Source organism: Pseudophryne corroboree, chromosome 2 (genome assembly GCF_028390025.1).
Source record: "Pseudophryne corroboree isolate aPseCor3 chromosome 2, aPseCor3.hap2, whole genome shotgun sequence".
NCBI lineage: Eukaryota > Metazoa > Chordata > Amphibia > Anura > Myobatrachidae > Pseudophryne > Pseudophryne corroboree.
The window spans coordinates 261,632,193-262,208,908 of NC_086445.1; the positions used below are offsets into that span (position 1 = coordinate 261,632,193).

The 576,716-nt window shown below is 46.0% G+C and overlaps 1 protein-coding gene and 1 long non-coding RNA gene across 3 annotated transcripts; one reads left to right on the forward strand and one right to left on the reverse strand.

Moving 5' to 3' along the window:
• The first annotated feature begins 49,067 nt into the window (after window positions 1-49,067).
• Window positions 49,068-470,072, forward strand: ADCY6 (adenylate cyclase 6). Of its 2 annotated transcripts, none has more exons than XM_063952744.1 (23): window positions 49,068-49,236; window positions 113,824-113,985; window positions 115,068-115,926; window positions 312,871-313,020; window positions 313,309-313,430; window positions 335,411-335,522; window positions 337,161-337,288; window positions 346,038-346,196; window positions 346,347-346,488; window positions 348,031-348,159; window positions 359,631-359,656; window positions 360,013-360,160; window positions 382,590-382,687; window positions 386,120-386,207; window positions 415,964-416,080; window positions 416,265-416,423; window positions 422,936-423,111; window positions 454,428-454,460; window positions 461,003-461,132; window positions 461,380-461,643; window positions 466,102-466,306; window positions 467,750-467,874; window positions 468,271-470,072. In XM_063952744.1, exons 3-23 carry the CDS (start codon window positions 115,072-115,074, stop codon window positions 468,397-468,399), a joined length of 3,495 nt encoding a protein of 1,164 aa, XP_063808814.1. In that variant the 5' UTR covers window positions 49,068-49,236; window positions 113,824-113,985; window positions 115,068-115,071; the 3' UTR covers window positions 468,400-470,072. The 2 variants fall into 2 exon arrangements, with proteins under 2 accessions (XP_063808814.1, XP_063808813.1); XM_063952743.1 differs by lacking the exon at window positions 49,068-49,236 and adding an exon at window positions 50,156-50,378.
• Window positions 251,491-335,477, reverse strand: LOC135014662 (uncharacterized). Its single transcript, XR_010213086.1, has 3 exons — window positions 335,391-335,477; window positions 312,860-312,996; window positions 251,491-251,564 (listed from the first exon to the last, which is right to left on the reverse strand). It is a non-coding gene; the product is annotated as an uncharacterized LOC135014662 (long non-coding RNA).
• Window positions 470,073-576,716: the final 106,644 nt, after the last annotated feature.

Consider the following 576,716-nt stretch of genomic DNA (forward strand, 5'->3'; position numbering starts at 1 on the left):
ACATTGACATACATGCTAACACCTATACGTACACAGACATACACACACCTACATCTATACATACATTGACATACACACTTTGACACCTATGTACAGTGCTGCAAGTATGGCGGTATGTCCACCTGTACTTGCAGCCACTGCAATGTGTGTGTCAGAGGAGGAGAGCGCAGCGCGCACTTTTCCTGCCCCTTAGTGCTCAGTCCGGCGGCGTGTGTTTCAGTTGTCAGGGGAGGAGAGCGCAGTGCGTGCCTCTCATTCCTATGTCTGGCAGCGGCAGTGTGTAGGATCTCAAACCAGCCGCCGGTTCGTGAGCCAATCAGAACTCGCGGACTTGCAGTGCATGCTGGTCCGCAAGCTCTAATTGGCTCACAAACTGGTGCCTGGTTTGAGATCCTACCTGCCGCCACCGGACTGAGCACTGAGGGGCAGGAGAGGCGCGTGCTGCGCTCTCCTCCCCTGACACACACACACACACAGCAGCAGCCAGAGCAGCAACGGTGAGCAGCTCTGTGGGGTGAGGAGCATGTGGGGGCATATCTGGCACTGTGGGGACATGTGTGTACCTGGCACTGTGGGTGCATATCATGCACTGTGGGGCATGTGTATTTGGCCACATGGGGACATATCTGGCACCGTGGGGGCATATGCGTATCTGGCACTGTTGGGGGCATATGTGTATCTGGCACTGCACTACTGGGGGCATTTGTGTATCTGGCACTATTGGGGGCATATGTGTATCTGGCACTGCACTATTGGGGTCATATGCGTATCACGCCCCATTTTCATTGGCCACACCCATTTTTTGACCCACGCGCCAAAGGCACAGTACCGCTAAGGCATTTTTTCTACTTGACCACTGCCTGTATATACAGTGAAAATTATTTGTGCGTGAGATGACGATGTGGCAGAGAGATGCAGAGGGGGGAGATGGTGTGCTGAGAGACGACACGGGGAGGAGATAATGGTGTGACTGAGTGACACGGGGGAGATGATAGTGTGGCTGAGAGGCGCTGGGGGCAGGATGTGAGTCTGGTTGAACCGCTGTTGTATGATGCGGACCTTGTTAATATTTCTACACAAACAGGCATCTTCTGGATGATGTGATCTACATGAATAGTGAATACCGACTGAAGACGCCATTTGCCTTAGAGGATGCATTTCTTCAGAGGTTCCACATTGTGAGAAACCATCATATAGGTAAGGTGCATGTGGAATTGAAAAGAATGTGTGTGACGTGAAACATGTCGCGTGTGATGTTGACACACTCCATTTTCAGTGGCCACGCCCCTTCTTGTTTTTTCATAACGTACTATGTGAGTCTTTTTGTGTGTGTGTGTGGGGGCGCCATTCTTAATCTTGCCCTGGGCTCCAAAAACCCTAGTTACGACTCTGTCTACTCCATACTCCTTACAATGGCACCCAACCCTTAGTTTCTGCCACCCTTTTGCTTATTTGAGTGTTATGACCGCTGATGCACTGTAACAATTTTTATAAACCATGTACTTGTCCTGCATTGTTTTGTACTGTAAGCAGTAGCGGATCTTGCCACGGGCAAGCAGGACTTTTGCCCGGGGCGCCGCCTTCCGGAGGGCGCAGGGCGCCGTCCGGAGGGCGCCGCACCAGGGCAAGATCCGCTGCTGCTGGGTGCCCCCCGCTGCCCCCCTGCTGCCGCTGGCCGCTGTGAAGGGAAACTAGACGCGTACGCGTCTAGTTTCCCTTCGTGGAGAGGACCTTTGCTGTGCAGTGCGCGATGACGTCATCGCGCACCGCACATCATTTCAGTCTGTACAGGGGGCGTAAATGGTCATGCCCCCTGTGCGAAGCCACGCCCCCTATTGCCGCCCAGGGCGCACAGAGCGCCAGAACCGGCCCTGACTGTAAGCAACTGCTTTCTTGTTTGCTCATTTATTTATGTACTTTATAAGGTGCTGCGGAACCCTTGTGGCACCATATAAGTAAAGGATAATAATAATAATTAGTCATGCTTCTAAGTCACTCTCTAGATGCACAGCGCACGCATCCCACGGTGTGAGCATACAGAGTCGCAGTGCCAATTGCGATGCTTAGTCTCAGATATGCATTGGAAATATATTAGGCGTTCTAAGCCGGTGACTGGGGGGGGACAGCTATTCACACAAATGCAGATGTATCATACGGGTGTGTCGCAGAACTGTTCACGAACTCAGGGTTTTTTTCAGGTTTGTTATCAAACGAAAAAAGCACACTAATTGGCAAAACCATGCTGCACTGCAGGTGGGACAGATGTAACATGTGCAGAGAGAGTTAGATTTGGTGGGGTGTGTTCAAACTGATATCTAAATTGCAGTGTAAAAATAAAGCAGCCAGTATTTACCCTGCACAGAAACAATATAACCCACCCAGATCTAACTCTCTTTGCACGTTATATCTGATCCCCCCTGCAGTGCACATGGTTTTGCCCAATTGCTAACTTTTTTGGTTTGCTAACAACTCTGAATAACCCTCTCAGTATCTTAATCGCCCACATTGGAGGCCATACTCTGATAGCGATTCTGCACCTAGCATGGTGCAGGTGCAAGTTTTCATGGTGCATACATTGGTTATGTCTAAAAACGTATAAAGAGGGCAGGGGCGCTTCAAGAGAGGAGGAGGCCCGGGTGCAGCCTCCTCCGTTCGGGCCCCCTCCTCTCTGCCGGCAGCGCTGAGAGTCTGAGCACTAGAGCGTTCAGACTCTACTGCGCATGCGCAGATCTCCAGTAAAATGGCGTGGTGGCCATTTTCCCTGAGATTTCTCTACTGCGCATGCGCAGAACTCCATGAAAATGGCCGCTGGGCCATTTTCACAGAGTTTTAATACCGCCGTGGACGTCGCCACGGGACTCCGGAGGGGTATTTAGAAAATGGGTGCAGCTTGTGCGGTGGGGGCCCCCTCTGGACTCAGGGGCCCGTGTGCACCGCAAACACTGCACCCATTATAGAAACGCCAGTGAAAGAGGGATTGTAACATGTCATATAAGGATACAAAGTGGGCGTCTCATTCCTTGCACATTCAGATGCAAGGATGTGCACCAAGGATGGCCTTATACTAGTCTTTACCACAAAGGTGCAGACTGCCTGTGGCAAAAGATGTGCTACGTCCGACTCAGTATCAGCCTCTTTATTATGACAAACTGGATATAAATTGTTGTATGTGATAAACTCTGTGTGACACTTCATAACATACAAAGCTCATCAATTATACGGAAGTGATGCATCCAAAAAGAGACAAACTGCCTACTGTATGGAGGGGACACACCTGAGCCACTCATGTCTAAAGCGTGTAACCCAGTAGCTAAATAATACTAGGGCAAGTACTCACGTGAAGTTTCACATCCATTTGCGGTGCACTGACCTGTGATGCATTCAGCATCATAGCAGCTTGAATAATGTTACAAGTAGAGATCGCTGAATCTCATAATAAATATGTTAGGCATAAAAATAATACTCTACTTTTAGCAAGCACCGAACTGACCAAAAATAGAACAAGCAGTAGTTTTGTTCTCCTGGCATTTGCTAAAAATACTGTGACAGACAGTCCTGGAAAGGAAAATATGTAATTTGCTGTATATTTTTATAGCATGCACATATCTTAAAGCTGCACTACAGCCTGGTAACATATTTTACTGAGGTCCTCTCCCCTTATTTGGATGGAGCAGTAGTTTTTCTTTCATTACTCTTTTGAAGGGGTGTGTGAGCTGGAATACCAGCCACAATAAATAGATAATAAAATATTATTATTTACAAACATGCTAAAAGTCATAATTTACTAATTTTAACCCTGGAGATGCCAGATTTGGAGGCCAAGGTGTGAGGTGCTGTGTGTCACTGGGAATTGCTTCATTGCGAACTAGCTTCCTGCTGTACAATGCTATGGTTTGCAGCACCGCGCAGCCAGATCCATGATGCCTTAGCATCGCTAACCGTTCAGACGGCTGCAGGTGGCGATGCCCTATCTCTACACAGCTGTCCCTGGCTGTGGCGGGTGCCGGCTCTGGACTGCACAGGGGATCTAGAGTGAGTAGCGATATCTCCCGCATGCGCAGTCGGCCAGGAAAGGAGACACAGCGCCTCAGCACTGAGCTGATGTGCTGTGTGCTCATGGGGGCATCGCCGGAGGGGGGAGTAAGAATCCTCTTACAGCCGCTAGCCAGTATTGCCAGCATTACTCAGCTGTCTAAGTTTTATTGGTTATTTGCGTCTATAGAAGATTTTCCATCCCCAGGACAAACCATGATAGAGAATCTTAAATATTACCGCTTATTGGCCCTCATTCCGAGTTGTTCGCTCGTTGCCGATTTTCTCTATATTGCGATTAGTCGCTTACTGCGCATGCGCATGGTTCGCAGAGCGCATGCGCTTAGTTATTTTACTCACGGCATTACGAGGATTTTTCTTCGTTCTGCTGATCGTAGTGTGATTGACAGGAAGTGGGTGTTTCTGGGCGGAAACTGGCCGTTTTATGGGTGTGTGTGAAAAAACGCTGCCGTTTCTGGGAAAAACGCAGGAGTGGCTGAAGAAACGGGGGAGTGCCTGGGCGAACGCTGGGTGTGTTTGTGACGTCAAACCAGGAACGAAACTGACTGAACTGATCGCAGTGGCAGAGTAAGTGTCGAGCTACTCAGAAACTGCTAAGAAGTGTCTATTCGCAATTTTGCGAATCTTTCGTTCGCAATTCTGCTAAGGTAAGATACACTCCCAGAGGGCAGCGGCTTAGCGTGTGCAATGCTGCTAAAAGCAGCTAGCGAGTGAACAACTCGGAATGAGGGCCATTGTTTAGTAAACCTGTCAGGATACTGGACTAGTTCATGGATGTACTAAGTGTTCCTTGTATTTTACCTCTGGTTCTGCACGGGTTTCAGGATTTCTCTCAGTCTTGCAAGCTCCATGCAGACTTCAGATTCCAAGATGAAACGTGTCTCTCTCCTCTGTATGAGTAATCAGCAGGATCCTGTGTACAGCTTCGCTTCTCTCTGTTCATTGGTGGTCATTCTGAGTTGATTGCAGCCAGCAACTTTTTGCTGCTGGTGCGATCAACTAATCTCCGCCTATGGGGTAGTGTATTTTAGCTTAGCAGGGCTGCGAACGCTTGTGCAGCCCTGCTTAGATAAAAAAAAAGTTTTGTGTAAAACAAGACCAGCCCTGGACATACTTACCCTGTGCGACGATCTCAGCGTTGATGGGGCCGGCTTTGACGTCACACCTCCGCCCTCCGTTCGCCTGGACACGCCTGCGTTTTACTTACCACTCCCCGAAAACGGCATGAAACGGTAAGGTGACGCACAGGAACGCCCTCTTGCTGTCCATCTTCTTGTGGTCACCGCTGCGACCGCTTTCTTCGTCGTTCCGGACCCGTTCGCACCGCAGCGAAGAACCGCTGCGAGCGAACGGGTCGGAATGACCCCCATTGTGTCCACATGAATTTCTCTGCAGCTGCTGGCTGCTGCTGTCTCCCATTGTCCTCCATGATGTCTGCTTTCTGGTGTTTTGGCCTAGTCTAGAGTTCCCTCCAAAACTGGACCTGGGCACTGCCAAACTGGATTTGTTAGCTGACCATCGGATATCGATATGTGTCCTCCAGTGCCGATTACCACTGGATATCGCTACATATCCCCCGATACCATCGGATATCTCTCCATGTACTCCAGTACCAATTACCATCTACCCCTCCCCTTTAGAATGTAAGCTCTCACGAGTAGCTCCCTCTTCCCTCATGTGCTTATCCTTTTCTCACTTTAATAAACTTCAACTGCACCAAATCCAGCAGTCCTCTGCCACCTGATACTCATTTCAGTGTCATCTGCTGATGTAGCTATGTTTATTTACCCTGTACTTGTCCTATAGTGTCAACTGTAAGTTGCTGTTTTCCTGTTTTGATTATTTGTTTATGTACTCGTTAAATGGGCGCTGCGGAACCCTTGTGGTGCCATATAAAAGGAGATTTATGGTAGACTTACCATAGTTAAATCTCTTAATGCGAGGTACACTGGATTCCACAGGGAATACACTGATGTGTAGAGTTGGATCTTGATCTGAGGCACCAACAGGCTAAAGCTTTGACTGTTCCCAGGATGCACTGCACCGCCTCCTCGATAGCCCCACCTCCGGGCACTGGAGCTCAGTTTCGTTAACAAGTCCAATGCAGGTGCAGGTAAAAAAGAAGGCAGATGTTAGTCACATAGGACCAGCGGTTAATGCCATACAAACCCAAAGAAGCTAAGTGCGTCAGGGTGGGCGCCCTGTGGAATCCATTGTACCTCGCAGAAAGAGATTTAACTATGGTAAGTCTACCATAAATCTCCTTTTCTGCAGCGGGGTACACTGGGATTCCACAGGGAATGTCCTAATGCAGTTCCTCATGGGAGGGGATGCACCATAGCGGGCACAAGAACCCGGCATCCAAAGGAAGCATCCTGGGAGGCGGAAGTATGAAAACCAAAAAGTACAAAAAGGGTATCTGACCTCCGAATAGAGGCAGTCCTCTCCACGTAGATACGGAGAGCCCGTACCACATCCAAAGACCGTTCTTTGGAAGACAAACCAGATGAGATAAAAGCCGAAACCACAGTCACTTGGTTAAGATGGAAAGAAGATACCACTTTAGGTAGATAACCGGGGCGAGTTCAAAGAACTGCCCGGTCACGGTGAAAAATCAAAAAGGGTGGACGACAGGACAAAGTGCCTAAGTCCGACACCCTCCTAGCAGAGGCAATACTCAGTAGAAACACGACCTTAAGCGTAAGGCATTTAAGGTCCACAGACTCAAGAGGTTCAAATGGAGACTCTTGTAGGGCATTTAAGACAACAGACAAATCGCATGGAGCCACAGGAGGGACATAGGGAGGCTGTATCCGTAAAACAACCTGAGTGAAAGTATGAACATCAGGAATAGACGCAATTTTTCTCTGAAACCACACCGACAAGGCAGATATATGAACCTTGAGGGAGGCCAGGCGAAGGACTAAATCTAGGCTTTGTTGCAGAAAAGCCAAAAGCCTGGAAGTTCTGAACGAATAGGCATCATGATTCTTAGCAGCACACCATGTGAAGTAAGAGTTCCAGACCCTGTAATAAATCCGTGCAGAAGCCGGTTTGCGGGCCTTCAACATAGTTTGAATAACCGCCTCGGAGTATCCTTTTGCCCTCAGGCGTGAAGCTACAAGAGCCACGCCGTCAAAGCCTGTTTGGTCAGGTCCAGGTAGACACAAGGGCCCTAAACGAGGAGGTCTGGGTGTTGAGGAAGTAGAAGAGGACGCTCTATCGATAGACCTTGCAAGTCTGAAAACCAATGCCATCTGGGCCACGCTGGAGCGGCTAGAAGTAGCATTCCTCTTTCTTGCTTGAAATTACACTGGAGGGAACACGTAGGGCAGCCGAAAGTTCCATGGAATTGCCAGTGCGTCCACGAACACTGCTTGAGGATCCTTTGTCCTTGATCCGAAGACCGGAACCTTGTGATTGTGTCGAGACGCCATCAGGTCTACATCTGGTAGGCCCCACTTGTCCACTAGGAGTTGAAAGACTTCTGGGTGAAGACTCCACTTTCCGGCGTGAACGTCCTGACGACAGAGGAAATCCGCTTCCCAGTTGAGGATTCTGGGAATGAACACTGCCGATATTGCTGGCAGATGGCGTTCCGCCCAACACAGGATTTTTGATACTTTCAGCATTTCCATGCGGCTTTGAGTGCCGCCTTGATGATTTATGTACGCCACCGTGGTGGCGTTGTCTGATTGTACTTGAACAGGCCTGTTCTGTACCAGAGGCAGGGCAAGCGTCAACGCACTGAACACTGCCCGCAATTCCAGAATTTTATCGGGAGGAGAGATTCCTCCATGGTCCACCGACCCTGGAGAGAGTGTTGCTCCAACACCGCGCCCCAATCCCGCAGACTGACATCCGTTGTCAGGAGGACCCAGTTGGAGAACCAGAAGGGATGGCCCCTACCCAACTATTGGACAGAAACAATCTCTGGCTGTGAGTCCAGAAGTGCCCCCAGGTGCACCATGTTCTGAGCAGGCTTCTAGGAATTGGACCGTCAGTTTCAGATGACTGAGGAGCACATCTTGGGAGTTCGCCGGGATCAGTAAGTCTTCCAGATACGGCAGGATCCTGATTCCCTGACGGCGGAGAAGGGCCGTCATCACGGCCATGACCTTGGTGAAGATCCAAAGGGCCGTGGCCAGTCCAAATGGCAGAGTTTGGAACTGATAATGGAGGTTGCCAATAGCAAACCACAGATATTGTTGATGCGATACGGCAATAGGTATATGCAGGTAAGCATCCTGTATGTCCAGAGATACCATATAGTCGTCGGGTTCCATGGCCAGTACAATAGAGCGCAGAGTTTCCATATAGAATTTGGACACTCACAAATGTTTTCAATGCTTTGAGGTTGAGTATAGGCCGGAAGGACCCATTTGGCTTTGGAACTAGAAACAGGGTGAGAGAGCAGAGGTGAGAGATTGGAAATATGTTTGTTTGGCAGTGTCCAGAGCATTACGATAAGAGTGGTACACGGTCTTATATGTGAGAAAGTCACTTGAACTACGAGATTTACGCCACTGGCGTTCTACTTTACGTGAGTTTTTGTAGGCGTCTAGTGTATTTAGAGTGCAAAGGTTGAAATCTAAGTCTGCGTGGAGTGTGATGGGTAGCTGGAGCCATGTCATCAAGTGCTGTTTCTAGAGTTTGGTTAAGGTGTGATACAGCAGTCTCAGGAGAGGTGAATGTTGAAATTGGTGAGAGCAGTGGTTGCAGTGAGGTAGATGGTTGTTGAAAATGAATAGCGTTAATATTTCTGCGGGTTAGAGGTGGCTTGGTAGACTTCAGGGACATTGAGTTTGAAGTAATGGAGGAGAGCATGCAGGTGATAAGGTTGTGATCTGAGAGAGGGAAAGGAGTTTTAGTAAGTTCAGAAACAGAGCATAGTCTGGTGAATACAAGATCAAGGCAGTGGCCCTCCTGATGAGTAGGGGAGTCAGTCCATAGGGAGAGGCCAAGAGAGGAGGTTAGAGAGAGTAGTGTAGAGGCATGGGGAGATTGTGGACTGTCAATAGAGATATTGAAATCACCCATAATGATGGTGGAAATGTTAGAGGATAAAAAGTGAGGGAGCAAAGCAGAAAAATCTTCCAGAAACTTTTTGGGTTGCCCAGGTGGGCGATAGATTGCTGCAACATGCAGAGAGAAAGGGGTGAAAATCCCAATAGAGTGTACTTCAAATGATGTAAATGCGAGTGAGGGAACAGGTGGTAAAATGATGTGTGTGTAAGATTTGGACAGTAATATTCCAACCCAACCTCCTTTACTGTTACCAGGCCTGGGTGTGTATGTGAAGTGGAGGCCACCATGTGACAGTGCTGCAGGGGAGGCAGTGTCTGATTGTGTGAGCCATGTTTCTGTTATAGCTAGCATATTGAGTTTTTTTGCAATGAAAAGGTCATGAATAGATGTTAATTTGTTGCGAACAGAGCGTGCATTCCATAAAGTACATTTTAGTGACTTGGAAGGAGATGGGAGACGTGATGTTGATAAGGCTTGTTGGATTTATATTCCGTTGTGAATCAGCTGAATGCGAGCGTGGTATGTGGATGGGATCTGGGGATATGTCACCAGCAAGTAGAAGCAGAAGAAGAGAGAGATATGTTTGGTATCTGCTGCAGCCCCTCCATTTCCAACTGCAGAAGCAGCCCCATAGATTCCTATAGTCGCTATAAAGTATGTTTTACCAAGCTCCATGGCATTAGTCCATAATAGCCTATGGTCCACTCTTTTGCAATTCTTTTTCCTTCTCTGTTGGCCTGCAGACAAGATTTCACAGCACGCTCGCCTAGTGTACCTGCAAACAAAGTGATATGTGACATTTTCCACCCAGTAACGCCAAATTAAACCCCTTTCACATTGCCAAAATAACCCAGGTTATTGCCAGGTCGACCCAGGTTAAGGTGCAGTGTGAAAGCGCTAAAGTGAAATAACACGGGTCGAGCATCCCGGCATTTCAACCTAGGATTTAAGCAAGGTTAAAAATTGACATCAGGGTAGGTGGACTGCTTCTATGCTAGCTGACTACTGTGGGACAGTGATAAGAGATGCCCCAGAAGACGAGTACAAGTGACAAGCAAAGAGAAACTGCTCTCGTGAATAGACCACTATGTGGCATAGTCCTTTCACTTACTGTATGTTTTGTTTTGGGTTCATATATGCGTTTCATTGAATTGAAACAACTTATTCATGTTGTATCAAGAAACCAGTACATTATTTGAAAGTTGCTTTTCACTATGACTATATTACTGAGGTGCATATAGCGCAGGTAGTGTAGCTCAAAAACTAGAGCTACTGTAATAAAAACATTGTCTATATTTATTTATTTATTAACAGTTTCTTATATAACGCAGCAAATTCCGTTGCGCTTTACAACTGGAAATAACAATGATATAACAAAACTGGGTAATAACAAACAGTCATAGTCATAGTTGTCCGCCAGATTGCAAAGGTTCTTGGTGGGCTGTATGATATGGTCATACAGCAATGATGAACTGGGTTCAAGAGGAAGAGAAAGTGAAGAATGTGAGAATATGTGTGGACTGTGCAGAGTGGATAAAATTTGATAGGAAGTTTTATGAAAGTTATGTGGGCGGTTCTGGAATTTGATATGCTTGCCTAAAGAGGGGTTCCGGTATGAATGGTCGACATTGACATCGACACATGAAAATGGTCGACACGTGAAAAGGTCGACATGAGGGTTTTTTAAAAACTATTTTTGGTGTCGTTTTTTGCGTAAAGTGACGGGGAACCCCAATTAGTGCACCGCTTCGCTCGCCATGCTTCGGGCAATTCCCAATCGTAGTCCACGTGGATCGGAAAGTATGGAAAAGTTCCACAAAAGAAAAAAAAAATGTGAAAAACTCATGTCGACCTTTCACGTGTCGACCATTTTCATGTGTCGGCCATGTGTCCATGTCAATGTCGACCAATAGTGGTCGACCTAATGACTGTCGACCATAACAAGGTCGACCATCTGAACGGATACCCTAAAGAGGTGAGTTTTCAGGGAACGCTTGAAGGTTTGGAGTCAAGGGGTTTGCGTGGAGCGCACAGTGTGTGTATCTTGTTTAAGGGGGCTGCTGGTATCTAAAGAGTTGTCCAGACTCTAAGGCTAGTGTTATTGTACAGGTTTTGGATACCTGCACGTGAGAAATTATGTATCTCTATGATCTGTAAATACCTTTATAAGTCACAATGCTTAGTATAACAGATGGTACAATAATTCATATATAATCGATGATATTGTGATTACACATAAATGCCCTTATTTGCAATAATAACATGCATATTGTGTGAACATCCGATGTATAGGGAAAATAAACACAAGATGAAATAAAATATGGTATTGCCACGTGATGAATATCCTAAAGAAAAGTCTTGTGAGAAAAGGAGTATCTTTGTTCCAGATATATAAAGGGGGGTACTCACGGGAGAGATGTGCGCTGAGCGATCTTAACACAGACCGCTCAGCACACATCTCTCACCCCGCTCAGCACAGCGCGATGTGCTGAGCGAGGGGGAAAGCCGACGGGGGGCCGCTAACTTCACACAACGGTGAAGTGAGCGACCCGCTAGATTGAGCATGCATACAGGCTCAATCTAGCATCGGCGATAGCGATGCGCGGCTATCGCTGGAGGGCATACACACGGCAGATCCATGCTTAAAATCTAAGCAATCTAGCAAGATTGCTTAGAGTTTAAGCACGGATCTCTCTGTGTGTACCCCCCTTAAGAGTCAGTCTTTATCTGAAGGGATTTCCTTTCCCCTCAGTGTGAGTCTAAGCAGTGTGCCCAGAGGCGGTTCTTTGTCAATAATTATTCGTAGGTGGAGGTCGTGTTCTGGGAGGCCGGCGTCCCGGCCTGCCAGGTGCAACTTACCCTCACGATGTGATGTTAAGTTCTCTTTGTTCACTCTCTGGTGAGTGATGATGTGGCCGCTTGCGCTGTTTCCGTCCCCGGTGGTGCTCCTCAGCAGACAGAGCTGGAAGCCTTCCTGGCTCTGCTGCTAGGCTGCCGGGTCCCGCCGGAAGCCGCACTGAACAACCGGAAGTTGCGTTGCCGCAACGCTCCGCTTCTTCCTATGTCCTGTGCGGTCTCAACGGCCGCTCCACTTGCCGGCCGGCGAGGAGTCTTGTGGATGTAGTTTGCGGTGATATGCTGGCAGGCTTGAGGTGTTTGCATGGATCTGTTTCCAACGCGTTTCGGCCGCAAATGGCCTTCTTCTAGAGGAGAGTCTTATTGTGCATCGTAGGGCATTCCACAGAGTGGGTTTCTATAGATGGCATTGCCTAATAAAAGCCTAAGGCTTTTTCCTGCAGAGTTCCCTGAGAGGGCATGCCTTGGGGCACACACTCAGGACTCCCAGGTCATAAACCCAAATTTCGGAATTGCTGTTCTTTGCAATTTTCATTGTGAATCTACATGCATACCAGCGCTATTTACACTGCTATGCATATAGTAAGTGGCGGGATGTATCGCATTTGCTCTATACGTTGTGCCCTGTATCTCTAACACCATCACTGTGGGCAAAGGGGGCCCCAGCAAAAGCCTTTCCAGCTTCAGTCCCCAGCGTAAGGAAGTGTGATGCAAATGTGCATACTCTGCCATGCATTATACGGTAGCTTCTAATTTTGGTTATGTTTATTTTGTGTGTTGTGTTCGTAAATGCTAGTGTAAAGCACTTTGGGGGCAATTAAGTCTTAATTTGAGCACCAGCTACTGGACCATGAAAATGAAAATTAGCCTAGTTAGGCACTTTGCAATTCCATGCAGCTTTTTTTTTTTTAACTTTCTTGTGTTAACAAGGGCGCGAATGCAGCGGGAGCCGACATTTCTGCTCGCTACCTCCTGAGGTGACGAGCAGAAATGTGCGGAAAGCGTTTTTCGTGTTGCGGGAAATATATTCAATTAGTTTATCAGCTTTAGTCGGCTAAATCCAGTTCTTTTGGGCATGTCAAAAGTAATGGGCCGAGTGCAACAATTGAATTGCACAGACGGGTGCCCATTACTTTAAGCACCCAAAAAAAAATAACTGAATCACCTATTGGGAGAAAAGTGTTATCTAAATAACATTATTATTGATAATAAATACCTGCAGCATATCTGGCAATATCACTGCAACACAAATGAAATATGCCAGTAACAAGTATCGCTCAATACTAGAAAAAACCAGGGACAAAACAACGAGGCTGAAGTTAGCTTCTTATTCGGCCAGCTTCTTATTCACTTCTTATTCAAGCTCTAGCTTCTTATTCACTTCTTATTCGAACTCCAGCTTCTTATTCAGATCATTCAGTTTCGCAAGGGTTAATGAGTCTTCTGTCACAAATTTGACACCTGAAATCAACAGAGTAGGGTCCCTTGCATATGACCCACTTGTATTTTGCCTGGCCCAACACTGTTTTGGGCATGAAATACACTGGCAAAGTGGGCACACACACCATATTTTCCATTTTGAATAAGTAGCTGTAGTTTTGCAAGGGTTAACCAGTCTTGGGCCACAAATTTGACACTTGAAATCAACAGAGGGTGGTCAGTTACATATGACCCACTTGTATTTTGCTTGGCCCAACGCTGTTTTGGGCATGAAATACACTGGCAAAGTGGGCACACACACCATGTTTTGCTATTTTGAATAAGTAGCTGTAGTTTTGCAAGGGTTAACTAGTCTTGGGCCACAAATTTGACCCCTGAAATCAACAGAGAGTGGTCACTTGCATGTGACCCACTTGTATTTTGCCTGGCCCAACGCTGTTTTGGGCATGAAATACACTGGCAAAGTGGGCACATACACCATATTTTGCCATTTTGAATAAGTAGCTGTAGTTTTGCAAGGGTTAACTAGTCTTGGGCCACAAATTTGACCCCTGAAATCCACAGAGAGTGGTCACTTGCATGTGACCTACTTGTATTTTGCCTGGCCCAACGCTGTTTTGGGCATGAAATACACTGGCAAAGTGGGCACACACACCATATTTTCCATTTTGAATAAGTAGCTGTAGTTTTGCAAGGGTTAACCAGTCTTGGGCCACAAATTTGACACCTGAAATCAACAGAGGGTGGTCACTTACATATGACTCACTTGTATTTTGCTTGGCCCAACGCTGTTTTGGGCATGAAATACACTGGCAAAGTGGGCACACACACCATATTTTGCCAAGCTGTAGTTTTGCAAGGGTTAACTAGTCTTGGGCCACAAATTTGACACCTGAAATCAACAGAGGGTGGTCACTTACATATTACCCACTTGTATTTTGTTTGGCCCAACGCTGTTTTGGGCATGAAATACATTGGCAAAGTGGGGACACACACCATATTTTGCCATTTTGAATAAGTAGCTGTAGTTTTGCAAGGGTTAACTAGTCTTGGGCCACAAATTTGACACCTGAAATCAACAGAGGGTGGTCACTTACATATGACCCACTTGTATTTTGCTTGGCCCAACGCTGTTTTGGGCATGAAATACACTGGCAAAGTGGGCACACACACCATATTTTGCCATTTTGAATAAGTAGCTGTAGTTTTGCAAGGGTTAACTAGTCTTGGGCCACAAATTTGACACCTGAAATCAACAGAGGGTGGTCACTTACATATCACCCACTTGTATTTTGTTTGGCCCAACGCTGTTTTGGGCATGAAATACACTGGCAAAGTGGGCACACACACCATATTTTGCCATTTTGAATAAGTAGCTGTAGTTTTTCAAGGGTTAACTAGTCTTGGGCCACAAATTTGACTCCTGAAATCAGCAGAGGGTGGTCACTTACATATGACCCACTTGTATTTTGCTTGGCCCAACGCTGTTTTGGGCATGAAATACACTGGCAAAGTGGGCACAGACACCATTTTATAAATTGCCATTTTGAACAAGTAGCTGTAGTTTTGCAAGAGTTAACTAGTCTTGGGCCACAAATTTGACACCTGAAATCAACAGAGGGTGGTCACTTGCATGTGACCCACTTGTATATTGCCTGGTCCAACGCTGTTTTGGGCATGAAATACACTGGCAAAGTGGGCACACACACCATATTTTGCCATTTTGAATAAGTAGCTGTAGTTTTGCAAGGGTTAACTAGTCTTGGGCCACAAATTTGACACCTGAAATTAACAGAGGGTGGTCACTTAGATATCACCTACTTGTATTTTGTTTGGCCCAACGCTGTTTTGGGCATGAAATACACTGGCAAAGTGGGCACACACAGCATATTTTGCCATTTTGAATAAGTAGCTGTAGTTTTTCAAGGGTTAACTAGTCTTGGGCCACAAATTTGACCCCTGAAATCAGCAGAGGGTGGTCACTTACATATCACCCACTTGTATTTTGTTTGGCCCAACGCTGTTTTGGGCATGAAATACACTGGCAAAGTGGGCACACACACCATATTTTGCCATTTTGAATAAGTAGCTGTAGTTTTGCAAGGGTTAACTAGTCTTGGGCCACAAATTTGACCCCTGAAATCAATAGAGAGTGGTCACTTGCATGTGACCCACTTGTATTTTGTTTGGCCCAACGCTGTTTTGGGCATGAAATACACTGGCAAAGTGGGCACAGACACCATTTTATAAATTGCCATTTTGAATAAGTAGCTGTAGTTTTGCAAGGGTTAACTAGTCTTGGGCCACAAATTTGACACCTGAAATCAACAGAGGGTGGTCACTTACATATGACTCACTTGTATTTTGTTTGCCCCAACGCTGTTTTGGGCATAAAATACACTGGCAAAGTGGGCACACACACCATGTTTTGCTATTTTGAATAAGTAGCTGTAGTTTTGCAAGGGTTAACTAGTCTTGGGCCACAAATTTGACCCCTGAAATCAACAGAGAGTGGTCACTTGCATGTGACCCACTTGTATTTTGCCTGGCCCAACGCTGTTTTGGGCATGAAATACACTGGCAAAGTGGGCACACACACCATATTTTGCCATTTTGAATAAGTAGCTGTAGTTTTGCAAGGGTTAACTAGTCCTGGGCCACAAATTTGACCCCTGAAATCCACAGAGAGTGGTCACTTGCATGTGACCCACTTGTATTTTGCTTGGCCCAACGCTGTTTTGGGCATGAAATACACTGGCAAAGTGGGCACACACACCATATTTTCCATTTTGAATAAGTAGCTGTAGTTTTGCAAGGGTTAACCAGTCTTGGGCCACAAATTTGACACCTGAAATCAACAGAGGGTGGTCACTTACATATGACTCACTTGTATTTTGCTTGGCCCAACGCTGTTTTGGGCATGAAATACACTGGCAAAGTGGGCACACACACCATATTTTGCCAAGCTGTAGTTTTGCAAGGGTTAACTAGTCTTGGGCCACAAATTTGACACCTGAAATCAACAGAGAGTGGTCACTTGCATGTGACCCACTTGTATTTTGCCTGGCCCAACGCTGTTTTGGGCATGAAATACACTGGCAACGTGGGCACACACACCATATTTTGCCATTTTGAATAAGTAGCTGTAGTTTTTCAAGGGTTAACTAGTCTTGGGCCACAAATTTGACCCCTGAAATCAGCAGAGGGTGGTCACTTACATATCACCCACTTGTATTTTGTTTGGCCCAACGCTGTTTTGGGCATGAAATACACTGGCAAAGTGGGCACACACAGCATATTTTGCCATTTTGAATAAGTAGCTGTAGTTTTTCAAGGGTTAACTAGTCTTGGGCCACAAATTTGACACCTGAAATCAACAGAGAGTGGTCACTTGCATGTGACCCACTTGTATTTTGCCTGGCCCAACGCTGTTTTGGGCATGAAATACACTGGCAACGTGGGCACACACACCATATTTTGCCATTTTGAATAAGTAGCTGTAGTTTTTCAAGGGTTAACTAGTCTTGGGCCACAAATTTGACCCCTGAAATCAGCAGAGGGTGGTCACTTACATATCACCCACTTGTATTTTGTTTGGCCCAACGCTGTTTTGTCATAAAATACACTGGCAAAGTGGGCACACACACCATGTTTTGCTATTTTGAATAAGTAGCTGTAGTTTTGCAAGGGTTAACTAGTCTTGGGCCACAAATTTGACCCCTGAAATCCACAGAGAGTGGTCACTTGCATGTGACCCACTTGTATTTTGCCTGGCCCAACGCTGTTTTGGGCATGAAATACACTGGCAACGTGGGCACACACACCATATTTTGCCATTTTGAATAAGTAGCTGTAGTTTTGCAAGGGTTAACTAGTCTTGGGCCACAAATTTGACCCCTGAAATCAGCAGAGGGTGGTCACTTACATATCACCCACTTGTATTTTGTTTGGCCCAACGCTGTTTTGAGCATAAAATACACTGGCAAAGTGGGCACACACACCATGTTTTGCTATTTTGAATAAGTAGCTGTAGTTTTGCAAGGGTTAACTAGTCTTGGGCCACAAATTTGACCCCTGAAATCCACAGAGAGTGGTCACTTGCATGTGACCCACTTGTATTTTGCCTGGCCCAACGCTGTTTTGGGCATGAAATACACTGGCAAAGTGGGCACACACACCATATTTTCCATTTTGAATAAGTAGCTGTAGTTTTGCAAGGGTTAACCAGTCTTGGGCCACAAATTTGACACCTGAAATCAACAGAGGGTGGTCACTTACATATGACTCACTTGTATTTTGCTTGGCCCAACGCTGTTTTGGGCATGAAATACACTGGCAAAGTGGGCACACACACCATATTTTGCCAAGCTGTAGTTTTGCAAGGGTTAACTAGTCTTGGGCCACAAATTTGACACCTGAAATCAACAGAGGGTGGTCACTTACATATGACTCACTTGTATTTTGCTTGGCCCAACGCTGTTTTGGGCATGAAATACACTGGCAAAGTGGGCACACACACGATATTTTGCCAAGCTGTAGTTTTGCAAGGGTTAACTAGTCTTGGGCCACAAATTTGACACCTGAAATCAACAGAGGGTGGTCACTTACATATCACCCACTTGTACTTTGTTTGGCCCAACGCTGTTTTGGGCATGAAATACACTGGCAAAGTGGGCACACACACCATATTTTGCCATTTTGAATAAGTAGCTGTAGTTTTTCAAGTGTTAACTAGTCTTGGGCCACAAATTTGACACCTGAAATCAACAGAGGGTGGTCACTTACATATCACCCACTTGTATTTTGTTTGGCCCAACGCTGTTTTGGGCATGAAATACACTGGCAAAGTGGGCACACACCATATTTTGCCATTTTGAATAAGTAGCTGTAGTTTTTCAAGGGTTAACTAGTCTTGGGCCACAAATTTGACTCCTGAAATCAGCAGAGGGTGGTCACTTACATATGACCCACTTGTATTTTGCTTGGCCCAACGCTGTTTTGGGCATGAAATACACTGGCAAAGTGGGCACACACAGCATATTTTGCCATTTTGAATAAGTAGCTGTAGTTTTGCAAGGGTTAACTAGTCTTGGGCCACAAATTTGACTCCTGAAATCAACAGAGAGTGGTCACTTGCATGTGACCCACTTGTATATTGCCTGGCCCAACGCTGTTTTGGGCATGAAATACACTGGCAAAGTGGGCACACACACCATATTTTGCCATTTTGAATAAGTAGCTGTAGTTTTGCAAGGGTTAACTAGTCTTGGGCCACAAATTTGACACCTGAAATCAATAGAGAGTGGTCACTTACATATCACCCATTTGTATTTTGTTTGGCCCAATGCTGTTTTGGGCATGAAATACACTGGCAAAGTGGGCACACACCATATTTTGCTATTTTGAATAAGTAGCTGTAGTTTTGCAAGGGTTAAATAGTTTTGGGCCACAAATTTGACACCTGAAATCAACAGAGGGTGGTCACTTACATATCACCCACTTGTATTTTGCTTGGCCCAATGCTGTTTTGGGCATGAAATACACTGGCAAAGTGGGCATAAACACCATTTTATAAATTGCTATTTTGAATAAGTAGCTGTAGTTTTGCAAGGGTTAACTAGTCTTGGGCCACAAATTTGACACCTGGAATCAGGAGCCTATCAATACAGTCTCTGCGCATAAAGCTTTTCTTAAATTCTGCAATGTAGTCTCTGCGGGCCTAGGGGGTAATTCAGACTGCATCACTGCAGCAGCAGCGATCGCAGTCTGAATTACTTTGTGGAGTGCGCCCTGCGCGTGCGCAATCCGGGAGCCCAGTGAGATTCTATCAGCATCTCAGGGCTTCGATCGCCTCTGCCTGATTGACAGGCAGAGGCGGTCATGTGGTGGGAAGGGGCATGCCACCGGCTTTAGAACCACGGTCCGGACAACGGAGGCCTGTCTGGACTGTTGGGGGGTGGCCCGAGGCAGCTGCGTGGTGTTACACACAGACTCTGCGACCCGGGATGTGGCGAGTAGCGGACTGCCAGCGTGCAGGAGCTTCGTTTGCAGGGAGTTACTCATCAGGTACAAAATCATCGACACCGTGCAATGGTTTTGTACCTGTGCGAGGGGGATGGGGGGGGCTAGGAGGGCCAGTCATGCAGGGCGGACCAGCCCTGTGCTGGGCATCCACCCGCATGTCAGAGTACATGATTGTAGATGTGCTACATTTAGCACATCTGTGATTAGATCTTGTCTGGGGACTGTTTCCTCAGACATTCAGTGAATGATGCTGCCCTGTGGCAAATTCGCGCATGCACCTACGCAGTGGCGGAACAAGACCATGGTGGGCCGAGGTGCAACAAAATGCGTTGCCCCAGCCCGCCCAAGATCCAAAACGTGTGTCAAAAAATAGGGCATGGTCTCATTGAAAAGGGGTGTGGGCACACAATAGTACCACCAATTCAAATTATGCCACACAGTAGTGCAACCTTATTACATTACACCGATTTACATTACATTACACTGAACAGTAGTACTCCTTATATACATTACGCTACACAGTACTGCTCCTGAAACACGTTATGCCACACAGTACTGCTTCTTATACGCATTACGCCACACAGTAGTACTTATACACATTACAACACACAGTAGTGCCTCTTATACATGTTACGCCACACAGTAGTATCTTAATATACGTTATACCACACAGTAGTGCTCCTGATACACGTTACTCCACCCAGTACTGTTCCTTATACATGTTACGCAACACAGTAGAGCTCCTTATACACGTTACAACACACTGTAATGGTCCTTATACACTTTACGCCACACAATAGTGCTCCTTATACACGTTACGCCACACAGTGGTGCTTCTTATAGACGTTACACCACACAGTAATACCCCTTATACAGGTTAAGCCACACAGTAGAGCTCCTTATACACATTACGCCACACAGTAGAGCTCCTTTTACACGTAACGCCAATATAGTAGGCACTACGGTAAAGTTTTAGGGTTAGGTTGCTGGGGGGGGGGGGGGTGAGGCACTGGGGTGGTGGCTAGGGTTAGGCTGTGGGGAGGGGTAAAGGTTAAGGTTAGCTACTAGGGAAAGGTTTAGGGATTAGGGATAATGGGGAAAATACTCACCAGTACACTGCTGATACATCGCCAATGCAATGTGATCCAGAAAAAGGCACTGCTGTCACCGGTATAAAGTACGAAACTGCTATATCACAAGGGACTGTTTGTTGACAGTTCTTTATGTCGACATAATGAATATCAATATGATAACTGTTGGCCAATTGTATCCAACTCCCACAAAAACTCAGGAGACTTCTCACTGTATAAAGATGGGACAATTCCTTTGTACAAGGATACACAAGGCCCATGGAGATAGATGCCCATACTATGCATCATGCAGCCAGCAGCAGCACATGCACCCTGGGTGACAATACATGACTTTGTGCCTGGCTGCCTTAGTGGGGTCACTCTATGCTGTGCTGTATGTTATATGTCACTGCACAGTCACCATTACTATTTGCAGAGAGACCAGCTTACTGTAACAACCCCGCCCACCACCTCCCAATCTCCGTCCCCTCAATGTAGGCTCCGCCTCTTCGAGGTCCGCGATTCTGCGTTTGCAGGATGAAATGTACAATTAGAAAAAATAAGATTTTACTTACCGATAAATCAATTTCTCATAGTCCGTAGTGGATGCTGGGGACTCCGTCAGGACCATGGGGAATAGCGGCTCCGCAGGAGACAGGGCACAAAAGCAAGCTTTTAGGATCACATGGTGTGTACTGGCTCCTCCCCCTATGACCCTCCTCCAAGCCTCAGTTAGGTACTGTGCCCGGACGAGCGTACACAATAAGGAAGGATCTTGAATCCCGGGTAAGACTCATACCAGCCACACCAATCACACCGTACAACTTGTGATTTGAACCCAGTTAACAGTATGATAACAATGAAGTAGCCTCTAAAAAGGATGGCTCACAACAATAATAACCCGATTTTTTTTGTAACAATAACTATGTACAAGTAATGCAGACAATCCGCACTTGGGATGGGCGCCCAGCATCCACTACGGACTATGAGAAATAGATTTATCGGTAAGTAAAATCTTATTTTCTCTAACGTCCTAGTGGATGCTGGGGACTCCGTCAGGACCATGGGGATTATACCAAAGCTCCCAAACGGGCGGGAGAGTGCGGATGACTCTGCAGCACCGAATGAGAGAACTCCAGGTCCTCCTCAGCCAGGGTATCAAATTTGTAGAATTTAGCAAACGTGTTTGCCCCTGACCAAGTAGCTGCTCGGCAAAGTTGTAAAGCCGAGACCCCTCGGGCAGCCGCCCAAGATGAGCCCACCTTCCTTGTGGAATGGGCATTTACAGATTTTGGCTGTGGCAGGCCTGCCACAGAATGTGCAAGCTGAATTGTACTACAAATCCAACGAGCAATAGTCTGCTTAGAAGCAGGAGCACCCAGCTTTTTGGGTGCCTACAATATAAACAGCAAGTCAGACTTTCTGACTCCAGCCGTCCTAGAATTATATATATATATATATTTTCAGGGCCCTGACAACGTCTAGCAACTTGGAGTCCTCCAAGTCCCTAGTAGCCGCAGGCACCACAATAGGTTGTTTCAGGTGAAACGCTGACACCACCTTAGGAAGAAACTGGGGACGAGTCCGCAGTTCTGCCCTGTCCGAATGGAAAATCAAATATGGGCTTTTGTAAGACAAAGCCGCCAATTTTGACAATCGCCTGGCCGAGGCCAGGGCCAACAGCATGGTCACTTTCCATGTGAGATATTTCAAATCCACAGATTTGAGTGGTTCAAACCAATATGATTTGAGGAATCCCAACACTACGTTGAGATCCCACGGTGCCACTGGAGGCACACAAGGGCTGTATATGCAATACTCCCTTGACAAACGTCTGGACTTCAGGAACTGAAGCCAATTCTTTCTGGAAGAAAATCTATAGGGCCGAAACTTGAACCTTAATGGACCCCAATTTGAGGCTCCTAGACACTCCTGTTTGCAGGAAGTGCAGAAATCGACCTAGTTGAAATTTTTTCGTGGGGCCTTCCTGGCCTCACCCACGCAACATATTTTTACCACATGTGGTGATAACGTTGTGCGGTCACCTCCTTCCTGGCTTTGACCAGGGTAGGTATGACCTCTTCCGGAATGCCTTTTCCCTTAGGATCCGGCGTTCAAACCGCCATGCCGTCAAACGCAGTCGCGGTAAGTCTTGGAACAGACAAGGTCCCTGCTGGAGCAGGTCCTTTCTTAAAGGCCGATGCCACGGTTCTCTTGGAACAGACATGGTACTTGCTGAAAGCAAATCCCTTCTTAGCTCCCGAGGCCATTAGTCCTCTGTGAGCATCTCTTGAAGTTCCGGTTACCAAGTCCCTCTTGGCCAATCCGGAGCCACGAGTATAGTTCTTACTCCTCTATGTCTTATGATTCTCAATACCTTGGTTATGAGAAGCAGAGGAGGGAACACATACACCGACTGTTACACCCACGGTGTTACCAGGACGTCCACAGCTATCGCCTGAAGGTCTCGTGACCTGGCGCAATACCTGTCCCATTTTTTGTTCGGGCGGGACGCCATCATGTCCACCTTTGGTCTTTCCCAACGGTTCACAATCATGCGGAAAAACTTCCCGATGAAGTTCCCACTCTCCCAGGTGGAGGTCGTGCCTGCTGAGGAAGTCTGCTTCCCAGTCGTCCACTCCCGGAATGAACACTGCTGACAGTGCTATCACATGATTTTCCGCCTAGCGAAAAATCCTTGCAGTTTTGCCACTGCCCTCCTGCTTCTTGTGCCGCCCTTTCTGTTTACGTGGGCGACTGCCGTGATGTTATCCCACTGGATCAATACCGGCTGACCTTGAAGCAGAGGTCTTGTTAAGCTTAGAGCATTATAAATTTGCTCTTAGCTCCAGTATATTTATGTGGAGAGAATTCTCCAGACTTGATCACACTCCTTGTGTGACTGCTCCCCAGCCTCTCAGGCTGGCCTCCGTGGTCACGAGCATCCAATCCTGAATGCCGAATCTGCGGCCCTCTAGAAGATGAGCACTCTGTAATCACCACAGGAGAGACACCCTTGTCCTTGGATATAGGGTTATCCGCTGATGCATCTGAAGATGCGATCCGGACCATTTGTCCAGCAGATCCCACTGAAGAGTTCTTGCGTGAAATCTGCCGAATGGAATCGCTTCGTAATAAGCCACCATTTTTACCAGGACTCTTGTGCAATGATGCACTGACACTTTTCCTGGTTTTAGGAGGATCCCGATTAGCTCGAATAACTCCCTGGCTTTCTCCTCTGGGAGAAACACCTTTTCCTGGACTGTGTCCAGAATCATCCCTAGGACCAGCAGACGTGTCGTCGGAACAACTGCGGTTTTGGAATATTTAGAATCCACCCGTGCTGTCGTAGAACTACTTGAGATAGTGCTACTCCGACCTCCAACTGTTCTCTGGACCTTGTTCTTATCAGGAGGTCGTCCATTTTCTTTGAAGACGAATCCTCCTTTCGGTCATTACCTTGGTAAGGACCCGGGGTGCCTTGGACAATCCAACGGCATCGTCTTGAAACTGATAGTGACAGTTCTGTACCACGAACCTGAGGTACCCTTGGTGAGAAAAGGCAAATTTTGGGACATGGAGGTAAGCATCCCTGATGTCCCGGGACACCATATAGTCCCCTTGTTCTTTGCTATCACTGCTCTGAGTGACTCCATCTGGATTTGAACCCTTGTAAGTGTTCAAATTTTTCAGATTTAGAATAGGTCTCACCTAGCCTTCAGTACCACCATATAGTGTGGAGTAATACCCCTTTCCTTGTTGTCGGAGGGGTAATTTTATTATCACCTGCTGGGAATACAGCTTGTGAATTGTTTTCAATACTGCCTCCCTGTCGGAGGGAGACATTGGTACAGCAGACTACAGGAACCTGCGAGGGGGGAAACCTCTCGACATTCCAATCTGTACCCCTTGGATATTACTTGTGGGATCCAGGGGTCCTGTACGGTCCCAGCGTCATGCTGAGAACTTGGTAGAAGCGGTGGAGGGCTTCTGTTCCTGGGAATGGGCTGCCTGCTGCAGTCTTCTTCCCTTTCCTCTATCCCTGGGCAGATATGACTCTTATAGGGACGAAAGGACTGAGGCTGAAAAGACGGTGTCTTTTTCTGCAGAGATGTGACTTAGGGTAAAAAACGGTGGATTTTCCAGCAGTTGCCCTGGCCACCAGGTCCCATGGACCGACCCCAAATAACTCCTCCCCTTTATACGGCAATACATCTTTGTGCCGTTTGGAATCTGCATCACCTGACCACTGTCGTGTCCATAAACATCTTCTTGCAGATATGGACATCGCATTTACTCTTGATGCCAGAGTGCAAATATCCCTCTGCGCATCTCGCATATATAGAAATGCATCCTTTAAATGCTCTATAGTCAATAAAATACTGTCCCTGTCAAAGGTATCAATATTTTTAGTCAGGGAATCCGACCAAGCCACCTCAGCTCTGCACATACAGGCTGAGGCGATCGGTGGTCGCAGTATAACACCAGCATGTGTGTGTATACTTTTTAGGATATTTTTCAGCCTCCTATCAGCTGGCTCCTTAAGTACGGCCCTATCCGTAGATGGTACCACTACTTGTTCTGATAAGCGTGTGAGCGCCTTATCCACCCTGAGGGGTGTTTTCCACCGCGCCTTAACTTCTGGCGGGAAAAGGTATACCGCCAATAATTTTCTATCGGGGGAAACCCACGCATCATCACACACTTCATTTAATTTATCTGATTCAGGAAAAACTACAGGTAGTTTTTTCACCTCACACATAATACCCTTTTTTGTGGTACTTGGAGTATCAGAAATATGTAACACCTCCTTCATTGCCCTTAACGTGTGGCCCTAAAAGAAAATACGTTTGTTTCTTCACCGTCGACACTGAAATCAGTGTCCGTGTCTGGGTCTGTGGTAAATGGTATTTTACAGCCCCTGACGGTGTTTGAGACGCCTGGACAGATACTAATTTGTTCGCCGGCCCTCTCATGTCGTCAACCGGCTTGCAGCGTGTTGACATTGTCACGTAATTTCCATAAATAAGCCATCCATTCCGGTGTCTACTCCCTAGAGAGTGACATCACCATTACAGGCAATTTGCTCCGCCTCCTCACCAATATTTTCCTCATACATGTCGACACACACGTACCGACATACAGCACACACATAGGGAATGCTCTGATAGAGGACAGGACCCACTAGCCCTTTGGGGAGACAGAGGGAGAGTTTGCCAGCACACACCAAAACGCTATAATTATCCAGGGACAACCTTTATATAAGTGTTCCTCCCTTATAGCATTTTAATATATATACATATCGCCAAATCAGTGCCCCCCTCTCTGTTTTAACCCTGTTTCTGTAGTGCAGTGCAGGGGAGAGCATGGGAGCCTTCCCACCAGCCTTTCTGTGAGGGAAAATGGCGCTGTGTGCTGAGGAGAATAGGCCCCGCCCCCTTTTCGGCGGGCTTCTTCTCCGGAGTTTTAGATATCTGGCAGGGGTTAAATACATCCATATAGCCTCAAGGGCTATATGTGATGTATTTTTCGCCATACAGGTATTATACATTGCTGCCCAGGGCGCCCCCCTCCAGCGCCCTGCACCCTCCGTGACCGCTGTGTGAAGTGTGCTGACAACAATGGCGCACAGCTGCAGTGCTGTGCGCTACCTGATGAAGACTGAGAGTCTTCTGCCGCCTGGTTCCGGACCTCTTCATCTTCAGCGTCTGCAAGGGGGGTCGGCGGCGCGGCTCCGGGACGAACCCCAGGGCGAGCCCTGTGTTCCGACTCCCTCTGGAGCTATGTCCAGTAGCCTAAGAATCCAATCCATCCTGCACGCAGGTGAGTTGAAAATCTCTCCCCTAAGTCCCTCGATGCAGTGAGCCTGTTGCCAGCAGGACTCACTGAAAATAAAGAACCTAAAAACTTTTTCTAAGTAACTCTTTAAGAGAGCCACCTAGATTGCACCCTTCTCGGCCGGGCACAAAAACCTAACTGAGGCTTGGAGGAGGGTCATAGGGGGAGGAGCCAGTACACACCATGTGATCCTAAAAGCTTGCTTTTGTGCCCTGTCTCCTGCGGAGCCGCTATTCCCCATGGTCCTGACGGAGTCCCCAGCATCCACTAGGACGTTAGAGAAATGTATAATAAAATAAAAATAAATAAACACACAGCTGCCTGACCGCCTTACAAGGAATGCTGCTGCACTAACTCTACAGTTTAGCCGCATGGTCACGTGATGCTCCGGCTCCGGTAGCAAAAAGAAACAGCTGGGCTGCCCGTGAATGAGAGGGGAAGATGGCCCCTTCTCCTTCTCCAGACTCCTCCACTGCATCCTCCTCCCCCTCTGGCCAGACTGCAGCTCTGCACACCAGCTCAGCCTCATTCTGTTAAGGGGAAGGGGCGGCTTGCAGCGCGCCGGCAGGTGGCATGTAATGAGTCAGTCTCACTCATTGTAGTGCCTCCGGCTGTGGGCCCCTTCATCGTGGAGGGGCCCTGCCGGTTGCACCGCTGCAAGTTCCACCCCTGAACCTACGATAATAGCCCACCAGACCAAAGAATATCCTGAGTTGCGACATACATTTTAGCTTAGGCCATGTGAAGACTGCTTCCACCTTGCTAGGTTGAGGTTTAACTTACCCTTGGCATACAATATACCCCAGATACTTTGCCTCCACAGATATGATGGCACACTTCTCCAGGTTAGCTGTGAACCCTTGTGCCTGTAGAGACTGTAACACTGCATCCACCTTTGGAAGGTGCAACTGGAACAAACCCACTGTGGTAGAGAAGGCTGTTGTTGCTTTGGCAGCTTCCATCAGAGGAATTTGCCAGTACCCCTTCAGTAAATCTAGCGTAGTTAGATACTGGCTTATTGCTAAGTTCATCAACCCAGGGCATAGGATAGGAATCAAACCGAGGAACTTTATTTAACTTTCTGAAGTCATTACAGAATCTCAAAGCTCCAAAAAGCTTGGGCTCTAAAAAAATGGGATTATTCCATTCACTGTTTGACTACTCTATGACCCCCAAGCGCCGCATCACTTCCAGTTCCCGTTTTACTGCTGCCTGTTGGGCTCAGATATACAATATTGCCTTTGTTTTATCACCCCCCTGGGTGGAGTAACATTGTCATGCTGTATGATTTGAGTTTTCCCCAGGAGGGCAGAGAACACAACCTGGTACTGTGCTACTAAGTTTACCACTTCTTGTTTCTGGCTAGGACTCAAAGTTACTTCAGTAGGCACCTGACATTCTGGGGTTTTCATGGCCCCTAAAGAGGGATGACTGGCACTTTCCAAGGCTTCAACAAATTCACATGGTAGACTTTTACCTCTTTCCTTCTACCTTCCTGCCGTACCTAGACACAAGTATCAGTACCTTGTTGCCCCTATTGAGAGTCCGGTTGACAGCAGTAACGCCATGACTGCGTTTTTGATCCTGTTGAGCTCTTGCCATATGCTTGGTCAGAAGTGGCGCAATTTGCCTTAGACAGCCATACAATTGGGACACAAACTGAACGATGTTAGGCTCTTGGGACGGGATCAGTACTAAATCCCGCAGGATGGGATCCCGGCGGTCGAAATACTGACGCCGGAATTTCAACCACACAATCCCGACAGGGGTGGCGAGCAGAACGCAGCCCATTGCGGGCTCGCTTTGCTCGCCACGCTGCAGGCACGGTGCTTTGCTATGCTCAGCACACTATTATATTCTCCCTCTATGGGTGTCGTGGACACCCACGGAGGCAGAATATGTCGGGATTGTGCCGGTCGGGGTTCCGGCGTCGGTATTTCGACCGCCGGGATTCCGTCCGGCGGGATCTTAACCGCATCCCCTTGGGACAATTGCTGCTCCCACCCATCTTTTAATAGATCTAGTATCCCTCTGCGTTGTCTACCATAGGGGAGTTTGAAGGGTCTAAACCCCATACAGTCTCTATATGAAGTCTCTATATAAATAAAGGATAATAATAATAATAATAATAATAATAATAATAAAAGAGGCTTGGGGTACCTCTCAAACTGCCAACATTAGTTAAGGTAAGAGTAGGTCCTAATCTCGCTTCTCCTGTGACACTGCCCTTTTCATCATCTGCATAAGGGTTCTGTTAAAGCATTCAACCAAGCCGTCTGTCTGCGGGTGGTAAACCGAAATGGTAATTCTATCCACCTTTAACAGGCGACACAGGTATTTCATTAATTTAGACACAAAAGGGGTACCTTAGTCGGTCAGGACCTCTATTGGTATTCCTAGACGGGTATACAGCATCAAGAACTCCTGGACAATAGTGCTAGATTTCATGTTACATAGTGGTATGGTCTCCGGGTACCCGGTGGAGTAGTCCACCGTCACCAATATATACTGATGCCCATGATCCGATTTTTCTACTGGCCCCATCAGATCTATAAAAATTGGCTCAATAGGCATGGAAATTATAGTCAGGAAAACCAAGGTCGCCCTAAATTCTGTCTGGGGTGCATTCTTTTAGTACACTGGGCATTCCTGACAATATTCTTTTACTGCAGCATGAATGCCTGGCCAGGAGAAACATAGCTGGATACGCTGGAGAGTTTTCCTCTCCCCTAAATGGCCACCCCATAAATGCATGTGAGCCGCCCTCAGTACCAGCTGCTCGTGTTTTCGGGGAATCAGCAACTGGTCTACCCTTTTACCTTGCAAATAAGTTACAAGGTAAAAAAAAATGTTTTTCACATAAAGTAAGGTACACCTTCAGGTGGTAAAGCAGAGTTTACCTTACCATTTACCACATTTTAAAAAGTATTAGACAAGTTGCCATCGTTATGTTGATCTCGCCTAAAGTCCTGCAAAGACACTCTTTCGCAAATGGGGGACTAATGTGTCTCAATCTCACTGGCAAGAGAGGGCTTTACAGTCATACAACCTTGGCTTCCAGTAGATCTTGGCCCCTGCGACAGCTTAACCTTTGTCTGTCTGCCAATGTCATGCCAGGTAACAAACTCCTGCAACAGTGGGAAGTCCTGGCCCAGGATTAGTGGATAAAGAGGTTTGGAAGCTACTGTGACTACCATTTTTACTGGTCTTACTTTAATCACCATCGGCAGGTGCACTCATGGGCATTCTTCTATGTCACCAAGTATACATAGCATCTTTACCAGAAGCACAACCTGGCCAGACCCGGGAAGAACCAGGTTAGCAGAGATGATAGACAATTCATTGCCAGTATCAACCAAGGCCCAGATATCCCAGCCTTCAATCTGTACCATCAGATGAAATGGTAGTTTCAGCTGGGGAAATAATTCCAGGCGCCATACTGAATACAGGTTGTACTGTTTTCCCTGAGCTGCAATCCACTAGCTCACCCTGCTTTAGGAAGTACCGCTGTGCATGACTGGGCTCTCTGCACTCAAAACATATGACTGGAGACGGGCTGTTTGATTTAACAATGGGGATCTGGGTATTGGGCTTAGGTACTGGCTGTAACCCTTGCTTGGCTTTATTAAAATTTCCCAGGGTCAGGTACCTCTCAATCACCACTGCTAGCTCCTCAATTGTCTGGGGGTCAGCCTGCAAAGGCCCAGTGTTTTACACTACGGTCTGATACCCGTATAGCCTGGTCTAGAGCCATCACTTCCACTGCCCACTAAGAAGAATTTTTATCTGTAACCAGGTTTTACTCAGTTTGGCCAATTATGCCAGTTTGACCACTGGAGGCTCAGATGGGTTCATAATATTCTTGGGCTTTGCTGGGACCCGTCACCCCAATCCTGCTGAGTATAGCTTCCTTCAAGCAAGGATAAGAGCTGACTTCAGACAACTTTAACGCAACATACAGATGTAGCCACCTTTATCTTGACTGTTTCTCCGCCGAGACGGGCGTTTAGCCACGCTAAGGCGATAGCTGAGTTTAATCACAGGCAGGCGCGTTGAGATGATCTAGATACTCATCATGCATTACACATCTCCACCACTGTGTGGCTAATGCTCCACTAATCCAGTACTTTCGATCGTACAGTATAGCGGCGGATTGATCTACAGCTCTGGCAATACTGTAGGCGTAACGGGAGGCGGTGGAAAAAGTATGGAGTACTGTACAGTACTGTATGTGTATGGAGACGCAACTACAGTAATTGTGTAAAAGGAAGAATGTACAGTACAATGTATAAGCACCGTGCTTTTAAAATATATGAGCGTCTGAGTTCGCTAATGCATAATGGGAATGGAGGGCTAGCAGGAGGCGGAGGAAAACACCGTGCTTTACAAATGCGAGCGTCCTAGTCCTCTAAGGCATAAACCAGCAGCAATGGGGAGGGGGCCGGGCGCTGTTTGCAGTACTTTCACACATGAAATTGGAAATCTCTCATGAGGCGTCGTGGGCTAGGGGTGAAGGCTCCCACCTCCCTCGCTGGGGGTCCAGGGTTCGAGACATGATGTGCTTTCTTTCTTTTTTTTCTGTAATAATGCACTGTATTATTTTATTTACATTGTAAGACAGTCAATGGAAGGATGCACACAGGTTTCACATAAATCAAAGTACATCTGCAGGAGCGATTCTTTACGCTAAATGCACCCAAACAGCGTGAATGAAATGAGTGTATTCGGACGCTACCAACTAAGCAAAACAGTACTGTAGATCTTCAGCGTTTGTGTATTGCACAGGACCTGAATTTCCTCCCTGTGCAGGCCCCCAGGGGGGAAGGGCGATGGGGGTAGGGGGGAGACGATGGAAAATACTGTGCCTTTGAAATGCAATTACATGAGCGTCCGAGTACACTACGGCATACTGTAAACCAACACCAATGGGAAGGAAGTGCCAACCTTATTTTTAATGTGTTCCCGTGACATTCACTTTAACATTTTTTTTTTTTCTCTCCAATACAGTACATCCAATGGAAGGATGCACACAGGTTTCACTTAAATCAAAGTACATCTGCAGGAGCGATTCTTTACGCTAAATGCAACCTACAGTACGGTACTGTAAGTGAGCAAAACAGTACTACAGTGGGCGTTTGTGTATTGCACATGACCTGCATTCCCTCCCTGTCTACTGCATGATCTGTGCAGGCTCCCATGGGGGAAGGGCAACAGGCTAGCAGGAGGCGGAGGAAAACACCGTGCTTTACAAATGCGAGCGTCCGAGTCCTCTAAGGCATAAACCAACAGCAATGGGGCGGGGGCCGGGCGCTGTTTGCAGTACATTCACACATGAAATTGGAAATCTCTCATGAGGCGTCGTGGGCTAGGGGTGAAGGCTCCCACCTCCCTCGCTGGGGGTCCAGGGTTCGAGACATGATGTGCTTTCTTTCTTTTCTTTTTTTTCTGTAATAATGCACTGTATTATTTTATTTACATTGTAAGACAGTCAATGGATGGATGCACACAGGTTTCACATAAATCAAAGTACATCTGCAGGAGCGATTCTTTACGCTAAATGCACCCAAACAGCGTGAATGAAATGAGTGTATTCGGACGCTACCAACTAAGCAAAACAGTACTGTAGATCTTCAGCGTTTGTGTATTGCACAGGACCTGAATTTCCTCCCTGTGCAGGCCCCCAGGGGGGAAGGGCGATGGGGGTAGGGGGGAGACGATGGAAAATACTGTGCCTTTGAAATGCAATTACATGAGCGTCCGAGTACACTACGGCATACTGTAAACCAACACCAATGGGAAGGAAGTGCCAACCTTATTTTTAATGTGTTCCCGTGACATTCACTTTAACATTTTTTTTTTTCTCTCCAATACAGTACATCCAATGGAAGGATGCACACAGGTTTCACATAAATCAAAGTACATCTGCAGGAGCGATTCTTTACGCTAAATGTAACCTACAGTACGGTACTGTAAGTGAGCAAAACAGTACTACAGTGGGCGTTTGTGTATTGCACATGACCTGCATTCCCTCCCTGTCTACTGCATGATCTGTGCAGGCTCCCATGGGGGAAGGGCAACAGGCTAGCAGGAGGCGGAGGAAAACACCGTGCTTTACAAATGCGAGCGTCCGAGTCCTCTAAGGCATAAACCAACAGCAATGGGGCGGGGGCCGGGCGCTGTTTGCAGTACTTTCACACATGAAATTGGAAATCTCTCATGAGGTGTCGTGGGCTAGGGGTGAAGGCTCCCACCTCCCTCGCTGGGGGTCCAGGGTTCGAGACATGATGTGCTTTCTTTCTTTTTTTTTTTTTTCTGTAATAATGCACTGTATTATTTTATTTACATTGTAAGACAGTCAATGGAAGGATGCACACAGGTTTCACATAAATCAAAGTACATCTGCAGGAGCGATTCTTTACGCTAAATGCACCCAAACAGCGTGAATGAAATGAGTGTATTCGGACGCTACCAACTAAGCAAAACAGTACTGTAGATCTTCAGCGTTTGTGTATTGCACAGGACCTGAATTTCCTCCCTGTGCAGGCCCCCAGGGGGGAAGGGCGATGGGGGTAGGGGGGAGACGATGGAAAATACTGTGCCTTTGAAATGCAATTACATGAGCGTCCGAGTACACTACGGCATACTGTAAACCAACACCAATGGGAAGGAAGTGCCAACCTTATTTTTAATGTGTTCCCGTGACATTCACTTTAACATTTTTTTTTTTTCTCTCCAATACAGTACATCCAATGGAAGGATGCACACAGGTTTCACATAAATCAAAGTACATCTGCAGGAGCGATTCTTTACGCTAAATGCAACCTACAGTACGGTACTGTAAGTGAGCAAAACAGTACTACAGTGGGCGTTTGTGTATTGCACATGACCTGCATTCCCTCCCTGTCTACTGCATGATCTGTGCAGGCTCCCATGGGGGAAGGGCAACAGGCTAGCAGGAGGCGGAGGAAAACACCGTGCTTTACAAATGCGAGCGTCCGAGTCCTCTAAGGCATAAACCAACAGCAATGGGGCGGGGGCCGGGCGCTGTTTGCAGTACTTTCACACATGAAATTGGAAATCTCTCATGAGGCGTCGTGGGCTAGGGGTGAAGGCTCCCACCTCCCTCGCTGGGGGTCCAGGGTTCGAGACATGATGTGCTTTCTTTCTTTTTTTTTTCTGTAATAATGCACTGTATTATTTTATTTACATTGTAAGACAGTCAATGGAAGGATGCACACAGGTTTCACATAAATCAAAGTACATCTGCAGGAGCGATTCTTTACGCTAAATGCACCCAAACAGCGTGAATGAAATGAGTGTATTCGGACGCTACCAACTAAGCAAAACAGTACTGTAGATCTTCAGCGTTTGTGTATTGCACAGGACCTGAATTTCCTCCCTGTGCAGGCCCCCAGGGGGGAAGGGCGATGGGGGTAGGGGGGAGACGATGGAAAATACTGTGCCTTTGAAATGCAATTACATGAGCGTCCGAGTACACTACGGCATACTGTAAACCAACACCAATGGGAAGGAAGTGCCAACCTTATTTTTAATGTGTTCCCGTGACATTCACTTTAACATTTTTTTTTTTCTCTCCAATACAGTACATCCAATGGAAGGATGCACACAGGTTTCACATAAATCAAAGTTCATGCACTCCCCTTTGAGTAACCGAGCTGCTCCAAGTGGATTCAGCACAGTGCATGCAGCCCCAGAAAATGTACAGGTCATACAGGTACATTGACACAATTTTTTAGCTTCAGCTGTGTGAAGCTGATGTGCTGAAGCTAGGAGGTAGGTAATGATCTGGTTTCATCATAGTCGAGCTTCCAAGTCATTTTCCTCTTCGTTCTCAGCACAGAGTTTATGGTCGGCGGCCATTTTGTCAGGTTGCTAAGCGATCCAGCACGGTATACCGTAATGTGCATAGACCTCGCTTATCCCAGTGTAATTGAGCTAGGGGATTGTGACGCTCCTTCAGCATTGCCCCCTGGACTGTGAAATGTATGTCATACTGTATCTCACTACATATCCGAGCGCTGCCACGTGCTGGGAGTTCACGGTCGGCGGCCATTTTGTCAGGTTGCTAAGCGATCCAGCTCGGTATACCGTAATGTGCATAGACCTCGCTTATCCCAATGTAATTGAGCTAGGGGATTGTGACGCTCCTTCAGCATTGCCCCCTGGAGTGTGAAATGTATGCCATACTGTATCTCACTACATATCCGAGCGCTGCCACGTGCTGGGAGTTCACGGTCGGCGGCCATGTTGTCAGGTTGCTAAGCGATCCAGCTTGGTATACCGTAATGTGCATAGACCTCGCTTATCCCAGTGTAATTGAGCTAGGGGATTGTGACGCTCCTTCAGCATTGCCCCCTGGACTGTGAAATGTATGTCATACTGTATCTCACTACATATCCGAGCGCTGCCACGTGCTGGGAGTTCACGGTCGGCGGCCATTTTGTCAGGTTGCTAAGCGATCCAGCTCGGTATACCGTAATGTGCATAGACCTCGCTTATCCCAATGTAATTGAGCTAGGGGATTGTGACGCTCCTTCAGCATTGCCCCCTGGAGTGTGAAATGTATGCCATACTGTATCTCACTACATATCCGAGCGCTGCCACGTGCTGGGGGTTCACGGTCGGTGGCCATTTTTAGTGTGCATAGAACTCGCTTATCCACATAGGCCCCTGTGTTTTTAACTACTATATTGAGATGCACATTTCTAGGCCTACAGTATTTAATATACAGTAAGCAGCATTGTTGTTAGGCAATAATTGAAGAATTTACATACAGTACTGACATGTACTGTATGTAATGCTTGTACATCATGTCAGTCGACCCTTATGCTGTACACTACTGTAAGTCTCACAGGGCCCATGCACTTCCAAGGAGGGTTATTTACTGTACTGTATCTGTTTCCTACAGGAAACTAATTGCAGTCCATAACACTGAAGTGGTATTTTCAGTACTGTACAGTATACAATACTTAAATTTGAACATCAGGTACTGGATAGTAAACATGTACAGTATTAACTTCTATCATAAAACTCTTATGCATTTTCAGATGTGTAAATTTTAGACTACAGTATTCACAAATGTTTTCTCTCCATACAGGAATTATAGTTGGACAACATGCCAGTAACTATCAACAAAACGATGAGCAAGATAATCGCCAACATGAAAAAAGAAAATAAAACCATCAAAGAGATCCATGCATGGCTCAAGGAAAGTGGCATTATAGTCACTTTAGAAACGGTGCGCTATCATGCATTCGAGAGAACAACGCCCAGATTTGTATTTCCTACAAAATGCACATGGTACGTACTGTACACTACTGTAATGTTTAAATGACTTGCTTTATACCATAAACAATTTTTTTGAAATAAAATAAAAACTTCATCAATTGTAACTGTGATTGTGCTGTTCATGAATTCATATTTTTCATACTGTATTGTACTGTAGGAGAGTGCAACAAATTGTGGAGGAACTAACTCGTGAGGATGATGAGCGTACTGCTCTGCAAATAAAACGAATTCTCCATTCCAAGTATGACCTGGACATATCGGCCACCAGCATCAGAAGGATGCGACGGAAAATGGGATGGACCTTTGGCGCAACAAGGTAAAATACTGAAAGCAGTATAAACCATACAGTAAATGCACTGTTAATAATCCCTTGATACGTGATATAATAATGCCATAAATCATTATACAGAGTGTGTACTTTATACTATATACAGTATGTGTGTGTGTATATACAGTACTGTATATATTCTATCCCAAAAGAGATACCTACTGTATAGGCACTCAGAGACAGCAATGAAGCATTGCCGGCTTATTGTGATGATTACATACTGTATACTGTGTGTGTGTGTTTGTGTGTATGTACAGTATGTATATATATATTACTCTGTATGTAACTTAATGTACTGTATGTACAGTTTAATGTATACAGTAGGTATATAATACAGTATACTGCACATACAGTCTACTGTATATACAGTAATCTGTAAATCTGTAATTTCATAACTGTATCTGATTTCATTATTTTTGGCTCTTCACAGGATATCTCCAATGATAAGAGATGTGAATAAAGAAAAGAGAGTGGAACAGGCACGGCGATGGATTGAGAGTGGTGAAACATTTGATGATGTCATTTTCACAGATGAATCGTCTGTTGCCCTTGAGCGGTTCTCCAGAATGTCATTCAGGAAACGTAACCATATCTCTTTAAAACCACACCCAAAGCATCCATTGAAAGTCCATGTATGGGGAGGCATATCACGATTAGGAGCTGGTCCCCTATTATTTTTCGAAGGTACAGTACTATACTTTATTCTGTGCCTGTGTTCTGTAAAAATACATGTTGTACTGTAGAGTACGTGTAACTGCACAATAAAAGGAGTTGCTTATTAATGAACAACATTTTTTGATTTCTGTAGGAATCATGGATAAGAAATTTTTCCAAGAAACAATAGTAGAGGAATGTATGGTGCCATTTGTGAATAAATATTACCCAACTCACCATAGGATATTCCAAGACAATGATCCTAAACACTCCGCCTCAGCCAAATTTATGGAAGAGAAAGGTATGAATTGGGAACGCACACCACCAGAGTGAGTATTCTTTCAACAGTGTACAAGTAAAATTTTGGATAGCACTCTAGTACTGTAAAAAAAAATTTTGTTTAATAAACAGTACAATATTGTATGTTTAATTTTCTCTATTTACTGTAATGTAATTAATTTTTTCTATACGCTTTTTTTTTATTTTTATATAGATCACCAGACATGAACCCAATCGAATTAGTGTGGGCTCAATTGAAGAGGTACGTTAGGAGTGTTGCAAAGCCAACAACAAAACAGCAACTGGTGGATGGGATAAAGAAATTTTGGCTAGAAGTACTCACACCTGAACATTGTAATAATTATATAAATCACCTGTATAAAGTATTACCTGTTGTAGTCGAAAGAAATGGTCAAGCCACAAATATGTAGTTCTGTACTGTATTTTCTGTTTAAAATTTTAAATTGGTGCATTATTAAAAAAAATGATAAAATTGCCTTTGTCTGATTATTGCATAAACTAATGTAGAATATTATACAGTAGTAATGTTATTGATGTGTATGAACAGTTATTTTCAGTTTTATAAGTCCTGAATAAGAGTACTGTACATTTTGATCAGTGCAGTACATGGAATCGGATGTTGTAATACTTTATTTTTACATTAATATTGATGTTTTTCCAATAAATATTCAATTTTACAGTATGGTACGGTACAGTACATGAGGGTACCTGTACAGTATGATACGTCATTATGGGGGAGAAATACTGTATCCACTAAATGTACAGTAAAATGTTTTTTTCTTATTACAAACACACAAATGCATCTCAGATGGAAATATGCTATACACAGCAGACAGCTTATGGTGACAGAACTTCCCTACTGTATCCCCACCCATAGTCGTGGTATATTTTAGATTGCCTAATGAGACACTCCTGCAGCATTGCCAATGATTCATGTAAAACCTGTGTGCAAACAGTATCTGTATTGAATGCAAAGTACAGTAAGAGTACAGTATACAGTATTATCAGAGCCAAACCTGACCAACATGATGCCCTAGGCTAGATTTTGGCTGATGCCCTCTTGCACAGATGCTACGTAGTTCCGCCTCTAACCCTGCACCCCTTTCCCAGCACCATCACCCATTTTGGCGCTCCTACCCCCTATAATCTAAATAAGAACAATGTGCACATTTAGTGCCAGCCCAAAACAGTGTACAGTATGTTCTTGCTGGGAAGGGGCATGGTAACACAATAATACCCGAAGATGAAATGACACAACACAGTACTGCAACTTTATTCACATTATATCATGCAGTGGTGTCTCTTATTCTCATGACATCATATCATAGTACCACATTACTCCTAACAGTAATGCCCCTTATTCACATTACACCCCACCACATTCATCTTTATTTACATTAGACCACAGGTTCTCAAACTCAGTCCTCAGGACCCCACACAGTGCAGGTTTTGCAGGTCTCACAGAATCACAAGTGAAAAAATTAGCTCCACCTACTGTATGGACCTTCTAAAATGTGTCAGTTAGTAATGAATACATCTGTGCACTTGCTGGTTTACCTGCAAAACATGCACTGTGTGGGGTCCTGAGGACCAAGTTTGAGAACCACTGCATTAGACCATGCAGTAGTGCCCTTTCCTTATGTTACACCAGAAACTATTGTAGTACACCTTATACACATACAGTACAGTAATGCCACACATTAGTAATGCATTTCATATTTAAATTTTCTGATTTAATTTCATAGAGCCGCAGTCACTCACAGAATATAGGCATGTACTGTAGCATCTCATTTTATTCTGCAGAAGCTGATTATTCCCGTTTGGCTAGTTTGCCGCCTCTGTACAGTATATTACAATAGAAAAAAGTTATAGTGTCAGTGAAAAAAGCACCTCATGACAGATACTGTACACAAGCTCATGTCTAAATACTGTATACTGTAAGCAGTGACATTAAGGGGTACAGTACTGTATATGCAATTGCAGTCGAATTCCGGCAGGAATACGGAAAAAATGGACACGGGATCCCCCATCTTTTTAGAACCAGCACCGGGCTCTGCGCCTGGTCCTGGTGCAAAAAATAAGGGGGACAAAAAAGCGTAGGGGTTCCCCATATTTTTTGAATCAGCACTGGGCTCCACTAGCTGGACAGATAATGCACAGCCGGGGGAGACTTTTATACCGGTCCCTGCGGCCATGGAATTAAATACCCAACTAGTCACACCTGGCCGGAGTACCCTGGAGGAGTGGGGGCCCCTTAAATCAAGGGGACCCCCCTCCAGCCACTCGATTATCTCTATCACCCCTGTGTATTGTAGCTAGGGGATTGTGACGCTCCTTCAGCATTGCCCCGTAGCCTGCAAAATCTGTGCTGTTATTTGCTCCATAGCTGAGTGCCTCCTAGGAGCTAGGAGTCACAGGCGGTAGCCATTTCAATTGAGTCTGCCCTGCTATAGAATTGTACAGGTACAGTATGTGTACATTACCGTACGGTGCATAGAACCTTAACAGTAGAAACTCTCCTGCAGCTTTGGCCTGCTTTACTGTATGTACTGTACTGTAAAACTTGTGTTTTGTCAGTTTGCTATGCGACCGAGCCCGGTGTAACGTACTGTAATGTGCATAGACCTCGCTTATCTCTGTGTATTTTGGCTAGGGGATTGTGACGCTCCTTCAGCATCGCCCCGTAGCCTGCACAGCTTATGCCATTTCTCATTCCATACCCAACTGCTGCCTGCCACGAGGTGGGGGTTCAGGAGGTGGGGGTTCATGGGTAGTGGTCGTTTTGACAGTGTGCTTGGCGATTGAGTCCGGTGTACCGTAATACTGTATGCAATCCTACAGTAGCTTATCCCTATCTCCCCTGTGTATTTTTGGCTAGGGGATTGTGACGCTCCTTCAGCATCGCCCCGTAGCCTACACAGCTTATGCCATTTCTCATTCCATACCCAACTGCTGCCTGCCACGAGGTGGGGGTTCAGGAGGTGGGGGGTCATGGGTAGTGGTCGTTTTGACAGTGTGCTATGCGATTGAGTCCGGTGTACCGTAATACTGTATGCAATCCTACAGTAGCTTATCCCTATCTCCCCTGTGTATTTTTGGCTAGGGGATTGTGACGCTCCTTCAGCATTGCCCCATAACCTGCACAAGGGTTCAGGGGCGGCGGCCATTTTGCCAGTGTGCTACAGTATGTGATCGAGTCCGGTGTACCATAATATGCATACTGTGTATTTTAGCTAGGGGATTGTGACGCTCCTTCAGCATTGCCCCATAGTCTGTACAATCTGGACTATTACTTGCTCCGTAGCCTAGGGCCTCTGTGGGGCAAGGAGTCATAGGTGGTAGCCATTTCTATTCAGTCTGCCCAGCTACAGAATTGTATGTGTACTGTACGGAGCATAGAACCTTAACCTGCATAGAACCTGCACATTATGGTACACCGGACTCGATCGCATAGAACCGCTCATGCAGCTACTGTATGCCCTGGTTTACAGTATGTGAATAAAAAAAATAATAAAGTGTCTGAAAAAAACTAACATGCATTCGTACTTAAGGAATCGAACCCTGGACTCTGAGTATAGGAAGCGAAACACTTCACCACTTCGCCGCAGACAAATGTATAAATCCGTTGGTTTTGATTATGCTGTAATGGCTACGGGATTAGGACGATAACATACTGTACAAAATTCCTAATCTTGAGAGGCAATAGTGAACTTGTAACACACATCCATTTGCGACAGTGTACACTACTGGTTTTACAGTACTGTATGTTTTGTCTGCGGGACTTGGACGCTCACATACAGTATTCATAAAGTATTGTAGATGGATCATATACTGTATGCTGTACTATTTGCGTCGGTGTCGTATATACAGTACAGTACTGTATTAAATAATGCAGCGTAATGAGTACAGTATTTACTGTATGCAGCGTAATGAGACGCCTTAGTAAAGTAGTCCTTATTATGTATTTCAGTATTGTATTTTACGGGAGACCACACGCATGCGCAGTGGTGATTGTAAAAAGCGACATCTGGTGGCTGATCGCAGGTATTACACGTAAAGGTAACGCCAAACGTCAAATGTCTGTCTCCGTGCGATTAGATAGCCTCTCTGTGACTAGGCGCGCCACGCTACGCCACAGTACGCTGCGTATGGTCGAACGGGACAAACGCCGCAGCCACTCAAGATAAAGGTGGCTACATCTGTAGGCTCTCTATGACTCCCCTGTGCGATAAGGAGCTAATCTAACCCTTGATTTCTGGTATCAAATATGTCGCCCAAGACTAGTTAACCCTTGCAAAACTACAGCTACATATTCAAAATGGTAAATTATAATATGGTGGTTGTGCCTACTTTCCCAGCGTATTTCATTCACAAATCAATGTTGGGCCAAGCAGAATACAAGTGGGTGATATGTAAGTGACCACATTCTGTTGATTGCAGGTCTCACAATTGTGTCCCAAAACTAGTTAACTCTTGCAAAACTACAGCTACTTATTCAAAATGGTAAAATATGGTGTGTGGGCACACTTTGCCAGTGTATTTCATGCCCAAAACAGCGTTGGGCCAAGCAAAATACAAGTGGGTCATATGTAAGTGACTACGCTTTGTTGATTTCAGGTGTCAAATTTGTGGCCCAAGACTAATTAACCCTTGCAAAACTACAGCTACTTATTCAAAATGGCAATTTATAAAATGGTGTTTGTGCCCACTTTGCCAGTGTATTTCATGCCCAAAACAGCGTTGGGCCAAGCAAAACAGAAGTGGGTCATATGTAAGTGACCACCCTCTGTTGATTTCAGGTGTCAAATTTGTGGCCAAAGACTGGTTAACCCTTGCAAAACTACAGCTACTTATTCAAAATGGAAAATATGGTGTGTGTGCCCACTTTGCCAGTGTATTTCATGCCCAAAACAACGTTGGGCCAGGCAAAATACAAGTGGGTCATATGCAAGTGACCACTCTCTGTTGATTTCAGGGGTCAAATTTGTGGCCCAAGACTGGTTAACCCTTGCAAAACTACAGCTACTCATTCAAAATGGAAAATATGGTGTGTGTGCCCACTTTGCCAGTGTATTTTATGCCCAAAACAGCGTTGGGCCAAGCAAAATACAAGTGGGTCATATGTAACTGACCACCCTCTGTTGATTTCAGGTGTCAAATTTGTGGCCCAAGACTGGTTAACCCTTGCAAAACTACAGCTACTTATTCAAAATGGAAAATATGGTGTGTGTGCCCACTTTGCCAGTGTATTTCATGCCCAAAACAACGTTGGGCCAGGCAAAATACAAGTGGGTCATATGCAAGTGACCACTCTCTGTTGATTTCAGGGGTCAAATTTGTGGCCCAAGACTGGTTAACCCTTGCAAAACTACAGCTACTTATTCAAAATGGAAAATATGGTGTGTGTGCCCACTTTGCCAGTGTATTTCATGCCCAAAACAGCGTTGGGCCAGGCAAAATACAAGTGGATCACATGCAAGTGACCACTCTCTGTGGATTTCAGGGGTCAAATTTGTGGCCCAAGACTAGTTAACCCTTGCAAAACTACAGCTACTTATTCAAAATGGCAAAATATGGTGTGTGTGCCCACTTTGCCAGTGTATTTCATGCCCAAAACAGCGTTGGGCCAGGCAAAATACAAGTGGGTCACATGCAAGTGACCACTCTCTGTTTATTTCAGGGTTCAAATTTGTGGCCCAAGACTAGTTAACCCTTGCAAAACTACAGCTACTTATTCAAAATAGCAAAACATGGTGTGTGTGCCCACTTTGCCAGTGTATTTCATGCCCAAAACAGCGTTGGGCCAAGCAAAATACAAGTGGGTCATATGTAAGTGACCACCCTCTGTGGATTTCAGGGGTCAAATTTGTGGCCCAAGACTAGTTAACCCTTGCAAAACTACAGCTACTTATTCAAAATGGAAAATATGGTGTGTGTGCCCACTTTGCCAGTGTATTTCATGCCCAAAACAGTGTTGGGCCAGGCAAAATACAAGTGGGTCATATGCAAGGGACCCTACTCTGTTGATTTCAGGTGTCAAATTTGTGACAGAAGACTCATTAACCCTTGCGAAACTGAATGATCTGAATAAGAAGCTGGAGTTCGAATAAGAAGTGAATAAGAAGCTGGAGCTTGAATAAGAAGTGAATAAGAAGCTGGCCGAATAAGAAGCTAACTTCAGCCTCGTGGACAAAACTTACTTTTTCTGAGACTGCTCAGTCCTGTCACCCTAAATTGCAGAAAATAAGAATTTACTCACCGGTAATTCTATTTCTCGTAGTCCGTAGTGGATGCTGGGAACTCCGTAAGGACCATGGGGAATAGCGGGCTCCGAAGGAGGCTGGGCACTCTAGAAAGATCTTAGACTACCTGGTGTGCACTGGCTCCTCCCACTATGACCCTCCTCCAAGCCTCAGTTAGGTACTGTGCCCGGACGAGCGTACACAATAAGGAAGGATTTTGAATCCCGGGTAAGACTCATACCAGCCACACCAATCACACCGTACAACTCGTGATATGAAACACAGTTAACAGTATGAAACAATAGAGCCTCTCAACAGATGGCTCAACAATAACCCGATTTAGTTAACCATAACTATGTACAAGTATTGCAGATAAACCGCACTTGGGATGGGCGCCCAGCATCCACTACGGACTACGAGAAATAGAATTACCGGTGAGTAAATTCTTATTTTCTCTAACGTCCTAGTGGATGCTGGGAACTCCGTAAGGACCATGGGGATTATACCAAAGCTCCCAAACGGGCGGGAGAGTGCGGATGACTCTGCAGCACTGAATGAGAGAACTCCAGGTCCTCCTCAGCCAGGGTATCAAATTTGTAGAATTTTTGCAAACGTGTTTGCCCCTGACCAAGTAGCTGCTCGGCAAAATTGTAAAGCCGAGACCTCTCGGGCAGCCGCCCAAGATGAGCCCACCTTCCTTGTGGAATGGGCATTGACAGATTTTGGCTGTGGCAGGCCTGCCACAGTATGTGCAAGCTGAATTGTACTACAAATCCAACGAGCAATAGTCTGCTTAGAAGCAGGAGCACCCAGCTTGTTAGGTGCATATAGGATAAACAGCGAGTCAGATTTTCTGACTCTAGCCGTTCTGGAAACATATATTTTCAGTGCCCTGACAACGTCTAGCAACTTGGAGTCCTCCAAGTCCCTAGTAGCCTAGGCACCACAATAGGCTGGTTCAGGTGAAACGCTGACACCACCTTTGGGAGAAACTGGGGACGAGTCCTCAATTCTGCCCTATCCATATGGAAAATCAAATAAGGGCTTTTACAAGACAAAGCCGCCAACTTTGATACTCGCCTGGCAGAAGCCAAGGCCAATAACATAACCACCTTCCACGTGAGATATTTCAGATCCACGGTTTTTAGTGGTTCAAACCAATGTGATTTTAAGAAACTCAACACCACGTTGAGATCCCAAGGTGCCACAGGAGGCACAAACGGGGGCTGACTCTGCAGCACTCCTTTTATAAATGTCTGAACTTCAGGTACTGAAGCTAGTTCTTTTTGAAAGAAAATCGACAGAGCCGAGATCTGTACCTTAATGGAACCCAATTTAAGGCCCATAGTCACTCCTGCTTGCAGGAAATGCAGAAATCGACCTAGTTGAAATTCCTCTGTTGGGGCCCTTTCGGCCTCACACCATGCAACATATTTTCGCCATATGCGGTGATAATGAGTTGCTGTAACCTCTTTCCTGGCTTTAGTAAGCGTAGGAATGACTTCCTCCGGAATGCCCTTTTCCTTCAGGATCCGGCGTTCAACCGCCATGCCGACAAACGCAGCCGCGGTAAGTCTTGGAACAGACAGGGCCCCTGCTGCCGCAGGTCCTGTCTGAGTGGCAGAGGCCATGGGTCCTCTGATATAAATTCTTGAAGTTCTGGGTACCAAGCTCTTCTTGGCCATCCACGAGTATCGTTCTTACTCCTCGCCTTCTTATTATTCTCAGTACCTTTGGTATGAGAGGCAGAGGGGAGAACACATAAACCGACTGGTACACCCACGGTGTTACCAGAGCGTCCATAGCTATCGCCTGAGGGTCCCTTGACCCGGTGCAATATCTTTTATAGCTTTTTGTTGAGGCGGGACGCCATCATGTCCACCTGTGGCCTTTCCCAATGGTGTACAATCCTATTGGAAGACTTCTGGAGGAAGTCCCCATTCTCCCGGGTGGAGGTCGTGTCTGTTGAGAAGATCTGCTTCCCAGTTGTCCACTCCGGGAATGAACACTGCTGACAGTGCTAACACATGATTTTCCGCCTATCGGAGAATCCTTGTGGCTTCTGCCATCGCCATCCTGCTTCTTGTGCCGCCCTGTTGGTTTACATGGGCGACTGCCGTGATGTTGTCTGATTGGATCAGTACCGGCTGGTTTTGAAGCAGAGGCCTTGCCGGCCTCAGGGCATTGTAAATGGCCCTCAGGTCCAGAATATTTATGTGTAGGGAAATAACCTGACTTGACCAAAGTCCCTGGAAATTTCTTCCCTGTGTGACTGCCTCCCAGCCTCAAAGGCTGGAATCCATGGTCACTAGGACCTAGTCCTGTATGCCGAACCTGCGGCCCTCTTGAAGATGGGCACTCTGCAGCCACCACCGTAGAGATACCCTGGTCCTTGGAGACAGGGTTATCAGCCTATGCATCGGAAGATGCGATCCGGACCACTTGTCCAACAGGTCCCTCTGAAAAGTTCTTGTATGGAACCTGCCTAATGGGATTGCTTCGTAGGAAGCTACCATTTTTCCCAGGACTCGCGTGCAATGATGCACCGCTACCTATTTTGGCTTCAGGAGGTCTCTGACTAGAGATGACAACTCCTTGGCTTTCTCCTCCGGGAGAAACACTATTTCTGGTTTATGTCCAGAACCATCCCCAGGAACAGTAGACGTGTCATAGGAACCAGCTGTGACTTTGGACTGTTTAGAATCCAACCATGCTGTTGTAGCACTTTCCAAAATAGTGCTACCCCGACTACCAACTGCTCCTTGGACCTCGCCCTTATAACGAGATTGTCCAAGTACGGGATAATTACAACTCCCTTTTTTTTTGAAGGAGTATCAACATTTCGGCCATTACCTTGATAAAACACCCTCGGTGCCATGTACAGTCCAAACGGCAGTGTCTGGACTTGGTAATGGTAATCCTGTACCACAAATCTGAGGTACTCCTGGCGAGGATGGTAAATGGGGACATGCAGGTAAGCATCCTTGATGTCCCAGGATACCATGTAATCCCCCTCGTCCAGGCTTGGAATAACCGCCCTGAGCGATTCCATCTTGAACTTGAATTTTTGTGTTCAAGGATTTTAAATATAAAATGGGTCACACCGAACCATGCGGTTTCGGTACCCTAACCCGTGTGGAATAGTAACCCCGTCCTTGTTGAAGTAGGGGCACCTTGAGTATTACCTGTTGGGAATACCGCTTATTAATTGCCTCTAGCACAGCCTCCCTGCCTGAGGGAGTTGTCAGCAAGGCATATTTTAGGAAACGGCTGGGGGGAGACATCTCGAATTCCAGCTTGTACCCCTGAAATACTACTTGAAAGAAACAGGGATCCACCTGTGAGCGAGCCCACTAATTGCTGAAATTTTTGAGACGGCCCCCCACCGTACCTGGCTACACCTGTGGAGCACCCGCGTCATGGTGTGGCCTCACAGGAGGCGGGGGAAGAATCTTGATTCTGGGAACAGGCTGACTGGTGCAGCTTTTTTCCCTCTACCCTTGTCTCTGTACAGAAAGGAAGCGCCATTTGACCAGCTTGCTTTTCTGAAGCCGAAAGGACTGTACCTTTGTCTGTGAGGAAACCTGAGGTAAAATTATTTCTTCCCAGCAGTTGCTGTGGGTACGAGGTCCCAGAGACCATCCCCAAATAATTCCTCACCCTTATAAGGCTCTCTATGCGCTTTTTAAGTCAGCATCACCTGTCCAGTGACAGGTCTCTAATACCCTCCTGACAGAATGGACATTACATTTATTTTGGATGCCAGCCGGCAAAATATCCCTCTGTGCATCCCCCATATATAAGACGACGTCTTTAATATGTTTTTATGTTTTCCAACTAGTATCCCTGTTTGACAGGGTCACCGACCACGCTGCAGCAGCACTATCTGCAGGTCTCAGTCTAGTACCTGAGTGTGTAAATACAGACTTCAGGATAGCCTCCTGTTTTTAATCAACAGGTACCTATTAAAGTGGCCGTATCCTAAGACGGCAGTGCCACCTTTTTTGACAAACGTGTGAGCGCCTTATCCACCCTAGGGGATATCTCCCAGCGTAACTTATCCACCTGGCGGGAAAGGGTACGCCATCAGTAACTTTTTATAAATTACCAGTTTCTTAACGGGGGAACCCACGCTTTCACACACTTCATTTATTCATCTGATGGGGGAACAAAACACTGCCTGTTTTTTCTCCCCAAACCTAAAACCCATTTTTAGAGGTGCTTGGGTTAAAGTCAGAAATGTATAACACATTTTTTATTGTCGGGATCACGTCACGGATGTTCCTAGTGGATTGTGTATATGTCTCCACCTTGTCGACACTGGAGTCAGACTCCGTGTCGACATCTGTGTCTGCCATCTGAGAGAGCGGGCGTTTTTGAGCCCCTGATGGCCTTTGAGACGCCTGGGCAAGCGCGGGCTGCGAAGCCGGCTGTCCCACAGCTGTTACGTCATCCACCCTTTTATGTAAGGAGTTGACACTGTCGGTTAATACCTTTCACCTATCCATCCACTCTGGTGTCGGCCCCACAGGGGGCGACATCACATATATCGGCCTCTGTTCTGTCACCATATAAGCCTCCTCATTCAACATGTCGACACAGCCGTACCGACACACCGCAGACACACAGGGAATGCTCTAAACGAGGACAGGACCCACAAAAGCCCTTTGGGGGGACAGAGTAAGAGTATGCCAGCACACACCAGAGCGCTATATATATACAGGGACTAACTGAGTTATGTCCCTAATAGCTTTTATATAATATACTGTATACAGTGCCAATTTTAATGCCCCCCCTCTCTTTTCCCTCTTACTGTACTGTAGAATTGCAGGGAAGAGCCAGGGAGCTTCCCTCCAGCCGAGCTGTGAGGGAAAAATGGCGCCAGTGTGCTGAGGAGATAGGCTCCGCCCCTTTTTCGCGGCCTATTCTCCCGTTTTTTATGGAATTCTGGCAGGGGTATTTACCTCATATATAGCCCCTGGGGCCATATATTGAGGTATTTTAGCCAGCCAAGGTGTTTTTATTGCTGCCTCAGGGCGCCCCCCCCAGCGCCCTGCACCCTCAGTGACCGGAGTGTGAAGTGTGTGAGAGGAGCAATGGCGCACAGCTGCAGTGCTGTGCGCTACCTTGGTGAAGACAGAGTCTTCATGCCGCCGATTTTCCGGACCATCTTCTTGCTTCTGGCTCTGTAAGGGGGACGGCGGCGCGGCTCCGGGACCGAACATCAAGGCTGGGCCTGCGGTCGATCCCTCTGGAGCTAATGGTGTCCAGTAGCCTAAGAAGCCCAATCCGGCTGCAAGCAGGCGAGTTCGCTTCTTCTCCCCTTAGTCCCTCGCTGCAGTGAGCCTGTTGCCAGCAGGTCTCACTGAAAATAACAAATTCTAAGACTATAACTTTCTAAGAGCTCAGGAGAGCCCCTAGTGTGCATCCAACCTCGGCCGGGCACGAAATCTAACTGAGGCTTGGAGGAGGGTCATAGTGGGAGGAGCCAGTGCACACCAGGTAGTCTAAGATCTTTCTAGATTGCCCAGCCTCCTTCGGAGCCCGCTATTCCCCATGGTCCTTACGGAGTTCCCAGCATCCACTAGGACGTTAGAGAAATAGGACAGCTGAGAGCGTCCCCCAGCCTGCATGCTGTGCCTGCTACTAGCTCTGACACTCCCTGGCCCTTTTAAGAACAGAAGGCAGGAGTCAGTGACTGAGCCCGCGACTGCGCGTGCACGCCACCTTCTCCCGCTGTCGCGCATGCGCAGTATAGCTGTGTATGGGATGGTAGCGGGGCCGCGCACGTCGTAGACTGGGGATACCGGGGATAACCAACTTGCTTATTCTGTGACACTACCTGGGCAGAGGGCGTTTTCCCCGGACACTAGTGAGAGTAGGGACTGGAGGCGCTGATAAAATATATTGATACATAGAGGAAAAGTGGGGAAAGAGCAGCCTCTAGAGGCAGAGAGCAGGAACACTGCTGCTCCTCGGGCTGGCTGCAAGGATCTGGCAGAGTCTGTGAGGAGGATTCCCAGCAGAACAGCAACTGCCACACACAAGAAGCAGCGCCGGCATTCACTCCCTCATCCTCCCGGGGCAGCCCCAGGTCAGTATTCCAGGTGGGAGGGAGCTGGTGTGGACGGGAATGGGGGCATGGTGCGGTGTGCCACCTGTGGGAGCCTCTGTAGCAGCTCAGACTGTGTACAGCCTTAGTGGTGCCTGCAGTGCTGCTGTAGCATCCCCAGTCTGTGCAGCCCTCTTCTTCTTCCCGGAGCCCCCTCACATTACTTGCATGACACAGAGAGACAACTCTGCTTCTTGCCCTTTCCTCACTCACTTCTTCACCCACCTGTATTAGATTCACTCATGTCACCCCAGTCTGCAGCCGTAGCATTATATGCCAAGTCATTACTGCTTGCTGTAGTTCTTGCCTGAGCCATATCACACTCATGGCCAGTCCTTATCCCTTACTCTACCCCCTGCATGTGACCCTATTTCTACCCCTGCCTGTAACCCTTACCTTACCCCCTGCCAGCAGCCATCTCTCATTCATGCCCAGTCATTACCCTTTACCCACTGCCTGTGACCCTTACTGTACCCACTACCTGCAGCCATCTCTCATTCATTCCCAGCCATTACCCAACTGTACCCCCTGCCTGCGCCATCTCTTATGCCCAGTCATTGTCCCTTACTGTACCCCCTGCCTGAGACCAACCCCCTGCCTGCAGCCATATCTCATTCATGCCCAGCCATTACCCAATTGTGCCCCCTGCTTCTGACCCTTACCATATCCCCTGCCTGAGCTATCTCTCATGCCCAGTCATTACCCCTTACTGTACCCCCTGCCTGTGACCCTTGCTGTATACCCCACCTGCAGCCATCTGTCATCCATGTCCAGTCACTACCCCTTACTGTACCCTAGCCTGCAGCCATCTCTTATTCTTGTCCAGGCATTAGTCTGTCATTGGTTACTTGTCCCTCATTATTTATTTATTCTCTTACCCTTTGCCCACTCTTGCCCGATATTTGTCCCTCTGTTATGATCTCCCTGCACACTTCTGTCTCCCACCCTCTCCCATTCTCTCTCCTCCTCCCATCTCTCTTCCCCTCCCTCCCTCCTTCCCTCTCCTCTGTGTGTCTGGAGCAGCCTGGCTGTACGGACCTTCCTCCGGGACAGAGATATGAGGGGGTGCTGCTCTCTGCTGCCTTGCTCCCTGGGATGGTGGGGGCGGATTGCGGGGGTGTGAGGTAGGTCTGGGGGAGAGGATTGCGGAGGTTGTGCATGTGAGGGAGCAGGGAGTGCTGCTGCTGCTGCTGACAGGGTACTGGGAGATCAGCAATGCAGAAGGGCCAAGCTGTGCGGGAATGTGCTGGAGGCAAGCAGCGATTGGAGATCTACCGGTAATCACAGAGCAGCCTGGCCCCCTGGAGGCTGGGGTCTGCTCTGGTCCCTGTGTGTACATGGAGCTCTGACCTACCCTGGCCTCTCCGGACTTCCTATACATGCACATAGGACAGAGGTGTGAGCTGCTGTGCCCGGACTTCCTGTGTGTCACTGTGGGCTAGGATGGGGTCTTCTCTGCATATTGCATTATTCCTGCAAGGAATGAGGCACACTGAGGTGTGAGGCTGCGGGGGGGGGGGGGCTCTTGTGTGATGAGGCTTGCCAGGTGTGCATTCGTTTTGTTTGGCCTTTTTTATTTTGAGATCCTGCAAGAGGTCTCTGCTTGGGTTTTGTGCAGGTATGTCTATTGACCTGTGTGTTTTGCAATGTGATGCAGCAGCAGCTGATGGTGTGTATGCTGCCATATACAGTGGATAATGGGCCTTCCTCTATGCTTGTTGCAGTTTGTTCTAGCATGATCTCCTCTGATTGGTCTTTCTGCATGTGCATATATTGTCCTTGGTGATGCCCACAATCTGCGTTTAGTACTTTCACTAGGTCCTGATAGGTGCCATCTGATGTGTATTCTGCACAGTAAGCTGTTGATCTGCAGGCTATGCATTACCACAAACAGGTCAGATTATGACATTTATATCTACAATCAATTCATCAAAATTCACACTTCCCTCTGAACACCATTCCCAGCTTTCTGAGCACTTGTTTGCCTGAAATATGACGTGGTCAGAATTAGTTTCACATAGATTTGCTGAATGGGTCCGTGATTGGGCATCGAGACCCCTGCTGCTTAGCCACTTTTATTGTTGTGGCGCTCGTGAAGAGTAGTGAAACTATCTAACCAAGGAATTGTATATTTCACGCTCAAAGGAATGTAAGGACCATCAACTACAGCGCAAGAAGAAACCTGTAGTAGCAATCCTAATATACTGTATAGTAGCCAAACTGGTGAGATGTGCACTATTCAAATGAATTTAACAAACATTGCTATTAAAGCTTGGAATAGTTCATCTAATTTATCTGGGTTATAGACCCTAATAGTAATCGCACAAACTGATGAAGGATAGATCCAGGAGCTCTATATACAAAACACCAGGGGGTATATTTACTAGAGTGCGAGTATTTCATAGCAACCATACAGATTCTGGCTATTATCTTCTAGAAGGTGCTAGATAAATGATAAGTAGAATCTGATTGGTTGCTATGGGCAACATCTCCACTTCTAAAAAAAACCCTTTGCTTTAATAAATATACCCCCTGGCCCTCCTGTGACCTGTACCAATTCTGCTTATTCCCTACTAACTTGCTTCTGCTTAGTCTGCTGAAAATTCAGAGCTTGTGTGTGTATGTGTCCTGGGATAGGCAAATAAGGTTATAAGTGCTGCATAATATATTGGTTTTATATAAACAGTAATTATGTAGAGATAACGGATATTTGATTGTCTGTCAATTGTGCTGGTGCTAAAGATTATTGGTTTCTTGGGCTGGGTACACACCTCAGCAACTTGGGGACCCAGCGGCAGTGTGATATAACAATATGTTGCATCGCCATACACACTTTGTCGTCTGTCTCATCATCCCGTCTGATGTGCAGCACATCAGATGGGAAGATGCAGCCACTGGTACACACTATACGATGATCGTTGCAATCCAGCGTGGATCACAAGATCCTCCAATATATCATGTGTGTGAAGGTCCCAGTATCCGTGGCTGACAGTCAGACGGGTGATAGTACTGCTAATATAATGTCTATAGTTCACATTTTGCATATACAGATATTATATTGTATGCTCAGGACTAGTGTTAAACGTGTATTTTTTTTTTTGTAATTTTGAGAAAGATAAAACTTTGAGAATAACTCAAACCTTGAAAAATCACTGTCTTTCCAGTTCTGATCTGCTGTCTTTCCCTTCCAAACAAATTGTTTTGACAGTTCCTCAGAGAAATGATATTACAGTGATTATATCACTGTTCAGCAGTAATACTTTTGCGGTTTTCTTTCTCAGTTCAGAACTTTCTGGACTTTAGGATGCTATATTAGAGATCCCATAGTTGAACACCCACAGTTTAAACCTGTATTCTTACTTCAGCAGTGTTTTCCAAATCCAGTCCTCAGGGACTTGTAACAGTGCATGTTTTCCAGAGCTCCTAGTTGGTGCACAGGTGGTTCTAATTATTTCACTTGTGACACTGAGGAGACCTGTAAAACATGCACTGTGAGGGCTGTAACACACACTCCGGTTTTTCCCGGATGGCAAAAAGCCGGACAAACTTTGTCCGGCTTTTTGCCATCCGGGAGAAACCGGCAGAGTCGCTCACACAGGACGGCTTTGAGCCGTGTGTGATGCTGTGCGCATGCGCAGCATCAGACACGGCTTCAGAAAAAACCGTTGTGTGTGAAAGCTCCCCTTCACACACATGGTTTACTGGCTCCAAAGACGGCCCGGCGGCCGCCCGGCCGCCAGACCTTCCAGTGGTGAGACCCGGCTGCAACCCGGCAGCCGGGCCGGGGCCGTGCAGTGTGAAGGGACCCTAGCCCTCACACTGTTAACTACAATGCCGGCACGGGAAAAAGCCGTCCGGCTTTTTCCCGGCCGGCAAAAGCCGGGTAGTGTGTTTCAGCACTGAGGGCTGTAACACACTGGCCGGTTTCTCCCGGATTGCAAAAAGCCGGACAAAGTTTGTCCGGCTTTTTGCCATCCGGGAGAAACCGGCAGTGTCTGTCACACAGGACGGCTTTGAGCCGTGTGTGATGCTGTGCGCATGCGCAGCATCAGACACGGCTTCAGAAAAAACGTTGTGTGTGAAAGATCCCCTTCACACACACGGTTCACTGGCTGCAGAGACGGCCCGGCAGCCGGACCTTCCAGTGGTGAGACCCGGCTGCAACCCGGCAGCCGGGCCGGGGCCGTGCAGTGTGAAGGGACCCTACCCCTCACACTGTGAACTACAATGCCGGCACGGGAAAAAGCCGTCCGGCTTTTTCCCGGCCGGCAAAAGCCGGGTAGTGTGTTTCAGCACTTAGGGTCCCCGAGAACTGGAGTTGGGACACTGAGGAGACCTGTAAAACATGCACTGTTAGGGTCCCCGAGAACTGGAGTTGGGAAACGCTGCACTACAGTATGTGGCATCCTATTTGTTAGCAGCAGTGTACAGTGGTACAGATCATCTGTGGTGAGGCTTGTTGTTGTGTTTTGTCGTTGCTGTTGATCTTTTGCGTATGTAGAACTTAATGATATGGGAATCTCTGTGTCTCTCTTTATGTAATTGTAATCTTGGGAGTTATCAATTCTAAAGGGAATACTTCATCTGTCACAGGCATCCGCTATGTACCCTGAGAATACAATCTTGTTTCACTTAACTCTAGTAGGCATTTCTGTGTATTCGTTTATAAATTGTATAGGAAATAAAGTATTTTAAGTCTGTAATAACAATCTCCTTTCCTTTTAAATGGATAATTCTAAGAAAACTATTAACTCTTGAGTGACTTTCACAACAGCTCATGGTAGTTTAATCCTACTGTATTGTAGGTAAAATGTACTGATTTGTGTATGTTGTTGCCAGGTAGTTTTCTGACCAGTATCGGGTGAGACGTTCACTGGGGCGGGTACAGGCTGTTTGTTGGCAAGAGACTGTTCAGTGTGTAAAATGAATTATTTGGGAGCGGCATCAGTGATTTCTGTCTTATATATTGTCCCTGATATGCATTAGTTCCCTTTCTGTGTCCAGCAGTAAAAGTGGCTGCTTAGTAACTATGACTGAGTGCTTGTATATTGTACACATGGGGCTTCTGTAGAGTCGGACCCAAATCAGACGTGATTTGTTGCGTTGGAACTAAATACCTACATTCGTCCATATGCAGAGTTGTGCGGATCAGCCATTTACTAGGTGCTAGGTGCAAAGCAGGCATACTGACACATGACCACCACTCCACATCGCCTGCAGTTCCATTGACACATCTTCAGAGAACGTTGCCTATGTGCGATCGCCCTGTTACAGTCCAGTTAGGCCCCTTCATGTGCAAGCAGAGAGAGGACTGAATTGCGTACAGTTCTGCATTGCCCACAGTTGAGCAGTGCAAAGAAAAAAAAAAAAAAAAACATGCTCCACAAACTGATATGAATGGCTCCGTATTTTGCAAACGTCCCACAAGCCACTGTTGTATTGTACACTGAACTGGCTGCTCTCTGAATATTTTGAAGTATGTTTGAGGAGACAAGGGGGCTCAGAAAGAAACAGACTGAGAACCCCTGGTGAATAGTAGTATGTACATGTTACCTATTCACTATAAGAACCTTTACAGATTTCAATATGTAACATACCCCAAAAATTCATGCTTGTTTATCTTATGTTACTAGATTTTACTTCAGGTTGGTCTGTGTTTTGTTCCTTCACCTACTTACATAAGTTCCCTCAGTCTCGTGTCCTTATGAAGCCGCCAACGTTCCCCTACACCTCCCTCCTTGCCACTTAGCTGGACAAAAGGGCAGCTATACATCGCTGCATCCCAATGCATTTTACCCACTGCTGCCACCACACCCAAAGCATCATCAACGATAAATTATATATTAATACTGAGTATATTTTAGTCTTGGCTTGGCTTGCTGTACCTTTTGTGACATCCTCACCTTCTCTTTTCTACAGAGGCCTGTGCATTACTACAGATGTGTCCTCATACATCTGGCGTCAATACGCCATGCACTGCGAGATTTTTTTTACAAAAAACGCGTCTTATTGGCATCACTATGTGAATAAGATGCACAAGCAGACTCTGATATGTGGCATGCCTTTATTTTGTGTGCAGCTGTGGCTGTATATGCTACAGGAAAACACTGTAACATAGTATTTTGTATGCAGATACAGGTGCAGTTGCATGCTGAATATTATTTTAATCATCAGGGCTTGCTTGTGCGTCTTATTTGCACAGCGATACAAGTACAATGGATTTTGGAAGGAAAAGGCACAAAAAGACGCCTGGCGTTAGTAAATGCACTCACATGGACAAAAGGTCGACACTGGAAAGGTCAACAGGTTCATATGTTTTTAGGGGTATTTAAAATTTTTTTTTTTCTTTTTTCCTTCCTTGACTATCCATGTCACAAATCATAACCTTTAGTACCCCTGTGGCAAACGGACCGAGACGCCGTGCCCAAAGGGTGGCAAACGATCGAGGGGACGCTATTCAACAATTGGTGGTCCCAGATGCCAAAACTATCCACATTAACCCACCCTCCAAAAAAAGTGCGCAGACCATTATTATGTCGACCATTTGTACCTGTCGACCTTTTCCAAAGTCGACCCTTCATATGTTGATCTTATGACCATGTAGACCTAGTGCCTGTCGATTTAATGATTGTAGACCTAATGCTTGTAGATCTTTTATACCACACCATGGGAAATAACAGACTAGATTGGAGACTGCAGATGTGTGTTATACCGAAGCTTTTGGGGAGTACCATCAGTGAGACTGGTGGCGGGAGCCACAGTTCAGACCAACTGGCATTAAATTAAAATGTGATGAAAGAAAGTCAGAGCATAACCACTTGCATTAATACTAAACCTTCATTGCTAAGGTAACATTCTTATTGCAGGGTTTGATTGGCAACTGCTTTTCTTAACTGTCTAAACATTTAACGGCTGTATGACTGATTACTTAGGTTCTTAACTAGCTTATAACCGAAGATACATTGTGTATTACGTGGTCTTTGTTGTCATGCTGTTGATAATTTGCTTCCAAGGTTACAAATTAAATGTTATTGCACATCATATTTTATTACGTTAATAAAGTTCAAAATGGCAGATACCAAGTTCATGTTATTTAACTGCTGGAGTAAGTCTTATTATTGTACAGTAATGAATGCATGTTGCTACAGAAAGACATGATTTTGATCTGCATGCTTCCAGAAACCTTAATTAAATATCTTTCTAGTTGATTATGGCATTTAAACTAGGTTACATGCTTTCTTATGCTGGATGGTTTAGGTTTTGATTTAAGGACAAGTGCACCTTTTCTGCAGTTTGTTTTATTTCACATTCATTGTAAAATATTTACAAATTATACCCTTTAGGTCTATCTTTTTTATCATGTAGATGTCTAGCTGAGTTTTGTTATGGTACTGCACCAGTTGGTTTTGTTTTCGGGCAAATGATGCTGCAATGGGGTCTGGTACATAATACCTGCCACCTGAACACCAAGCCTTCTGAGAAATGTACTCTTATGGTGGGTACAAACTTAGCGATATTTTGAACAATATCGCTCATTTTCCCCCTCCTGAACTATATCGCCCAGTGTGTATGCCGCCACCGAGCGATGCGCGTCCCCACGGTTCGTTAACGACCTTCGGTCTCGGTTGGGCATGCAGCTCAATTTGGACTCATTGTTCAAAGCTGCATGCTCCGGTCGGCCGCGGCATGATGTCACTGTGCGATATCATTAGTGATACTGCACAGTGTGTATGCCCGCCGTCAGGGGGTGTGGATCATTAGATCGACAGTGTCTAGGTCGACAATGTTTAGGTCAACCACTGTATGTTGACAGTCACTAGGTCAACAGGGTTCGAAGGTCAACAGGGTTTTTAGGTCGACAGGTCAAAAGGTAGACATGAGGTTTTGTTTTTTTTGGTGTCGTTTTCTGTGTACAGTGACCGGGAAGTCGAATTAGTGCACCGTGTCCCCTCGCATGGCTTGCTTCGCTCGCCATGCTTCGCTCCGCTTCGCTCGGCACAGGTTACCGTCCCAATCGTAGTCCACGTGGATCGTTAAGTATGAAAAAGTTCAAAGAAAGAAAAAAAATGTGCAAAACTCATGTCGACCTTTTGACATGTCGACCTAGAAACCCTGTCGACCTTCCAACCCTGTCGACCTAGTGACTGTCGACCTATAGTGGTCGACCTAAACATTGTCGACCTAGACAGTGTCGATCTTCAGACCGGATCCCCCATCAGGCAGCTCGGCCCGGGAGGGGTAACACTAGGCAATGTCGTTTACCGAGCGCATCGCCTAATGTGTACCCACCTTTAGTTAAACTTGCCATCAATAGGTTACTCCCCTGTTTGGGCTGCCGGCTCCAGAGTCTTGCCCTATCCTTGCCCTGTTATTTACCCTACTCAGTCTGTGGTAGGATATAATGTTTGGCACTTATGTTATATATTTCTGCTATGATATTCTGTTGTGTACTGTGTATACTCTCTTACAGTGAAATGTTTTCCATTTTTACCCTCTATGGTGCTTTATACACTTTGTGGCACATTTAAAATATGTTTCAAATAAATAATTATGTATTCTGTTACTTCTAAATAACACAAGCCCCCAATCATGTTTTCCCTACTATTCTTTGTGAGAAGATGTCCTGCATTTTGTCATTGTAAATAAAAACTACGTTGATCCACATTGCAAGGTGCCGATGTGTTATATTGAATATCACTCATTTGTAATCCCTATAATGCATGTAGGTTGGTGATCATGCTCATACTTATGCACCTGTTTAGCATTACCTACAAGTTCAACTAAAGCTGGGTACATGCATATTTGATCCCCGGTTGCCAAACAGCCGAGTGGTATGTATCCAGCTGTGACCCCCCACCCCACAAGGCAGCTGCAGGAACAGTGAATTAAGATACTCCTCTATGGGGATTCAGAGGTCGGCTGTGCAGCACATAAGATGCGGTCTTCAGGTCCTGACTGTTGCAGGAGTGTCATAAGATGATTATCGGCTAACGCTCCCGCATTGGTACCACATATAATCGTTGTCCGGTCTCCCAATATCGAGAGAATGAGCCGGCGATTGTATAGGTGTGTACCCAGCTTCGCTTTGTCATCCGTAGAGGCTAAGTATGTCAGTTGAACTCCTTGGTCCATCTGGTCTGCCCCCCCCCCCTCTTTTTTTTGTAACCTCATACCCTATTTGAGCCTTATGCTGCTTTCACATCGCAAAACCTGCTTTTGAAATGGTATTTGAAACGGTTCTTAAAACGGATCTGAGCAGTTAAACCCCTTTCACATCTCATGTTGTAACCAGTAAATTACCATTTCATTACCGTTTTGGTACCTTTCACACTGAACCCGTTTCACCCATAGAAAACAGTGGTTGTCATTATAAATGGACTTTTCTGGCCCACACATTATTAATAATTATTAATTAATTCATTATTAATAATTTGGATAGTCGTATGATGGAACCCAGCAGCTTGAAGCATTTTTGCTATGTTTTTATATATGAGGGTATCCTTGACTGTCCCAGTAATTTGGCAGCAGATTTCCTCATCCCCTCTGATCCTAAAGCAGCTCCCTCACCTCTTCATCACTCCAATTAAGACATTTTATAATGGCTTTGCAGTCTAAACGTTTATAAAGCCACTCTCACATGTGTCTCCTGTGTTTTCCAAGCTGTTTCCTGGTTGTGGCTGCTGACATCACACATGGAGACAGCCTATGACCTGCTGGGGCTTGCAAATACCGTTTCAGACCCTTTCACACTGCACAGTGAAATGGGACTGAAACGGGTAGGACCCTTCTTTTTTACCGTTTCAAAATACAGGTATTTTGAAAACGGTAAATTGAAGGGGACCCTTTCACATCGCAGCTTGACCCGTTTAGGAAGCCAGTTAAAATGGCAAAATACCGGGTACAAGCTGCGGTGTGAAAGGGGTATTAGTTGTTTGTAAGGATATCCTTATACTGATCTTAAATTGATCTACTCTCTTATTCATGTTACCATTGTAACATAATGAGGTAACTATTACCCAGTTTTGTTTTATCATTGTTTCCAATTGTAAAGCGCAATGGAAATTGCTGCGCTATATAAGAAACTGTTAATTAATAAATAACTATTACTTCCTCAGTTTGTTACATTCTCTGTTTTCACAACTGCTTTCTAAAGCACTGATTGTTATTACCGTAACAGAGATCACTACTAACTTCCCTAACCTGTTATGTGTTATGTTCACTGTTTGAGTTTATCTACTTCTTCCCCAGCCTATTACATGCCATGTTTTCTACTGCCTCCTCAAGTTACCTGCTGCTTTCTCAATCTATTACATTCTATATTCACTACTGCTTCCTCAGTTTGTTACTTTCTGCTTCTAAAACTGCTTTCCAAGCACTGCTTTTAAATATTACCATAACAGAGATCAATACTACTTCCCCCAACTTATTAGTTGCTAAGTTCTCTATTTTTTCAATTTATCTGCTGCTTCCCCAACTTATTACATGCCATGTTTACGAATACCTTTTCAACCTACTACATGCTGTATTTGCTACTGCTTCTTTAATGTACCTACTGCTTTCCCAACCTCTATATGCTGTATTCAATACTGTGTCCTTAATTCACCTACTGCTTCCTTACATGTTATGTTCACTACTGCTTCCTCAACTCACCTAATTCTTCCCCCAACCTATTACACGAGTTGCTGTTCATGCAGCAAAATACAGATAATTGGTACTTTGCGTATGCACAGGACCCTTTCTGCGTGTATGCAAATGGGTCCTGCAACAACGGACGTGATTGACAGTCTGATGCCATTTGGGGGTGGGGAGGACCTCCGTTTCTCTAAATAGAGGCGCATCACCTGGTTGAGATTTCTTGGCCTCTGCGATGGTCGGCTTGCGTGTCACCATGGGTGCTGCAAAGTGTGATTGAGTGATGCGATGTTGCGTCCTAGGACACGGGTCGGATCACTACTGCAGCAGGAGGCGTCTGCTTGTAATAGATGCCTCCTGCTGTATCACCATACAACACTGTCACTGCTGCTTCCAAGGGAGCAGCAGTTATAACACCTCCAACCACATCTGAATGACCCTCCATGTTCACTACTACTTCCACAATCTATCTACTGCGTTCCTTACATCTTGTATGCTATGTTCACTACTGCTTCCTCACTATATCCACTGTGGTCACTAGTTATTCACCAACGTATTTTATACTATGCTCACTACTGTGCTTTTATGCATGCTATGTTCACTATTGCCTCCTTAATTTATCTACTACTTTCTTGTTGTGATACATATTGTGTTCACTATTACAGTACTTCTACAATGGTCATTGCTGTCTGTGCAACTTGCTGTATGTCTGTATTCAGACAGATGTTTTTTTATTATTTTGCAGTGATGTTATGCTTTAGAGTGGTATATAGTATCACTCCCTTTTTCATTTGAGTTGAATTCTACAAAGATAAAATCTAGTATAGAAAATGCCTGGACCAGGGTGTAAAATGATGACTGTGTAATTTTCATCTCTCTGGGTTGAGACAATGGAAAAAAATGTCTAGTATTTTTCTACAAGTGGATAAAACACCTGCCTGGGCTCAACCATATGGTGTTAACTACTGCTTTCTTGTTTCACGCTGGGTTTCCAACTAGTTCACTACTGCTCCCCTGCTTTGTAATGGGATTGATTTGAAGGTCTAGATATGTATTAGAGTGGAATATGTGATGGTAAACCCATAAATCCTTTGAGATTAATTGAGATTGATACAGTGATTAGCTAGAAATGTTGTGATGGGATTAGTTGTATTTTAATGAAACTTTTATAACGTGAGAGTACATTCCAGCTACTTGGTAAGTATCATTTTCTACAGGCAGAAATCAGGAGATGCTTACACGGGGCAACGTTCTGCTCATGCCTGGGAGTCTTTGCAGATCTAAGGGCTGTGCACACAGTGTTGCAGTCAGGTATTTAACATGCGATAACAATGCCTAATAAGCGCCGACGCCCAAATGTCAATATATAATTCTAAGCAAATGGACATTGTAGCAAGCATCTGCTTCAAATTGTGTTGCGCCAGTTTTGACTTTGCCTGCAGTGGATTTTTGTGAATAGTTTATAAAGCACATAGGGGGGGAAGTCTTGAAGCTCCCCCGAAGCAAAGTCAAATTAGCTATGCTTCAGTGCCAGTGTGTACGTAGCCCAATAATCGCATGGAAGACATATTAATTCATTCCAGAAATAATGTCCTTGTTATATTTTCTTAGTATAATTGTGAACCTAGAGCAGTAGCTTAGAGTTTGCCTATCTAAACCCAGTGATAATCAGGATTGAGTGGTCACTGGAGAATACGTTAGTTTAGAATTACAATAGTAAACCTAAAACATACCTCCCAACATGACCCTCTCCAGGAGGGGCACAATACTCTGCTCCTGGACTTCCCTCTTTCTTTATGAGAGACATCACATGTGCTGAAACACCTTTCTTATCCATTAACCTGTTCAACACAGGTGCAGACAATCATATATTAAGAGAAAAGTCCAGAAGCAGAGCATTGTGTCCCTCCTGGAGAGGGTCATGTTGGGAGGTATGCATAAAAGTTTAAAAGATGCAGCACTCTTATGCACATTTATATGTTTACTAGTGTTACACAAATGCTAGGAGTGAAGCTCTGCTCCCGCTGTAGGTTGTAGCGGGGCTTTGGCTTTATGCCGGAGTGTAGCTCTGTTCCTGCCCTAGGTTGTAGTAAGGCTTTGGCTTTATGCCGGAGTGGAGCTCTGTTCCTGCCCTAGGTTGTAGTTGGGTTTTGGCTTTATGCCGGAGTGGAGCTCTGTTCCTGTCCTAGGTGTAACGTGGCTTTGGCTTTATGCCAGAGTGGAGCTCTGCTCCTGTCCTAGGTGTAACGTGGCTTTGGCTTTATGCCGGAGTGGAGCTCTGCTCCTGTCCTAGGTGTAATGTGGCTTTGGCTTTATGCCGGAGTGGAGCTCTGCTCCTGTCCTAGGTGTAACGTGGCTTTGGCTTTATGCCGGAGTGGAGCTCTGCTCCTGTCCTAGGTGTAACGTGGCTTTGGCTTTATGCCGGAGTGGAGCTCTGCTCCTGTCCTAGGTGTAACGTGGCTTTGGCTTTATGCCGGAGTGGAGATCTGCTCCTGCCCTAAGTTGTAGTAGGGCTTTGGCTTTATGCCGGAGTGGAGCTCTGTTCCTGCCCTAGGTTGTAGTTGGGTTTTGGCTTTATGCCGGAGTGGAGCTCTGTTCCTGTCCTAGGTGTAACGTGGCTTTGGCTTTATGCCGGAGTGGAGCTCTGCTCCTGTCCTAGGTGTAACGTGGCTTTGGCTTTATGCCGGAGTGGAGCTCTGCTCCTGTCCTAGGTGTAACATGGCTTTGGCTTTATGCCGGAGTGGAGCTCTGCTCCTGCCCTAAGTTGTAGTAGGGCTTTGGCTTTATGCCGGAGTGGAGCTCTGTTCCTGCCCTAGGTTGTAGTTGGGTTTTGGCTTTATGCCGGAGTGGAGCTCTGTTCCTGTCCTAGGTGTAACGTGGCTTTGGCTTTATGCCGGAGTGGAGCTCTGCTCCTGTCCTAGGTGTAACGTGGCTTTGGCTTTATGCCGGAGTGGAGCTCTGCTCCTGTCCTAGGTGTAACGTGGCTTTGGCTTTATGCCGGAGTGGAGCTCTGCTCCTGTCCTAGGTGTAACGTGGCTTTGGCTTTATGCCGGAGTGGAGCTCTGCTCCTGTCCTAGGTGTAACGTGGCTTTGGCTTTATGCCGGAGTGGAGCTCTGCTCCTGTCCTAGGTGTAACGTGGCTTTGGCTTTATGCCGGAGTGGAGCTCTGCTCCTGCCCTAAGTTGTAGTAGGGCTTTGGCTTTATGGCAGTTGTTGTAGTGGGGCTTTATTATTATTTATTACCAGTGATGTGCGGCAACTTGAAGAATGCCACTCGGTGAGCTTTTAACGGTAACGGTCAGAGACCGTTAGCTCACCGAGCGGCAGCATAGAGCGGCATTCTTGAAGTAGCGCACAAGTATCAACAGCACTGTTATAGACGGCTGCAATTGAGACTTTACATTATAAAGAGATTTTACATCACGGCATCTACGGTCACAAGTGAGACTGTGTAATATATCTTTTTACAGTGAACTTCCATTCAGGATATCTGTGTATAACACTGAAGGCTCAGATTCAAGGAGATAAAAGCTACTAAACTCGCATTTAAACTGCATATAATTTATTCCAATTCAATAATATATGTGGCAAAGATTTGTTGTTTTTAATTTTTTCTTTTTTTATTGTGCATAGAGAGCATTCTTTGATTGAGCCACCTCTATTATTAGTCTAATAGTTTATGCTCATTTTAACAAGAGATTGTTTGGTGTATAAATTGCATATCCATACATAGGCGTATGCCTATATGGTATTTATTTTGATGATGAAAATTCTGCTGTAAGTATTTATTTATAGAAGTTTAAAATAAAAACTATCCTACGGCCTCATGTGACTTCACTCAATTTAAAGCCTGTTAAATTTAAAGTTTGACAACTGAAAATAGCGCAGAGTGTTACATGTTAGCTTTCTTTTTGGGTCTCCTGTAATTACAGGAGTTAATTTTTATGCACACACAGGCAGAAATTGACACACTGCAGCTTAATGTAAAAGTATATTATATTTTGTTTATTATAACATTGAATTGTGTATATTATGATATTTTAGTAACTAGCGCCAAGAGACAATTAGTAGAGAGTTAATTTTGTTGGGAGCCAATTAACCTATCAGTATATTTTTAGTTTGTGGGAGGAAACTGGAGTATCTGGAAGAAACCCAAGTAAGCACGGGGACAATATACAAACGCCACACATTTTGGGAATCGGACCAATGACCTAAGTGAGAAGTAATGCTAACCATTACACCGTCCGTGCCGCCCCAGGTTGCAGTGGGGCTTTGGTTTTACGGTGCAGGTTGTAGTGGGGCTTTGATTTTATGATGCAGGTTGTAGTGGGGCTTTGATTTTACGGTGCAGGTTGTAGTGTGGCTTTGATTTTATGGTGCAGGTTGTAGTCGGGCTTTGATTTTATGATGCAGGTTGTAGTGGGGCTTTGGTTTAATAGTGGAGTCAAGTTCTGCTCCCATCCTAGGTTGTAGTGGGGCTTTAAAATATTTGTCAGGCTTGGTGTTGCATTGTGTCAGTGAATGCCAAGAGTAATTGTGTTTTAACATGCTATGGTTAACAAGCAGTTATGGTCGTTGGGGTCAATGGAGTACAGACATAATTGGAGCAGACAGCATTGGAAAAATGCTCCTGCTGTGCAAATGCTCCTGACTGCGAGGCAAATACTTGATGTTATTGTTAATAGTGATTCTAATTCCATATCCATTTCCAAATGTGTTCTCTGACATCTTTGCTCTGTGCACTACAAATTGCGTTACACATAACGCATGAGTGCCGTGTGACTCGGTAGTGCTGTGCGTCTTTTCTTGAGTTTTTTTCCACGAAAATGCATCTTAGATGCAAAGTAATGTAACAGTACACACAAGCAGCTTCTGCTGATTAAACATTGTAACGTGGCATTTCGGATGCAGCTAGAGCTGCAGTTACTTACAGAATATAGGCGTGTCGCATATCATTTGAATCAGCAGAAGCTGCTTGTGTGTACTATTACATTACTTTGTGTCTAAGACGCATTTTCATGGAAATAAGGAAAAAAACTCGATACTATCAAGTCCCGTCACGGCATAGCGCGACTTCAAGGGCTGTTTAGTGTGACTGCAGCAAGGCTGTAAGAGGGCACATCTGTACATGGTTTTAGTAGTGTTAAAGTGCTAGTAAAAGCATATATATTGACCCCAGTGTTTATACAGCAAATAATGGAATTACAAACCTCATGTGGAAACGGAATACATACGCGAGCCCATCAGACGGGATCCAGTTGTCTGTATACAGACAGCGGCATCCCGCCATCTGGAATCCCAGCAGAGAGTTTTGCTTGCCACAGGTTCTGCTCCCACTTGGGCTGTGGTGTGGATCTACCACCCGAGTGGGAATACCAGCCTTTTGACCGCCAGTATTTCATCGGCTGCTGGGATTCCGACAGCAGGTATATTAACCGCGTCCCGTGGAAACATCAAGCATATTTTGTACAATTTACATTGGGGCACATGTGGGTTCATATGTACCTGGCATGTTTGCAAATGCATCCAGTACGCAAATGATTTAAAACTTTTCCCTTTTTTTATTTCAATTGATTTCCCAGCATGTAGAAACTTAGTTTAGATGAACAAGCTATTGAAACGAATGGAAAAAGCATTGGGCAATGTGACTGTACCCCATATTTTCCAACAGTCCAGGAACAAACATGGAGTCCAGCTGCTAGGGTGGAAACATCCCTCAGGCAGCACAACTTGGACTAGTTCACTCTATTAACAGGGAAACCCACAGCGTGGCATCCTCCTTTTATAATTGCCAATTGAATTGTCCGTAGACATGAATGGAGATAAATACAATACAAGACTGGTTAAACTGCTTGTGTTAACCCCTGGTGGGTATGTGCAAAAGGCTCTCTCATTGAAATGAGTGCATTCTATTGAGGACTGTGATGTGTTGAAAACATTTCAATAGTGTTTTAATAGGTGATCATGCACATTGTATGACCAACATTACACAAAGGGAAGTTGGTCTATAGTAATCTCCTCATTAATGGTGTAAGTTTTCTACTATTATATTGAGTGGTATTTTTTTTTTTTTAGAAGATAGGGGGTTTTATAATTCAATGTTAAACTTTATTTTGTCTCTCATTGGGGGGGAATTAATTTCTCCACAGGGTCCGGCGACACACAGTACTACATATCTTACTGAGCACCTCTGTGGTGAGCGAGGGACGATACATTGCTGCAGAGTAACTTCATGGATAGTTATGTGGCACATTGTGCAGAATTTGTTTGCGTTTATGATTTTTTGTAATTGTGCAGTCTTTTACTTTTTTTACTTAAGTATTATTTATTATATGTTAATTATTCATAATGTATTCACGTTTCTTATATAGCACAGCAAATTCTGTTGCCCTTTACAATTGTAAACAACAGTGATAGAACAAAACTGGGTAATAACAGACAGACTGAGGGCTGATTCACACGCAGCGTTTTTGGCCGGATGGCAAAAAGCCGGACTAACTTTGTCCGGCTTTTTGTCATCCGGCAGAGTCTTTCACACACAACGGCTTTGAGCCGTGTGTAAGGCTGTGCGCATGTGTAGCAGCAGACACGGCTTGAAAAAAAACTGTTGTGTGTGAAAGCTCCCATTCACACACGGTTCACTGCATACAAGGACGGCACGGCCCCGGCACGGCAGCCTGACTTTTTCAGTGGATATTTCCGGCTGCAACCCGGCAGCTGTGCCGGGGCCGTGACGTGTGAAAGCACCTACACTTTACATTATTATTTACAATACCGGCTCGGGGAAAAAGCCATCTGGCTTTTTCCCGGCCGACAAAAGCCGCCGCGTGTGTAATAGCCCATAGAGGTAGGAAGGCCTTGCTCGCATGCCTACAGTCTACAAGGAAATAGGAAGGATACACAAGGAAAGGTGTTATCTATTGCATAATGGTCCACCAGATTGCAAAAGTTCTAGGTGGGCTGTATGATATGGTCACACAGCAATCATAGCCTGGAGTCAAGAGGATGGGGAAGTGAAGAAAGAAAAAAAAATGTGGGGATAAGTGTGTACTATACAGAGGGGATGTCATTGGATTAAGCAAAGCAAAATATTGGCAACTTTTTTTTATTAGATGATATGTGACATTCCGACTTGTCGGAATGCACGCCGATCAGCGTGCATTGTCGGAAGCGGGGCCAAACCCGACAGGTTTTAGCCCCGTTTCCGACAATCTCAATCCGACTTTAAAAAAAGTTGGATTGAGATAAGTGAGCTGAGGCCAGGAGACAGGGGAGCAGCGGGGAGAGCAGGAACCCAGCGGCAGCGGCCACCAGGCTCCAGCAAGTGATGTCCCGCTTGCTGGAGCCGGGTGGACGCTGCCGTGAGCCTCCGCTGCTGCAGCCGTTGCTCCCCCGTCTCCTCCTCTCCTCCCCCGTCCGCCACTCTCCCCTTCACCCGGCGCCAGAGACATCTCCTCAGCTCCGGCGCCGCTGACAGCTCACCCCCGGCGCCGCTGATAGCTCCCTCTGCCGCTGCTGTCAGCGCACCCACAGCGCTGACAGCAGCAGGTCAGGAAACTGGGAACGGCCAAATCCGACAGTTGGATTTGGCCGCTCTTTTGAATAGGGGTTGTCGGGTCCATTCCAACAACTGCATGTTGGAATGGACCAGACTCTTATTGAATATACCCCTTTGGGTGGAATTCAAATGTTTGAAAAATCGGTTGGGTGTCTGTTTTTTTCCTATTTAATAGACAGGAAAAACAGTCTCCCAACTGACTTTTCAAACATTTGAATCTCTCCCTTCATTTTAGTAAATGTCCCCCTTCAGATCAGAGTTATCCTGCACAGACTAGAATTCATGGAGACTTGTGCGCTGGAGCTTGTTAGGAACTAATCTCCACAATACACTTTGTTCTGTTGTGTTCATAGAGACGAGATGTCCAGGCATTTGTCCAGACATGGCCTGGTGTTTAGTGTCTTGTGATCTGCAATGTCCTGCTGTGATAAGTTTTTGCCCTCTCTGTACAAACATCCGCAGTTGCATTACAGAACTTTCTTTTCCAATACTTGAACTCTTTTAACATATGGGAAGTATATTTCTGAGAATGTTATTTGCTACGATTTATAATGTTTCAGTACTGAAGAGAGCAATACTCATTGCTGTGATATGCTACCAAGGCATATCACGTGTCACTTCGTACCCAGATGGTTTGAATTTCCCTTAAATACACTAGTTTGCTTCAAAATGTGTTTCAATTGGGAAAAATCAGCATACACTGTGAAAAATGATGTCACAGGTTACTGTGAGAAAAACCTGGGGTTGCTCATAGCAAACTAACCAGATATGGTCTTCTTTTTTCTAACCTGTAATGAGAAGCGCAGTCCTTTCTATAGTCGTGTTCTCATTCATATCCTTTCTATAGTTTGTGATATCCAGCGAGGGGTGATTTGTATTTTAGATTTCTCTTAGCTTGCTAATCCAGCTTTTCCATGGGTGCCGTCTTGTTGCAAATAATTGAATCTCAAACCTTAGATTGTTCTTCTGAATTAGGGGAAGTTGGCAGCTCTGCTTTTCTCACATACTTCATGTGAAGAGAGTTCCTTGACAGCGAATCCTTCCTTTTTGGATACTATAGTATTGTGTATTGACAACATCCTGCACGTGCACTGATGTATTACATCTGCGAGTAACGCTGAATGTCTAATGATGAATCATTCACTTTATCCCTACTGGAAATATTTGATTTGCTCTTTGTTTATGTTTATCACCTACTATTTGATGATTGTATCCTTGGATTACTCTAAACCTAATCTTTTCTTCCCTTCAATCCCTGACATTGGCAGGTTACAGCTGATGTGATTGTGAGTCTATTTGCTCTTATTTAGATGTGTGTATAGAACCATACACAAAAGAATAAGATAGGTTTTCCTGTTATTGTTATTTTCCATGTTGTGTGGCGTCAGTTGTCAAGTAAGGGTGAGGAAAGAGTCAAGAATATCTGCAAATATTAACCGGAGACAGAGGTCACCCTTGGAATTTGTGCAAGCCTCTGCTGAGTGACAGGCAGGATTAATTGTGGGTGTAGTGCCCACAAATCAAATCTGGCCATATTCTAATTGAAAGCCAAGTGTCACAGAGCAATGCAGTTTTTGTTTTTTAATGTTTGCCAAATTTCATAGGATTTACAGGAAACATGTGGATCTGCACTTAAAGGAAACATCCGGATGTGTTTAAAAGTAGCAACACATCTGCAACTGTAGTTATGATTAATCTCAATAAATGCCTTCCTGCTGATTATTTTGTTATTGTTTTTACGGTGATAAACTTAAGGTTTGTTTATTGACTGGTATAGATCGTATGAGCACACAGCAAAGGAGCCATAGGAATCTCCTGTGACATGCGAGGAATGCATTTGCTCATCAGGTTGTGCGATCTGTTCTAAAATGTCAAAAATAATTGTAAACAAAGTCTGAGAAATTCCTTAGGGGACTAAATTTCAGCCTGTAGTGTTAAAAATAGAAACACCTTTCCTTCATGTTCCAGTTGCTGAACATAGAGCTGAAGGAAATCTCCCCCCCCCCCCCCTCCCCTCCAATATTATTATTATTATTATTATTATTATTATTATTATTATTATTATTATTATTATTATTATTATTACATTTTCTCTATGAGGTGTACAAAAGGGCCATATTCAGGTTTGTTAGCAAACCAAAAAGTTGGCAATTGGGCAAAACCATGTTGCACTGCAGGTGGGGCAGATCTAAAGGCCCATATATACGGGCCGATGCAGGAGAGATGTGTGCTGAGCGAACCGCTCAACACACATCTCTCCCGCCGCTCAGCACAGCGCAATCTGTGCTGAGTGTGCGGGGGGAGACGGGGAAGGGGGGCGCTCACTTTACCCAGCGGGTGAAGTGAGCAACCGCTAGATGCAGGCCAATCTAGCAGCAGCGATAGCGATGCGCGGGGCTGCGCATCGCTAACGCTGTAGGGGGTACACACGGAGCGATAATGCTCATATTCTAAGCAATCTAGTCAGATTGCTTAGAATATTGCTCCGTCAGTACCCCCCTTAACATGTGCAAAGAGAGAATTAGATTTGGGTGTGGTGTGTTCAAACTGAAACCTAAATTGCAGTGTAAAAATAAAGCAGCCAGTATTTACCCTGCACAGAAACTTATAACCCACCCAAATCTAACTCTCTGTACATGTTATATCTGCCCCACCTGCAGTGCAACATTGTTTTGCCCAATTGCTAACTTTTTTGTGTTTGCCATCAAACCTGAAAAACCTCCAAAGTGAAAGCAAGATGCTTCTAGAAGATAATAGATGAAATCTGTTTGTTTGCTATGGGCAACATCACTAGTTCTAAAAACTCTTACCTTCGTAAATTGACCCCATAGTTGTTACATACAAGCACAGTAGAAAGCTTGTTGAGCCCTGTCATTCTCTGCTCTGCTTATAATGGGATTGGTATTAAGTTGATCACTCACTCTGCAAAGTCAGCAGAGATATGAGGAGATAGGCCTGATATTGCAGCATGTGACCCAAAAATGAGCCCTATAATAAATGTATCAGGCATGTTGATAAATCTGGTCAGAAGATGAATTCCATCCTGCCTTATCTAGTTAAGTGATCCAGCTTTTCAGCCCCAAGAGCTGGATGTTGTTCAATTTGGCATCCTTCATGTGTGGGCAAGTTAAACATTGATCCTGTTGCTCACAACTTTTACTGTTACCAGGACCTGTTACTGTTTTTGGAAGATGACTGCACTGCACACAGCCTTATGGCAGTTTAATTCTGTATGGATTTACTAAACTGCTTAATAATGATCCCACTAATTCTGATCAGGCAAGTATCTGGCTTGTTTTGAAGTCACAAGCTGTGATATTGGGCTACTTTCCCAACATTGCTGCCGATATCTGGTTGAAACAGTAATACAGTAGCAATGCATGAGGACATATTTCTTAAGGCGTGTACACACAGCGAGATCCTTGCTATGCCTGATTTTAACTATGCGATTTCCCTTAAACTCCTCAGAGCCCGGATAGTACAGATTTTGACTATCTGTGCTTGAGATTTTGACTAAGTGTCAATTTTGACTATACTGTACTTTGTACTAAATAGTACACTAGATAGTCAAGATTGACTTGCCTGCACAGTTTATCTAGCCTTGCGGTACCGACCCTGCGGGAGCGCGCATCGGGATCGAATCTGTATCGCAAGCTGCCTAACACCTTGCGATTTCTACTAACTTTCCTTTAGATTTTGACTATGTAGTCAATATCTTACAGATTTCTCACCGTGTGTACACACCTTTATGTGCCCTACACGAGAACGCGTTCATATCGTGCAGTGTGTAGGCACCAACGATTAACGATGCGCGGCCCCGCGATCGTTAATCATTGGTGCCGGGTCGCTTATGCATGCAGGCCAATATGGACAATCTCGTCCATATTAGCATACACTGCTATGGAGCCGGGTGACGGGGGGAGTGAACAAACTTCACTCCCCCCGCCGCCTGGCCGCCCGTCAGCCGTATCCACCGCCAGGAAGCTCGGCGGCAGATCGCCGAGTGTGTAGGGCCCGTTAGTCTTCTAACCAGTGGGAATATGCCTGTTCCTGGTGCACTGTTAATTTTAATCAGCTCACAGTTGAACACCTAATCTTAAAATTGAGAAGCTGTAAGCTCCTAATGTGCTTATTTTTTTATTTAATGTGATGTAAGCCGATTCTAATCTCATTTGAATTTTTCCCCAGTATGAGGATTCATTGATTTGCTCACAAAATAAGCAACTGCACCAAAAATAAATACATATCTCTCGTTATCAACAAACACTTATGTTATCTGGCTACTTTTGCAGAACTTATTCTTTTTTTTTTTTTTTTTTTAATGGGTCTTTGTGGGTCAGCCTGGCACCATCTGTTTGGGTGCATACATTTGAACCATACAGTGGAAACATTGAAAGGATCAGGGGCGCAGTGCGAGTGTGCATTTCTTTTCTTTTTTTTTTTTAATCGGGATCCTTAAAGTATAGAAAAGTGAAGGATGCACAAATAATATATTTATTAACACAGGGTTAATGGTTGATTTTACTGGTATATGTTCATTTCTGAATATTCTTATATCTAAAATATGTATTTATTTCTATACTTTTTTTTTTTTTTTTAAATATAAAAAAAATTGCTGAAATTTAGTTCTCTTGTTATCTCAAATGACAGTATTTTATAAATTATCTTGTAATATGCATGCAGCAGTATATTGCCTATTATTGGCTAGCTCCTAAAATACAAAAGAGGAAGGAAGTAATTGTACACAAAGAATTTGGCTCATTTGTCAGTTGTGGAGTCTAAAAAGAAGATGTACTGTAATGCTAGAACCTTTTAATTTCTTGCAAAACTTATGTACGGTGAATAGAGCAGATTTGCACCCATTAAAATGTTTGCATAAATTGTAGGGTAATACAGTGTGTTTTTAAGTTCGTATGAGGTAAGAAGTTGATTTAGGTTTGGATAAGGGTGGCTAATATGTAGGGCCTAATTCAGACCTAATCGTAGATATGCGAAAAAAAACGCACATCCGATCAAAATCTTTGACATACGGGAAGACGCCCTGCATGCCTGGTCTCCTGCTCCCCCCGGACTGACACCCCCCTCCCCCATCCACACATGGACACTGCTGCAATGTTTTCGCATCTGCCGAGTGGCTCTCTACCTACGCAGCTGCCGTGACCCGGCCCAGAAATGGTCTGTACATGCATCCATTGTCCGGACTGCGCCCCCCCCCCAACGCCGCCGAACGCCCCTGACCATTCTGTGACCGCTTCTGCCTGTCAATCAAGCAGAGGCGATCGCACAAGTAAGATGGCCTTCAGCCTGCGTATGCTGCCGCTGCAGTAACCAGGTCTGACTTAGGCCCTAAGTTGCTCAAATATAAAATGCACTAACTTATACTATACACCGTGTCCAGCATCTGACTTATATTGCTGCCACTATACTAAACAAAGCATTTTATTTTGAACTTTTTCTTCAACTAACTTTTTAATTACAGTAATTGCAATTGTAAACTCACCTTCCCCAAGGGTTTGGAAACTGACCATGTACATGCTTGTATCTCTAAGTTTTTTGTTTTTTTCAGGCTTAAGTTGAGAAGTGGAGGTCAGTTCACACAATTAGCAAGGTATTGGTAGTATGGAGTGTGTGTATTTGGATGGGGGGGGTGGGGAGAGGGTAAAGAGCAAGGGAGGTGAGGGTTTAATTTGCTATTAGGCTTAGACAATGAAAATAGGTTTAGTTGCCAGGGCAGTGTTTCCTACCTTTATGCTTCCCTGGTCATATATAACATGTGACTTCATTAGTTTCCTTCAGCCTGCTGTGCTCAAATATGGATATCTTTAAAACTGGGGTACAAGGAAAGTTAAGAGTGGGAGATTGGAACCACTGGCCTATGGTGAAAAATAAAAACATAGTTTTTATATAAAACTGTTATACAGTATAAAAGTTCTATTAATGCTACGGTCTCTGCTGAAGCATACAACACTCACAAGGTTTTGTGCTGTAAATTATTATTTTTTTTTTTTCAAGAGTAATAATTATTTAAACCTATATTGTATTATGACGTCTCTATAGTCATTTGTTTCGAAATGACTGTCACAATAATACAGAAATAGAAATGATGTTTTTTATTTACAATTGGTGATCTGGTAATACGCCTTGTCAGCAATTGCTTTAAGAAATGCTTTCCTTTGTATCTCCATATCAAGTTTGAGATTACGTTTTTAGATATAACTAATGAGGGATCACAGGTACAGAAAAAAGCCTTGCTAATATGGCTTATTTGCATAATGTTCCTTTATGAGGAGAGAAGTTCATGCTGTGAGCGCTGCACTTGTTTTAATAAATCAGACCTGATTCCCACCACACCTCCTCCCTCTCCTGACTACACCAGTGCCATTGTGCTCATTCCCCACTTGTTTGTTTGTGGCCTTATCTCCTAAAGGTTGTGTTAGTGCCCATAGTGGACAAGGCTTGTGACAGCTGTCTCCATGACAACACAGTGTGATGTCAGAGGCATGACGACTGAGTCTTTGCTTGTTCCCAGGCAGAGCCCAGCACATGAGAGGGGTGGGGGTGTAACACACTGACAGACTGAGTGAGCAACAGGCTGGAGTCCCAGAATTAAAGGAGACGTATAATGCATGTATTATAAATGAATGCTGCAAGCTGAGTAAAGCACCATTTTCTTGCATCCTTTTAAGGCAGGATTTTCTTCACTGACATTTGATAATAAAAGCCATTTTTTTAATGTTTATTCTTCTTGTTCAGTTGAACACTCATCCTGCAGATATTTAAAACATCCTGCCTTCCTTAACATAAGCTACTGTTTAATGCTGCATTTTACACCACACATTTTAAAGCACATTTGTAAGATCAGTACAACACACCATTTTGACTGTTCTCTCCAAGGCACTTTTACAGAAGGGTTTTAAGTAAAGACCTGTAGTCAGGTAGGGTTCCTGCCCATGGGACATCCTCTCTTTCCATACAATTGCTGCTTAGCTGAAATTCGTTATAAGAACAGCAGTGGGAACAGTCCCACAAGTGCTGGAGAGAGGTGGCGTTGTGAAAAAGGATTTACGGTAACCCCAGAAATTCTGTTTGTCATGGTAACTCATGAATAGCTTCATATTTTGCACAAGTTTTATTTTCAAATAGAAAATAAAGCAATAAATAAATGAAAGGTCAGAATGCCGCTCTTCCCTATTCCACTCAGCACTATTGCTAGACAATCTGGGCTAGTGCCTTTTTCTAGCATAACAGGGAGACCACAAGTGTGAGGTTCCCTACCCATAGTTATAAAATAGTAATCAGCCCTTGGATGGACAGTGCAAAACTGATGTCTCTCTAGGGACGAGGAGCAAAACACAGCGCCCCTCATCTCACAGAGGCTACTGGCCCCTGCTGATGTGATGGGGTTCTTCGTGATGTCCTGGACTGTAGGGGATTGGGGAATTACTTTTGGAAGGCTTAGGAGCCAATTCAGTTCTACTCAATGGGCATGATGAGCTGTTCCAGTAAGGGGCATCACAGACTGCAACATCACAAGTTTTTCCTCTCATAAAGGTGTACAGGATAGTTTGCAATATTAAGGGTATATGTGGGGGGATAAACAGCAAAAAATTTTGGTAATGATCGGCACATCATGCAGAATTGAAATGGCCTTTATTGTGACAAAATGGTTACAAAGTTCTTCCAGGATAACAGAAATAAACAATAAAATCTAAATTAAGATTATGCCTTAATGAAATAAAAATATATTTAAAAAGCCCCAAATCTGAAAAATCTGTGTAAATGAAAAAACAAAATAAATCAAAGAAAACCCTAAACACCCTCACACTAGTGCTGATCAATGGTAATGATCAATGGCATTGAGGATAGACTGGGGTGGAGAGAGGCGTTTGTCAGGGAGACCAGATAGGAGGAGATTACAGTAGTCCAGTCTGGAGATGGCCGATCAGGGAATGAGGATGTTAGTAGCATCCAGGGTGAGAGGGTCTGATCCTGGAAATATTTTTGAGATGGAAGCTGCAGTACTGTGAGAGATACTGAATGGGGGCTTTGAAGGAGTCGCACTTCTCAAAATACATTAAAATGTATATTTCTTAGCATCCATAAGGGATATTGGGTACAAATTGGTACGATAGGGTATAGACGGGTCCAAAGGAGCCAGTGCCCTTTACATTTCTTCAACTGGGTGTGCTGGCTCCTCCCCTCTATGCCTAGTCCTACAGGTCAGTTTAGAAAAAAGTGCCCTCAGGAGAGGATGCACACTCTGCAAGCTCCAGAGTTTTTTCTTCAATTTCTGTTCAGCGGGGCATGGTGCCTTGGCTGTCGCAGCCGCAGCATGCCGCACACCCCTAACGCTGTCTGAAGGTGATCATCGGTGGTGAGTACATACCGGGGAACCCACTAGGGGGGTCCCCCGGTTCACTGTGCGGCAGAAGCGTGGGTGATGCATACGGGTTCCTCCTGGGGGGGACCCGCTGTAGCCCCTGCGTGAGACTGGCTAAATATTCTTGTACAAAGCATTTATGTGAGGCTACAAACACATAGGGAGACATGGCCAGTATAAATATTACACATTAGCTCTGGCGCCATTATGGGGGGTGGAGCTACATCAGGGCGGGCTCAGTGGCATTTTTGCGCCTTCCTCTGCATAAGCAGCATCAGCCTCATACAGCTCCTCCATAACTGTCACACGCTGGATCACTGGTACCGGGTGTAGAGGGGGAGAGCCGCTATATTGTGCACAAATATCATTCCTCTGAGGGAATTTTCATAAGACACTGTTGGTTATGTATATGTAAAACGTTGACAGCCTCACTGGAGCTGTGCAGCGTTGGGTACGCTGGTGTCCTCTCTCCTGTGTCTCCTCTCATGTGCAGTAGGGCAGACTTGTATTTTATTTCAGACTGTGTTGTATGTGTATTGTACCTGTTTTTCTTCTTTACAATGGTAAAACAGAAGTTATGCGGTGTATGTAATGCTAGATTCTCCCCAATCTCATCTGGCTCAATATCATGTAAGCAGTGTAGTCAGTCATCACAAAATGCTGATAACGATGTGGGGGAGAGTCAAGAGCCCTCCTAGCTGGTGGCTATCAAATCTATGATGTCTGATTTGTCATCTCAACTCACTGCAAATGCCAATAAAACTCAGGAACTGCAACAAGCAGTGGCAAATCTAGCTGCTAAACATCCCCCCCTGTCTACTGCAGGTGCACAAAAACGTGCATTACCTGCACTACTGTCAGAAACTGATGATTATATACAGGCTGATGGGTATGATGTGGATCCCATAAGTGGGGACGCCACACCTACATAGGGTGGTGAACCCCTTATATTGGCTATTCGGGATGTGCTAAAGCTCCCCCTGGAGGATGCTAATAATCAGCCGTCATTTCTGCAGCGGGGTACACTGGTATTCCACAGAGAATAACATCGGGGTGTAGAGTTGGATCTTGATCTGAGGCACCAACAGGCTAAAGCTTTGACTTCCCAGGATGCACTGCACCGCCTCCTCTATAGCCCCGGCTCCAGGTACTGGAGCTCAGTTTGTAAGTTGGTGCCTACAGTGCAGGCAGCTAACAGGTGGGGCTGCGCTAAGCAGCCCTAATAAGAGCTTTTTTAAAGAAGAAAGAAGACTTCAAGGGCCGCAGAACAGGCACTAGATGCTGTGTATGTCATGCTGACATTCTGTGCTGCGGCTCCATCACCTCTCTCAGCGGCGCTGCATACTCCCGCACCCTGGTTGCCGGGTACTTGCAGCGGAGGCGCTATGGTCATCGGGCACACATCACCACTGCTGCTTTCCTGGATAACGTGGCCGCACTTCAGGGAGGAGGTAAGAGGGTCCCCCAGGTGGGACCCTCCGAAATCGCGATCCGGTCGCGGGTCCCAGGAGACAGACTGCGCCACTGCCGTGGACACTGTGGCTGTGCAGAGACCCCACTATATCCACCAGGGCAGGGAGCACAGGTCGGATTTACTAAAATCCGTTTATTATAGGCTCCATAGTACCCGGTGGTGAAGTCCAGCAGAGGGGACTAGGTGCTGACCTGTAGCCCCTCCCCCAGCTCTAGGCGCCATCTACAGCAGGTGTTCCCGTCTTGGAGCTGCATCTCTCTCTCTCTCTCTCTCTCTCTCTCTCCTCACTCCCTGTCAGCGTTTGGGTGCCATTTCACAGAGCTGCGCTGATCCTGGGACTGCTGGGCACTGTCTCCTCTGTAAAGCCGCCTGTCTCATCAGCGCTGTACATTTACAGGACACATAAGTATTCTACATGTCGTTTAGACAGCGTTGGTTAAGAACAAGTATACTGCTATATGAATATTTAGTACAAGTATTCTGTTAACTACATCCATTGTTTACTCTGCATTGTTATATCTGTATACATACATATCTTTATGTAGTATTGTTAGTCCAGTGCAGTTTTATTTTTTTATATGTAATAATTTCTGCTTTGTACCTGTGACTCTGTGTGCCTATAGCTACTGTGTGGATTCTATTCTGTGTATCACACATATTGCTATCAATATATTCTGTGCCCTGGGGGTCTAAGTGCGTCAGAGTCTCATATACCATATAGGGGTATATTCAATTGAAGTCGAAAGCTGCCGTCTGTTGAAAAGACTTCGGTTTTCGACTTTTTAAGGTCGAATCGTGATTCGACCTATTCAATCAAAACCCAAATTGTCGAAAAGCACGTGGATCGGCAGAATAGCTGCCGATCCACGTGTGGACCTCTTTCGATCATCTCAGTCCGACATAAAAAAATGTCGGACTGAGATGTGGGCCCAGAGGAGGAGAGTGGGGGGAGCCACGGGGAGATGGGGGGACAGCCGCGGGCTTACAGGGGAGAGAAGCGCTACAGCACAGCGCTGCAGCAGGATGTCTCACAGCCGCTCCGCTCACGGCAGCGTCCACCCGACTCCAGCAAGTGAGGTCACGCTTGCTGGAGCTGGGTGGATACTGCCGTGAGGTCGGGCGGCTGTGAGACGTCCTTCTGCAGCGCTACTGTAATGCTGCTCTTCCCCCCCCCCCCCCCCCCCCCCCCTCCTGGGTCCCTCATCTCAATTCGGCTTTTCAAAAGTCGAATTGAGATGAAATTGAATAGGGGTTGTCGGATCCATTCCGACAAATGCATGTCGGAGTGGATCCTACCCTAATTGAATATACCCCATAGTTCCATGGGATTTGTCTTTTGTCCTTAATGCCCTTCAAGAGTCTCCGTTTGAACCTCTTGAGTCTGTGGACCTTAAATGCCTTATGCTTAAGGTCATTTTTCTGTTGGCTATTGCCTCTGCTAGGAGGGTGTCAGACTTAGGCGCTTTGTCCTGTCGTCCACCCTTTCTGATTTTTCAGCCTGACCGGGCAGTTCTTAGAACTCGCCCTGGTTATCTACCTAAGGTGGTGTCATCTTTCCACCTTAACCAAGAGATTGTGGTTCCGGCCTTTATCTCTCCTGGTTTGTCCTCCAAAGAGCGGTCTTTGGATGTGGTACGGGCTCTCCGTATGTATGTAGAAAGGACTGCCTCTATCAGGAGATCAGATTCTCTTTTTGTACTTTTTGGTTTTCACAAACGTGGCTGGCCTGCAAATAAACAGACCATGGCCAGATGGATTAGAATGGTGATTGCACAATCTTATGCGCAGGTTGGACTCCCAGCTCCTGCTGCTATCAAGGCCCATTCTACTCGGTCTGTTGGACTTTCTTGGGGGGCCCGCCGTGGCGCGTCCGCTGAACAATTGTGCAAGGCGGCTACGTGGTCCTCCTTGAACACGTTCATTAGGTTCTATGCCTTTCTTTAGGTTCTTGTGCCTATTACAGTGCATCTCCTCCCATGAGGAACTGCTTTAGGTCATCCCCGATGTTATTCCCTGTGGAATACCAGTGTACCCTGCTGCAGAAAAGGAGATTTATGGTAAGACTTACCATTGTTAAATCTGTTTCTGCTAGGTACACTGGTTTCCACAGGGCGACCAACCTGACGCACTTAGCTTCTTTGGGTTTGTATGGCATTTACCGCTAGTCCCTTCTCCTGTCGTGAGAATGTGGGTCTATGTGACTAACATCTACCATCTCTCTTACCTGCTACTGCATTGGACTGGTTAACAAAACTGAGCTCCAGTGCCTGGTGGCGGGGCTATAGAGGAGGCGGTGCAGTGCATCCTGGGAACAGTCAAAGCTTTAGCCTGTTGGTGCCTCAGATCAAGTTCCAACTCTACACCCCGATGTTATTCCCACAAGACAAAATGACAGTCACATTTCCTGACTCCAAGAAATTGGATGATTTTTTACAAAAAAAATAGCCTGGAAAAATCCAGATAAAAAATATCAAGTGTCCAAGCAGTTTTTGCATACCTTCCCCTTTGCCCCTGGAGGCAGGAAATTCTGGGAAGAATCTCCAGCAGTAGATGTCATAGTCTCTTGCCTTTCTAAAAAGGCAGGTGCTTCCTACACCAGGCTCCTTTACCGGCAGATAGGAAAATTGAGACCACTCTGAAATCTATCTACACTGCTGCAGGTGTAGCTCAAAGACCGTTCATTGCAAGTTGCTGTATGACACATGCAATTCATTCCTGGGCTACTCAAATTCAGGAAGGTTTCTCGGGTGATATGAACTTACGTTACTACTATAACTTTTGTAAAACACATTCAGGACACAAGAAGGGTCCTCTGTGACTCCCTTAAAGAGATTGGCAATATTAATGCTTGGACTACGGCTATGGCTGTGTCTGCGCGCAGAGCCATATGGTTGCATCAGTGGATTGCTGATGCTGACTCCAAACATAATGTGGAGTCTCTTCCATTCACAGGTGAATGGCTTTTTGGAGGTGAATTGGACGCATGGATTTCCAAAGCTACTGCTGCGAAACCCACGTACCTACCCGGGACCGTTTACTAAGTCCTTTCTGTCCTCCAGATTTTGACTTAGGGCCAGGGGGGCCTCCAACGCAGCTAGAGGCTCCAGAGGAAAACCTAAGCAACTGGGAAGCGGACTTCCTCAGTCGCCACAATCTCCACCCAGGGTAGTGGGGACTACACCCACAGGTGTTTCAACAGATCATCGACAGGTGGGGCTGCCCACAGATCAACATGATGGCTTCTCGCCTCAACAAGAAGCTTCATTGCTATTGCTCGCGAACCAGAGACCCTCAGGCGAGCGCAGTGGATGCGCTGACAACGCCTTGGCCTTACCAGCTGATCTACCTATTTACTCCGATTATGTTGATTCCCAGGGTAGCCAAGAGGATCAGGCATCAAGAAGTGTAGGCAATCTTGATTGCCCCAGATTGGGCCCAAAGAGCGTGGTACGCGACTCTTCTGGACATGTGCGGAGAGGACCCTTGGCCTCTGCCGATAAGAAGAGATCTTCTTCAGCAAGGATCGTTCGTCTAAGCCAGACTTACAGCGGCTTCGTTTGATTGCATGGAAGTTGAGCGGAACATCCTAGCTCACAAAGGGCTTTCCAAAAAGGTCATTGCCACTATGGTGCAAGCCAGAAAACCTGTGACGTCAAAACACTATCATCATATCTGGTGGATATATGTCCCTTCGTTTCCTGCAGACAGGAGTCGATAAAGGTTTACGTCTTAGATCCATTAAGGTCCAGATTTCAGCTCTTTCCATCTTCTTTCAGAAGAAGTCTGCTCTCCTGTCAGACGTTCAGACCTTCTTGCAAGGGGTGCTTCACATACAACCTCTGTTTGTTCCGTCTACGGCACCTTGGGATTTGGATGTGGTGTTACGCTTTCTACAGTCCTCCTGGTTTGAACCTCTGATGATGGTAGAAGATAAGTACCTCACGTGGAAGACTGTGATGTTACTGGCCCTGGCTTCTGCTAGATGTGTCTCAGAATTAAGGGCCTTATTGTGTAGAATTCCCTACTTGGTCTTTTACGAGAACGGAGCGGAGCTCAGGACTAGACAGCAGTTCCTGCTGAAGGTAGTCTCCGCGTTTCACTTGAATCAACCTATTGTGAACCCCTTCCAGTTCTGGCACTTCTGCCCCTCCGGAGGCATTGGATGCAGTGCAAGCCTTGAAAATCTATGTCAAGAGGACGGCTCGGATCAGAAAGACGGATTCCTTGTTCGTGCTGTATGATGCGCAGAAGAAGGGTTGCCCTGCTTCAAAGCAGTCTATTGCTCGTTGAATTCCGCTTACTATCCAACAGGCCTATGTGTTGACAGCCTTACCTGTTCCACAGTCTCTGAAGGCCCACTTTACGACATCGGTGGGATCTTCCTGGGCGGCTGTCCGTGGAGTCTCGGTCCTCTAACTGTGCTGAGCTACTACCTGGTCGGGGAAGAACACCTTTGTGAATTTCTACAAATTTGATACCCTGGCCAAAGAGGATACCCAGTTTGGCCAGGCGGTACTGCAGGCGTGTCCGCACATTCCCGCCCATTCTGGAAGCTGTGGGACATCCACATCATACTAATTTGTCCCCAATATCCCTTATGGATGCTAGAGAAAATAGGATTTTGAATACCTAACGGTAAATCCTTTTCTCGTAGTCCATAAGGGATATTGGGCACCCACCTCTGTGCGGTGACTTTCTGCAGGTTCTCTGTTAGGTGTTACCTGTTCAGCTGTTGCTGTTAATTTTGCCAGCCGTTGCTTGCCCGGTTATGTTCTGGTGTGCTGATGTGTAAATCTCACCACACTTATTGTTGTTATGTTCTTTCAAGTACGTCATTCTCCTTCGGGCACTGTTTTACCTATAACTGACCTGTAGGAGGAGGCATAGAGGGGAGGATCCAGCACACCCAGTTGAAGAAATTTAAAGTGCACTGGCTCCTTTGGACCCGTCTATACCTCATCGTACTAATCTGTCCCCAATATCCCTTACGGACTACGAGAAAAGTATTTACCAGTAGGTATTCAAAATCCTTTTTTTAATACAATGGTTAGCAACCAGCTTGGAGCCTTTTTTTTACCTGCAATCCTTAGGTGACTGCTGCTTATCAGCCTTGTTCTAAAGCAGAGAATAAAACTGTAAAGAGAGCAACTGACTTCTGTCACATGACCTCCCTTGGGCACTACAGACATTTTACACAGCACTTCAATTGGATGAGGTGTGAATGCAATGTGTTCTGCACCACCTGATCTCCCCACTACCTGTGTGAACTGCATCTGTCAAAGTGAGTATTTGGAGCCTACGGAGTGCCAGTAAATGGAGGAGCATGTGGGGAGTGCCAGTGAGTTGGGGGCATACATGGCAGTAAACTATTTTATGGGCATTTGGAGAGTGCCAGGCTGTATGTGACATGGATGGAGTGCCAGTGAGTTGGAACATATGGGGAGTACCAGCGAATGACCGCATATATGCAGTAGGTCTGAATAGGTATGAGTGGCACATACTTGAAATTTGGAGTACATGTGAAGGTCTGGGAGCTTGTTGAAGCCTGAGGACAGGTGGGGAACTTTTTTTGGTACAATGAGATCTTATAGGTCAGTCTGAGTGGTATGTAGGGGGATTTTGGAGCAAGTGGGGGACACATTGGGACATGTTGAGACTAAAGGTGGGTACACACTTAGCGATAAATGTAAACATTGCTCATTTTCACCCTTCCTGAGCGACGTTGTTTATCGCTAAGTGTGTATGCCACCGCCGACTAGCGATACACGGCCCTGCGCTGTCAGCTATGCATGCAGCTCAATTTTGACTGTCGTCCCAAAAACTGCATGCATGGGCCAGCCGCGGCGTGACGCCACTGAGCGATATCGTTTGAAGGTTGAATGGTAGCATATGCCGCCCTTGGTATATATCAGGTTGCCATTCACTATTTAATATATGTACAAGGTTTAGTTTATGTCCTAGAGACACAGAGCATTTTCTTTGTTCTCCATCTGCTGATTTACAGCTTGGCGAGGTTGACAGGTTCACATATGCCCTGTTTAAAATCAATGATTAACTTGTATTTCATCAAATTAGCATGTCAAATGACTGATACTTCTTCTTTTTTTTATTGAAAACATTTATATTAGCAAAAAATACACATGCGCAAGTAGAGCACAACACTGGGACTGATTGAGAGTTGGGAGCAAAACAAATAAAGGAGTACCTTTACAACTGTGCAAAGCCAGGCTGTTCCGCAGGTAGGGCAGATTTAAAATGTGCGGAGAGCTTTAGATGTGGGTGTGTTACAGCTCAGATCTAAATGCGGTGTAAAAATAAAGCTGTCCCGCATTGGCATAAGCAGCCAGTATGTAACTTGTATGTATGTTAAAATAAAATAAAATGTATTTGCACCCTTTGCATTGCAACATGTTATGTCCAGGTGCAGAAAGACTTTTATTTCCGTGGCAACTCTTTCTAGGTACACCTGCTCCTTAATGCAAATACCTAATCGGTCAATCATGTGTTGGCAAATAAATACATTAATGCTTACAGACCAGTTGAATGGGTTCAATTCTTCAGACCTAACAACAGAATGGTGACCAATGTGATCGAAGTGACCATGAAATGATTGTAGATTCTAGATGGGCTGGTTTGAGCATCTCAGAAATTGCTCATCTACTTGGATATTCACACACTTTTTATTTATGTTTTGCAGAGAATGGTGCGCAAGTAAAAAAACAAACAAAACAAAACATCCAGAGCGTGGCAGTTCTGGCTGTGAAAATACCTTATTTAGAGGCGGTTAGAGGAGAAGAGCCCAACTGGTGACAGTAACTGAAATAACCTTTAGTTACAACAGTGCAGGGATATACTGGGGCCACGAATCAGCCGTGGCGTGCGCACGACAAGACTCATGGAAGTTTGGCACGAGTCAGAGGGGTCTGACTTTGCAGTACGCCCCCATCTATCTCTATACTGAACACAGATTGGAGGGTGGGCTGCCTTCCCTCTCTCCCATCTGCATTCGGTTTAGAGATAAATGGGGTTATGCCGGGCAGCCGCAGAGAGCTGGAAGGCAGTGCTGCTCCGTCAGCCCTGCTCTCTGTGTGGCCGGACTGGCCCATCCGGCTGTCTGCTCTTCTGGCATTTGCCGGAAGTGCTAGATGGTCAGTCCGGCGCTGCAACAGTGGTATGCAGTAGAGTATCTGTGAATACACAGCACTTTGAACCTTGAAGTGGATGGGCTACAGTAGCAGCAAAAGATCAAAAGGGTTTCCAATGAAGACTGGAAAAACGTCACCTTGTCTGATGAACCTCAGTCTCTGCTGTGACATGCAGATGGTAGGTTCAGGATTTGGCATTGGTTTTACTTTGTAAAAAAATGTGTCATTCTCAGTCTAGTGGCTAAATCGCCAATATGTGGTGGCTGCTTGGAACCCATAGACTGTTACATTTTGGCTACCGTGTTCTTCCAAATTAGACATACTTTCTCTTCAAAGTGTCTTAGATACAAGTACAAATTAGTTCTCCAATGTTGCGTCTCCAAAATTAATGTAAACAAATGGACACTTTAACATTAACTTTTTGGCAATTGTTTGGTTTCCTTTCGATTATTCATGAATGTTAAAGCAGAACTGCCTCCCCCCAGACCAGGGGAAGGCAAAATAAGGCACACCCCTCCATATCTTGCTGGACGCCCAGGAGCACCCATCGAGAAAGCAAACGGATGCCAAAGATCTACTTCGCTACATCTGTACCACACTCTCCCACCTCCCCCACCACACACAAGCCCAATTGTATTAAGCCTTAACAAGCTATAAAGTGGAGACCGATAAAGAGTGATAAATGATCTCGCCAAACCCATGGCAGAGCAGTCTCTTGGGGTTATCAGCTGCACGTTTAAGGAGGAAATATAGAGGTTCATGCCATAAATGGGAGAAATTACTGGTACAGGTGTGTAGACAAGTGTTTGGTTTATACATATGGGAGTGGGAAAGTTTGGCTTATACATATGGGAGTGGGAATTGGCATGCAGGTTATGTGGGAGGTTTGCTGGTTGTACATTGATAAGGAGTGGGGTGGGGTCACTGATCTACTGATAGGATGGTGCTGATTGATGAACTATGGTAAAAATCGAGGATTAAAGGGAATGAGGCAGTGACTTGTGCAGAACTGAGGAAAAAATGTGTTTTAGGTCAGAAGAAGTTGGTGATTGTCCTGTCAATGGCTGGTGTGAAAGGAATTGAGATCCGTGCAGTATACTTTTGAGTGCGCAAAAAATGACCCAAAGGCCGCATGTGACCCGCCGCTGTGTGCAACCCGTGACAGTATGGTGGCAATCCTGGGATCGGTGGGATCCCGGGATTTTGGCCAAAATTGCCCGGGATTCTATCCCGGGATTGGGGTTTCCAATCCCGGGGATTTCGGGATTAGGAAACCCCTTTGTTTTTCAATGCCGGGCAGCGCTGAGCGTCCTCAGGAGGCTCAGACGCTTCCAGGCTCCCCCTGCTTACCTCCCCCTGCTCCCAGCTGTGCACAGTGGCGGGCGGTGTGTGGCTGTCAGCGCAGACAGACGCTCACCGCCAGACCTCAGCGCCGGCACACAACACTGCAGTAGGTGGGCCCGCCCTCCCACCTGGTCAGATGGGTATGTTTTATATGCGGTCTGGGCAGGGTGGGACAGTGGCGGACATTGCAAGGGTACCAATCCCGGGATTGATAATTTTTCAATCCCGATTCCCAGGATTGAAAAAATGGCCCGGGATTGGCCTCCCTACTTGACAGTTTATCAAAGGCTGACAACTGGCCCTCAGCTGAAACAATTGTCCACCCGTGCCCTAGATGGATTTTTGTGGGCTAGCCAAAAAATTGGAAGGGAGTTTGGGAGAGTGGGTTATGAGTGGAAGGACCAATCACAAGCCGCAACCAATAGATTGCTTGATCAAGTGGATCTCGGCTTGTGAATGGCCACTCTGACAAAATCCTTTTGTTTACTACCATTTAAAGTCCGTAACCCTAACTGAATTGCGGAGTGTAGCAGCCCTTAGGGATCAAAGAAGGATCACCTTTAATAAAACAATTGGCAGAAGTGCAGCTTTAACGTTTGGTACAATATAATGTAGTTATGTGGGTGTACACTATGCTTCAGGCAAGGTTTGAAAACATGCTTTGAATGCCTGTCATAGGAAGACAAATGACAAGGTTCTGTAACAATATACCAGTCCTGTCTCCACATTTCTGTAGCTTGTATAGATCAGCTATTTTAGCATTACCCAAAATGGTATGTAAAAGGCCGGTTCCCCATGTGTGTCACATGGATTTTGTGCAATCCAAGATTATCGCCTGTATCCAGATATATGCCAGATACTCCGGTTTGATTGTATTTATCATTTGGTCTTTTATGTGTTTGTCTAAACTCTGCTAATATCCATCACTAGAATATCCAATTTTGTTAAAATGACTAATCTTTCAGTAGTGCTGTTATTATTACTATCCTTAATTTATAGGGCACCAGAAGAGGCCTGCAATGCCTGACAGGGTATGTCGATCTTTATAACCATCAGTTTTCCATTATGGTTTTGACCAGAGAGAAAGCAGCTGATCACATACAGATCATTCAGTGCTGGAAGTGTACAGATGTGTCCTCCTACGTCCTTGCTGCAGCCACGTTAAACAGCCCTTCTGGTTACGCCATGCCGTTATCGCTTAATGGGTGTCATTCTGAGTTGATCGCTCGCTAGCAGTTTTTAGCAGCCGTGCAAACGCATTGTCGCCGTTCACTGGGGAGTGTATTTTCGCTTTGCAGAAGTGCGAACGCTTGTGCAGCAGCGCGCCTGCAAATCTTTTTGTGCAAAACAAGACCAGCCCTGTAGTTACTCTTTGTGTGCATTGATTCTAATGACAGGGGGACCACTTTTGCCGTCACACACCCGCCCAGCATCGCCTGCGTTTTTTCAGCCACGCCTGTGTTTTGCCAAACACTTTCTGAAAACGGTCAGTTGCCACCCAGAAACGCCCACTTCATGTCAATCTTTCTGCGTTCGTCCGTACAACAGGAATGTTCGTTAGACTCTGTGCAAACCCACAATGCTCATTGTACCTGTACAACGCACATGCGCATTGCGGTGCATGCGCAGATATGCCAATTTTTAGCCTGATCGCTGCGCTGCGAACAACGGCAGCTAGCGATCAACTCGGAATGACCCCCAGTGTGTCTAAACTGCATTGCTATGTGAATAAGATGCTCAAGCAGCTTCAGCTGATTACAGTGATATGTGGCATGCCTATATTCTGTATCTGACTGCGGCTGTATCTGCATACGAAATGCTGCATTTCAGTGTTTTCTTGGAAATCACTGTAACGTAGCATTTTGTATGCAATTACAGCTACAGTTACACACAAAATATAGGCATGCCGCATATAATTTTTATCAGCATAAGCTGCTTATGTGTCCTAGTCACATAGTGATGCGACTAAGACGCATTTTTGTTAATACAAATAAGACACCCAAGCAGGCCTGTCGGCTGACTCACGCCAGGCATCTACTGCATGGGGTATTGAGGCAAGATGTATGAGGACACATCTGTACTTAAATTTGTGGGAAGACTCATATAAACGTCACATCAAAGTCCAACTTTCAGCCACAGTCGTGCCATCGCTTCCTTTAAAGAAAACATTTACCTTTCCTAAATTATTGCCTTTTTTTATTTTGCCTTTTTATGGCTTAAGTTAATCATGACAGTTGGGCTTGCTTTTATGGTATGTGGCACTTTTTATTTGAAGGTGTTGTTTTTTTATTTTTGTTTTTCATTGGGCAAAAATGTGCTTCTCCATCAAATTACAAACTACAATCTGACATTTTGAACCTGGTACAGAATGAAAGTGTACCTGCAGAGTGAAAATTGCTGTACATACTTCAACAAAGCAGTTAAAAACCCTAAATATGCCACCTATCCAACCCGTTACGTAATTCCATGCACACAGGTCCTAATTCAGATCTGATCGCTGGGCTGCATTTTTCGCAGCGGCGACTGCAAGAAGATTGACAAGAGAAAGGCGTTCCGGGGCGTCAATTCACCGTTTTCCGGGCGTGGATATCTGAATGCAGGCGTGTACAAGTGTTTGGAGGGAGAATTCCGGGACCTTCATCGCTGGATCCATCGCACAGGGTAAGTAACTGCAGGGCTAGTCTTGTTTTACACACAACTTTTTTAGCATAGCAGGGCTGCACAAGCGTTCACAGCCCTGCTATGCTAAAATACATTCCCCCATAGGCGGCGTCTAGTTGATCGCACAAGCAGCAAAAAGTTGCTACGTACAATCAACTTGGAATGCCCCCTTGGCAAGGAATGCTCTCACTTCCTTGCCTTTTCTCTGATGTCCTAGTGGATGCTGGGAACTCCGAAAGGACCATGGGGAATAGCGGCTCCGGAGGAGACTGGGCACAAAAGTAAAAGCTTTAGGACTAGCTGGTGTGCACTGGCTCCTCCCCCTATGACCCTCCTCCAAGCCTCAGTTAGATTTTTGTGCCCGAACGAGAAGGGTGCAATCTAGGTGGCTCTCCTGAGCTGCTTAGAGTAAAAGTTTAAATTAGTTTTTTTATTTTCAGTGAGTCCTGCTGGCAACAGGCTCACTGCATCGAGGGACTAAGGGGAGAAGAAGCGAACTCACCTGCGTGCAGAGTGGATTGGGCTTCTTAGGCTACTGGACATTAGCTCCAGAGGGACGATCACAGGCCCAGCCATGGATGGGTCCCAGAGCCGCGCCGCCGTCCCCCTTACAGAGCCAGAAGAGCAGAAGAGGTCCGGAAAATCGGCGGCAGAAGACGTCCTGTCTTCAATAAGGTAGCGCACAGCACCGCAGCTGTGCGCCATTGCTCTCAGCACACTTCACACTCCGGTCACTGAGGGTGCAGGGCGCTGGGGGGGGGGCGCCCTGAGACGCAATAAAAATACCTTAGATGACAAAAAATACATCACATATAGCTCCTGGGCTATATGGATGCATTTAACCCCTGCCAGAATGCATAGAAAAACGGGAGATAAGGCCGCCGATAAGGGGGCGGAGCCTATCTCCTCAGCACACTGGCGCCATTTTCCCTCACAGCTCCGTTGGAGGGAAGCTCCCTGGCTCTCCCCTGCAGTCACTACACTACAGAAAGGGTTAAAAAAGAGAGGGGGGGCACTAATTACGCGCAGTATTAAAGATACAGCAGCTATAAGGGGAAAAACACTTATATAAGGTTATCCCTGTATATATATAGCGCTCTGGTGTGTGCTGGCAAACTCTCCCTCTGTCTCCCCAAAGGGCTAGTGGGGTCCTGTCCTCTATCAGAGCATTCCCTGTGTGTGTGCTGTATGTCGGTACGTTTGTGTCGACATGTATGAGGAGAAAAATGATGTGGAGACGGAGCAGATTGCCTGTAATAGTGATGTCACCCCCTAGGGGGTCGACACCTGAGTGGATGAACTGTTGGAAGGAATTACGTGACAGTGTCAGCTCTGTATAAAAGACAGTGGTTGACATGAGACAGCCGGCTACTCAGCTTGTGCCTGTCCAGACGTCTCATAGGCCGTCAGGGGCTCTAAAGCGCCCGTTACCTCAGATGGCAGATATAGACGCCGACACGGATACTGACTCCAGTGTCGACGGTGAAGAGACAAATGTGACTTCCAGTAGGGCCACACGTTACATGATTGAGGCAATGAAAAATGTTTTACACATTTCTGATAATACGAGTACCACCAAAAAGGGGTATTATGTTCGGTGAGGAAAAACTACCTGTAGTTTTCCTGAATCTGAGAAATTAAATGAGGTGTGTGATGATGCGTGGTTTTCCCCCGATAACAACTGATAATTTCTAAAATGTTATTGGCATTATATCCTTTCCCGCCAGAGGTTAGGGTGCGTTGGGAAACACCCCCTAGGGTGGATAAAGCACTCACACGCTTGTAAGGGCTCTACCCTCTCCTGAGATGGCCGCCCTTAAGGATCCTGCTGATAGAAAGCAGGAGGGTATCCTAAAATGTATTTACACACATACTGGTGTTATACTGCGACCAGCAATCGCCTCAGCCTGGATGTGCAGTGCTGGGTTGGCGTGGTCGGATTCCCTGACTGAAAATATTGATACCCTAGATAGGGACAGTATATTTTTGCCTATAGAGCATTTAAAAGATGCATTTCTATATATGCGTGATGCACAGCGGAATATTTGCCGACTGGCATCAAGTCTAAGTGCGTTGTCCATTTCTACCAGTAGAGGGTTATGGACACGACAGTGGTCAGGTGATGCGGATTTCAAACGGCATTTGGAAGTATTGCCTTATTAAGGGGAGGAGTTATTTGGGGTCGGTCTTTCAGACCTGGTGGCCACGGCAACAGCTGGGAAATCCACGTTTGTACCCCAGGTCGCCTCTCAACATGAGAAGACGCCGTATTATCAGGCGCAGTCTTTTCGTGGACAAGCGGGCAAAAGGTTCCTCATTTCTGCCCCGTGACAGAGGGAGAGGAAAAAGGCTGCAGAAATCAGCCAGTTCCCAGGAACAGAAACCCTCTCCCGCCTCTGCCAAGCCCTCAGTATGACGCTGGGGCTTTACAAGCAGAATCAGGCACGGTGGGGGGCCCGTCTCAAAGAATTTCAGCGCGCAGTGGGCTCACTCGCAAGTAGACCCCTGGATCCTTCAGGTGATATCTCAGGGGTACAAATTGGAATTCGAGACGTCTCCCCCTCGCCGTTTCCTAAAGTCGGCTTTACCGATGTCTCCTTCTGACAGGGAGACAGTTTTGGAAGCCGTTCACAAGCTGTATTCCCAGCAGGTGATAATCAAGGTACCCCTCCTGCAACAGGGAACGGGGTATTATTCCACACTGTTGTGGTACCGAAGCCGGACGGCTCGGTGAGACCGATTCTAAATCTAAAATCTTTGAACACTTACATACAGAGGTTCAAATTCAAGATTGAGTCACTCAGAGCAGTGATTGCGAACCTGGAAGAAGGGGACTACATGATGTCTCGGGACATCAAGGATGCTTACCTTCATGTCCAAATTTACCCTTCTCACCAAGGGTACCTCAGGTTTATGGTACAGAACTGTCACTATCAGTTCAGACGCTGCCGTATAAATGGTCCACGGCACCCCGGGTCTTTACCAAGGTAATGGCCGAAATGATGATATTCCTTCGAAGGAAGGGAATTTTAGTTATCCCTTACTTGGACGATTCCCTGATAAGGGTAAGATCCAGGGAACAGTTGGAGGTCGGTGTAGCACTATCTCAGGTAGTGTTGCGGCAGCACGATTGGATTCTCAATATTCCAAAATCGCAGCTGGTTCCGACGACTCGTCTTCTGTTCCTAGGGATGATCCTGGACACAGTCCAGAAAAAGGTGTTTCTCCCGGAGGAGAAAGCCAGGGAGTTATCCGAGCTAGTCAGGAACCTCCTAAAACCGAGCCAAGTCTCAGTGCATTAATGCACAAGGGTTCTGGGTAAAAATGGTGGCTTCCTACGAAGCAATCCCATTCGGCAGATTCCACGCAAGAACTTTCCAGTGGGACCTGCTGGACAAATGGTCCGGGTCGCATCTTCAGATGCATCAGCGGATAACCCTGTCACCAAGAACAAGGGTGTCCCTCCTGTGGTGGTTGCAGAGTGCTCATCTTCTAGAGGGCCGCAGATTCGGCATTCAGGACTGGGTCCTGGTGACCACGGATGCCAGCCTGCGAGGCTGGGGAGCAGTCACACAGGGAAGGAATTTCCAGGGCTTATGGTCAAGCCTGGAGACATCACTTCACATAAATATCCTGAAGCTAAGGGCCATTTACAATGCTCTAAGCTTAGCAAGACCTCTGCTTCAAGGTCAGCCGGTGTTGATCCAGTCGGACAACATCACGGCAGTCACCCACGTAAACAGACAGGGTGGCACAAGAAGCAGGAGGGCAATGGCAGAAGCTGCAAGGATTCTTCGCTGGGCGGAAAATCATGTGATAGCACTGTCAGCAATTCCGGGAGTGGACAACTGGGAAGCAGACTTCCTCAGCAGACACGACCTCCACCCGGGAGAGTGGGGACTTCACCCAGAAGTCTTCCACATGATTATAAACCGTTGGGAAAAACTCGACAGGTATTGCGCCAGGTCAAGGGACCCTCAGGCAATAGCTGTAGACGCTCTGGTAACACCGTGGGTGTACCAGTCAGTGTATGTGTTCCCTCATCTGCCTCTCATACCCAAGGTACTGAGATTGATAAGATGGAGAGGAGTAAGCACTATATTCGTGGCTCCGGATTGGCCAAGAAGGACTTGGTAACCGGAACTTCAAAAGATGCTCACGGAGGATCCGTGGCCTCTACCTCTAAGAAGGGACCTGCTTCAGCAAGGACCCTGTCTGTTCCAAGACTTACCGCAACTGCGTTTGACGGCATGGCGGTTGAACGCCGGATCCTGAAGGAAAAAAGGCATTCCGGATGAGGTCATCCCTATCCTGATCAAAGCCAGGAAGGATGTAACCGCAAAACATTATCACCGCATTTGGCGAAAATATGTTGCGTGGTGCGAGGCCAGTAAGGCCCGACGGAGGAAATTCAACTGGGTCGATTCCTACATTTCCTGCAAACAGGAGTGTCTATGGGCCTGAAATTGGGGTCCATTAAGGTTCAAATTTCGGCCCTGTCAATTTTCTTCCAAAAAGAACTAGCTTCAGTCCCTGAAGTTCAGACGTTGTAAAAGGGGTACTGCATATACAGCCTCCTTTTGTGCCTCCAGTGGCACCTTGGGATCTCAATGTAGTTTTTGGGTTCCAAAAAGTCACATTGGTTTGAACCTTGATCTTTGAAAAAGTCACGTGTTGCGTGACTAAACGCGTCAGGACTCCTCCCCCTTTCTCACACACTTGCCGCACGCTCTGGGATACCATCTACAGCTCCATCTTACCGGCCATAGGAGCGAACGGTGTACGTCCTAACGCAGGACGAAACCGCAGCATCAGCTCAGCATACGGACAGTGGCCGGACGTCAATTTCTCTCCCTCTCATTATTCACGGACAGCACAAGTCCAGAGAGCACTAGAGAAGCATCACAGAGTGCCGGATCCCCATAGCGGCTTCGATTCAATCAGCCGCACACCTGTCTCTCCCCACACACTGCAGCGGGCGGTGCACGCCCAGGGGAAGAATTCGACAACTGCGGGATTCCGAAGTGTATGGACAGACCCTCCGTTCTACTGCATATTGGGCAATTTGTATCGACCTGAGGACGCTCGGGTCTTGTAGCCCAACCGGAGAGGTAATTCAACATAATATTTCCATATAATTGGTTCCTGGAACGTTGAGACATTGTACCATACATCCTAACATTAACAAAATGCAATTCATTGCTTTCAATAAATGCACTCTCATCTAGTAATTGTGCTCCATCTGAATAGTGGTTTATAATAGTCTTGGCTACAGTGTTACAACAGCTGATACACTGGGACTGCCGGCAGCTGATCAGTGTGTATCACTTTCTTAATTGTTTGCTGTAGCAGCACAAGCAATTTATGTGAGCGATTTATTGTATATGTGGCTAATTTGTGATTTTTATATATATCCTGTGCATAACAAAGTGGTTCTGTACATATATTTTTATTCATTTAATTTAAGAATAAATATTCAATTTTTATTACCCCTTGGTTGTGATGAATTTAGACTTTTACAGTGTTAAAATGAAATGAGCGCCTCTATTTTTTCCTTTCTCTGTTCTATTAATTTTGAGAGTAACACATAACTCTCTATAGAGGCGAACGTACACATTTTTTGCACTGTAAAATCCCAGAATTAAGACATCAGTCTGGTATAATGCATAAGTGATTAACACAGGCGCAGCAACTTTTTTCTTTAAATCTGTGGAGTTAAAATATCTCACATGGAAGGTGGTCATGCTGTTGGCCCTGGCCTGGGCCAGGCGCGTGTCAGAATTGGCGGCTTTATCCTGTAAAAGCCCTTATCTGATTTTCCATTCGGACAGGGCGGAATTGAGGACTCGTCCTCAGTTTCTCCCTAAGGTGGTTTCAGCGTTTCACCTGAACCAACCTATTGTGGTGCCTGCGGCTACTAGGGACTTGGAGGACTCCAAGTTGCTAGACGTTGTCAGGGCCCTGAAAATATATGTTTCCAGGACGGCTGGAGTCAGAAAATCTGACTCGCTGTTTATCCTGTATGCACCCAACAAGCTGGGTGCTCCTGCTTCTAAGCAGACTATTGCTCGTTGGATTTGTAGTACAATTCAGCTTGCACATTCTGTGGCAGGCCTGCCACAGCCAAAAATCTGTAAATGCCCACTCCACAAGGAAGATGGGCTCATCTTGGGCGGCTGCCCGAGGGGTCTCGGCTTTACAACTTTGCCGAGCAGCTACTTGGTCAGGAGCAAATACGTTTGTAAAATTCTACAAAATTGATACCCTGGCTGAGGAGGACCTGGAGTTCTCTCAATTGGTGCTGCAGAGTCATCCGCACTCTCCCGCCCGTTTGGGAGCTTTGGTATAATCCCCATGGTCCTTTCGGAGTTCCCAGCATCCACTAGGACGTCAGAGAAAATAAGAATTTACTTACCGATAATTCTATTTCTCATAGTCCGTAGTGGATGCTGGGCGCCCATCCCAAGTGCGGATTGTCTGCAATACTTGTACATAGTTACAAAAATCGGGTTATTATTGTTGTGAGCCATCTTTTCAGAGGCTCCTCTGTTATCATGCTGTTAACTGGGTTCAGATCACAGGTTGTACGGTGTGATTGGTGTGGCTGGTATGAGTCTTACCCGGGATTCAAAATCCTTCCTTATTGTGTACGCTCGTCCGGGCACAGTATCCTAACTGAGGCTTGGAGGAGGGTCATAGGGGGAGGAGCCAGTGCACACCAGCTAGTCCTAAAGCTTTTACTTTTGTGCCCAGTCTCCTGCGGAGCCGCTATTCCCCATGGTCCTTTCGGAGTTCCCAGCATCCACTACGGACTATGAGAAATAGAATTATCGGTAAGTAAATTTTTATTTTTTCCAATTCTTCCCTTTTGCTTCTGAAACGCCACCATCTTGCTGTGCTGACCTATGTGCTTTGTTGAAATTGAGGAACACTATTCGGTAAAAGCGGTTGCTGTGCATGGGAACCATTTTGCTTCTTGTAGATGAAGCTCACTGTTCTTATGAAACCCCAGGGTGTACATGCATAAAATCATTGTTGTTTTTCTGTACTTGCCACTCATTTTTTGCCACGTCATAGTCTTTAAATGAAACAAAATGCTAATTTAAAAATATAGTGCAAGGTGGTCATTCTGTGGACTGACAGATGGAAAAAGTGATACTCAAATATTGGGGATTATTCAGGTTTAGCAAACCAAAAACGTAAGCAATTGGGCAAAACCATGTTATCCTGCAGGCGGGGCAGATTTAAAATGTGCAGAGAGCGTTAGATTTGGGTGGGTTATTTTGTTTCTGTGCTGGGTAACTACTGGCTGCTTAATTTCTACACTGCAATTTAGATTTCATTTTGAACACATCTCAACCAAATCTAAATCTCTCTGCACATGTTACATATGGGATATGCCCCACCTCAGTGCAGCATTGTTTTGCCCACTTGTTTTTTGGTTTGCTAACAAACCTGAATAAGGTCCATTGTTTTGCATTAAGTCTGCATCACCGCAAAACAACATGTTTTACCGCAAATTTTGCTCCTCTCTAATTGGGGACATATTATCCCTCATTCATCACCTTCTTCACCTTTCATTTGCATTTCTAAATTACTGTTAAAAGCCCATTTCCCTCTCACTTCCTTCCCTTGATCCAAAAGAACTGTTTGATATATTACTTTGTATATTGAAACATGTAAATGACAATTAAAAATAAATAAAACTTGTACTTTCAAGTGTTAACAGACTGATGTACTTCAGTTTAGAATAACTGATGTTTTCCTGGAACACTTTATTTTATTTTTAGAACAATATCTTAATTAAATGCGGACTCTCATATTTTTGTTGTAATTGGCAAGAAGCAGTCAGTATGGTTGCCACTACTATTATAGTTACTTTGGTATGGTCTTCAAGGCAAATGACCTGTGAGTTTAAAGAAACCTTGCAGCTGTATGATTGTGTAAAAATGCCTGATACTGCATTAAGCGTAGAAGAGGAAGATACAAAGGCTGCTCACATTAATCATTACAGTAACAGCTGAGATGTACATTTTATTGTACATTGGTGTTCTGTGGCAGGCAACAATGGATTTCTTTAATGTAATTAATTTGGAAAGGGTATATCCATTGTTACGTAAAATAATACAATAAAGATAAAAACTGGTACCGGCTATAATAAGATAATCCCTGAATTTTCTGCAGTAAGTTCCATGTGTTTGTTTATATCAGATTTATTAGTATGTATTTAGTCTGTTTTTTACTTTACTTTTGCTCTCCCTTTGTTGCTCTTGTGACCATAACTATAACAAAGCACCTATTCGTATTTTCCCTGGAATATTGACTGACAGCATCTCCCCTATTTTATGTTTCTATCTTCCTCTATTTTTTCTCTCCCTCCTTTCCTGTATTCTCCTTGTTTCTGCTTTTTATGCTTTCTAGTATTGTTACCCTGTATTACAGTCTACAGACGTACTACGACTATGATATTGGCTTTGTTTGTCTTTAAACTGTTGTGTATGCTCTGTATTGAAAACCTTCTTTAATAAAATTTCTTCAGATAAAAAAAAAAAAGCACCTATTAGTAAGTAACCATGTAAGTTTCTACTACAGAGCTGTAAATAATTGTGTATCTCTGTGATCACGCATTCAAACCTCTCATCTATCCCATGAATGTTGTGTGTGCTGTTATGGTGTCCAGATAACATATTGGCCCTCATTCCGAGTTGTTCGCTCGGTAAAAATCTTCGCATCGCAGCGATTTTCCGCTTAATGCGCATGCGCAATGTCCGCACTGCGACTGCGCCAAGTAAATTTGCTATGTAGTTAGGAATTTTACTCACGGCTTTTTCATCGTTCTGGCGATCGTAATGTGATTGACAGGAAATGGGTGTTACTGGGCGGAAACAGGCCGTTTTATGGGCGTGTGGAAAAAAACGCTACCGTTTCCGGAAAAAACGCAGGAGTGGCCGGAGGAACGGAGGAGTGTCTGGGCGAACGCTGGGTGTGTTTGTGACGTCAAACCAGGAACGACCAGCACTGAACTGATCACAGATGCCGAGTAAGTCTGGAGCTACTCAGAAACTGCTACGAGGTGTGTAATCGCAATATTGCGAATACATCGGTCGCACTTTTAAGATGCTAAGATTCACTCCCAGTAGGCGGCGGCTTAGCATGAGCAAATCTGCTAAAATCCGCTTGCGAGCGAACAACTCGGAATGACCTCCATTGTTTCCTCCATCTAGGTTTGGTGAGTCTTCGGTGGGTATCTAATTATCCAGTGTAATTTACCACAGATAATGGATTTGCTGGTGGCTAGCCAATTAGCCCCTATGCAGGCGCTTATTGGGGGCTTGGATTTAGCCTCAGGCAGGCAAACCCTAATCCGCTATAAGGTGGCTTTTTTTCCCTCCAGCAATCGCAGCAGTGAAAATACATAGGTCCACGGCTTTTCGCAGACCCTATGTATTTTTGCGTGAATAACAGGGTTTTCAGCCGTAACGATTGGATAGGTCCGATAAATTGGCAAAAAGTTAAAAAAAAAAGTGAAACACCCATGTTTTTCATCTGAGCTAATTTGCCCTCTGTAGCCACATCTTCCTGTTCTTAGCTAGCAGGAGTGGAACCTGATGTATTCTCCAGCTGATGTAACCCATCCACATGCTGTGCTGTGAAAACTCAGTAATACTGCTTTCACATCGTAATACCGGGTCGCACCCGGGAATTGGAAACTGGTCCTTTCCGGGTGCGACCCGGCATTGGTCCCTTTCAGATTGGCTTCGGTTGCCATTGAGGGCGGGATCGGGGGCGAAGGCGGCGCTGGGAGATGAGATCATCTCCACGCCGCCTCTGCCTATACTGTGAATGGGTCCTGGGTCGCATCGACCTGGCAACCCATTCACACTGCACCTGACCCGGAAATAACTTGGGAATAACCCTTCTTTATTCCTGGGTTGAGATACTGGGTCAGGCGACCCTGGAATTCGGGAGTGACCCCTTTCACACCGCACAGTGACCCGCGTTGGCCCAGCAATATACCGGGTCAATACCGGGTTATTTGTGTAGTGTGAAAGGGGTATAAGAGTCCTGAACAATGCTTACTGTGCTTGATTGCGGAAGGTCGCATTGAGTTCTCGGGGTACAACAGTGCAATCAGAGAGCCTGTTCTGAATATGACTGTTCTGCATACTTCTACCTTCCTATCAGCCTGAATGCATCTGGCCATTCTCCACTGACCTCTCTCAATAACAAGGTTTTTTTTTACCCGTGTGAAAATCCCAGGAGATCAGCAATTTCAAAGATACGCAATCTACCCTGTCTGGCAACAACAATCATTCCATGGCCAAAGTAACTTTGATCACATTTCTTTCTCATTCTGGTGTTTGGTCTGAGCTAAAACTGAACCTCTTCGCCATTCGTAATGCTTTTGTAGACATTGAGTTGCTGCCACGTGACTGGCTGATCAGATATTTGCATTAATAAGCAGGTGTAATAAGGTGGATTGTGTGTGTGTCAGATCATTGTGCAGGGTTTGTTTAATGAACAGAGTAACAGATGTATTTTAATAATGCTTTTAAATGGAAAACTGCGCTGCTGTCTTAGAATTAATGCAGAGTAATGTTTCCTGTGTTCGTTTTAAGGAACTCATTTTTCTCTAACGTCCTAAGTGGATGCTGGGGACTCCGTAAGGACCATGGGGAATAGCAGCTCCGCAGGAGACTGGGCACAAAGTAAAAAGCTTTAGGACTACCTGGTGTGCACTGGCTCCTCCCCCTATGACCCTCCTCCAAGCCTCAGTTAAGATTTTGTGCCCGAACGAGAAGGGTGCAATCTAGGTGGCTCTCCTGAGCTGCTTAGAGAAAAAGTTTAAAGTAGGTTTTTTACTTTCAGTGAGACCTGCTGGCAACAGGCTCACTGCATCGAGGGACTAAGGGGAGAAGAAGCGAACTCACCTGCGTGCAGAGTGGATTGGGCTTCTTAGGCTACTGGACATTAGCTCCAGAGGGACGATCACAGGCCCAGCCATGGATGGGTCCCGGAGCCGCGCCGCCGTCCCCCTTACAGAGCCAGAAGACTGAAGAGTCCGGAAAATCGGCGGCAGAAGACGTCCTGTCTTCATTAAGGTAGCGCACAGCACCGCAGCTGTGCGCCATTGCTCTCAGCACACTTCACACTCCGGTCACTGAGGGTGCAGGGCGCTGGGGGGGGGCGCCCTGAGACGCAATAGAAATACCTTTTTTTGGCTAAAAATACATCACATATAGCTCCTGGGCTATATGGATGTATTTAACCCCTGCCTAAATTACAATAAAAAAGCGGGAGAAAGGCCGCCGAAAAGGGGGCGGAGCCTATCTCCTCAGCACACTGGCGCCATTTTTTCCTCACAGCTCCGTTGGAGGAAGGCTCCCTGACTCTACCCTGCAGTCCTGCACTACAGAAACAGGGTAAAACAAGAGAGGGGGGGGCATAAAATTGGCATATAAAGATATACAGCAGCTATATTAGGGAAAAACACTTATATAAGGTTATCCCTGTATATATATAGCGCTCTGGTGTGTGCTGGCAAACTCTCCCTCTGTCTCCCCAAAGGGCTAGTGGGGTCCTGTCCTCTATCAGAGCATTCCCTGTGTGTGTGCGGTGTGTCGGTACGTTGTGTCGACATGTATGAGGAGGAAAATGGTGTGGAGGCGGAGCAATTGCCTGTGTTAGTGATGTCACCCTCTAGGGAGTCGACACCTGACTGGATGATCTTATGGAAAGAATTACGTGATAGTGTCAGCACTTTACAAAAGTCTGTTGACGACATGAGACAGCCGGATAATCGGTTAATACAGGCGTCTCAAACACCGTCAGGGGCTCTAAAGCGCCCGTTACATCAGGTCGATACAGACACAGACACGGACACTGACTCCAGTGTCGACGGTGAAGAAACAAACGTATTTTCCAGTAGGGCTACACGTTACATGATCACGGCAATGAAGGAGGTTTTGAACATTTCTGATACTACAAGTACCACAAAAAAGGGTATTATGTGGGGTGTGAAAAAACTACCCGTAGTTTTTCCTGAATCAGATGAATTAAATGAGGTGTGTGATGAAGCGTGGGTTTCCCCCGATAAAAAACTGCTAATTTCTAAAAAATTATTGGCATTATACCCTTTCCCGCCAGAGGTTAGGGCGCGCTGGGAAACACCCCCTAGGGTGGATAAGGCGCTCACACGCTTATCAAAACAAGTGGCGTTACCGTCTCCTGATACGGCCGCCCTCAAGGAACCAGCTGATAGGAAGCTGGAAAATGTCCTAAAAAGTATATACACACATACTGGTATTATACTGCGACCAGCAATCGCCTCAGCCTGGATGTGCAGTGCTGGGGTGGCTTGGTCGGATTCCCTGACTGAAAATATTGATACCCTGGACAGGGACAATATATTATTGACTATAGAGCGTTTAAAAGATGCGTTTCTATATATGCGAGATGCACAGAGGGATATTTGCACTCTGGCATCAAGAGTAAGTGCGATGTCCATTTCTGCCAGAAGAGGATTATGGACGCGACAGTGGTCAGGGGATGCGGATTCCAAACGGCATATGGAAGTATTGCCGTATAAAGGGGAGGAGTTATTTGGGGTCGGTCTATCGGACTTGGTGACCACGGCAACGGCCGGGAAATCCACCTTTCTACCCCAAGTCACCTCGCAGCAGAAAAAGATACCGTCTTTTCAGGCTCAGTCCTTTCGTCCCCATAAGGGCAAGCGGGCAAAAGGCCACTCATATCTGCCCCGGGGCAGAGGAAGGGGAAAAAGACTGCAGCAGACAGCCTCTTCCCACGAACAGAAGCCCTCACCCGCTTCTGCCAAGTCCTCAGCATGACGCTGGGGCCTTACAAGCGGACTCCGGCACGGTGGGGGCCCGTCTCAAGATTTTCAGCGCGCAGTGGGCTCACTCGCAAGTGGACCCCTGGATCCTGCAGGTAGTATCTCAGGGGTACAAATTGGAATTCGAGACGTCTCCCCCTCGCCGGTTCCTGAAGTCTGCTTTACCAACGTCTCCCCCCGACAGGGAGGCGATATTGGAAGCCATTCACAAGCTGTATTCCCAGCAGGTGATAATCAAGGTACCCCTCCTACAACAGGGAAAGGGGTATTATTCCACGCTGTTTGTGATACCGAAGCCGGACGGCTCGGTGAGACCCATTTTAAATCTGAAATCCTTGAACACTTACATAAGAAGGTTCAAGTTCAAGATGGAGTCACTCAGAGCAGTGATAGCGAACCTGGAAGAAGGGGACTATATGGTGTCTCTGGACATCAAGGATGCTTACCTCCATGTCCCAATTTGCCCTTCTCACCAAGGGTACCTCAGGTTTGTGGTACAGAACTGTCATTATCAGTTTCAGACGCTGCCGTTTGGATTGTCCACGGCACCCCGGGTCTTTACCAAGGTAATGGCCGAAATGATGATTCTTCTTCGAAGAAAAGGCGTCTTAATTATCCCTTACTTGGACGATCTCCTGATAAGGGCAAGGTCCAGAGAACAGTTAGAGGTCGGAGTAGCACTATCTCAAATAGTACTACGACAGCACGGTTGGATTCTAAATATTCCAAAATCGCAGCTGATTCCGACGACACGTCTGCTGTTCCTAGGGATGATTCTGGACACAGTACAGAAAAAGGTGTTTCTCCCGGAGGAGAAAGCCAGGGAGTTATCCGACCTAGTCAGGAACCTCCTAAGACCAGGCCAGGTGTCAGTGCATCAATGCACAAAGGTCCTGGGAAAGATGGTGGCTTCTTACGAAGCGATTCCATTCGGCAGATTCCACGCAAGAACTTTTCAGTGGGATCTGCTGGACAAATGGTCCGGATCGCATCTTCAAATGCATCAGCGGATAACCCTGTCTCCAAGGACAAGGGTGTCTCTCCTGTGGTGGTTACAGAGTGCTCATCTCCTAGAGGGCCGCAGATTCGGCATTCAGGATTGGGTCCTGGTGACCACGGATGCCAGCCTGAGAGGCTGGGGAGCAGTCACACAGGGAAGAAATTTCCAGGGCTTGTGGTCAAGCATGGAAACGTCACTTCACATAAATATCCTGGAACTAAGGGCCATTTACAATGCCCTAAGTCAGGCAAGGCCTCTGCTTCAGGGTCAGTCGGTGTTGATCCAGTCGGACAACATCACGGCAGTCGCCCACGTAAACAGACAGGGCGGCACAAGAAGCAGGAGGGCAATGACGGAAGTTGCAAGGATTCTTCGCTGGGCGGAAAATCATGTGATAGCACTGTCAGCAGTGTTCATTCCGGGAGTGGACAACTGGGAAGCAGACTTCATCAGCAGACACGATCTCCACCCGGGGGAGTGGGGACTTCACCCAGAAGTCTTCCACATGATTGTGAACCGTTGGGAAAAACCAAAGGTGGACATGATGGCGTCCCGCCTCAACAAAAAACTGGACAGATATTGCGCCAGGTCAAGGGACCCTCAGGCAATAGCTGTGGACGCTCTGGTAACACCGTGGGTGTACCGATCAGTGTATGTGTTCCCTCCACTGCCTCTCATACCCAAAGTATTGAGAATCATAAGAAGGAGAGGAGTAAAGACTATTCTCGTGGCTCCGGATTGGCCAAGAAGGACTTGGTACCCGGAACTTCAAGAGATGCTCACGGAAGACCCGTGGCCTCTACCTCTAAGAAAGGACCTGCTCCAGCAGGGACCATGTCTGTTTCAAGACTTACCGCGGCTGCGTTTGACGGCATGGCGGTTGAACGCCGGATCCTGAAGGAAAAAGGCATTCCGGATGAAGTCATCCCTACCCTGATCAAAGCCAGGAAGGATGTAACTGTGCAACATTATCACCGTATTTGGCGTAAATATGTTGCGTGGTGTGAGGCCAGGAAGGCCCCTACAGAGGAATTTCAACTGGGTCGTTTCCTGCATTTCCTGCAAACAGGACTGTCTATGGGCCTAAAATTAGGGTCCACTAAGGTTCAAATTTCGGCCCTGTCAATATTCTTCCAAAAAGAACTAGCTTCAGTTCCTGAAGTTCAGACGTTTGTCAAGGGAGTACTGCATATACAGCCTCCTTTTGTGCCTCCAGTGGCACCTTGGGATCTCAATGTAGTTTTGGGATTCCTAAAATCACATTGGTTTGAACCACTCACCACTGTGGACTTAAAATATCTCACATGGAAAGTGGTAATGATGTTAGCCCTGGCTTCAGCCAGGCGTGTATCAGAATTGGCGGCTTTATCCTATAAAAGCCCTTACCTAATTTTTCATACGGATAGGGCAGAATTGAGGACTCGGCCTCAATTTCTTCCTAAGGTGGTTTCAGCATTTCACTTAAACCAGCCTATTGTGGTGCCTGCGGCTACTAGGGACTTGGAGGATTCCAAGTTGCTAGACGTAGTCAGGGCCCTGAAAATATATGTTTCCAGGACGGATGGAGTCAGAAAATCTTACTCGCTGTTTATCCTGTATGCACCCAACAAGCTGGGTGCTCCTGCTTCTAGGCAGACGATTGCTCGTTGGATTTGTAGTACAATTCAGCTTGCACATTCTGTGGCTGGCCTGCCACAGCCAAAATCTGTAAAAGCCCATTCCACACGGAAAGTGGGCTCATCTTGGGCGGCTGCCCGAGGGGTCTCGGCTTTACAACTTTGCCGAGCAGCTACTTGGTCAGGAGCAAACACGTTTGCTAAATTCTACAAATTTGATACCCTGGCTGAGGAGGACCTGGAGTTCTCTCATTCGGTGCTGCAGAGTCATCCGCACTCTCCCGCCCGTTTGGGAGCTTTGGTATAATCCCCATGGTCCTTACGGAGTCCCCAGCATCCACTTAGGACGTTAGAGAAAATAAGAATTTACTTACCGATAATTCTATTTCTCATAGTCCGTAGTGGATGCTGGGCGCCCATCCCAAGTGCGGATTGTCTGCAATACTTGTACATAGTTATTGTTACAAAAATCGGGTTATTATTGTTGTGAGCCATCTTTTCAGAGGCTCCTTTGTTATCATGCTGTTAACTGGGTTCAGATCACAGGTTGTACGGTGTGATTGGTGTGGCTGGTTTGAGTCTTACCCGGGATTCAAAATCCTTCCTTATTGTGTACGCTCGTCCGGGCACAGTATCCTAACTGAGGCTTGGAGGAGGGTCATAGGGGGAGGAGCCAGTGCACACCAGGTAGTCCTAAAGCTTTTTACTTTGTGCCCAGTCTCCTGCGGAGCCGCTATTCCCCATGGTCCTTACGGAGTCCCCAGCATCCACTACGGACTATGAGAAATAGAATTATCGGTAAGTAAATTCTTATTTTTTCCATTTGGAGACTTGGATTATAATAACCTCTCCTGTTATCTATGCTGAAAAATGTGTTATTTATATGGGATGAGGGTTTTAAATTTTGCACCAATAAACTTAATGTAAGCTATTAAATAGACACAAAATCGCAGCGATTTTCCGCTTAATGCGCATGCGCAATGTCCGCACTGCGACTGCGCCAAGTAAATTTGCTATGCAGTTAGGAATTTTACTCACGGCATTACGAGGTTTTTTCTTCGTTCTGGTGATCGTAATGTGATTGACAGGAAGTGGGTGTTTCTGGGCGGAAACTGGCCGTTTTATGGGAGTGTGTGAAAAAACGCTACCGTTTCTGGGAAAAACGCGGTAGTGGCTGGAGAAACGGAGGAGTGTCTGGGCAAACGTTGGGTGTGTTTGTGACGTCAAACCAGGAACGACAAGCACTGAACTGATCGCACTGGCAGAGTAGGTCTCGAGCTACTCAGAAACTGCACAGAGAAGTATTTTCGCAATATTGCGAATCTTTCGTTCGCAATTTTGATAAGCTAAGATTCACTCCCAGTAGGCGGCGGCTTAGCGTGTGCAAAGCTGCTAAAAGCAGCTTGCGAGCGAACAACTCGGAATGACCCCCATTGTTTGATCACTGTGAGTACACACTAGACCCAATGTTATCAGTTGTCTGAATACTTTGTGTGTGCTAAAATTCCCTGTTTTATATATACCAGAAAGCCATTCCCAGAGCACCTGTCTCTATTCCTACACTGACAGCAGGAAATAATGGAACTATGGGGGTCATTCCGAGTTGTTCGCTCGCAAGCGGATTTTAGCAGATTTGCTCATGCTAAGCCGCCGCCTACTGGGAGTGAATCTTAGCATCTTAAAATTGCGAACAATGTATTCGCAATATTGCGATTACACACCTCGTAGCAGTTTCTGAGTAGCTCCAGACTTACTCGGCATCTGCGATCATTTCAGTGCTTGTCGTTCCTGGTTTGACGTCACAAACACACCCAGCGTTCGCCCAGACACTCCCCCGTTTCTCCGGCCACTCCTGCGTTTTTTCCGGAAACGGTAGCGTTTTTTCCCACACGCCCATAAAACGGCCTGTTTCCGCCCAGTAACACCCATTTCCTGTCAATCACATTACGATAGCCAGAACGAAGAAAAAGCCGTGAGTAAAATTCCTAACTGCATAGCAAATTTACTTGGCGCAGTCGCAGTGCGGACATTGCGCATGCGCATTAAGCGGAAAATCGCTGCGATGCGAAGATTTTTACCGAGCGAACAACTCGGAATGACCCCCCATGAGCCTAATTCTGATCTGATCACAGCAGCAAATTTGTTAGCAAATGGGCAAAACCATGTGCACTGCAGGGGGGCAGATATAACATGTGCAGAGACAGTTAAGGGACCCATACACTACAACGATATGTCTGAGGCTGAAGTCAGAGGCGATTTCCCTTGAACTGCCCTGGCAGCTTCCCAGGCGGCAGGATCACATACGATACATTGTATGCGGTCCTTTTGCATACGATGTATCATATGCGATCCCAGCCATGCCTGCTGGATCCGACATATCACGAGTGCAGCACTAACGACCTAGAGGCTCCGATCTGATGCTCACGGGAACGCGCATCGGATCGGATGTAAAACACATCCGATTTGCCACTTTTCATCAGATTTATCGGCCTGAAAGGTCGAAATCGGATGAAATCGGGCATTATCGTTCTAGTGCATGGGGCCCTTTAGATTTGGGTGTGGTGTGTTCAAACTGAAATCTTAATTGCAGTGTAAAAATAAAGCAGCCAGTATTTACCCTGCACAGAAACAAAATAACCCACCCAAATCTAACTCTCTTTTGCACGTTATATATCTGTCCCCCCTGCAGTGCACATGGTTTTGCCCATTTGCTAACAAATTTGCTGCTGTGATCAGATCTGAATTAGGCCTTTTGTACGATAAAGTGCTAAAGCAATTTATATAGATATGTGAACAGATGTGGGCTGTCTGCTTTACCATGAACATTTGTAAATGGAACCAGATCACATGGTGAATCCTTCAGCCCTCGCCATCAGTAGTGCTGTCACTGTGAGCTGTTGTTTGAAACGTTTTGCTGTGTTGCTAGCCTTCCTGTCAGATTTATCGTCCGTGAGAGAGGTTTATACATATGGAAGATCTATATTACTTTATTTCTCTGACGTCCTAGTGGATGCTGGGGACTCCGTAAGGACCATGGGGAATAGACGGGCTCCGCAGGAGACTGGGCACTCTAAAAGAAAGATTAGGTACTATCTGGTGTGCACTGGCTCCTCCCTCTATGCCCCTCCTCCAGACCTCAGTTAGAATCTGTGCCCGGCCAGAGCTGGATGCACCTAGTGGGCTCTCCTGAGCCTGCTAGTAAAGAAAGTAATGTTAGGTTTTTTATTTTCAGTGAGATCTGCTGGCAACAGACTCACTGCTACGTGGGAGCGAGGGGAGAGAAGCAAACGTACCTGTTCACAGCTAGGTTGCGCTTCTTAGGCTACTGGACACCATTAGCTCCAGAGGGTTCGAACACAGGCAAAGGTCCTTGGTCGTCCGTTCCCGGAGCCGCGCCGCCGTCCCCCTCGCAGAGCCAGAAGATCAGAAGTTGGTGGTGAAATCGGCGGCTGAAGACTCCTGTCTTCATTAAGGTAGCGCACAGCACCGCAGCTGTGCGCCATTGCTCCCACTGCACACCACACACTCCGGTCACTGTAGGGTGCAGGGCGCTGGGGGGGGGGGGGGGGGGCGCCCTGGGCAGCAATAAGAATACCTTTGGCATAAAAAAGACACATAATACAGTCTGTGACTGTATATGTGTAAAACCCCCGCCATTTTTTAGTCAGAAACAACGGGACAGAAGCCCGCCGCTGAGGGGGCGGGGCCTTCTTCCTCAGCACACCAGCGCCATTTCTCTTCACAGCTCCGCTGGAAGGACGCTCCCCAGGCTTTCCCCTGCAGTCTCCTGGCACTAAGAGGGTAAAAAAAGAGGGGGGGGCACATAAATTTAGGCAAAAGGTGTATTGATACAGCAGCTATTGGGAAAAATTAACTTCTGGTAGTGTGTATCCCTGTGTATATAGCGCTGTGGTGTGTGCTGGCATACTCTTTCTCTGTCTCCCCATAGACCTTGTGGGGTCCTGTGCTCAGTCAGAGCATTCCCTGTGTGTGTGCTGTGTGTCGGTACGGCTGTGTCGACATGTTTGATGAGGGTTACGTGGAGGCGGAGCAAGTGCAGATAAATGTGGTGTCGGTGCCGACACCTGATTGGATGGATATGTGGAAGGTCTTAAATGACCATGTAAACTCATTACATAAGAGATTTGATTATGTTGCTGCCGGGGGACAGCCGGGCTCTCAACCCGGGCCTGCCCAGGCGCCTCAGAGGCCGTCAGCGTCTCAAAAATGCCCACTATCTCAGTTGGTTGACACAGATGTCGACACGGAGTCCGACTCCAGCATCGACGAGGATGAGGCACTATTACAGCCCAAAATGCCTAAGGCCATCCGATACATGATTATTGCAATGAAAAATGTATTACACATTTCAGAGGCTGACCCTGTCCCTGACAAGAGGGTAAATATGTTTGGGGAGAAAAAGCAGCCAGTGACTTGTCCCCCGTCACATGAATTAAATGAGTTATGTGAAGAAGCGTGGTCTTCCCCTGATAAGAAAGTGGTGATTCCCAAGAGAATACTAATGGCGTACCCTTTCCCGCCAATGGATAGGTTACGCTGGGAATCCTCCCCTAGGGTTGACAAGGCCCTGACGCGCTTATCTAAAAGAGTGGCCCTGCCGTCTCAGGATACGGCCGCCCTAAAGGAACCTGCGGATAGGAAGCAGGAAGGTATCTTGAAGTCTGTGTATACACACTCTGGTACTCTACTGAGACCGGCTATTGCTTCAGCTTGGATGTGCAGTGCTGTTGCAGCATGGACAGATACTCTGTCAGAGGGGTTGGATACCCTGGACAGGGATACCGTATTGCTAACACTTAGCCATATTAAAGACGTCGTCTTATATATGCGGGATGCCCAGAGGGACATTTGCTTGCTGGGCTCTCGAATAAATGCAATGTCCATTTCTGCCAGGAGGGTCTTATGGACTCGGCAATGGACAGGGGATGCCGACTCTAAAAAACACATGGAGGTTTTGCCTTATAAGGGTGAGGAATTGTTTGGGGACGGTCTCTCGGACCTCGTATCCACAGCGACAGCTGGAAAGTCGACTTTCTTGCCACAGGTTTCCTCACAGCCTAAGAAAGCACCGTATTACCAAATGCAGTCCTTTCGTTCTCAAACCAGCAAGTGATAATAATGGTACCCCCCCTTCAGCAGGGAAGGGGTTACTATTCCACACTGTTTGTGGTACCGAAACCGGACGGTTCGGTAAGGCCCATTCTAAATTTAAAATCCTTGAACATTTACATGAAAAAGTTCAGGTTCAAAATGGAATCGCTCAGAGCGGTCATTGCCAGCCTGGAAGAGGGGGATTTTATGGTATCTCTGGACATCAAGGATGCGTACTTGCATGTCCCCATTTATCCGCCTCACCAGGAGTACCTCAGGTTTGTGGTACAGGACTGTCATTACCAATTCCAGACGTTGCCGTTTGGTCTATCCACGGCACCGAGAGTCTTTACCAAGGTAATGGCGGAGATGATGGTACTTCTCCGGAAGCAAGGAGTTACAGTTATCCCGTACTTGGACGATCTCCTCATAAAGGCGAGGTCCAGAGAGCAGTTGTTGGTCAGCGTAGCGCACTCTCAGGAAGTGTTGCTACGGCACGGCTGGATTCTGAATATTCCAAAGTCGCAGCTGATTCCTACGACGCGTCTGCCCTTCCTGGGCATGATTCTGGACACAGAACAGAAGAAGGTATTTCTCCCGGAGGAGAAGGCTCAGGAGTTAGTGACCATGGTCAGGGATCTCCTGAAACCAAAGCAGGTGTCGGTGCATCACTACACGTGAGTCCTGGGAAAGATGGTAGCGTCATACGAAGCCATTCCTTTCGGCAGGTTCCATGCCAGGATCTTTCAGTGGGATCTGTTGGACAAGTGGTCCGGATCGCATCTTCAGATGCATCGGCTGATCGCCCTGTCCCCGAGGGCCAGGGTGTCTCTTCTGTGGTGGCTGCAGAGTGCTCATCTTCTCGAGGGCCGCAGGTTCGGCATACAGGACTGGGTCCTGGTGACCACGGATGCAAGCCTCCGCGGATGGGGGGCAGTCACTCAGGGAAGAAACTTCCAGGGGCTGTGGTCAAGTCAGGAGACTCGTCTGCACATAAACATACTGGAATTAAGGGCCATATACAACGCCCTGAGTCAAGCGGAGCCCCTGCTTCGAGACCAACCAGTGCTGATTCAGTCAGACAACATCACGGCAGTCGCCCATGTAAACCGACAGGGCGGCACAAGAAGCAGGGTGGCGATGGCGGAAGCCACAAGGATTCTTCGTTGGGCGGAGAATCACGTACAAGCACTGTCAGCAGTGTTCATTCCGGGAGTGGACAACTGGGAAGCAGACTTCCTCAGCAGGCACGACCTCCACCCGGGAGAGTGGGGACTTCATCAAGAAGTCTTCGAGCAGATTGCAAATCGGTGGGAACGGCCACAGGTGGACATGATGGCGTCCCGTCTAAACAAAAAGCTAAAAAAATATTGCGCCAGGTCAAGGGACTCTCAGGCGATAGCTGTGGACGCACTGGTAACTCCGTGGGTGTTCCAGTCGGTATATGTGTTTCCTCCTCTTCCTCTCATACACAAGGTACTGAGAATAGTAAGAAAAAGAGGAGTGAGAACAATACTCATTGTTCCGGATTGGCCAAGAAGGACTTGGTACCCAGAACTTCAAGAGATGGTCACAGAGGACCCATGGCCTCTGCCTCTCAGACAGGACCTGTTGCAGCAGGGGCCCTGTCTGTTCCAAGACTTACCGCGGCTGCGTTTGACAGCATGGCGGTTGAACGCCGGATCCTAGCGGAAAAGGGTATACCGGATGAAGTAATTCCTACGCTGATAAGAGCTAGGAAGGATGTGACAGCAAAGCATTATCACCGCATATGGCGGAAATATGTTGCTTGGTGTGAGGCCAGGAAGGCCCCTACAGAGGACTTCCAGTTGGGTCGTTTTCTGCATTTCCTACAGTCAGGTGTGACTATGGGCCTCAAATTAGGGTCCATAAAGGTTCAGATCTCGGCCCTATCCATTTTCTTTCAAAAAGAACTGGCTTCACTGCCTGAGGTTCAGACGTTTGTAAAGGGAGTGCTGCATATTCAGCCTCCTTTTGTGCCACCAGTGGCACCTTGGGATCTTAACGTTGTGTTGGATTTCCTGAAATCCCACTGGTTTGAGCCACTTAAGACCGTGGAGCTAAAATATCTCACGTGGAAAGTGGTCATGCTATTGGCCTTAGTTTCGGCTAGGCGTGTGTCAGAATTGGCGGCTTTGTCATGTAAAAGCCCCTATCTGATCTTCCATATGGACAGGGCAGAATTGAGGACTCGTCCCCAATTTCTCCCTAAGGTGGTATCATCGTTTCATTTGAACCAACCTATTGTGGTGCCTGCGGCTACTAGGGACTTGGAGGATTCCAAGTTGCTGGACGTAGTCCGGGCTTTGAAAATTTATGTTTCCAGAACGGCGGGAGTCAGAAAGTCTGACTCGCTGTTTATTCTGTATGCAGCCAACAAGGTTGGCGCTCCTGCTTCGAAGCAGACTGTTGCTCGCTGGATCTGTAGCACGATTCAGCTGGCTCACTCTGCGGCTGGATTGCCGCATCCAAAATCAGTAAAAGCCCATTCCACATGGAAGGTGGGCTCTTCTTGGGCGGCTGCCCGAGGGGTCTCGGCTTTACAGCTTTGCCGAGCTGCTACTTGGTCGGGTTCAAACACATTTGCAAAGTTCTACAAGTTTGATACCCTGGCTGAGGAGGACCTTGAGTTTGCTCATTCGGTGCTGCAGAGTCGTCCGCACTCTCCCGCCCGTTTGGGAGCTTTGGTATAATCCCCATGGTCCTTACGGAGTCCCCAGCATCCACTAGGACGTCAGAGAAAATAAAAATTTACTCACCGGTAATTCTATTTCTCGTAGTCCGTAGTGGATGCTGGGCGCCCGTCCCAAGTGCGGACTTCTTCTGCAATACGTATATATAGTTATTGCTTACTAAAGGGTTATTGTTATGAGCCATCCGTTGATTGAGGCTCAGTTGTTGTTCATACTGTTAACTGTGTATGGTTATCACAAGTTATACGTTGTGATTCGTGTGGCTGGTATGAGTCTTACCCTGGATTCCAAATCCTTTCCTTGTAGTGTCAGCTCTTCCGGGCACAGTTTCCCTAACTGAGGTCTGGAGGAGGGGCATAGAGGGAGGAGCCAGTGCACACCAGATAGTACCTAATCTTTCTTTTAGAGTGCCCAGTCTCCTGCAGAGCCCGTCTATTCCCCATGGTCCTTACGGAGTCCCCAGCATCCACTACGGACTACGAGAAATAGAATTACCGGTGAGTAAATTCTTATTTTTTCCTTTGTATAGCACCACAGTACATTAGGAAAGATTTGCCAAGCCATGCCTTTAGAGCCTCACTAAATTCATTTTCAAGTTAGGATTGGGAGAAACTTATTTTTGCAGGTACCAATGGTTGACGCATCTGATTGTACGCCGAACGGGATGCCGGTGGTCACAATACCGACGCCCCCGTTCCCTGCAGCCTAACCCTATCCTTCCCCCCCCCAGTGCCTAAACCTAACCTCCCCCCCTCCTGGGTGGCGCCTAAACCTATTCCCCTGGCCCTAACCCGCCCGCTATACTTACAGTTGGGAAGCTGGCTCTCTGGATTCTGGTCTTGGTCTCCTGACCCTGGTGAGATTCTGCCGTCGACATTTTGATCGGTGTCGGGACTCCGGCATTGGTATGCCAACAGTCAGCACCTTAACCGCATCTCGCTTGGTCAACTGTTACCTGAATATGTTTATGTTAAAATTCTAAACCCTGAGCCCGAGAGCAGAGGCATAATCCATTTAGACCATATGGTAGTTCTCCCACGTACATATGTACATGATTATTACGTATAATGCTAAGATACTGTATTAAGTAGAATTTTACTGATTTTTACTGATATGGAAATTTAAAAAATAAATAAATAAATTGGAAATGGCTTGAAGAAGGATTGTTCTACTTCTTATGGGTCATCAGTGAGCGGAATGGGATTGAGTAGCAGGTTTGTAACCTAGTGACTGAATACAGGTATCTGCAAATAAATGTCAGTGGCATTCTAATTAAGCAGCTTCTGCCCTTGTAACCTCAGGTGGAGAAGGGAAAGGGAATTGAAGTCATTTGTTTCAGTCTTGTGGACTGTGGAAAAAAACAAAAAGTTTTAAGGTAGCATGGAATAGCTTGAAGGCACATTAACCAAATAAATAACATAACATAACATAACATAGTTAATGAGATTGAAAAAAGACAAGTTGTCCATCGAGTTCAACCTTTATATATTGACCCTATACTGTTCCCTATATAACCATAGCTTAATCCATAATGACTCAACTGTAGTCCGTTTACAGTTCTACACTACCATGGCATTGTATTATCTCTCTCTTGTAATTTGATAGCCAGACGTCTGTTATGGGACAGGAGGACTATTGATATACTTGGATTTCCTTAGGATCACATGGTAACGTCCTAGGTTACCTTCAGTGTTTTAGATCAGGTGTGGTTTATAGTGGTATTTAGGTCCTGTAGGGGTCCTGTGATGAATTTGCATTTACACTACTCCATTATGTGTGTGTAGAGATATATTATAGTAAACTAGAGTTACTTTTGTACTGCTCATGAATTCAAATAAGCATCTAATCTCTGCTTTGCACCTTTCTACCAATCACCATAGTTGATTAACTGGATACTTAGCCACATTTAAACTAGTGATGGCAGTGATGTGTCTTGTAACGCAATCGTTTTCTGGAAAATGAATCCAAGTCTTGTCAGGCCCATGAGAACAAATGTTGAGTGTTTTTATGATTTTCTTGTTTTTATATCACACTAGGGTATTATCTGACATTACCTGTTTTCATCCACTTCTTCCAGGTGCCCAATTGAAATCTCTCCTAATCTCCCTCCTAATGCCATAGAATTAGCAAACTCTGAAGCAGAGGTCCTCTCCCACCTCTCCGCCCGACGGAATAAATGCCGTGTTTCACCTACCCAGCCAGGAGCTTCAGGGAAGCTGCCACCTCTCAATCAGGAGAGGTAAGTACTTTTATGTTTCAGTCAGATGTAGGGCTTGTTAAGGTCATAAATAAAACACAACTACTGATATAGAGTCTGTAAGAGGGCAACGTTGTTCTTTTCTTTTTTTTTTTTAAAGATTCTATTTTTTATTGTTTTGGAAGAATGCGGGAATAACAGTTCAGTTATACAAGGAGCAAAGTTCATGCATTTTACTTGACCTAATTGAGGCAGGTCACCAAAATGGCTAGAAACCGCTTATATGTTGTGTAATCTATTTCTAAACAGGAAATGTGCCTACTTTGCTCTGAATTTTATGTCTGGGACTTTATCTTGCTGTCTAGAGGGAACGATATGCTTGAAATTTTGAAATTAATTGTAGCCACCCACTCCCATAGTGCTGTGTTAATTTTAAATTTTTACTTACACAGCACATTTCAAAATATCAGGTAAGCAGGAGAGACCAATTTAAAGTATTGTAAAAACATTTTAATGTTTATTAATGACATTTAGAATTTTCAGAAGTATTTTAAAGATGTGTGAGTAGAGCTCACAGCGTGCGATTCAATTGTTTTGGAGAATTAGCTTCCGTCTAAAGTGTCTGAGAGCTAATTCATTTATTTGTGTCGAAACAACTGTGTTCTTGCGCACTAATGCACGGTATTAGCTATGTTAAGTAGCTTCCCCAGTGCTAAGTGCTGGGCGTGACGCAGTTTAGACACCCCCTGGTTTTTGCAACCAGTCCCAAAACCCTTGTTAACGTTCAACCTCAGAACTGGTTGCCCAAACCAATTGAACTTTAGATGGGAGCTAATTAATTCAAACCATTGAATTGTCTCCACAGAATGAAAAAGCAACCATGTGACCTTATGTTACCTTCAGCATATGAAAGCCACCACCTATTTGTGGGTTTAGCAGTCTGGTGGAGAAAATAAATGTGGGCTGTCCTGGAAAATCCACAGCACATGTGGATATGTGAATGTGGATAAGTGATAGTAGTTCCGTCATTGAGTATATTAATATAATTAGTAGATGTGACTCTCAATGTTCAGGACTAGTGTTCTATATCACATCTGTACTTTCCTTTTTTCTCTCTTCTGCAGCAGAATGTCATGGTTTAGTGGCATCCTGGTCCCCAAAGTGGATGAACGTAAGACGGCATGGGGGGAGCGCAATGGGAAGAAGGGCAAGCGCAAAAACACATCTCTGTGTGGCCCCCGTTACATGAGCTGCCTTCAGGACCCTGAGATGGAGCGTAACAGCCGCAACAACTTCAGCCTCCGCTGCACTTGGCAAGAGGACCATTACGGAAAGAAAGGGGCAGGCGGGGACCTGGGACTAAAATCTGTAGCCCTCGGCTTTGAGGACGGGGAAATGAAAGGCTCAAAAATGGGTTCTACTGAAGCAGTGGGCTCGGATGAGGGAGAGCACCACCTGACCCCTAGGGAGTGCTGGACGAGGTTTCTGCAAGTTTTTCAATCAAAGAAATTTCAGTCTGCCAAACTTGAACGCCTTTACCAACGCTATTTTTTCCAGATGAACCAGAGCAGTCTGACAATGTTAATGGGTGCGCTGGTCCTGGTATGTCTGGTTATGCTAATTTTTCATTGCACTCATGGTGATCCCCAGGTACTCTATGTTTCTGTACTTGCTGTTGCCATGGCTTTGTTTCTATCACTCATGGTGGTCTGCAACCGTAATGGCTTTCACCAGGACTATATGTGGATCGTCAGTTACCTAGTTATTGCTGTCCTGTTTGCAGTGCAAATTCTTGGGGTTCTAATGGTCAACCCTCATAGTGCCTCTGAAGGGATTTGGTGGAGTGTTTTCTTCATCTACATCATCTATACCCTGCTCCCTGTGCGCATGAGGGCGGCAGTGCTGAGTGGAGTTATCCTCTCCTCTCTACATCTCATCATATCTTGGAGGCTTAACATGGCTGATGTCTTTCTCTGGAAACAGGTAAGAACTTTATTGTGTGTCCTGCAAACTTTCTTGTACATCTAGAACCACAGTTTGAATTCCAAACTTTCTGGTATTGAGCTTTTGTTATTAATAAAAACATAAGCCAAATCTATAAATATCTAAGATCTTCCAGTGATCATCTCTGGTTGAATTTGTATTGTAGATGACTGTGCTCCTGCTAGGATAAATGCTTGTAACAGTAAAATGTTTTATATATTATTGTTTTATTACACAGTGTGTGATATAGACAAAATAACAATTTATGCAAAGTAGATGACAGATTGTTTTACACATTCCAAGAGAGGTCTGTATATAGCCTGGATTACCAATTAAAGTATGGTGACCTTAATTGTGACCATAATTTACATGCAATGAATGCAGACATTTTATTTCCCAATCCAATATTCAGCCTGTCATTTCATTAGGATGCATGAAGCACAGCAGCTTCTAGTTGACTTCTGTGCCGCACTATCATAAATATTATCTTTGCGTTCTCATAATGCAAAAATCCAAGGTCAGGGAATCCAGTCTGACCTACTCTATACTCTTTCTGAAAATATTGTAGGGACCGGATGTGCTTTACTGCCCGCGCCAAGCGATCACAGATTGGGATTGGGTCTCACTGGACCTGGCCACCTGTTACTGCGTTTGAATTTGAATGAATTAGGTCCTCTGTACACCATAATAGGATTTTAAATTAGACAATGGAGATGCAATTAAAGTGCAAATTTTCTTCTTTAATTCAAGGAACAAAAATATTGTATGAAACTTTAGGAATTTGAACTATTTTTGTACAGTCTCTTATTTTCAGGGGCTCAAATGTAATTAGGCAGAATTAAGATAATCATAAATACATCTTTCATTTTTTAATACTTTTTGAGAATACTTTACAGGCAATGATTGCCTGAAATCTGGAACCTATTGACATTGCTAATTGCTGGGTTTCCTCCTGTGTTATGCTTTGCCAGCCCTTTATTGCAGATGTTTTCAGTTGTTAGTTTGTAGGACTTTCTGCTTTTAGTTTTGCCTTCAGCAAGTAAAATGCAGGCTCGATCAGGTTGAGATCAGGTGACTAACTCGGCCATTTCAGTATATTCCACTTTTTTGCCTTAAAAAACTCCTGGGCTACTTCCGCACTCTATTTTTGGTAATTGTCCATCAGTTTTGTGACGTGCCGTCCAAACATACTGAATTTGTCTGTATCTCAGTAGACTGTGGGAGTGATTCAATTGTTCTGGTCAGCACCCGCTGGGCGTCTAGACGAATGCCCAAGGGTACCCGATGGAGCAATTGATTTGTTGCTTAGTTCGTACGACTATAGCTGCAGGGGGTGGCGACCTTTATTTTTCGCAGCTTCCTGATCTGCGAGAAAAAAATGTGTGCAAAGTTGATTGTTGGGCTCCCTGATTGTGGGTTGGGCGTCTAAACGGTAGTTTTATCCCTAACCACTCTTTAAATAGGTTTAGCACTTTGCGCGGCTAACTCTGGTGCTTTTAGGGGTGTCAGTACTAATGGGCGTCTGAACGGAGAAACAATTGAATTACTACGTTGGGCGCCTATTTTTATAGATGCTCAGGAGGGTGGACACAATACAATTGAATAGCCCCCAGTATGTCTCTATACACTTCAGAATTCATCCAGCTGCTTCTGTCTTCTGTCACATCATCAGTAAACACTAGTGACCCACTGCAATTGTAAATCATGCATGCCCATGCCATCACACTGCCTCCACTGTGTTTTTTTACTGATGATGTGGTATGCTTTGGATCATGAGCCGTTCCAAGCCTTCTGCATACTTTTTTTCTTTCCATCATTCTGGTACAGGTTGATCACACTTAAGTTGGGTACAGACGATGCGATGTGTGTTCCCAGCGACAACACGCACAACGGAACCCGGCAGGGGAGCGGTTATTGGCAAATCCATACACACTTGCTGATGCGGACAGCAAAATGGCCCTTGTTTACAACCCGCAGGAGTACACATTGTCAGCTACATAGGGGGTAATTCCAAGTTGATCGCAGCAGGAACATTTTTAGCAGTTGGGCAAAACCATGTGCACTGTAGGGGAGGCAAATATAACATGTGCAGAGAGAGATAGATTTGGGTGGGTTATTTTATTTCTGTGCAAGGTAAATACGGGCTGCTTTATTTTTACACTGCAAATTAGATTGCAGATTGAACACACCACACCCAAATCTAACTCTCTCTGCACATGTTATATCTGCCTCCCCTGCAGATCACATGGTTTTGCCCAACTGCTAAAAAAATTCCTGCTGCGATCAACTTGGAATTACCCCCATAGTGTGTACTGTAGCTGTAGTGATACATCACATCTAAAATTTTGCCCTTCAAAATTTAAAATATGCCCTCTTCACTGACTAGGTGCAGGGTACTAGAATGAACACTGTTATTTTCATCTATGCAAAGAACTTTGGGGCAAATGTATTAAATCTGGAGAAGTGATAAAGCAGTGATAAGTGCAAGCTGATAACGCACCAGCCAATTAGCTCCAATATGTAAAGCGCTGCGGAATATGTGTGCGCTATATAAATAACTGGTAATAAATAATATGTAAATTGACATGTAGGAGCCGATTGGCTGGTGCGTTATCACCTTCCACTTATGACTGCTTTATCACTTCTCCAGGCTTAATACATCTGCCCCTTCGTTTCAGACTGGCCTGGCTTTTTTTGGCAAAGTCTAATCTGGCCTTTCTGTTCTTTACGTTTATGAATGGCTTGCCCCTCTCTTTGCTCTTGTGACGTCTTCTCTTTATGCAGACTTGGGTATCTTCGCTTGGCGAATGTACCCAACTTTTAATTTGACCACTCCTAAGGTTGCTACTATCTCCTCTGTGGATCTTTTTGTTTTTGCAGTTTAAGGATGCCCTCTTTCACTTGCATTGAGAGCTCATTTGACCACATGTTGTGTGTTTCTAGCAACAGCTTCCAAATGCAAATACCACACTTTGAATAAACTCCAGACCTTCTCCTGCTCAATTGATAAGGATATACCAAAGAAATAGTCTGGACCTGTCCATGGAACAGCTTTTGATCTCTTGAAAAAGAAGTGGCTACATATTAAACAGTTATAATACCTAAACCCTTTTGGATGTGAATACCCTCAGACAGGGGTGTATCTAGGGGTCTGAGCGCCCCTGGCAAAGTAAGGGACTGGCACTGTGCAAGTAAGGGACTGGCACTGTGCAAGTATGTTTATCATAATCAACTTTTTAGTAAATGATTAAAGATACAAGGTTCAAACGCATCCTTGCAGCAATGCACATGGGCAGAAGCAGGTAAATTACGATAATTTGTATTCAAAATAAGGTGTTATTGTTTATTGTGAACAATTGGCACATTGGCAGCAATCAAGTATCACACGTCATGCTCTATATAAGCAGTCTGCAGTATGCACATAGGGGGAGAGTCAGCATATAATGCATGGAGTTGTGTGGCCACCTTATTCACAGGATTTGTAGCAATATACTATAATATTACATGACATTAACCCTTCTATGGCTATTGTACATGTAACGGCTGGAGCAGGCTGCAGCAACATAGCTCATGTCCAGCTTTACAAGGCCATATACATACCATTATTCTTGTCAGGTGGCTGATAGAGCAGGCTGCAAAGAGGGGATAGCAGGGACAGCTTCCTGGCCAGGGATTGGTCAGTCATCACTTTTGGGCCCGCTCCCCTGATTGAACGGTGAGCGGAAGCAAGGTGTGCGGCTTGCAGCTGGGAGTTCAGGGGGAGCTAGGGGAAGAGCGAGGCATCGGGGTCCGCGGAACTCACTGGACAGAACTGCTATGTGATTCTACCTCCTGTTGCGGGTAGCACCACCGAGTGGTGCCCCCACCTTGGCCGACGCCCCTGGCGAGTGCCATCCTGGCCAATAGGTAGATACACCCCTGCCCTCAGATCAAAGCTGATAATCTGCACTTCAAAACCATATTCATTATATAACTGTAACTTAAATATGTTTTGATAAACAGCTAAAATTTCAAAAAGTGTGTCAGTGTCCAATAACCTAACTGTATATTGGGGATCGGTATGAGATCCTGCCACTCGGGATGCCAAACGTCAGGATCCCGACATCTGCATCCCAAGCAGTAGAATGTCGGCAGGGGGCGAGTACAAAGAAGCCCCTTGCAGGCTCGGTGGCGAGCTATGCTTGCCACAGGTTCTCTTCTCTTGGACACCCATAGAGGGGGTATCACCTACCTTGCCGGTATACCGGCGGCGATATGGTGGCCCCATCGGGATCCCGGTGTCTGTATTGTGACTGCCAGGATCTCGACTATCTGTATGCTGACCGTATACCGTATATATTGCACGTCTGGAAATTAGCATGGGTTCAGATTTAGAAAGACATTGCGATCCTTTAATAAGTGTACTGAGCAATTGCTCGTGAGCATACATCGTATCTAACCTGGCCGGCTGCTCCTCATTTCAGTGTCCAGTCATGGGTCTTGTCCTTGGAGATTTTATCCTGTAAATGTATGCAATGTAAATAATTTGTTCTGAATGTTAGATTGAGACTCCTAGTGTATTATTCCTTGGAATTTATAAATCACTATTATTTGTAGAGGCGTGGATAAAATGTATAACAATTACATTATTACGTAGTTCAGTGAACATGTGATGGGGATTATATTACACCAGGGGTGGGGAACCTTTTTTCTACCAAGGGCCATTTGGATATTTATAAAATCCTTCGGGGGCCATACAAAAATTATCAGCTTAAAATTGAGCCTGCCCCCAATAGAAATGCCCCAGTAGATATGCCCCCAGTCAGTAGTTATGCCCCCAGTAGATATACCCCCAGTCAGTTGTTATGCCCCATTAGATATACCCCCAGTCAGTTGTTATGCCCCAGTAGATATGCCCCCAGTCACTTGTTATGCCCCATTAGATATGCCACCAGTCAGTTGTTATGCCCCATTAGATATGCCCCCTAGTAGTGACGCTTACACACACAAATTAAAAGAAAAACCCCCCACAATACTTACCAGCCCCGCTCCTGCTTCTGGACCGTTGCCCTCCGCCTGGCCGCTCGCTCCTCAGAACTATGGGAGAGAAGTCATGACATCTCTCCCATAACACCACACAGCAACACACTGCCGGAAGCCAGAGCTCAGGAGTGAGCTCCTGCCTCCGGCTGCTACTAAGGGTAAGAAGCCAGGCGCCCACTAGTAACAAAATCTCAGCGGGCGCCCGGATAGATGAGCCTGGCCGGGCCGGATCAAGTGACTCTGCGGGCCTTATACGGCCCTCGGGCCTGAGGTTCCCTACCCCTGTATTACACGGACATCCATAGACTGCTTTTAACATGTTCAGGTATGTGTTTCAGAATAGTGATGAGTGTGAATGAGAGATGCAGATCTTGAGCTGAGGGTTCCAGTTGGGAGATATTTTGAGACAAATGAAGATATATTTGTTGGAGCAGTTCTTTAAATGGCTTTATATGGTAGTAGAAGTATTTTACAGTGCATCCGGAAAGTATTCACAGCGCTTCACTTTTTCCACATTTTGTTATGTTACAGCCTTATTTCATACTGGAATAAATCATTTTTTTCCCTCAAAATTCAACACACAATACCCCATAATAACAACGTGAAAAAAGTTTTTTGAGATTTTTGCAAATTTATTAAAAATAAAAAAACTATGAAATCACATGTACATAAGTATTGACAGCCTTTGCCATGAAGCTCCAAATTGAGCTCAGGTGCATCCTGTTTCCACTGATCATCCTTGAGATGTTCCTACAGCTTAATTGGAGTCCACCTGTGGTAACTTCAGTTGATTGGACATGATTTGGAAAGGCACACACCTGTCTATAGTGTATAAGGTCCCACACTTGACAGTCCATGTCTGAGCACAAACCAAGCATGAAGTCAAAGGAATTGTCTGTAGACCTCCGAGACAGGATTGTCTCGAGGCACAAATCTGGGGAAGGGTACAGAAAAATATCTGCTGTTTTGAAGGTCCCAATGAGCACAGTGGCCTCCATTATCCGTAAATGGAAGAAGTTCGGAACCACCAGGACTCTTTCTAGAGCTGGCCGGCCGTCTAAACTGAGCGATCGGGAGAGAAGTGCCCTAGTCAGGGAGGTGACCATGAACCAATGGTCACTCTGTCAGAGCTACAGCATTCCTCTGTGGAGAGAGGAGAACCTTCCAGAAGGACAACCATCTCTGCAACAATCCACCAATCAGGCCTGTATGGTTGAGTGGCCAGATGGAAGCCACTCCTTAATAAAAAGCACATGGCACGTTTGCCAAAATGTACCATGAGACGTTTGCCAATCAGACCATGAGAAATAAAATTCTCTGGTCTGGTCTGATGAGACAGAGAGTGACCTCCTTGGTGTGAATGACAGGAGTCATGTTTGGAGGAAACCAGGCACTGCTCATCACCAGGCCAATACCATCCCTGGTGGTGGACGCATCATGGTGTGGGGATGTTTTTCAGCGGCAGGAATTGGGAGACTAGTCAGGATGGAGGGAAAGATGAATGCAGCAATGTACAGAAACATCCTGGATGAAAACCTGCTCCAGAGCGCTCTTGATCTCAGACTGGGGCGACGGTTCATCTTTCAGCAGGACAACAACCCTAAGCACACAGCCAAGACATCAAAGGACAACTCTGTGAATGTCCTTGAGTGGCCCAGCCAGAGCCCAGACTTGAATCCGATTGAACATCTCTGGAGAATCTGAAAATGGCTGTGCACCAACACACCCCATCCAACCTGATGGAGCTTGAGAGGTGCTGCAAAGAGGAATGTGTGAAACTGCCCAAAGACAGATGTGCCAAGCTTGTGGCATCATATTCAAAAAGACTTGATGCTGTAATTGCTGCCAAAGGTGCATCAACACAGTATAGAGCAAAGGCAGTGAATACTTATGTACAAGTGATTTCTTAGTTTTTTATTTTTAATAAATTTGCTAAAATCTCAAAATAACTTTTTCACGTTGTCATTATGGGGTATTGTGTGTTGAATTTTGAGGGAAAAAATGAATTTATTCCAGTTTGGAATAAGGTTGAAACATAGAAAAATGTGTAAAAAGTGAAGCGCTGTGAATACTTTCCAGATGCACTGTATATTGGATTCTGTAAAGTATACACAACGGACAGCGAAGAATAACTTCTGATGAAAAGTTTTCCAGCCATTGCAAAATAAATTGTAGGGTTATGTCTAGTTAAGATGAGAGAAGTAAGATTCAGATTGCAATAAGCAATATGGGATAATGAGTGTATGAATGAAAGCTTTGGCCATGCAATGCTTGATACCTGCATATTCTGTGCTGATGACAGTAAATTTGAATTTAGGTCAGAATTTTTATTTTATTTTTATAACAATTACTGCAAGTTGGAATATCGAGAGGGAGGGACAGTTAAAGCAGGGGGCGACCAGCTGATAGGAGGGTGTCAGACTGAGGTGACCGGCAGAGGCCATGTCCATTTGTTAGTAACACTATATTTGAGAAAGTATGAGACTTTTGTCCATGATATTCTGCAATGAGAGCTTGCATTCATGAATGTTACAATGCATGCCAGTTGGTGTGTGTTACTGGGCTGAGTAATGTACAGAAAATCACTGATGGGTCTATACTTAATGAAATATTGCCACTAATCCCTATAGTACTTCTCTGCAATGGTCACTATGTTAGGAAGGAGGCGCTCCTCTAACTACACTAGCTGATGGTAACATAGGCTTGCAGACTTGCTTGATTCATACACAGGGGAAGGGCCAGAGATATAGCTTCTTAAATTCGGTTTCTCAGCTGTTTGACCTTGCGGAAGTGTGGGGGAGGGGCTTCAGCTGTCTGAGTATGGATGTAACACTGTGTACCTTTGCGCATTTCTGCACTGTACATAGCAGGCACAGTTGCTGTAACATTTCCTCATTGGGAGCTAGGTTTCTTGTATGGTGCATTTTGTTGCTACAGCAAAATTGCTTATGTTCACCTTGAAACATTTTGGATATTAGCGTAAATGGGGAGTTATCAAATGCATGATGGAAAAGGGATTTCACTGTACTCTCCACACGCAGAATGACAGAACCTATTCTACATGTGTTTAACATAATCCCAGTGCAGCCTTCTTTGTACAGGGTTATTTTGTTAGTCATATAACTTAAATAACTACTATTGTTTGAATAATGGGGGTCATTCCGAGTTGATCGTAGCTGTGCTAAATTTAGCACAGCTACGACATGCGGAGGGACGCCCAGCATTTCAAGAGTAGCTCCCGACCAGCGCAGCTTTAGCGTGCTCCATCCATGTTTAGCCGTAGTGGAGTGATGTACGTTATGTTTAGCCGTAGTGGAGTGATGTACATTATGTTTAGCCGTAGTGGAGTGATGTACGTTATGTTTAGCCGTAGTGGAGTGATGTACGTTATGTTTAGCCGTAGTGGAGTGATGTACGTTATGGTTAGCCGGAGTGGGGTGATGTACGTTATGTTTAGCCGCAGTGGAGTGATGTACGTTATGTTTAGCCGTAGTGGAGTGATGTACGTTATGTTTAGCCGTAGTGGAGTGATGTACGTTATGTTTAGCCGTAGTGGAGTGATGTACGTTATGTTTAGCCGTAGTGGAGTGATGTACGTTATGTTTAGCCGTAGTGGAGTGATGTACGTTATGTTTAGCCGTAGTGGGGTGATGTACGTTATGTTTAGCCGTAGTGGGGTGATGTACGTTATGTTTAGCCGTAGTGGGGTGATGTACGTTATGTTTAGCCGTAGTGGGGTGATGTACGTTATGTTTAGCCGTAGTGGAGTGATGTACGTTATGTTTAGCCGTAGTGGGGTGATGTACGTTATGTTTAGCCGTAGTGGGGTGATGTACGTTATGTTTAGCCGGAGTGGGGTGATGTACGTTATGTTTAGCCGCAGTGGAGTGATGTACGTTATGTTTAGCCGCAGTGGAGTGATGTACGTTATGTTTAGCCGCAGTGGAGTGATGTACGTTATGTTTAGCCGCAGTGGAGTGATGTACGTTATGTTTAGCCGGAGTGGGGTGATGTACGTTATGTTTAGCCGGAGTGGGGTGATGTACGTTATGTTTAGCCGCAGTGGAGTGATGTACGTTATGTTTAGCCGCAGTGGAGTGATGTACGTTATGTTTAGCCGCAGTGGAGTGATGTAAGTTATGTTTAGCCGATTGAAGAATAAATGAAGCAAAGTGATTTAAAAAAGTTTCATTTGTGAGTTATCGTTATAAACTTGGAAATAATTTTGTGGTGAGTTATTAATTTACCATGAAGGGGTAAATTACAGATGTATACATTGCCTGCACAGAGCGACCTACTGTTGCTTAGCATTTCGCGTCTCATTGACCAGTCTCTTATACCGCTTTCACATTGCAAACCCTGCTTTTAAAACGTTTCTTAAAATGGGTCTTAAAACGGTTCTGAGCAGTTAAACCCCCTTCACATCGCATGTTTTAACCAGTATATTACCATTTCATTACCATTTTGGTACCTTTCACACTGAACCCGTTTCACCAATAGAAAACAGTGGTTGTCATTGTAAATGCACTTTTCTGGCCCACACATTATTAATAATTATTCATAATCTGGCTAGTCGTACGATGGAACCCAGCAGCTTCAAGCATCTTTACCATGTTTTTGTAGATTACTGCATCCTTCACGGTCCCAGTGATTTGTCTACATATTTCTTCATCCCCTCTCATCCTAAGCAGCTCCCTAACCTCCTCATCACTCCAATTTGCCATTTTAAACTGTATTCTGTATAATAAAATGCTTCTTCACTCTCATGTGTTTCCTCCAGTTTATTTCCTGCTTCTGCCTGGTGACATCACGCATGGAGACAGCCTATCAACTTCTGTGGCTTGGAAATAGTTTCTGAGGCTTTCACATTGCACAATGAAACGGGTCTGAACCGTGTAGGACCCTGCTTCTTAACCGTTTTAAAATACCAGTATTCTGTAACCGGTAAATTCAAAGTGGCCCTTTCACACTGCAGCTAGAACCGTTTTGGAAGGCTTAAAAAATGTCAATTTACCGGGTTATAGCTGCGGTGTGAAAGGGGTATTATATACCTTCTCTTTTATTTGAAAGCTGACAGAATTTTTATTTTTTTGATCCTATGGCCACAGGGCCTTAACAAGGTGTGTGTGGAGGGGGTACTGCACATAGCGCTGCAGGGTAGGGGGCACTGTTGGTGGCACTTGTCAATTATCAGTTTTAGCGGTCTATTTACTAAGCCTAGTTCGGAGATAAAGTAGACGGAGATAACGTGCCAGCCAATCAGCTCCTAACTGACATGTTACAGGCTCTGTTTGAAAAATTACAGCAGCTGGTTGGCTGGTACTTTCTCTCCGTCCACCTTATCTCCACTCAAGGCTTAGTAAATAGACCCCTTAATTACTTTCACTTGCAGCTTCCCCGCTTTTTGAAGCCCAGCATCTCCTGACCGACCCTGTCTCCTACCTTGACCTCTTCTGTCACTAATACCTATACAACATTCATGAACTAAACTTGAGATTTCTTTGTTATTCAGTCACACTGTCCTTTATTACATTTCAAAATGCTGACATACCTGGGATTTGAACCCATTGCCTGTGGCATTGCAGTCAAACAATCTATTCATTGAGCTATCTGCCCTTGCATAGGAAGGTAGATAATTCTAAGCTAAAGAATTCTAACTATTTGAAGCTTACTTTGTACTTTGTGAAAAAAGGATCAGCATTGCGGTTGAGCAGATCTATGTAGTGTGTGGCTGCAATGCTGATTTATTTTTATTTTTTTACAAAGTACCAGTAGCTTCATATAGTGTTCATAGTTTTTATGCAGGATCGAATAGCTCAGTGAGTAGGGTGTTTTGATAAGAACTCAACAGGTTATAGGTTTGAATCCTGGATATGGCATTATATTGAAATGTGTTATTTAATAAAGGGTATTGTAACTGAATAACAACGAGATCTCAAATCAAGTGCATGAATGTGGTACAAGGAGGATTTGTGTCCAAATCCATTGTCTTGCAGTGGTATATAAATGGGTGTGTATAATAAATATATATATATATATATATATATATATATATATATATATATACGGTAAAAAAGAGGCGGCACTCGGAGACTTTTAGGTGCAAAAATTATATTCCGGTTCATTTGTGGAATATAATTTTTGTACCTAAAAGTCTCCGAGTGCCGCCTCTTTTTTACCGTTTATGTGGATCTTCTTGGAGGGCACCGGAGCCATTCTTGCAAGTGGAGGAGGGAGTGCCGGTCCGTGGGGAACATATATATATAGATATATATATATCATGTGGAAAGGGGCATCATAGGATGGGCTTTCTCTGGATTCAGTCTTGTTATGCCCCTTTCCGATGAGGCATGCGACTTATGTTCCTATTGAAAAAAAATTGGGGGGGGGGGGGGGGGAGACAATTCTCTTAATTCTTTATCTGGCACAGGGCACCAAAAGTGATTTGCAAGTAAAGCAACAAAAAAATAAAAAAAGAGCAAGTGACTGTGCACCTGGGCAAAACCATGTTGCACTGCAGGTGGGGCCGATGTAAAATGTGCAAAGAGATTTAGGTTTGGGTGGTAAATTTTAATTGCAGTGCAAAAATAAAGCTGTCCAGTATATGTGGGCTACATGCAAAAGCAAACAGTATTTACCCTGCACAGAAAAAAATATAAATGTATTTGCTCCCCTTGCATTGCAACGTGGTTAAAGATACAAAGTTACTTTCTTTACTTCCAAAATAGAATCAGGTTCCAAGACTGGTGAGAGGCAGTTAGTTGTGTTTCAAATATTGGGCCTGATTTAGATAAGCAAAGGAAAAAAGTACACAACTGGGGAAAAGCATGTTGAACACTGCACGTGGGGCAGATGTAACATGTGCAGAGAGATATAGATTTAAGTGGGGTGTGTTCAAACTGAAATATAAATTGCAGTGTAAAATTAAAGCTGTCTAAAATTTGTGGCTTCATGCAAAAGCAGCCAGTGTTTACCCTGCACAGAAACAATATGACCTACCCAAATCAAAATCTCTCTGCACGTGTTACATCTGCCCCACCTGCAGTGCAACATGGTTTTGCCCAGTTGTGTGCTTTTTTTTCTTTGCTTACAAAACCCTAATCAGGACCACAGGGCCCTATTTGGAATTAAGAGTAAATACAGTACAGCCATAAGATGCAGTGTTGTCCCTTGTGTTGCAACATGGCTTATTCGGATGCAGATATGCACCTTTTGCTGCTTCTCATTGTAAATGCGGCCCCATGTTTCTTGTTTCTTATTTTTCTTTCAGTCAATCCTTTATGCTGTAAGAAGCAGGCTCCACAACTGCAGAACTGATCTGTCACTACCAACATTAGTGGGGTATCCCAGGAATTGTGGGCATAGATAATCCTAGTGCCAATAGTAAATATTAATAATACCCCTTTCACACAGAAAGTCAAATTACTGGGTTAAGACGTTCTACCTGGTAATTTGCCAATAAAAAAATGATCTTTTCTCTGGCAGGGTCCACAGGTTATTCACAGGATAACATTGGAATATGATGACGCAACAGCAGATTTGCACCAATCAGTCAAAGCGTTCAACCTCCCAGCATGCAATGGGCCCATCCATATATCCCCGCCTCCTAGCTCAGGCAAATTAGTTTTTTGTTCGGCGCAGCAGGAGCCGGACCATGGATAATGGGTTGCTGGTTTTTAGCCGGAGCACGGGGAGAAGGTAAGGCATCGGTTCCGCTTAGAGGGGGAACACGGACAGAGCCACACTGTTTTGGGAGGAGACTACCAAACAGTTGCTGACTCAAAGGCCACCTTGGGTGCACCAGCGCTAGGCCCTAGGGATCATAGGCTCCAGGGGTAGTATGAGGCCGCAATCCCTAGGGTTGATGTCAGCAGTGGGGAGTCAGACGCTCCCTTGGTTGTCCCTCCCCCCGGTTCATGACCAGTTTCCTCAGTCTCCCGCCATGAACTGAGTTCCCGCTTCCATCTGAGACGCTGTGTATCTAAAAGGACCCAGTCGCGGCATAGGCGGCTGTGTGACTGGTGCGTCGGTGTTCACTTGGGCATCTGTGTTCACTGTAGGTTCACGGGGCGAGTGTGTACACTATTAGCGTCTGGATTCCCTCAGCGTTTGCTAACGTATTGATCGATCCTGGAACCAGGGTGAAGTCTCCCTGTATCCCACTCTCCTGAGCCGGGTGGTAAAGCACTGACTAGGGAATTCAATCCGCAAATTCGCTGCAATTTTTCGCCCGAAAATTTTTCGCGACAATCGGGTTATAATTGCAGCGAAAACGCTCCATTTTTCGACCTATTTAATTCCAAACGGGTTTCACCTGAAATTCTTGCAGTGAAAAGTGCAGGTGAAAATGGGGAAATCAGCCTGTACCCCAAAAAATGCTAAACTAACATAGGAAAACAGAAGAGAAGTGTATTAGAGATCACATTAGAGAGTTTTTGGGGACTTAAATTGTGTGAAATGGCTGTTATATGCATTTTTTTTTTTAAATGCAAAAAAATGATAGAAAGCACATTTTTTTGAGCAAAATAAATGCTCTCATTAAATTTGGGGTACATGAAAATGGGTATAAGTATATATTTGGGTCATTTTAGAGTACTTTAAAAAAAAAGTGGAAACAGACCGATTACTCCCACCTGCAAGCCTAAAAACACCTGTCCCACTCATAAAGCACCCCAATATACCTGTCCCATACCTTGAACCCCAATTTCCATCACTTTGTACTTTTTCACCCCAAAAATGACATGTCATTATTGGCCAATTAAAAATAATTAAAAACCTCAACGTGCCTAATTAGTCATTAAGGGGGGTGTCCCAGGAGTTCTGTACCATATCCAAACATTTTTACCTTAAAATAGTGACTTTTCCCAACTTTTCACCTGCTTCAGAATAGGTGAAGTGAAATTAGTGAAAAAATGATCACCGATAAATTTTCCCGGAAAATTGAATAGGCTGTAATTGCGTTTCGCGGGAAAAGTACGGTTTTTCGTGCGAAAAGTCCGTTATCGCTGCTAATTGAATATACCCCTAAGTCTCTATCTACCTTTGAGTACGAATAGTTCGATAAGTGCTTGAGGCATATGAGTCTGTAAACTGTTGCTGCTGTTTTTTTCGCTGTGCGACTGAATACGGTTTAAACTCCTATATAAGGTAATGCAGTAATATGTTTCTCCTACATACTTGAAATGTATTTGTAGTTGATTATGTGCTCATATTGCTTATTATTACTAATGTATAACCTGTGACTCATTGCTAGTGTGATTGCTGACTTTACTATAATTCTGTCAGTTTTTCTGTGTATTCCGATCCTCAGTGCTGGTGCAAAGCAGGGTAGGGTCGGATTGTGTGTCACTTTGACAAAATTTAAAGTGATTACAGTCACATTGTGTAGTAACTCTGTACAGGTGTGTGATTTATTTATCATGTCTAAGAGCAGCAAGGGTGAGGAGGATACACACTCCACAGCAGCACCAACACTCATTTCATGTTTGTCTTGTAAAGCTGGGTTAACCTCTCAGTATCTGGTTCAAAATGGATTATGTGCAAATTGTTTTAGCTTTCACTGAAGCCTCTTAAATAAGCTGAGGCAAGCACAGGTTCAAGTTGAATCCCCATGGGCTACTTTTGCACAGACATCCAGTATAGCTGAGCAGATAATGCCAGCTCCTATACCAGGGATAGGTTACCCTTTTTACCCTTACATGCAACATTCCACCTGGGGTTTATCACATCCAGCACAGGAATTAGCAGCCTCTCAATAAAGGCTGGTGGTAAGTAAATCACATAGACATGATACAATATCTTTACAGTCTACACATGTTTCAGATAAGGACTCGCTGGAGGATGAGGACTCATCGCACTTCGGATCTGCATACAGAGACGAGGAGGAAGGCATCAGCTCACTGGACATACCTGAGCAAATTAGTGCTATGAAAGCCATTCTATCCTTAGAAGAGGCAGCAGAAACTTTGTAAAAAAAACGAATGCACCTGTGTTTAAAAGTCCCAAAACAGTTAGGACTGAGTTTCCTGGGTCAAATCAGCTGATGGAAATTATGCAAGAGGCTTTGGTTACGCCCAGTAAGAGGTTAGAATTCCAAGGAAACGGAATTCCTATTTTCTCTGACGTCCTAGTGGATGCTGGGACTCCGTAAGGACCATGGGGAATAGCGGCTCCGCAGGAGACAGGGCACAAGAATAAAAGCTTTAGGATCAGGTGGTGTACACTGGCTCCTCCCCCTATGACCCTCCTCCAAGCCTCAGTTAGATTTTTGTGCCCGAACGAGAAGGGTGCAGGCTGGGTGGCTCTCCTGAGCTGCTTAGAATAAAAGTTTATTTTAGGTTTTTTATTTTCAGTGAGTCCTGCTGGCAACAGGCTCACTGCATCGTGGGACTAAGGGGAGAAGAAACGAACTCACCTGCGTGCAGAGTGGATTGGGTTTCTTAGGCTACTGGACATTAGCTCCAGAGGGACGATCACAGGTTCAGCCTGGATGGGTCCCGGAGCCGCGCCGCCGGCCCCCTTACAGAGCCAGAAGAGCGAAGATGTCCGGTGAAATCGGCGGCAGAAGACGGTCCTGTCTTCAACTAAGGTAGCGCACAGCACTGCAGCTGTGCGCCATTGCTCTCCGCACACTTCACACTCCGGTCACTGAGGGTGCAGGGCGCTGGGGGGGGAGCGCCCTGAGACGCAATATAACAGATATACCTTAGGTTGGCAAAAAGAAATACATCACATATAGCTCCTGGGCTATATGGATGTATTTAACCCCTGCCATTTTTCCAGAATAGAGCGGGAGATAAGGACGTCGTGACCTATCTCCTCAGCACACAAGCGCCATTTTCCCTCACAGCTTCGCTGGAAGGACGGCTCCCTGACTCTCCCCTGCAGACCTGCTACAGAATCAGGGTAAAAAAGAGAAGGGGGGGCACTATTGGCAGCTAATAATAAAAACAGCAGCTATAAAAGGGAGTAACACTTATATAAGGTTATCCCTGTATATATATTTATAGCGCTTGGTGTGTGCTGGCAAACTCTCCCTCTGTCTCTCCAAAGGGCTGGTGGGGTCCTGTCCTCTATCAGAGCATTCCCGGTGTGTGTGCTGTGTGTCGGTACGTGTGTGTCGACATGTATGAGGAGGAAAATGATGTGGAGGCGGAGCAATTGCCTGGGTTAGTGATGTCACCCCCTAGGGAGTCGACACCTGACTGGATGATCGTATTTAAAGAATTATGTGACAATGTCAGCACTTTGCAAAAAACTGTTGACGACATGAGACAGCCGGCAAATCAATTAGTGCCTGTCCAGGCGTCTCAGACACCGTCAGGGGCCCTAAAACGCCCGTAACCTCAGTGGGTCGACACAGACCCAGACACAGATACTGAGTCTAGTGTCGACGGTGAGGTGACAAACGTAATGTCCAGTAGGGCCACACGTTACATGATCACGGCAATGAAGGAGGCATTGAACATTTCTGACACTACAAGTACCACAAAGAAGGGTATTATGTGGGGTGTGAAAAAACTACCAATAGTTTTTCCTGAGTCAGATGAATTAAATGAGGTGTGTGATAAAGCGTGGGTTTCCCCCGACAAAAAACTGCTAATTTCTAATAAATTATTGGCACTATACCCTTTCCCGCCAGAGGTTAGGGCGCGTTGGGAAACACCCCCTAGGGTAGATAAAGCGCTCACACGTTTATCTAAACAAGTAGCGTTACCGTCTCCTGATACGGCCACCCTCAAAGAACCAGCTGATAGAAGGCTGGAAAATATCCTAAAAAGTATATACACACATACTGGTGTTATACTGCGACCAGCTATCGCTTCAGCCTGGATGTGCAGTGCTGGAGTCGCGTGGTCGGATTCCCTGACTGAAAATATTGATACCCTGGACAGGGACAATATATTGTTAACTATAGAGCATTTGAAGGATGCATTACTATATATGCGTGATGCACAGAGGGATATTTGCACCCTGGCATCAAGAGTAAGTGCTATGTCCATTTCTGCCAGAAGAGCATTATGGACGCGACAGTGGTCAGGGGATGCGGATTCCAAACGACATATGGAAGTATTGCCGTATTAAGGGGAGGAGTTATTTGGGGCTGGTCTATCGGACCTGGTGGCCACGGCAACGGCTGGAAAGTCCACCTTTTTACCCCAGGTCACCTCACATCAGCAGAAAAAGACACCGTCTTTTCAAACTCAGTCCTTTCGTTCCCATAAGTACAAGCGAGCAAAAGGCCACTAATTTCTGCCCCGGGGCAGAGGAAGAGGAAAAAGACTGCACCATGCAGCCGCTTCCCAGGAGCAGAAGCCCTCCCCTGCTTCTGCCAAGTCTTCAGGATGACGCTGGGGCTTTACAAGCAGACTCAGAGACGGTGGGGGCCCGTCTCAAGAATTTCAACGCGCAGTGGGCTCACTCGCAAGTGGACCCCTGGATTCTACAGGTAGTATCGCAGGGGTACAAACTGGAATTCGAGGCGTTTCCCCCTCGCCGGTTCCTGAAGTCTGCTCTACCAAAGTCTCCCTCCCACAGGGAGGCAGTTTTGGAAGCCATTCACAAGCTGTATTCCCAGCAGGTGATAATCAAGGTACCCCTCCTACAACAAGGAAAGGGGTATTATTCCACGCTGTTTGTGGTACCGAAGCCGGACGGCTCGGTGAGACCAATTTTAAATCTGAAATCCTTGAACACTTACATAAAAAGGTTCAAATTCAAGATGGAGTCACTCAGAGCAGTGATAGCGAACCTGGAAGAAGGGGACTATATGGTGTCTCTGGACATCAAAGATGCTTATCTCCACGTCCCAATCTACCCTTCTCACCAAGGGTACCTCAGGTTTGTAGTACAAAACTGTCATTATCAGTTTCAGACGCTGCCGTTTGGGTTGTCCACGGCACCTCGGGTCTTTACCAAGGTAATGGCCGAAATGATGATTCTTCTTCGAAGAAAAGGCATCTTAATTATCCCTTACTTGGACGATCTCCTGATAAGGGCAAGGTCCAGGGAACAGTTAGAAATCGGAGTAGCACTATCTCAGGTAGTGTTACGTCAGCACGGGTGGATCCTAAATATTCCAAAATCGCAGCTGATTCCAACGACACGTCTACTGTTCCTAGGAATGATTCTGGAAACAGTCCAGAAGAAGGTGTTTCTCCCGGAGGAGAAGGCCAGGGAGTTATCCGAGCTAGTCAGGAACCTCCTAAAACCAGGCCAGGTGTCAGTGCATCAGTGCACGAGGGTCCTGGGAAAAATGGTGGCTTCTTACGAAGCGATTCCATTCGGAAGATTCCATGCAAGAACGTTTCAGTGGGATCTAAGGGACAAATGGTCCGGATCGCATCTTCAGATGCATCAGCGGATAACCCTGTCGCCAAGGACAAGGGTGTCTCTTCTGTGGTGGCTGCAGAGTGCTCATCTACTAGAGGGCCGCAGATTTGGCATTCAGGAATGGATCCTGGTGACCACGGATGCCAGCCTGAGAGGCTGGGGAGCAGTCACACAGGGAAGAAATTTCCAGGGCTTGTGGTAAAGCATGGAAACATCTCTTCATATAAACATTCTGGAACTAAGGGCCATTTACAATGCCCTAAGTCAAGCGAAACCCCTGCTTCAGGGTCAGGCGGTATTGATCCAATCGGACAACATCACGTCAGTCGCCCACGTAAACAGACAGGGCGACACGAGAAGCAGGAGGGCAATGGCAGAAGCTGCAAGGATTCTTCGCTGGGCGGAAAATCATGTGATAGCACTGTCAGCAGTGTTCATGTTGGCGCCCCGTCTAAACAAAAAATTAGACAGGTATTGCGCCAGGTCAAGGGACCCTCAGGCAATAGCGGTGGACGCTCTGGTAACACCGTGGGTGTACCAGTCAGTGTATGTGTTCCCTCCTCTGCCTCTCATACCAAAAGTACTGAGAATCATAAGAAGAAGAGGAGTAAGAACTATACTCGTGGTTCCGGATTGGCCAAGAAGGACTTGGTACCCGGAACTTCAAGAGATGCTCACGGAAGACCCGTGGCCTCTACCTCTAAGAAAGGACCTGCTCCAGCAGGGGCCTTGTCTGTTCCAAGACTTACCGCGGCTGCGTTTGACGGCATGGCGGTTGAACGCCGGATCCTGAAGGAAAAAGGCATTCCAGATGAAGTCATCCCTACCCTGATCAAAGCCAGGAAGGATGTAACCGCAAAACATTATCACCGCATTTGGCGAAAATATGTTGCGTGGTGTGAGGCCAAGAAGGCCCCTACAGAGGAATTTCAACTGGGTCGTTTCCTCCATTTCCTGCAAACAGGACTGTCTATGGGCCTAAAATTAGGGTCCATTAAGGTTCAAATTTCGGCCCTGTCGATTTTCTTCCAGAAAGAACTGGCTTCCGTGCCTGAAGTTCAGACAATTGTAAAAGGGGTACTGCATATACAGCCTCCTTTTGTGCCTCCAGTGGCATCTTGGGATCTCAATGTTGTTTTGAGTTTCCTAAAGTCACATTGGTTTGAACCACTCACCACTGTGGACTTAAAATATCTCACATGGAAGGTGTCGATGCTGTTAGCCCTGGCTTCAGCCAGGCGTGTGTCAGAATTGGCGGCTTTATCATATAAAAGCCCTTACTTAATTTTTCATTCTGACAGGGCAGAATTGAGGACTCGTCCTCAATTTCTCCCTAAGGTGGTTTCTGCATTTCACATGAACCAACCTATTGTGGTACCTGCGGCTACTAGGGACTTGGAGGACTCCAAGTTGCTTGACGTTGTCAGGGCCCTGAAAATATATGTTTCCAGGACGGCTGGAGTCAGAAAATCTGACTCGCTGTTTATCCTGTATGCACCCAACAAGCTGGGTGCTCCTGCTTCTAAGCAGACGATTGCTCGTTGGATTTGTAGTACAATTCAGCTTGCACATTCTGTGGCAGGCCTGCCACAGCCAAAATCTGTAAAAGCCCATTCCACAAGGAAAGTGGGCTCATCTTGGGCGGCTGCCCGAGGGGTCTCGGCTTTACAACTTTGCCGAGCAGCTACTTGGTCAGGGGCAAACACGTTTGCTAAATTCTACAAATTTGATACCCTGGCTGAGGAGGACCTGGAGTTCTCTCATTCGGTGCTGCAGAGTCATCCGCACTCTCCCGCCCGTTTGGGAGCTTTGGTATAATCCCCATGGTCCTTACGGAGTCCCAGCATCCACTAGGACGTCAGAGAAAATAAGATTTTACTCACCGATAAATCTATTTCTCGTAGTCCGTAGTGGATGCTGGGCGCCCATCCCAAGTGCGGATTGTCTGCAATACTTGTATATAGTTATTGTTACAAAATTCGGGTTATTATTGTTGTGAGCCATCTTTTCAGAGGCTCCTTTCGTTTATCATACTGTTAACTGGGTTCAGATCACGAGTTGTACGGTGTGATTGGTGTGGCTGGTATGAGTCTTACCCGGGATTCAATATCCTTCCTTATTATGTACGCTCGTCCGGGCACAGTATCCTAACTGAGGCTTGGAGGAGGGTCATAGGGGGAGGAGCCAGTGCACACCACCTGATCCTAAAGCTTTTTTTCGTGTGCCCTGTCTCCTGCGGAGCCGCTATTCCCCATGGTCCTTACGGAGTCCCAGCATCCACTACGGACTACGAGAAATATTTATCGGTGAGTAAAATCTTATTATCCTCTTCTGGCTGGGGACTGTTTAGAAAGGGAGGTGGCTCCCAAAGTAGATATGCATGTCATAAGATTGGTGCGAAAATCTATATTACCTCTGCCTTCAACATCAATAAATGATGACACGGATAGGAGAATCGATGGTTTTCTGAAAACCATTTTTTCCTTGTCTTGGGCAATCATAAGACCAGCCATGGCTTCATCCTGGATGGCGATAACAGTGACAGCCTGGGCTGATCCATTGGAGGAGGATCTTTCAATGGCACCTAGAGCGCAAAAATCCCATATTGCACATATAAAACAGGTGGCGACATTTATGGAAGTGGCCTTGGATATGGGTACAATTGCCTCTCAGGCATCAGCTTCAGCAGTAGCAGCTCGCAGAGCGGTTTGGCTACGTACATGGAAAACTGACTCAGAATCCAGGAAGGTTCTGGAGTCTTAGCCTTTTTTACTGGAGATATTCTTTTTGGGAAAGAATTAAACCGTATTTTGGAGTCAGAAGCAGACTCCCAAGAAAGTGAAGTTTCCTTCCACACAAAAAGGGTGGTGGCAAACACTTCCAATCCAACAAGTCTAGTAAGACTAAAGGTATTGGACTACTGGAGGGCCGGCTCCAAATCAGAAGATAAGCCATTAGCCTGATGATGCAGGCCTCCACCTGGGGAACCCCAGGGTGGGAGGCTGACTTCTTCAGTTTGCACAGATTTGGTAGCAGTCTACCACAGATGCTTGGGTGCAAGAAGTGGTATTTACAGGGTTATGCATTTGCTTTCAAGAAACGCCCTCCTCAAAGGTTTTTTTGTACCAGCCCGTCTTCAGTGGAAACGAAGGCCAGGGCTTTGCAAGAGGCAGTTCAGCAGTTGCCTCAGTCTGGAGTGATAATTCCAGTTCTTCCTGCACAACGAGGACAGGGTTTACTATAACCTGGTTTTAGTCCAGAAGCCAAATGGGTCGTTTCGGCCCATACTCAATCTCAAAGTGCTGAACTAATACGGCTGTGTGCATATGGAGACTTTATGTTCCATTATTTTGGCCATGGAGCTGAAGGTTTTTTATGGTATTCCTGGATATCCAGGAGGCTTACCTACATTTGTTTATAGCAGCGCTATCTTAAGTTGCTATCCTCCAGCAGCATTTTCATTTCAGGTCCTAACATTTGAACTGGCCACGGCTCCCAGAGTATTTACCAAAATAATGGTGGTAATGGCATCTTATCTCCGTCAGCAGGGGATAAGGATTTCCATACCGCATACCACAACGACTTATTAATACTGGTACAATCTCTGGAATGACTTCAGTGTTGTCTGCAACAGACAGTAGCTTGTTTGCAGTGACACGATTGGCTCATAAATTGGGCAAAGTCGTTTCTGGTTCAGTCACAACAGATAACTCACTTGCGGACTGTATTGGAATTGGGTATTCAGAGAGTAATTTTACCTCTGAACAAAATATCCAAAAAATTGATTTAAGGACTCAGGAGTTGCTACACAGTCAAACGGTATCCATTTACGCGGTATCGCATGTGATGGGATTGATTGTGTAGACATTCGACATGATGGAGTATACTCATTTCCACTCGATACATCTGCACCGTCTGACTTTTTCCAAGTGGAATGGTTTTCATCAGACAATATATGCGCAGATTATAGTCTTTCCTCTGGAAGTAAGGAGGTCAATCGCCTGGTGGCTACAGACATCCTATCTGTACAAAGGGAGACTCCTTTTTATATCAGATTGGGAAACTGTGACTATGGATGCCAGCCTTCAGGGCTGGGGAGCAGTGTCAGGAAGGAGTTGTTTCCAGGGTCAGTGGACCCAGGAAGAAAGTTGCCTGCCAATAAATATATTGGAACTTTGGGTCATATATATGGCATTTATTCAGGCAAAGAACATCCTTCAGGGGAAACCAGATCAAATCCGCTCGGACATTGCAATGGCAGTAGTGTACCTCAACCATCAGGGAGGAACTCGCGGCCAAAACACAATGAAGAATGTAAGTCACACGTTAAGGTGGGCAGAACTTCATTATCCATTCTTGTCCGCAGTATTCATTCCGGGAGTCCTAAACTGGGAAGCGGATTTTCTCAGTAGACACGCCGTTCATGCACGAATGGGCTTTACACCCCAAGGTCTTACAAACTCTGGTAGACAATGGGGGTTACCGGAGATGGATCTCATGGCGTCCCATCAGAACAACAACAAAGTTTCTGCATACGGGTCAAGGACAAATGATCCCAGAGCGACCTTTGTGGATGACCTGTCAGTGAGATGGGGCTTTCGTTTGGCTTATATGTTTCCACCAATCGCCCTGTGACCCAGGGTGATGTGAAAGGTAAGACAAGGTAAGGGTGCCGTCATACTAATAGCTCCGGCTTGGTCCAGAAGGCAGTGTTACACAGATCTGCAGAGGATGTCGATGGATGCTCCATTCCTACTCCCTCAACATCCATATCTACTGACTCTGGGTCTTTGCTATTACAAGCACTTGGATCAACTGTCTTTGACTGCGCTGCTCTTGAGACTTCCATCCTGAAAGCAAGAGGATCTCACAACAGGTAATTTTAAAAAATGCTCCGAGTAAGGAAACCTTCATTAACTCGCATTATCGCCGAATATGGCATGCCTATATTCAATGGTGCAGTGACTGGAATTTGACCTTAGGTTTCAGATTTTCAGAGTCTTAGCAAGGTGGCTCCTTGAGAGTGCAAGTGTCAGCATTGATTGTATGGTTCCAAAAGAAAATTGCTAACCTATAGGATGTGCGCACTTTTTTCCATGGAATGCTGCACATTCAACCTCCTTTTGTGCCTTCTACAGTGCCTTGGGACTTAGGTTTAGTCCTAAAGGCCCTTCAAGTTGCCCCATATGAACCACTAAAACGAGTGGATCTTAAATGGTTGACAGCTAAAGTTCCCTTTCTACTGGCTAATGCTTCAGCTAGAGGAGTTTTAGATTTAGGGGCTTTGTTATGTCGCCCTCCTTTTCAGTTTTTTTTTTTATCCAGATAGAGCGGTTCTTAGAACCAAATCTGGGTATCTTCCTAAGGTGGTGTCTAAATTCCACCTTAATGAAGAAATTGTAGTCCCGGCCTTCCAGGGGACGGACCTTTCTGCAGGAGATGCATCGTTGGATGTTGTCCGTGCCTTAAGGATCTATGTGGATCGTACCAGTGCCATCAGAAAAACAGACATTCTCTTCATTCTCTACAGATTTCACAAGAGAGGATGGCCTGCTGATAAGCAGACACTGGCGAGGTGGCTTCGGATGACGATTTCAGAAGCATACTCTCAAGCTGATCTCCCTGTTCCGGCTAATGTCTCTGCTCACTCTACTCGTAAGGTAGGTTCGTCATGGGCAGCACAACGTGGTGCTTCAGCAGAACAGATATGCAAGGCAGCCACATGGTCTTCTATTAGCACATTCATTAGACATTATGCCTTTAATACCTTTGCCTCTCAGGACGCTGAATTCGGGCAAAGGATTCTCCTGTCCAATGAGGAGCGTCCCCACCACTAAATTGCTTTGGGACATCCCAATGTTATCCTGTGAATAACCTGTGGACCCGGCCGGAGAAATATACGTTATGGTAAGAACTTACCATTGATAACGTTATTTCTCCTAAGTCCACAGTATCCACAGGGATCCCACCCATATGCACCTGATTTGAGGATCCTTTCACTCACTAACCTCTTCCTTCTGGTACAGAAGGGTGTGCATGTGTGTTCTTCTCGCCTGATTAGGGCTCTCTATGATGCTCCTGCCTTGAGCTTTGGAAAAACAACTGATTTGCCTGAGCCAGGGAGCGGAGATATATGGACGGGCCCGTTGCATGCTCGGAGGCCGAAAGCTTTGACCGATTGGTGCAAATCCGCTGTCGCGTCATCATATCCCAATGTTATCCTGTGGATACTGTAGACTTAGGAGAAATAACGTTATCAACGGTAAGTTTTACCATAACTAATATTTTTCTGTGTGAAGGGGTCAACCCGGGTTGAAATTCCTGGTAATTCGATACAGGAATTTACCAGGGTTGGAGGAATTTCGACCTGGATTGACCCTTTCACACAAAAGAAATACCCATGTTGATCTGCAAATTACCGGATAGAACTGCTTCACCCGGTAATTTGCTTCCCTGGGTGAAAGGGGGGTCTTTCAGTGACCGGCAGAACTACCCGGCACTCAAATGCCAGGTAAAAGCCAGGATTTTCAGTCATTTCTGTCTGAAAAGGGTATCAGTGGAAGGCTATAGACTAGACAAAGACACTACAATAGTAATAAGTGAATTTTTCATGTTAAGGTCCATTTAGATATAAACAAAAGCAACAGCTCATAACCCAAAAATGAGATGAATAGCAGTTTCCCAGTATCACCTAGAATCCACATTTTGGGGTAGATGTATGAAGCAGTGAAAAGAGTGGAGAAGTGAGCCAGTGGAAAATTTACCTATGGCAACCAATTAGCTTTGAGGTAGCATTTGTCAAGTGTATTCTATACAATTATAAGTAGCAGCTAATTAGTTGTCATAGGGCAATTCTCCGTTGACTCACTTCTCCACTCTTTTCACTGCTTCATACATCTACTGCTTTGTGTTTTACAAACAAACACCACGAGCAGGTGATAATGGTCACACATAACACTGTGTTCCCACAGCTAATCTGTGCATACCTGGGCCATATCAAATTATGGCATAAAGAAAGTAATTAGCAGCAAAAAACAGTACCTACAAATGGCAAGGCCAAATTATTGCTGCTTCCTACTTGGAAGTGCTGGTGATCTAATCTACTTAGTGTGCTAGCCCTGTAGTCTAGACCAGGGGTAGCCAACCCTGGTCCTCGAGAGCTACCAACAGTGCACGTTTTCCAGGTCTCCTCATAGTCTACCTGTGGATCTTTTAAAATGTGACAATTAGTAATAAGTGCACATGTGCACCTGCTAGGTGAGCTGGAAAACGTGAACTGTTGGTAGCTCTTGAGGACCAGGGTTGGCTACCACTGGTCTAGATAATATGCAAGGATACACCACTGGTGTATCTATAATTGGTGCAGTGTGTGCGGGGCACATGGGCCACAGTGTCCAGGGGGGCCCAAACGTTGTACACATATCTTTATCACTCTCCAGAGTCCCATCAGTGGTAGCAATAGAGCACAAATCACCAGGAAAATGGTGTAGCGGACGTTTTCCCCTCGTTTTCTGCATGCATATTAGAGAAATCGCCAGAAAAATGGGCGCTGCACCATTTTTCCAGAGATCGGAACATATGCATTAAAGTCTGAGCTCCTAGTCCCGACTCTACACAGCGCTGCCGGCTAGGGAGCCCGGACGGAGGCTGCACACGGGCCTCCTCCTCTCTTAAAACGCCCATGGGTGACACTGAGTGCTGCTAATAGGATACCGCTCTTTGTCTTATTGCTAAAATTAACACAGATCCTACCAATGTGGTTTTGGCGCGATGATGTCTACAGAGTGAACAAGTTAGCTAATATGATACGGGCTTATATAAATCAAACCAGTCCCTCTCTGTGAGCTATTATGGAGTTCTACTGTATTTTACGATTTGTTTTATTGTCTGGTTATCGTGCTTATAAATACTTTCCAAAGCATGTCTGTATTCCTGCTGGGTTTGCTTTCTTTTTATATCACTTGACTCATTTGCGGTAACAGTGATGCTGTCACAAAAAGCACGTTCACTTGGTTTGAAAGACAAATATATTTGTTTCTTATTAATATGAAGCAACACTCCAAAATTGGCTGTAGCAACAAGTGGTGTTGCCTAAAGCAGCCTATCAGATTCTAGCATTTTGCTAGTCTAGAAAATGACAGGAAGCCATTGGTTGCCATAGGTAAGCTTTTCTATGCAGTCACCTATGGAGAAGGTTTTATAAATATCCACCCAACAGTCTTAAATGTCGTAGGCTTCCCATACATGTGGCAGATTTGTAGGCCAATATGGTTAATATAGACCACTGAATCCAAATTGCTACATGGGTTTCTACATGGATGACTGAGAATTCTTAAAATACAGCCAGAGTCTCATAGCTCCTTGCAGAATAAAAATGATTGTATAGTGCAGTGGTTCTCAAACAGTGTGCCGTGGCACCCTGGGGTGCCTCGGAGCACTTGCAGGGGTGCCTTGGATTGGTGGTCCAAATATATGAACAAACAGAAGCAAATCTTGTCCCCACACCCCACAATTGTACCTAAGGATGACATATAAATACAACTTACTTAATTTAATATGTCCTTCTAAATTCCTCAATAAGAAACCTTTGGTCTAGGGGTGCTGTTAAAAACATTCTGATGCTCTAGGGCGCAGTGATTTAAAAAAAAAATTGGGAACCACTGTTCTAGTGACTCCAATCTGTGTGCATTGTCACTGTTATGTACACCAAATAGTAAATGTATTTACCCACCTACAGTATATATATGTGGTCTGTGGAGACAAATCTTGGTAGTTCAAAAATGGTTCTTCACACAATGCGTGTCTAAAATAAAAATAATTTGCTATTTTGCAATCTGTTAACTTTGTAAGCTGTCTGTTGGTAGAAAAAGAGACCTATGAAAAGTATATGTCGCCTATCTGCGCTATCTAGCCAGCATGTAAACCGTTGGACAGAGTACAGTTTAAGCTCTAACCACTTACACCCTTTCATAACCACTATAAAGGAACTTGACATATGGGCTGATTCAGTTAGCCTCTGAAGCTAACAGAATGGCTTGGTACAGTGTGGGGGAGATTTATCAAATCTTAGAGATAAAGTACCAACCAATCAACTTCTAACTGTCTTTTCTCTTACGTCCTAGAGGATACTGGGAAACCATTTAGTACCATGGGGTATAGACGGGTCCACTAGGAGCCATGGGCACTTTAAGAATTTGATAGTGGGCGCTGGCTCCTCCCTCTATGCCCCTCTATGCCCCTCCTACCAGACTCAGTTTAGAAAATGTGCCCGGAGGAGCCGGTCACAGCTAGGGGAGCTCCTGAAGAGTTTTTTGCATTTATTTTGTATGTTTATTATTTTCAGGCAGGACTGGATGGCACCAGCCTGCCTGCTTCGTGGGACTTAGGGGGGAATGGCCAAACCTCTTGAAGGGTTAATGGTCCCGTTCCCCGCTGACAGGACACTAGCTCCTGAGGGAACTATTCGCAAGCCCCACTACGGCGAACGTATATTCCCGCAGCACGCCACCACCCCTAACAGAGCCAGAAGATAGAAGAGTGGTGAGTACTAAGCCGGCGTCCAGGTTAGCAGGTCGTCGGCCATTATGGTGGTATGAGGGTACAGAGTCGCATGGCTTCTACGTGGGGTGGCTGGATCTCCAGACTCGGTACACAGTGCAGACTCACCGCTTCTGAGGGAGCGAACCGAGTCTAAGTATACTACGTGTGTACACAGTACCCAGACTGGCGTTACAGACTTAAAAGGTGACTGACTCCATTTTAAGCAGTACAATTACCTCAGCCAGTATAAAAAAGTGTGGGAAGACTGCCCACCATTGAAGGGGCGGGGCTTCACTGTGAGCGGATCCAGCAGCTCACCAGCGCCATTTCCCCTCTGCAGTGGACACAGACGCTGACTGACAGGGATGCGCAGCTCCTCCGGAGAGACTCCAGATTACCTCAGCGGGGGTGGTCTTCAGTATGCCGACTGACGGGATCCCGGCGCACAGTATACTGGCGCCGGGATCCCGACAGCCGGCATACCGACACTTATTCTCCCTCGTGGGGGTCCACGACCTCCCTGGAGGGAGAATAAAATAGTGTGGCGTGCGTAGCGCGCCACCGTGCCCGTAGCGTGGCGAGCGCAGCGAGCCCGCAAGGGGCTCATTTGCGCTCGCCACACTGTCGGTAAGCCGGCATCCGGGATCCCGGCGCCGGTATGCTGGTCGCCGGGAGCCCGACCGCTGGCATATCGTAGTGAACCCCCTCAGCGGTACCAGGAGGTCATAGCAGGGGGGGGGGGGGGGAGCGCTTACTAGTGTACGAAGTCACCAATCTGGGTACTTAGTCTGCGACCCGGCTAAGCTTGGCATTAGCACTAAGGGCGCTGTGTGCTGGCTCCATACTATTTCTGTGTCTCTCTGGAAGGGCTCTTTGTGGGTTAATTGTGCATTTAACCTATTCATCGGTGTATGTGTGCTGTCACTGTCACAGTATGTCAGACAAAGAGTGTGTTTCATGTAAGGCAGAGTGTTCCTCTTCTCCAGGGGATTCACTGCAGTGTACCCTTCCAGACTAGTGGGGCAGAGCCAGCTTGGATGAATTCTATTAGGGGAATGATTTCCAATATTTCTTCTAAATTGTCCCGCAATGAGAAAGAGACACAATACTTAAAACAATCAACTGAGTTTTTGAACAGAGACTCCGTACGCAAACCAGCGTCTCAGTCCCCTGCCATTTGTCCGCAAAAACGTCCTTTGGCCCATATCCTGCAGTCTGACTCATGATGATTAAGGGTCAGACATGGAGGTGGACTCAGAGGTGGGGGAGGCTACTCTGTCACAGGGCATACAGGCTCTCATAGAAGCTATTAGAGAAGTTCTGCATATCCATGATAAAGCTATTAGAGAAGTTCTGCATATCCATGATAAGGCAACAAAGGAGTTTGAGGAATCCACGTATACAGGACAAATTTTATGGTGGAAGCCATAAAAGAAATAGGCTTGCTTAATGCTCGCACCACTGCTATGGCAGTGTCAGCACGCAGAGGTTTATGGCTACGCCAGTGTACTGCTGACGCGGACTCCAGGAAAGGTGTGGAAGGCCTACTCTTCACAGGACTGGCCTTATTTGGAGATGAACTAGACAAATGGTTCTCTAAAGCTACTGCAGGTAAGTCCACATATCTTCCTTCTGCGGCTCCAACAGCCAGGAAGACCTACTCATGACCTAATTTACAGTCCTTTCGGACTGCCAAGTTTAAGGGCAAAACCGGAGGTTCTTCTACAGCCACCAGAGGCGCTAGAGGTAAAAGCACGAAAACCAGCAACTGACGGTTCTCAGGAACAGAGCTCAAGCTCTGCTTCCTCAAAGCCTTCAGCATGACAGTGGACCGCGATGCCTGGAAGACTGTCAGGTGGGAGCCCGACTAAAGAATTTCAGTCACATCTGGACAACATCATACCAGGATCCCTGGGTCATAGATCTTATTTCCCTGGGCTACAGACTGGAGTTTCAGGAGCTTCCACCTCACAGATTCTTCAAATCAGGCTTACCAGTTTCACAAGAGGCAAGTGTAACCTTACAGGGCGCCATTCAAAAACTGGTACAGACTCAGGTCATTGTTCCAGTTCCACCTCACCTGCAAAACAAGGGATATTATTCCAACTTGTTTGTAGTACCCAAAAAGGACGGTTAGGTAAGACCGATTTTGAACCTCAAGTCGTTGAACCCATACTTACGAGTGTTGAAATTCAAGATGGAGTATCTGAGAGTGGTGATCTCAGGTCTGGAGGAGGGAGAATTCCTAGTGTCTCTGGATATCAAGGATGCATACCTTCACACTCCAATCTGGCCGCCTCACCAGGCTTATCTACTGTTTGCACTGCAGGGCTGTCACTACTAGTTTCAGGCCCTACCATTTGGTCTCTCCACGGCACCAAGGGTGTTCTCCAAGGTGATGGCAGAGATGATGTTTCTCCTTCACAAACGGAGTGAACATAATTCCGTACCTGGACGATCTTCTGATAAAGGCGCCGTCCAGGGAGAGGTTGTTGGACAGCATTGGCCTCACAACCATACTACTCCTGGATCACAGATGGATTCTGAACCTTTCCGAAATCTCGCCTAGGGCCAACACTGAGGCTTCCATTCCTGAGAATGATACTGGACACAGAGTCGCAAAAAAGTGTTCCTTCCGTTGGAAAAGGCATTGGTAATCTAGTCGATGGTTCGGGATGTCCTGGAGCCAACCCGGATATCGGTGCATCTCTGCATTCGACTTCTGGGGAAAATGGTGGCCTCTTACGAGGCGCTTCAGTACGGAAGGTTTCATGCAAGACCCTTCCAGCTCAATCTGTTTGACAAAAGGTCCAGATCGCATCTTCACATGCACTAGAGGATCCGTCTGTCGCCAAAAGCCAGTATCTTTCTTCTGTGGTGGCTTCAGACTTCTCGCCTAATCGAGAGTCGACGGTTCTGGATTCAGAATTGGATTCTGCTAACCACAGACGTAAGCCTCAGAGGTTGGGGAGCAGTCATCCAGGAGGTGCAGTTTCAAGTAAGATGGTCAAGTCAGAAAGTCATCCTTCCAATCAACATTCTGGAACTCAGGGCTATATACAACGCCCTTCTGCAGGCCTCATCTTTTCTTCAGAACCAGGCCATTCAGGTCCAGTCGGACAATGTGACGGCAGTGACGTACATAAACTGGCAGGGCGGAATGAAAAGCAGATCAGAAATGACAGAGGTGTCAAGAATTCTCAGCTGGGAAGGAGGGCGTTGTCGGCGGTCTTCATTCTGGGAGTAGACAACTGGGAAACAGACTTCCTCAGCAGACACGACCTGCACCCAGGGGTGTGGGGCCTTCATTGGGGGGTGTTCAGGTGCTTGACACGTCGGTGGGGATATCCACGAGTCGACATGATGTCCTCTCGTCTCAACAAGAAGCTCAAGTGGTATTACTCCAGGTCGCGAGACGCACAGGCAGTGTCTGTGGACGCTCTGACGACTCCATGGGTCTATCAGATGTTGTACATGTTTCCTGCATTTCCTCTGATCCCAAAAATTCTGAAAAGAATAAAAAGGGAAAAGGTTTAAGCAATACTCATTGCTCCAGACTGGCCATGAAGGGCCTGGTACGCGGACTTCTGGAGATCCTCCTTAAAGATCTGTGGCCTCTACCTCTTTGCGAGGATCTTCTGCAACAGGGCCCGTTCGTCTATCAAGGCTTACTGCGGCTACGTCAGCGGTATGGTTGAACGGCTGATTCTAGCCAGGAGAGGGATCCCTGACAAGGTCATCCCGACTATGATCCAAGCCAGGAAGGGGGTAACGTCTAAAGATTACCACCTTATTTGGAAGAAATACGTCTCTTGGTGTGAGAGCAGACAATATTCTGCGGTGGAATTTCATCTGGGACGTTTTCTGCTCTTTCTGCAGGCGGGTGTGTATGTGGGCCTACGTCTGAGCTTCATAAAAGTCCAGATTTCGACCTTATCCATTTTCTTTCAGAAAGAATTGGCTTCTCTTCTTGAGGTACAGATGTTCTTGAAAGGTGTTCTGCACATCCAACCTCCCTTTGTGCCTCCCACGGCACCTTGGGATCCCAATTTGGTGCTGCAATTCCTCCAATCGGGCTGGTTTGAACCATTACAGGAGGTAGATGTAAAATATCTTAAGTGGAAGACCGTCACACTGTTGTCCTTGGCCTCAGCAAGACGTGTAACGGAGCTGGGGGCTTTGTCTCAAGAGCCCCTATTTAATTTTTCATGAGGACAGAGCTGAACTCAGAACTCGTCGGCAATTTCTTCCTAAGGTGGTGTCTGCGTTTCACATCAACCAATCTATTGTGGTTCCGGTTGTTGCCGACACCTCTGCTACTTCAAAGTCTTTGGATGTTGCGAGGGCTTTGAAGGTGTATGCAAAACGAACAGCTCGTCACAGAAAATCGGACTCGCTGTTTGTTCTCTATGATCCCAATGAGATTGGGAGTCCTGCTTCAAAGCAGTCAATTGTGCGCTGGATCAAACTCCCTATTCAGCATGCTTATTCCATGGCAGGATTGCCGGTTCCAAAATCTGTACAGGCCCACTCTACTAGGTCGGTGGGTTCTTCTTGGACCGCTGCCCAGGGTGTCTCTGCTTTACAGAGGGGGAATATAACCCTGAAGCGTGGCGAGCACAGCTAGCCCGCGAGGGGACACGCTGCGCTTGCAGCCGGTCTCCTGACAGCCGGTATATCATACTGATCATCCTATTACATTCCCCCATGATGTATTGAGCAGTGAGACTTTAGCGTGATCTTACAGTTAGAAGATCTGGACAACATGAACTGTTCAGGAACATTGATTACTATATTTTGTTAGATATCTTCCTGTAAATATGGGATGGACAAAATCAGTTAAGGAATTTGCTATTTACAGCACAAAAAGCTGTGTAATTCTTGCTTTAAATATATAGCACACTGGGGGTAATTCTGAGTTGAATCGCAGCAGGAATTTTGTTAGCAATTGGGCAAAGCCATGTGCACTGCAGGGGGTGCAGATATAACATGTGCAGAGAGAGTATTTACCCTGCACAGAAACAAAATAACCCACCCAAATCTAACTCTCTCTGCACATGTTATATCTGCCTCCCCTGCAGTGCACATGGTTTTGCCCAATTGCTAACAAAATTCCTGCTGCGATCAACTCAGAATTACTCCCACTGTGAGGACAAATTACATACAGTAGCTATTTTCTATGCATTAAATTAGTCTTTCAATGCATGTACAAGCCCATATTCTTTGTTATGTTTTACAGTAATGGGAAGGAAAATATTATAAAAATGTCTGCAGATCATCCAGTCACCCTGGGCATATGAATAAAAGAAAAAAGCACAAATATTTTGTTTAAAGCTTTATTGCTAACTAATGGCTTAAGTTTACTCAGCTTCTCCTTCCCCTTCTCCACTGATATTGTAACATGGTATGAGCAAAATATCTCAGCTTGAAATGTCTGCGACTGTGATGTCTGAATGGGAGGGCAACAAGTGGTTTCAGTGGTTCTGGTTGCAGCTTCTGGGTCACCGCCATCCCACGTACCTTCAAACTGTTATGGTTTTTGCCAGAGCTGTGAGACGAATCAGGGAGTCTCCGGGAAAAAAAGAATGCACAAACAGTCATGTTAAATGATTAGGTTGGTCATGCAGATTTAACATGCGTGTCAAGCTTAACTGCAGAAGGATATGCAGACTGTTTGACAATGGTATGAACTGCACTGGATGTCATCAGAGCTGCGTAAACAAAGGGTTAAGTCTCTGCAGGTTCTTCTGCTCCAAAAAACATCTGTGGAGGTTTCTGTTCTATGACAATGGTTATGTGTATAAAACATTACATGTTATTGTTTATGGTTTCACTTCACACTGCTTCCTCATACCTTTATTTCCTATTCAAAGATCCCTGAATAAAACTCAGATCTGTTATGACTGCATAAAACAAGGAATGACACATGTATGAACACCCCATGGGACATGAAAGTAGACTTGCATAACCCTAACTTTCCATCGGGTACATCTCATCATGCATTTGATTCTTGGACTAGCAATAATGTTCTTTTCCCATTAGATATTGCACCCCTTAACTCGTTCCCGAAATTTGCCGTTTTACAGTCCCGCATTACTCTTCCTCACTCTGTATTTTGTCAGTTCTTGCAGTTGCGCCACTTTTATAATTCTCTTGTCAAACAAATCCCTATAAGAGATAAATCGAGTTTTGAATCACTATGTCAATTTCACCACTTGACTAAAGGCCTGCTCTCCACTATATATCAAATTTTACTAACTCACAACACGCCACAAAAAGAACCTCATGAATTGGCATGGGAATGAGAAGTGGGTGATACTTTGACTACTGAGGAATGGTATGATATTAGGACAGAAATTTCCAAAAGTTCCATCTCCGTTCGAATCAAAGAAAATTCCTCCAAGATATATTACCGCTGGTACTTAGGGGGTAATTCCAAGTTGATCGCAGCAGGATTTTTGTTAGCAATTGGGCAAAACCATGTGCACTGCAGGGGAGGCAGATATAACATGTGCAGAGAGAGTTAGATTTGGGTGGGGTGTGTTCAATCTGCAATCTAAATTGCAGTGTAAAAATAAAGCAGCTAGTATTTACCCTGCACAGAAACAAAATAACCCACCCAAATCTAACTCTTTCTGCACATGTTATATCTGCCTCCCCTGCAGTGCACATGGTTTTGCCCAATTGCTAAAAAAAATCCTGCTGCGATCAACTTGGAATTACCCCCTTAGTACCTATGCGACTCCACTCATTCTACCCCTCCTGCTCGAATAGGTGTTGGAGGCTATGCGGTCAACGTGGAACTCTGCTGCACATTTGGTGGTCTTGCCCACAAATTCAATGTTACTGTATAAAAATTCATAAACTTATCTTAGATATTCTTTGTGTCTGTATCCCGAACTCGCCTTTTTATACTCTACTTTCCCGACCTATCCCTCAGCAACAGAAGTAAATCGTACACATTCTAAATACAGCTAAATGCCAAGTTGCGGCTAACTGGAAATCGATATCAACTCCTACACTAACTGCCACTATAAATGTTATTTGGCATACCTACAGGCTGGAACGCATCACAGCAATAATACATGACACCCCAAGTCATTTTATCAAAACTCGGACTCTCTGGACGGTACACTTTGGGGCTGAACCCCCATTAGCTGCTATATAATTGTCAATCATAGACTCTAGGCAGTTAGGACCGGCTGGCTAAACCCAACCCCCCCCCTCCCCCCGCCCCCATCCTATTCTGTTTCCCTCCCTATGACTTTTTTGTGTATTAATATCTGCTGAGTGTTTTCCATTTGATTTTTGGCTTATTCACTCTTTTACTGGTACTTTGTTACTGATCTACTAACTCTGATTTCCATTTGCTTGACACTCTAATTGGATAATCATTTACACTATGTTATTTACGCATTGATATTGTATTGTTTTGTTAGCATGCAGTGTGTACAATTGCTGTATACCTGTATACCTATTTACCTGTATTCTCTATTTCTTTTTCGCTGATATTCTTTAAAATGAATATAATTTATTTTCAAAAAGAGAGAAAGTAGACTTGCTACCTGCAAAAAATTAAGTTAGATAAGTTTTTGGTTCCACCAATTTCGCAGAAGGCAGCCTTTCCGTTCATTAGGAACCAGTGACATCTGGCATAAGGCTTACAATTAATTCAAAATGGCTTCCGCCACAAACAGGAGAAAGTATAATCTGCTCAAGTGCTGTATTTTACTGAGGTGGAAAAATAGCTATTTTTGAAGCACTTGTCTAAATTAAAGGCAGCACATTTCTCAGGCTCTTCACTTTCCCTACATTCTTTGGCAAAATCCCAGAATGACTTGCACATGACTTCTTGGACCAGATCGGCACATTTTATTTTTAAGTTTAGTCCTGAATTAATATTTGGCTTCATTAAACAAGTTTAATTATCCTTAAAACATGACTTCATGGCTCATTTAAAATAGAATTACCTTGGGATTTTCCCAGTTGTCAATTACCTTGTATACACCGCCCTTGTGACATTAATGCTTGCAGTCACTTGCAGAGGAGAATATACTGTAGCTTTACACACCAACACTGGGCACTAGCAGAAGATTACATTATATTTTACATGGAATATACATTGTATCCTATCAAATAAACAATACAATTTAATGTAAATTGACGTGTCTTAAGAATGTCTCAGCAATAAAACAACGGACTATGCAGGAAGAGAATAACAGGCGGATATAGGAAAAAACTGTATCTTGTAGAGAATGAGTTAGTTTAGGGGAAGGCAGTATGATACCCAATGAGTCTGTATCCCAACATAAAGGCAAGTGTACAATCTCCAGCTCATTAAAGTTGACGTAGGAAAAAAACCCAATACTAGGAGCACAGGTGGCATGGGTAGTTTTGAGGTGAGAACAAGTTAAGAGGGCCCTGCCCATGGGGAGGGGGGTGAACTAGGAAGTGGAGCAGGTGATTGATGGAGAGATGTGTAATGAAAAGGTATTTTAAGTGCACGTTTGAAGCTGGTGAGACTGGTACAAAGTATCTTTATACTATTTTTATACTAGTACTCTACAGTATACATAAAAGTACACAGTATAGTGCAGTGATTCCCAAATTCATTCCTCAAGACACCCTCGGTCCAAGTTTTATGAATATCTATGCTTTAGCACAGATGCTTTAAGATTTACTGAATGTGGTACTAATGAAATAACTTGTGCTTAAACATGGATATCCTTTAAAAGCTGGACTGTTAGTGTGCCTTCAGGACAGAGTTTAGGAAAAACTGATATAGTGTATATAAATAGCTTGTAATTAAGGTATGCAGTCGCTATTTTGACTTTTAAAACGTTGATAATTACTGGGGGTGATTTAATTTTGTTATTTTTGGGGCGCTGTAAGTGTATGGATGCCTGATGGTGCTAATCAGTTGTTGCTCGGACGGGGCATGACTTTCACAGATGCTTATTACTCATCGCACCCAAAAACATTGCATTTAGTCAGCTAAACCCATCTTAAGTTACAGGATAGCGCATCTAAACTGAGGAGCCGAGGGTTAGAATTAGGCTAATGGACGGGAGGGTCCGGGTTAGGCACTACGGGGAGTGTTAGGCCACAGGAGGGAAGGATTCGGGGTTACCGTTACTTACTGTGGCAACCGCTAGAAGACGGTTGGAAGTCACGATCAGCTGGCCTCCAGACCATAAGGCACCGCTAAGCTGCCAGAGTTTTGCTTCCAGGTAAGTAGGTGCTGTATGTCGACATTATGGCCTTGTTGACATTCTATTGCCAACAATATGAATATCGACATGATGAATGTCATGAAAATATACCCAATCCACAATAAATGGACCTGTTTGAAATTCGAAACCATAAATATGGTTTATGCTTTATAAATATATATGCTTTAAATATTAATATAAAGCTATAGCTTTAGTCACAAGGTGTGCTAGCTCCAGAAGAAAGATTGCCACAATTACAAAGTCAGAGATATCTCTCTTTAAAGTAGGGGCGGGCAAAGTACATCCTACAAACCAATTCGGCCTGGTCTATTTTCTATTTTTGCCTGTCCCCATTATTAATATGTGAAAGGCTTAGTACATCTCTTCCATAATGCTTAATGGGGGGGGGGGGGGGGGAGAGAGGGGGGTTCGGCCCTCAGATGTTCACTGGAAAGTGTTAGGTACCCCCCCCCCCCCCCCCCCCCCCAGTTGATATATTTGCCCACCCCTGCTTTAGAGCCTCAACATCTCTCTTTAAAGCCCCATGTCGTCTACTGATTGTTCAATTAAATGGGAAAACAATTACCACCATACATGCTGCATACGTATGCCTTTTACTGAATTGTTAGTGTTCATACAGAGCATATACTGGCATTCCATATATAGTAGGACCATAAGGTCTAATGCCGTGTACACACAGTGAGATTCGGACTTATCCGATTCTCGCTGTGCGACGGGGGGCCGGGTCGGCACTTAGCCAGTATCGCAAGCACATAATGAGTGTGCTTGCGATCCTGGTTCTGTGCGATTTTGGCTAAGTGTCAATCCTGACTATCTCTTCTATAGAGATAGTCAGGATTGACTTGCCTGCACAGCCTATTTTTTCGGCCGATGCCGACCGCGCATCGGATCGGGAGCGCAAGGTGACTGTCACCTTGCGATCTGCACTATCTTTTCTTCCGATTCTGACTATATAGTCAGAATCGGAAGAAAAGATCTTACCGTGTGTACACACCTTAAGCTGTAAGACGTCTCTTTGTTTCTGCTATTAAAGCTAATGAGAGTAATTGCTCTGAAAGCATTAAATATTTATTTTCTGAGATTAGTCATGAGAGTCATTTTGTGGAGATCTCATTACTGAGGTCAAAGTAGTCTTTCTAGCTCTTAAATAATAAAAAAAAATATATGAATGAGCAATTAATCGCTCATTCCATAAAAGTCAATTGGAATAATAAGTTCTTCGCAGTTTGTGGAGAGCTATTTAAAATGTTGCCATTTGGCAGTGGATGTGCTGCATACAGTAGCAATTTGACAAGCACCCGGGTTGATCTACTAACCTCATAGAATTCAAGCTGCAAAGGTGGTAAATGAGGGGTGTGGGTAATAAGTGATAATCTGGCGGAGGGGGGGATTTATCAAACCTTCTAAAGAAGACAAGTGTCGTTGCTGATCATAGAAACCAGTCAGATTGTAACTAGCATTCATCTAGTACATTCTATACAATGATAACTAGAATGGTTGGTTGCTATGGGCAATACCCCTCTCTTTTTCCTCTTTAGAAGGTTTGATACTCTCACTCTAAATGTTCATGAATGATTGATGAGTAATAAAATAAATCTAGATTGGGGAGGATCTACAGTATCTGGTAGATAATTGACATTGGTTTTTTTATAGCATTAGAATCTAAGTATAAAGATTGGGAACAGAGCATTATGGATCAGGTGAAATGGATCTCCGCATAATTCTGTTATACTTGTTTCTGAGCATTTAGATGGCCTTAGTGATGCTGAAGGTTTTCAATTCTGGTCTTCAAAGATTGTCCTGTCCAGAAAGCAGGGTGTGGGTACAGCAGCACTATTTTACATTTTAGGTACACTACTACCAATCGTGATTATCCCACCTTTTAAGGCAAGACACTATCTGACATGCATGCTAATCTGAATAATTAGCATGCATGTCAGCCACAGATGTGGCTGCTTTTCATGCTTGGAAATAAACATGGATCCTTGTATTCAGAGTTGACCGCACTGCCCCTATCCAATGCATGTGAAAGTAGCCATCATCGCCAGTGGTGCCGAGAAGGGGGGGGGGGGGGGGGGGGGCATGTACTACTCACCTGGGACTGATGGAAGGGACCAGCGAGGGCAGCCTCCCCCCCCCTCCCCACCGCCTCCTCCTCTTACCAGGCAGCAGACGCTCCTCTCCTCAGCACAGCACATGCTGCTGTGTACTGTGCTGCAGTGTAGCCAGAGTCTCCCCTGCCTGTGCAGTTTGGGGTTAGCGATCATACTGATCGTGCGCCCCCCTCCTGGATTTGTTCCTGCCTGATGGGGGGCTAAATTTGCATACAGTATATTGTAGTTTAGAATTTGTAACAACCCATTCACACATACTTCACATGTAGTAATGCAACAGATTTATGCAACATGTTTTTTATGCACATTTGATAGGGCTCTAATACATGTCATATCCTGACTCGCATTAAACCGGATCTACTTCCAGCTCGAAGAAAAATAAAAATCTGAATCTTATCTCACTTTTGATCTGAAAATCTGTTGACCACATCTCATTGTAATACAAATTCCATAGGCAGCAAACCGTACTGAAATCATTGGTGTGTGCTGGGTATGTGATATGGAGAGTTTACAATTAGTTTATTCTTGTAACCTTTTTGGGTCAGTTAGCATCTCCTTCTATACAGATTTTTTCAAGTTAAAGAGTAAATAACATGAGATTTACAATAATTATAAATAAGACACAGGTGAAAATAACAATAATGTTTTTAAAGGGATACAGTCAGAATACTGACAGAGGGACCTTAATGGTCAGAATCCCGACGGATCCCGAAGGTAATTACTGGGGATGGGGTTAGGGGAGGTTTAGGGTTATGCTGTGTGTGTTGGGGAGGAGGGGAGGGGGTTAGGGTTAGGCTGTGGGAAGGATAGGTTAGGCTGAGGGGGTGGGAGAGGTTAGGGTGGGGTGGGACAGGGTTAGGGTTAGGTTTTAGGAGGGGATGGCAGGGGTGGGTTAGGGTTGAAATACTTACCGGGATCCATCTGGATGTTGACCATCGAGGTGCTACTGTTATTATCCTGACTGTTTGGATCATACCTAATCCTTTTGAAATACTTTTTTTCAACAGTATTTACTAGAGAGGACCCAATTCAGGGACTAACACATAATCTCAATAATGAGAATATCCCACTGATAGTTACTTATTTATGCGAGGAAGTAGTCTGTGACCGATTAAAACATTTAAATATTAATAAGTCACCAGGTCCCGATGGTATTCACCCAAGGGTTCTAATGGAGCTTCACTCTGAACTTGCAAAACCGCTATTTTTGATCTTTAAGGATTCAGTAATATCAGGTATGGTTCCCAAAGACTGGCGTATAGCGGAAGTAGTGCCTATATTCAAAAAGGGAAGTAAAGCTGAAACAGGTAATTATAGACCAGTTAGTCTTACATCTATAGTGGGGAAAGTATTGGAAGGTATTCTAAGAGATAGTATTCAGAAGTTCCTTGAAGTCAATAAGGTCATTTAAAAGGAATCAACATGGGTTTATGAAGGACAGATCCTGTCAAACCAATTTACTTGGCTTTTATGAAACAGTAAGCGCAAACCTAGATCAGGGTAAAGAGGTGGATGTAATCTTTTTAGATTTTGCCAAAGCATTCGACACTGTACCACACATGAGACTTATCTACAAACTACAAGAATCAGGGCTAGGAAGCACAATATGCACTTGGGTAAAAAACTGGTTAGATAATAGGGAGCAGCGCGTTGTGGTTAATGGATCTTTTTCAACTTGGACTGAAGTGCTAAGTGGTGTGCCGCAAGGCTCAGTATTCGGACCGCTATTGTTCAATATTTTCATTAACGACCTAACAGAAGGTCTAGAGAGCATGGTGTCAATTTTTGCAGATGATACCAAATTGTGTAAAGTTATAAATGCGGAGGGGGATGCTAAGTCGCTTCAGAACGACTTAGTTAAATTAGAAGCTTGGAGAATGGAGAATGCGCTTCAATACAGACAAGTGTAAGGTAATGCACTGTGGTAACAAGAACAAAAATAGCACCTACCTACTAAATGGAGTAAAATTAGGGGATTCTGTACTGGAAAAGGACTTTGGTGTCCTCATAGATAGCAAACTAAGCAGTAGTACCCAAAGTATGACTGCAGCAAAGAAGGCTAATAAGATATTAGCATGCATAAAATGGGGAATTGATGCTAGGGACGAGAGTATTATACTCCAGTTATATAAATCACTTGTGAGGCCACACCTTGAATACTGTGTACAATTCTGGGCACCTTACTACAAAAAGGATATCCTGGAGCTAGAAAAGGTTCAAAGGCGGGCGACCAAACTAATTAAGGGTATGGAGACGCTGGAATACGAGGAAAGGCTTGCAAGACTAGGCATGTTTACACTGGAAAAGAGGAGATTAAGAGGGGACATGATCAACATTTACAAATATATAAGGGGACATTATACAGATCTTGCGCAGGACCTGTTTTTGGTTAGATCAACACAGAGAACTTGTGGACACTCGCTCAGGTTAGAGGAGGGGAGATTCCGCATAATACGGCGTAAAGGCTTTTTTACGGTAAGGACGATACGTGTTTGGAATTCCCTGCCTGAGGGAGTTGTAATGGCGGACTCAGTCAACACCTTTAAGAATGGGTTAGATAAATTCCTAATGGATAAGGATATCCAGGGTTACGATCTCGTCCATATTTGCCTGCACTGCTATGGAGCCGGGTGACAGGGGGGAGTGAAGAAGCTCCCCCCCCCCGCGCCGCCGGGTCGCCCGTCGGCCGTATCCGCCGTCGGGCAACTCGGCAGAGGATTGCAAAGTGTGTAGGGTCCATTATAGTCTTTGTATATTTATTTTAATTGTCAAATTTTAATCTGCAAAATATAGATAATACACAGTCATTACTATAGCAACATATAATAAATCGTACTCAAGTTAATATGAAATTTATGTACATAAAGGCGGCCTTTTTTGTTTATTTAATAAGGCTGTATCTTTGGTAGCTATTTTACCTTGAAAGTGCACAAAATTTACCAGTTCATTCAGTAGTTCAATTAATCATCATACTCTGAGGTATAGTAGCATGCCCTGCTACTGGCTGTGTTTTTGTTGTGCAGCGTTATCTTATTAAGTAGATAAACTGTAAGGGATATCAAGGGTTTTAACAAAGTCCTGGAGGGAAGCATTCTCCAAATGAAGAGAAGCAATAGGACACGAGGACATGCACTGAGACTGGAGGGGAAATTTGAGGAAAAATCACTTCACAGAAAGGGTAGTGAACAAGTGGATTAGCCTCCCATCAGAGGTGGTAGAGGCTAAGACAGTGGAGCAATTTAAACATGCATGGGATAGACATAAGGATATCCTTACAAAGAAATAAGGATCAAATAAGGTTTGAGATAAAAATATGGTAAAAGAAAAGGGGCACACTAGATGGGCCAAGTTGTTCTTTTCTGCCGTCAAATTCTAACGGAGACCTTAATTTACATCCAATGGCCACAGTATGCTCAACCATCCACATCGCTAATTTTGCTTCGAACCCCAAGCAGGAATATTGGAGGTTGAACGGCCTAATGTCCGCTGAATTGTACTGTCCCCTGGATGTCGATTTTACTGTGAATTATCTTGTAAATAGAAATAAATCCACTATGAATTGACATACTTAGAGATCAGTAGACATTGAAGCTTTTATGTTATTTGGTCTCTAGGTCGACCACACCTAGGTCAACAATGTCTAGGTCGACCACTATAGGTTTACAGTAAGTAGGTCGATATGTTTTAGGTCGACATGACAAAGGGTCGACAAGAGTTTTTCACTTTTTTTTTCTCCATCTTTTTTTTTACATTTTCATACTTTATGATCCACGTGGACTACAATTGGGAACGGTAACCTTGCCCTAAGCATGGCGAGCGAAGGTGCACTAATTGGGGTTCCCAGTCACTGTACAGAGAAAACGACACCAAAAAAAGTAAAAAAAAACTAATTCTGTCCTTCTGTTATGTCGACCTAGTACCTGTCGACCTAGAAACCATGACGACCTACTTACTGTCGACCAATAGTGGTCGACCAAAGTGTGGTCGACCTTGCATACCACACCCAGCTTTTATATAGCATGAAATCTTCATAGGTTGCTCTTTCAGATTATGTCCTAGTCAAATATAAAAATCTCACTTTTTCCAGTATAAAGGACATTGCGCTCCTCAACGATGGGAGAGGCCATAAATTAGACCCAGAATTATTTGGGGTCAGATGTACTAAGCCTTGAAGAGAGAGAAAGTGGATGGAGATAAAGTACCAGCTAATCAGCTCCTAACTGCAATGTCACAGGCTGTGTTTGAAAATGACGGGAGCTGATTGGTTGGTTCATTATCTCCGCCCAGTACATCTTCCAGATTTGTATCCTGTGATTGATATGCGATTCTAATAAAACTCTGGATGCTACCAACAGTATTCCCAGCATTGCACCATAACTCCAGCAATGCTGCCCACATGTAATAAAGTGTATGAAGACTGGGACTCATTCTATATATAACTGTCTGAGAATGATATTCCCAGAAGAGAAATGGGAGGAAGTCTCAGACGATGACACATAGAAATGTACAGGCAACACTTGAGAGTCCACTTTTACAACTAAGTTAATTTTGTACAACACAATCATGTTGTGATGAAGAGGTCAGTGCCTTGTGTATCTCTAATCACTGTACTGTGTAAGGACACAAATGTCTGGCTAATACAGCAGCAGCTTCTTGTATTGACCTATATTAATAAAGTCATTTAGCGTGTATCTTATTCTGTAAATTTGTCTGAAAAAAAACTCCTTTTCAGTTCCATTTAAAGTATTTCTTTTACGTCCTAGAGGATGCTGGGGACTCCGTAAGGACCATGGGGATAGACGGACTCCGCAGGAGACATGGGCACTTTAAGAAAGACTTTAGGTATGGGTGTGCACTGGCTCCTCCCTCTATGCCCCTCCTCCAGACCTCAGTTTACTACTGTGCCCAGAGGAGACTGGGTGCATTACAGGGAGCTCTCCTGAGTTTCCTGAAAGAAAGTATTTTGTTAGGTTTTTTATTTTCAGGGAGCCTGCTGGCAACAGACTCCCTGCATCGTGGGACTGAGGAGAGAGAAGCAGACCTACTTCTGTGAGTTTCAAGGCTCTGCTTCTTAGGCTACTGGACACCATTAGCTCCAGAGGGATCGGTACGCAGGTCTCTCCCTCGCCGTCCGTCCCAGAGCCGCGCCACCGTCCTTCTCGCAGAGCCGGAAGATAGTAGCCGGGTGAGTATGAGAAGTTAGAAGACTTCAGAGGCGGCAGAAGACTTCAGATCTTCACTGAGGTAATGCACAGCGGTAAAGCTGTGCGCCATTGCTCCCACACAGCACACACTGTAAAGGTGCAGGGCGCAGGGGGGGCGCCCTGGGCAGCAATAAACCTCGTTTTCTGGCAAAAGTATATATATACAGCTGGGCACTGTGTATATAAAGAGCCCCAGCCAGGTTTTTTTTACATATTTGAGCGGGACAGAAGCCTGCCGCTGAGGGGGCGGGGCTTCTTCCTCAGCACTCACCAGCGCCATTTTCTCCACAGCACAGCGCTGAGAGGAAGCTCCCCGGACTCTCCTCTGCTTATCCACGGTGAAAGAGGGTTTTAAAGAAGGGGGAAGGGGGGGGGCACATATTTGGCGCAATATACAGATTACAGCGTTATCTAGGTAAACATATTGTGTTTTTTCCTGGGTCATATAGCGCTGGGTGTGTGCTGGCATACTCTCTCTCTGTCTCTCCAAAGGGCCTTGTGGGGGAACTGTCTTCAGATGAGAGGATTCCCTGAGTGTGTGGTGTGTCGGTACGCGTGTGTCGACATGTCTGAGGTAGAAGGCTTTCCGGGGGAGGAGGAGGAGAAAATGAATGTGGTGTCTCCGTCGACAACGCCGACACCTGACTGGATGGATATGTGGAATGTTTTAAGTGTTAATGTAAATTTATTGCACAAAAGATTAGACAAAGCGGAAGCTAGGGAACAGCCAGAGAATCAACCCATGTCTGTCTATGTCGCAGGGACCTTCGGGGTCTCAAAAGCGCCCACTATCCCAAATTGTAGACACAGATACCGACACGGATTCTGACTCCAGTGTCGACTACGATGATGCAAAGTTACAGCCAAAACTGGCTAAATGTATTCGATATATAATTATTGCAATAAAAGATGTTTTGCATATCAGAGAGGAACCTGACACAAGGGTACACATGTATAAGGAAAAGAAACCTGAAGTGACCTTTCCTCCCTCACATGAGCTGAACGAGTTATGTGAAAAAGCTTGGGAATCTCCAGACAAAAAACTGCAGATTCCCAAAAGGATTCTTATGGCGTATCCTTTCCCGCCAAAGGACAGGATACGGTGGGAATCCTCCCCTAGGGTGGACAAAGCGTTGACACGCTTATCCAAGAAGGTAGCGCTGCCATCCCAGGATACGGCTACCCTCAAAGATGCTGCTGATCGCAAGCAGGAGGTTACCTTGAAGTCCATTTACACGCATTCGGGTACCTTACTCAGACCGGCTATTGCGTCGGCCTGGGTTTGTAGCGCTGTAGCAGCATGGACGGATACCTTATCAGCGGAAATTGAAACCCTGGATAAGGATACCATCTTATTGACCCTAGGACATATAAAAGATGCTGTCTTATATATGAGGGATGCTCAAAGAGACATTGGTCTATTGGGTTCTAGAATCAACGCTATATCGATTTCTGCTAGACGAGTCCTATGGACCCGGCAATGGACAGGTGATGCCGACTCAAAAAGGCATATGGAGGTTTTACCTTACAGGGGTGAGGAATTGTTTGGAGAAGGTCTCTCGGACCTGGTCTCCACAGCTACAGCTGGTAAATCCAATTTTTTGCCTTATATTCCCTCACAGCCTAAGAAAGCGCCACATTATCAGATGCAGTCTTTTCGGTCACAGAGAAACAAGAAAGTACGAGGTGCGTCCTTTCTTGCCAGAGGTAAGGGCAGAGGAAAGAAGCTGCACAACACAGCTAGTTCCCAGGAACAGAAGTCCTCCCCGGCCTCTACAAAATCCACCGCATGACGCTGGGGCTCCGCTACGGGAGTCCGCCCCAGTGGGGGCACGTCTTCGACTTTTCAGCCACATCTGGGTTCACTCACAGGTGGATCCCTGGGCAGTAGAAATTGTTTCTCAGGGTTACAAGCTGGAATTCGAAGAGGTGCCTCCTCGCCGGTTTTTCAAATCGGCCCTGCCAGCTTCTCCCTCAGAAAGGGAGTTAGTGTTAAATGCAATTCACAAATTGTATCTTCAACAGGTGGTGGTCAAGGTTCCCCTACTGCAACAAGGGAGGGGATATTAGTCAACCCTGTTTGTAGTCCCGAAACCGGACGGTTCGGTCAGACCCATTTTAAATTTAAAATCCCTGAACCTATATTTGAAAAGGTTCAAGTTCAAGATGGAATCACTCAGAGCGGTCATCGCCAGCCTGGAAGGGGGGGATTTTATGCTGGTTCCTACGACTCGTCTGACCTTCTTGGGCATGATTCTGGATACGGACCAGAAAAGGGTGTATCCGCCAACGGAAAAGGCTCAAGAACTCATGACTCTGGTCAGGAACCTATTGAAACCAAAAAACAGGTGTCAGTGCATCACTGCACTCGAGTCCTGGGAAAGATGGTGGCATCTTACGAGGCCATTCCGTTCGTCAGGTTCCATGCGAGGACCTTCCAATGGGACCTACTGGACAAGTGGTCCAGGTCACATCTACAGATTCATCGGTTGATCACACTGTCCCCCAGGGCCAGGGTATCTCTCCTGTGGTGGCTGCAGAGTGCTCACCTTCTAGAGGGCCGCAGGTTCGGCATTCAGGACTGGGTTCTGGTGACCACGGACGCGAGCCTCCGAGGTTGGGGAGCAGTCACACAAGGAAGAAACTTCCAGGGTCTTTGGTTAAGTCAAGAAACTTGTCTTCACATCAACGTCCTGGATCTGAGGGCCATATACAATGCCCTTCGTCAAGTGGAGACCTTGCTTCGCGACTTACCAGTTCTGATCCAGTCAGACAACATCACCACAGTGGCTCATGTAAACCGCCAGGACGGCACAAGGAGCAGAGTGGCAATGGCGGAAGCCACCAGGATTCTTCGCTGGGTGGAAAATCATGTAAGCGCACTGTCAGCAGTGTTCATTCCGGGAGTGGACAACTGGGAAGCAGACTTCCTCAGCAGACACGACCTGCATCCAGGAGAGTGGGGACTTCATCAGGAAGTCTTCGCACAGATTGCAAGTCAGTGGGGACTGCCCCAAATAGACATGATGGCGTCCCGCCTCAACAAAAAGCTGCAGAGGTATTGCGCCAGGTCAAGAGACCCTCAGGCGGTAGCTGTGGACGCCCTAGTGACACCATGGGTGTTCCAGTCGGTCTATGTGTTTCCTCCTCTTCCTCTCATCCCAAAGGTGTTGAGAATAATAAGAAAAAGAGGAGTACAGACAATTCTCATTGTTCCAGATTGGCCACGAAGGGCCTGGTACCCAGATCTGCAGGAAATGCTCACAGAAGATCCGTGGCCTCTTCCTCTAAGACAGGACCTATTGCAACAGGGGCCCTGTCTGTTCCAAGACTTACCGCGGCTGCGTTTGACGGCATGGCGGTTGAACGCCGGATCCTAGCGGAAAAGGGCATTCCGGATGAGGTCATTCCTACTCTGATAAAGGCTAGGAAGGACGTGACAGCTAAACATTATCACCGTATATGGCGAAAATATGTTTCTTGGTGTGAGGCCAGGAATGCTCCTACGGAAGAATTCCATCTGGGCCGTTTCATTCACTTCCTACAGACTGGAGTGAATTTGGGCCTAAAATTAGGCTCCATTAAGGTTCAGATTTCGGCCTTATCCATTTTCTTTCAAAAAGAATTGGCTTCTCTCCCAGAAGTACAGACTTTTGTGAAGGGAGTGCTGCATATTCAGCCTCCTTTTGTACCTCCGGTGGCGCCTTGGGACCTTAACGTGGTGTTGAGTTTCCTTAAGTCGCACTGGTTTGAACCACTTAAAACGGTGGAGTTAAAATATCTCACTTGGAAAGTGGTCATGTTGTTAGCCTTGGCTTTGGCTAGGCGAGTGTCGGAATTGACGGCTTTGTCTCATAAAAGCCCCTATCTAGTTTTCCATATGGATAGAGCGGAATTGCGGACCCGTCCTCAATTTTTGCCTAAGGTGGTGTCATCTTTTCATATGAACCAACCTATTGTGGTGCCTGTGGCTACACGGGACTTGGAGGATTCCGAGTCCCTTGATGTGGTCAGGGCTTTGAAAATTTACGTGGCCAGAACGGCTAGAGTCAGAAAAACAGAAGCACTGTTTATCCTGTATGCAGCCAACAAGGTTGGCGCTCCTGCTTCAAAGCAGACTATTGCTCGCTGGATCTGTAACACGATTCAGCAGGCACATGCGACGGCAGGATTGCCGTTACCAAAATCGGTCAAGTCCCATTCCACTAGGAAGGTGGGCTCGTCTTGGGCGGCTGCCCGAGGGGTCTCAGCACTACAGCTGTGCCGAGCTGCTACTTGGTCAGGTTCAAACACCTTTGCAAAGTTCTATAAGTTTGATACCCTGGCTGAGGAGGATCTCCTGTTTGCTCAATCGGTGCTGCAGAGTCATCCGCACTCTCCCGCCCGTTTGGGAGCTTTAGTATAATCCCCATGCTCCTTACGGAGTCCCCAGCATCCTCTAGGACAGGGGTGGGGAACCTCCGGCCCGCGGGCCGTATAAGGCTCGCGAAGCCGCTTGCTCCGGCCCACCCGCTTCTGTCAGTGAGACACGCCGCCGCTCAGTCCGGCGGCAGCGTGTCTCAGCTGTCAGGAAAGGGAGAAGAGCGCGGCGATGTTGGATGACGGCGGCGGCGTGTAGGACTTCAAACTAGCCGCTGCTTCGTGAGCCAATCAGAGCTCGCGGACCAGCCGCCAATCAGGAGCCGCGGCTGCCGGCCCGCGAGCTCTGATTGGCTCTTGCACCGGCGGCTGGTTTGAAGTCCTACACGCCGCCGCCACCCGACATAGCCACGCTCTCCTCCCTGTCAGCAAGCAGCGTTAAGCAGCACGGGGGGTGGGGGGGGGCATCTATATACCTGGCACTGTGGGGGCATCTGTGTACCTGGCACTGTGGGGACACACAGTACCTCTATGGGGCAGACCTGCTGGGGGGCAGGGTAATTTTTTACGTTTTTGTATGGCCCCCGAAGGATTTAATAAATATCCAAATGGCCCTCGGTAGAAAAAAGGTTCCCCACCCCTGCTCTAGGACGTAAGAGAAAATAAGATTTTAAACCTACCGGTAAATCTTTTTCTCCTAGTCCGTATAGGATGCTGGGCGCCCGTCCCAAGTGCGGACTACTTCTGCAAGACTTGTATATAGTTTTGCTTACATAAGGGTTATGTTATAGTTTTCATCGGTCTCCGACTGATGCTATGTTTTTTCATACTGTTAACTGGTTAGTTTATCACAAGTTGTACGGTGTGAATGGTGTGGGCTGGTATGAATCTTAGTAAGTGTGAAAAAAGAAAGAGTGGGAGCGCAGAATGAATCCAATATATTGTTTTATTTAAAATATTAATATATCATCCACATAAAAATGCAATACATGAACTAGCCTAAGAATAAACAATTGATATTATATAAATGTAAACGAGACTGCCATATCTCCTGAACAAATATGAATAAAAAACCTTTAATAAACCCTAGTTAGGGCTGCATTAATGCTTCATGAAAATCAGCCGTGCGTCCACGAGCTGAAATGATTATAAAAAGGAGACTGATAAAAAGTGCCTCTGTTATAAGTCACTGTCCTCCTTATACACAATAGAATCTCATTGGTAGAGAGTGTCCCAGTACTGGACTTGCGGACAACCGTGCTGTAGTATTATGTGGCAAATGGATAGTGATGGTCAAATTCACTTTGTGGTATATCACCTGATGTAGAAGCCTCTCCGTCAAAGGCGCTGTACTGAGCCGGGTTTGCTGCGGCTCTGTGCAGTGAACGTACAGCTGGTCTCGTCACCGGTGAACCATCCAGATGAACACGGTTGTTTAATTCTGCTGAAGGATGCTGTACCAGTCTGGATATGCAACAGTGTAAAAAGACTGGAGCAGCAGATTCTCCGACCGCTGGTGGAAAAATCCGTATTAATTGCGGCTACGGTCCACTCGATGCATGCGGCTCACAGGGTGTCAGGAGAATATAGCAGTCCAAATGAGGTCCTTCAAAGGAGTACCTTAACGCGTTTCTCGGCCCACAACGCTGGCCGTTTCATCAGAAGGAAATTTCAGCGTTGTGGGCCGAGAAACGCTGGCCGTTTCATCAGAAGGAAATTTCAGCGTTGTGGGCCGAGAAACGCGTTAAGGTACTCCTTTGAAGGACCTCATTTGGACTGCTATATTCTCCTGACATTCTGTGAGCCGCATGCATCGAGTGGACCGTAGCCGCAATTAATACGGATTTTTCCACCAGCGGTCGGAGAATCTGCTGCTCCAGTCTTTTTACACTGTTGCATATCCAGACTGGTACAGCATCCTTCAGCAGAATTAAACAACCGTGTTCATCTGGATGGTTCACCGGTGACGAGACCAGCTGTACGTTCACTGCACAGAGCCACTGCAAACCCGGCTCAGTACAGCGCCTTTGACGGAGAGGCTTCTACATCAGGTGATATACCACAAAGTGAATTTGACCATCACTATCCATTTGCCACATAATACTACAGCACGGTTGTCCGCAAGTCCAGTACTGGGACACTCTCTACCAATGAGATTCTATTGTGTATAAGGAGGACAGTGACTTATAACAGAGGCACTTTTTATCAGTCTCCTTTTTATAATCATTTCAGCTCGTGGACGCACGGCTGATTTTCATGAAGCATTAATGCAGCCCTAACTAGGGTTTATTAAAGGTTTTTTATTCATATTTGTTCAGGAGATATGGCAGTCTCGTTTACATTTATATAATATCAATTGTTTATTCTTAGGCTAGTTCATGTATTGCATTTTTATGTGGATGACATATTAATATTTTAAATAAAACAATATATTGGATTCATTCTGCGCTCCCACTCTTTCTTTTTTCACACTTACTTTGATCCATTGTTGGGGCAGCCCGCCCACAACTGGTGAGCAGCCGTCTGAATCCAATCACATATAGTGTGTGTATTGTAGAGCGCCAATCTTTTGTATATATTTTTGGTATGAATCTTGCCCTTGGTTTAACAAAAATCCTTTCCTCGTACTGTCCGTCTCCTCTGGGCACAGTTTCTCTAACTGAGGTCTGGAGGAGGGGCATAGAGGGAGGAGCCAGTGCACACCCATACCTAAAGTCTTTCTTAAAGTGCCCATGTCTCCTGCGGAGCCCGTCTATCCCCATGGTCCTTACGGAGTCCCCAGCATCCTCTACGGACTACGAGAAAAAGATTTACCGGTAGGTTTAAAATCTTTTTTTTTAATTTAATTCCCACAATCAATTATGTGTTGGAAACAAATATATACTTTTTACATTCGATATGCTGCGTTAGTTCAGTGTGCATGATTCCATCTTCATTATCTCCACAAGGTCTTTCTGTAGAAGTGGAGATATAATAATCAGGCTGAGGCTCACCAGCTGTTGTAAAAATGCTTGGCTGGCAAAACATGCTGGCATTTGTAGTGCCACAACAGATGGAGAGCCTTTTGCTATATTTCTTAACTGTGATGAATATACTCCATTCAGTGCTATATATCTATTCAGCTTTTGTGTGCTCCAGCCACAAACCCACCAAGATAATGAATATTTGTTATGGCACCGCTTGTGCTTTGAATAGAACTGCCCCCATTGACCTGGCCTTTCCGTTTCTCAAGGATTATCCATTCCCGCTATTCCTCCAGTGAAGAGGACACAGCCTGAAACAGCACAGCCCTCAGGCACGTCTTCAGAAGCAGAGTCAGAGCAAAGGGGCTTGGGTGACGCAGAGCAGGCTGCTTTTGTGTCTGGAAATAAAATGGAGGAAGTGTCATGGAGCAGTGAAGGAAGGCAGACTCCATAACTGTGGGGCTCTATTTTCATGTTGAGCGACATATGTTTCTTATCAGGCCTGTTGTGCTGCATGTAGTCTCTGAAAGCTGCCAGATTTTATTATGCATTTGGCCCCGACTTCTTCTTCCTGAATCAGCACGTCCAGCATCCACCATTATCTTTTCAGTTAAGCTTGCTGTATAGTAGTCAAATTAAGGTCTGTGCCAAAGTAGGCCATATTCATTGCACAACTCAGTAGTAACTCTTTATCTGGGTAATCATACAGCCAGTCACTTTTCCACATATCCTCTACTGAAAGGGTTCGTTAATACTCTTGCCTTGTCTCTCAATAAATATGCGGTCATTCTTTTTTCAGTGTCACCCCATATATAGGAACGGTGTACATGTTAGGGCAGTACGGATGGTGGAATGGTTTGCATTACTGCCTCACAGCACTGAGGACATGGGTTCGATTCCCACCATGGCCCTAACTGTGTAGAGTTTGTATATTCTCCCTATACTTGCGTGGGTTTCCTCTGGGTACTCCAGTTTCCTCCCATAATCCAAAAATATACTGGTAGGTTAATTGGCTCCCAACAAAAATTAACCCTAGCGTGAATGTGTCTGTGTTTACATGTAGTAGGGTATATAGATTGTAAGCTCCACTGGGGCAGGGACTGATGTAAATGGGCAAATATTCTCTGTACAGCGCTGAGGAATATGTGTGCACTATATAAATAACTGCTAATAAAATAATAAATAAATAATGTTAGAGGTAATTTACAAGTGTAAAATTGTCTTTGACTTCCCTCGATCTGCACTTGTGGACCTACATTTCGATCATGATGCATGGGGCAGGATGATGGCATATGAGGAGGAACAAACATTTACATGGCCAGTGGGAAAAAGCTGGGCTGAGGTAGGGTTTGCCGGGCCTAAGTCTGTATCAGTTGCAGTTTTGCTAAATTATCAAAACTGCAACTGCTTGTGATCGCATGTTGGGGGCCGCCAAGTACAGGTCACGGCTGCCCAGCATGTTTAGTGCCGGCCAACTTGCAATCGCATCGCCGAAATCTCAGGTTTGTGGAAGCCCCCACTGCCATATTTTGCTTTGCAGCGTCTGCGTGTGATGTCACGCAGCCGTCCCAAAAATGGTCTGGATACGCCTGAGTTTTGTCCGGGCCACTCCCCCAAAATGCGACGTTGACGCCCCCCTTCCCCGGTGGCCACCGCTGTCAATCATAGTGCGAACGCATCGTTTTGGAATGCGATCACTTTATGAAAGATCAACTCATCAGTTTGCAATTGTCGGTCTTCAACGTCCCTTAATAAATTAGGCCTGTCCTTCCTAAGTATGGAGTAGATACAGCTTCCAATGTCACTTTAGCTTGTACATGCATCTACAAAGCGTCAAAAGTGGGCGTAGAACTTGAAGTACACCTATAGGATCATCTAGGCGCATTGGTGCAAACCAAAGACATTTTCCACCCTCAAAGTATTATGCTATATGAAATATATAATAATGTGGAATATGGAATATGACTGCATTCTCTTTCTGTGTCACTGGTGATAAGTGAATTATTAAGACCAGCGGCGGCAGCTGATCCTAGCATTGCCTAAAGTGTGCAGGGGGGAGCTGGCCAGGACATATGAACATACATGTGAAGTTGTATGTAGCATATCTCCTGGCTTCCTTCCCTGGGAATCTGTAGCATGGAACACACTGTGCTACTGTTCAGCTTGTCAATTGTCATTTAGCCCGTCCTCAGACTCCTGTGAAACCAGCCAATGGGAGTCTGGGAGCGGGCTAAATGACGATTGACAGGCTGAGCAGTGTGTTCCATGCTGCGGCGGCTGCTGATCCCCGGGGAAGGAAGCCAGAATATATGTTACATACAACTTCACATGTATGTTCTGGCCAGCTCCCCTCTGCACACTTTGGACGGCGCTGCCACACAGGGGAAGCAGCAACTGCTGATTAAGACTCATTACTTAAATATTGCATTGGCCCACAACATAGATGCTTCCACTGTTTGTGGCGCAAAAACTAACTCTACCCTCTGGCTATTTTGGTTGTATCTTTTGATATCTTATGTAACAAACAGGTTCAACAGCACCTGTTTTCTTCTCTTGGTAAAATAATCAAGCAAGATTTAAGGGGTTGTACACCGTCAGGTGACTACTTATAGGCCCACCTCCTGCAACTTAGGAGGGTATTCAGTAAGGAACAAGGTTTGTGGCACAAGGAATAGCACCAGGTTACACGCCTGGAGCGAATCAATTAATCAGCATTTTTCCCGCACGTTGAACCATGGGTTATTGCGTGCTAACCCATACATTACACATAAAATGAAGAATCATTAGGTTTCCCTGCGTATTAAATCCACGTAGGCGCTTTTTAACCCAGACTCTTTCTTGCAGCTCCTGTGTGAAGAAAGGTGCTCCCTTGAGGCTTAATGCTCGGGGTAAATCCCACTCATTGAATTGGGCAGCGCGGATAATTAGTCATGGGATAAATGATTGGATATGCTCCATTTAGAGTAATATCAATGGACAAAGAAAATTACAAATTCTGCTATAAAGACTTGTTTAAAAATGCAGAAGACAGCTTGAAAGCTATAGTAACATATTTGGGAGAATTATAAGTGGGGCGAGTGCATGCTAATACATGCAAATCATCTCTGATGCCAGTTGTGTGCTGGGGTTCTTTGACTCTCCAGTTCTACACTGTCGTCTTATTACGAGTTAGTTATTTACTCTCTAACCAAACCTAGAAAAGTGGTTTAAGTATGTTGTAGAGAGGGGTAAAGTGTGCTGCCTCTTACTTAGGCACACAAACACCAATATGTGAGAATATGCACAATCCCGCCAGAACAAAACTTGCATTATTAGGGCAAGTTCTTAGCTCACTGCATATCCCGACATGTCATATTAGAGAAGTAAGCATGGCAGATACCAGTTAGCAAAAAGATTTATTGCATAACTAAAAGCTTGTTACCATGTATTTCTCTGACGTCCTAAGTAGATGCTGGGACTCCGTAAGGACCATGGGGAATAGCGGCTCCGCAGGAGACTGGGCACAACTAAAGAAAGCTTTAGGACTACCTGGTGTGCACTGGCTCCTCCCACTATGACCCTCCTCCAGTTAGAATCTTGTGCCCGGCTGAGCTGGATGCACACTAGGGGCTCTCCTGAGCTCCTAGAAAGAAAGTATATTTAGGTTTTTTATTTTACAGTGAGATCTGCTGGCAACAGACTCACTGCAGCGAGGGACTAAGGGGAGAAGAAGCAAACCTACCTAACAGGTGGTAGTTTGGGCTTCTTAGGCTACTGGACACCATTAGCTCCAGAGGGATCGACCGCAGGACCCGACCTTGGTGTTCGCTCCCGGAGCCGCGCCGCCGGCCCCCTTACAGAGCCAGTAGCAAGAAGTGTTCCGGAAAATCGGCGGCAGAAGACTTCTGTCTTCAACAAGGTAGCGCACAGCACTGCAGCTGTGCGCCATTGCTCCTCATGCACACCTCACACTCCGGTCACTGATGGGTGCAGGGCGCTGGGGGGGGGGGCGCCCTGAGGGCAATATAAGGCACCTTGGCTGGCAAATCATCACAATATATAGTCCCAGGGCTATATATGTGATAAATTACCCCTGCCAGAATCCATAAAAAAGCGGGAGAAAAGTCAGCCGAAAAAGGGGCGGGGCTATCTCCCTCAGCACACTGGCGCCATTTTCTCTTCACAGTGCAGCTGCAAGACAGCTTCCCAGGCTCTCCCCTGTAGTTTTCAGGCTCAAAGGGTTAAAAAGAGAGGGGGGGCACTAAATTTAGGCGCAATATATGTATACAAGCAGCTATTGGGGGAAAAAATCACTCAGTTATAGTGTTAATCCCTGCATTATATAGCGCTCTGGTGTGTGCTGGCATACTCTCTCTCTGTCTCCCCAAAGGACTTTGTGGGGTCCTGTCCTCAGTCAGAGCATTCCCTGTGTGTGTGCGGTGTGTCGGTACGGCTGTGTCGACATGTTGGATGAGGAAGGTTACGTGGAGGCGGAGCAGAGGCCGATAAATGGGATGTCGCCCCCTGTGGGGCCGACACCAGAGTGGATGGATAGGTGGAAGGTATTAACCGACAATGTCAACTCCTTACATAAAAGGCTGGATGACGTAACAGCTGTGGGACAGCCGGCTTCTCAGCCCGCGCCTGCCCAGGCGTCTCAAAGGCCATCAGGGGCTCAAAAAAACGCCCATTACCTCAGATGGCAGACACAGATGTCGACACGGAGTCTGACTCCAGTGTCGACGAGGTTGAGATATACACAATCCACTAGGAACATCCGTTACATGATCTCGGCAATGAAAAATGTGTTACACATTTCTGACATGAACCCAAGTACCACATAAAAGGGGTTTTATTTTTGGGGAGAAAAAGCAGCCAGTGTTTTGTTCCCCCATCAGATGAATGAATGAAGTGTGTAAAGAAGCGTGGGTTCCCCCGATAAGAAACTGGTAATTTCTAAACAGTTACTGATGGCGTACCCTTTCCCGCCAGAGGATAGGTCACGTTGGGAGATATCCCCTAGGGTGGATAAGGCGCTCACACGTTTGTCAAAAAAGGTGGCACTGCCGTCTTAGGATACGGCCACCTTGAAGGAGCCTGCTGATAAAAAGCAGGAGGCTATCCTGAAGTCTGTATATACACACTCAGGTTCTATACTGAGACCTGCAATTGCCTCAGCATAAATAGTGCTGCTGCAGCGTGGTCTGATACCCTGTCAGATAATATTAATACCCTAGACAGGGATAATATTTTGCTAACATAGAGCATATTAAAGACGTTGTCTTATATATGAAGGATGCACAGAGGGATATTTGCCGGCTGGCATCCAGAATTAATGCAATATCCATTCTGCCAGGAGGGTATTAGAAACCCGGCAGTGGACAGGTGATGCTGCCTTTAAAGAGCACATGGAGATTCTGCCTTATAAGGGTGAGGAATTGTTTGGGGATGGTCTCTGGGACCTCGTATCCACAGCAACAGCTGGGAAGAAAATTTTTTACCTCAGGTTTCCTCACAGCCTAAGAAAGCACCGTATTTTCAGGTACAGTCCTTTCGGCTTCAGAAGAGCAAGCGGGTCAAAGGCGCTTCCTTTCTGCACAGAGGCAAGGGAAGAAGGAAAAAGCTGCACCAGGCAGCCAGTTCCCAGGATCAAAAATCTTCCCCCGCTTCCTCTGAGTCCACCGCATGACGCTGGGGCTCCACAGGTGGAGATAGGTGCGGTGGGGGCGCGTCTCGGGAACTTCAGGGACCAGTGGGCTTGACCACAGGTGGATCCCTAGGTTCTGCAAGTAGTATCACAGGGATACAGGCTGGAGTTCGAGGTGACTCCCCCTCGCCGTTACCTCACATCAGCCTTGCCTGCTGCCCTCGGAGAAAGGGAGGTAGTACTGGCGGCAATTCACAAGCTGTACTTCCAGCAGGTGAAATCAAGGTACCCCTCCTTCAACAAGGCCGGGGTTACTATTCCAAAATGTTGTGGTACCGAAACCTGACGGTTCGGTGAGACCCATTCTAAAATTGAAATCCTTGAACACTTATATACGAAGGTTCAAGTTCAAAATGGAATCGCTCAGGGCGATTATTGCAAGCCTGGAGAATTTCATGGTATCACTGGACATCAAGGATGCTTACCTGCATGTCCCTATTTACCCTCTTCACCAGGAGTACCTCAAAATTGTGGTACAGGATTGTCATTACCAATTCCAGACGTTGCCGTTGGTCTGTCCCCGGCACCGAGGTATTTACCAAGGTAATGGCCGAAATAATTATCCCGTACTTGGACGATCTCCTTATAAAGGCGAGGTCCAGGGAGCAGTTGTTCGTCGGAGTAGCACTATCTCGGGAAGTGCTACAACAGCACGGCTGGTTTCTGAATATTCCAAAGTCGCAGCTGGTTCCTACGACGCGTCTACTGTTCCTGGGTATGGTTCTGGACACAGAACAGGATAAAAAGGGTTTCTCCCGGAGGAGAAGTCCAAGGAGTTGTCGTCTCTAGACAGAGACCTCCTAATACAAATACAGGTGTCGGTGCATCAATGCACGCGAGCCCTGGGAAAGATGGTAGCTTCTTACGAAGAAATTCCATTCGCCAGGTCCCATGCAAGGATCTTCCAGTGGGATCTGTGGGACAAGTGGTCCGGGTCGCATCTTCAGATACATCGGCGGATAACCCTGTCTCCAAGGGCCAGGGTGTCGCTGTTGTGGTGGCTGCAGAGTGCTCATCTTCTAGGGGGCCGCAGATTCGGCATACAGGACTGGGTCCTGGTGACCACGGATGTCAGCCTTCGAGGCTGGGGGGCAGTCACACAGGGAAAAAACTTCCAAGGCTATGGAAAAGTCAGGAGACTTCCCTACACATAAATATTCTGGAACTAAGGGCCATTTACAATGCCCTAAGTCAAGACCCCTGCTTCAACACCGGCCGGTGCTGATCCAGTCAGACAACATCACGGCGGTCTCTCATGTAAACCGACAGGGCGGCACAAGAAGCAGGATGGCGATGGCAGAAGCCATAAGGATTCTCCGATGGGCGGAAAATCATGTGTTAGCACTGTCAGCAGTGTTCATTCCCGGAGTGGACAACTGAGAAGCAGACTTTCTCAGAAGACACGACCTCCACCCGGGAGAGTGGGGACTTTATCCAGAAGTCTTCCAAATGATTGTACACCATTGGGAAAGGCCACAGGTGGACATAATGGCATCCCGCCTCAACAAACAGCTACATAGATATTGCGCCAGGTCAAGGGACCCTCAGGCGATAGCTGTGGACGCTCTGGTAACACCGTGGGTGTACCAGTCGGTGTATGTGTTCCCTTCTCTGCCTCTCTTACCCAGGGTAATGAGAATAATAAGAAGGAGAGGAGTAAGAACTATACTCATTGTTCCGGGTGGGCCAAGAAGAGCTTGGTACCCAGAACTCCAAGAAATGATCTCAGAGGACCCATGGCCTCTGACGCTCAGACAGGACCTGCTGCAGCAGGGGGCCTGTCTGTTCCAAGACGTACCGCGGCTGCGTTTGACGGCCTGGCGGTTGAACGCCGGATCCTGAAGGAAAAGGGCATTCCGGAGGAAGTTATCCCTACGCTATTTAAAGCTAGGACAGAAGTGAACGCAAACCATTGTCACCGCATATGGCGGAAATATGTTGCGTGCTGTGAGGCCAGGAAGGCCCCAAAAGGAGAAATTTCAGCTAGGTCGATTTCTGCACTTACTACAGTCAGAGGTGACTATGGGCCTAAAATTGGGTTCCATTACGGTCCAGATTTCGGCTCTATCAATTTTCTTCCAAAATAGAACTGGCTTCACTGCCTGAAGTTCAGACTTTTGTTAAGGGAGTGCTGCATAGTCAGCCCCCGTTTGTGCCTCAAGTGGCACCGTGGGATCTCAACGTGGTGTTGGATTTCCTGAAGTCGCATTGGGTTGAGCCACTTAAATCTGTGGAGCTACAATACCTCACGTGGAAAGTGGTCATGCTGTGGGCCTTGGCGTCGGCCAGGCGTGTATCAGAATTGGCGGCTTTTTCATACAAAAGCCCTTATCTGTATTTTATATGGATAAGGCGGAATTGAGGACTCGTTCCCAATTCCTTCCTAAGGTGGTATCAGTTTTTCATGTGAACCAACCTATTGTGGTGCCTGCGGCTACTTGGGACTTGGAGGATTCCAAGTTACTGGACGTAGTCAAGGCCCTGAAAAGTATATGTTTCCAGGACGGCTGGAGTCAGGAAAACTGACTCGCTATTTATCCTGTATGCACCCAACAAACTGGGTGCTCCTGCTTCTAAGCAGACTATTGCTCGCTGGATCTGTAGCACGATTCAACTTGCACATGCTGCGGCTGGACTGCCGCACCCTAAATCTGTAAAAGCCCATTCCACAAGGAAAGTGGGCTCTTTTTGGGCAACTGCCCGAGGGGTCTCGGCTTTACAACTTTGCCGAGCTGTTACTTGGTCGGGTTCAAACATTTTTGCAAGAGTCTACAAGTTTGATACCCTGGCTGAGGAGGACCTAGAGTTTGCTCATTCGGTGCTGCAGAGTCATCCGCACCCTCCCGCCCGTTTGGGAGCTTTGGTATAATCCCCATGGTCCTTACGGAGTCCCAGCATCCACTTAGGACGTCAGAGAAAATAAGATTTTACTCACCGGTAAATCTATTTCTCGTAGTCCGTAGTGGATGCTGGGCGCCCATCCCAAGTGCGGATTGTCTGCAATACTTGTTTATAGTTATTGCTTAACTAAAGGGTTATTGTTGAGCCATCTGTTGAGAGGCTCAGTTATATATCATACTGTTAACTGGGTATAGTATCACGAGTTATACGGTGTGATTGGTGTGGCTGGTATGAGTCTTACCCGGGATTCAAAATCCTTCCTTATTGTGTCAGCTCTTCCCGGCACAGTATCCTAACTGAGGTCTGGAGGAGGGTCATAGTGGGAGGAGCCAGTGCACACCAGGTAGTCCTAAAGCTTTCTTTAGTTGTGCCCAGTCTCCTGCGGAGCCGCTATTCCCCATGGTCCTTACGGAGTCCCAGCATCCACTACGGACTACGAGAAATAGATTTACCGGTGAGTAAAATCTTATTTTCTATTGAATACTGTTTACAGCCAGAGTATACCTCTTTAGGTTCAGTAGAAAGAAGGCATTTCCACTTTGTATGCTTACTGCCATGAAGGCTGCTGCTGACGTTAGTCATTAATTGTGATGGAATTACAAAAAAAGGCTTTTTTGCAACTACCATAAAAAATAGCTGGCTGCTTGTTTTTTCCCCTCATTCGATATTTTCTGCCTTGCTTTACATGCATAACACAATGCTTAGATCATCAGCCCTTTAAAATAGCTAGTGCTGCCAATGTAAAGGGATGCCATCTTTTCTGGAAGGAAATACTGGGCTTTCTGTTTCTGTTACAGACGCACTGTTGGCTCGTTTTCACCAATCTGTTAGTAAAATACTGAATAGATTGTCTGCGTAATAGTTTATTGTTTTTATATTTCTGCACAATTATTTTGTATTCTGTTAATTCATCTGAAATCTAAAGGGCCCTACACAGCGATTTCACTGATCGATATGAACGTTCTCGTTCATTAATGAACGAGAACTCGTTCATATTGGTCAGTATGTAGGCACCAACGATGAACGATGCGCGGCCCCTCGCTCATTCATCGTTGGTGCTGGGTCGCTTGTGCATGCAGGCCAATATGGACAATCTCGTCCATATTAGCATGCACGCATATGGAGTCGGGTGACGGGCGGAGTGAAGAAACTTCACTGCTCCCATCACCTCCCCTCACCACCAGGTCGCCCGTCTGCCGTATCGGCTGTAGGGCAGCTCGGCGGCGGGTTGCCTAATGTGTAGGGCCCATAAGCCGTTCACAAGTCACTATCTGTAGTCCAGTGTCAAAATAATATGTTAAACAAGATAGATAGACTGCTTCAACTAGGATACGGTACTTATGTGCATAAAATGACCAGTATGTTGTTGTTATTATTATTATCCTTTATGTATATGGCACCACAAGGGATCCACAGCGCCCACTGCAGAGCACATAAACAAATGTACATTTTACCTTATACATGGAGTTCAAAAAGTCCCTCCGCAGTGATTGTTCTAATCAAGTCTACCCATAGAGAATGTGTGAGAATTAAAAATAATAGTTTTTAAAAACTTTATTTACATGAAATCAAGCAGAATTTGTTATGTAGTTATCTGCTTTTAGGGGGTGATTCAATAGTTTTTCACCATGGCTACATCTAGAGAGTGCAAAACGGAACAATTGAGTTGTTGGGCTGTTTAGATGCCTGTTAACTGTGGGGGAGACATTTCTTCACGCAGCCTCTTGAGGTACGAAATGAAATATGTGTCCGTTGTTTGTGCACCTTACCCACTTCTTCAGATAGGTGTGTCTAAACCCATTGCTTTTAGTTACGTCAATACTAATGGGCACTCGAATGGAGAAAAAAATTGAATTGCACCGACGAGCACCTATTCGTATAGACACCCAACAGGTGGCATGCAAAACAGTTGAATCGCCCCCTTAGTGTTGTCCCTCTCTGGCCTCTCAACAGCTGCAGAGGAGATCTGCAGCCAGACACTGAGCTCACTGCGGAGGGACTTTCCGAACTCCCTTTTCCTAAAGCATTTTAAAGGAATTAAGAAACCTATGGGCTGTCATTACAAACACAATTTTATTGTCCCCTGTCTTCCTGTGAGCCCAACAAGAAACCTAGACAGAACTTCTACATTCCGTACAACTTTTACTAGCGCCAGACCATGTCCCTCACATTTTTTTATTTATTCATAAAGTGAGCACAAATTGTAAATCAATATTGGTTACAATACTTTAAACATAACTTGAATGAAATGTAATTACTTACATTTTGTACTCATTCATATTTGGCCTTCTCTTGTACATCCAATCCGTGCTATTACACACAAATATAAAATAAAAATAAATAAATATAAAAAGAAATAAAACAATCAGATGATCATTTTAGTGTGTGAAAGTGCGATTACTGTGGCAGGATTGAAGCACACACATCCAAATCAAATTTTTAGCAGCCTGGTAGTTGTAAATCAGATTTATTTTGTGCCAGAAATATAAATGAGTGCTTCACATGCAATGTAATTTTGTTCTGGCGGGCAGAGAGCCCTTTTCAGTGCATACAGTGCATTTTAAAGACAGCTGTTGGGTTGTCTGATTTTACTCAGATATTTTTAGTAAATCTCAGTATGTTTCAAACAGAAGAACATTGGATTGACGATTGATTCTGCCATGTACAATAGATCATATTGGATCTATTGTTCTCCACGCATATCCATTTTTTGGCAATTACAAGTAAATCGGCAAGCTGAGAATTGTATAGCAAGCTCTAAATCAGATGAATTCCTGATAACACAAAACTCATGAAGGCCATTTCTTGTATACCTTCAGTTTCCAAGCAGGCATACAGTGAGCGGCATTGTACTGGGGCTGAACATGGCAAGCAGTGTACAAGAATAAATCTTGTGCATGGGAACGTTTGAATGAATGGTGACAAGAGCCCATTGTATGTATTATCGGCTTTCTCAATTTTGCACTATGAAAATCAACGCAATGTGAACGCCTCTAAACCCCAGGTGCACAATGGCGTATGTTAGCCATATTCATGTAGTAACACGTATATGATTGTAGTACTATTCTGTTCCATAACACTATGGAAGACTGTGGTCTATGGGGTCTGAGTACTAAGCCTTGGAGAGAGTTAAAATGGTTGGAGAAAAAGTACCAGCCAAGCAGCTCCTAACTGCCAAGTCACAGGCTGTGTTTGAAAAATGACAGGAGCTGGTTAGTTGGTACTTTATCAACGTCCACTTTTTCTCTCCCTAAGTCTTAGTACATAGGGCCTGATTCATGGTAAGTAAAGCGCAAAAAAAACAAAAAAAAACCCAAGTAACTTTGTGTCTGGAACAAACCATTTTGCAATGCAAGGGGAGCAAATAAATGTATACTTGACTGTGCAGGGTAAATACTGGCTGCTTTTGCATGTAGCCCACAAATGTTAGCTTTATTTTTACACTGCAATTTAGATTTCCGTTTGAACACACCCCACCTAAATCTAAATCTCTTTGCACATGTTACATGTGCCCACCCCTGCAGTGCAGCATGGTTTTCCCCAGGTGCTTGCTTTTTTGTTTTTACTTACAAACATGAATCAGGCTCATAGACCCCACTGTGTTATTATAACAGAGCAGTCTGTTCTCAGAAATATTTGATATGTAGAATGTACAAGCCAGTCGTGTGCCATTTAAATACACTATACCGATCAGGAGCCTAAGATTTGGTAACCATTGCCACAATTTTATATTCAATGCCCCGTTTACTGTATTCAGAGCAGACAGTTACATAGTTTTCTGAAGGGGGTTTTGGTGGGGGGTAGGGGAATGTTTCCAGGCCTTTTTTAGGTTACTGAAAGAAATATACAAGGATTAGAGGAGTGGATCATATCATGTTTGCTTATATTTCAAATGGAAAATCACTGCATGGTTTAAGGGAATCAAGGCCACAACTCTGATGCACCCTGCCCACGCTCCGATCTCCCGAAGCTGCAATAGATTTCCTAGTAGGCCACGCCCCTTATACTTGCTGACATTTGATACTGTCCTGAGAAAGTCTGGATTCTTGGCAGGTATGGTAAAATGCAGGAAACACAAATTAACAAATCCCTTTCATATGTTTGTATTGGAACAAATTAGATTATAACCTCAAGGTGTTGCACAGTGCAATGAATTCCAGCAATCTGTATGAGCTGTTTTTAATTATAATGTATTTAAGTAATCGTGATGAATACAGATCAGTAGGGAATTTATACGTGGTCGGTTATTACTGTTTTTTACATGTATACAGTATTTTTTAAGATATAATAATGTATAGAGCACTACAGATCAATTAAAGATAGTTTATTTGAAGCATTATAGATGCATTTTACAATCTATGGGGTCTATGTACTAAACCTTGGGGAGAGATAAAGTGTCCGGAGATAAAGTGCGTTCACATCTCCCAACATTGGGCTTGATTCAATTGAACGTGAATTGAATAGCGCCGGGAAGGAGATCCTGGTGCTATTCAATTCAGCACGCTGCTTTGCTGGAGAATGCCCGTACTCGCGCCTTAAACAGGGTGTTTAGGCGTGAGAAAGGGCATTCTCCGACATAAGTGCCCTGCCGCGATGCTCTTTGCGCCACACTAGAGCACAAAACAGCATCGTAACACTAGCTTTGTCAGATTTTTGTTCGCACCCCTAGAGGGGTGCGAGCAAAAATCCACTAGTCGGTCTAAACAGTGCACTGAATTGAATGACACTGGGACCTTCTTCCCAGTGCTATTCAATCCGCATTCAGTTGAGCCCATTGCATTGATCGTCAGGGTGCACAATTAAGAAAGCCGATACTACATACAATGGGCTCTTGTCACCATTCATTCAAATGTTCCCATGCACAAGATTTATTCTTGTACGTTGCTTGCCATGTTCAGCCCCAGTACAATGCCGCTCACTGTATGCCTGCGTAGAAGTTGAAGGTATACAAGAAATAGCCTTCATTATTTTTGTGTTATCAGGAATTCATCTCATTTAGAGCTTGCTAACAATTCTCTGGTCAATTGATCCAATTCGATCTATTGTACATGGCAGAACCAATTGGCAATCCAATGTTCTTCTATTTGAAACATACTGAGATTTACTAAAAATATATGAGTAAAATCAGCTGTCCTGTATTTGTTCACTTTATCTCTTTCCAAGGCTTAGTACATAGACCCCTATATCTCAATAAAGTGGTTGCAGGAGGTGGGTTACCAGGATGTAAGTGCAGTGGCTTTGGTGCAGATGGCCATACAGTATATTGTGTGTAAGTTACAGGAATTTACTGCATAGGGACTTTGAAATACGTTATTATTACCAAATAAAAGTATAAATTGTTGAAAAATGTGAAATGTTAATTTAGTGTTTGACAGGATATATACCAGGCAAACAAGTAGTTCTTTCACTAAAACAGTAAGCGCAGCCTATCTGTATCTGTATAAGGATTTCTTGTATTTTTTCCTGATGTAGATAATGCACACCATTTAGTTGATAATATTTATTTTCATGGTATATTTTGAAATAGACCATATGAACATGCTAAGATGATGTAGAACTTCACCGCCATTTACTCAGAAAATATCTGTTATAGACATTAATAGAACAAATGATTACCAAGGAGTAAAACAATTGCTTGGCTTTGTTAATCAATACTGAGTGAGCACATCTTTCTCTGGAAATCCATTATTTAAGCTGGACCTGGTAGACACCAAAATATTTATCTGTCCTATCTGTCTGGAGGGAGCAAAAATCTGGTAATGTATGGGAGCAAATAACAATCAACCATTTGTGTTCAAACGCTGGAATACGGGTGTAGTATGGTATGCCGGCGGCCAGCATACCAGCATCGGAATCCCGACCGCCGGCATACCGACAGCTGGGCGAGCGCAAATGAGCCCCTTGCGGGCTTGCTGCGCTATTTATTCTCCCTCCAGTGGGGGGGGGGGGGGGGGTCTTGGACCCCCAGGAGGGAGAATAGGTGTTGGTATGCTGGGTGTCGTCGGGATTCTGGTGCCGGTATACTGTGCGCCGGGATCCCAACAGCCGGCATACTGAATACCGCCCCTGGAAAACAGACAGTCGTCGTTGTCTATTTTCCAGCTGCATCTTGTCATCCCAACGGATCATGGTAAGTGTTTTACCCTAACCCCAACCCCAACCCACCCCTTCTCCAGCCTAATCCTAACGCCCAAACCTTCCCCAACCAAACCTCCCCCCCCCCTCCCCACGGTGGCCTAACCCTAACTGTCCTCTCCTGCAGCGTGGTCCTAACCCTCCCCATAGTGTCTAACCTAACCCAGTACTTACTGTCGGGATCTGTCGGCATTCTGACGCGCATCCCTGTGGAGACATCTCCTACGAAGGATGAGTTGCAAAGTGAGCGAGAGAAAGACAGCGTTTGGGGGTGCTAATGGGGAGTGGGCGTCTAAATGTAGGCGTGTCATAGCCGTTCAGATGCCATTTTCTGGACATCCATAATTTAGCAGTTGGAATCTTACTACTGGAGAGCCCTCTGCGTCCCAGGAGAGCGTCTACAGGGGTACTCAGACTCTGCATGATGACCTGATATGCGGCGATTGTACTGACGTGTCAGCAGTTATACGCCGTCGGATGGAAATGATGCGATAACAGTGGGCATCCCTATGCAAAGGTTAGCTTCTGCCCATATTAGCATATAATCGCAATTGCATACGGCAAAAGATAACAATTGCAGCAGCAAGAACAACCGCACCTGAATTAGCCTCTGAGTGTAGATGTGTATCTTAATGTGTCCTCTATCTATCTATCTATCTATCTATATATATATATATATATATATATATATATATATATATACACACACACACACAAGTAAAAAACCAAGGCGTTTTGTGGTTCACACTGGCTGCTCTATTTAAATTACACTCACTCTGTACAAGAACTGTGGGGGTCATTCCGAGTTGTTTGCTCGTTGCCGATTTTCGCTATACTGCGATTAGTCGCTTACTGCGCATGCGCAAGGTTCGCAGAGCGCATGCGCTTAGTTATTTTACACAAAAGTTAGGTATTTTACTCACGGCATAACAAAGCTTTTTCATCGCTGTACTGATCGTAGTGTGATTGACAGGAAGTGGGTGTTTCTGGGCGGAAACTGGCCGTTTCATGGGAGTGTGCGGAAAAACGCAGGCGTTCGAGTTGCAAAACGCAGGAGTGGCTGGAGAAACGGGGGAGTGGTTGGGCAAACGCTGGGTGTGTTTGTGACGTCAAACCAGGAACGAAAAGGACTGAGCTGGTCGCAATGGCTGAGTAAGTCTGGAGCTACTCAGAAACTGCTAAGAAATTTCTATTCGCAATTCTGCTAATCTTTCGTTCGCACTTCTGCTAAGCTAAGATACACTCCCAGAGGGCGGCTGCTTAGCGTGTGCAATGCTGCTAAAAGCAACTAGCGAGCAACCAACTCGGAATCACCCCCTGTATCGGGCTCATGTCCTCCATACACCAGGCTACGTAGGAAAGTGGTTTAAAATCAGAGCTCTGTGATAAAGGCTGATTTTGTTTTTGCCTGGTTAATTTTCTTCTTCAGTTTCAAATAGCAACAAGCCAGTTTCACGCCTGGGGCAGAATTGGCAGCTTCAAACTTCCAATGTAAAGAACAATTGCGACTCCCACGCATCCATGCTCTTTATTCCTCTAGTGTATGGCTGTATTAAGACATTTATGGTCATAGGCAAAGATCTCATACCACCCCTACCCCAGATATGAAGGGTGACTTACACTGTATCCAAAAAGTTGGGTTTTACCTAGAAAACTTTGTGGTATATATACTTAGCCTCCTTTCACAACTGAGTGACAGACCTGGGTTATTCCCAAGTCATTGCCGTGTTCACACACTGGACTTAGGTCTTTCAGTGACACGGGTCGTGCCTTTCAGACCACAGGTAACCTGGGTGTGTTCACACATAGCCAAGACTCGGATCGATCAGCAAGCCTCGGCAAAAAACGCGGGTATGTGTGAAAGGAGTGTAATTAAACTTAGAAATGTCCACCCTACTCTGCTCTACCTACTCATATAATACTTAATAGACCCAAACATAAATGTTGCCAATTGAAGATCTGGCATAAAGTGGTATTGTTGGTTGGGTGCAGTCAGTGACAGACGCAGGATTTCTAGAGAGGAGTTTACAAATGCAGTCTCCATATATTCCACTCTGCGGAACATTATAGATCTATAGCAGTGGTTCTCAACCTCGGTCCTCAAGTACCCCCTACTGTACATGTTTTCCAGGTCTCCTCACAGGACTGCAAGTGAAATAATTTGCTCCACCTGTGGGTCTTTTAAAATGTGTCAGTGAGTAATAAATACACCTGTTCAACTGCTAGGTGACCTGGAAAACATGAACTGTTGGGGGTACTTGAGGACCGAGGTTGAGAACCACTGATCTATAGTATAGGCTGTAGGAAACGCATTTTAATTATATAAATAATATAAGTGGTCTGGAAAAGGTTAAACATACTATAATAAAGGCACAAACATTATGGAACTAGTACCTCACTTTCTAAGCACACATTCTCCCACCTCATGGTAAGGCTCCTGTCTCTTCTTTCTGGTAGCTACTCTTTGGTCCAGTGCACTGAATGAGGGCTCAGAACCACACACACACAGCAAACTTTGTAGAAAAAGCTGCTACTGGGCATGTGCAGCAGCTCTGCATGATGCGGCGGCAGCTCTAGTAATCATATTCTATACCATTGCTATTGTTGTCATAGTTTGCCACTTGCCAAGGGGAGAGGGGTTTCGGGGCAACCAGAACCCCCCCCCCCCTCCCCCACCCCGCGTGTGCCTATGGGTGCAGTCTCCAGCAGAGGTGGCAGTAGTTGATGTGAAAAAACATCTCTGCCTGTGGGACGGCATGTAAAAGGTCCTGTGCTCATGTTAGCAATTTTAAAATCCCCCAGCACAAAAAGCAGTATGTTCCATGGGTTTCATAACTGGTGACGCAGTATAAAGATGATATTAGTGTAACATATATTTTCTGCATACATCAGAGCTGCATCTAGGTACTTTCAGGTATGTTCTGCAAGTATATTCTTGAGCCAGTGAAAATAATTAGGCAGCAGCTAAGTGTAAAGTCTAATTTAGGAAGGAAAACCCCACAGAGGTCAGTGTCTATTTAAAATGACAAAAGTATGAAAAGGTGTATAGTTGTCTAGCTGTAATATTGACAGACGAGCCATATTTTTAGACCTGAATTATTAAAAGTGATTTTTCTCCTGTTTGCACTATTTGCAGATTTGTTCAGTTCTAATTCTATGCTCATCAATTCTAATTTGACCATTCAGTGCTGAGAAAAGGACTACTGTAGGCTTTGGAAAGCTTGTAATTCTATTAGACTTCAATAAATTAATTGTCTCAGCCGTGTTCCATGGTCTCTTACCATTTTCCAGATTTATTTTTTTCATTGCATTTTAATATGCTTGTTAAGATTTGTTGGGGTGGAGGAGGTTGCGTTTGATCAAATTAAGTGCCAACTGTTCTATGTATGAGTAGTATGATCAATACTTGATGCGTGAGAGTAGCTGTTATTCTTGCTGTCCTGTCATTAGCTATTTCCAAAACCAGCATCTTTCCCCATCTTGCATTACTTGTAATATATTTGGTCATATTTACAGGCACACAATACCATATTCTCACATATTTGGTTTTATGATTATATAATGGAGTATATAATACTATGTAAACTATGAAACAGCTATTCTGCTAACTACAGACGTAATCTTGCAATGTTGCTAAGAGCAAAAAATCATTATTTTGTTATTAGTTTTCCATGGAAGAAAATTACATACTCTTGTATTGGTATAATAATGGTAAATACAAACATTCCATATTGGTTGTGTTCAGTGGTGGAACTCCCAGAGGCAATAGAGACGCCTGCCTCCGGGCTCCAAGCCCTGAAGGGGCACCTGCATGTACAGCAGCACCTGTGTGGTTCATAGCGGGATCCAAGTGTGACCGCTGCTCTTACAACAGAGCACTGCTGTGGGTTTGATCGGCTCTGTCCCAGGAGCCATACTAACACCTGCAATAGGGAACAGGACGGCCCCAGGACGGTGACGCCCAGCATGCGCTACAGCAAGCGATAGTGCACCCACCACTGCTGCTGGACTGTGAGATGGGTTTCCCTGGTGAACGCTGATTGTGCATGCTGCAGATGGCTGAATCACGTGAGTGTGACAGTGACCGTCCCTATATATATATATATATATATATATATATATATATATATATATATATATTCATTTTTCCTTTTTTTAAAGGGGGACCACCAGATTCCAAATAGCCTCCAGGCGACTGTGTTGAATTTACGCCCCCGGTTGTATGATAACATATCTTAATCTGCAGCATTTGAAAATTATACTTATAATCGCACAGATGCAAAGAGAATTTTTCTAATGATTGTGCTTGATAAAAAGATGTGAATACCCCAGTAGGCCTGTGTAAACTCAGTCTAGCTGGGCAATTTACACGTACCTGTGAGATTGCCACTGCTGTGCTAGGAAGTGCCGTACCACATCTATGTACAAACACAGATTCCTAAGCCGTGAATCATGAGCTTTTTAAAGCAGCAGTATGCGGTTCTGCAGCAAGTTTGCTCATGTATCCTTGGTGATAAGTAGTTCTATATATTTATACTTCCCCACTATATTGATTTTAAACGGTGAAGGTCCAATTGTTAAGTCTTGTTCAGATTGGGCCAAATTGGGATAATTATAATTTTGCTAATCTAGTGGAATCAAATCTAGTTAATATTCCAGGAGGGAATCACTTTCACTCACATATTTTTTTTTCTATTTATCTACAACAATGTGCAAAAGATTTTTTTTTTTCAAAATAATAACAACAAACAACTGTATCTATATTAAATCTTTAAGTGAATACTGTAGGTAAAAGCCCTTATATTACAGATGGGTCCTCATCTTTGCTGCAGTCATGTCAAACAGCCCCACGTGGCATGCCAGGTCCCGTGAGACCCTGCTAACGTTGGGCGTCCCCCCCCCCCCCCCCCCAAAATGCGTCTTATAGGCCCTACACACTGGCCGATTTTCTAAAAGATATGAACGATCTCGTTCATAAATGAATGAGAAAACGTTCATATCTTTCAGTGTGGAGACTCCAGCGATGAACGATGCGCGTCCCTGCGCTCGTTCATCGCTGGTCTCCCGTCGGCTGTGCATGCAGGCCAATATGGACGATCTCGTCCATATTTGCCTGCACTTCAATGCAGCCGCGTGACGGGGGGAGTGAAGAAACTTCACTCCCCCCGTCACTGCCCCCCCCGCCGCCGAGTCGCTCGTCGGCCGTATCGGCCGTCGGGCACCTCGGCGGCGCATCGTGATATGTGTGCAAATGAGTATCTGAATCTGCATACAAAGTGCTACAATGCAGCAGCCATGGTTATTTCCTATGTCAAGTCCCGTTGAGCTTCATATACTCCGTTGCACACAGATAAGTATCAAATTAATCAGCACAGTCTCCTGGTGCATCGTAGCCTCATCTAAGACGCATTTTCGGGGGGGGGGGGGGGGGGAGTTCCCGACACTAGCAGAGTTGAACGGGATCTGTCAGCTCACATGCACCAGGCATCCCCTACAGCGGGGCGTGTTGAGGCTAGCAGGGACGTGCATTCAGGTGATGTGTGCGGAGGTGACGCACACATACCGGATTATTTGTGTGGGGTGAAAGGGGTATTACAAAGTTCTGTGCACACATGGCATGGGATGGTACAAAGCTTCTCTTTCCCTTTTTTGCTGGGTTTTATTAACAACTAATATGGCCTCTATTAGCAAAATGGACAGAACAAGAAAAAAAATTATACAAGTGTTCCATAAGAGACTGGACACAAAGCCTACTTATAGTGTACGGTACAATGACAATGTCACTGGCTGCCTGGTAATATGCCAAGTTTGCTGGCCACTATATAAGGTACTGTACGTAATGCTGGTTACACACTGGCCAGTATATCAGCCGTTCTATGGAACGACCGATATATCGCTGGCCTGACGCTCACAGACATATCGCGTCGGCCCTGCAGCACATATGATGTCCAATTTTTCTACAGATATATTGGTGCATCGTTGTGTTTGTACAGTCAGTTATCCAACCACCCATACACATGCTGCGGCAGCCGGGGGTGAATGACTGCTGATCTGGGCGGGTGCATGTAAATGAGCGACAAGTTTGTGACGTCAATCACGATGGATCGGGCAGTGTGTATGCACAACACACTGCCCGATCCGCCTATAGATATATCAGCAGATTCATTGATCTGCAGATATATCTACAAGTATGTACCCAGCATAACTCTGACCAGTGTGTACCATGCCTAGCAATAGCAGTGCAGTCACTTGCGCTAAGGGTTTCACAATCCTGACTGTAGGTTTCATATTTGGTGACTTACCCCTGCCATCTGTCCCGGATCCTGTGTCTTTTACTCACTGAGTTAAATAGCTTGTCAGCACTATGAGTTTTCCTGAGTTCCCTGAAAGGTAATAGTTAATTAGCTCCACCTGTGGTGATCTCCTGTGTGAGGCTGAATTCAGTAATCTGAAGTTCAGGCTTCAGTGTTCTCTCGGCCTACTAGGCCTCATTCTACATCACAGCCTAGTCTAGAGTAGTCACATGACAGTGACTGTTCACCTGAACCAGAGTTGTCCAATCCTCTGCCAGTCTGAGATTCTCTGCATCACCTAATCCTGCTCTCCAATCACCAAGGACCAGGAAGTATAAGTTGGGAGACTGAGTTAGAAACTGGGCCAGTTCCTTGTGTCACACTCACAGCTATGTGTGAGTCTTCAAGCTGAGCTCCCTAAAGGTAACCTTTATACTATAGTTCCTGTGAAAACTCTGTTCCTTGTTACCCTGTTTGGTTTACTTTTGTGTTGCCACTGATGATCACTATTTCCACGAGTCTCAAAGTAAAGGCACAGCTGCAGTGGTTCATCTTAAAGGCACAGTATTATATTCCATAGTCTCAACTGAAAACCACAGCTGCCGTGGTTCATCTTTACTGCTGTTGTAGTTGTGATCTCCAGAGCTCCCGTATCCCTGCAGCATCTCCGTGCCTCAGCATCTCCGTGCCTCAGTACCTCGGCGCCTCAGTGTCTCAGCACCTCAGTGCCTCAGCACCTCGTGCCTCCAGTACCTCCGTGCCTCAGCGCCTCCGTGCTTCCAGCACCTCGTGCCTCAGCACTCCCGTGCCTCAGCACCTCGTACCTTCAGCATCTCCGTGTCTCGGATCCTCGTGCCTCCGGTGCCTCCGTGCCTCAGCATCTCCGTGCCTCAGCACCTCCGTGCTTCCAGCATCTCCGTGTCTCAGCACCTCGTGCCTCAGCGCCTCCGTGCTTCCAGCACCTCGTGCCTCAGCACCCCTGTGCCTCAGCACCTCGTACCTCCAGCGTCTCCGTGCTTCAGCATCTCCGTGCTTCCGGCATCCCAGTGTCTCTACGCACCCCAGTGTCTCTACGCACCCCAGTGTCTCTACGCACCCCAGTGTCTCTACGCACCCCAGTGTCTCTACGCACCCCAGTGTCTCTACGCACCCCAGTGTCTCTACGCACCCCAGTGTCTCTACGCACCCCAGTGTCTCCAAGCACTTCCGTGCCTCCTAGCACCTCAGTGTCTCCAAGCATCCAGTGCACTTTAGCGCAGTTGTACCTGGTTTTCTTCACTGATTCATCAGCGCCTTTTCAGTTCTGTCTTTCAGGAGACCTTCAGCGTTCACACGTGCCCCTGTCTGCTGACCTAATCCTGCATGGGGAGAACCTAGATTCGGCCATCTCTGCTGCGGTTCCTCTTCCCAGTCACCGGAAGAAGCCCCGAGTCCACAACACTCCCAAACCAGGTCAGTGGTAGTATTCATATAATTCTCCAGTCGCCTGCACAGACTTCACTAACACCGGGTTCACAAAACCTCAGTCATGACAAAGGGATGTGTCCCTTGTGGCATATGCCAGTAGTCTGCACAGTCTACAACATAGTGCAGCCCTCCCCGACATGCTCTGCTATCGGGTTCATATATATGTAAATCTGGCTCTGATACTAGCCAGTGCCTCCCCAACCATTTACCTCACCGCACGTCACTGGAGGCTAGATGTATGAGGGCATTTCTGTATGTTTCAAGAGCCTCCTTTCTTCCAGACGGAGGCCTCTTGTTAACAGTCTCATATATTAAGTAATAATGGTATGGAATTTCTCCATTTGTACACAATCTGTCTGACTGTTGAGTGGTGGAGTCCAAACTTTTTAGAGATGGTTTTGTAACTTTTTCCAGCCTGATGAACATCAAAAACTCTTCTTCTGAAGTCCTCAGAAAACGCCTTTGTTCGTGGCATGATATACGTCCAGAAACGTATTGTGAACATCAGACTTTGATAAATCCCTATTCTTTTTGAAAGACAGGTTGTCCACTTACACCCGGTTGTCATCCCATAGACTGAAAATATCTGACTCTGGGGCGTGGCCTGGACGGGCATGGTGTAGGAGGCTTACTTCTTAGCTCCCAGGCCCATCTATCCGTTTTTACATATCCTGTGTTTCCTGCCCGGTCCTCGGCTGCGGTGACTGCTTCCTTACTTACCTCTCCAGGTTCTTGTGGTCCTTCGGCCTGCCTGCGACTGGTAGCTGCTGGTTTGTAAAAGGTTGTTTATCCTCTTCTGTGGCGTCTCCGGGTGGCGGGCGCCATCTTGGATTTCGGCTGTAATAGCTCCTGGCCACAGCGCTGTGTTTACGCTGTCCCTTGCTGCCGTTCTTGTTTGGTAAAGCATTCGGGGTTTCTGCTGCTGGCTCCGGCGGGCTCTCTGGGCTACGGCTCATCCGTGAACGACTTATCCGGCCGCCATTTACACCTGTGTAATATCCGGAGTGGAGGGGTGGATATATTCTCCTTCTTGGAAGGTGTTCTATGGAGAGGGGTCTCTGCTTTCCAGCGTCACACGGTATAGCCTCTAAGCACTGTGCCTGGTGTATATCTCCTGTGACATTCTGAGTTTTCTCAATTTTCATTTTGGATTTGCATTTTTTTGGTTTATTATGGATCAACTACTAAAAGCAATTGCTGATTCTGGAGAGAGGCTTGTGGTTCAATTGGCGAACCTGCATGCTGCATTGTCTCACTCCGGCTGTGACTTGCCACCACTACAGGCTACTTCTCCTGCGGACACCGTGGCGAGATCTAAGGCATATGTTGTGGGACTGTCCTCCTTTAATTTTTGGGAAAGGGTGTATTTAAGTCCATTTGTCATTACTGCTGGAGGGGTCGGTAACATTTCTTCTCCTATATTTGCCGGCAACGGTGCTTTATATAACGTCTTTCCCACTTTTGCGGACAGTAGTACTCCTGCTATGGACTGGCGGTTTTCCTCGGAGCCTTGCTGGAGGACTCCTCCTAATGACATTGCCATCCTTCTTTGTGATTTTGGTTCCAGTTCATCACGTTCTCTATTTGCAAGTGGTCGAACCAGCTGCATGTCTCCGTACTCTCCTCTACTGGACGGTATTCTGGGACCTTATACGATACAGTATCTTGGTTTTTCAAATTCTGCTTCTCTGTGCCCTGCCGGGACTGGGGGATCTATGCAACATTTGGCTGTTTTCTGGGCCTTTGGATGGGATGACCCTCCTTAAATGCTGATATGTATTTTTATTTTTGTTTTTTCTCTGTTTATAAGTTCTGTTTAGTCAGATATAATATCAGATATATATATATCTTGTGTATTTAATATTCTGTTAATTGTCCCTTTCGATCCTGAGCTCTATACGCCATGCCCGAGGGGTTCATGGGATTGATTGCCCCCAAGTTTTCATAGTGTAGTTGGGATGGGATGTTTGGGGCTCCAGGTAGGCCATAGTTTGGGGATTTGGTTCTACAGGGTGGGGGGATTTGGGGGGTGGTATATTGCCCTCCGTCTGCTGTCCTTGTACCTTAATATCCATCGGGGGGGGGGGAGCTGGCTAGTTAGACACATATTTTGTGACATTGATATATCCTTATAATGAGAAGCTCTGTATTTTTATGGCATTTGGCCATTAGTATATTGCCCCTGCACCTCACCTTTTATTGATGTTTTTTTTTTTATATATTGGAGATGCGGGGGCGGACGGACTGGCTGGTTTGATATTATCCTATCTGGATTGGGAAGGGAAGATGGGTAGTTAGGTTTTAGTTTAGGGGAAGTGGTAATTGGGGATCCAGGTATGCCTAGGTTTGGGTTAGGTTATACAGGGTGGGGGGTTATTGGGGTGGTTTGTGTTTGAGGGTTTTGTTTTATTATATTTGGATGCTTTGACAGCTGTCTTGTATTTTAGTGTCTTATATTTTACTGCGGTGTGTATTTACTCTGACAGTTCTATCGGTACAGGTACTCTCCTCTTTCTTTATGATGCGTGGGCCCACATGGCGCCTGTGGGCCTCTATGTATTATGACACTGGGAGATACGTTGTTTATGATTATCCGTATATTCTGTAACTTCCTGTTCTATATATAATGCTGCGCACTCTATAATATGCCTCTGATACCTGCATTCAAAGTATCCATGTTGGGGTTTGTTTGTTTTTTTCAACTGTTTGTTCTTTGTGTGGTTTTGTTAAATACAAAATTTCAATAAAAAAAAAAAAAAAAAATATCTGACTCTAATTTCTCCTTCAAAATATCTGCCAAGCCTAATGGCACACTTTTGACACTCACAGATATGTGCTATTGGATCATTTGGGTTCACTACGATATGCCAGCGGTCGGGCTCCCGGCGACCAGCATACTGGCGCCGGGAGCCCGACCGCCGGCTTACCGACAGTGTGGCGAGCGCAAATGAGCCCCTTGCGGGCTCGCTGTGCTCGCCACGCTACGGGAACGGTGGTGCGCTACACGCTATTTTATTCTCCCTCCAGGGGGGTCGTGGACCCCCACGAGGGAGAATAAGTGTCGGTATGCCGGCTGTCGGGATCCCGGCGCCGGTATACTGTGCGCCGGGATCTCGTCAGTCGGCATACTGAAGACCACCCGATCATTTTCCTGTATAAAAAAATGAGTGTCTAATTTTTTTGCTGTCATTTGTTTGATTTGGTACTACTTGATTTGGTCTCTACTTTAAGGACTATGTGAAAATCTGAGGTAGTTTTAGGCCAGATTTCTGCAGAAAAATAGAAAATTTTGAAGGTTCCACAAACTTTAAAGCACCACTGTATGGATACTAGATATTCCACTCCCAATGCTCCTGGGGATCTGGTCAGGATCCCCGCAATCAGAATCCCAATGCCGGAATGCTGACACCAGCATCCCGATTAGGTTGACCATCCAGGAGTCGGAATCCCGACACCTGGGATGCCAAACGAGCTGACATCGGCCAGCAGAGAGGAAAGCCACTCGGGGGGTTGTTAGGTTTAGGCCCTGGGTGGAGGGTTAGTTATAGGCGGCTGCCCCGGGGGTGTTAGTTTCAGGCTGCGGAGACGGTAGGTTAGGGTTAGGCACCCCCCAGGGATGGTAAGGTTGAGGCTGTGTTGGGGAGGGGGGGGTTAGGTGTAGGCACCACCGGGGAGGGTTGGGTTTAGGTTGAGGGGAGGGTGGGTTAGAGGGCCAGGGGGGACGGTAAGTATACTTACCTTCCCCTGTTGGGATTCTGACCATCGGGATGTTACGGTTGGTATTCTGACCGCCAGCATCCCATACGCCGGCAAATCGAACCCAACCCTGCTCCTGTGCCCTTATTTCTGCTGTTGAAAGGAATTAGATATTGCAATACTTTCTTTTGTTTAATTCCATCATGATAATTGTGTGAGCTGGCAGTGTGTCTGTAGACATTAGTCATATGTTCTTCATTTGTTTCCACCAGTGATCATTTTCTTATTGGATGCTGTATTAGAAAGGAAAAACTGTCCAATACATTGTTAGCCAGTTCAGCATTTATTTTAGCTAAATATTGGGCTAATTATCACTCCCACATTTTGTTTTAACAGTTATTTGTATATCTGAAAACTATTTGCGTGGGCATATCGGCAGGCCAGTGTCTCCTGCTGTGCTAGAGCTACAGCCCTGCCGTGCCGAAAGGTCAACAAGACTTGTCTCATTATCAGGAGAAACACTTTAGAGAGAGACTTGTGTAACAAAATGACTTGTAACAAAAAACATATGTGTGTGTATGTATGTGTGTATATATATATATATATATATATATATATATATATATATATATAAAATATATGTTTATATTTATTTATGTATGTGTGTGTGTGTGTGTGTATGTATGTATATATATATTGAAGAAGCAGGGAGCGCCAATAGTGCATTAAAAGTGTATAACAATTTTATTTAAAAATCCAAGTCGGTAACAAGTGTGAACCCGTACCATAAAAGGCGGTTAAACCACCGCTTGTATAACTAGCATAAGATTTACCCCACAGTGCAAACCAGCGTTCTCAGTTCAAAGTCCATACGTCAGACCACGCCCATACGCGTTTCGTCATTCGACTTCGTCAGTGGGCTTGGTCTGAAGTCACAATGGCGTTGTTTAAATACACTCCTCAGTGTTCCAATTGGCCCGTGCAAATTACACTCAAATAAGTTTCAGCATAACAGAAAAAACAATGACGACATCCCTCTAATGCACAAATGATTAGAAGTATTAAGTGCTAGGCTTCTGCACAAAAAACATTGTAACAAGAGTTCATCTAAGCATCTAAAATAAATAAATATATCCAAATAAATAACAATAATATGAGACGATGAAATACATTCAATTAGGCAAGTAAGCGCATCACCGTAAATGATCTTATCACACATAATAACCCGGCTAGCCGTTCATCACCTATATAAATTCTAATAGACGATCCCATATTGCTCATATATCATATATATAACATTACACACATACACCAATGTCTCGTCCGTCTAAAGGAATCTTCATTTTGGCTAAAGTACCCTTACCTGTGTTACTCACACCGATCATACCAGCACTTAAAATAAACTTATATTAAAATTACATGTTTATCATCCTGGCGTAGCCTGCGACCTTATTCCCGTCGCATGACCAAAGCTGGATGATCAGACAGCGCACATTGATGACACAGACGGGCTCGATAAACAGGTGTAATTAAAAAGACCTGACGTCTGTTTAAAGGACCGGCACTTGCTTAGGCAATCTATTATTCAAAAAGGGGAAACAACTATAGCAAGTTTTATAACAACAATAGACATAGACTAAGGAAAAATTAGGGAGAGAAAGAAAGAAATATTATATATAAGGGGGAAAATTGATAAGACACTAGGCAAAAATCCTCCGAACTGGGAAACACTATTGTAATGTATTATACTCTAACACAATACAATACACCAAGCGGATATTTAAAGACCAAATGCCTATTTGAGGAACGGGGTCAGTTCATATCCCTCAATCAAACCGTTTGGATATAAAGTATTTAGTGTGAATATCCAGAATGTTTCTCTTTTATTCAGGATATTTTCTCTATCTCCCCCACGCTTATCATGTACTATATACTCCAAACCTAAAAATCTTAGTGAGGCAGGATTACTGCAATGATGTTGTTTAAAATGACGGGGAACACTATGGTTTTCAACATTTTTCCTAATATTTCTTAAATGTTCTAAAATTCGTAATTTTAGCACTCTCTTCGTCTTCCCGACGTATCTCATCCCACATCCACATTCTAACAGGTAGACAATAAATGTGGAATTACAATTAGTAAAGCTGTTTATTCTAAACTTCTTGTCCGAATTTTTACTACTAAAAGTTTTTGTGCCTTTCAACCCGTATTGGCACACTTTACACTTTCCACATATGTAAAATCCCTCTACTTTACTCAATGTAGACAGTTGGAAACACCATTCTCTTCTCTCTCCAAGGCAGGCAATAGACTTGGAGCTAGGTGGGTTTTTAGGGTTTTAGCTCGTCTGAATACCATGTCAGGTCTTGCTGGTAGATGTTGGGATAATACAGAGTCCATTTGCAGGATATGCCAATTCCGTTTGAGACTAGTCTGAATTTCATGATTGGATGAATTAAATTGCGTCACAAAGGGACAAAACATTTTTTCAGTTTCAACTTGGTTCTTAACATCACATTTCTTATACTTAATTCTTTTCTATCTAGTGTACTCGCTTTTTTAATTGCTCCTTCAATCAGAGATAAAGGATATCCTTTCTCTAAAAATCGCCTTTTATATTCCAATGCTTGTTCTTCAAACTTGGTTACTGAAGTGCAATTTCTCCTCAAACGTATCAGTTGAGAAAAAGGCAAATTGCTTTTCCATTTTTTCATTTTGCGATTTTTAGAGACAGGATATCCTTTATCTCTGATTGAAGGAGCAATTAAAAAAGCGAGTACACTAGATAGAATAGAATTAAGTATAAGAAATGTGATGTTAAGAACCAAGTTGAAACTGAAAAAATGTTTTGTCCCTTTGTGACGCAATTTAATTCATCCAATCATGAAATTCAGACTAGTCTCAAACGGAATTGGCATATCCTGCAAATGGACTCTGTATTATCCCAACATCTACCAGCAAGACCTGACATGGTATTCAGACGAGCTAAAACCCTAAAAACCCACCTAGCTCCAAGTCTATTGCCTGCCTTGGAGAGAAAAGAGAATGGTGTTTCCAACTGTCTACCATTGAGTAAAGTAGAGGGATTTTACATATGTGGAAAGTGTAAAGTGTGCCAATACGGGTTGAAAGGCACAAAAACTTTTAGTAGTAAAAATTCGGACAAGAAGTTTAGAATAAACAGCTTTATTAATTGTAATTCCACATTTATTGTCTACCTGTTAGAATGTGGATGTGGGATGAGATAGGTCGGGAAGATGAAGAGAGTGCTAAAATTACGAATTTTAGAACATTTAAGAAATATTAGGAATAATGTTGAAAACCATAGTGTTCCCCGTCCTTTTAAACAACATCATTGCATTAATCCTGCCTCACTAAGATTTTTAGGTTTGGAGCATATAGTACATGATAAGCGTGGGGGAGATAGAGAAAATATCCTGAATAAAAGAGAAACATTCTGGATATTCACACTAAATACTTTATATCCAAACGGTTTGAATGAGGGATATGAACTGACCCCGTTCCTCAAATAGGCATTTGGTCTTTGAATATCCGCTTGGTGTATTGTATTGTGTTAGAGTATAATACATTATAATAGTGTTTCCCAGTTCGGAGGATTTTTGCCTAGTGTCTTATCAATTTCCCCCCTTATATATAATATTTCTTTCTTTCTCTCCCTAATTTTTCCTTAGTCTGTGTCTATTGTTGTTATAAAACTTGCTATAGTTGTTTCCCCTTTTTGAATAATAGATTGCCTAAGCAAGTGCCGGTCCTTTAAACAGACGTCAGGTCTTTTTAATTACACCTGTTTATCGAGCCCGTCTGTGTCATCAATGTGCGCTGTCTGATCATCCAGCTTTGGTCATGCGACGGGAATAAGGTCGCAGGCTACGCCAGGATGATAAACATGTAATTTTAATATAAGTTTATTTTAAGTGCTGGTATAATCGTTGTGAGTAACACAGTTAAGGGTACTTTAGCCAAAATGAAGATTCCTTTGGACGGACGAGACATTGGTGTATGTGTGTAATGTTATATATATGATATATGAGCAATATGGGATCGTCTATTAGAATTTATATAGGTGATGAACAGCTAGCCGGGTTATTTTGTGTGATAAGATCATTTACGGTGATGCGCTTACTTGCCTAATTGAATGTATTTCATCGTCCCATATTATTGTTATTTATTTGGATATATTTATTTATTTTAGATGCTTTGATGAACTCTTGTTACAATGTTTTTTGTGCAGAAGCCTAGCACTTAATACTTCTAATCATTTGTGCATTAGAGGGATGTCGTTGTTGTTTTTTCTGTTATGCTGAAACTTATTTGAGTGTAATTTGCACGGGCCAATTGGAACACTGAAGAGTGTATTTAAACAACGCTAATTGTGACTTCAGACCAAGCCCACTGACGAAGTCGAATGACGAAACGCGTATGGGCGTGGTCTGACGTATGGACTTTGAATTGAGAACGCTGGTTTGCACTGTGGGGTAAATCTTATGCTGGTTATACAAGTGGTGGTTTAACCGCCTTTTATGGTACGGGTTCACACTTGTTACCGACTTGGATTTTTAAATAAAATTGTTATACACTTTTAATGCACTATTGGTGCTCCCTGCTTCTTCAATCTTTTGGCAGGACTATCACCCGTTCGGGATCGGGTAACATTGGGGAAGCGACAGCTGGAAGTCCCAGAGGTGCACATTGACAAGTTTCTTCTGCCATTCACGCTGGCTGTCAGTGATTGTGAGGAACATTGTTTCTTGTCTAGCCTTGGACTTGTAGTTCCACGGGACTCTAAATTTTACCTTGGTTTTTGCGCTCATACTGCTTGTTTTTATTACATTGTATGTATGTATGTATATATATATATATATATATATTATTTCTTGTTTGGGATCACTTGGGTAATTATGACATCCAGAATATTTACTGAGATGAGTTTCATGATTTTATTTCCTAGGTAGCATGAACCGTAAGGTAGCATGGAATGTTAAGTGTGGTGTCTGTCGTCCTTTGCCGTTTCAGCTTTATTATACTGCTAGTATTGTGGATCCATCATTCCGTGGGTTGGGGGAATGCAGAATGCATGATAAATTTGTATGTGTGCCTTAGATAGATAGATAGATAGATAGATAGACAGGCACTTCAGTAGGTTGCAATTAACATATTAGATTTTTAGTTGCAGAAGTGACATTTTGTATCAAGCTTTACATGCAGTAAATCAGTACATGAACAAGCATGCCATTTGAATAGACACAAAATGGAGCCAACTATAATTTATGGTATTGTTAGTACAATAATACAGCCCAAAAAAAAAAAGGATAACACTAAGGGGGGTATCCAATTACCCGTGGTCATTGACCGTGGGTAACTGTATCGGTATCTGGTCTCTAGGTCGACCACACTTAGGTTGACAGTGTCTAGGTCGACCACTATTGGTCGACAGTAACTAGGTCGACATGTTCAACGTCGACAGGTCAAAAGGTCAACATGAGTTTTTCACAATTTTTTTCTTTTTTTGATCTTTTTCATACTTAACGATCCACGTGGACTACGATTGGGAGTAGTAACCTGTGCCTAGCGCAGCAAAGCACCTTGCCCGAAGCATGTTGAGCGAAGCGAGCCATGCAAAAGGACACGGTGCACTAATTTGGGTTCCCGGTCACTGTACGGAAAAAGCGACACCCTTTTTTTTAAACTCATGCCGACCTTTTGACCTGTCGGCCTAAAATCCCTGTTGGCATAGTTACTGTCGACCTACGTGTGGTCGACCTTCCATACCACACCCATTGTATCACCAGGGGCTATCCAATTAACCCTGATGCGGCTCACTACCCCCCTCCCCCACCCCCACCGGCTGAGGCACCCACAGAATAATCCGTGATAAGTGGCCTGCCGGAGCTGCAATGACACACGGGCTCGATCCCATGTGTTTTCACGCAATCTCGGATCCAATTTCAGACGATTACAATTGCCTCTAATTGGATACAGCAATAATGACCATCTGTAATTAATCACGATATCCAGTTGATCAGCCAAAACGGTATCAGGGTTAATTGAATACAAACGTAAATCAGAACACTGTGGACTAAATAACAATAATAAAAAAAAACTGCAATTTTATAGAAACATAGAATTTGACGGCAGATAAGAACCACTTGGTCCATCTACTTTTCCCATGTACACTAGGATTCATTTTGTTGGGAGCCAATTAACCTACTGGCGCATTTTTGGATTGTGGAGGAAACGAGTATCCGGAAGAAACCCACACAAGCACAGGGAGAATATACAAACTCTACACAGTTAAGGCCAGGGTGGGAATCCAACCCATGACCTCAGTGCTAACCATTACACTGTCCTGGGGAAAATGTAATAGTAATGGGTGCTGGACAGAGCAATTCAGTTGTTACGGGTTCTCTTTAATTACTGCGGTTTTTGCATCCAAATAGACTGGGTTCACTGCGCATAACAGCTAAACCCATCTAAAGTCCTAGCTAGGGCCCCAAACCATGGACTTTTTGCACATTTCTTTTTGCCACTTCAGGAGACTGCGAGCAGATATGTATCTCCTCGCAGCACTTGCACCCGTGCAGAGAAACAATTGAATTTCTATTTTCTGGCGCTCTGACAGCAGCAAGGAAAACAACTGAAACGCCCCGCCTGGAGTGTCATCTATTCCTTGGATGGAGGATTTTTTTTTTCTGTAGTGAGACCCATTTTTTTTCATCACACACATACAGTACTTTATGTATGTATTTTAGCATTTGGATTGGTTGCTATGTAGGATATTGATAGCTATAAAGTTTTACAAAGCCTTTCTGATAAATGAATCTTAACACTGTCTCTGTAGATTGGTCTTAATGAAATGAGTAACCTAAAAGCACCTTTTACTAAGTAACAGCTACATTACAGTTCCCGACACTTCCCACCAGTCTTATTGATGTCTTTACCTGAGAATTCAGACATTTACAAAGCATGTTATGGACAGACATTACTCATCTATCGGGCAGACCTTAGCCAGGGAGCCAGTCTTGCCAAAGAAGGCTAGGGGGAGGGCAGAGTGTATAGTATATTTAGAAATTAACAAGATTGAAAGCTAAAGTGTCCTCCTTACTTGCTAGGGCCTCCGGCTCTGTCTGTGTTCAAACCTTGGATAAAATACCCATATCTGGTATGTCTGCGTAAATCAACATTGTTTGGCAAATTTAGGATTTGTGACCGTCTCGTTGAAATCAATGAAATCAGAACATTTTGGTCAATGAACTGTAAGATGACTGCTAATGACTCGTGTGGGTAATCTACAGTAATACGCCATTTCAGACTTGACCGCAAAGTGACAGATTTTTGTCTACAGATATGTATTGTTTACTTGTTTCACTTGTTTTCTTTATATAATGGGCATAAAACTTGCATATATTTTCCTATAGAGGCGTAAAAGAATCCCCATATCATACCTCCCCCATAATATACAATGTCGCTAAATGGGGAAAGCTGGCATGTTGCCAAATATTAAAACTACAAATAAACGTTCCATTTTCATGTTGTTCTGTTCTCTGTTTGCATACCTGCCAAGGTCCTCCTATTGGAAGGGTTTTCCGTGGGCCCAGAAAAGAGTGTGGAACTGGGAGCGCCCCGATTTGGGTGGATTATGGGAGGGGCTAATGTGTGTCCTGATTTTTCTTTATAAAGTATTGTTAGGTATGTCTTTAGATTATATAGAGTACCAAGTGAAGGGCAGGTGCGAAAAGTGGTAAAGAAAAAAAAATAGTTCATGCTAGTGGCAGATCCACCTTAAATCACCCATGATGCTTTGTGCTTGTCTTAACAAGTTTCCAACGAGCTTTGTACAATACTGTTTCTGTCTGGTACTCCAGGATTACCACACCCTATTCATGTGTCTGTGGCATTGCTCTACAGAAGTGAAAACTTTTTTGTTTTCCTTTTGAAAGACCCAGTCTTTGAGTGTGTACAGGGGTGTTGTGGGTGTCTCTAATATTAGTTCTTGCAATTGCTATTTCTTTAGAAGGAGTGGCAACACTGATAATTGTACAGGAATTATCTCTGCAAACAATGAGCTATAAATAATATGCTACAGTTGCAGAGGGATCCCTGGAGCAATTCTGAAAATAAATGTGTGTTTATGTAGATTAACAGTAATGATTGCTATTGCAGGCTGCCAGTCTTTAGGCAGTGCACTGTTGCAATAAAAAGCAGGACAAATCTCCCTTTATGTTTTTGAGAGGTATGCAAAAAGAAAAAAAAAAGATCGTTAAAATCATCTAAGGCTAGGGCCACACATAGCGGCCAAGCGGGCCCCGTTTGGCCGGGAGGGTGGTTTTGTGTTCACACGGATCCTGTTCTGCGGGATGCCGCAGAACAGGATCCGGTCAGTCACGCACAGGATTTCATAGAACACTGGGGGTAATTCAGAGTTGATTGCAGCAGCAAAATTTGTTAACAGTTGGGCAAAACTATGTGCACTGCAGGTGAGGGCAGATATAACATTTGCAGTGAGAGTTACAGTAAGGTTAGTACTCACCGGCAGATGTGGGGAGAGATGTGTGCTGAGCGAATCGCTCAGCACACATCTCTCCCCCCGCTCAGCACAGCGCGATGTGCTAGATTGGCCAGTCTAGCGATAGCGATGCGCAGGGCTGCGCATCGCTATCGCTGTGAGGGGTACACGCGGAGTGATCGCTGCTTAAAATCTAAGCAATCTAGTCAGATTGCTTAGATTTTAAGCAGCGATCGCTCCGTGAGTACCCCCCTTTAGATTTGGGTGGGTTATTTTGTTTCTGTGCAGGGTAAATACTGACTGCTTTATTTTTACACGCCAATTTAGATTTCAATTTGAACACCCCACACCCAAATCTAACTCTCTCTGCGCATGTTATATCTGCCTCCCCTGCAGTGCACATGGTTTTGCCCATTAGCTAACAAATTCTGAGTTGATCGCACGTAGCGGCTTTTTGCTGCCCGTGCGATCAACTAGACGCCGCCTATGAGAGAGGGCTTTTTCTTTTTCATCCACTAGGGGTCACTGGAGTACTCTTGGGATATGGACGGCTTCCGAGGGAACAGGGCACTGTATATTTAAATTTAGAACTCTCCAGCCCTCCATATCCCAGAGTACCTCAGTGTTTTTTCTGTGCTCACTGCACTAACAAGGCTTGTGTGGGGCTCCCACACTTTCTTTGAATATTTTTTGATTTTTGATTTTTACTTTTTTATTACAACTTAAACACATCCCTTCCCAGTTTATACTAAAAACATGGGTCCGGGATAGTGCCGCTGCACGGAGGCAGCGCATGGCGTGTCGGTCCTCACAAAGAGCACCCTCACAGCCACACGCAGCTCACTGCCTGCTGCAAGAGCTGGACGGAGCTTACAGAAAGAAGCCCCGTCACAGCCCTCCCTACAAGGAGACAAGGTATGCTGGGGGGGGCGGGGCGGTCAGCGCACGCTGCCGCCCCGCTGTGTGGGGTCCGTGTTATAACCGCCGCCCGCACCCGCCGCTAATACAGCCTGCCCGCCCCAGCCGCTCCATCCACGCTGTACGTACATCAAAGTACCAGCGCTAAGAGTGGGAGAACTGCCGCAGCTCAGCGCTCACACTAGCGCCGCCGGAAGCCGCTACGCGCCGCTCCAGCCAGCCGAACTCCGTTCACACGGCCGCTCTCTTCATAAGCGTCCCCCGCCTCCCTGCAATGACACCAAGGTCAGCTTCCCGGCAATCGCTCCCCGCTGAGACACAGCGCTACACGGAGCACAGGGGGAGGGGGGGGGGACAAGTCTGCTCACAGGCAGCGCTGCTGCAAGGGAGAAAAACTTATAAAGACCCTTCAGACGTAAGATAGAAGGGCATTTGGGAAGAATAGGCTGCATGACAGGCTGCCAGATTTCATATGCATAGATCCATTATATTAATAGACTATTAAGCCTATATTAAACTGCAGTCAGGTACAGGTTATAAAGGCATGTATTGTAACCTGACCTGTGATTATAACTGTAAGCATGGCATGGGGGCCATTTTAACCATGCTTCCTGTTTCTTCCTGTTTGTGATTCCAGAACGTTCCTGTCCTACAACACTACTCCACCGGAGGCGCAGGGGTGTTAGTGGGAATTTTGGTTCAGGTTTCATATAGGCTGGCCATGTGAACTGCACTTCGGCCATATATATATATATATATATATATTTTAATCACCTTAAGTAACAATTTTACTGAGTCGTGCAAGTGTCTGTCTTTGTCTATTGTATTGTCTGTCTGCATAATGAGTAAGGCTCCTGCAAAGACTAAAAAGAAGTTTTACTGCAATGTCTGTACATGAATCTACCACATGTACAGTATGTTTTGTAGGTTTCCACTCCGGAAGCCGGTTTCATTCCCAGATCCTATGTTAAGCAAATGTAATGGCTGGGTTGAAATCAGAATTGGCCGCCGCTCAACACGAGCGGCAAGATCGGAGTCTCGGGTGAGACCGCCAGAACTAACGGAGGAGTCTCAGCCTTTGCAAAGGTCCAAGTTCACTTTGGGTACAAGGGATAAATTTAATCTGTCTTATAATTTACCCGTTTCTGCTATGTTGCAGTCTGACGATTCTATGCCAGACCTCACGGCGCTAAATAAGGGTGAGGAGGGCAAATTAGACCAGCAGTCAGATAGTGCAGCTTTTGACAGCCCAGACATTAATAATCTCATCAGGCCAGTGAGTCAGTCTCTGAAGTTTACAGAGACTAAGGAGCCTCTGACATATAATAAAGTCGTATTTACTAAACGACAGAGATCTCCAATGGGGTTCTTATTTAGGAATATCTTAATAAGATGTTAGTAGAAACACGAAAGAACCGAATAACCGGTTCTATACCTCACAGATTTAAGTCTAGTTACCCGTTTCCACAGTCAGTGACATCTACATTGGAGAATCCGCCATTGGTGGATTCGTCTGTGTCAAACCTTATAAAGACCCTTCAGACGTAAGATAGAAGGGCATTTGGGTCACTAAGGCGCTAATTGTATGGATAACAGAACTCAAGTCTGCTCTACATGACGATCACGTTATACTTATCGCTAATCAAATCTGAGAAGCTGCTGAGTATCTATATACAGCTTCTGCTGCCGGCTGTCAGCTCACTTCTCGCTTTTCATCGTCGCTAGTTACAGCACGACAAGTACTCTGGCTGCGTTCTTGGCAAGCGGAGTCAGCGGTCAAAAGAATACGGTGGCCAGAAGTTGTTTGGTCCTAAATTGGACAAATTAATTTCTCAGGCCACGGGGGGGAGTCTAGTTTCCTGCCATTGCCTCCACCGGTACCGAGACGGAAATATCCTGGCCCGGCGTTCAAATCCATTAGACTTCAGTCCTTTCAAGGCTGTGGTAAAGAAACAGCCACGCCTAGTAACGTCGGGACGCTAAGGTCACCGACAAGCCAGTGGCTTGACGGGCTCCCAGGCCATCTCGGATTTCCAATTGTGGGAGCGCGCCTTCAGACGTTACATTTGCCGGGGTTCCAGATATCCACTGATGGATGGATCCGCAATTTAGTGTTAAAAGAAAGCTGTCTCCCGCCACTGCGCTTTTTCAAGACAGGACTGCCTCTGTCGGACGACAAGAAGGCGGTTCGGCAAATTGCCATTCAGTCTCTGCTGGATTCAGCAGTTTTAATTTCAGGCCTTGTACACCAACAAGGTCAGGGTTATTATTCCAGTCTGTTTGTGGTACCCAAGCCGGATGGCTCCGTCAGGCCAATATTGAACTTAAAGGGTCTCAATCAGTAAGTCACTTACTACAGATTAAAGATGGAATCTCTGCGGTCAGTAATTGCAGATTTAGAGCCACAAGAATGCATGATTGCGCTAGATCTCAAGGATGCGTACTTACACATTCCGATTTGGTCACCTCATCAGAGGTTCTTGCGTTTTGCAATATGCCACAACCATAACCAGTTTCAGGCTCTACCGTTTGGCCTCTCGTCAGCGCCTCGGGTATTCACCAAAGTGATGTCTGGGATGATAGCTCATCTCAGATCCCTGGGAGTGACCATCGTTCCGTACTTAGACGATCTGCTCATAAAAGCTCCGTCTCAACAGATGCTCCTCCAACATGCGTTGCTAACGTACAATGTACTGGTTCACCACGGTTGGATTGTCAACTTCAAGAAATCACATCTAATTCCGTCTCAACGACTTCAATTCCTAGGTATGATTCTCGATACGGTAAATCAAAGGATTTACCTACCACAACAGAAAGTACAGATTAATCGCCATCTGGTACAATTAGTGCTCAAGCCAAACACAGTCTCGGTACATTTGTGTATTCGCCTCTTAGGAACAATGGTGGCGGCTTTCGAAGCGCTTCAGTTCGGAAGATTTCACTCACGTCCATTTCAACTGGATGTGCTCGCACAGTGGTCGGGCTCACATCTGCAGATTCACCACAGGGTGAGGTTGTCGCCAAAGGCAAGGGTGCCTCTACTCTGGTGGCTCAAGGTACACAATTTAACCGCAGGCGGCGGCTGGAATTGGATAATTCTAACGACGGACGCGAGTCTCAGAGGTTGAGGAGCTGTAGTTCAAAATTGTCAGCTCCAGGGTCTCTGGGCGGATCACGAAAGATTGCTGTCTATAAATGTCCTGGAACTCCGCGCAATTTACAATGCGCTACGACAAGCAGTACACTTGCTTCGGTCTCAGACTGTCCAGGTGCAGTCAGACAACGTGACGGCAGTCGCATACATCAACAAGCAATGAGGAACGAGAAGCCGCATGGCAATGCGGGATGTAGCTCGAATCCTCAATTGGGCAGAATACCACCAGGTGATATTGTCGGCAGTGTTCATTCCGGGAGTGGACAACTGGGAGGCGGATTATCTCAGCCGTCGGGATTTTCATCCAGGAGAATGGGCATTAAATCCAGAAATGTTTCACATGTTGGTCCAGAGGTGGGGTTACCCTCAAGTGAACCTGATGGCGTCTCGCCACAATCGCCAAACGCACCAGTAGGTGTCCAGAACGAGAGATCCAAAGGCAGGGGCGGTGGATGCTCTCACAATCGCTTGGCCGTACAGCCTAGTGTATCTGTTTCCACCGTTTCCGCTGCTCCCTCTGGTGCTAAAACGGATCAGAAGAGAGTCTGTCACAGTCATACTAGTGGCGCCTCATTGGCCTCGGAGAGCTTGGTTCTCGGGTCTCCGCGGACTACTCGCACACGATCCTTGGCCGCTCCCACTACGTCCGGACTTGTTACAACAGGGTCCGTTCCTTTACCCCGATTTAGCGCGGCTGCGTTTGACGGGGTGGCTATTGAGAACGCACTCTTAAGGAGAGAGGGCATTCCAGAATCGGTTATACCAACCATGTTACGAGCTAGGAAGCCAGTTACCGCAACTCATTATTACAGAATTTGGCGTGCCTATATAGGTTGGTGTGAAGCTCGGAAGTTTCCGACATCATCTTTCAAGTTATCCCGTCTTTTGTTATTTCTACAGACGGGGTTAGAAGGAGGACTGCGTTTATCTGCACTAAAGGTGCAGGTATCTGCGTTGTCAATTTATTTTCAAAGACGATTGGCTCTATTGCCATCGGTACACACTTTTCTGCAAGGTGTCCTCAGAGTACAGCCTCCATTCATTCCACCTACAGCGCCATGGGACTTGAATCTGGTTTTAGATTTATTACAGTCTTTACATTTTGGAAGTGGATATTACTTGGAAAATGATTTTTCTCCTAGCCTTAGCTTCGGCAAGGCGTGTTTCAGATTTGGGTGCCTTGTCATGCAAGCCACCGTATTTGGTGTTTCATGATGACAGAGCGGAACTTCGGACGAATCCCGCTTTCTTACCAAAGGTAGTGTCATCTTTTCACATCAATCAACCAATAGTAGTTCCTGTGTTAACCGGACATTCTGGAACTCTGGATGTGGTACGCGCATTACACGTTTATGTATCCCGAAAGTCTACAGTTCGTAAAACGTATACGTTGTTTGTTCTCTATGATGCTGCCAAGATAGGTTGGCCAGCTTCTAAGCAGACCTTATCCAGATGGATAAAACTGACTATACGTCAGGCTTACCTTAATGCTAGGTTACAGGCGCCTACATCAGTAACCGCTTATTCCACATGTTCTGTGGGAGCTTCATGGGCATCTGGTCGTGGAGCTTCTACGACGCAGCTTTGCCGTGCGGCTACATGGTCATCAGTGCACACGTTTGTGCGCTGTTACAAGTTTGATACGTTTGCGGCATCAGCATCTAGCTTTGGCTGCATAGTGTTACAGGTGCCAAACAGCTCTCCCGCCCACAAGGGAAACTTTGGTACGTCCCAAGAGTACTCCAGTGACCCCTAGTGGATGAAAAAGAAAATAGGATTTTGGTACTTACCAGGTAAATCCTTTTCTTTGAATCCATAGGGGGCACTGGACGCCCACCCAGAGCAGTTTTACCTGGTTTGTGGTAAGCTCAGGGGATCTTATGGTAACACACTTTCACCGACTGGTTCAAATTATAAAGTTCTATCGGTTATGGTGTCAACTGTTTAGTTGTCAGTTACGTTATGTGTCAACTTTATTGTTGTCCGTTATGTTATATGTAATTCTCCATTGTCAACCTCTCTATAGCTCCTGTTCGGCTCAGTAAAAAACACTGAGGTACTCTGGGATATGGAGGGGTGGAGAGTTCTAAATTTAAATATTCAGTGCCCTATTTCCTGCGGAAGCCGTCCATATCCCAAGAGTACTCCAGTGCCCCCTATGGATTCAATGAAAAGGATTTACCCGGTAAGTACCAAAATCCTATTTTTGCATAGCAAGGCTGCGAACGCTAGTGCAGCCGTGCTATGCAAAAACATTTTGTGCAGTCTCTGAGTAGCTTTCAACTTACTCACCCGCTGCGATGTCTTCAGCTTGTCTGGTCCCGGAATTGACGTCAGACACCCGCCCTGCGAACGTCTGGACACGCCGCTCCCAGAAAACGGTGAGTTGCCGCCCCGGAACGCCTTCCTGCTGTCAGTCTGCATGCGCAGAACCAACCCGTTCACACCGCTGCGAAAAACAGCAGCTTGCGAAAGGGTCGGAATGACCCCGATAGTTTTGCCCAACTGCTAACAAATTTGCTGCTGCGATCAACTCTGAATTACCCCCACAGTGTGGTACAACCACATTGGAATGTATTTGTTCACACTGAAATCCCGTCGTCCTGCCGTCCGGCCCAACTACAGCATGCTGCGGTTGGATCCGGTGGCGGCGGGACTGCCGCACATGTGAACGGGACCTGTTTGGCCGCTATGGGGTATATTCAATAGGAGTCGGGTCCATTCCGACATGCAGTTGTCGGAATGGACCCGACAACCCCTATTCAAAAGAGCGGCCAAATCCGACTGTCAGATTTGGCTGTTCCCTGACCTGCTGCTGCCGTCAGCGCTGCGGGTGCGCTGACAGCAGCGGCAGAGTGAGCTGTCAGCGGCGCCGGGGGTGAGGGGGAGCGGTCAGCGCGCGGGGGGGGGGGAGAGCAGGGGGGAGATGTCTGTTGCGCCGGGGGCGGGAGAGAGAGCAGAGTGGATGGGGGAGGAGACGGGGGAGCAGCGGCTGCAGCAGCGGAGGCTCAAGGCAGCGTCCACCCGGCTCCAGCAAGCGGGACGTCGCTTGCTGGAGCCGGGTGGACGCTGCCGCTGGGTCCCTGCTCTCCCCGCTGCTCCCCCGTCTCCTGCTCTCAGTTCAGTTATCTCAATCCGACTTTCTCTATCGTCCTAGTGGATGCTGGGGTTCCTGAAAGGACCATGGGGAATAGCGGCTCCGCAGGAGACAGGGCACAAAAAGTAAAGCTTTAGGATCAGGTGGTGTGCACTGGCTCCTCCCCCTATGACCCTCCTCCAAGCCCCAGTTAGATTTTTGTGCCCGGCCGAGAAGGGTGCAATCTAGGTGGCTCTCCTAAAGAGCTGCTTAGAAAAGTTTAGCTTAGGTTTTTTATTTTACAGTGAGTCCTGCTGGCAACAGGATCACTGCAACGAGGGACTTAGGGGAGAAGAAGTGAACTCACCTGCGTGCAGGATGGATTGGCTTCTTTGGCTACTGGACATTAGCTCCAGAGGGACGATCACAGGTACAGCCTGGATGGTCACCGGAGCCTCGCCGCCGGCCCCCTTGCAGATGCTGAAACAAGAAGAAGGTCCAGAATCGGCGGCATGAAGACTCCTCAGTCTTCTTAAGGTAGCGCACAGCACTGCAGCTGTGCGCCATTTCCTCTCAGCACACTTCACACGGCAGTCACTGAGGGTGCAGGGCGCTGGAAGGGGGGCGCCCTGGGAGGCATTGAAAACCTATTTTTGGCTAAAAATACCTCACATATAGCCTCCGGGGGCTATATGGAGATATTTAACCCCTGCCAGAATCCGTTAAGAGCGGGAGACGAGGCCGCCGAAAAAGGGGCGGGGCCTATCTCCTCAGCACACAGCGCCATTTTCCCTCACAGAAAGGCTGGAGGGAAGGCTCCCAGGCTCTCCCCTGCACTGCACTACAGAAACAGGGTTAAAACAGAGAGGGGGGGCACTAATTTGGCGTTAGAAATATATAAAAAAGATGCTATAAGGGAAAACACTTATATAAGGTTGTCCCTATATAATTATAGCGTTTTTGGTGTGTGCTGGCAAACTCTCCCTCTGTCTCTCCAAAGGGCTAGTAGGTCCTGTCCTCTATCAGAGCATTCCCTGTGTGTGTGCTGTGTCGGTACGTGTGTGTCGACATGTATGAGGACGATGTTGGTGAGGAGGCGGAGCAATTGCCTGTAATGGTGATGTCACTCTCTAGGGAGTCGACACCGGAATGGATGGCTTATTTAGGGAATTACGTGATAATGTCAACACGCGGCAAGGTCGGTTGACGACATGAGACGGCCGACAAACAATTAGTACCGGTCTAGACGTCTCAAAAACACCGTCAGGGGTTTTAAAACGCCCGTTTACTTTAGTCGGTAGACACAGACAGGGACACTGAATCCAGTGTCGACGGTGAATAAACAAACGTATTCCTTATTAGGGCCACACGTTAAGGGCAATGAAGGAGGTGTTACATATTTCTGATACTACAAGTACCACAAAAGAGGGTATTATGTGGGATGTGAAAAAACTACCGTAGTTTTTCCTGAATCAGATAAATTAAATGAAGTGTGTGATGATGCGTGGGTTCCCCCCGATAGAAAATATGGGCGGTATACCCTTTCCCGCCAGAAGTTAGGGCGCGTTGGGAAACACCCCTTAGGGTGGATAAGGCGCTCACACGCTTATCAGAACAAGTGGCGGTACCGTCTATAGATAGGGCCGTCCTCAAGGAGCCAGCTGACAGGAGGCTGGAAAATATCATAAAAAGTATATACACACATACTGGTGTTATACTGCGACCAGCGATCGCCTCAGCCTGGATGTGCAGAGCTGGGGTGGCTTGGTCGGATTCCCTGACTAAAAATATTGATACCCTTGACAGGGACAGTATTTTATTGACTATAGAGCATTTAAAGGATGCATTTCTATATATGCGAGATGCACAGAGGGATATTTGCACTCTGGCATCAAGAGTAAGTGCGATGTCCATATCTGCCAGAAGATGTTTATGGACACGACAGTGGTCAGGTGATGCAGATTCCAAACGGCACAAAGGTGTATTGCCGTATAAAGGAAGAGGAGTTATTTGGGGTCGGTCCATCGGACCTGGTGGCCACGGCAACTGCTGGAAAATCCACCGTTTTTTACCCTAAGTCACATCTCTGCAGAAAAAGACACCGTCTTTTCAGCTTCAGTCCTTTCGTCCCTATAAGAGTCATATCTGCCCAGGGATAGAGGAAAGGGAAGAAGACTGTAGCAGGCAGCCCATTCCCAGGAACAGAAGCGTTCCACCGCTTCTGACAAGCTCTCAGCATGACGCTGAGACCGTACAGGACCCCTGGATCCTACAAGTAGTATCCCAGGGGTACAGATTGGAATGTCGAGACGTTTCCCCTGCGCAGGCTCCTGAAGTCTGCTTTACCAAGGTCTCCCTCCGACAAGGAGGCAGTATGGGAAAAAATTCACGAGCTGTATTCCCAGCAGGTGATAATTAAATTACCCCTCCTACAACAAGAAAAGGGGTATTATTCCACACTATATTGTGGTACTGAAGCCAGAAGGCTAGGTGAGACCTATTCTAAATCTAAAAAAATTTGAACACTTACAAAGGTTCAAATCAAGATGGAGTCACTCAGAGCAGTGATAACGAACCGGGAAGAAGGGGACTATATGGTGTCCCGAGACATCAGGGATGCTTACCTCCATGTCCCAAATTTGCCCTTATCACTAAGGGTACCTCAGGTTCGTGGTACAGAACTGTCACTATCAGTTTCAGACGCTGCCGTTTGGATTGTCCACGGCACCCCGGGTCTTTACCAAGGTAATGGCCGAAATGATGGTTCTTCTTCGAAGAAAAGGCATCTTAATTATCCCTTACTTGGACGATCTCCTGATAAGGGCAAAGTCCAGGGAACAGTTGGAGGTCGGAGTAGCATGATCCCGACAACAAGTCTCCTGTGCTTAGGGATGATTCTGGACACAGTCCAGAAAAAGGTGTTTCTCCCGGAAGAGAAAGCCAGGGAGTTATCCGAGCTAGTCAGGAACCTCCTAAAATCAGTGCATCATTGCACAAGGGCCATGGTAAAAAAAATGGTGACTTCCTTCGAAGCAATTCCAGTCGGCAGATTTCATGCAAGAACTTTTCAGTGGGATCTGCTGGACAAATGGTCCGGATCGCATCTTCAGATGCATCAGCGGATAACCCTATATCCAAGGACAAGGGTGTCTCTCCTGTGGTGGTTACAGAGTGCTCATCTTCTAGAGGGCCGCAGATTCGGCATTCAGTTTTGGATGTTGGTGACCACGGAGGCCAGCCCGAGAGGCTGGGGAGCAGTCACACAAGGAAAAAATTTCCAGGGAGTGTGATCAAGTCTGGAGACTTTTCTCCACATAAATATAGCTAAGGGTAAATTTATAATGCTCTAAGCTTAGCAAGACCTCTGCTTCAAGGTCAGCCGGTATTGATCCAGTGGGATAAAACATCACGGCAGTCGCCCACGTAAATAGACAGGGCGGCACAAGAAGCAGGAGGGCAGTGGCAAAAACTGCAAGGACTTTTCGCTGGGCGGAAAATCATGTGATAGCACTGTCAGCAGTGTTTCATTCCAGGAATGGAAACTGGGAAGCAGACTTCCTCAGTAGGCACGACCTCCACCCGGCAGAGTGGGAACTTCATGGGGAAGTTTTCCACATGATTGTAAACCGTTGGGAATTACCAAAGGTGGACATGATGGCGTCCCGTCTGAACAAAAAACGGGACAGGTATTGCGCCAGGTTAAGAGACCCTCAGGCAATAGCTGTGGACGTTCTGGTAACACCGTGGGTGTACCAGTCGGTGTATGTGTTCCATCCTCTGCTTTTCATACCTAAGGTACTGAGAATTATAAGACGTAGAGGAGTAAGAACTATACTCATGGCTCCGGATTGGCCAAGAAGGACTTGGTACCCGGAACTTCAAGAGATGCTCACAGAGGACTTATGGCCTCTGCCGCTAAGAAGGGACTTGTTTCAGCAAGTACCATGTCTGTTCCAAGACTTACCGCAGCTGCGTTTGACGGCATGGCGGTGGAACGCCGGATCCTAAGGGAAAAGGCATTCAGGAAGAGGTCATTCCTACCCTGGTCAAAGCCAGAAAGGAGGTGACCGCACAACATTATCACCACATGTGGCGAAAATATGTTGCGTGGTGTGAGGCCAGGAAGGCCCCACGAAGAAATTTCAACTCGGTCGATTCCTGCATTTCCTGCAAACAGGAGTGTCTATGGGCCTCAAATTGGGGTCCATTAAGGTTCAAATTTCGGCCCTGTCGATTTTTCTTCCAGAAAGAATTGGCTTCAGTTCCTGAAGTCCAGAAGTTTGTCAAGGGAGTATTGCATATACAACCCCCTTTTGTGCCTCCAGTGGCACTGTGGGATCTCAACGTAGTTCTGGGATTCCTCAAAACACATTGGTTTAAAACCAGTCAAATCTGTGGATTTGAAGCATCTCACATGAAAAGTGACCATGCTCTTGGACCTGGCCTGGACCAGGCGAGTGTCAAATTGGTGGGTTTTTTCTCAAAAAAGCCCATATCTGTTTGTCCATTCGGACAGGGCAGAGCTGCGGACTCGTCCCCAGTTCTCTCCCTAAGGTGGTGTCAGTGTTTCACCTGAACCAGCTTATTGTGGTGTCTTGCGCCTACTAGGGACTTGGAGGACTCCAAGTTGCTAGATGTGGTCAGGGCCCTGAAAATATAGGTTCCAGGACGGCTGGAGTCAGGAAAACTGACTTGCTGTTATCCTGTATGCACCCAACAAACTGGGTGCTCTTGCTTCTAAGCAGACTTTTGCTAGTTGGATGTGTAATACAATTCAGCTTGCACATTCTGTGGCAGGCCTGCCACAGCCAAAATATGTAAATGCCCATTCCACAAGGAAGGTGGGCTCATCTTGGGCGGCTGCCCGAGGGGTCTCGGCTTTACAACTTTGCAGAGCGGCTATTTAGTCAGGGGCAAACACGTTTGTAAAATCCTACAAATTTGATAACCTGGCTAAGGAGGACCTGGAGTTCTCTCATTCGGTGCTGCAGAGTCATCCGCACTCTCCCGCCCGTTTGGGAGCTTTGGTATAATCCCCATGGTCCTTTCAGGAACCCCAGCATCCACTAGGACGATAGAGAAAATAAGAATTTACTTACCGATAATTCTATTTCTCGGAGTCCGTAGTGGATGCTGGGCGCCCATCCCAAGTGCGGATTATATGCAATACTTGTACATAGTTACAAAAATCGGGTTATTATTGTTGTGAGCCATCTTTCAGAGGCTCCGCTGTTATCATACTGTTAACTGGGTTCAGATCACAGGTTGTACAGTGTGATTGGTGTGGCTGGTATGAGTCTTACCCGGGATTCATAAATCCTTCCTTATTGTGTACGCTCGTCCGGGCACAGTATCCTAACTGAGGCTTGGAGGAGGGTCATAGGGGGAGGAGCCAGTGCACACCACCTGATCCTAAAGCTTTACTTTTTGTGCCCTGTCTCCTGCGGAGCCGCTATTCCCCATGGTCCTTTCAGGAACCCCAGCATCCACTACGGACTCCGAGAAATAGAATTATCGGTAAGTAAATTCTTATTTTTTTTAAAGTCGAGTTGAGATTGTCGGAAACGGGGCTAAAACCTGTTGGGTTTGGCCCCGCTTCCGATAATGCACGCTGCCGATCAGCATACATTCCGACAAGTCGGGTTTCCCGATTTGTCGGAATAAGCGGGGCTGTAATGAATAGGTCGGAACCCCTTCCGACCTAAAACTGTCGGAAGCTGCTGTCTATGTGTCTGTGTCCTACACCCCTACACTAATATAATAGTCTGTGGATAGAATTCTTAATCAAAAATAAATATTATGAAAAGGAAACCTGAACCTTCAGCTCAGCAGTTTATCCCCGATTCAGGTCTTGTATTTACATAATTTAAGACCTCTCTGAAGCTGAAACTAATTACATAATAGAAGAATAATGTACTGAGGAATTCAGAGTTTAAGGTACACAGCTTTATCCCTAATTATGGCGGGACAGGGTTGGTGTTACCATGAGATGATCCAATGAAAATAATAATGGCTTTTCCATGTAGCAGAGAAATCTGTCCCATCTACAGTACAACAGGGTTTTGCCAAGGTGCAAATTGCTTCTTATTACTGCTCCCTTTTTTTTGTGTCACTCCTAACTCTGGCTCAGGCCCAATGTCACTAAGCCAGTTTTTTTTTTAATGCCCCTACAGCATCCCAACATAAAGATCCAGCTGCTGATATGGAGGAGAAGCAGCTGCAGCTTATTACATGGGAAGCTGCTTCTCCATATAAGCGTTAGCTGGGAGTGGGGCACGTGGCTATGATGCTACAGACTAGCACTGTACCCCCAGTCAGAGGATGCAGAACCCCAACACTGCTACCCGCTGCCTGCCAAGGTAATAAGCAGCTGGGGCAAAGCACCGCAGGATGCCATATCTAGGGGGATACGTGATACGGGACATCCTTGATGATTAAAATTTAAACCTACTTACTGCATTTGTTTTAAGCAAACAAATGATATGTTGGGGTTTGGCATGGGATCTCTGCTGTCGGGATGCTGGCAGGCACATAACTGACACCGTCATCATGACATTGAGAATTCCGACAGGGCGTGGGGTAATTATTTTACTTGTCCCCTACCCTAACCCGCGTGGGGTGGTGGCTAGGGCGAACCCCCCCCCCCCATCCTAACCGTGACCTCAATATTTATATTCAGAATGCTGGCGGTCAGTGTTCTGGTGCTGGGATTCCGGCGTCTGTCACATGACCGCCCGCATCCCTAACTGCCGAAATGCTACATGCATCCCATATGTTGGTATTTATTCAATATACAATACTTAGTTAGTAGGGGTGTAGTACTGGTGACCGCCGGTCAGGAGACCGCTGGTCAGCATACCGACGCTGGGATCCCGGCGGGGAGGGGCGAGTGCAGCAAGCCCCTTGTGGTCTCGCTGCGCTCTCCACGCTGCGGGCTGGGTGGCGACCTGCGGTCGCCACGGGTTCTATTCCCACTCTATGGGTGTCGTGGACACCCACGAGTGGAAATAGTCCCTGTTTGTCGGCATGCCGACCATCGGGTAGTGAGCCGTCGGGCTCGCGGAGGAGAACATGTGACTGTCGGTCAGCTGACCGGCGGTCACATGAATACCACCCGTTAGTAGATGTTCTTGTGCAATTTGGTGTTGCTATTTTCTGCAGTATATTACAAAGCTTTTATACATTAGTTTTGTTTTATGGTTCATAGTTCATGTATAATCATATACATCATATTATATAATATTTTTGAGGATACTTTCTCTGTAATGCGGATGTTAAAAATAAGGTTCACTCAGAATTTGGATCTTGACCAATCATATTTCTGATAAGACAAATATTCCTTGTCCTTAGATAATGATGCTGATATGTATATTAATAAAATAGACATGAGATTCTTAACTGTTTATCTGCTGACTGATGAAGGCAATTAAAGGGATTTTCTTTCCTTTTAATATATTAATGTAGTAAATCCCTTCCCTTTACAATAATAGTACTTTAATGGGGGTCACTTCCTTTGGACCCTCTCCTTTTAACTATGGTGCCTGATCTACCTTGCTTTCTCACCGGATTATGTAACTTCACTGTACATTTACCGCAATATGTAAAAATGTAAACCTTAGGTTCCCTTTAAATAGACATGTATTGTGATTTAGAAAATTAGAAAAGCAGTTACAGTATATAAACTCCAGTAAAAAGTGCATAAAATGTACAAAAAAGACAGTAGGTCTAGGTTGGGCTCTGCAAATATTGATCAGGCCAAAAGAGAATGAAAACTGGCTGCCAATCAAACCGTTTGATATCCATGGTCACGTATGACACCAACTGGATTCCCTTGAAAGTAGTATCATTCCATACATACCATGACCTGAATTCACATGTGTGTCAAGTAGACAATACAGATTGGTCACTGTTTAATCTTTGTAATGTATATCACCTAGTCTAATATTCATCCTCCTTAGGTGTGTAATGTCCTGCTACTAATTTCTGTCAACTTTGCCTTTATACAAGTAAAAAGTGCACACAATATACTATCATGGTTCACAAAACAAAGTATGATAGAAGTCTTGATGCCCTTCCACGCTGAATGTTTTCTCAGCCTCTCCCTTATTCAGTGATTTGTGGGTCACCCTCTCTAGTAATTAAAATCTGGTTCTCAGAAGGGGTGTTACTCCAAGAACCTTAAATTATCACAAGGCTGCGTTCTAAAGGCCCTCCTATGTATCTGCAAGCTTTCATTTTCTACAGGGAACTGCTAAATATAAGCTGTAATTGTTAGTTTGTGTGTGAGTGAGTGCACACAATAGAAACTAGGAATACAACAATTTAAACCAGTGACTTTGTTCCTCTTATCTCTTCTATGTCAATAATAGGTTTTCAACTTCTGATTTACGTGGTCTTTTTTTAGATTCTTTTCATACAAATTCTTTCAAATTTTTATAACTTTTTACTATAATGTCCCTTTCTCTATGCTTTGTCCAATATATTCTGCAATGCCATTATGGTGTAAAATGTCTGGAACAGAAGCAATTACCATATTTAGGGGGGTATTCAGTTGCTTACCGTAGGCTAATTATTGGGTATTTCTTTCGGAGCCTGCCCGATGATTGCTATAGCACCAAAGTGGCTATAGCAATTATCGGGCAGGCTCCGAAAGAAATACCCAATAATTAGGCTTGTTTTTGCAAATCAGGCAGCAAAAACAGATCAGTCATGTGAACTTATCACGGATTCTATGTGTTTCCGTCCAAAAAGAGATGTTCTTTCAAGGGAAGAATATGGCTGATTGGATAACCCGGGCGGAAAAACATGAAAATATCAAGGAAAACTCACTTTTTTGTGCCCAAAAAATATTGTGGGCAATTGAATTCCCACCTTACTGTTCTACTACTTGGTTTCTTTCTCTTCTTAAACTGGAATTTTTGAAAGAAGGATTCTGCCTGTATAAATGATGTAACACTAACCCCTCCTGCACCCCCAGATAGTACAACAATGAGAGTTAGATGTTTTGATTACAGCTGCTGGATTGGCAGCTATGGAAAAGTGGGAGAGAGGTGATTTTGGTAAATATTTTGTATGAACAGAGTGCTCCCTTAGAACTAGCTTTCTTTTAAAGTCCACAAAAGCACATAAGTGTTTCTATTGATGAGCACCTATTCTGTACACTTGGGACCTGATTCAAAGATGCCTGCAAAGCTAATGTTTGTGATACTGTGCATGAGTCAGAGTCCTACTGCTCATGTGCCGCAATGGTTTTGGGATGGAGCTCGTAGCGTGGATTAAGATGCAGTTAAAGATAGAGACCATTTGTGGGAGGTAACGGGGGTGCAGTGACTTTAACGCAGGCGTGTTGTGACCTTTTTGGTGGCGTCTGAGCTGACTGCATCTTCTTATGCAATGGTTCTGGCCAATGCATCTTACTTGTGATGGGCATTCAGAGCAAACATGGGGTTACATAGAAGTCCGATGGTGTGACCGATGTTCGTCCACTGCTGTGTCTTTTTTTTATACGCAATCGGCGGATCTGAGAAGCTGGCGGTATGCACCTCTGTACAAAAGATGGGGCCTGTGACATTTGCATATCTTTTCAGATCCGCTGCGTATGAAATCGTAGCAGTGAGGCAATTAGCGACCACCTCTGAATCAGGCTCCCAATGACCACTGACAGCTCAACGATTGCGATCTGACCTTGGCATATTATCAAAACTGTGCAGTGCTTTAAGATTTATAAAACGTCAAAGAAATGGCTCTTCTTCCTACCTACAGATTACTTTCATTTATTATCTTGGTCATGCTTGGCTGTATGTGCAAAGCAGTAACTTAAATTAAGAGCTCAATTCTTTTACACAGACGTCATTATCAGATGCCCGTCCACTTGGATGAGAGCTCCTAGGTGGTCATTCCGAGTTGTTCGCTCGCTAGCTACTTTTAGCAGGAATGCAAACACAAAGCCGCCGCCCTCTGGGAGTGTATCTTAGCATAGCAGAATTGCTAACGAAAGATTAGCAATTCTGCTATTAAGTATTTCCTTGCAGTTTCTGAGTAGCTCCAGACCTACTCCTAGATTGCGATCACCTCAGTCCGTTTAGTTCCTGGTTTGACGTCACAAACACGCCCAGCGTCCGGCCAGCCACTCCCCCGTTTCTCCAGCCACTCCTGCGTTTTCTGCTGGCACGCCTGCGTTTTTTAGCACACTCCCGGAAAACGCTCAGTTACCACCCAGAAACACCCACTTCCTGTCAATCATTCTCCGATCAACAGAGCGACTGAAAAGCTTTGTTCGCCCGTGAGTAAAATAGCATCATTTTGTGTAAAATTGCTTAGCGCGTGCGCCCTGCGGTGCATACGCATGCGCAGTACTGCCGGATTTTAGCCTATTAGCAATTCTGCTAAAAATAGCAGCGAGCGAACAACTCGGAATGACCACCCTAGTGCGCTGCACTGAACAAAAGAACAAAAAAACTTGCTTTAATGTATGGTCCACTTTATTGAAGACCACAGGTTCTTAATAATAACATTCGCTCTTCCAGAAGCTTTCACATGTTTGAATTTCGGTGCGACAAGCCTCATTACGGCTTCATATATTGTTTTTGGCCGTCCATGTGCAGCATGCAGTCTGAAGTGTCAATTATTGTCTTTCAGCCATATATTTATATTATTAGGCGGAACTGCTTATTTTGCTACTGTTGGATACAGCACCACCCTGCGACACTGGATGCACTGAGGAAAGCTGTGTGTTGTATCCGGTGGCAACACAAACAAAGTTATCTGATAAACTAAATACAGTACATGCCGGAGAAGCACTGAAAGTTTACCCACTGTGTGTAGACAAAGCTTCAGGAGGGCAAAGGCCTAAATCATACATACAATATGTACAGATCGGTGAGTTCAAACCTAGATGCACAGCTAGTAATAGCAGAGTTTGAAATTGTGATTGGATGTACTTATTCCACCAGCTGATACAGAATGTTGTAGGTCACTCTTCCTAAGCAACCTTTGGTCACTCTTCCTAAGCAGGCATTTTCTGTTATTGATTCCTCACTCTGTGTCGAAGAAGGGTCAACTCAGAGATCTATCTGTCTGGCTTACAGAGCATATAGTACAGTGCAAAGTATTTGACCAAAAGTGTGAGCTAAGTTAGGTGATTGTGTTTGCATTGCGATCCCAGTAGGTGTATTGCAGTTACCTATATAGGAAGTAAAATGTCCACTATAGGTTGGCTATTCATGTTAAACCATTGTACAAATGAATGAAGCGTTTACATCTTTCAGCAATTGCAGTGCACAGTATGTTTACTATAAATGTAACTTCCTTGAAATATACTAGAAAACACACCAAACTCCTGGGCACTGTCACCTGAGTGAAGGCGTAGGTGGCTCTAAGGCTTTTGTAAATAGCTTTTTGTTTGACAGCCAATAGTCTGGTTTTTCCATTACACATCTGCGTCTCCACAAAAGCAGGGTTTGTGAATGCTAATTCTTACCCATTATATAGAACTTGTTGGTAGAGTTAATTTCTCACAGACAGTTCAGAGAAGTTATTCCAAAGTCTACGCTGTCAGGAGTCCAAAAATTATGCATTTTGGCCAGAAAACAAATCGCAGAACCAATATTCTCATGTCTATAATAACATCAGAATTTATGACATTTTGAAATGTTCAGCCTATAATTAAATTAGAATAAACGAATAGTATGAAAGTAATGGCACATCCTTTTTTTCAGACAATTTTATTTTTTACAACCATTTTAAGACTGTTAAGCTCTCTCTCGCCAGTTTCCTGGCTCTTGCTCTCTCCTTTGCCAGTTCCCTGGCTCTTGCTCTCTCCTTTGCCGGTTCCATGGCTCTTGCTCTCTCCTTTGCCAGTTCCCTAGCTCTTGCTCTCTCATTTGCCAGTTCCCTAGCTCTTGCTCTCTCATTTGCCAGTTCCCTGGCTCTTGCTCTCTCCTGCCAGTTACCCGGGTCTTGCTCTCTCTCCTGCCAGTTCCCTGGCTGTTGCTCTCTCCTGGCAGTTTGCTGGCTCTTGCTCTCTCCTGGCAGTTTGCTGGCTCTTGCTCTCTCCTGGCAGTTTGCTGGCTCTTGCTCTCTCCTGGCAGTTTGCTGGCTCTTGCTCTCTCCTGGCAGTTTGCTGGCTCTTGCTCTCTCCTGGCAGTTTGCTGGCCCTTGCTCTCTCCTGGCAGTTTGCTGGCCTTTGCTCTATCCTGGCAGTTTTCTGTCCCTTGCTCTCTCCTGGCAGTTTGCTGGCCCTTGCTCTCTCCTGGCAGTTTGCTGGCTCTTGCTCTCTCCTTGAAGTTTGCTGGCTCTTGCTCTCTCCTGGCAGTTTGCTGGCTCTTGCCCTCTCCTGGCAGTTTGCTGCTCTTGCTCTCTCCTGCCAGTTCCCCCGGCTCTTGCTCTCTCCTGCCAGTTCCCCCGGCTCTTGCTCTCTCCTGCCAGTTCCCCCGGCCTCTTGCTGTCTCTTGACAGTTCCCCTGGCTCTTGCTGTCTCCTGGCAGTTCCCCCGGCTCTTGCTGTCTCCTGGCAGTTCCCCCGGCTCTTGCTGTCTCCTGATAGTTCCCCTGGCTCTTGCTGTCTCCTGATAGTTCCCCTGGCTCTTGCTGTCTCCTGGCAGTTTCCTGGATCTTGCTCTTTCCTGCCAGTTCCCCCGGCTCTTGCCCTCTTCTGCCAGTTTGCTGCTCTTGCTCTCTCCTGCCAGTTCTCCGGCTCTTCTTTCTCCTGCCAGTTCTCCGGCTCTTGCTTTCTCCTGCCAGTTCTCCGGCTCTTGCTTTCTCCTGCCAGTCCCCTGGCTGTTGCTTTCTCTTGCTAGTTTGTTTGCTCTCGACAGTTTGTTTGCTCACTTACCTTCTAACCAGTTTGTTTACGGTCACACTCGCTCTCCAGTTTGTTCATTCTTGCACTCTCTTGCCAGTTTGTTTGCGGTCACTTTCTTTTGCCGTTTGCTTTTTTGCCAGTTTGTTTTAATCTCGTGCTCTCTCGCCAGTTTGTTTGCTGTTACACTCTTTCGCCAGTTTATGTGCTCTGTGTCTCTCACCACTTTATTTGCTATTGCACTCTTGTCATTTCACTCTATCCATTCCGCTTGCTCCCACACTTTCTCCAGTTCACTTGCTCCTCACTGCCTAAACATTGACTTAGCCCAGAACCACAGAAATATTATCAAACCAGCATTCATCGCAAAAATACCATGTAAAAAGTATATATTTTTTAAATAATTGATTGCTTGATTAATTGACTAGCATTGTCAAATGTATATGTACGTTTGCATCCTAAAAAAAAGGGCATTTATAAAACTGATTAATTTCTCTGAGGAGTCCAAGCAATAAGTTTTGGTGATCAGAATTTAGATGCCTGTGTTTTAAGGCAAATGTGAAGCTATTGCTGCATTAACACCTGTCAGTCTGACCATGCCTCAATAGGGATTGAGATGGGAAGAGCCTGTTATTGTTCAGTGGAAGCACAGCTGCTGTAGAGTTTCCAAGCTATACAGTATCTAGAAGTCGTATTTCTTTTCCCAGGAGACAGTGCATCATACCATTACATATTCTGCAGTATAAGTCTTGTAATAAAGAGAATCAGTGAATATGGTGCAGAGTTGGATTAAGTGCCACATGATAATCCTACATTACATATTGGCTAATGGCTGATGAGGTGGGATTGGAAACTACCATGCGATGTATGAGTGAGGAATGATGTATGACCATGAACTATAATGATGCTAAATTCTTTATTATTATTATTATTATTATTATTATTATTAAGAGGATGTATAAAAACAAATATCTGTAAATATTGCTTATACCCAGACTGTATTACACAATGTGTGTGTTATTTGTGTATTTTGTGTGTCTCCATTCTCTCAAATTTCCTTGTCACAAAAAGTGAAGATTGATCCCCAAATCCTGCCAAATTACATATTTGTCTTATTAGTGCCAGGAGGTACAATTAAATTATGTATTTTAATTATTATTTTTCTTTGGGGTTACGTAAAACAAACTATTAGAAAACTCTTTGAAAGTTTTTTTTCTACTCTAGAATTTTTTTTTTCTGTGTACATAAATAAGAATGTATTTATTCTAATGTGATCTACATAAGACAGCGCCATCTATCCTGGGGAAAAAAACAATAGTAGAATGTACTTGCATGGACTAAGGGGCTAATTCAGACCTGATCGCTGCTGTGCATTTTCGCACATCGGGAGATCAGGTTTGAACTGCGTATGCACTGCAATGCGCAGGTGCGACAGTCCGCAGCAATGGGGAGCACCAGGCAGCGGCGGGATGGTGCGAAAAATCAGATCGCACCGGCGATCGGAAGACGATTGACAGGAACAGGGCATTTGTGGGTGGCAACTGACCATTTTTGAGGAGTGTCCGGAAAAACGCAGGAGGGACCAGGCGTTTGGTGGGAGGGTTTCTGACGTCTGCTCCGGCCCCGATTATCGCGTGGGAAGAGTAAGTCCTGGGCTGCGCAGAGACTGCACAAAATTAGTTTGTGCAGTCTCTCCTACACATCCAAGCGCACATATACACAGTGATTTCCCCTTCCCCCTGTAGGCAGCAACTACCTCATCGCAGGGATGCAAAAAATGCACCCTAACGATCAGGTCTGAATTACCCCCTAAGACAGGAGGTGTAAAGGGAAAAATCTGATTTGGTCTGGTTATGAAGTAGGGAAAATCAATCTGCCTTGAAGGTGTTTAAAGGGATTTTCTACCTTCAGGTGATTATATTATTATATGCTTTCCGGTAGTGTTTCCGAGTCTTTAATATATTATTTTCTAGAATTCTCTTTGGCCTATGCAGTTTAGATCAAGTTATCTACTTCTGTTGCTGTGCTTTTTGTGTTGGAGACAGTTGAGTAGCATAAAGCTTTGTGTTGCATCCCAGAACAACATAAAGAAACAACACTGCCTGATGATATAAAGACATGTCTGAAATGTGCAGGAGAAAGAGAAAGCAACGTGTACAGTGAATGAGCTTGTATTGTACGATGTACTTACATGTACCAGCTTCACACACAAGGGCTAATAGAATTCATTCTAAAGTGTTGGCAAGTATTTTACTGTTCCATTAAAACCGCAAGATAGGTATCAAATCATTTATTTGAGAACAAATTCTTGTACGAAGTTAAAAGCCGATCATGACAGATAGGGGTGATCCTGTCCATCCATCAGTGACTCTAATGCTAGGGTCTTTGTCAGATGAATGACTTAGTGCAACACGGATTCTACTGCTTGATAAATCATGGGCGGAAGGAAATATAAATTTTGACCCAGGAGGATATGAGTGTAAAACAGCATAGACAGGAACAAAAGAGGAAGTCATTTAACAGTATAATAAGTTCAATCAACAAAGGCACAAATGAGCACAGATTTTAATGGGGAAATGTTTAAAGCAGTTGCTTCAGTGTTGTTTATTTTTTGTATGATGCAGAGAATTTCTGTGTGAAATTAGCATAGCCGTCATCTAAAGCAACAACATGTAGGTGGTGACATACCAAGAAAACCACCAAATCCTGTAAGCAGCAAGAAGACTAGTAAAGCACAACTCAGCAATGCAACAAATACTTATACTATATTGTGCATCTTCTTCAATATATCAGTGGAAAAAGTATTGCTTTGGTATAAGGTATGTTTACGTATAATAGCTGGAGAGTGCATTCTTTAGTGAATATTCAATTGGGTGTACAACGTTCACAGCAAATATTACTGCGACTATCAGGACAGATTTTTCAGGGAGCAGATACCTGTGGGATTCAATTGGGGGAAAAAAGGGTCACTGTAATTTTTAATGTTAAAACCCTTGGGGAATAAAACAAAATATATATAGCACAGCAGCACCTGGGCAGCAGTAGGTAAGACCCATCCTTCACCCACTGTCCGCATTACCTATGATCTGCCCCCTTTTCCTTATACCACAGGCAGCTACGAGTACATATATCCATCCAATTCTGGGAAGCTGTGCTCTGTTCCCGCTGTGTAGGAGAGAAGATCACATCCCCCAAGTGTCCCCGGATCCAGTTCTGACAATAATGGCCGAAGGGAGGTGAGGTCTCACCTGAGAGCCACAGCGCTGTCGCACCAGGAGGAGAGGCTGGAGGAGGACACTGTGGAAGAGGACTGACTTCAGCAGGTGGGGTGGTGGTGGTGGTGGTGGAAGATTGGGCTGCCAAAACATGATATCATTATGGACTAAATAAGCTAATTGGAAACTTCCATTTGCTTAATTAGTCATTGAGGCATAGGGGATCTAAGGGATTCAAAAGCAAGTCCCGAAAGTAAGAACTTAAAACAGGGATTTTACTTGACTTTTGCGCCTGGTCTGGTGCTTGCGAGAATAAATAAATCATTGCTACTGATTTTCTTCCTGGCAACTGAATAAGAAAAATCTTGCGACTGCTGGAAAAAGCAAAATTGTGCTGGTAATTGAATATGCCCCTAAATATTTTCTTTACTTTCAATATCCTTTCCAAAACACTCTATGACTAGCAGTGTCCCTGGCTAAGAGGGTGATTCAGATCTGATCGATGGGCAGCTAACTTTGCTGTCCTGCGATCAGATAGTCGCCGCCTCCAGGGGGAGTGTAAATTCGCCGTGCAAGTGTTCGATCCTATGTGTACACCGAGCTGAAAAAATCCACTTTGTGCAGTCTCTGCGCAGCCCAGGACTTACTCCTCCAGTGCGATGAGAAGAGGCTGATCAGGGCCAGAGCTGACGTCAGACGCCCTCGCTGAAAATGCTTGAGCCCTCCTGCGTTTTTCCGGACACTCCCAGTAAACAGTCAGTTACCACCCACAAACGGCCTCCTCCTGTCAGTCACCTTGCAAACGCCTGTGCGATTGGATTTTTTGTACCATCCCATCGCTGACCGGCGATGCCCTTTTGTTGTTGTCTGATGCGCGTATGCATTGCGGTGCATATGCATGCGCAGTTACGTCCTCATCACCCACTGTGTGAAAACGCACAGCAGCGATCAGGAATAAATCAGGCCCTAAGACAATGGTTTCCAAACTTTTTTGAATCACGGCGCCCTAGTATACCAGAATTTTTTTCACGGCACCCCTAGGCCAAAAATTTCTTATTGAGAAATTTAGAAAGAAATATTACATTAAGTAGATTGCGTTTATATGTCATCCTTAGGGTCAGTTGTGTGGTTTAGGGACAAGATTTGCTTCTGTTTGGCCACATATTTTATGACTGGCAGCCACCAGCACTGGTTTTGCCCATTATATTGACCATGAATAATTTGAATTGGTCCTGGACCACCAACCCAGGGCACCCCTGCAAGTGTCCCGAGGCACCCCAGGGAGCCACGGCACACAGTTTGGGAACCTCTGCCCTAAGAGCTAAGAAAGAGCAGCGTGGCTGCCGGGATTAGTCTCCATTTTACTATTCTGTTTTATTTCCTTTGCTATTTTTTTTTTTTAAGGACTGTTGTATTAGGCTAATTTGCTTATTATCTATCAGCAGATGGGTTCTTATTGAAACCAAAGCAGTTCAGCTGACATTGTCTACTTTGATTTTAAGCAGGTTTTTCATTACCGTATGTGCCGCTTTACAGGTGTGTGTACAAAATATAGGAACTGGCATGGGAGAAGCAGAACTGAAAACAGTCAGCAAGTGTCTGTGGGGACGGGCATTGGGGCTTCTGCATGCATGATGAGCCCTACATGTTTGATGAACATTTTATGGTGCTTAACACATCACAGGAAACATGACTATCAAAAAAAATAATCGATGGGTTCTCAAAGCAGCCTTACCCTGTATCATACCCTGAAATGTCACCACATCTACAAAGAACAATCAGCCTCTTGGCATGCCAGGTTGTGTGAAAATTTTCTAGATTGAAAATGTGGCTTATTCGCAACCCAGTGCGACTAGGACGCACAAGGAAACTGCTGATTAATGTGATATCACACTTGTATAGCTGAATCTGTACACAAAGTGCTATAATGTAGCAGCTATACAAGATCTGTACTGCTCAGTATATTGATTCAGTCACACACAATATACAAGTGTCATATATCTCCTCGTGTGTGCTAGTCGCATTGCATTGCGAATAAGACTGCAGAAAAAATGCCCGGTGTTAGCAGAGTTGCACAAACCTGGTGGCTCACTCTCGCAAAAAAAATAAAATAAAATATATCTCCCATGCAAGGTATAAAAATTTACACAGAGTGAATAATTCTACAAAAGACAATCCAAAAGGACACAAGTGGTGATATTCAATTGTTTTTTGCCTGCAATCTCCCGTCTAAGATGACGGGAGAGCACAGGGCACAATTCAATTGTTTGGTTTTTTTTGCGCTAATCGCGCCCATAAGTGCTGGGAGCAATCAGGTGTTGCGAGCTGAAATGCAGATGCCAGCAGTCATTGCGCCCGAACGGAGCTACAATTGAATAATTCCGTTTGGGCGCCATCTAGTGGCTGCCACCGGAGAAACATTTGAATTCCGTGCAAAGAATGTACATAAAACACTTTTCTTTCTTTTACTTTCTGGAAGTAGATGAAATATATGTAATAACTCATCTTGTCAAATGTCTCTAATTGCTTGAAACGTGCTGACAAGAGAAGTGTGATCGACCATCCACTTTTTTTTTTTTATCCCCGATGCTGGCAGCTATATGGTATTATGCTGCGGGTGCCTCAGCCACCCGCAGCATAATCCCTAATAAGCAGCCCTTAAGAGCCACAATAAGACATGGGTTTAAGAACTTATCTTGGATCCCCTGTGTTATCAGCCGAAAATCGTAATTTTTCACCCAAAATAAACAGGCTTTATTAGTATAGCCTGATACTCCCCATTGGGCTAAAATAACGATATTAGCCCTTTTTTTTCCAGATGGAAAATTAACAGGGCTAATAGGATACCGGCCCTTGAGTCCTACTGGAGAAAATGATTATTATAAACCTAAAATTATCATTATTACTAAATTCTACACCCTCCCTCCTATCATGATACATACGGATGCATTTGGTGCAGGACTAGCAGCTGGCTGTATTGGATGGGAGCTCTGAAAGTGCAAACTTGTGGTTCACAACCTCATAACCCACTGGTGCAGTGCCAGCCAGGCTCGACCTGGCCTGTTCCCATCTGCCTATACTTGGAACTCTTGTTTTTATAGATTTGAAGAAAAGTTGAACTTTTCATCTGTGTTACCTACAAAAGGTCATGGAGTGCATAGTTTTATACATGTTATGCTATCCAACCCCTCTCCTCCACAGGCCAGCTGCTTTATGTAAGCTGCCACCTGACATCATGTGAGGCCAGCAATATACACACACTTGCAGATAGCGACTTTTAACCTGATAACTGTATTTAAGTAACAACACTAAAGCAAAGGTGCCAGCAGGATAGCAATAGTACCCTTGAAGTCTCAACTATGGGCCTTGAAGAAACTGTCTGGCTCCCCTAAGGGAAATGTAGGAACGTGGTGGGTAATTCAGACCTGATCGCAGCAGCAAATTTGTTAGCAATTGGGCAAAACCATGTGCACTGCAGGGGGTTGGGGGGGCAAATGTAACATGTGCGGAGGGAGTTGGATTTGGGTGTGGGGTGTTCAAACTGAAATCTAAATTGCAGTGTAAAAATAAAGCAGCCAGTATTTACTCTGCACAGAAACAAAATAACCCACCCAAATATAACGCTCTTTGCAAATGTTATATCTGGCCCCCCTGCAGTGCACATGGTTTTACCCAACTGCTAACAAATTTGCTGCTACAATCAGGTCTGAATTAGCCCCATGGTGCATTGCTGTAAAGTATGTAGGAGGTAACCATAGTAACAACGACTGTTCAGTCTAGCTGGGTATCAGTGCTGTGCTGCTGTTAAATTTTTAATGCTGAGCTTTAGAAGGGCCGCAGAGTCTTATGACAAACCTTTCATCTGATCTGTTTGGATAAAACATATCTTTGCAGGCCTGCTGTACTTATTTTCACCAAGTCCACGTTTGAACTGTTCATTATTTTGGATTCTCATGATGCGCTATAGTTTTCTTTAATTTCCAGGTTCTCCAGCCATCTCACATATAGGGATAGCTTGCAAAACAGAGCTGTGCAGATGTGTTCTCATACATTATTGCTGTAGTTGTGCAAATATCCCCTTTGAAGCACGTCAGGTCCCGCGTGGCTCTGCTTGTGCCAAGCATCTTTTTCACATATTTTTTCGCTCAAATGTGCGTCTTAATCGCAAAGTGATGTGACAAAACTGCTACAAAAGACTGTGTTGATTAATTTGATATGCAAAACTTGTATATCTGTGTGCGACTGAGTTTGACTTTGTATACAAAGCGCAACAATGCAAATATTACAGATTTCTCACGCCAAGTTATGCTGTGCTTTGTATACAGATTAATTGAGGTTAGGTGTCCGTACACTAGTGCGATATTGCACGTTTTCGTGCAAATGCGATGAGTACCTGAGATGGATAGCATGAAAAATGTCAAATTGCATGTACTTGTCTTGCGATTGCGCGCTCCCGTGTGTCACCCATCGCAATCGCAGATCACACGTGCTGCACGTGAGATTTATCTCAATTGCATGGAGATAGGTTTAATAACATTAGATTGCCTGAGATAAATCACATGTAAAAATGCACTCAAGTATGAAATCGTAATTGCAGGCCTCCTGTGAAGCTCCCGGACAGATTGCAGGAAAATTGCATGCAAGTCATTGCTGAGATACATCTCCCTAGTGTTTGGGGCCCTTCAGAGGACGCATCAGTACAACTGCAGAGCATTTGTGGGAACTGCTGTTTTGTGTTGGACTTTGCTGACTTGTACTTGCATAGACACCATTCAATCTATCTAATAGAGAGGAAAAAAAACAGACACCCAACAGACTTTTCAAACATTTGAATTCCCCCCTATATGTGTGTATGTGTTTTTATGGAAGTACATACGATTTAACGGTGGGAGGGATGGCGGCTGTCATAATCACGACAGTGATATCCTGCCCGCCAGAATGCCGGCAGCGGGGCAAGTGCAAACAGTCCCCTTGTGAGCTCGCTGCGCTGCCAGTGTCTATTCCCACTCTATGGGTTATGTGGACACCTATGAGAGTGATGTATTGCACAGACCCTTAATTTGTAAACATTAGCAGTGTAAACATGAAAGGACAGTCTTTGTGCAGGATTTTTGTCAATAGTGGGACTTCTGACTCATACCGTTTTGGGTATATGGTGTGTGCCTTGATGTTAAAGGATGGGTTCCAGCCGGGCAGCCCAGCAACACACCACATACTTAGCCCAATCGCAGATGGATCCAGCGAATACACCGGTAAAGGTCCAAAGAAGATTGAAGTCCCACTCCAGGTACAACGCGTTTCGGATGAGTTATCCTTTTTCAAGTGCTGTGCAATACATCATTTTAATATATGTCACTGTTTGTTTAAGCCATGTTTATGTGCACTGTGTCACTTTATAATCACGGATGTCTAAAAATAAAACATTTGTCTTTTTTTGTTATAAACTAGACTTTGTTTTATAATACCATTGCTACCTCCTTGAGGAAGATTGCGCCCACCACAGATATCATCTTTTTCTTCAAGTTCATTTTTGACATATGGTGTTTGTATGTTTATTGATATCCTTAGTGTGCAGCAATTGTCCTCCTAGTGCGCAATAGTCCATCCCACCTATTTCTCTCTTGACACCTACGAGAGGGAATAGTCCCGTTTTGCCGGGATTCCGGCTGGCGGCAAATTGAACGGATCCCTTTGTATGTATTACTTATAGAGCTAAATCATAGGCATATTGTTATATGCATTTATTTATATGGCACCTCACAGTATATGCAGTTCTTCATGAAATCACAAAAGTAAAAAACCTCAATAAACAAGCAGGAAAACAGGATTGATATTTTCTGCCTTGAAGAGCTTGCAATCTTGTGTTCTCCTGTCTTTGCAAATTCCCGATGATCTGTCAACTAATATACAAATCATATTTTAGTATTGCAATAAACATGTTTTATCTCATGTATAATATTTTACCAATAACATCATTATTTAATGGGTAACAGCAAAGAAAATAAATTGAAGTACATTATTTCCATATGCGAGAAAAGTTTTTTCATTATGTTTACATTGTGTGTGTGTGTGTGTGTGTGTGTGTGTGTGTGTGTGTACACTAGAACATTGTAGAAAGGGAAATATGTGTTGTTGTTTTTTAAAGCTATAGAAGGGATATTCCATAATAAGTTATCTGGATTTAGAAAAACTTTATTGGCTCATGGAATCTTTTAAGTTAATTCACATAAAGGGGGAATTCAATTAGCCGTGCTAATTTACTGCGGCTAACTGAACCCACGTGGGCTGTCCAATGACTGCACTTATTGGTCCCGAAAAAAAATCCCAAATAAGTGACCTGTTTTTGTGGCCTCGGTGACGAAAACACATACTGTTGGTCTGGGAACTTATCTCAGATCCTATGTGTTTTTTTCCAAAATGGGTCAATTTTTTGGTTAAAAATAGGGCTTTAATTGAATTGCTTGAAAAAAACAAACAACTAATTGGGCCAACAATTGCGATAAAGCTTTTTTTTTTCCCCAGGCATAATTGAATTTCCCCCATAGTGTGTTATTTAGACACAGAAAAGAGAGGTTCAAGTGTTTTCTAATTGAACTAATATTTTGCCCCAATTCCCTCTTTTATGCATTAAATGAGAGCCAGGTGGTGATTGGCTGAGTGAACATGCCACGGCTTTTATTCCTAGCCATCTGCCTGGAGATCTGGGCAGTACTGAATTTGATTATTGGAGTTCTTAGCTTTTATGTGAGTACTGAGAACCTGCGGAATACCACCAATGTTCAAGCTCTCAGGAAAGAAACATCAATAAATGTAGTGTTATAAGGGAGCAGTTACGCCAAAGGACCTGACACATAGCTGGTCATGATGCCACCGCAGATGTCATTTTTGACTCCCAAGTATGTGCAAAAATATGTTTATGTAATAACTGCCGGGGTTTGTATAGAGATGCCCACCGCAGCTTTCGCAGCTGCACGTAACTGCGTACTCACTCGCAAACATTGAGATCCTGAGTGAGTCTGCTGATACATGCCCCGAAAACGATTGCAAAACACCCCCGTTATCTCCCACAAAATGGGCACTCCCTGTCAGTAACTTGCAAATGTATCCTCACTGTGACCATAATTGCAATTCAATTGCCACATGTGCACGTTGCGGCAGTGACTCATGTGCGGACCACTGATAGTTGCTCAGCTACGTAAACTTCAGAATAGTGTTCAACTATGAATCAGGCCAAAAATACGATATTGGTGGAATAGAGACATGTTACATTTATAACTACATTTGGGTGCATTGTAGCAAAGCGCATGACCACACGGTAAGAAGTGTTGTAAAATAAAGGAAGAGCGTTCTGAAAATTCTTAGCATCATTTTCACTGATATTTTATTAATATTTTAGTCTTGGATAATTAACTACTTTACTATAAATACAACAGTAATTGTTTCTGCCAAGGTGTATTATATGAAGCAGTGGATTGCAATTAGTCTATGTTGACAGACAGCAGCAGGTGTCATGTAAATTTAGGTCAGATGTCCATTGTACGCTATTGTCTGTAGTCACTGGCATTCTGCACGGACATGAGTATTGTATGTCTACTAGACGTTTCCACTGCTATTTCTGTCCGCACAAATAACTTTTTGTTTTCTTTTGTTTGACTTTCCTTTCCTCTGTAGTGTTTACATAATTTTAAATGTTTAATCCTGAAGGATCACAACCTCCTGTCTGCTAAGATTAGAGGAAGGACAGAACCTTGGTGTGGTGTAGAAGACATTACAAATTCATTCTTCATCATATAATTTGAAAGGCTGCTAATTTATTGCATAAGCCCCTTATAGACTCATATGCAGCTTTACACATTACCCATAGTACTTTGCTGCAGGAATGATTGCTGAAATTCTCACCATAGTCGCCACACTAATTTTCTAGTCCTCTTCGTTGAGCTTGTGGAATGCACTTAGGTATCTCTAATGGCAATCTAGTACACCATAAATGTTTAATGAACAATTAACTTTTAATAGAGTTAATTTAGCTAGTAGAACACACTGACTCATGCTTCTTGGACTGCATGTGTGTATGAGTATGTATGTGTACATGTCTGTTTGTGTGTGTAATATATATATATATATATATATATATGAGAGATAGGTTTAGATATCATAGTACATTAAAAAAAAATTCCGATTAGAATGTACTATTACATTTTGCATGCAAAGCATTGGGAATCTATGATCTAATTGATTGTGTCACTGACTAATACATTTTACTGAATCTGTGCTTGAAAAGTACAACATGGCCATAATTAAAATTTCTGTAATCAGAGCTGCCAGTAGCTCTAACTAATAGGGGGGCATTCAATTAGCCATGGGCTTTACCACGCGGCTTCAACTCCCATGTGAAGTGCCCAGAGCAATTCAATTACAGGCATGTGGCAGGCCTGCAACTAGCCCTTCCAGAAATAGAAATCTCCATTAAGGGGGTCAATCCGAGTTGATAGCTCGCTAGCTAGTTTTAGCAGCCATGCAAACACTATGCCGCCGCCCACTGGGGAGTGTATTTTAGCTTAGCAGAAGTGCGAACGCATGTGCAGCCGAGCCCTACAAAAAAAAGTTTGTGCAGTTTCAGAGTACTCAGCGCTTGCGATCACTTCAGCCTATTCGTGTCCGGATTTGACGTCATACACCCGCCCAGCCACGCCTGCGCTTTTTCAGACATGCCTGCGTTTTTACAAACACTCCCTGAAAACGGTCAGTTGACACCCAGAAACGCCCCCTTCCTGTCAATCTTCTTGCGGCCATCAGTGCGACTGAAAACTTTGCTAGAACCTGTGCACAACCACAACGGGCTTTGTACCGTACGATTGCGGGGCATACGCATGCGCAGAAATGCTGATTTTTAGCCTGATCGCTGCGCTGCGAACAACAGCAGCTAGCGATCAACTCTGAATGACCCCCTAAGTGCATTCTCTGGGCTTGTCGCAGGCTTACCACGGGCCACTAATTGAATAGCTCCAGGTACTTTACCTGGAAGCTAAAGCTATGCGATAAAGCCAATGGCTAATTTAATTACCCCCATTCATTTATTGAAGCAAAAAGTTCTGCAGTACCAACTGGTCCGATGTGAAAGTAATTGCCCCTTAGAAACTCATTCCAATGAACCGAATTGAACTGGGTTCAATTACATTAGACACAATGGGGTCGATTCTATTCGGCAACTAATGAATAGCGCCGGGAATTAGCTCCCGACGCTATTCAATTCAGCAACTAATTACCTGCAATTGTCGGGAATTCTTCTCTCATCCCCGGGGGATGAGAAGAGAAACCTGACAAAAGTGCTGCCTCGCGGCCGGCGCGAGGCTGATTCTGTCGGGAATCAGCCTCGCCCCGGGGAGTTAAGTCGGAGAATGCCCGTTCTCCCGACAATTCAACCTGTTTTGTCGGCGAGAACGGGCCATCGCCGACGTAACTAGTTGCTGAATTGAATAGCGTCGGGAGCTAATTCCCGGCGCTATTCATTAGTTGCCGAATAGAATCGACCCCAATGAGGCTTGATTGCTGCCAGCCCTGTTGAGTCTAAAGATCACTACAACCTTTCCAGCAATGTGAAGTTGGCTACAAGGTCTCAACAAGCAGCACAGTATGTCACAATCAAAAGAAATCCCAGAATAGATGAGAGAGAAAATGTAAAAAAAATTCCAAAAAAACACACTAGATATTACCCAAAGTTTTTTTTCTTTCAGAAAATGAAATGATCAATTAAAAACTATTTTGTCTTTACTCATGTTGTCTTTCTCTTATATATCATTTTTTTGTGAATGATCAAACGAATGCAAATATCAGTGACAAATGCAAAAATAGAAGAAATCAGGAAGGGTGAAAACATTTTTTTCACGTTACTGTAATAGAGCTACAGACATCGCTGAATAAGAAAACGTTAATTATATCCACGTTGTAGTTAACGCAAGCTTTGCTGTACAAGGTATATCTATTTTTGCACATTTGCTATTTATTTTCTTATTTCCGCAGCTTGCAAACAAATACATACTTGACACAATTTTCAAAAGTTTGGGCACTTTTCCAGTTAATGCATTAGGACTTTTTTATTTTTATTTTTTTATTTACATGTTAGTTTTTAAATTATGCCAGGTGCGGACAGTTCTAAAGTTGAATAAATATCCTGCCCTGTGTGACCTCTCAGCCTGTTATGACTACTAGTATCAAACATGGGCTTCCTCTAAGGACTTGTTTGCAGTTTGGAAAATAAATACTAAGTAGGGCAAGGCCATTAGAAATAACTAAATTCTTCCAGCTTGGATTTTCCACTGTCACAAACAAATCCTTGAAGTTTATATCCCAGAGTCACTTAAGAAATTGACGCTGAAAAAAAATAGGCTGGATATGTGTGCAAAACTGTGACCCAAAAACATACTTATAAATCAACGATGAAGTACATACAGGAGCAAAACGCCAGAATATCTCAAACATGCAGTGCATGCACGACGTCCTAAAAATATTCCTGCAGTAGAAACAAGTGTGGGAAAATATTTTGAAAGCGAGACTAGAAATACTTTTTGCTGGCTACAGGAAAAGTTTCTGCATACATTCATATACATGTGTTTATGGGGCATATTTATCACAATCAGCATCTTAGATGCAATGTGATTAATTTACCCAAATTCACATTGCAGCATTTAAATACATCTCAAGAATGTATAATATTTCGAAAAAATACCCTGAGACTGTGCCTGCACATGTGCTGCAGCCTGGTACCAATGCCCCCCACTCGCCGCCCCAACAGAGCGTGTCTATCACATAGCTGATCACAGAAGGGAACTCCTTGCTCTGTTGTTCCTGTCAGCAGGCAGGAATCGCAGAGCATGAGTAGGGGAAATGGGAGGTATCCGGTCTCTAGGTCGACCACACTTAGCTCGACAAAGTCTAGGTCGACCACCATTGGTCGACAGCGTCTCTAGGTCGACAGGTCAAAAGGTCGACTTGAGTTTTTCACAATTTTTTTTTAAAACTTTTTCATACTTAACGATCCACATGGACTACGATTGGGAATAGTAATCTACCCGAAGCATGGCGAGCGGACACGGGGCACTAATTGGGGTTCCCGGTCACTGTACGGAGAAAATGATACCCCCAAAAAATAAAAAACCTCATGTCGACCTTTTGACCTGTCGACCTAGAAACCCTGTTGACCTAGACACTGTCGACCTAAGTGTGGTTGACCTTCCATACCACACCCAAATGGGAGGTAGCCTAAATAATGCAGTCTTAACATGGCGTTATTATCATAAGGCTCCCCCACCTTCCATCCCCCCCTCCCAAGTATTTTTTTTTCTATACAATATCAGATTAGTAAATTTCAGCGGGCCACATTTACCATTACAATTATGGGATTCGCTTACATAAAAAATACAATTAAGGGCTTGGGTGAGAATTTTACGAATTCTCCGTGAACTGCCCAATAGTGCATTTAGGCGTTAATATAATAATTATCATCCATTTTTCACAATAATTAAATAAAATTAATATTGATAAATATGCCCAAATGTCATAATTTTGTGGGATTTTTAAAATGTACACAATTACCTTAAAAAAACGTTTGATTTTCTTGAGGTAGTTTGCTTAATTACATTCAAAACCTATTTTGTATTTATTTTCAAATACTTACTCTTTAATGCTAGTTTAACATGTTGGAAAATAAATTGTAAATCATTTTCTCTAACGTCCTAGTGGATGCTGGGGACTCCGTAAGGACCATGGGGAATAGATGGGCTCCGCAGGAGACATGGGCACTTTAAGAAAGACTTTAGCTTCTGGTGTGCTCTGGCTCCTCCCTCTATGCCCCTCCTCCAGACCTCAGTTTGAATCTGTGCCCGGACGAGCTGGGTGCTGTTCAGTGAGCTCTCCTGAGCTTGCTGTAAGAAAGTATTTTGTTAGGTTGATTATTTTCAGGGAGCTCTGCTGGCAACAGACTCCCTGCATCGTGGGACTGATGGGAGAGAAGCAGCCCTACTCTCTGAAAATAGGTCCTGCTTCTTAGGCTACTGGACATCATTAGCTCCAGAGGGATCGTACACAGGATCTCACCCTCGTCGTCCGATCCCAGAGCCGCGCCGCCGTTCCCCTCGCAGAGCCAGAAGACAGAAATCGGGTAAGCATAAGAAGCAAGAATACTTCGGAATCGGCGGCAGAAGACTCCAGTCTTCACTGAGGTAGCGCACAGCACTGCAGCTGTGCGCCATTGCTCCCACACACACCTCACATACTCCGGTCACTGTAAGGGTGCAGGGCGCAGGGGGGGGCGCCCTGGGCAGCAATTGAGACCTCTTTGGCAAAAGTTTAGTATATATACAGTTGGGCACTGTATATATGTATGAGCCCCCGCCAAGTAAATGTATGTTTAAGCGGGACAGAAGCCTGCCGTCGAGGGGGCGGGGCTTCTTCCTCAGCACTCACCAGCGCCATGTTTTTTCTCCACAGCACCGCTGAGAGGAAGCTCCCCAGCCTCTCCCCTGCAGATACACGGTAGAAGAGGGTAAAAAGAGAGGGGGGGCACATAATTAGGCGCAAAAATCAATATAAACAGCAGCTACTGGGTTAACATTAAGTTACTGTGTTATTCCTGGGTTAATAGCGCTGGGGTGTGTGCTGGCATACTCTCTCTCTGTCTCTCCAAAGGGCCTTGTGGGGGAATTGTCTTCAGATGAGCATTCCCTGAGTGTGTGGTGTGTCGGTACGTGTGTGTCGACATGTCTGAGGTAAAAGGCTCCCCTAAGGAGGAGATGGAGCAAATGTGTGTGTGAGGAGTGTCTCCGTCGACAACGCCGACACCTGTTTGGATATGTGTAATTAAGTGCTAAGGTGAATTTATTGCACAAAAGATTAGAGAACAGACAGGGAATCTACCCATGTCTGTCCCTATGTCGCAGAGACCTTCAGAGTTTGTCAATGCTCACTATCCAAAATAATAGACACTGATATCGACACAGGGTCTGACTCCAGTGTCGACTGCGATAATGCAAAGTTACCGCCAAAAGGGCAGGAAAGTATTCAATATATGATTATTGTAATAAAAGATGTTTTGCATACCACTGATGACTCATCTGTCCCTGACACAAGGGTACACATGTTTAAGGGGAAGAAAGCTGAGGTAAATTTCCCTCCTCTCATGATGAAAAAGAGCGGGAATCTCCAGACAAGGAGACTGCAGTTTCCCACAAAGAATTCTCAGGGAGTATCCTTTCCCTACTAGGGCCAGGATACGATGGGAATCTTCCCCTAGGGTGTCACGTTTGCCCAAAAGGTAGCCCTGACTTAACAGCTATCCTCAGGGATCCTGCAGATAGCGTGCACATTCTGGTACACTACACAGACCGGCGATTGTGTCGGCATGGGTTTATAGCGCTGTAGCAGCGTGGACAGGTACCTTATCAGCAGAGATTGAGACCCTAGTATGTATATATATATATATATATATATATATATATATATAGATGTATATATTAAAGATGCTGTCTTAAGATATATATATTTCTCTAACGTCCTAGTGGATGCTGGGGACTCCGAAAGGACCATTGGGGGGTAACGGCTCCGCAGGAGACTGGGCACAAAAGTAAAAAGCTTTAGGACTACCTGGTGTGCACTGGCTCCTCCCCCTATGACCCTCATCCAAGCCTCTGTTAGATTTTTGTGCCCGAACGAGACGGGTGCAGGCTAAGGGGCTCTCCTGAGCTGCTTAGTGTAAAAGTTTAAAGTAGGTTTTTTATTTTCAGTGAGACCTGCTGGCAACAGGCTCACTGCACCGAGGGACTAAGGGGAGAAGAAGCTAACTCACCTGCGTGCAGAGTGGATTGGGCTTCTTAGGCTACTGGACATTAGCTCCAGAGGGACGATCACAGGCCCAGCCATGGATGGGTCCCAGAGCCGCGCCGCCGGCCCCCTTACAGAGCCAGAAGAGTGAAGAGGTCCGGAAAAATCGGCGGCAGAAGACGTTCCCGTCTTCAATAAGGTAGCGCACAGCACCGCAGCTGTGCGCCATTGCTCTCAGCACACTTCACACTCCGGTCACTGAGGGTGCAGGGCGCTGGGGGGGGCGCCCTGAGACGCAATAAAACACCTTTTTTGGCAAAAAATACATCACATATAGCTCCTGGGCTATATGGATGCATTTAACCCCTGCCAATTTTTCCATAAAAAAAGCGGGAGAAAGGCCGCCGAGAAGGGGGCGGAGCCTATCTCCTCAGCACACTGGCGCCATTTTTTCCTCACAGCTCCGTTGGAGGAAGGCTCCCTGACTCTCCCCTGCAGTCCTGCACTACAGAAACAGGGTAAAACAAGAGAGGGGGGGCACTAAATTGGCATATAAATATATACAGCAGCTATATTAGGGAAAAACACTTATATAAGGTTATCCCTGTATATATATAGCGCTCTGGTGTGTGCTGGCAAACTCTCCCTCTGTCTCCCCAAAGGGCTAGTGGGGTCCTGTCCTCTATCAGAGCATTCCCTGTGTGTGTGCTGTGTGTCGGTACGTTGTGTCGACATGTATGAGGAGGAAAATGGTGTGGAGGCGGAGCAATTGCCTGTGTTAGTGATGTCACCCCCTAGGGAGTCGACACCTGACTGGATGGTCTTATGGAAAGAATTACGTGATAGTGTCAGCACTTTACAAAAGACTGTTGACGACATGAGACAGCCGGCAAATCAGTTAATACCTGTACAGGCGTCTCAAACACCGTCAGGGGCTCTAAAGCGCCCGTTACCTCAGGTCGATACAGACACAGACACGGACACTGACTCCAGTGTCGACGGTGAGGAAACAAACGTATTTTCCAGTAGGGCCACACGTTACATGATCACGGCAATGAAGGAGGTTTTGAACATTTCTGATACTACAAGTACCACAAAAAAGGGTATTATGTGGGGTGTGAAAAAACTACCCGTAGTTTTTCCCGAATCAGATGAATTAAATGAGGTGTGTGATGAAGCGTGGGTTTCCCCCGATAAAAAACTGCTAATTTCTAAAAAATTATTGGCATTATACCCTTTCCCGCCAGAGGTTAGGGCACGTTGGGAAACACCCCCTAGGGTAGATAAGGCGCTCACACGCTTATCAAAACAAGTGGCGTTACCGTCTCCTGATACGGCCGCCCTCAAGGAACCAGCTGATAGGAAGCTGGAAAATATCCTAAAAAGTATATACACACATACTGGTATTATACTGCGACCAGCAATCGCCTCAGCCTGGATGTGCAGTGCTGGGGTGGCTTGGTCGGATTCCCTGACTGAAAATATTGATACCCTGGACAGGGACAATATATTATTGACTATAGAGCATTTAAAGGATGCATTTCTATATATGCGAGATGCACAGAGGGATATTTGCACTCTGGCATCAAGAGTAAGTGCGATGTCCATTTCTGCCAGAAGAGGATTATGGACGCGACAGTGGTCAGGGGATGCGGATTCCAAACGGCATATGGAAGTATTGCCGTATAAAAGGGAGGAGTTATTTGGGGTCGGTCTATCGGACCTGGTGGCCACGGCAACAGCTGGGAAATCCACCTTTTTACCCCAAGTCACCTCGCAGCAGAAAAAGATACCGTCTTTTCAGGCTCAGTCCTTTCGTCCCCATAAGGGCAAGCGGGCAAAAGGCCACTCATATCTGCCCCGGGGCAGAGGAAGGGGAAAAAGACTGCAGCAGACAGCCTCTTCCCACGAACAGAAGCCCTCCCCCGCTTCTGCCAAGTCCTCAGCATGACGCTGGGGCCTTACAAGCGGACTCAGGCACGGTGGGGGCCCGTCTCAAGAATTTCAGCGCGCAGTGGGCTCACTCGCAAGTGGACCCCTGGATCCTGCAGGTAGTATCTCAGGGGTACAAATTGGAATTCGAGACGTCTCCCCCTCGCCGGTTCCTGAAGTCTGCTTTACCAACGTCTCCCCCCGACAGGGAGGCTGTATTGGAAGCCATTCACAAGCTGTATTCCCAGCGAGTGATAATCAAGGTACCCCTTCTACAACAGGGAAAGGGGTATTATTCCACGCTGTTTGTGGTACCGAAGCCGGACGGCTCGGTGAGACCCATTTTAAATCTGAAATCCTTGAACACTTACATAAAAAGGTTCAAGTTCAAGATGGAGTCACTCAGAGCAGTGATAGCGAACCTGGAAGAAGGGGACTATATGGTGTCTCTGGACATCAAGGATGCTTACCTCCATGTCCCAATTTGCCCTTCTTACCAAGGGTACCTCAGGTTTGTGGTACAGAACCGTCACTGTCAGTTTCAGACGCTGCCGTTTGGATTGTCCACGGCACCCCGGGTCTTTACCAAGGTAATGGCCGAAATGATGATTCTTCTTCGAAGAAAAGGCGTCTTAATTATCCCTTACTTGGACGATCTCCTGATAAGGGCAAGGTCCAGAGAACAGTTAGAGGTCGGAGTAGCACTATCTCAAGTAGTACTACGACAGCACGGATGGATTCTAAATATTCCAAAATCGCAGCTGATTCCGACGACACGTCTGCTGTTCCTAGGAATGATTCTGGACACAGTACAGAAAAAGGTGTTTCTCCCGGAAGAGAAAGCCAGGGAGTTATCCGACCTAGTCAGGAACCTCCTAAGACCAGGACAAGTGTCAGTACATCAATGCACAAGGGTCCTGGGAAAGATGGTGGCTTCTTACGAAGCGATTCCATTCGGCAGATTCCACGCAAGAACTTTTCAGTGGGATCTGCTGGACAAATGGTCCGGATCGCATCTTCAAATGCATCAGCGGATAACCCTGTCTCCAAGGACAAGGGTGTCTCTCCTGTGGTGGTTACAGAGTGCTCATCTCCTAGAGGGCCGCAGATTCGGCATTCAGGATTGGGTCCTGGTGACCACGGATGCCAGCCTGAGAGGCTGGGGAGCAGTCACACAGGGAAAAAATTTCCAGGGCTTGTGGTCAAGCATGGAAACGTCACTTCACATAAATATCCTGGAACTAAGGGCCATTTACAATGCCCTAAGTCAGGCAAGACCTCTGCTTCAGGGTCAGCCGGTGTTGATCCAGTCGGACAACATCACGGCAGCCGCCCACGTAAACAGACAGGGCGGCACAAGAAGCAGGAGGGCAATGACGGAAGTGACAAGGATTCTTCGCTGGTCGGAAAATCATGTGATAGCACTGTCAGCAGTGTTCATTCCGGGAGTGGACAACTGGGAAGCAGACTTCCTCAGCAGACACGATCTTCACCCGGGGGAGTGGGGACTTCACCCAGAAGTCTTCCACATGATTGTGAACCGTTGGGAAAAACCAAAGGTGGACATGATGGCGTCCCGCCTCAACAAAAAACTGGACAGATATTGCGCCAGGTCAAGGGACCCTCAGGCAATAGCTGTGGACGCTCTGGTAGCACCGTGGGTGTTCCAGTCAGTGTATGTGTTCCCTCCTCTTCCTCTCATACCAAAAGTACTGAGAATCATAAGAAGGAGAGGAGTAAAGACTATACTCGTGGCTCCGGATTGGCCAAGAAGGACTTGGTACCCGGAAATTCAAGAGATGCTCACGGAAGACCCGTGGCCTCTACCTCTAAGAAAGGACCTGCTCCAGCAGGGACCATGTCTGTTCCAAGACTTACCGCGGCTGCGTTTGACGGCATGGCGGTTGAACGCCGGATCCTGAAGGAAAAAGGCATTCCGGATGAAGTCATCCCTACCCTGATCAAAGCCAGGAAGGATGTAACCGTGCAACATTATCACCGTATTTGGCGTAAATATGTTGCGTGGTGCGAGGCCAGGAAGGCCCCTACGGAGGAATTTCAACTGGGTCGATTCCTGCATTTCCTGCAAACAGGACTGTCTATGGGCCTCAAATTAGGGTCCATTAAGGTTCAAATTTCGGCCCTGTCAATATTCTTCCAAAAAGAACTAGCTTCTGTTCCTGAAGTTCAGACGTTTGTCAAGGGAGTACTGCATATACAGCCTCCTTTTGTGCCTCCAGTGGCACCTTGGGATCTCAATGTAGTTTTGGGTTTCCTAAAATCACATTGGTTTGAACCACTCACCACTGTGGACTTAAAATATCTCACATGGAAAGTGGTAATGCTGTTAGCCCTGGCTTCAGCCAGGCGTGTCTCAGAATTGGCGGCTTTATCCTATAAAAGCCCTTACCTAATTTTTCATACGGACAGGGCAGAATTGAGGACTCGTCCTCAATTTCTCCCTAAGGTGGTTTCAGCATTTCACTTAAACCAGCCTATTGTGGTGCCTGCGGCTACTAGGGACTTGGAGGATTCCAAGTTGCTGGACGTAGTCAGGGCCCTGAAAATATATGTTTCCAGGACTGCTGGAGTCAGAAAATCTGACTCGCTGTTTATCCTGTATGCACCCAACAAGCTGGGTGCTCCTGCTTCTAAGCAGACGATTGCTCGTTGGATTTGTAGTACAATTCAGCTTGCACATTCTGTGGCAGGCCTGCCACAGCCAAAATCTGTAAAAGCCCATTCCACACGGAAAGTGGGCTCATCTTGGGCGGCTGCCCGAGGGGTCTCGGCTTTACAACACTTTGCCGAGCAGCTACTTGGTCAGGGGCAAACACGTTTGCTAAATTCTACAAATTTGATACCCTGGCTGAGGAGGACCTGGAGTTCTCTCATTCGGTGCTGCAGAGTCATCCGCACTCTCCCGCCCGTTTGGGAGCTTTGGTATAATCCCCATGGTCCTTTCGGAGTCCCCAGCATCCACTAGGACGTTAGAGAAAATAAGAATTTACTTACCGATAATTCTATTTCTCATAGTCCGTAGTGGATGCTGGGCGCCCATCCCAAGTGCGGATTGTCTGCATTACTTGTACATGGTTATTGTTACAAAAATCGGGTTATTGTTGTTGTGAGCCATCTTTTCAGAGGCTCCTTCTGTTATCATGCTGTTAACTGGGTTCAGATCACAAGTTGTACGGTGTGATTGGTGTGGCTGGTATGAGTCTTACCCGGGATTCAAAATCCTTCCTTATTGTGTACGCTCGTCCGGGCACAGTATCCTAACTGAGGCTTGGAGGAGGGTCATAGGGGGAGGAGCCAGTGCACACCAGGTAGTCCTAAAGCTTTTTACTTTTGTGCCCAGTCTCCTGCGGAGCCGCTACCCCCCCATGGTCCTTTCGGAGTCCCCAGCATCCACTACGGACTATGAGAAATAGAATTATCGGTAAGTAAATTCTTATTATATATATATATATTAAACATGCCCAAAGAGACATTAGTCTACTGGGTTCTAGAGTCAACGCTATGTCGATTTCTGCTTGACGTGTCCTGTAGAATATGCAATGGACAGGTAATGCCGACTTAAGAGGCATATGGAAGGCTGAGGATTGTGTGGAGAAGGGATCTCGGACCTGGTCTCCACAGCTATAGCTGGTAATTCTGATCTTTTGCCTTCTATTCCTGCACAGCCTAGGAAAGCATGACATTATCAAATGCAGCCTTTCGAACAGAAAGTAACAAGAAAGTCCGAGGTGCGTCCTTTCTTGCCAGAGGCAGGGGCAGAGGAAAGAAGCTGCACAACACAGCTAGTTCCCAGGAACAGAAGTCCTCCCTGGCCTCTACAAAATCCACTGCATGTCGCTGGGGCTTCACAGGCGGAGCTAGGCCCGGCGGGGGCACGTCTTCGTAATTTCAGCCACAAGTGGGTTCACTCCCTGTTGGATCCCTGGGCAATAGATATTGTGTCTCAGGGATACAAGCTGGACCTTGGGGAGATGCCCCCTCACCGACGGCCCTGCCGGCTTCCCCCAACGAGAGGGAAATAGTGTTAACTGCAATTCACGAATTGTATCTTCAACATGTGGTGGTCAAGGTTCCCCTCCTTCAACAAGGAGGGGGTTATTATTCGACCATGTTGTAGTCCCGAAACCGGACGGTTCGGTCAGATCCATATTGAATTTAAAATCCCTGAACATATACCTGAAAAGGTTCAAGTTCAAGATGGAATCGCTAAGAGCGGTCATCGCAAGCCTGAAAGGGGGAGATTTTATGGTGTCTCTGGACATAAAGGATGCATACCTTCATGTCCCCATTTATCCACCTCATCAGGCGTACCTCAGATTTGCGGTACAGGATTGTCATTACCAATTTCAGACGTTGCCGTTTGGTCTCTCCACGGCCCCGAGAATATTCACCAAGGTAATGGCGGAAATGATGGTGCTCCTGCGGAAGCAAGGTGTCACAATTATCCCGTACTTGGACGATCTCCTCATAAAAGCGAGATCAAGAGAGCAGTTGCTGAACAGCGTATCACTTTCTCTGGAAGTGTAACGGCAACACGGCTGGATTCTATATATTCCAAAGTCGCAGTTGGTTCCTACGGCTCATCTGCCTTTCCTAGGCATGATTCTAGACACAGACCAGAAAAGGGTTTATCTCCCAATAGAGAGAGCTCAGGAGCTCATGACACTGGTCAGGAATCTATTAAAACCAAAACAGGTGTCAGTGCATCACTGCACTCGAGTCCTGGGAAGGATGGTGGCATCATACGAGGCCATTCCCTTTGGCAGGTTCCATGCGAGGACCTTCCAATGGGACTTACTGGACAAGTGGTCCGGATCACATCTTCAGATGCATCGGTTAATCACCCTGTCCCCCAGGGCCAGGGTGTCACTCCTGTGGTGGCTGCAGAGTTCTCACCTTCTAGAGGGACGCAGATTCGGAATTCAGGACTGGGTCCTGGTGACCACGGACGCTAGCCTCCGAGGGTTGGGAGCAGTCACACAGGGAAGAAATTTCCAAGGTCTGTGGTCAAGTCAAGAGACTTGCTTTCACATCAACATCCTGGGACTAAGGGCCGTATACAACGCCCTACGTCAAGCGGAGCACTTGCTTCGCGACCAACCGGTTCTGATTCAGTCAGACAACATCACCGCAGTGGCTCAGGTGAACGGCCAGGACGGCACAAGGAGCAGAGTGGCGAGGGCAGAAGCCACCAGAATTCTTCGCGGGTCGGAGAATCACGTAAGCGCTCTGTCAGCAGTGTTCATCCCGGGAGTGGACAACTGGGAAACAGACTTCCTCAGCAGACACGACCTCCACCCGGGAGAGTGGGGACTTCATCAGGAAGTCTTCACACAGATCACATATCGGTGGGAACTGCCACAGGTGGACATGATGGCATCCCGCCTCAACAAAAAACTACAGAGGTATTGCGCCAGGTCAAGAGACTTTCAAGCAATAGCGGTAGACGCCCTGGTGACACCGTGGGTGTTCCAGTCGGTCTATGTATTTCCTCCTCTTCCTCTCATTCCCAAGGTGCTGAGGATAATAAGATAAGGAGGAGTGAGAACAATCCTCATTGTTCCAGATTGGCCACGAAGGACCTGGTATCCAGATCTGCAAGAAATGCTCACAGAGGACCCGTGGCCTCTTCCTCTAAGACAGGACCTGTTGCAACAGGGGCCCTGTCTGTTCCAAGTCTTACCGCGGCTGCGTTTGACGGCATGGCGGTTGAACGCCGGAGCCTAGCAGAAAAGGGCATTCCGGACGAGGTCATTCCTACGCTGATAAAGGCTAGGAAGGACGTGACAGCTAAACTTTATCGCCGTATATGGCGAAAATATGTTTCTTGGTGTGAGGCCAGGAATGCTCCTACAGAGGAATTCCAGCTGGGCCGTTTACTTCACTTCCTACAGTCAGGAGTGAATTTGGGCCTAAAATTGGGCTCCATTAAGGTCCAGATTTCGGCCCTATCCATTTTTTTGCAAAAAGAGTTGGCTTCTCTACCAGAAGTTCAGACTTTTGTAAAGGGAGTGCTGCATATTCAGCCTCCTTTTGTGCCTCCAGTGGCACCTTGGGATCTTAACGGGGTGTTAAGTTTCCTAAAATCACACTGGTTTGAACCACTTAAAACGGTGGAGTTAAAATATCTCACGTGGAAGGTGGTCATGCTATTAGCCTTGGCTTCGGCTAGGCGTGTGTCAGAATTAGCGGCTTTGTCACCTAAAGCCCCTATCTGGTTTTCCATATGGATAGAGCAGAATTGCGGACCCGTCCACAATTTCTGCCAAAAGTGGTGTCATCTTTTCATATGAACCAACCTATTGTGGTGCCTGTGGCTACTCGTGACTTGGAGGATTCCGAGTTACTGGATGTGGTCAGGGCTTTGAAGGTTTATGTAGCCAGAACGGCTAGTGTCAGGAAAACGGAGTCGCTGTTTATCCTGTATGCATCCAACAAGCTGGGTGCTTCTGCTTCAAAGCAAACTATTGCTCGCTGGATCTGTAACACGATTCAGCAGGCTCATTCTGCGGCTGGATTGCCGCTACCAAAATCAGTTAAAGCCCATTCCACTAGGAAGGTGGGCTCTTCTTGGGCGGCTGCCCGATGGTTCTCGGCATTACAACTATGCCGAGCTGCTACTCGGTCAGGTTCAAACACTTTTGCAAAGTTCTACAAGTTTGATACCCTGGATGATGAGGACCTATTGTTTGCTCAATCGGTGCTGCAGAGTCATCCACACTCTCCCGCCCGTTTGGGAGCTTTGGTATAATCCCTATGGTCCTTACGGAGTCCCCAGCATCCACTAGGACGTTAGAGAAAATAAGATTTTACTTACCGGTAAATCTATTTCTCGTAGTCCGTAGTGGATGCTGGTCGCCCGTCCCAAGTGCGGACTTCTTCTGCAATACTTGTATATAGTTATTGCTGCAATAAGGGCTATGTTATGGTTGCATCAGGTTGGTCTGATGCTCTGTTGTTGTTCATACTGTTGACTGGGTAAGTTATCACAAGTTATACGGTGTGATTGGTGTGGCTGGTATGAGTCTTGCCCTGGATTCCCAAAATCCTTTCCTTGTACTGTCAGCTCTTCCGGGCACAGTTTCTCTAACTGAGGTCTGGAGGAGGGACATAGAGGGAGGAGCCAGAGCACACCAGAATCCAAATTCTTTCTTAAAGTGCCCATGTCTCCTGCGGAGCCCGTCTATTCCCCATGGTCCTTACGGAGTCCCCAGCATCCACTACGGACTACGAGAAATAGATTAACCGGTAAGTAAAATCTTATTATTTACAAGTTATGTAGTGATAATTCTTAAAAGGATGATCCTGTCTGACTCACAGGATGAAATGCTACACCTCATACAAAACTTAATTCTCTGCCCCTGGCACAGTAAATAAAAGAAACCAATTAATACAGCTTCAGAAGGCTATTTAGTATAAATATGGTCTTTGCCATAAAAGGTAATTTGATATTTGCATGTCTGTTTAAAATCTTTTATCAGAGTCACAAATCCTTATTTGAGGTGTTAAAGTAGAATGCTCTTTTTTATATATTAGTATAATGCAACTCCCTGTTGCAAAATAGAAGAATAGAAGGATATTGGAAGTTACAGTGTGCAGGTCATGAACATCACACAGTGGCGGATTATACCTATGGGCTGCAGCCCTCCAAGTAATATCTGCCACCCCTCTCATGCTGCTTTCACATCGCAAATGCCGGATCCTACCCGGTAAGAGAAACGTGTACTTACCGGGTGGGATCCGGCATTTGCGCTCCGTTGCAGGCTTTCCGACCCGGCAATATACCGGGTCGGTTGCCATAGCAGCGGAGGGCGCAGCAGCAGCGGGGGTGGAGGCGGCGCCGGGAGATGAGCTCATCTCCTGCACCGCCTCTGCCTATACTGTGAATGGGAGCCGTGTCGCATCGGAACGGCTCCCATTCACACTGCGCCTGACCCGGTAATCAACCCGGTAATAACCCTTCTTTTTTACCGGGTTGAATTACCGGGTCAGACGACCCGCTAATTCACCAAAGGACCTTTCACATCGCACACGGACCCGTTTCGACACGGCAATATGCCGTGTCGATACCGGGTTTTCAGTGCGATGTGAAAGGGGTATCGGTGTCAGTGAGCCATATGCAGTCTGTGACTGCACTGGCTTCACTGTGACTGGCAATGACTTCCTATTGGAAGTCCTACCTATCAGTCACAGACACACAAGACAGTACCATGGGAGGTGTTTCCTCTCTCTGGGACTGCCGGACTGGGTTGCGATAATCAGAAGCTGGCTTCCTCTAGGAAGCCACTCCCTGCCTTTGGCGCAGCCCAATCTGGCTTCTATGGGCGATTGCTGATGCAGTCCTTAGAAGGTGGGTGTTTTCTCATGCGCAGTCGCACCACAAAGTCTGTGCATGCACCAGATCGATTGCGCAGGCAACGGGACCTGGCTGACAATGCCCAGCTCTCTTCCTCTCCTGGCAGCAGCCCCCTACTAAATGTAAATAGGAGCCACCGCTGCTCCTGACTTTTAATGTTTGTCATACATTTGTAAATAAAATGAGCAGGTAGAGAATGTAGATCCAACATTGCCACCGGTTATCCTGACCAACATCTGATGTCTCCCAGTCACAGCTGATTGCAAGATGTTTGGGAATCTTTTAAATGCAACCAGAATCTACCGTATAGATACAGTTATTTGCTATGCGTAAACCTGATCCAAAAGCAACAAACTTAAGAGACTAAAAATGTACTTTTAAGATTTTCTTTTAAATCCTCTCAGCTTTGTTTGCTCATAGGGGGTAATTCCAAGTTGATCGCAGCAGGAAATTTTTTAGCAGTTGGGCAAAACCATGTGCACTGCAGGGGAGGCAGATATAACATGTGCAGAGAGAGATAGATATGGGTGTGGGGAGTTCAATCTGCAATCTAAATTGCAGTGTAAAAATAAAGCAGCCAGTATTTACCCTGCACAGAAACAAAATAACCCACCCAAATCTAACTCTCTCTGCACATGTTATATCTGCCCCCCTGTAGTGCACATGGTTTTGCCCAACTGGTAAAAAATTTCCTGCTGCAATCAACTTGGAATTACCCCCATAGTACCTATTAATGTCATTTGACCTTTGTTTGTTAAAACAAAAAATGTAAACAAGATAAAAAATTGTTTAGGGTACTGTGGGCCCCTCAGTGAATATATGGCCCTAGGCAGGAGCATAGGTTGTAGAATAGATTGTCAACCTATGAATGTAAAACTTAGTTTACAATATCTGACCCCACCATTTATATAAAAAGGTATTGTTACTTTTTAATAAGGAATTAGAAAGAAGCTTAAAGGAGCCAATTGATAAGGTTAGTAATATAGATACAATTAAAAGGGAAACTTTATGGAATTGAGTACAGTCGGATAACCGTTTGATTCAAGCCAATGATTGGGTGAACTTTCACTTAAATATGGCACCCTAAAGTGATCTACCTTAAAATGTTTCTCTTGTAAAGAGCTGCTTTGGCATCCAGATACAAATAAGGTAATGTAGCTTACTGTCAGATTTTTTCCCCTGGGTTTTCCTCTTGAAAAGCTCACTGGCCCTCATTCCGAGTTGTTCGCTCGGTATTTTTCATCGCATCGCAGTGAAAATCCGCTTAGTACGCATGCGCAATGTTCGCACTGCGACTGCGCCAAGTAACTTTACTATGATGAAAGTATTTTTACTCACGGCTTTTTCTTCGCTCCGGCGATCGTAATGTGATTGACAGGAAATGGGTGTTACTGGGCGGAAACACGGCGTTTCAGGGGCGTGTGGCTGAAAACGCTACCGTTTCCGGAAAAAACGCAGGAGTGGCCGGTGAAACGGTGGGAGTGCCTGGGCGAACGCTGGGTGTGTTTGTGACGTCAACCAGGAACGACAAGCACTGAAATGATCGCACAGGCAGAGTAAGTCTGGAGCTACTCTGAAACTGCTAAGTAGTTAGTAATCGCAATATTGCGAATACATCGGTCGCAATTTTAAGAAGCTAAGATTCACTCCCAGTAGGCGGCGGCTTAGCGTGTGTAACTCTGCTAAATTCGCCTTGCGACCGATCAACTCGGAATGAGGGCCCCTATTCCTTATATAATGTTTTCAGGGCTTTTGCGCTGTCCTGCTTTGTTTTGGAGGAATTGTTTCACATATGGAAAAATATTACTTGCTTGTTTCAGTTTCTTTAACCATATTGGTGTTGTCGACGGTTTTCGCAATGCAATACAAGACATTTGTTGTATCCTGAGGAAACAAAGAGGTTCATTTTAATGCATGTCAACATGATTTAAAGCAGTGTTATTTTATTTGATTTGCGTAGAACATTGGGTGCTCATGTAATGATGTAAGAGGCCCACAATGTGGCTCAGTGACAGAATAATGTATAAGAGAGAGTGACACATTGTACAAAGCTGCCTGGAAGGGTGTGAGATCTTTTTCCACAGACATATGTGAACCTCAGCTGCACAATATTTGGACATGAAGTTTTTATTCTTGTACTGCATTCAAGCCTGATTAAGCAATTACTATTAAGGACGTAAGAGTTCTAGCTTTTCTTAAAAACATGCAGTATTATATTTGCATATAATTGAACTGCCCTATTAAAGGAAAATAATATGTCCTAAAATTCACTTCCTCTGTCATGTCTGCTCAGTTAGTTAGGCCACAATGGACTCGATTTAATTCTGCTACCAATGCCGGGAAGGAGGTCCTGGAGCTTTTAAATTGTCCTCATCGCTAGTCGAGAGAAGCCAGTACTCTCGCCTGAAATAGGAGCGAGAAATGGCACTCTCTGATTTAAGGGTCTGCCGCGATGCTGTTTGCGCTGCGCTAAAGGCAGAAAACAGCATTGCGGCACTAGTTTAGCCGGATTTCTGCTCATACCTCAGGAGGAATGAAGCAGAAATCCTCTAGTCGGGCATAACAGCTTGATCAATTGAATACCTCCCTCCCCATGCTATTAAAATCATGCAGAATCGAATTGAGCCCCATGTGTATGGCAAAAATATATGGTGGCTCACTGACCAAGTCCAACTGCCAAATATGATCTGACTACAGGATACGTCCTTATTTCTCTATCGTCCTAAGTGGATGCTGGGGTTCCTGAAAGGACCATGGGGAATAGCGGCTCCGCAGGAGACAGGGCACAAAAGTAAAGCTTTTACAGGTCAGGTGGTGTGTACTGGCTCCTCCCCCTATGACCCTCCTCCAGACTCCAGTTAGATTTTTGTGCCCGGCCGAGAAGGGTGCAATTCTAGGTGGCTCTCATAAAGAGCTGCTTAGAGAGTTTAGCTTAGGTTTTTTATTTTACAGTGAGTCCTGCTGGCAACAGGATCACTGCAACGAGGGACAGAGGGGAGAAGAAGTGAACTCACCTGCGTGCAGGATGGATTGGCTTCTTGGCTACTGGACATGAAGCTCCAGAGGGACGATCACAGGTACAGCCTGGATGGTCACCGGAGCCACGCCGCCGGCCCCCTCACAGATGCTGAAGCAAGAAGAGGTCCAGAATCGGCGGCTGAAGACTCCTGCAGTCTTCTTAAGGTAGCGCACAGCACTGCAGCTGTGCGCCATTTTCCTCTCAGCACACTTCACACGGCAGTCACTGAGGGTGCAGGGCGCTGGGGGGGGGGCGCCCTGGGAGGCAAATGAAAACCTTTAAAAAGGCTAAAAATACCTCACATATAGCCCCAGAGGCTATATGGAGATATTTACCCCTGCCTAAATGTACTAAATAGCGGGAGACGAGCCCGCCGAAAAAGGGGCGGGGCCTATCTCCTCAGCACACGGCGCCATTTTCTGTCACAGCTCCGCTGGTCAGGAAGGCTCCCAGGTCTCTCCCCTGCACTGCACTACAGAAACAGGGTATAACAGAGAGGGGGGGCAAAATAAATGGCAATATATTAATATAAAAGCAGCTATAAGGGAGCACTTAATCATAAGGCTATCCCTGTCATATATAGCGCTTTTTGGTGTGTGCTGGCAGACTCTCCCTCTGTCTCCCCAAAGGGCTAGTGGGTCCTGTCTTCGTATAGAGCATTCCCTGTGTGTCTGCTGTGTGTCGGTACGTGTGTGTCGACATGTATGAGGACGTTATTGGTGTGGAGGCGGAGCAATTGCCAAATATGAGGATGTCACCTCCTAGGGGGTCGACACCAGAATGGATGCCTTTATTTGTGGAATTACGGGATAGCGTCAACTCGCTTAAGCAGTCGTTTGCCGACATGAGGCGGCCGGACACTCAATTAGTGTCTGTCCAGGCGCCTCAAACACCGTCAGGGGCTGTAAAACGCCCCTTGCCTCAGTCGGTCGACACAGACCCAGACGCAGGCACTGATTCCGGTGGTGAAGGTGACGAATCAACCGTATTTTCCAGTAGGGCCACACGTTATATGATTTTGGCAATAAAGGAGATGTTACATTTAGCTGATACTACAGGTACCACTAAACAGGGTATTATGTGGGGTGTGAAAAAACTACCAGTAGTTTTTACCGAATCAGAAGAATTAAATGACGTGTGTGATGAAGCGTGGGGTGCCCCGATAAAAAACTGCTAATTTCAAAGAAGTTATTGGCTTTATACCCTTTCCCGCCAGAGGTTAGGGAGCGCTGGGAAACACCTCCTAGGGTGGACAAAGCGCTAACACGCTTATCAAAACAAGTGGCGTTACCCTCTCCTGAGACGGCCGCACTTAAAGATCCATCAGATAGGAGGATGGAAAATATCCAAAAAGGTATATACACACATGCAGGTGTTATACTACGACCAGCTATTGCGACTGCCTGGATGTGCAGTGCTGGGGTAGTTTGGTCAGAGTCCCTGATCGAAAATATTGATACCCTGGACAGGGACAATATTTTACTGTCGTTAGAACAAATAAAGGATGCATTTCTTTATATGCGTGATGCACAGAGAGATATCTGCACACTGGCATCACGGGTAAGTGCTATGTCCATTTCGGCCAGAAGAGCTTTATGGACACGACAGTGGACAGGCGATGCGTAGAGGAGTTATTTGGGGTCGGTCTATCGGATTTGGTGGCCACGGCTACGGCCGGGAAATCCACCTTTCTACCTCAAGTCACTCCCCAACAGAAAAAGGCACCGACCTTTCAACCGCAGCCCTTTCGTTCCTTTAAAAATAAGAGAGCAAAGGGCTATTCATATCTGCCACGAGGCAGAGGACGAGGGAAGAGACAGCAACAGGCAGCTCCTTCCCAGGAACAGAAGCCCTCCCCGGCTTCTACAAAAGCCTCAGCATGACGCTGGGGCTTCGCAAGCGGACTCGGGGGCGGTAGGCGGTCGTCTCAAGAATTACAGCGCGCAGTGGGCTCACTCGCAGGTAAATCCCTGGATCCTGCAGATAATATCTCAGGGGTACAGGTTGAAATTAGAGACAGAGCCACCTCGCCGTTTCCTGAAGTCTGCTTTACCAACGTCCCCCTCAGAAAGGGAGACGGTTTTGGAAGCCATTCACAAGCTGTATTCTCAGCAGGTGATAGTCAAGGTACCTCTTCTACAACAAGGGAAGGGGTATTATTCCACTCTTTTTGTGGTACCGAAGCCGGATGGCTCGGTAAGGCCTATTCTAAATCTGAAGTCCTTGAACCTGTACATAAAGAAGTTCAAGTTCAAGATGGAGTCACTCAGAGCAGTGATAGCGAACCTGGAAGAAGGGGACTTTATGGTATCCTTGGACATTAAGGATGCGTATCTCCACGTTCCAATTACCCCTCACACCAGGGGTACCTCAGGTTCGTTGTACAAAACTGTCACTATCAGTTTCAGACGCTGCCGTTTGGTTTGTCCACGGCACCTCGGGTCTTTACAAAGGTAATGGCCGAGATAATATTTCTTCTTCGAAGAAAAGGCGTATTAATTATCCCATACTTGGACGATCTCCTAATAAGGGCAAGGTCCAGAGAACAGCTAGAGATGGGTTTAGCACTATCTCAAGAGGTGCTAAAGCAGCACGGATGGATTCTGAATATTCCAAAATCCCAATTAATGCCGACAACTCGTCTGCTGTTCCTGGGGATGATTCTGGACACAGTTCAGAAAAAGGTTTTTCTTCCCGAAGAAAAAGCCAAGGAGTTATCTGACCTGGTCAGGAACCTCCTAAAACCAGGAAAGGTGTCTGTACATCAATGCACAAGAGTCCTGGGAAAAAATGGTAGCTTCTTACGAAGCAATCCCTTTCGGCAGATTCCATGCAAAGGGATCTGTTGGACAAATGGTCAGGGTCGCATCTTCAGATGCACCTGCGGATAACCCTGTCGCCGAGGACAAGGGTATCCCTTCTGTGGTGGTTGCAGGAGGCTCATCTATTGGAGGGCCGCAGATTCGGCATGCAGGATTGGATCCTGGTGACCACGGATGCCAGCCTGAGAGGCTGGGGAGCAGTCACACAGGGAAGAAATTTCCAGGGAGTGTGGTCGAGCCTGAAAAAGTCTCTTCACATAAGCATTCTGGAACTAAGAGCAATCTACAATGCTCTAAGCCAGGCGGAACCTCTGCTTCAAGGAAGACCGGTGTTGATCCAGTCGGACAACATCACGGCAGTCGCCCATGTAAACAGACAGGGCGGCACAAGAAGCAGGAGGGCAATGGCAGAAGCTGCCAGGATCCTTCGCTGGGCGGAGAATCACGTGATAGCACTGTCAGCAGTATTCATCCCGGGCGTGGACAACTGGGAAGCAGACTTCCTCAGCAGACACGACCTTCACCCGGGAGAGTGGGGACTTCATCCAGAAGTTTTCCACATGCTATTAAACCGTTGGGTAAAACCAATGGTGGACATGATGGCGTCTCGCCTCAACAAAACACTGGACAGGTATTGCGCCAGGTCAAGAGATCCGCAGGCAATAGCTGTGGACGCGCTGGTAACACCTTGGGTGTACCAGTCGGTATATGTGTTTCCTCCTCTGCCTCTCATACCAAAGGTATTGAGGATTATACGGCAAAGAGGAGTAAGACTAGTGGCTCCGGATTGGCCAAGAAGGACTTGGTACCCGGAACTTCAAGAGATGGTCACGGACGATCCGTGGCCTCTACTTCTGAGAAGGGACCTGCTTCAGCAGGGTCCTTGTCTTTTTCAAGACTTACCGCGGCTGCGTTTGACGGCATGGCGTTTGAATGCCAGATCCTAAAAGGAAAAGGCATTCCAGAAGAAGTCATTCCTACCTTGATAAAGGCAAGGAAGGAAGTCACCGCGAAGCATTATCGCCGTATTTGGCGAAAATATGTTGCGTGGTGCGAGCAGCGGAGTGCTCCGATGGAGGAATTTCGACTGGGTCGTTTTCCTACATTTCCTGCAATCAGGATTGTCTATGGGTCTCAAATTGGGATCTATTAAGGTTCAAATTTCGGCCCTATCAATATTCTTCCAAAAAGAATTGGCCTCAGTCCCTGAGGTCCAGATTTTTATCAAAGGAGTACTGCATATACAGCCTCCTGTGGTGCCTAAGGTGGCACCGTGGGATCTAAACGTAGTTTTAGATTTCCTCAAATCCAATTGGTTTGAACCACTAAAGAATGTGGATTTGAAATATCTCACATGGAAAGTGACTATGTTACTGGCCCTGGCTTCGGCCGGGAGAGTATCTGAACTGGCGGCTTTGTTTTATAAAAGCCCTTATTTAATTTTCCATTCGACATAGGGCAGAGCTGCGGACGCGTCCGCATTTTCTCCCTAAGGTGGTATCAGCGTTTCACCTGAACCAGCCTATTGTAGTGCCTGCGGCTACAGACGACTTGAAGGACTCCAAGTTGTTGGACGTTGTCAGAGCCTTAAAAATATATATTTAAAGGACGGCTGGAGTCAGAAAATCTGACTCGCTGTTTATACTGTATGCACCCAACAAGTTGGGTGCACCTGCTTCTAAGCAGTCGATTGCTCGTTGGATTTGTAACAAAATTCAACTTGTACATTCTGTGGCAGGCCTGCCACAGCCTAAATCTGTTAAGGCCCATTCCGCAAGGAAGGTGGGCTCATCTTGGGCGGCTGCCCGAGGGGTCTCGGCATTACAACTCTGCCGAGCAGCTACGTGGTCAGGGGAGAACACGTTTGTAAATTTTTACAAATTTGATACCCTGGCAAAGGAGGACCTGGAGTTCTCTCATTCGGTGCTGCAGAGTCATCCGCACTCTCCCGCCCGTTTGGGAGCTTTGGTATAATCCCCATGGTCCTTTCAGGAACCCCAGCATCCACTTAGGACGATAGAGAAAATAAGAATTTACTTACCGATAATTCTATTTCTCGGAGTCCGTAGTGGATGCTGGGCGCCCATCCCAAGTGCGGATTATCTGCAATACTTGTACATAGTTATTGTTAACTAATTCGGGTTATTGTTTAGGAAGCCATCTTTCAGAGGCTCCTCTGTTATCATACTGTTAACTGGGTTTAGATCACAAGTTGTACGGTGTGATTGGTGTGGCTGGTATGAGTCTTACCCGGGATTCAAAATCCTCCCTTATTGTGTACGCTCGTCCGGGCACAGTACCTAACTGGAGTCTGGAGGAGGGTCATAGGGGGAGGAGCCAGTACACACCACCTGACCTGTAAAAGCTTTACTTTTGTGCCCTGTCTCCTGCGGAGCCGCTATTCCCCATGGTCCTTTCAGGAACCCCAGCATCCACTACGGACTCCGAGAAATAGAATTATCGGTAAGTAAATTCTTATTTTTAATCAGATGGTGATCAGTTTAATGTCTAGCAGCTTAGTATGGTTTCTGATTTGCCGATATCAGCCAGATTTGTTTGGAGCAGTACTATAACTTGCACTTAGAGAACGAAAGAACATCACCTAGTTAGCCTTTAATAGTAGAGGAAATATTACGTACTCTTTTGTTAATGTTGCTATATTTTCTTTTATTATTACCATAAAAAAAATTTTAAATTTTTTATTTATGACTTTTTATTGGGCATTCCTTAACCTCACTATTACCCATGGATCGCATATACTGTACATTCTATAAACACGGGGGCTGCCATACCTCTGTCTCATATGTTATTGACTCCTATGACATTATTTATTCCCGTCATGCCACAGTTTTGCTATTAAGGCATGCTAAGAATGTGGCATGGCATGCTGGTATGTGTAGTCTACAAAAGCAGCAGGTTGAATACTCCTCCTTTACAAGAAAGCTCCTAAGAGCTACTTGGAACAAGAGTAACTAGTCAGTAACTTTATTCTGTGTGTGTACTTCCTCAATCAACTCCATTACTTTTCTAATGCACTCTGAATGGGAGGCGATCACGAGACTGCCTGTCGGGATCCTGACGGTCACAATGCTGACGCTGGAACTACGACAGGCGGGAAATCCCACCATCGAAACACAGGCACCACAGGCTTATCTCTCTCTGTGGGTGTCCGCGACACCCATAGACGGAGAATGTAATCTGTGGCGAGCGCAGCGAGCCCCACTGCCGGCATTCTGACAGAAAAGATATGTATTCCCTCTGATTTTATTTGACCACGTATTTCAGGCTAGGACATCCAGCAAACTAAAGGGCCCTACACTCTGGCCGACATGACTGCACGATATGAACGATCTTGTTCATTAATGAACAAGATAACGTTCATATCGTGCAGTGTGGAAGCTCCAGCGATGAACGATGCGCGATTCCGCGCTCGTTCATCGCTGGCCCCCCCGTCGGCTGTACTTCAATGCAGCCGGGTGACTGGGGGAGTGAAGAAACTTCATTCCCCCCTCACTGCCCCCCCGCCGCCGGGTCACCCGTCGGCCGTATCCGCCGTCGGGCAGCTCGGCGACGGATCGGTCAGTGTGTAGGGCCTGTTAGAAATGTGGACCTTGTTTCCATGGAAAATAATTTGTCGTGTGCTGGATGATTTTTCCTTTCATTGCTAATGTGTACAGCATTTCAGGGTCATCTTGTTTAGCAAGTTCCCAGCTATGATAAATCCCGCTGTGTTTGTTTTTGGCATGAAGCCAAAACACTTGATGTGGGGCAATTCTTGTTAGATTCTTTGTATGCCCATAATGTGCATGGCTGCTCTAGGTTTAGAGATTTTCTCATTGCTTAGGCTATAGCTGGTAAGCGCTATCATAGTATATTGCTATGTAATCGATTTATAGACTTGCACCAAGTCAAACGTCTTTGTATTTTGTATCATTGTCCCCTGATTATGTTACATTCCACCCGAGAAAGGGTCGTGTATTTTCATTGTTACACTATGCATAATGTAAGTTCAAGGTAACCCCTTCCCTAAGAGGACGGGACAGATCAGTCATTAACTTGATCAAGGCTACGTGGTAGAAAGTAAATCGGGAGAAAGATGTGTTTGGCGCTGTCGCCTCAAATGCCACATAAAACTGTTCTGCTTAACCTTCACAAACCTCCCTCTAAATGACTCCACTGTGCAGATCTGCCATAGAGTGCATTTTATGGCATGTTTTATAGCTCAATCCAATATATTGTTCTTCCCTCCGCCTTACATGAGTCGCATTCATTCTGAACTATTTCATATGACTTTCTTATTGCAATTTATGTAACCTAGCAGTGATGGTTAGAATTGCACACGTAACAGAAATGTTAAATGCGTCTATTTTAAGTACTTGGTTTTAACTGGAGTCATTGTTTATGTGCTGTAGGTTTTTCTGTAAAAAAAAATAATAATAAAAAATGCGTGTCCTTCTCTTCAAGTACCTGTTGTTAGGGGTTGGGGCTGAAATGCCAGCGGTCAGAATACCGATCACAGCATCCAGCTGTTTAGAATCCCGACAGTGGTCGGGAAGGAAGCTACCCCTTACCCTCCCTTACTGTAGCCTTACCCTAACCATCCCTCTCTGCAACCTAAACCTAACTCCCCCTCCCCGCTACCTACCCTAACCCTCCCTCCCCCCCCCCCCGAAGCGTAAACCTAACCCTCCCCCCAACAGCCTAATCCTAACCCCCATACACACACACGCACACGCACAGCTTAACCCTCCCCGGCGATGCCTAACCCTGACCTGCCTTCTGGATAGCCTAAACCCCCCCCCCTGCAGTTTAAACCTAACACATCACCCCCTCCTCCCACGCGGCTTACATCTCAGACGTCCCAGCAGTCATCGATCTCGGCTGACGGTATGCCAGTGCTGGTCTTTTGACCGTCGAGATTCTGACCGGATCCAGTGGTTAGGTGTTATAGGTACAATAGACGTAATGCTATCCTGATTTCTTTATGTAGGGTACATAGCTCCTGTTGGTGGATATTCTTAGCATTACATTGATGCAGTATGGTGGCACAGTGGTTAGCATCATTGTCTCACAGCACTTTGTGTGGAGTTTGTATGTTGCCACATATTTACATGGTTTTATTTCACATTCTCTGGCTTCATTTTCTACTGTCCAGAAACATACAGCAAGCTAAATTGGTTTCTGAAAAATATAAATAAAACAAAATGATGTGTGTGTTACAATAGCCTTTGTTAGTCCTCTTTCAAACAGTCCTTTCCTTCTCATTAAGTGGCGTGTTTGTTATTTGTTGACTTCAATAATACTGTACATGTTGAGAAGAAAATGGTGTTGTGCTTTCATTGCACTTTTTTTTATACCCGTCACTGAAACCAAGCTGTATTTTAGATTGTGACAAGAATTACCTTTGCCATCCTTTTACTTTGGACTACTGCATGTGGATAATTTAAATCTCAGGGATGATTTCACAAAGTAGCACAAGGTCTGTCTGTGAAATTCCCAGGCTATACATAGACACATCTTCCTCATCCGCCATGACGAAACGTAAGAAGATCTTCCACTCGCTGTGACCAGACAAAGAAGACTACAGCAGTCCAACCGCAGGTTCAGACTAGGGAGGCCAATCCCGGGACGTTTTTTCAATCCCGGCATTCGGGATTGAAAAACGCTCAATCCCGGGATTGCAGTAGGGATCAGTGAAGAAGGGTGTAGGGAGCAGCGCTGGAGGGTAGGTAGCAGTGCAGGAGGGTGTAGGTAGCGGCGCGGAAGGGAGAGAGGGTGTAGGTAGTGGCGCGGGAGGGAGGGTGTAGGTAGTGGCGCGGGAGGGAGGGTGTAGGTAGCGGCGCGGGATGGAGGGAGGGTGTAGGTAGCGGAGCGGGAGGGAGGGTGTAGGTAGCGGTGCGGGAGGGAGGGTGTAGGTAGCGGGGAGGGAGGGTGTAGGTAGCGGTGCGGGAGGGAGTAGGTAGCGGCGCGGGTGGGAGGGCTGGTAGCGGCGCGGGAGGGGGGAGGCTGTTAGAGAGATTACTGCATGGAGGGAGGGTGTAGGTAGCGGCGCGGGAGGGAGGCTGTTAGCACTGCACGGAGGGAGGGTGGGTGTAAGTAATACCACTTACTATTAGGTGGGCGCCAGCCATGGACACACTGAACTAGGCGGCATTTCAAATGAAGCGCCGGCCGCCAGCCAACCAGAGCTGGCGGACCGGCAGCTAATCAGGGTAGCGGCCGCAGCAGTCACTCCTGATTGGCTGCCGCTGCTGCGGCCGCTTCCCTGATTGGCTGCTAGTCCGCCAGCTCTGATTGGCTGGCGACCGGCGCTACATTTGAAGTGCCACCGCGTTCAGCGTTTGTCTATGGCTGTCGCCCGCCTACTAGTAAGTAGTATTACTTACACACCCACCCTCCCGCACATGCGCAATGTAATCCCATGAATCCCGGGATTGGATGCTCCAATCCCTTGATTCAAATCCCGGCATTTTTGGGCCCAAATCCCGGGATCCTGCCGATCCCGATCCCGGGATTGGCCTCCCTAGTTCAGACAGCTCGATATATGAGCTTCACAATAACCAGCATAGCATTGCCATGTCTACCTATGGGACAGAAAAACAGAGGCAGTCTCATTACTTTTCATTCAGCCCCCATATGTGTGTGTTTGTGTGTATATGTATGTATATATATGTGTGTGTGTGTGTGTGTGTGTGTGTGTGTGTATATATATTTAAAATTTCCTATTACTGTACGCCTGTCATGGAAGAATGGCACAGGGCCAAGCTCCAGCTGGCTGTGGTTAACCGCTCTTACTACACAGGAAGGTGTAGCTTGTGCAAAGCCCTGGCCGAGAGATCAGTTCACTCCTTCTCTCTCCTCCTTTCGCTTTGTGGAAACTGCCTGTTTCCCACGATTCTCTTCTCATTAATATAGCATTGAGAAATTATTACTGGTGGTGTTTTTGTCCATAATTTGTCTTCTCCTGCTGTTCCTTCATTTTATGTGGAATTGGCTAAGAGACCTTTCACACATGCATGAGAATGCTTAACATATTCTCTCTGGTATACATCTCGAGGAGTTTTTTTTCTGTAGCTGACAAGGAATATTTAATAGCAAAAATAAACAACCTCAGTCTGCATGTGCTGCCTGCGTATTGCTGTCATTTTTCACACACAGCCTGTGACATGACAGGAGTTGATTGGCTGGTACTTTATCTCCATCCACTTTATCTCTCTCCAAGGCTAAGTAAATAGACCTGTTAGTTTTCTGTGATTCATGTGACCTGAGTGTAGTCCCGTGTATGTTCAAACTTATTCTATGGGGTATATGCAATTGCGGTCGAATTGGCGCAAATGTCAAAAAACGGGGCATTTTCAACACTAAAAAATGATTCGACAATGCAATACAGTACTTTTCGACAAAAAAACGGGCGTTTCAAATTCGACTTTTTGCAATTCGACAGTTGTCAAATTCGACATGTCTGCAATGGTAAAAATGCGGCTTTTCGACAAAAGTATATTCAATTGAAGAATGTCGATTCGACAACAGTGCTTTTCGACAGTTATTTTGTCAATTTCAGTCTGCCTCATTTTGCTGGCGGGATCAAATAAAAATTTTAAAAACATGTTTTTTTTGTTTTGTTTTTTATTGCTAATAGCATATCTATTTATATTAGAAGGGATTATGTACTTGGTTTGTCTATTAGGAGCCACAACTATTATTTATATATTTTTTAAAAGAATATATATATTTTTTTTTACTGACTAAAATAATATGGAGAGATCAGAGCATATTTTTCAGTGGGAAGGGGTGGGAATGTGTAAAAAATCCTGAAAAAAAATGCGTGGGGTCCCACCTCCTAAGCATAACCAGCCTCGGGCTCTTTGAGCCGGTCCTGGTTGTAAAAATACGGGGGGGAAAATGACAGGGGATCCCCCGTATTTTCACAACCAGCACTGGGCTCTGCGTCCGGTCCTGGTGCCAAAAATACGGGGGACAAAAAACGTAGGGGTCCCCCGTATTTTTCACACCAGCACCGGGCTCCACTAGTCAGCGAGATAATGCCACAGCCGGGGGACACTTTTATATCGGTCCCTGCGGCCGTGGCATTAAATCACTAACTAGTCACCCCTGGCCGGGGTACCCTGGAGGAGTGGGGACCCCTTAAATCAAGGGGTCCCCCCCCCCCTCTAGCCACCCAAGGGCCAGGGGTGAAGCCTGAGGCTGTCTCCCCCCCCCCCCCCCCCCCCCCATCCAAGGGCTGCGGATAGGAGGCTGATAGCCAAGTGACAAAAATAAAGAATATTGTTTTTTGTAGCAGAACTACAAGTCCCAGCAAGCCTCCCCCGCAAGCTGGTACTTGGAAAACCACAAGTACCAGCATGCAGGGGGAAACCGGGCCTGCTGGTACCTGTAGTTCTACTGCAAAAAAAATACCCAAATAAAAACAGTACATGCACACCGTGAAAGTAAAACTTTATTACATACATGCATGCCGACACACACATACTTACCTATGTTCACACGCCGACTCGGTCCCCTTCACCAGTAGAATCCATGGGGTACCTGAAAATAAAATTACACTCACCAAAATCCTGTGTAGATCTGTCCTCTTCTTGTTTGTAATCCACGTACTTGGCAAAATAATAAAACGCAAAAACGGGCACCATGGCCGCAGGTACCGATATAAAAGTGTCCCCCGGCTGTGGCATTATCTCTCTGACTAGTGGAGCCCGGTGCTGGTGTTAAAAATACGGGGGACCCCTACGTTTTTTGTCCCCCGTATTATTGGCACCAGGACCGGACGCAGAGCCCGGTGCTGGTTGTGAAAATACGGGGGATCCCCTGTCATTTTCCCCCCCGTATTTTTACAACCAGGACCGGCTCAAAGAGCCCGAGGCTGGTTATGCTTAGGAGGGGGGACCCCACGCATTTTTTTTCGGGATTTTTTACACACTTTTGTGCCGTCCATGAAGTCGAATCCAGGACGCACACTATCGTCAATTGGTCTGTTTTTCGACAGCGGGACTGTCGAATCCGTTTTTATTGAATATGTCGAATTCGGGTCCCGGCGGGAGGGTGTCTGAATGTCGAATTGTGTCTAATTTAAAAACGGTCGAATTCCAGCCGGAATTCGACCGCAATTGCATATACCCCTATAAGTTATAAAATGAGTATGCACAATGTTTCATGTTGCACATGGACTATCTAGAATAGAAAAGCTGTAAGTATGCTGTTACATTCTGAGCATGAACTAAATAAACAAATAAGCTGTAAGTATACCGCTACAGACTTCACTTGCACTGTATATAATAAAGCTGTAATCCCACTTCTACATACTGTACCTATACTGTGTAGAATATGTAAACTATAAGCACTCTGCTACCTGCTGGACCTGCACTGTAAGGTTAGGAAAGCTGTAAGACCAGTACTATACACTGGATCTACACTACATACAGTACAATAGCAATGCTGTAAACACAGTGCTACACACTGGATCTGCACTGTATACGTTATGAAAGTTGTAAACACAGTGCTACATACTGGATCTGCCGTGTATATATTAAGAATGCTGTAAACACAGTGCTACACACTGGACCTGCCCTGTATACGTTATGAAATCTGTAAGCACAGTGCTGCATACTGGATCTGCCCTGTATATGTTATGAAAGCTGTAAGCACAGTGCTGCATACTGGATCTGCACTGTGGGCCTGATTTAGGTCCCGTTGTAGTAGCAGCACATGGCACAAGCTAGCAATGTTCGGTACTTTGCACATGTGCCAGACCACGTCTACAGTTCAGGTCTTTGACATAGCATGCAGATCAGCATTAGACTGTCAGTGATTGAGTATCTGATGCTGTTTGTGGGTGGTGATGGCCTCCGTTTTTCAAAATGGAGGTGTGTCGCTGCTGTTGCGTTGGAAAGACGATGTCAAGATCTACGTCCAAAGACGGCGATGTCCTGTTCTCTTTGTTGTTGCGGCAGCCGGCTTGTGCAATTCCATGGGTCACGCAGCCAGCCAATGGTTTGCAGATGATCTGATACTGCGTTCTAGGATGCCGCTCGGACCAGTAATGCATGTAGGAGGCGCAATGCTTCCTGCTGCATTTCCATATTAGTGCAATAGCAACTCAACTCCAACCACATCTGCATCAGGCCCAGTACGCATACAGTAGGAAAGTGCTACATCTTGGATCTGTCCTTTTATATGTTTTGAAACCTGTTAAGTGCAGTGGATCCTGGAACCGCATTATATATAATGGGAAAGCTGTAAGCACACTGCTACATACTGGATCTGTACTGTATATAATAGGAAAGCTGTAAGCACAGTGCTACATCCTGGATCTGTACTGTATACAATAGGAAAGCTGTAAGCACACTGCTACATACTGGATCTGTACTGTATACAATAGGAAAGCTGTAAGCACATTGCTACATCCTGGATCTGTACTGTATACAATAGGAAAGCTGTAAGCACACTGCTACATACTGGATCTGTACTGTATACAATAGGAAAGCTGTAAGCACACTGCTACATCCTGGATCTGTACTGTATACAATAGGAAAGCTGTAAGCACACTGCTACATACTGGATCTGTACTGTATACAATAGGAAAGCTGTAAGCACACTGCTATATACTGGATCTGTACTGTATACAATAGGAAAGCTGTAAGCACACTGCTACATACTGGATCTGTACTGTATATAATAGGACAGCTGTAAGCACACTGCTACATCCTGGATCTGTACTGTATACAATAGGAAAGCTGTAAGAACACTGCTACATACTGGATCTGTACTGTATACAATAGGAAAGCTGTAAGCACACTGCTACATACTGGATCTGTACTGTATACAATAGGAAAGCTGTAAGCACACTGCTACATACTGGATCTGTACTGGTTATAATAGGAAAGCTGTAAGCACACTGCTACATACTGGATCTGTACTGTATACAATAGGAAAGCTGTAAGCACACTGCTACATACTGGATCTGTACTGTATACAATAGGAAAGCTGTAAGAACACTGCTACATACTGGATCTGTACTGTATACAATAGGAAAGCTGTAAGCACACTGCTACATACTGGATCTGTACTGTATACAATAGGAAAGCTGTAAGAACACTGCTACATACTGGATCTGTACTGTATATAATAGGAAAGCTGTAAGCACACTGCTACATCCTGGATCTGTACTGTATACAATAGGAAAGCTGTAAGCACACTGCTACATCCTGGATCTGTACTGTATACAATAGGAAAGCTGTAAGCACACTGCTACATACTGGATCTGTACTGTATACAATAGGAAAGCTGTAAGAACACTGCTACATACTGGATCTGTACTGTATATAATAGGAAAGCTGTAAGCACACTGCTACATACTGGATCTGTACTGTATATAATAGGACAGCTGTAAGCACACTGCTACATACTGGATCTGTACTGTATATAATAGGACAGCTGTAAGCACACTGCTACATACTGGATCTGTACTGTATATAATAGGACAGCTGTAAGCACACTGCTACATCCTGGATCTGTACTGTATACAATAGGAAAGCTGTAAGCACACTGCTACATACTGGATCTGTACTGTATACAATAGGAATGCTGTAAGCACACTGCTACATACTGGATCTGTACTGTATACAATAGGACAGCTGTAAGCACACTGCTACATACTGGATCTGTACTGTATACAATAGGAAAGCTGTAAGCACACTGCTACATACTGGATCTGTACTGTATATAATAGGAAAGCTGTAAGCACACTGCTACATACTGGATCTGTACTGTATACAATAGGAAAGCTGTAAGCACACTGCTACATACTGGATCTGTACTGTATACAATAGGAAAGCTGTAAGCACACTGCTACATACTGGATCTGTACTGTATACAATAGGAAAGCTGTAAGCACACTGCTACATACTGGATCTGTACTGTATACAATAGGAAAGCTGTAAGCACACTGCTACATACTGGATCTGTACTGTATACAATAGGAAAGCTGTAAGCACACTGCTACATACTGGATCTGTACTGTATACAATAGGAAAGCTGTAAGCACACTGCTACATACTGGATCTGTACTGTATACAATAGGAAAGCTGTAAGCACACTGCTACATACTGGATCTGTACTGTATACAATAGGAAAGCTGTAAGCACACTGCTACATACTGGATCTGTACTGTATATAATAGGAAAGCTGTAAGCACACTGCTACATCCTGGATCTCTACTGTATACAATAGGAAAGCTGTAAGCACACTGCTACATACTGGATCTGTACTGTATACAATAGGAAAGCTGTAAGCACAGTGCTACATACTGGATCTACACTATGGCCCTCATTCCGAGTTGATCGCTCGCTAGCTACTTTTAGCAGCCGTGCAAACGCATTGTCGCCGCCCACGGGGAGTGTATTTTCGCTTTGCAAGTGTGCGATCGCATGTGCAGCCGAGCGACACAAACACATTTTGTGCAAAACAAGACCAGCCCAGTTGTTACTTATCCTGTGCGATGATTCTAGCGATGGAGGTCCCGGAATTGACATCGGATACCCGCCATACAAACGCATGGACACGCCTGCGTTTGCCCAACCACTCCCAGAAAACGGTCAGTTGACACCCATAAACGCGCTCTTCCTGTCAATCTCCTTGCGATCGGCTGTGCGAATGGATTAGTCGCTAGAAGCATTGCACAGCAACGATGCTCTTTGTACCCGTACGATGCGCGTGCGCATTGCGGTGCATACGCATGTGCAGTTTTCCCGGGTTTTTTTTACCTGATCGCTGCGAAAATCAGCAGCGAGCGATCAACTCAGAATGACCCCCTATATACCATAGGAAATTTGTAAGCACAGTGCTACATCATGGATCCGCACTGTATACAATAGGAAAGCGGTAAGCACACTACTACATTTTATATCTGCACTGTATGCAATAGGAAAGCGGTTAGCACACTTCTAGATACTGGATCCGCACTGTAACAGAAACAAAGTAACCCACCCAAATCTAACTCTCGTTATATCTGCCCCACCTGCAGTGCACATGGTTTTTCCCATTACCTAACACATTTGCTGCTGCAATTAGATCTGAATTAGACTCTGTATACCTTTGGAATACTGTAAGCACAGTGCTACATACTGGATCCGTACTGTATATAATAGGAAAGTTACAGTATAAGCACAGTGCTTCATCCTGGATCCGCTTGTTAGCAAACCAAAAAAGCACACTAATGGGCAAAACCATGTGCACTGCAGGTGAGGCAGATGTAATAATAATTAATAATTTTATTTATATAGCGCTCTTTCTCCAGTAGGACTCAAGGCGCTTAACAGATACATAGCATAATATAGTACAGAAAATAATGAAGTACATTTTCATAAAATACAGAAGCATGAAGATACTAAAAGGGACATTATGGAAATGCTTGAGTAAACAGAAAAGTCTTGAGTCTACTTTTGAAGGATTCTATAGTTGGGGCCTCTCGCACTGTGCGGGGAAGTGAGTTCCATAGAGTCGGAGCCGCATGACTAAAAGCTCGACCCCCAGATGAATTACGGTAGATTCAAGGTACTGCTAAAAGTCCTTCATCTACAGATCGCAGTAATCGAGTGGGGCAGTATGGGGTCAGAAGCTGTTTCAGGTACCTTGGGCCTTGGTCATGTAATGCTTTGAAACTCAGTAAGCCAATCTTGAAGATGATTCGCCATCGTACAGGCAGCCAGTGAAGGGAGTAGAGGATGGGTGTTATGTGGCTAGAACGGGGCTGGTTGGTTAATAGCCTGGCAGCTGTGTTTTGCACCAGCTGTAAGCGCTGCAATTCTTTTGCTGGTAGACCAAGGTAGAGGGCATTACAGTAGTCTAAACGAGATGATACAAATGCATGTATGACTTTTGGCATATCATCTGAGGGAATTAAGTGCTTGATTCTGGCTATGTTCCTCAGGTGAAAGAATGAGGATTTGATTGTGGCTGATATCTGATGTTTAAGTGTCAAGCCACCATCCAGGACAATGCCAAGATTCCGCACACGATCACTGGTCTGTAATTCTGAATCCCCGAGTGTAAGTCCAGTTGGTTGGCTATGCTGCAGTCTTGTCCTTTGATGTTGCGGTCGTATCATAAGGACCTCTGTTTTATCCGGGTTCAGTCGCAGCCAACTGGCGCTCATCCACTCCTGTAGTTCAGCTAGACAGCCATTTAGGGTTGCTATTGGGTTATCAGTGCCCGGAGCAAAGGACAAGTACAGTTGTGTATCATCTCCATAGCAGTGGTAGACCAGGCCATGGCGCCTGATTATTTCGCCCAATGGGAGCATGTATACTGCAAAAAGCATGGGGGATAGTATAGAACCTTGTGGGACACCACATGGCAATGGCACTGGTGGTGATGAGTATAATCCAGATGATACTCTCTGTGACCTGCCTGTGAGAAATAATGTGAACCAGCTTAGGACTGTGCCATCCAGACCACAGAAATGTATCACTCGCTCAATCAGAAGCCCATGGTCCACGGTATCAAATGCTGCCGAGAGATCCAGAAGGATTAATATTGAACAGTCACCTCTGTCTTTTGCCATCAGGAGATCATTTAACACACACACCAGGGCTGTTTCAGTGCTATGTCTTCTTCTGAATCCTGATTGAAATGGATCATAAATATCATGGGTTGTCAGGCGGGTTTACAGTTGATTTGCAACGACTTTCTCAATAACCTTTCCTAGGAAAGGAAGGTTTGATACCGGTCTGTAGTTGGTCATGCAATCGTGATCTAAATTAGGTTTTTTAAGAAGCGGTCTAACAATTGCTTCCTTTAGGGGTCCAGGAAAAATGCCTGTCTGCAAAGAGCATTGAACAATTTTTGTAAAGACAGGACCAATTATATCCATACAACCTATTAGAAGCTTGGTTGAGGCTGGGTCCAGATCACAGGTGGTGGGACGCAAAATCCGAGCAATTTCAGCAGTGTCCTTTACATCCACTGGATCAAAGCTGGTCCATGAAGGGCAGGTAGCTTATATTGGCAGGCTTTGTAGTTTGGCACTCCTTTGATGGCACTGTGGAGATTCCAGCCCGGATGGTGGATATTTTATCTGCAAAGAAGTTTGCAAACTCGTAACATGTGCAGAGAGAATTAGATTTGGGTGGGGTGTGTTCAAACTAAAATCTAAATTGCAGTGTAAAAATAAAGCAGCCAGTATTTACCATGCACAGAAATAATATAACCCACCCAAATCTAAATCTCTCTGTACATGTTACATCTGCCCCACCTGCAGTGCAACATGGTTTTGCCCATTAGTGTGCCTTTTTGGTTTGCTAACAAAGCTGAATAACCCCCTATATACCATAGGAAAGCTGTAAGCACAGTGCTGCATACTGGATCTGCCCTGTATATGTTATGAAATCTGTAAGCACAGTGCTACATAGTGGATCTGCCCTGTATATGTTATGAAATCTGTAAGCACAGTGCTACATACTGGATCTGCCCTGTATATGTTATGAAAGCTGTAAGCACAATGCTGCATACTGGATCTGGCCTGTATATGTTATGAAATCTGTAAGCACAGTGCTGCATACTGGATCTGCCCTGTATATGTTATGAAATCTGTAAGCACAGTGCTACATACTGGATCTGCCCTGTATATGTTATGAAATCTGTAAGCACAGTGCTACATACTGGATCTGCCCTGTATATGTTATGAAAAATGTAAGCACAATGCTGCATACTGGATCTGGCCTGTATATGTTATGAAATCTGTAAGCACAGTGCTGCATACTGGATCTGCCCTGTATATGTTATGAAATCTGTAAGCACAGTGCTACATCCTGGATCTGCCCTGTATATGTTATGAAATCTGTAAGCACAGTGCTACATACTGGATCTGCCCTGTATATGTTATGAAAGCTGTAAGCACAGGGGTGGTCTTCTGTTTGCCGGCGGTCGGGCTCCCGGCGCTCAGTATACCGGCGCCGGGAGCCCGACAGCCGGCATACCGACACTTATTTTCCCTCGTGGGGGTCCACGACCCCCATAGAGGGAGAATAAAATAGTGTGGCGCGCTTAGCGCGCCACCGTGCCCGTAGCGTGGCGAGCGCAGCGAGCCCGCAAGGGGCTCATTTGCGCTCGCCAAGCTGTCGGTAAGCCGGCGGTCGGGCTCCCGGCGCCGGGATACTGGTCGCCGGGAGCCCGACCGCCGGCCAGCCGTAGTGAACCCAAGCACAGTGCTGCATACTGGATCTGCCTGTATGTTATGAAATCTGTAAGCACAGTGCTACATACTGGATCTGCCCTGTATATGTTATGAAAGCTGTAAGCACAGCGCTACATACTGTATCTGCCCTGTATATGTTATGAAATCTGTAAGCACAGTGCTACATACTGGATCTGCCCTGTATATGTTATGAAATCTGTAAGCACAGTGCTGCATACTGGATCTGCCCTGTATATGTTATGAAAGCTGTAAGCACAGCGCTACATACTGGATCTGCCCTGTATATGTTATGAAATCTGTAAGCACAGCGATATATACTGTATCTGCCCTGTATATGTTATGAAAGCTGTAAGCACAGTGCTACATACTGGATCTGCCCTGTATATGGTATGAAAGCTGTAAGCACAGTGCTGCATACTGGATCTGTACTGTATACAGTAGGAAAGCTGTAAGCACAGTGCTACATACTGGATCTGCCCTGTATATGTTATGAAATCTGTAAGCACAGTGCTGCATACTGGATCTGCCCTGTATATGTTATGAAAGCTGTAAGCACAGCGCTACATACTGGATCTGCCCTGTATATGTTATGAAATCTGTAAGCACAGCGATATATACTGTATCTGCCCTGTATATGTTATGAAAGCTGTAAGCACAGTGCTACATACTGGATCTGCCCTGTATATGGTATGAAAGCTGTAAGCACAGTGCTGCATACTGGATCTGTACTGTATACAGTAGGAAAGCTGTAAGCATAGTGCTGCATCCTGGATCCGCACTGTGGACCTGATTCAGAGATGGACCCAGAACGCTGCATATGCAGCCAGATCTGCGTCCATCTCCTCACATGCTGGGGGCCGCCAAGCACAGGGCAAGGCCGCCCAGCATGTGTGACGGACCGCCTCCCGATGCGTCTGCAATTAGATTGTGGATGCATCAAGCTAAGGTTGACTCCTGGCAGTGCAGCCTGGCTGTGCCGTCAGGCCTCCATTTTATAAATCAGAGCGTCTGCGTGTGACACCCCTGTTCGGCTCGCCCTGTCCCCCCAACGGCACGTCGCCACCCTGTGAACGGCCGCCGCAAGTGTAAGGGTCACGCACGTGTGGAGACCAGATGGATGCAGCTGCTGTGTACAGACGCGCGGCTGCAACCATCTCTGAGTCAGCCTCTGTATACATTATGAAAGCTGTAAGCACAGTGCTACATAAAGGGTCTGACTACATTCTAGATCTGCATTATATATGTTACAAAATCTATAACTACAATGCTGCGTTCTGGATCTGCATTGTATACATTAGGAAAGCTGTATCTGCACTATTTATTATTATTATTATCCTTTATTTATATGGTGCCATAAGGGTTCCGCAGCGCCCAATTACAGAGTACATAAACAAATAATCAAACAGGAAAACAGCAACTTACAGTTGATGACAGTATAGGACAAGTACATGGTAAATATTCCAGTGTCATCTGCTGATGTAACTATGTTTAAGTATTAGGTGGCAGAAGACTGCTGCATTTGGTGCAGTTGAAGATTATTAAAGTAAGAAAGGATAAGCACATGAGGGAAGAGGGCCCTGCTCGTGAGAGCTTACATTCTAAAGGGGAGGGGTAGACAGACAGGGGTGACACAGATGGGGTACATAGCGTAGAACAGAGGGTTAGGATAAGATTTGGCTGGGCTTGGTGAAGAAGTGGGTCTTGAGAGCCCGTTTGAAGTTTTGTAGAGAGGTTGAGAGTCTGATGGGGAGAGGTAGGGAATTCCAGAGAAGTGGTGCAGCACGTGAAAAATCTTAGAGGTAGGAGTGGGAGGAAGTAATCCGTAGGCAGTAGAGTCAGCGTGCATTAGCTTCGCTCTGAAGAGGACGGGTGGGAGTGTAAAGGGAGATAAGGTCAGAGATGTAGATGGGAGAGGAGTGGGTAAGGGCTTTGTAAGCGAGTGTGAGAAGCTTGAAATGGATTCTGAACGGGAAGGGGAACCAGTGAAGGTCTAGTAAGAGAGGGGAGGCGGATGTAGTACGTTTGGTGAGGAAGATGAGCCGGGCAGCAGCATTCAGGATAGATTGGAGTGGAGAGAGGTATTTGTCAGGAATGCCAGTCAGGAGGAGATTACAGTAGTCCAGTCTGGAGATGACCAGTAAGTGGATAAGAGTCTTAGTAGCATCCTGGGTCAGAAAGGGTCTGATCCTGTAAATATTTTTTAGATGAAAACGGCAGTTTTGTGAGAGGTGCTGAATGTGTGGTTTGAAGGAGAGGGAGGAGTCAAGGATTACTCCAAGACAGCGCACTTGGGGGCTACTATTGTTAATATCTGCTATTGTATGTTTTGGTGATACAAGAGAACATCTGTCCTATGTCCACAAAGCCTGCTTCGTATATGAGATGCTTTTTTCAATGCAGCAAAGAGTACATGGGAATTGTAATATTATATTCTGAAAACGATATTGTAGCTGCAGTATCTCTTTCCCATTATCTTGCATAAAGCTGGGTAAATTTCTGTCTCGCAAGAGCTGCATAATTATATCATTACAAAGCAAATATGATTCAAAACATGGTGCTTGGTATGTCCAAATTCATGGATCGGAATCTTTATAAATTTCTTTCATGTCCTCAATTTAACTGACGATTAATAAATAATTAGTATCCATAAAGGTATCTTTCTCAATCGTAAAACCGGGGTTTACATGTGTCTAGGCCTTCTCTCGGGCAGGCAGTCAGAAATGTAGGGAAGAAGAGACGAAGGGTCGTACCCCAACTCACATGACGCGGAACTTGATGACTCCTATCAAGGTATCTTTTAACTGTTCAATGTAGGTTTTTGATGTAACTTCTCAGCAAAACGACGGTCTCATAGGATTTGTAAAGATAAAACAAACACACAATGTGTAGTATTTCAAAATGACCCCACTATCATGTGAAATAACATGGAATGTGGGTAACCTACACCGTGATTATGTGGTATACTGATATTATGTTTGCTGGGTGCACTGTGAATCTGCCCTTCACAATGGTGGAAGAATAAAGCCAAAACGTACCCCTCACTCACACAAGAGAAAATGGGGTGACTCCCATCAAGGTATCTTTAAACCACCAAACACATCTAATTGGCGTACCCCAACTCACGAGTAACGGTGTGGACCAATTCTCATCTGGGTTTCTTTATTGTCTTGATATCTTTCTTAATCGTTAGACAATTAGACTCAGGAAACTCTTCTTATTGTATATAATCCATAAAACAGTTTATTGTTTCCAAACAGAATTCCATCAAACTGATAGAATGTATGCAAAGTCCACAAAACCAAAAAAACAATATTTAAAAACTTCCCGCAAGTCATTCATTGGTTGATACCAGGATGGGTTTTCCAACCAAGTTGAACAGAACAAATTCAAAAAATGAAATAAAAAATTTAAAAAGTTAAAAAGTCACAATACATCCAAAATGTACTCCAGTGTAGTCTATTAAAAGAAATTGATGGCTACTCACACAGTGGTATGTCGACGCGTTTCGGTCCTGGGACCTTCCTCAAGACATGACCAACTGTGTGGGGAGCCAGATATTTATGATACGAGTAGCCAATTGTGCGCTGACAGGAAATTGATGTAAAGGAAGTGACATCATCCTGTAGTTCAGCATTTCAAATAGACCTATCTTTACACATAATCCAAATATTATACTTCTGTTTATCCTACTAGTCTGGTGACACAACTAAGACATTCCCAGGGCTTCATAGTATGAAGTTTCAAATGTCTTATGTACGGATTAGTTTTCTCCGTGCATTGTGACTCACTTCCGGTCCCGCAATGGTTTCTGGGAAGTGTAGTTCAATGCACCGTAATGGTCTCACTATCATAACTTAGACGAATACCATGAAACTCTAAAATGTGCATACAAGTGTTAGTTGTTCGCTTAATATTTAATGGTGTACCTGGGACATTTGTCTAACTTTAAAACTGTAAACACTCACACCGGATCGATACGTCACTTCCGGGAGTGAAGGGATTCATGGGAAATGTAGTTGATGTTAAAAAACGGCATTTAGAGATCATTTCATAAATAAATATGTTTGCAATCTTCATTCTAGACTAAAACAGTCAATTTCAAAGGTCTCCGGTTTGTTATTCTGCTGACGTCCTTTTAAACGATCGAGACCACATAGATTGACGCTTGCGCAGTCGCCCTCAGTGTGCGTCGGGACATGTAGTCCAGGGAGTCATCCTTCCTTTGTATGCCCGACTTGTCACCAACAGCCATTGCGTTGCCGTATCTTTCGCCGATCGATGCCCTCATATAAATTGATGAATGACATGGGATCTGGGTTTTTATGTGGTGATGGGAAATTCTTCTGACAGAACCCTCCATACTTCGGTTACGTGATCGATCAGGTAGATTGGACATAGGCCCTCATTCCGAGTTGTTCGCTCGGTATTTTTCATCGCATCGCAGTGAAAATCCGCTTAGTACGCATGCGCAATGTTCGCACTGCGACTGCGCCAAGTAACTTTACTATGAAGAAAGTATTTTTACTCACGGCTTTTTCTTCGCTCCGGCGATCGTAATGTGATTGACAGGAAATGGGTGTTACTGGGCGGAAACACGGCGTTTCAGGGGCGTGTGGCTGAAAACGCTACCGTTTCCGGAAAAAACGCAGGAGTGGCCGGGGAAACGGTGGGAGTGCCTGGGCGAACGCTGGGTGTGTTTGTGACGTCAACCAGGAACGACAAGCACTGAAATGATCGCACAGGCAGAGTAAGTCTGGAGCTACTCTGAAACTGCTAAGTAGTTAGTAATCGCAATATTGCGAATACATCGGTCGCAATTTTAAGAAGCTAAGATTCACTCCCAGTAGGCGGCGGCTTAGCGTGTGTAACTCTGCTAAATTCGCCTTGCGACCGATCAACTCGGAATGAGGGCCATAGTTTGATGATTGGTCGAACATATGTTTGCGTGACCAGCCATATGGAAAAATAAAGAAAATTTATGAGTAATACATAAATAAAAAAATAAAAACATAAGACAAAAATTAGTACAGCACAATAAAAATGTGATATGATTGTTCATAAAAACCACTTCAATTCAAAATCGGAATTGAGACCTCCTGGTAGCTAAGTTTTACATTGATAAATAAGTCTCATTTCAGCTTTTGCTAGTGTGGTGGCTGTATCTCTATTCCTTAAACTTGATTTTATATGTTTAATACCATAAAAACCAGTGATTTCTGTAGGGGAACAACTATGGTGGTCTTTAAAATGTGCAGACAGAGCATGTGTATTCAAGCCTTTCCTGACATTCCTAATATGTTCTCCAATCCTGACTTTTAAAGGACGTGACGTACGTCCAATATAAAATAAACCACAGCTGCAACTAATTGCATAAACCACATTTTTGGTGTCACATGTGATAAAGTCGGTGATCTTAATGGTTTGATTGTTAATACAGACTTCAATAATTTTATTATCACCTTTGCTGTTTCTACAACCGATACAATTCAAACATCTATAGAATCCTTTGGATAGGACTCTAGGGTGTGTTATAGATGCTGCTGATGTACTGCAAACCAGAGTGGACTTAATATTGGGTGCTTTTTTGTAAATATGGATCGGTTTCTCAGGAATTAATGGCCCAATTAGTGGATCACTCTTTAGAAGCTTCCAATGTCTTCTAAAGATGTCTTCCACCTTTTTGTGGTGGGTACCATATTGAGTGATGAAGGCCCATTCATATCTTTTATCTTTTGTTGATTGCGGGATCTTCTTTAGTAGATCCTGTCTGGATATCGTATCGGTATGGACTTTGGCTTTGTCCACAGCAAGTTTGGTATATCCACTGGCTATAAATCTATCGGTCAGATCTCTAGATTGTGTCTGGAATGTGATTTCATCCGTACAGTTCCTTTTCAGTCTTCTAAATTGGCCACTGGGGATTGCTTGTAACCAGTTCTGATGGTGACAACTATCTGCCGGGATGTAGCACTGAGAATCCGTGGGTTTGGTGAAGGTTCTAGTGTTGATGGTACCTCCTTCTATATAGACAGTGATGTCTAAAAAATTCACCAAGTACTTACTTGTTTCAAAACTTAATTTGATATTCCTATCGTTATTATTCAGACTGGTACAAAAGTCATTCAAGGTCTCACAATCTCCCCTCCATATGAAAAATATATCATCTATATACCGTACATAGGACACCAGGTTCGCGCCATAGGGATTGTTGGACCAGATGTTTTCCAACTCCCATGCCCCCATAAAAAGGTTGGCATAGCTTGGCGCGAACCTGGTGCCCATGGCTGTACCAGTTTTTTGTATATAGAATTGATCCTTGAACAGGAAAAAGTTGTTATTTAAAATAAAATGAATACCTTCCAGGATTAATGTTTGGAGACCTGTGTCCAGATCCGAAAGTCTTAAAAAATGCTCCACTGCTTTTATACCCTGTGTGTGATTAATTATGGTATAAAGCGAACTTACATCGGCAGTCACCAAAATGTAATTCTCCTCCCATCTGAGTTGTTCCAAACATACCAGAAAGTCCTTTGTGTCTTTCAGGTGTGACTTGTTTAACACAACTAGTGGTTGGAGATAGAAATCTATGAATTTGGATAAATTGGCCGTAACTGAATTCACTCCAGAGATGATCGGCCTCCCTGGTGGGTTTAGGGCATCCTTATGGACTTTAGGGAGTATATAGATAACGGGTGTAGTGGGTGTTTCGTTAACGATGTATTTTGCTTCTTTCATGCTGATGGTGTTTGACTTTTCATAGGGGTCGATCCATGCTTTAAGTTTGGCAATTGTCGTTACCGTGGGATCATTCCTAAGCCTTTTATAAGTGGTCTCATAGTTTAATTGTCTCATGATTTCAAGTTCATAGCTGGTGACATCCATTAAGACAACTCCCCCACCTTTGTCAGCTGGCTTCACTATAAGGGATTTGTCCTGCCTAAGTTCTTTTAATGCTTTCCGTTCCTTAAATGATCCGTTCCCAATGATCTCCATGATGATGATATGGAAGGGATGTTGAACAAGTTATCATCTATCCTGACCAAAGAATGTAAAATTTGGTGGGAGGTCATGACTCTAGAGAAATACCTAGCTGAGAATTTAATTCCGAAAGGATTAAAAATTGTTAAAACCTCCACCTTTACATCTTCAGATGAAGATTTCAAAAAAGAGTGGGAGGAGATCACGAGAACGTGTTCATTCTCCCTGATGAAACTAATCATCAAAGATAGAAAAAGGGAATTAGAGAGGTTAGATGGTAAGATAGCCACTTATAAATCTCTGGTTGATCCATATTCTAACTCTAATGAATATAAAACCATTGAAAATAGAATTGAACTAAACTTGAAAAAAACACAAAAATTACTCATTGATAAAAAAGTAAAGAAATATCAAAGAGATATGATTGACATTAGCAAACAACGAGAGGAGACGTCCAATGAGGAAAGATCCATAGAAACATTGGATAACCAGATCCCCAATAAAAAACAACGTAAGCAATTTAGGAAGACCAGACCTTTAGACACCGTAGAGGGGAGGAAAGATGTTAGAAGATACAGCCCTCCACGGTATAGATCACCAGTAACGAGAAATAGACCAATCATCAGATCTCAGAGGAGAGAACCATCAGTAGAACCACACTTTAGGAGAACAGGTAGAGATTTGACTCCCGAATGGAGGGGAGTACAATTTAAAGAAACGGAAAGTAGAACATTCCATCAAGACAGAGACCTAGTGACTTCATCCAATCAATTTTCACCTCTAAATAATCTACGTAGATCAACCCGTTTTTTGGGGAAGGACAGACCACCAGTCCGTTACAGATAACCCATAGGAAGTACAGAGGGAAAAGGGGTGGAGTTAAAAAAGTGCAGACACACAAAAGAAAGAAAAAGAGGAAAAAGAGGAAGGACACAAGTCCAGACACGGGTAATACAGAAACTGTGAATCCACTATCGAAGGTTAAGATCTTTAATTTAAGTTCTCACATACTTGTCGATAGTGAAAAGTCGCTCCTTGAAAAGGGACTAAAATTCGCCCCGAGCTATATTCCTAATCCTTTTGACATTTACTTGGATGTCCAGAGATTTATACGTAACTTGACTTTAAAGAAATTTTACGCAAGTCAGGACAATGTTGTCAAGGAACAGGAGGGGCAGACTACACCCTTCAGACCAAAATCAATTTTCTTTCCCAAACACCTACAAGGTCCATTCATAGAGACCTTTGGGCTATTAGTGATGGAAGATTTAGAACAGATGGGGGAAAAGGATAAAAAGAAGAAATGCAACCTGACATTTAAGGAACGGAAAGCATTAAAAGAACTTAGGCAGGACAAATCCCTTATAGTGAAGCCAGCTGACAAAGGTGGGGGAGTTGTCTTAATGGATGTCACCAGCTATGAACTTGAAATCATGAGACAATTAAACGATGAGACCACTTATAAAAGGCTTAGGAATGATCCCACGGTAACGACAATTGCCAAACTTAAAGCATGGATCGACCCCTATGAAAAGTCAAACACCATCAGCATGAAAGAAGCAAAATACATCGTTAACGAAACACCCACTACACCCGTTATCTATATACTCCCTAAAGTCCATAAGGATGCCCTAAACCCACCAGGGAGGCCGATCATCTCTGGAGTGAATTCAGTTACGGCCAATTTATCCAAATTCATAGATTTCTATCTCCAACCACTAGTTGTGTTAAACAAGTCACACCTGAAAGACACAAAGGACTTTCTGGTATGTTTGGAACAACTCAGATGGGAGGAGAATTACATTTTGGTGACTGCCGATGTAAGTTCGCTTTATACCATAATTAATCACACACAGGGTATAAAAGCAGTGGAGCATTTTTTAAGACTTTCGGATCTGGACACAGGTCTCCAAACATTAATCCTGGAAGGTATTCATTTTATTTTAAATAACTTTTTCCTGTTCAAGGATCAATTTTATATACAAAAAACTGGTACAGCCATGGGCACCAGGTTCGCGCCAAGCTATGCCAACCTTTTTATGGGGGCATGGGAGTTGGAAAACATCTGGTCCAACAATCCCTATGGCACGAACCTGGTGTCCTATGTACGGTATATAGATGATATATTTTTCATATGGAGGGGAGATTGTGAGACCTTGAATGACTTTTGTACCAGTCTGAATAATAACGATAGGAATATCAAATTAAGTTTTGAAACAAGTAAGTACTTGGTGAATTTTTTAGACATCACTGTCTATATAGAAGGAGGTACCATCAACACTAGAACCTTCACCAAACCCACGGATTCTCAGTGCTACATCCCGGCAGATAGTTGTCACCATCAGAACTGGTTACAAGCAATCCCCAGTGGCCAATTTAAAAGACTGAAAAGGAACTGTACGGATGAAATCACATTCCAGACACAATCTAGAGATCTGACCGATAGATTTATAGCCAGTGGATATACCAAACTTGCTGTGGACAAAGCCAAAGTCCATACCGATACGATATCCAGACAGGATCTACTAAAGAAGATCCCGCAATCAACAAAAGATAAAAGATATGAATGGGCCTTCATCACTCAATATGGTACCCACCACAAAAAGGTGGAAGACATCTTTAGAAGACATTGGAAGCTTCTAAAGAGTGATCCACTAATTGGGCCATTAATTCCTGAGAAACCGATCCATATTTACAAAAAAGCACCCAATATTAAGTCCACTCTGGTTTGCAGTACATCAGCAGCATCTATAACACACCCTAGAGTCCTATCCAAAGGATTCTATAGATGTTTAAATTGTATCGGTTGTAGAAACAGCAAAGGTGATAATAAAATTATTGAAGTCTGTATTAACAATCAAACCATTAAGATCACCGACTTTATCACATGTGACACCAAAAATGTGGTTTATGCAATTAGTTGCAGCTGTGGTTTATTTTATACTGGACGTACGTCACGTCCTTTAAAAGTCAGGATTGGAGAACATATTAGGAATGTCAGGAAAGGCTTGAATACACATGCTCTGTCTGCACATTTTAAAGACCACCATAGTTGTTCCCCTACAGAAATCACTGGTTTTTATGGTATTAAACATATAAAATCAAGTTTAAGGAATAGAGATACAGCCACCACACTAGCAAAAGCTGAAATGAGACTTATTTATCAATGTAAAACTTTGCTACCAGGAGGTCTCAATTCCGATTTTGAATTGAAGTGGTTTTTATGAACAATCATATCACATTTTTATTGTGCTGTACTCATTTTTGTCTTATGTTTTTATTTTTTTATTTATGTATTACTCATAAATTTTCTTTATTTTTCCATATGGCTGGTCACGCAAACATATGTTCGACCAATCATCAAACTATGTCCAATCTACCTGATCGATCACGTAACCGAAGTATGGAGGGTTCTGTCAGAAGAATTTCCCATCACCACATAAAAACCCAGATCCCATGTCATTCATCAATTTATATGAGGGCATCGATCGGCGAAAGATACGGCAACGCAATGGCTGTTGGTGACAAGTCGGGCATACAAAGGAAGGATGACTCCCTGGACTACATGTCCCGACGCACACTGAGGGCGACTGCGCAAGCGTCAATCTATGTGGTCTCGATCGTTTAAAAGGACGTCAGCAGAATAACAAACCGGAGACCTTTGAAATTGACTGTTTTAGTCTAGAATGAAGATTGCAAACATATTTATTTATGAAATGATCTCTAAATGCCGTTTTTTAACATCAACTACATTTCCCATGAATCCCTTCACTCCCGGAAGTGACGTATCGATCCGGTGTGAGTGTTTACAGTTTTAAAGTTAGACAAATGTCCCAGGTACACCATTAAATATTAAGCGAACAACTAACACTTGTATGCACATTTTAGAGTTTCATGGTATTCGTCTAAGTTATGATAGTGAGACCATTACGGTGCATTGAACTACACTTCCCAGAAACCATTGCGGGACCGGAAGTGAGTCACAATGCACGGAGAAAACTAATCCGTACATAAGACATTTGAAACTTCATACTATGAAGCCCTGGGAATGTCTTAGTTGTGTCACCAGACTAGTAGGATAAACAGAAGTATAATATTTGGATTATGTGTAAAGATAGGTCTATTTGAAATGCTGAACTACAGGATGATGTCACTTCCTTTACATCAATTTCCTGTCAGCGCACAATTGGCTACTCGTATCATAAATATCTGGCTCCCCACACAGTTGGTCATGTCTTGAGGAAGGTCCCAGGACCGAAACGCGTCGACATACCACTGTGTGAGTAGCCATCAATTTCTTTTAATAGACTACACTGGAGTACATTTTGGATGTATTGTGACTTTTTAACTTTTTAAATTTTTTATTTCATTTTTTGAATTTGTTCTGTTCAACTTGGTTGGAAAACCCATCCTGGTATCAACCAATGAATGACTTGCGGGAAGTTTTTAAATATTGTTTTTTTGGTTTTGTGGACTTTGCATACATTCTATCAGTTTGATGGAATTCTGTTTGGAAACAATAAACTGTTTTATGGATTATATACAATAAGAAGAGTTTCCTGAGTCTAATTGTCTAACGATTAAGAAAGATATCAAGACAATAAAGAAACCCAGATGAGAATTGGTCCACACCGTCACTCGTGAGTTGGGGTACGCCAATTAGATGTGTTTGGTGGTTTAAAGATACCTTGATGGGAGTCACCCCATTTTCTCTTGTGTGAGTGAGGGGTACGTTTTGGCTTTATTCTTCCACCATTGTGAAGGGCAGATTCACAGTGCACCCAGCAAACATAATATCAGTATACCACATAATCACGGTGTAGGTTACCCACATTCCATGTTATTTCACATGATAGTGGGGTCATTTTGAAATACTACACATTGTGTGTTTGTTTTATCTTTACAAATCCTATGAGACCGTCGTTTTGCTGAGAAGTTACATCAAAAACCTACATTGAACAGTTAAAAGATACCTTGATAGGAGTCATCAAGTTCCGCGTCATGTGAGTTGGGGTACGACCCTTCGTCTCTTCTTCCCTACATTTCTGACTGCCTGCCCGAGAGAAGGCCTAGATACATGTAAACCCCGGTTTTACGATTGAGAAAGATACCTTTATGGATACATCTCACCCCCGTACAGTGTGAGTGGGGGTACGCAAACTATTCCCTTCAAGCTTAGTTTCAATTTACCGAGGGAAATAATCTGTATCGTTTCCATAGGTCTCCCTTGTTCCCTTTTCCCATGCGCCAAAGGAGACAACTGACTCACCTTCCTTTTTTTGTATATGTTGTTGGATAAAGGTGATATCCTGTTTTGAGTCAGCGTTTTCCCAGGCAGCATTTCCCTTGCGCCACCTTTTGTATTTGTTACAGTAACACCATTCTTTCACACCATAATAAATAATTAGTGTTTAAGATGTCCAATTGTGTGGGGAAAAACCCTTATAAGTCTATTACTGTTCATAGTGTAGAACTCTACTGTAGCTTTATACCCCGTTCTTTCATATAACCCTCCTGGTGTTGCACTTACTTGATTAACGGGTATATGCAATTCCGGGCGAATTGCGGCACTTTTTCGCCCGTTTTAAATTTGACACAATTCGACCGTCGAATTCCGGCAGGTGGGTGCCGTAATTCGACATATTCAATATAAAACGAATTCGACAGTCCCGCTGTCGAAAAATGGCCGATTTGACGGGTTTTGATTAGATTTTTAATAAATGTTAAAAAAAACGGTAAAAAACCCGGAAAAAAATTGCGTGGGGTCCCCCCTCCTAAGCATAACCAGCCTCGGGCTCTTTGAGCCGGTCCTGGTTGCCAAAATACGGGAACAAAAATTACAGGGGATCCCCCGTATTTCAACAACCAGCACCGGGCTCTGCGCCTGGTCCTGGTGCAAAAAATACGGGGGACAAAAAGAGTAGTTGTCCCCCGTATTTTTTGGACCAGCAGCGGGCTCCACTAGCTGGACAAATAATGCCACAGCCGGGGGTCACTTTTATACAGCGCCCTGCGGCCGTGGCATTAAATACCCAACTAGTCACTCCTGGCCGGGGTACCCTGGAGGAGTGGGGACCCCTTCAATCAAGGGGTCCCCCCCAGCCACCCAAGGGCCAGGGGTGAAACCCGAGGCTGTCCCCCCATCCAAGGGCTGCGGATGGGGGGCTGATAGCCTTGTTGAAAATGGAAGAATATTGTTTTTTTGCAGAAGAACTACAAGTCCCAGCAAGCCTCCCTCGCAAGCCGGTACTTGGAGAACCACAAGTACCAGCATGCGGGGGGGAAACGGGCCGGCTGGTACCTGTAGTTCTACTGCAAAAAAATACCCAAATAAAAACAGGACACAGACACCGTGAAAATACAACTTTATTTCACACATGCCGACACATACATACTTACCTATGTTGACACGCCGACTCTGGGCTCGTCTCCAATGTCGACGTCCGGGGTACCTGAAAATAAAATTATACTCACCTGATCCAGTGTCCGGTTCTTTTATTGTAATCCACGTACTTGGCAAAAAAAAAATCGCATTAACCCGAACCAGACGGACTGAAAGGGGTCCCATGTTTACACATGGGACCCCTTTCCCCGAATGTAGAGACCCCCCGTGACTCCTGTCACAGAAAGGTCCCTTCAGCCAATCAGGAAGTGCCACGTCGTGGCACTCTCCTGATTGGCTGTATGCGCGTCGGAGCTGTCAGACGCGCATCGCACAGCTCCCTCCATTAGTTTCAATGGTGGGAACTTGGCGGTCAGCGGTGGGGTTACCCGCGGTCAGCCGCTGACATTGGAGACGAGCCCAGAGTCGGCGTGTCAACATAGGTAAGTATGTGTGTCGGAATGTATGTAATAAAGTTATACTTTCACGGTGTCTGTGTCCTGTTTTTATTTGGGTATATTTTTTTGCAGTAGAACTACAGGTACCAGCGGGCCCGTTTCCCCCCGCATGCTGGTACTTGTGGTTCTCCAAGTACCGGCTTGCGGGGAGGCTTGCTGGGACTTGTAGTTCTTCTGCAAAAAACCAATATTCTTCCATTTTCAACAAGGCTATCAGCCCCCCATCCGCAGCCCTTGGATGGGGGGGACAGCCTCGGGCTTTACCCCTGGCCCTTGGGTGGCTGGGGGGGGACCCCTTGATTGAAGGGGTCCCCACTCCTCGGGTACCCCGGCCAGGGGTGACTAGTTGGGTATTTAATGCCACAGCCGCAGGGCGCTGTATAAAAGTGACCCCCGGCTGTGGCATTATCTGTCCAGCTAGTGGAGCCCGGTGCTGGTCCAAAAAATACGGGGGACCCCTACTCTTTTTGTCCCCCGTATTTTTTGCACCAGGACCAGGCGCAGAGCCCGGTGCTGGTTGTTAAAATACGGGGGATCCCCTGTCATTTTTGTACCCGTTTTTTGGCAACCAGGACCGGCTCAAAGAGACCGAGGCTGGTTATGCTTAGGAGGGGGGACCCCACGCATTATTTTTTTCTGTTTTTTACATCATTCCATTTTAAAAATAATAATAATAATAATAATAATAATATTTTTAAAATATATAAATAATACTTGTGCCTCCTAAATAGACAAACCAAGTACCTAATCCCTTCTAATATAAATAGATATGCTATTACCCCCCCAAAAAAAACACAAAAAAAACATGTTTTTAAATTTTTTTATTAGATTCCGCCAACAAAGTGTGGCGGATTGAAAATTACGAATTTACTGTCTAAAAGCACTGTTGTCGAATTTACAATCTTCAATTGAATATACTTTTGTCGAAATGTCGCATTTGTACCATTGCTGAAATGTCGAATTTGACAAATGTCGAATTTCAAAAAGTCGAATTTGAAATGGCCGTTTTTTTGGCGAAAAGTACTGTATTGCATTGTCGAATTTTTTTTTTGGGCGAAAATGTCCTGTTTTTCGACATTTTCGGGAATTCGACTGCAATTGCATATACCCCATAGTAGGAAATAGAGAACATATGTCCTGTATTTCAGGGCAGGCAGTGGGGAGCTCGGAGCACCAGTGTGAAGCTCTATTTCTGCTTAAAATAATGATATAATTAATTGCCTGTTTACCCAGTGCTGTTAGGACAGTAGCACAGTTGGCAAAGCCGATGTTCCCTCATCACATCGCATTAGGCAGCGGTGTAAGGACAAGGAAGGGGCAGGGCCATGCCTCCTACACCATCCACTTAGCGGAAGCTCCACACTCCTTATACCCCTTTCACATCGCAAACCCGGATCGGACATCGCACTATTGACTTGGGTTATTCCCGGATTGGTGCCTTTTTACTCAACCCGGGTCGCCCCTGTTAAAACAGTGTGATGTCATTTTAAAAGGACTTTCTTGGCTCACAATGATGAGGTTACTATACACTAAAGAAAAGGGGGTGCTGGGGAATTCTCACAGTGCAGCAATCATGGCTGACAGAACACAGTGCAGTACAGTGTGTTCCAATTGCAAAATTACAGTGCAGTATAGTACAATGTGCTTTAAGTATTTGCTCCTCCAAAGTTTGCAGCGTTAGCTCCTCCAAAGTGTGCAGTGTAGGACCGTAGCTCCTCCAAAGTGAGCAGTGTAGGACCGTAAAAACCATACACATGTGCTCTGTTTGCAGGCCTCAGTCAGCTGACATGGAAACAGCCAATCAGCACTATTTTCTCACACCCTGATTGAATATCCCAGGTCTGTAGCTGCACAATAACCCGAGTCCGACCCGGGAATAACCCTTCTTTTAACCCGGGTTATTGACTTTGGTGCTTTCACACCGCACCTCGACCCAGGTCGACACGGCAGTAACCCGGGTTATTTTGGCGATGTGAAAGGGGTATTCGTGTTAGGTGCCTGTGGCGCCCTCTTCAAAATTTTCTCCAGGAAAGGACAGACCTCTAATATATACACACACTTATGGCACTTTCACTAATACCCCTTTCAGACTGCCTGAGGCGGGTCGCCATCAGGAGCCTGACACGGAAGCTCCCAGCGTGCGACCCGCCTCAGGCTCAAAGCCGCTGACTGCAACCCGGTATATTGCCGGGTTGATGACGTCAGCGGTGATGTGGCAGGGGGCGGTGCTTGGAGATCACATGATCTTTAGCGGGGGTTAAAGGCTTTCCATAGCAGGATGCTATGGAAAGCCGTACACCCCGCCGTTCATCTACTGGTAATACCAGCAGATGAACGGCGGCTGCCGGCGATGTTGCGGGAACGTGTATCAGTGCTCATCGCCGGGGCATACGCACTGGGTGGTTTTGAGCTGAAAGCAGCTCAAAACACCAAAATTGAGCTGCTTTCAGCTCAAAATCGCCCAGTGTGTATGGGCCTTTACACATTTGGTAATAAAAGCTGTGCTGTTTTATGCCTATAGAACCCAAGGTGGAAATTAGACACCTCTCCTCTATTCCTGCAAATGCTAAGGATCTAACACAAATCACTGATACTGCTTTTATGCTGATGTCTCCTACAAGAGCTTCTCTCCCTCTACGCTTCAACTCTTGGCTCTATTTTTTAAGTTTGCAATTATTTTTAGATTTTACTTTTAAACAACAGCATTTCTTATCTGCTTTTGGTTAATACTTAATATGGAGTCTGTTTTCTCTGGTAGCAGATAACGATTGTGCTGTGTAATCATTACATGTAAAATAAGCAAACATTATCGAGAAACACTTAAAAAATATGCTGCCATTTCCTTCCTATTGTCCAGTAGTGGCATAGCCTTTCTGGTCATGTCACTGTTTTTACTAGCTATTGATGTTATACTGTTACTGTATATTTGGGTTATTCATAGAAGACAGGCACATGAACAGTGTCATAAGCTGGTCCTATACATTAAGGTATACTTGTTGATTATAGTAAGCAGGGCCGGCTCCAGACACGTTCGACTGGAGCGGCCGTGCAGGGCGCTGGCTATTTAAGGACGGCTGCCGATTTCTAATAAGGTGCCGGCTGTTAGCCAATCAGAGCTCGCGGACCGGCAGCGTAGGCTCCTGATTGGCTGCCGGGCCGTGAGCTTTGATTGGCTCACGGACCGGCGCCATATTTGAGATGACTAGCGGCCGGGAACAGGGGGAGAGCTGCGCCACGGACCAGACATGATCGCGGTGAGGGATTGAGGGTAGAGGGCGGGACAGGTGTATGGCAGCTCGGGACGCTTGTCCCTGCTGCCGTAGCTCTCTGCCTGCATGTAGCTGAGGTGCCGGGAGCGAAGCTGCCAGACCTCAGCACACTGCACACCGCCCATCCACTGGGATCTGGTTATCTGGCACTGGGGGCATTTGTGTATCTGGCAGCGCAGCACTGTGGGGGTATTTGTGTATCTGGCAGCGCAGCACTGTGGGGGCCTTAGTGTATCTGGCAGCTCTGGGGGCCTTAGTGTATCTGGCAGCACTGTGGGGGCATTAGTGTATCTGGCAGCACTGTGGGGGCATTAGTGTATCTGGCAGCACTGTGGGGGCATTAGTGTATCTGGCAGCACTGTGGGGGCATTAGTGTATCTGACAGCATTGTGGGGGCATTTGTATCTGGCAGCACTGTGGGGGCATTTGTGTATCTGGCAGCACTGTGGGGGCATATGTGTATCTGGCAGCGCAGCACTGTGGGGACATTTGTGTATCTAGCAGCACTGTTGGGGGCATTTGTGTATCTGGCAGCACTGTAGGGGCATATAATGTGTATCTGGCAGCACTGTGGGGGCATATAATGTGTATGTAGCAGCACTGTGGGGGCATATAATGTGCATCTGGCAGCACTGTGGGGGCATATAATGTGTATCTGGCAGCACTGTGGAGGCATATATTGTGTATCTGGCAGTACTGCTGGGGGCATATAATGTGTATCTGGTATGGTACTGTGGGGGCATATAATGTGTATCTGGCATTACTGGGGGCATATGTGCATTTGCCACTGCACTATTGGGGGCGTATATGTAGCATGTTACTGGAACATTTTGTGTATCTGACACTATATTGGGGACATTATATATAAGGAAGACTACTGTGGGCTTTATGTGTAAGGCTGCTAATTGTGTGTAGAGGGGGTGTGAAAATAAATATATATTTAGAGTTTGATAATATAAAGTTGCGAAGCCACACCCACTTTCCCAGGAGCGCGCGCGCCTTTGGTGCGCGCATTAGAGGGTTAGGGCGCTACTAAATGTTTTGCTCAGGGTGCTAGTGGGGGGGGGGCCTAGCGGGCGGCTGCCAACGAAGCCCCTTGCGGGCTGGCTGCCAACGAAGCCTCTTGCGGGCTCACTGCCAACGAAGCCCCTTGCGGGCTCGCTGTGCTCGCCCCACTGCTGGCTCGGTGGCGAGCTCCATTCCCACTCCATGGGGTGGAATAGTCCCTGTTGTTCGGCATTGTCAACCGTCTGGATAGTGAGGGTTCGGGGTGTAGGTGCCTAGTGTTCCTCCTAGGATGAGGCAGGGGCAGGGCGCCGGAGTTCGGGGGCACATTGGCGCGCCGTAAACGGGGGCACGGCCATGCAAATTAGGGGGCGTGGCCATGCCCCTTCATTTTAGTGGGCGGTGTGGCCCACAGACGCTACTATAGAGGGCGTCTGTGGCCGGTGACGTCACTTTTGGGGGCGTGCCCAGCACCTCCGTCGGTGCTGGGCTTCCCCCAGCTTTCTCCCAATGCATTAATGGATGCCGCGCGCATGCGCACGGCATCTTTACACGCTGGGAGGGCAGGAAGCGGGCGGCTGTTCTAGCAGGGCGCCGCAAAAGGGGCAGGGCGGGTTTTGCCTTCTAAAAAAACGGGCAGGGCGCGGCGCCCTGCTAAAACAGCCTAGAGTGAACACTAGGTGCCGGTATTGTGACCGCTGGTCACATAACTTCATCCCATAGTACGTATATACATACAGTAAGTAGATATAAATAGAGGAAGTAACTCGGTTGGGTGAATGCAGCCTATGAGTGACATATGTAACTGAGGCATAAGGCATAAAGTAATGATTCTAGTTCCTATATAGGGTTAACTCGGTGTGTCTGGTTGATTTTTTAAAGTAGCTAACAACCTGTATTTGCCTTTTGAGTGATTGCCTCTTTAAAACACTAGGCAGACTTGCTGTAGCCTCGCTGATTACTACATGTGGCAGGCTAAAATAGCCCCCATAGGCTACTTTGGAACATATGCAAAAACCCCAGAATATCTATAACCTTTTGCTGAATAAATAAGAGACTGGATGTAAATTGTGACAAAGTTTAGGCCATGACATTTATTAACAGTTCAACAAATGTAATACATAACTATAAAATATCATAAGAATAATTAATTGAAACAATTACTATTTACACAATAGACAAAGACTTGTGCTTAGCCAGCCAGCTGAAGCCTCATAAAGGAGACAATTCATCAGCCGTCCATTAAACAGAAGCACTCCTTCCAGTTTTACTCTGGGTGAAACCCCCAACCAGCCTTGGAAGCTTGATCTTCATGCTGGAATGCCCCCCAAACACGACAGTCTTTCCTATTATGCTATGAATTCAGTGTGCCAATATCTGAGAGATGCACTGTGTCCATTATTTATGAACAATCCATTAACATTATCTGCTAGGTGGATGTGCCTAAATCACTGGTTCCAAACCTCTGTCCTCAAGTACCCCCAACAGTTCATGTTTTCCAGGTCTCCTCATAGGATTGCAAGTGAAATAATTTGCTCCACCTGTGGGTCTTTTAAAATGTGTCAGTGAGTAATGAATACACCTGTTCAACTGCTAGGTGCCCTAGAAAACCTGAACTGTTGGGGGTACTTGAGGACCGAGGTTGGGAACCACTGACCTAAATGAAAACCTGTTACTTGTTGGCATAGATTTCTCAGTAAGCCTACTTACACTCTCCCTAATCTGTTCACCATAACTGTAGCACTTGACCAGCACAGCCTGGGTATCGTTTCTGACAAAGTAAAATCACAGCCTTCAGAAAAGCTAGCCTGGCGTAACACTCTTTCCTAGATTCAGTATAGTGTTATGCTGCAGCTGGTGGCATTGCCCGCTTGCTGTATAACATAGCTGATACCTAACATGAGAATCCAAATCCTTACATCTGAAACCATTAACACTGAACTAGAAAACCTTTAAAATGTTCCTTGTCTACAGATTAAATAGGCACTTAATACTGACACTATACCTAATAACATGGGCAGATGAACTGATTTAAGTTTTGTGGTCAAGTATTGCATTATTTAGCACTGCACATTCTCTGTAGCCAAGCGCACTCATCTACGGATGAGTTAGAGACGGGTGGTATTCATGTGACCGCCGGTCTACTGACCGACAGTCACATGACCTCCTCCACCATCCCGCCGGCTCAGTATCCCGATGGTCGGCATGCCGACCAACAGGGACTATCTCCACTCGTGGGTGTCCACGACACCCATAGAGTGGGAATAGAACCCGTGGCGACCGCAGGTCGCCACCGAGCCCGCAGCGTGGTGAGCCCGCAAGGGTCTTGCTGCACTCGCCCCTCCCCGCCGGGATCCCGGCGTCGGTATGCTGACGGGATCCCGGCGTCGGTAAGTTGACCGGCGGTCAGGAGACCGGCGGTCAGCCATACTACACCCGTTAGAGACATAGCCATATTCACATCCAGGTGCGTTGGCATAACTGGGTGGCAAGCGGGGCATTCACACACAGGCTAAGTTTAGTGACCGTGTATAGACTGACCTCTGGCTATACAGATTTGTCTATTTTCAGATGCTCCTCTTAAACCTAGGATAGGGGCATCTCCCTCACAAATGCTCAAAATGCATCCATTTTAATCCCTTTGTCAAGAGGACACTGTTAAATTGCAGATTAGTAACCAGAGAACAATAGCACAACACATCAAAGAGGTCTCTGCGGCATTAGCTAAACACACTGATTGGGTCCAGTACATGTATCTGGCAAAAAAAAAAACACCCTAACTCAGACTTCTCTGTCACTAATATAAAAGAGAGTAGTTACAACAGAAACTTGAACATTTAAAAAAAAATGTGTGTGTATGTATATATATATATATATATATATATATATATATATATATATATATATATATATATATATATATATAGAAACACACCAGTATCCTTATCTTGCGCCAACTCAGGAGCGACACACTGGGAGAGATCTTTGTTGGGAGACCTCAAAAACATACAGAGAAAAATACAGATTCCCAAGTGCGCTAATAATAAAGTATGATTACACAATTCTTCCAGCGTTTATTTCGTCGGAAAGTATGGACTGGAGGATGTTTAGATCTGGGGACCTGTAACAGACACCCCTCACCAGAAAATCACCCAAACAAGAGGCCAACAGGCCAATTAATAAAAAGTTATTTTAATAACGTATGATAAAACATATGAGTTTTAATTCACAATTCAAGATTTAAAATTATATCTGTAAAATACAATCACAACCAACATGTTTGTAAGATGGATTCTAGATACTCCCTCACCTTTTTCAAGGTGTGAGCTCGAAGGGAGTATCTTCACAAACTAGGGTGCGATTTTTTTGACTGACAAACCCAACGCGTTTCGTCTTATCGACTTCATCAGGGGTTACGCATATAGGGAGAAAGGCTAGTTCGCTCTTGATAGATTTATATGGTAGGTCATAACCTCAGAGTAGGGATTAATCAGAGTCTCCTTTATCTGGATTTATCTAATAGAAGGAGCTCCTATATTCAGGCTCCTAGCTGGAACTAGAATGGTAGTCCTTTTTGGATATAAATTCTATAAAATGATAATGTTATCGTAGACACTGCCTTAGAACCGATTGGACATAATTCCTTAAAGAGCCATCAGAAAAAGCTCTTGATTATAGTTCGTTGGGAGGATGCAAACAACCATATGTCGACGTTTATGCAGACAAGATTTAAATAGCTGGTTTGACAATCACAGGAATAAAAAAGACACGACTTCCCCAACAGGTCTCAAGGCACAAATCCTGGAAGAAATTTAGCTGTGTGTGGAAGTCACTGTGCTAAATTTCTTCCAGGATTTGTGCCTTGAGACCTGTTGGGGAAGTCGTGTCTGTTAGGCGCCAGGGTCCGCTCGTCGGTGCGGCCCGGCGCCTAGCAACCAGGGACGCCGTGCGCGTACAGCCGCCGGCTCCCTGGCAACGCTAGACGCCGGGCGCACGGAGCCGCTCTGACCTTAGCAACGGGGACGCCACATTCAGCCGAGTTCCCCGTTGCTGGGTCTGTCCTGATTGCCTCATGGTGTGCTGGCCGTGCAGCATGCAAGCTGCACGGCATTTCAGTTGATTACCCTGTCTGGATTTTGATTGGAGGGTTCCTGAATAAAGGCACCCTCAGGACTCCTTACAGACGCCGGTGATAGCTTCCTGTTTGCCTGTGTCTGCTACAGAGAGTTTCCAGTCCTGCTCAATCCGGTTGTTCCTGTCCTCAGAGATCCTGTACTCGGAAGTTTGTCATCTGTTCCTGGAGTCTGACCGAGCACCTTTAACATCTTGTGGTGTTCGTGAGTCGCGGCTCAGCCGTGTGTTGCGGCTTGTCCGCTTACTGTTTATTATTTAGTTTACTTGTGTTCTGGAGCTTTTGCGGAGGATTCCGCTCCCACAGATCCACTCTGGTATCCAGCGGTGCTGGATAGGAGTAACGGATCAGGGGATCTTTGGTTGTCCTTTTCCCTGGCGGCTAGTCCGCACATACCTTTGGTTTAAGTTAGTTAGCATGTAACCCCTGGCCTGGTTGCTTAGTCAGAGGGCCCCTTGTTATCACCCTGTCTCAGACTTCCCCTTGTCTCCCTTTAAGACCTGCGGGGGCATCGGGGTTGGGCAGACATAATCCGCCCTTCGAACGCGGCTGCCATGGGCTCAAGCAACCATAGTCTCGCAGGGGATTTCTGATAACACGGGCGAGACAACGGAGTTAGGGTGCCAGGGGTTACTAGGCTCTCCTGCTCCCACAACCAGCTTATTTTCCCTGTACTCAGACCTCTGCCATAAGATCTCCTCCGGTCTGGAGTACAGGAATCATAACATTATCACCGGCCAGACAAAAGAAAAAATTTTAATTAACAGGAGTTAATTTTTTCACTTATTCAGTTGGGAGATTTTGTCGGCCTCATGAATCCCGCCGGTATTGGGCCAAATCCTGGCCAGCTTCTAGTTAGTCAAATTCAAGAACTTACTCAGATGGTTCAGGATCTGTCCCTCCGGGTGAGGTCACAGGAAGATCTGTTACGGACTTCCCCGAGGGTCATCCCTGAACCAAAAATGCATCTGCCTGACCGTTTTTCTGGGGATAGAAAACAGTTTTTTAATTTTAAAGAGTCTTGTAAACTTTATTTTCGTTTAAGACCAGTCTCCTCAGGTACGGAGGCTCAGCGGGTTGGAATTATTATTTCTCTGCTTCAGGGGGACCCTCAGACCTGGGCTTTTGGTTTAAAGACAGACGATCCGGCCTTATCGTCTGTAGACGCCTTTTTAAAATCTTTAGGGCTATTGTATGACGACCCTGATAGAGAGGCGTCCGCTGAGAGTCAGTTGCGTGCTCTTAGACATGGTAGGAATCCCGCAGAGAATTATTGTACGGAGTTTCGCCGTTGGTCGAACGACTGTGGATGGAATGACCCAGCTCTGCGCAGTCAGTTTCGCCTCGGCTTATCTGAATCTATAAAAGACAGTCTCCTTCAGTATCCCGCTCCTGAGACTCTCGATAAACTCATGGAGCTCTCTATTAAGATAGATCGTCGGCTCAGAGAGCGGAGGGCTGAAAAAGGGGCATCTGTCGGGTCTACTCCTTGTGTGCTTTCCATTCCTGTAGACATGGAGGAGCCTATGCAGATAGGTCTCTCCAAACTGTCTCCTGAAGAAAGAACCAGGAGGCAAAAGTCTGGTCTTTGTTTATACTGTGGAGGTAAGGGACATTTTGCCCGTAGTTGTCCGAACAAATCGGGAAACTTCCTGACCAAGTGAATTGTGAGGGGGTTCACTTTGGTCTGCAGCTCATCTCCTCAAATAACTCACTGTTAGTTCCTGCTAAAGTTTCCTTTGGCAGCCTCTGTTCCTCGGTCTCTGCTTTTGTGGACAGTGGAGCTGCAGGGAACTTTATGGATTTAACATGGGCCAAGGCCTTAGGTATTCCTCAGTTAACCTTGGGTAGGTGTGTCACCATGCATGGTTTAGATGGGAGTCCTTTGTCCAATGGGGTTATTTCTCTAGGTACACCTCCTGTTTTACTCTCGGTGGGAGCCCTGCATTCTGAAAAGATTGAGTTTTTCCTTACTCATTGTCCAGCAGTTCCTGTGGTTCTGGGTCACCCTTGGCTGGCCTTTCATAATCCCATCATTGATTGGCAGTCGGGGGAGATCTTACAATGGGGTACCATCTGTAATAAAGAATGTATTACGCTTCCTATCCGAGTAGCTGCCGCCGTTCCTGCACCCATTCCTGAGGAATATCAGGATTTTGTTGACGTGTTTTCCAAGGGCAATGCGGATATTCTGCCTCCCCATAGGCCTTACGATTGTGCCATTGAGCTAATTCCTGGTGCCACGTTGCCTAAAGGAAGGTTATATGCATTGTCTGGTCCTGAAACTGTGGCCATGAATGAGTATGTGAAAGAAAGCCTTGGGAAAGGTTTTATCAGGCCATCTAAATCCCCTTTAAGTGCAGGTTTCTTCTTCGTAGAGAAGAAGGATGGTTCACTCAGACCCTGCATTGACTTTAGAGCTTTGAATAAAATCTCAGTAAAGAATACTTACCCTCTGCCGCTGATCTCTGTCCTCTTTGATCAGCTACGTTCGGCTGTGATTTTTTCTAAGATTGACCTTAGAGGAGCATATAACCTCATCAGAATCAAGTCAGGGGATGAGTGGAAAACGGCATTCAGTACTCAATCAGGCCACTATGAGTATCTGGTTATGCCATTCGGCCTGTCAAACGCTCCGGCAGTTTTCCAGGATCTCATTAATGATGTGCTCCGTGAATTTCTTGGAAGATTCGTTGTAGTCTACTTAGACGATATTTTGATATATTCTGACTCTGTAGAACAACATGTTACCCAGGTGCGTCAGGTGCTAAAGAAATTACGTGAAAATCACCTATATGCCAAACTGGAGAAGTGTGAATTTCATGTCACGGAGGTATCCTTTTTAGGGTACCTTATTTCCCCTCGGGGATTCCGTATGGAACCAAAGAAGCTCCAAGCCATCCTTAGTTGGGCACAACCCACCAACTTAAAAGCAATTCAGCGCTTTTTAGGGTTTGCGAACTACTATAGAAGATTTATTCACTCTTTCTCTGACCTAGTTGCTCCCATTGTGGCACTTACTAAGAAGGGAGCAGATCCTACCAATTGGTCATGTGAAGCTGAGTTATCTTTTCAGGCCTTGAAACAAGCCTTTGTCTCAGCCCCTGTCCTTAGACATCCCAACCCAGAATTGCCTTTCATTGTTGAGGTTGATGCCTCGGAGGTTGGAGTTGGGGCTATCCTTTCTCAGAAGGATCCAGATTCCCTTGAATTACATCCTTGTGCCTTTATGTCCAGGAAATTCTCATCTGCAGAATCCAACTACGATGTTGGTAACCGGGAATTGCTGGCTATTAAATGGGCTTTCGAGGAGTGGAGGCATTGGCTTGAAGGAGCGACCCATACCATTTCAGTTTTGACTGATCACAAAAATCTTCAATACATTGAATCTGCTAAACGACTGAATGCCCGGCAGGCTCGTTGGGCTTTATTTTTTACTCGTTTCAAATTCATTATCACCTTCAGGCCAGGTTCCAAGAATACTAAGGCAGATGCCCTGTCACGCAGTTTTCTTCCAGTTCAAGACAATAGTCCTGTTACTCCCATACTTCCGTCTTCAGTCATTCGGGCAGGCCTCACACAGGATGTATTTACCCAGTTAAAGCTGCTTCAACATCAAGCTCCTGGAAATACTCCTGCTGGTCGTCTTTTTGTCCCTGAGTTTTTGAGAGCTACTGTTTTGGCGGAGTTTCATGATAGCAAGGTTGCCGGGCATCCGGGAATCGCTAAGACTTTGGAATTAGTCTCCCGCTCAGTATGGTGGCCTGGTCTTTCCAAAGACATTAAAGAGTTTGTTTTTTCTTGTCAGGTCTGTGCACAGCATAAAGTTCCCCGTTCTTTGCCTATAGGTCAACTTATGCCCTTGAATGTTCCCCTTAGGCCATGGTCGCATATTTCCATGGATTTTCTGGTGGACCTCCCTCTGTCAGCCGGATGCCGAGTCATATGGGTGGTAGTGGACCGTTTTAGCAAAATGGCCCATTTCATTGCTCTTCCCCGATTGCCATCTGCCCAGGGATTGGCAGTCTTGTTCCTCCGCCATGTTTTCAGACTCCATGGCTTACCCACTGATATTGTTTCTGATAGGGGTCCACAATTCATTGCACAATTTTGGAAGTCTTTTTGTGCTTCGTTAAAGATGAAATTATCTTTAACGTCCGGTTATCATCCCCAATCCAATGGGCAGACTGAGCGAGTTAACCAATCTCTAAAACAATATTTGCGTTTGTACTCGGCCAAACTCCAAAATGACTGGTCTGAGTTTCTTCCTTTGGCGGAGTTTGCTTATAATAATGCCTGTCATTCCTCCACCAATGTGTCTCCATTTTTTGCAGTTTTTGGTTTTCACCCCAGAGCTAATTCATTTTTTCAACATTCCTCTGTCTCCTCTCTGGCCCTGACCTCTCATCTTAAACTTATTTGGAAAAAAGTGCACTTGGCCCTCAGAAAAGCAGCATTCCGGGAAAAAAGATTTTCTGACAGGCTCCGGCGGCCGTGCACTTTTAAAGTAGGAGACAGGGTGTGGTTGTCGACTCGCAACATTAAACTTCGACAAACCTCAGCCAGATTGGGTCCTAGATTTATTGGACCATTTCTCATTATCAAAAAAGTCAATCCAGTTGCTTTCCGGTTACGTTTACCTAAAACTTTACGGATCGGAAATACCTTCCATTGCTCATTACTGAAACCATATGTTTCGTCCAGTAGATTTCCTCGTAAAATATCTCAGGGGAGATCACCAATAAATGTACAGGGTCAGCAGGAGTTCTTGGTGGAGAAGGTTCTCGATTCCAAGTTGTCCCGGGGTCGGCTTTATTTTTTGGTACATTGGAGAGGTTATGGGCCAGAGGAAAGGTCTTGGGTCCTGGATGAGGATCTTCATGCCCCGAGGCTCAAAAGGGCATTTTTTCGAGAATTTCCTCAGAAACCCGGCTTTAGGGGTTCCTTGACCCCTCCTCAAGGGGGGGGTACTGTTAGGCGCCAGGGTCCGCTCGTCGGTGTGGCCCGGCGCCTAGCAACCAGGGACGCCGTGCGCGTACAGCCGCCGGCTCCCTGGCAACGCTAGACGCCGGGCGCACGGAGCCGCTCTGACCTTAGCAACGGGGACGCCACGTTCAGCCGCGTTCCCCGTTGCTGGGTCTGTCCTGATTGCCTCATGGTGTGCTGGCCGTGCAGCATGCAAGCTGCACGGCATTTCAGTTGATTACCCTGTCTGGATTTTGATTGGAGGGTTCCTGAATAAAGGCACCCTCAGGACTCCTTACAGACGCCGGTGATAGCTTCCTGTTTGCCTGTGTCTGCTACAGAGAGTTTCCAGTCCTGCTCAATCCGGTTGTTCCTGTCCTCAGAGATCCTGTACTCGGAAGTTTGTCATCTGTTCCTGGAGTCTGACCGAGCACCTTTAACATCTTGTGGTGTTCGTGAGTCGCGGCTCAGCCGTGTGTTGCGGCTTGTCCGCTTACTGTTTATTATTTAGTTTACTTGTGTTCTGGAGCTTTTGCGGAGGATTCCGCTCCCACAGATCCACTCTGGTATCCAGCGGTGCTGGATAGGAGTAACGGATCAGGGGATCTTTGGTTGTCCTTTTCCCTGGCGGCTAGTCCGCACATACCTTTGGTTTAAGTTAGTTAGCTTGTAACCCCTGGCCTGGTTGCTTAGTCAGAGGGCCCCTTGTTATCACCCTGTCTCAGACTTCCCCTTGTCTCCCTTTAAGACCTGCGGGGGCATCGGGGTTGGGCAGACATAATCCGCCCTTCGAACGCGGCTGCCATGGGCTCAAGCAACCATAGTCTCGCAGGGGATTTCTGATAACACGGGCGAGACAACGGAGTTAGGGTGCCAGGGGTTACTAGGCTCTCCTGCTCCCACAACCAGCTTATTTTCCCTGTACTCAGACCTCTGCCATAAGATCTCCTCCGGTCTGGAGTACAGGAATCATAACAGTGTCTTTTTTATTCCTGTGATTGTCAAACCAGCTATTTAAATCTTGTCTGCATAAACGTCGACATATGGTTGTTTGCATCCTCCCAACGAACTATAATCAAGAGCTTTTTCTGATGGCTCTTTAAGGAATTATGTCCAATCGGTTCTAAGGCAGTGTCTACGATAACATTATCATTTTATAGAATTTATATCCAAAAAGGACTACCATTCTAGTTCCAGCTAGGAGCCTGAATATAGGAGCTCCTTCTATTAGATAAATCCAGATAAAGGAGACTCTGATTAATCCCTACTCTGAGGTTATGACCTACCATATAAATCTATCAAGAGCGAACTAGCCTTTCTCCCTATATGCGTAACCCCTGATGAAGTCGATAAGACGAAACGCGTTGGGTTTGTCAGTCAAAAAAATCGCACCCTAGTTTGTGAAGATACTCCCTTCGAGCTCACACCTTGAAAAAGGTGAGGGAGTATCTAGAATCCATCTTACAAACATGTTGGTTGTGATTGTATTTTACAGATATAATTTAAAATCTTGAATTGTGAATTAAAACTCATATGTTTTATCATACGTTATTAAAATAACTTTTTATTAATTGGCCTGTTGGCCTCTTGTTTGGGTGATTTTCTGGTGAGGGGTGTCTGTTACAGGTCCCCAGATCTAAACATCCTCCAGTCCATACTTTCCGACGAAAAAATCGCTGGAAGAATTGTGTAATCATACTTTATTATTAGCGCACTTGGGAATCTGTATTTTTCTATATATATATATATATATATATATATATATATTTCTCTGACGTCCTAAGTGGATGCTGGGGACTCCGTCAGGACCATGGGGAATAGCGGCTCCGCAGGAGACAGGGCACAAAAGTAAAAGCTTTAGGATCAGGTGGTGTGCACTGGCTCCTCCCCCTATGACCCTCCTCCAAGCCTCAGTTAGGTTTTTGTGCCCGGCCGAGAAGGGTGCAATCTAGGTGGCTCTCCTAAAGAGCTGCTTAGAGTAAAAGTTTTGTTAGGTTTTTTATTTTCAGTGAGTCCTGCTGGCAACAGGCTCACTGCAACGAGGGACTTAGGGGAGAAGAAGTGAACTCACCTGCGTGCAGGATGGATTGGCTTCTTAGGCTACTGGACACTAGCTCCAGAGGGACGATCACAGGTACAGCCTGGATGGGTCACCGGAGCCGCGCCGCCGACCCCCTTGCAGATGCTGAAGAGAGAAGAGGTCCAGAAATCTGCGGCTGAAGACTTCTCAGTCTTCATGAGGTAGCGCACAGCACTGCAGCTGTGCGCCATTGCTCTCAGCACACTTCACACCAACGGTCACTGAGGGTGCAGGGCGCTTGGGGGGGCGCCCTGGGCAGCAATGAAAGTACCTATGCTGGCTAAAAATACATCACATATAGCCCCTGGGGCTATATGGATGTATTTAACCCCTGCCAGGTTGTCAGAAAAACGGGAGAAGAAGCCCGCCGAAAAGGGGGCGGGGCCTATTCTCCTCAGCACACAGCGCCATTTTCCTACACAGCTCCGCTGCTAGGAAGGCTCCCAGGCTCTCCCCTGCACTGCACTACAGAAACAGGGTTAAAACAGAGAGGGGGGGCACTTATTTGGCGATATTATTATATATTAAGATGCTATAAGGGAAAACACTTATATAAGGTTGCCCTGTATAATATAGCGTTTTGGTGTGTGCTGGCAAACTCTCCCTCTGTCTCCCCAAAGGGCTAGTGGGGTCCTGTCCTCTATCAGAGCATTCCCTGTGTGTGTGCTGTGTGTCGGTACGTGTGTGTCGACATGTATGAGGACGATGTTGGTGAGGAGGCGGAGCAATTGCCTGTAATGGTGATGTCACTCTCTAGGGAGTCGACACCGGAATGGATGGCTTATTTAGGGAATTACGTGATAATGTCAACACGCTGCAAGGTCGGTTGACGACATGAGACGGCCGGCAAACCAATTAGTACCTGTCCAGGCGTCTCAAACACCGTCAGGGGCTTTAAAACGCCCATTTACCTCAGTCGGTCGACACAGACACAGACACTGACTCCAGTGTCGACGGTGAAGAAACAAACGTATTTTCCATTTGGGCCACACGTTACATGTTAAGGGCAATGAAGGAGGTGTTACATATTTCTGATACTACAAGTACCACAAAAGAGGGTATTATGTGGGGTGTGAAAAAACTACCTGTAGTTTTTCCTGAATCAGATAAATTAAATGAAGTGTGTGATGATGCGTGGGTTTCCCCCGATAGAAAATTATTGGCGTTATACCCTTTCCCGCCAGAAGTTAGGGCGCGTTGGGAAACACCCCTTAGGGTGGATAAGGCGCTCACACGCTTATCAAAACAAGTGGCGTTACCGTCTCCAGATACGGCCGCCCTCAAGGAGCCAGCTGATAGGAGGCTGGAAAATATCCTAAAAAGTATATACACACATACTGGTGTTATACTGCGACCAGCGATCGCCTCAGCCTGGATGTGCAGCGCTGGGGTGGCTTGGTCGGATTCCCTGACTGAAAATATTGATACCCTTGACAGGGACAGTATTTTATTGACTATAGAGCATTTAAAGGATGCATTTCTATATATGCGAGATGCACAGAGGGATATTTGCACTCTGGCATCAAGAGTAAGTGCGATGTCCATATCTGCCAGAAGATGTTTATGGACACGACAATGGTCAGGTGATGCAGATTCCAAACGGCACATGGAAGTATTGCTGTATAAAGGGGAGGAGTTATTTGGGGTCGGTCCATCGGACCTGGTGGCCACGGCAACAGCTGGAAAATCCACCTTTTTTACCCCAAGTCACATCTCAGCAGAAAAAGACACCGTCTTTTCAGCCTCAGTCCTTTCGTCCCCATAAGGGCAAGCAGGCAAAAGGCCAGTCATATCTGCCCAGGGATAGAGGAAAGGGAAGAAGACTGCAGCAGGCAGCCCATTTCCAGGAACAGAAGCCCTCCACCGCTTTTGCCAAGTCCTCAGCATGACGCTGGGGCCGTACAAGCGGACTCAGGTGCGGTGGGGGGTCGTCTCAAGAGTTTCAGCGCGCAGTGGGCTCACTCGCAAGTGGACCCCTGGATCCTACAAGTAGTATCCCAGGGGTACAGATTGGAAATTCGAGACTTCTCCCCCTCGCAGGTTCCTGAAGTCTGCTTTACCAACGTCTCCCTCCGACAGGGAGGCAGTATTGGAAACAATTCACAAGCTGTATTCCCAGCAGGTGATAATCAAAGTACTCTTCCTACAACAAGGAAAGGGGTATTATTCCACACTATATTGTGGTACTGAAGCCAGACGGCTCGGTGAGACCTATTCTAAATCTGAAATATTTGAACACTTACATACAAAGGTTCAAATCAAGATGGAGTCACTCAGAGCAGTGATAGCGAACCAGGAAGAAGGGGACTATATGGTGTCCCTGGACATCAAGGAGGCTTACCTCCATGTCCAAATTTGCCCTTCTCACCAAGGGTACCTCAGGTTCGTGGTACAAAACTGTCACTATCAGTTTCAGACGCTGCCGTTTGGATTGTCCACGGCACCCCGGGTCTTTACCAAGGTAATGGCCGAAATGATGATTCTTCTTCAAAGAAAAGGCGTCTTAATTATCCCTTACTTGGACGATCTCCTGATAAGGGCAAGGTCCAGAGAACAGTTGGAGGTCGGAGTAGCACTATCTCACTGCTGTTCCTAGGGATGATTCTGGACACAGTCCAGAAAAAGGTGTTTCTCCCGGAGGAGAAAGCCAGGGAGTTATCCGAGCTAGTCAGGAACCTCCTAAAACCAGGAAAAGTGTCAGTGCATCATTGCACAAGGGTCCTGTGAAAAATGGTGGCTTCTTACGAAGCGATTCCATTCGGCAGATTTCACGCAAGAACTTTTCAGTGGGATCTGCTGGAAAAATGGTCCGGATCGCATCTTCAGATGCATCAGCGGATAACCCTGTCTCCAAGGACAAGGGTGTCTCTTCTGTGGTGGCTGCAGAGTGCTCATCTACTAAAGAGCCACAGATTCGGCTTTCAGGACTGGGTCCTGGTGACCACGGATGCCAGCCTGAAAGGCTGGGGAGCAGTCACACAAGGAAAAAAAATTCCAGGGAGTGTGATCAAGTCTGGAGACTTCTCTCCACATAAATATACTGGAGCTAAGAGCAATTTACAATGCTCTAAGCTTAGCAAGACCTCTGCTTCAAGGTCAGCCGGTATTGATCCAGTGGGACAACATCACGGCAGTCGCCCACGTAAACAGACAGGGCGGCACAAGAAGCAGGAGGGCAATGGCAGAAACTGCAAGGACTCTTTGCTGGGCGGAAAATCATGTGATAGCACTGTCAGTAGTGTTCATTCCGGGAGTGGACAACTGGGAAGCAGACTTCCTCAGCACGACCTCCACACGGGAGAGTGGGGACTTCATCGGGAAGTCTTCCACATGATTGTGAACCGTTGGGAAAGACCAAAGGTGGACATGATGGCGTCCCGCCTGAACAAAAAACTGGACAGGTATTGCGCCAGGTCAAGAGACTCTCAGGCAATAGTTGTGGACGTTCTGGTAACACCGTGGGTGTACCAGTCGGTGTATGTGTTCCCTCCTCTGCTTCTCATACCTAAGGTACTGAGAATTATAAGACGTAGAGGAGTAAGAACTATACTCGTGGCTCCGGATTGGCCAAGAAGGACTTGGTACCCGGAACTTCAAGAGATGCTCACAGAGGACTCATGGCCTCTGCCGCTAAGAAGGGACTTGCTTCAGCAAGTACCATGTCTGTTCCAAGACTTACCGCGGCTGCGTTTGACGGCATGGCGGTTGAACGCCGGATCCTAAGGGAAAAAGGCATTCCGGAAGAGGTCATTCCTACCCTGGTCAAAGCCAGGAAGGAGGTGACCGCACAACATTATCACCACATGTGGCGAAAATATGTTGCGTGGTGTGAGGCCAGGAAGGCCCCACGAAGAAATTTCAACTCGGTCGATTCCTGCATTTCCTGCAAACAGGAGTGTCTATGGGCCTCAAATTGGGGTCCATTAAGGTTCAAATTTCGGCCCTGTCGATTTTCTTCCAGAAAGAATTGGCTTCAGTTCCTGAAGTCCAGAAGTTTGTCAAGGGGGTACTGCATATACAACCCCCTTTTGTGCCTCCAGTGGCACTGTGGGATCTCAACGTAGTTCTGGGATTCCTCAAATCACATTGGTTTAAACCGCTCAAATCTGTGGATTTGAATTATCTCACATGGAAAGTGACCATGATGTTGGCCCTGGCATCGGCCAGGCGAGTGTCAGAATTGGCGGCTTTGTCTCACAAAAGCCCATATCTGATTGTCCATTCGGACAGGGCAGAGCTGCGGACTCGTCCCCAGTTTCTCCCTAAGGTGGTGTCAGCGTTTCACCTGAACCAGCTTATTGTGGTACCTGCGGCTACTAGGGACTTGGAGGACTCCAAGTTGCTAGATGTTGTCAGGGCCCTGAAAATATAGGTTTCCAGGACGGCTGGAGTCAGGAAAACTGACTTGCTGTTATCCTGTATGCACCCAACAAACTGGGTGCTCTTGCTTCTAAGCAGACGATTGCTAGTTGGATGTGTAGTACAATTCAGCTTGCACATTCTGTGGCAGGCCTGCCACAGCCAAAATATGTAAATGCCCATTCCACAAGGAAGGTGGGCTCATCTTGGGCGGCTGCCCAAGGGGTCTCGGCTTTACAACTTTGCCGAGCTGCTACTTGGTCAGGGGCACACCCTGGCTGAGGAGGACCTGGAGTTCTCTCACTCAGTGCTGCAGAGTCATCCGCACTCTCCCGCCCGTTTGGGAGCTTTGGTATAATCCCCATGGTCCTGACGGAGTCCCCAGCATCCACTTAGGACGTCAGAGAAAATAAGAATTTACTTACCGATAATTCTATTTCTCGTAGTCCGTAGTGGATGCTGGGCGCCCATCCCAAGTGCGGATTGTCTGCAATACTTGTACATAGTTATTGTTACAAAAATCGGGTTATTATTGTTGTGAGCCATCTTTTCAGAGGCTCCGCTGTTATCATGCTGTTAACTGGGTTCAGATCACAGGTTGTACAGTGTGATTGGTGTGGCTGGTATGAGTCTTACCCGGGATTCAAAATCCTTCCTTATTGTGTACGCTCGTCCGGGCACAGTATCCTAACTGAGGCTTGGAGGAGGGTCATAGGGGGAGGAGCCAGTGCACACCACCTGATCCTAAAGCTTTTACTTTTGTGCCCTGTCTCCTGCGGAGCCGCTATTCCCCATGGTCCTGACGGAGTCCCCAGCATCCACTACGGACTACGAGAAATAGAATTATCGGTAAGTAAATTCTTATTTTAGCCACTCACTAGTTGTTAAAGCAGCAACAATTAATCTCAATCAGGCCACGAAGGTGTTCCAGGTACTCTATTCTTGTCTAGTCTGTACAAGGAGCTTGTATCCCACTTACATAAATCAGTTACAGGACTTATCAGGATGTATGTCATTCCCTAGACCACCAATGCCCATGCCAAAGCCTATGCAACAGTGCTGTATCTATGAAAAGACCGTTGCCTGTCATCCACAAACACAAAATTCTGATTTGTTTTCTTATTCACCAATATTTTTCCAGAATGCAGTCTGTATTTCATGGCAACTACCAATAATAATGCCGAGGTATTCCAAGCAATTACAAGGTACAATAGTCTTTGTCCCTCCCTAGCAGAGTACCGATGACCAAAACTTAAAAAACAGATTTGAAAATCTGAAATTGCTAAAGGCCAAAGAACAAAAAAAGAGAAGCAAATGACAAAATAGAAACAAGAAAATGTAACCCACATCAGCAGGCATTTTATTTACCTTTTAACCTCAGAGAACCCTGTCGACTAATTGACTACAGCATGAAAGCTCATTTTATATATGTAATAGTCACAGGAGCACCCACCTTTACATTCAAGGCTTCATCAGACGATAAAGAAACTAAAGCAAATGTCTCCTCTACCTTGCAATCTAATGATGCACAATCTGAATAAGAATAGTTGAATTAAACAAAAATGGATTGAGTTATTTTATTTATTTTATGCAAGCAGGGCCAGCAACAGAAATCTTGGGGCCCGGTACAGTGATATCTCTGCCCCCCCCCCCCCCCCCCCCCCGAGGTGGTCCAACCACAGCGGTGCGTCGTCCAGAGTCCAAAACAACCGAGAAACAGGTGGCATGACGGGCTGCCAACCCACCTGGGGGATCCACAGGTGGGTGCACGCCTCCAGACATTCCATCATGTTTGGTCACACACATCATCGGATCCTTGGATCCAGCGTTTGATATCGTCAGGGTACAAAATAGATTTTGTAGTTTTCCCTCCAAACCGTTTTTTTACAACAGGACTACTGTCGTCTCCAGACAAGGCAGCAGTCCTACAGATGGACATATAATCACTGCTTATACAGGTTGAGTATCCCTTATCCAAAATGCTTGGGACCAGAGGAATTTTGGATATCGGATTTTTCCGTATTTTGGAATAATTGCATACCATAATGAGATATCATGGTGATGGGACCTAAATCTAAGCACAGAATGCATTTATGTTACATATGCACCTTATACACACAGCCTAAAGGTCATTTTAGCCAATATTTTTTATAACTTTGTGCATTACACAAAGTGTGTGTACATTCACACAATTCATTTATGTTTCATATACACCTTATACACACAGCCTGAAGGTCATTTAATACAATATTTTTAATAACTTTGAGTATTAAACAAAGTTTGTGTACACTGAGCCATCAAAAAACAAAGGTTTCACTATCTCAGTCTTACTCAAAAAAGTCCGTATTTCAGAATATTCCGTATTTCGGAATATTTGGATATGGGATACTCAACCTGTATCGGGACTGTTGATACCCGTCCCATTGTCTCAGAGGGGTCAGGGATTCTACTCAAATCTCTTTGTGGTTCCCAAGCCAAACGGATCGGTCAGGCCGATCCTAAACTTAAGATCCTTAAACAAATACCTGATGTTCTATCGCTTCAAAATGGAATCTGTTCAATCTGTAATAGCGAACCTGGAGCCAGAGGAGTACCTGATCTCTTTGGATATAAAGGATGCGTATCTGCATATCCCCATTTGGGAACCGCATCAGGCCTACCTGAGGTTTGCCAATTTACAATTTACATTTTACCGTTTGGATTATCCTCGGCACCCCGGATTTTCACCAAGGTCATGTCGGTGATGATCGCTAATCTACGATCCCTGGGTGTCACTGTTGTTCTTTATCTTGACGATTTGTTAATAAAAGCACCACTACATTCGACTCTTCTAGAGCATGCAGAGTTGACATACTGGACGTTAATACATCATGGGTGGATCATCAATTTCGACAAATCGCAGCTGAGTTCAACTCCTGGGTTTAATTCTCTACACAAAACTACAAAGAGTCATTCTACCAATGGACAAAGCACAGGACATCCGTCAGATGGTCCAGTTGGTCTTAATGCCGAAATGGGTGTCGTTACACCTTTGCATTCATCTTTTGGGAAAGATGGTAGCAGCCTTCAAAGCACTATAATTGGTTCGTTTCCACTCCAGACCATTTCAGCTGGACCTGTTATCTCATTGGTCAGGTTCTCACCTGCAGCTACATCGACAGGTTCACTTATCTCCGCACACAAGGTTGTCACTTCTCTGGTGGCTCCAGATCAACAATAGCAGGACGTCGGTTCAGAATTTGTGATTGGACGTTTCTCACGACGGACGCGAGTTTCAGAGTTTGGGGTGCAGTTGTCCTGGATTATCACTTCCAGGGAAGGTGGTCGACCCAGTAAAGCAAATTACCCATAAACGTACTTGAACTCAGGGCAATTTACAACGCTCTGACGTCAGCTGCTTCCATTCTTCAAGCTCACCCTGTTCGCGTCCAGTCTGACAATGCAACGGCTGCTGCGTATATCAACAGACAGGGTGGAACACACAGTCGACTGGTGATGAAGGAAGTAGCCCGAATCTTGCACTGGTCAGAAACACATCGGGTGATTCTGTCCGCCGTCTTCATTCCAGGCATAGACAACTGGGAGGCGGGTTATCTAAGCTGCCAGGACATTCACCCGGGAAAGTGGGCACTACACTCAGACGTGTTCCACGACCTAGTTCACAGGTGGGGAAGACCTCATATCGATCTCATGACATCACGGTTGAATCATCAACTACCAAAGTACATGTCAAGATCCTTGGAATTTAGACCTCTGGTACATATTTCCACCCAGTCTGCTTCTGCTTCATGTTCTAAAACTGATAAAACTCGAGTCGGTCAGGATCATTCTGGTGGCGCCAAACTGGCCGTGAAGAAGCTGGATTTCGGATCTTCAACTTCTGGCGGACGAACCATGACCACTGCTGCTCCGACCGGATCTCCTACTACAAGGCCCGATTCTACACCCCAAGCTAGCACAACTGCGTTTGACGGGGTGGCTGTTGAAACCGCTATCCTAAGACATTGGGGCATTCCTAGATTTGTCATCCCCACCATGTTACGTGCTAGGAAGCCGGTTACAGCATTCCATTATCACCGCATTTGGCGCTCTTACATTTCTTGGTGTCAGCGTCAAGAAATTCCTTCCAGTTCCTTTAGACTCTCCACCACCTACGGCACCATGGGATCTCAATATGGTTTTACCCTACCTTCAATCGTCAACGTTTGAACCGTTAGAGGAGGTGAACATTCGTTTTCTCAAATAGAAGACTGTTCTGTTGCTGCTTTAGCATCTGCTCGCAGAGTCTCCGAATTGGGTGCCCTATCATGCAAACCTCCATACCTTGTGTTCCATGAGGATAGGGCAGAACTTTGTACTCAAGCTACTTTCCTTCCGAAGGTGGTGTCCGCATTTCATATCAATCAACCAATTGTTGTACCGGCCCTCAGTTCCTCCACACTGGATGTGGTCAGACCCTTGCGTGTTTATGTGTATAAGGCATTTTCTGTACGAAAATCGGACACGTTGTTTGTTTTGTATGATGCTGCCAAGCGGGGATGGCCGGCATCTAAACAAATGTTGACTCGATGAATTCGTTTGACTATCTGTCAGGCATACATCAGCAAGCGATTATAGCCTCCAGCCTCCATTGCAGAGCACTCCACCAGATCGGTGGGTACATCTTGGTCGGCACGTCAGGGGGCTTCTACCCTACAGCTATGCCGCGTGGCCACTTGGTCCTCTTCTAATACGTTTATGAAGTTTTATCGTTTTGACACGTTTGCAGCTTCGGCCTCACGTTTTGTTCAGTTGGTTTTGCAAGTTCCTCAGAGCTGAATACAAGGTATTAACTCTGCAGGGTGCCCAAACTTTTGCAGACGCCATTTTTTGTTTTCTGTTCTTTTGAAAGTGTAAATGATGGAAATAAAATCAAACTTTTTTTGACATGTTATAAGAATGTCTAATCTGTAATTTGATGCCTTTTGGAGATTTTTCCATCTTTCCTTGGCTTCTTTTTGCACATTAAAATAAATTTTTGCCTGGGGTGCCCAAACTTTCAATCCCCACTGTACACCTTTACAATCGTCGGCCCATTCACCCAGCTATATCGGAATGTGCTCCCCCCACAAAATGAACACTGATATCATAAATTGTCACCTAATTGCAGTATTCCTCATTAAAAATGAAACCCAGAACTTTCCTTAGGTGGCTTTGCAGATGATTGAAACCTTTTGGGTAACATTAGTCATTGGCCCACATTCTTTAAACCCTATTTTAATGAGGTATGCCTGCCAACGTTCTTCCTGAAGCTTTTATCATAGGTGATCTCAAAGTTCCTGAATAAACACTGCAGAACATTTTAAAACCTGGGAAATAGTGTAAAAAGCATTATATCTCCCATCCTGTCTTCAATAAACTCAGGGGGATCCTTACTTGAAATAACTGAGTCCCCTCTTTCAAATCGTGTGACCCCCTCTTTCTGCTATTGAATATGTTGTGTTAATTCTGGAAAGAGAACTGTGATTTCTAAGCCCAAATGTAATTTATTCTGAAAACATGTTATTATAGAGTTAATTTTTAAGTGCATATAGGTCTAGCTCAGTTTTATACTACTACATAACTCTGTGGATTGCAATTATTATACTCCTGTAGTCTCTAAGGCTAACGTCTAAAGTAAGAGAGGCCGATTAATTGCAAGCTCTTCAGCAAAATGTTGCAACAGGTTTCAGAAAACATCTCCTATCCCAGAATTGTGTTGCTTGGCACACATTATTGCATGGCCTCTTCAGGACAATATATTAGTGTTATAGTTACCATGAATCCTTGGCAGGATAAGAGGAACAGAGGGAAATTTCCTAAACAAAATAAATGTAGTGTATGCTGTGTGAGTCTTAATGGGATAAAGTGCTATATGTAATTGTTTACTTGTTCATTAAACAAAATATAAAACATTGGTATTATTTATTTATAGTCTGATGCATATACACATAGAAGGTAATGTACAGACTGCGGCATATTACGCTCTCTTTCACTCTTCAGAAAATCTGAAAGAATAAATTGTTTGTACAATGAAAACTTAACAGCCAATGTTAGTGTGTACTTTGTGGGAAGAGTTTAAAATAAGTTGTGGGCAAATTGCTGGGCTGTATATAGTCAGAAGGGATATTTGACATGTGTTGAAAAGCAAAAGTCTTAGGAGGATATAAGGCCTCCTGGGAAAACATCTTGTCCTTGTTAATGGTGGGAACTAAAGTGTGGCACGTGCAGTGCTACAGGAGATGCTTAGACGTCTGACCGAAAATAAATCCTAGTGCGTGTGTGCCAATGTGATAGGGAATATAGATTATAAATTCCACTGGGACAGGGGCTGATGTGAATGAGCAATATATTCTCTGCACAGCGCTGCATAATGGCCCTCATTCCGAGTTGATCGCTCGCTAGCTGCTTTTAGCAGCATTGCACACGCTAAGCCGCCGCCTTCTGGGAGTGTATCTTAGCTTAGCAGAAGTGCGAACGAAAGGTTAGCAGAACTGCTCAGAAAAAATTTCATGCAGTTTCAGAGTAGCTCCAGACCTACTCCTACCTTGCGATCAGTTCAGTCTGTTTAGTTCCTGCTTTGACGTCACAAACACGCCCTGCGTTCGGCCAGCCACTCCCCCGTTTCCCCAGCCACTCCTGCGTTTTCACCTGTCACGCCTGCGTTTTTTAGCACACTCCTGGAAAACGGTCAGTTACCGCCCAGAAACACCCACTTCCTGTCAATCACTCACCGATCAGCAGAGCGATAGAAAAGCATTGCTCGCCCTTGAGTAAAATAGCATAGTTTTGTGTGAAAGTACTTCGCACGTGCGCACTGCGGCCCGTACGCATGCGCAGAAATTCCGATTTTTAGCCTGATCGCTATGCTGTGAACAACGGCAGCTAGCGATCAACTCGGAATGACCCCCAATATGTGTGTTATCAGAGGCGTCACTATGGGGGTGACCACACCCAGCTGTCACGCTCGAAGTGGGTGACACCAAAATGCCGTCTCCTCCGTAGTGACAGGGAGCCAGGTGCTGCACTCTGACATTCACGTGCATCTCCCTGCTCCTATCCCTGAGGGCGAAATCGCAGTGCAGGCAGAGTCTCCAGGGACAGCGCAGCTTCTCTAGAAATGCTGGATACGCCCCCTGAGTAATGTTATCGGGGGCTTCTCGTGAGGCCACTCCCCCGTGTTGAGGCAAATTATGGCTTCCGATTAAGGTCACGCCTCCTTTATACTAGGCCACATCCTCCTTTTGGATGCACTTGCCTAAGGCTCTATATTGTGTGCATCGGGTGTCACCAGACAGTGATGCCTCTGCATGTTATACAAAGAACTATAAATACATGACTTGTTCACAGAATATCTGGATATGTTCAGCACTGACAGCCACTGTTTTAGATTGTGAATGAAAAGCCATCAGCATGAATATGTTTCTATACCCTCACAAGGTATATACAACTTGGCTGCTTGTTTCCTAACATTTGTTTCACCTTTTTTCCAGCTAAGCGCCAACGTGCTGATCTTCCTCTGCACAAACATCATTGGCATTTGCACCCATTACCCAGCAGAGGTGTCCCAGAGACAAGCATTCCAAGAAACAAGGGGCTACATCCAAGCCAGGCAGCACCTGCAGAGGGAGAACCAGCAGCAGGTTAGTGTTGCATGCATACCACATGTGCTATAGCAGGTGTGTGTGTGTGTGTGTGTGTGTGTGTGTGTGTGTGTGTGTGTGTGTGTGTGTGTGTGTGTGTGTGTGTGTGTGTGTGTGTGTCAGGATTTGATCTCAGTCTGTACGTAAGTGTGTAAGGCTGATGTGTTCTAGTTATGGTTGATCACTTAATGACCCTTTTAATCCCTTTGAATAGTTAGGTCCCTAAACTGTTAGTTATATTTATAAAGTTTTTCATTCATCCATGACTGTCTCTGCTCTTCCATGCAGGAGCGCCTCCTACTGTCTGTGTTACCACGTCATGTTGCAATGGAAATGAAAGAGGATATCAACACCAAAAAAGAGGACATGATGTTCCACAAAATCTACATACAGAAGCATGACAATGTCAGGTAAATGTGCAGCTCAATGTCTTTTAAATAAGTAGATTTCACTATCTGGGATATTAATAGGTTGTGAGCTCAGCTGTAGAATAGAGAGGAGGAATGTTAGTTCTGTTGAGGCGGTTTACTGTTAAAGCTGTAAAATGTTTGTGTTCCTTCCGTTCTGGGTTTTTTTTTTGTTTTTTTCAAGCTGCTGTGAATGCTACTATGAATCATCTTCAGTTTGCTAAGTGTCATACAGCTGCCACTGCAACCACAGTCACATGACATGTATGTGTGCAGAGTGGCTTAGGTACCCTCCTCTCAGCATCCTCATTCAAAGCACAGTTCCCTCGCTCTCCTACTTCCTCTGCCAATGTATATAAGAAGAAAGGGCTGTGAGTCAGATCGCGTGACCTTCTCCTTGGGAACAAGCTTGCATTCCAGCTGAAAGACTGTGCAGCCATATAAGTGTCCCTCGCACACAGATTTTCGCATAGGAAAGAGTTATAGGAGGTCAACCTATAAAAGTTATCAGATTATGGTTAAACAGATGGGGGGGAAAAATATGTATAAAAAATAAATAAAAATAAACATGAGTATGTGATCTCAGCTTTAAAGAGCACTTAGTGTACACACAATTGAGGCAGCAGTTTTCTGATTCTTACCTTAGTAATGTCTCTAGGTACTAGTGAACTGTCTTCTCATGAATATTTCTTTATTTATTACCAGTTATTTATATAGCGCACACATATTCCGCAGCGCTTTACAGAGAGTATTTGGTCATTCACATCAGTCGAATTGCTCCAGACCACAAAATTAGGGCTTTCACTTTAAGTACATGACTGGTAACGTTATAAATAAAAAAAAAGGTCTGTAAACTTACTTTAAGTTCTGGGTTGAATGACTGGAGAAGATTTAGGGGTATATGCAATTGCGGTCGAATTGACGCGAAAGTCGAAAAACGGGACATTTTCGACAAAAAAAAACATGTCGAATTGGATTCGTCAAGGTACAGTACTTTTCGACAAAATACCTTCCGTTTCAGATTCGACTTTTTGCAAATCGACATTTTCAAAATTCGACATGTCTGCAATGGTCAAAATGCGGCTTTTCGACAAAGGTATATTCAATAGAAGAATGACGATTCGACAACAGTGCTTTTTGACAGCAATTTCGTCATTTTCAGTCCGCCTCACTTTGCTGGCGGGATCTAATAAAAAAAATTTTAAAAATGGGGTTTTTTTTTGCTTTTTGGATTGCTAATAGCATATCTATTTATTTATTTATGAAGGGATTATCTACTTGGTTTGTCTTTTTTTGACTCACAAGTATTATTTAATTGATTTTTTAAAAGAATATTTTTTTCTTCACTCTGCTGAGGGAAATGTACCCATGATTTCACAGTTTTACCCAGGATACACTTCTGCAAAGCCACTCCAGTATTGGACCAGTTTACCCCACTCTACCATGAACGTCCTACTTGTGATGTGGACCTGAACCACCGCCATGTTAGTCACTCTTTCAGGTGAGATTTATTGGCCAAAACTCCATCTTGTCTGAGTAACCTGTGTATATGCGCAGTGTTGCTGGGACCTTTTGTTCTTTCCCAGGGTGGAGGAAACGCTCTCAAATTAGCTCCTCATTCTCTTCCACAGGTCTTGCGGAGTATCCTTCCCAAGGTGCAGGAACCAGCGTGGATGAAGTGACAGGACAGTTCCCCTGCTGTACCTTGTGTTTGGATGACACAAATACCTGGAACTTCATACTATTCTCTTCCACAGGTCTTGCGGAGTATCCTTCCCAAGTGGCGTGGATGTGAAGAGACACGACATTTCCCCTGATGTTCCATGGGCGACCTACTTGTGATGTGGACCTGAACCTCCGCCATGTAGCAGACAACCCCCCTCAGGTGAGATGTATTGCCCAAAACTCCCTCTTGTCCAAAGTCACCTCGGCATGTCCAAAGTGCAGCCCTCCGGCATTTGCAAAACTGCACATCCAATCATGCCCTGACAGCAATGCTTACGCTGTGTCAGGGCATGCTTGGATGTGTAGTTTCTCAAGTGCCGGAGGGTTGCATTTGGGACAAAGGCCACTGTAACCTGCTTGTGTCAAAGTGTTGCTTGTACCTTTTCCTTTTCCATAGAAGGGTGACACTATTACCAATACCTGGAACCTCATACTATTCTCTTCCACAGGTCTTGCGGAGTATCCTGCCCAAGTGGCGTGGATGTGAAGAGACACGACATTTCCCCTGATGTTCCATGGGCGACCTACTTGTGATGTGGACCTGAACCTCCGCCATGTAGCAGACAACTCCCCTCAGGTGAGATGTATTGCCCAAAACTCCCTCTTGTCCAAAGTCACCCCGGCATGTCCAAAGTGCAGCCCTCCGGCATTTGCAAAACTGCACATCCAATCATGCCCTGACAGCAATGCTTACGCTGTGTCAGGGCATGCTTGGATGTGTAGTTACGCAAGTGCCGGAGGGCTGCATTTGGGACAAAGGCCGCTGTAACCTGCTTGTGTTAAAAAGTGTTGCTTGTACCTTGTCTTTTCCATACCAGGGGGACACTATTACCAATAGCTGGAACCTCATACTATTCTCTTCCACAGGTCTTGCGGAGTATCCTTCCCAAGTGGCTTGAATCCTCATGGATGAAAAGGGACACGACCGTTCCCCTGCTGTACCATGGGCGACCTAACACAATACCACTGCATCTCCTATTTTACATTGTATTTACTAATAATTTAAATAAAAACCACACAAAACTTCTCATTTTAAAAATTTATTGAAGAAATATATAAAATTGTATTTTATTTTTGAAATAAAAAATAAAATGTAATAAAACAAAAAAGTAGTTTGTTCTTCTTTACATTCTTTTCTTGTGTAGATATCTGTGGAAAAAAAAACATATTAAGTAAAGACACTAATGATGTCATGTTCATTCCTTTCCCAAGAACATTTGTGGAACCACACAATCCAGCATGACCCATTGCTGGGCTGTGTGGTTCCACAAGGGCAGGCGGTCCAAAGTGGAATAGTGGTGTCAGTGGTCAGCACTTTAACACGCCTGCACTCGTGGAACCACACAGCCCAGCATGACCCATTGCTGGGCTGTGTGGTTCCACAAGGGCAGGCGGTCCAAAGTGGAATAGTGGTGTCAGTGGTCAGCACTTTGACACGCCTGCACTCGTGGAACCACACAGCCCAGCATGACCCATTGCTGGGCTGTGTGGTTCCACAAGGGCAGGCGGTTCAAAGTGGAATAGTGGTGTCAGTGGTCAGCACTTTGACACGCCTGCACTCGTGGAACCACACAGCCCAGCATGACCCATTTGTGGGCTGTGTGGTTCCCCAAGGGCAGGCGGTCCAAAGTGGAATAGTGGTGTCAGTGGTCAGCACTTTGACACGCCTGCACTCGTGGAACCACACAGCCCAGCATAACCCATTGCTGGGCTGTGTTGTTCCACAAGGGCAGGCGGTCCAAAGTTTCTTGAATGTATACATTGAAACATGGCTTTACTCACCTTGGTACGCACAACACGAACTATGCCGTCCACTTCAATTTTCCACCCAATCCTATGAATAAGCCAAAAATAAACACTAGTGAATAGTAAATTCACACAACAGTGAAAGCCTATTGTACACCAATACAAAAAGGATTTTTTTTGTAAAAAAAAAAAAAAAGTGGTATCAGAATAGCTGTTTGGCCCATCATACATGTAGCCACAAGGAGCTTTCATCCGTTACCACACGCGCCCGCATACATGCCCGCGCATGTATGCCTAGACATAAAGCTCCTTGGTAGTACCCGGTCACGGGTGGGCGAGCCCAACACAAATATAAAACAATAGTAAGAAAAAAAAAACTAATGGGACGGGGAGAAAGGGATACATGAAAAACATAAGAGTAAATAAAACAATACGACCGGGCTTATGGTGGTTGTCCGTGCGGATCCTCTTCTTCCTCCTGATGGGGTGTTGATGCCCTGGGCGGCTGGGGAGTGTATTGACTTGGCCTCGGTGCCCGTGCGGGTGTAGATGTTGCGGCCGGTGTTGGTGGTGGAGGCATCTGGTGGGTGGGGTACATCCCTGTATATCCTTGGTACAGCTGTGACCGTCTATACCAGGATGGTGGTGGAGGAAGGGAAGGAGGCGTCCATGTGGCTTGTGATGGCGGAAGTGGTGGATCACCAGCGTGTTGATGAGCTGGCTCTGGGAGCTTATCGTACATCATCTGCAGTGTGGTTGCGATGATCTGTTGGCTGGATGCTGAATGTCGTTGGCTCTCCGACATGTTGTCAACGCTGTGTGCCAGGCATGATGTGTTCTCCACCAGCCGGTTGATGGCTTTGGCCAGAATGTGAAGGATGTCCATAGTCTCCCTGTGATCTTCTCATCTGGTCTTTTGCGTTTCTGCCGTGCTGTCGGCATGAGCCTTTTGCATTTCAACCAGACCGTTTGCCATCTTCTCCATTATCTTCTCAATGGCGTCCAGTCTGGTTTCAACAACATTCGTGTAGGTATCCTGGCGGGCAGTCATCTCTGCTGCCAGGGTGTGTACCCTCTGAACATTTGAGGGATCCTGCCCTTCCTGTACGTCTGCCACCAATTGCATTTGTGCAGCTGAAAAGAAAATTAGAAATTAGTATACACATTCATACATTTGTTTGAAGGCTCACAATTCGATATTTACTCACAGGGATGTAGAAACAGCAGGCTGCTGCACTTCCACCTCGTCATCCTCTGACGAATCCTGTAGGAGATCCGGCCTGTAGAAGGAACCAATCCCCAACGCAAGTCCTCTGCTGGTCCATGGCACCTCTGTTTGCAATAGAAAAAAAATTAAAGTTAATAAACTATACAAAAATGGTGCACCCTCCCATCCCCCCCCCCCCCCCCAAAAAAAAAAAATACAAACCTTCTCCATCCGGAGGTGCCGCTGCTCCAGGAGCTTTGCTTGTCCTCAATTCTGGAGACTTTTCAAGGGTCCGGCTGGATACTTCTGCACGGCTGTCTTCAAACCCAAGAAAAGTCTCATCCGTTAACCCTGTAGACTCAAACAGTTCGGGTGATGGGTCCACAAGGGTAGTGTCTTGTTGAGGCTCTTCTGTCACAGTCCCAGAGCTCCTGGAGAGATGACGATCTGGTGATGGCCTGCGCGCAGGAGATGTAGTTTGGAGCCCATCTGGTAGTGTGGTCGCCGACGGTGTCTGGCGCACAGGTGACGTTCTGCACGCTGATGTCTGACGCGCAGGTTATGGTCTGCGCGCTGACGATGTCTGGCGCACAGGTGACTTTCTGTGCGCTGATGACTTCTGGTGCGCAGGTGACTTTCTGCGCGCTGACGATGTGTGGCGCGCAGGTAATGATCTGCGCGCTCCCGATGCTTGCTGCGCAGGTGATGGTCCGCGTGCTGCTGCCGATGCCTGCTGCGCAGGTGATGGTCCGCGCGCTGCTGCCGATGCCTGCTGCGCAGGTGATGGTCCGCGCGCTGGCGATGTCCTGCGCGCAGGTGATGTCCTCTGGGCAGGCGTGTCTGTGAAAAAAAAAAAACACATTAGCAGATAAAAAAATAAAAAAAAGATTTAGTACAGCTCATGTGAATGTATTCTTACCATCAGGCCTCCTTTTGGTTTGCTTATCTCCCGCCGTCTTCTGGGCGTTTCTTCCTCCTCGGGAAAGCCAGCAGGACGGCTGGAGTCCACACCTCCGCGAACTCCTTGGACCATGGCAGGATACATGCGCCTTTTAATAACGTCCTCCCAGGGTAGCCACTTCAGATTGAGAGCCGGACCACCTCCCGTAGCTGTCTCATGTCGGCGCTGAATCCCCATCTTCTTTTTGGTCTGTCTGCGGCAATCACTGTACCGCTTCGTGCAGTTTCTGGTGCTCCGGCGGTTTCCAGATACTGCAGTGACTTGTTTCGCGATGGCATCCCAGATGTTTCGCTTGGTCTTAGCTGCTGTGGTCTGTGCCCTTGGTCCATACAGAACGTCGTAGGACCTGTCGACGCCATCCACTAGGGCACAGTTTTCTGCCTCAGTGTATCTGGGTCCACGCAGCTTCTTCGGTCCGCCATCTTCACCAGAGGCTTCCTCCTCCGACTGCTCCTCTGGCTGGCTTCTTGCCTTTAGGGATTAAAAAAAAAAAACATGCATTGAATAAGATCGGTATGTACCTGTGAGTGTCAGTATCCCTGGCAGTGTGCAAAGATACCTGTAGGTGTGCATGGCAGTGCGCAAACTAGGGTGTGTCAAGTTGGATGCTATTGTGTCTGCAGGTGTTGTCAGTATTTACCTTTCTAGGCTTTTTCTTTTTCTTTGACTTATCCATTTGTTCCCTTGACGACCGCGGCTGGTCACTGCATGCCTGGTCGGTCGTATCCTCCTCCTGGGTCGGCTCCCACTCCTCGTTGCTATGCAGGGAAAGTTCTTCTGAGGGGTGGGATCGGGCCCGCTTGTCCCTGGACATCTCTGTTGTAAAAAGAAAAAATATATATTTTTACAAATTTAACACACATTACAAAATTACATGCAACCACACGTCATGCTGCTGGGACTCCAGTTCTCAAGCAGGACCAAACACACATACAAATAAAAAAAAGAATAGAAAAAAAAACCAGCCAAATAAGCCAAAACCCCCGTACAAGCATCCCTGCACATGCTGGAGGTTAACCAGTGCTAACACAAAATGGATGACACAAACAAAATGGCTGACACAAACAAAATGGCTGACACACACAGTCACCCCAAATAAGCCAAAAAGCATCCCTGCACATGCTGGAGGTACACCAGTGCTAAAATAGGAGCAAAAAAACATGTTTGGCAAACAAACGACATGACATGTCGACCGCATGGCTGACAAACTTGCTCAAAGTCACCCCAAATAAGCCAAAAAGCATCCCTGCACATGCTGGAGGTACACCAGTGCTAAAATAGGAGCAAAAAAACATGTTTGGCAAACAAACGACATGACATGTCGACCGCATGGCTGACACAAACTCGCTCAAAGTCACCCCAAACAAGCCAAAAAACATCCCTGCACATGCTGGAGGTACACCAGTGCTAAAATAGGAGCAAAAAAACATGTTTGGCAAACAAACGACATGACATGTCGACCGCATGGCTGACACAAACTTGCTCAAAGTCACCCCAAACAAGCCAAAAAACATCCCTGCACATGCTGGAGGTATACCAGTGCTAAAATAGGAGCAAAAAAAACATGTTTGGCAAACAAACGACATGACATGTCGACCGCATGGATACCGACATGCTCTAAAATCACCCCAAACAAGCCAAAAAGCATCCCTGCACATGCTGGAGGTACACCAATGCAAAAGCATGACCCAAAAAGTCATTAAAAAAAAAAAAAAACCGTGAAAAACTACCCCAAAACACAAAACTCAAAAAAAAAAAAAAATGCAGCAATACATGCAGGAGCTATACACATACCTGCACATATATATATACATACCCCAAACACTCCAAAGCAACGCCACATGTACACCTCATGGCAACCCCCACTACACAAACACATACATGCAACACCAGGCCCACATGTGGTACTTACCTAAATATGTAGAAATCGCTCCAAAAACGACTCTTCTCCGGGGTAACAGGTATCCTGTCTGTCCTGGATTAAAGCCTGCTGGGTGTCCAAAACTATACCACAGCAAACAACCAATTTGCTAGCTCTGCACCTCCACACACCTCTCTGCAGGTTCACAAAATGGCTGCTGAGCACGCAGCAAACAAGCCCTAATAAAGGGCTCAAAACGGCGGGAAGTCGAATTCAGGACGCCCACTACTCGACGATTGGTCCGTTATTCGACAAGGGGAGTGTCGAATGCGTTTTGTATTGAATATGTTTAATTCATGGTCCCGGCGGGAGGGCTGCGGCTGTCGAGTACAGTCGAATTTTAAAACGGACGAAAAAAAGGCGCAATTCGTCCGGAATTGCATATACCCCTTAGTATTTTAATTTTGAATATGTTTGTTAAACATAGTAACAAGATTAACCTGTATCGGCCGCCAGATGGAGGTTAGCGGGCTTGACTAGGATAACACATTTGCTCTCAGGTGGGAAGGTTAAATCTTTTAATGAACTCAGGGAGGGCACTGATATTCCTGCGACAGACTTTTGGTTCTACCTCAAGACGCGTCATTTTATTTTGTCACAGAGGACAGCTGTTGCACTAACAGGAGACATCACACCTTTTGAAGTAATGTGTTCCCAGTCTTCCGAACCCACCCACGTTATATCGGGTATTTTAAGATACTATTACATGGTCATTTCACTGAAGACCCTTCTTTTTGTAAATGGGACACTGACATCATTCCCCGAGGGATACATATTAATTGGAAAAGAAACTGTGAAAACTGTAGGTGATAGAAACACAATTCAAATTGCTTACTAGGTGGTATCGATGCCCCTGCCTTTTGCATAGGTTCTTTCCTTCTGTGTCCCCCCTGTGTTGGAGGTATGGAAAAGAACGAGGCACCCTCATTCACATATGGTGGGACTGCCCTCTGATTGCTGTTTTTTGGAACAAGGTTATTCAAATTTCCTCTGAAATCCTGGGGTTCCAGCAGAGGCGTAACTAGGGATTTTGGAGCCCAGGGCAAGAACAATAATGGTGCCCCCCTACAAAGGAAAGTATGTGCGCACGCCACCAGTGCGCACTGAAAAAAATGGGATGTGTTCCAGAAGGGGGGCATGGGATGTGTCAACATGACACGCCAGCTGTTTCATGTCATACTGGGAACATTCTTTTCAATTCCACATGCACCTTACCATCATCATCTCCTGCACAAATAGGTGTAATTTTTGAAGGGGGGGGGTATGGAAAAGTGAAGGGTGAAATCATGCACGTGTGCTCCGGAAAAGGGGGCGTGGCCACTCAACAGGGGCGTGTCCTTCAGTGTAGTAATACCCCTTATACTCTCTAGTACTGGTGCCCCTTTCAAATTTTAGCACACGGTATGAGCCAAAATTCACATTAAAGCACACTGAATGAGCCGAAATTCACATTATAGCACACTGAATGAGCCGAAAATTCACATTATAGCACACTGAATGAGCCGAAATTCACATTATAGCACACTGAATGAGCCGAAATTCACATTATAGCACACTGAATGAGCCGAAATTCACATTATAGCACACTGAATGAGCCGAAATTCACATTCTAGCACACGGTATGAACCGATATTCACATTCTAGCACACGGTATGAACCGAAATTCACATTCTAGAACATGGTATGAACTGAAATTCACATTCTACGACACGGCATGAACCGAAATTCACATTCTAGGACACGGTATTCTAGAGGGGGGACATGGGGGGAGATAGCAAGGGTGCATGGAGAGAGAAGCATACAGAGAGAAAGGAGGCATGAAGAGAGATGGGGCATTCGGAGGGAGAGAGGAGGAGGGCTTGGAAGAGAGGAGCATGAGGAGAAAGAGGCATATGGGGGGAGAGAGGCAATGGGGAGAGAGATTTCAGCAGCAGCACAATGAAGAGAGGCTCTGGAGAGCATACATACAGACAGTACCTTCAGGTCGGGAAGCAGCTCCGTGGTGTCACAAGCTGGGCGATCCGGTATTTGCAGTGCTCTCAAAGGCTTCTAGACCCCGCAGTAAGATAAGACTTAAGATAAGCCGGAGACGCGGGAGGATGAGACGCGGGAGATTTGACGGGGATAGGCAGAGTTGCGCAGCAGCTGATCCAGGAGTCCAGGACAGACTCTTCAGACTTATACTGTCCTGGACTCCTGGATCAGCCACTGCGCAACTCTGCCTATCCCCGTCAATCTCCCTTTCTCTCTGCCTGTCCAGCTCCGGGAGCGTGACACTGTCACTGCGGTCACGCTCCCGGCTCCCAGCAGCAGCACACATAGGACGGAGGCAGCGAGCTGTATAGTTCACCGGCGCTGTGCGGCGCAATGGTAACGGGCGGCAGCAGCGCTATGGTAATGGGCGGCAATAGCGGGGGCCTGCTACGACCCCCCTTAGTTACGCCTCTGGGTTCCAGGCTCCTATTGAGCCTGACTTCTGGCTACTCTCCCATACTACAATCTCACTAGCAAAGTATAAACACTCCCTTCTCAAATACCTTAATAACACAGCGAGAGCTGTAGTACCAGTTCATTGGCGGTCTCCAGACCCACCCCCAGGATTTGGGAATGGTACCAGAGGATAGAATTTTATAGAACTATGGAAGATATTTTTCATTCAGTACTGGAAAAACACTCTGATTATGTCGCTACATGGTCCTCTTGGTTAGATTTTAAATCTACCTCCACCAGACACCACTAGCCTTACCATAATACTGATTACCTATATAAGTCATTACACTGAATTGATGACGCACTTGCTATTGGATGCGATTGGTTCGCTCACTCATTCCCCCCCCCCCTTTTTTTTCCTTTTCCTGACTCTACCCTCTCCCACCCATTATACCCTTTGTCTTGTCTTGTTCTTGTTTATGTAAGTTGTGGTTTCAATGTATTTCTCTATCGTCCTAGTGGATGCTGGGGTTCCTGAAAGGACCATGGGGAATAGCGGCTCCGCAGGAGACAGGGCACAAAAGTAAAGCTTTCCGATCAGGTGGTGTGCACTGGCTCCTCCCCCTATGACCCTCCTCCAAGCCAGTTAGATTTTTGTGCCCGGCCGAGAAGGGTGCAATCTAGGTGGCTCTCCTAAAGAGCTGCTTAGAAAAGTTTAGCTTAGGTTTTTTATTTTACAGTGAGTCCTGCTGGCAACAGGATCACTGCAACGAGGGACTTAGGGGAGAAGAAGTGAACTCACCTGCGTGCAGGATGGATTGGCTTCTTGGCTACTGGACATCAGCTCCAGAGGGACGATCACAGGTACAGCCTGGATGGTCACCGGAGCCTTGCCGCCGGCCCCCTTGCAGATGCTGAAGTAAGAAGAGGTCCAGAATCGGCGGCAGAAGACTCCTCAGTCTTCTAAAGGTAGCGCACAGCACTGCAGCTGTGCGCCATTTTCCTCTCAGCACACTTCACACGGCAGTCACTGAGGGTGCAGGGCGCTGGGAGGGGGGCGCCCTGGGAGGCAAATGAATACCTATTTTGGCTACAAATACCTCACATATAGCCTCCGGAGGCTATATGGAGATATTTAACCCCTGCCAGAATCCGTTAAGAGCGGGAGACGAGGCCGCCGAAAAAGGGGCGGGGCCTATCTCCTCAGCACACAGCGCCATTTTCCCTCACAGAAAGGCTGGAGGGAAGGCTCCCAGGCTCTCCCCTGCACTGCACTACAGAAACAGGGTTAAAACAGAGAGGGGGGGCACTAATTTGGCGATATGCTTATATATTAAGATGCTATAAGGGAAAACACTTATATAAGGTTGTCCCTATATAATTATAGCGTTTTTGGTGTGTGCTGGCAAACTCTCCCTCTGTCTCTCCAAAGGGCTAGTGGGTCCTGTCCTCTATCAGAGCATTCCCTGTGTGTGTGCTGTGTGTCGGTACGTGTGTGTCGACATGTAGGAGGACGATGTTGGTGAGGAGACGGAGCAATTGCCTGTAATGGTGATGTCACTCTCTAGGGAGTCGACACCGGAATGGATGGCTTATTTAGGAAATTACGTGATAATGTCAACACGCTGCAAGGTCGGTTGACGACATGAGACGGCCGACAAACAATTAGTACCGGTCCAGACGTCTCAAAAAACACCGTCAGGGGTTTTAAAACGCCCGTTTACTTTAGTCGGTCGACACAGACACAGACAGGGACACTGAATCCAGTGTCGACGGTGAATAAACAAACGTATTCCTTATTAGGGCCACACGTTAAAGGCAATGAAGGAGGTGTTACATATTTCTGAGACTACAAGTACCACAAAAGAGGGTATTATGTGGGATGTGAAAAAACTACCATAGTTTTTCCTGAATCAGATAAATTAAATAAAGTGTGTGAGTTCCCCCCGATAGAAAATTATGGGCGGTATACCCTTTCCCGCCAGAAGTTAGGGCGCGTTGGGAAACACCCCTTAAGGTGGATAAGGCGCTCACACGCTTATCAAAACAAGTGGCGGTACCGTCTATAGATAGGGCCGTCCTCAAGGACCAGCTGACAGGAGGCTGGAAAATATCATAAAAAGTATATACACACATACTGGTGTTATACTGCGACCAGCGATCGCCTCAGCCTGGATGTGCAGAGCTGGGGTGGCTTGGTCGGATTCCCTGACTAAAAATATTGATACCCTTGACAGGGACAGTATTTTATTGACTATAGAGCATTTAAAGGATGCATTTCTATATATGCGAGATGCACAGAGGGATATTTGCACTCTGGCATCAGGAGTAAATGCGATGTCCATAACTGCCAGAAGATGTTATGGACACGACAGTGGTCAGGTGATGCAGATTCCAAACGGCACAAAGGTGTATTGCCGTATAAAGGAAGAGGAGTTATTTGGGGTCGGTCCATCGGACCTAGTGGCCACGGCAACTGCTGGAAAAATTCACCGTTTTTTACCCTAAGTCACATCTCTGCAGAAAAAGACACCGTCTTTTCAGCCTCAGTCCTCTCGTCCCTATAAGATCATATCTGCCCAGGGATAGAGGAAAGGGAAGAAGACTGCAGCAGGCAGCCCATTCCCAGGAACAGAAGCGTTCCACCGCTTCTGACAAGTTCTCAGCATGGCGCTGAGACCGTACAGGACCCCTGGATCCTACAAGTAGTATCCCAGGGGTACAGATTGGAATGTCGAGACGTTTCCCCTTCGCAGGCTCCTGAAGTCTGCTTTACCAAGGTCTCCCTCCGACAAGGAGGCAGTATGGAAAAAAATTCACAAGCTGTATTCCCAGCAGGTGATAATTAAATTACCCCTCCTACTACAAGAAAAGGGGTATTATTCCACACTATATTGTGGTACTGAAGCCAGAAGGCTAGGTGAGACTTATTCTAAAAAATTTTTTTTGAACACTTCCAAAGGTTCAAATCAAGATGGAGTCACTCAGAACAGTGATAACGAACCAGGAAGAAGGGGACCATATAGTGTCCCGGGACATCAGGGATGCTTACCTCTATGTCCCAAATTTGCCCTTCTCACTAGGGGTACCTCAGGTTCGTGGTGCAGAACTGTCACTATCAGTTTCAGACGCTGCCGTTTGGATTGTCCACGGCACCCCGGGTCTTTACCAAGGTAATGGCCGAAATGATGATTCTTCTTCGAAGAAAAGGCGTCTTAATTATCCCTTACTTGGACGATCTCCTGATAAGGGCATAGTCCAGGGAACAGTTGGAGGTCGGAGTAGCACTATCTCGGATACTGCTACAACAGCACGGGTGGATTCTAAATATTCCAAAATCGCAGCTGATCCCGACGACACGTCTGCTGTGCCTAGGGATGATTCTGGACACAGTCCAGAAAAAGGTGTTTCTCCCGGAAGAGAAAGCCAGGGAGTTATCCGAGCTAGTCAGGAACCTCCTAAAAACAGTGCATCATTGCACAAGGGTCCTGGTAAAAATGGTGGCTTCCTACGAAGCAATTCCATTCGGCAGATTTCACGCAAGAACTTTTCAGTGGGATCTGCTGGACAAATGGTCCGGATCGCATCTTCAGATGCATCAGCGGATAACCCTATATCCAAGGACAAGGGTGTCTCTCCTGTGGTGGTTATAGAGTGCTCATCTTCTAGAGGGCCGCAGATTCGGCATTCAGGATTGGATGCTGGTGACCACGGAGCCCAGCCCGAGAGGCTGGGGAGCAGTCACACAAGGAAAAAATTTCCAGGGAGTGTGATCACGTCTGGAGACTTTTCTCCACATAAATATACTGGAGCTAAGGGTAAATTTATAATGCTCTAAGCTTAGCAAGACCTCTGCTTCAAGGTCAGCCGGTATTGATCCAGTGGGAAAAACATCACGGCAGTCGCCCACGTAAACAGACAGGGCGACACAAGAAGCAGGAGGGCAATGGCAAAAACTGCAAGGACTTTTCGCTGGGCGGAAAATCATGTGATAGCACTGTCAGCAGTGTTTCATCCCGGGAATGGAAACTGGGAAGCAGACTTCCTCAGCAGGCACGACCTCCACCCGGGAGAGTGGAAACTTCATCGGGAAGTTTTTTCCACATGATTGTAAACCGTTGGGAAATACCAAAGGTGGACATGATGGCGTCCCGTCTGAACAAAAAACGGGACAGGTATTGCGCCAGGTCAAGAGACCCTCAGGCAATAGCTGTGGACGTTCTGGTAACACCGTGGGTGTACCAGTCGGTGTATGTGTTCCCTCCTCTGCTTCTCATACCTAAGGTGCTGAGAATTATAAGACGTAGAGGAGTAAGAACTATACTCATGGCTCCGGATTGGCCAAGAAGGACTTGGTACCCGGAACTTCAAGAGATGCTTACAGAGGTCTTATGGCCTCTGCCGCTAAGAAGGGACTTGCTTCAGCAAGTACCATGTCTGTTCCAAGACTTACCGCAGCTGCGTTTGTCGGCATGGCGGTGGAAAGCCGGATCCTAAGGGAAAAAGGCATTCCGGAAGAGGTCATTCCTACCCTGGTCAAAGCCAGAAAGGAGGTGACCGCACAACATTATCACCACATGTGGCGAAAATATGTTGCGTGGTGTGAGGCCAGGAAGGCCCCACAAAGAAATTTCAACTCGGTCGTTTCCTGCATTTCCTGCAAACAGGAGTGTCTATGGGCCTCAAATTGGGGTCCATTAAGGTTCAAATTTCGGCCCTGTCGATTTTCTTCCAGAAAGAATTGGCTTCAGTTCCTGAAGTCCAGAAGTTTGTCAAGGGAGTATTGCATATACAACCCCCTTTTGTGCCTCCAGTGGCACTGTGGGATCTCAACGTAGTTCTGGGATTCCTCAAATCACATTGGTTTAAAACCAGTCAAATCTGTGGATTTGAAGCATCTCACATGAAAAGTGACCATGCTCTTGGCCCTGGCTTGGACCAGGCGAGTGTCAAATTGGTGGTTTTTTCTCAAAAAAGCCCATATCTGTTTGTCCATTCGGACAGGGCAGAGCTGCGGACTCGTCCCCAGTTCTCTCCCTAAGGTGGTGTCAGTGTTTCACCTGAACCAGCTTATTGTGGTGCCTTGCACCTACTAGGGACTTGGAGGACTCCAAGTTGCTAGATGTTGTCAGGGCCCTGAAAATATGTTCCAGGACGGCTGGAGTCAGGAAAACTGACTTGCTGTTATCCTGTATGCACCCAACAAACTGGGTGCTCTTGCTTCTAAGCAGACTATTGCTAGTTGGATGTGTAATACAATTCAGCTTGCACATTCTGTGGCAGGCCTGCCACAGCCAAAATATGTAAATGCCCATTCCACAAGGAAGGTGGGCTCATCTTGGGCGGCTGCCCGAGGGGTCTCGGCCTTACAACTTTGCCGAGCAGCTACTTGGTCAGGGGCAAACACGTTTGCTAAATTCTACAAATTTGATACCCTGGCTAAGGAGGACCTGGAGTTCTCTCATTCGGTGCTGCAGAGTCATCCGCACTCTCCCGCCCGTTTGGGAGCTTTGGTATAATCCCCATGGTCCTTTCAGGAACCCCAGCATCCACTAGGACGATAGAGAAAATAAGAATTTACTTACCGATAATTCTATTTCTCGGAGTCCGTAGTGGATGCTGGGCGCCCATCCCAAGTGCGGATTATCTGCAATACTTGTAAATAGTTACAAAAATCGGGTTATTATTGTTGTGAGCCATCTTTTCAGAGGCTCCGCTGTTATCATACTGTTAACTGGGTTTAGATCACAAGTTGTACGGTGTGATTGGTGTGGCTGGTATGAGTCTTACCCGGGATTCAAAATTCCTCCCTTATTGTGTACGCTCGTCCGGGCACAGTACCTAACTGGCTTGGAGGTGGGTCATAGGGGGAGGAGCCAGTGCACACCACCTGATCGGAAAGCTTTACTTTTGTGCCCTGTCTCCTGCGGAGCCGCTATTCCCCATGGTCCTTTCAGGAACCCCAGCATCCACTACGGACTCCGAGAAATAGAATTATCGGTAAGTAAATTCTTATTTTTGTTGTACTTATTTCTCTGACGTCCTAAGTGGATGCTGGGGACTCCGTCAGGACCATGGGGATTAGCGGCTCCGCAGGAGACAGGGCACAAAAGTAAAAGCTTTAGGATCAGGTGGTGTGCACTGGCTCCTCCCCCTATGACCCTCCTCCAAGCCTCAGTTAGATTTTTGTGCCCGGCCGAGAAGGGTGCAATCTAGGTGGCTCTCCTAAAGAGCTGCTTAGAGTAAAAGTTTGTTAGGTTTTTTATTTTCAGTGAGTCCTGCTGGCAACAGGCTCACTGCTACGAGGGACTTAGGGGAGAGAAGTGAACTCACCTGCGTGCAGGATGGATTGGCTTCTTAGGCTACTGGACACCATTAGCTCCAGAGGGAGTCGGAACACAGGTCTCACCCTGGGGTTCGTCCCGGAGCCGCGCCGCCGACCCCCCTTGCAGATGCCGAAAAGTGAAGGTCCAGAAACGGCGGCAGAAGACTCTTCAGTCTTCATAAGGTAGCGCACAGCACTGCAGCTGTGCGCCATTGTTGTCAGCACACTTCATAGCAGCGGTCACTGAGGGTGCAGGGCGCTGGGGGGGGGGCGCCCTGGGCAGCAATGATAGTACCTTATTCTGGCTAAAAATACATCACATATAGCCCCTGGGGGCTATATGGATGTATTTAACCCCTGCCAGGTCTCAGAAAAAACGGGAGAAGAAGCCCGCCGAAAAGGGGGCGGGGCCTATTCTCAGCACACAGCGCCATTTTCCCTCACAGAAATGCTGGTGGGAAGGCTCCCAGGCTCTCCCCTGCACTGCACTACAGAAACAGGGTTAAAACAGAGAGGGGGGGGGCACTTATTTGGCGATATGTATATATATATTAAAATGCTATAAGGGAAAAACACTTATATAAAGGTTGTCCCTGTATAATTATAGCGTTTTTGGTGTGTGCTGGCAAACTCTCCCTCTGTCTCCCCAAAGGGCTAGTGGGGTCCTGTCCTCTATCAGAGCATTCCCTGTGTGTGTGCTGTGTGTCGGTACGTGTGTGTCGACATGTATGAGGACGATGTTGGTGAGGAGGCGGAGCAATTGCCTGAAATGGTGATGTCACTCTCTAGGGAGTCGACACCGGAATGGATGGCTTATTTAAGGAATTACGTGATAATGTCAACACGCTGCAAGGTCGGTTGACGACATGAGACGGCCGGCAAACAAATTAGTACCTGTCCAGGCGTCTCAAACACCGTCAGGGGCTGTAAAACGCTCATTTACCTCAGTCGGTCGACACAGACACGGACACTGACTCCAGTGTCGACGGTGAAGAAACAAACGTATTTTCCTTTAGGGCCACACGTTACATGTTAAGGGCAATGAAGGAGGTGTTACATATTTCTGATACTACAAGTACCACAAGAAGAGTATTATGTGGGGTGTGAAAAAACTACCTGTAGTTTTTCCTGAATCAGATAAATTAAATGAAGTGTGTGATGATGCGTGGGTTTCCCCCGATAGAAAATTATTGGCGGTATACCCTTTCCCGCCAGAAGTTAGGGCGCGTTGGGAAACACCCTTTAGGGTGGATAAGGCGCTCACACGCTTATCAAAACAAGTGGCGGTACCGTCTCCAGATAGGGCCGCCCTCAAGGAGCCAGCTGAGAGGCTGGAAAATATCCTAAAAAGGTATATACACACATACTGGTGTTATACTGCGACCAGCGATCGCCTCAGCCTGGATGTGCAGCGCTGGGGTGGCTTGGTCGGATTCCCTGACTGAAAATATTGATACCCTTGACAGGGACAGTATTTTATTGACTATAGAGCATTTAAAGGATGCATTTCTATATATGCGAGATGCACAGAGGGATATTTGCACTCTGGCATCAAGAGTAAGTGCGATGTCCATATCTGCCAGAAGATGTTTATGGACACGACAGTGGTCAGGTGATGCAGATTCCAAACGGCAATTGCCGTATAAAGGGGAGGAGTTATTTGGGGTCGGTCCATCGGACCTGGTGGCCTCGGCAACAGCTGGAAAATCCACCTTTTTTACCCCAAATCACATCTCAGCAGAAAAAGACACCGTCTTTTCAGCCTCAGTCCTTTCGTCCCCATAAGGGCAAGCGGGCAAAAGGCCAGTCATATCTGCCCAGGGATAGAGGAAAGGGAAGAAGACTGCAGCAGGCAGCCCATTCCCAGGAACAGAAGCCCTCCACAGCTTCTGCCAAGTCCTCAGCATGACGCTGGGGCCGTACAAGCGGACTCAAGTGCGGTGGGGGGTCGTCTCAAGAGTTTCAGCGCGTAGTGGGCTCACTCGCAAGTGGACCCCTGGATCCTACAAGTAGTATCCCAGGGGTACAGACTGGAGATTCGAGACGTCTCCCCCTCGCAGGCTCCTGATGTCTGCTTTACCAACGTCTTCCTCCGACAGGGAGGCAGTATTGGAAACAATTCACAAGCTGTATTCCCAGCAGGTGATAATCAAAGTACCCCTCCTACAACAAGGAAAGGGGTATTATTCCACACTATATTGTGGTACTGAAGCCAGACGGCTCGGTGAGACCTATTCTAAATGGGAAATCTTTGAACACTTACATACAAAGGTTCAAATCAAGATGGAGTCACTCAGAGCAGTGATAGCGAACCAGGAAGAAGGGGACTATATGGTGTCCCTGGACATCAAGGATGCTTACCTCCATGTCCCAAATTGCCCTTCTCACCAAGGGTACCTCAGGTTCGTGGTACGGAACTGTCACTATCAGTTTCAGACGCTGCCGTTTGGATTGTCCACGGCACCCCGGGTCTTTACCAAAGTAATGGCCGAAATGATGATTCTTCTTCAAAGAAAAGGCGTCTTAATTATCCCTTACTTGGACGATCTCCTGATAAGGGCAAGGTCCAGAGAACAGTTGGAAGTCGGAGTAGCACTATCTCAAGTAGTTCTACGACAGCACGGGTGGATTCTAAATATCCAAAATCGCAGCCGTTTCCGACGACACGTCTGCTGTTCCTAGGGATGGTTCTGGACACAGTCCAGAAAAAGGTGTTTCTCCCGGAGGAGAAAGCCAGGGAGTTATCCGAGCTAGTCAGGAACCTCCTAAAACCAGGAAAAGTGTCAGTGCATCATTGCACAAGAGTCCTGGGAAAAATGGTGGCTTATTACGAAGCGATTCCATTCGGCAGATTCCACGCAAGAACTTTTCAGTGGGATCTGCTGGACAAATGGTCCGGATCGCATTTTCAGATGCATCAGCGGATAACCCTATCTCCAAGGACAAGGGTGTCTCTCCTGTGGTGGTTACAGAGTGCTCCTCTTCTAGAGGGCCGCAGATTCGGCATTCAGGATTGGATGCTGGTGACCACGGAGGCCAGCCTGAGAGGCTGGGGAGCAGTCACACAGGGAAAAAATTTCCAGGGAGTGTGATCAAGTCTGGAGATTTTTCTCCACATAAATATACTGGAGCTAAGGGCAATTTACAATGCTCTAAGCTTAGCAAGACCTCTGCTTCAAGGTCAGCCGGTATTGATCCAGTGGGACAACATCACGGCAGTCGCCCACGTAAACAGACAGGGCGGCACAAGAAGCAGGAGGGCAATGGCAGAAACTGCAAGGATTTTTCGCTGGGCGGAAAATCATGTGATAGCACTGTCAGCAGTGTTCATTCCGGGAGTGGACAACTGGGAAGCAGACTTCCTCAGCAGGCACAACCTCCACCCGGGAGAGTGGGGACTTCATCGGGAAGTCTTCCACATGATTGTGAACCGTTGGAAAAGACCAAAGGTGGACATGATGGCGTCCCGCCTGAACAAAAAACTGGACAAGTATTGCGCCAGGTCAAAAGACCCTCAGGCAATAGCTGTGGACGTTCTGGTAACACCGTGGGTGTACCAGTCGGTGTATGTCTTCCCTCCTCTACTTCTCATACCCTAGGTATTGAGAATTATAAGACGTAGAGGAGTAAGAACTATACTCGTGGCTCCGGATTGGCCAAGAAGGACTTGGTACCCGGAACTTCAAGAGATGCTCACAGAGGACTCATGGCCTCTGCCGCTAAGAAGGGACTTGCTTCAGCAAGTACCATGTCTGTTCCAAGACTTACCGCGGCTGCGTTTGACGGCATGGCGGTTGAACGCCGGATCCTAAGGGAAAAAGGCATTCCGGAAGAGGTCATTCCTACCCTGGTCAAAGCCAGGAAGGAGGTGACCGCACAACATTATCACCACATGTGGCGAAAATATGTTGCGTGGTGTGAGGCCAGGAAGGCCCCATGAAGAAATTTCAACTCGGTCGTTTCCTGCATTTCCTGCAAACAGGAGTGTCTATGGGCCTCAAATTGGGGTCCATTAAGGTTCAAATTTCGGCCTTGTCGATTTTCTTCCAGAAAGAATTGGCTTCAGTTCCTGAAGTCCAGAAGTTTGTCAAGGGAGTACTGCATATACAACCCCCTTTTGTGCCTCCAGTGGCACTGTGGGATCTCAACGTAGTTCTGGGATTCCTAAAATCACATTGGTTTAAACCGCTCAAATCTGTGGATTTGAAATATCTCACAGGGAAAGTGACCATGCTGTTGGCCCTGGCCTCGGCCAGGCGAGTGTCAGAATTGGCGGCGTTTGTCTCAAAAAAAGCCCATATCTGATTGTCCATTCGGACAGGGCAGAGCTGCGGACTCATCCCCAGTTTCTCCCTAAGGTGGTGTCAGTGTTTCACCCGAACCAGCTTATTGTGGTACCTGCGGCTACTAGGGACTTGGAGGACTCCAAGTTGCTAGATGTTGTCAGGGCCCTGAAAATATAGTTTCCAGGACGGCTGGAGTCAGGAAAACTGACTTGCTGTTATCCTGTATGCACCCAACAAACTGGGTGCTCTTGCTTCTAAGCAGACGATTGCTAGTTGGATGTGTAGTACAATTCAGCTTGCACATTCTGTGGCAGGCCTGCCACAGCCAAAATATGTAAATGCCCATTCCACAAGGAAGGTGGGCTCATCTTGGGCGGCTGCCCGAGGGGTCTCGGCTTTACAACTTTGCCGAGCTGATACTTGGTCAGGGGCACACCCTGACTGAGGAGGACCTGGAGTTCTCTCATTCGGTGCTGCAGAGTCATCCGCACTCTCCCGCCCGTTTGGGAGCTTTGGTATAATCCCCATGGTCCTGACGGAGTCCCCAGCATCCACTTAGGACGTCAGAGAAAATAAGAATTTACTTACCGATAATCCTATTTCTCGTAGTCCGTAGTGGATGCTGGGCGCCCATCCCAAGTGCGGATTGTCTGCAATACTTGTACATAGTTATTGTTACAAAAATCGGGTTATTATTGTTGTGAGCCATCTTTTCAGATGCTCCGCTGTTATCATGCTGTTAACTGGGTTCAGATCACAGGTTGTACAGTGTGATTGGTGTGGCTGGTATGAGTCTTACCCGGGATTCAAAATCCTTCCTTATTGTGTACGCTCGTCCGGGCACAGTATCCTAACTGAGGCTTGGAGGAGGGTCATAGGGGGAGGAGCCAGTGCACACCACCTGATCCTAAAGCTTTTACTTTTGTGCCCTGTCTCCTGCGGAGCCGCTAATCCCCATGGTCCTGACGGAGTCCCCAGCATCCACTACGGACTACGAGAAATAGAATTATCGGTAAGTAAATTCTTATTTTCTCTTGTGTCTATGCAAACTGAATATATTAATGATGATCTTTTGATATATAGTGAGAAAATGTGTTATTTTCTTGAAAGATCAATTACATACAATTTTTATTTTTCTTTCTGTTGATATTATACCGATGTACTGATACGTTGTTCTGTCGGACTCTGTGTTAATACAATATCGATATGTTTGTATTTTCTATATTTCTTTTGCAAATCCAAAATAAAGAATATATGAGAAAAAAAAGATTAACCTGTATTTCATAAGAATGGATGGAGCTATGGCATTTGAAGCTGCGTCTCCATGCATGCTGCCAGTTTCCAGCACAATGCAGTCCTTACCTTTTTTTATGTCCTTGCAGTATCCTGTTTGCTGACATTGAGGGCTTCACGAGCTTGGCATCCCAGTGCACAGCCCAGGAACTAGTCATGACTCTGAATGAACTATTTGCACGTTTTGATAAGCTGGCAGCAGTAAGTACCCTGTATCAGTTCTAGGGGGCAAGGTCACATATTAGTGTAGTGCATTATATTTCCGCATCATAAAATATGCTTAATACACTTGTGTTTGCACTCATCTCATAGGGATGTGAGCAAACCTGAGCAATTTTATCTATCCCACAATTTGCAAGAAACCTAATAGGTGGATTTGCTACAGAATCTTGCGGCTAATTAAATCATCCCTTTAACGTGGACTATTCTATTCAAACCAATTATTTCACTCATTGCCACTTTCATAAATCTTACAAGTGTGCGCCTGTGGTCTCAAAGCAAGCTTAGACCCAACAGTTACAAAGGCAGTAAATTTATTGCTGGATAATAAATTGTGCCACACACAGACTGCAGCATTTCCAAATGGCTGAGTATGAGAGAGAGGCCTCCTGGTGAGGTTTGGCATACGGCTCCTCACTCGCAAACAAAATACAAACATCGCCTTTAGTTGCATAAAATTCTGGCATTCAATCCTTCTCTTGGAGTTTGTTCTTATTGGATGTTTTGTGGTCTAACTAATTCTGTTACCGAGTTATGGTGTAATAATCTGTTGTTTATTTTATTTTTCTTATATGTAGAAACTACTTTCTTTATAAAACATTCTACAGATTTGGGGGTAAGTGTAATAGGGTGCACGAGAATGTCCGTATTTTTAAGTACTTGCCTGGCATAGTTGCTTAGTTTGCGACCAATGTGTTACCTGCTCTGGCCGCAAACAATGCGAGCAGTCAGATACACAGTGTGGTCTGCTCTCTTCCGGTCTCTCTACCTCCCTGCATCGTCCCCCAGTGTCTGCCGTGCCTCCAATCACTGCTGATCGGTCAGCACAGCAGGACCACATCCATGCAATATTTTAATAAACTAGTTTTGGATAAGTTTAAATACATGTTTTTCATCTAATCCACTGGAGAGAGAAAAAACAACAATTTCTGAGCTGTATTTAGAAAAAAAAAAAACCAGTTACAGAGCGGCAATCATTTACAGTGCAAAATCAACCTGGTTTTGCCGTGTAAATGATTGCAACTTTAAAAACCTACGTACCTAAAAATACGGGCATTCTTACACAAACTCCCACTCCTCCAGCTTCTCGCACCCTATTACATTTACCCCTTTAGATCATGCTGAACTTTTTAAATAGTGCTTACGTCCAGGCAAAAATAAAATAACTTATTCTATGTCTATCACATTAAAGGGAACAATTTTACAGGTGATGTCAGCTGCATAAAAGAGACATGCAAGTTCTCAGTCTGACCTGTATTACACACAGTACCAGCTGCACAGCAGTAATGCCATATGTAACTAAGCAGAGTAACAATTGCTTGTCACGACTACAATTCTATGTGTATCTAGCGAGAGCACAAGAAATTAGTTCAAAGCATTTAAGCTTGTAGCTCAGCATCTTGGCTTCCTTATTTCTCTAAGCTTACTGAAATGAGGAATTCATGGCACTAACCATCAAGTTTAGATGTTTTGATCAAAATATGAACTAATACTTTGTGCTTTCACTTAGCTAGATACACATAGGGATATAGAGACGTCAGCTGCATGTATTGCGCTGAGTAATAATGACGTCTTCTCAGTCTGATCTGTTAGAGTATAATTGTCTCAAACTAATTCTAGGAGAACCACTGTTTGCGTATAAAGATCTTGGGGGACTGTTACTATTGTGTCTCTGGATTGCCGGAAGCCCGCGCTGATCATGCTCACTGCTGTGTGGAGATGGGAGTTGACATGATAGAAGCCATCTCGTGAGTAGATCTTTACTTGATGTATAACTGCATATAGTTTACATACAGATGTGTCCTCCCTCATTGTTGCTGCAGTTACATTAAGCAGCCCTTCTAGTTGCGCCTAGTCCCAAGTGCATTTACTAACACTATGTGTCTGTTTCACCGAATATGCTTCTTCTTAGCATCGCTATATGAATAAGATGCTGATTAAAATATGTGGCATGTGTATATTGTGTGTGTGACTATGGCTGTATCTACATATGAAATGCTATGTTACTGTGTTTTCCACTGACATTGTAATGTAGCATTTCGTATGCAGATACAGCAGCAGTTGGACACAGGATATACATATGCCACATATCATTTTAATCGGCGTAGTCTTTGCATCCTATTTGCATAGAGATGAAAATAAGACGCATTTTCAGGGGGGAAAAGATGTCCGGCGCTGGCCGAGTCGCATGGGAGGTGGCTGCTCTCATGCGTCCTTTGTGCCATGTCTCATCACATAAGGAGTCTAGATCAGAGGTGGCCAAAAGGTAGATCGCGATCTACCGGTAGCTCGCAGAGTATCCGCCAGTAGAACGCGACAGACTTAACTGAAAATAACTGTGAAGAGCCTGCCGCCGCTGCTTCTCTTCACAGTTCCCAGGGATGCAGTGTGCAGGTGCGCAGGTGACGTAATGACGTCACCCGTGATTTGAGGAGCCTGGGCTAATTGGATCTAATTTGATCCAGCCGGCATTGGCGATGACAAGAGAAGCAGCCAGCGGGAGCCCATGCAGCATGAAAGTGGGAGCTGTGACTGCGGGGAGACTGAAGTGGGGTTTCTTCACAAGGGGAGGGACGATCTGCAAGGGAGGTGATCTGCAAAGAGCGTGGTATCTCCACAAAGGTTTTTTTTTTTTTTACACAAGGAGGGATCTGCAAAAGGGTGGAGGATCTGCACAGAGGGGATTATTATACAACCGGCTATTATGCAGGGGACTGGAAGGGGGTATCTGCACAAGGGGGGATCTGCAAAGGGGGGGATTTGCACAGAGTGGGGTTATTTGATGTTGTCATTCTTAATGCTATTTTTAAATGTGTGCATTATTATTGGTGCTGTTATTTGATGGCATCATTTTTAATGCTATTTTTAAATGTGAGCGCTACTATTGGTGTTTTTTGATGCTGTTAGATCACCGGTAAGTAAGTGAACAAAAAGTAGATCCCAGGTCCCAAAAGTCTTGCCACCCCTGGTCTAGATGAATATGGACACATTCTTAGGTGTACTATTTATCTTCATTTCAGTGATTTCATATTGTAGACTCTGTATTTTTCATTATCACTGGAACATTTTCTACAAGTGTACATGCTTATCACAGTGCCTCTAGTAGCCAAATTGTAATTGAAAGTATAAGAATACTTGTTTTCCATTAGTAGGCAATGACCAGTATGGGGTAAATTCAAGGGATGGGTTGCCATTGTAACGGCAAGGAAACGCTGGCAACGGCAGCTCAACTTGATGCCCCTTGCAATCCAGTCTTGTCCTAGACTCTCAGATTTTTGTATGTTACCCTATGTGGTTTCAAACAAAAATCATCAAGTACAGAGCTACCGTAAGTGCGGGATATAGCCGCGGGCCGAGCTAATTCAATAAGCCCCCTTTATTTTAATCCATAAAATAGATGTGCAAGTTACACATTGATATTAAAATAAGCAGTGTTTGAAAAGCTGCTTTCAAGACCTAGATCTATCAATAGATAAATAGTACTAGACTCTTGGAAAGTTGGAGTAGTTTTGAGAACACACCTTCTGTAGCTGCGGAATTTGAGAATGCAGTGATTGATACACTTATGTCAGTCTCAGGGGTGAGCACAGAGGGACTAATTGTAATAGGCTCTACCAAATGGATGAATCCACCGTTATTATTTGTCAAATGGAACATCACATTTACTACATAATATATACTGTACTATAAACCTATGTGTTTAAGATCTCTGTTCTGATCTACATTATAACATGTATCTCGCTAGCGTCCATAAGGGATATTGGGGAAAACTAGTACGATGGGGTCCAAAGGAGCCAGTGCACTTTAAATTTCTTCAACTGGGTGTGCTGGCTCCTCCCATCTATACCCCCTCCCACAGGCAGTTTAGAAAAAAGTGCCCTAAGGAGATGATGCACATCTCTGTAGCTCCAGAGAGTTTTCTTCAATTTCTTTTAAAACTTTTATTTTTTTCGGTATGCTGTCTGGGCCACTGCATACCTGCGCCGTGGGAGTTAGGAGGGGAAGGGGGGCGGCCACCGGACTTACGAGGTGCAGAGCCACTTCCCCACTGCAGGACCACCGTCCTGAGGGGTTGTTTGTTCAGCGGGGCACTGCGCCTTGGCTGTCACAGCCACCGCACACCCCTAACGCTGCCTGAAGGTGACATCGGTGGTGAGTACAAACCAGGGGCCCCGCTAGGGGGATACCCCAGTTCAAAGTGCGGCTGACCACGGGGGGGTGGTGTACAGGTCACTCCCTGGGGGGTTCTGCTAGGATACCCAGTGTGTAAACTGGCACAAAACTGCTGGACTAGCACTTGTGTGATGTTTTACGCTGTTTAGGAGACTTTGCCAGTATAAAAAAATATGTACAGCTCCGGCGCCATTGGAGGGGGCGGAGCTTCCTCAGAGCGGTACTTGGGTCGTTTTGGTGCCTTCCTCTGCTTACTGCAGTCATCTACAGCACACACAGCGCTTGCTGCCTCACAGACACGCTGGTAAACTGGTACAGGGTGTAGCAAAGGGGGAGACCCGATTGTGTACACTATCCTGTGCATATTTAGGATTGCAATTGTTAGTTATTACTGTGATTTACAGAGCTGACAGTCTCACTGGAGCTGTGCAGCTCAGGGTGTGCTGGTATCATCCCTCTCTCTGTGTCCCCTCTCACATACAGTAGGTCAGGCTTGCATATAACTGTCTGTGTGTATGTGTATGTTATTGTACTTACTGTGAAATATGGGTAAGCAGAAACTGTGCAGTGTATGTAGCACCAGATTCTCTCCATTATCTAATGAATTTCCTGTGAACAATGCAGTCAATCTTCACAAATTAGTGACGAGACTGAGGGAGAAGGTCCAGAGCCCCACTGGTTAGTGTCTCTTAAGACTATGATGTCAGATATGTGATCCCAGGTCACTGCTAATGTGCAGAAAACTCAGCTACTGCAACAAGCTGTTGCAGATTTAGCTGCTAGGGCTGATGCGCAGCACCCCCTCTCTCATGCAGGTCCCCAGAAGCATGGTTTACCTGCACTACTATCTGATACAGATGATGATATACAAGATGATGGGGATGACCTGGATCCCGTTAGTGGGGATCCCGATTCTACTCCGGGTATTGAACGCCTGATTTTGGCTATAAGGGATGTGTTAAAGCTCCCTCTAGAGGACGCTGCATCACAGCAGTCGTTTTTCTTTGTACAAAACAAGCCCAATGTCACTTTCCTTGATTCTCCAGAGTTGGATGACTTATTCACACAGGCCTGGAAAAATCCAGGCAAAAAATTCCAAGTGGCCAAAAAGTTTTTGCGCACTTTCCCATTTGCTCCTGAAAGTAGAAAGTTTTGGGAGAAACCCCCTGACGTGGATGTCTGAGTCTCTCGCCTGTCTAAGAAAGTGGTGCTGCCTGCCCCAGGCTCCTTTACCATGATGGATCCTGGGGATCGGAAGATAGAGACTACCCTACAGTCTATATACACTGCAGCCGGCCTCTCACAAAGACAGGTCATTGCGGGTTGCTGGATGACCCATGCTATTCATTCTTTGCCCATTCAAATTCAGGGGGGTCTCTCGGGGGATATGCCCTTATTTACTATGGTAACCCTACTGAGACACATTCAGGGCACTACGCGTGTCCTCTGTGATTCCCTCAAGGAGATAGGGAACATTAATGCTCAGATGTCTGCCATGGCACGCAGGGCCTTGTGGTTGCGTCAGTGGATTGCGGACGTGGAATCCTTCCCCTTTCTGGGGAATGGCTGTTTGGGGTTGAATTGGATACCTGGATTTCCAAAGTTACGGTTGGGAAATCCATGTTTCTCCCCTCTGGGGCCCCGCCAGCGAGACGCTCCTATCCGGGGCCGTCTGTCCAGTCCTTTCGGTCTCACAGATTTCGATCGAAGGCCAGAGGTGCCTCCAATGCGGCTAGAGGCACCAGAGATAAGTCCAGAAAACCTACAAGCACCAGTTCTCAGGAACAGTCCACCAGTTACGCTTCCACTAAGGTCTCAGCATGACAGTGCCCACCCAGCCCAAGGGAATCTCGAGGTGGGAGCTCGACTGCGTCACTTCAGCAACGTCTGGGAGACTTCCTGCCGGGATGCCTGTGTCGGAGAGCTTGTTTCTAAGGGCTACAAGCTGGAGTTCGACTGTACTCCCCCCACCCCCAATGATTTTTCTAATCAAGCTTACCAGCTTTGAAGGATATGCAAGTTACGTTACAACAGGCTATCCGGAAGTTGGTCCAGTCCCATGTCATTGTTCCAGTACTACTACTGCAACGCGGCAAGGGGTTTTACTCAAACCTGTTTGTGGTGTCGAAGCCGGACGGTTCGGTCAGATCCATTCTGAATCTGAAATCCTTGAATCTTTATTTAAGGGTGTTCAAGTTCAAAATGGAATCCCTGTGAGCAGTGATTGCGGGCCTGGAAGAACATATTCCGATTTGGCCTCCTCATCAGGCGTACCTGCGGTTTGCCCTGCTGGACGATCACTTCCAATTCCAGGCACTGCCCTTCGGCCTGTCAATAGCGCCGAGGGTATTCACAAAGGTGATGGCGGAGATGATGATGCTTCAACTCCGGGTCCAGGGGATCAATGTGGTCCCTTATCGGGATGATCTTCTGATAAAGGCGAGATCTTGGGAGCTTTTGCTGCTCCATATCGACCGCACCATCCGTCTTCTGTCCGACCACGGGTGGATCCTCAACTTACAGAAGTCCCACCTGGAGCCAACTCAGAGGCTCCTGTTCCTGGGGATGTTGCTGGATACTGTTGCCCAGAAGGTATTTCTACCAGAGGACAAGGCGAAAACACTTCAGGAGATGGTCCGCATGGTGCTCCGACCTATTTGAGTGTCTGTACATCTCTGCCTCATACGAGGCAATCCAGTATGGGAGGTTCCATGCCAGAACGTTTCAGTTGGATCTTCTGAGCAAGTGGTCCGGATTGCATCTCCAGATGCACCAAATGATTCAGCTGTCACCTCAGGCCAGGATTTCCCTCCTGTGATGTCTACAGTCCTCCAATCTCCTGGAGGGCAGGAGTTTCAGGATTCACGATTGGACCCTCCTTACGACGGATGTGAGTCTGAGAGGATGGGGTGCATTCACCCAAGGGGCGCAGTTCCAGGGCAGGTGGTCAGCCCAAGAAAGCCCCCTTCAAATCAACATTCTGGAACTTCGGGCGATCTACAATGCTCTACTTCAAGCCTCTCCTCTACTCAAGGATCACGTGATCCAGGTGCAGTGTGACAACGCCATGGCAGTGGTATTTATCAATCGACAAGGAGGGACAAAAAGCAGAGCCTGCATGCGAGAGGTGTCAAAGATACTCCTCTGGGCGGAAAGAAATGCAAGAGCCATGTCGGCAATCTTCATTCCGGGTGTTGACAACTGGGAGGCGGACTTACTGAGTCGTCATGGTCTCCACCCGAGGGAGTGGGGGCTCCACCATCTGGTGTTCCAGCAGATCATCGACCGATGGGGTTGCGCACAAATAGACACGATGGCTTCTCGTCTCAACAAGAAACTTCCCTGGTATTGCTCGCGGACCAGGGACCCTCAGGTGAGGGCAGTGGATGCACTGGCGTCGCCTTGGCCGTACTGGCTGGTCTACCTGTTTCCACCGATCCCATTGCTCCCAAGAGTGCTAAAGCGAATCAGGAATCAAGGTGTCCAGGCAATTCTGATTGCCCAGATTGGCCTCGGAGGGCGTGGTACGCGGATCTTCTGGACATGTCCGTCGAAGACCCTTGGCCTCTACCACAAAGAAAAGATATTCTTCAACAATGACCGTTCGTCTACCCGGACTTACGGCGACTTCGTTTGACGGCATGGAGGTTGAGCGGAACATCCTAGCTCACAAGGGCCTTTCCAAGAAGGTTATTGCAACCATAGTTCAGGCCAGGAAACCTGTGACGTCAAAACACTATGGCCCTCATTCCGAGTTGATCGGTCGGTATTTTTCATCGCATCGCAATGAAAATCCGCTTAGTACGCATGCGCAATATTCGCACTGCGACTGCGCCAAGTAATTTAACAATGAAGATAGTATTTTTACTCACGGCTTTTTCATCGCTCCGGCGATCGTAATGTGATTGACAGGAAATGGGTGTTACTGGGCGGAAACACGGCGTTTTATGGGCGTGTGGATGAAAACGCTACCGTTTCCGCAAAAAACGCAGGAGTGGCTGGAGAAACGGAGGAGTGTCTGGGCGAACGCTGGGTGTGTTTGTGACGTCAAACCAGGAACGACAAGCACTGAACTGATCGCACAGGCAGAGTAAGGTTGAAGTTACTCAGAAACTGCAAAGTAGTTTGTAATCGCAATATTGCGAATACATCGGTCGCAATTTTAAGAAGCTAAGATACACTCCCAGTAGGCGTAGGCTTAGCGTGTGTAACTCTGCTAAATTCGCCTTGCGACCGATCAATTCGGAATGAGGGCCAATAATCATATCTGGAGGAGATATGTCACTTGGTGCGAGGAATGCATGTATCTGCCTGCAGAGTTTCACTTGGGAAGTTTTCTATGTTTGCTGCAGGCTGGTGAGGATAAGGGCTTGCGTCTGGGTTCCATTAAGGTCCAGATGTCAGGTCTCTCCATTTTCTTTCAGAAGAATTTGGCAGTGTTGCCAGAAGTTCAGACCTTCTTGCAAGGGGTACTCCACATACAACCTCCCTTTGTGACGACTACGGCGCCCTGGGATTTGGATGTAGTGTTGAAATTTCTACAGTCCTCCTGATTTGAACCTCTGTTGACGGTAGAAGACAAGTACCTCATGTGGAAGACGGTGATTTTACTGACCCTGGCTTCTGCTCGACGTGTTTCAGAACTGGGGACTTAGCGTGTAAAAGTCCCTACTTGGTCTTTTACGAGGAAAGAGCGGAGCTCCGGACTAGACAGCAGTTCCTGCCGAAGGTTGTCTCCGCATTTCATCTGAATCAACCTATTGTGGTTCCGTCCTGTTCTGACGCTTCTGCTCCTCCGGAGGCATTGGATGCTGTGCGTGCCTTGAAGATGTATGTAAAGCATACAGCTTGGGTCAGAAAGACGGATTCCTTGTTCATGCTCTGTGATGCACAGAAGAAGGGTTGCCCTGCTTCAAAGCAGTCCATTGCTCGTTGGATTAGGCTTACTATCCAACAGGCCTATGTGTCGGCAGCCTTACCTGTTCCTAAGTCTCTAAAGGCCCACTCTACTAGATCAGTGGGCTCTTCCTGGGCGGCTGTCCGTGGAGTCTCGGCCTTGCAACTATGCCGAGCTGCTACCTGGTCGGGTAGGAACACTTTCAGAAGTTCTACAAGTTTGATACCCTAGCCAAAGAGGATACCCAGTTTGGGCAGGCGGTGCTGCAGCAGTCTCCACATGTTCCCGCACGTTCTGGTAGCTTTAGGACGTCCCCATCGTACTAGTTTCCCCCAATATCCCTTATGGATGCTAGAGAAAATAGGATTTTAATACCTACCAGTTAATCCTTTTCTCGTAGTCCATAAGGGATATTGGGCGCCCGCTTTAGTGCGTGGACTTTTCTGCAGGTTCTTGTTCTATAGTTACCTGTTCAGCTGTTGCTGTTGTTGTTACCAGCCGTTGCTGGTTGTTATATGTTAGTGGTGTGCTGGTGTGTAAATGTCATCACCCTTTCTGTTATCATGTTCCTTCTCTCATATATGTCCTTTCTCCTTCGGGCACGTTTTTACCTATAACTGCCTGTGGGAGGGGGCATAGAGGGGAGGAGCCAGCAACACCCAGTTGAAAAAATTTAAAGTGCACTGGCTCCTTTGGACCCCGTCTTTACCCCATCGTACTAGTTTCTCCCAATATCCCTTATGGACTACGAGAAAAGGATTTACTGGTAGGTTTTAAAATCCTATTTTAAGATAATCAATGCGATATAAATTAAAGGACTCTGAACCAATTTTGGCAGTTTTTGTAGTATCTTATAGACCAGAGGATCCCAAATGCTGTCCTCAAGGCACCCCAATTGTCCAGGTTTTAAGTTTATCCATGCTTGGCCACAGGTGACTTAATTAGTAGTTTGATTTAACCATCTGTGCTGAGCCATGAATATACTTAAAACCTGCACTGCTAGGGTGCCTAAGGACCGTGTGTGTGTGTGTGTGTGTGTGTGTGTGTGTGTGTGTGTGTGTGTGTGTGTGTGTGTGTGTGGTAATTTAAGTGCTGGGTTGTGGTTTTTGTGCACATTACGTGCTTAGGCACAAACAGATCTCAGCATTATCCAATAAACCGTTCTGCTTTGTCCTCGGGGCAGCACTGCTGAGAATGGCTGAAATATAACTATATTATAAAAAGTATGATGTGTCATTGAAATAGAGATAAGGGTGACTCTATTCTTCTGCGGTACAAGTAATGTAGGGTAAATGTGTTGCGCTTGCAGTTAGTGCAGTTAGCATTTGATGCCTCATTCCTTGTTTTCAGAATAGACTAGTCTGCAATGTACTGATATACATCTGATTATAACAAGCCTTTGCCTTTCTCATCATCTTGTTCCTAAGGCTAGTACGAGAAGTGACTGGTGTAAATGTGAACATGCGAGTGGGGATACATAGTGGACGAGTTCACTGCGGTGTCCTTGGCCTACGCAAGTGGCAGTTCGATGTCTGGTCTAACGATGTGACTCTTGCCAATCATATGGAAGCTGGTGGCAAAGCAGGGTGAGTGAATAGAATGTTGCCCCATTTCTCATTACCGCAATAAGGTGGAGTCATTAGGTGTGATTATATCGGTGTAAAACATGGGTACACATTAATGCTACATGTAAAAGTGGTCAGTATTCAGAGCGTGCTATTTTTTTCACTGCACAGACGGATACACATCACAAGTGCTACTTTAAATTACCTGAATGGAGATTATGAGGTGGAGCCTGGGCATGGAGGTGAGAGGAACGCGTATCTAAAGGAACATGACATCAGAACCTTCCTTGTGACAGGATGCAGCCAGAAGAGGGTGAGTTTTTAGCCCTTGTTGTGTCCTAACCGTTCATGGAATGAGTTGAAGTGTCATTTACCTTGTGTAATATTCAGTTCTTTTTATGTTCTACATTGTCTGAAATACATTTTACAAGAATAGAAAAAAAATGTTCAACTGAGTTGTAAATAGCAAATACAGTTAAACTTGGATTAAGGTAAAGAAAAAAATGTTTATTACCACCAACAATACATAATCAAAAACCACAATAAAATTATTCCATATGGCAGTGATGGTGAAAATGGTAGTCCCTCAAAGAGAGAACTATGGGCCAGTGTGGCACATTTTCTTCACGCAAAATGCCAATCACTGGCGATCCGTGCATTGTGGCCAGCAGATTACCGTGCATTGTGGCCAGCAGATTATGTTACACATGCTCCAATGTGGACAACCATGTTTTTTATCCATCCATCTGATCATACTGAATCTGATTGGTATCTGATCAGTCATAAAGATTACAGAAGAAGAAAGACAACTCTATTAATCTTCTGTAATCTTTGAGTGTTCATTACAGCTCTGGGGAGCACCGCCGGTCCTTTAATAGCAATTATACAAATAATCTTCTTGTGCTAAAGAGCAAACAATTTGATATATTTTTTTTCTGCTATGTTAAACCAAAATAAACCCATATCCTCAAAATGTTATAACAAGCCTCTTACTTTTTGTCCCTTTTGTCTCCTATACCTCTCTACTATTTTTCCCTTGTGTGCCCATTGTACATCTGTCCCCTGTGCCCTTATATTTAGTGTGAATATAAACTTACTTGCAAATACAAAACATTAACATTTTATTGATGGGTATTATAAATACAAAAAGTTTTGTGTATACGGTCCTTGGCAGTTTAGTATAATGTGGTAAGTACCCCCCTATACAAAGTAATTGCCTTTCCCTGGCCTAAAACGATCAAACCCAAAACTATTAAACTACAGTGTGTAATGCTGTCCATTTCTCAGTCAGCAAATGCACCATATGTCAGCATTGGTCAGTGTTCTTCATCTGAGCAGTTCCCTTCTTTTTATTTAAAAGGCTTTGCACATTTCCTCTCAATTGTTGCTGATTTATTTGGTATTTGTTTGCAGGTAGACTAGAGTGCTGTGGTTTAACATGTACCCTTGTAATATATGCATGGTTATTCTTTCTGATCATGTTTAGCAGAATTCCATAATTCCACAACCTGTCATGAAAGAAAATTGATCCTCGTTTGCTACACATAAATCGGAATACTATTTGGTTTATTCATGAAGCAGTGAAAAGTGTGGAGAAGTGAGCCAGTGGAGAAGTTGCCCATGGCAACCTATCAGCTGCTACCTATAATTTCATAGAATGCACTTTATAAATGTTACCTCAACACTGATTGGTTGCCATGGGCAACTTCTCAACTGGATCACTTTTCCACTCTTTTCACAGCTTCATGAATAGACCCCTATATCTTAAGATGAGCAGGACAACAGATACAGTCTTCAGAATGTGTTTTATTTAAAATGTTCTTCTATGGATTAATGTCTGTCTCCTAACCCTCAGAAAGAGGAAAAAGCCATGCTGGCAAAACTGCAGAGAGCGCGAGCGAACTCAAACGAGTGTCTTACCCGCGTCTGGGTACCCGAGAGATCCTTTCCACGCAACAAAGGCTCAAAGGCTTTCCGGCAAATGGTGAGTGTGAAACCAGTAACTTCTGGGAAAAAGGAGTTGGGTTTGCTATAGTAAGTCCCAATTATTGAACCGTGTTAACAGGAGGTTAAAATAAGCAACTTTTTATACGGGGGATTTCCCATTACCTGCAAAGGGTGCGAATTGCTGTTGCAGCCACACCAGCAATGATACCCGTCACAGTGCTATCTAGTGCCGCACTCACACATTTTGGCTTGTACCCCTGTGGGACTACGAACAAAATTTCTAAAGTCGGCGGTACAATAGCACCCACAAATACATAGCGGGTAATTGGATTCCCCCCTTAGAGTTGGTGAGATTGTTCATTGTGGGAGAAGGAGCAGCCGAGCGGTTGGTAGTTCTCACTGCCAGGGACTTCATGAAGACTCCTTTGTTACACTGGATAAGCTACTTTGTTTAGTGTTTAGGCAACAAAAATAGATGGTAAGATTAAATTGCATTGGAAAAAAAGTGTCTTATATTGCTGTATAACACCAACTAAATCTTGATCTGCTGAAAGACACCTCACTAGTTTACCCTTTTAAATAAAGGTTACTGAAATATAATTTAATATTACAAGCAGTGATAAATTATTGTTCTTTAGTCTTTTTCTTTTTTTCTTTTCCCCGACCAGATTAAAGGTGGGTACATACTTAGCGAAATAGTGAACTATGGGCCCAATTTAGACCTGATCGCTGCTGTGCGTTTTTACAGTGGTCTGCGATCAGATAGCAGCTGCCCATGGAGAGTGAAAACCTGCTCCGTGCAAGTGTGCGATTGCATGTGTACGGCGTGCCAAAATTCCGCCACACAGCGGACATCTGCAAATCCATTCGCAACTCGCTCACCATCTTATGATTTTTCCATACTATGCAGTCTGTGCGTAGCTCAGGACTTACTCCAGTAGTGCGATACAAATAGGCTGTTTGGGTTTGGAGCTGACGTCACGCACCTGCCCTGAAAAAGCTTGGGAACGCCAGCATTTTTCCTGACACTCCCAGAAAATGGCCAATTACTACCCACAAACGTTCTCTTCCTGTCAATCACCTTGCTAACGCCCAGACGATCAAAATGTTTGCACCATCCTGTCACTTTGGCGATGTGCCTGCGCATTGTGGTGCATACGCATGTGCAGTCAATCAATAATTGGCCACTGTGCGATTTCGCACAACAGTGATCAGGTCTGAATCGGGTCCTGTATCCCTCATTTTCCCCCTCCTGAGCGATATAGTTTACTGTATCGCCCAGTGTGTATGCTGCTGCCGACGAGTGATGCGCAGCCCCGCGGGCCGTTAACAACCCTCGGTCTCGGCCATTCCTGCAGCTCAATTTGGAATCAAAGCTGCATAATCCGTCCGGCCGCGGCATGAAGTCACTGTTCAATATCAGTGATATCGCACAGTGTGTATGCCCTCTGCCGGGCGGCCCGGCCCAGGAAACTCTAGGAGATGTTGCTCACAGAGCACATCGCCTAGTGTGTACCCACCTTTAAAGCGACAATATTTTTAAAGGCCAAACTATATAATCGCTGCAGGATAGAGTCAGCATTTTTTACAAACTTGTAGACTTTACTTTTCCTCCTTAATTTTTTGTTCATCCAGCTGTTCCAAGTTTTAACGTAAGCAAGGGTAGAATAACCTTTGCCCAGTCAGATCATCAGAATGACTGCGCCAGCACAGAGTATTTCAGCAAATAGCTGTGGCTTTTTTCTTTTAGGCAGAGGCCTGTTCATTAGTGAGACTATGGGGGACATGTACTAAGCAGTGATAAAAGTGGAGAAGTGAGCCAGTGGAGAAGTTGCTCATGGCAACCAATCAGCATTGACGTAATATTTATAATTTGCAAACTATAAAAGTATACAGAGCAGCTGATTGGTTGTCATGGGCAACTTCTCCACTTTTATCACTACTTAGTACATGTCCCCCTAAGGCTCATATGTCATAGCATGCAAGATTTTGGCAATGCTGCTGCTAGATTTAAAGCAGCATTTTTTTTTTATATGGCAGAAGCAGGTTGTTTATGTCTTAAAACAAATTGCCGCTTTAAATCTTGTCGCTGCTCGCATCTCACTGGCTATTATATTTCAGCCTATATACTGGACCCAAATCCATAATCTGTACAATACCACCAACAGGAGAAGTTATTGTGCAAAACTCTTGCTTGGAATTGCAGGCAACAACGTTTGAGTAAGGAATCTTGCCAGGGATCTATTTTCTCAACAAACCTTTAAGCATACCAGTGAATTAGGCATACAGGCTGCAGCGAATCAAGAGGAATGTGCAGTCTTATTATAAGTGATGTGACAGTGAAGCTGCGGGATTCTTTAACCTCACACAGATTGCTGACTTTCCCAAGGACTGAGCGTGAGAGAGGCCTCCCGGTGAGGGTAGGCAGCAACGACACAGGGACGCACAGCTCCTCTTGCAGAAACACTTAATTAAATAGCTTGTCAGAGTGCCTCCTGTGGGATCTGACTAATGAGACGTGCCAAGGGGCAAGCAACTCTCAGCTAACATGCCTTTTTCTGTCAGATCAATCCTAAAGGAATGATGCAGCCTTGTCATAGATACCCTAAAGACTGTCTATTGAAAACACGTTAGACTTCAGCTGTTTAATTTGGACAAATCAAATAACAGCATGTACATGTGGAGTTGAGGTATTTTAACCATTGTCATCTCTTCTAGAATAAACTAAAGGGAGGCTGCTGGTCCTAGAATTGTTTATAAGGTCTGAGCACATAAAAGCTCCTATCTTCAGAACATCAGATGTAGAGCTGTAAAATAAACACTCTAGTGACAGATGTGTAGTGTCAGTTATGTGCTGACCTGTAGCGCTCCCATGTGTCTCTATTTTCCACGACTGTTGTCCCAGTTTTAGTTTCCAGAGATATTTATCTTGCTATTCTCATGCTAGATTTCACCCTGCCTACTTACTCGGATTAGCAGAATTGTTGGGAATAGGTTCCAACGACTGTAAACTACTTAACCTCCATAAGCTATTCAAGTGGCAACATCGGGGGTTGGTGACACCCAGTGCAATTAAATAGCCTGGAGAGGGAAGCTGTTTACAGCAGTCTGGGGGGCTTCATGGGATGGGCGTGGCCTTGCAGCACGCCCCCCGTTGCCAGCACTCCGGGGGCATGCCCTGCTTGGGCTGCCCCAGAGACTGCCTGTACTGCCAGATCCTCCTCAATGACAGGAGCCAGGCGCTACATGATGATGTCACAGTCCAGCACCCGGCTTCCAGTCACTGAGGGAGGATTAGCCGACATCTTGGTGTCACCCCCTGAGGGTGACACCAAGCCACTAATGAAGCCACTGAGCTGTCCTACCCAATTACATCCCCTCTCTACAGTCCACACATAACTTTACATAGTGTTTCTTACTTCGCTTTCACATACTGCTTACCAGTGCTGAAAGTAGGGTGGTACGGAGTACCATTAAGAAATGTGTGTACCACCAGCCCACCGCTGGAGCATTTTCCTGTGTGGGAGATAAAATGGTGTCAGTAGCATAACTGTGTGTGCTATAATATGTAAGGCATTACGGTGTGTGGCATAATGTGGAATAAGCATTACGGTGTGTGGCATAATGTGTAATGAGCATTACGGTGTGTGGCATAATGTGGCCATGCCCCTATTGTCATGTAGCCACTCCCCTAGTTTCATGTGATCACGCCCCCTCATGACACGTGACCACGCCCATTTTTACTATCCGTACCACTAAGGGAAAATTACTACTTGCACCACTGCCGCTGACCCTAGGCCCACATTCCTGTGAAACTGGATCATACAGCACACCAAGAACTTCTGCAATCTGGCTTGACCGATATGCAATATGTAGCACTTATTTCCCTTTAGATTGTAAGCTTGAGAGCAGGACCCTTTTACCCCTCTCTCTGTCTGTCTGTTATTACCCAGTCTTGTTTTATTGCTATTTTGTTTCAAAATGCAAAGCACAATATGCTGGCTCTATACAAGTAACTGTTATTATTAATTATAATAATAATAATTATAATAATAATAATAAACAATTTGTCACTAAAAATTAAGACTGTCCTTTGCAATTTTCTTACTGTGCCCTTGGGAATCGTGCACTTGGGTCTCAAAACCCAAAGGCTCAATATAGTATCAAGGGTATTATAATGGGAACAATTGAGGAGGAAAAGGGATCTAGGAGTCGCTGTTTCAGGTGACTTAAATGCAGGTAAGCAATGTAACTAACTAATGAGAAAGGCAAGACAGATGCTTAGTTGCATAGGGAGAGGAATCAGTAACAGGAAAAATAAGTAATAATGCCACTGTATAGGTCATTGGTACAGCCTCATCTGGAATACTGTGTCCAGTTCTAGAGACCACATCTCCATAAGGGTGTAAATACATGAAAGACTTTAAAGAAGTGCAACTAAAATGGTGCATTGCCTTCATCACAAAACTTACCAGGAAAGACAAAAGATCTTAACATGTATAGTATGGAGCAGAGAACGGAAAGGGGGGAGATGATAGCAACTTTCAAATATATCAAGGGTTTTATCAAAGTACAGCAGGGAAACATTCTTCAAAGGAAGAAAAGTATTAGATCTCGAGGACATGCACTGAAAATGGAGGGAGGTAGGTTCAGGGGAAATTTAAGGAAAAATTACTTCACAGAAAGGGTAGTGGATAAGTGGAATAGCCTTGTGGTAGAGGCTAAGTCAGTAGAGCCATTTAAACTTGCTTGGGATAGGCATATGAATATCCTTGCAAAGAACTAAGGACAGATTTATTAAGCCTGGTGAAGTGATAAAGTGGAAGGTGATAAAGTGCTAGCCAATCACCTCCTAACTGACATGTCAAAGGCTGGGTTTGAAAATTGACATGAGCTGACTGGCTGGTGCTTGATCACCTTCCACTTCATCACTTCACCAGGCTTAATAAATCTGCCCCTAAAGGGGGGTACTCACGGAGAGATCCATGCTTAAAATCTAAACAATCTGACTAGATTGCTTAGATTTTAAGCACAGATCACTCGTGTGTACCCCCCTCAGCAATAGCGATGCGCGGCCCCGCACATCGCTATCGCCGGTGCATGCAGGCCAATCTAGCACGCCGCTCATTTCACCCGCTGGGTTAAATGACCGATCCCCCTGTGCTGAGCGGCGGGAGAGATGTGTGCTGAGCGGTTCGCTCAGCACACATCTCTCCCGTCTATGGGGGTAATTCCAAGTTGATCGCAGCAGGAATTTTTTTAGCAGTTGGGCAAAACTATGTGCACTGCAGGGGAGGCAGATATAACATGTGCAGAGAGAGTTAGATTTGGGTGTGGTGAGTTAAATCTGCAATCTAATTTGTAGTGTAAAAATAAAGCAGCCAGTATTTACCCTGCACAGAATTAAAATAACCCACCCAAACCTAACTCTTTCTGCACATGTTATATCTGCCTCCCCTGCAGTGCACATGGTTTTGCCCAATTGCTATCAAAAATCCTGCTGCAATCAACTTGGAATTACCCCCTATATGGGCCTTTAAGTTCAAAAGGGTTTGAGATTGCCTAAAGGATTAACAAAAGTGGCAGACAAGATGGGCCAAGTGGTTCTTATTTGCCGTCAAATTCTATGTTTCTATGAACTAAATGCATTTTTAACATGTCCTCCTCATTCACGGTAGAATTGTCAGGAGAAGCAGAGTTTCCATTGGCTGCTCTGATAATCCGTTCATCCTCAATTCAGCACTGTTACTTAAGTCTGATGCACGATCTTTAACTTTGTAAGATCAATTCTGTATCTTTTTAAATCCAGGTGCTCTACCTCTTGGGAAGGAGCAAAAAGGCTTTTCTAGCAGGGAGGTATCAATAGAGATTCTTTTTTTTTCTAAATATATATAATCAAACCCCTTTCAGAAATGTTAGTATTCTGTAGATACAGTTGCATGGAACATTACTGAGTGTGAGGTGTACTAGGTATAAAAGGGAGGTCACTAGCATCTACCTATGTTACAGCACTCTTCCTATCTTCTATAACTGCCTAACAAGGCAGATTCCATTAACTGTGGATCCTAGAGAATTCAGAAATCTCTTAGAAGAATTTGTACCTTAAAATTGAGCAAGGTTTTCCTTTTTATTTTGTAGATTGAAAAAATAAATTCAGCACAATACATGATTATCAGTGAACTGAGGGCCTGTTTCAGAGTTGCACACTAACCCGATGGTTGGCGTACAATTCCGATGGGTGGACTGCGCATGACCCGTTGTGTGCACGTGCAGAACGGGTCCTGCGTCCTCACTTGCATTGTCCCCTAAGCCACAGCCAGATTGACAGGCTGTGGTTGTTTGGGGGCAGGGAGGAGGTGGCGCTGGGCATTGTTCCCAAAAACAGGGGGGTCCTCTCCATTTTCTGGAAGTGTCAAGGCCAATGTCTGTATCTTACAATGGTGACCCGATACTGTGTCTTCGGACGCAGCACTCAGATCTACAATGCCGGCAGTAGACCATCTTTAGACCTCAGATGCCTCCTGCTGCAGTAGCATATTTTAGCGTTGCTACTGCGTCTAAAGACGTAGCAGCGATGCTATTAGCGTCCATCTTTGAATCTCCCCGAGTCTTTTGTAATGTTCTGAGTGTTTTTTCCAGATATGCACAAATAAAAAGAACACTTTTGGGCTATATAACGGCCCATCCTTCGGAGCTGGATTTGTTTGTATACAGTATATGCAGCTGTGCAAGGCACTCAGTCCATGCAATGCTATTTAATAGAGAGGAATGGAAAGTGCAGCCTACACATGTACTCTACGATATGGCTGATGGCAGCAGGAGGCGTTATCTTGCTTGAAGGAGTTGCATAGCTACCATACATGCATACTTGGTTGTCAGGATACATACTAGTGCATGTAAACAGCAGGAGAATTACACATTTGGGGAATACGTTTGTGTAATATTGCAAATTTGTGCACACTATGTCTTGTACCAAAGGTCTGTCTGCAGATGTCTGGTCTGTGTCTTAGTACTGCATCCTGTTGTTAAGAAGCACAATGATTATGGTTGAAGTTCCAGCAAAAGTGTTGCTTTGTTCATCTCTTTTATTCCATTAATCACATAGATGTAATGGAAAAATGTAATAAGCATGCGTCCACGTTTTTAGTGGTGTGCAAAAGAACCTAGTCAGATGACGTTAAAAGAAAAATTGCAGGAGGGTCAGCATCCATCTGTGTTGAACCCAAGGTGAGAGAGCCAGGAGATACAGTCCTTACACCACAATATTAGTAAGTCTGGTAAATAACGGCCCTGCCTGTGAGAAGAGCACACATCTAAGACCTCCAGGTTGGTGTCAGTTAGGAGCAGAAATAATAGCTTATCCAGTTGAGCAGTTTTTCACTGTGAGGTGCAAGCAGTTAGAGGCCCAAGGTGGCGCTTACAGTCCTGATGACAGACAATGGGGGCTATATAACAGCGATGCTGTGCTTATCCTCTGCAGTGTCAGCCTCTCTTTGTACAATCCACATTGAGGACCATACCGCAGGGCATTAGACCCACTAAGGCTGCATAAAATATTCTAGATGATTAGATTCTGTGCTGGAGACAATCATTATGTTTTCTGGAAGGTGCCAAAGGTGAAGGCCTATGTGGCAATATGCATTTACATTTCTATATTACAGCATTCCTCTAGATTCAATTATCTTTTTGCTTCATAATTCCCCCTATCATTGGCTTAAAGTTTCCAGGTATATCTTAGGCCACATACTGGTGGCATATATAAGGCACAGCCTCCCTCCTCCTTTGTGTAAGTTTGTTAATAGAACACCCTTCTTCCAATCTATGGACACTATTGATTTGTAGGTAAAGTATTTTTTACCTAGGTTTCTGTGTTTAAGGGATTGGAAAACCTTTGCGCAAACACTCACATAGGGGCCGCATATCTGGACTTCTACAGTGACTGCTGCCACCAGAAATCTCTACATGCTCCCAGACCTGCAGAGGATGCTCTCTTGCAGGGAATCTACTTTGCACTTTACCAAGTGTACTGTACAGAATTGTAGAAATATCATTTTGCTATAGCCTGTAATATGGCTTACCCCATGTTTTTTTTACTTATTTTATTAGTACCGTGTCACTATCTCCATTTTGTTTCACTTTCTGTAGACATGTGTAATGTGACAAATAATCAAAATGAAAGCTGCATCCAGACTCCCTGTGTTGATCTGTCATTGTCCCGCTTTATTGTCTCTCTATTGTCTCAATGTCCTAATCTATTTTGTATAACTCGTAGCTGTAGTGCAGCAAGCACTGAGGTGCTACACATGAACTGCCCCAGATCTGGCCTATGTCAGTGTCCTGTTTACAAACAGTCCTCCGTTTCTGCTGTGCCAAACGTGACATCACTTCTAGATGACTCACCAAAATAATCAAGGTTTTTAATTGTTTCCTGTGATATAGTACACTATACATGTTCTGAGAGCAGATGTGTGTGAGGGAGTTATTTATAAACTAGACGTGACTAATTGCTCAAAGTCTGTACGAGTGCTTTAATGATCAGCTATTTTCATCACACTTATTGTTTCTGTAGACAAAACAAATAGTAAAATCTTATACAACATTTGACACTATTTACTGTATATTATACTTGAGCAACTTCTCAGCTATAGATGGTATAAACATGCACAGCCTTTACATAAAGCAGCAGAAGAGGCATTTACAGGGCTTACAATTATGAGTGACTTGTTCCCAGTCGCCTGACAGGTCGATATATCGGAACCTGGGTACACATTGGGGGTAATTCCAAGTTGATCGCAGCAGGAAATTTTTTAGCAGTTGGGCAAAACCATGTGCACTGCAGGGGGGGCAGATATAACATTTGCAGAGTGAGTTAGATTTGGGTGGATTATTTTGTTTCTGTGCAGGGTAAATACTGGCTGCTTTATGTTTACACTGCAATTTAGATTGCAGATTGAACTCGCCACACCCAAATCTATCTCTCTCTGCACTTGTTATATCTGCCTCCCCTACAGTGCACATGGTTTTGCCCAACTGCTAACAAAGATCCTGCTGCGATCAACTCAGAATTACCCCCATTGAGCGATGTTGATGAAGAACGGAACGATCACTGTTCTTCATTAGCATGTGTGCAACATGGTGTGATGATGTTTCTAGTGACCACGGGAACCCGCATACACACTGCCCGATATGCGCCAAATTGAGCGATATGTCGGTACTATACGCCAGATCAGATGACATTGCTCAGTGTGTACTTAGCTTTAGATTTCCATAATAGCCAACTTTCATTAATTTCTAGGTAATTCAGTATGTCCCTTTACATGTCCCCATTTTTTCACCATAAAATTTCTTCTTTTTACATAGTGATAATTTTTCTTACCATCCATTCTTATTATTCTGGTGTTATAAGTTAATATTAATTGAAGAGAAGTATTTAAAATGCAGAATAAATACAGTATAATCAAATTCAGTACATTTCTAAGATGGGCTTGTAGTGCTGCTGCAGGGTCTGCTGAGACAGTAATTGCTGCACCGTGCTATGGGCCTAATTCAGAGTTGATCAAAGCAGCAAATGTGTTAGCAGTTGGGCAAAACTATGTGCACTGCAGGGGGGGCAGATATAACATGTGCAGAGAGAGTTAGATTTGGGTGGGGTGTGTTCAAACTGAAATCGAAATTGCAGTGTAAAAATAAAGCAGACAGTATTTACCCTGCACAGAAACAATATAACCCACCCAAATCTAACTCTCTCTGCAAATGTTATATCTGCCCCCCCTGCAGTGCACATGGTTTTGCCCAACTACTAACAAATTTGCTGCTTTGATCAACTCTGAATTAGGCCCATAGCACGGGGGGCGGGGACGGACAGACATATGCGGGCGGGCTAGCCCTGTGCTGGGCGTACCCCCGCATGTCTGGAAACATGATCATAGCTGTGCTAAATTTGGCACAGCTACGATCAACTCGGAATGACCCCCATGGTTTTGCCCAACTGCTAACAAACCTCCAATGTGCGCTATCTCGCCAGCTTGACAGTAATGTAGCTAATGTCAGAAAGATGTTACTAGTAATTATATCACAAGTGTATGAAGGCAAGAGAGCCCTCGCTCTAATAGAGGTTTCACTTTTTTATGTTGAGTTACTTGACTGAAATGAAACGCCGCTTTCCTGGATCACACTATAAAAAAATATACTTACCCTGGCTAGATATTGCCACTCTTTATCACCAAACCTTACATAAAACTTTTAAACAATGCTATTCAAAAATGTGTATGATCAGCGAAAAACCTGAGAACTCCTTTTACAACACTATTTCAGGTGGCGTGAAACTCTCCCAACATCAAAGAATATAGTGTGCTGGCAAATTATTGGTACGCCATTTATTAGGTACAAAGCACCAACACATACAGTATATATATTGTAATAAAAAATTCCGCCCAGGTTTTAATGTCAAATTGTGATTGAGCAAGTGTTCCAATTCTACAGCTTCTAATGTTTTTTATTATTTTTTACACATTCTTTTATTTCATATTCTCTTAGGATAGACATGATACTGCTGGAGTAATAAAAGTACTTAAGAAAATTTAGTTTCTCATATGTGCTACATACTGGGAAAAACAGATTAAAAGGATATCTTTATTTAAGTCATGTTAAAAAAAATCAAATGTAATCAATAGGATCCCACAAAAAGTTGAATATTCAAATAAAGTCACAGACGTGAAAAAGACAGGAAATGGTGAATTTGGCTTTGTGTTCTGTTATTGTGAGTTGTATTCAATAATGCTATAATACAGTAGTTTAACTTGCTCTTGCAATATCTAAAGTTCTGTGTTTTGTACATTATAGTGACACTATCATGATTAGATCTGTGGTTAGTTCTTAAAGATGTTTGAAACAAGCTCCCTGCCGTGGGTAATGATATTTATCCTATTAGCCAGCATGAGCTGCAGCTTATCGCCTCTGTCTGTCAATCAGGCAGAGGTGGGGTGGGGGTGGCAATGCTCTGTTTCCTAGGCGGAGACGGAGCATAGTGGTGGTGGAGGCAGCCGGACGGAGGCAACCTTCATTTCTGCTATCAAGCGGAAATTGCGATGTGAACGCAAGTTTTGCTTGATTGAGGGGGGGAGGCGGCAGTCGGCATGCTGGGCGGCCTTGCCCTGTGATGGGTGGCCCCCAGCATGCGTTCAGAAGGATTGCAAATTCTTATAATTAGCAGAATTTGCAATCTTTACTGACTTAGGCCCAAAGCTCTGAAATTTTACAGATGCAAGAAAACCCCACACAACAGAGAATAGCAGAGCAAATATAAAGATTAAGCATTGTCTTTCTTATGTTGGATTCCTGAGAAAGGTACACTCTACTTTTTGGAGGCAGATGTAAGTTAGTCCTTGTGTAATGGTAAAAAGGTTTGAGGGGCCACCAACTATATGCCTACATAATGTATATGCATTAACATGAGGCTGGTAGTTCTAAAGTGACATACGTCTCTAATTTTGTTCTCTCTCTTCTCAGGGCATTGATGAATCTAGCAAAGACAAGTAAGTAGAAGACATAACTATTTATTTTAATTTTCTACAGACCAACACAAATCCCCCTACACTTGTTCTATCTTTGGTGGATAACAAGCTGGCTGTGTTCTTTGCGTTACTAACACTCTTCATATGTGTCATACTGCAACCCCAAGACATAGTAAATACCACAGGAATTTGTTAAGAAATGGCTGCAATGATAATCGGTTGTATATTGGGTATTACCAAAGATGACAGCTAGCGGCCACCTTCCCACCACAATAGTAGCCCCCTAATCATTGAGGAAGCGATCACATACAATGTGGCCATCTGCACGCAGCCATAGACCTCACACCAGTTTGTTTTCTTCCTTTTGCTTTTTGCAGCAGAAACACACAGGAAGCTCTAAATCCTGAAGATGAAGTTGATGAATTCTTGGCAAGAGCTATAGATGCACGGAGTATTGATCAGTTACGGAAAGATCATGTTAAAAAATTCATCCTCACCTTTCAAACCGCAGACCTGGAGAAAAAGGTGACACTTTGCATGTCAAAAGGGAATTTCTTTGAAAGTGCTCCTTGGTAGCTTAAAAAAAATGCACTGTCAACAGGAACTGCTTTGCCGCTATAACTTAAAACGTACAGCCTTTGGGCCTAATTCAGAGTTGATCGCAGCAGCAAATTGTAAGCAGTTGGGCAAAACCATGTGCACTGCAGGGGAGGCAGATATAACGTGCAGACGGAGTAAGATTTGAGTGGGGTGTGTTCAAACTGAATTCTAAATTGCAGTGTAAAAATAAAGCAGCCAGTATTTACCCTGCACAGTAACAAAATGACCCACCCAAATCTAACTCTCTGCAAATGTTATATCTGCCACACATGCAGTGCACATGGTTTTGCCCAACTGCTAAGAAATATGCTGCTGCGATCAACTCTGAATTACCCCCTTTGTGTCCTAGGTTATTTTTCTTGCCCTTGGAAATGACACAGAATGGCTCTTTGGATTAATCTCTATTTAATGAAGAGCTGAGACGTGTTGTACCCAAGTGTAACATATCTAAACTGCTCTCCTTCTGAAAACACAGATGGAAGGCGGGTAGTTAAAGTTGTATTATTTGTAGTAGTGATAGGAGAAATTATACAAAACAATAAGAGAAAACTGTGTGAAGATTGAAAGCCCCTTTCGTAAGCCTGTCATTTACAGCCTTCACTGAAATGACATTGCTAATTGCCATTGCCAGCAAAGTTGAAAATCATGATTGGTTGGAGCATGCACTAAAGATTTAAATAAATATCTTTATTTTATTCATACATCTGTCATAAAATATTTCAAAAAGTAATTTTTGTTTAACATTTTTTTTTATAATGTTCCAGTAATTCCATCTCCAGCACTCAGTAGTGGCAGCCATTTAGTGTAAATACAGCCTACCAACGCAATAGGGGTTTGTGACCTCAGTGATTAATTTAAATATCATTTTATATACTAACTTTTCTCTTACGTCCTAGAGGACGCTGGGGACTCCGTAAGGACCATGGGGATAGACGGGCTCCGCAGGAGACATGGGCACTAAGAAAGAACTTTAGGTATGGGTGTGCACTGGCTCCTCCCTCTATGCCCCTCCTCCAGACCTCAGTTTATTACTGTGCCCAGAGGAGACTGGGTGCATTACAGGGAGATCTCCTGAGTTTTCTGAAAAGAAAGTATTTTGTTAGGTTTTTTATTTTCAGGGAGCCTGCTGGCAACAGAATCCCTGCATCGAGGGACTGAGGAGAGAGAAACAGACCTACTTTAATGTCAGGCTCTGTTTCTTAGGCTACTGGACACCATTAGCTCCAGAGGGAACGGAACGCAGGTCTCACCCTCGCCGTTCGTCCCAGAGCCGCGCCACCGTCCTCCTCGCAGAGCCGAAAGATAGAAGCCGGGTGAGTATGTGAGTATGTGCCCAGTGGGGGCACGTCTTCAACTTTTCAGCCACATCTGGGTTCACTCACAGGTGGATCCCTGGGCAATAGAAATTGTTTCCCAGGGTTACAAGCTAGAATTTGAAGAGGTGCCTCCTTGCCGGTTTTTCAAATCGGCCCTACCAGCTTCTCCCCCAGAAAGGGAGATAGTTTTAAATGCGATTCACAAATTGTGTCTTCAACAGGTGGTGGTCAAAGCTCCCCTGCTTCAACAAGGGAGGGGGTATTACTCAACTCTATTTGTAGTCCCGAAACCGGACGGTTCGGTCAGACCCATTTTAAATTTAAAATCCTTGAACCTATACTTGAAAAGGTTCCAGTTCAAGATGGAATCGCTCAGAGCGGTCATCGCCAGCCTAGAAGGGGGGGATTTTATGGTATCCCTGGACATAAAGGATGCATACCTTCATGTTCCCATATATCCACCTCATCAGGCGTACCTGAGATTTGCGGTACAGGATCGTCATTACCAATTTCAGACGTTGCCGTTTGGGCTTTCCACGGCCCCGAGGATTTTCACCAAGGTAATGGCGGAAATGATGGTGCTTCTGCGCAAGCAGGGTGTCACAATTATCCCGTACTTGGACGATCTCCTCATAAAAGCGAGATCACGAGAGCAGTTGTTGAACAGCGTGTCACTTTCACTGAAGGTGTTAAAACAACACGGCTGGATTCTCAATATCTCGAAGTCGCAGTTAGTTCCTACGACTCGTTTGACCTTCTTAGGCATGATTCTGGATACGGACCAGAAAAGGGTTTATCTTCCGATAGAAAAGGCCCAGGAACTCATGACTCTGGTCAGGGACCTATTGAAGCCAAAACAGGTGTCAGTGCATCACTGCACTTGAGTCCTAGGAAGATGGTGGCATCTTACGAGGCCATTCCCTTCGGCAGGTTCCATGCGAGGACCTTCCAATGGGACCTACTGGACAAGTGGTCCGGGTCACATCTACAGATTCGTCAGTTGATCACCCTGTCCCCCAGGGCAAGGGTGTCTCTCCTGTGGTGGCTACAGAGTGCTCACCTTCTAGAGGGTCGCAGGTTCGCCATTCAGGACTGGATTCTGGTAACCACGGACGCGAGCCTCCGAGGTTGGGGAGCAGTCACACAGGGAAGAAACTTCCAAGGTCTTTGGTCAAGCCAGGAGACTTGTCTTCACATCAATGTCCTGGAGCTGAGGGCCATATACAAAGCCCTTCGTCAAGCGGAGACTTTGCTTCGCGACCTACCGGTTCTGATTCAGTCAGACAACATCACCACAGTGGCTCATGTAAACCGCCAAAGTGGCACAAGGAGCAGAGTGGCAATGGTGGAAGCCACCAGGACTCTTCGCTGGGCGGAAAATCATGTAAGCGCACTGTCAGCAGTGTTCATTCCGGGAGTGGACAACTGGGAAGCAGACTTCCTCAGCAGACACGATCTACATCCAGGAGAGTGGGGACTTCATCAGGAAGTCTTCGCACAGATTGCAAGTCAGTGGGGACTGCCCCAGATAGACGATGGCGTCCCGCCTCAACAAAAAACTACAGAGGTATTGCGCCAGGTCAAGAGACCCTCAGGCGGTGGCAGTGGACGCCCTGGTGACACCGTGGGTGTTCCAGTCGGTCTATGTGTTTCCTCCTCTTCCTCTCATCCCCAAAGTGTTGAGAATCATAAGAAAAAGAGGAGTACAGACAATTCTCATTGTTCCAGACTGGCCGCGAAGGGCCTGGTATCCGGATCTGCAGGAAATGCTCACAGAAGATCCGTGGCCTCTTCCTCTAAGACAGGACCTGTTACAACAGGGGCCCTGTCTGTTCCAAGACTTACCGCGGCTGCGTTTGACGGCATGGCGGTTGAACGCCGGATCCTAGCGGAAAAGGGCATTCCGGATGAGGTCATTCCTACTCTGATAAAGGCTAGGAAGGACGTGACAGCTAAGCATTATCACCATATATGGCGGAAGTATGTTTCTTGGTGTGAGGCCAGGAATGCTCCTACGGAAGAATTCCATCTGGGCCGTTTCCTTCACTTCCTACAGACTGGAGTGAATTTGGGCCTAAAATTAGGCTCCATTAAGGTTCAGATTTTGGCCCTATCCATTTTCTTTCAGAAGGAATTGGCTTCTCTCCCAGAAGTACAGACTTTTGTGAAGGGAGTGCTGCATATTCAGCCTCCCTTTGTACCTCCAGTGGCACCTTGGGACCTGAACGTGGTGTTGAGTTTCCTTAAGTCACACTGGTTTGAACCACTTAAAACGGTGGAGTTAAAATATCTCACTTGGAAAGTGGTCATGTTGTTAGCCTTGGCTTCGGCTAGGCGAGTGTCGGAGTTGGCGGCTTTGCCCCATAAAAGCCCCTATTTAGTGTTCCATATGGATAGAGCGGAATTGCAGACCCGTCCTCAATTCTTGCCAAAGGTAGTTTCGTCTTTTCATATGAACCAACCTATTGTGGTGCTTGTGGCTACGCGAGACTTGGAGGATTCCGAGTCCCTTGATGTGGTCAGGGCTTTGAAAATTTACGTGGCCAGAATGGCTAGGGTCAGGAAAACAGAAGCACTGTTTATCCTGTATGCAGCCGACAAGGTTGGCGCTCCTGCTTCCAAGCAGACTATTGCTCGCTGGATCTGTAACACGATTCAGCAGGCTCATTCTACGGTGGATTGCCGTTACCAAAATCAATAAGGGCCCATTCCACCAGGAAAGTGGGCTCTTCTTGGGCGGCTGCCCGAGGAGTCTCGGCATTACAGCTATGCCGAGCTGCTACTTGGTCGGGTTCAAACACTTTTGCGAAATTCTACAAGTTTGATACCCTGGCTGAGGAGGACCTCATGTTTGATCAATCGGTGCTGCAGAGTCATCCGCACTCTCCCGCCCATTTGGGAGACTTTGTATAATCCCCATGGTCCTTACGGAGTCCCCAGCATCCTCTAGGACGTAAGAGAAAATAAGATCTTAAACCTACCGGTAAATCTTTTTCTCCTAGTCCGTAGGGGATGCTGGGCGCCCGTCCCAAGTGCGGACTACTTCTGCAAAACTTGTATATAGTTTTTGCTTACATAAGGGTTATGTTACAGTTTTCCTCAGTCTCGGACTGATGCTGTGTTGTTTCATACTGTTAACTGGTTTGTATATCCCAAGTTATACGGTGTGGATGGTGTGGGCTGATAAGACTCTTGCCCTTAGATTAACTAAAATCCTTTCCTCGTACTGTCCGTCTCCTCTGGGCACAGTTTCTCTAACTGAGGTCTGGATGAGGGGCATAGAGGGAGGAGCCAGTGCACACCCATACCTAAAGTTCTTTCTTAGTGCCCATGTCTCCTGCGGAGCCCGTCTATCCCCATGGTCCTTACAGAGTCCCCAGCATCCTCTACGGACTAGGAGAAAAAGATTTACCGGTAGGTTTAAAATCTTATTTCTCTGACGTCCTAGTGGATGCTGGGTACTCCGTAAGGACCATGGTGAATAGACGGGCTCCGCAGGAGACTGGGCACTCTTTAAAGAAAGATTAGGTACTACATCTGGTGTGCACTGGCTCCTCCCTCTATGCCCCTCCTCCAGACCTCAGTTAGAATCTGTGCCCGGCCAGAGCTGGATGCACTTAGTGGGCTCTCCTCAGTTCACTATAAAGAAAGTATTTGTTAGGTTTTTCATTTTCAGTGAGATCTGCTGGCAACAGACTCACTGCTACGTGGGACTAAGGGGAGAGAAGCAAACCTACCTGCGTGCAGCTAGCTTGTGCTTCTAAGGCTACTGGACACCATTAGCTCCAGAGGGATCGAACACAGGGCCCGACCTCGATCGTCCGTTCCCGGAGCCGCGCCGCCGTCCCCCTTGCAGAGCCAGAAGACGGAAGATACCAGAGAAAATCGGCGACTGAAGACTCCGGTCTTCAATAAGGTAGCGCACAGCACTGCAGCTGTGCGCCATTGCTCCCACAGCACACCACACGCTCTGGTCACTGGTGGGTGCAGGGCGCTGGGGGGGGGGGGGGGGGGGCGCCCTGGGCTGCAATTAGTATACCTTACATGGCAAACTGCACATAATACAGTTCTAAACTGTATATGTGGATAATCCCCCGCCATAATTTTCATTAAAAAAGCGGGAGAAGCCCGCCGCTGAAGGGGCGGGGCTATCTTCCTCAGCACAGCCAGCGCCATTTTCTCTTCACAGCTCCGCTGGAAGGACGCTCCCCAGGCTCTCCCCTGCAGTATACACTACAGAAAGGGTAAAAAAGAGAGGGGGGGCACATAAATTTAGGCGCATATTGTGACATAAGCAGCTATTGGGGGAAAATTCACTTTGTATATAGTGTATATCCCTCTGTTATATAGCGCTCTGGTGTGTGCTGGCATACTCTCTCTCTGTCTCCCCAAAGGACTTTGTGGGGTCCTGTCCTCAGTCAGAGCATTCTCTGTGTGTGTGTGCGGTGTGTCGGTACGGCTGTGTCGACATGTTTGAGGAGGACGCTTACGTGGAGGCGAAGCAGGTGCCGATAAGTGGCCCTGCGGGGCCGACACCTGAGTGGATGGATATGTGGAAGGTATTAACCGACAGTGTCAACTCCTTGCATAAAAGGTTCGATGACGCAGCTTTGGGACAGCCGGCATCTCAGCCCGCGCCTGCCCAGGCATCTCAGAGGCCATCAGGGGCTCAAAAACGCCCGCTACCTCAGATGGCAGACACAGATGTCGACACGGAGTCTGACTCCAGTGTTGACGAGGATGAGACAGATGTACAATCCACAAGGGCCATCCGATGTATGATTACGGCAATGAAAAATGTGTTGCACATTTCTGACATTAACCCGGTTACCACAAAAAAGGGTATTATGTTTGGGGAGAAAAAGCAGCCAGTGACTTTTTCCCCATCTGATGAGTTAAATGAATTGTGTGAAGAAGCGTGGGGTTCCCCAGATTTTGAAACTAGTGATTTCTAAGAGGTTACTGATGGCGTACCCTTTCCCGCCAACGGATAGGTTACGCTGGGAGACATCCCCTAAGGTGGACAAGGCGCTCACACGCTTATCAAAAAAGGTGGCACTGCCTTCTCAGGATACGGCCGCCTTAAAGGAGTCTGCAGATAGGAAGCAGGAGGCTATCATGAAGTCTGTGTATACACACTCAGGTACTATACTAAGACCTGCTATTGCTTCAGCATGGATGTGTAGTGCTGCAGCCGCATGGTCTGACTCCCTGTCTGATAACATTGATTCCCTTGACAGGGACACTATTTTGCTAACCATAGAGCATATTAAAGACGTAGTCTTATATATGATGGATGCACAGAGGGACATTTGCCGGCTGGCATCTAGAATTAATGCAATGTCCATTTCTGCCAGGAGAGTGTTATGGACTCGGCAGTGGACAGGTGATGCTGATTCTAAAAGGCACATGGAAGTTTTGCCTTATAAGGGTGAGGAATTGTTTGGGGACGGTCTCTCGGACCTAGTATCCACAGCAACAGCTGGGAAGTCGACTTTTCTCTATCGTCCTAGTGGATGCTGGGGTTCCTGAAAGGACCATGGGGAATAGCGGCTCCGCAGGAGACAGGGCACAAAAAGTAAAGCTTTAGGATCAGGTGGTGTGCACTGGCTCCTCCCCCTATGACCCTCCTCCAAGCCTCAGTTAGATTTTTGTGCCCGGCCGAGAAGGGTGCAATCTAGGTGGCTCTCCTAAAGAGCTGCTTAGAAAAGTTTAGCTTAGGTTTTTTATTTTACAGTGAGTCCTGCTGGCAACAGGATCACTGCAACGAGGGACTTAGGGGAGAAGAAGTGAACTCACCTGCGTGCAGGATGGATTGGCTTCTTTGGCTACTGGACATTAGCTCCAGAGGGACGATCACAGGTACAGCCTGGATGGTCACCGGAGCCTCGCCGCCGGCCCCCTTGCAGATGCTGAAAAGAGAAGAAGGTCCAGAATCGGCGGCAGAAGACTCCTCAGTCTTCTTAAGGTAGCGCACAGCACTGCAGCTGTGCGCCATTGCTCTCAGCACACTGCACACGGCAGTCACTGAGGGTGCAGGGCGCTGGGAGGGGGGCGCCCTGGGAGGCAATGTAAACCTATTTTTTGGCAAAAAATACCTCACATATAGCCTCCGGGGGCTATATGGAGATATTTAACCCCTGCCAGAATCCGTTGAAGAGCGGGAGACGAGCCCGCCGAAAAAGGGGCGGGGCCTATCTCCTCAGCACACAGCGCCATTTTCCCTCACAGAAAGGCTGGAGGGAAGGCTCCCAGGCTCTCCCCTGCACTGCACTACAGAAACAGGGTTAAAACAGAGAGGGGGGCACTAATTTGGCGTTAGAAATATATAAAAAGATGCTATAAGGGAAAACACTTATATAAGGTTGTCCCTATATAATTATAGCGTTTTTTGGTGTGTGCTGGCAAACTCTCCCTCTGTCTCTCCAAAGGGCTAGTGGGTCCTGTCCTCTATCAGAGCATTCCCTGTGTGTGTGCTGTGTGTCGGTACGTGTGTGTCGACATGTATGAGGACGATGTTGGTGAGGAGGCGGAGCAATTGCCTGTAATGGTGATGTCACTCTCTAGGGAGTCGACACCGGAATGGATGGCTTATTTAGGGAATTACGTGATAATGTCAACACGCTGCAAGGTCGGTTGACGACATGAGACGGCCGACAAACAATTAGTACCGGTCCAGACGTCTCAAAAACACCGTCAGGGGTTTTAAAACGCCCGTTTACCTTAGTCGGTCGACACAGACACAGACACGGACACTGAATCCAGTGTCGACGGTGAATAAACAAACGTATTCCTTATTAGGGCCACACGTTAAGGGCAATGAAGGAGGTGTTACATATTTCTGATACTACAAGTACCACAAAAGAGGGTATTATGTGGGATGTGAAAAAACTACCTGTAGTTTTTCCTGATTCAGATAAATTAAATGAAGTGTGTGATGATGCGTGGGTTCCCCCCGATAGAAAATTATTGGCGGTATACCCTTTCCCGCCAGAAGTTAGGGCGCGTTGGGAAACACCCCTTAGGGTGGATAAGGCGCTCACACGCTTATCAAAACAAGTGGCGGTACCGTCTATAGATAGGGCCGTCCTCAAGGAGCCAGCTGACAGGAGGCTGGAAAATATCATATAAAAGTATATACACACATACTGGTGTTATACTGCGACCAGCGATCGCCTCAGCCTGGATGTGCAGAGCTGGGGTGGCTTGGTCGGATTCCCTGACTAAAAATATTGATACCCTTGACAGGGACAGTATTTTATTGACTATAGAGCATTTAAAGGATGCATTTCTATATATGCGAGATGCACAGAGGGATATTTGCACTCTGGCATCAAGAGTAAGTGCGATGTCCATATCTGCCAGAAGATGTTTATGGACACGACAGTGGTCAGGTGATGCAGATTCCAAACGGCACAAAGGTGTATTGCCGTATAAAGGAAGAGGAGTTATTTGGGGTCGGTCCATCGGACCTGGTGGCCACGGCAACTGCTGGAAAATCCACCGTTTTTACCCTAAGTCACATCTCTGCAGAAAAAGACACCGTCTTTTCAGCCTCAGTCCTTTCGTCCCTATAAGAGTCATATTTGCCCAGGGATAGAGGAAAGGGAAGAAGACTGCAGCAGGCAGCCCATTCCCAGGAACAGAAGCCTTCCACCGCTTCTGCCAAGCTCTCAGCATGACGCTGGGACCGTACAGGACCCCTGGATCCTACAAGTAGTATCCCAGGGGTACAGATTGGAATGTCGAAACGTTTCCCCCTCGCAGGCTCCTGAAGTCTGCTTTACCAAGGTATCCCTCCGACAAGGAGGCAGTATGGGAAAAAATTCACAAAATGTATTCCCAGCAGGTGATAATCAAATTACCCCTCCTACAACAAGGAAAGGGGTATTATTCCACACTATATTGTGGTACTGAAGCCAGAAGGCTAGGTGAGACCTATTCTAAATCTAAAAAAATTTGAACACTTACAAAGGTTCAAATCAAGATGGAGTCACTCAGAGCAGTGATAACGAACCAGGAAGAAGGGGACTATATAGTGTCCCGGGACATCAGGGATGCTTACCTCCATGTCCCAAATTTGCCCTTCTCACTAAGGGTACCTCAGGTTCGTGGTATAGAACTGTCACTGTCAGTTTCAGACGCTGCCGTTTGGATTGTCCACGGCACCCCGGGTCTTTACCAAGGTAATGGCCGAAATGATGATTCTTCTTCGAAGAAAAGGCGTCTTAATTACCCCTTACTTGGACGATCTCCTGATAAGGGCAAAGTCCAGGGAACAGTTGGAGGTCGGAATAGCACTATCTCGGATACTGCTACAACAGCACGGATGGATTCTAAATATTCCAAAATCGCAGCTGATCCTGACGACACATCTGCTGTGCCTAGGGATGATTCTGGACACAGTCCAGAAAAAGGTGTTTCTCCCGGAAGAGAAAGCCAGGGAGTTATCCGAGCTAGTCAAGAACCTCCTAAAACCAGGAAAAGTGTCAGTGCATCATTGCACAAGGGTCCTGGTAAAAATGGTGGCTTCCTACGAAGCAATTCCATTCGGCAGATTTCACGCAAGAACTTTTCAGTGGGATCTGCTGGACAAATGGTCCGGATCGCATCTTCAGATGCATCAGCGGATAACCCTATATCCAAGGACAAGGGTGTCTCTCCTGTGGTGGTTACAGAGTGCTCATCTTCTAGAGGGCCGCAGATTCGGCATTCAGGATTGGATGCTGGTGACCACGGAGGCCAGCCCGAGAGGCTGGGGAGCAGTCACACAAGGAAAAAATTTCCAGGGAGTGTGATCAAGTCTGGAGACTTTTCTCCACATAAATATACTGGAGCTAAGGGTAAATTTATAATGCTCTAAGCTTAGCAAGACCTCTGCTTCAAGGTCAGCCGGTATTGATCCAGTGGGAAAAACATCACGGCAGTCGCCCACGTAAACAGACAGGGCGGCACAAGAAGCAGGAGGGCAATGGCAAAAGCGTCCCGTCTGAACAAAAAACGGGACAGGTATTGCGCCAGGTCAAGAGACCCTCAGGCAATAGCTGTGGACGTTCTGGTAACACCGTGGGTGTACCAGTCGGTGTATGTGTTCCCTCCTCTGCTTCTCATACCTAAGGTACTGAGAATTATAAGACGTAGAGGAGTAAGAACTATACTCATGGCTCCGGATTGGCCAAGAAGGACTTGGTACCCGGAACTTCAAGAGATGCTCACAGAGGACTTATGGCCTCTGCCGCTAAGAAGGGACTTGCTTCAGCAAGTACCATGTCTGTTCCAAGACTTACCGCAGCTGCGTTTGACGGCATGGCGGTGGAACGCCGGATCCTAAGGGAAAAAGGCATTCCGGAAGAGGTCATTCCTACCCTGGTCAAAGCCAGGAAGGAGGTGACCGCACAACATTATCACCACATGTGGCGAAAATATGTTGCGTGGTGTGAGGCCAGGAAGGCCCCACGAAGAAATTTCAACTCGGTCGATTCCTGCATTTCCTGCAAACAGGAGTGTCTATGGGCCTCAAATTGGGGCCCATTAAGGTTCAAATTTCGGCCCTGTCGATTTTCTTCCAGAAAGAATTGGCTTCAGTTCCTGAAGTCCAGAAGTTTGTCAAGGGAGTATTGCATATACAACCCCCTTTTGTGCCTCCAGTGGCACTGTGGGATCTCAACGTAGTTCTGGGATTCCTCAAATCACATTGGTTTAAAACCAGTCAAATCTGTGGATTTGAAGCATCTCACATGAAAAGTGACCATGCTCTTGGCCCTGGCCTGGGCCAGGCGAGTGTCAAATTGGTGGGTTTTTTTTTCTCAAAAAAGCCCATATCTGTTTGTCCATTCGGACAGGGCAGAGCTGCGGACTCGTCCCCAGTTCTCTCCCTAAGGTGGTGTCAGTGTTTCACCTGAACCAGCTTATTGTGGTGCCTTGCGCCTACTAGGGACTTGGAGGACTCCAAGTTGCTGGATGTTGTCAGGGCCCTGAAAGTATAGGTTCCAGGACGGCTGGAGTCAGGAAAACTGACTTGCTGTTATCCTGTATGCACCCAACAAACTGGGTGCTCTTGCTTCTAAGCAGACTATTGCTAGTTGGATGTGTAATACAATTCAGCTTGCACATTCTGTGGCAGGCCTGCCACAGCCAAAATATGTAAATGCCCATTCCACAAGGAAGGTGGGCTCATCTTGGGCGGCTGCCCGAGGGGTCTCGGCTTTACAACTTTGCCGAGCGGCTATTTAGTCAGGGGCAAACACGTTTGTAAAATCCTACAAATTTGATACCCTGGCTAAGGAGGACCTGGAGTTCTCTCATTCGGTGCTGCAGAGTCATCCGCACTCTCCCGCCCGTTTGGGAGCTTTGGTATAATCCCCATGGTCCTTTCAGGAACCCCAGCATCCACTAGGACGATAGAGAAAATAAGAATTTACTTACCGATAATTCTATTTCTCGGAGTCCGTAGTGGATGCTGGGCGCCCATCCCAAGTGCGGATTATCTGCATTACTTGTACATAGTTACAAAAATCGGGTTATTATTGTTGTGAGCCATCTTTTCAGAGGCTCCGCTGTTATCATACTGTTAACTGGGTTCAGATCACAGGTTGTACAGTGTGATTGGTGTGGCTGGTATGAGTCTTACCCGGGATTCAAAATCCTTCCTTATTGTGTACGCTCGTCCGGGCACAGTATCCTAACTGAGGCTTGGAGGAGGGTCATAGGGGGAGGAGCCAGTGCACACCACCTGATCCTAAAGCTTTACTTTTTGTGCCCTGTCTCCTGCGGAGCCGCTATTCCCCATGGTCCTTTCAGGAACCCCAGCATCCACTACGGACTCCGAGAAATAGAATTATCGGTAAGTAAATTCTTATTTTTTACCTCAGGTTCCCTCACAGCCTAAGAAAGCACCGTATTATCAAGTACAGTCCTTTCGGCCTCAGAAAGGCAAGCGGGTTAGAGGCGCGTCCTTTCTGCCCAGAGGCAAGGGTAGAGGGAAAAAGCTGTACCAGACAGCCAGTTCCCAGGAACAAAAATCCTCCCCTGCTTCCACTAAGTCCACCGCATGACGCTGGGGCTCCACAGGTGGAGCCAGGTGCGGTGGGGGCCCGTCTCCGGAACTTCAGCGACCAGTGGGTTCGCTCACAGGTGGATCTCTGGGTTCTACAAGTGGTATCTCAGGGATACAAGCTGGAGTTCGAGACGTCTCCCCCTCGCCGTTACCTCAAATCAGCCTTGCCTGCTACTCCCCAGGACAGGGAGGTAGTACTGGCGGCAATTCACAAGCTGTACCTCCAGCAGGTGATAATCAAAGTTCCCCTCCTTCAACAGGGACGGGGTTACTATTCCACAATGTTTGTGGTACCGAAACCAGACGGTTCGGTGAGACCCATTCTAAATTTGAAATCCTTGAACACTTATATAAGGAAGTTCAAGTTCAAAATGGAATCGCTCAGGGCGGTGATTTCAAGCCTAGAAGAGGGGGATTATATGGTATCACTGGACATCAAGGATGCTTACCTACATGTCCCCATTTACCCACCTCACCAGGAGTACCTCAGGTTTGTGGTACAGGACTGCCATTACCAATTCCAGACGTTGCCGTTTGGTCTGTCCACGGCACCGAGGGTATTTACCAAGGTAATGGCCGAGATGATGATACTCCTTCGAAAGAAGGGAGTTATAATTATCCCGTACTTGGACGATCTCCTTATAAAGGCGAGGTCAATGGAGCAGTTGTTGGTCGGAGTAGCACTATCTCAGGAAGTGCTACAACAGCACGGCTGGATTCTGAATATCCCAAAGTCGCAGCTGGTTCCTACGACGCGTCTGCTGTTCTTGGGTATGATTCTGGACACAGAACAGAAGAAGGTGTTTCTCCCGGAGGAGAAGGCCAAGGAGTTGTCATCTCTGGTCAGAGACCTCCTGAAACCAAAACAGATGTCGGTGCATCAATGCACGCGAGTCCTGGGAAAGATGGTAGCTTCTTACGAAGCGATTCCCTTCGGCAGGTTCCATGCAAGGATCTTTCAGTGGGATCTGTTAGACAAGTGGTCCGGATCGCATCTTCAGATGCATCGGCTGATCACCCTGTCCCCGAGGACCAGGGTGTCTCTGCTATGGTGGCTGCAGAGTGCTCATCTTCTAGAGGGCCGCAGATTTGGCATACCGGACTGGGTCCTGGTGACCACGGATGCCAGCCTCCGAGGTTGGGGGGCAGTCACTCAGGGAAGAAACTTCCAAGGACAATGGTCGAGTCAGGAGGCTTCCCTACACATAAATATTCTGGAACTAAGGGCCATTTACAATGCCCTAAGTCAAGCAAAACCCCTACTTCAAAACCAGCCGGTGCTGATTCAGTCAGACAACATCACGGCGGTCGCCCATGTAAACCGACAGGGCGGCACAAGAAGCAGGATGGCGATGGCAGAAGCCACAAGGATTCTCCGATGGGCAGAAAATCACGTGATAGCACTGTCAGCAGTGTTCATTCTGGGAGTGGGCAACTGGGAAGCAGACTTCCTCAGCAGGCACGACCTCCACCCGGGAGAGTGGGGACTTCATCTAGAAGTCTTCCAGCTGATTGTAAATCGTTGGGAAAGGCCACAGGTGGACATGATGGCGTGCTGCCTCAACAAAAAGCTAAAAAGATATTGCGCCAGGTCAAGGGACCCTCAGGCGATAGCTGTGTACGCTCTAGTGACACCGTAGGTGTACCAGTTGGTTTATGTGTTCCCTCCTCTTCCTCTCATACCAAAGGTACTGAGGATAATAAGAAAGAGAGGAGTAAGAACTATACTCATCGTGCCGGATTGGCCAAGAAGAACTTGGTACCCGGAACTACAAGAAATGATCTCAGAGGACCCTTGGCCTCTGCCGCTCCGACAGGACCTGCTACAGCAAGGGCCCTGTCTGTTCCAAGACTTACCGCGGCTGCGTTTGACGGCATGGCGGTTGAACGCCGGATCCTGATGGAAAAGGGCATTCCGGTTGAAGTCATTCCTACGCTGATAAAAGCTAGGAAGGATGTGACAGCAAAACATTATCACCGCATATGGCGAAAATATGTTGCTTGGTGTGAGGCTATGAAGGCCCCAACAGAGGAATTTCAGCTGGGTCGATTTCTGCACTTCCTACAGTCAGGAGTGACTATAAGCCTAAAATTGGGATCCATTAAGGTCCAGATTTCGGCCCTGTCGATTTTCTTTCAAAATGAACTGGCTTCACTGCCTGAAGTTCAGACGTTTGTTAAGGGAGTGCTGCATATTCAGCCCCCTTTTGTGCCTCCAGTGGCACCTTGGGATCTCAACGTTGTGTTGGATTTCCTAAAATCGCATTGGTTTGAGCCACTTCAGACCGTGGAATTGAAATATCTCACGTGGAAAGTGGTCATGCTTTTGGCCTTGGCTTCGGCTAGGCGTGTGTCAGAATTGGCAGCTTTGTCGTGTAAAAGCCCCTATCTGATCTTCCATATGGACAGGGCAGGACTGAGGACTCGTCCCCAATTTCTCCCTAAGGTGGTATCAGCGTTTCATTTGAACCAACCTATTGTGGTGCCTGCGGCTACTCAGGACTTGGAGGATTCCAAGTTGCTGGACGTAGTCCGGGCCCTGAAAATTTATGTTTCCAGGACGGCTAGAGTCAGGAAAACCGACTCGCTGTTTATCCTGCATGCACCCAACAAGCTGGGTGCTCCTGCTTCTAAGCAGACTATTGCTCGCTGGATCTGTAGCACGATTCAGCAGGCTCATTCTGCGTCTGGACTGCCGCATCCTAAGGTGGGCTCTTCTTGGGCGGCTGCCCGAGGGGTCTCGGCTTTACAACTTTGCCGAGCTGCTACCTGGTCGGGATCAAACACGTTTGCAAAATTCTACAAGTTTGATACCCTGGCTGAGGAGGACCTTGAGTTTGCTCATTCGGTGCTGCAGAGTCATCCGCACTCTCCCGCCAGTTTGGGAGCTTTGGTATAATCCCCATGGTCCTTACGGAGTACCCAGCATCCACTAGGACGTCAGAGAAAATAAGAATTTACTCACCGGTAATTCTATTTCTCGTAGTCCGTAGTGGATGCTGGGAGCCCGTCCCAAGTGCAGACTTCTGCATAACTTGTATATAGTTATTGCTTAACTATAGGGTTATTGTTCTGAGCCATCTGTTTAATGAGGCTCAGCTGTTGTTCATACTGTTAACTGGGTATAATTATCACAAGTTGTACGGTGTGATTGGTGTGGCTGGTATGAGTCTTACCCTGGATTCCAAATCCTTTCCTAGTAATGTCAGCTCTTCCGGGCACAGTTTCCCTAACTGAGGTCTGGAGGAGGGGCATAGAGGGAGGAGCCAGTGCACACCAGATGTAGTACCTAATCTTTCTTTAAAGAGTGCCCAGTCTCCTGCGGAGCCCGTCTATTCCCCATGGTCCTTACGGAGTACCCAGCATCCACTACGGACTACGAGAAATAGAATTACCGGTGAGTAAATTCTTTTTTTTTTTTCTCATACATTTCTCAACTTTTTTTTCCTCTAACGTCCTAGTGGATACTGGGAATTGAAGATTACCATGAGGTATAGATCGGGTCCACTGGAGCCTTGCACTTTAAGAAATTAATAGAGTGTGCGGGCTTCTCCCCTCTATGCCCCTCCTAGCAAACTTAGTTTAGAAAAATGTGCCCAAGGAGCCGGGTGCATTCTGTTGCTCTCCAGAGAGTTTTCTTCAGAAATTTAATGTAGTTTATTATTTTCAGGCAGCTCTGGTTGGCAACCAGTCTGCCTGCATCGTGGGACTTAGGGGGGGGGGGGGGGCGAACCAACTTCCTTAGAGTTAATGGCTCGTATCCCCGCTGACAGGACACTGAGCTCCTGAGGTGCTGTTCTCATACATCTCGGGTTTAAGCCCACGGCGGCAGCATGCAGCCACCCCTAACAGATGCCGTAGACGCGGTGCGGTGAGTAATACGCCGGGGTCCCGGTTAGCGGGCCCCCGGTGCAGATGGCGGCATGATGGGACCGTGATCACCCAGCAACGGGCTGCGGTGCCCACTGAGTACCCACACTGGCGATTACATAAAAAAGGGGTTCCACACTCGTTTTTTATTATATTAAGGAGATGCCAGTATAAACTTAGAGGGACCGCGCGCCATTACAGGGGCGAGGCTTCCCATAGAGCCAGACCAGAGGCACCATTTCCTGCTGCTGCTGCTGTTGTACAGACTGCATGCAGGCTGCTCCTCCACAGGACCCACTGTATCACCAATGATAACTGGTACCAGGAGGTTATAGTGAAGGGGGAAGAGCAGTATCGGCGGCTTCACCGTTGTGAGGTAAATTACACATAATATATAGATACCCGGCGGGGCGCTGCCCTGCCTGAGGTATCGTGTGCTGGTCCAACCTTCTCTCTGTGTCACTCCATTCAGGGTTGTCTAGAATAAGTGTGCTGTCTCTATAGTACTGCACTGTGTTTTTCTCTCTTAACTCTGTGTTTTCTACAAAAGCTTGTCTACTAATAAGTCTGTGTGTACTGCATGCAAGGCTAGGTTTACACATTCCTCACAAGAGTCTCTAATGTGTACTCAATGTTCACTACCTTCACAGGTGATGTGAAAGAACCTGAGTGGATGGATTCCTTTAAAAATATGATTACATACATAAATTCAGAGTTAGCCATGGTTAAACAGGAGAGGCAAACCTTGAAATAGTCAATGGACACATTCATGTTAACCAATACTGACCACAGACAGGCTCCTCAGCCACCACTGTTGGTCTCTCATAAACACAGTTTCCCACAGGTATTGCTGTCTGACTCTGATTCTGAATTACCAGCATTAGATGAGGATGAGTTAGGGGCGGACGAGGATAATTCCCTGTCCCCGGGAGTTGAGGCCCTAATTTTTGCTATTACGGAGGTTCTCAATATTCCTGATAAGGAAGCAGGACCTACAGGGCAACTGCATTTTGACGTAAAGCCAAATTCCTCTGCAACGTTCCCAGTTTCTAAGGAATTAAATTCTCTTTCAAAGGCTGCGTGGTTAAATCCTGACAAAAAATGTCACTCCTAAACAGGTACTAAATTTCTTCACGTTTCCTATAGAGGATAGGAAAATCTGGGAAATCCCCCCGACAGTGGATATGTCTGTGTCCAAGCTGTCATGTAAAATTGTACTACCTGTACCTAGGGCCAGTTCTCTCAAAGAGCCTGCCGATCGCACAATGGAGACCACTCTTAAGTCTATTTATTCTACAGCAGGTGTAGCCCAACGCCCTGCCGTAGTGTGCGGCTAGATGTCCAGACTAGAGCCATGGTCAAATGGTCTGATATTATTTTAAAAGGGTTGTATACACTACCTCAGGAGGAGATAGTTAAAGATGCTGCAAACTTCATAAGTGAGGCTGTTAAGGAACTGTGTATCATTAACGGCCATACCTCGGCTATGGTGGTTTCGGCTCGCAGAGCCCTGTGGCTGCAACAATGGTCAGCAGACGCCGATTCTAAGAAAGGGGTAGAGAACCTTCCTTTTACAGGTGATGCCTTGTTTGGGGAAGAGCTGAACAAGTGGATATCTCAGGTAAATCTACATGTCTGCCGTCTGCTGTGCCACCTGGTAGACGTCCCTATCCTGGCCATCTCTGCAGTACTTTCGTGTGGCCAGATTTAGAGGAAGAGCCAGAGGTGCCTCCAATGCTGCTAGAGGAAGGCCTGTAAACCAGCGGCTGCTGGATCTTTGGACCAGGCCTCCGGATCCTCTTCCAGAAAGCCCTCCGCATGATGGGTGGCCCCAGCAGCAAGGCGATTTTCAGGTAAGTGCTCGCCTTCAACACTTCGCCCACATATGGGCAGAGTCCTGCCGGGATCCTTGGGTGAGGGATCTCGCTTCCCAAGGGTACCGGCTGGAATTCCAGGAACTCTCTCCTCTCAGATTCTTCAGGTCGGGCTTACCAGCTTCACCTATAACAAGGGTTACCTTGCAAGAGGCAGTTCAAAAACTATTTTTGTTCCAGTACCTCCTCAACTCCACACAAAGGGGTTTTATTCAAGCCTCTTTGTAATCCCGAAACCGGACGGCTCTGTCCGGCCGATCCTGAAAGTCTCTGAACCCTTATCTTCGAGTGTTCAAATTCAAGACTCTATCACTGAGAGCTGTGATAGCAAGTCTGGAGGAGGGGGGGTTCCTGGTATCCCTGGATGTCAAGGATACATACCTGCATATCCCGTTATGGACACCTCATCAGGCGTTCCTAAGGTTCGCTGTACTGGTCCAACACTTCCAGTTTCAGGCCTTACCCTTTGGTATTTCCACATCCCCAAGGATGATGCTGCAATTGCGTATGATGGGTGTCAACATAATCCCGTCCCTGGACGATCTCCTGATAAAGGCTATGTTCCGGGAACAACTGCTGCGCAGCATCAACTTGGCTACTCGTCTGCTTACAGATCACGGATGGGTTCTTAATTTCAAGAAATCTCACCTGGAACCATTGCAAAGAATTCAGTTCCTGGGAATGATCCTGGATACGGTGTCTCAGAAGGTTTACCTTCCATTGGACAAGGCCTTGACAATTCAGTCTATGGTCCGCTTGGTTTTAAAACGACGCAGGAGCTAAATTAATTTTTGCATTCGCTTGCTGGGCAAGATGGCCGCATCTTACGAGGCGATACATGCACGGCCATTCCAACTGGATCTGTTGGACAAATGGTCGGGTTTCCACCTGCACATGCATCAGACTATAACTCTGTCGCCGAAAGCAAGGATATCCCTACTATGGTGGCTACAAGTCTCCCATCTGGTGGAGGGTTTGAGTTTCAATATCCAGTCTTGGACTCTGTTAACAACGGATGCCAGCCCCCGGGGTTGGAGGGCTGTGACCCAGGGGTCGCAGTTCCAGGGGAAATGGTCGTGTCAGGAATCTGCTCTTTCAATCAACATCCTGGAACTCAGAACAATTTACAATGCTTTCCTGCATACCTCCTTCGGAATCAGGCCACCCAGGTGCAGTCGGACAACGCCATGGCAGTGGCGTACATTAATCATCAGGGAGGAACAAGAAGCAGGGCCGCAATGCAATAGGTTTCAAGAATACTTCTCTGGGCGGAAGCCAACGCAAGGGCCATCTCAGCCATATACATTCCAGGCGTGAACAACCGGGAAGTGGATTTCCTCAGCAGGCAAGACCTCCATCCGGGGGAATGGGGCCTTCACCTTCAGGTGTTTCAACAACTGATTCACCAGTAGGGCTGTCCACAAATAGACCTGATGGCTTCTCATCTCAACAAGAAGCTCCGTTGTTACTGCTCCAGAACGAGGGATCCACAAGCGATAGCGGTAGACGCTCTACGCTCTAACGACACAATGGACTTACCAGTTTGTGTACCTGTTTCCTCCACTTCCTCTCATTCCAAGACTTTTAAAAAGAATCAAAAAGGAAAGAGTTCAGGCAATTCTGGTTGCCCCAGATTGGTCTCGACGGGCCTGGTATGCGGAGCTCCTGCCTCTGCCGCTATGCAAGGACCTTCTTCAACGAGGACCATTTGTCTATCCAGACTTACAGCGGCTATGTTTAATGGCTTGAAAGTTGAGAGGGAGATTTTAACTAGAAAGGGTCTCCCATCCAAGGTTATTTCCACTATGGTCCAGGCCCGTAAGGTGGTTACATCCAAACATTACCACCGTATCTGGGAGAAATATGTTTCTTGGTGCGAGGGTAGAAAATATTTCCCTCTGGAATTTTGTCTGGGCCGGTTTCTGCAAGCAGGCGTGGATAAGGGCCTAATCTTAAGGGCCTAAGATAAGGGCCTAAGATTAGGCTCCATCAAGGTTCAGATTTCGGTTCTCTCCATCTTCTACTAGAAACAACTGGTGATACTTCCAGAAGTACAGAATTTTCTAAAGGGGGTTATGCACATTCAACCACCCTTTGTCCCTCCCACGGCTCTGTGGGACCTCAGTGTGACCTTTCTCCAGTCGGATTGGTTTGAACCCTTACATAGGGTAGACTTGAAGTACCTAATGTGGAAGACAGTTATGTTGCTGGCCTTAGCTTCTGCTCGACGGGTGTCGGAATTGGGGGCCTTATCCTGTAGGAGCCCTTACTTGATATTTCACGAGGATAGGGCGAAGCTCAGAACTCGCCCACACTTTTTGCTGAAGGTTGTGTCGGCCTTTCATGTGAATCAACCAATTGTGGTTCCAGTGTTATCCAACACGTCTATTGCTCCAAAGTCCCTGGATGTGGTTAGGGCTTTGAAGGTCTACATCAAAAGGACTGCTCGTCACAGGAAGTCTGATTCGATTTTTGTCCTTTATGATGCTACTAAGATTGGTCACCCTGCCTCTAAGCAGTCCATTGCTAGGTGGTTTAGGTTGACTATTCAGCAAGCCTATACTTCAGCAGCTCTACCGCTGCCGAGTTCTATTCAGCCCCACTCCACAAGGTCAGTGGGTTCTTCCTGGGCGGCTGCCCGGGGTGTCTCGGCCATACAGTTGTGCCGGACAGCTATTTGGTCTGGTTCGAACACGTCGTAAAGTTCTGCAGGTTCGACACCTTGGCGAAGGATGACCTTCAGTTTGGTCAGGCGGTTTTGCAGAGGTCTCAGCACTCTCCCACCAGTTCTGAGAGCTTTGGGATGTCCCCATGGTAATCTTCAATTCCCAGTATCCACTAGGAATTCCTTTTCTCGTAGTCCTTAGTGGATACTGGGCGTCCACCTCACTGCTTCGTTTCCTGCTTACCTGGTTGTAAGTGTTCTTGGTTCGGTTTGCTGTTGCTTTCCCTGTTCCATGTTTGGTTAGCGTTGCTATCATTCTATAGGTAGTGTTGGTTTCCACTGTTGTGGTTAGCTCTGCTATCTTGTTATTCTGTGTGTTGGTTCGTTACCTCACCGCTTTTTGTGTTATATCCTTCTCTCAAAGTCTGTCCGTCTTCTCGGGCACTGTTTTCCTAGACTGAGTCTGCTAGAAGGGGCATAGAGGGGAGGAGCCAGCACACACTATTAATTTCTTAAAGTGCCAGGCTCCAGTGGACCCGATCTATACTCCATGGTAATCTGCAATTCCCAGTATCCACTACGGACTAGAGAAAAGGAATTACCGTTGGGTATTAAATTCCCCTTATTGCATTTTGTACCTCTTATAGGCCCTACACACTGGCCGACATCAGTCAAAGATATGAACGATCTCGTTCATAAATGAACGAGATACCGTTCATATCTTTGAGTGTGGAGGCTCCAGCGATGAACGATGCGAGGCCCCGCGCTCGTTCACTGTTGGTCCCCCGTCGGCTGTACATGCAGGCCAATATGGACGATCTCGTCCATATTTGCCTGCACTTCAATGCAGCCGGGTGACAGAGGGAGTGAAGAAACTTCACTCCCCCTGTCACTGCCCCTCCGCCGCCGGGTCGCCCGTCGGCCGTATCCGCCGTCGGGCAACTCAGGGGCGGATCGGCCAATGTGTAGGGCCCTTTAACATGAATAATCATTAATGTTTGCAGATGGTTCTCCTATAACTCAGTGTTCCCTTTACAAAATTGATATTTACAGTATGGGCTTATTGATATGCCTGACACTGCAAGTAATGTGTCTCACAAATGAAAGCATTTGTCTTATGCTGCAACACAGGAAAGTGTAGCTGAAGAAGGGAGAGGGGGTTCTGTCTGAAGAGAAGAAGGGGGTTCCACTATTATGTGTCATGTGACTCTGTCCACTACATAACATGTCATGGTAATCATATGGCACGGAGCAAACTGTAAATGCTTCATAGCATCTCATACCAGGGGCTAAATGTAATAGCCTGCGAGTTGCCAGAGCTGGGGGACTTTGTGCGAGTCTGCCTCTGTTTTTGAAAGCAGCAATCATTTACAAGGCAAAACCAGAGGGATTGCGGTTACATAAGCACGCCTTGTTTTTAGAGGGGATAGCAAGTTTTAGTCTGTAGTTTTATTCTGTTTTACAGTGAGATCAATCCCATTCTGTCATAATATATTACTTCACAGTGACCGTTTATTACAGCTGAGAAATGTATGTGAGCCTTCAACTCTTTGTCACTTTATGTATGTTGCAGTATTCCAAGAAAGTGGATGATCGCTTTGGAGGTTACGTGGCCTGCACCCTGCTGGTCTTCTGCTTCATTTGCTTTATACAAATTGTCATATTTCCCCAGTAAGTTCATAAATGTTGGTCTCATGTTATTTCTATATAACATTTAAAAGATAATTTATTATAAAATAACGGAGTTGCTTTATAAGGGTATACGAATCTGTTTGAATAAATAAAATGCTAATCTCTCTATTAAAAATATATATTTCTGCTGTGGGGTACACTGGGCTCCACAGGGAATGACATTGGGGTGTAGAGTAGGATCTTGATCCGAGGCACCAACAGGCTAAAAGCTTTGACTGTTCCCAGAATGCATAGCGCTGCCTCCTCTACAACCCCGCCTCTGTGCACAGGAGCCCAGTTTTGTAGTTGGTGCCATGCAGTGCAGGCATACAACAGATGGGCTGCTCCAGCAGCCCTCAGAAGAGCTTTTTTAAAGTGAAAAATGAAGACTTCAAGAGCTGCAGCAGAAACACTGTGAGTGTTAGATGTCAGTCAGACATCTGCTGCTGCAGCTCCATCACCTCCCCCAGCGGCGCTGTATACTCCCTGGTTACAGCGGAGGCTCCGGTTTTCTTCTGTCAGTCACACACCCCACCGCAGCTCTCCAGGATCACGTGGCCGTACTCAGGGAGGAGGTAAGAGGGTCCCCCAGGCGGGACCCGCTGGAAATCGCTATCCGGCGCGGCCGGTGGGAGGCGGGCCGCGCGCGCTGGCGTGGACTCTGTGGCAGTACAGGGACCCCACTAGACCACCAGGGCAAGGGCACAGGTTGGTTTTACTAAAAACCGTTTGCTATAAAGCCCGCAGTTCCCGGTGGTGAAGTCCAGCAAAGGGATAAGGCTTTGACCTGTAGCCCCTCCCCCATCCCCAGGGTGCCATTTAGAGTAAATGTTCCCGCCCTGGAGCTGCATGTCTCTCTCTCCCTCACTCCTTGTCAGCGTTTGGGCGCCATTAGGACAAGCTGAGCTGATCCTGGGACTGTTTTGGCAAATCCTCTGTAAAGCCGCCTGAATGTCAGTGCTGTGCATTTTACAGGACACTTAAGTGTGCTACATGTCTGCTGACAGTGTTAGTTAAGAAACAGTGCATTTAGTCAGGGTTATTTAGTACAAGTACCCTGTGATCTACATCCAGTCTTTACTGTGCATTGATATATCTATTAAGTGCATAGCTATACTTAGTATGATAAAATAAAGAAATCCCTCCTAAGGCGCTGCAAAAAGAGCAGCAAATAGACAGTACCAAATAGGTCACCAACCTATGAAGACAATATGTAGCAAAGGAAAGGTACAATCTCACTTTTTGCGCTCCAAATGTCCCTTCACTTGAGTTGTCCTCACACCGATATCGAGGTTTACATGGAACAGAAAATTAAACATAACATAGTGTAATACTGCATATGAAAAAAGTTCTTTCCACTGTGTAAAGGAGGAAAAAAGTGATGGAAAACAGTCCCAGAAGAAATCAGACGTCCACCTTCTTATGGGGTCACCAAAGTGATATGGCGAGGACTTGACAACGAATTCTTACATGTATGCTTACTTGTATAAATGTAGTAGAACACCCATAAAGGTTTCTTTAATGAAGATACTGTTTTTTCTTCTTAAACCATATGATGCAGATGAATACCACTCACGTAGTAATATGGAAGGAGTTCTTACTACTAGCAATTATGTAAAACCAACTGATTGTAACACATATATACCCCTGGACAGTAACCATCTACCTATCTGGCTAGAAAATGTACCTAGGGGTCAACTGCTCAGATTACGTAGGAATTGTTCTAACATTGTTAAATATAGAGAACAAGCTTCTATCATGGTTAAAAGTTTTGCAGATAAGGGGTACGAGGCAGCAAAACTGCTTCAAACATCAGAAGAAGTGGGTAGGATAGATAGACTTACATTATTAAAGAGCAAAGACAAGACAGCTAAGAATACTACCAATTTTCAAGTATCCTTTCATACACAATTTAACAAACAACATAAAAGGATTGAAGGTATTATTAGGAAGAATTGGAATATTCTTCTGAAAGATGAGATCCTAAGGAAAGTATTACCTGAGAAACCTAAATTCACTTACAGGAGGGCACCTAATATTAAAAACAATCTTGTATCTAGTGCACTACATATGGATGGTAAGCGTTTTCTCCCCAGAAATAAAGGCTTCTATCGATGTGGGGATTGTAAAATGTGCAAAGCCTGTCCAAGTCGTGAGTCCAAAGTGACCAATTTTTGCTGGGAAAAGAAAATTACTAAAAAGAGCGGTCTTTGGATGTGGTACGGGCTCTCCGTATCTATGTGAAGAGAATTGCATCCCTTCGGAAGTCTGATTCTCTCTTTGTACTGTTTGGTTTTCACAAACGTGGCTGGCCTGCTCACAAGCAGACCCTGGCCAGATGGATTAGAATGGTGATTGCACATGCTTACGTACAGGCTGTCCTTCCAGCTCCTGCTACCATCAAGGCCCATTCTACTCGGTCTGTTGGACCATCTTGGGTGGACCGCCGTGTTGTGACCCTTGAACAATTGTGCAAGGCGGCTACGTGGTCCACAGTTAACACGTTCATAAGGTTCTATGCCTTCGATGCTTCCGCCTCCCAGGATGCTTCCTTTGGACGCCGGGTTCTCGTGCCCGCTACAGTGCGTCCCCTCCCATGAGGAACTGCTTTAGGACATCCCCAATGTCATTCCCTGTGGAGCCAAGTGTACCCCGTAGCAGAAAACGAGATTTATGGTAAGAACTTACCGTTGTTAAATCTCTTTCTGCAAGATACTGGGCTCCACAGGGCACCCACCCTGACGCACTTAGCTTCTTTGGGTTGGTATGGCATTAGCCGCTGACACTTTCTCCTGTCGTGAGAGTGTGGTGTATGTGGCTACTAGCGGTTGTCGTCTCTTTTACCTGCTACTGCATTGGACTGGTTAACAAAAACTAGGCTCCTGTGCACCGAGGTGGGGTTGTAGAGGAGGCGGCACTATGCATTCTGGGAACAGTCAAAGCTTTGAGCCTGTTGGTGCCTCGGATCAAGATCCTACTCTACACCCCAATGTCATTCCCTGTGGAGCCCAGTGTACCTCGCAGAAAGAGATTTAACAACGGTAAGTTCTTACCATAAATCTCGTTATTATGTACAGTATATTATAGCTCTCCATCCTTTATCCCTTTTGAAGTTTTTTTTATTTAAATAAGCAGTCTTCCCAAAGTAGCACCAGTGCCCCAATTTACTCCCCTCTACCTCCTAAAGCTCTAATGCTCCATGGTGCGCATCCTGTAGTTTAATGAGATTTGTAGCAATTCAGGGTGGTAGTTCTTATTTTACGTGTTTGCATTATGGGACTAATTATTAGTCTTGATATCACAAATCTTAGTCGGTGTTAAAAAAAAAAAAAAAAAAATTTAAATAGACCCTTTTTTTTACATTTGTTCCATGCGCTGAGATAGATTGGCAGAGAGCATTCTTGTTGTTTGTAACAGACTTTCTTTCTGCAGTTCCTTCCTCATGCTTGGAGTCTACACCAGCATCTTCATCATTCTGGCCAATATACTCTTTGTGTGTGCTGTATACTCCTGCATAAAGGTGAGTAACTGCAGTAATGATATGCGACACGTGGTGGTGGGGGGGTGATATTTCTCTTATCCAATCGGGGGACACCGCTCACCATGAGGTGCAGAGGCCGCTGTGCGGAGTCGGCACATAAAACTACCCTTGTTTGTAAGCTAGCCCGTCCTCTCTACTTTATGTGCCTGTGGAGTAGGTTCCAATTTGTTATTTGTTTAAGTGTTGGCGTTTTTTGTTTTTGTATTGGGCGTTCTTTTTAAGAACTTAGGTGGAAGGTATGAGAACTATGTGCTCCATTCCGCTGCACTGCCCCCATTCTCCAGGTCCCTGATTTGAAGCTTTCCTGGTCTTATTTGATTTATTAAGAATCGGGCACCTCCAGGCAGATGTAGCTGGTCCTGGGCCGTAGCAGAGTATGAGACCATGTGCTGGGACTTGCGGCTGGTCTCCACAGCACAGCCCCATATTTCTCACAGTGATTGAGGCAGGGCATGCAGCGGTCTACATCTCCGCTGCCTGCCAACATTTAAATGATAGAAAGAGCAGGACAGTAGGACAGTGGGAAATCTTACACTGTGTCTGACCCCACTGTCCCAGTCAGTCCCCGCAGCATGCTGGAAGGAACCTTGTTGCAAGACCCTCTGTGATAGGAAAATGCACAGGATGCTGATAGTTATCCTAATTAACCTCTCTGCACCTGATTTCAATAGACATATATTGAGTACAGGGTCAACACTGCTCCTGCAGGTGCTGCTACTAATGTTTCTGTTGCTGATGCTGTGTGCAGCTGCATATATCAGCCAGTTTAGGGTTTCTTTATTTTATAATGAATACTTTATGGGGGTAATTCCAAGTTGATCGCAGCAGGAATTTTCTTAGCAGTTGGGCAAAACCATGTGCACTGCAGGGGGGGCAGATTTAACATGTGCAGAGAGAGTTAGATTTGGGTGTGGTGTGTTCAATCTGCAATCTAATTTGCAGAGTAAAATAAAGCAGCCAGTATTTACCCTGCACAGAAACAAAATAACCCACCCAAATCTAACTCTCTCTCTGTACATGTTATATCTGCCTCCCCTGCAGTGCACATGGTTTTGCCCAACTGCTAACAAAATTCCTGCTGCGATCAACTCAGAATTACCCCCTATATCCTCTATCTTTGTGAAGAGAGAACAGGGGCTGATAATATATCTATGCTGTATGTGTGCTTGTGTTCTCCTGTCTATGGTTGAACACAGCATTTTCTCTATCGTCCTAGTGGATGCTGGGGTTCCTGAAAGGACCATGGGGAATAGCGGCTCCGCAGGAGACAGGGCACAAAAAGTAAAGCTTTACGATCAGGTGGTGTGTACTGGCTCCTCCCCCTATGACCCTCCTCCAAGCCTCAGTTAGATTTTTGTGCCCGGCCGAGAAGGGTGCAATCTAGGTGGCTCTCCTAAAGAGCTGCTTAGAAAAGTTTAGCTTAGGTTTTTTATTTTACAGTGAGTCCTGCTGGCAACAGGATCACTGCAACGAGGGACTTAGGGGAGAAGAAGTGAACTCACCTGCGTGCAGGATGGATTGGCTTCTTTGGCTACTGGACATTAGCTCCAGAGGGACGATCACAGGTACAGCCTGGATGGTCACCGGAGCCTCGCCGCCGGCCCCCTTGCAGATGCTGAAACGAGAAGAAGGTCCAGAATCGGCGGCAGAAGACTCCTCAGTCTTCTTAAGGTAGCGCACAGCACTGCAGCTGTGCGCCATTTCCTCTCAGCACACTTCACACGGCAGTCACTGAGGGTGCAGGGCGCTGGGAGGGGGGCGCCCTGGGAGGCAATGTAAACCTATTTTTTGGCAAAAAATACCTCACATATAGCCTCCGGGGGCTATATGGAGATATTTAACCCCTGCCAGAATCCGTTAAAGAGCGGGAGACGAGCCCGCCGAAAAAGGGGCGGGGCCTATCTCCTCAGCACACAGCGCCATTTTCCTCACACAGCTCCGCTGGTCAGGAAGGCTCCCAGGCTCTACCCTGCACTGCACTACAGAAACAGGGTAAAACAAGAGAGGGGGGGCAAAATTGTGGCAAAAATATACCCGTATTTGCCGGCGTATAAGACGACTGGGCGTATAAGACGACCCCCAACATTTCCACTCAAAATATAGAGTTTGTTATATACTCGCCGTATAAGACTACCCCCTTCCACACACCAAATAAAACGTAAAAGAACATCAGATTTGTGACATACTGTATATTATGACCTGATAAGAGATTTGGATAGGGAGTATTTATCAAGGTATGCATAAGAAGGGGGGAGGGGGCGAGGAGAAAGTTGTAAAATGTATAAAAGTATACCCCTGTGTGCATTTAGTGTTACCGGTTTCACATGAGTGCCATTAGTATTAGTATTAGTGCCATTACAGTACCTGTCATTGTCACCATTGTACGGCCACAACGCGACTGCAGCGCCTCCGGCCAGTCCCTGCATCTCCCTGTAATTGGCACTAGTGACCCGCCGCGGCCGCACTGAATATCGCGCGATACTGGATGGTGAGTAGAATGAGGTGGGCGGGCATCGGGAGGCCACTATGGGCACCGGGCGAGTATCGGAAGGCCACTATGGCAGCTATGTCTATCCCAACTGAAGTGCACCCGGCGTATAAGACGACCCCCCCACTTGGAGGCATATTTTTCAGGGCAAAAAAGTAGTCTTATACGCCAGCAAATACTGTATATATTAAAGCAGCTATACAGGGAGCACTTATTATAAGGCTATCCCTGTCATATATAGCGCTTTTGGTGTGTGCTGGCAAACTCTCCCTCTGTCTCCCCAAAGGGCTAGTGGGGTCCTGTCTTCTTTAAGAGCATTCCCTGTGTGTCTGCTGTGTGTCGGTACGTGTGTGTCGACATGTATGAGGACGATATTGGTGTGGAGGCGGAGCAATTGCCAAATATGGGGATGTCACCCCCTAGGGAGTCGACACCAGAATGGATGGCTTTATTTATGGAATTACGGGATAGTGTCAACACGCTAAAGCAGTCGTTTGACGACATGAGACGGCCGGACAATCAATTAGCACCTGTCCAGGCGCCTCAAACACCGTCAGGGGCTGTAAAACGCCCGTTACCTCAGTCGGTCGACACGGACCCAGACACAGGCACTGATTCCAGTGGCGACGGTGACGAATCAACCGTATTTTCCAGTAGGGCCACACGTTATATGATTTTGGCAATGAAGGAGGCGTTACATATTGCTGATACTACAGGTACCACAAAACAGGGTATTATGTGGGGTGTGAAAAAACTACCTATAGTTTTTCCTGAATCAGATGAATTAAATGAGGTGTGTGATGAAGCGTGGGTTGCCCCCGATAAAAAACTGCTAATTTCAAAGAAGTTATTGGCTTTATACCCTTTCCCGCCAGAGGTTAGGGCGCGCTGGGAAACACCTCCTAGGGTGGACAAGGCGCTCACACGCTTATCAAAACAAGTGGCGTTACCCTCTCCTGAGACGGCCGCACTTAAAGATCCAGCAGATAGGAGGATGGAAAATATCCAAAAAAGTATATACACACATACAGGTGTTATACTACGACCAGCTATAGCGACAGCCTGGATGTGCAGTGCTGGGGTAGCTTGGTCAGAGTCCCTGATTGAAAATATTGATACCCTGGATAGGGACAATGTTTTACTGTCTTTAGAGCAAATAAAGGATGCATTTCTTTATATGCGTGATGCACAGAGGGATATTTGCACACTGGCATCACGGGTAAGTGCTATGTCCATTTCGGCCAGAAGAAGTTTATGGACGCGACAGTGGTCAGGTGATGCGGACTCAAAACGGCATATGGAAGTTTTGTCGTATAAAGGGGAGGAGTTATTTGGTGTTGGTCTATCGGATTTGGTGGCCACTGCTACAGCCGGGAAATCCACCTTTTTACCTCAAGTCACTCCCCAACAGAAAAAGACACCGACTTTTCAACCGCAGCCCTTTCGTTCCTTTAAAAACAAGAGAGCAAAGGGATATTCATATCTGCCACGAGGCAGAGGAAGGGGGAAGAGACTGCAACAGGCAGCTCCTTCCCAGGAACAGAAGCCCTCCCCCGCTTCTACAAAAGCCTCAGCATGACGCTGGGGCTTCTCAAGCGGACTCGGGGGCGGTGGGCGGTCGTCTCAAGAATTTCAGCGCGCAGTGGGCTCACTCGCAGGTAGATCCCTGGATCCTGCAGATAATATCTCAGGGGTACAGGTTGGAACTAGAGACGGATCCACCTCGCCGTTTCCTGAAGTCTGCTTTACCAACGTCCCCCTCCGACAGGGTGACGGTCTTGGAAGCCATTCACAAGCTGTACTCTCAGCAGGTGATTGTCAAGGTACCTCTTTTACAACAAAGAAAGGGGTATTATTCCACTCTATTTGTGGTACCGAAGCCGGATGGCTCGGTAAGACCTATTCTAAATCTGAAATCCTTGAACCTGTACATAAAAAAGTTCAAGTTCAAGATGGAGTCACTCAGAGCAGTGATAGCGAACCTGGAAGAAGGGGACTTTATGGTATCCTTGGACATCAAGGATGCGTATCTCCACGTTCCAATTTACCCCTCACACCAGGGGTACCTCAGGTTCGTCGTACAGAACTGTCACTATCAGTTTCAGACGCTGCCGTTTGGATTGTCCACGGCACCTCGGGTCTTTACCAAGGTAATGGCCGAGATGATGATTCTTCTTCGAAGAAAAGGCGTATTAATTATCCCATACTTGGACGATCTCCTAATAAGGGCAAGGTCCAGAGAACAGCTAGAGATGGGATTAGCACTGTCTCAAGAAGTGCTAAAGCAGCACGGGTGGATTCTGAATATTCCAAAATCCCAGTTAATTCCGACAACACGTCTGCTGTTCCTAGGGATGATTCTGGACACGGTTCAAAAAAAGGTTTTTCTCCCGGAGGAAAAAGCCAAGGAGTTATCCGAACTTGTCAGGAACCTCCTAAAACCAGGAAAGGTGTCTGTACATCAATGCACGAGAGTCCTGGGAAAAATGGTGGCTTCTTACGAAGCAATTCCATTCGGCAGATTCCACGCAAGAATTTTCCAGAGGGATCTGCTGGACAAATGGTCAGGGTCGCATCTTCAGATGCACCAGCGGATAACCCTGTCTCCAAGGACAAGGGTATCTCTTCTGTGGTGGTTGCAGAGTGCTCATCTATTGGAGGGCCGCAGATTCGGCATACAGGATTGGATCCTGGTGACCACGGACGCCAGCCTGAGAGGCTGGGGAGCAGTCACACAAGGAAGAAACTTCCAGGGCGTGTGGTCGAGCCTGGAAACGTCTCTTCACATAAACATTCTGGAACTAAGAGCAATCTACAATGCTCTAAGCCAGGCAGAACCTCTGCTTCAAGGAAAACCGGTGTTGATCCAGTCGGACAACATCACGGCAGTCGCCCATGTAAACAGACAGGGCGGCACAAGAAGCAGGAGTGCAATGGCAGAAGCTGCAAGGATTCTTCGCTGGGCAGAGAATCATGTGATAGCACTGTCAGCAGTGTTCATCCCGGGAGTGGACAACTGGGAAGCAGACTTCCTCAGCAGACACGACCTTCACCCGGGAGAGTGGGGACTTCATCCAGAAGTTTTCCACATGCTTGTAACCCGTTGGGAAAGACCAATGGTGGACATGATGGCGTCTCGCCTCAACAAAAAACTGGACAGGTATTGCGCCAGGTCAAGAGACCCGCAGGCAATAGCTGTGGACGCGCTGGTAACGCCTTGGGTGTACCAGTCGGTGTATGTGTTTCCTCCTCTGCCTCTCATACCAAAAGTATTGAGAATTATACGGCAAAGAGGCGTAAGAACGATACTAGTGGTTCCGGATTGGCCAAGAAGGACTTGGTACCCGGAACTTCAAGAGATGATCACGGAGGATCCGTGGCCTCTACCTCTGAGAAGGGACTTGCTTCAGCAGGGTCCCTGTCTGTTTCAAGACTTACCGCGGCTGCGTTTGACGGCATGGCGGTTGAACGCCGGATCCTAAAGGAAAAAGGCATGCCGGAAGAAGTCATTCCTACCTTGATTAAAGCAAGGAAGGAAGTAACCGCGCAACATTATCACCGCATTTGGCGAAAATATGTTGCGTGGTGCGAGGATCGGAGTGCTCCGACGGAGGAATTTCAACTGGGTCGATTCCTACATTTCCTGCAATCAGGATTGTCTATGGGTCTCAAATTGGGATCTATTAAGGTTCAAATTTCGGCCCTGTCGATTTTCTTCCAGAAAGAATTGGCTTCAGTTCCTGAAGTCCAGACCTTTGTTAAGGGAGTACTGCATATACAGCCCCCTGTGGTGCCTCCAGTGGCACCGTGGGATCTCAATGTTGTTTTGGACTTTCTCAAATCTCATTGGTTTGAACCACTAAAAAATGTGGATTTGAAATATCTCACATGGAAAGTGACCATGCTACTAGCCCTGGCTTCGGCCAGGAGAGTGTCAGAACTGGCAGCTTTATCTTACAAAAGCCCATATCTGATTTTCCATTCGGACAGGGCAGAACTGCGGACTCGTCCACATTTTCTCCCTAAGGTGGTGTCAGCATTTCATCTGAACCAGCCTATTGTAGTGCCTGCGGCTACAAGCGACTTGGAGGACTCCAAGTTGTTGGACGTTGTCAGAGCTTTAAAAATATACATTTCAAGGACAGCTGGAGTCAGGAAATCTGACTCACTGTTTATACTATATGCTCCCAACAAGTTGGGCGCTCCTGCGTCTAAGCAGACTATTGCTCGCTGGATTTGCAGTACGATTCAGCTTGCACATTCTGTGGCAGGCCTGCCACAGCCAAAATCGGTAAAAGCCCACTCCACAAGGAAGGTGGGTTCTTCTTGGGCGGCTGCCCGAGGGGTCTCGGCATTACAACTCTGCCGAGCGGCTACGTGGTCGGGGGAGAACACGTTTGTAAAATTCTACAAATTTGATACCCTGGCTAAGGAGGACCTGGAGTTCTCTCATTCGGTGCTGCAGAGTCATCCGCACTCTCCCGCCCGTTTGGGAGCTTTGGTATAATCCCCATGGTCCTTTCAGGAACCCCAGCATCCACTAGGACGATAGAGAAAATAAGAATTTACTTACCGATAATTCTATTTCTCGGAGTCCGTAGTGGATGCTGGGCGCCCATCCCAAGTGCGGATTATCTGCAATAATTGTACATAGTTATTGTTACCTAAATCGGGTTATTGTTGTAGGGAGCCATCTTTCAGAGGCTCCTCTGTTATCATACTGTTAACTGGGTTTAGATCACAGGTTGTACGGTGTGATTGGTGTGGCTGGTATGAGTCTTACCCGGGATTCATAAATCCTTCCTTATTGTGTACGCTCGTCCGGGCACAGTATCCTAACTGAGGCTTGGAGGAGGGTCATAGGGGGAGGAGCCAGTGCACACCACCTGATCGTAAAGCTTTACTTTTTGTGCCCTGTCTCCTGCGGAGCCGCTATTCCCCATGGTCCTTTCAGGAACCCCAGCATCCACTACGGACTCCGAGAAATAGAATTATCGGTAAGTAAATTCTTATTTTTTCTCTCTGCCTGTAGCCTCTGGAGTACTGTATATTTACTAAAATGTGGGTTTACAGCATCTCCACGTCTGTAAACCTGCACTTTAGTAAGTATATCCCTTTGTCCAGTCAGTTTGAGAGGGGATTTTGTTTTCCTAAATTATGTATTTGGAGCAAAAACCTCTGGCGCTACTGGATAATGCTACTAATAAATGAAAAATTGTATATATGTGTATATATTGTATATTTTATTTTTCTTGTGCAAAATTTGTTAAATAAAATGATGAGCAGTTACTTAAACATCATAAACAAATGTTAACTAAACTGATGAATAAATTGATTGATTGGAAATTAAAATCCAATTGATTGAAAATTAAGATTGAGGCAGATCAATCCTCTTTTACTTGTTTATTTACAAAGAGTTTTTTTGCGCAGGATTGTGGTTTGCATGCGGATTGTCCAAAGTCCTTAGTGCATACAGAGTCCGTTCGTGTAACAAAAATCCTTGTGGAGATTTAAAATCAACAACTTTTAGCAGTAATGGAGCGCTTACGTGTCTTCACTCCCACACAGCGTTTGGCTGTTTGCTTCTCAAAGATTTGTGAGCTATCAGCGTCTCTTCCCTGGGAGCCGCGGTGTCTTACAGGTGCCTGTAAGTCTGATCCTCATGGTGTGCTTTCCAGCGTCTTCCAGGGGGTCAGGATCTCCGAGTCTGACACGAATAGGGGGCGTGGTCCAACGCGTTTCACTCGGCTCAATAGTGCCATGCTTCCTCTCGGTGAAGAGACGCTGATAGCTCACAAATCTATGAGAAGCAAATAGCAACAGACTCCTTGTATATACACAAGTAAAAGAGGATTGATCCCCCTCAATCTTAATTTTCAATCAATTTGTATTTTAATTTATAATATATACTCCTCATCAAACACCTGCTTCTGGTCTTCCCACTAATTACTAGCTGCTTCTCTCTTACCAAACTGCATTTGCTGTGTTTTTAATATATCAATTTTGATCATTACCTTTTCAATTTTCTTATTTATACCATCTTTCTTTGCTATACACTTACTTCAACCCTTTTATTCATCAGTTTATTTAACATTTGTTCATAATGTTTAAGTAACTGCTCATCATTTTATTTAACAAATTTTGCACAAGAAAAATAAAATATACAATATATATACCAATATATACAATTTTTTATTTATTAGTAGCACTATCCAGTAGCGCTAGAGGTTTTTGCTCCAGACATTGCCAAAATAGAAAACATCTGAAAATATTTTTCCACTCTAACCCAGGCTGCACAGATATTCACTGACACAAACATCATTTATATAAGGGAGCGCAGACCACACCCCCAATTATGTATTTGCCAGATAGAATTTGGGCTTTGCTATTTAACTCTCATTGTGTTTGATTGTATTTGGCAGAGTTTTGGGGTGTCTGTTTTTCATTGAAAAACGTTCCAAGGCCAAAGCTTCTGGGGACTCTGTGGCGTGCTACACTTGTGTTTCCAGTTGAGCTGGAAGGGTTCCAAATACAATGCTAAATGACCTCACTCTGTCAAGACCCGGTGGCTGTTGCACAAGTTTCTATGCTGAGAACCGGGATTCATGTTTCTCTGAAGAAGCAATGGCTGAGATGGTGGAAGTCAGAGTGCACTGAGCCAAACTGCTTCTCTTTGTCATCTAACTGAATCTACTCCAAGGTCCTCCAGCAGGGGTCCAGAAACCTCATTGTGTCCAGGGCCAAATATGGCTTTAATGGCTTCTTTTGTGGAAAGGCTATGTTAGCTAATAGCCACTGAAAACATCAGGTGGCTCTACGGATATCCTTTCAGGGACAGTCTGATCCAGACTTGTCACTGGTGGAGGGTGGTAAGGTTCAGTGAGAGTCAGAGATCTGGAGGATGTTGCACATTGGAAAGAAGTGTCTCCCAGTGGACCGGATGTGGAAGATTTAATTATTTTAATCTGGCAGACCTTAAATTATGATAAACCAGTTGAACCTTTTGACTTCTATTTCCCAAATAATTTAAAAGCGGAAGCATGGCATAAACCTGACCAGAAGTATCAGTTGCTGCAGGGATATGTTTACACAAATCCATTTGCACTGGAGGACTTGGGTTTATGGGAAACTACTCCCAGAGTGGATGCTTCAATTGCTAGGCTTACAAAAGCAACAACTGTCACAGTCCCGGATTGTTCAATCCTGAAGGATGCTTCAGATTGCAAGTGTGAAGGGGCAGTTAAGTCTATTTTCTTGACTGCTTGGGGCTTCTTTGTGGCGGTGGTGTCAGCTGCTTGGGCTAACAAGGCAGTGGAAAAATGGATGATGGGCTGCAGGAAAGAGCTGTACAATCTGACCTTAAGCCACTGGTGAATCAGCTTATGAAAGTTCTAGATTATATGGTGATGCACTGGTGAATGCAGCCCTTGGTCTTTCTTATATTTCAGCCTTGTCTATAGATGCCAGATTTTGGTTCAAGAGTTGGAGGCTAACATGGAGTCTTAAAAATCTCTTGCGTCTTTACCATTTGAAGGTTCAAAGTTGTTTGGTTCACAGTTTGACTCCATTTTAGCAGATATGGCTGCTAGGAAAGAAAGTCTTCCGGTGAGAACATCCAAGACGCGCAGCCTGCAGTTTTTGTTCTTTAGGCCCTCCGGGAAATCCAGATCCAGAACATATTCTAGTGGCTCCCATGGAGGACGTGGTAGATGCCCAGAGTCTTTTTTTTAAGCAGCAATCATTTACAAAGCAAAACCAGATTTGGTTTGTAAATAATTGGCGCTTAAGAAAACGGGCAGACTCACTGGAATTCCGGCACAGCCTGCAACTTGCAGGCTATTACATAAGCCCCTATATTTTAGACCTCGCAGTTCCGCCTCCCAGTCATTTCTTTGCAAATTCCCTTAGAAAGAATAGGGTCAGGCATCTGGCTCTACAGGGAGCCATTCAAAGGTCAAATCCCCTATCTGGAGACTCCATACTTCATATTGTCCCCAACAACTCTACAGTCCCTACTTTGATGGCTGATCAGGTGTCCTCTCAGTCAGGGACGGCTCCTGTTAGTAGAGACATGGACCATAGTAATCAAGGATGTCAATCTCTCTGGTTGGGGAGTGGTTTTCATTGGTCTTCAGTGTCTTTGGGCCAGAACTAAGGCAAGGCTCCCCATAAATGTCCTAGAGCTCAGGGCAATTCACCAAGCTAGAGTCCTCTTCAAGAGGATTAATATATGGTTTAAATGCGACAGTGCCTCGGTCGTGGTACGTGTAAACTACCAGCGATGTACTTGTAGTGCATTGGCAATGGTGCAAACTTCCAGGATTTTCTTCCAGTGATATCGGCGGTGTTCATCCCAGTAGTAGAGAACTGGGAAGCTGATTACCTCAGCGGACAAGCCGTTCATGCAGGGGAATGGGCTCTGCATCCCAGTGTGTTCACCCAGCTAGTGCAGCGTTGAGGGTTGCTGGAAGAGGACTTAATGGCTTCTTGGATAAACCACAAAATGCAGTGGTACAGTCCTTGGTCCAGGGATCCTTGGGTGGACTCCTCAACTACACCTTGGACGTTCCAGCTGACTTGTCTCTTCCCACCAATTTCTCTGATTCCCTGGGTTCTCAAAAAATCAAAGTAGCAAAGATTGTCGTCATCCTGGTGGTTCCAGATGATGATCAGGGCCAGAAACCCGGTGTCTTCCAAAGATTATAATTGTGTTTGAAAGGTAGGTATATATCACTTGGTGCGAAGATACTTTGGCATTCCATTTACCACGTCTTTTGTCCTTTTTGCAGGATGAACTGAACAAAGTCTTAAAATTTTGCTTTGTTAAAGGTACAGGTTTTAGCTCTGTCTATTTTCTTTCAGAGGAAGTTGTCCTCTAATTCTGAAGTTCAGACTTTCCTTCAGGGGATGTTACATGTTTACCCCCCTTATATGCCGCTGGTGCTGCCTTGGGATCTTAATTTTCTTTTTAGCCTCTTGATGCTGTTGAGTTCAATAGTCACATTTGGAAGGTGGCTTTCCTATTGCCCATTACTTCTGCAATACGTGTGTCAAAGATGTTCATGCTGGACTCCATTTTTGATTTTTAACCAGTATAGGGTGGTTATCTCATTTTCATTTAAATCAGGAAATTGTTATTCTTGCCTTGTCTCAGGATTTGTCGTCAGGTGAAAATGATGACCTGGCCTTGCTGGATGTTGTGTGAGTGTTACAGGTTTGTTTTGATCACTCTGCTGTCATGTGAAAACCGCATATTCTTTTTGTGCCCTATGAGGTGCACAAGAGAGGTTGGCCTGCATCCAAGATGTTTTAAAATGATGAATAATAGCAGCCATACATCAGGCATAGGGTCTGAACATGTCCCTGTTCCAGAGCATATTATGACTCAATCGACCAGGTCAGTAAGGATCCCTTGGCTGGCGTGGCATGGTGCATTAGTGAAACAGTTGTGCAAGGCAACCACATGGTTCAAACATTTACAAAATTGTATAAATTCAATGTGTTTGTGGCTAAGGACACCCGCTTCGGGCACAAAGTTATATGCACTGTGGTAGTTGGGCATGCCTTCCTATAGGAGCAGCTCCCAATGGTGAGCAGTGTTCCCTAGTTTAGATGTAAGATAAATGAAGTATTTTTGGTACTCACTGTTAAATCCTTTTCTCTTGATCCATCTGGAGAACATTGTGTTCCCTCTTGTTGCTGTTGTCTACTGCATGTTTCTTAACTCTTTGGATATATTTAATATGCATGATTGATTGTTTAGTGGGCTGTCTTTTAGGGCTTTAGGAAGTTTGACCGATTCCTGTTGGCTCCAGTGGGGCTTATGGAATAGAGTTATCCGTCGACCATTGATGCTTACAAACCATTAAGGATCACAAACTATCAATTATTTAACGGCAATAAGTTTTCACGTACGTCCTATAGGATACTGGGGTCCACATTAGTACCATGGGGTATAGACGGGTCCACTAGGAGCCATGGGCACTTTAAGAAATTGATAGTGTGGGCTGGCTCCTCCCTCTATGCCCCTCCTACCAGACTCAGTCTAGGAAACTGTGCCCGAGGAGACGGACATACTTTGAGAGAAGGATATTTTCAGTTATTTATTTATTTTTATTGTTTTCAGGCAGGTCTGGCTGGCACCAAACTGCCTGATTCGTGGGACTTAGGGGTTGAACGGCCCAACCTCCTTAGGGTTAATGGTCCCGTTCCCCGCTGACAGGACACTGAGCTCCCGAGGGTCCTATTCGCAAGCCCCACCACGGCGAGCGTACAGACCCGCAGCACGCCGCCACCCCTAACAGAGCCAGAAGTCAGAAGAGTAGTGAATAGGTGGCCGGAGTCCCAGTTAGCGGGTCGCCGGCTGTAATGGCGGCACAAGGGTAGGAGTGCAGCGCTGACATGCAGGATGCGCTCCTGGCTTCAGATACACTGTAGTGTGAGGGGCGAGCTGAAGCCACTACTGATACCCACACTGGCAGTGCACTACAGGGGTTTTAACCCACTGTAGAACGGAATAATTACCTCAGCCAGTATAAAAAACCCGGGAATACTGCGTGCCATTAAGGGGGCGGGGCTTCACTTTGAGCTGATCCAGCAGCTTACCAGTGCCATTTTTCCTCTGCAGCTATACACAGGCAGATTGACAGGGAAGCGCAGCTCCTCCACAAGGATTCCAGAACACCTCAGCGGTACCAGGGGGTCTTAGCAGGGGGTGGTAGCAATATTTGGTGTACTAAGCCCTATTAAGGGTACTTAGTTTGCGACCCAGCTAAACCTGTAATTTAGCTATAGGGGCGCTGTGTAGATGGCTCCATTATACTCTGTCTCTCCCTAAGAGGGCTCTGTGTGGGTTAACTGTGTTTTTAACCTATTTCCAGTCTCTGTGTGTGTTCTTTCACATTTACTATGTCTAAGGAGTTTGTATCATGCACAGCAGAGTGTTTTTCTCAATCTGGGGGATCACTGCCGTGTACTCGGGATAGTACACATTCTCAGGCTAGTGGATCTGAACCAGTATGGTTAGATTCATTAAAAGGGATGATTTCAAATATTTCTAATAAATTATCCCAAAATGAGAAGGAGATGCAATACTTAAGGCAATCTGTTAATGGCCTGATGAATAGAGATTCAGTGGTCATTCCAGCGTCTCAGACCCCTGCCATTTGTCCACAGAAGGGTACTCTTGCACGAATCATGCAGGCTCATACTAATGATGATGATGATGTATCAGACCCAGAGAAGGGTGAGGTGGACTCGGGAGGGGGGGATGCAGCTTTGTCATAGGGAATACAGGCCCTTATAGAAGCTATTAGAGAGGTCCTGCACATTCCTGATAAGGTGTCCGAGGATGAGGAGGAATCTTATTTTAATGTGAAAAAGAAATCCTCAGCTACTTTCCCTGCATCTAAGGAATTAAACTCCCTATTTGAAGCAACTTGGGTAAATCCTGACAAGAAGTTTCAGGTCCCAAAACGGTTACTCACATCCTTCCCGTTTCCTCAGGATGATAGGAAAAAATGGGAAATCCCACCGATAGTTGACGCATCGGTTTCTAGGCTGTCTCGTAAGATAGTTTCTCTTACATCCTAGAAGATGCCGGGGTCCATTTAGTACCATGGGGTATAGACGGTTTCTTTGGGAGCCACTGTCACTTTAAGAGTTTTAATAGTGTGGGCTGGCTCCTCCCTCTATGCCCCTCCTACCAGACTCAGTTTAGAAAATGTGCCTGGAGGAGCCGGTCACAGCTAGTGGAGCTCCTAGGAGTTTTTCTAGTTTTATTTTTTCCTAAGAGTTGTTAGGTACAGGAAGGCTGCTGGCAACAGCCTTCCTGCTTCGTGGGACTTGGGGGAGGGGGGGGGGAGTAGGAACCAACTCTTGAAGTTAATGGTTCTCTATCTCTGCTGACAGGACACTAAGCTGCTGAGGGTGCTGATCGCAAGCCCACGAGGCGACCGCTCACTCCCGCAGCACAGCCGCCACCCCCTAATAGCCAGAAGACAGTGGTGAATTCAGCGCTGGCGGCCTGGTTAGCGGGTTGCCGGCAGGAATGGCGGCACAAGGGTGGGAGTGCAGCTGTGTCAGGCTGCGCTCCATGAAGGCTCAGCAACATATCTATGTAGACGCAGCTGAGGGGCGTCCTGGGCCAGCGCGATCACCCGAACACTGGTAAAGCAGCTAACGGGCTAATCCCGCTGTTAGCACTAAAGAACTCGGGTCAGTATAATCATAGTGTGGGAAGCTGCGCGCCATTACAGGGGGCGGGGCTTTTCAGAGCGGATCCAGCACTCACCAGCGCAATTTTCTCCCTGCAGAACGCTGAAACACGCTGGGTGTTATAGACAGGGGGGGAGAGTGTGGTTTGTGCTATTTAACCTATTAAGGTTATTTAGTCTGCGCTGGGCTGTTATCATAATAACTGCTCACTGGGGTGCTGTGTGGCTGGATCCTTATACTCTGTGACTCTCTTAAGGTACTCTGGGGGAAACTGTGTCTGACATTTTCCTGTGTGTGTGTGTGTGTGTGTGTGTGTGTGTGTATATCCACATAACCATGTCTAAGGGCTCTGTATCATGTGCTGCAGAGTGTGTATCTTCTCCTGAGTAGTCTATCCCATGTACTCAGGACTGCAATGTGCTTTCCCAACCTTCCGAATCCGAACCCCCATTGGTGGATTCTTTAAGGGGAATGATATCCCAGATTTCATCAAGGATGTCGCATAATGAGAAAGAAACTCAGTTTTTGAGAAAGTCTGTAGAAGGTTTGCAGCATTCAGCTCCTACTTCCTCAAATACCCCACCTACATACCCTAAAAAACGTACACTTGCCCAAATAATGCAAGTTGACTCTGATACCAACTCTGATACAGGGGACAGTGATGGGGATATGCTAAGGGGGTACAACTGATGATTGAAGCCATTAGGGATGTTTTGCATATTACCGAGAAGGTACCTGAGCCTGAACAGGAATCTTGTTTTACTGAAAATAAGAAATCCCCCCCTCACCTTCCCAGCTTCTAAAGAGCTAAACTCTTTATTTGAAAAATCCTGGGAAAACCCAGAGAAAAAATGCCAGATCCCTAAAAGAATTCTCATTGCATTTCCTTTCCCTGAAGAGGACAGAAAGAAATGGGAAAACCCACCTATAGTAGACGCTTCTGTATATAGGTTGTCTAAAAAAAATGTGGTTTTACCTGTCCCTGGGTCAACCGCCCGAAAAGAGCCGGCTGACCGCAAGATTGAGACTACGCTCAAATCTCTATACACTGCTACAGGCGTGGCTTTAAGGCCCACTATTGCTTGTGCGTGGATTTCTGAAGCCATTTAAAGTGGTCAGGCACATTACTAGAGGACTTAGATACTATGGATAGGAGTGACATTGATTTGTTTTTGCGTCACATGCAAGATTATGCTGGGTTCATGGTGGAGGCCATGAAAGACCTTGGAATGCTGAATGCAAGGGCTACTTCCATGGTGGTCTCAGCACGCAGAGGACTCTGGCTACGCCAATGGACTGCGGATGCAGAATCTAAGAAAAATGTGGAGAACCTACCCTTCACAGGACAGGCTCTGTTTGGGGATGCATTGGATGCGTGGATTTCCACGGCAACTGTGGGTAAGTCAACCTTTCTCCCCTCAGCAGCTCCACCGACTAGGAAATCTTATCCTACGTCCACACTGCAGTCCTTCCGACCGCAAAATGTTCAAAATCAAAATCCCCTTCTACCTTCTTTAGGGGTGGTCGGGGGAAGTCCAAAAAACCTGCACCAACAGGTTCTCAGGAATAGAAACCAGGTTCTGTTTCCTCAAAATCTTCAGCATGACGGTGGACCTCCCAGCCTGGAGATCGGGCAGGTGGGTGGGAGACTAAAAAATTTCAGTCACATCTGGACATCATCAGGCCTAGACCCCTGGGTGACCGACATTGTTACCCAGGGCTACAGACTGGAGTTTCAGGAACTCCCACCTCACAGATGCTTCAAATCAGGCTTACCAGTTTCGCTGACAGAAAGGGCTATCCTACAGGAAGCCATTCAAAATTTGGTCAAAACAGATGTTATTGTCCCAGTTCTACCTTACCTACACCACAAGGGTTATTACTCAAACCTGTTTGTGGTGCCTAAACCGGATGGTTCGGTAAGGCCGATTTTAAACCTAAAGTCACTGAACCCCTACGTAAGGGAATTCAGATTAAAGATGGAGTCTCTGAGAGCGGTCATCTCAGGTCTGGAGGAGGGGGAATTCCTAGTATCCCTGGATATCAAGTATGCGTACCTTCACATTCCAATCTGGCCGCCTCACCAGGCTTGTCTCAGATTTGCGCTGCTGGATTGTCACTATCAGTTCCAGTCACTGCCGTTTGGCCTCTCCACAGCACCGAGAGTGTTCACCAAGGTCATTGCAGAGATGATGCTACTCATCCGCAGGCAAGGAGTGAACATAATTCCATATCTGGACGATCTCCTGATAAAAGCGTCTTCCAGGGAGAGGTTGTTGCAGAGTATTGCTCTCTCAACTCGACTTCTCCAGGATCATGGGTGGATCCTGAACCTTCCAAACTCACATTTGGAGCCGACAAGGAGACTCCCCTTCCTGGGGATGATGCTCGACACGGAAGTGCAGAGGGTGTTTCTACCGTTAGAGAAAGCGTTTGTGATCCAATCAATGGTACGGGATGTCCTGAAGCCAGCCCGGGTATCTGTTCATCAGTACATTCGCCTTCTGGGGAAGATGGTAGCCTCCTACGAGGCTCTTCCTTATGGAAGATTCCATGCGAGGTCCTTCCAACTGGATCTTCTAGACAAATGGTCGGGATCACATCTTCACATGCACCAGCGGATACCCCTGTCGCCAAAAGCCAGAACTTCACTCCTCTGGTGGCTGCAAACTTCTCACCTACTCGAGGGCCGAAGGTTCAATATTCAGAATTGGATCCTTCTAACCACGGATGCAAGTCTCAGAGGTTGTGGAGTGGTCACCCAAGGGCAAAACTTTCAAGGAAGGTGGTCAAGTCTGGAATCCATCCTTCCGATAAACATTCTGGAACTAAAGGCCATATACAACGGCCTTCTACAAGCGGCATATCATCTCCAAGATCAGGCCATTCAGGTTCAGTCGGACAATGTAATGGCAGTGTCCTACATATACAACAGGGCGGAATGAAGAGCAGAGCGGCAATGTCAGAGGTAACAAGAATCCTCCTCTGGGCAGAAAAGCACGTGGTGCGCTGTCAGCAATCTTCATTCTGGGAGTGGACAACTGGGAAGCGGGCTTCATCAGCAGACACGATCTCCATCCAGGAGAATGGGGCCTCCACCCGGAGGTGTTTGCAGAGGTGACAATCCGATGAGGCGTACCTCAGGTAGACATGATGGCCTCTCGCCTCAACAAGAAGCTTTGCAGGTACTGTTCCAGGTCGAGAGACCCACAGGCAGTGGGGGTGGACGCACTGGTAACTCCGTGGGTGTTCCAATCAGTGTATGTGTTCCCTCCACTTCCACTTATCCCAAGGATTCTCAAACTAATAAAAAGAACAAGAGTTCAGGTGATCCTCATTGCTCCAGACTGGCCAAGGAGGGCTTGGTATGCGGATCTTCTGGAATTACTCCTGGAGGATCCGAGGCCTCTTCGCGAGGACCTTCTTCAACAGGGGCCGTTCGCTTATCAAGATTTACCACAGCTACGTTTGTACGAGGTTGAACGCCAGATCTTAGCTCGGAAGGGCATTCTGAAAAAGGTAATTCCTACCCTAATTCAGTCTAGGAAGGGAGTTACATCTAAAAATGACCATCGATTTTGGAAAATGTATGTGTCTTGGTGTGAATCCAATAAGTTTCCAACGGTGGAGTTTCAACTGGGACTCTTTCTGCAGGCAGGTGTGGATGTGGGCCTACGCTTGGGCTCCATAAAAGTCCAGATTTTGGCCTTGTCCATTTTCTTCCAGAAACAATTGGCTGCCCTCCCTGAGGTTCAGACATTCTTGAAAGAGGTTATGCACATCCAACCACCCTTTGTGCCTCCTACAGCACCTTGGGATCTTAATGTGGTGCTGCAGTTCCTGCATTTGGATTGGTTCGATCCTTTGCGGGAGGTGGACGTCAAGTTTCTTACTTGGAAGGCGGTCACACTGTTGGCATTGGCATCTGCTAGACGTGTGTTAGAATTAGGGGCATTGTCATGCAAGAGCCCCTACTTGATTTTCCATGAAGATAGGGCTGAGCTCAGAACGCGTCAGCAGTTTCTTCCAATGGTTGTGTCAGCTTTTCATATCAACCAACCTATTGTGGTGCCAGTGGCTACTGACTCCTCAATTACCTCAAAGTCCTTGGATGTGGTTCGGGCTTTGAAAATTTATGTGAAGAGAACCTCTTGTCTCAGGAAGTCGGATGCTTTATACGTCCTTTATGATCCCAACAAGGTTGGGTGTCCTGCTTCTAAGCAGACGATTTCTCGTTGGATCAAGTTTACTATCCAGCATGCTTATTCTATGGCAGGCTTGCTGTGTCCAAAATCTGTTACGGTCCACTCTACTCGTAAAGTGGGTTCTTCCTGGGCGGCTGCCCGGGGTGTCTCTGCTTTACAGCTTTGCCGAGCTGCAACTTGGTCTCGGTCGAACACGTTTGCTAAGTTCTACAAGTTCGATACTTTGGCCTCTGAGGACCTAAAGTTTGCTTTTGCTTAATCTGTTCTGCAGGAACCTCAGCACTCTCCCTCCCGTACTGGGAACTTTTGTACATCCCCATGGTACTAAATGGACCCCAGCATCCTCTAGGACGTAAGAGAAAATAGGATTTTAATTACCTACCAGTAAATCCTTTTCTCGTAGTCCGTAGAAGATTCTGGGCACCCACCCAGTGCTTCGTATTCCTGCATTGTTACTTGGTTCAGTATTGTTGTTTCAGCCATTGCTGAATTCTTCCAAGTTGGTTAGCTTGGCTTTCCTTTTTGTTACGTGTGAGCTGGTGTGATTATCACCACTATCTGTGTATTTCCTTCTTTCGAAGTATGTCCGTCTCCTCGGTCACAGTGTCTAGACTGAGTCTGTTAGGAGGGTCATAGAGGGAGGAGCCAGACCACACTATTAAACTCATAAAGTGCCAGTAGCTCCCAAAGGACCCGTCTATACCCCATGGAACTTAATGGATCCCAGCATCCTCTATGGACTACGAGAAATGGATTTACCGGTAGGTAATTAAAATCCTATTTTTACCTGTTCCTGGGGCAGCTTCATTGAAGGATGGTGCAGACCCCAAGATTGGGACCACTCTCAAATCTCTGTACACAGCTGCGGTGGTGGCCTAGAGACTCACTATAGCTTGTGCATGGATCTCTAGGGCCATTGCAAAGTGGTCAGGTAATCTAATTGATGGGTTAGATTCCTTATCCAGGGGGAGATAATTTTACTCCTACAACACAGGATTCTGCTAACTGTATGATGGAGTCCATAAAGGAAATTGGTTTACTCGATGCACGCACCACTGCCATGGAAGTGTCAGCACGCAGGGGCTTGTGGCTACGCCAGTGGACTGCGGACACGGATTCCAGGAAAGGTGTGGAAAGCCTACCTTTCACAGGTGAAACCCTTTTGAACTGGATACATGGATATCCAAGGCTACGGCGGGTAAGTCTACATATCTACCTTCCGCAGCTCCCCCGGCTAGAAAATCCTACACTGCTCCAATTCTGCAGTCCTTTCGGACAGCGATGTTTAAAAACAAAATCAAAGGTTCTTCTACGGCCTTCAAAGGCAATAGAGGTACACCCAGAAAACTAGCAGCTGCAGGTTCACAGGAACAGAACCCCAGTTCTGCATCTCTAAGCCTTCAGCATGACGGTGGTCCGCACTGCCTGGAAGACAGGCAGGTGGGAGCCCATTTGAGATTCTTCAGTCACATATGGGCAACGTCATGCCAGGATCCCTGGGTCAAAGATCTTATAGCCCAGGGCTACAGACTGGCGTTTCAGGAACTCCCACCTCACAGATTCTTCAAATCAGGCTTACCAGCTTCTCAAGCAGCAAGTATGACTTTACAGGAAGCAATTCAAAAACTGGTACAGACTCAGGTTATTGTTCCAGTTCCACTTCAACTGCAAAACCAGGATTATTATTCCAACCTGTTTGTAGTACCGAAACCGGACGGTTTGGTAAGGCCCATTTCTCTGACGTCCTAGTGGATGCTGGGACTCCGTCAGGACCATGGGGATTAGCGGCTCCGCAGGAGACAGGGCACAAAAATAAAAGCTTTAGGACTAGGTGGTGTGCACTGGCTCCTCCCCCTATGACCCTCCTCCAAGCCTCAGTTAGGTTTTTGTGCCCGTCCGAGCAGGGTGCAATCTAGGTGGCTCTCCTAAAGAGCTGCTTAGAAAAAGTTATTAGGTTTTTTATTTTCAGTGAGTCCTGCTGGCAACAGGCTCACTGCAACGAGGGACTTAGGGGAGAAGAAGTGAACTCACCTGCGTGCAGGATGGATTGGCTTCTTAGGCTACTGGACACCATTAGCTCCAGAGGGATCGAACACAGGCCCAGCCATGGAGTCCGGTCCCGGAGCCGCGCCGCCGACCCCCTTGCAGATGCCGAAAAGTGAAGAGGTCCAGAAACCGGCGGCAGAAGACTTTTCAGTCTTCATGAGGTAGCGCACAGCACTGCAGCTGTGCGCCATTGTTGTCAGCACACTTCACACCAGCGGTCACTGAGGGTGCAGGGCGCTGGGGGGGGGCGCCCTGGGCAGCAATGATAATACCTTGTTCTGGCTAAAAATACATCACATATAGCCCCTGGGGCTATATGGATGTATTTAACCCCTGCCAGGTCTCACAAACACCGGGAGAAGAGCCCGCCGAAATAGGGGGCGGGGCCTATCTCCTCAGCACACAGCGCCATTTTCCTGCACAGCTCCGCTGCGAGGAAGGCTCCCAGGACTCTCCCCTGCACTGCACTACAGAAACAGGGTAAAAAAACAGAGAGGGGGTCACTTTTTTGGCGATATTGATATATTAAGCTGCTATAAAGGAAACAACACTTCTGTAGGGTTGTTCCTATATATTTATAGCGCTTGGGTGTGTGCTGGCAAACTCTCCCTCTGTCTCCCCAAAGGGCTAGTGGGGTCCTGTCTTCGATAAGAGCATTCCCTGTGTGTCTGCTGTGTGTCGGTACGTGTGTGTCGACATGTATGAGGACGATGTTGGTGTGGAGGCGGAGCAATTGCCGGTAATGGTGATGTCACCCCCTAGGGAGTCGACACCGGAATGGATGGCTTTGTTTATGGAATTACGTGATAATGTCAGCACGTTACAAAAATCAGTTGACGACATGAGACGGCCGGCAAACCAGTTAGTACCTGTCCAGGCGTCTCAGACACCGTCAGGGGCTGTAAAACGCCCTTTACCTCAGTCGGTCGACACAGACCCAGACACGGACACCGAATCTAGTGTCGACGGTGAAGAAACAAACGTATTTTCCAGTAGGGCCACACGTTATATGATCACGGCAATGAAGGAGGCTTTGCATATCTCTGATACTGCAAGTACCACAAAAAGGGGTATTATGTGGGGTCTGAAAAAACTACCTGTAGTTTTTCCTGAATCAGAGGAATTGAATGAAGTGTGTGATGAAGCGTGGGTTAACCCCGATAGAAAACTGCTAATTTCAAAGAAGTTATTGGCATTATATCCTTTCCCGCCAGAGGTTAGGGCGCGCTGGGAAACACCCCCTAGGGTGGATAAGGCACTCACACGCTTATCAAAACAAGTGGCGTTACCGTCTCCTGAAACGGCCGCCCTCAAGGATCCAGCTGATAGGAGGCTGGAAACTACCCTGAAAAGTATATACACTCATACTGGTGTTATACTGCGACCAGCCATCGCCTCTGCATGGATGTGCAGTGCTGGGGTGGTTTGGTCGGATTCCCTGACTGAAAATATTGATACCCTGGATAGGGACAGTATTTTATTGACTATAGAGCAATTAAAGGATGCTTTTCTTTATATGCGAGATGCTCAGAGGGATATTTGCACTCTGGCATCGAGAGTAAGTGCGATGTCCATATCTGCCAGAAGAAGTTTATGGACGCGACAGTGGTCAGGTGATGCGGATTCCAAACGGCATATGGAAGTATTGCCGTATAAAGGGGAGGAATTATTTGGGGTTGGTTCTTTCGGATTTGGTGGCCACGGCAACAGCCGGGAAATCCACCTTTTTACCTCAGGTCCCCTCCCAACAGAAAAAGACACCGTCTTTTCAGCCGCAGTCCTTTCGTTCCTATAAGAACAAGCGGGCAAAAAGACAGTCATATCTGCCCGGAGGCAAAGGAAAGGGTAAGAGAGTGCACCAAGCAGCTCCCTCCCAGGAGCAGAAGCCCTCCCCGGCTTCTGCAAAGCCCTCAGCATGACGTTGGGGCTTTACAAGCGGACTCAGGGGCGGTGGGGGGTCGACTCAAGAATTTCAGCGCACAGTGGGCTCACTCACAGGTGGACCCCTGGATCCTGCAGGTAGTATCTCAGGGTTACAGGTTGGAATTCGAGAAGTCTCCCCCTCGCCGGTTCCTAAAGTCTGCTCTGCCAACGTCTCCCTCAGACAGGGCGACGGTATTGGAAGCCATTCACAAGCTGTATTCTCAGCAGGTGATAGTCAAGGTACCCCTCCTACAACAGGGAAAGGGGTATTATTCCACACTATTTGTGGTACCGAAGCCGGACGGCTCGGTAAGACCTATTCTAAATCTGAAATCTTTGAACCTGTACATACAAAAATTCAAGTTCAAGATGGAGTCACTCAGAGCAGTGATAGCGAATCTGGAAGAAGGGGACTTTATGGTGTCCCTGGACATCAAGGATGCTTACCTGCATGTCCCAATTTGCCCTTCACATCAAGGGTACCTCAGGTTCGTGGTGCAAAACTGTCATTATCAGTTTCAGACGCTGCCGTTTGGATTGTCCACGGCACCTCGGGTCTTTACCAAGTTAATGGCCGAAATGATATTTCTTCTGCGAAGAAAAGGCGTATTAATTATCCCTTACTTGGACGATCTCCTGATAAGGGCAAAGTCCAGAGAACAGCTGGGGGACGTAGTAGCACTAACCCAAGTAGTGCTGCAACAGCACGGGTGGATTCTGAATTTTCCAAAATCTCAATTGACCCCGACGACACGTCTGCTGTTCCTGGGAATGATTCTGGACACGGTTCAGAAAAAGGTGTTTCTTCCGGAGGAGAAAGCCAGGGAGTTATCCGAACTTGTCAGGAACCTCCTAAAACCAGGAAAAGTGTCTGTGCATCAATGCACAAGAGTCCTGGGAAAAATGGTGGCTTCTTACGAAGCGATTCCATTCGGCAGATTCCACGCACGAACTTTTCAGTGGGATCTGCTGGACAAATGGTCCGGATCGCATCTGCAGATGCATCAGCGGATAACTTTGTCTCCACGGACAAGGGTGTCTCTTCTGTGGTGGTTGCAGAGTGCTCATCTGTTAGAGGGCCGCAGATTCGGCATACAGGACTGGGTCATGGTGACCACGGATGCCAGTCTGAGAGGCTGGGGAGCGGTCACACAGGGAAGAAACTTCCAGGGAGTGTGGTCAAGCCTGGAGATGTCTCTTCACATAAATATACTGGAGCTAAGAGCGATTTACAATGCTCTAAGCCTGGCAAAACCCCTGCTTCAGGGTCAGCCGGTGTTGATCCAGTCGGACAACATCACGGCAGTCGCCCACGTAAACAGACAGGGCGGCACAAGAAGCAGGAGGGCAATGGCAGAAGCTGCAAGGATTCTTCGCTGGGCGGAAGATCATGTGATAGCACTGTCAGCAGTGTTCATTCCGGGAGTGGACAACTGGGAAGCGGACTTCCTCAGCAGACACGATCTACACCCGGGAGAGTGGGGACTTCATCCAGAAGTCTTCCACATGATTGTGAACCGTTGGGAAAAACCAAAGGTGGATATGATGGCGTCCCGCCTCAACAAAAAACTGGACAGGTATTGCGCCAGGTCAAGAGACCCTCAGGCAATAGCTGTGGACGCTCTGGTAACACCGTGGGTGTTCCAGTCAGTGTATGTGTTTCCTCCTCTGCCTCTCATACCAAAAGCACTGAGAATTATACGGCAAAGGGGAGTAAGAACGATACTCGTGGCTCCGGATTGGCCAAGAAGAACTTGGTACCCGGAACTTCAGGAGATGCTCACGGAAGATCCGTGGCCTCTACCTCTAAGACGGGACCTGCTTCAGCAGGGACCGTGTCTATTCCAAGACTTACCGCGGCTGCGTTTGACGGCATGGCGGTTGAACGCCGAATTCTAAGGGAAAAAGGCATTCCGGAAGAGGTCATCCCTACCCTGGTAAAAGCCAGGAAGGAGGTGACTGCACAACATTATCACCGCATTTGGAGAAAATATGTTGCGTGGTGTGAGGCCAGGAAGGCCCCGACGGAGGAATTTCAACTGGGTCGATTCCTACATTTCCTGCAAACAGGATTGTCTATGGGCCTCAAATTAGGGTCCATTAAGGTTCAAATTTCGGCCCTGTCGATTTTCTTCCAGAAAGAATTGGCTTCAGTTCCTGAAGTCCAGACTTTTGTAAAAGGAGTACTACATATACAGCCCCCGGTTGTGCCCCCAGTGGCTCCGTGGGATCTTAATGTAGTTTTGGATTTTCTCAAATCCCATTGGTTTGAGCCACTCAAATCGGTGGATTTGAAATATCTTACATGGAAAGTAACCATGCTACTGGCCCTGGCTTCAGCCAGGAGAGTGTCAGAATTGGCGGCTTTATCGTATAAAAGCCCATATCTGATTTTCCATTCGGACAGGGCAGAACTGCGGACGCGTCCTCAGTTTCTGCCTAAGGTGGTTTCAGCGTTTCACCTGAACCAGCCTATTGTGGTGCCTGCGGCTTCTAGCGATTTGGAGGATTCAAAGTTGCTGGACGTTGTCAGGGCATTGAAAATATATATTTCAAGGACGGCTGGAGTCAGAAAATCTGACTCGCTGTTTATACTGTATGCACCCAACAAGCTGGGTGCTCCTGCTTCTAAGCAGACGATTGCTCGTTGGATTTGTAGCACAATTCAACTTGCACATTCTGTGGCAGGCCTGCCACAGCCTAAATCTATCAAGGCCCATTCCACAAGGAAGGTGGGCTCATCTTGGGCGGCTGCCCGAGGGGTCTCGGCATTACAACTCTGCCGAGCAGCTACGTGGTCGGGGGCAAACACGTTTGTAAAATTCTACAAATTTGATACCCTGGCTAAAGAGGACCTGGAGTTCTCTCATTCGGTGCTGCAGAGTCATCCGCACTCTCCCGCCCGTTTGGGAGCTTTGGTATAATCCCCATGGTCCTGACGGAGTCCCAGCATCCACTAGGACGTCAGAGAAAATAAGATTTTACTTACCGATAAATCTATTTCTCGTAGTCCGTAGTGGATGCTGGGCGCCCATCCCAAGTGCGGATTGTCTGCAATACTTGTACATAGTTATTGTTACAAAAAAATCGGGTTGTTATTGTTGTGAGCCGTCTGTTCAGAGGCTCCTACGTTTGTCATACTGTTAACTGGGTTCAGATCACAAGTTGTACGGTGTGATTGGTGTGGCTGGTATGAGTCTTACCCGGGATTCAAAATCCTTCCTTATTGTGTACGCTCGTCCGGGCACAGTATCCTAACTGAGGCTTGGAGGAGGGTCATAGGGGGAGGAGCCAGTGCACACCACCTAGTCCTAAAGCTTTTATTTTTGTTCCCTGTCTCCTGCGGAGCCGCTAATCCCCATGGTCCTGACGGAGTCCCAGCATCCACTACGGACTACGAGAAATAGATTTATCGGTAAGTAAAATCTTATTTTTAAATCTCAAGTCGTTGAACCCGTACTTACGGGTGTTCAAGTTCAAGATGGAGTCTCTGAGAGCGGTGATCTCAGGTCTGGAAGAGGGGGAATTCTTGGTGTCTCTGGATATCAAGGATGCGTACCTTCATATTCCGATTTGGCCACCTCATCAGGCTTATCTAAGGTTTGCCTTACAGGACTGTCACTACCAGTTCCAGGCCATGCCATTTGGCCTCTCTACGGCACCGAGGGTGTTCACCAAGGTAATGGCAGAAATTATGTTTCTCCTCCACAAACAGGGAGTGAACATAATACCGTCCCTGGACGATTGCTGATAAAAGCTCCGTCCAGGGAGAGGTTGTTAGTCAACATTGCCCTCTGAACCCGACTACTCCAGGATCACGGGTGGATTCTGAACCTACCATAATCTCATCTGGAACCAACACGGAGGCTTCCGTCCCTGGGGATGATACTGGATATGGAGGCACAAAAGGTATTCCTTCCGTTGGAAAAGGCATTGGTGATCCAGTCAATGGTGCGGGATGTTCTGAGACAAACCCGGATATCAGTGCATCTATGCATTTGCCTTCTGGGAAAGATTGTAGCCGCTTACGAGTCGCTGCAGTACGGAAGGTTTCACGCAAGGCCATTCCAGCTGGATCTGTTTGACAAATGGTCCGGATCGCATCTTCGCATGCACCAGAGGATCCGTCTGTCGCCAAAAGCTAGGATTTCTCTTCTGTGGTGGCTTCAGACTTCTCACCTGACCGAGGGCCGAAGGTTCGGGATTCAAAATTGGATTCTGCTAACCACAGACGCAAGCCTCAGAGGTTGGGGAGCAGTCACTTAGGGTGGACATTTCAAAGGAAAATGGTCAAGTCAGGAAGCCATTCTTCCAATCAACATTCTGGAACTAAGGGCCATATACAACGCCCTTCTACAGGCATCGCATCTTCTTCAAGATCACGCCATTCAGGTTCAGTTGGACAATGTGACGGCAGTAACATACATAAACCGACAAGGCGGAACGAAGAGCAGGGCAGCAATTTCAGAGGTAACAAGGATTCTCCTCTGGGCAGAAAAACACATGGTGGCGTTGTCCGCGATCTTCATTCCGGGAGTAGACAACTGGGAAGTAGACTGTCTCAGCAGACATGACCTCCACCCAGTAGAGTGGGGCCTTCACCCGGAGGTGTTCGAATACTTGACACGTCGGTGGGTAATGCCACAAATCAACATGATGGCCTCTTGTCTCAACAAGAAGCTCAAGCGATATTGTTCCAGGTCAAGGGACCCGCAAGCAGTGGCGGTGGACGCTCTGGTGACTCCACTCCCATTGATCCCAAAGATTCTCAAAAGAATAAAAAGGGAAAAGGTTCAAGCAATTCTCATTGCTCCGGACTGGCCAAGAAGGGCCTGGTATGCGGATCTACTGGAGATGCTCCTAGAGGACCCGGGGCCTCTATCTCTTTGCGAGGACCTTCTCCAACAGGGGCCATTCGTCTATCAAGACTTACCACGGCTACGTTTGACGTCATGGAGGTTGAGCGTCAAATTCTAGCCCGGAAAGGGATCCCAGGTAGGGTTATTCCAACCCTGATCCAAGCCAGAAAGGGGGTAACGTCTAAACATTACCACCGTATTTGCAAAAAAATATGTCTCTTGGTGTGAGAACAGGAAATTTCCTGTGGTGGAATTTCAACTAGGACGTTTTCTCAGTTTTCTGCAGTCAGGTGTGGGTGTGGGACTACGTTTGGACTCCATAAAAGTCCAGATTTTGGCCTTATCCATTTTCTTCCAGAAACAATTGGCTTCACTCCCTGAGGTTCAGACAATTTTGAAGGGGGTTTTGCACATCCAACCGCCCTTTGTGACTCCTACGGCACCTGAGGATCTCAACATGGCTGCAATCGGAATGGTTTGAGCCTTTACAGGACGTTGACATCAAGTTTCTTACATGGAAGGCCGTCACGCTGTTAGCCTTGGCTTCTGCGAGATGTGTGTCGGAGCTGGGGGCGTTGTCTCACAAATGCCCTTATTTGATTTTTCATGAAGATAGGTCTGAACTCAGAACTCGTCAGCAATTTATTCCAAAGATCGTGTCTGCGTTTCTTAGCAATCGACCTATTGTGGTTCCGGTGGTTACCGACACCTCTGCTACTTCAAAGTCCTTGGATGTTGTGAGGACTTTAAAGATCTATGTGAAGCGGACAGCTCGTCACAGAAAATCTGACTCGCTATTTGTTCTCCATGATCCCAATAAAATTGTGTGTCCTGCTTCAAAGCAGACAATTGCACACTGGGTCAGGCTTACTATCCAGCATGCTTATTCTGCGACAGGTTTGCCATGTCCAAAATCTGTACAAGCCCACTCTACTAGGTCGGTGGGTTCTTCCTGGGCGACTGCCCGGGGTGTCTCGGCTTTACAACTCTGCCGAGCAGCTACTTGGTCAGGTTCAAACACGTTTCCTAAGTTCTACAAGTTCGATACTTTGGCCTCTGAGGACCTTCAGTTTGGTAAATCAGTTCTGCAGGAACCTCGGCACTCTCCCACCCGGTTTGGGAGCTTTGGTACATTCCCATGGTACTAATGTGGACCCCAGTATCCTCTAGAACGTAAGAGAAAATAGAATTTTAATTACCTACTGGTAAATCCTTTTCTCGTAGTCTGTAGAGGATACTGGGCGCCCGCCCAGTGCTTCATTCTTCCTGCACTGTATTTAGTTAAGTAATGTTCATTCAGCCCTTCCTGTTTCAAGTTTGGTTAGCTTGGCTTTCCTCTTGTTGTGTGTGCTGGTTCGGAATCTCACCACTATCCTTCTCTCAAAGTATGTCTGTCTCCTCGGGCACCGTTTCCTAGACTGAGTCTGGTAGGAGAGGCATAGAGGGAGGAGCCATCCCACACTATCAATTTCTTAAAGTGCCCATGGCTCCTAGTGGACCCGTCTATACCCCATGGTACTAATGTGGACCCCAGTATCTTCTACGGACTACGAGAAAAGGATTTACCAGTAGGTAATTAAAATCCTATTTTTCATGGCGACGTCAATGGTATAGAGCCCCCATGCTGAATCACCCCATCCCCGCCAGGTGGTGCCGGGACATGGAGCAGAGCTCCACCCACTGATGCTCAACAAAGCCCCTTCCCCTGGTTCTGATTTGAGACCCTCGATGGTCCTCCATTGCATAGTTTGTTACCGTCGTTGGTGACTTACAGTTTCACCATCGATGGTGAGCTCACAGATGGCCATCCCTGTTATGGAATGTAGAGGAGAGCGTTTAGTTTACAAACAAGTGTAGTTTTATGTGCCGGCTCCTCACAGCACCATCTGCACCCATGGTGAGCATTTTCCCCTAAATGGATCAACAGAAACATATTTAACAAATACCGAAAATCCTATCATTTCTTTGCTGAGGTGTTAACTCTTATATCTTCCACAGCTTTTCCCATCAGCCTTGCAACGAGTGTCTCGAAAGATTGTCCAGTCACGTACAAACAGCACCCTCATTGGGATCTTCAGCATCTTATTGGTATTCACCTCGGCCTTTGTAAACATGGTATGCGTCTGCCTCTAACATTGTGGCATATATAGGGTTTTTCCTTCCAGAATAATGATTCCTTACTTTGGTATAAATGTCTTCAAATTAATAATTATTTTTATGTTCTTTGGAGGGATGCTGTCAACAATCTAAAACATGATCTGTCGGTCTGCTCTCAAAGTCTCTCATTTATTATTTGCAGTTTGCCTGTAATCATCAGAGTCTGTCTGAATGTGCTGCTCAAGAACTGAATATCAGTCAGGGGTCCGTCAATGCCTGTCATTTCCAGATTCTTAACTATAACCTGAGCATGGAAACTGCTCCCTGTGGCTCTGATCGTCCATCCTGCAACTTTCCAGAGGTATACACATAGAGAAGATATGTCCTGCACTCAGTTTCCCAATGTGGGTCACATCCTACTGAATGACTCTTGGGGAAGGTGGTTCCAGTTTTACATTGGTCTGGAAGGAAGAAAAAAATATACTGTGTATATATATTTAAGAAGTTACAGTACAGCAAACGTATTACAAGTATTTTGGCATAAACCCTGTCATGTTAATTGATCCTCATTTCTATTGGTGTTTTGGGCTCACCAATACTGTGTTTATTGCTTTTATGAGCAAACGTGGGACTAAATTGTCCCTACATTTATTCAGCCTAAACCTCACCCAGATCCTGCCTTATCTCATGCAAAGCCACCCCTACTTTGTTAGGTCTCCTTTGAGTGCCTATAATGTGAACTATTTTGCCAAGATTGCAATTATAATAAGAATTTACTCACCGGTAATTCTATTTCTCGTAGTCCGTAGTGGATGCTGGGAACTCCGTAAGGACCATTGGGAATAGACGGGCTCCGCAGGAGACTGGGCACTCTAAAAGAAAGATTAGCTACTATCTGGTGTGCACTGGCTCCTCCAGACCTCAGTTAAGGAAACTGTGCCCGGAAGAGCTGACACAACAAGGAAAGGATTTGGAATCCAGGGTAAGACTCATACCAGCCACACCAATCACACCGTACAACTTGTGATAACCATACCCAGTTAACAGTATGAACAACAACTGAGCCTCAGTAACAGATGGCTCATAACAATAACCCTTTAGTTAAGCAATAACTATATACATAGTTAAAAGTCTACTTCAAAAGTAGACTCAAGACTTTTCTGTTTACTCAAGCATTTCCATAATGTCCCTTTTAGTATCTTCATGCTTCTGTATTTTATGAAAATGTACTTCATTATTTTCTGTACTATATTATGCTATGTATCTGTTAAGCGCCTTGAGTCCTATTGGAGAAAGAGCGCTATATAAATAAAATTATTATTATTATTATTATTATTATTACATGTATTGCAGAGAGTCCGCACTTGGGACGGGCGCCCAGCATCCACTACGGACTACGAGAAATAGAATTACCGGTGAGTAAATTCTTATTTTCTCTGACGTCCTAGTGGATGCTGGGAACTCTGTAAGGACCATGGGGATTATACCAAAGCTCCCAAACGGGCGGGAGAGTGCAGATGACTCTGCAGCACCGAATGAGCAAAGGCAAGGTCCTCCTCAGCCAGGGTATCAAACTTGTAGAACTTAGCAAATGTGTTTGAACCCGACCAAGTAGCAGCTCGGCAAAGCTGTAAAGCCGAGACCCCTCGGGCAGCCGCCCAAGAAGAGCCCACCTTCCTTGTGGAATGGGCTTTTACCGATTTTGGATGCGGCAACCCTGCCGCAGAATGAGCTTGCTGAATCGTGTTACAGATCCAGCGCGCAATAGTTTGCTTTGAAGCCGGAGCACCCAGTTTGTTGGGTGCATGCAGGATAAACAGCGAGTCAGTTTTCCTGACTCCAGCCGTCCTGGCAACATAGATTTTCAAAGCCCTGACTACGTCCAGCAACTTGGAAGCCTCCAAGTCCCGAGTAGCCGCAGGCACCACAATAGGTTGGTTCACATGAAACGCTGATACCACCTTTGGGAGAAATTGGGGACGAGTCCTCAATTCTGCCCTGTCCATATGGAAGATCAGATACGGGCTTTTACATGACAAAGCCGCCAATTCTGACACACGCCTAGCTGAAGCCAAGGCCAACAGCATGACCACTTTCCACGTGAGATACTTTAGTTCCACGGTCTTAAGTGGTTCAAACCAGTGGGATTTCAGGAAATCCAACACAACGTTAAGATCCGAAGGTGCCACTGGAGGCACAAAAGGGGGCTGCATATGCAGCACTCCCTTAACAAACGTCTGAACTTCAGGCAGTGAAGCCAGTTCTTTTTGAAAGAAAATAGATAGGGCCGAAATCTGGACCTTTATGGATCCTAATTTTAGGCCCATAGTCACTCCTGACTGTAGGAAGTGCAGGAATCTACCCAGCTGGAATTCCTCTGTAGGGGCCTTCCTGGCCTCACACCAAGCAACATATTTTCGCCATATACAGTGATAATGTTTTGCTGTCACGTCTTTCCTAGCCTTTATCAGCGTAGGAATAACTTCATCCGGAATGCCCTTTTCCGCTAGGATCCGGCGTTCAACCGCCATGCCGTCAAACGCAGCCGCGGTAAGTCTTGGAACAGACTGGGCCCCTGCTGTAACAGGTCCTCTCTGAGAGGCAGAGGCCATGGGTCCTCTGAGAACATTTCTTGTAGTTCTGGGTACCAAGTTCTTCTTGGCCACTCCGGAACGATGAGTATAGTTCTTACTCCTCTCTTTCTTACTATCCTCAGTACCTTGGGTATGAGAGGAAGAGGAGGGAACACATAAACCGGCTGGTACACCCACGGTGTCACTAGTGCGTCCACAGCTATCGCCTGAGGGTCCCGTGACCTGGCGCAATATTTTTTTAGCTTTTTGTTGAGGCGGGACGCCATCATGTCCACCTGTGGCAGTTCCCAACGGTTTACAATCTGTGTGAAGACTTCTTGATGAAGTCCCCACTCTCCCGGGTGGAGGTCGTGCCTGCTGAGGAAGTCTGCTTCCCAGTTGTCCACTCCCGGAATGAACACTGCTGACAGTGCTAGCACGTGATTCTCCGCCCATCTAAGAATCCTTGTGGCTTCTGCCATTGCCATCCTGCTTCTTGTGCCGCCCTGGCGGTTTACATGGGCGACCGCCGTGATGTTGTCTGACTGAATCAGTACAGATTGGTTTTGAAGCAGGGGCTCTGCTTGACTCAGGGCGTTGTAGATGGCCCTTAGTTCCAATATATTTATGTGTAGAGAAGTCTCCAGACTTGACCACTGTCCTTGGAAGTTTCTTCCCTGAGTGACTGCCCCCCATCCTCGGAGGCTTGCATCCGTGGTCACCCGGATCCAGTCCTGTATGCCGAACCTGCGTTCCTTTGAGAAGATGAGCACTCTGCAGCCACCACAGCAGAGACACCCTGGCCCTTGGGGACAGGGAGATCAACCGATGCATCTGAAGATGCGATCCGGACCATTTGTCCAACAGATCCCACTGAAAGATCCTTGCATGGAACCTGCCTAAGGGAATTGCTTCGTAAGAAGCCACCATCTTTCCCAGGACTCGCGTGCAGTGATGCACCGACACCTGTTTTGGTTTCAGGAGGTCCCTGACCAGAGATGACAATTCCTGGGCCTTCTCCTCCGGGAGAAACACCTTCTTCTGTTCTGTGTCCAGAATCATTCCCAGGAAAAGCAGACGCGTCGTAGGGATCAGCTGCGACTTTGGGATATTCAGAATCCAGCCGTGCTGTTGCAACACTTCCTGAGAGAGTGCTACGCTGACCAACAACTGCTCTTTGGACCTCGCCTTTATGAGGAGATCGTCCAAGTACGGGATAATTATAACTCCCTTTCTTCGAAGGAGTATCATCATTTCGGCCATTACCTTGGTAAATATTCTCGGAGCCGTGGAGAGACCAAACGGCAACGTCTGGAATTGGTAATGACAGTTCTGTACCACAAACCTAAGGTACTCCTGGTGAGGTGGGAAAATGGGGACATGCAAGTAAGCATCCTTGATGTCCAGCGACACCATAAAATCCCCCTCTTCCAGGCTTGCAATAACCGCCCTGAGCGATTCCATTTTGAACTTGAACTTCTTTATATAAGTGTTCAAGGATTTTAAATTCAGGATGGGTCTCACCGAACCGTCCGGTTTCGGTACCACAAACATTGTGGAATAGTAACCCCTGCCCTGTTGAAGGAGGGGGACCTTGATTATCACCTGCTGGAGGTACAGCTTGTGAATTGCCGCCAGTACTGCCTCCCTTTCCCTGGGAGCAGCTGGCAAGGCTGATTTGAGGTAACGGCGAGGGGGAGTCGCCTCGAACTCCAGCTTGTATCCCTGAAATACAATTTGTACAGCCATAGATCCACTTGTGAGTGAACCCACTGGGTGCTAAAGTTTCGGAGACGCGCCCCCACCGAACCTGGCTCCGCCTGGGGAGCCCCAACGTCATGCGGTGGACTTAGTGGAAGCAGGGGAGGATTTTTGTTCCTGGGAACTGGCTGCCTGGTGCAGCTTCTTTCCTCTACCCTTGCCTCTGGCCAGAAAGGATGCTCCTCTGACCCGCTTGCCTTTCTGAGGCCGAAAGGACTGCATTTGATAATACGGTGCTTTCTTAGGCTGTGAAGGAACCTGAGGCAAAAAAGTCGACTTGCCAGCAGTTGCTGTGGATACGAGGTCCGAGAGACCGTCCCCAAATAGTTCCTCACCCTTATACGGCAAAACCTCCATGTGTTTTTTAGAATCAGCATCACCCGTCCACTGCCGAGTCCATAATACTCTCCTGGCAGAAATGGACATTGCATTAATTCTAGATGCCAGCAAGCAAATGTCCCTCTGTGCATCCCGCATATATAAGACGACATCTTTTATATGTTCGATGGTTAGCAAAATAGTATCCCTGTCGAGGGAATCAATGTTGTCTGACAGGGTATCAGTCCATGCTGCTGCAGCACTACACATCCAGGCTGAAGCAATAGCAGGTCTCAGTAGAGTACCAGAGTGTGTATACACAGACTTCAGGATAGCTTCCTGCTTTCTATCCGCAGGATCCTTTAGGGCGGCCGTATCCTGAGACGGCAGTGCCACCCTTTTAGATAAGCGTGTTAGCGCCTTGTCCACCCTAGGGGAAGTTTCCCAACGTAACCTATCCGTTGGCGGGAAAGGGTACGCCATCAGTAACCTCTTAGAAATCACTAGTTTCTTATCAGGGGAACTCCACGCTTCTTCACACAAATCATTTAATTCATCAGATGGGGGAAAAGTCACTGGCTGATTTTTCTCCCCAAACATAATACCCCTTTTGGTGGTAACCGGGTTAATATCAGAAATGTGCAATACATCTTTCATTGCAGTAATCATGCATCGGATGGCTTTTGTAGACTGTACATTTGTCTCATCCTCATCTACACTGGAGTCAGACTCCGTGTCGACATCTGTGTCTACCATCAGAGCTAGCGGGCGTTTATGAGCCCCTGACGGCTTCTGAGTCGCCTGGGCAGGCGCGGGCTGAGACCCCGGCTGTCCCAAGGCTGCTGCGTCATCGAACCTTTTATGTAAGGAGTTGACACTGTCGGTTAAGACCTTCCACATATCCATCCAATCAGGTGTCGGCCCCGTCGGGGGCGACACCACATGTATCTGCCCCTGCTCCGCCTCCACGTAACCCTCCTCATCAAACATGTCGACACAGCCGTACCGACACACCGCACACACACAGGGAATGCTCAGACTGAGGACAGGACCCCACAAAGTCCTTTGGGGAGACAGAGAGAGAGTATGCCAGCACACACCACAGCGCTATATAACACAGGGATTTACACTGCTAATAAGTGATTTCCCCAATAGCTGCTTGTTTGTATCGATTTGCGCCTAAATTTATGTGCCTCCCCTCTCTTTTTAACCCGTCTTGTACCTGGATACTGCAGGGGAGAGCCTGGGGAGCGTGCTTCCAGCGGAGCTGTGAAGAGAAAATGGCGCTGGTGTGCTGAGGAAGAAGGCCCCGCCCCCTCAGCGGCGGGCTTCTGTCCCGCGTTTTCTTTAACTTAATGGCAGGGGTTTTCACACATATACAGTGCTAGACTGTATTATGTGTGTAATTTGTGCCAAAAGGTATTATAATTGCTGCCCAGGGTGCCCCCCCCCCCCCAGCGCCCTGCACCCTACAGTGACCGGAGTGTGTGGTGTGCTGTGGGAGCAATGGCGCACAGCTGCAGTGCTGTGCGCTACCTTAATGAAGACCGGAGTCTTCTGCCGCCGATTTCATCTGTTCTTCTGTCTTCTGGCTCTGCAAGGGGGGCGGCGGCGCGGCTCCGGGAACGGACGATCGAGGTCAGGCCCTGTGTTCGAACCCTCTGGAGCTAATGGTGTCCAGTAGCCTAAGCAGCACAAGCTAGCTGCACGCAGGTAGGTTTGCTTCTCTCCCCTCAGTCCCACGTAGCAGTGAGTCTGTTGCCTGCAGATCTCACTGAAAATAAAAAACCTAACAAATACTTTCTTTCTAGCAAGCTCAGGAGAGCCCACTAGGAGCACCCAGCTCTGGCCGGTAACAGATTCTAACTGAGGTCTGGAGGAGGGGCATAGACGGAGGAGCCAGTGCACACCAGATAGTAGCTAATCTTTCTTTTAGAGTGCCCAGTCTCCTGCGGAGCCCGTCTATTCCCCCATGGTCCTTACGGAGTTCCCAGCATCCACTAGGACGTCAGAGAAAAGAGGTTTGATTTACTCAGAGCTATTACTCATTTAAAACATTATTATTATTATTATTATTATTATTATTAAATACTCCTAAATGAATCCAGTGGTCCAAGTGGGGAGAAAATTACAATGGATGGATAGAAGTAGTATGACTTGACATGTAAATATATCATTATCCTTGCACAGTCTACATCAGACATTTCTTTTCCCTTGGCAGTACTTCAACTACAGCATACTGCTGAACCTGCTGGCCTGCTCCGTATTTCTCCAGATCAGCAGCATCGGGAAACTGGCACTCATGTTGTCTATTCAGGTCCTCTACATTATCATCATAGAAGCACCCGAGGTCGTTCTCTTTGACAACTATGATTTGCTGGTGGCTGCTAATGCATTGTGAGTCCAATTTGTGATCTTGATACGTTTGAATTCTGCTCATTAATAATACAATATAAAACAATAGATTGCTATTTATATAGATCCAGAAAACATTTGTTTGGCAATAGTAAGGTGAGCAGTAGTATTGCCAGACTTACAACATGGTGAAAGGAACTATAGTGTTTGTAATACACAGTGACATTTGCGTACTAACATTTTCAGAGAGATTGTAAGGTTGTAATTATGGTGATTTTCTGCATTGTTTCTCTCCTACTTTTATAGCGAAAATGCAGTCGTTTTATGACATATATGTGGTGGTTAGCATTTCTAAAAGAACAATGTTTCTGTCACAGCCAGTTAAAAATAATAGCTTCTATCACAATATAGACCCCAGTGGCAGCAACATGTAAGTACACAAATGTGAGCAAACAATTCAAAGTAATATTGTTGCTCACCTGTTCGGAAGCTGTGTAACCACTCTGGTAGCCATGCAGTCTGCAGATGACGTACAGGTCGTTGTGATGTAACTGGTCAAGATTTACAGTGAAACAAGTCCAGTAAGCATATTATTTTGGTACACAGATTATCTGCTCACTCGAAATCCTGACCACAAGCCAGGTCTGTATACAGAGTTTATCACTGATTCTCTAGGCAAAAATATGCAAATGGAGCTTTAAACAGTCCCCTTATGTAATGGACTTTGTGTATATATATATATATATATATATATATATATACAGTATATGTAATGGACGTTGATATTCTAAAATAGCATGGCCAGGTTTGTTGGTACCTCTTAGAAAAGATAATAATTGGATTATAGTGATATCTCCAGCTGTTTGCTTTATTGGCTTCGCATCACACGTCTTCAATCTCTTCCTCAGTCATTCAGCCTATTTAAATGAAGGAAAGTAGTCACTCTGATGTTTGGTATCATAGTGTGCATCACACTGATCATGGACCAGAGAAAGCAAAGGATAGTGTTGTCTGTGGAGATCGGAAAGCAAATTATAGGCTAAAGGCTGTAAAGCCATCTCCAAGCAGATTGATGTTCCTGTGACTACAGTTGTAAATATTATTAACAAAAATGAATGTCCCTGTGACTGTAGCTAACCTTCCTGGACATGGCCTCAAGAGGAAAATTAACCCATATTAAACGGAAGAATATTGAGTATCATAGAAAAAAAAGCCAAGGAAAACTTCCAAAGACATACAGCTGAACTCAAGGTCTGATCGCCCGTCTGGAGCTTTGTGAGTGACAATGGGCTTCATGGAAAAGCCCTTGGAGGACTCCACTTTTGAAAAAAGACAAAAAAACAAAACTGGAATTTGCTAAACTGAATATGGACAAGCAACAATGATTCTTTGAGCCTGTCCTTTGGAGAGATGAGTCAAAGTTAGAGCTCTTCACAGAAAAATGAAGCTTTCCAAGAGAAGAACACTATACCTACATTGACACATGGAGGAGGCTCGGTTATGTTTTGGGGCTGCTTTGCTGTGTCTGGCATGAGGTGCCATGAATCTTTGCAGGACACAATGAAATCTCAAGACTATCGAGGCTTCTGAAGTGAATCATTCTGGCAAGTGTCAGAGAGCTCTGTCTCATTCATGGGTCTGTGTAATACAGCAGGTCCTGCCAACAGTATAATGTCCCAAAACACAGTTAAAGGCACCCAAGAATGGATAAGAACAAACATTGGTGGTCATTCCGAGTTGTTCGCTCGCTAGCTGCTTTTAGCAGCATTGCAAACGCTAGGCCGCCGCCCTCTGGGAGTGTATCTAAGCTTAGCAGAATATTAGCAGAACTGCTACTAAAAAATTTTATGCAGTTTCTGAGTAGCTCCAGACCTACTCCTAGATTGCGATCACCTCAGTCCGTTTAGTTCCTGGTTTAACGTCACAAACACGCCCTGCGTTCGGCCAGCCACTCCCCCGTTTCTCCAGCCACTCCTGCGTTTTTCCCTGGCACGCCTGCGGTTTTTAGCACACTCCCGGAAAACGCTCCGTTACCTCCCAGAAACGCCCCTTTCCTGTCAATCACTCACCGATCAGCAGTGCGACTGAAAAGCGTCGCACGAACACCAACAAATCTACAGAGTGTTGTGTTAAATAACTTAGCGCATGCGCATTTTCCACCTAATCGCTGCTTTGCGAAAAACCGCAACGAGCGAACAACTCTGAATGACCACCATTGTCTGTAGTGGTCTTCTATGAGCCCTGATCAAAATCCTATCGAACTTCTATAGAAAGAGCTGAAACATGGAATCTGGTAAAGGCACCCATCAAACCTGAGACTGCTAGAGCAGATTACTCAGGACTGCTGCTGCTGGTGGTTCATCTGTTTCTCTGTCATTTATTTACAGTTTCTCCTATTGATAATCCGTGCCAAAGATGGAGACCACTGGGCCCCTTGTATAAAATATGGGACAACCCACATCTCTGTAAAATCTATCCATTCTAAAGAGAAAAATATGCTGTCTTAATTGCTTTATATATACATGAGCCAGAGCAGATTGGCTTGACATAACCTTCATTTACATTGACCTTCAGAGATTATTAGAAGTTCAAACAGACTGGATTTGTAAGCATGTTTGGAGGATGTGAGTTCTCAGGAAAGCCATGTATGCCTAGAAGTGGCATGCATGTTCTCTGTACAATGCAGTAATCTAATACATAAATGACAACAGCGGCTATACTATTTGATATAATGCTGACACAAACAGTTAAGCAATACTAATTTGGGATTTTTGTATTAATAAGGAGGGTGTGTATCTGCCACTGCGTTCAGCAATGTCTGGGCACCTTGGTTTGAATCCCAAAATGCCCCCTCCCCATTCTATAGCTAATTATGTTGTGTATCCTTCTTTTTGTGTAACTCACCCGGACCCCACCACTTGGACCCCTCTCCTTTTTCTCTCTTTGCCCTCAATCTTGTTCTCTTTTCTTTCTGTTTCTATTCTCTTTGTCTCTTAATCCTCTTTGTTGGCTGGCCACACCGTAGACCTAGAGGATTCTCTCCCTTATTTCTTTTTTTTTCTTATTGTTTTTTATTTCTGTCAATCACATACAAAAAAAAAAAAATATTTACTCGTATATCCCTTGTCTTGTTTGTTTATATCGGTATACCACTTTTATTTCTTTGTTATTTTGTATCATACTGATCTTGTGCATAACTGTAAATGACCAATAAAACTCTTCTTAATAAGGGGGGGTGTAATACTGACACAGATAGGTAGTGCATAAATATGACATTGGTTACACTCTGCAGTGGCCAGTTAAGGGGTTTATTCACTGGATAGAAAATCCCAGGTGATTTTTCAAGTATGCACTTCCATGCATGCCAAATGTACGTTGTTTTTTGTTGTTGTATTTGCCCACCATAAATTCTCTCTGATGTGTCACTTTTCTCTTAACAAATTCCTTCTACTTCCATTTAACTATCTTGATCACATAAGCTGCTTCACTGAGAATTGCCCTGGGCACTCCAGTTTTAGAGTAAATTTGATGTAAAGTAATCTCTGTTCGCATTCTTACAGATGAGTGTTCCGTGCATTATAATGAGTTTTTCTGGATCTTGTAAAGGCCCATATAGACGGGCCGATGCAGGAGAGATGTGTGCTGAGCGAACCGCTCAGCACGCATCTCTCCCGACGCTCAGCACAGCACGATCTGTGCTGAGCGTGCGGGGGGAGACGGGGGGGGCGCTCACTTCACCCAGTAAAGTGAGCGACCCGCTAGATTGGCCTGCGCATCGCTGTCACTGTAGGGGGTACACACGGAGCGATAATGCTGAAATTCTAAGCAATCTAGTCAGATTGCTTAAGGGGGGTACTCACGGAGCGATATTCTAAGCAATCTGACTAGATTGCTTAGAATATCAGCATGATCGCTCCGTGTGTAGCCCCCTCAGCGATAGCGATGCGCGGCCCCGCACATCGCTATCGCTGCTGCTAGATTGGCCTGCATGCAGGCCAATCTAGCGGGTCGCTCACTTCACCCGCTGGGTGAAATGAGCGCGCCCCCCCGTCTCCCCCCGCACGCTCAGCACAGATCGCGCTGTGCTGAGCGGCAGGAGAGATGTGTGCTGAGCGGTTCGCTCAGCACTCATCTCTCCTGCATCGGGCCGTGGGTACTGGGCTTTAGAATATTGCTCGGTGAGTACCCCCCTTAACTCTTCTGTGGCTGCTCCATAATAGTGTCTACTGATTTGGTACAAGTGGTACAGAATAGTCAGTGGGGTATTTTCAGTTGTTTGAAAAGTCGGTTGGCTATCTGATAGACAGGGAAAAACAGACATCCAACTGACTTTTCAAACAATTGAATACCCCCCAGTGAGTGGGTCTTCCAATTGGTATATCTGGAAAGGAGCTTCCTATCGTCAGTTTGTGACACATATAATAAATAATATAGAAAAGTTGTTTCTGTGAAATAATGTTTCTTGTAGAAATATTGCACTTAAATAATGGTACTGTATGGCTGTCTCTGCCATGTGAGGGCATTATAAACATCTCATCCGTGTCTCAGTGTTTGCTTTTGTTGTGCTGATAAAGCTAAATATTTATCTTATAAAACCCTTTATGAGGTCTAAGAACACTGTACGCTATTTACGTATGAAGTACCGTAAGGGTACGCTCGTTGCGTAACAATCGCTTAGCCGTAGTCGAGACGCTCAAGCGTCACGTTCGCTCACGGCCAAGAGATCACAGGCAGGCACGCTATTGGCTGCTGACTAACGTAATGATTCGCTATAGCGTAGCGGACGCTCGGGACCACGAGGAGATCACCAGCGGCGCTGACGCTCACAATGTTAAACCTTTAAATCTAAACCATAAACAATGCAGTATGCTGTAAAACCTTAGTGTAGAGATAGGGTGTAGATGCAACACAGTGTAACCTTATTAACTCAAAAGCTGTTTGAGCGTCACCGACGCTCTGAGAATACTTAACACTATAAGAAATACACAGATACCTGGGCTTAGGGTCCAACGCCTAATATATATATATTATGAATGATATACTTGCAAAAGAATTAATACAAATACAAATCATACACTACAATATAACATAGACTACCTAACCAGATAACTACACAGGAAATACAATACAATTACTATTTAAGGGAAAATAAGAGAGAAAGAGGAGAAGAGAGAGAGAGAGAGAAATTGGCCCACAATAACAAGAAGATCAATATAGTTGCGGAGAAAAACTTACGCACAAAGGAAACTATCGCATGCGCCTCTGGACATCCAGCTCCCGATTTTCTATATTAACCAAACTTTCAGAATCTATCAAAGGGACCATGATCTACAAAATACATTATATAGTGAAAATATGTAACGATTGAGTCGCACGCTACGATCACATAAACTCTACCGTAAATACGCATACCGTGCGCCTGCGGGTGCCCGCGACTGTGAGTATGCGCACGTACGGGAGAGCGTACGCATGCGCAGCACGGACCTGTGTGAGGTGCAAATATGGTAGTGTGCATAGAGATATTTTTCTGACTTTGACAGTCCACCCTTTGGCAGTCAACAATAACTGCCACCTTCTAAAACATTTCAAAAAGAGAAAAATATATGTCAGGGGTTAATACATTTACATGGTTGGGTAGGGGAGGAGAGGAGAAGGTAGGAAAAGGGTATGACCTAGTGAGATAGCAGAAGCATGTGTGTATGAATCTGTGCTTGGGGGTCATGTATCATCGTGCCGTACGTGTTTTAAATCAAGCTTCGAGGTATTGCGAAGTATACATTTGAATTCCTTCTTATCCCGTGGTACGGGTCTGTGGATGGGCTGTCAAACTTTACCGAGCTCTTTTCGGCTTTGGTTGTAACAAAATGGGGGAGCACATTTTAGTTGATGATACATGAATGGGGGAGATATGTGATTGCTGATATCTGTGCCTGTATTCCCTATCGACTATGTGTGTCATTACCTGAGCGTTGTAGAAATGAAGAAAAGACATAATTACGGTAAATGCGGTGGTATTCTATGTCGGGTAAATGTACATTCGTCGATTGAGGTCTTGTTTGGTGTCTGTTGAATGCAGTCTTCTTTGTGCTTTTGCCCATAAGGTGCGAGCAAAAGCTGTCAATGTCCATAGATTTACAAAAGTGTTGGGCTAGCGTAATTTAAAAATTTCTAGGGAAACTGGGGATCCATGGCATAGTTCATCAAAAATCTGTGTATCAGGTTGTCAAAACTTCTTCTTTAATCCATCTGTTGTCTGTATATCGGCTCATCAAATTCCTCGTCCAAGTGGGTCTTTTTACCTTGGAGGAAACGGAAAAACAGGTGAAAGAAACGGACCGTAGAAATCGCATTTTCATCCCATCATTGTTTCTACATTTGGGTCATAAATCAAATCCATTGGAATTACAGTTTCCTCACTCCTTAAACTCATTACCCTGGTACGATGATTGCACCTCATTAAAGCCTGACCGCATCTAAATATCAAACCAATTGATATGACAACACCTAAGATACATAGGAGAAACTTCCCAACATCCATTATGACTCCTTGAGCCCAGTCTCCTAAACCAGAGAACCAATTTCGCGGGTTCAACCATGACACCCAACCAGTCAGCTCATTACCTACAGCAGCAAGAGTGAGATTGTGTCTCCTGCGAAATTCCCACTTCAGTTGGAGAATATCGTCCATCTTTTGGTCTATGACCTCGACCGGGTCCTCGGTGCTATTCGTAATATATGTGCAACATTTCACGCCGTATTGTGTTGCCAGTGTGACACAATATCCGCCTGTCACTGCTGTGAGGTAATTAAGAACCATTCTATGCTGTACCAGTTCTGTTTTATAAGCCTGAAGTTCTCTTCCAGTATACCTAAACGTGTCATCATACATTTCAGTGATATTATCTAACAAATTGGCGAGCGCAGATATGTATTTATAATTCAACGCTCCTCTAGCGGTGCGAGTGATATCTAACGCGATTAGAAACTGAATCCCGGTGGATTCATGGATCATGTCAGAGGCCGGATGCTCTGTTCCTTCTATCAGGTGCCGTTTAACTACGTGCTCGTAATGGGTGTGAGTATAAGGAGTTTGGGCAACACGGTGTATGTCTTTCATTTTGTCATGTGATACAGTCATTACTTCAGGCAGTACTTTTCCAATATAACACAATCCTTCAGAGTTTGGGGCAAGCCACTTATACGCCTTTCTCCCGCATATGAAATATGCATCATCGGGGAGAACATATGGGACGGAGTAGGACATAACCATATTACACACCTTCCATGTGAAATCTCCTAACCCTAATTCTTCCATCTGCTTAGTACACGTATCAGGTTGTACGATATGTGCACAGTATCCTGGTGATACCTCTCCAACTCTCGTAATCCTATTTCCTAAGGTATACCTATACCGGAAAGATTTTCCTCTACTGGCTATGTGGCGTATAAGCTCTGTATCTGTAGGCATTCTATCTGCTCTATGCGAAAAGGTCATGGTTTGATTACTCCATGACACTTCCCAATTTCCCGGCTTTCGGGGATTGGAGATGTTAAAACATAATAGGGACCTATCCACATGGTATTGGTGGAGCTTCAAACTAGGAGGGCTGGAGATATTAAACCTCCTGTCCACCGGTCTCCCACCACTTAACTCAAGTACCTCCCCTAACGTTAAAGGAAATGGTACTAGCCCTGATTTGCTATGACCTTGAGGTACTTGGGAGCATACCCAACAATCTGTTTTATTTAACACACTACCCACTAAGGAGTGATAGTCACTCAATGGATGCCGGTCCATATGGATATTAAAACTGGATTGGCATTTCTTTATGCACCCATCCTCAATGACATTGTTACAGAGCCGACAGATACAGTTTTCTTCAGCTAACAATCCTTCACAATTCCTTCTATGGTCAATGTTATCGGATCGTTTTCTGATACTCGCCTTTGCTTGTTGATTATGTTGTTCTTGGAAAACTACGCCTCCATCTCTGTCATCAGAACCCATTCCAGAACCTCTCTCGACCTCCATGGTACTCTCGCCGGAACAGACTGCTCTGGTCAACATCATGGTCAACAGGAAAATCCGGATCACAGTCTCTTGGGGCAAGTCCATCTTGTAGGAGGAAACGGAGAAGAATAAGAAGGGGGAAAAAATAATTTGGGGGAGAGGGGATGGGAAGTTGGAGAAAAACAATAAAAGGGAACAGGGGATCGACAACTGCTTTTGGTCTTGTGATTTTCAATGCTCAGGTGCCGCCTCAATCCTCCTGGAACAGACACTCCAGTGATACAACCTCTACCGTCTGTTCCTTATCACGGGGCCTCTCTGGATCAGCAACCTTTTTACAGTGGGACGAATGAACCCAAGTCTCTCTCTCAGCAACCTTCAATGCTGTAGTGCTAGTCAATAAGACCTGGTATGGTCCCTCCCATCTGTCAATAAGGCAACCTGAGCGTAGAAAATTCCGTATCATTACGTAATCCCCAGGTTCAATGTCATGACAATTACTATCTGGTAAATCAGGAATCACTAACTTCAGATTATCATTTTGATTCCTTAACTGTTTACTCATGTTAATCAAGTATTTTACAGTCACTTCATTGTTACACATCAAATCATCCTGAGGGTTAATCATAACATGCGGTTGTCGACCAAACAAGATTTCAAAGGGAGACAGATTAAGAGGGGACCTGGGAGTGGTTCTGATGCTGTACAGTACAATGGGTAAAGCTTCTGGCCATGTCAATCCTGTCTCTGCCATCACTTTACTCAGTTTATTTTTAATAGTGCTGTTCACTCTTTCCACTTTCGCACTCGCCTGTGGACGGTATGGAGTGTGCAGCTTGCTATCAATTCCCATCAATTTACACATTCCTTGAAAGACATCACCTGTAAAATGGGTACCCCTATCACTTTCGATAATTCTAGGGATACCATATCTACATACAAATTCCTGCACAATTTTCTTAGCAGTAAACATAGCGGTATTTGTGGCCGCAGGAAATGCTTCGACCCAATTTGAGAAAACATCTATACAAACAAGTACATATTTCAAATTTCGACAAGGGGGTAATTGAATGAAGTCAATCTGTATTACCTGGAAAGGGCCGCCGGCAGGTGGGATATGAGATGGTTCTGTAGGTATTGCCTTTCCGATGTTCTTTCTCAGACAGGTAAGGCATGACATTGCCCTTTTACTCGCATGAGATGAAAATCCTGGGGCACACCAATATGCTCTTACCAACTTGCACATCCCTTCCTTGCCCAGATGAGTCAGCCCGTGGGCTGCCTCAGCTAAACATGGAAGGTATGCTCTGGGGGCCACTGGTTTACCGTGTCCATCCGTCCAGAGTCCTGAGGACTCCTGGCCATATCCTTTTGCCTTCCAGACTGCCTTTTCCTGTGTGGAACACAAATTTTGCATCTCACACAACTTCTGTGTGTTGATGGTATTAAATACCATCAGTTGTGTGGTGTCTGTCTGTCTGGGGGTAGCAGCTGCTAACTTAGCAGCTTCGTCTGCTCGGCTGTTACCAAGTGATACTGGGTCTTGGCTATATGTGTGTGCTTTACATTTGATAACAGCCACTCTGTCGGGTTCCTGTATCGCTGTTAGAAGCCTTTTTATGTGAGCTGCATGCGCTACCGGTGTACCAGCTGCCGTCATGAAATTTCTGAGGCGCCATAGGGCTCCGAAATCATGGACTACCCCGAATGCGTATCTAGAATCGGTGTAGATATTGGCTGATTTGCCCTTAGCCAATTCACATGCTCTGGTTAGGGCGACCAGTTCAGCAACCTGGGCTGAGTGAGGTGGGCCTAGCGGTTCCGCTTCTATGGTGCCTTGGTCATCTACGACTGCGTATCCAGTACACAAGTCTCCCGAGTCTGACTGTCTATGACAACTACCGTCCGTGTAGAACGTAAGTTCTACATCTTCCAGTGGGTTGTCACTGATGTCAGGCCTTGCGGTAAAATTTTGGGTCAAATATTCCATACAATCATGTGTGTCTTCCTTTGTATTAAATTCTCCTTCTCACCACTCTCATCCTCCACCCTTTGTGCCTGTCCAGGCACACCTGGGAGATATGTTGCAGGATTTAATGCACTGCATCTCCTTATGGTGATGTTTACGGGGGCCATTAGTGCCAATTCCCATCTTGTAAACCGCGCTGATGAGACGTGTCTGGTTTGGGCAGAATTTAACAAGGCTGACACTGCATGTGGTGTATGAATTGTGAGGTTGTGACCTAGCACAACGTCTTTGCTTTTCGTTACTAGCAATGCTATCGCAGCAACGCTTCGCAAGCATGTGGGGAGGGATCGCGCTACCGTATCTAGCTGAGCGCTGTAATATGCTACTGGCCTGCTGGCATCACCGTGCTTTTGGGTTAGTACGCCTGCCGCGCAACCAGCACTTTCTGTTCCGTATAGTTCAAAGGGTTTCCCATAGTCTGGCATACCTAATGCTGGTGCCTGCGTTAGGCACTGTTTAAGTCTCTCAAATGCTGTCTCAGACTCGTCTGTATGCGAAATCCGATCAGGTTTGTTTGAGGAGACCATTTCCTGCAAGGGTAACGCTAGAACGGAAAACCCTGGGATCCAGTTACGGCAATACCCACACATTCCTAAAAATGTTCTGATCTGTTGCTGAGTTTGTGGCAGAGTCATGTCTCTAATTGCTTGAATTCTATCAGCGGTCAGGTGTCTCAGTCCTTGTGTTAGACAGTGTCCCAAATATTTTACCTTAGTTTGGCATAATTGCAACTTATCTTTGGAAACCTTGTGTCCTGTGTCTGAAAGATGAAACAGGAGCTGTTTCGTATCCTTCAGGGATGCTTCCAATGAATCAGAACACAGTAGTAGATCATCCACGTACTGTATTAATACTGATCCACTCACTGGTTGGAAAGACTGTAAACAATCATGCAAAGCCTGAGAAAATATACTTGGGCTATCTATGAATCCTTGTGGTAATCGAGTCCATGTGTATTGGACTCCTCTGTATGTAAATGCAAACAAATATTGACTGTCAGGGTGCAGAGGTACCGAAAAGAAAGCGGAGCAGAGGTCAATAACAGTGAAAAATTTTGCAGTGGGAGGGATTTGCATTAGGATGACAGCTGGATTTGGCACTACGGGGAACTGACTCTCAACTATTTTGTTAATCCCCCTTAGATCCTGCACTAGCCGGTAACCCCTCCCCCCACTCTTTTTAACAGGGAAGATGGGACTATTGGCAGTGCTGGACGTTCTTACCAGAATGCCCTGTTGTAGCAAGCGCTCTATTACGGGATACACTCCTAACTCCACCTCTGGCTTCAGAGGGTACTGTGGGATTTTTGGAGCTATCCTACCATCTTTTACTTGTACAACTACCGGAGCTACGTTTGCCATTAATCCAGTGTCCTGTCCATCTTTAGTCCAAAGTGACTCTGGTATCTGAGATGTCATTTCTTCTACTTGGGAGGGAGTCCTATTTATCATAATGGTATGTGACATTAATTTTGACGGGGAGTCTAACATGTCTCGCACTTCCTGAGCGTGATTCTCAGGTATGTCCAAGAATACACCTTCAGGAGTACAATAAATGACGCACCCCATTTTACACAGTAAGTCTCTTCCCAGGAGATTAGTCGGTGCCGATGCAGCCAGCAAAAAGGAATGCTTGGTATGTAAAGGCCCTACTGTAATCTCGGCTGGTTTGCTAACAGGGTAGTGCTGGACTACTCCCGTTACCCCTATGGCTGGAATTGTCTTACCAGTGGTTCTCATGCCCACTGTCGAATTTATCACTGATTTGGCCGCCCCTGTGTCTACAAGAAAGTTTAATGATTTACCAGCTACATTGATTGCAATTTCTGGTTCACTTCCAAGGCTTGCAATCAATTTACTGGCTGCAGATTACAGGTATGGCCACACCCCTATTGGGTATGGTGACCTCCCTGAATCCCGCTGGCAGCAACTACTTGTGATGGAGTTAATTGGGAGCTACCAGAGGCTTGCCAGTCTCTGTTCGGGGGATATCTTTTTGTTTCCCCTGCATGTGGCTCATAACTCCGTTTCTGCGGACCCTGATCCCAATGTCGTGTGTCGTGTCGTTGTCTAGGGGGTTGGTATGAGTTTCGTGAATTCTTCACTCTACAATCTCGTGCCATGTGTCCCTGTTTATGACAAGAATAACAAGTAACCACATTTGACTTACCCACAGGGTTTGGTGATATAAACAAAGGCTGCCTTGTGGTCAGGGCCTGTATACTTACTGCCATTAACTTATCACCTTGTTGTTCCCTGTGTCTGGTGATGTTCCTATCGTGATCAATAGCAGCCTCTCTCAAAGTAGCCACAGACGGACCTCGCCAACATGGTTGTGTGGTCTGTACCCTAGTCTTCAATGACTCTTTTAAACCATCCATCAGTACCGATACTGCTACTTCTCGATGGTTTATGTTTGTTTTAATGTCCTCTATGCCTGTGTATTTTGCCATTTCTGATAATGCTCTGTGAAAATACTCTGCAGCTGTTTCTGACTCCTTCTGTTTAATGGAGAATATTTTGTTCCATTTAACTACGGCTGGGAAATACTCCTTTAACTGTAAACTTATTCTTTTTACATTGTCTTTGTTGTACACTTCTGTAAGAGGTACATCCTGATCTAATCCACAGTCAGCTAAAAATTGAGCTGCGTCGACATTGGAGGGTAAACATGCTCTCAGCAATATCTGCCAGTCTTTATTGTTGGGCTCTACAGTGTTACCTAGGTCTCTGATGTATTTTTGGCTGGCAACTAAGTCTTTTCTAGGGTCAGGGAATTCAGACACTATGGTCCTTAATTCCATTCGGGAAAATGGGCTGTACAGTGACTCCTGAAGTGTTTGTTTTCACATTTGGAACTACTATTACCTTAACAGGATTAACTCTAACAACCTCATTCTGTGTAGATTCTACAGGCTGTGGTGAAATAGTTTCAGCATAGTGTATGGTGCCGTACTTACCCGTTGATACGACCTCACCTATCCCTCCGCTAGGGGCCTTTGTTACTAATCTCGGGGGTGGAGCTGTGCCTACTGTGGTCTCTGCTATGGTGGCTGCTAGAGAGAGCGCTGAAATTGTTGCCGATTCGTCCTCTTGATCACACTCCTGAGGAAAGTTCAAAACAGGGTACAACTTGCACGGGTTAATACTTGCATTGGTTAATTGGTTAACATTATCTTTAACATTTACACAGTTGCTAAGTGTTTGTTTGTTACACCTTAATGCGTCATTCTCCGCAACCAATTTTTCTCCCGATATATATGGTGGCGGTGGGGCCGTGGCTATCAGTTTTCTGATCGAGCCAGATCCCGCCGCCTGAGCCAATCCTCTCTGTATGTCACCCTCCTGTTGCCACAACTGCAAATAATCATAATGCTTGATTCGTCTCTTGGCTGATTTAATGAGACATATCCTTCTCCTTAAATTCGTTAACACTTCTGTGCTGAAGCTACCTACTCTTGGGAATTTCTCCCCGTCATGTACCGTCATTCTCTCCCATTCATCACATAAAGCTTCTGTGTGACTTCCGTATTTCTCACACATTACGTACCTTGCCGACCCGACTGGTCGGTTCACTGAATCAACCCGAACCGAGGTTGATCGCCCCCTACCTGAACAAGTGGCCCCCATAGTTCGAAGGTGTTGCTTTATTCAGCCAACCCTTACGCAAACCAAAATGTTCAAAATAGGCTGACGGTGGCGGTTTACCGAGTACCCCACTCACTCGCCCACGCCGACCAATACGACCTGATCACACCGATATGGTGCTGGCGTACTCGACCCAGGGCCCCTGCGACCTGAACCTCTATTTACTGGAACCTGCGAGGGTGATCCGAAGAACACTTACTCTTTCCAGTAACTATTGGTTGTTGGATAGTTCCTGAGTGAGCAGCGAACCTCCCTTAAAATAAAAAAATTACACAAATCACGTTAGAATGTACAAATAGCGTTTATGACCTTCGTACACAAATAGTACCGGTCAGGTTTACTAATGTACACAATTACGTGCGGTACAATCGTTCAGCACATAAGCAACTAATCTTATGTACGGAGCGACCAGTGGAATCGAAAATTACGGCTGCGAATTCCTTCAGCCAGAGCTTGTATGGCCTATATGGGTGTTGCACCAACCCTTTTAGGTGTTGTGCCTGTGGACTGTATAGCGGACTTCCTTGTCTGCTGTACCTAAACCTGCTGGTCTGCTATGACCTCCTGGTCTGTTACAGTATGACCTCCTGGTCTGCTACACTCTAATGCTCAAATTGTATGTTTTAACCAGGGATGCCTCCCTAGCCACCATGTACGTCACTTACACGCATGTACCTCACGAGAACTCGACTTTTCTTGTGGTTCAACCTCAAAAATTGTAAAAACAAACACTCACTCACCACATATACACTTTTGTTTCTATTTCTATTTCTGCGCAGAAATTTTCTTTAGACCAGATGTGTTACCAATTAGGAGAAGGATCTGTTAATTTAAATTTCGAATGTTAAAATAGATTTGCGCGATTTATCGCCTTGCGTTATTTACCGCGTTGCGCTACTTATCGCGTTGAGAGGAGAAAAAAAAACTTGTGATTTGAGTTACGTGGGCGTACCCGGACGCTCCGCTGCGTGATATACGCTGCGTGCGTCGGCCTTTGGTTTGCGTACGCAAGTCTCAGTCCTTTGTTAGAGACACGTGTACGCAAAATAAAGATCCACCGTAACACAATTTATACGTTTATCAATGTAGATGATCCTTTATCATCTACCGCGCACCACACTGACTTCGCCTTGTCTCTCAGGCACAGCTGTGTTTGTCTATACTTTAACTATATTACCTTTTTACTCTTAAACTATAAAATAGCAGCAAATCTCTCTTAGCACGTTTATCAACTATACAATAGCAAACAGGAGAGTGATATATGTAAATACACGAATGAAAAGAAATGCAGATATGCGTGCGTGTGTACGCAAGACAGAAAAATAAACAGTTTTAAAAGAGACTAGCGTGTTGTTCTTACCTCCGGTTCCCGGATTCCTTCAGCACCCTTTACTAAGAGAAGCAGACGCTTATCCCGACAGCACTACGAGGAATATAACCTCCCGCCCTTTGCTGCTGGATAATGTCTGCTGAAATTACCTAGTGCAGATATGTGAAGGACAGGACGAGCCCGCAATTGATAAAGCTAAATATTTATCTTATAAAACCCTTTATGAGGTCTAAGAACACTGTACGCTATTTACGTATGAAGTACCGTAAGGGTACGCTCGTTGCGTAACAATCGCTTAGCCGTAGTCGAGACGCTCAAGCGTCACGTTCGCTCACGGCCAAGAGATCACAGGCAGGCACACTATTGGCTGCTGACTAACATAATGATTCGCTATAGCGTAGCGGACGCTCGGGACCACGAGGAGATCACCAGCGGCGCTGACGCTCACAATGTTAAACCTTTAAATCTAAACCATAAACAATGCAGTATGCTGTAAAACCTTAGTGTAGAGATAGGGTGTAGATGCAACACAGTGTAACCTTATTAACTCAAAAGCTGTTTGAGCGTCACCGACGCTCTGAGAATACTTAACACTATAAGAAATACACAGATACCTGGGCTTAGGGTCCAACGCCTAATATATATATATTATGAATGATATACTTGCAAAAGAATTAATACAAATACAAATCATACACTACAATATAAAATAGACTACCTAACCAGATAACTACACAGGAAATACAATACAATTACTATTTAAGGGAAAATAAGAGAGAAAGAGGAGAAGAGAGAGAGAGAGAGAAATTGGCCCACAATAACAAGAAGATCAATATAGTTGCAGAGAAAAACTTACGCACAAAGGAAACGATCGCATGCGCCTCTGGACATCCAGCTCCCGATTTTCAGCAATGATAACCGTTGAAGAGTGAGAGCTGGATGTGATCGGCCTGTCTATTTATGCCCCACACACAATGCAATTCAATGGTCCCTACAATCTCATTGTTCATTGGACACAGGAATTCCTCCTCGCATTATAACAAAAGGTCATAGGTTGATTCATACAGGTGGGCCGTGACTATTTCCAACAGCTCAGGTGGGAGGGAAACTGGGTTTCCCGCCGCATGGATAAGTAAGTGCAAATACAGTAAATGTTCATAAACTTCTTATGTCCATAACTATTCGCACGAGCGATTAATCCGCTTCAAACCAACACCGGAATATTGCTAATTAAATACTCTTCCGATGGGTACTAAACACCACTGTATTACTCCTGTCTGACCCTTCGTATCAAACAAAGAGGGATTTCTCTGTTCACGAACATTCTATATTAACCAAACTTTCAGAATCTATCAAAGGGACCATGATCTACAAAATACATTATATAGTGAAAATATGTAACGATTGAGTCGCACGCTACGATCACATAAACTCTACCGTAAATACGCATACCGTGCGCCTGCGGGTGCCCGCGACTGTGAGTATGCGCACGTACGGGAGAGCGTACGCATGCGCAGCACGGACCTGTGTGAGGTGCAAATATGGTAGTGTGCATAGAGATATTTTTCTGACTTTGACAGTGCACTACAGATATCACAGACCATTCTCTATTTATAAAACGTGCTAATTTGATCTCTAAAGATTGAAAATAAGTTATGTATAATAGAACCCTGCACCTCAGATGTTTTTTGTATTATTGCATAGTGGTACTTTAAGACTTTAAACGCAACTGATGTATCCAATTAGCATAACCACACAGGTTTAATAGGAGTTCTCCTTTCAACCTGGGATATGTACTTCTCTTTCCATCCCTATTACTTAGATATGTACACAGCAAATAAGAACAAGGAGGGAGATGTACTAAGCCTTGAAAAGTGATAACTTTTTACGATGATAAAGTACCAGCCAATCAGATCCTAACTGCCATGTTACAGGCTGGATTTGAAGAATTACAGAAGCTGGTTGGTTGGTGCTTTATCACTGTGCAATTTATCACTTTTCAAGGCTTAGTACATCTGGCCCAAGGTGCCTGGCCGCTTCCTTAGGCAGTGGAAAGTGAGTGATTCACTGACAGAGGAAGCTATCAGGCACCCTGAAACACATTGTAGAAATATAGTGATACTTTCTCTGACGTCCTAGTGGATGCTGGGAACTCCGTAAGGACCATGGGGAATAGCGGCTCCGCAGGAGACTGGGCACATCTAAAGAAAGCTTTAGGACTATCTGGTGTGCACTGGCTCCTCCCCCCATGACCCTCCTCCAAGCCTCTGTTAGATTTTTGTGCCCGAACGAGAAGGGTGCACACTAGGGGCTCTCCTGAGCTTCTTAGTGAAAGTTTTAGTTTTTTATTTTCAGTGAGACCTGCTGGCAACAGGCTCACTGCATCGAGGGACTAAGGGGAGAAGAAGCGAACTCACCTGCGTGCAGAGTGGATTGGGCTTCTTGGCTACTGGACACCTTTAGCTCCAGAGGGACCGCTTACAGGCCCAGCCTTGGAGCTCGGTCCCAGAGCCGCGCCGCCTGCCCCCTTACAGAGCCAGAAGCAAGAAGAGTCCGGCAAATCGGCGGCAGAAGACATCCTGTCTTCCACAAGGTAGCGCACAGCACTGCAGCTGTGCGCCATTGCTTCTCAGCACACTTCACACTCCGGTCACTGAGGGTGCAGGGCGCTAGGGGGGGGGGCGCCCTGAGCAGCAATAGAAACACCTTGGCTGGCTAAAAATACATCACATATAGCTCCTGGGCTATATGGATGAATTTTAACCCCTGCCAGATTTTCACAAAAAGCGGGAGAAAGGCCGCCGAGAAGGGGGCGGAGCCTATCTCCTCAGCACACTGGCGCCATTTTCTCTCACAGCTCCGTTGGAGGGAAGCTCCCTGGCTCTCCCCTGCAGTTACTACACTACAGAAAGGGGTTAAAAAAGAGAGGGGGGCACTAATTAGGCGCAGTATAACAATACAGCAGCTATAAAGGGAAAAACACTTATATAAGGTTATCCCTGTATATATATATATAGCGCTCTGGTGTGTGCTGGCATACTCTCCCTCTGTCTCCCCAAAGGGCTGGTGGGGTCCTGTCCTCTATCAGAGCATTCCCTGTGTGTGTGCTGTGTGTCGGTACGGCTGTGTCGACATGTTGGATACGTGGAGGCGGAGCGGAGGCCGATAAATGGGATGTCGCCCCCTGTGGGGCCGACACCAGAGTGGATGGATAGGTGGAAGATATTAACCGACAGTGTCAATTCCTTACATAAAAGGCTGGATGACGTAACAGCTGTGGGACAGCCGGCTGCTCAGTCCGCGCCTGCCCAGGCGTCTCAAAGGCCATCAGGGGCTCAAACAACGCCCGTTACCTCAGATGGCAGACACAGATGTCGACACGGAGTCGGACTCCAGTGTCGACGAGGTTGAGACATATACACAATCCACTAGGAACATCCGTTACATGATTTCGGCAATTAAAAATGTGTTACGCATTTTCTGACATGAACCCAAGTACCATAAAAAGGGTTTTATTTTTGGGGAGAAAAAGCAGCCAGTGTTTTGTTCCCCCATCAGATGAATGAATGAAGTGTGAAAAGAAGCGTGGTTTCCCCCGATAAGAAACTGGTGATTTCTAGAAAGTTACTGATGGCGTACCCTTTCCCGCCAGAGGATAGGTCACGTTGGGAGATATCCCTTGGGGTGGATTAGGCGCTCACACGTTTGTCAAAAGGTGGCACTGCCGTCTTAGGATACGGTCACCTTGAAGGAACCTGCTGATAAAAAGCAGGAGGCGATCCTGAAGTCTGTAATTACACACTCAGGTTATACACTGAAGCCTGCTATTACCTCAGCATAAATAGTGCTGCTGCAGCGTGGTCTGATACCCTGTCAGATAATAGCTAAGACAGGGATAATGTTTTGCTAACATTGAGCATATTTAAGACGTTGTCATATATATAAAGGATGCACAGAGGGATATTTGCCGGCTGGCATCCAGAATTAATGCAATGTCCATTCTGCCAGGAGGGTATTAGAAACCTGGCAGTGGACAGGTGATGCTGCATTTAAAAGGCACATGGAGATTCTGCCTTATAAGGGTAAGGAATTGTTTGGGGATGGTCTCTGGGACCTCGTATCCACAGCAACAGCTGGGAAGAAAAATTTTTACCTCAGGTTTTCCTCACAAAAGCCTAAGAAAGCACCGTATTTTCAGGTACAGTCCTTTCGGCTTCAGAAAAGCAAGCGGGTCAAAGGCGCTTCCTTTCTACACAGAGACAAGGGAAGAAGGAAAAAGCTGCACCAGTCAGCCAGTTCCCAGGATCAAATCTCTTCCCTCGCTTCCTCTGAGTCCACCGCATGACGCTGGGGCTCCACAGGTGGAGACAGGTGCGGTGGGGGCGCGTCTCGGGAACTGCAGGGACCAGTGGGCTTGCCCACAGGTGGATCCCTAGGTTCTGCAAGTAGTATCACAGGGATACAGGCTGGAGTTCGAGACGACTCCCCCTCGCCGTTGCCTTCACATCAGCCTTGCCTGCTGTCCTCGGAAAGGTAGTACTGGCGGAAATTCACAAGCTGTACTTCCAGCAGGTGAAATCAAGGTACCCCTCCTTAAACAAGGCTGGGGTTACTATTCCAAAATGTTGTAGTACCGAAACCAGACGGTTCGGTGAGACCCATTCTAAAATTGAAATCCTTGAACACTTATATACAAAGGTTCAAGTTCAAAATGGAATCGCTCAGGGCGATTATTGCAAGCCTGGAAAATTTCAGGGTATCACTGGACATCAAGGATACTTACCTGCATGTCCCTATTTACCCTCTTCACCAGGTGTACCTCAAAATTGTGGTACAGGATTGTCATTACCAATTCCAGACGTTGCCGTTGGTCTGTCCCCGGCACGGAGGGTATTTACCAAGGTAATGGCCGAAGTACTTATCCCGTACTTGGACGATCTCCTTATAAAGGCGAGGTCCAGGGAGCAGTTGTTCGTCGGAGTAGCACTATCTCGGGAAGTGCTACAACAGCACGGCTGGATTCTGAATATTCCAAAGTCGCAGCTGGTTCCTACGACGCGTCTACTGTTCCTGGATATGGTTCTGGACACAGAACAGGTTAAAATGGGTTTCTCCCGGAGGAGAAGTCCAAGGAGTTGGCGTCTCTAGACGGAGACCTCCTAATACAAATACAGGTATCGGTGCATCAATGCACGCGAGCCTTGGAAAAGATGGTAGCTTCTTACGAAGAATTTCCATTCGTCAATTCCCATGCAAGGGATCTGTTGGACAAGTGGTCCGGGTCGCATCCTCAGATGCATCGGCGGATAATCCTGTCTCCAAGGGCCAGGGTGTCGCTGTGGTGGTGACTGCAGAGTGCTCATAGGCTGGGGGGCAGTCACACAGGGAAGAAACTTCCAAGGCCTATGGAAAAGTCAGGAGACTTCCCTACACATAAATGTTCTGGAACTATGGGCCATTTACAATGCCCTAAGTCAGGCTAGACCCCTGCTTCAACACCGGCCGGTGCTGATCCAGTCAGACAACATCACGGCGGTCGCTCATGTAAACCGACAGGGCGGCACAAGAAGCAGGATGGCGATGACAGAAGCCACAAGGATTCGCCGATGGGCGGAAAATCATGTGTTAGCACTGTCAGCAGTGTTCATTCCTGGAGTGGACAACTGAGAAGCAGACTTTCTCAGCAGATATAACCTCCACCCGGGAGAGTGGGGACTTCATCCAGAAGTTTTCCAAATGATTGTACACCGTGGGGAAAGGCCACAGGTGGACAGGAGGGCGTCCCGCCTCAACAAAAAGCTACAAAGATATTGCGCCAGGTCAAGGGACCCTCAGGCGATAGCTGTGGACGCTCTGGTAACACCGTGGGTGTACCAGTCGGTGTATGTGTTCCTTTCTCTGCCTCTCATACCCAGGGTAATGAGAATAATAACAAGGAGAGGAATAAGAACTATACTCATTGTTCCGGGGGGCCAAGAAGAGCTTGGTACCCAGAACTCCAAGAAATGATCTCAGAGGACCCATGGCCTCTGCAGCTCAGACAGGACCTGCTGAAGCAGGGGTCCTGTCTGTTCCAAGACTTACCGCGGCTGCATTTGACGGCATGGCGGTTGGAACGCCGGATCCTGAAGGAAAAAGGCATTCCGGAGGAAGTTATCCCTACGCTATTTAAAGCTGGGAAAGAAGTGAACGCAAACCATTATCACCGCATATGGCGAAAATATGTTGCGTGCTGTGAGGCCAGTACGGCCCCAAAGGAGGAATTTCAGCTAGGTCAATTTCTGCACTTCCTACAAGTCAGAGGTGACTATGGGCCTAAAATTGGGTTCCATTAGGGTCCTGATTTCGGCTCTATCGATTTTCTTCCAAAAATAGAACTGGCTTCACTGCCTGAAGTTCAGATTTTTGTTAAGGGAGTGCTGCATAGTCAGCCCCCGTTTGTGCCTCCAGTAGCACCGTGGGATCTCAACGTAGTGTTGGATTTCCTGAAGTCGCATTGAGTTGAGCCACTTAAATCCGTGGAGCTATAATACCTCACGTGGAAAGCGTTCATGCTGTGGGCCTTGGCGTCGGCCAGGCGTGTATCAGAATTGGCGGCTTTGTCAAAAGCTCTTATCTGTATTTTATATGGATAAGGCGGAATTGAGGACTCGTTCCCAATTCCTTCCTAAGGTGGTAGCAGTTTTTCATGTGAACCAACCTATTGTGGTACCTGCGGCTACTAGGGACTTGGAGGACTCCAAGTTGCTGGACGTAGTCAGGGCCCTGAAAATATGTTTCCAGGACGGCTGGAGTCAGAAAATCTGACTCGCTGTTTATCCTGTATGCACCAGACAAGCTGGGTGCTCCTGCTTTTAGGCAGACTATTGCTCGTTGGATTTGTAGTACAATTCAGCTTGCACATTCTGTGGCAGGCCTGCCACAACCAAAATCTGTAAAAGCCCATTCCACAAGGAAGGTGGGCTCATCTTGGGCGGCTGCCCGAGGGGTCTCGGCTTTACAACTTTGCCGAGCAGCTGCTTGGTCAGGGGCAAACACGTTTGCTAATTTCTACAAATTTAATACCCTGGCTGAGGAGGACCTGGAGTTCTCTCATTCGGTGCTGCAGAGTCATCCGCACTCTCCCGCCCGTTTGGGAGCTTTGGTATAATCCCCATGGTCCTTACGGAGTTCCCAGCATCCACTAGGACGTCAGAGAAAATAAGAATTTACTTACCGATAATTCTATTTCTCGTAGTCCGTAGTGGATGCTGGGCGCCCATCCCAAGTGCGGATTGTCTGCAATACTTGTACATAGGCCCTCATTCCGAGTCGTTCGCTCGGTAATTTTCTTCGCATCGCAGTGAAATTCCGCTTAGTACGCATGCGCAATATTCGCACTGCGACTGCGCCAAGTAATTTTACAATGAACATAGTATTTTTACTCACGGCTTTTTCTTCGCTCCGGCGAACGTAGTGTGATTGACAGGAAATGGGTGTTACTGGGCGGAAACAGGCCGTTTTATGGGCGTGTGGATAAAAACGCTACCGTTTCCGGAAAAAACGCAGGAGTGGCCGGAGAAACGGGGGAGTGTCTGGGCGAACGCTGGGTGTGTTTATGACGTCAAACCAGGAACGACAAGCACTGAACTGAACGCAGATGCCGAGTAAGTCTGAAGCTACTCTGAAACTGCTAAGTAGTTTGTAATCGCAATATTGCGAATACATCGGTCGCAATTTTAAGAAGCTAAGATACACTCCCAGTAGGCGTAGGCTTAGCGTGAGCAACTCTGCTAAATTCGCCTTGCGAGCGATCAACTCGGAATGAGGGCCATAGTTATTGTTAACTAAATCGGGTTATTGTTGTAGTGAGCCATCTTTTCTAGAGGCTCATCTGTTATCATACTGTTAACTGGATTCAGATCACAAGTTATACGGTGTGATTGGTGTGGCTGGTATGAGTCTTACCCGGGATTCAAAATCCTTCCTTATTGTGTACGCTCGTCCGGGCACAGTATCCTAACTGAGGCTTGGAGGAGGGTCATGGGGGGAGGAGCCAGTGCACACCAGATAGTCCTAAAGCTTTCTTTAGATGTGCCCAGTCTCCTGCGGAGCCGCTATTCCCCATGGTCCTTACGGAGTTCCCAGCATCCACTACGGACTACGAGAAATAGAATTATCGGTAAGTAAATTCTTATTTTTTGTTATATATATGTTTTGTGGTTTCTTGTTTTATGTTTTATCCATATCATTCCAGTCTTTTTTTTTTTATCATGTGATACTGTGATTGAAAAATATGTTTTACTTTTGTCTTTCATGTAGTTAGTTTTATATGCATTTCCATGTCAGTAATAGTGAAAAACCATTTTGGACCTTTTAATTTGTCTCATGTTTAATTTGTCTCATGTGTATGTATCTTTTGATAGTGCACTTTATTACAAATAAATACTTTTGTAACATTGTTACATTGATGTCCTGTTTACAGGGCCACAGAGACGGGGCGGGTACTAATTACTGGGCACATGCATGCCCCCCGCAATTAGGCCATGCCCCTCACAAAGTACTTGGGCACGGCCCTACTTGTTTATACATAGATCACCATACTGGTGAGTAAAAGGATTGGTTCCACCATACATTCATCTGTAGACTATTTATTGGTCAGTGTCAAACAGTCCTCATGTATATAGCTCATTAAACTGGTGAGTGAGGAATACGTTTCTTCATTCACATTTGTGTAGCAGACTCAATTTTCCCAACTAAGATTTGAATTACTCTTCCAGCAGCAGAGAAAACCTTAGCGTATTCCCTCTCACAGGTCAAGTTGGAAAACCCCTATTCTACTGCAGGTTGGGGTATACCTTTGGAGCTTTCCATAAGTTCTGATTTGACATACACAGCAATAATGTTGGTTTCTCTGACGTCCTAGTGGATGCTGGGAACTCCGTAAGGACCATGGGGAATAGCGGGCTCCGAAGGAGACTGGGCACTCTAAGAAAGAATTAGGACTACCTGGTGTGCACTGGCTCCTCCCTCTATGCCCCTCCTCCAGACCTCAGTTAGAATCTGTGCCCGGCTCGAGCTGGATGCACACTAGGGGCTCTCCTGAGCTTCTAGAAAAGAAAGTATATTTAGGTTTTTTATTTTCAGTGAGATCTGCTGGCAACAGACTCACTGCTACGAGGGACTTAGGGGAGAGAAGTGAACCTACCTGCTTGCAGCTAGCTTGGGCTTCTAGGCTACTGGACACCATTAGCTCCAGAGGGATCGAACACAGGCCCAGCCTCGGTCGTCCGGTCCCGGAGCCGCGCCGCTGTCCCCCTTGCAGAGCCAGAAGCAAGAAGAACGTCCAGGAAATCGGCGGCTGAAGACTCTGGTCTTCATTAAGGTAGCGCACAGCACTGCAGCTGTGCGCCATTGCTCCCCATGCACACCTCACACTCCGGTCACTGATGGGTGCAGGGCACTGGGGGGGGGGCGCCCTGGGCTGCAATAAGATTACCTTACATTGGCAAAAAAATACACATAATATAGTCATTAAGACTATATATGTGTAGAATCCCCTGCCATATATCCATAAAAAAAGCGGGAGAAGTCCGCCGTGAAGGGGGCGGGGCTATCTCCCTCAGCACACCAGCGCCATTTCCTCTCACAGCTCCGCTGGAAGGACGCTCCCCAGGCTCTCCCCTGCAGTTTCCAGGCTCAATAGGGTAAAAAAGAGAGGGGGGGCACTAAATTTAGGCGCAAATACTATATATATAGCTGCTATAGGGTAAAATCACTCATTATAGTGTACATCCCTGTGATTTATAGCGCTGTGGTGTGTGCTGGCATACTCTCTCTCTGTCTCCCCAAAGGACTTTGTGGGGTCCTGTCCTCAGTCAGATGGCAGACACAGATGTCGACACGGATACTGACTCCAGTGTCGACGACGATGAGACTAGTGTACATTCCAATAGGGCCATCCGTTACATGATTACGGCAATAAAAAATGTGTTGCACATTTCTGACATTAACCCTGGTACCACAAAAAAGGGTATTATGTTTGGGGAGAAAAAGTAACCTGTGGTTTTTCCCCCTTCTGAAGAGTTAAATGAAGTGTGTGATGAAGCGTGGGTTTCCCCCGATAAGAAACTGGTAATTTCCAAAAAGTTACTAAGGGCGTACCCTTTCCCGCCAGAGGATAGGATACGTTGGGAGACATCCCCTAGGGTGGATAAAGCGCTCACACGCTTGTCAAAGAAGGTGGCACTACCGTCTCCGGATACGGCCGCCCTAAAGGAGCCTGCTGATAGAAAGCAGGAGGCTATCCTGAAGTCTGTATATACACACTCAGGTATTATACTGAGACCGGCTATTGCTTCAGCATGGATGTGCAGTGCTGCAGCTGCGTGGTCAGATTCCCTGTCTGATAACATTGATACCCTTGACAGGGACACTATATTGCTAACTGTAGAGCATATTAAAGACGTAGTCTTATACATGAGAGATGCACAGAGGGATATTTGCCAACTGGCATCTAGAATAAATGCAATGTCCATTTCTGCCAGGAGAGTATTATGGACTCGGCAGTGGACAGGTGATGCGGATTCTAAAAGGCACATGGAGGTTTTGCCTTACAAGGGTGAGGAATTGTTTGGGGATGGTCTCTCGGACCTTGTTTCCACAGCGACGGCTGGGAAGTCGACATTTTTACCCCATGTTCCCTCACAGCCAAAGAAAGCACCGTATTATCAGGTACAGTCCTTTCGGCCCCAGAAAGGCAAGCGGGTTAAAGGCGCGTCCTTTCTGCCCAGAGGCAGAGGTAGGGGGAAAAAGCTGCACCAAACAGCAAGTTCCCAGGAACAAAAGTCCTCTCCCGCTTCCTCTAAGTCCACCGCATGACGCTGGGGCTCCACAGGTGGAGCCAGGTGCGGTGGGGGCCCGTCTCCGGAACTTCAGCGACCAGTGGGTTCGCTCACGGGTGGATCCCTGGATTCTACAAGTGGTATCTCAGGGGTACAAGCTGGAATTCGAGACGTCTCCCCCTCGCCGTTTCCTCAAATCAGCCTTGCCAACTACTCCCCCAGACAGGGAGGCGGTGCTGGAGGCGATTCACAAGCTGTACTCCCAGCAGGTGATAACCAAAGTACCCCTCCTTCAACAGGGACGGGGTTACTATTCCACAATGTTTGTGGTACCGAAACCGGACGGTTCGGTGAGACCCATTTTAAATTTGAAATCCTTGAACACTTATATAAGAAGGTTCAAGTTCAAAATGGAATCGCTCAGGGCGGTTATTGCAAGCCTGGACGAAGGGGATTACACGGTATCACTGGACATCAAGGATGCTTACCTGCATGTCCCCATTTACCCTCCTCACCAGGAGTACCTCAGATTTGTGGTACAGGACTGTCATTACCACTTCCAGACGTTGCCGTTTGGTCTGTCCACGGCACCGAGGGTATTTACCAAGGTAATGGCCGAAATGATGATACTCCTTCGAAAAAAGGGAGTTATAATTATCCCGTACTTGGACGATCTCCTTATAAAGGCGAGGTCCAGGGAACAGTTGTTGATCGGAGTAGCACTAGCTCAGGAAGTGCTACAACAGCACGGCTGGATCCTGAATATTCCAAAGTCGCAGCTGGTTCCTACAACGCGTCTACTGTTCCTGGGGATGGTTCTTACGAAGCAATTCCATTTGGAAGGTTCCATGCAAGGATCTTTCAGTGGGATCTGTTGGACAAGTGGTCCGGATCGCATCTTCAGATGCATCGGCTGATAACCCTGTCTCCACGGACCAGGGTGTCGCTGTTGTGGTGGCTGCAGAGTGCTCATCCTCTAGAGGGCCGCAGATTCGGCATACAGGACTGGGTCCTGGTGACCACGGATGCCAGCCTTCGAGGTTGTGGGGCAGTCACACAGGGAAGAAACTTCCAAGGACTATGGACGAGTCAGGAGACTTCACTACACATAAATATTCTGGAACTAAGGGCCATTTACAATGCCCTAAGTCAGGCAAGACCCCTGCTTCAACACCAGCCGGTGCTGATCCAGTCAGACAACATCACGGCGGTCGCCCATGTAAACCGTCAGGGCGGCACAAGAAGCAGGATGGCGATGGCAGAAGCCACAAGGATTCTCCGATGGGCGGAAAATCATGTGTTAGCACTGTCAGCAGTGTTCATTCCGGGAGTGGACAACTGGGAAGCAGACTTCCTCAGCAGACACGACCTACACCCGGGAGAGTGGGGACTTCATCCAGAAGTCTTCCAAATGATTGTACACCGTTGGGAAAGGCCACAGGTGGACATGATGGCGTCCCGCCTCAACAAAAAGCTAAAAAGATATTGCGCCAGGTCAAGGGACCCTCAGGCGATAGCTGTGGACGCTCTAGTGACACCGTGGGTGTACCAGTCGGTTTATTTGTTCCCTCCTCTGCTTCTCATACCCAAGGTATTGAGAATAATAAGAAGGAGAGGAGTAAGAACTATACTTGTGGTTCCGGATTGGCCAAGAAGAGCTTGGTACCCAGAACTTCAAGAAATGATCTCAGAGGACCCATGGCCTCTGCCGCTCAGACAGGACCTGCTGCAGCAGGGGCCCTGTCTGTTCCAAGACTTACCGCGGCTGCGTTTGACGGCATGGCGGTTGAACACCGGATCCTAAAAGAAAAGGGCATTCCGGAGGAAGTCATTCCTACGCTGATTAAAGCTAGGAAAGATGTGACCGTAAGACATTATCACCGCATATGGCGAAAATATGTTGCTTGGTGTGAGGCCAGGAAGGCCCCAACGGAGGAATTTCAGCTCGGTCGATTTCTGCACTTCCTACAGTCAGGAGTGACTATGGGCCTAAAATTGGGTTCCATTAAGGTCCAGATCTCGGCTCTGTCGAAGTTCAGACTTTTGTTAAAGGAGTGCTGCATATTCAGCCCCCTTTTGTACCTCCAGTGGCACCGTGGGATCTCAACGTGGTGTTGGATTTCCTAAAGTCGCATTGGTTTGAGCCACTTAAAACCGTGGAGCTAAAATACCTCACGTGGAAAGTGGTCATGCTGTTGGCCTTGGCGTCGGCCAGGCGTGTTTCAGAATTGGCGGCTTTGTCTTGTAAAAGCCCTTATCTGATTTTTCATATGGATAGGGCGGAATTGAGGACTCGTTCCCAATTCCTTCCTAAGGTGGTTTCAGCTTTTCATGTGAACCAACCTATTGTGGTGCCTGCGGCTACTCGGGACTTGGAGGATTCCAAGTTACTGGACGTAGTCAGGGCCCTGAAAATCTATGTTTCCAGGACGGCTGGAGTCAGGAAAACTGACTCGCTATTTATCCTGTATGCACCCAACAAGCTGGGTGCTCCTGCTTCTAAGCAGACTATTGCTCGCTGGATCTGTAGCACGATTCATCTTGCACATTCTGCGGCTGGACTGCCGCATCCTAAATCTGTAAAAGCCCATTCCACGAGGAAAGTGGGCTCTTCTTGGGCGGCTGCCCGAGGGGTCTCGGCTTTACAACTTTGCCGAGCTGCTACTTGGTCGGGTTCAAACACATTTGCAAAATTCTACAAGTTTGATACCCTGGCTGAGGAGGACCTTGAGTTTGCTCATTCGGTGCTGCAGAGTCATCCGCACTCTCCCGCCCGTTTGGGAGCTTTGGTATAATCCCCATGGTCCTTACGGAGTTCCCAGCATCCACTAGGACGTCAGAGAAAATAAGAATTTACTCACCGGTAATTCTATTTCTCGTAGTCCGTAGTGGATGCTGGGCGCCCATCCCAAGTGCGGATTGTCTGCAATACTTGTATATAGTTATTGCCTAACTAAAGGGTTATTGTTATGAGCCATCTGTTCGTGAGGCTCAGTTGTTGTTCATACTGTTAACTGGATATAGTATCACGAGTTGTACGGTGTGATTGGTGTGGCTGGTATGAGTCTTACCTGGGATTCCAAATCCCTTCCTTATTGTGTCAGCTCTTCCGGGCACAGTTTCCTTAACTGAGGTCTGGAGGAGGGGCATAGAGGGAGGAGCCAGTGCACACCAGGTAGTCCTAATTCTTTCTTAGAGTGCCCAGTCTCCTTCGGAGCCCGCTATTCCCCATGGTCCTTACGGAGTTCCCAGCATCCACTACGGACTACGAGAAATAGAATTACCGGTGAGTAAATTCTTATTTTTTGTGTGTCATTTCTCTCAGTCCTGGGTGTGTGAAAGCCAAATAAATATTCTTGTAGACATAATATATCACTAGAGCCTTATCAGACAACTCTGCAATTTGCAGGGAAACTGTCTTACAGAAAGTGAGACTGGTTTTACATTTCACACTTTGTCCTTTTCAGGGCCACAATAATCGACTTTGTAGCATTACTTTAGTTTCTTACCAGTCTTTTATACAACCTTTGATCTTACATGAAGAAGACTGACATGCATGATTATTTTTTTATGGTTCTGTATTTAATTTGTTTCAGCTATGAAAACTATCCTTTTTATTGTACTTTATTAATGACAACATCATAATTTTGGGATATTTGGATTTGGTTCATGCTTATTTTCTTCCTCTTGCTTACATATTTTAGTTCTTCAAATGTTCCAAAAGTCCAAAACAACGAAAAAGAACAAAACGGTTTAATTTTGTTTAGAAAAGGAAAAATGTGTTCTATTTCTGTAAGATCATGTTTAAAATGACAATAGAGTTCCCAGAGTCAAATATGAAAGTACTGTAACAGAAGATGTTTAATGACTTGGCCTAAGGTGGCAACATCAACCATTAAATAATGTAGTTAATAAACTGGATCCACTGTAAAGGACCACTGGTGAACACTGCAGGTGAAGGAATGGGTTCTGGACTGAGAGCCTTGAAAATGGAAATAGGCTGCCCATTTAGCAGACCACTATCTTACTGCCCCACCACATTGGCAGAAGCACCAGCCTCAAAGAATTTTACAGACAGTGGTACACCTTTCTTCACTGCACCCCCTCCCCGATGTAAAAACCTATACATAATATGATGGCCACAGGAGGTTCGGGACAGCTCATCTCTGATTATTTTCTGGAATGCATGAGGTGCCTGTAAGCTGGCATTTCATCAGCAAAGCACCACATAGGAGCCTTGAGGTTTTCAGGGTCAGCTGCAGTAAGAGTACTGCCTTTGGTTTTGGCTACTATTCCTCTGGATTGCAGCTTGAATGTGCTAAATCCCAGAGGAAAGATAAATCACTGAGAACCATGTTAGAAGTAGGCACCTGATCCAGGCTATATGATAAGTGAATCAACCTGAATCGGCTAAAGGACAGGGATCTAAATTACCCCCTGACTACCTAGTTGCATTAAACTGTATTTTTAAGCAGATTTGAGCCTAAAAAACGGTGTGTACTATCCACTACCTGTAAGTGGCTGTTGTAAGTATCTGTTCTTTTGAGCTACTGATGACCAATAACTATACTATCCTAAGGATCCTGCTTTTATTGTTACAAGAGGTAGCACTCATTTCCATCCCCTATTGTCCTTTTTTGAACTCTGCATCCTGAGTCAACAATCTGCTAGCTATCGTGTCTGGATCCAAAATAAGAGGGTAGTTTGGTCCAATCAGAGTAAGTAGCAAATGGGTGCTGCAGGAGCTACATACCCTACCTAGAAACAAGTGGTTCCATGTCCAAGCCAAGGAGTTTAGTGGTAGAAGCGACTATTCACCTGCAACTGGGGACACCACAGTGGTGTGCAGCTGACAGAGTTGCTCATGGCCAAGTACTTCCAGTAGCATTGGTCAGAAATAGCAAGGTTAGAAAAATCCCAAGACAGATATCTAAATCCACAGTACAGTACTTACCAATAGTTGCACATGGTCACAGTCCTCCAATACATTCATGCACTTAGGGCTTGCAGTATAGTACTTATCACTGGTAACCACTCTTATGGGCTTTGTACTCTTCCAGTAAGTCATATGCAGGATTGTATTCTACCAACAGGATGCAGTGTCACAGGACTGCCACAATTGCTTCATATAAAAAGCATTGCTATAGGAACTGTGCGCATCAGTGAATAAGCAGTTAGCACAAAATAGAGGAAACAGTGGTTCATTTACTGAGTACGCAATACATGCTATCTAATTAGAACATCACTTTGTTAAACCGTAACATATTATAATATTGTGGTACATTTCTCATGTTTTCATTGTATTTTTACCCAAATATACATTGTTGATTGCACGGATTTGCGTAGACAGTGTTGCAATTTTGCTGCAACTTAGTTACTGTGCAGCCATAAGCTATGTCTAGAATCCTCTGGTACTTGTACAGTTACACTGCCAAGAAATAGCAATGTCAGTGTTAATGTACAGGGAATGGCTAGTACACTTGTGGCCTTCTATAATACCTTTCATTGTATGTTTCAGTTCCTTCAATCAAACTCAAGAAGGCGAGCAATGGTAAGTCATGTAAATATAGACATTCTCCAATTTGTTTTTATAATCAAGTATTTCTAGTGAAAGTTTCCAATGATACAAAAAAAAGCAGTTCTCCAAATTTAGTTGTGTTTTCTAATTTCATGGTTAATAATAATCTCTTTAGACAAAGGTGTATTTAGGAATTTCTGCAGTCAATGTTGCATCGGATATTAATGTGTTTGTTAATCATTTTGCTGCAACTCATATCTTATCGTGTGTGTGTGTGTGTGTGTGTGTGTGTGTGTGTGTGTGTGTGTGTGTGTGTGTGTGTGTGTGTGTGTGTGTGTGTGTGTGTGTGTGTGTAAAGCTGGATACAAATATAGTGGAGGTTGGAAAAAAGTGAACAAGCACTGTAATTACCCGTGAGTTGCCAGTTTGGCCTAGTTTATTTCACTAGGATTTATCATTAGAACAAGGAGTAGTAATAGGAGCCTTTCCATTGATAAGGGAACCTTGTGAGTAAATGTTCCATTCACTGGGCTTTTAGAGCATGACTTGGCTTCTGCTGACACGGAACTTCCACATACGAACATGTCTACATGCAGAGAGATCACTGCTCATTGTGCTAGTGATGCTGTTTTTAGAGGCCATTACATTGCGGACAGAACAGTCTACCCTCCACTGGTGGAAGGTGCTTATTTGACCCAACAATTTTTTTTTGGGTGTGGTATGGCAGGTCGACCACTATTGACACGGTGCACTAATTGGGGTTCCTGGTCACTGTACGGCAAAAACGACACAAAAAAAATATTTTAAAAACTCATGTTGACCTTTTGACCTGTTGACCTAGAACATGTCGACCTAGTTACTGTCGACCAATAGTGGTCGAGCTAGTTACTGTCGACCTAGAGACCGGATAACCAGTTTTTTATATACATTTCTTATGTTGGTTATTTATTTTTCTCTAACGTCCTAGTGGATGCTGGGGACTCCGTAAGGACCATGGGGAATAGACGGGCTCCGCAGGAGACAGGGCACTTTAAGAAAGAATTTGGATTCTGGTGTGTTCTGGCTCCTCCCTCTATGTCCCTCCTCCAGACCTCAGTTTGAATCTGTGCCCGGACGAGCTGGGTGCTACTTAGTGGTCTCTCCTGAGCTTGCTAAAAAGAAAGTATTTTGTTAGGTTTTTTATTTTCAGAGAGATCTGCTGGCAACAGACTCTCTGCTACGTGGGACTGAGGGGAGAGAAGCAGCCCTACTCACTGAAGATAGGTCCTGCTTCTTAGGCTACTGGACACCATTAGCTCCAGAGGGATCGTACACAGGATCGCACCCTTGGTCGTCTGATCCCGGAGCCGCGCCGCAGTACCCCTCGCAGAGCCAGAAGACAGAAGCCGGTGTCAGAAGCAAGAAGACTTCGAAATCGGCGGCAGAAGACTCCAGTCTTCATATGAGGTAGCGCACAGCACTGCAGCTGTGCGCCATTGCTCCCACACTAAACCCACACACTCCGGTCACTGTAGGGTGCAGGGCGCAGGGGGGGCGCCCTGGGCAGCAATTAGGTACCTCTTGGAAAAAGTTTACATAATATACAGTTGGGCACTGTATATATGCATGAGCCCCCGCCAAAATTGTACATGAAAGCGGGACAGAAGCCCGCCGTCGAGGGGGCGGGGCTTCTTCCTCAGCACTCACCAGCACCATGTTTTTTCTCCACAGCACCGCTGAGAGGAAGCTCCCCAGTTTCTCCCCTGCAGTTACACGGTAGAAGAGGGTAAAAAGAGAGGGGGGGCACATAATTAGGCGCAAAAATCAATATAAACAGCAGCTACTGGGTTAACATTAAGTTACTGTGTTATTCCTGGGTTAATAGCGCTGGGGTGTGTGCTGGCATACTCTCTCTCTGTCTCTCCAAAGGGCCTTATGGGGGAATTGTCTTCAGATGAGCATTCCCTGAGTGTGTGGTGTGTAGGTACGTGTGTGTCGACATGTCTGAGGAGGAGGAGATGGAGCAAATATGTGTGTGAGAGGGTGTCTCCGTCGACAACGCCGACACCTGTTTGGATATGTGTAATTAAGTGCTAAGGTGAATTTATTGCACAAAAGATTAGAGAACAGACAGGAAATCTACCCATGTCTGTCCCGATGTCGCAGAGACCTTCAGAGTCTCTCAATGCTCACTATCCAAAATAATAGACACTGATATCGACACGGAGTTTGACTCCAGTGTCGACTACGATAATGCAAAGTTACAGCCAAAATGGCAGAAAAGTATTCAATATATGATTATTGTAATAAAAGATGATTTGCATATCACTGATGACTCATCTGTCCCTGACACAAGGGTACACATGTTTAAGGGGAAGAAAGCTGAGGTAAATTTCCCTCCTCTCATGATGAAAAAGAGCGTGAATCTCCAGACAAGAGACTGCAGTTTCCCACAAAGAATTCTCAGGCAGTATCCTTTCCCCACTAGGGCCAGGATATGATGGGAATCTTCGCCTAGGGTGTCACGTTTGCCCAAAAGGTAGCCCTGACGTAACAGCTATTCTCAGGGATCCTGCAGATAGTGTGCACATTCTGGTACACTACTCAGACCGGCGATTGTGTCGGCATGGGTTTATAGCGCTGTTGCAGCGTGGACAGGTACCTTATCAGCAGAGATTGAGACCCTAGTATGCATATAGATATATATATGTATATATAGAGATATATATATATTAAAGATGCTGTCTTAAGAGATATGTATATATATATATATAAAACATGCCCAAAGAGACATGAGTATACTGGGTCCTAGAGTCAAAGCTATGTCGATTTCTGCTTGACGTGTCCTGTAGAATATGCAATGGACAGATGATGCCGACTTAAGAGGCATATGGAAGGCTGAGGATTGTGTGGAGAAGGGTTCTCGGACCTGGTCTCCACAGCTATAGCTGGTAATTCTGATATTTTGCCTTATATTCCTGCACAGCCTAGGAAAGCACGACATTATCAAATGCAGCCTTTCGAATAAAGAAACAAGAAAGTCCGAGGTGCGTCCTTTTTTGCCAGAGGCGGGGGCAGACGAAAGAAGCTGCACAACACAGCTAGTTCCCAGGAACAGAAGTCCTCCCCGGCCTCTACAAAAATCCACTGCATGTCGCTGGGGCTCCACAGGCGGAGCTAGGCCCGGTGGGGGCACGCCTTCGTAAGTTCAGCCACAAGTGGGTTCACTCCCTGTTAGATCCCTGGGCAATAGATATTGTGTCTCAGGGATACAAGCTGGACTTTGAGAAGATGCCCCCTCACCGACGGCCCTGCCGGCTTCCCCCCACGAGAGGGAAACAGTGTTAACTGCAATTCACAAATTGTATCTTCAACAGGTGGTGGTCAAGGTTTCCCTCCTTTAACAAGGAGGGGGTTATTATTCGACCATGTTGTAGTCCCGAAACCAGACGGTTCGGTCAGACCCATATTGAATTTAAAATCCCTGAACATATACCTGAAAAGGTTCAAGTTCAAGATGGAATCGCTAAGAGCGGTCATTGCAAGCCTGAAAGGGGGAGATTTTATGGTGACTCGGGACATAAAGGATGCATACCTTCATGTCCCCATTTATCCACCTCATCAGGCGTACCTCAGAATTGCGGTACGGGATTGTCATTACCAATTTCAGACGTTGCCGTTTGGTCTCTCCACGGCCTTGAGAATATTCACCAAGGTAATGGCGGAAATGATGGTGCTCCTGCGGAAGCAAGGTGTCACTATTATCACGTACTTGGACGATCTCCTCATAAAAGCGAGATCAAGAGAGCAGTTGCTGAACAGCGTATCACTTTCTCTGGAAGTGTAACGGCAACACGGCTGGATTCTATATATTCCAAAGTCGCAGTTGGTTCCTACAGCTCATCTGCCTCTCCTAGGCATGATCCTAGGCACAGACCAGAAAAGGGTTTATCTCCCGATAGAGAGAGCTCAGGAGCTCGTGACACTGGTCAGGAATCTATTAAAACCGAAACAGGTGTCAGTGCATCACTGCACTCGAGTCCTGGGAAGGAGGGTGGCATCATACGAAGCCATTCCCTTCGACATGTTCCATGCGAGGACCTTCCATTGGGACTTACTGGACAAGTGGTCCGGATCACATCTTCAGATGCATCGGTTAATTACCCTATCCCCCAGGGCCAGGGTGTCTCTCCTGTGGTGGCTGCAGAGTGCTCACCTTCTCGAAGGTCGCAGATTCGGCATTCAGGACTGGGTCCTGGTGACCACGGATGCAAGCCTCCGAGGGTGGGGGGCAGTCACACAGGGAAGAAATTTCCAAGGGCTGTGGTCAAGGCAGGAGACTTGCCTTCACATCAATATCCTGGAACTAAGGGCCATATACAACGCCCTAAGTCAAGCGGAGACCCTGCTTCGCGACCAACCGGTTCTGATTCAGTCAGACAATATCACCGCAGTGGCTCATATAAACCGCCAAGGCGGCACAAGGAGCAGGGTGGCGATGGTAGAAGCCACCAGAATTCTTCGCTGGGCGGAGAATCACGTAAGCACACTGTCAGCAGTGTTCATTCCGGGAGTGGACAACTGGGAAGCAGACTTCTTCAGCAGGCACGACCTCCACCCGGGAGAGTGGGGACTTCATCAAGAAGTCTTCATGCAGATTGCAAGTCGGTGGGAACTGCCACAGGTGGACATGATGGCATCCTGCCTCAACAAAAAGCTGCAGAGATATTGCGCCAGGTCAAGAGACCCTAAGGCGATAGCTGTGGACGCACTGGTGACACCGTGGGTGTTCCCGTCGGTATATGTATTTCCTCCTCTTCCTCTCATACTCAAGGTGCTGGGAATCATAAGGAAAAGAGGAGTGAGAACAATACTCTTTGTTCCAGATTGGCCAAGATGGACTTGGTATCCAGATCTGCAAGAAATGCTCACAGATGACCCGTGGCCTCTGCCTCTAAGACAGGACTTGTGCAACAGGGGCCCTGTCTGTTCCAAGACTTACCGCGGCTGCGTTTGACGGCATGGCGGTTTAACGCCGGATCCTAGCAGAAAAAGGCATTCCGGATGAGGTCATTCCTACGCTGATAGAGGCTAGGAAGGATGTGACGGCTCAACATTATCACTGTATATGGCGAAAATATGTTGCTTGGTGTGAGGCCAGGAATGCCCCTACGGAGGAATTCCAGCTGGGCCGTTTTCTTCACTTCCTACAGTCGGGAGTGACTTTGTGGCTGAAATTGGGTTCCATTAAGGTCCAGATTTCGGTCCTATCCATTTTCTTTCAAAAAGAACTGGCTTCTCTTCCTGAAGTTCAGACGTTGTAAAGGGAGTGCTGCATATTCAGCCCCCTTTTGTGCCTCCAGTGGCACCTTGGGATCTTAACGTGGTGTTGAGTTTCCTGAAGTCACACTGGTTTGAGCCACTCAAAACCGTGGAGTTAAAATTTCTCACGTGGAAGGGGTCATGCTATTGGCCTTGGCTTCAGCTAGGCGTGTGTCAGAATTAGCGGCTTTGTCACATAAAAGCCCCTATCTGGTTTTCCATATGGACAGGGCAGAATTGCGGATCCGTCCACAATTTCTGCCAAAAGCGGTGTCATCTTTTCATATGAACCAACCTATTGTGGTGCCTGTGGCTACTCGTGACTTGGACGATTCCGAGTTGCTGGATGTGGTCAGGGCTTTGAAGATTTATGTAGCCAGAACGGCTAGAGTCAGGAAAACTGAGTCGCTGTTTATCCTGTATGCATCCAACAAGCTGGGTGCTCCTGCTTCAAAGCAAACTATTGCTCGCTGGATCTGTAAAACGATTCAGCAGGCTCATTCTGCGGCTGGATTGCCGCTTCCAAATCAGTAAAAGCCCACTCCACAAGGATGGGGGCTCTTCTTGGGCGGCTGCCCGAGGGGTCTCGGCATTACAGCTTTGCCGAGCAGCTACTTGGTCAGGTTCAAACACTTTGGCAAAGTTTTACAAGTTTGATACCCTGGCTGAGGAGGACCTTGTGTTTGCTCATTCGGTGCTGCATAGTCATCCGCACTCTCCCGCCCGTTTGGGAGCTTTGGTATAATCCCCATGGTCCTTACGGAGTCCCCAGCATCCACTAGGACGTTAGAGAAAATAAGATTTTACTTACCGGTAAATCTATTTCTCGTAGTCCGTAGTGGATGCTGGGCGCCCGTCCCAAGTGCAGACTTCTTCTGCAATGCTTGTATATAGTTATTGCTTAAATAAGGGTTATGTTTGGTTGCATCAGGGTTGATCTGATGCTCCGTTGTTGTTCATACTGTTAACTGGGTAAATTTATCACGAGTGATACGGTATGATTGGTGTGACTGGTATGAGTCTTGCCCTGGATTCCAAAATCCTTTCCTTGTACTGTCAGCTCTTCCGGGCACAGTTTCTCTAACTGAGGTCTGGAGGAGGGACATAGAGGGAGGAGCCAGAACACACCAGAATCCAAATTCTTTCTTAAAGTGCCCTGTCTCCTGCGGAGCCCGTCTATTCTCCATGGCCTTACGGAGTCCCCAGCATCCACTACGGACTACGAGAAATAGATTTACCGGTAAGTAAAATCTTATTATTTATTTCTTATACAGTCTTATGGGCAGTAAAATACCTCTGAAGTATGTGACTCCTGTCATCTTGACGGTCTTCGTTTTGGCTCTGTATCTTCACGCTCAGCAAGTTGAGTCCACAGCTCGGCTGGATTTCCTGTGGAAGCTACAGGTATGGAGGAGATAATTGATGCACTACCACTACTGTATGTCTGTAGGGGGTTAACTTTCTATAAAGGACAAATGGAGTTGTTACCCATAGCAACTTATCAAATTCTACCTTTCATTTTATAGAATACACTAGATAAATTATAGCTACAATCTGATTGGTTGCTACAGGCAACTCCTCTACTTGTCCTCTTTAGAAGATTTGATAAATCTCCTCATGTATGGTAATGACCTATTTCTTTTCCATTTAGGCAACTGGAGAAAAAGAGGATATGGAAGAGCTGCAAGCATATAATCGGCGTCTCCTGCACAACATCCTTCCCAAAGACGTTGCAGCCCACTTCCTGGCTCGGGAACATAGGAATGATGAACTGTATTATCAGTCCTGCGAATGCGTGGCTGTCATGTTCGCTTCAATCAGTAACTTCTCAGAGTTCTATGTTGAACTTGAGGCCAACAATGAAGGAGTAGAATGCCTGCGTTTGCTCAACGAAATCATTGCCGACTTTGATGAGGTGATAAGAAGCTTCCTTACATGTAATGTTTGTTTAGTCTTGGGTAATCCTCATCCTGTTCTACTTCCATCTCCTCGGCCCTCAAAAGACTGTTTCAAATTTGAGGCTGGATTTTTTTCAGTCATTTAGTATAAAATGATCAGGTCTTTGAAGATAAAGGCTGTTCGATGCCAGATCTAATAGCAGCATCTATCCTCATACATGCAGATCGAAAAAATACAAATGGCGATTCCCATCGCGGCCCTGCCTCCACATATTAACACTTTATTTTTCAGTAAGTTAGCAACAACTGCACATTGTGCCAGAGCCATTTAAAAAGCCAATATAAGAGAAACGTGCATTCATCATATTTAGATCACCCTAAGCAGACCAGCTGGGGTAGTAATCTGCTACATCAGTGACTCTCAACCTCGGCCCTCAAGTACACCCAACAGTTCATGTTTTCCAGGTCACCTAGCAGTTGAACAGGTGTATTCATTACTCACTGACACATTATAAAAGACCCACAGGTGGAGCAAATTATTTCACTTGCAGTCCTGTGAGGAGACCTGGAAAACATGAACTGCTGGGGGTACTTGAGGACCGAGGTTGAGATCCACTGTGCTACATTACCCCAACGTTACCCATAGAGAAAACAAATTATGCTAGCACTAATTATCATTTCAGAATAATTGTATAACTTCAAGGGATGTTTCAGGGCATTGTAATATTTGACACGTGAATTTCAATAATGCTCTATTTTTCATTATGTTGGCAATTAAGTTAAGTTAGCTTTCTTTTGGCTATCCTTCACAGCTGACTTGCCTCAGCCTCTTACTATCTTGCAGTAAAATTATAATAGTGATTGTGTGAAATGTTGAGAACTGTTTTTGTCTTCTTATTGTCTGTATTAACCCTGTTGTGCTCTCTTCAATTTATGGTAGTACCTCCTCAGTTTCCATACTTACCAGTTTAGTGCCACAGGTACTGCCTACTTTTTAGAACTTTTTGGAAGTTTACATGGACAAGTGTGGTAGGCATGATGTGTTGCATCAATGTGTAGGGGGAAGCGGGCGATCGTGATAAAACTATTTGCTTCATCCGCCCCGCCCCAACACTACTCAGTGATGCTAATCGTATCAAGGGTTGGCTTGACAACATGAATTGCATCATCGAGGTCCCACTCACTTCACAAGAGAAGCAGTATCTGGAAAGGTAGTTTCTTCTCCTATATATCAATGGAATTCTGGAGACCCTCAGACATTAGGGAGAATTCAGTTAGCCATGGTATTATAATCTGAACCTATGTGTTTTCGGGAGAGAATGATTTTTTTTTTTTCTCGGGCGGCCAAATTGGATAGCCTGGAAAAAGATTCAGGAGAAACAGTGCGAAAAAATTTCGGTTTTTCATTCCCAATATTTCTTCCCTTTTAATTGAATTCTCCTCATTGTTGGAGAGTAAGTGGTATGTTATTAAACTTCATTTTTATTTATTTTTATAAATGGAGAAGTTGCCTATAGCAACCAATCAGATGCTACTTATTTATCTAGCACCTTCTAGAAGATGATAACTAGAATCTGATTGGTTGCTAAGGGAAAAATCTCCATTTCTAAAAACCTGCACTTTAGTATATATAACCCTAGGAGAGTATGGGCCCCATTTATTAAACAATATGTGCGGCTATGTGTGCGAAAACACCCATTTTCAGGGGCTGGCCGCAAATATTTTGTATCCCTGCAATGTAAAAAGGGGGGATTGCAGCAGGTATGAGAGATACCTGCTGCGATCCCTCCATTGCTGCCCGCATCTGCAGTCAGTATCACATCCCCCATTGAAACCAATGGGGGATGTGATACTGACGAATTTGTTAAAGTGAAGCATTCCCAATATTGGCCCCCGCTGCTACTTCACGGGATGTAGTTCCGGCTGGGTACCTCAGGAACCCTCTGCCTGAAATGGCCCCCGTGCATGATTGTCACGATGACTGCATGTGCAGAGTCAGAGACCATGCTTGGCACATCGCAGGGATGGGTTCCTTTTCAGAGTCCCTGCCTGTGCCGGGTGATAAATGCACCCGATGTGATAGCATTATGCAATGAGATCTGAGCGCGATATTAGCACCCATGATTGCATTGCAAATGCGATCATTGGTAAATGGGCCTCTATGTCTGACATATGCCATGATATTTAGCTTATTTTATCAATCATCCTTTTAACCTCTCCTGCCTCTCTCCTTTGCTGGGATTTCCCTGCTAATTCTGTATGTAGATGAGAGGGAGAATGCATGCTTAGTAGAAAGATAGATACCACTTTAGCATTAAAAATGTGGCTTCAAGTTTATTAACACATCTATCTGGTTAAAAGAAACCCCACCCTTTCTTACCATCCCTCCACCCCGTGTAATGAATGTGAGTGAACCCATTTGAATTCATTTGGAAACCATGTAGTTTGGAGGTGAGCCAGACCAGAACGGGAGAGCTGTTGTCCAAACAGGAACAAACCCTTTATTTGTTTTAACGACATCAGTATAGTTTGTCCATATGTCCATATGGAGATAGGGTGTATGTTCATCTTTTCCATTATTTTGACAATTTCTTAATTTCAGTTGAATTTGCTTAGAGGCATTCATCTAGTGCTTGTTGTTCTGGGATAAATTAATCTGTGATTGTTATGGCCCCTACGCCTGAAACTGATGTAGAATAAAAAATTTAACGGTTTTGCCTCAAATCAAAGCAAAATCACACATTTGATGAAAACATCCTGCAGGTTTCTTCACCAGCCAGATAACAGGCACATTTGAATACTGGTAAAGCCTGCAGCCAGCTCACAGTGCATGGAGGGAAGTGTGGAGAAGAATGTGGTCTGGTGATTGGAGGCGTTTATTGTGTGTGTGTGTGTGTGTGTGTGTGTGTGTGTGTGTGTGTGTGTGTATAATTGTACCATCTAACTTTATAAGGATTTAAAATTTGAATTGAGTAGGCAGCTGTTTTCCTCTATGGTGTCACCTGCAATTTGTGGGCTAAAACAATGTTCTTAGGACGTAAAATAAAAGTAATTCACTCGCACTAATTGGCGCTAACCCCACTCGTATTGCAGTAAGAATAAGCCTAACTTTACCTTAAATAACAGCATTGTGGATCCTCTGCAGCCTCAGAGAATTCCCTATGTAGGCATACCCTATGCAGGAATATGTCCTCTAGTAAGTGAGTAGTTGTGGCCCCATCACGTAGTTTTGCCTACAACGTTTAAAGACTCTCCAGGCCTTTTGGCACTATAGGCCTGTTTGGAGAGCCACACAGCTGTCATTGTAAAAGAATGGTGAGGTTGGAGGATTACTTTCAGAAGTTTTTTTTTTTTTTAATGCATATTTCAGTGTCTATTAGTCCCCTGGACACCTACCATTGTTTGTAATGGTAAAGTCAGATATGCACACCTAATTTATAACATATTGCCTGGCTTGTGTAAGGGTTGGCAACTTATGTTTACTGACAGTCATAATTAAAGGCACATCATCATGAAACAAAGTTGTTTATGCTAAAACTATACTTTAGTATTTTTTTTCTTTCTGTATCTACAGATGCTTCCTTCCTGGTCTAGCCTGCCTCTGTATGTTATGAGTCACGGCACACAGAGGGCGCATGAGAGCCGCCAGCTAGCACGTGATTCGGCCCGCGCCGGGGGTCTTTTTGCCCCTGAAAATATGTCTTATTTGCATTTCTATGCGAATAATACGCTCAAGCAGATTGCGCTAATTAAAATGATATGCGGCATGTGTATATTCTCTGTGTGACTGCGGTTGTATCTGTATATGAAATGCTACGTTATAGTGTCAGTGGAAGAAATCCACTGACACTGTAACGTAGCATTTCGGATACAGATACAGATGCAGTCACACACAGAATATAGTCATGCCGCTTATCATTTTAATCAGCAAAGTCTGCTTGTGCTTCATAGTAATGTGAATAAGATACATTTTCGGGAAGAAAAAAATGCAGAAAAGATGCTTTGTGTTAGTAAACTCTCTCAGGACTAGGCGCAACTAGAAGGGCAGTCTAACGTGACTGCAGCAACAACGACAGAGGACACATCTGTATATTTAAGCATACGTCTAATTTATATATCATTTTAATGATTGCGTATTATTTATTCTAAGCAATATTCTTATGCGTAAATAATAATGAGACGGGTGCAAGAGAATCTGGTATGGACTCAGTTTTCCTTATTTACAAAGTCCAAGCCACTTCCTTCAATGATCCTCCTTACACTTTTAGGGAAATTGTTTATTATTAACATTGCAATGTGTCTGTAACAAACACTGGTTGTCAGTAATTCCATAGGATTGTGACTATTGTTTGCCGTATAGGACAGAAGAGATTAGACTTAACCTTCGACTTGCTGTAGAAATGCAGAAACAGTCAGTGATTTACATGTCACCAGCATAAAATTTGTGTGTTTAGTTACCAATCTTTCTTCAACAGATCATTGGTGAGGAAAAATTCAGACAGTTAGAGAAAATCAAAACTATCGGTAGCACCTACATGGCAGCTTCAGGCCTGAATGATACAACATACGACAAGGAGGGGAAGTCGCACATTACCGCCTTGGCAGACTACGCAATGAAGCTGATGGAGCAGATGAAATATATAAATGAGCACTCCTTCAATAACTTCCAGATGAAGATTGGTGAGTGTAATAGGTTATTTTCTTTCCTTTGTAATGGACGACAGCCAGCAAAGTTCCAGTTTACCATCCTGGAACTAGAGGGTCGGCTGGGGTATTAGGAGAATGTAGGAAGCTAGGAGGTCTGATGAGGCTCCTCCTCATGTGGGAGATGACTTATTGCCAGGGTTTGCAATGTATAGCCAGTACATAGTGAGTAAGTGCTACTGGGCCCGCAGTCGTGAGTCCTGGATGGATACTGGAACTGGTTTGGAGACACAGTGAAGAGTGTACATAGACACTTGCAGGAAATAAATCTCCACTCACTGTAGTAATAGAGTACTTCAGAAGTGGAAAAAGTGTTTACTGGGTGAGTGCATAGCATAGAACGGTAACTGGAACTTGCAGAATTAAGTGCATAGCATAGAATGGTTACTGTATGGTTGAAGTGCACAGCGAATGGTTAATGATACTTAATGGTTGAAGTGCACAGTGTAAAAAGATACAGGTATTCACAGACTGAAGTACACTGCAAGGAATTGACACTGGTAATTGCAGACTGAAGTGCATTGCGTAGAATGGATACTATAATTCACAGACTGAAGTGTGCAGTGTAGAATTGAGACTAGTTCTTGCTGGAACTAGCAAACAGGAACACACCAAGGAGTAACAAACGGGAGCCAATTAGGTCACAGAATGAAGTTGTTCTGGCACTGATCTGCTCACCAGTACAGCCATAAATAGTAGGTCCTGTACCCTGATAGGTTCCTTGGGTCAGCTAATGGCTTCTGGTTGGTGAACAGAGAAATATCTTCTAGGAATCAAGATGACAATATGAGAGATGATTTTGGGTCTCTTTGTGTCTTTGTTGGAAATGTGTATTAAACTAGCACTAGTCCTTATCTTGAGTTGTCAAGGTGTAGGTTGTACTTTGCATATGCCCAGTCTCTCCTGCCACGTCACATACCCAGTTTCTGTGAGCTTTAATAAATTAGCTTGCATGTCATAGAAAATAAAATTTAAGGGAATTGAGTTTTCCTTGCGTTTTTATATTGTTAATTTATTGATTTTTTTTCTTGTAAATTAATCTCTTCTTAAAAGAATACAACCAGTTTACACATGCTGCTAGATATAGACTATGGGGTCAATTCAATAACCCACAAGTTCCCTCACGGTGTAGTAGGTGCGGCTATATACCCCTAGACTCATGGATTTTTGTTTGCAAGCCCCATAGGGCTGTGTACAAAAATCCACAAGTCTTGGGTGAGATATGGCCATGAGGAGGGCGAGATGTGGTGCAGCTGGCAGCGTTTCCACATCGTTACAATGGCAACTCACCCCCTTCGTGGTGAACTGAATTGAAGGAAATAAATAAGATTACAGTACAGTAAACCAGCAGAAGAACTTAGGTCTGAACTTTTCTATTTGTACCTTGTCCTCATCATTTTTTGTATGTGTCTGCTACAGGACTAAACATCGGACCTGTAGTTGCTGGTGTTATTGGAGCACGTAAACCCCAGTATGATATTTGGGGGAACACTGTGAATGTAGCAAGTCGAATGGACAGCACTGGAGTCCCAGACCGCATACAGGTGACTCATGCTTTGCCTTATCCTTCTGAACTTAGACCTTAAAATCACTTAGAGGACAGAGACCCCATTCATAGACTAATTATTATCAGTGTGGAATTATTCTGCCATTTTCTTAAAGATTATCATTAACATAGCCTTCTATCAGGAAGCAGTGAGATGCCCCCTAGCTGGGATCAGCCACAGCTCTTGTTTCTGCATCATTAAGATGTTATGTCAATCTGCAGTGTTAGATAACCTATTGTACATATACCATGGCACCTTGTTAAATGTATTGGTTAACTCAAGTTGTTCAGCAGACATTAGTTTTTTAGTTTACTGCTAACCACCCATTTTTGGGGGGGTCTCCGTTGCCTTTGGATAATTATATTTACAACACAAACCTTTCTTTTTCTTTAGGTTACAACTGATCTGTATCAGGTATTGTCAACCAAAGGTTATCAACTGGAATACCGGGGTGTTGTTAAAGTCAAAGGCAAAGGTGAAATGACCACCTACTTCCTCAATGATGGTCCAGCCAGCAGTTAGCAGGAATCTCTGCGTTCAGGGGAGGGAGGAAGAACAAACCTCATACTGACCCCATACAGAGTATCCAGAACAATCAGGAAGCTACCTACATCATCTGCAGCAGTGCAGGTGCAAGGGGGCTCTGTGGTGCCAAGGCCTCGCACCTGAGATGGAGTGCTTGGCAAGGGGCGTGTTTGTATGGTGCTGTGCTCACTGTTTGTGCTGCCCTGCCCAATAGACTGACCCACCTGTACAACAAAAGCAGAGAGAAGCAGCTTTCACCCTGGCACTTATAAAGGAAAAAAAAATGTATGCTCACAGGCGGTACTTACAAGTTATTTATTGTGAACAAGACATTATACTATTTACTTTCATCTTTCTCTTCTTTTTTTTTTGTATTGTATTGGGTTGAACACAGCAAGATGACCATTTCCAATAGACTTGTTAAAACCTTCTCTATAAACTGACCAAAGAGCCAGAAGTACAGGCCACAGCAGGGAGCGAGGGCATTGCCTTGTACGTTTTTATGCGCTGTATGTTTTTTCTTGTGAGCGACTGACATGTCTCCAGCAGCAGGTGGGATTGTGATGGTTCTCCGCGACGTAGAACTCCCTGTACCGCCTGCAGGGACACAAAAGGGCAACAAAATCTCTGCAGCCGAGTTTTTCCTTCCATTCCATGTCCCAACTCGCTCTCATGTGCTACACTTCCTCACCTCCAGGTAATGGAGACTGTCAAACAGGAGCAGGCGATTTTCCAACCTGGAACTCTCAGGGGGTTCCACATTACTGCATTTTTCTTTTCTGTTATGATAAGGAAGTGTTTTCGACAGACTCTCTGAGATCCCCTTGCATCCTGGGAGAGTTGCATGGGGAAATACATCCTGACAACAGACATCAGTAGTCTCTGCCTTTTTGACTTCTTCCCTAAACTGCCTTTAATTTTGTGGAGTTAACATAAGCAGAGGGGTGAGAAGAACGATGTGCTAGTGTGTCCACACCCAACAACGCACTTGTTTTTTCTTTTCACTGTGAAGCTGTCGGAAACTTTGTCTCATTTGCCAAAATTCATGTCCAGCCTGTGGATCAAGAGAATCTCGGGCTTGGAGACAAGGGATAACCGCCTCATCCACCTAGGGGCAGCACATACTGTGTTAGGTACTAGCTGGCCTATAAATCTTCAGGCTGCAAGGATAGCCAGCGCCTTAATCCTTAAATTGTAGAATTGGTGCACTGTACATGTTCTGTAATCGCTTGATCAAATAGTAGTCCTAATGGACGGGATCTCAGTTTAAGATGAACTGTCAAAATGAATGCAGTAAGGGAAATATAACCTTTTGAATGGCAGAATAACCCGCAAAACCATTGCGAACCAGCGAGTTGCCTAATTTTGACTCAAGCAGTTACAGGAATATATGGAGTCTGAAATAAAGACAAAGACTATCGCGAGAAGAGGAAATCTAACTCAAGAAATATATTTATGCCTCAAATGTGTAGAGGTAATAGCTAACAACCTTGGGTCCTTTCAACCTGTTTCACCACATTTAAAGCAGGGATCAGGTGTTCTGAAGATATAGTCTCAGGCATAGGTGGTCTTGATCCCCAGACAAAGGGCCTAAATCAGACATCTTTAAGTAAAATATTAGAATACAATATCCTTTGGGGTGTGCAATTCCATGTCTGGTGCCAAAGAAGGGGGGCAGGGAGGGGGGGGGGGGGGGGGGGAGGGGTAACAAGAATACACTGGGGCTGCTTGTGTTGGCACTGTCATGTATTTTTAACAGTTTTAGCCAAACAACACTAAAAGTATTTTTAGACAAGAGGAGGCAGCAAGTCAGATCTCCATAAAATAGCTCTTTGTTTATTTTTGTTAAATAGTAAAACCTCTAATTTTGTAATAGCTACAGTTCCACCATCCACTTCATAGAGATATCCGTAAATGCAGGAAATCAGTATATCGCTTATTACCATAAGGTTCTGGCTAGATGTGGCACTCTGGCAGTTGTGGAACTACAAGTCCCAGCATGTATAAGCCAGACTAGCCGTAGCTTGCTGATGCCTGTAATGTCTTTCATCTGGAATGACTGCTTTTTTTTTTTTTTTTCATACCTGATTGGGTAGTGATATACATCTTTACATAGGTCCTCTCTTAGTCTGCCATGAGACATACTGTATGCAGTGTGAGTATTCAGTATAATGACCATAGAATGAAGGTCTTCGCTGAGCCAGCATCTTCTTGGGAAGGAGAGTGAAGTGCCTTGTACAACTCTGTAATATATACCAGTCTCCCGGCTACTACTATTTTGCTTTTGTGCACCATATCTCCACCTCCCATACTGTATTTGTCATATGCATCCTGCATCTCTGCTGATCATGCCTGTATATTTTCCAATAAGCATGTTGCTTAATTCACCACCACTTGTACCACAAGCAGTAAGTCTGTGCACACACTGACTTTATAACTATGGTCTTTGGGGGTAATTCAGAGTTGATTGCAGCAGCAAGTTTGTTAGCAGTTGGGCAAAACCATGGCACTGCAGGGGGGGCAGATATAACATTTGCAGAGAGAGTTAGATTTGGGGGGGGCTATTTTGTTTCTGTGCAGGGAAAATACTGGCTGCTTTATTTTTACACTGCAATTTAGATTTCAGTTTGAACACACTCCACCCAAATCTAACTCTCTCTGCACATGTTATATCTGCCCCCCCTGCAGTGCACATGGTTTTGCCCAACTGCTAACAAATTTGCTGCTGCGGTCAACTCTGAATTCCCCCCTATGTCTCCAATCCAAGTTAAGCTGCAGTGTGTTATTTAGAATGACCATTGTTCCATTTCAGTGCATCAAAATTTATATCTGAACAAGAATACATTGTGAGCATAGTCTGATGTGGTTGAGAAGTGTTTACATATACTTTACACTTAACATGTTCAACATCTGTTTAGTCACAGATAGAATGAATTTGTAAACGCATATCCAAAATGACCATAAACACTATGCAGTTTATATGCATTTTTTAACATGCATTCCATATTTCAGTACATACGTATCGTAAAGCAGGGCGAGCAACCTGTGGCACTCCAGCTTCTGTGGAACTACACGTCCCAGCATACATTGCCATAGTTTCACTATTAGGGCATTTTTTAAATTGTAGCAGGGCATGCTGGGAGGTTTAGTTCCACAGTAAACTACAGTGCCACAGGATGCCTGTGCTAAATAATGATCAGGTCCACACCGTTCTAAATACAGTTGCAAGATCTAATAACCAGTGTTTGGATTCCATTAGCCTAATCTTGTTTGTGAATGTCTCAATGATTTGACTCTATACAGTTCAAAAACTGTAGACCAGTTTATTTACTGCATTCATTTTTGCAAAGCTAAGAGGGCTGGGAGGGTGTATTGAGGTAAAGTCGGTGTCCTGTTTCATGCAACTCATCAAAACACTCATCTTCATCCAGGTGGTTAAGCAATGAATTATGGAGTAGTGACTTGTGGGCCTCAATTAAAGGGAAACTATAGGCAAGACACATACATGTTGATCCAAGGAGTATTGTGACATTTTACCAGTATATATTTGTAGCCGTTCCCATTTTGATATGCATCAATTAGATAACCGGTGTACATAGTATTACTCTATGCTCCGCTGTGCTGCTGACCTTATCAGGTTTGTGAGGATTCCTGTCATGCCATTCAATAGCCTTACACTCGTGTCTGTCCTGTAGAACAGAAAACCAGGAGTGCATCGTTCAGTTGGTTCTCTAATTGTGGGTTATCGGTTATCTGTGAATGCAAGAAATACTTTGTATATTATGTAGTATGTATTGTAGCCACAATTTTCCGTTGGCTAGAAGAGGTGACTTCATTGCTAAAATACACAGAACTTTTGTAGATGGCGATACACTCTACTTACTATCCATTGCTATGTGCTACAATAGCCAATGTAGGATACAGTAATTCCCATTTGTTGACTGTGTGCTTTAACCCTTGGCGTTCCTCACACATTCACAAGAATGAGACTTTTAACACTATGTGCCATATTTTTAAGTAAAGGGTATTCTATATAATGAGACCCTTCTCTAGATGAAGGGTAGACTGCTCTGCCGGAGAAAGTTTAAAAATGTGGTTTATTTTTTTAGAACCTTTTGGTACGATGTACATAAATTATATTACTGTTTATGAGGAAATTATTCGTTGTGAAGTCAAAAGTTTTTTTCTCATCTTGCATCAGTGTAGATAATAGCAAGACAATGAAGAGGATGATATAAGCGACTTCATGGCATTCGTTTTTGGCTCCTAAATTCATTAGTAGTGGATCCATTATGCATAAAGGTCTAATAATTTTTTAGATGTTTTAAAGTTCTATATATATGTATTTATATTATATAATTTAAATATATATCATACAATCTATATATTTAAATTATATCAGGTGGGGTTATATTTGAATGTACATGTATATATATTTATATGTTGCTTTTGTACAAAAAGAAATTCTGGAAAATATATATATATACACACATTCTGTTGATGTTTGATTACACTGTTGAAGAAGTAAAGTAATAGAGAGGAGTGAATCTAAGGTCTTTTGAATGATTATTATAGACCAGTGGTTCTCAAACTCGGTCATCAGGAGCCCACACAGTGCATGTTTTGCAGGTAACCCAGCAGGTGCACAGGTGTATTAATTACTCACTGACACATTTTTAAAGGTCCACAGGTGGAGCTCATTATTTCATTTGCGATTTAGTGAGGAGACCTGCAAAACATGCACCGTGTGGGGTCCTGAGGACCGAGTTTGAGAACCTGTGTTATAGACTATTTAAAGTATGGTTACGGGAGCTGATCTTTTAGATTGCATTTAGACGGCTCTAAACCAAAGTGATGGAGATCTCCCATAGGTGTAAAATGTATATAATTTCATAGAAGAGGATTCTTTTAGGCCGACTCCGATGCTGGAGAAAATGATTTCTATATGTATATAAATCTAACACCACATTTGCTTGTAAGCACAGACTGCTATAGCAGAGAAGATATGTAGCAGGTGTGCAGTATTTCTGTGTGACTGATAAAGGCCAGACTGTCCGCGTGTGTGTGTGTGGGTCACAGCTTAAGGTGCTTGACAGACCATTTTTAGCATTCATTCTGTTTGAAGTATTTATGTTCTCTCACAGCACTGTTACTCTCATATATGACTTAGGTGGAAAAGACCTATACTAAATATAAAGTACTTTTAAAGAGAAATTCTACAATTAAGAGGCAGTGTTAATAAAACATTGCCTGGTTTAGGAAACAAGTATGTTACATGGAGTAGAAATAATATATTTTATTTTCCCTGCTCTAAAGCATGGCATTTGTTGCAGCCTATGGGCAACATCCTATTTATTACCTGTGGTAATTTCCTCACGAAAAACAAAACAAAACAGGCTTTTATCGCGATTCAGGCTCTCCATTTAGAACCCTTTTGGTTTGTGCAGAAAATTACCCTGTATCTTACAAAATCACATAGGGTCCGCGAAAAAGCCGCAGACCTAAGTGCTGTCACGGCACCTATTGCAGAAAAAGTGGTCACTTATAGGGAATTTGGTTTGCGGCAGGCAAAAAAAAAACCCAGTAAGCACCGGCATCGGCACGAATAGGATACCCCGGTGAGTTAATTAGCAACTGTAAATTACCGCAGCTAATTGGACACCGCCCTATGTAGTATACAAACTGGGGAAAGTATAATGATATATAGTATTTTTTTATTATTATTTTTTTTAACTGAAACCTATGTAGAGCATCACTGCAGTATTGTTTCTGACAATTGCCCTATAAAGGAAAAGGTAAAACAATTGTGAGTGAAACAAGGTTACCAAAGGTTAAGTCCTGCATTACTAAGGAAGAACTATATCTCCTTAGCAATCAATATTTGCGCTATGTGAAGAGAGTAATTCCGCAATGACAATAAACCAGATAACTATCCCTCTATCTTGTTCATAAACATAACATGCTAATTACATGTACATGTATGTGTGTGTGTGTGTGTGTGTGTGTGTGTGTGTATATGACCTGAATTAAACTTCTTCACCTTTTCAAGTTCTCTGAGTGCCGTTGTCGTCTGGAGTACTATTGCATTGCTTTAACTGGCACCTGAGCAAGTTGGTCTGTTGGATTTGAGTGCCGGCCGTTTCTGGAAGTATATATATGTATATATATGTTTAACTTATGACATTCAATAAAAATGTCTATTTCCACCTTTTACTGACCCAACCCTACAAAAAAATTGCATAATTTACCAATTCATTATTTTTAATTATGTAACCTATTACGTACCCAGTGGTGTTATAAATCTTATGGGGTATATTCAATTGGCGTCGGATCCATTCCGACATGCATTTGTCGGAATGGATCCGACAACCCCTATTCTATCCCATCTCAATTCGACTTTTTCAAGTCGAATTGAGATGAGGAAAAGTTGAATTGAGATGAGGAACCCAGAGGAGGAGAGGGGGGACGAGCTGCGGGGAGACCAGCGGGGGACAGCCGCCGGCAGCCAGAGGAGATCAGCGCTACCGTAGCGCTGTAGAAGGATGTCACACAGCCGCCTGACCTCACGGCAGTGTCCACCCGGCTCCAGCAAGTTTGCTGGAGCCGGGTGGACGCTGCCGTGAGCGGCGCAGTTGTGTGACATCCTGCTGCAGCGCTGATCTCCTCTGGCTGCCCGCGGCTCTCCCCCCTCTCCTCCTCTGGGTCCGCATCTCAGTCCGACATCTTTGGATGTCGAACTGAGATGGTCGAAAAGGGGTCCAATACCTATCGGTTTTGGCCCCGTTTTCAACACAAGCACGTGGATCGGCAGCTATTCCACCAATCCACGTGCTTTTCAACAAGTCGAATTCCTCGACTTGTCGAAAAGCATTGACTAGGTCGAATCACGTTTTCGACCTTAAAAAGTCGAAAACTGCCATCTTTTCGACAGACGGCAGTTTTCGACACCAATTGAATATGCCCCCAAGTATTTTGGACATGTTCTCCAGAGCAGCAATAGGTAGATTACATGATGCGCACTGAGTCAGACAGTAATGCATGAAGAACTATGGAATATTTTCTGTAGCTTTTTTCAGGGGAGATATTAAGGATGAGTCTGCACTCAGGGCTATACCATGGTCAAGGATGGCTAAATTGAGTTTTCTCAAATACATTCCATGCTGCAGTTAATCTGCAGTGAAGACTGTATTACAAATGTGCTTGAAATGTTTTTTTGTTAAAGACTATTTTTAAGACTACTTATATAGGTTATATAGGTTGTTGTTTAATACGGGTTGGCATTGAAATGCCAGCAGTTGGGATGCTGGCCGGCAGAATACCGCCCCCGGCATCCAGATGATCAGGACCCCGACAGGTATACTTACCTTCCCCCAGTGGCCCCCTAGACCTCCGTTTTTGTAGCCTAAACCTAACCCTCCCACCCCTGCAGCTTAACCCTCCCTAGGGGTGCCTAATTCTGCCCCCCACTCCCTCGGCGCAACCTAAACCTAATCCCCTGGGCCATAGCCTAACCCTAACACCCCGTGGCTTACCTCTCCGACGGCCTGGTAGATGCTCGTTGCGGATCCCAGTGCTCAGGATTCTGGGGCTGGACTAGTAACCCAATTCCGTATTCAGGATAATGGTGTCCGCATTCCGAGTAGTGTCTGGATTCTGTTTAATACATAACCAAAAATCAAATCTTTCTTTGGTGGTGGTTGATAGTGGTATATGATAAATACTATTGCAGGAAAGTATACAACCAGTGTACAGTATCAGTGTGTAGACCTGGTATTAGTGTCTAAGCACTTGTCTGCCATTGTTCCATTTCTCTCACTAATCAGCTTAGACAGTGTCCTCCTGTAAATGAAGCACAGTGTTACAGACGTTACAGAATGCCACTAATTTCTTATTTTGCAAACATTACACTAAAACAGATTGCATTCAATTACAGTAAATACACAGATTGCATTCAATGAGAGTAAATATCCGATAAATACTTTAGAAATGTTTTCACCTTATTTCAAATGCTTTAAAGGGGACCTAAAATAATTACATAAAATTAAATATACATGAACATATATATATATATTGTGTATGGTTTGGTGTGCCATTCCGTTTCTCTCTACTATGTTACTGATTGTGGAAAGGTTTAGCCTCAAGCTCTGGTCCTAATTCATGTTTGTAAGGAATTGCACAGCCGCAAGGAAGCAACTGTGCAATTCTCCGATGTTTAGAGATCTGCGCATGTGCAGGTCTCCGTCTGTGAGCTTGCTCGCAATTCTCCAAAGCCCGTTTGGGAGTTGGGTAGGAGGAGCACTGCCTGCGTTTCCAAAAAACGATGGTTGCGATGGTGATCGATTCTGCATCTTTGGACTGAGCGCTCGGATCGCAGATGCTAGCAGAAAGCTTATTTTTCCTTCAGATTCCTCCTGTAGGTATTAGCCTATTTTCCCACTTCACTTGCATCGCAGAAAAATTCTATTTAATTTATTATTATCTACTCTTTTCCAGTGTATTATTCAGCGTCTGTCCTTGGGTCCATTCTAGCTCCGTTTTTTGTCTCTTATGCGGTTTCTTTTCCATGCTACAGTACGTGAGGGCACCCTATGGTAATGCACCTAAAAAATGAAGGTTTATAAGTTTTCCTGTAATATGTTACATAATTCTTTATGCATGACCAGAATTTCTTCAGTACTTTAATAAATCAAACATAGGAACACTATTTTATGAGCAAATACAACTGTTACCAAATTGTTACTTCAGTTTTAAGGACTATCCGTATAAAGTGTAATTATAAAATGCCGGGAAAGTGACATAACCATATAGAGAGAAACTTTATCTGTCACCTATACAGAGTGGAGACAGCCATTTTGTGATATTTGCAAAAGTGCAGGTTTAACTGCCTCTAATTTCCGGGGACCTTAAAGGAAATGAAAGATTTGTCACTGTTTTTTAATCTTCACCAGCCATGCCATGAAATTCTTAATTTCCTGCATGTTAGATGTAATTCTTAATGTCTGTTTTTAGGAATTTTGCTTTATAATGTAATATTGATTGCAGAGTAGGGTTTAAAAAAAAATTTTTATTTTGATGAAATTCTGTAAACCTAACATGACGGGGACTGGGTTGCTCCAAGGTCTGCCAAGACAATAGCACACAGGCCTCACTTACATGCAGCAGCTCAGCCGCAAAAAAATGCCCCTACTGCATTCTCATGTATTTGAAATTAGTCAGTGGCGTCACTGGGGTCTGTGTCTCCCAGTGCACCAAATAGACCCCGCATGCTACCACAAAGGGGAGTGGCTTTGTGGGAGGGGGTGTGGCCTTTGATGTAACCTCTTCAGATGCTCTCCGCACCCACCCTTGTGATGCCTCTGAACCGAGAATACAAAATGGCTGCCTCCACTCAGGTACATTCTAGGCCTGTTCCGTGATATATATCATTCACACTGAGATTTCTGCTGCCTGTTGTATATTATAGGTGCCAGTTGTCTGAGTGGGAGGGTGTTACACATTGTTGTGCAGTCTTAGGAAAGCATTCTAAATCATATCCCCTCATTAGCGGTGATAGAAATCTGACATCTCTGGTAATACGCCCAGCAGCAGTATAACACCTTTTTATTCCCACTGTGACGGTTTCTGATGTGAGAATGGACAATAAAAATAATTTTTATTTAATTTTAAATAAAATGCCATTCAGTGTCTTTACTCTCTTACTATTATTGTGTGACAGTTATTGCTCTTACCATAAACATTTCATATTTGTTTATTTAAAAAATTAACTGCATTTTACGTTGTCAGTATTTCTTCTTTCTATTGTGCTGATGTGTCTTACTTCTGTGTCATAGCCGCAAACAGCTTATTTATTATAGTAGGCAGAATAAATAACATGCTGCACATAGCACTTATATGTTGTAACACAGAGCTACCAATCAGATACCAACTAATATCTGATGGGTTGCTGTAGGTTACAGAATGTGTCTTCCTTGTATACAGCTTTCTTAGTAATCCCTATATTGCACGCCTATAGAAGACACCCCAAACACACACATGATTCAGAGGTGGATGCAGTGGCAATGGTGCACGCAAATAGGCCCATGTTGTTAGTCTGCAACATTGTTGGCGCTCAGAGGTGCAGTACAGATTCGGAAGCAGTGCCTGTGGATTTTAGTGGGCGTAACGTTGGTGGCTAAGCAGATACATGCACGTCGCTGAACGCAGCTGCAACCAAGGACACTGAACTGCTTTCATAAGAGGCTAGACTCCTGTCATAGGGCTAGTGCAAATTGCAACCATGCACCAATAGTGCGTCTTAAAACGGGTTCCAATGTATAGATAGTCAATATGTCTACACCATATGGTAAACATGCATTAAGTCAAAAGATGGACATGTAAAACGTAGATAGAAGTTGTTAGAGGTTTTTCACATATTTTTCATCTTCTGCTTGATTTACCATCCATGTGGACAACGATTGAAAGCAGTAATCAGTGCCTAGCTCAGCGAGTCAATTGCACGATGCATGGTGAGCGAAGCGAGCCCGCGATGGTATACATTTGAAATAATTGCGGTCATATATGATGAAACATAGAAAATGACACCCAAAAAACATAAAAATTGGACGACTTTTTTGTGTCAGTCTTTTGTACCTGTCAACCTTTCAATGCATGTCGACCTAATGACTGTCTAATTACTAACTACACTGCTTGGAACATGAGGCAAAAATGCATCGTCTCTAGAAGCTACAAGTGGGCGTGTGTTGGTAGAAAACAGACATCTGTGTCCAACTCAGAATCAGCCCTGTAATTTCAATGGATGTGAATATTAACCTTCAATATATTTTTAAAAGATTTATATTGTTTAAAAAAAATGGCTTTGTGAAGTAACCTGCAGGATGAGTTATCTCTATTCAATGGGCAACATCAGGGACTCTAATTCAGTACCGTAGGTATAAGCTTTTAAAGAAAAGATCAGCTAAACATTTTGTCTCATATCTTAAGTGTATATACATGTATGCAGAAGTAACAATATAACCAAGCAATGTATAAAATACTTACATTTTATATTTTAAAGGTGTAAAAAGAACCTTACAAATAGGCGTTCTGGGCATTACCAGCGATTTGGGCAGGACAGTTCCCGTTTCAGGGTTCCGTCCATCAGGACAGCTTTTTGGGATCAGGAACTATCATTTTAAAGCATATTTGTGCCTTTAAGCAATGTTGGTAACTAACCCTCTGTGACTGACTCTAGGGGCTTTGCAGGTTAGTTCTGTCGGTCCTGGTGACAGCTCTTGCTGTTAACCTGAATCAAATGTGGCTAGGGGCCCAGCGATGTTGCTTTGTTGGGGATATAAAGATGTGCCGCTCAGTGCGGGATGTGACTCGGCTTTCAAGCCCTGCAGTGACCACTCCTGCAGTGGCGTCACTTCTGTACAGTGACAGAACTTGTGAGTGGTGGGCCCAGGTGCAAAAATATAATGTCGGCCCCCTTCCTTCACCCCAACCTAAGTTCGCAATATGCCACTCGGCATTGGGTGACAAGGAGAGGAAGAGGCAGAAGTTGACAGCGTAAGGAAGGGTGAGGCAGAGGTGGACACACTGTAAAGAAGCAAAGAGTGTCCATGGAAGGCAAGGGGAGACAGAGGGTGACAAGCAGAGGCAGTGAGTGGCAGAGGGTGGAAATGGTACAAGCACAATATCCTGCGTGGTGCTGAGAACAGGGGGCATGTACTGTACTTTGGTGGGATTTCTGAGAGGGGTCCCCATTCCTTGTGCTTTCCTCAGTTTGGCACTCTGTCAGGCAGACTCTGACAGTGCCAAACAGAAAAAAATGTACAGCTGTCTGTTAATTAGAGGCAGTATATGGCTGTGATCATCTGAGCTGATACATGGCAGGACTCCTTGATCAGTCCATCACACACAAGATCAGTTCTGCCTCTCTGAGGTAAGGGACAGGTGCCTCAGGCAGTTGGGCCCATCCTGCTCTCTGCAGGTCCCTCAGATATTGTTTCAAATGGTCTGTGTGGGGGCCAGGTGATAACTCATTGCTAGTCTGGGCAGCAGTGGGCCCCTTAGCCTTCAGGAGCCCCGCTGCAATGCACCTGCTGCACCAATGTAGTAGTTCCGTACCTGCTTCTGTATGTGAGCAAAGGCTTAGGTGGGAAAAATGTTACCATATCTTAAGCAGTACATGTTATCAGAGGTAATCCTAATACATTAATTATGGTGACTATTACTGTCACTACCAGTGAAAGACAAAAAAACTTCTGCTATACCCCATACTATATCCACGACCATGAGAGAAAACTGCATGTTATGTTTATTGGTTTAATGCAGCTGCCCTATTCTTTTTTTTTTATTATTATTTCTCTATCGTCCTAGTGGATGCTGGGGTTCCTGAAAGGACCATGGGGAATAGCGGCTCCGCAGGAGACAGGGCACAAAAAGTAAAGCTTTAGGATCAGGTGGTGTGCACTGGCTCCTCCCCCTATGACCCTCCTCCAAGCCTCAGTTAGATTTTTGTGCCCGGCCGAGAAGGGTGCAATCTAGGTGGCTCTCCTAAAGAGCTGCTTAGAAAAGTTTAGCTTAGGTTTTTTATTTTACAGTGAGTCCTGCTGGCAACAGGATCACTGCAACGAGGGACTTAGGGGAGAAGAAGTGAACTCACCTGCGTGCAGGATGGATTGGCTTCTTTGGCTACTGGACATTAGCTCCAGAGGGACGATCACAGGTATAGCCTGGATGGTCACCGGAGCCTCGCCGCCGGCCCCCTTGCAGATGCTGAAAAGAGAAGAAGGTCCAGAATCGGCGGCAGAAGACTCCTCAGTCTTCTTAAGGTAGCGCACAGCACTGCAGCTGTGCGCCATTGCTCTCAGCACACTTCACACGGCAGTCACTGAGGGTGCAGGGCGCTGGGAGGGGGGCGCCCTGGGAGGCAATGTAAACCTATTTTTTGGCAAAAAATACCTCACATATAGCCTCCGGGGGCTATATGGAGATATTTAACCCCTGCCAGAATCCGTTGAAGAGCGGGAGACGAGCCCGCCGAAAAAGGGGCGGGGCCTATCTCCTCAGCACACAGCGCCATTTTCCCTCACAGAAAGGCTGGAGGGAAGGCTCCCAGGCTCTCCCCTGCACTGCACTACAGAAACAGGGTTAAAACAGAGAGGGGGGGCACTAATTTGGCGTTAGAAATATATAAAAAGATGCTATAAGGGAAAACACTTATATAAGGTTGTCCCTATATAATTATAGCGTTTTTTGGTGTGTGCTGGCAAACTCTCCCTCTGTCTCTCCAAAGGGCTAGTGGGTCCTGTCCTCTATCAGAGCATTCCCTGTGTGTGTGCTGTGTGTCGGTACGTGTGTGTCGACATGTATGAGGACGATGTTGGTGAGGAGGCGGAGCAATTGCCTGTAATGGTGATGTCACTCTCTAGGGAGTCGACACCGGAATGGATGGCTTATTTAGGGAATTACGTGATAATGTCAACACGCTGCAAGGTCGGTTGACGACATGAGACGGCCGACAAACAATTAGTACCGGTCCAGACGTCTCAAAAACACCGTCAGGGGTTTTAAAACGCCCGTTTACCTTAGTCGGTCGACACAGACACGGACACTGAATCCAGTGTCGACGGTGAATAAACAAACGTATTCCTTATTAGGGCCACACGTTAAGGGCAATGAAGGAGGTGTTACATATTTCTGATACTACAAGTACCACAAAAGAGGGTATTATGTGGGATGTGAAAAAACTACCTGTAGTTTTTCCTGAATCAGATAAATTAAATGAGGTGTGTGATGATGCGTGGGTTCCCCCCGATAGAAAATTATTGGCGGTATACCCTTTCCCGCCAGAAGTTAGGGCGCGTTGGGAAACACCCCTTAGGGTGGATAAGGCGCTCACACGCTTATCAAAACAAGTGGCGGTACCGTCTATAGATAGGGCCGTCCTCAAGGAGCCAGCTGACAGGAGGCTGGAAAATATCATATAAAAGTATATACACACATACTGGTGTTATACTGCGACCAGCGATCGCCTCAGCCTGGATGTGCAGAGCTGGGGTGGCTTGGTCGGATTCCCTGACTAAAAATATTGATACCCTTGACAGGGACAGTATTTTATTGACTATAGAGCATTTAAAGGATGCATTTCTATATATGCGAGATGCACAGAGGGATATTTGCACTCTGGCATCAAGAGTAAGTGCGATGTCCATATCTGCCAGAAGATGTTTATGGACACGACAGTGGTCAGGTGATGCAGATTCCAAACGGCACAAAGGTGTATTGCCGTATAAAGGAAGAGGAGTTATTTGGGGTCGGTCCATCGGACCTGGTGGCCACGGCAACTGCTGGAAAATCCACCGTTTTTACCCTAAGTCACATCTCTGCAGAAAAAGACACCGTCTTTTCAGCCTCAGTCCTTTCGTCCCTATAAGAGTCATATTTGCCCAGGGATAGAGGAAAGGGAAGAAGACTGCAGCAGGCAGCCCATTCCCAGGAACAGAAGCCTTCCACCGCTTCTGCCAAGCTCTCAGCATGACGCTGGGACCGTACAGGACCCCTGGATCCTACAAGTAGTATCCCAGGGGTACAGATTGGAATGTCGAAACGTTTCCCCCTCGCAGGCTCCTGAAGTCTGCTTTACCAAGGTATCCCTCCGACAAGGAGGCAGTATGGGAAAAAATTCACAAGCTGTATTCCCAGCAGGTGATAATCAAATTACCCCTCCTACAACAAGGAAAGGGGTATTATTCCACACTATATTGTGGTACTGAAGCCAGAAGGCTAGGTGAGACCTATTCTAAATCTAAAAAAATTTGAACACTTACAAAGGTTCAAATCAAGATGGAGTCACTCAGAGCAGTGATAACGAACCAGGAAGAAGGGGACTATATAGTGTCCCGGGACATCAGGGATGCTTACCTCCATGTCCCAAATTTGCCCTTCTCACTAAGGGTACCTCAGGTTCGTGGTATAGAACTGTCACTGTCAGTTTCAGACGCTGCCGTTTGGATTGTCCACGGCACCCCGGGTCTTTACCAAGGTAATGGCCGAAATGATGATTCTTCTTCGAAGAAAAGGCGTCTTAATTACCCCTTACTTGGACGATCTCCTGATAAGGGCAAAGTCCAGGGAACAGTTGGAGGTCGGAGTAGCACTATCTCGGATACTGCTACAACAGCACGGATGGATTCTAAATATTCCAAAATCGCAGCTGATCCTGACGACACGTCTGCTGTGCCTAGGGATGATTCTGGACACAGTCCAGAAAAAGGTGTTTCTCCCGGAAGAGAAAGCCAGGGAGTTATCCGAGCTAGTCAAGAACCTCCTAAAACCAGGGAAAGTGTCAGTGCATCATTGCACAAGGGTCCTGGTAAAAATGGTGGCTTCCTACGAAGCAATTCCATTCGGCAGATTTCACGCAAGAACTTTTCAGTGGGATCTGCTGGACAAATGGTCCGGATCGCATCTTCAGATGCATCAGCGGATAACCCTATATCCAAGGACAAGGGTGTCTCTCCTGTGGTGGTTACAGAGTGCTCATCTTCTAGAGGGCCGCAGATTCGGCATTCAGGATTGGATGCTGGTGACCACGGAGGCCAGCCCGAGAGGCTGGGGACGACCTCCACCCGGGAGAGTGGAAACTTCATCGGGAAGTTTTTCCACATGATTGTGAACCGTTGGGAAATACCAAAGGTGGACATGATGGCGTCCCGTCTGAACAAAAAACGGGACAGGTATTGCGCCAGGTCAAGAGACCCTCAGGCAATAGCTGTGGACGTTCTGGTAACACCGTGGGTGTACCAGTCGGTGTATGTGTTCCCTCCTCTGCTTCTCATACCTAAGGTACTGAGAATTATAAGACGTAGAGGAGTAAGAACTATACTCATGGCTCCGGATTGGCCAAGAAGGACTTGGTACCCGGAACTTCAAGAGATGCTCACAGAGGACTTATGGCCTCTGCCGCTAAGAAGGGACTTGCTTCAGCAAGTACCATGTCTGTTCCAAGACTTACCGCAGCTGCGTTTGACGGCATGGCGGTGGAACGCCGGATCCTAAGGGAAAAAGGCATTCCGAAAGAGGTCATTCCTACCCTGGTCAAAGCCAGGAAGGAGGTGACCGCACAACATTATCACCACATGTGGCGAAAATATGTTGCGTGGTGTGAGGCCAGGAAGGCCCCACGAAGAAATTTCAACTCGGTCGATTCCTGCATTTCCTGCAAACAGGAGTGTCTATGGGCCTCAAATTGGGGCCCATTAAGGTTCAAATTTCGGCCCTGTCGATTTTCTTCCAGAAAGAATTGGCTTCAGTTCCTGAAGTCCAGAAGTTTGTCAAGGGAGTATTGCATATACAACCCCCTTTTGTGCCTCCAGTGGCACTGTGGGATCTCAACGTAGTTCTGGGATTCCTCAAATCACATTGGTTTAAAACCAGTCAAATCTGTGGATTTGAAGCATCTCACATGAAAAGTGACCATGCTCTTGGCTCTGGCCTGGGCCAGGCGAGTGTCAAATTGGTGGGTTTTTTCTCAAAAAAGCCCATATCTATTTGTCCATTCGGACAGGGCAGAGCTGCGGACTCGTCCCCAGTTCTCTCCCTAAGGTGGTGTCAGTGTTTCACCTGAACCAGCTTATTGTGGTGCCTTGCGCCTACTAGGGACTTGGAGGACTCCAAGTTGCTGGATGTTGTCAGGGCCCTGAAAGTATAGGTTCCAGGACGGCTGGAGTCAGGAAAACTGACTTGCTGTTATCCTGTATGCACCCAACAAACTGGGTGCTCTTGCTTCTAAGCAGACTATTGCTAGTTGGATGTGTAATACAATTCAGCTTGCACATTCTGTGGCAGGCCTGCCACAGCCAAAATATGTAAATGCCCATTCCACAAGGAAGGTGGGCTCATCTTGGGCGGCTGCCCGAGGGGTCTCGGCTTTACAACTTTGCCGAGCGGCTATTTAGTCAGGGGCAAACACGTTTGTAAAATCCTACAAATTTGATACCCTGGCTAAGGAGGACCTGGAGTTCTCTCATTCGGTGCTGCAGAGTCATCCGCACTCTCCCGCCCGTTTGGGAGCTTTGGTATAATCCCCATGGTCCTTTCAGGAACCCCAGCATCCACTAGGACGATAGAGAAAATAAGAATTTACTTACCGATAATTCTATTTCTCGGAGTCCGTAGTGGATGCTGGGCGCCCATCCCAAGTGCGGATTATCTGCATTACTTGTACATAGTTAAAAAAATCGGGTTATTATTGTTGTGAGCCATCTTTTCAGAGGCTCCGCTGTTATCATACTGTTAACTGGGTTCAGATCACAGGTTCTACAGTGTGATTGGTGTGGCTGGTATGAGTCTTACCCGGGATTCAAAATCCTTCCTTATTGTGTACGCTCGTCCGGGCACAGTATCCTAACTGAGGCTTGGAGGAGGGTCATAGGGGGAGGAGCCAGTGCACACCACCTGATCCTAAAGCTTTACTTTTTGTGCCCTGTCTCCTGCGGAGCCGCTATTCCCCATGGTCCTTTCAGGAACCCCAGCATCCACTACGGACTCCGAGAAATAGAATTATCGGTAAGTAAATTCTTATTTATTATTATTATTATTCTTTTCTGATTAACAAAAGATTATTAGCAGATACCAAACTACCTCAATTCTGGCTTCCATCAAAAAAAACTAACAATGTGATAATTACATTTGCAGTGGTATGTTGCAAAGCCACAAGGCCGCACATTGCAAGCCAAGATGATCTGGCAGAGCTAGTTGCCATATAAATTATATTACTCAGTTAATGAAATGTGTGACAGTAGAAATTCCACAGCAATGTGGTCTTAGATCATCCATGCAGGAATAAAACACTGTGAGGTCATCTCAGCATGACCCCCCATGTGGATTATGATTTAGAATTAGGATTATTATAAACAAATTACAGAATGACAAAACAGATTGCCTATTGTTTCCATTACTGAATTAGAACTTGCACCCTTCAGAGTACTGTGCCGCTCTAGGCCAACAAATCCAAAGTACATTTTATGTATTTCTAGTTTCAAGAATTGCATGCAGTAATAAAGTTTGAAGTGCAACTAGGTAGATTAATGTGACAATTATTAAAAATAAATACGTAATGTTCACATTGTATACAATTAATATATTCCTAATGCTTGGTACACACTTGACAGACACATCGGCAGACCCGCCATTGCGCCAAATGAGAAGCCTATTCAGGCAATTAAACACTTACTGATCTGCTGCTTGACATATCAGTCAGGAAATCCAGCTGAGCAGGCGTTTGCCCACCCAGCTGTGACATCATCCCCCCCCCCCCCCACACTACAAGTGTATTGGCCATCGGCGTACCGCCCATACACAGCCATATGCGCAGATATTTCTGAAGGTATATGTTTTGCATGCCAGCGGCCATCAGATGGCACACGACGGAGCAATTAAAGTGTTGCTCCAATCAGTTGTGCACAGCTGCCGGCGCTGACATTACTGTTATGTTGTTCTGTCATTTTGACTGGCTGGTAACTAGTGATTAAATAATGCCAAATGGGTCAATGTTGACACTCCATTTTAGTGTTAGGGGTAGGGCTTAAATAGTAAAAGAAACCTTTTGTTGAAATGCAACATGTTGACATTCCATGTGCAGCCAAGGGTGGCGTTCTGCACTCCCTAATAGAGTTATGGAAATGTGGGGTGTTATGGATGGTGTAGGATTATTTGTGTAGCCTGGGTTTTAAATGGAAACCTCTAACCGTGTTTCACATAATTTAGGAAAATAAATGTATAATAAAGCCAGGATGCTGCAAGATAAACACAGTATATAGGTATTTAAGTCTAGTGTAATGTAAGGGTTAATATATATGTCAAGTGAGTAATGAAGGGGGGGGGGGTACATTCAAAAAGCAAAACCAGAGCAATAGTATATATGACTTATACAGATTAGTAATATAGCATTGAACAGGCCAGTTACAGTAGTAACCAATTGGTTGTTACTGTGTGGTCACAGTACAATTAGCATAAAAAAGAAAATAAAGTGAGGTAAAAAATAATAATTTGGAGTACCCATTTTTTTTTTTTTATAAACCTAAAGTGATCCCTTGAAAACATATTGTGGAGGGCTGAAATTCATAAAAATGCCCTGCTCCCAATAAAAAAAAATGGTGTTGGCGCTGCTGAGAGCACTTACTTTTAAAAACTTTTTTTACCTAATTTTACTTTATTTTTATATATTTTTGTTTTTACCTTATTCTTATTGTACTCTGGCCATACAGCAATCACCAGTTGGTTACTGCTATAAAGGAACTGGGCAGTTACTCATCTATATAACTGTATGTACTATTGTTCTGATTTAGATTTTTTCATGTACCACCAAACCCCTCCCCCCATTACTCACTTGACATATACAGTATATTAACCCTTACATAACACTAGACTTAATAAAATACCTATATACTGTGTAATGAACGATATGCACGATAAAGATAATTACATTATCATGCATATCGTCTAGTGTGTACGCACTATAACGATAATGATGCGCGCTCCCGCGGGTCGTTATCCTCTATCAACTGAACATGCAGGCCAATTTAGGCTATACTGTATCTCTCATGACTACATGTTCGGGGATAGGAGGGGTGACATCACTGAACGATACCGTTCAGTATGTATGCTCTTTAGCTTTCGTTCTGCAGCTGGGTTACGATCGTTGGGTCGACCACTGAAGGTTGACAATGCCATTATGTCGACATGGCCGTTAAGTCGACATATACTAGGTCACAAGGTCGACATGCGTTTTTTTTAAAAAATTGGATTTTTTCATACTTAACGATCCACGTTGGACTACGATTGGAACGGTAACCTGTGCCGAGCGAAGCGAGGCACCTTGCCCGAATGCGAGGGGACATGGTGCACTATTTTGGGTTCCCCGTCACTTTACGGAGAAAACTACACCAAAAACCTCATGTCGACCTTTTGACCTGTCGACCTAGTACATGTCGACCTAATGCCCATCTCGACCTATTGTCCCTGTCGACCTTCCATGGTCGACCTAATGACTGTCGACCTAAGTTGTGTCTATCCAACAACCCATACCCCAGCAGCTGGGGACATTTCAAGGGAAATCTTTATTGGTTCAAAATCGTATAGTGTATATAGCTTAAGTCTGATATATGCACATGTTCAGCTGAGTAATTCAATGTATAATGTAGCCGCTTATATGACCGTAAAAGTCACCAAACATGATTGTCACTGTTTAGCATTTTGCTGATGGGTTTTTAAACAAGTAAACCAATTATTTTAAATAAATTTTTGACAGGTTTTGTATTATGAGCTGAATGTATACCTGAGTTAATTGAAGATTTTATTCTTGGCTAAATATGTCCATCATGCGCTCTATTTCGTCTGGTTGTAGCAGGTGAGGTTGTCATGTGGGGAGGTATGTGCTTTTCTGCCTGAGCCAACAGTGTGAGTGGCAGGCTTCAGTCCCGCTCTGCAGAAAGGATCAATTGTCGCAGAGAGGTCAGCGCCAGTGATGTCATAGCAGCTTAACTGACTGGCATACTATCCTAACTAGATCTGGTGAAAGTTTTAGGACAGCAGAAGCAGCAGCTTATAATGGAGTACTGACATAAATCTCTTATTAAACTCTGGCATTTAACAAATCAACAGTGATATGTCAGGAAAACACAACAATGCGTCCAGATTGTATTGTTTGAGATTAGTGATTCTTTTAATAGTAACTTTTTTTCTCTAACGTCCTAGTGGATGCTGGGGACTCCGTAAGGACCATGGGGAATAGACGGGCTCCGCAGGAGACTGGGCACTCTAAGAAAGAATTAGGACTAGTGGTGTGCACTGGCTCCTCCCTCTATGCCCCTCCTCCAGACCTCAGTTAGAATCTGTGCCCGGACGGAGCTGGGTGCATTTTAGTGAGCTCTCCTGAGCTTGCTAATAAGAAAGTATTTTAGTTAGTTTTTTTTTTATTTTCAGAGAGCTTCTGCTGCCAACAGACTCTCTGCTACGTGGGACTGAGGGGATAGAAGCAAACCTACTAACTGCGGCTAGGTTGCGCTTCTTAGGCTACTGGACACCATTAGCTCCAGAGGGATCGAACACAGGAACTTAACCTTGGTCGTCCGTTCCCAGAGCCGCACTGCCGTCCCCCTCGCAGAGCCAGAAGACAGAAGCCGGCGGGTGAAGCAAGAAGACGTCAAAATCGGCGGCAGAAGACACCTGTCTTCATATGAGGTAGCGCACAGCACTGCAGCTGTGCGCCATTGCACCCACACTAACCCACACATTCCGGTAACTGTAGGGTGCAGGGCGCAGGAGGGGGGGCGCCCTGGGCAGCAATTGAGTACCTCCTGGCAAATAGGGCATATATACAGCTGGGCACTGTATATATGCATGAGCCCCCGCCATTATTTTTACACAAAATCGCGGGACAGAAGCCCGCCGCTGAGGGGGCGGGGCTTCTTCCTCAGCACTCACCAGCGCCATTTTCTCTCCACAGCTCCGCTGAGAGGAAGCTCCCCAGGCTCTCCCCTGCAGACTCACGGTAGAAAGAGGGTAAAAAGAGAGGGGGGGGGGCACATAAATTTAGCGCAATAATCACAAATACAGCAGCTACTGGGTAAACACTAAGTTACTGTGTAATTCCTGGGTTATATAGCGCTGGGGTGTGTGCTGGCATACTCTCTCTCTGTCTCTCCAAAAGGCCTTGTGGGGATTCTGTCCTCAAATAGAGCATCCCCTGTGTGTGTGGTGTGTCGGTATGATTGTGTCGACATGTTTGACGAGGAAGGCTATGTGGAAGCAGAGCAGGTGCAGATGAATGTGGGGTCTCCGCCGACGGCGCCGACACCTGATTGGATGGATATGTGGAAGGTGTTAAATGATAATGTAAACTCCTTGCATAAAAGGTTGGACAAAGCTGAAGCCTTGGGACAGTCAGGGTCTCAACCCATGCCTGATCCTACAGGGCAGAGGCCGTCAGGGTCTCAGAAGCGCCCACTATCCCAAATTGTTGACACAGATATCGACACGGATTCTGACTCCAGTGTCGATGGCGATGATGCAAAGTTGCAGCCTAAAATGGCTAAAGCCATCCGCTACATGATTATAGCAATGAAGGATGTATTGCACATTTCAGAGGTAAACCCTGTCCCTGACAAGAGGGTTTATATGTTGGGGAAAAAAGGCAAGAAGTGACTTTTCCCCCTTCACATGAGTTAAATGAGTTATGTGAAAAAGCTTGGGATTCTCCTGATAGGAAAGTGCAGATTCCCAAACGGTTACTTATGGCGTATCCTTTCCCGCCAACGGACAGGTTACGCTGGGAGTCATCCCCTAGGGTAGACAAAGCTTTGACACGCTTATCTAAGAAGGTGGCCCTGCCGTCACAGGATACGGCCTCCCTAAAGGATCCTGCGGATAGGAAGGTATCCTGAAGTCTGTTTATACACATTCAGGTACTCTACTGAGGCCGGCAATTGCGTCGGCCTGGATGTGTAGTGCTGTAGCGGCATGGACAGATACTCTGTCTGAGGAACTGGATACCTTGGACAAGGATACTATTTTACTGACCCTGGAGCATATAAAAGACGCTGTCCTATATATGAGGGATGCCCAGAGGGACATTTGCCTAATAGGCTCTAGAATAAATGCAATGTCGATTTCTGCCAGGAGGGTCCTGTGTACTCGGCAATGGACAGGTGATGCCGACTCAAAAAAGCACATGGAGGTTTTACCTTATAAGGGTGAGGAATTGTTTGGGGACGGTCCTCTCGGACCTAGTTTCCACAGCTACGGCTGGGAAGTCAAATTTTTTGCCATATATTCCCTCACAGCCTAAGAAAGCACCGTATTACCAAATGCAGTCCTTTCGATCACAAAAAGGCAAGAAAGTCAGAGGTGCATCCTTTCTTGCCAGAGGCAGGGGTAGAGGAAAGAAGCTGCACAATACAGCTAGTTCCCAGGAACAGAAGTCCTCCCCGGCTTCCACTAAATCCACCGCATGACGCTGGGGCTCCACAGGTGGAGCCGGGAGCGGTGGGGGCGCGTCTCCGAAATTTCAGCCACTAGTGGGTTCGCTCACAGGTGGATCCCTGGGCTATACAGATTGTGTCTCAGGGATACAAGCTGGAATTCGAAGTGATGCCCCCTCACCGTTACCTCAAATCGGCCCTGCCAGCTTCCCCCATAGGGAGGTAGTGTTAGCGGCAATTCACAAATTATATCTCCAGCAGGTGGTGGTGAAGGTTCCCCTCCTTCAACAGGGAAGGGGTTACTATTCCACAATGTTTGTGGTACCGAAACCGGACGGTTCGGTTAGACCCATATTGAATTTAAAGTCCCTGAACATTTACCTGAAAAGGTTCAAGTTCAAGATGGAATCGCTCAGAGCGGTCATTGCAAGCCTGGAAGAGGGGGATTTTATGGTGTCTCTGGACATAAAGGATGCTTACCTGCATGTCCCCATTTATCCACCTCATCAGGAGTACCTCAGATTTGTGGTACAGGACTGTCATTACCAATTCCAGACGTTGCCGTTTGGTCTGTCCACGGCACCGAGAATATTTACCAAGGTAATGGCGGAAGTGATGGTGCTCCTACGAAAGCAAGGAGTCACAATTATCCCATACTTGGACGATTTCCTCATAAAGGCGAGGTCCAGGGAGCAGTTGCTGATCAGCGTAGCACACTCTCAGGAAGTGTTGCAACAGCACGGCTGGATTCTGAATATTCCAAAGTCACAGCTGATTCCTACGACGCGTCTGCCCTTCCTGGGCATGATTCTGGACACGGACCAGAAGAAGGTGTTTCTCCCGGCGGAGAAGGCTCAGGAGCTCGTGACTCTGGTCAGAGACCTCTTAAAACCAAAACAGGTGTCGGTGCATCAATGCACACGAGTCCTGGGAAAGATGGTGGCGTCATACGAAGCCATTCCCTTCGGCAGGTTCCATACGAGGAATTTTCAGTGGGACCTGTTGGACAAGTGGTCCAGATCGCATCTTCAGATGCATCCGCTGATTACCCTAGCCCCCAGGGCCAGGGTGTCTCTTCTGTGGTGGCTGCAGAGTGCTCACCTTCTCGAGGGCCGCAGGTTCGGCATACAGGACTGGGTCCTGGTGACCATGGATTCAAGCCTCCGAGGATGGGGGGCAGTCACTCAGGGAAGAAACTTCCAAGGGCTGTGGTCAAGTCAGGAGACTTGTCTGCACATCAATATCCTGGAACTAAGGGCCATATACAACGCCCTGCGTCAAGCGGAGCCTCTGCTTCGCAACCAACCGGTGCTGATTCAGTCAGACAACATCACCGCAGTGGCTCATGTAAACCGCCAGGGCGGCACAAGAAGCAGGGTGGCGATGGCGGAAGCCACCAGAATTCTTTGTTGGGCGGAGAATCACGTGCAAGCACTGTCAGCAGTGTTCATTCCGGGAGTGGACAACTGGGAAGCAGACTTCCTCAGCAGGCACGACCTCCACCCGGGAGAGTGGGGACTTCATCAAGAAGTCTTCACACAGATTACAAATCGATGGGAGCTGCCACAGGTGGACATGATGGCATCCCGCCTCAACAAAAAGCTACAAAGGTATTGCGCCAGGTCAAGAGACCCTCAGGCGATAGCTGTGGACGCACTAGTAACACCGTGGGTGTTCCAGTCGGTCTATGTGTTTCCTCCTCTTCCTCTCATACCCAAGGTGCTGAGAATCGTAAGAAAAAGAGGAGTGAGAACAATACTCATTGTTCTGGATTGGCCAAGAAGGACTTGGTACCCGGAACTGCAAGAAATGCTCACAGAGGACCCATGGCCTCTGCCTCTCAGACAGGATCTGTTGCAACAGGGGCCCTGTCTGTTCCAAGACTTACCGCGGCTGCGTTTGACGGCATGGCGGTTGAACGCCGGATCTTAGCGGAAAAAGGCATTCCGGATGAAGTTATTCCTACGCTGATAAAGGCTAGGAAGGACGTGACAGCAAAACATTATCACCGTATATGGCGAAAATATGTTGCTTGGTGTGAGGCCAGGAAGGCCCCTACAGAGGAATTCCAGGTGGGCTGGTTCCTGCACTTCCTACAGTCAGGAGTGACTATGGGCTTAAAATTAGGGTCCATAAAGGTCCAGATTTCGGCAATATCCATTTTCTTTCAAAAGGAACTGGCTTCACTTCCTGAGGTTCAGACGTTTGTAAAGGGAGTGCTGCATATTCAGCCCACTTTTGTGCCACCAGTGGCACCTTGGGATCTTAACGTGGTGTTGAGTTTCCTGAAATCTCACTGGTTTGAGCCACTTAAGACCGTGGAGCTAAAGTATCTCACGTGGAAAGTGGTCATGCTATTGGCCTTAGCTTCGGCTAGGCGTGTGTCAGAATTGGCGGCTTTGTCATGTAAAAGCCCCTATCTGGTTTTTCATATGGACAGGGCAGAATTACGGACTCGTCCGCAATTTCTGCCGAAGGTGGTGTCATCTTTTCATTTGAACCTTCCTATTGTGGTGCCTGCGGCTACTCGTGACTTGGAGGATTTCAAGTTACTTGATGTAGTCAGGGCTTTGAAGATTTATGTAGCCAGAACGGCTGGAGTCAGGAAAACTGACTCGCTGTTTATCCTGTATGCATCCAACAAGCTGGGTGCTCCTGCTTCAAAGCAAACTATTGCTTGCTGGATCTGTAACACGATTCAGCAGGCTCATTCTGCGGCTGGATTGCCGCATCCTAGATCAGTAAAAGCCCATTCCACAAGACAGGTGGGCTCTTCTTGGGCGGCTGCCCGAGGGGTCTCGGCAATACAGCTTTACCGAGCAGCTACTTGGTCGGGTTCAAACACTTTTGCAAAATTCTACAAGTTTGATACCCTGGCTGAGGAGGACCTTGTGTTTGCTCATTCGGTGCTGCAGAGTCATCCGCACTCTCCCGCCCGTTTGGGAGCTTTGGTATAATCCCCATGGTCCTTACGGAGTCCCCAGCATCCACTAGGACGTTAGAGAAAATAAGATTTTACTCACCGGTAAATCTATTTCTCGTAGTCCGTAGTGGATGCTGGGCGCACGTCCCAAGTGCGGACTTCTTCTGCAATACTTGTATATGGTTATTGCTTAATAAAGGGTTATGTTATGTTGGCATCCGTTTGGTTGATGCTCTGTTGTTATTCATACTGTTAACTGGGTATGTTATCACAAGTTATACGGTGTGATTGGTGTGGCTGGTATGAGTCTTACCCTGGATTCCAAAATCCTTTCCTTGTAATGTCAGCTCTTCCGGGCACAGTTTTCTTAACTGAGGTCTGGAGGAGGGGCATAGAGGGAGGAGCCAGTGCACAACAGTAGTCCTAATTCTTTCTTAGAGTGCCCAGTCTCCTGCGGAGCCCGTCTATTCCCCATGGTCCTTACGGAGTCCCCAGCATCCACTACGGACTACGAGAAATAGATTTACCGGTGAGTAAAATCTTATTTTTTTTTCTAAAATATCTGTTTAATACATATAATGATAATATTTCTTGTAGAGCGTGCAGCATTTAGTACAAAGGTTATGTAGATTTTCTAGTAGGATTGAAGGGATTTTGTATTTTGACCAGAGAGCAGAATGTTGAGGTTTAGCATTGTAAGCAGATTTCAAAGATACCGTGGTTCGGAGCGATATATCGGGTACATCGTCTAGTGTGTACCCATGATATGCGCACTCCCGCTGGTCGTTAGCGACATCCCCCTTCGGCCCTGCATCAGTAGAATGCAGCATATCGCGTGGCTCCCACATCAAACCCCCCCTCCCCATCGGACCCAGGATCAGAAAGTGTGTTGGGCTGGGTACACATCGCTAACTGCACAGAGCAGTGGTGAATGGAGGCAGCTTGAGGAGCACGGGAATGCCTCCAGCATGATAACTGGGTTGAGATGTACAGTCAAAATCACATGGAGCTATGGTGGTCATTCCGAGTTGTTCGCTCGCTGCTATTTTTAGCAGAATTGCTAATAGGCTAAAATCCGGCAGTTCTGCGCATGCATATGCACCGCAGGGCGCACACGCTAAGCAATTTTACACAAAACTATGCTATTTTACTCACGGCCAACTAAGCTTTTCAATCGCTCTGCTGATCGTAGTGTGATTGACAGGAAGTGGGTGTTTCTGGGCGGAAACTGGCCGTTTTCAGGGAGTGTGCTAAAAAACGCAGGCGTGCCAGGTAAAAACGCAGGAGTGGCTGGAGAAACGCAGGAGTGGCTGGCCGTGTTTGTGACGTCAAACCAGGAACTAAACGGACTGAGGTGATCGCAATCTAGGAGTAGGTCTGGAGCTACTCAGAAACTGCAAGGGAATACTTAATAGCAGAATTGCTAATCTTTCGTTAGCAATTCTGCTATGCTAAGATACACTCCCAGAGGGCAGCGGCTTTGTGTTTGCATTTCTGCTAAAAGTAGCTAGCGAGCAAACAACTCGGAATGAGGACCTATATGCAAGCAGGTATGTAACAATACTTTATTTATATGGCACCACAAGGTGTCGTAGCTCTGTATAAAAGGGGTGGGATGTATAGTAACATTTACAAAAATACAAAGGTGACCACAGTCAGTTATTGACATGTTCACACATTTCATATACGCATAATTAAACAACAACCCACAGATTACTTAGTGACCATAAAGGAGAGGGCTCAGCAGAGACTGTAGCATGTAAGCTACTTGGGCAAAGACTATGGCTCTTGGGTTGCTAAGTGGGTTCTACAATTGAGGGATGGAAAGAAAAATACACCACTGTTCTATAGGAATGTGATTTCATATTAAAAATGGAAGACGGCACAGATCATTCACTTCAATCCAGATTTATTTGGCTGCCAAGCAGAAGTAAATGATTGGGATTTCCGCCATAGGTGCTTGGTGTACACCTTTTAAAGGTATAACTCTACTACAGCAGACTTGTTGCAGACGCCACATTTTGGCTCATTCATTCATACATTAAAAAAGATATATGAAAACTGATGAGTTGAGCACTCTAGCTGCTTTAAGTGCTGCATATGTAATGTGTTATACATGCATTTGTTGTTACAATCTATAGTGTTTTACCACCAGTAAGAAGTAATGCTGTGTTCAGAAAATACAACTTTCAGGCATTTCAGATGAAATGTGCATTATAAACAGCGGATAGATGGAAACGAGCCCTAAATGTTTCAGTGATGGAGGAAGGATGTAGCAATATGGACTTTGTGACCATTAGTTTTTCTAACATGATTTTCCCTAACATTAATTATTTTATAAAGGAACCTAAAGGCGATCACCCAAATCTGTTTTATTTCAACTACCATGGAGCTATCAATTACTGCTCATCCTCAGTCATTACCATGCTATCATGCTGTTTTCATCATGCAGCCTGCAAACAGACAGCACAATCATCCGCTTAGCCATACTGTATGTGGACATTATTAGCATAGAGCAGCCAGCAGCTAGAGGATTGGGCATTACTTCTTATAAAAAGAGACCCTGAAGCAACCCTGCTTTTATTATGAAATGGCCTTTTTCTCTAACGTCCTAAGTGGATGCTGGGGACTCCGTAAGGACCATGGGGAATAGCGGCTCCGCAGGAGACTGGGCACATCTAAAGAAAGCTTTAGGACTAACTGGTGTGCACTGGCTCCTCCCCTATGACCCTCCTCCAAGCCTCAGTTAGATCTTTGTGCCCGGCCGAGAAGGGTGCACACTAGGGGCTCTCCTGAGCTTCTTAGTGAAAGTTTTAGTTTAGGTTTGTTATTTTCAGTGAGACCTGCTGGCAACAGGCTCACTGCATCGAGGGACTAAGGGGAGAAGAAGCGAACTCACCTGCGTGCAGAGTGGATTGGGCTTCTTGGCTACTGGACATTAGCTCCAGAGGGACGATCACAGGCTCAGCTTGGATGGGTCCCGGAGCCGCGCCGCCGGCCCCCTTACAGAGCCAGAAGAGCGAAGAGGTCCGGAAAAATCGGCGGCAGAAGACGTTCCTGTCTTCAATAAGGTAGCGCACAGCACTGCAGCTGTGCGCCATTGCTCTCAGCACACTTCATACTCCGGTCACTGAGGGTGCAGGGCGCTGGGGGGGGGACGCCCTGAGACGCAATAAAACATGATAAAAATACCTTACATGGCAAAAAATACATCACATATAGCTCCTGGGCTATATGGATGCATTTAACCCCTGCCAGAATATACAGAAAAACGGGAGATAAGGCCGCCGAAAAGGGGGCGGAGCCTATCTCCTCAGCACACTGGCGCCATTTTCCTTCACAGCTCAGTTGGAGGGAAGCTCCCTGGCTCTTCCCTGCAGTCACTACACTACAGAAAGGGTTAAAAAAAGAGAGGGGGGCACTAATTAGGCGCAGTATTAAAACATACAGCAGCTATAAGGGGAAAAACACTTATATAAGGTTATCCCTGTATATATATATATATATATATATATATATATAGCGCTCTGGTGTGTGCTGGCATACTCTCCCTCTGTCTCCCCAAAGGGCTAGTGGGGTCCTGTCCTCTATCAGAGCATTCCCTGTGTGTGTGCTGTGTGTCGGTACGTTTGTGTCGACATGTATGAGGAGAAAAATGATGTGGAGACGGAGCAGAGTGTCTGTAACAGTGATGTCACCACCTAGGGGGTCGACACCTGAGTGGATGTACTGTTGAAAATTACATGACAGTGTCAGCTCTGTATAAAAAAAAAACAGTGGTTGACATGAGACAGCCGGCTACTCAGCTTGTGCCTGTCCAGACGTCTCATAGGCCGTCAGGGGCTCTAAAGCGCCCGTTACCTCAGATGGCAGATACAGACGCCGACACGGATACTGACTCCTGTGTCGACGGTGAAGAGACAACCGTGATTTCCAGTAGGGCCACACGTTACATGATTGAGACAATGGAAAATGTTTTATACATTTCTGATAATACGAGTACCACCAAAAAGGGGTATTATGTTCGGTGAGGGAAAAACTACCTGTAGTTTTCCTGAATCTGATAAATAAAATGAGGTGTGTGATGATGCGTGGGTTTCCCCCCGATAACAATTGATAATTTCTTAAAAAGTATTGGCTGTATACCCTTTCCCGCCAGAGGTTAGGGTGCGTTGGGAAACACCCCCTAGGGGGGATAAGGCGCTCACACGCTTGTAAGAACAAGGGCTCTACCCTCTCATGAGATGGCCGCCCTTAAGGATCCTGCTGATAGAAAGCAGGAGGGTATCCAAAAATGTATTTACACACATACTGGTGTTATACTGCGACCAGCAATCGCCTCAGCCTGGAGGTGCAGTGCTGGGTTGGCATGGTCGGATTCCCTGACTGGAAATATTGATATCCTAGATAAGGATAGTATATTATTGCCTATAGAGCATTTAAAAGATGCATTTCTATATATGCATGATGCACAGCGGAATATTTGCCGACTGGCATCAAGTATAAGTGCGTTGTCCAATTCTACCAGTAAAATGGTCAGGTGATGCGGATTCCAAACGGCATTTGGAAGTATTGCCTTTGAAAAGGGGACATTTGGGGTCGGTCTTTTAGACCTGGTGGCCACGGCAACAACTGGGAAATCCACGTTTGTACCCCAGGTCGCCTCTCAAAATAAGACGCCGTATTATCAGGCGCAGTCCTTTGTTGGCAAGCGGACAAAAGGTTCCTCTTTTCTGCTCGTGACAGAGGGAGAGGAAAAAGGCTGAAGAGATTAGCCAGTTCCCAGGAACAGAAATCCTTTCCCGCCTCTGCAAAGCCCTCAGTATGACGCTAGGGCCTTACAAGCTCAGGCACGGTGGGGGCCCGTTCTCAATGAATTTCAGTGCGCAGTGGGCTCACTCGCAAGTAGACCCCTGGATCCTTCAGGTAATATCTCAAGGGTACATATTGAAATTCGAGACGTCTCCCCCTCGCCGTTTCCAAAAGTCGGCTTTACCGACGTCTCCCTCTGACAGGGAGGCAGTTTTTGGAAGCCATTCACAAGCTGTATTCCCAGCAGGTGATAATCAAGGTACCCCTCCTGCAACAGGGAACGGGGTATTATTCCACACTATTGTGGTACCGAAGCCAGACGGCGCGGTGAGACCGATTCTAAATCTAAAATCTAAAATCTTTGAACACTTACATACAGAGGTTCAAATTCAAGATTGAGTCACTCAGAGCAGTGATTGCGAACCTGGAAGAAGGGGACTACATGATGTCTCGGGACATCAAGGATGCTTACCTTCATGTCAAAATTTACCCTTCTCACCAAGGGTACCTCAGGTTATGGTACAGAACTGTCACTATCAGTTCAGACGCTGCCGTAGGGATGGTCCACGGCACCCCGGGTCTTTACCAAGGTAATGGCCGAAATGATATCCCTTCGAAGGAAGGGAATTTTAGTTATCCCTTACTTGGACGATTCCCTGATAAGGGTAAGATCCAGGGAACAGTTGGAAGTTGGTGTAGCACTATCTCAGGTAGTGTTGCGGCAGCACGATTGGATTCTCAATATTCCAAAATCGCAGCTGGTTCCGACGACTTGTCTTCTGTTTCCTAGGGATGTTCCTGGACACAGTCCAGAAAAAAGGTGTTTCTCCCGGAAGAGAAAGCCAGGGAGTTATCCGAGCTAGTCAGGAACCTCCTAAAACCGAACCAAGTCTCAGTGCATCAATGCACAAGGGTTCTGGGTAAAAATGGTGGCTTCCTACGAAGCAATCCCATTCGTTAGATTCCACGCAAGAACTTTCCAGTGGAACCTACTGGACAAATGGTCCGGGTCGCATTTTCAGATGCATCAGCGGATAACCCTGTCACCAAGGACAAGGGTATCCATCATGTGGTGGTTGCAGAGTGCTCATCTTCTAGAGGGCCGCAGATTCGGCATTCAGGACTGGGGCCTGGTGACCACGGATGCCAGCCTGCAAGGCTGGGGAGCAGTCACACAGGGAAGGAATATCCAGGGCTTAGGGTCAAGCCTGGATACATCACTTCACATAAATATCCTGAAGCTAAGGGCCATTTACAATGCTCTAAGCTTAGCAAGACCTCTGCTTCAAGGTCAGCCGGTGTTGATCCAGTCGGACAACATCATGGCAGTCACCCACGTAAACAGACAGGGTGGCACAAGAAGCAGGAGGGCAATGGCAGAAGCTGCAGGGATTCTTCGCTGGGCGGAAAATCATGTGATAGCACTGTCAACAGTATTCATTCCGGGAGTGGACAACTGGGAAGCAGACTTCCTCAGCACGTCCTCCACCCGGGAGAGTGGGGACTTCACCCAGAAGTCGTCCACATGATTAAAAAACTCGACAGGTATTGCGCCAGGTCCAGGGACCCTCAGGCAATAGTTGTAGACGCTCTGGTAACACCGTGGGTATACCAGTCAGTGTATGTGTTCCCTCCTCTGCCTCTCATACCCAAGGTACTGAGATTGATAAGATGGAGAGGAGAAAGCACTATATTCGTGGCTCCGGATTGGCCAAGAAGGACTTGGTAACCGGAACTTCAAGAGATGCTCACGGAGGATCCGTGGCCTCTACCTCTAAGAAGGGACCTGCTCCAGCAAGGACCCTGTCTGTTCCAAGACTTACCGCGGCTGCGTTTGACGGCATGGCGGTTGAACGCCGGATCCTGAAGGAAAAAAGGCATTCCGGATGAAGTCATCCCTATCCTGATCAAAGCCAGGAAGGATGTAACCGCAAAAACATTATCACCGCAATTGGCGAAAATATGTTGCGTGGTGCGAGGCCAGTAAGGCCCGACGGAGGAAATTCAACTGGGTCGATTCCTACATTTCCTGCAAACAGGAGTGTCTATGGGCCTGAAATTGGGGTCCATTAAGGTTCAAATTTCGGCCCTGTCAATTTTCTTCCAAAAAGAACTAGCTTCAGTCCCTGAAGTTCAGACGTTTGTAAAAGGGGTACTGCATATACAGCCTCCTTTTGTGCCTCCAGTGGCACTTTGGGATCTCAATGTAGTTTTGGGTTCCAAAAGTCACATTGGTTTGAACCACTTAAATCTGTGGAGTTAAAATATCTCACATGGAAAGTGGTCATGCTGTTGGCCCTGGCCTGGGCCAGGCGCGTGTCAGAATTGGCGGCTTTATCCTAAAAAAGCCCTTATCTGATGTTCCATTCGGACAGGGCGGAATTGAGGACTCGTCCTCAGTTTCTCCCCAAGGTGGTTTCAGCGTCTCACCTGAACCAACCTATTGGTGGTGCCTGCGGCTACTAGGGACTTGGAGGCCTCCAAGTTGCTAGACGTTGTCAGTGCCCTGAAAATATATGTTTCCAGGACGGCTGGAGTCAGGAAATCTGACTCGCTGTTTATCCTGTGTGCACCCAACAAGCTGGGTACTCCTGCTTCTAAGCAGACTATTGCTCGTTGGATTTGTAGTACAATTCAGCTTGCACATTCTGTGGCAGGCCTGCCACAGCCAAAAATCTGTAAATGCCCACTCCACAAGGAAGGTGGGCTCATCTTGGGCGGCTGCCCGAGGGGTCTCGGCTTTACAACTTTGCCGAGCAGCTACTTGGTCAGGAGCAAATACGTTTGTAAAATTCTACAAAATTGATATCCTGGCTGAGGAGGACCTGGAGTTCTCTCATTTGGTGCTGCAGAGTCATCCGCACTCTCCCGCCCGTTTGGGAGCTTTGGTATAATCCCCATGGTCCTTACGGAGTCCCCAGCATCCACTTAGGACGTTAGAGAAAATAAGAATTTACTTACCGATAATTCTATTTCTCATAGTCCGTAGTGGATGCTGGGCGCCCATCCCAAGTGCGGATTGTCTGCAATACTTGTACATAGTTACAAAAATCGGGTTATTATTGTTGTGAGCCATCTTTTCAGAGGCTCCTCTGTTATCATGCTGTTAACTGGGTTCAGATCACAGGTTATACGGTGTGATTGGTGTGGCTGGTATGAGTCTTACCCGGGATTCAAAATCCTTCCTTATTGTGTACGCTCGTCCGGGCACAGTATCCTAACTGAGGCTTGGAGGAGGGTCATAGGGGGAGGAGCCAGTGCACACCAGTTAGTCCTAAAGCTTTCTTTAGATGTGCCCAGTCTCCTGCGGAGCCGCTATTCCCCATGGTCCTTACGGAGTCCCCAGCATCCACTACGGACTATGAGAAATAGAATTATCGGTAAGTAAATTCTTATTATTATGCATAAAGATCACAAAGTACAATACCTAGCGATTCTGTTATTCAACCACCGAACAACCAAATCTTTACAATATGGTTCCTCACACATGTTTTCAAAGATCTGGTTATAAGGCGATTGGACCAAGTGAACAGATTGAACCCAACTGGCATTATTGTACGGAGGCTCCTGGTGTGCAGTGGAATTTGTTGTTCACTTGGTTCTTCTTTCCTGTATGATAATAGAGGGGCTGGTAAATAAATTGCCTTTCTTATCGGAACTGTATATTGACTTATGTTTGTTTGACAACTTGTATGTTTTCCTGGGACTTCTAGTCCTTTCCATTATAAGGACTAATGGCTTTTGGTTTTCGTACAGAATGACGTATGCACTGTCTGCTTTTCTCAGTGATTCAAAACAAGACCCCACGTAATAGTCTACTACTCAAGGTATTTGTTATACTGTACAAAGGATAACTAGGATTGACCATGGTATCTAAAGGAGACAACGTCTCAAGGCATCAAGATGAGGAAATTATTGCACCTCCTCTGCAACACTTTGAAGTGTGTGGGGGACAACCTGCAAAAAATCTGACACATCCTGCGCCTGTGATGTCAGCGTGCACTCTTATCACCAGCTCTGTCTATCTGGTTTATTGCACCCAAGTAAAAAGATTCATTCTGGTTGTTAACTTGTCAGAAATTTCTGGCGTCCCTTCTTTTTGTTTTTGTGTGTCAACCAAACACGGTTAATTGAAGACAATTCTGTATATATATATATGTGTGTGTGTGTGTGTGTGTGTGTGTGTGTGTGTGTGTGTGTGTGTGTGTGTGTGCAGGTATGTGTGTGTGTGTGTGTGTGTGTGTATATATATATATATATATATATATATATTATATATATGTGTGTATATATATATATTGTGTGTGTGTGTGTGTGTGTGTGTGTGTGTGTGTGTGTGTGTGTGTGTGTGTATAATCTTGTGTGTTTTTTTCGATAAAATAAAAAAAGCTTTCTATGAAATCTTAACCTTTTTTTGTAATATAAACGCTAAAGCCAACAAAAAAAAGAGCAAATCACTATGTATTTCACTGAAATATTGAATATATTTAAGTATCAATAAAAATGTAAATATTTGTAACAAAGCTCGCACTTTATTTTTAAATGTTGAAATGTTTATTTAGGGCTGCTGGTGAAATGGGACTGTGATTAAAGTAATAGGAGAAGGGAGAAGAAGAATATCTAGGACTTTTACACTAGATCTTGTACAGAAAGCCAGTGTCAATATTTTTAAATTGATTAAAACTTTGGGGTCTATACATGAAGCAGTGAAAATTGTGGAGAAGTTGCCCATGGCAACCAATCAGCATTGAAGTAACATTTATAATTTGAATACTATACAATTGTACGGAGCAGCTGATTGGTTGCCATGGGCAACTTCTCCACTGGCTCACTTCTCCACTCTTGTCACTGCTTCATGAATAGACCCCTTTGCACCTATACATTTAGTCTGTCCCCATTACTTAGCATTTATTGATTAATATGTAATGAATTAACAGTTAATAGTCTGACTAAATACAGTATTTGTCCCAGAGATGGTTGGTTACTTTTAGTTTACGTCTCTGATTTGGCTTGCACTTCCTGTCTAATGTCCCTGGCACCAGTATGCAAATAAGTCGGCATTCTGGCAGAGTCCCGGCCTGTGTGTGTTGGGGGGAGCATAGAAAAGGCAATCACAATGGTTTCCCCCCTTTTCCAGTATATTGGACAAATCCATGTTTGATCTTATAAATATACAAAGTTCGGTGCAGGGGTCATTCAGCCTGTTGCTAATTATAGCCACCTATCTGGTCTCTGTACTTTCAGTACTGTACGAAGGAGAGATGGTAATTATCTGTAAATAGAAATGTGAGTATAGTCTGCCAGCATAGAACACCACCGACTCTATTAAAAGTTAACACTCCCCAATATGAAAAAAAAAAGTACTTTCAGGTGGACTTTTTGTTGGCTTCTGTACTTTTGACCTCTTTCGTAAAGAACCATACAGCAAGAACAGGGATGTACATGGTCCCCTCCAGCCCTTAAAATGCCTTGCATTGATTTTACTTCAGATGGAAGTCGCATTTCCCAATACATTGAAATAAACACAGAAACTTAGAATTTGACAGGCGGATAACAACCACTCGGCCCATCTAGTCTACCCTTTTTTTATTCGTTAACCGCAACCTATTTCATGCTTAGTTCTTTCTAAGGATATCCTTATGCCTAGCCCAAGCAAGTTTAAATTGCAGTAATTCCATTTTATATCAAAATGAAAAACAAGTGAGAACGATATTCTATCTAGTATACACTAAGGGGGAATTCAATTGTTGGAAAAGTTTTGATGGGTGAAAAAGGGAGGTAGCCTTGGGCTTTAACGCCCGTGGCTATTCAAGTGCACTCCCTTTTTCACCCAACAGCCTTGTTAACGCCCGTTAAATTAGAATGTTAAGGTGTGTTAACACCATACTTGCCTACCTGACCCTCTCCATGAGGGAGATAATGCTCTGTTCCTGGGCTTTCCTGGTAATGTATGATTGCCATCACCTGTGGTGAGCTAGTTAATTGATAAGAAAGGTGTTTCACCACAGGTGATGGCAATCATACATTACCAGGAAAGTCCAGGAACAGAGCATTTTCTCCCTCATGGAGAGGGTCAGGTAGGTAAGTATGCTTAACACACAGAATCTGTGAAAAGTCCACGGATTTCGCATGTTAGTAGGGTTGTGGCACCCATTAACCCGCTAGTTGTCGGGGGGGGGGGGGGGATTTGAACCGCTGAGGCTGGTGAAAAGTCCCAGTTAACTTCTGGCTTCGGGGCTAATTGGATAGCCCTGGGGTGTTATTTGGTCTGTGGTAATTTACCACAGCTAATTGACTTCCCCCTTAAATCCGTATTTGACCACTGTTTTCATTTGTGGTCAAATGTGACTAATTCAAATTTAAATTAGGAAGTATAGTTAGGCTGTAAAGCATACAATAACTGCTGTAACATAATTAATTGTGACATAAAAATATAGTTGTCATTCCAAGAATGAAACCTTTTATTCATAATTTATTTAATCTTTATTTAACCCAATTTAACTTACAAATATTTATTTTCCTCCGTTTACAAACTCAAACCACCCACCTCAATTGTCAGATACCCTCCAATGGATAAGAGTTTGACTTCACATCTCAAATTAGTAATACTGCACGCACAAATTTCCATTTCATGTACAGAAAAAAAATAAGTTAAATAAAACACACACAAAAGTATAATATATGCCCAAACAATAATGAAAGCTCCTTTCAGCATCAACGGTGCATTTTCCATTGGCTGACCAAAGTGGTTTGTTGTGCTGGGGAGCAGCATCATCTGAGCATTTGCACTTGCACCAACAAATAATATGGGTTCTCAGATGTTTATGCATAATTGTTCCAGTCTACAGGTGTTTGCAATTGTACAAGCAAGCCCATATGTACTGGGCCTTCAGTAAAATGTCCCTGTCCCACCTACGTAATTACAGTCAGCACAAGTCTCAGCGAGAAGTCTCAGATCCATGAAATCTCCATGGGTGTGTTTTGGTAATGCATAGAACAAGATCACACAATTTATGCTATGTGTCCTGGTATAATATTCACTCTGCTTCAGTCCAACTGTCTGAAGATAGGGGCTTAAAATATAATAATAGTATTTTTAGTATTAGGGCCTCAGTTGGCCAAAAACCTAGCTTACATAGAATTTAACAGCAGATAAGAAGAATATAGCCTATGTAGTCTGCCCTATCACATGTGTATACACTAGGGTTGACCTACAAGTATATTTTTGGATTGTGGGAGGAAGCCGAAGTACCTGGAGGAAACGCATGCGAGCACGGAGAGAAGCTACAAACTCTGCACAGGTAGAACCATGGTGGTATTCAAACCCATGACCTCAGTGCTGTGAGCCAGTAATTCTAACCATTACACCATCAGTATTGCAACTTGTATGTGCTAGAACATTTATCTAAGCTGACAATTTTGTGCCCTTTTCAAAAACAAGCTTAACAACCAGTATCAACTCTGTGCTCCAAGTTATTGTATCTTCCCTGCACTCATTTATTTTTATATATATATATAAAAAGAAAGGGATGGGGGATAGCGACCAATGGTGTCTATAAATAATTATAAGATATTTAAAAAGTATATATAAACATTTATTTAAAACATTTTAAAAAAAAATTTAATACAAACTTTTTCTAAAAGATGGGATAAAAAGCATATACACATATATATAAATAATAAAGTGCAAAGGTATTAAAGTGCTTATCTGAGTCAGAGGTCACTTAGATGCCCAACGCGTTTCGTCACACAGACTTCATCAAGGGGGGTTCACTCACATGACTTTCAGGGAGCGATAAATGCCATGGTCACTGTGTGCCTTTCCGGAACAGAATCCTCCATCCATCCTGGCATTTGCATTGCAGCTCTTTGAATTGGATTAAAAACTGCAAGGCGGAAGAAGATCCCCCTGGATTTAGGTGTGCAATAAATTGGTAAAAGAGCGTGTTGGGAAGTTAAAATACTTTGTCATAGTGTCAGTGTTTTTATTTTTACAAGTGTTACTATTTTTACCTCTGGCTACCAGAATGCTCTGGCAGCCAGGGATATGCTGTCACTTGCAGTTCAACATGTGCAAGCTTACCATTTTACCTTTGCCAGGACTTGCTGGGTTCAGTTATGCCTTATTAATATATGCTAAACATTATCTTTAAATAAATGATTACCCCAACATCCACTGGGCATAGATGCTGGAAGCAGCCCCAGTGCTGTGCTTTTCAAGGGTGCCCACATTTTATAGTCCATGGCAGGCTGGACGTGGGGAATTCAGCCCCATGCTGAACAGTTTGGGCCTGTGACGCACTGGAGACCTGCCAAACCTGCTTGTGCTCGTCCACTGCGATTGCTGTAACCAGAGCCGGCCCTACCCAATATGATGCCCTAGGCAAGATTTTGGCTGGTGCCCCCTAGCACCAACGCTAATTCTGCCTCTGACCCTGCACCCCTTTCCCAGCACCATCACCCCTCACCCATAGCAGTCCTTATTTTGGTTTTCCTACCCCCTGTAATTTAAATAAGACCAGTGTGCACTTTCGGCACACAGTCCAAAAGGTATGTGTTCTTGCTAGGAAGGGGCATGGCCACACAATAGTACCCCCAATTCAAATTATGCCACACTGTACTGCAACTTTGTTCATAATTTATCATGCGATAGTGTCCCTTACTCACATTACATCACACAGTAGTACCACTTTACATTATATACGTTACTCCTCTCGGTAGTGCCCCTCATTCACATAACATCATACTGAATAGCTCCTTATTCACATTACACCACACCATATTGCTCTTTATTCTCATTACACCATGCCATATTGCTCCTTATTCACATTACACCACACCATATTGCTCTTTCATCACATTAGACCACACAGTAGTGCCCTTTCTATACGTTACACCACACAGTAGAACACCGTATACACATACTGCCACACATTAGTAATACATTTATACACATAATACCACACAGTAATGCCCCTTACACATATGACACACATTATTAATGTCTTTATAAACATAATGCGCCTTACACATTATGCCAACCCTTATTAATGCCCTTATACACATAATGTCACTTACACATATGCCGCACATTATTAGTGCCTTTATACAGATAATGACACACATAGTGCCTCTTACACATATGTCACACATTATTAATGCCCTTATACACATAATGACACACATAGTGCCCTTTACACATTTTCTGCACATTATTAATGCATTTATATACACATTTATATACACATGAAACGCATAATGACCCTTACACATATGCTGAACACTATTGCACAACCAACCCACTCCCACACACACAGCTGCTAACACTGTGACCTCTGCCTTTGCTTGGATACAGATGTGTCCTCATAAATGTTGCCTCCATACACCATGCAGCAGGAAATGCCTGGCGCGAGTCAACTGGTAGCTCTAATAACGCCGGGTGCCTATTTGTGATGAAAATGCATCTTATTTGCATTGCTATGTGGCTAGGATGCACAAGCAGCTTTTCCTGATTAAAATGATATGCGGCATGCCTATATACTGTGTGTGACTGTGGCTATATCTGCATACGAAATGCTAGACACAGAATATAGGCATGCCGCATATCATTTTAATCAGCAGAAGCTGCTTTTGCCCCTAGGCATACCAGATGCCCTAGGCAATTGCCTAGTTTGCCTATGCCTAAGGCCGGCTCTGGCTGTAACCATAAATGGCTCTGGTTGCTGATATTCTTATTTTTACATTATAAAGCCAGTTATCATCAACTTGACGATGATAATTGGCGCTCCCACTGCATAATGCTATGCTTAACGCATATGATGCAGATTAAACGTATCTTCATGCAGTAGACACATTTAACATAGTATGCAGAGTCGCATGTGTCTTAAGATGTGCATCTCAGCATACACATGTAGGGTGGAATCCAAATCTTATTGACGCCGGCAGCCACTAGATGCCTCCCAATGGATATATTCAAAGGTAGCTCCGTTCGGGGGCAATCGGCTGCCGGCATCTACATTCCAGCTCGCACCCGCCGGGGGTGGCGTGCTGAATTGTGTGAAAAGTGATCCATTTGCATGCCCAAACGGCACTTTTCCCGATCGGGTCTATTAGTTTAGTCGGAAAGCTGCTAAACCCAACACTAATGAGCGCGATAGGGAACATCAATTGTATATCGCCCCCTGTGATCTCCCGTCACTTTAGACGGAAGAGCGGGGCCGATAACATTTTAATTCCGCAGATTTTACGCTTTCATCCTATATAATAAAAGCCAAGTCTGCTCCCCACTTCTGTTATGTGTGCTGACAGCCACTAGAGGCCGCCACACAGACCAAATGATTCCTTTGTGTGCTGGAAGCTGAAAGAGCTCAAAGTGAAACTAATACTGCAGGGAGGTGTTACAGCCTCCTACCCTGCTGCAGCTAATATTAATAATACTGATCTGACTTTCGCACTTGCTGCATACAGATAGAGAGGGGGGGGGGGGTAGGAGCAAATAGGGACTTGGGGGGTGGAGAGTGGGGTAGGAGCAGATAGGGACTGGGGGAGAAAGAAAGGGCAGGAGGGTTGGGGTAAATAGGGACTGGGGAGAGGGGGGCTAGGGGCAGAAAAGGCATGGGGGAGAGAGAGGGGGAGGGGTTGGTTTAGATAGCAAGGGGAGAGAGTGAAGTGGTAGGGGCAGATAGGGACAGTGGAGAGAGAAAGTAAGATTTTTTCAATATAGTCACCTCTGTGTGCCACAGACACACACACACTCCCTATGTATACTGCCCCTATATACACTGCACCACCATCCTCTACCATATTCTACACCCACCACCATATACTATGCCTATATACACACTGCACCCCCATACCCCTCCATATAGTGGCCCCTATATAGAGGGCACCCCCTTCTCCATATATTGATAACACACTATACAGCATACGCTGAGGTATATACTCCTCCATATACTATGTTGTAACCCTAGGTTACTTGAAATCCCAGGACTCTGCAACAAGTAGCAGCAGAAACCAGGAAACGGATGCAGGAACCACCACACGGTGAGACCCTGTGTTGGGTGAGCAGTGCGGTGACCAGGAGGAGGAGGGGTCGGTGCTGGAGCTACACATGATGCGGGTGAGGAGGAGCCAGATAACCGGATCAGTTGCTTTATATATACTGCGTGCCGATGGAGGGGCGGGGTCCTGTGCTCGCCCCTCCCACACCCCGCCCAGGCCATGCACAGACCCCTCCAGCCAGCTGCTGGTTGATACTGGTGTCCGTTTTTTTGACGGGATTTTAACTAGTTTATTTTTAAGTGAACTGCATTTTCCATTTAGCATTGGGCTTTTGTTCTATGACCTATTAATGCCCAACATGAGACAGGCATGGAATCTTCTTTCTAGGCAAGAACTATTTATACCATCTAGTACGATCTGGTGGGTAACTTGTTACAAACTCATGCTTAGAACTGAGCTACAGTCTGGATAGATTCATTCTATTATATCCCCTCCTACTGATTGCTGATCTAATTCTGGAAACCCATTTCTTGTCATGGTAAATGTCAGTGAAAACTTAAACATCACTGTGGGAGTCTAAATGCAGAAGAGAAGATGCTGCAATTCGCACTACACAAATGACACTTGTGAATTTAGGGGCTGATTCAGGTTGGATTGCAAATTCTGCTACATGCTGGGGGCCGCCCATCACAGGGCAAGGCCGCCCAGTATACTGACCCCCCCCCCCCCCCGATCATGCAGAAATTAGGGTTGTCTCCTGCCGGCGCAGCTTGGCATCTTTCTGATCACGCCACGCCTCCCGTTTGTATGACGCTGCCCCAATTTCCCCACCTCCGCAACGCTCTATCTCCGGCTAGGAAACGGAGCGTTGCCCCCCACCCCGCAAATGCCTCTGTCTGGTTGACAGGTTGAGGCATTCGCATTTTCTACGGCTGTTGCGCATGTGCCCGCATCATTTTAGTAATTTTTGCGGCCAACCGTCCCGAAAATATCGATCAGTCGGGCATGCCGGATCGTTCAGTATATTCCTTTGATGGGGATATGTCTCCTCCTCAGAGGCGGAGTGCCGATATCACGTGACATACACTGTATGATATCTCAAAGTGTATGCCCCAGATACTGGTGGGGTCATTCTGACAGGCATTTTATCTGACTGTGTATGCTCAACATTAGGATTAGTATTTTTAGTTGCAAAGCATAACAATGTATGGCACGGGTCACTGGCATCGGACCTCTGTTTTATGCCTTTTTACCCAGATTGCATACTTTTTCCTGACTTTTGCATCATATTTTGCTTATACATAGGACATACTTCCCTACATTGAGACTGCTCTCTCCGGGAGGGGTGCAGCCAGATCACGTATGAGGGGGCATGGAGGAGGCGGTACAGGGGTGTGGTGACGTGTTCACGTCATTGTAGCCCCGCCCTGTACTTTACAATGCCCATATTACCAGCATTGCAAAGTGGGGGGGTGGGGCTATGATGACATGATTTAGCGCAAATCATATCATCGCCCCCTTCTGCTGTGTGTGACAGGATACCGCAGGTTGTGGGTGCGGTAAGTGGGGGTGCGGCATGGAGGAGCAGGATGCAGGGGACTTGCCCACTTTCCCGGGGGGCCGGGAGTCCCACCCAATTTATGGGAGCCTCCCGGATAGTAGTCAAGTCTGATATAGGGTTAGTATTTCTCTTACGTCCTAGAGGATGCTGGGGACTCCATAAGGACCATGGGGATAGAAGGGCTCCGCAGGAGACATGGGCACTAAAAAAAGAACTTTAGGTATGGGTGTGCACTGGCTCCTCCCTCTATGCCCCTCCTCAGACCTCAGTTGATTACTGTGCCCAGAGGAGACTGGGTGCATTACAGGGAGCTCTCCTGAGTTTCCTGAAAAGAAAGTATTTTGTTAGGTTTATTATTTTCAGGGAGCCTGCTGGCAACAGACTCCCTGCATCGAGGGACTGAGGGGAGAAAAGCAGACCTACTTTAATGTTAGGCTCTGTTTCTTAGGCTACTGGACACCATTAGCTCCAGAGGGAACGGAACGCAGGTCTCACCCTCGCCGTTCGTCCCAGAGCCGCGCCGCCGTCCTCCTCGCAGAGCCGGAAGATAGAAGCCGGGTGAGTATGTGAAGAAAGAAGACTTCAGAGGTGGCAGAAGACTTCAGATCCGCATAGAGGTAACGCACAGCGGTAACGCTGTGCGCCATTGCTCCCACACAGCAAACACACAGCAGTCACTGTAAGGGTGCAGGGCGCAGGGGGGGGGGCGCCCTGGGCAGCAATAAGGACCTCAAAATCTGGCTTAAATAGTGATATACAGGCTAGGCACTGTATATATGAGACCCCCGCCATTTTTTTAAAAATTTTCAGCGGTACCGAAGCCTGCCGCTGAGGGGGCGGAGCTTGTTCCTCAGCACTCACCAACGCTATTTTCTCCACAGCACACCGCTGAGAGGAAGCTCCCCGGACTCTCCGCTGCTTACCACGGTGAAAGAGGGTTTTTAAGAAGGGGGGGGCACATAATTTGGCGCAAAATAGATGATAACAGCGCTATCTGGGTAAACATATTGTGTTTTTTTCCCTGGGTCTTTAGCACTGGGTGTGTGCTGGCATACTCTCTCTCTGTCTCTCCAAAGGGCCTTAAGGGGGAACTGTCTTCAGATAACAGGATTCCCTGAGTGTGTGGTGTGTCTGTACGTGTGTGTCGGCATGTCTGAGGTAAAAGGCTCTCCTAGGAAGGAGGTGGAGCAAATGGCTGTGGTGTCTCCGTCGGCAACACGACACCTGACTGGTTGGATATGTGGAATGTTTTAAGTGCTTATGTGAATTTATTGCACAAAAGGTTGGACAAAGCTGAGTCCAAGGGATGTACAGGGTGTCAAGCCCTGCCTGTCCCTATGTCACAGGGAACTTCGGGGTCTCAAAAGCGCCCACTATCCCAAATAGTAGACACGGATACCGACACGGATTCTGACTCCAGTGTCGACTACGATGATGCAAAGTTACAGCCAAAATTGGCTAAAAGTATTCAATATATGATTATTGCAATAAAAGATGTTTTGCATATCACAGAGGACCCCCCTATCCCTGACACGAGGGTTCACATGTATAAGGAAAAGAAACCTGAGGTAACCTTTCCCCCGTCTCATGAGCTGAACGAGTTATTTGAAAAGGCGTGGGAATCTCCAGACAAGAAACTGCAGATTCCCAAAAGGATTCTTATGGCGCATCCTTTCCCGAATAAGGACAGGATATGGTGGGAATCCGCCCCAAGGGTGGACAAAGCGTTGACACGCTTGTCCAAAAAGGAAGCGCTGCCATCCCAAGATACGGCTACCCTCAGGGATCCTGCTAATCGCAAGCAGGAGACTATCTTGAAGTCCATTTACACACATTCTGGTACCTTACTCAGACCAGCGATAGCGTCGGCTTGGGTTTGTAGCGCTGTAATAGCGTGGACAGATACCTTATTGGCGGAAATTGATACCCTGGATAAGGATACCATGTAATTGACCCTGGGTCATATTAAAGATGCTGTCTTATATATGAGAGATGCTCAAAGAGACATTGGCCTACTGGGTTCTAGAGTCAACGCTATGGCGATTTCTGCTAGATGAGTCCTATGGACCCGGCAATGGACAGGTGATGCCGACTCAAAGAGGCATATGGAGGTTTTACCTTACAGGGGTGAGGAATTGTTTGGGGAAGGTCTCTCGGACCTGGTTTCCACAGCTACGGCAGGTAAATCAAATTTTTTGCCTTATATTCCCTCACAGCCTAAGAAAGCGCCAAATTATCAGATGCAGTCCTTTCGGTCAAATAGAAACAAGAGAGTACGAGGATCGTCCTTTCTTGCCAGAGGTAAGGGCAGAGGGAAAAAGCTGCCTACCACAGCTAGTTCCCAGGAGCAGAAGTCCTCCCCGGCCTCTACAAAATCCACCGCATGACGCTGGGGCTCAGCTGAGGGAGTCCGCCCCAGTGGGGGCACGTCTTCAACTTTTCAGCCACATCTGGGTTCACTCACAGGTGGATCCCTGGGCAATAGAAATTGTTTCCCAGGAGTACAAGCTGGAATTCGAAGAGGTGCCTCCTCGCCGGTTTTTCAAATCGGCCCTGCCAGCTTCTCCCCCAGAAAGGGAGATAGTTTTAAATGCGATTCACAAATTGTGTCTTCAACAGGTGGTGGTCAAAGTTACCCTGCTTCAACAAGGGAAGGGGTATTACTCAACCCTGTTTGTAGTCCCGAAACCGGACGGTTCGGTCAGACCCATTTTAAATTTAAAATCCTTGAACCTATACTTGAAAAGGTTCAAGTTCAAGATGGAATCGCTCAGAGCGATCATCGCCAGCCTAGAAGGGGGGGATTTTATGGTATCACTGGACATAAAGGATGCATACCTTCATGTTCCCATTTATCCACCTCATCAGGCGTACCTGAGATTTGCGGTACAGGAGTGTCATTACCAATTTCAGACGTTGCCGTTTGGGCTTTCCACGGCCCCGAGGATTTTCACCAAGGTAATGGCGGAAATGATGGTGCTCCTGCGTACTTGGACGATCTCCTCATAAAAGCAAGATCACGAGAGCAGTTGTTGAACAGTGTGTCACTTTCAATGAAGGTGTTGCAGCAACACGGCTGGATTCTCAATATCGACTCGTTTGACCTTCTTAGGCATGATTCTGGATACGGACCAGAAAAGGGTTTATCTTCCGAAAGAAAAGGCCCAGGAACTCATGACTCTGGTCAGTGACCTATTGAAGCCAAAACAGGTGTCAGTGCATCACTGCACTCGAGTCCTGGGAAAGATGGTGGCGTCTTATGAGGCCATTCCCTTCAGCAGGTTCCATGCGAGGACTTTCCAATGGGACCTACTGGACAAGTGGTCCGGGTCACATCTACAGATTCATCAGTTGATCACCCTGTCCCCCAGGGCCAGGGTATCTCTCCTGTGGTGGCTGCAGAGTGCTCACCTTCTAGAGGGTCGCAGGTTCGGCATTCAGGATTGGATTCTGGTAACCACGGACGTGAGCCTCCGAGGTTGCGGAGCAGTCACACAGGAAAGAAACTTCCAAGGTCTTTGGTCAAGCCAGGAGACTTGTCTTCACATCAACGTCCTGGAGCTGAGGGCCATATACAACGCCCTTCGTCAAGCGGAGACTTTGCTTCGCGATCTACCGGTTCTGATTCAGTCAGACAACATCACCGCAGTGGCTCATGTAAACCGCCAAGGCGGCACAAGGAGCAGAGTGGCAATGACTGAAGCCACCAGGATTCTTCGCTGGGCGGAAAATCATGTAAGCGCACTGTCAGCAGTGTTCATTCCGGGGGTGGACAACTGGGAATCAGACTTCCTCAGCAGACACGATCTACATCCAGGAGAGTGGGGACTTCATCAGGAAGTCTTCGCACAGATTGCAAGTCGGTGGGGACTGCCCCAAATAGACATGATGGCGTCCCGCCTCAACAAAAAACTACAGAGGTATTGCGCCAGGTCAAGAGACCCTTAGGCGGTGGCAGTGGACGCCCTGGTGACACCGTGGGTGTTCCAGTCGGTCTATGTGTTTCCTCCTCTTCCTCTCATCCCCAAAGTGTTGAGAATCATAAGAAAAAGAGGAGTACAGACAATTCTCATTGTTCCAGACTGTCCGCGAAGGGCCTGGTATCCGGCTCTGCAGGAAATGCTCACAGAAGATCCGTGGCCCCTTCCGCTAAGACGAGACCTGTTGCAACAGGGGCCCTGTCTGTTCCAAGAATTACCGCGGCTGCGTTTGACGGCATGGCGGTTGAACGCCGGATCCTAGCGGAAAAGGGTATTCCGGATGAGGTCATTCCTACTCTGATAAAGGCTAGGAAGGACGTGACAGCTAAACATTATCACCGTATATGGCGGAAGTATGTTTCTTGGTGTGAGGCCAGGAAGGCTCCTACGGAAGAATTCCATCTGGGCCGTTTCCTTCACTTCCTACAAACTGGAGTGAATTTGGGCCTAAAAATAGGCTCCATTAAGGTTCAGATTTCGTCCCTATCCATTTTCTTTCAGAAGGAATTAGCTTCTCTCCCAGAAGTACAGACTTTTGTGAAGGGAGTGCTGCATATTCAGCCTCCTTTTGTACCTCCGGTGGCGCCTTAACGTGGTGTTGAGTTTCCTTACGTCCCACTGGTTTGAGCCACTTAAAACGGTGGAATTAAAGTATCTCACTTGGAAAGTGGTTATGTTGTTAGCCTTGGCTTCAGCTAGGCGAGTGTCGGAGTTGGCGGCTTTGTCTCACAAAAGCCCCTATCTGGTTTTCCATGTGGATAGAGCAGAATTGCGGACTCGTCCTCAATTCTTGCCAAAAGTGGTTTCATCTTTTCATATGAACCAACCTATTGTGGTGCCTGTGGCTACGCGAGACTTGGAGGATTCCGAGTCCCTTTATGTAGTCAGGGCTTTGAAAATTTACGTGGCCAGAACGGCTCGGGTCAGAAAAACAGAGGCACTGTTTGTCCTGTATGCAGCCAACAAGGTTGACGCTCCAGCTTCTAAGCAGACTATTGCTCGCTGGATCTATAACACAATTCAGCAGGCTCATTCTATGGCTGGATTGCCGTTACCAAAATCGGTTAAGGCCCATTCCACTAGGAAGGTGGGCTGTTCTTGGGCGGCTGCCCGAGGCGTCTCGGCATTCCAGTTGTGCCGAGCAGCTACCTGGTCGGGTTCAAACACCTTTGCAAAGTTTTACAAGTTTGATACCCTGGCTGAAGTGGACCTCATGTTTGCTCAAACGATGCTGCAGAGTCATCCGCACTCTCCCGCCCGTTTGGGAGCTTTGGTATAATCCCCATGGTCCTTATGGAGTCCCCAGCATCCTCTAGGACGTAAGAGAAAATAAGATTTTAAACCTACCGGTAAATCTTTTTCTCCTAGTCCGTAGAGGATGCTAGGCGCCCGTCCCAGTGCGGACTGTTTCTGCAAGACTTGTATATAGTTATTGCTTACATAAGGGTTATGTTACAGTTTTGTTCAGTCTCTGACTGAGGCTGGGTTATTTCATGCTGTTAACTGGTTCGTATTACCCGAGTTATACGGTGTGAATGGTGTGGGCTGGTATGAATCTTGCCCTTGGATTAACAAAAATCCTTTCCTCGTACTGTCCGTCTCCTCTGGGCACAGTTTCTCTAACTGAGGTCTGGAGGAGGGGCATAGAGGGAGGAGCCAGTGCACACCCATACCCAAAGTCCTTTTTTTAGTGCCCATGTCTCCTGCGGAGCCCGTCTATCCCCATGGTCCTTACGGAGTCCCCAGCATCCTCTATGGACTAGGAGAAAAAGATTTACCGGTAGGTTTAAAATCTTATTTTTTCTCCAAAGAAATTGGTGTAAAGTCGCAGATTGTGCAGCATATTTTAAGAAAAAATTGCTCAACTAAGTTTAAAAGTTCATAACATGCTAAACCAGGCTATTTGGCTCGATTTGAGGATAGGTGTATGTGGACACATCTGTATGGTGGCTTCTTTAAATATAAGCCTTGGTTCATGTATTACCTACTCTGACTAAGGAAACATTGCAGTGGGAACCAGTAGATGAGCATAAGGATATTAAGGGGCAGATTTATCAAAGCTTGGAGAGAGATGAAGTGCAGAGAGATAAAGTACCAAACAATCAGCACCTAACTATCATGTTACAGTTAAAAAAACAAGATTTATGGTAAGAACTTACCTTTGTTAAATCTCTTTCTGCGAGGTACACTGGGCTCCACAAGGATAGACATTGGGGTGTAGAGTAGGATCTTGATCCGAGGTACCAACAGGCTCAAAATCTTTGACTGTTCCCAAGATGCCGCCTCCTCTATAACCCCGCCTCCCTGCACAGGAGCTCAGTTTTTAGTTAACCAGCCCAATGCAGTAGCAGGAAAAGAGACGGCAACAGTTAGTAGCACACATACACCACACTCTCACGACAGGAGAAGTGTCAGCGGCTAATGCCATACCAACCCATAGAAGCTAAGTGCGTCAGGGTGGGTGCCTTGTGGAGCCCAGTGTACCTCGCAGAAAGAGATTTAACAAAGGTAAGTTCTTACCATAAATCTCGTTTTCTGCTGCGGGGTACACTGGGCTCCACAAGGATAGACATCTGGGATGTCCTAAAGTAGTTCCTTATGGGAGGAGACGCACTGTAGCGGGCACAAGAACCCGGCGTCCAAAGGAAGCATCCCGGGAAGCGGCAGTATCGAAGGCATAGAACCTTATGAATGTGTTCACTGAGGACCACGTAGCCGCCTTGCACAATTGTTCAAGGGTTGCACCACGGCGGGCCGCCCAAGAAGGTCCAACAGACCGAGTAGAATGGGCCGTAATGTGAGCAGGAGCTGACAGACCAGCCCTCACATAAGCATGTGCAATCACCATTCTAATCCATCTGGCCAAAGTCTGCTTGTGAGCAGGCCAGCCACGTTTGTGAAAACCAAACAGAACAAAGAGGGAATCAGATTTCCTAATAGAAGCAGTTCTCTTCACATAGATACGGAGAGCCTATACCACATCCAAGGACCGCTCTTTGGGAGACAAGTCAGGAGAGACAAGTGCCGGAACCACAATCTCCTGATTAAGGTGGAACGAAGAAACCACCTTAGGTAAGTATCCGGGACGAGTCCTAAGAACCGCCCGGTCCCAGTGAAATATCAGATATGGGGAACTACAAGACAAGGCACCCAAATCCGACACTCTTCTAGCGGAGGCAATAGCCAGCAGGAACACCACCTTAAGGGAAAGCCACTTAAGATCAGCTGAATCAAGAGGTTCAAACGGAGACTCTTGCAACGCCTCCAGAACCACGACAAGTCCCAAGGAGCCACAGGCGGGACGTAAGTAGGTTGTATCCGCAAAACACCCTGAGTGAACGTAGGCACATCAGGTAAGGTTGGAATTTTTCTCTGAAACCACACAGACAAGGCAGAAATATGAACCTTGAGGGAGGCCAGACGCAGGCCTAAGTCTAGGCTCTGCTGAAGAAAAGCCAAAAGTTTGGCTGTACTAAACTTGGAAGCATCATAATTGTTAGATGCGCACCAAACAAAGTAAGAATACCAGACCCTATGGTAAATCCGAGCAGAAGCCGGTTTCCTGGCCCGCAACATAGTTTGAATGACCGCCTCAGAAAACCCTTTAGTCCTCAAGACGGAAGCTTCAAGAGCCATGCCATCAAAGACATCCGGGCCAGGTCCTGGTAGGCACAGAGGCCCTGAACAAGGAGGTCTGGGCGTTGTGGAAGTAGAATTGGACGCTCTGACGAGAGGCCCTGGAGGTCTGAGAACCAGTGCCGTCTGGGCCACGCTGGAGCTATGAGAAGCAGGATTCCTCCTTCCTGCTTGAACTTCCGAATTACCCTGGGCAGGAGTGACACCGGAGGGAACACGTACGGCAGCCGAAACTTCCACGGCACTGCCAGCGCATCCACGAATGCTGCTTGAGGATCCCTTGTCCTTGCTCCGAAGACCGGAACCTTGTGATTGTGTCGAGACGCCATCAGATCCACGTCTGGAAGGCCCCACCTTTCCACTAGGAGTTGAAACACTTCTGGATGGAGGCCCCACTCTCCGGCGTGTACGTCCTGACGACTGAGAAAGTCCGCTTCCCAATTCAGGACTCCCGGAATGAATATCGCCGATATGGCCGGTAGATGGCGTTCCACCCATTGAAGAATCCGTGAGACTTCCTTCATTGCCAAGCGGCTTCGAGTGCCGCCTTGATGATTTATGTAAGCCACTGTGGTGGCGTTGTCCGACTGTACTTGAACAGGACGGTTCTGAATTAAATGCTGGGCCAGGTTCAATGAGTTGAAGACCGCCCGCAATTCCAGAATGTTGATCGGAGGGAGAGACTCCTCCTTGGTCCACCGACCCTGAAGGGAGTGTTGCTCCAATACCGCGCAACCCCTTAGACTGGCATCCGTCGTCAACAGGACCCAGTCGGATATCCAGAAGGGACGGCCCCTGCACAATTGTTGGTCCTGGATCCACCAGTACAGCGACAGATGGACCTCCGGAGTCAATGAGATCATATGAGACCTGATCCGGTGAGGCAGGCCATCCCACTTGGCCAGAATCAGCCTCTGGAGGGGGCGAGAATGGAATTGAGCATACTCCACCATGTCGAATGCTGACACCATGAGGCCCAGCACCTGCATCGCCGAATGTATCGACACTTGCGGACGAGAGAGGAAGTAACAAATCCTGTCCTGAAGCTTCAGGACTTTCTCCTGAGACAAGAACAAACGCTGGCTGTGAGTGTCCAATAGCGCTCCCAGGTGCACCATGCTCTGAGCAGGGACCAGGCAGGATTTCTTCCAGTTGATGAGCCACCCGTGGGCTTGCAGAAACCGGACAATCAGATCTAGGTGACGTAGGAGAATTTCTGGGGAATTTGCCAGGATCAACAAGTCGTCCAGATACGGTAGGATCCTGACCCCTTGACGGCAGAGTACCACCGTCATCACCGCCATAACTTTGGTGCAGACTCGCGGAGCCGTGGTTAAACCAAAAGGTAACACCCGAAACTGGTAATGGAGGTTGCCAACCGCAAACTTCAGGTATTGCTGATGCGACACTGCTGTAGGAATATGCAGGTAAGCATCCTGTATATCCAGGAAGACCATATAATCCCCAGGTTTCAAGGCCAGAACGATAGCGCAAAGGGTTTCCATACGGAACTTGGAGATTCTCACAAACTTGTTCAATGCCTTGAGGTTGACAAATGGGCCGGGAGGACCCATTCGGTTTCGGGACTACAAACAGCTGAGAATAGTACTCCTGGCCTCTCTGAGCAAGAGGCACCTGTACTACCACTCCTGTGTCCAGGAGGGTCTGTACCACCGAATGAAGAGTCTTTGCCTTTGTCTGGTCCGAAGGGACGTCTGTCAGGCAAAATCGATGAGGGGGACGGTTTTTGAAGACTATGGCGTAACCTCGAGTGACGACTTCCCGTACCCAGGCATCTGAAGTGGTCTTCAACCATTTCTGGGTATACCCTAGAAGCTGGCCCCCCACCCTGGGGTCCCCCAGGGGGAGGCCCGACCTGTCATGCAGCAGGCTTATCGGTCTTGGAAGCTGGCTGACGGGCCGCCCAGGCTCTTTTGGGCTTTGGCTTACCAGGTTTGGAAGAGCAGGCCTGTTTGTGGTACGCCTGACCTTTTGCTTTACCTGAAAGACGAAAGGGATGAAAGGAAGTACTTTTAGCCTTCGCCACAGAAGGAGCAGTACTTGGCAGACAGGCTGTTTTGGCAGTAGCCAAATCAGCCACTATCTTATGTAAGTCCTCCACGAACAGGATATCTCCCTTAAAAGGGAGTACCTCCAGGGTTTTTCTAGAATCCAGATCCGCAGACCAGGATCTCAGCCACAATATCAGGACTGACGTAGTAGAAGCCTTGGCTGCCAGAACACCGGCATCAGAAGCCACCTCTTTAATATAGTGAGAAGCTGTGACAATATATGACAAGCATTGTCTAGCATGGTCAGATGAGATTTCAGCTTCCAACTCCTGTGCCCACGCTTCAATAGCTTCTGCAGTCCATGTCGCTGCAATAGTGGGCTTATGCGCAGCACCTGTGAGGGTGCAAATCGCTTTCAGACAACCCTCCACACGTTTATCCGTAGGCTCTTTCAGAGATGTGACGGTAGTGACAGATAGAGCTGAGGAAACCACCATTCTTGCCACATGCGAGTCCACTGGAGGAGGTGTCTCCTAATTTTTAGACAGCTCTGGCGCAAGGGGATAGCGAGCGAGCAGCTTTTTGTGAGGCACGAACTTCTTACCTGGATTTTCCCAGGATTCCTGACGTATATCAACCAGGTGATCAGAATGAGGAAAAACTTGTTTAACCACCTTCTGACGCTTGAATCTATCTGGTTTCTTAGGAGGAACGGATGGCTCGGGATCATCCGTAATCTGCAGAATCCACTTTATAACCTCCAATAGATCAGGAACATCCACTTGTGAACTGTGATCCCCATCAGTATTATCAGTATCAGAATCTGTGGGGTCAGTGTAAACGCCGTCCTCATCAGACGAGGTGTCAGTGACAGCAGTGGATTGTGAGGAAGTAATGGCCCGCTTAGAGGACCCTTTGGTCTTAAGCGAGCGAGTGTCAGACTTATTAGTAGTCCTCAACTGGTTCAATTTCTTTAACTGAGCGGACAAGTTATCTGCCCACAGCGGATTAACCGCGGGGACCATATATGGTTGGACCGGCATAGGAGGTCCCATAGGGGGCGTTAGTTTAGTAACTAGCGTATTCAGTAGTGTGGAGAAGGTAGCCAATGGCGGGTCATTCTGGACCCCCGTTGCAACTGTCCCGCTGGGGGGCAAGGAACCCCCAGAACCAGAGCCCTCAGCTGCTATATTTTCCTCAAAGGTATCTGCGACTTCAGCACTACTCCTAGTGTGTTCAGCCCCAGAACCGTTACCCTCATAAGCAGACATGTTATAACTTGCAGTATAAGGTAACACAGTACAATTTATCAGCAGCACAATACCTGACCCAAACCCCTGCACAGTGTAGTCAGCACAAACGGATTCTGGAGAGATATGGTGACTAAAATCACAGAGAAAAATACAATGAAAGTATATCTTGTGAACATCCTATATTATAATAAACCTGACGCACCTAGCCCCCTCAGGGTATAGAATATAGGGCTAGCAAGCTGAGTGAGAGACACGAAATGGAAGTCACCCAGCAGGCCAGTGCACACACATATAGTCACAGTTTGCAATAAGCAATAATACTGCATTGGACTAGCTTATATATAGCTATGTAATCAATAGATATAACACTGCACAGTAAAGACTGGATGTATATCACAGGGTAAATGTACCAAAAAAAAACCCTGACCAAATGCACTCTTTCTTAACTATCACTGTCTAAACGACATGTAGAATACTTAAGTGTCTTGTAAAGGCACAGCGCTGACTGTCAGGCGGCTTTACAAAGGAGGATTTGCCCAAGCAGTCCCAGGAACAGTGTAACCGAGAGAAATGGCGCCCAAACACTGACTGCGAGTGAGGGAGGGAGAGATATGCAGCTCCAGGGCAGGAACATTTACTGTAAATGGTGCCCTGGGGCTGGGGGAGGGGCTACAGGTCAAAGCCCATTCCCTCCTGCTGGACATAACCACCGGTACTATGGGCTTATAGAAAATGGTTTATTAGAGAAACCGACCTGTACCCGCGCCCTGGTGGCCTAGTGGGATCGCCTGTACTATCACAGTGTCCACGCCAGCGAGCGCGGCCCGTCTCCCACCGGCCACGCCGGATCGCGATGAAGAGCGGGTCCCGCGAACGGGACCCACTTACCACCTCCCGAAGCATGGCCACGCAATCCTGGAGAGCCCCAGCCGTGTGTGTCTAACATGAAGAAAACCGGAGCCTCCTGCTGTAGTTACCAGGCAACCAGGACACGGGAGTGTACAGCGCCACTGGGGAGTGATGGAGCTGCAGCAGGGAATGTCTCCTGACATCTAAACTCTGCTGGAGCCCTTGTAGTCTTCACTTTTCTTCAGAAAAAAGCTCTTCTTAGGGCTGCCAGGAGCAACTAGAAAAATGAGCTCCTGTGCAGGGAGGCGGGGTTATAGAGGAGGCGGCGCTTAGCATCTTGGGAACAGTCAAAGCTTTTGAGCCTGTTGGTGCCTCGGATCAAGATCCTACTCTACACCCCAATGTCTATCCTTGTGGAGCCCAGTGTACCCAGCAGCAGAAAAACAACAGCTGATTGGCTGGTAGTTTATATCTCTCCACTTTATCACTCTCGAAGGCTTAGTACATCTGCCCCTATCTCTCCTAAGTTTTTATAAATCTGCCACAAAAACAGTATCAGGAAAGGCATTTTTATAGTAACAGGCTTTGGCACATTGGGGGGAGATGTATGAATGTGCCTGAAGAGAAAATCTTGGAATATACTAGATGAAAGCTGATTGGTTGCCATTGACAACTTCAATATTTTCCTCTTGAGAAGATTTGATACATCTCCCCAGTGGCATCACAAGGAGGTTGCGGCCCGCACCCGGGTGTCATCCGCCGAGGGGTGACACCAAAGTGCCGGCTCCTGCTCAGTGACAGGAGCCGGGAGCTGCACTGTAACATTACGTGCAGTAACCCAGCTCCTATCACCATGTAGGAGCTGCAACGCTAGTCTCCGGGGACAGGCCGCAACTCCCGGACCCCTGGAGTGACGAAAACATAGCCACGCCCCCTCTCGGGAATCCACGCCCCTCTCATGGGTCTGCACGCTTAGCCACGCCCCTCCCGCTACCGTATAAGTGGTGAGTAAAGCCTCTGCATCTCCCCCTAGGTATGTGGCCCACACTGTCCCGCCTGCTGACCATTCTTTTTAACCAGTTGCTTTACTTGACCCTAGCACAGAGGTTCTCAAATGCAGTCTTCAAGGCACCCCAATGGTCCAGGTTTTAAGTTTATCCATGCTTGGCCACAGGTGACTTAATTTACCCCTCAGTCAATTTGATTTAACCATCTGTGATGAGCTATGGATATACCTAAAACTTGGACCGATGCAGTGCCTTGAGGATCGGGTTTGAGAACCTCTGCCCTAGCGGATGAATTTCAGCTGTTTCATAACTAAACATTCCCACCCATTCTAAGCATCAAAGCATGTAATGGGCAAAATCTTAAGATAAGGTGCAGTCATATAGCACCTATGAAATTATCTTTTATCTGATCTGCTCTAGTTTGCTGTTAATGTCTCAGTTACGTGTTGCTTTTTGTCAATGTCATTATAAATTAATGACACATATTCCTTAACCTGTTGTGAAGCTCGAGTTACATCACTAACTAAAACCTTTTTTTTTTTTATTATCTTTTTGTACAACAAAGACATGCCTGGGAAGACATAACAGAAAATGTCATAGTGTACAATATAGTTATTTATATGAAATACATTTGTTATTGAAACAAGAATGCACATAGTGAAAACAATACAAAATCACATAACGACAAACAAAACAATACAATATAGGCCTAAAAGTGGGTACACACTAGGTGATGTGCCCCCCGTTCATCTGCTGCTGCGGTGTTTTCCAGATGCCATCCCCGCAATGCTCCGCCTCCTCACCTAGGAAATGGAGCACCCCTGCCACTCTCCCGCCCTGCGAACACCTCTGCTTCATTGACAGGCAGAGGCGTTCGCATTTACTGCGGGGCGCTCACAATAATTGCGGGCACATGCGTAGGACAGGCCCTGTATATGCACCACATCCACTTTGTCATTTTTGCAGTTGGATTGCGCTTTGCGACTCAACCTGAATGAGATCTGTCGGTATCTGTGTTTTGTTTAGGCTCTGGACTAGAACCACTGGGCATGAATGGTTGGTGCTGGAGTGAATGAAATTAGGTGGTCTTATGATGCTCTTCCTCATAGAATATCACAGAAGTTAATCTAGAGCAGGGGTTCCCAACCACTGTCCTCAAGGCACACCAGCAGTCCAGGTTTTAAGGATACATGCAAAGAAATATAGAAAAAAAACAGCGCTAACCAGGTGCTAATTGATGAATGTTTTATGACAATTGAATCAATAGACAGTAAAACCATTAAAAATGTAATAAAAGGAATTTGAATAAAGCCTCAATGCCAGTCTCTTGACCACAATAAATTTTTCCTCGGATATCTAAATCAGCCAATGGATAGTCTATCATATAAGAATCTTTCAAGCTGTAACTCATACTCGGACATCCAATTGATAGTTACCAGATTCCATGTGGTGAGGAGCCGGGTATTCCACCTAGCGAGGTAAGATGTACTTCTGTCCTGCGCAATAGTGATGGTGGTTCTCCCTTTTTATTAAACGTCCACAATATTGGATTCCGGATTGATGGAGCTCTATGGCCCAGTACTGTTGTCCGCAGTATTGAATTCCAAATGGATGGCAATTCTTTGGACCGCTGCAGAAGGTCCTACCACTGGCCTAGTAATATCCTGGTCATAGACTGGCCCCCTAACACGTTTCACTGTCAATTTGGCAGCTTTATCAAAGGTTTTAACGATAGCCATATTTGAGCACAGGCGACTTAATTAGCACCTCAGTTCTTTTTATTTAACCATCTGTGTTGAAGCATGGATATCACTAAAACCTGGACTGTTAGTGTGCCATGAAGACCGAGGTTGGGAATCACTGATCTAGAGCATAGGTTCTCAAACTCGGTCTTCAGTACCTCAAACAGTCAATATTTACCAGGTAACCCAGCAGGTGCACAGATGTATTTATTACTCACTGGCACATTTTATAAGGCCCACAGGTGGAGCTAATTATTTAACTTGTGATACTCTGAGGAGACCTGCAAACCATACATTGTGTGGGGTCTTGAAGACCGATTTTGAGAACCTGTGATCTACAGTATCAGAACAGGAATGTAAGTTAGGATGATGCACTAAGCTAAGAGTAACTAATCCTGACTTGCAATGGAAGCAGACACTGGTGAGAGTTGACACCTTGCTAGTGATGGAAGGATATTAACACACAGGTATAGATTGTGCACCCTGTAGGTTAAGAGTGGTATTACATGCAAGAAATGGTTGTATGCTCCGCAGGGGTGTAGTACGTTATGCCGGCGCTTGGGATCCCGATGCCCAGCATACTGGCGCCGGGATCCCGACTGCCGGCAGGCAGCGGGGTGAGCGCAAAAGAGCCCATTGCGGGCTTGCTGCACTCACAACACTTTGGGCATGGTGGCACACTACGCTATTTATTCTCCCTCCAGGGGTGTCGTGGACACCCCAAGAGGTAGAATAGTTGTCAGTATGCCGGCCGTCGGGATTCCGGCATCGGTATGGTGAGCGTCGGGATCCTGATAGCCGGCATATCAAATGCCTCCGCTCTGCAGACCGTGAATGAATGTGCACTCTTCAGGTAGTGAATGAAGTGCTTGCAGGTACTGAATATGGGAATGTTAGCAGACTGGAATTGCACAGGATTGCAGTGATAGCTGCAAAGGCTTTGCAAGTTGATGAGGGTTAACAGTGTGGTTATTGCACAGAATGACAGTGTTTATCTACACAGGCTCTACTAGCTGCAGATTGCAATGGTTAAATACAGAAGCTTTACTAGCTGGAGCGGTGTGGAAATGCACAGGCCTTACTAGCTGGAGATGATGAGCAGTGGTTAGCTGCACAGGCTTTACTGGCTGGAGATGATAGGCATTGTGGGAACTGCACAGGATGGCTTCACTGGCTGGAGATGATGAGGAGTATGGGAACAGAATTGCAGTCAGACACAAAGTAGGAGAAGCTGAAGCTGCGAACAGGAGCTGATGAGCTCAGAACTTGAGTGTGCACCAGATGGCAGATACAGCTTGCACTAAAGGCTGCACTGTTATGTGGAACATGTCTTGCCAGTGAATGCAGGTGGAAGTGTGGCCTGACTTGGTAACCGTACTTCTAGTTGCAGCCTTTTTGAGCGTCTTGTGTGTAGGGTCACCAGACGACCATCCTAGCTGCCTTGATGTTAATACCCCTTCTGATGGCCGTTTTGATTTATTCATTGTCTTTGTACTCACTACGCACTACTCCTCATGCGCTGTGCTGATTGAGGTGAGTTGGTTGCAGGGGTCAAGTGGGTCCGGTAGGTTAACTTGGCACCATAGCATTACAAAGGCAAGGGTTTGGTTCTTCCTTCATTAATATGATAAAATATTTTTATAATTCACCTCATTGAAAATGACTAATCAACAAGCTTTCAAATGTTTCAATGGACTGAACAGGGATGCTCGTTGTCCGATTTACTTTTTAATCTTGCTTTGGACTCCTTGTTAAGCGTTCTATAGTCTTGGTCCCTTTTCCAAGGGATATCTTTTGGTAATACAGAAGTCAAGATAGCAGCCTTTGCTGATGATCTTCTTCTTTTTATCTCCAATCCATGTACTTGTTTATCACCTCTCCTTTCCAAATTGGAAGACTTTGGTAAAATTTCTGGTTTCTTTATAAATCATTCCAAGTCCACGGTAATGGCCTTGAGTCCCTCCCTTCGTAGGCATATTGTGAATTTCCATATTATTTTAAATAAACATTTCAATGCCAGCGTTAATATATACTACATACGCAAGGCGCATCTTATTACCATATACGATAATAGTGCGCTGAACGTCGCAGCACAATGTCCCTTAAGAGAAAGCGAGTAGTCACACACATGGTATACTGAGGTCCAACGCTCAGAGATATATATGTATTTAATATTAAAAGTTATGCATACAAAATAACGTATGTACAGCATATCATTCAGTATAACATAAATAAATATAAGATAGGGTTACAGTGTTACAGTTACATAAGCAGTTTCAGCCAGCATACCTCACCCTTTCCCATAGAACATCTCCCTCTCAGCAAGCAACAGCAACTAATTCTCTAAGTCCTAGAAACTACATATGTCAAACAGTGGGAGTTAACAGGTTGTTGGTTTCGGTCTCCTTCCATTGGCCCAGGAGAGGAAGGTTTCTCATTCATTGTGTGTTATTGGTCAGTTCATATGCAAGCAATGTCCAGTTTCAAGATGCAGTTATAGGGGTTAACCACTGGTTCTCTACACACACATGCTTTCTCAGGAATGTCATTTGTTTCTCTTAGAATTTGGCTTTATATTCATACATTTTATAATAACTAATCGTTGCAATGTACTACAATTTACCCATAGCTATCAAATTAATCCACACATTCTACTGATCATTTTGACACTAAGCATGATATAATTAACTTGTTTCATCCCAATAATACATATATATCTGGTTTTACACTCTATTATATAAATACAATTATAATACAAGTCTGGTGCTTAACATGTTTTGTCTATGTGTAATCTATGTGTTGTATGAATATGTGTTGAATATGTCTTTGTGGCTTCTCTGTGCGAATGCATATGCTACCGTATATACTCTCGCCGTGCATTAATACGCAAGGCACGCGAACCTGTGCACGCTGCATGTATGCGCACGCACGCCAGTAATGCACACGAACAGGGGCCACTCTGGAGTTTGTATGTTGTGTGTGTGTAATATTTTTGACTTTGACAATATGTTGGATGTGGGTAGTTTCAAGTGGGCAAATGCTGATATCTCCTATTTACGGATTTGTCTTCCTAAAAACATCTATGATTTCTATAATATAAACATCAAATGAACTATACATGCAGCTCTTAAGGAATTGGATACTTGGCAACATTTGCAACTATCTTATAAAAATGATTACTTTTCCAAAATTGCTGTATCCTATTCAGGTCTTACCAATAGTATTTACTAAAACGGATAATAAACAAATTGATGTGGCTTTTAGACAGTTCATCTGGAAAAAAAAACCCACGCTTAAGTCTTGAATTATTACAGAGAAATAAGTCTGAAGGTGGCATTATTTTCCCAAATATGGAAATTTACAACTATGCGGCGGTTTGTCGACATATTAAAGGTTGGATTTCCCATTCTAAACTATATTCTAACTATGCAGTTGAGAAGTCCTTTCTTACTAATATGGACCTGGTTTGTTTTTTTACATCTTCACAAATTTGAATTCCCATCAGACATATTAGATAATCCCCTCCTAATGTCAGCATGGTCAGTTTGGAACACGGACCGCAATAAATGGAATCTTAATGCTTCCCATTCTTTATTTCTTTCTTTATTGGGTAATATAAACTTCCAACATGGACTGGCCTCTACCCCTTTTAACATTTGGGTAGCAAAGGGTCTCATAACAATCCGCCAATTTACGAATCCAAAAACACATCGTACCCTTACTTTTTCTCAGGCACACTCTCAATTTTCCTTTTTCAAATTCACAATCTAGCCTTTCTACAGGCACAACATTATGTATCAAAGGTGATATCCCATTTGCCTCCAAACTACTTGAACGATTGATCTACATCGGTCTCACAATCTGGCTTTTGCCCACTCCACTCCACTCAGATTGCCCTGGTGAAAGTCACCAATGACCTGCTTTCGGCCAGATCCAGGGGCCACTTTTCTCTCGCTCATCCTTCTGGACCTATCCGCTGCCTTTGACACCGTGGATCAACCTCTCCTCCTCTGCACACTCCAAAATGTTGGCCTGTCTAGCACTGTCCTTGACTGGTTTACCTCTTACCTCACTACCCGCTCCTTCTTTGTAAAGGAAAAACAGCTAAAAGGAACTGCTGCGCCTTGAGGCTGCAGTGGCAACACACATGGGCGTCACTCCCACCCCCACATGAAACAAACAAAATAAACAGAAGATGGTGTGTCACTACTGCGCAGAACTAAAACTGAAAAGGGTAAATCTCTTTAGCTGTCCAGAAGTTCAATAAATCTGTATCGTGGATAAGTCCCTCTTAATTCCTTATTGCTTTTTAGGATACTGTGAGATCTTTCAAATGTCCAATGTCCCTCGAAAATAAGAAATAAAGCACCAATTGTTGAGTCTTTCTTGGTTCAAATCTCTTCGCTAGGGTGGGACTGTATAGATTGTAAGTATTAGCGTACCGTACTCATGTCAGAACGAATGATTATCCTCATATAAAGGTATCTTTCATCTTTAATGACGTATCTCCGGGATAGCTGTCTTCTCAGAATGATTGACGTCCACAAAATCTCATATAGGGAAAATCATGAAACAACAAGCACTCATGTAGGGAGTATAATAAATATTATCTTCCCTTTTATTCCACCCCTATTATATGAACAACAATGTGCATACCTTACTTCCATAAGTATGGGATAAAACCTATAAAGGTATCTTTCATATAAATATACAGGATAACTTGAAAAATGGGCGCACCCCACTCACAATCTGTGGTACATCAACATGTCCGTAGCGGTTTCTTTTCGTGGCCCCCACTTATAGCCGTCCAATTCCGTATCTCCTCCTCAAGGCAGGTCAGCGTAAATATATATAAAAAAAAAGCCCATCAGGAATGGATAATACAAACAAATTTATTTAAAAATGGTACATAAAAATAAAGAACCAGGCTACACTGATACAATCAACTGGTGGAGATGGTAAGTCACAAAAATTTGGAGTAGAGATAAAGGTGGTCATTCCGAGTTGTTCGCTCATTGCCGATTTTCGCTATATTGCGATTAGTCGCTTAATGCGCATGCGCAAGGTTCGCAGAGCGCATGCGCTTAGTTATTTTACACAAAAGTTAGGTATTTTACTCACGGCATAACGAGGAATTTTCATCATTCTGGTGATCGTACTGTGATTGACAGGAAGTGGGTGTTTCTGGGCGGAAACTGGCCATTTTCTGGGCGTGTGCGAAAAAATGCTGGCGTTTCTGTGAAAAACGCGGGAGTGTCTGAAGAAACGGGGGAGTGTCTGGGCGAACGCTGGGTGTGTTTGTGACGTCAAACCAGGAACGAAACTGACTGAACTGATCGCAATGGCTGAGTAAGTCTGGAGCTACTCAGAAACTGCTAAGAAATTTCTATTCGCAATTGTGCTAATCTTTCGTTCGCAATTCTGCTAAGCTAAGATACACTCCCAGAAGGCGGCGGCTTAGTGTGTGCAATGCTGCTAAAAGCAGCTAGCAAGCGACCAACTCGGAATGAGGGCCCAAGTCTGGACCATCTCACCTCAGTGCATGTGACCCAAAAGATCTTTCAGTGTCCCTGTACACAGCCATCGACCACAAACATGGCATTGAAGCCACTACTTACTTCTTGGATAAAGAGGATCATAATGAAGAATTTAAATCTTTTATTTTGGAAAGTATTCGTTTCATTCTGTCCAATAATTTTTTCTGGTTTGAAGGCTCATTTTTTTCTGCAATTACATGGCACGGCCATGGGCACCAGGTTTGCCCCTAGTTATGCCAACATATTCATGGCCCATTGGGAAGACACGTCGGTGTTCAGTGGCCATGAATACGGGGCGAACCTGGTGCTTTGGAAACATTATATCAATATTTTTTTATTTGGAAAGGTGACTCAGATTGCTTGAACTCTTTCTGTGAATATCTAAATATCAACGATAAAAATATCAAGCTATCCTTCTAAACTAGCAAGGAGTCGGTTAATTTCTTGGATCTAACCATATTTGTTGAAGAAAATCTACTCCAAACTCGTACATTTGTAAAACTTATGGATTGCAATTCTTATATCCCTTCCAATAGTAACCACCATCCGAACCGGCTGGCTTCTGTTCCCAACAGCCAGTTCCATCGACTCAGAAGGAACTGTTCTAAGTCTAAAGATTACCTCGAACAAGGAGAGAAATTAAAACAACAGTTTAGGAGGAAAGGGTATGATAAGACCCGATTAGAAGATCCCTATGAGAAATATGGAAAGGTTGAACGAAATTCTGTATTAAGACCAAAGGACAAGAAAGACAATACAAGGAAAAGTAAGGAAAAAGGTGGGATTGCATTCATCACTAAGTATAACAGCCAATATAAGGAGTTGGAACATTTTGTAAAGAAAAATTGGGGCTTATTACTTGAAGATCCGATTATTAAAAAACATCTTACAGAGAAACCTAGGTTTATTTACCGCAGAGCTGATACCATCAGGAAAAGAGTTGTAAGAAGTGGTTTCTTTAGATGTGGCTCTTGCTTGATGTGTAGGAACTGCAAGAGTAAGGACTAAATACATCTCTACACATAATGGTAAAGAGTTCAAAATTAGGGACTTCATAACTTGCGATAGCGAGAATGTTATTTACATGTCGCAATGCACTTGCAATAAACAATATGTTGGTAGGAGAAAGAATGAATGAACATCTCAGAAACATTAAGAAAGGCGTAGAGACTCATGGGGTGTCCTCACACTTTAAGAAAAAAGAATTTGAATTACCTACTGGTAAATCCTTTTCTCATAGTCCATATAGGATGCTGAGGTCCACATTAGTACCATGGGGTATAGACGTGTCCACTAGGAGCCATTGGCCTTTAAGCGTTTATCAGTGTGGGCTGGCTCCTCCCTCTATGCCCCTCCTACCAGACTCAGTCTAGAAACTGTGCCTGAGGAGACGCACAACTTCGAGAGAAGGATTTTACACAGATAGTGGCGAAATTCACAACAGCTCACACATACCAGGCAAACCAAGCTAACCAGTTTGAAATCTCAGCAACGGCTGAACAATATTACTTAGTACTTTAACCAAGAACCAAGCCGTACTGAACTAAGTAACCACTGCAGGATCATGAAGCGCTTTGCGGGCACCCAGCAACCTCTACGGACTACGAGAAAAGGATTTACCGGTAGGTAATTAAAATCCTATTTTCTTTTACGTCCTAGAGGATTCTGGGGTCCACATTAGTACCATGGGGATGTACCAAAGCTCCCAGAACGGGAGGGAGAGCGCGGAGGCTCCTGCAGAACTGATTGACCAAACTTCATGTCCTCAGAGGCCAAAGTATCGAACTTGTAAAACTTGGAAAACGTGTTCAACCCAGACCAAGTAGCCACTCGGTAAAGCTGTAAAGCCGAGACACCCCAGGCAGCCACCCAGGAAGAACCCACCTTACGAGCGGGCCTTAACAGATTTTGGACACAGCAGTCCTATCGTAGAATATGCATGCTGGATAGTGAACCTGATCCAGCGAGATACTGTCTGCTTAGAAGTAGGACACCCAAGTTTCTTGGGATCATACAGAGTCCGATTTTCTGTGACAAGCAGTCCTCTTCACATAGATTTTCAGAGCCCTTACAACATCCAAGGACTTTGATGGAATTGAGGAGTCAGTAGCAACTGGCACCACAATAGGTTGGTGGCTATGAAAAGCCGACACAACCTTTGGAAGGAACTGCTCAGCCCTATTTTCATGGAAGATCAAGTAGGGACTTTTGCAAGACAATTCCCCCAACTCCGACACACGTCTAGCAGAAGCTAAGACCAACCAAGTGACAGCCTTCCACATGAGAAACTTGACCTCAACCCCATGAAGAGGCCCAAACTAATCCGATAGGAGGAACTGTAACACCACGTTAAGTTCCCAAGACGCCGTAGGTGGCACAAAGGGAGGCTGGATGTGCAGAACCCCTTTCAAAAAAAGTCTGAACCTCAGGGAGGGAAGCCAGCTGTTTCTGGAAGAAAATTGGATAGAACCGAAATCTGGACCTTTACGGATCCCAACCTCAGGCCCATATCCAGACCTGCTTGCAGGAAGAGGAGAAACCGTCCCAGTTGAAACTCCACCATAGGAAACTTCTTGGACTCACACCAAGATACATACTTTTTCCAAATGCGATGGTAATGTTTAGACGTTACTCCTTTTCTAGCCTGTATCAGGATAGAAATTACTTTGTTCGGAATGCCCTTCCGAGCTAATATCTGGTGTTCAACCTTCATGCCATCAAACGTAGCCACGGTAAGTCTTGATAAGCAAATGGCCCCTGTTGTAAAAGGTCCTCCCGAAGAGGAAGAGGCCTTGGATCTTCCAGCAGTAGATCCAGAAGATCCACATGCCAAGCCCTTCTTGGCCAGTCCGGAGCAATAAAGATTGCCTGAACTATTATTCTCCTTATGAGCTTTAGAATCCTTGGGATGAGTGGAAGTAGAGGAAACACGTACTCCGACTGGAACATCCACGGAGACACCAGAGCATCCACCGCCACTGCTTGTGGGTCTCTCAACCTGGAACAATACCTCCAAACCTTCTTGTTGAGGAGGGAGGCTATCATGTCTATTGAGGAAGCCCCCGAAGATTTGTCACCTCCGTGAACACCTCTGGATGGAGGCCCCACTCTCCTGGATAGATATCGTGTCTGCTGAGGAAGTCTGCTCCCATTTCTGCACTCCCGGAATGAAAATTGCTGACAGCGCCAACGCATGTTTTTCTGCCCAGAGGATGATTCGTTTTACCTCTGACATTGCGGCTCTGCTTTTCGTTCCGCCCTGTCAGTTTATGTAGGCCACCGTCGTTACATTGTCTGACTGCACTTGAATGGCTCAATCTCGCAGAAGATGTGCCACTTGGAGAAGACCGCTGTACACGGCTCTTAGTTCCAGAATGTTTATTGGAAGACTGGATTCCAGACTTGACCACCTTCCTTGGAAGGTTCCCCCTTGAGTGACTGCACCCCATCCCCAGAGGCTTGCATCCGTGGTCAGAAGGATCCAGTCCTGAATACCGAACCTGCGGCCCTCCAGAAGGTGAGACATTTGCAGCCACCAGAGGAGTGAAATCCTTGCTTTCAGCGACAGATGAATCCTCAGGTGCAAATGTAGATGAGACCCCAACCACTTGTCCAGGAGATCCAGTTGGAAGGATCGAACATGAAATCTTCCATACTGTAGAGCCTCGTAGGAAGCAACCATCTTCCCCAGAAGGCAAATGCACTGATGAACCGATACCCGGGCTGGCTTTAGGACATCCCGGACCATTGTTTGAATCACCAATGTTTCTACTCCGGTAGAAACACCCTCTGCACTTCTGTGTCGAGGATCATCCCCAGGAAAGACAATCTACTTGTCGGCTCCAAATGTGACTTTGGAAGATTCAGGATCCAACCATGTTCCCTGAGCAGACGAATCGTGAGAGCAATAGACTGCAACAGCCTTTCCCTGGTCGATGCCTTTATCAGCAGATCATCCAGAAATGGAATTATGTTCACCCCCAGTCTGCGGAGGAGAACCATCATCTCCACCATCACATTGGTGAACACCCTCGGTGCTGTGGAGAGGCCGAATGGCAGTGCCTGATATTGGTAGTGACTGTCCAACAGTGCAAATCTGAGATAAGCCTGGTGCGGCGGCCAAATCGGAATGTGGAGGTATGCATCCTTGATATCCAGGGATACTAGAAACTCTCCCTTCTCCAGACCTGAGATCACCTCTCTCAGAGACTCAATTTTGAATTTGAACTCCCTCAGATAGGGGGTTTAACTATTTCAAGCTCAAAATCGGTCTGACTGAACCATCCAGTTTCGGTACCACGAAAAGGTTTGAATAATAACTGGGACAATGACCTGTGACTTTTCCAATTTTTGGATGGCTTCCTGTAGGATAGCCCTGTCTGCCAGCAAAGCTGGCAATCCCGATTTGAAAAATCGGTGTGGTGGAAGTTCTTGAAACTCCAGTCTGTACCCCTGGGACACAATATCCTGTACCCAGGGATCCAAACCGGACTACACCCAGACGTGGCTGAAACGTCTGAGTCTCGCACCCACCAGCCCATCCTCCAGGCTTCGCGGTCCACCGTCATGCTGAGGATTTTGAGGTGCCAGAAGCAGGTTTCTGGTCATGGGAGCCTGCAGGTGCAGGTTTTTTTTATTTTGCATGTCCACCTCTGAAGAAAGTAGAAGTAGGTTTGGACTTTTTTGTTTTAGTGGTCGGAAAGGACTGCGATGCAGATGAAGAAAAGGGTTTCTTCATAGAGGTGTACCTGAGGGAACAAAAGGTTGCCGTGGAAATCAATGCATCCAACGCTTCCCCAAATAGAGCCTGACCTGTGTAGGGTAGGTTCTCCACACTTCTCCTGAATTCCACATCTGCAGACCATTGGCGTAGCCAGAGTTCCCTGCAAGCTGAGACCGTCATGGAAGATATCTTTGCATTCAGCGTACCCAGGTCCTTCATGGACTCCACCATGAATCCCTATTTCTTACTTTTAATTGCATTATAATGTTACTTGCGTCCCCTGTATTATGCTTTTTTACTTTGGGATGTATAGGCCTCCGTATGGGTTCACCAAGTGGTGGAGCACATGGACTTCCGGACATTTTCCGCCGGGAGTCATGCGTTCCACCATACTCCGGGTGGAACGCATTCTTTATATTTTTTATATTTTATATTTCTCTACTCCCCAAGCTACAAGATCTCTTTAGAACAAGAGAAATCTCCTCATCATCCCCTTGCTCGAAATTATTAGCTCCATCTCATGGGATTATTATAGATAAAAGGATTTATGTTTGTTTAGATTTCCTGCATATACATTGAGTTATACTATAATTTTACCAATAGAACATACATTGGAGATTTAGCTGAGCTACGCTCATATTCCTTACTTTTATTTGGATTTGAATGTTACTTGCGTATTATGCTATTTTATTTTGAGATGTATAGTCCTCCGTACTGGTTCATTAGGTGGTGGAGTGCATGGACTTCCAGACAACTTCCACCGGAAGTCGTGCATTCCACCATACTCCTGGTGGAACGCATCTTTCTATAGTTTATATTAGTTTATATTATATGCTCTCTTACTCGATTTTGTTCCGTTTTCCGTGTGTTATGTCATGGTCATTTCCGCTGGATATTGTGCGTTCCATTGCGGGTCAGATGGAACGCACGACGGGATTTTATATTAATATCATGTATATTGTCCTGCATACACATTAATTATAATGTATCATGCACTATGGGGGTCATTCCGAGTTGTTCGCTCGTTATTTTTTTGTCGCAACGGAGCGATTAGTCGCTAATGCGCATGCGCAATGTCCGCAGTGCGACTACGCCAAGTAAATTTGCTATGCAGTTAGGTATTTTACTCACGGCATTACGAGGTTTTTTCTTCGTTCTGGTGATCGTAATGTGATTGACAGGAAGTGGGTGTTTCTGGGCGGAAACTGGCCGTTTTATGGGTGTGTGCGAAAAAACGCTACCGTTTCTGGGAAAAACACGGGAGTGGCTGGAGAAACGGAGTGGTGTCTGGGCGAACGCTGGGTGTGTTTGTGACGTCAAACCAGGAACGACAAGCACTGAACTGATCGCAGATGCCGAGTAAGTGTGGAGCTACTCAGAAACTGCTAAGAAGTGTCTATTCACTATTTTGCTAATCTTTCGTTCGCAATTTTGATAAGCTAAGATTCACTCCCAGTAGGCGGCGACTTAGCGTGTGCAAAGCTGCTAAAAGCAGCTTGCGAGCGAATAACTCGGAATGACCCCCTATATCCTTTATTATTACGTAAAGGAGGTTGGCTTTTAATTTCAAAATTCTTTATTTTAGTTTTTTAATTTTAGTGTTTTACACGCCCACGTCAGATGACTTCCTGTATACAGGTATAAATACCTGGATTGCGCTCTCATTAGACACCTTGAAAAAGACTTACCGTATGTCGAAACGTGTTGGTGTGAGAGCCAGGGACATTGAAAGATCTTCTGGGTCACATTTACTGAGGTGAGACGATCCGGACTTTCTCTGTACTCCAATTTTTGTGACTTACCACCTCAACCATTTGATTGTATCAGTGTAGCCCGGTTCTTTATTTTTATGTACCATTTTTAATAAATTTGTTTGTATTGTCCATTCCTGATGGTCTTTTTTATATATTTATGCTGAACTGCCCTGAGGGGGATATACGGAATTGGACGGCTATAAGTGGGGGCCGAGAAAATAAACCGCTATGGACACGTTGATGCACCACAGATTGTGAGAGGGGTATGGCCATTTTTCAAGTTTTCCTGTATATTTATATGAAAGATACCTTTATAGGTTTTATCCCATACTTTCGGAAGTAAGTACGGTACGCACATTGTCGCTCCTTCTCTGTGTCTGCCTCCGGCACCACCTCACATCCTTCTATCCTTCCTGTTGGTGTGCCCCAGGATTCTGTCCTAGTCCTCCTTCTGTTCTCCCTGTAAACCTTTTCCCTGGGTGTGCTCATTAACTCCTTTCAATACCACCTCTATGCTGATGACACACAACTCTACCTCTCCTCTCCTGATCTGTCCCCGTCTGGCCTCTCTCAGGTTCCCAGCTGCCTCTCCGCAATCTCCTCCTGGATGGCTGAGCGCTCTCTGAAGCTCAACATGGACAAAACTGAACTCATTATCTTTCCCCCAACCAGAGCAACACCCCCTACCAATATCTCTATCACTGTTGACAACACCATCATCTCCCCCGTTCACCAACTCTGCTGCTTGGGCATCACTCTTGACTCCTCCCTCTCCTTTGTACCCCACATCCAAGCTCTGGCACAATCATGTCAGTTCCAGCTATGCAACATTGCCTGCATCAGGCCATTTATCTCCCAGAATGAAACTAAACTACTGCAATGTTCTCCTCACTGGCCTCACTTTCTCCCATCTTGCTCCCCTCCAATCTGTCCTCAACTCCGCAGCTAGGCTTATCTTCCTCTCCTGCCGCTTTAAATCTGCCACTCCCCTTTGACAAAATCTGCCCCGCTCCCATTCCCCTACAGAATCTTCTTCAAACTCCTCACCCTCACATACAAGGCCATCTCTAATTCTACTGCTCCCCACATCTCCAACCTCCTCTCCCTTCATACTCCCTCCCACCCCCTACGGTCGGCCAATGACCGTCACCTCTCCTCTGCCCTGGTCACTGCTTCCCATGCTTGAGTTCAAGATTTTGCCCATGCTGCATCCCTTCAGTGGAACATGCTGCCCCGCTCCATTAGACTCTCCCCGACCTTGCAAAGCTTCAAACGGGCACTAAAACCCCACCTATTCATCAAAGCGTACCCTTCCGTTGTATAACCTAGTCCTGAGGCTGCTCCTCCATACCCCTGCCCCATGCCTTGAACATCTCTGCTTTGCTTATATACTGCCATCAGGCTACCTCCCGCTTGCTTGTACCTCATGTCATCTGTCTGTCACCCCTTCCCACTAGATTGTTAGCTCTTCAGAGCAGGGCCCTCTTTCCTCTTGTTGTCAAAGCCCTCTTCTCGACACATTTCACTCACAGCTCTCTTCTACTCAGCGACCATCTTTATCCGCTTTTTCTCCGGCTGGTAATGGCTCATATCTATCTATGGCCACCAGCCCCAAGTAGTACGATGATTACTCACTCGCTACTTACATCTTAGCTTTATTATGTTTTGAGAATTGTGGTGCTCTTTGTTACCTGTACTCTATTTTTGTTATTATTTACTGTTATGCTAAGTTTTGTCTCCCTGTACTGTCCTTGTACGGCACTGTGAAACACTTGTGGTGCCTTATAAATAAAATGTAATAATAATATCTTATCTTTTTCTTGTGGACTGGATGAACCGATTGGATTTGGCCTTTCAATCCTCAATTAACATTAGGGGAGCCATCTCTATGTTTTATAAGATACTGCAAGCCCCGTATTATGAGGGTCACTATGAACTGGCATTACTCGGTGGCAGAGACTTTCCCAGTCTTAGTGAATTGACCATTTTAAAAGCACTTTTATATTCTAATCGTGTCTTACCAACCATTATGTATCAAAAAATGTTTTTCAAAATCTTTGATAGGGGTTATTTGTCACCTTCCCGCTGCCATCTTATAGGAATGTCATCCACATCAACTTGTTTGAAATGTGCTCGGCCTGACGACAGTCTTTACCACTAAACAGTGGTAATGGGATTGCGTTCATATTAAAATATTCTGGCTTCAAGTAAAACAATGTGCAATTTCAGATTTAGTAAATTTTTTACCATTATTTCCTGAATGGGCCATTTTTGGTATATTGACAACAACCTCCAGAATATCACCAGGATGTCGTAAATTATTCCTGATTCTCTCGGCCATGGTGAGAAAATGTATCCTTCAGCAATGGATACAGCCCTCCCCTCCTTCACTACAAATGTTTTGGGAAAAACTTTATATACTGTATTTAGGATGGATTGGATGGAGACTTCTTTAAATGAAGAACAACACACTGAGAAATTTTTTGAGGTCTGGGAATCTTTTATTGATACAATAAACATTTCAACGAAAAGACAAATTCATAACTGTTTTAGAACAACTTTGTGGTATGAGACTAAAATATTTTTATCCGATCCTCCTATACAATTTATTTGATACCCTATATTATCTACAGGGATTTACTGGGCTGCAGGCGATCCTTTTTCTTTTCTTTCTCTCTCTTCTCTTCTTTCTCTTCTGTTTCATTTCTTTCTTTACTTCTTTCTTCGTTTTCTCCCTTTGGGAGATTCTTCATCATTCTTTTTTTTTTTTAATTACACATTTATACCTATCACACAAACTACTGATATTTTGTCGACTTCTATGTTATCAGTATCAGACTTTGTACTGTCCTGTACTTATTTGCTATTACGATTGTAATGTCTATTGGTATTGTAATTAAAATGTTAAAACTCTAATAAAAACATTTTGAAAAAAAAAAAAAAAAAAAATACTTGGCACTATAGCAGTGGCACTCCCTGCACTTATGGTAGTTACACCCCTGTGGGGTTGCAGTGCCAAATCCTTTTCTTACGTTCTGACAAAATAATTTATAGTGCATATTAAGTTAGATGTGATGGTAGATTAGGGAGAAGGTGCTCATATGCCTGGCTTTGGGAGAACTTTGATAATAGCACAATAAGATGCAGAGGGAAACCTTTCCCATCAAGTATGTCAATAATAAAGCGGTTAATAGGTCAACTACATGAGTTTATATACAGTAATTTAAAATAAAATCACCACTCAGACCATCAAAATGAGGGGACCTCACTGTTTATGGGGGAGATTTATCCAGGCTTGGAGAGAGGGGGGAGATGTATCAAACTTTGGAAAGAGATAATGTGAAGAGGATAAAGTACCAACCAATCAGCTCCTTTCATTTTTCAAACATAGCCTATAACATGGCAGAAACTGGTTGGTTAGTACTTTAGCTCTCACCAAGCTTTGATATCCCCCTATTGCAGTTCTCAAACTTGGTCCAAAAACAGTTCACGTTTTCGAGGTTACCCAACGGGAGCACAGGAGTATTTATTACTCACTGACAAGTTTTAAAAGATCCACCGGTGGAGCTAATTATTTCACTTGTAATTCTGTGAGGAGACCTGCAAAACATGCACTGTTTGGGGTCCTGAGGACTGAGTTTTAGAACATATGCCCTATTATATGATAATTTTTTATTAATAAGGAAAAGCCAAATCTTTACGCTCAATCGCACTTGTGTGGATGAGAAAGATTGTTACTATGAAATCAAATAAGAATGGAATACCAATAAGCCAGTGGAGCCCGTGGGTCCCAAACTCTGTCCTCAAGGCACATTAAAGATGGGTACACACTATGATACCAGCCCAATTTGTAGTCTCCACCCGCATCAGATAAAGAAATCGGGCATATTGCTCAGTGTGTATGCCGATTTGCGGGTGCCCGCGGTCACTAGCATCGTTGCTCGTCGTCCCTTCTGCATGGCTAACCGGGCGATAATACTAGCAAATGCGGCATGTGTATGTCGCTCTGACCTTCATTACATCACTCAGTGTATACCCAGGATCCAATATGTCGGCTGGGTACATATTGTCCCAGTGTGTACCCAGCTTAACAGACCAGGTTTTAAGAATATCCATGGTTAGGGACAGGTGACATAATACATATTTCAGTCAGTTTAATTCATGCATACCGACTTTCTGGCTGCCCCATGTGGGATGGTGCAACCAGGTCATTATAATAGGGGTGTGTGGCCTTAACATGGGTGGGAGGTGTGGCCTTGGGGGGGCTGGATGCATGATCCCATCATTGTAGCCCAGCCTCCGCTATTTAATGTCCAGATTACCGCCATTGAATAGCAGGGGCATGGCTATGATGATGCGATGCAGCATGAATCGCGTCATTGGCCTCTCCAGGCCTCCCACTTTCAAGGACAGCTGCGGGTAGGTCCTGGGGTGGGGGGGGGGGGTGAAGGAGGAGACTTGCCTGCCCTTCCGGTGGGCCAGGAGCACCACCCGAATTTCGGGAGCCTCCTGCCCGATCCTAGAGAGTAGGCAAGTATGGTTTGATTATGCCATCTGTGCACAAGCATGTACAGTATAAGCTTAAAGACTAGACTGTTAGGGTGCCTTGAGGACCTAGTTTGGGAAACCCTAGCAATAAGCAAATAACCTTGGAAAAAAACACAATATCTATCTATCTATCTATCTATCTATCTACCTACCTATCCACACACACACACACACACACACACACACACACACACACACACACACACACACACACACATTTGTATTTATTTATTTATTTATTTTGCATACTTACAAACTCTCAATAGAGCTAGTTGTTTTTAAAACCTTATATGTAGCATATGCTTTATCATTGTCATTGAAATTGTAATCTTCCATTGTGGAAACTTTTTCCTATATGCCACATTTTCTGTTCGGGGGATGAAAAGATGGAAAAGATTTAAAAACCCAGTATTGCAATATTTTAATGGATATACAGGTTGAGTATCCCATATCCAAATATTCAGAAATACGGAATAATAAGAATTTACTTACCGATAATTCTATTTCTCGTAGTCCGTAGTGGATGCTGGGGACTCCGTAAGGACCATGGGGAATAGCGGCTCCGCAGGAGACTAGGCACAAAAGTAAAGCTTTAGGACTACCTGGTGTGCACTGGCTCCTCCCCCTATGACCCTCCTCCAAGCCTCAGTTAGGATACTGTGCCCGGACGAGCGTACACAATAAGGAAGGATTTTGAATCCCGGGTAAGACTCATACCAGCCACACCAATCACACCGTATAACTTGTGATCTAAACCCAGTTAACAGCATGATAACAGAGGAGCCTCTAGAAAAGATGGCTCACTACAGCAATAACCCGATTTTTGGTAACAATAACTATGTACCAGTATTGCAGACAATCCGCACTTGGGATGGGCGCCCAGCATCCACTACGGACTACGAGAAATAGAATTATCGGTAAGTAAATTCTTATTTTCTCTGACGTCCTAGTGGATGCTGGGGACTCCGTAAGGACCATGGGGATTATACCAAAGCTCCCAAACGGGCGGGAGAGTGCGGATGACTCTGCAGCACCAAATGAGAGAACTCCAGGTCCTCCTCAGCCAGGGTATCAAATTTGTAGAATTTTACAAACGTATTTGCTCCTGACCAAGTAACTGCTCGGCAAAGTTGTAAAGCCGAGACCCCTCGGGCAGCCGCCCAAGATGAGCCCACCTTCCTTGTGGAGTGGGCATTTACAGATTTTTGGCTGTGGCAGGCCTGCCACAGAATGTGCAAGCTGAATTGTACTACAAATCCAACGAGCAATAGTCTGCTTAGAAGCAGGAGCACCCAGCTTGTTGGGTGCATACAGGATAAACAGCGAGTCAGATTTTCTGACTCCAGCCGTCCTGGAAACATATATTTTCAGGGCCCAGACAACGTCTAGTAACTTGGAGTCCTCCAAGTCCCTAGTAGCCGCAGGCACCACAATAGGTTGGTTCAGGTGAAACGCTGAAACCACCTTAGGGAGAAACTGAGGACGAGTCCTCAATTCCGCCCTGTCCGAATGGAAAATCAGATAAGGGCTTTTACAGGATAAAGCCGCCAATTCTGACACGCGCCTGGCCCAGGCCAGGGCCAACAGCATGACCACTTTCCATGTGAGATATTTTAACTCCACAGATTTAAGTGGTTCAAACCAATGTGACTTTTGGAACCCAAAACTACATTGAGATCCCAAGGTGCCACTGGAGGCACAAAAGGAGGCTGTATATACAGTACCCCTTTTACAAACGTCTGAACTTCAGGGACTGAAGCTAGTTCTTTTTGGAAGAAAATTGACAGGGCCGAAATTTGAACCTTAATGGACCCCAATTTCAGGCCCATAGACACTCCTGTTTGCAGGAAATGTAGGAATCGACCCAGTTGAAATTCCTCCGTCGGGCTTACTGGCCTCGCACCACGCAACATATTTTCGCCAAATGCGGTGATAATGTTTTGCGGTTACATCCTTCCTGGCTTTGATCAGGATAGGGATGACTTCATCCGGAATGCCTTTTTCCTTCAGGATCCGGCGTTCAACCGCCATGCCGTCAAACGCAGCCGCGGTAAGTCTTGGAACAGACAGGGTCCTTGCTGGAGCAGGTCCCTTCTTAGAGGTAGAGGCCACGGATCCTCCGTGAGCATCTCTTGAAGTTCCGGTTACCAAGTCCTTCTTGGCCAATCCGGAGCCACGAATATAGTGCTTACTCCTCTCCATCTTATAATTCTCAGTACCTTGGGTATGAGAGGCAGAGGAGGGAACACATACACTGACTGGTACACCCACGGTGTTACCAGAGCATCTACAGCTATTGCCTGAGGGTCCCTTGACCTGGCGCAATACCTGTCGAGTTTTTCCCAACGGTTTATAATCATGTGGAAGACTTCTGGGTGAAGTCCCCACTCTCCCGGGTGGAGGTCGTGTCTGCTGAGGAAGTCTGCTTCCCAGTTGTCCACTCCCGGAATGAATACTGCTGACAGTGCTATCACATGATTTTCCGCCCAGCGAAGAATCCTTGCAGCTTCTGCCATTGCCCTCCTGCTTCTTGTGCCACCCTGTCTGTTTACGTGGGTGACTGCCGTGATGTTGTCCGACTGGATCAACACCGGCTGACCTTGAAGCAGAGGTCTTGCTAAGCTTAGAGCATTGTAAATGTCCCTTAGCTTCAGGATATTTATGTGAAGTGATGTCTCCAGGCTTGACCATAAGCCCTGGAAATTCCTTCCCTGTGTGACTGCTCCCCAGCCTCGCAGGCTGGCATCCGTGGTCACCAGGCCCCAGTCCTGAATGCCGAATCTGCGGCCCTCTAGAAGATGAGCACTCTGCAACCACCACAGGAGGGACACCCTTGTCCTTGGTGACAGGGTTATCCGCTGATGCATCTGAAGATGCGACCCGGACCATTTGTCCAGCAGGTCCCACTGGAAAGTTCTTGCGTGGAATCTGCCGAATGGGATTGCTTCGTAGGAAGCCACCATTTTTCCCAGAACCCTTGTGCATTGATGCACTGAGACTTGGCTCGGTTTTAGGAGGTTCCTGACTAGCTCGGATAACTCCCTGGCTTTCTCCTCCGGGAGAAACACTTTTTTTCTGGACTGTGTCCAGGATCATCCCTAGGAACAGAAGACGAGTCGTCGGAACCAGCTGTGATTTTGGAATATTGAGAATCCAACCGTGCTGCCGCAACACTACCTGAGATAGTGCTACACCGACCTCCAACTGTTCTCTGGATCTTACCCTTATCAGGAGATCGTCCAAGTAAGGGATAACTAAAACTCCCTTCCTTCGAAGGAGTATCATCATTTCGGCCATTACCTTGGTAAAGACCCGGGGTGCCGTGGACCATCCAAACAGCAGCGTCTGAAACTGATAGTGACAGTTCTGTACCACAAACCTGAGGTACCCTTGGTGAGAAGGGTAAATTGGGACATGAAGGTAAGCATCCTTTATGTCCAGAGACACCATGTAGTCCCCTTCTTCCAGGTTCGCAATCACTGCTCTGAGTGACTCCATCTTGAATTTGAACTTCTGTATGTAAGTGTTCAAAGATTTTAGATTTAAAATCGGTCTCACCGAGCCGTCCGGCTTCGGTACCACAACAGTGTGGAATAATACCCCTTTCCCTGTTGCAGGAGGGGTACCTTGATTATCACCTGCTGGGAATACAGCTTGTGAATGGCTTCCAAAACTGCCTCCCTGTCGGAGGGAGACGTCGGTAAAGCCGACTTTAGGAAACGGCGAGGGGGAGACGTCTCGAATTCCAATTTGTACCCCTGAGATACCACCTGAAGGATCCAGGGGTCTACTTGCGAGTGAGCCCACTGCGCGCTGAAATTCTTGAGACGGGCCCCCACCCTGCCTGAGTCCGCTTGTAAAGCCCCAGCGTCATGCTGAGGGCTTGGCAGAGGCGGGAGAGGGCTTCTGTTCCTGGGAACTGGCTGATTTCTGCAGCCTTTTTCCTCTCCCTCTGTCACGGGGCAGAAATGAGGAACCTTTTGCCCGCTTGCCCTTATGGGAACGAAAGGACTGCGCCTGATAATACGGCGTCTTCTTATGTTGAGAGGCGACCTGGGGTAAAAACGTGGATTTCCCAGCTGTTGCCGTGGCCACCAGGTCTGAAAGACCGACCCTAAATAACTCCTCCCCTTTATAAGGCAATACTTCCATATGCCGTTTGGAATCCGCATCACCTGACCACTGTCGTGTCCATAACCCTCTTCTGGCAGAAATGGACAACGCACTTACTCTTGATGCCAGTCGGCAAATATTCCGCTGTGCATCACGCATATATAGAAATGCATCTTTTAAATGCTCTATAGGCAATAATATACTGTCCCTATCTAGGGTATCAATATTTTCAGTCAGGGAATCCGACCACGCCAACCCAGCACTGCACATCCAGGCTGAGGCGATTGCTGGTCGCAGTATAACACCAGTATGTGTGTAAATACATTTTAGGATACCCTCCTGCTTTCTATCAGCAGGATCCTTAAGGGCGGCCATCTCAGGAGAGGGTAGAGCCCTTGTTTTTACAAGCGTGTGAGCGCTTTATCCACCCTAGGGGGTGTTTCCCAACGCACCCTAACCTCTGGCGGGAAAGGATATAATGCCAATAACTGTTTAGAAATTATCAGTTTTTATCGGGGGAAACCCACGCTTCATCACACACCTCATTTAATTTCTCAGATTCAGGAAAACTACAGGTAGTTTTTCCTCACCGAACATAATACCCCTTTTGGTGGTACTCGTATTATCAGAAATGTGTAAAACATTTTTCATTGCCTCAATCATGTAACGTGTGGCCCTACTGGAAGTCACATTTGTCTCTTCACCGTCGACACTGGAGTCAGTATCCGTGTCGGCGTCTGTATCTGCCATCTGAGGTAACGGGCGCTTTAGAGCCCCTGACGGCCTATGAGACGTCTGGACAGGCACAAGCTGAGTAGCCGGCTGTCTCATGTCAACCACTATCTTTTGTAAAGAGCTGACACTGTTAATTCCTTCCAACAGTTCACCCACTCAGGTGTCGACCCCCTAGGGGGTGACATCCCTATTACAGGCAATTTGCTCCGCCTCCACATCATTTTCCTCCTCATACATGTCGACACAAACGTACCGACACACAGCACACACACAGGGAATGCTCTGATAGAGGACAGGACCCCACTAGCCCTTTGGGGAGACAGAGGGAGAGTTTGCCAGCACACACCAGAGCGCTATATATATATACAGGGATAACCTTATATAAGTGTTTTTCCCCTTATAGCTGCTGTATTGTTAATACTGCGCCTAATTTGTGCCCCCCTCTCTTTTTTAACCCTTTCTGTAGTGTAGTGACTGCAGGGGAGAGCCAGGGAGCTTCCCTCCAACGGAGCTGTGAGGGAAAATGGCGCCAGTGTGCTGAGGAGATAGGCTCCGCCCCTTTTTCGCAGACTTTTCTCCTGCTTTTTTATGGATTCTGGCAGGGGTTAAAATTCATCCATATAGCCCTGGGGGCTATATGTGATGTATTTTCGCCAGCCAAGGTGTTTTAATTGCTGCTCAGGGCACCCCCCCCCAGCGCCCTGCACCCTCAGTGACCGAAGTGTGAAGTGTGCTGAGGAGCAATGGCGCACAACTGCAGTGCTGTGCGCTACCTTGGTGAAGACAGGATGTCTTCTGCCGCCGATTTTCCGGACCTCTTCTTGCTTCTGGCTCTGTAAGGGGGCCGGCGGCGCGGCTCTGGGACCGGACTCCATGGCTGGGCCTGTGTTCGATCCCTCTGGAGCTAATGGTGTCCAGTAGCCTAAGAAGCCCAATCCACTCTGCACGCAGGTGAGTTCGCTTCTTCTCCCCTTAGTCCCTCGATGCAGTGAGCCTGTTGCCAGCAGGTCTCACTGAAAATAAAAAACCTAAACTAAACTTTTCACTAAGCAGCTCAGGAGAGCCACCTAGTGTGCACCCTTCTCGTTCGGGCACAAAAATCTAACTGAGGCTTGGAGGAGGGTCATAGGGGGAGGAGCCAGTGCACACCAGGTAGTCCTAAAGCTTTACTTTAGTGCCTAGTCTCCTGCGGAGCCGCTATTCCCCATGGTCCTTACGGAGTCCCCAGCATCCACTAGGACGTCAGAGAAATTCCGAAATACGGACTTTTTTGAGGTAGAGTGAGATAGTGAAACCTTTGTTTTTTGATGGCTCAATGTACACAAACTTTGTTTAATACACAAAGTTATTTAAAATATTGTATTAAATGACCTTAGGCTGTGTGTATAAGGTGTATATGAAACATAAATTAATTGTGTGAATGTATACACACTTTGTTTAATGCACAAATGATAAAAAATATTGTCTAAAATAACCTTCAGGCTGTGTATATAAAATGTATATGTAACATAAATGCATTCTGTGCTTATATTTAGGTCCCATCACCATGATATCTCATTATGGTATGCAATTATTCCAAAATACGGAAAAATCTGATATCCAAAATAACTCTGGTCCCAAGCATTTTGGATAAGGGATACTCAACCTGTATGTGAAACATAAAAATTACAAATAATATAATTTTGAATTGATAATAATCTAAATATATTACTTACCGGTATATTACTTATTCCTGTTTGAAATGCCCCCAAAGTTAATTATATTTTGCTTATATCCATAGCCGTACGGTTTTCCCTGCTACATGTACGACCCTGCAAACTTTGTTGTAATTCTAATAGGCCCTACACACTTGGCGATATTCTGAAAGATATGAACGATCTCGTTCATAAATGAACGAGAACTCGTTCATATCTTTCAGTGTGGAGACATAAGCGATGAACGATGCGCGTCCCCGCGCTCGTTCATCGCTGGTCTCCCGTCGGCTGTGCATGCAGGCCAATATGGACGATCTCGTCCATATTTGCCTGCACTTCAATGCAGCCGCGTGACGGGGGGAGTGAAGAAACTTCACTCCCCCCGTCACTGCCCCCCCGCCGCCGGGTTGCTCGTCGGCCGTATCGGCCGTCGGGCACCTCGGCGGCACATCGCCAAGTGAGTAGGGCCCTTTAGTCTTAAGCCTTTTCTAAATGGTTACTCACAATATCAATGGAAATTAAGCCTCATGCTTGTTTGTTGTATCTGAGTTATAATTATCAGATAACATGATATCACACTGCCCCCTAATGGACAGAATGGAGACAAGAACGGTCACAAACAAACTTCTAGATTAGTCTCTCCCAGAAAATATTTGGCAAATGCATACCTCCCAACATGACCCTCTCCAGGAGGTACAGAATGTTCTGCTCCTGGACTTCCCTCTTAATGTATGATTGCCATCACCTGTGCTACAACACCTTTCTTATCCATTAACCTGTTGAAAACAGGTGATGGCAATCCCAAATTTTGTCCCTCTTGGAGAGGGTCATGTTGGGAGGCATGCAAATGTAGGGACTGTACAGTATATCACCTAAGAGAAATGCATTTTACAAGAGACTTAAAACTAAACCAGAAGTTAAGCAGCAGTCATTCGTGAAAGCCGATGTTTGAATAGAATAAAGTGGGCTTGTCATCTTATAAATCTATAGTACATAGGCTGCACCTGACTTTTCATGTGTCACATTGGGGGTAATTCAGAGTTGATCGCAGCAACAAATTTGTTAGCAGTTGGGCAAAACCATGGGGGTCATCCTGAGTTGATCGCATGTAGCAACTTTTTGCTGCCCGTGCGATCAACTAGACGCCGCCTATGGGGGGAGTGTATTTCTGCATAGCAGGGCTGCAGATGCTTGTGCATCCCTGCTATGCAAAAAAGTTTCCTGTAAAAGAAGACCAGAGTTACTTACCCTGTGCGATCGATCCAGCGATGCAGGTCCTGGAATTGACGTCAGACATCCACCCTACAAACGCCTGGACAATCTTCTTGCGGTCACCGCTGCGACCGGTTTCTTCGCTAGCGGCGGCGCTGCTTGACGCCGGCCGTCGCCGGGCAACGACGCGCCTGTGCAATGCGGCCGCTGCGCATGCGCAGTTCCAACACGATCACATGGCTGCGAAGAAGCCATGCCATGCTGAAAAGGGGCGTGGTATGTGGGAAAGGGGTATGACTTTGTGGGGATGCTGCGTTCGTGGGCCATGCCTCCCATTTTAGTCACAGTGGGGGCATGGCCAGTGGTGGCCACAGTGGGGCGGCGCCACACATGCTGGAAGTATGCAGCAAAATCTGCGACCATATTTGCCTCCCAGGAATAGACGCTGTGTCTATTCATCACTGCTCTACTCTGCACTAAGCAGAGCAGCGAGTGACAGGAACCTCACCAACTGCCCCCCACCCCCACCGCAGGACGGACAGTGGGACAGTTATAAAAAAATTGGAACTGTCCCGCGAACATCGGGACAGTTGGGAGGTATGCAGATCCTATAGAAGGTATAAGTAGCAGCGGTGTGATGGAGGTTAGTCCACTCGGGAGATTACCAGATCTTAGGTTAATTAACCAAGCAGAACAGGATGACGTTGGCGGGGGGGGGGGGGGGGGGGGGTATGGGAAAAAAGCAGGAAATGCAGGCGTGTCATGGCCATTTTCAGGGCTGGACAATGATGTCGCTGCGTTTCCTGCTATAGGAAACATGGTGGCGTTGCCCCTGCCTACGTAAACCTTTATTCAATGTGATCGCAATTGCATTGCAATCACATTACGGGACAGTGCCACACATGCTGGAAGTACAGTATACAGCAAAATCTGCGACCATATCTGAGTAACCCCCATAATTCTGATTCAGAGATGGATACTAATGCTGTAGCTGCCTGGAAGTGTATACAGACACACACGAGAGACACTGCAAATCCAAGCGCCAGTCGCAGATCCTTTGGTAATCGTCCATAATTAATATGTTAACGATTAAGTACAATTACAGCTTTAACCTTGAAAAGGTAATAAAATCATATGTGATAATTAATACAAAGAAAACGCTTCTGGTCTGTCCTGGAAACTAGGGACTGATTGCATCTCTGCATGGCCCATAGAGATCACCACTTCATATACCTGTGGGAGTGAAAGTGTCCTGTGCTTTGTTATACAGGCCTATTTATTATAAGGAGATAACAACAGGTGTTTTCACAAGAGACAGGCCCTATGATCCCGGCAGTCAGAATCCCGGTGCTGGGATTCCGGCCGACAAAATGCCTGCACTACTATTCCTCGTGAGTGGGAATAGAACCTGTAGCGAGTCACTGAGCCCACACCATTGCGCATGCAGAGAGCGCTCGCCCCCTTGCCGGCATTCTGGCGGCCAGGATCCCGGCGTCGGTATGCTGAGCGCAGGGATCCCGACCGCCGGTCACCCGATCCCAACCCAGCAGCAGTACCAGCTTTCCTTCTGTCTCAGGATGGCAATAACAGAAACTCAGCACCGGAAAACACGTTTTATTAAAATAACGCATTTTTTCCAATATTAAATATTACAATAATTATTTTTATTCTATTTTACTTAATTATTCCTTTCTGTATTTTTTGTTGTTGGAAGCCAAGTGCACTATGAATGTGTAATCTGGCTGCATCTAGGACTGCTTGGCACAGCATTAAGATGCCTCTTACTAATTCCAGCCAGTACCACTCTGATGAGTATTACCGCTACCCCTGTAAAAACCTGTACACAACTTGGGCGAAAACAAGACTTATTTTATTACATTGATAAGTAGTGATACAAAATCTTGCTCATAGTTGCCTGCCCTCCCTCATCCTGCAAGAGACTCCCTGAAATAGCAGCAATCTCCCTCACTCCCTGAATAGTCCAGCAATCTCCCCGATTGCACCTTACCCCCATTACGTAGCTGTTACACTCTTTTGGGGGGGGGGGGGGGGGGAATCAAACATTCAAATGGGATCATCAGTCGAATTCCCTGCATTGGTTATATAAGGCGCAGTGATCCCTATGACTACATGCATTAAATAAGGTTTTCCGTGGCTACTTACAGAATATGGACCCTCTTGTAAAACACAATACACAAACAGATCCTGCAAAATATCAGAGTCTAATCTTCAGCAAATAGATCTTACTAACTTTGGGGCTCATTTACATTTGGATGTAAGTAATTTTCATGACACGCCTCTCAGATGTAGCAGTGCACATCCATGCTTATACGTGTAAAGGGCCCCATACACTACCGCAACATGTCCGTCTGACATGTCGCGGGAGATCACCCCCGGAAGCCTCCCGGGGGGGCAGGATCGCCCAAGATACATCCTTTTGCTGTCCTTTTGCATATGATGTATCTTGGCCGATCCCAGCAATGCCTGCGGGGTCGGACCAGATTGAATGAGCAGCACATTCAATCTGGAGTATTCGAACCGATGCTCACGGGAAAGCGGATCGGATCGGAAACACCTCCAAAAGGCCCAATTTCATCCGATATATCGGGTGAAATCGGGCATCATCGTCCCAGTGTATGGGGCCCTTTACTGTCACAATCTCCCTGAAATGCTTTTCAAAAGAAGGCACATATAATCTTGCTTATTGCCCACGGATAACAAGAAATCAACTGCCCTTGACAGTCAGACACTATAATATTAAAAACAATTGCTTTTGGGTAGGTCCAGTTTGCTCAAATAGATAACGTTCCGATGGACTTCCGGTGGGCGGACCTTGCTGCTGGCCGCATTTTAATAGAGCTCTCTGCTCCCCACTAAGACCGGTGCCCTAAACCACCTATTAACACCGCGTGTGGAGCCCCAAATCCATCTGGGCACGTGTGAGAGATAGTGGTGGGTAAGCGGACGGTGGTCCCGGCTCCCCACCTTACACACAACACTGGAACTGAGGCATTTGTTAAACGATAGCTCCCCCTCAGCTGCCATCTTTAATCCTCACTCCACGAGTGCAGCACTGTACCAGATGACTGTTGCGGTCTGTGGTCTCCCTGTAAGCTCCAAGTGCTCACAGCGCACACTGGTTAGAGGCGCTCATTCTGTAGCGACACAGTGGCACTTGGCCCCCGAGTATCAGTGTATCATTACTTCTCCAGTGACTTACTCTCCTGCCTGATGTTCCATGCCTTTCTGGTCATTCCACAGTGCAGCACCTTAATACTCCTGGGCCTCTCACTGAAGGGGATTTTATGATCTGTGCCCCCTCTACAGGTCACACGCTGCATTTCTGATGAGTGCACTGCTGTGGCACATGTAATACAGTGATTGTCAAGGGTTTCTGTGGCTGTTCCTCGCAGTCATTGACTTTTCTTCATATTTCTACAATCCCTGCTGGTCGGGATCACGCATTTCCGGCATTTTACAGTTGTTCTCCACAGTCTCATAATCATTGTTTGATACCTTTCCTGTCTCTCAGCACCCCTCTGCACTTCTGTGAATGGAGAGTGAATGGAAAGTTTGTGGCTAAGCAGCCGAAAGGGGGCAAAGGTGCCCCTGGCCCCAAACAAAGGGAGACGAGGGCCACATCATCGATGACGGCGAGTCCACCTGCTTCCCCTGCTGGGGATGATGTCCTTCTAGGTGTACCTGATCCCGCTGCCTATAGCGCGGCCTCGGTGGCCAAGGCCCAAGAGATATCCGATTTGCTTTCACCTTTATTGGATAAAAAGTTAGCGAGCATAAAAGATGCCATCGAGTCCGCCCTTACGCAATTGAAGGAGCATAATACCCATTTTGATGAGGCGGAGCAACATATCTCTAACGCGGAGGACGATTTAGTCACGGCTAAAGCCACTATTGCTTCTCAAGCGGCCTCGCTACAAGCCGTCCATGGCAAATTGGATGACCTCGAAAACCGCAGTTGTCATAATTATATGAGGCTCATTGGTTTACCTGGATCACTCAAACAACGCGATTTGTTGGACCTGGTGTCTGTTTGGCTCCCTGTTAGGCTGCTTATCGGAGTCAGGCTCCATGCTGGTGGAACGTGCTCACCGCATGCTGGTGGAACGTGCTCACCGATCACCTAACGGACCGCCGTAGATCCCGTCCGGTTATCTTTAAATTACTCAACTACACTGACAAACTACGTTTACTGGATGCCTACAGGAAATCACAAGGACTATATTATCATGGCGACAAACTTTTTTCCCAGGACTTCTCATACCAAGTAGCAATGTGGCGTAGGGAATTCTCTCCAGTCTACAAGACGTTATTCGACGTGGGAGTACGTTTTGCCTTACTTTACCCAGCTAAACTGAGAGTGCAACATAATGGCAAGCAATACTACTTTAACTCGGTGTCCCCGGCAAAGTCGTTTGCTGCTTCCTTAATGGATCCGCACTCCGTCTCCCAAGATGACGCTGATTGACTCTAGAGTTCATCTGCAGGTATTCTGCTTTCCTAGTGCAATGATGTATCTGTTCTTGATAATGTTATTGTTTTGTTTTGTTTCGTTGATACTGATGTGCATACTTATTCTGTTCTGAGTGGATTCTTAGATGCACTCGTGTTTTTTCAATGCCGATTGCTTTCTTTCTTTTTATTTTTTTCTGCTATTGGGCCTATTGTGCTCCAAGTTTTGTTTCCCCTTCCCTTTGCTCGATTCCTATGTGTTTCTCATGATCATGACTGGCCCTGTGGGCCTTTTGCTTGGGTTTGTAAAACCAGGAAAATGGACTGGACTTCATACCACACTTATTGTTTGACATTGTTATTGTCCTTATTGATCCTTCTGAAAGAACATAACCTATGTTTCCTGATGATGCCCCTACTAGCTGGGACGAGGGGACCCATTGTTGTTTCTTTGCTCATCTTACATGATATGTTTCCAAAATCAGGTATAGGTTGACATGACTCTTCCACATTCTATATCATCCTCTACAAGGGACAAAATTAAGTTCTTGACATGGAATGTTGAGGGTCTTAACACAGCGCTGAAATGCAGAAAAGTTCTGCAGCATTTAAAGAGATTTAAACCTGACGTAGTAGTGCTGCAGGAAATGCACTGGAGGGAGGGGGATCCTAATACTCTACGGGACACGTGGTTTACTGACTATTTATCTGCTTCTTATCACGCTAAACGATGAGCTATGCTTCTACTCATTAATAGGTCTTTACATTATACGGTTCTTGATAAATTATGTGACTCTGAGGGTAGATTTTTGTTTATGAAGCTATGTCTGGAAGGGGAAATATACACGATTGCCACTGTTTATGCCCCCACAGGTCCCAATAATGAGTTCTTTACCAATTTATATGTTAGACTGCAAGACTGGGCTGAGGGACATGTTATACTGGGAGGAGATTTTAATACCACCCTTAGCCCCCGGCTTCATAAATCTGGGGCGTCTGCATGTAATACTCCATCGTCTGGTCTTTCCCTACTTCTCTCCTCATTGGACTTGTCTGATCCTTGGCGGTTTCTGCACCCAGTAGACAGTGATTACACTTTTTATTCCCACCCTCATCACACCTCCACTAGAATAGATTATTGGCTTATTCCCACTACTCTCTTGTCTAGGGTTTGCCAGTCCAAAATAGAAAATATAGCTATATCTGATCATGCCCTGACTTGGTTCACGTTATCTCTCTCCTCCCCTAGATCACATTCCTTTAATTGGAGATTCCCATCTTACCTTTTTGAAGAATGTTGCTGATAATGCACAATATGTAGAAGATATACATTTATTTTGGGTCACTTCGAAGCCAGTATTTCGTGGCCATGTTATAGCATATGTCTCTGCTAACCGCAAGAAACTGAACCAGAGACTGCAAGATCTCAGTTTAACTGTTTCTGCCTCCTACTCCGCAATGCTAAGCAACAATATTCCAGATAGTCGAAAACTTTACACGGACACTAAGGCTATGTATGACGCGATATGCGCTGAAAAGGCTCAATACTCCCTTGATTATCCAAAGAATCGTTATTTCAGATGGGGAAATAAGGCCGGTAAACTATTGGCCTCGGTGGTTCGTAGTCAACGCCCCCCTATGACTATTTGCAAAATTGACTGTGACAGTGGCCAACTGACTTCTACATCTGCTATAGCTGCATCATTTCTAGAATACTATGCAAATTTATACACTGCCCCCCCAGACAACCCGTCTTTAGGTATGGACTTTATATGGCAAGCTGATGCTCTGCTGTTGACTGGCGAAGAAAGAGAGACTTTAGTTGACCCTATTTCGGAACCGGAATTGCGCTCTGCCATAGGCAAACTGGCCAAAGGTAAAGCCCCAAGCCCTGATGGCCTCGGTGCTGAATATTATAAATTGCTAACCTTGCATCTATTGCTATTGCCTTATCTTTAACTTTGTTTAACTCCATATATTCAGGTCATAGCCCCCACCTGACTTTAATCAAGCACGAATCATTGTGCTGCCTAAACTAGGCAAAGACCCCACGCTAGTTCAGTCATATCGACCTATTTCTTTATTGAATAGAAACCTTAAACTTTAAACCACCATTGTAGCGCAGCATCTGCAGGCTTTACTTCTAAAATTGTTACATCCCTCCCAGACAGGTTTTGTAAAAGGCAAATCCTCAGTACATAACATCCGTCAAGTTGTGTCTGCTTTAACTTATTCCTTATCTAATCCTTCTGGTAAATCTCTATTAGTTAGTTGTGACGCTGATAAAACATTTGATAGAGTATCTTGGACGCATTTGCTTAGGGTGTTTCATTTATATAACTTTGGCACTGGATTTATTTCCTTTTTTGTAGAGTATATGATTCCCCCAAATCATTTCTTACTATTAATGGTTTAAATACGACTTGTTTTCCCCTTTTCCGTGGTACTTGGCAGGGCTGTCCTCTCTTCCCTCTCCTTTTCAACTTAGCCCTGGATCCATTGATTAGACGTTTTTATTTATATACCTTGTGGCGGGGAGTAACGCTAGGTACCAACACCTTAAAATTCTCTGCATATGTAGATGATTTACTATTGTAATTTTCTAATCCACAGGAGGCATTTCCGGGGTTATTGAGTCTCTTAAATTACTTTGAGAGCATCTTGGGATTCCTAATTAAAATTAGAGACTAAAGCTTTAGCCTTACATGCTGGTGCTTCCGATGGTTGGTCCTCTAATTTTCCTTTTGTTTGGGCTGACTCCTCGTTGCGATATCTTGGCCTTAATATCCCAGTGAACCCAGCTGAATTGTATAGGTTTAATTTCCCTGGGGTGATAGCACGCATATTGTCAGATTTTCAATCTTGGCATCATCTACCGCTATCCTATATTGATAGGTGCCATCTCATTAGGATGATTTCCTTCCCACGATTATTGTACTTCCTTCAAATGCTTCCCTTATTACTAAAGGACTCAGATTTAAAGATACTGAACCGGGCAATTAGCACTTTTATTTGGGCCGGGGGGAAAAACATGTTTTCTTTGTTTGAACTATGTCAACCTGTCACTTCTGGTGGTATAAATTTACCTATGGAGTTACTCGTTAGCAGCAAACTACAGATATGCGGTGGATTGGATTAGTGCCACAAATAACTATGCAATCCCTGAGCTGGAACATGCCTTTTGTCCCACTGTAGCTTTGACTAGCTTATTACACATGAAACCCTCTAACTTCCCCTCCACTATATCCAATAATTTACTATTGACCACTACCTGCGCAGCCTGGCGACTTTCTCGCTCTCGTTTGGGCATTTCCTCACATAATTCCACCTTTCTCCCACTGCCTCAAATCACTAATAGGAGCTCTTCCGCACATGCCTCATGGCGAAAAGGTGGACTTGGATTGGTTCATCACACTCTGAACAAGGAATGTTCAAAAATACTGTCCTTTTCCCAGCTGGTGGAAAAATATTCTTCATTGACTATACCTCTATTTTCATATTATCAACTGTGAAGCTATGTTTCTAGTGTGATGTCCCACTCTGATACTGCCAATGTTCACAATGACATAGACTCTCTGGTTAGAACTTCAGGTGATAGGATTTGCTCCACTTCATTATAATATTTCTATATTAAACGTAAGCTTAATTTGGACACTTTACAAATGGGTATGGCCAAATGGGCCATAGATTTGCCTAATGTTTCCCTTAATTCACTTCTTACTGCGTTCTCTCGCCTTAATAAGACACTAGTATCCTCTTCATATGTGGAAACGCAATACAAACTCCTGCATAGAGCATATTATATCCCGAGACTACGGATGATGATAGGTGCCTCCTTAGACTCACGATGCTTTAAATGCACCGTTCCGGATGCTGATCTGTTCCATTGCATGTGGAGCTTTCCTGAGGTTCACAAATTTTGGTTAACAGTGTGTGCGTACTTAAAAGATACTTATGGTATTATCTTTACCCCCACTCCAGAATGGGCTCTGTGGGATATATACACTACCCCGATACAGACCAGGCCACATTTGGGACAACGATTGTTATTAGCTAAACTTGCAGCTGCTGTTAAAAAAACCATACTGTCCCAGTGGATCTTCTGACACCCTGACACTATCTTTATTACTACCCCGAATTTCTTACTTATTTCATATGGACTGGGTAGAGATGTCTCTTGATAAGGAACACAAAGTTGAAAAATTCTTTAACATATGGTTACCTCATGTCAAATCCTTGTCCGCTACTCTCCGTGACACTCTACAGTCTGCAGTGTCTATGACCTCTTGGTATAATCTTGAGGTGCTCACGGCTGGTCGCCCTCCATTTTAGTACTGTCAATTAATTATATACCCTCCCATCTAGTTGCTGGTTATCTGGTAGTTGGATGTATATTTACTTACTACTGTATCTTTTTGATATATTAATCCTGTGTTCTCCCTCAAATTTATTTAATCGTTGCTTACAATGTCACAATGTGTTTTCTCTAACTATTGGATTGTTTGTGTCCTCTTGTATGGACTCCGTATTTCCGTGTGCAGTTCCACAAAATATATGATAAAAAAAAAAAAGATAACGTTCCCAAGACTGATCTATTTATTACAACCATTGCCTTTATTACTCATAGTAGAAGACAGTAAAATGCTTAAGTTGGTTTTCGTTAAGTTTATCTAGATCATAAATGGCACATAATAGGCCTGACTAGACTTCAACAGACTAAGGGCCTAATTCAGCATGAGTTGTAGTTTAGCAAATAATCGCAAAACTACGACTCCTTTCTCTAGCATGCCGGGTCCTCCTCCCCCGCTGAAATGCGAGTGTATCGCTATACAGTGATGCGCTTGCATCTAAAGGGGGTCAATCCATATCAAATGGTCCAGAAATAAATTAATTGGTTGCTTGACCATTTTAATTTTTTTTTTGTGTGCGTGTGTAATGACCCCTGTAAAGTTAGTAGTCAGAAACCACCATTACTTTATTTTTATTTACCTTCATATGAATATGGCGGCTATTTTCGGATTATGGCATATGACATTTTTCACTGTTGCAGACATTTGGGGTAAATGCAATATCTCAGCTCAGAAAAGTCATAGAAAGCTGGAATAAAAAAAAACAACAACATTATATTCAGCAAATTTCAAGCTACATTTTTTGTATAACTATTTCCCTACTTTATTTCCTTATCACTGAACTTTAAGGCCAAAGTTAATTGTTAGATTTTAAAAAAAAAATCTTTTTTTCGGATTGTATTTCAGTGGGAAGGAATACAATTTCAGAGCTGTAATTTTTTGGGTGAATAGTTAGATAACTCAAAATTTGTTTGGCAAATCATGGAATATATATCTTGTCTACTTTTTTTTATTAGAGCACTAATATCTCTGGTGGGGGACCTGATAGAAATTTCAAATTCACAGCATACACAGTACTTTATGAGGAGTAACTATAAAAAAAAATTTGGAGTTTGATATTACATATTTTGATATTACATTTTCTTTCCATTTTTTTTATATTTAATATTTTGATATTTGATATTTAGTCTTAGTGTAGCCAATGTAGTCAGCATTTTGGTGTCACCGTCTCCGAGGGTGACACCTGGGTGCGGACCGCACCCCCTACATCCTCCTTATGACGCCACTGTCTAAATGTACGCAAAACTCTTTTTCTACCATTATTACGTAACCTAGAATTCCAACAAGGCTTAGACGCGAACCCTTTCCTATTTTGGGCGGGCAGGGGTAAAAATTCTATTGGTTGTTTGGGGGATAAACACTCCAAGAGGCCCCTTACATTCCATCAGGCGGTTGAGAAATATGATTTTTTACTTCTATTCCTTTCGCTTATTTACAAGGCTCAGAATTACGAGCGCCAAATTATTAGAAATTTCACCAAAAAAGATTGGGATAGTACTCTGGATACACGTATGTCTTATCCTCCACCAGTATATAAGGCAATCCAGACCGGCCTGCCCCAGTGGCTGCAGAACTTCCCAGATCTCATGGTGGACATATTACTGAAAAACCTGTTTGACTCTTGTAGCATTATTCCCACAGAGATTTGTTTATGAATATATATCACAGAATGTATATTATACTGCTTTCACATTGCCAATAGCGGGTCGCACCTGGGACTTGTGATCTGCTGGAGACCTCTTTCAGACTGGTGGCGCACAATGCCATGCAGATGATCTCCAAGTGCCTCCTGCTCCCATACAGTGAAGGGTAATGGGTTGCATTGATCTGGCAGCCCATTGACACTGTACTTCAACCCGGGGTGTACCCATGTAAAACCCTGCTTTAATAACGGGTTGAAATACCGGGTTGCTTGTACGGTATCCGGACTCTAGGTCGACACATATTAGGGCGACTCCTTTTGGTCAACACATTAGGTTGACACATGAAATAGGTCGACATAACCATTAGGTCGCCGTGAACAAGGTCGACGTGAACAAGGTCGACTTGGAAAAAGGTCGACATGAGTTTTTCATTTTTTATTTTTTGAACTTTTTCATGCTTTATGATCCACGTGAACTACAATTGGGAACTGTAACCTTGCCCGAAGCATGGCGAGCGAAGCACTAACTGGGGTTCCCCGTCACTTTATGGAGAAAATGACACCAAAAAAACATAAAAAACTAAAGTCGACTTTTTTCCATGTCGACCTTGTTCATGTCGACATAATGGCCATGTTGATATATTTCCTGTGTCGACCTAGTCACTGTCGACCAATAGGTGTCGACCTAGACACTGTCGACCCTGAGTCCCATACCCGCTCGTATGGCTTATTTCCCCTGGCCCCTTTCGGTTTGCATAAAAACCCAGGTTGCTGCGTGTTCACGTGCAATAACCCGAGTTATTTTTGGCAGTGTGAAAGGGGTATTAGTCCACAACGTGGCTTTTTAATGGGTTCATCCTCATCACATAAGTGCCCCCAATGTCAGGAGAATAATACGGATCTTTAACATTGTTTATGGTCCGGACCTTTGTTGTGGTCACACTATTCTGGCTTTGGGTCCGTAGTTATGCCCTTGATAATCTGCTTCATTATTTGCCTTTTAATCCTTCATGGCCCATATTGTGAATTTTGCCACAGGATTACTGGTTGTCACATGGATGTCGTAAACTTTTATTGGCATGGAGTTCGGGTGCTTCAGCCTGGAGTGCCCCCTTTTTCTTTATCTCAGGAAAACTTATTTTACCTGTTTCGGATGGACTGGCTGGATGTTTGGGAGAGTTACATATTGGTGGTCCCTACACAGACACAACAACTGCTTCCTCAATGTTTCTCATCTACAGTACCTCGTGGTACCTAACGACAGACAATGACATCCCTATTAACTAGCAAGAGATCCTCCTAATTCATTTTTCAGTTATCATCAATATGTCTAATGTATGATATTCTCGCACTATTTTTGTGAGTAATTATTATTGCTTGTTCCCTTATGTCATGTCATTTGTTACAGTGTTAATTACAATATCTTTGTGTCTTATCTTAATGAGGCTTATGGACCATGATAACCCTGTTTTCTAGTGCAAAATCCTCCTAATTGGTGCGGTGTGTCTACCATTCTTCATGCTTCATTAATATGTATAAGGTACTCTAACCACACACCATTTTTTGTGAGTAATTATGATTGATTGTACTGTTTTGTCATTTCAGTCATTTTAGTGTTGATTGCAATGTTTCTTTGTTATGCTTCAGAAACAATAAAACATTTTTAAAAAACAACAACAACAACAAATGCTTTGTGCCATAAATACAAAGAGGATTCTGGCAAGAGTGAAATGACCAATTAGTCATAAGAAACACACAATATGTATACAAATGTATCTAGATACTAGTAGCATGTAAATCAAGTATGCTGAACAATTGGTCAATAAAATAGATGGAAATTGTTCCAAATATGCCATTAATCCAATCACAATTCCTGACTGAAAGACTTCACTCATGTGGTCTCCCTCACTTTGCTCAATCCCTGCAATGAGTCATCTCCTTTTGAGTAAAACCAACAAAATCATAAAAATGATTTATATTAGGTTCCAGTAGAACATAGGGAATCGGTATGTGTTACTGACAGATGAGATGACTGCTGTCAGTATTCCTACAGCGGAATCCCATCTGTCGAAATCCCATCAGCAAGGCATTGAGTCCCCTCACGGGCTCGCTGTACTCGCAACACTTTGGGCTCGGTGGCTTAATTTGCTCGCCACATGTAAATATAGACTACATGGCGGAGGTCGGGATTCCGTCCAGTGGTATTTCACCAGCTATCGCGATTCCGGCGTCAGTCTCCTGAATGCCGGGAAACTGACAGCTGGTATTTTAACTGCATCCCGAACATAGATATCTCATTTTTTATTTCAGATTATATTTTGGAGCAGAACAAGAACACTAGCCCTTAAAAGCCTCACCATGTGTTGTATTCTGTCGGGTAAAAAATTAACATTGTTCTACAAGACTATTGTCTTAAATGATATGCACGAGGAGTCTTAGGAATTTCCTTGTTAGAGAATTCTAGTGACAAAAACCGTAGCTCTTCTGCAAAAACTGGACAGAAACTGGAGGCTAATGTAAACAGGCTATGTAAAGAAAAGGAAAACATGTATCAAAGCCAGGAAACATTATTTACTACGTAAGTGAAATTGAGTGAAACTTAAATGACGACAGTGCAGCTGAGGTTGTTTAGAAATACGTCAGCAGAGAACCCTTTCAATGACACCTTTGTGTTTTTGGTGACAAGCACAATGCATTGTAACAGTTTATTTATAAACTATGATCATTATTACACATGTAGAACGGCTTGTGTAATTAGATTACTCAACATCATTATAGTCAACAACAGTGACCTTATTATGACAGCTGCAATTTGTGTGCTGCTAGTGTACTGCAATATGGATATTTCTTTTTAAAGCAGATGAAAGTCCTTGTTTTTCTACTTCGTTATAACGGAGGTTGCAGTTTAGCTGTTGGTAGTATTATTACCTTTATACTGTATTTTGTTTATTGGCTTTATTTTTCATGTATTAACCAAGGGCCTGATTCAGAGATGCACGCTATGCCGATGTTTTTGCAGGTGAGTGATTATGAGCAATCTGCGCAAGTCTCAGTTATCTAAGTGATGTCACTTGCAGTGAGGATTTATTCACAGAGTGACTGACAGTCAGGAGGTGTTTGAGGGAGGAAACAGGGAGCGGGGCATGTTTCAGGCTGCGACTGCAATCCCGTAGTCCATGCTCCTCAGTACAGGCGCCCATCCTGTGCAATTCTAGGGCTATCCAGATGGTTGATTACCGAAGCATCTGCAATCGATGCTACATCTTTGTACGCAGATGACGATATTTGCATGGGCATCTCAATCTATTCCCAGGCGGCTGCAGCATTAGCATATTTCTGCACAGTAGCGGTGTACGGGATCGCAGATGTGAGTGCATTAGTATACATCTCTGTATAAGACCCTAAATTCTTTGACAGGAATGCATCGGTTTATAAATTGCGACAACAGCAGTATCATGGATGTGACCTCACCTAAGACAGTGAATATATATATCCCTCTGTCCCATAGATTACAATATTATAATAATAGAGCCGGACTGCTCATCTGGCACTTCTTGCAAATGCCAGAAGGGCCGATGGCTTGATGGGTCACACAGTGACGGTCACATGATGGGTCAACCGGTGACGGTCACACAGAGAAACCTGGGCTGACCGAGTAGCACAGCCTCCCAGTGCTCTGCTCGGCCGCTTACATACAGGGAAACAGAGGGAAACCTGGGCTGACCGAGTAGCACAGTCTCCCAGTGCTCTGCTCAGCCGCTTACATACAAGGAAACAGAGGGAAACCTGGGCTGGCCGAGTAGTGCAACATCCCAGTGAAGCCTCCCAGTGAAGCCTCCCAGTGCTCTGCTCAGCCGCCTGCATACAGGGAAACAGAGAGAAACCTGGGCTGACTGAGTAGCACAGCCTCCCAGTGCTCTGCTCAGCCGCCTGCATACATGGAAACAGAGGGAAACCTGGGCTGACCGAGTAGCACAGCCTCCCAGTGCTCTGCTCAGCCGCCTGCATACAGGGAAATAGAGGGAAACCTGGGCTGGCCGAGCAGTGCAACCTCCCAGTGAAGCCTCCCAGTGCTCTGCTCAGCCGCCTGCATACAGGAAAACAGAGAAACCTGGGCTGGCCGAGTAGCACAGTCTCCCAGTGCTCTGCTCAGCCGCCTGCATACAGGGAAACAGAGAGAAACCTGGGCTGACCGAGTAGCACAGCCTCCCAGTGCTCTGCTCAGCCGCCTGCATACATGGAAACAGAGGGAAACCTGGGCTGGCCGAGTAGCACAGTCTCCCAGTGCTCTGCTCAGCCGCCTGCATACAGGGAAATAGAGGGAAACCTGGGCTGGCCGAGCAGTGCAACCTCCCAGTGAAGCCTCGCAGTGCTCTGCTCAGCCGCCTGCATACAGGAAAACAGAGAGAAACCTGGGCTGGCCGAGTAGCACAGTCTCCCAGTGCTCTGCTCAGCCGCCTGCATACAGGAAAACAGAGAGAAACCTGGGCTGACTGAGTAGCACAGTCTCCCAATGCTCTGCTCGGCCGTCTGCATACAGGGAAACAGAGAGAAACCTGGGCTGACCGAGTAGCACAGCCTCCCAGTGCTCTGCTCGGCCGCCTGCATACATGGAAACAGAGGGAAACCTGGGCTGGCCGAGTAGCACAGTCTCCCAGTGCTCTGCTCAGCCGCCTGCATACAGGGAAATAGAGGGAAACCTGGGCTGGCCGAGCAGTGCAACCTCCCAGTGAAGCTTCCCAGTGCTCTGCTCGGCCGCCTGCATACATGGAAACAGAGGGAAACCTGGGCTGGCCGAGTAGCACAGTCTCCCAGTGCTCTGCTCAGCCGCTTACATACAAGGAAACAGAGGGAAACCTGGGCTGGCCGAGTAGTGCAATATCCCAGTGAAGCCTCCCAGTGCTCTGCTCAGCCGCCTGCATACAGGGAAACAGAGAGAAACCTGGGCTGACTGAGTAGCACAGCCTCCCAGTGCTCTGCTCGGCCGCCTGCATACAGGGAAACAGAGAGAAACCTGGGCTGACTGAGTAGCACAGCCTCCCAGTGCTCTGCTCAGCCGCCTGCATACAGGGAAATAGAGGGAAACCTGGGCTGGCCGAGTAGCACAGTCTCCCAGTGCTCTGCTCAGCCGCCTGCATACAGGGAAATAGAGGGAAACCTGGGCTGGCCGAGCAGTGCAACCTCCCAGTGAAGCCTCCCAGTGCTCTGTTTGGCCGCCTGCATACATGGAAACAGAGGGAAACCTGGGCTGGCCGAGTAGCACAGTCTCCCAGTGCTCTGCTCAGCCGCCTGCATACAGGAAAACAGAGAGAAACCTGGGCTGGCCAAGTAGCACAGTCTCCCAGTGCTCTGCTCAGCCGCCTGCATACAGGGAAACAGAGAGAAACCTGGGCTGACTGAGTAGCACAGTCTCCCAATGCTCTGCTCGGCCGTCTGCATACAGGGAAACAGAGAGAAACCTGGGCTGACCGAGTAGCACAGCCTCCCAGTGCTCTGCTCGGCCGCCTGCATACATGGAAACAGAGGGAAACCTGGGCTGGCCGAGCAGTGCAACCTCCCAGTGAAGCCTCCCAGTGCTCTGCTCGGCCGCCTGCATACATGGAAACAGAGGGAAACCTGGGCTGGCCGAGTAGCACAGTCTCCCAGTGCTCTGCTCAGCCGCCTGCATACAGGGAAATAGAGGGAAACCTGGGCTGGCCGAGCAGTGCAACCTCCCAGTGAAGCCTCCCAGTGCTCTGCTCGGCCGCCTACATGCATGGAAACAGAGGGAAACCTGGGCTGGCCGAGTAGCACAGTCTCCTAGTGCTCTGCTCAGCCGCCTGCATACAGGGAAATAGAGGGAAACCTGGGCTGGCCGAGCAGTGCAACCTCCCAGTGAAGCCTCCCAGTGCTCTGCTCAGCCGCCTGCATACAGGAAAACAGAGAGAAACCTGGGCTGGCCAAGTAGCACAGTCTCCCAGTGCTCTGCTCAGCCAGCTGCATACAGGGAAACAGAGAGAAACCTGGGCTGACTGAGTAGCACAGTCTCCCAATGCTCTGCTCGGCCGTCTGCATACAGGGAAACAGAGAGAAACCTGGGCTGACCGAGTAGCACAGCCTCCCAGTGCTCTGCTCAGCCGCCTGCATACAGGGAAACAGAGAGAAACCTGGGCTGACTGAGTAGCACAGTCTCCCAGTGCTCTGCTCGGCCGCCTGCATACATGGAAACAGAGGGAAACCTGGGCTGGCCGAGCAGTGCAACCTCCCAGTGAAGCCTCCCAGTGCTCTGTTTGGCCGCCTGCATACATGGAAACAGAGGGAAACCTGGGCTGGCCGAGTAGCACAGTCTCCCAGTGCTCTGCTCAGCCGCCTGCATACAGGAAAACAGAGAGAAACCTGGGCTGGCCAAGTAGCACAGTCTCCAAGTGCTCTGCTCAGCCGCCTGCATACAGGGAAACAGAGAGAAACCTGGGCTGACTGAGTAGCACAGTCTCCCAGTGCTCTGCTCGGCCGCCTGCATACATGGAAACAGAGGGAAACCTGGGCTGGCCGAGCAGTGCAACCTCCCAGTGAAGCCTCCCAGTGCTCTGCTCGGCCGCCTGCATACATGGAAACAGAGGGAAACCTGGGCTGGCCGAGTAGCACAGTCTCCCAGTGCTCTGCTCAGCCGCCTGCATACAGGGAAATAGAGGGAAACCTGGGCTGGCCGAGCAGTGCAACCTCCCAGTGAAGCCTCCCAGTGCTCTGCTCGGCCGCCTGCATACATGGAAACAGAGGGAAACCTGGGCTGGCCGAGTAGCACAGTCTCCCAGTGCTCTGCTCAGCCGCCTGCATACAGGGAAATAGAGGGAATCCTGGGCTGGCCGAGCAGTGCAACCTCCCAGTGAAGCCTCCCAGTGCTCTGCTCGGCCGCCTACATGCATGGAAACAGAGGGAAACCTGGGCTGGCCGAGTAGCACAGTCTCCTAGTGCTCTGCTCAGCCGCCTGCATACAGGGAAATAGAGGGAAACCTGGGCTGGCCGAGCAGTGCAACCTCCCAGTGAAGCCTCCCAGTGCTCTGCTCAGCCGCCTGCATACAGGAAAACAGAGAGAAACCTGGGCTGGCCAAGTAGCACAGTCTCCCAGTGCTCTGCTCAGCCAGCTGCATACAGGGAAACAGAGAGAAACCTGGGCTGACTGAGTAGCACAGTCTCCCAATGCTCTGCTCGGCCGTCTGCATACAGGGAAACAGAGAGAAACCTGGGCTGACCGAGTAGCACAGTCTCCCAGTGCTCTGCTCAGCCGCCTGCATACAGGGAAATAGAGGGAAACCTGGGCTGGCCGAGCAGTGCAACCTCCCAGTGAAGCCTCCCAGTGCTCTGCTCAGCCGCCTGCATACAGGAAAACAGAGAGAAACCTGGGCTGGCCAAGTAGCACAGTCTCCCAGTGCTCTGCTCAGCCGCCTGCATACAGGGAAACAGAGAGAAACCTGGGCTGACCGAGTAGCACAGCCTCCCAGTGCTCTGCTCGGCCGCCTGCATAGTGCATACATGGAAACAGAGGGAAACCTGGGCTGGCCGAGTAGCACAGTCTCCCAGTGCTCTGCTCAGCCGCCTGCATACAGGGAAATAGAGGGAATCCTGGGCTGGCCGAGCAGTGCAACCTCCCAGTGAAGCCTCCCAGTGCTCTGCTCAGCCGCCTGCATACAGGAAAACAGAGAAACCTGGGCTGGCCAAGTAGCACAGTCTCCCAGTGCTCTGCTCAGCCGCCTGCATACAGGGAAACAGAGAGAAACCTGGGCTGACTGAGTAGCACAGCCTCCCAGCGCTCTGCTCGGCCGCCTACATACAGGGAAACAGAGGGAAACCTGGGCTGGCCGAGTAGCACAGTCTCCCAGTGCTCTGCTCAGCCGCCTGCATACAGGGAAATAGAGGGAAACCTGGGCTGGCCGAGCAGTGCAACCTCCCAGTGAAGCCTCCCAGTGCTCTGCTCAGCCGCCTGCATACAGGAAAACAGAGAAACCTGGGCTGGCCAAGTAGCACAGTCTCCCAGTGCTCTGCTCAGCCGCCTGCATACAGGGAAACAGAGAGAAACCTGGGCTGACTGAGTAGCACAGCCTCCCAGTGCTCTGCTCGGCCGTCTGCATACAGGGAAACAGAGAGAAACCTGGGCTGACCGAGTAGCACAGCCTCCCAGTGCTCTGCTCAGCCGCCTGCATACAGGGAAACAGGGAAACCTGGGCTGGCCGAGTAGCACAGTCTCCCAGTGCTCTGCTCAGCCGCCTGCATACAGGGAAATAGAGGGAAACCTGGGCTGGCCGAGCAGTGCAACCTCCCAGTGAAGCCTCCCAGTGCTCTGCTCAGCCGCCTGCATACAGGAAAACAGAGAGAAACCTGGGTTGGCCAAGTAGCACAGTCTCCCAGTGCTCTGCTCAGCCGCCTGCATACAGGGAAACAGAGAGAAACCTGTGCTGACTGAGTAGCACAGTCTCCCAATGCTCTGCTCGGCCGTCTGCATACAGGGAAACAGAGAGAAACCTGGGCTGACCGAGTAGCACAGCCTCCCAGTGCTCTGCTCAGCCGCCTGCATACATGGAAACAGAGGGAAACCTGGGCTGGCCGAGTAGCACAGTCTCCCAGTGCTCTGCTCAGCCGCCTGCATACAGGGAAATAGAGGGAAACCTGGGCTGGCCGAGCAGTGCAACCACCCAGTGAAGCCTCCCAGTGCTCTGCTCAGCCGCCTGCATACAGGAAAACAGAGAGAAACCTGGGCTGACCAAGTAGCACAGTCTCCCAGTGCTCTGCTCTGCCGCCTGCATACAGGGAAACAGAGAGAAACCTGGGCTGACTGAGTAGCACAGTCTCCCAATGCTCTGCTCGGCCGTCTGCATACAGGGAAACAGAGAGAAACCTGGGCTGGCCGAGTAGCACAGTCTCCCAGTGCTCTGCTCGGCCGCCTGCATACATGGAAACAGAGGGAAACCTGGGCTGGCCGAGCAGTGCAACCTCCCAGTGAAGCCTCCCAGTGCTCTGCTCGGCCGCCTGCATACATGGAAACATAGGGAAACCTGGGCTGGCCGAGTAGCACAGTTTCCCAGTGCTCTGCTCAGCCACCTGCATACAGGGAAATAGAGGGAAACCTGGGCTGGCCGAGCAGTGCAACCTCCCAGTGAAGCCTCCCAGTGCTCTGCTCGGCCGCCTGCATACAGGGAAACAGAGAGAAACCTGGGCTGGCCGAGTAGCACAGTCTCCCAGTGCTCTGCTCAGCCGCCTGCATACAGGGAAATAGAGGGAAACCTGGGCTGGCCGAGCAGTGCAACCTCCCAGTGAAGCCTCCCAGTGCTCTGCTCGGCCACCTGCATACATGGAAACAGAGGGAAACCTGGGCTGGCCGAGTAGCACAGTCTTCCAGTGCTCTGCTCAGCCGCCTGCATACAGGGAAATAGAGGGAATCCTGGGCTGGCCGAGCAGTGCAACCTCCCAGTGAAGCCTCCCAGTGCTCTGCTCGGCCGACTACATACATGGAAACAGAGGGAAACCTGGGCTGGCCGAGTAGCACAGTCTCCAAGTGCTCTGCTCAGCCGCCTGCATACAGGGAAATAGAGGGAAACCTGGGCTGGCCGAGCAGTGCAACCTCCCAGTGAAGCCTCCCAGTGCTCTACTCAGCCGCCTGCATACAGGAAAACAGAGAGAAACCTGGGCTGGCCAAGTAGCACAGTATCCCAGTGCTCTGCTCAGCCGCCTGCATACAGGGAAACAGAGAGAAACCTGGGCTGACTGAGTAGCACAGTCTCCCAATGCTCTGCTCGGCCGTCTGCATACAGGGAAACAGAGAGAAACCTGGGCTGATCAAGTAGCACAGCCTCCCAGTGCTCTGCTCGGCCGCCTGCATACATGGAAACAGAGGGAAACCTGGGCTGGCCGAGTAGCACAGTCTCCCAGTGCTCTGCTCAGCCGCCTGCATACAGGGAAATAGAGGGAAACCTGGGCTGGCCGAGCAGTGCAACCACCCAGTGAAGCCTCCCAGTGCTCTGCTCAGCCGCCTGCATACAGGAAAACAGAGAGAAACCTGGGCTGACCAAGTATCACAGTCTCCCAGTGCTCTGCTCTGCCGCCTGCATACAGGGAAACAGAGAGAAACCTGGGCTGACTGAGTAGCACAGTCTCCCAATGCTCTGCTCGGCCGTCTGCATACAGGGAAACAGAGAGAAACCTGGGCTGGCCGAGTAGCACAGTCTCCCAGTGCTCTGCTCGGCCGCCTGCATACATGGAAACAGAGGGAAACCTGGGCTGGCCGAGCAGTGCAACCTCCCAGTGAAGCCTCCCAGTGCTCTGCTCGGCCGCCTGCATACATGGAAACATAGGGAAACCTGGGCTGGCCGAGTAGCACAGTTTCCCAGTGCTCTGCTCAGCCGCCTGCATACAGGGAAATAGAGGGAAACCTGGGCTGGCCGAGCAGTGCAACCTCCCAGTGAAGCCTCCCAGTGCTCTGCTCGGCCGCCTGCATACAGGGAAACAGAGAGAAACCTGGGCTGGCCGAGTAGCACAGTCTCCCAGTGCTCTGCTCAGCCGCCTGCATACAGGGAAATAGAGGGAAACCTGGGCTGGCCGAGCAGTGCAACCTCCCAGTGAAGCCTCCCAGTGCTCTGCTCGGCCACCTGCATACATGGAAACAGAGGGAAACCTGGGCTGGCCGAGTAGCACAGTCTTCCAGTGCTCTGCTCAGCCGCCTGCATACAGGGAAATAGAGGGAATCCTGGGCTGGCCGAGCAGTGCAACCTCCCAGTGAAGCCTCCCAGTGCTCTGCTCGGCCGACTACATACATGGAAACAGAGGGAAACCTGGGCTGGCCGAGTAGCACAGTCTCCAAGTGCTCTGCTCAGCCGCCTGCATACAGGGAAATAGAGGGAAACCTGGGCTGGCCGAGCAGTGCAACCTCCCAGTGAAGCCTCCCAGTGCTCTGCTCAGCCGCCTGCATACAGGAAAACAGAGAGAAACCGGGGCTGGCCAAGTAGCACAGTATCCCAGTGCTCTGCTCAGCCGCCTGCATACAGGGAAACAGAGAGAAACCTGGGCTGACTGAGTAGCACAGTCTCCCAATGCTCTGCTCGGCCGTCTGCATACAGGGAAACAGAGAGAAACCTGGGCTGATCAAGTAGCACAGCCTCCCAGTGCTCTGCTCGGCCGCCTGCATACATGGAAACAGAGGGAAACCTGGGCTGGCCGAGTAGCACAGTCTCCCAGTGCTCTGCTCAGCCGCCTGCATACAGGGAAATAGAGGGAAACCTGGGCTGGCCTCCCAGTGCAACCTCCCAGTGAAGCCTCCCAGTGCTCTGCTCAGCCGCCTGCATACAGGAAAACAGAGAGAAACCTGGGCTGGCCAAGTAGCACAGTCTCCCAGTGCTCTGCTCAGCCGCCTGCATACAGGGAAACAGAGAGAAACCTGGGCTGACTGAGTAGCACAGTCTCCCAATGCTCTGCTCGGCCGTCTGCATACAGGGAAACAGAGAGAAACCTGGGCTGACCGAGTAGCACAGCCTCCCAGTGCTCTGCTCGGCCGCCTGCATACATGGAAACAGAGGGAAACCTGGGCTGGCCGAGTAGCACAGTCTCCCAGTGCTCTGCTCAGCCGCCTGCATACAGGGAAATAGAGGGAAACCTGGGCTGGCCGAGCAGTGCAACCTCCCAGTGAAGCCTCCCAGTGCTCTGCTCGGCCGCCTGCATACATGGAAACAGAGGGAAACCTGGGCTGGCCGAGTAGCACAGTCTCCCAGTGCTCTGCTCAGCCGCCTGCATACAGGGAAATAGAGGGAATCCTGGGCTGGCCGAGCAGTGCAACCACCCAGTGAAGCCTCCCAGTGCTCTGCTCGGCCGCCTACATACATGGAAACAGAGGGAAACCTGGGCTGGCCGAGTAGCACAGTCTCCCAGTGCTCTGCTCAGCCGCCTGCATACAGGGAAATAGAGGGAAACCTGGGCTGGCCGAGCAGTGCAACCTCCCAGTGAAGCCTCCCAGTGCTCTGCTCGGCCACCTGCATACATGGAAACAGAGGGAAACCTGGGCTGGCCGAGTAGCACAGTCTTCCAGTGCTCTGCTCAGCCGCCTGCATACAGGGAAATAGAGGGAATCCAGGGCTGGCCGAGCAGTGCAACCTCCCAGTGAAGCCTCCCAGTGCTCTGCTCGGCCGCCTACATACATGGAAACAGAGGGAAACCTGGGCTGGCCGAGTAGCACAGTCTCCAAGTGCTCTGCTCAGCCGCCTGCATACAGGGAAATAGAGGGAAACCTGGGCTGGCCGAGCAGTGCAACCTCCCAGTGAAGCCTCCCAGTGCTCTGCTCAGCCGCCTGCATACAGGAAAACAGAGAGAAACCTGGGCTGGCCAAGTAGCACAGTCTCCCAGTGCTCTGCTCAGCCGCCTGCATACAGGGAAACAGAGAGAAACCTGGGCTGACTGAGTAGCACAGTCTCCCAATGCTCTGCTCGGCCGTCTGCATACAGGGAAACAGAGAGAAACCTGGGCTGACCGAGTAGCACAGCCTCCCAGTGCTCTGCTCGGCCGCCTGCATACATGGAAACAGAGGGAAATCTGGGCTGGCCAAGTAGCACAGTCTCCCAGTGCTCTGCTCAGCCGTCTGCATACAGGGAAACAGAGAGAAACCTGGGCTGACTGAGTAGCACAGTCTCCCAATGCTCTGCTCGGCCGTCTGCATACAGGGAAACAGAGAGAAACCTGGGCTGACCGAGTAGCACAGCCTCCCAGTGCTCTGCTCGGCCGCCTGCATAGTGCATACATGGAAACAGAGGGAAACCTGGGCTGGCCGAGTAGCACAGTCTCCCAGTGCTCTGCTCAGCCGCCTGCATACAGGGAAATAGAGGGAATCCTGGGCTGGCCGAGCAGTGCAACCTCCCAGTGAAGCCTCCCAGTGCTCTGCTCGGCCGACTACATACATGGAAACAGAGGGAAACCTGGGCTGGCCGAGTAGCACAGTCTCCCAGTGCTCTGCTCAGCCGCCTGCATACAGGGAAATAGAGGGAAACCTGGGCTGGCCGAGCAGTGCAACCTCCCAGTGAAGCCTCCCAGTGCTCTGCTCAGCCGCCTGCATACAGGAAAACAGAGAAACCTGGGCTGGCCAAGTAGCACAGTCTCCCAGTGCTCTGCTCAGCTGCCTGCATACAGGGAAACAGAGAGAAACCTGGGCTGACTGAGTAGCACAGCCTCCCAGTGCTCTGCTCGGCCGTCTGCATACAGGGAAACAGAGAGAAACCTGGGCTGACCGAGTAGCACAGCCTCCCAGTGCTCTGCTCAGCCGCCTGCATACAGGGAAACAGAGGGAAACCTGGGCTGGCCGAGTAGCACAGTCTCCCAGTGCTCTGCTCAGCCGCCTGCATACAGGGAAATAGAGGGAAACCTGGGCTGGCCGAGCAGTGTAACCTCCCAGTGAAGCCTCCCAGTGCTCTGCTCAGCCGCCTGCATACAGGAAAACAGCGAGAAACCTGGGCTGGCCAAGTAGCACAGTCTCCCAGTGCTCTGCTCAGCCGCCTGCATACAGGGAAACAGAGAGAAACCTGGGCTGACTGAGTAGCACAGTCTCCCAATGCTCTGCTCGGCCGTCTGCATACAGGGAAACAGAGAGAAACCTGGGCTGACCGAGTAGCACAGCCTCCCAGTGCTCTGCTCGGCCGCCTGCATACATGGAAACAGAGGGAAACCTGGGCTGGCCGAGTAGCACAGTCTCCCAGTGCTCTGCTCAGCCGCCTGCATACAGGGAAACAGAGACAAACCTGGGCTGGCCGAGCAGTGCAACCTCCCAGTGAAGCCTCCCAGTGCTCTGCTCGGCCGCCTGCATATATGGAAACAGAGGGAAACCTGGGCTGACTGAGTAGCACAGTCTCCCAATGCTCTGCTCGGCCGTCTGCATACAGGGAAACAGAGACAAACCTGGGCTGGCCGAGTAGCACAGTCTCCCAGTGCTCTGCTCGGCCGCCTGCATACATGGAAACAGAGGGAAACCTGGGCTGGCCGAGCAGTGCAACCTCCCAGTGAAGCCTCCCAGTGCTTTGCTCGGCCGCCTGCATATATGGAAACAGAGGGAAACCTGGGCTGGCCGAGTAGCACAGTTTCCCAGTGCTCTGCTCAGCCGCCTGCATACAGGGAAATAGAGGGAAACCTGGGCTGGCCGAGCAGTGCAACCTCCCAGTGAAGCCTCCCAGTGCTCTGCTCGGCCGCCTGCATACAGGGAAACAGAGAGAAACCTGGGCTGGCCGAGTAGCACAGTCTCCCAGTGCTCTGCTCAGCCACCTGCATACAGGGAAATAGAGGGAAACCTGGGCTGGCCGAGCAGTGCAACCTCCCAGTGAAGCCTCCCAGTGCTCTGCTCGGCCACCTGCATACATGGAAACAGAGGGAAACCTGGGCTGGCCGAGTAGCACAGTCTTCCAGTGCTCTGCTCAGCCGCCTGCATACAGGGAAATAGAGGGAATCCTGGGCTGGCCGAGCAGTGCAACCTCCCAGTGAAGCCTCCCAGTGCTCTGCTCGGCCGCCTACATACATGGAAACAGAGAGAAACCTGGGCTGGCCGAGTAGCACAGTCTCCCAATGCTCTGCTCGGCCGTCTGCATACAGGGAAACAGAGAGAAACCTGGGCTGACCGAGTAGCACAGCCTCCCAGTGCTCTGCTCGGCCGCCTGCATACATGGAAACAGAGGGAAACCTGGGCTGGCCGAGTAGCACAGTCTCCCAGTGCTCTGCTCAGCCGCCTGCATACAGGGAAATAGAGGGAATCCTGGGCTGGCCGAGCAGTGCAACCTCCCAGTGAAGCCTCCCAGTGCTCTGCTCAGCCGCCTGCATACAGGAATACAGAGAGAAACCTGGGCTGGCCAAGTAGCACAGTCTCCCAGTGCTCTGCTCAGCCGCCTGCATACAGGGAAACAGAGAGAAACCTGGGCTGACTGAGTAGCACAGTCTCCCAATGCTCTGCTCGGCCGTCTGCATACAGGGAAACAGAGAGAAACCTGGGCTGACCGAGTAGCACAGCCTCCCAGTGCTCTGCTCGGCCGCCTGCATACATGGAAACAGAGGGAAACCTGGGCTGGCCGAGTAGCACAGTCTCCCAGTGCTCTGCTCAGCCGCCTGCATACAGGGAAATAGAGGGAAACCTGGGCTGGCCGAGCAGTGCAACCTCCCAGTGAAGCCTCCCAGTGCTCTGCTCGGCCGCCTGCATACATGGAAACAGAGGGAAACCTGGGCTGGCCGAGTAGCACAGTCTCCCAGTGCTCTGCTCAGCCGCCTGCATACAGGGAAACAAAGGGAAACCTGGGCTGGCCGAGCAGTGCAACCTCCCAGTGAAGCCTCCCAGTGCTCTGCTCAGCCGCCTGCATACAGGAAAACAGAGAGAAACCTGGGCTGGCCAAGTAGCACAGTCTCCCAGTGCTCTGCTCAGCCGCCTGCATACAGGGAAACAGAGAGAAACCTGGGCTGACTGAGTAGCACAGTCTCCCAATGCTCTGCTCGGCCGTCTGCATACAGGGAAACAGAGAGAAACCTGGGCTGACCGAGTAGCACAGCCTCCCAGTGCTCTGCTCGGCCGCCTGCATACATGGAAACAGAGGGAAACCTGGGCTGGCCGAGTAGCACAGTCTCCCAGTGCTCTGCTCAGCCACCTGCATACAGGGAAATAGAGGGAAACCTGGGCTGGCCGAGCAGTGCAACCTCCCAGTGAAGCCTCCCAGTGCTCTGCTCAGCCGCCTGCATACAGGAAAACAGAGAGAAACCTG

Bases quoted from the DNA above. Each gene is read 5' to 3' on its own strand.
- ADCY6 (XM_063952743.1), top strand. From the start codon at position 50,170: ATGATCTCCCTGCACACTTCTGTCTCCCACCCTCTCCCATTCTCTCTC. The intron at 313,021-313,308 runs GTTAGTGTTGCA...TCTTCCATGCAG, and splicing joins AGAGGGAGAACCAGCAGCAG to GAGCGCCTCCTACTGTCTGT. The intron at 416,424-422,935 runs GTATACACATAG...TTCCCTTGGCAG, and splicing joins CATCCTGCAACTTTCCAGAG to TACTTCAACTACAGCATACT.